The sequence below is a fragment of the Trichoplusia ni genome, chromosome 5 (genome assembly GCF_003590095.1).
Source record: "Trichoplusia ni isolate ovarian cell line Hi5 chromosome 5, tn1, whole genome shotgun sequence".
Taxonomy (NCBI): domain Eukaryota; kingdom Metazoa; phylum Arthropoda; class Insecta; order Lepidoptera; family Noctuidae; genus Trichoplusia; species Trichoplusia ni.
The window spans coordinates 5,443,971-5,900,455 of NC_039482.1; the positions used below are offsets into that span (position 1 = coordinate 5,443,971).

General features: G+C 34.3%; 20 protein-coding genes, 1 long non-coding RNA gene and 2 other non-coding genes across 32 annotated transcripts; 12 read left to right on the forward strand and 11 right to left on the reverse strand.

The window, feature by feature from the left end:
* Nucleotides 1-34,419: 34,419 nt before the first annotated feature.
* On the forward strand, nucleotides 34,420-35,821 carry LOC113493873. The gene has a single exon (XM_026871905.1). The coding sequence runs from the start codon at nucleotides 35,003-35,005 to the stop codon at nucleotides 35,510-35,512; it is 510 nt and encodes a 169-aa protein (XP_026727706.1). The 5' UTR covers nucleotides 34,420-35,002; the 3' UTR covers nucleotides 35,513-35,821.
* Nucleotides 35,822-54,338: 18,517 nt separating this feature from the next.
* Nucleotides 54,339-54,410, reverse strand: Trnad-guc. Its single transcript has one exon. It is a non-coding gene; the product is annotated as a tRNA-Asp (tRNA).
* A 4,679-nt stretch (nucleotides 54,411-59,089) lies between these two features.
* LOC113494177 (transcription factor AP-2-epsilon) lies at nucleotides 59,090-75,002 on the forward strand. Its single transcript, XM_026872384.1, has 9 exons — nucleotides 59,090-59,226; nucleotides 59,702-59,851; nucleotides 62,289-62,402; nucleotides 63,216-63,270; nucleotides 65,127-65,316; nucleotides 70,918-71,036; nucleotides 72,036-72,178; nucleotides 72,736-72,903; nucleotides 73,395-75,002. Exons 2-9 carry the CDS (start codon nucleotides 59,714-59,716, stop codon nucleotides 73,500-73,502), a joined length of 1,035 nt encoding a protein of 344 aa, XP_026728185.1. The 5' UTR covers nucleotides 59,090-59,226; nucleotides 59,702-59,713; the 3' UTR covers nucleotides 73,503-75,002.
* A 1,581-nt stretch (nucleotides 75,003-76,583) lies between these two features.
* On the forward strand, nucleotides 76,584-79,271 carry LOC113494178. The gene is made up of 3 exons (XM_026872385.1): nucleotides 76,584-78,877; nucleotides 79,068-79,200; nucleotides 79,239-79,271. Exons 1-2 carry the CDS (start codon nucleotides 76,760-76,762, stop codon nucleotides 79,173-79,175), a joined length of 2,226 nt encoding a protein of 741 aa, XP_026728186.1. The 5' UTR covers nucleotides 76,584-76,759; the 3' UTR covers nucleotides 79,176-79,200; nucleotides 79,239-79,271.
* Nucleotides 79,272-79,742: 471 nt separating this feature from the next.
* LOC113494180 (60S ribosomal protein L7) lies at nucleotides 79,743-83,192 on the reverse strand. Its single transcript, XM_026872387.1, has 7 exons — nucleotides 83,095-83,192; nucleotides 82,283-82,430; nucleotides 81,808-81,927; nucleotides 81,116-81,205; nucleotides 80,732-80,875; nucleotides 80,303-80,452; nucleotides 79,743-79,908 (listed from the first exon to the last, which is right to left on the reverse strand). Exons 2-7 carry the CDS (start codon nucleotides 82,424-82,426, stop codon nucleotides 79,768-79,770), a joined length of 789 nt encoding a protein of 262 aa, XP_026728188.1. The 5' UTR covers nucleotides 82,427-82,430; nucleotides 83,095-83,192; the 3' UTR covers nucleotides 79,743-79,767.
* Nucleotides 83,193-83,431: 239 nt separating this feature from the next.
* Nucleotides 83,432-86,942, forward strand: LOC113494183 (zinc finger MYND domain-containing protein 10-like). Its single transcript, XM_026872391.1, has 10 exons — nucleotides 83,432-83,770; nucleotides 83,852-83,960; nucleotides 84,042-84,155; nucleotides 84,332-84,471; nucleotides 84,835-84,957; nucleotides 85,367-85,521; nucleotides 85,728-85,879; nucleotides 86,070-86,231; nucleotides 86,336-86,574; nucleotides 86,702-86,942. The coding sequence occupies exons 1-10, from the start codon at nucleotides 83,667-83,669 to the stop codon at nucleotides 86,769-86,771; spliced, it is 1,368 nt and encodes a 455-aa protein (XP_026728192.1). The 5' UTR covers nucleotides 83,432-83,666; the 3' UTR covers nucleotides 86,772-86,942.
* A 90-nt stretch (nucleotides 86,943-87,032) lies between these two features.
* Nucleotides 87,033-89,407, reverse strand: LOC113494188 (40S ribosomal protein S12-like). Its single transcript, XM_026872395.1, has 6 exons — nucleotides 89,365-89,407; nucleotides 89,193-89,230; nucleotides 88,679-88,813; nucleotides 88,017-88,119; nucleotides 87,565-87,666; nucleotides 87,033-87,141 (listed from the first exon to the last, which is right to left on the reverse strand). The coding sequence occupies exons 2-6, from the start codon at nucleotides 89,207-89,209 to the stop codon at nucleotides 87,079-87,081; spliced, it is 420 nt and encodes a 139-aa protein (XP_026728196.1). The 5' UTR covers nucleotides 89,210-89,230; nucleotides 89,365-89,407; the 3' UTR covers nucleotides 87,033-87,078.
* A 271-nt stretch (nucleotides 89,408-89,678) lies between these two features.
* Nucleotides 89,679-96,873, forward strand: LOC113494181 (tyrosine-protein phosphatase cdcA-like). Its single transcript, XM_026872388.1, has 16 exons — nucleotides 89,679-90,247; nucleotides 90,355-90,530; nucleotides 90,708-90,846; nucleotides 91,173-91,302; nucleotides 91,377-91,502; nucleotides 91,697-91,749; nucleotides 92,106-92,296; nucleotides 93,127-93,211; nucleotides 93,291-93,426; nucleotides 93,502-93,594; nucleotides 93,671-93,830; nucleotides 93,939-94,115; nucleotides 95,795-95,934; nucleotides 96,227-96,291; nucleotides 96,420-96,503; nucleotides 96,710-96,873. Exons 1-16 carry the CDS (start codon nucleotides 89,868-89,870, stop codon nucleotides 96,813-96,815), a joined length of 2,241 nt encoding a protein of 746 aa, XP_026728189.1. The 5' UTR covers nucleotides 89,679-89,867; the 3' UTR covers nucleotides 96,816-96,873.
* Nucleotides 94,249-95,493, forward strand: LOC113494187 (protein NDUFAF4 homolog). The gene has a single exon (XM_026872394.1). The coding sequence runs from the start codon at nucleotides 94,413-94,415 to the stop codon at nucleotides 95,064-95,066; it is 654 nt and encodes a 217-aa protein (XP_026728195.1). The 5' UTR covers nucleotides 94,249-94,412; the 3' UTR covers nucleotides 95,067-95,493.
* On the reverse strand, nucleotides 96,866-102,435 carry LOC113494182 (N6-adenosine-methyltransferase catalytic subunit-like). Of its 2 annotated transcripts, none has more exons than XM_026872390.1 (13): nucleotides 101,969-102,435; nucleotides 101,698-101,887; nucleotides 101,429-101,553; nucleotides 101,032-101,123; nucleotides 100,776-100,902; nucleotides 100,311-100,488; nucleotides 100,056-100,138; nucleotides 99,884-99,979; nucleotides 99,004-99,148; nucleotides 98,503-98,650; nucleotides 98,000-98,111; nucleotides 97,770-97,836; nucleotides 96,866-97,596 (listed from the first exon to the last, which is right to left on the reverse strand). In XM_026872390.1, exons 1-13 carry the CDS (start codon nucleotides 102,159-102,161, stop codon nucleotides 97,470-97,472), a joined length of 1,683 nt encoding a protein of 560 aa, XP_026728191.1. In that variant the 5' UTR covers nucleotides 102,162-102,435; the 3' UTR covers nucleotides 96,866-97,469. The 2 variants fall into 2 exon arrangements, with proteins under 2 accessions (XP_026728191.1, XP_026728190.1); XM_026872389.1 differs by having other exon boundaries at nucleotides 101,698-101,890; nucleotides 101,969-102,434.
* A 61-nt stretch (nucleotides 102,436-102,496) lies between these two features.
* On the forward strand, nucleotides 102,497-104,014 carry LOC113494189 (NADH dehydrogenase [ubiquinone] 1 beta subcomplex subunit 9-like). Its single transcript, XM_026872396.1, has 3 exons — nucleotides 102,497-102,877; nucleotides 102,949-103,094; nucleotides 103,576-104,014. The coding sequence occupies exons 1-3, from the start codon at nucleotides 102,783-102,785 to the stop codon at nucleotides 103,746-103,748; spliced, it is 414 nt and encodes a 137-aa protein (XP_026728197.1). The 5' UTR covers nucleotides 102,497-102,782; the 3' UTR covers nucleotides 103,749-104,014.
* On the forward strand, nucleotides 103,948-106,520 carry LOC113494185 (tetratricopeptide repeat protein 4-like). The gene is made up of 3 exons (XM_026872393.1): nucleotides 103,948-104,260; nucleotides 104,782-104,972; nucleotides 105,648-106,520. Exons 1-3 carry the CDS (start codon nucleotides 104,108-104,110, stop codon nucleotides 106,456-106,458), a joined length of 1,155 nt encoding a protein of 384 aa, XP_026728194.1. The 5' UTR covers nucleotides 103,948-104,107; the 3' UTR covers nucleotides 106,459-106,520.
* A 74-nt stretch (nucleotides 106,521-106,594) lies between these two features.
* LOC113494184 lies at nucleotides 106,595-111,278 on the reverse strand. The gene is made up of 10 exons (XM_026872392.1): nucleotides 111,156-111,278; nucleotides 110,717-110,887; nucleotides 110,063-110,140; nucleotides 109,673-109,805; nucleotides 109,058-109,289; nucleotides 108,455-108,644; nucleotides 107,909-108,008; nucleotides 107,700-107,813; nucleotides 107,273-107,397; nucleotides 106,595-106,885 (listed from the first exon to the last, which is right to left on the reverse strand). The coding sequence occupies exons 1-10, from the start codon at nucleotides 111,216-111,218 to the stop codon at nucleotides 106,736-106,738; spliced, it is 1,356 nt and encodes a 451-aa protein (XP_026728193.1). The 5' UTR covers nucleotides 111,219-111,278; the 3' UTR covers nucleotides 106,595-106,735.
* Nucleotides 111,279-112,962: 1,684 nt separating this feature from the next.
* Nucleotides 112,963-116,817, reverse strand: LOC113494190 (vesicular inhibitory amino acid transporter). Its single transcript, XM_026872398.1, has 4 exons — nucleotides 115,737-116,817; nucleotides 115,287-115,449; nucleotides 115,069-115,198; nucleotides 112,963-114,991 (listed from the first exon to the last, which is right to left on the reverse strand). The coding sequence occupies exons 1-4, from the start codon at nucleotides 115,873-115,875 to the stop codon at nucleotides 113,807-113,809; spliced, it is 1,617 nt and encodes a 538-aa protein (XP_026728199.1). The 5' UTR covers nucleotides 115,876-116,817; the 3' UTR covers nucleotides 112,963-113,806.
* Nucleotides 116,818-117,141: 324 nt separating this feature from the next.
* Nucleotides 117,142-122,445, forward strand: LOC113494191. The gene is made up of 10 exons (XM_026872399.1): nucleotides 117,142-117,288; nucleotides 117,620-117,790; nucleotides 118,390-118,467; nucleotides 118,781-118,922; nucleotides 119,280-119,511; nucleotides 119,801-119,990; nucleotides 120,451-120,550; nucleotides 120,884-121,024; nucleotides 121,332-121,453; nucleotides 121,998-122,445. Exons 1-10 carry the CDS (start codon nucleotides 117,226-117,228, stop codon nucleotides 122,157-122,159), a joined length of 1,401 nt encoding a protein of 466 aa, XP_026728200.1. The 5' UTR covers nucleotides 117,142-117,225; the 3' UTR covers nucleotides 122,160-122,445.
* Nucleotides 122,446-122,896: 451 nt separating this feature from the next.
* Nucleotides 122,897-135,661, reverse strand: LOC113494192 (BSD domain-containing protein 1-B-like). 2 transcript variants are annotated; one of them, XM_026872401.1, is made up of 9 exons: nucleotides 135,496-135,661; nucleotides 134,298-134,403; nucleotides 129,488-129,604; nucleotides 129,140-129,197; nucleotides 128,964-129,061; nucleotides 128,406-128,620; nucleotides 127,767-127,889; nucleotides 127,051-127,136; nucleotides 122,897-126,558 (listed from the first exon to the last, which is right to left on the reverse strand). In XM_026872401.1, exons 1-9 carry the CDS (start codon nucleotides 135,504-135,506, stop codon nucleotides 126,194-126,196), a joined length of 1,179 nt encoding a protein of 392 aa, XP_026728202.1. In that variant the 5' UTR covers nucleotides 135,507-135,661; the 3' UTR covers nucleotides 122,897-126,193. The 2 variants fall into 2 exon arrangements, with proteins under 2 accessions (XP_026728202.1, XP_026728201.1); XM_026872400.1 differs by having other exon boundaries at nucleotides 122,897-126,561.
* A 26,129-nt stretch (nucleotides 135,662-161,790) lies between these two features.
* Nucleotides 161,791-267,465, reverse strand: LOC113494194 (putative transcription factor SOX-15). The gene is made up of 4 exons (XM_026872404.1): nucleotides 267,025-267,465; nucleotides 259,059-259,289; nucleotides 239,693-240,084; nucleotides 161,791-164,000 (listed from the first exon to the last, which is right to left on the reverse strand). The coding sequence occupies exons 2-4, from the start codon at nucleotides 259,139-259,141 to the stop codon at nucleotides 162,757-162,759; spliced, it is 1,719 nt and encodes a 572-aa protein (XP_026728205.1). The 5' UTR covers nucleotides 259,142-259,289; nucleotides 267,025-267,465; the 3' UTR covers nucleotides 161,791-162,756.
* Nucleotides 220,877-225,932, reverse strand: LOC113494195. Of its 2 annotated transcripts, none has more exons than XR_003400635.1 (3): nucleotides 225,533-225,932; nucleotides 225,314-225,380; nucleotides 220,877-224,684 (listed from the first exon to the last, which is right to left on the reverse strand). It is a non-coding gene; the product is annotated as an uncharacterized LOC113494195 (long non-coding RNA). The 2 variants fall into 2 exon arrangements; XR_003400634.1 differs by having other exon boundaries at nucleotides 220,877-224,221; nucleotides 224,388-224,684; nucleotides 225,314-225,932.
* Nucleotides 231,294-231,365, forward strand: Trnam-cau. Its single transcript has one exon. It is a non-coding gene; the product is annotated as a tRNA-Met (tRNA).
* An 8,653-nt stretch (nucleotides 267,466-276,118) lies between the features above and the next one.
* LOC113494198 (glutamate--cysteine ligase regulatory subunit) lies at nucleotides 276,119-290,864 on the reverse strand. Of its 2 annotated transcripts, none has more exons than XM_026872412.1 (6): nucleotides 290,346-290,864; nucleotides 282,971-283,265; nucleotides 280,685-280,831; nucleotides 280,021-280,137; nucleotides 279,380-279,565; nucleotides 276,119-278,524 (listed from the first exon to the last, which is right to left on the reverse strand). In XM_026872412.1, exons 1-6 carry the CDS (start codon nucleotides 290,439-290,441, stop codon nucleotides 278,352-278,354), a joined length of 1,014 nt encoding a protein of 337 aa, XP_026728213.1. In that variant the 5' UTR covers nucleotides 290,442-290,864; the 3' UTR covers nucleotides 276,119-278,351. The 2 variants fall into 2 exon arrangements, with proteins under 2 accessions (XP_026728213.1, XP_026728214.1); XM_026872413.1 differs by lacking the exon at nucleotides 290,346-290,864 and adding an exon at nucleotides 287,979-288,308.
* Nucleotides 290,865-291,581: 717 nt separating this feature from the next.
* On the forward strand, nucleotides 291,582-294,989 carry LOC113494199 (transmembrane protein 14C). The gene is made up of 4 exons (XM_026872414.1): nucleotides 291,582-291,772; nucleotides 293,339-293,386; nucleotides 293,582-293,672; nucleotides 294,476-294,989. The coding sequence occupies exons 1-4, from the start codon at nucleotides 291,697-291,699 to the stop codon at nucleotides 294,594-294,596; spliced, it is 336 nt and encodes a 111-aa protein (XP_026728215.1). The 5' UTR covers nucleotides 291,582-291,696; the 3' UTR covers nucleotides 294,597-294,989.
* A 146-nt stretch (nucleotides 294,990-295,135) lies between these two features.
* LOC113494197 (A disintegrin and metalloproteinase with thrombospondin motifs 16) lies at nucleotides 295,136-425,662 on the reverse strand. 6 transcript variants are annotated; one of them, XM_026872407.1, is made up of 17 exons: nucleotides 424,993-425,662; nucleotides 370,915-371,011; nucleotides 330,631-331,179; nucleotides 314,011-314,106; nucleotides 311,474-311,609; nucleotides 311,012-311,119; nucleotides 306,459-306,594; nucleotides 305,949-306,078; nucleotides 303,732-303,874; nucleotides 302,723-302,775; nucleotides 300,921-301,047; nucleotides 300,290-300,454; nucleotides 299,507-299,623; nucleotides 298,826-298,940; nucleotides 298,305-298,420; nucleotides 297,271-297,826; nucleotides 295,136-296,095 (listed from the first exon to the last, which is right to left on the reverse strand). In XM_026872407.1, the coding sequence occupies exons 2-16, from the start codon at nucleotides 371,002-371,004 to the stop codon at nucleotides 297,286-297,288; spliced, it is 2,622 nt and encodes an 873-aa protein (XP_026728208.1). In that variant the 5' UTR covers nucleotides 371,005-371,011; nucleotides 424,993-425,662; the 3' UTR covers nucleotides 295,136-296,095; nucleotides 297,271-297,285. The 6 variants fall into 6 exon arrangements, with proteins under 6 accessions (XP_026728208.1, XP_026728209.1, XP_026728206.1 ...); XM_026872408.1 differs by lacking the exon at nucleotides 302,723-302,775 and adding an exon at nucleotides 302,361-302,416 and having other exon boundaries at nucleotides 295,136-296,098; nucleotides 297,341-297,826; nucleotides 424,993-425,660; XM_026872405.1 differs by lacking the exon at nucleotides 302,723-302,775 and adding an exon at nucleotides 302,361-302,416 and having other exon boundaries at nucleotides 424,993-425,660.
* Nucleotides 304,035-305,920, forward strand: LOC113494200 (homologous-pairing protein 2 homolog). Its single transcript, XM_026872415.1, has 3 exons — nucleotides 304,035-305,017; nucleotides 305,140-305,398; nucleotides 305,552-305,920. The coding sequence occupies exons 1-3, from the start codon at nucleotides 304,795-304,797 to the stop codon at nucleotides 305,685-305,687; spliced, it is 618 nt and encodes a 205-aa protein (XP_026728216.1). The 5' UTR covers nucleotides 304,035-304,794; the 3' UTR covers nucleotides 305,688-305,920.
* Nucleotides 425,663-456,485: the final 30,823 nt, after the last annotated feature.

The following is a 456,485-nucleotide window of genomic DNA, read 5'->3' on the forward strand; positions in this document are numbered from 1 at the left end:
TGTAATTATTTCCCTTTGAAATCTGACAGCTCAATTACATTCAGCCACGGACGACATTTGTTCAAATTGCCCATGTTTTATAGATATCACAAAAATCTATTCTCGGCTATAACAAGTTACGTAGTTCTTATGACAATACGATAAAGTTCATAACTGCATACAGATTAGTTATGGAGCTGCACATTTAAATTTGTAAACATAGGTTCTTTTTACGTTCCATTTCGCGGTTAACGCGCCGTGTAAATGAGTTCTTTATCATGGCGTGTTTTAAGCGTCTGTTTATAAAGTTTTGTTTCGGGTGACATTCGGGGTGAATAAATTAAAATAAAAGCGTTGATATCGAGAGGGAAAATTACGACAAATTGGCATGTTGCTGTAACTAACTTTTAGTTTTTATTGTGATACGAGTGGTGTAGAGTTGGGGATAGTTTGTCAATATTAAAAATAAGACAAAGTCTTCGCACTTTTTTGTGTAAAAAAGCCAATGTTGAATTTGGTTTCTGTTTTAACAGTTTTAAATCTTTAAAGACTTTCTCGCCTCTCGGTATTACTTTATGGCGTAGTATTTTAAACGTACTTATTTTCGTAGTTTAGGGCTAGATTTTGGCTTACAGGAGTTGCTATGACGGGGACCATCGTTGTTCTGGTATAGAAGGCATATGTAAAGCGAATAATATCGTTACTGAATACCTTTCCTTTTTTGTAAATCTTAACCATCAGAAAAGTATCACTCAAATCGATACAGTCGTTAAGGTGGTAACAGTGACATACACTCGTACAGTAAAATTATATATTTAGATATACGACCTTATCAATTCCAGAACATTCTCTATACTTAATTCCCTACTTATATACGTAACTAAAGCCATACATAAAGACATTTCGCCGTACATACGATCATCGTGCACCTGCCATTCAAATCACGCCTACAGCACTTAACAGCAATAACATTATGGGAAACGACAAGCGATTATCGACTTTAAGTCCACGGGATAAGGACTATGGTGTATTTAACACTAGGAAAGTATTTGTCTTAGTGAAGCAAGTTGTGGACATAGTGTAGACAAATGTAGAGTTGCCAACGATAAGACTAGATATTAAGTGAGTCGCGAGCTAATGAATTGTAATGATGGTATTCTAAATTTTGGGGACTTTTATTTATTAAACAAACTTCTTTTATATAATTACTGTTGCAAAATGAAGAATTTTAAAATCTTAACCAACTTAGACGCAAAAAATGTAAATGTAACAAAAATCAAGTTCTGGTATGATGCTTGAATCCTGAAGCTAAATCCACTCGAAAACTCGATCTATATAACTATTTTCCATAAATAATATAATTTATCAATAAAATGATCAATCTGACATATCTGAAACCGTCACATCTGCTCCCTGATCTATGCCTGCCCGTGGCATACAGTTACCGAAGTGGCAGAACGCAAGCGGTTCGCCTCCAGCCATCACGGTGCGCCGGCGCAGCGTACGCAGCCCATGCGTTATTGCCACACTAAAAAACATCAGGGATATGCTAATTTATTTTTATCCAGTACATTATTGTGTCTGAGTATAATATACCACTGTATTTTGTGGATGTATGATCTTCGGATGGTTTGGCATGTGTTTTTGCTATCGAATTCAGCGACTTTATTAGTTTATCAGCAATCATATCAAAGTTTGGTTAGCTTTGTTAAATTAATTAGTATTTCTGTTTACTTTAACGAGATAAATAAACAATAGAAGTACTCTCCTGACGACTCATGATTATTTTTTTATGCACGACTCCGGAAAAAAAGAGACGATCATGGCACGCCCAGTGAAGACCTTTTTCGCGGCTACAGAGTACGCAAGTATGTAGTAGTATTTAGTATGATTTTAGGAGATATTAATTATTTTCAAATTCTTCGTTGGCTACTTACCAAACAATTCTGTAGGTACTACGTTTGACGTTCTATCCATTTGTAATTGTCATGTAGATGGCAGAAATAGTACACTATTTTTAAGAGACTAATTTTCATGCACCTAGCGAGGCGCAAAGTATAAAAACAATCTATTTTTCACCTTCATAGCTGATTTATAACCTATGGTACGTAATAAACACATCACTCCACATTCACAATAGGCTGTAACTACGTATTGTGTGTCAGTACGAGAGCGATGGCTCGGAAGGTGGGGCCCATGCTCATTTGTTTCTAACATAGAAACAACTGCGGTTTACTGAGGGCTTGTGCCAGTATCTATAACTTGAATCCAGCTAATTCAGTGATTTTGATAGGATTTCGGGCTAAGATGTGGTATCTTGTGTTTTAGTACATTTTAAATAGAGATACAATTGAATAGATTGATGTAATAAGACATACGAGATAGTGATTTTAATAATTGGAAAAAGTTAGGGAAATAACAGTTGTTTAGAGTTGATACTAAGATTTCATTTTCATCGTGAAAGGAGATTTTTAATTATGTAATATTTTTTCCGGATTTTTATTTAAAATCTGGCTATTTATTCAATTGGAATTCTTTCTTAGGTTTTTTGATACATAATTTGCGATGATACTGAGGGTCCGGTCAAATGCGCAAAATAGGCCTAGATCACGAAACATAGTTACGTTTTTAAAATCTGCCATCTACGTAGACAGCTTTATCAACATGAAAAGTCAAGAGTAATTTCACTTGCCTTCTTGGCGGCTGTCTGAAGGCCTAGCACCACGTCTCAAAGTAATATTATAACCGTTGAGGAAGAGAGACGCCGGTCTACGCCAGTAGTGCGCTGTCACTCTTCCACAACTGCATCCATATAAATTGCAGCCGGGGCAGCGGGATTGGCCAAAAGAGTGACCGTGGCCCCGGTACACGAAGAGCAAATTAAGGAACATAGGGGGTTTAGGCAGGAGGAGTCTAACTCTCCCTTCCGCACCCAAAGCGAAAGGAGTCATTTGATAATTCCAAATTCGAAAAAATATACTTACAGGCTGTCTGTTACCCACTTATCTGTGGTCTTGTAACCGTTGCTCCATCAGTTTCCTACTGTCCATGTCTTCGCCATTAGCCCAACACGCCAGTGCCGGTGGTCTATTTCCGAATACATAATGTGCGGGTAATTTCACAATACTTCCATCGATGATATATTTAAGTAAATAGCACAGATACAGTTTATATTCTACTTGTACCGAGAAAGGTAATAGCTGGGTGTACGGCGACCATGATGACTGTAATTGGAAAAACCATAAAAACAGTATCAGTTTAGTTTTGTTGATGAGTCTAGGAATAGTACGAGTCATCATCATTTGGTCTAGTGGTTAGTGGCCCTGACTGCTATACCGAGGTCGAGGGTTCGATTCCCCCGCAGAGCAGATTTTTGTTTGCTGCGCGTGATCATCTGTTCCCTGTCTGGGCGTAGGTAATTTTGCATATGATGTATGTATTCAGAAATATATGTCTATGAATTATCTAGTAGGTACTCAAAATACAAGATTTCCTCAGTGTGAGATGCGATGGTGTTGTCTGAAAATTGTGCAATACATCTGAATAATACACGGTGATTTTTAGTCGTCTTACAAAAGGAGCCCAGTTCATGTATCAGACGTAAAATATCGCTAGGAGCGATATTTTTTTTATCGTCAACTAAATTAGAAGTACGAAGAAAAATTAAACAAGACATATCTGAAATATACTCTTAAAAATGATAAAAACGCTGCCGCCCGCGCCCCTCACCATTGTTACAAGGCTCGGACCGCGCTCGCAACAGAGCTGTGTTTATAAAAAACTACGAATTGCATCATAATATTGAATAAAAATTGCATTTTAAATTTATTCAAATCTCATAAATACCTATTTTTTTATGATGAACGTGTTCTAGTCATTAGATACATGAACTGGGCTGCTTTTGTAAGACGACTAAAAAGTCACCGTGTATAATCGGATTGCTTTTAATTCAAAACGGGAAAAGTAATAAAAGAAATGATTAAGGACTCCGGTTAGGTCCAAAACGTCAAGCAATCCACATAAATAGTTGTCAGTAAATCTTTTCCTAATTTCATTATTCAAAAAAATATTTTCCCGCCTTATTCGTTGCTCAGTCTACAGCTTCAGTTACCTTCATAATCCCAGTTTGTATACAAGCATGGTGGCCCTAACCCGTGCAATAGTGTAGGTACGGGCAGTAGGTACGGCGCCGCGGGCTGTCACGATGAATGACCCGCCACGCCGCCCATACACAATTTCACTGGACTCAGCTCATGAAAAGACCCTTTTTTTCTTTTCATTTTTTTAATGACGAACTCCTTTTTTAAAGCCTGGATGTTTAAGGTTTCTTTTCGGTGTCGAAACTAGGTGAGCGGGTAAATTGTCACTCAATTGAAGATGTAGGGTAGTGATGGTAGTTATACGAAGATTATTTGACGGGAAGTCTTTATTTTGTTAGTGATACAGATTATCGGGAGATGGAAGGACTTGTAATGTTTTAAACTTTCTGTAGGTTTCAGTTTTTCATTAGTGAGATGATTTTTTTAAGACAAAGCACCATCTCGAAATCAAATTGTATTCCGTGTGTCTATTTCATATAGGTATATGCAAAAGGTCAGCAAAATTAAATTTTTAAATATTATAAGTATGCAAGACGTTCTTTGGCATCTTCAACAGAATTAGGCAATTAAGTAGTTGGCAAAATAAAAAACACCACATAAGTCACCATGTCATCTCAAAATCAATCACCCAACAAACGCCAAACAGTCTCAACCAGAATCACAAAAACGAAACCATTCTTTTAATAAACAGCTAAAAAAACAAAATGGGATCACCGTCACATACCCCAAAATTAACTATCGGGCGTCTATAATCAGGCTATCGGGCTTTTTTTATCAGGGACCCACAAATCTAATATGAGTAATGACAGGATCGGAGTGGGCCCTGTGGAGCGCCTTGCGGGACCCCTTGTGTCATACCGAACGATTTATACGCGCCGATGCGGTGTAATCATTGTGTTTTAGATGTTAATATACTTGTAGATGAGGGAGCCTTTGGTTTCAATGAGTTGGTTGTTGATAAAGTTACAATAGAAAAAAAACTGGTCTTGAAGCTTTATTCAAAAACAGTTGGATGAACAATGTAGAGGTTGACCTCTCTTTTTAAGTGAGTAAATAAACACCTGCCAGGAGAGAGATGGTGCGATGAAGTTGTAGGTACAATGGTGCTTGGATATTTGTGATGATACATGATGATGAAATATAAAAATAAGATTTGTATTACATTATTGTTATTATAAGTCTGAACTTAAGCTTAAAGAAATATATTTCTTGAAGGAGCTTGGATGACAAGCACATTATGATATTTCATTCTTAGAAGCAGCTATGTCCTTGTCTCAACCAATATTTCCAAGATCTTTGGGACTTCCTTAAAGATTGGAAACACACCTTAAGGATATTCTTTTAATTTGCCTATCTGCCGCTAATATCTCAACAGGACAAAGACATAATTAGACAAACAGTCACCGAAAAACAAAGCGTGCCAACGTTCAAACCATTCGAATTTGTAATTTAAATAATATAAAACAATAGAATTCTCCATAACATAAAACCGTATGGTTCCTTCAATCAATTAGTGCCGCGGCGTGTTGCGCGGGTGCGCCGGCGCAGCGGGCGCGCGGCGGGGCGCTGACGACGCGCAACCTTTGTCTTTGCTCACCTACTTGTTTAACAGATTTAGAAGTCCTTTTGTTTATGGTAATCATGGGAAAATATGCTTGTTTCCTCAATCAAAGGTCCGAATCTCTAATTAAACCTGGGTGATTAGAAACTTTGTTAAGGAACTTATGTTATTGAAGATGTAGGGAATAACTAAAGTGTTTTTGAAGAATGCCAAGGATATGACAAATTTAATCTAGAGACAAAGTACTGGACTCAGACAGGAAGCGTGAATAACAAATTATTACTATGCTTTCTTGATAAAACTAAACAATTGAAATTTCAGACCCACTCCTTCCTTCTTTCTAATGTAATAAAATAACTTCTTAATATTATCCTACTATGCTCTACGTTTAGCAAGGTATTCATATAAGTATGTTTACTCATCATTGTTCGTATCTAGAAGGTAATCCGTTAAATTATACTCATTTAGAAGGCTTTTGAAACACCTTTTATAGAGAACTGGGAACCGACCATAATATCTTCAAGTAAGACTGTTGCAATTGTGAAAAAGATATGCCGATCTACGCCGAATAGCGCGCTATCGCTTCACACGTGCACCTGTTTTGCTTCAAGTTTTTCTACAAGACGTCCTGATCTACTTACATGTCCTTTAAATTGTAAATACCTTTCTAGAATATAACCTTCTTTAATTATCATTTTAATATTCTTGTCTGGTATGCAATTAAAGGCCCTTTTTGTATTTCAAAAGAGTTTTATACGAACATTCATGCATGATTTTTACACCTGTTTAAAAAATAATATCATGGTTTTAATGAGAACAATAGATATAAAATAGGTACAGTCAGCAGCAAAACTCAGATTGTCAAAGATTTAGATTTAGTGAACTCCTAAATATAATCAAATTAAATAACTTAGGTCCAGTCTGGAATATAGAGTAGCTTATTCTAGAACTAGAATTACTAGAATTAGAATTCAAGAAAAAGTTTGCTGAACGCATCTTTATAGGCGATTCTATTCATTTTTACAGTAGGTACATCAATCTGGCTATACTGTACCTTTTTAAGTGCGGTTTTCTGTTTCTACCCTCAATGCACCTTCTTGCTACACATCCAGCCCTCTTATAGCTAATAAGGACTTTATATAATTCTCCTCTACGCATTTTACTACCCACGATAATTACGTAGTTACCTAATGAACTAATGCTAAGAGCTGTCAGAATTAATAAAGTAGTCGTATCGAGTGTCGACGCGTGGCAAACAATGGCCGCCAGTTTTTATATTTTTTTATACGTGGCCAGTAATGGGTAACGCGTGGCTGTACGAGAGCGTATTGTTGGTAACGTTGGCACCCCTGCGCGGTAACTAAGTACTTGATGCGTTTCGTTTTACGCACGTGTTGTAAGTCTACAGTAAGTTTAGTTAATGGTCAATGTGTGTATGTTACCACTTGAATTGTGGATCAAAAGAGGTTTGATAGAAAGGTTTGGGTATCAATATAAGTATCTACCTAATTATAAAAAGGAAACTTTTGTTTACATTTTTTATCCCCATGCTTAAATTTTATCAAATAAAACCGCATCATGCTGGCAAAATACAAAAATGTGATTTATGTGCCAAAAAACAGTTATCAAAACCTTAAAATACCAAGAATAATTTACATTCGTATTGTTAATTTTCGCGGCAATATGCAAACTAAATGCATAGAGCACGCGCCACCTGCCAGTTCAATTTGAATTTGAATTTCGAATGCTTTTGAAACTTATTGCGTGATGCGATTTGCGGCACGCAAGCGATGCGAGAGGGCGGGAAACGCGGGAATCGGAGGGAATCGATGCTTGAAATCACATTCGATTTCGAAATCGCGATTTTAAATCGATTTGAGGAGCTTTGATGTTCTGTGTTATCTGATATCGTTTTGAATCAAAGAACTAATAGGATATTTGTTTCGTTTACAAAATTTTATGGTCCTGGGTTTGATTAAAAAATAAGTACATAGAATGTGTATTCGTGTTTATGTAAAGAATACCAATATGAATAGACTTCGAGCAAGAATCGATGTAAGATAAACAGAATAGGCGACTGGCAAAAAAACATAAATACATATAATTTCTTTAAATTTAAATTTAATAAAGCCACATGTTAGAAGCACTCACAAGTTGGTTAAACATTTTAAATCAATAATATTTACAAAATTACATCCTGCATTTATCATTCAATCTCCGTGTTCACTCGACTTGCCGATTCGGGAATCGAATTACCGTAATCGATTATCGAGTAAGTCGGAAATGTGCGCTATGGTGCACTTCCCTGTAGTTGATAAAATGATGTCACATGAATATAAATATTATTATTGATGACAAACAAAATGGTATTTTTTACTGGTTACAAAAAAAACTTTTTACTGTTTTGCCTTATATCAGAATAAGTTAAAAAATTTGCTTATGTAGGGAGTAATTAAATAAAATTATGTGACTTGTTATCAAATCATTTCGTAGTTTACAATTATAATTCAATACAAAGTTTATTTCAACTTTAAGGAAAAAAATGGTTTAATTTTAAACTTTATGGAATATTTGGTAATGGATGGACAGTGACGCATAAAACACAGACAATCGAGGAATAATAGTCGTGATAAAATGTAGCATGTTTGGCTGAAATCTTAAAGGTTTAAGCCTGATCTAACGACGGACCAATTACTATATTAAAAGAATGCTGTTGTATCCCTAGTCCAATAAATCAACAAGTAATACTGGCCACATCACTGAGTGATCCCTGCTACAATAATAAATCACCATTTTGGGAATGAGTGTGGTCAAATTGCAGCCATATTTCAAAATTTCGAATAAATGAGGTTTCGCATCAAAAATTTAAAAATTCCGACCTCCTTTTGCAAGCTGAATTAAAAGAATAAATAGATTCGAATTTTGAAATAAAATAAAACATGAATGTCCAAATAAATATTATTTTTTAAATGAATTTTCTTATACGATCTTCAAGTAAATCTGTCTTCACAAAACAATAGAGCAGAATTAATGAAAATGGTAAGTTTGCTGTAGCAGTTGAACAGGTAAAATTATTATTATTTACTTATTCATAGTTTTTGGAACCACTTTTAACCTAGAATCTTGATTGCATCGAAGCATCAGTGCGTTCTGTAGCAATCTAAACCAGGTTTAATACGATGCTACAATTCACCATTTTTTTTAACAAAGCATATTTAAGAACAATTACGCTGAAATTTTCGAAATTCCGTTTTGTGACTTGCGTGCGGTGTCCATTTTCCATGATGGCCGGCAATCAATCAGTCAAATTATATTGTCTTAGAGGTCCAGCTAAATCGAGCGATCCAAACTATACCGGCACGATGGCGGACCAAATTGATGTAAATTGTACGTAATTGTAAATATATAAAGATTTCTTTAGATGTTAAGTTTCTGTTGAGAGTTTTGGAGGTTCAAAGGTCGTGGCTCTTTGAGAGTTACAGGCGAAGCCTAAAAGATTTTTTTTTATTATTTTATAATTAACAATAAGGTTTAAGACTATGCGTCTTACAAATATAAAATTTCAAATGTTTAGGAATACTTCTCTTCGGCAAGTGACTTACGTGACTGACTTCAACTTGTCATTTCAACACTATAAATGTAGTTTATCTAGGGCTCATCATCACTGCTAATCGTTGACTAGGTATAGATTGCGAAGTAAGAAATGTCCTAAACATGACTGCACGGCTAGCCGAATGATAATTGTCATAGGACAAATCCACTGTGCGCGACGTGTCTAAGGTTTGATCCCTGCGTACAGCAAGCGTTTGTGTAATTCAATATTATTGTCATAAATTTTAGTATACCTATTTGTGATTGTGACTAGAAAGTTTGCTAAAGCCCCCGCGACACAATTTTTTTTTTTTTTTTTTAAACAGCCTGTCATGTTACAGTCTGATGAAAAAAATAGCACATAAAATAAGTTAAGATAATTTGATTGATATTTTGTCTTATACAGAAACATGAATGATTGTTATATTAAAGCAGGATGTCCTGCCCAACAACCACTTATCACCAGATAAATCACCCAATCTATAATTCACAACAAAAAACTAATCACGACTGCATTCGTGCATCACAATTTTTTACACAAAATATGAAAGGTTACAACAATTAGGCGATTATAAGATTACCCGAACCTTTAGTCGAATTATAATAATTTGTTCGTGTTAGCTTGTCTTTTTGTTTGTACTCGACTAAAAGACTGTATTTCAAATCGTTTATATCGTTTGAGAGAGTAAATTTTGATTGATAGATGTAATTTAGTCGATTTTGTTACAACATGAGATGATATCGTGTGGCGATATTAGGAGAGAGTTGGATCTGTGGTAATACCTGCACAACACTCTCCATTCTATTATAATGTAAAGAAAGCAATAGTATAATTCGAAAATAATAATTTTAGTTCAATAATTATTGAAGAACGGTTTACTCACGCGTTTGTATCGGGATCGCCCGACTAGGCCGTAAGAAGTCGGGCAATCCCTATAAATACGCCTCAATAAAAGTGACTTACCAATTATGAAAGTGGTTTCACCTGACAAAATTTGTACAGATGACGGTTGTATCTTAGTATTGAAAACTCTATATTTTCTCAGGACTCAAACAGAATTAATCATTTGTCACACTATAATAAGCCTATATAACAGAAAAACGTCTGTAAAAAGTTTATTAATAGATATCTTAATAGAGTAACTGATAGAGCACAACTTCCTCCCTCTGATGCCATCATTATACCCATGCAAATAAGCCCCCAGGCTCGCATATAACTGTAGTATTCATATACATAAATTATCATGTTCCCTTCAATTTATGGGGGATAAATAATCATGTATATCTAGCTGCAGAATATATGGGATCATCAAGGGTTGCTGTATAACATTTCGTGAACACTGAACCAGGAAAAATTAAAACGCCTTGATAGCATATACATTTTTTTAACCCCACTACATCTTTTTAATGGATCGACCAACTTGTAACATTTATATCTAAAAACAATTGCACAAAACTAACGTTAACTACAAAATAAACTACATTAAAATCGTTCAATCCGTTCATGAGCTATGGTTCAATAGACAGGTAGATACGTCGAATTAACAACACCAGTATTTTTGTGTTTCGGTTAAAAATAAATACGAATTTAAAGTTCAACGTCATTTAACATTATAATGAGTAGTAATAAGGATATCGAAATACGACTTAATGCGATCTCTTACCTGAATACCATGAAAATATGAGTCAACAACACTATAATTATGAAAACCTGCCGTAATTAAATTACATTTTCCTGTTTCGTGTGAAACTTTAAACAATATAAATAAACTACGCAAATACCATTGACATGAATCCAACGGCTCATACATACCGGACGTCTGGGCCCCGATTCTGCTACTTACAATGGCCGATGAATTAATGAAAATTGTATTAAATTCGTCACTAATCGTATTATTTGAAGCATTTTTCTAACGTAATAATTGGAGATTCAGTACGGGTAAATTACGGTAAATTCAACATTCACCGTCAACACAATGAATTTTCAATTATTGTATTGGCAAAATGCTTAAGAGAATAGGAATAATTTCAAACTTAATCAAATTGCTATTTATTCATCGGTCATTGTAAAATAGCAGAATTGGGACCTTGATCAGTTGGATTTAACATACTGTCTTGTTATGTTTGCTGAAGAAAAATAGTTAAAGTATCAACCAAGGGGCTGAATAAAAGACAAGACCTAGTCTGACCTAGTATAGTACCGATTTTACGGTAAAACTACTAAGCAAGTGCGAATAGATTTCAGAATGAGTGTCATCAAAATAGTGATGCTACTGGCAGTCAAAAATATTGATAGACTTTTTATATAAATTGTTCTAAAACGAGTGGGAATAATCCAAAGTTATCTCGAAGATCACAACAAAACCTCTGCTATCATAAAACAAACCCGCTAATGTATCATAATAACCGCGTTGCACTCTAACACCGAGCAACACAACATTACCTCATTATACCTCACAAAAACCGACGGTATTTTAATGTCCATATAAGTATAGGGTGGCAACACTAATGTCGCAAGCCACGTGGACTAATTTACATAAAACTCGTGACCCGACATAGTTCAACACAACCTTTTTGGTTATTCAACCTTTTTAGTTTCACCAAAAAGTTTGTTTCGTAAAGTTTATAATATACTTAATTCTTCGATATAATTATGGATCGTTAAGTTAAATTTGTTAGTGGATTTATATGTTAATAAGACAGTATTCAATGCTATGATGATTCTTATCTTATCACAAGTATCGGCCATTTACCGTTTTAATATAAAACCTTCTTAGAACCTGCAAGGAATGGAGTTTGAAAAAAGAACGCATCTGTTTATCTTCCCGCCCAAGTCGTGGCTTGGGGGCCATATTGTTTGATTTAAATAATTGAAATTAAAACAATTTTGTGAAATTGAGATTTTCAGCACGGCAAGTAAAATGACGAATCATTTTTAAATAATCGAACAGATTTTATAATAGTTATTGTTTTAATTCGTACGTTGGCTAGCATTACTCATCCCCAAAATAAATACGTTAGTAAAAACAATAAATTTATTGTTTTAACCATAAAATACGGCAAATGACTATGTTTAGACGCCAATTACAGGTGTGGGCCAAACGATGGGGTGCAATTATAAAACGTTTTGTGACTTACCTGGCCGCCATCATGAGAATAGTCCCATTGTTTTTGTGGATTTTAAGACCTTGTGTTGCTTCGTGATGTAAGGATAGATGTAATATATACCAAATAGAATAACATAAAGTGTAGTAATCTGACAACTACATGCATTTGATAAGAAGTAAGGCAATAACAAGCTACGTACGACGTAATATGTCCCCATTACATTCTTGAAAAAAAAAATATCGATGGATTTGCCTATTAGAGATAGAAATATGTTGTCATATTCTATACGGAGATTGTGTCTACATTCTATCTCTTGAAGAAGAAGAAGACGTAGATAAGTAGATTCTGTAGAATATTCATTGCGGCCTTAAAAAAATATGTTAGGTATGGTTAGGTAATTTTGTATCTAATATTATTTTTACTTAAAAAATTATAAGTATGAAAGATGTAGACATTTACAATGCGTCTGTATTTTTTTTTTGACAATATGCGTACTTTTAAGACCAGCCAAGATTTTTGTCACTGTCACAACAAAAATATCTGACATCTTTTCTCTTGTTCCTGATATGATCTTATTATAAGCAGGTCGGTGTCCATCATGAAAATGTCGAGTCTAATAGGGATAGTAATATTACAGTGTAATAGAGGTGCTCTCGTGATCAGTCCGTCCCCAAATACCCGAGTAATTGCGGTGGACACGAGTCTCCGAATATTTCGAATATTTAATAAATTACAATACACCTCTATAAAAGGAATTCTTATACGAACCTTATTGAAATTATCTATGCTCTATGGTCGTTTTTTTTAAAGTTACCAGTTATAAAAATAAACCACATTCCTAATAAAATTGGTTGTAATCGATGATTAATCAGTCAAGGATTTGAACTTTAGTTTATGTTTAAAAAAACATGATTTATTGTTTACCATTTAAGAAAGATGTAGATGTTTCGTTATTTATTGGTATTTTATGCATATTTAAAGTGCATGCTAATTTTATACAGCAGTTTCAAGGTCATTGGTTATTTTGACGAATGGTTTAGGTTCTATCTTATAATCTTATGGTAACAATAAAGTAAATGGATCCAAAAATCCATAAATAAGATGAATAAAAATTAATATAAAATACTCTAACAAGACTTCTGTCCATGGGACCCTGGCAATGTTCTTATACGTAATAAAAAAACAATGCCAAACGACCAAAGCAATAGAAAAACAAAAACTTTAATTTTAAAATATCATTAATATGGAAAGAACCGTTACCATTCCAAATCCAAATCCGAAATTCGTAAATTTCTAACGGCTGCGTGACTAATATGGCGGCTAAGACAAAACGGCGAAATGAGTATGAAAAAGTGAATTTATCAAATTCTGACAGTTTTTTTTAAGTGTCAGATTTGTACAGTTGTATACATTATAAAATCTGACAGTTCTGTAATTTTTAATTGATGGCCCATGGGTCGGGTCGCCGCGCCGAATTAGACGTTAATGAGCTGATAATGTGTTAGGTTGTGTTTAAAGAGTTTTGTTGGCCTTTTGTCTGTTTGTTTATAAACTTCTGAATGCCTAAAGCTGTTTGGTTCGCAGCAGGAAAACGTTTGCTTTTTGTTTTATTTATTTTGAAGTGTCTTTATGATGTTCTTGCTTTACTTTTTTTACAATAGCTGTAAAGTAGTGTCAATATCTTCTAGTTTCTTGACACTTCAATGGATTTAAGTCACTTAGTGACGTCTTTGAGTAAACTTTTCAGTGAATTAACGCTGCGCTCATAAACTAAAGTTCAGATTAACTTAAAAACGTTAGAGTAAATATACAGTAGGTACAACACTACTATTACATCGGTGTATTATTCTAGAGAGTATCTTATACCCAAAACAAAACAAGCTATAATTTACGCACCTACCAAATTCATGTTCAAAACCAACATAATTAAATTAATTACCTATTCACAATAAACAAATGCAAAACCTTCACAAAAAGGGGCTTATTATCAAAACTTTCGACATAATAGGGGTTTTCAAAAACATTTCCTCGCCGACCAAATGTCTGACACCTCAGGGGCTAACACTCTTAAGGAAGACTGTTGTAAATGTGAATAAGAGACAAAGCATTTTACGTAGAGCTTCCTCTCTCTTCCGCAATAGCACCAGTTATACTTTAAAAGGTTCTGGTAGGCCCCCGGGGTGGTTATTAAGCACACACTTGTACGCATGCGTTTCCACAAGAAATTAATTATCGCTCATTATAAGAATCATTCGGAATTCGAAACCCGAAAAATTGGATGAATATCGTCACCGCAACGCCAGGACTCGGACCACACAATGGAATGACAGATGTCACTTGATTTCATAAATGGAATGTCGCTCAAGGCTCAACGTTGTGTTAAAAAGTTACTTCCTTGTTTTTGGTCAATGTTTGAAATTGTCAGCTGAGAAATTAGATTTGCAGAGTACGGACAATAGTGGTATCTTCTTCTTGTAAGTTTACCTGTCTTTAGTAAATAAGTAGGTAGTACATTGCTACATGCTCTAATTCATAATACGCCAAAATTTATCATCAGTCTCACGTACGTTAAAGTTACTTGCAAGAGTATAAAGGTATGGGACTTCTTATGGGACAATAAACTCTATGACAAATCAAACTACTTCAGGCACTTAAAGTACCCAGAGAAATACATTCATTAAAGTTTGGACCGACATTAATTGAATCTGATAGACTTCTCATAGTTATATGGGCAGTATATTATTACAGCCACAATTTTCAAAACTAAATACTAGACACAACAAATGAACTGTCTACTACGACAATTGGTTCCTCGCGGGGATTGAACCCTGTAACCCGTGACTTAACTATTCTCTTTAAGATACAATTTTCTATACCTAAAATACAAATACCAGAAATAAGAAAACACTATCCAACAAACTCGTAGATAACTAGAAATCTAGATAAATAGAAAGCAAACATACTAACTTACCATTAACATTCGTGTCTTATACCAAACGGTTTTTAAAAAGTAGAGTTAGAGAGAGACTTTAGAGAGAGATACCACAGTTAATGCTAAATTATCTTATATATAACTAAACCTACCTATACTAGACAATTACAATTTGAAAGTCACAAAAATCAAGGTCACCAATTACCTACCATTCGAAGCAAGACTGAAATTGTAACCCTCTTTTCATTTGCGACTTTTTTTACAGGCGCGTTAAACAAAAACTATTAAAACTTCATTGTTAGACACGATAAGTACAATGTAGAGCAGCAAATCACTAGATAACAGTCTTAAACAATGGTTTAAAACGATCATTAAAACCTTAAAATATATGTACCTACATAATATATGTTAATTGAACATCAATGAAATTTAATGAATAATCAAGAACAAATTTTATCAGACGGCATTTAGAATTGTAGAGCCACAAAACGCTAGAATACACTCCAAACATTACACATATACTATAGATATATATTTTAGACTCCACTTTAAATGTTATATGTATACTATATCTATAATCTATATATCTTCCCCATAAGATCCGTGAACCCTCTTTAATACCATCCTTCCTTACATTGTTAGAAGTAAAATATTCGTCGACTTTCCCCTTCAGATCCTCAGGAAATCCCGAAATCCGTTCCCCCACACTTCGCAAGACAAACACGGTAACTCTATGTTGGGTGAATATGTGATGTCCGTATATCCATGTTGTATGTTTGGAAGTACAGTTGTCAAGAATTTGGACCGTGTTGAGTTGTAGAAGAAAAAATGTTGAGCAACGCTTTTTGGTAGTGGAAGTTGTTTAAATGTAGATTTAGTTCTAGAATGTTGAGAGCAACTTGTTAAGTATAATAGATTTAGCAAAAAGTGTTTTAAAACGCGTTGTTTGCGTTGCCCATTCTTCGCGATTCAATAATTCCTATTCTATATTTTTTGCGCTACGTTCGAGTACCTAGGTAAATAAACTGCGATATTGTGTCTAAAAATACGTTTCTGAATGAAAACAACATGTAAACAGGTGGTACCAACAATACGAACAAGAACGTAAAAACTTAGCGCAACGAATCCAAACACGCTGACACCGAGCCTACACATAATAGCAACAAAAAGCGAACAAAACGTTGCGCCCGCGCAAATCTGACACATCGGACGTATCCTCTACAAACGAGCTATTCAAACATGGAACACAAACGTCACGTATAACTGCTCACTTAACCCTACAATGGCCATAAAGAATTACAATTAATCGGCGCGACGAGAAATGCCACCGCGCCGGTAAAAAAACGTCAAAATATTGTCCGTGGATGCGACACGGTACCCCCACCGGCGCTACCGGGCAGCCAATGGGGAGGCGCGGCCGAGGCCCGCTACCGCTTTCAGGCCAATGGCGGTCCCCGGGGCGGAGCCTCGAGCTACGCACGGTGTTTCGCCCCCAGCGAAAACCTTTTCGCCTGCAGTCGTTTACAGATAAGCCCGCGGGATGGTCGATTATTATTACATTTCATACGCGTGATTCTGTGATCTACGCGCGTCGCCTCGGGCGCTCACCGAATCGATAGCGATGTACAAAGCGAAGTGCGATACTAGAATTAGTTTCCGTCTTACAGGACTGGCGTTGTTGTGATATGCGAGGGACATTGTGCGTTCTGTGATATGTTTGCCTTGGTATAGCTATAGCGGTATGAACCTATACATGCAGTGCCACCGTGAGGTATGGATGTATCTAGCTTGTATGTCTGTGTTGCGCGACGTCTCGTTCACTAGTGATGGATCACGCAAAACATTGCTCGCCTCTGTAACGGCGCATTAATGTTCTAGGTCCTCTATTAGAGTAACACAAGCCCTAGCTATTGTTTTTACTGTAAGTTGTGTTTTTATATGACTGTACCTATAAGGTGTGAGTTACTTATAAGGGAACGACATTTTTTTTATCATTTAGTCATAATGCATGTTTTTTTTATTATTTTCCTAAATAATAACGCCGGCCTCCATGGAGGCCTGGTTAAATAAGACGATAAACAATAATGTAACGGAACATTAATTAGTGGAAACAATTTGTAACTACTTTTTCCTTTTTAACCTTCAATTCTTAAAGGAATTATGCTAACCATTAATGTAAAATAAAATACCATTCATAAAACCATTTTTAAAAAAACGCCTTAGGATCTTATCCAGTTAGTGTTGGCACGAATAATTAAAACTAGAGTACGATTATAGCATAAAAAGGCATTCCATGGGAAAAAAACTTCGCTTCAATTAAATAAAAGTACTTTAGAACAGGCTGAAAAGTTAAGAAACAAAAAAACCAAAACATGAATTGACGACATGCAGTCATAATAATGAGAAACGATTTAAAAAGAAGAAAAAACCTGCATTTACTATTTTCAGAAAACCATCTTATTTTAAAAACAAGTCTTATCATAATTTCAAATTAAAAAAAAGATGAATTATTCTAAAATTTCATATTTGAGTTTTAGCCTTTTAATCTTTAAAAAGCGTTGCTAGTTGTCTATATTTTTTACTGTCTCCATTTTAAAACAAAAGTTAAGTTCGAGCGGCCGTCCATGCTACGCTACATTTAAAAGATTCCAGCCAAGGATATAATTAAATAGCCCGTATTCTCGTCTAACTTATACTTTAAACTTATAATTGGTGGTCCTCAACAAAAATTACTCGCGAGACATCCTTTTGTAAGAAATGAAACCAGTTCGGGTTTTTAAGAATTCTATTTATAAAAAGTTTAGAACTACTGACGTAAAATGGAGCTTTTTTGTATTAAAAAGTTCTAAGAAAAAAGTTTAAAATTACTGAGCATTATGCCACAATTGTTTATTATTTTTTTGCTCCGATATATCATCTTTAAGTATTTTATCGTATTCGTGCTTTACCATAATCTTAACACAAGTATGGATTTCCATTGTGTTGTTGAGTACCTAAGTCTCGTCTTGATTGGACCTACTATAATTATAATCATGGGATTATAATTATAGTAGGATTAGGTTAGGATTCTTACGATTTTATAAATCTGCCCCATTTAGAAATTAGAAACCGGACCTAAATTTCAAAATAATCAAACAATTTAAAGTTTGGCACAATCGTATTTGTTCGGTAATTACGTAAATAGAACTTAATCTATTTTCGTTTCTAGTTTCCGCGGCCGTCGGACTTTCGGCAGAATGTTTAATAATATATATATTTTGGTAAAAAACTCTGGGCATCACAAGAAAATCTGCACCACACACTAATTAAGTAGATAGTCCGCATTCGAGTTAAAGTATTCATAGACTGCGCTCAAGATTATTTCATAAAACCATTTAAAAAAATCTAAGAAATTATACAGTTTTTAACAAAACAGGCACTCTTTTAGAACAGGCATAATTGCTTTAATACAAATTTCAGTTAAGCGCCACTTCTCATCTTATCTCTCTCTTATCTCTACTATCTTATCTACTTATCTACTTGAAATATGATAAAAGTTAGGTCGTAGGACCAGATTGAAATAATGAATAATACATAGGAATTTTATCTATGAAACAGGAAGGAAGATCATCATAATTTAATAACTATTCATGATGCACATGCTTGTTAAAACCAGTATCTTTAATATCTAGTTATAAAATGCAAAACCTTGATCTAGGTACAAACGAGTTAGATTTACTGTGCTTAGTTATCAAGAATGCTAGAGAAAAACATAACCCTCTTAATAACGCTAAAAAGGTTAAAAGCTTAAAGTTATAAAACTGAAATTGTAACCTACTTGTGACAAAAAAAATACCGCTTTGGTTCTATTTCTAAATGAGAGGGTTTTACGAATATGTATTCTGAATATAGATTTTAAGCTTTGGGCCATAATTATACTAGATAATTACATTTACTCGATTTTTTAAAATAATTAATTTGAAATCGGTTGTTTTAGATATTCAGAAAAAGTTGCTTTTGCAATTCCTGTCACAGTTATTGCCACGCGCTTGTTCCATGCATATTGGATACCGAAAACAAATGACGGCAAAATTGGAAATTTGTTTTAGACTTCTCATTGAAGATAGTCGAGAAGATAATTTGAGCATAGAAAATTGTCTTAAGGAATATTAAGAACTAACCAGCGTTTACCATTTTTCGTAAGGCGAGGAATCGTCTTGGACACCCTCTCCTTCGGGGAAAACTTTTAGATACCTATGCAAAACCTTTGAAAATGACAAGTTCACAATAATTTTAAATTTGAATATAGTTGTTGAAAAATGGTTTCGGTCTTTCTCGCCCGAGGTATTTCGGACCCGTTCCTTACATGTTACTTACCAAAACAATTATAATAATAACATTGCAAAACTCTCCTCCTAAAATGTTTAGTTCAGGAAGTTGCTGATAAGATACACTGGAGTGCCACAACACTAATAACTTCTCCGTTCTCGTCAAAAAAGTTTTGTGTCCTGAGCTTTGGTGTACAGGCTAGAAAACCTTTCTTGGAATAGATCAGATCTATACCGTGCTAGCAGTACATGATCCAAGACTATTTTTATAATGATAATGCTTGGCTGAATGTTAACTTCTGCTTGTAAATTTTTAAAAAAAGCAGATTTTTACCCATAGATAAATTATGAGTGAATAGTGAAACATAAATCAATAGACACCGTTACAAGACGAGTTGTCTTTGTTTTCTATATTAATTTATTTTTGTCTAAATTGAAGTTTGGTTTATTGTCATTATTTTTTGGCGTAAAAATTTGAGAAAGCCTAATAAGCGCTTCTCTCTACCGTCGGATAATAGTTTTAAAGTCAAAATAACCAATTTTAAAATGCCGCATAATATAAAGTTTCTAATAATTTATAACACTTTTAGAGTAAAATAAATAACATATTGATTATTTGTGAGTAATGTAGGTATTAAACGTAATGTCATCAAAGGACAGAAAAAGGTTAAATAGAAGAGGTTAAAAGGTTACAGTCTGTTTTTAAATGTTTCTTTTTCTGCTGCAGTTTGTAACTTGGCTCTGGTGATAAAAGAAAACATGACATTATTAATAAAATCTGCATATAGCAAGACCAATTTGCTAATTGTAATGATGTCTAACAAAACAATAAGTATTCCCTTTGTTCCTGTGCTTTAATTAAAGTTTTAATAATTCCAGGGACTCCTTTTTAATGACATCAGAGTGTTTGTGGTCAAGGGACTTAAAACATCCAAGTTTATCCATTTACTTATTCAGATTGAAGTAATTACGAAATTAATTTACACATAAACAAAAGGGAATTAAAATCTAAAAGGAAAATAATCTTCAAACGAAATGAAAGGCATTATATTTTTTATGGCGGTCTTCGCGATCCCATTAAGTCGCTGTCATCGCTTCGTTGATAAGATTTAAATTAGCCGCACAATAAAGCTCCTGTCAAATCCGCCATTAATTTCGAATTTTGAATTTGGAACAGGAGCGGTGTTGCGCGGCCCATACAGCCAGTGTTGCGCAACGCGTCCCTCTCGATGTAATTTTAACAAATTAATTTTGCTTCGCCTGTCCGCTTTTGAATAACAGTATTTGGACTTCAATTGTCTGAATGCCAAATATGAAATAATGGTGGATCTGATGGAACACCACACACGAACTTTGGAAGTTTTTGTAGAAACATAATGCGGTAGTCATAAAGGTTTTTTAGAAATCTGCGTCTGCCAAGACGATGCAATAAATCAGTTTTTTTCATTATCTGTATCTAAATATTGATTGCTGTAATGAAAAGTTTTAATTTATGTAGTAGGTACAACCTGAATTTTGCCGCAAAATATCAAATAAATAATATGTAATATATCAAATATGTTTTAATTAATAGGCATTATCGTTTCAGACTTTTTTTATTACAAACATGACGTAAATAAACCAATTTTTGCGGATAAAATTAAAGTAACTATTAATATCTGTCATTCTGGCGGCTGGATAAAATAAATAGGTTTCTTAAATTGTATTCAAAAACAAAATCTAGAAATGAGAACGATTTTTATATCGATATTAAGCCCTCAATTTTAAAAGTGGTGGTTTAAATGGAGAGATTGCTCGAAATACTTGGAAGTACTTTATTCATGTAGATTAGAAAGCGTCCAAGCGTCGGCTATTCTCAAACACCATATAAATAGTTCAGTATAAACAATGCATCATAAAGTAACGCTCGATAATAGATATTGTCAAAAAGACGTAACGACATGTCATGGCCGCCCCGCCCACAGGCCGCTCATAATCTACCGAACTCGATACACAGCTAATTGGCTATTTCGAAATACCTTTTTCAATAATCATTGCCGATATTATATTTTAATAGGCAATAAGAGCAAGGATTCAAACTTATATCCTTTTTTTTTCAAATGGTCTAAATGAGCGAGTCGTTGTTTTTCCGTTTTTGATTTACAACCCATGAATTGTGGAGCAATTAATGAAGTATAGTGTCGCATCGTACGAGTAGGTTTATTTTACTATTAATGAACGATAAAAAACGTAAGTCTTGTTGTTTGTGCTTCTTTAATTTAAATCTTTGAGATTATCGCTTAATTGTAATGGCGGTGGAATGGGCACAGGCGTCTGATTCATAGATGATATTATTTGCTATCAAAACGTTAACAACAAAATCATTACGGAATACCAACAAAGCGTCGTTATAGGTACTAGTCATTTTTCATCGTCCAGTTTTCATAATAGCACATTTATTACAGCAAATACGAGGCATTGTGTGGTTAATACAGAGGTCAGGCCGGCAATAGCTTTCCTAAGCCGTAACCGGAATTTATACCCGACATTATTCATGGCATGCCGTTCGGTTGTTTTCCTCTAATTAGAATCCATTCAAGCGTACCCCATTAAAACTCGTCTAAATTAAAATTCGAATAACTTACTAACTAGACGTATAAATCACAAACGTACATAAAGACAATAAAATATATTGTCCAGCCGCGCCGAGCTGCGGCCACGAATAATTAATACAACAATACACTCACCGGGTAATTAAAATAAACTAATTTCTAAACTTGAATGACTTGGGTTTTATGAATGAATATCCTATGCCTTTTTTATAAACTGGCAACATTTCTCATTCTTCGTCTCGCGTACTGACAGTTCAGTTGACGGCGTTCTTTTTTTGAAACGCGACCTCTCGCAGCGGGGCGCAGCGCATCCGTTGCGCGCTCGAATTATCTCATTTTAATTTAGGAATCGGCACTTTTTAATGCAGTTATTGAGTTAATAATTCATTTAAAATCGGAATCAATTATGGAGATATTTTGGCTAACTTCACGGTATTATTATGAGCCTACTTTCCAGTAATCCCTTTGTTTCTTTCTCACGCTAAGCAAGGGTTGACTCCCACGAATTAGTCTGCTAAGGATTTTTATTTGCGGGAACATCGGATCGGGATGAGCAAATCGGTGTTCATAATTACAACGTTGGGGTATTTGGGCGATGGCGGCCGCGTGCACAGTAGCAATAACGTGCAATTTAAATGTTTCACATTTCGAACCGATTCTTTTTTTGAATGCGAATCCGTTGCGTGTGAGCACGCAGCCGAAATATTTGGTTATTGCTGGCTGGAATATAACCGTCATTCGGGCATTATTTGTATTTTATAGGCATTCAATTAACTTGGCTTACAATTCATTTTGAACCAAAGCAAGACTTGTTTACTGATATGTTTATTCGTCTTTCAGTTCAGTATATCTGTATGGTAACAACCAAATATCTAACAGTCATATTAAAATAAAATTGTTTATTCCTTAAGAACAACGTCTTTTTCAAAGTTATATGTAGTGTAGGTACTTTCTTAATTGCCGAAAAGCAAAACATCGTGAGGAAACCTGGATTCCGAATATTAAATGTGACTTAGAATGGTGATCAATGGTCAATCCTTCTTTATACTTAAAGAGATTTGTGTCCGACAGCGGGACGGGTATAGTCTGATCTTCTAATATATAAAATTCCCGTGTCACGACGTTAGTTACCTTACTCCTCCGAAACGGCTTAACCGATTTTTACCAAATTTTATATGCGTATTCAGTAGGTCTGAGAATCGACCAACTTCTATTTTTCATACCCCTAAGGGATAAGGGTTGCTAACACTAAAAAAAAATATTTTTGGACGATTTTTTTTTTTTATAATGTGGCATTACAAATACAAACAACTAGAAAAATAAAATTCGGCAAAACAACGTTTGCTGGGTCAGCTAGTATTATTATAAAAGACTAGAAATTCACTTCATTTTGACTTTCAAAAACAAGAGACAGGCATTCTAAATTCAAATCACACACAGCCTTTGCCGTCAAAGAAAAAATAAGACAAATAATATGCCTAATTTTGACAAAAGAACACGAATTAGCCAATAAAACGTGCACAAGATTGCATTCCACTTAGTCCGGACCACTGTACTGGCCATCACGTACTAACAAAATAATACCTTTATTGTTTCAATAAAAAGTAAACTTTCTACAAAGTACCACTTGTCTTTCGGCCTCCGAATCAAAATCTTATTGTTGTGAGACGTTCCTGGCAACACTGGCCATTTTATATATTTTTTGTTATTCTTTGTCTGAATACCTCTGAAAACGTTTTTAGGCAAAATTGTGTTCTAATTAATAATTGAAATTCTAGAAAATTTATTCTACATTATAAGAACTACCCATAAATCATAATTAAATTAAGAATTTATAAATAAATAGCCAAAGAAGGACTTTTTAAAGGTTTTATTATACTTTTGTTATAGTAACCATAAAATTCTTGTCTCTAACATAGACAATAGAAAATATTATAACCTATATCTTACCTACTTAAAGTCTCCTGTTAACATCCTAGTAATAAAATAAATAATGAGAAAGCCAGAGGCTCTAAAACTACAAGCTTATGATAGGCTGTAAATATATTTTATTGCTTTATTTATTCGCAAAAAAAAAACAGCAAATACTTTTTTTTTTTTTGGCGTATTCAGGCATCTACAGAACGCCAAATAACTTATCAAAATCCAAAAGTTTTTATAACAAATATTCCGTTTTCTAGGCACTTTAAAGACGTCACTTTAATAATTACTCTAGGTGCACGTTCCAAAATGTAATTCTTATGGAGAAGAACCGGCAAGAAACTCCATAAGTTACTCTTTTCAAAATAAGTTATCGCATTATAATCTCATGTTATTATTACTATTATTCTTTACGTTTGCAGATCTATTATTTCTGTATAGATTAATTACTTTCTTTTCTTAATCTTATCGTTTAAAAAACTTTGTATTTCTTTGAGAAATAAAGAAACCCATTTGTAGCCAAGTTTTAAACAAAACCAAAGCAAGGAGTCCAAAGCCTTCTTTTAAACTTATTCTAAATTCAAATTATTGACTTTTAATATTCGAACACCGGAAGACATGACGCCTATGGATTTACAACCATCAATTTAAATAATAGACTATGCTCTTCTCTTTTTATTTTTGTTGTCTATTCATTCATTTAAGAGAAGCATGGATTGATGTTAAAAAGTTCAAAATTTTTTAATATTACGTTCTTTAAAACGGAACTATATTACTGAGAGTCCGCTGTGTGGCCGTCTATCTGTTCGTGCTTTTACCGCCAGGCTGTATCTCATGAACTGCGATAGCTAGGTAGTAGATATTTTCACAGATGATGTATTTGTGATGGCGCTATAACAAAAAATAAGGATTGAGGTTAAGCGGCGTCGTGAGTCTGAAGAGTTTTATAAAACTTAACCGAGATTTCCAGGCAAATAAAGTTATTCGTCTCAGGTGGAAAGATTCGGACCGGAGTAACAGACAAGGAGAAGTATATTAGCACAGTAGGTTGCACGACTTGGTCCGTGTACAGCAAGATACTTTAATAAGACATTAACAAAAATAAACGAAGTGAGTTTTTCGTTATATAACTATCTTTATAAATTTATTCTTCCTAAAGCGCTACCTAAATGTAAAAAAATATCCATCTGTCTTTCTATCCGCCACAAAAATAGAATACCAACAAAATGACGTAATCAAAAGCCTTGAAAGGTCATTAATCTGACAAATATACAGAAATCACATAAAAAAGCTAACATTGACAGGTTGCCAGCGAAACGCCCACTAGTTCGTCACAAGTAGTTAAAACTTTTTTATAAAATCTCCTTCGAGTTAATTAAAACTTCGAGCTAACGTTCTAATTTCTTTCCTTGGAGGGAAACGCCTTCGGTATTAAATTAAAGTAATTTTAAACATTACCAATATTACCAGTGTTACGCACGTCCGGCGGCGTGGAGAGTCACGACCCGACTGAGGTCAATCGATTAACTTTATTACTTTACTAGTAGCTGTTGCGTTCGATTTTCAAATTGAATATTATTATTTTTTTATAGTTTTAATTGTGACTGTTGTATTGTAAAAAGTTTTTAAACTTGCTTTGCCTTGCATGCTAGTGATAGGTACTACGATTCACGTCTAATAAAAATTATGAGGTGACCTCATATGCAGCTCACCATTTAGAAACTTTACAAGTTCTAAGTAATTTATTTAGTAACATGTAATGATGTACAGTTGGCCATCTTAGAAAAAAGTTTATCGTGCTGGTAATGGTACGGAAAAACCATCAGTAATAAAAGAAACATTTTAACAAACATTAGCTACTGTTGCCTATATAGAACAAAATATCTCACAATCTAAAAACAACCCCCAAAAAGTCATTCTTCCAATTTCCCAAGATTTAGGAAACGCCTACCCATAAAAGTATTACCAGTACAAAAAAAGTGATTACCGTGTTACGCGATTGAGCCCGCGCGTGCCCGAGTCACGACCCGAGCGATCCGATTTTATTACACGAACCGCGGGTGTAACGTGTAATTGAAGGTTAACGAACAAGTTTTGAATTACGAACACGTATGCACGTTCGCTTCGGTTGGTGTTGGTGTTCTATTTTTAATTTGAGTGCCTGATTCGGATGTTTTGAAAATGGAATTTGTTTTTTGGGGGTGTAGCTGTAGGATGTATTTTATATGAAAATGTGAGAAAGAGCTTGAAAGGTAGAGTAAGGTAGAGTTCTAGACTCGTTATTCGTGGTTGTTCCTGGTCTTTGACGCTTTTGCGTTTGTCTAGTAAAAGTTAAATCCATTAATAATCATGACTTTTATGGTTTCAAAAAAACGCAATCCTTCAACATAATATAAACTCAGCGCAAGGCATGGAATTTTGGGTAATACTTGGATAGCTCTGAATAACCACGTTTTAATTATTATTTTTCGGGAACCCAACCTTCCGTCTCCACAGTAACATAAAAAATAACATATTAAGAGGACCAAAAACAAAAAAAATCTAAGCCAAATTTTCCCAATAAGAGCACAGTTTTATTAAGTACGCTGTAACCAATATATAGATAACTAGCTCTTCGCCCGCGGCTTCGCCCGCATGGAGGTCGGTTATATCGGGTTTCCAAGAGAACTCTTCAAAAGTCCGGGATAAAAACTATCGTATGTTCTTTCTCAAGGTCCACTCTATCACTGTACCAAATTTCATTAAAATCAGTTCAGTGGTTTAGACGTGAAAGCGTAACAGACAGACAGACAGAGTTACTTTCACATTTATAATATTAGTAAGGATAAGGATAGGTATACAACAAAAACTGTAGTGAATGCCTTCCTCCACATCGCACACTAAGGACACTGACACGCTACTTAATTGTTTGGGAGCTCATAACTCAACGTCAGCGAGACCTGAGACCAAAACAAATGCAGCCCGCTTCCTTCATTAGCAGGGAGGTTGTATTTGAGAATATAACCTCCTTAAATTGGCTGGATCGGTAAAAAAAGTTACTGAATAAAATAGAGCAGAGTCTAAGTAATTTTGTGAGTTGAGTATGAGTCTAGTAGGAGTATTTATGCTTGAATTAAGAGCTTTTTGTGTAACTCGATTCTTATATGTCGTAATTGTTTTAATTATTTAAATGAATGACGAATAATTCGGGATAGGGCTGAAAGAAGTTGGTAGTAACTGTAACAGTCTTATCCAGTACCGTAAAGCGTAGCGCAATCTAACTAAAAGTTTAAATAGACGTTCTTTATCAATCAGTTGTAAGCAATTTCACGAACACCACACAACATGACAACATTAAAAAAAAGTTCCTTCCTATCCCAACAACCTGTCAGGCGTTCTATTTTCAAATCAATCTCGTGTACTCGCAGGACAGTGCGAGTGCCGAGCATCGATCATACAGCCGGCGGCCACGCCCCGAACCACAGAGTATAAACTTTTTGAATCAACTTTCAAACTTCGAACGTGGAATTCGTTAATCTGTTTTTAGATTATCTGTTTGGCCTGACTGTTTTCGGCCAGTTATTTATGACGAAAGTTTATTAATTTTTGAATATTGTGCTTCTGTTTAATTATAATGTGGAGTAGTAGGTTTGACTATTTAGTTATAGAATTTTAATCCTATAAAGCCTTGCTCACTTCATTAATGAATTTCAGTTACTTACAACGGACGTAACATCCATAATACTTGTAATAGGCTACTAGTAATGAGGTATCTCATTGTAGAGCATTTAAACTTTCCTTATTATTACTTTGCAATCATCAACAAAATGTTATAAAAGATTCATCTATAACACACTACAAAATTCCAGAATTTCTAAAAGCTGTATTAAGCATTTTAACCGCTGACACGATCTTATTGAAAGAAAAACAAAAGCTGGCAATTTAAAAACAGCAGAATTTAAAAAGAGAACACCAGGAATGTTGGAATGGACCACGCTACCAAATACACTCACTACGTATAAACAATTTTAAACACTATCCTAATTGTTATAAAACACATTTTCCCCAAAACGATGAAAGCGAAATACGACGCTTTAATTCCATACATTTGTGTAATTTGGACTTCCGTTTTACGTACAGCCAAGGAATGTAATTTAATCTGTAAGAGAAACCAATTAAGTTCATATTCATTTGAAAAGGGATAAATTGTTAATATTAATTTTAGTTTTTTTTATCGACTCCCTGAATTGAAGATACCATTTTTTTATATTTTAATAATTGGCCCAGAAGGATCTGGACGTACTCAGATTACTATCAGTACTTAGTACACAAATGAGTTGTTTATGATTTTCCAAACAGCCCAGAATAAAATCATTCAGGTCAAAACATCAAAGAAGAATAAAATTCACCTGTATTTATACAAACTACGTAATATTATAAGAAAACAAGAGAAAAAAAATATAATGTAAAATAATTAACAAAAACAACGCCAAAACTTTCCAAAAACCTTCTTTATTTGAAATTAATAACGCTCACAACAACCAAAATGTCGGCTCGTGAAAACCAGAGACAAATAAAACCAACTTTTGTGTGCTATTGTTCTTGTAACTTCAAGCCATTTGCTTTGGGGTATGGGCAGAGCTCATGCATAATCGATAATTCAGTTGTTATTGCTGTGTATGTTCCGGCAAAACGTCATTTTGACATAATATGTCAGTTGTGGCGTCTTGTGACATTCCTGCTTTATATGTAGAATAAACTTTGTATTTATTCAGAATTAGTTAAATCTTATGACCTAACCTCCGAATATAAGAACTTAACTTTCAAACTGGTTGCATTCGTTTCTCATCGGCCTAGCCTTTTCCCAACTATGTTGGGGTCGGCTACCAGTCCAAGTGTCCAACCGGTTTCAGCTAAGTACCAGTGTTTTACAAGGAGCGACTGCCTACCTGACCTCCTCAACCCAGTTACCTGGGCAACACGATACCCCTTGGTTAGACTGGCTGTCAGACTTTTCAAGCTTCTGACTACCTGTAACAACTGTCAAAGATGTAAGAATAACAGCCGGGACCCACAATTTAACGTGCCTTCCAAAACACGGAGGAACTCGCTATGACAAAGATGGTCAGCCATCTACAGACCAACCGCGTCAAGCATAGCTTAACCTGTGATCGAATCACTTATGCGGTTATAACTTAGCCACGAGCTCCTCACTTAGCCACGAGCTCCTGCCATTTCTGTAAAGAAGTTTCACGAAAATCCGTTCTTGACTGACTGAATCTCTAACGCAATATTTCGTAACCTTTTATATCTATTTCATCAGTATTTGGTGAATTCTTAGGTTAGTAAAAGCTCGCCTGAATTAATTACCTGAAACTGTCTAAAGAAACTAACAATAGCCGCTGAAGTTGTTAACCATGTTGCTTACCCCGCAAGAGTAACAAACAACCTTTGTTCATTTCAACAAGAAATTTCGGAGCCAAGTCTATTATCTACGGGGTTTCAAACAACAAAGTTATGTAGAAACAATCATTGTATTTAATTTAACATTACTTACGTAGCACAAACGCTGTGCTACATTCCGCAAATACACTAATTAATCTTTCCGAAACACGCAAAAAATACCAACATAATGATAAGTCAGTGCGGCCACAATGAGGCATAAAATTCTTGATGTCTGGTACTCACAAAAAGGTTACTTGAAAAAAAGCGACATCTGTTATCGAATAGTGAACCTAATCGCTTCGACACAAAGCTCCAATTTGTGCCGAGCGGATTTTTATTCTGTTTATTTTTTATTTTTAAAATGTTGGCTGGACGCACCGCCTCGGGCATGGCACGGGCCGGCCGCACTCTGCCTAGAAATCTTCACTTCAAATCTGTGCTTAATGATTGCGTACAACTTAAAATTACCTGTCAATATTAACTGTGGGCTATTATTTTTATGAATACTATTTAATTTTAGGTGTAAAGTATGAAACGAAATTTTGTTTAGTGGATTATGTGACCGGATGTGTTTTAGAATTCCATTACCTATTTAATAAATTATAGCGTAGGATTTAATTTTATAAATTAAAGCTATCGTTGTATCTAAGTTGTATAATCTAACAGAATAATTGTATACATAATGTAGAGACTAATTTAGCTATAAATCAAAAAGGCCAAACTACACCCTTTATCGCGCACCAATACAAAATGATGAATTGGTTTCGATTTCTCTACGGACATTACAATGGGAGGCTGTATACACCTAGAAACTAAAGACCTTTGCCGAACTAAACCTCTTAAAAAATACGCTTTCCCACAGATTAAAAAAACCAACATTAGAAAAAAAGTAAAAAAACAAAAGAAAATTTCGTTTTAAAAATGGAACTCTCCAAACGACGATTTTAAAAATATCTGTTTCACAACCGCTAGAATTTAGAAATGGACTTCTTTTAAACCCCTACGTCTAAATCGCTATAAAATTATAGCCAGCAATCATATAACAATCTAAATTATTATTGTTCCGTAACATTGATGGACGCGTGATGATGATTGGCTTCAATTAGCCCGTCATAAGTCAGTTATCTATAAATCAATAGAGCCTTAAGAGTTTAAGACGTTTACCTAATTCGGGTATGGGCCGGTTTTTATTTAAATAATAAGTGTATTGAAGAACCGCTTTGTTCTTCTAGTCATCTAGTGGGTAAATTTCAATTATTTGGTATTTTTAATGGAAATTCCCGACAGTTATCTTCAATCTTTAAAATGTAACTGTTTATTGCATATTTGATCGATTAACTGCTTCAATATTATTTTAATTATATGTTTAGAGATATTTTTAAGTCAATCCCTGTTTACCTAGGGCCTGTCAGCCTTAGGTATTTTTAAGGACATTATAATTTTGTAAAAAGTAGAGTCATATATACTCTTAAATCAAGAGAAGAAATGAATTTATTATTTTATAATGAAATGTTCTTCAGCAGAATATGCAAAGCAGTTTCATAATTCAATTAAATTGATAGTCTATTCTTAAAGGTTTTTTTGCGAACGAATTCTAAAAGTCACCTTTGTAATCTGTATCACTAAGTAAGTGTTTTGTTTTGTTCTAGGTAAGCTGTGAGAAGAAGATTGTTTGTAGAAAAACTGACCAATTTTGTGATATTTAAAAATGACTTTTCGGTGTGTTCCTACTTTTCAAACTGTATCCAACGACAGCAACGCTGCCTGGGTAAGTGATTTGGAACTAATGTTTTGTCTACTTGATAATAGATGACGCTGTAACAATTCGTGGTCAGATATTTTATGGTAAATGTAATAACTTAACACCTGAATTTTGGTAACTGTAATTAATATTGTACTAGAAAAAAACTCGAAATATGTTACAATTATTACCTTTTTTGGTGTTTCATATTTCTTTTATATCAGCAGAAATTGTTCAGACACAGCGCCATCTATTAAATAGCTCGTGTACTTTTAGACCTCTACGATTATAAACTGGAGGCGTACTTTCGCTACTCGCCACTAGATGTAGCAAGTTGCGCACATCTGCGTCGTTTAGTTAAACTTTAACTTATATGTAGATATTTATAGATAGACATCCTATTATTGTAAGTAATACGTGTTAGTTTATATTATAAAAATATTTAAATTACAAACACTTAATTAAGCATTTATTAATGCAAAAGGACTTAACTATTTTGCTTAATCATCGTACGTAATACTTTTTTTTATAGAGCAATACAGTTTTGCAAATTCATCGCTCTGTAATCGTAAAAAGCAATTATCTACTTACAAATCAATGTTATATTGTCCGTGCTCGAGCCATTGACACGTGGAGTGGTCTCGTTGACACGTCGATGGACCGGCACTAGACTGGTGGTGACCTCAGCCGCCACCCACGCATTGTTTGCTTGGAGACGAGACTTGGACCTCTTGACTGACCCTGTTACCCTGGGAATATGAATATACCACTTGATACGTTTACACTACCAAGTGTTAGTGATCTAGCTTAGAGCTTTTTCGATCGGATTAGGGTGGAGGTCCACCGACAACATTTGAACTAATGATATTTCCTTTGTGGTTATGTGACGGCGTACTACACGACGCACGCTGGCTCTTGTTGGTAGCCCCTTAGGTTACGGGTTTGACGCCTGTCTAGTGCCATTATTTTAAGACCAAAGTATTCAATACATTCTTAAAAATGGTTACACATCCGTGACAACTGGCAATCAATGAAGGATAAAATCAACCCGCAACAACGCTAGCGTTGAGACCAATAGAGAATTGTGAAGATCAGATTTCCCAGGGTTGGGATTACTACTTATACCTACATGTTAATACCAATCTATGCATCAAACTTACATTTAGTTCTGAGGCCGTGTATAGCAAATATAACCTATGTAAACTTAGACCAAGGAGACGTGGGCAGAAATAAGAATAAAAATAACTGTTTAAAGATTTATTTTCTTTAAAATAATAGATACCGTTGGTAATTTAATTAAGTGTTGTCTCTATCATAAGTGTGGGTTGATGCGATGATTAATATAATAATAATTGCTGTGGAGTTTTATAAGAAATGAAATATCACTTCGACTAATTACGTGTCGACAAAATCATTTAAGTTTAAATATTGCCATTTTGCATATTTAATGCAAACGGTATAATGTCGGAAATTACCTGCTCGGATAGCCAAGTGTAATACGTAACTATAGTAAGTAGCCCCGGATGTATCCTGGCCTAGGTCCTACGTGGGTTCGATGCCGGGACAGGACAAGCATTTGTGTGATCCATAATGTATTGAGATCGACGTTCTAAGTGGAGTTGTCTGTGCATGTGGTTTGAATGTCCCAGGACAGGCTAAATTCCTTGGTACGGGAGATGATCGTAATTTTATACTATAAAGTAATTTAACTCTCCAGAGACTTAAAAACCACTTTCGAAGGAAGAAAGGAAAGGAAGAATAGTACATTCTAACATACGACTCAAAAGAGGTTTTAAACGAAACTTCTTTTCAATCCAAACTCCTTTGTTTTAATTGAACTCGCTGTTCCCCGCACATTATAGAAGTTAATTAGTTCTCCTGTGAGATAATTACGATGATAATTATTTTCCGGTCCATCTTGTGCTTGTCATCGCTTCGTCCAATCATCTTCGTTTAGTCCAAACTATAGGCACGACTGTTACTTTTTTGGGTAGGTAGACACTCATTACTTATGTCCGTCAGACAGACAATTCAGAGTTTAGAAGTAAATTTAAGTTTTTAAGGCCACCACGCCTAAGCCAACGTCCGTGACGTGTCGCGTTTTCGATCCCCGCGTAGGACAAGCATTTGTGCAAGAAGTATTGTTTCTTCCGCATAATCTGTGGTCTTGAATTGTCTGTAATTTTGATTGTCTTGTCAAATAATTTTCTTAACTTTATTAAATAATCGCCAATTAGTTTTGACTTGCCGTTAAGTTTCGTTGGGCCATCGACATGTAAACGATAAAATTTATTGAAAAAGATCTTGAAGTTAAATTACGTTTCAGTCTCAGATTGATACACTTGTACTTACAAATAAGTTTAAAATATACTACAAATCATGAAATAACGAAAACGGAAAATACCTAAACCATCGTCATTAACCAAACTATCCCATCAAACTTAATAGAGCTTCCATTTTCAAACTCCGAAAGCTCTACTTGTCATTAATATGCGCACGAGTGTAAACGAATTTCATTTCACGCACGCACACACGCGCAGTCGTGTACACACGACACACTGACATGGATGTGTGAGGAGCAATGATAGTGATTCGCGGTTAAGAAAGAGAAGGAGGCTTTTATACAGTATATGAAAAGGTTTCAGATGATTTTTGGAGATGGACAAATATGAGATTATAAAATTGACGTCAATTTTCTGAAAATGGAAAATACTTACCAAAGGATTGGTTAATAGTTTTTTATAACAAGCGTGGTTCAAAAAAAATTTCAAACCGTATCGTTAGGTATAGCGACTACTCAGCCAAAAAACTCTTCCAACGACAGCCCATTCTTAATGAGTGGGTAGTTCAACATAATAACCAGAAATACCACTTAATTTAAAGCCAGCAACTGAAACCCAATTATTCTGCAACGCCTTCAACAATTCATCATATTTATTGTTAATTTATTAGTTTTATCTGCATATTTAGCGTAGCTTGTTCTGTGGCAGAGCCCGCGGTTCCTCAGCCGCGCGCGCACTCCATGTGACTGCCGCGGGCGCGAACGACCGCTCACGTGGGCTGCACGCGCCAACCTAACTCATTTAAATTTTAGAATCCAACTATTTTAAATTCCTTGACAGTTCTTTGTTTTTTTTTTCCTTTTTTTGTTTTAAATTTTATAGTTTGAGTTTTAGTGTTAACCTTTGTAGAGTTTAAGTTAAGTTTTCTTTTTTCAATTCAGTGGACAGTGTGAAACTTTTTTGCGTAAAACTTTTTTTGCGTTGATTGATAAAGTTATTAACTGCAAGAGAATCGAATATACCAATCCGGACGTAATCACATATTGGTCCGCAATTTACTATACCATCTATAATAACGGGGCAAGTAAACAATAACATTATTTGATGTAAGACAGAGATACAACTCCACCGAAGAGCAGGACGAAAGAAAATCATCGATCTAAGAAAATAGAATTCTCATACGAAATGTAATGGCGGTACAATAATCGTGTAAAAGTTCACGATAGTTGCCCAACGTGAGGCGGTAACAATACAATAAAACCAGCTTATATAGATCTTGTACAAATCGATTTGTGTATACTCACTGTACTGAAATTAGAGGTCTGTTGTAACTGGCCACTAATAGCGGTCATCTCGGCTAGATAATGATCTGTCGATGATTTACGCCACGTTAAACCGACAATGGTCGGCGATAACCCGCGGCCGCGCACAATGTGACCAATTAGAGGAGCGGCACACTCGCCAACATGACTAAGATGAACGGCATCAACCTGCCCGACATGGCCGACGACATCTTCAACGAAAACATCATCAAGAGGAAGAAAACACAAATCGATTACGATCTCGATAAAAAATCGGACGGAGACACCGACACACTAAAGTACGGGAACAACAACAATATCGATAAATTGGAATCCCCACAGAATTTGAAAAGGAAATCGAAGTTCGACAACTACGATATCGATAAGATCGTGCAATCGAACATGATAATCGATAAGGAATCGAGTAAAGTCCGTCTGGAGATGAGAGACTGCAGTGAGTTGGATTACAAGACGAATGGTCATGTGGAGGATTTGGACGAAGTGGGGACGGAGGGCAACGAATATGCGTTGAAGAATGGTAATGGTATACCGATGGGTGAGGATAAGATACTGAATAACAACGATGGGGACTACAGCATCAACGGGGATTATGAACACGGCAGTGAAGTAAGTTTTCCCATTTTCTTTTACTGCGTCCTTTTTAATAGAATTTGATTCGTATTTCGCCGTTTTTTAACAAACGTTCAAATCACATAAACTGTATAAATTGATTTTGACTTAGAACAATTTGTCGTCACACAAATGCTTGTCCTACGTAGGGATCGAACGCGCGTCACGTCGCGAGCTGTGGTCATCATAGTGGTGACCACATTAGCCGGTGTAGTCACGACAAATGGATACTACTCGGTTATCCGTACAGTCAAAATATATATTCATATTAATTGCTAAATTAAATACTGTCTTACCACGCATTCAATTAGTAACAAGTTAAACTTTTCACTTTGAATTTTAAGTCTACACCCATATCAATTGACTCATACCTAATTATTCCAGCAGATACGCATACCAATACATTACTATAAGTACTATAACAATATGGACAGAGATAAAGTTCAAGATATCCTATTTCATCGATTATTGCGACAATAATTACAATAGATGCAGGTTTCTTAACCTAGCCCATTGTCACGCATGCGTCGACTATGTATGAGGCATTGCCATACAGCTGAGAGAAACTTCGAACTTCAAAGCGGTCTTCGAGTTCTTGTCTGAACTTCAAGTCTGTACAATTGACAGCGTCTTGATTGGACAGTCTATTGAAACCTTTACTTACTCATGTTTTTAGTTAAAATAGCTAAGTATTTTTTAGTAAGTTTTCTCATTTTTATATCTTTGTCGATGATACTTTATGATGTTTTTATTTTAGTTTGACAGCCTATTTATGTCCCAACTGGGCATAAGAATTTAGGGATTTGGCGATTTTTGATTCCCTTATTGGGAATCTAAGTTATTTTCCCACGTTTTTTTCACCTCTAGTCACTTTTGACTAGAGGTCTTATAAGGACTGCACTTCTGATGAACTAGCCATCACAACATTTTAAGTGGTAATAATATAATTAGCGAGAAACACTCATTTCGTAATTAAAGTTATTCTCTACTAGTTCTATTATTAACTCGTATTGCCGATTTTAACTGGATACAAAATGAGTTACATAAGAAACTAGCAAGATAATGTTGCCATTTCAAAAAAAAAATAAAGAAAAAGAATGTAAAACGAATATTAAAAAAACACTGACTTCTCGCTTTCTCGTTTACATAAAACCATTATATTTCTTACAATCAGATATGAGGTAATGATATACCGATAAAAATATCTACAATGCTCGTCTAATGCAGACAATAGTCCACAAATTTGGACAATACACGGACTAAATACCGAGAATAGATCACAATGTGGAAATAATCGTAATCCCGTTGCCCCACGGCCAAATCGTGGCGGAAAAGTTCATATTTAGTGTCATAACCGGTTTTAATAAGTTATTGAAAATGTTGTTACATAACATCTAACTGAGACACTTACAGTTTTTAATATAACCTCGTTTGTGACTAAATTAATATTCATCGATGTCGTTTTTTACTATGCCGTCTTTTCATTTATATAGATATAAGATTAATTATTATCACATTCAACGAAATACATAATCATAGATGTTTCCATAACTTAATTGAGCTTTAAATCAAAAGAAAAGCTATTTATCCCTAATCCATATCGGTCTTTAAAGTTTCCAAATTACGAGGACTGAATTATCCAAGCGACTCACGCTTTGCAAACATTAATTTGAATGTACCTAAGCAAACTTCTTTCAATTGGAGACAAATTCAACGTGTACTGGAGACAACATTTGTCTCGTGGAAAATAAGTCGCATTACCATTAAAAACAATAACCATAAAAGCACACCAACATCCCAACACACACCAACATTGGCTACCAACTACATGCCTTCACATCAGCACTACCAACATTGGACCCAACTCCAATATATCTTTCGTTAATTTGTTTTCTCCACTCGTGTTTACGGCCGTCGTATACGTATTATAACAGTACCAGTGTACCAGTGCACTTGTTCGACACGTGCCGGTCCGGTCACCGCGACCTTTTGTTACACGTGTCAAGAGTAGAAATACAGGCAGTATGACATGATTCTGTATTTCAAGACTAGTCCAGACGTTTAGCATTGGGGAAAATTAAGAATATTAGAAAATGTTTGTGAGTTAACGGCTGACTAGACTTACTGACGCTCGTAAACCGTTGAACGGTATGATTCAGGTTAACAAATTGCATTATGTAAGTCACTTGTATTGTTGCTTTCTAAAGCTAAAAGAATTTCTTTAATCATTTCATTAGGTCCAGATTAAAGGCCTACAATGTTAACTCTTGGAATGACATTTATTTTCGAAACGTAACATGACTCAAACTTATTGGTATCCAAAGATTTACCAACGCTTACTAGTAAAAGCTCAATAATGTCGTTTCATCGTTACATTTTACGGGTAAAAACTAAGTTTTACTAATATTGGAGCTTACTCTATTTCGTTTAATTTTAGCACCATGAAGTTTCGTCTAGAGATCACTCCGTAATGCCGGCAACACTTGACCATGTCAAAGGTGCCGTGTAACTAGGTCGCTAGCGCCATCCAACCTGAGTATAAGCTTCCTTGGTATTAGCCAAGTGCACATTATAGCCGATTATAGACTACAATTATAGGCCACTTGATAGCCCTTTAAAGTTCCTTAGGCTAACGTTCTGATGAGCGATAGTTTGTGGTAGATTTTGAGTTATCCTTGTCACGTTTTTAAGAAGCTCTTTCTGAACTTTTTACCGTGGATTAGATGTGTTTTGTTGTTATGATGCCCGACTTGTTTACTTAATTTGATCCTGTTTAGGAAAATGCTAGGTAATAATACCAGATTATCTTGACTAGAAAAGCTGGAACAATTATTTAAATAAGCCCGTTTTGAATAAACACCTGATGTTAATAGTCCAGAATCCAGTCTTGTGATTTACATTTATACAAGTAGTTCTTAAATACTGACAAATATTGTTATTAATAGAAAAATACGAATCCAACGGAATGTACGGTATGTAATCACTGTGTCACGAAATGTTTCATAAACATTCAAGTCATATGCACTAAGACATGTCGACTCTGGACAAGCATTCGAGGAACACATAAATGCTTGTCCTTCGCGAGGATCGAACCCGCGACACGACGCGCTCAGTGGTTTGGCATGGTGACCTAAACCATACAGCTATCCGTGCAGTCCCGTACTACAGGGCAAATTATACCCGAATAGTCAAAAAACTGGAAGCAAAGTACATCCACCATCTTAAGAAAGAAACAACAATTATCGAAAGCTATTAACTATTTAATCTATACAATTTAACAAGAAATTCCTGAACATCCAATCAAAATATCTAAGTACGATCACAATGAGCAAGATAAACTAATACACTCAAATTAACATCCATTTTGAAAGATGTCAGACTTGATATATTGTTTATGGTAGCAGGGTTTATTAACCTCTCTGGTCTCTGGTCATAAGTAAATGTGTCAAGTCGCACGCGGCACGGTTTTTGCCTTTCGGAAACCAGAATGCAAAGAGACTTGGCTTGAATATAAAGAAGAATTGGAATATTGTCGATGATAATTTTTAAGACGTTGGTCATTGTTAAATACGTACTGGTCATAGTGTAAATAACACGCTTTTATAAATAATTCGAACTAAACAGTAGAAAATACTTTTCAAAACAATTCAAGTTATGGATACTGGATAAGAGTGATAAATCATAAAAAAAAATGTAAAAAAGTGTGTGTGTTTGTGTGACCTATAAGATTATTATTTTATGGATTTTATTTCGTATCGTCGTCGCTATTTATGTGATACTGCCTGGTGATAAACAAACGGACGTAAAAAGGGAAACTAGTAGTAACCTTTGTGGTTTTGATTAGTTAAAGACGGCATGTGACCCTTGTTAGTTACTGGGTGCTCCCAAGAAATTAGTTAGCAAAAGGTCCTATTTTATTATAGGGTACTAAATTCCATGGTTGAAATAAAAGATTTTCAATCAACTGTAATTATAATTTAGCAAGCATTCAAAATCAAAATCATTTTTTTTTATTTCAAGTAGGCCGTTCTCCAGGCATTTCCAAAACGTTAAGGTGATGGCTGTAGTTGCGCGGTTCAAAAGGGTCACTCTTATGGAGAAGAACCGGCAAGAAACTCCATTTTACTTACCTCTATCAAAATGCTTAAAAATGCCTCATCTCACAGCTGAGCAGAGGCCTCTCTTTTTATTCCGCTCTCCACGGTTTTGACCTCGTCATAAAGAAGCAAGAAATAAAAAAAAAATAAGCTAGGCATAAACTAGACGATAACTAATGTAACCTATTTTGTGGACAAAGTTACGTCATTTGACTGGAATCATACAAATTAGAAAAAAGATTTTTTCATAGCTTCCTAGTAAAAATATACATATTGAAAGTATGTATATTGAAGATAACCAAGAGATTAAGATTCATAACCCATCTATCACAGATAAAAAAAAGGCTACAAGTACATCTAGACTAAGTCTGACCGGCCGTCTAGACTTCGTGTCACGTCAACTTGTAGACGCCCACTAACATAACAATGGAATTGTCAAAGTGTTATTGCCGTTGCTATTAGCATAACTACTAATGGGTATGATACTTTGGTAAAAGGCGAAGATCAGTTTTGTCTTCAAGCTTTCAAACAGTGGCGCATTTTTGGCCAGAAGCGTCTATTTTTGCCCACGTTTTATACGCTCACTTTCTTGGTTATGGCTCCCTTTCAAATGTCCATTCATACCCTTCCACCCACCTGCCTATTCGCAATTCTTTCTAGCTCATCGCAAGAACTATCTATAATCTTCTATCTTAAATCCATAACTTATGATCTATTCTTGTTTGATTTCATTCAATCAAAACTGAACAAACTTCCTCTACATCTTAATACACCCCATTTTTGTATTAATCCATGATGAAACAAATAGTCGTGCAAAGGACAGGACTTTCTGATAGCCATAATGTCAATCTCTTGCCGATTAAAAACTCCTCGGTTCCTTGCCGCTGCTCTACCAAAGCTCTACCCAACTCCGCTTTTAAAACTGTTAGTCCTTATAAGTTCTGCATCAAATATGTTTGTTTCATCTATAATATATGTGTAGATCAGATACGATCACACATGCACACCCATTAATGATGTCATTATCTTATATCGATACACTTTTTGCTGGCTCTCTGATTGGCTTATATTATTGTAGTCAACGGCGGATCCAGGGGGGGGGTCATGGGGGTCATGACCCCCCCCCTGAGCTGGTTCCAGGACTTAGGTGGACCACTAATGGAACATAATGATTTTTTTAATTAATTTGATATAATATTATTTCGAGAATGAACGAATTTGAATTTTACCGCGTCACACTTGCGCGCGCTTCTCGACTACTAGCGTGTTCGAGATGAAAACTCACCGCATGGGGAGTTAACCGTATGATACCGAAGTTGAATGTACCCGAAGAAAGTCGACAATGTACGAAAAACGTACCCATTGACGTAAATGACGTAATAACGCGTTTCGGGAGAAGACGTCAAAGAAAAATTGATTTTGCTATTTAAATATATGTATTTTGTCTGTTCGTATTTTGTTTGTTGAAAACCCTTGTCGTACCACCTCTTCACTTTTGCGGAGTTTTGCGTCATACCCCTCGACATACCTCTAGCTGTTATGACAAATCATCCACCACGGTTATGGAATATTAATAGGCTGCCTCACTCCGTGTGTGATAGTGCTTCCCTGGATGTCTTCAAGAGAATATGGCAATATGTACGTGTATATGTATAAGTTATTAGGTGTTAAGATTTCCAAGTGTACAATAACGAATGAATATTTTTAAGTACAGTAATTCCGTACATTAATAAAATGCCTACTTTTTACTTTTTTTTTTTTTGACACTGGACACAGTGAGAGATTTATTTACAATTTTACGGAGTTAAATATTTACAAGTTAAAAAAAAAATATTAAATTAAAGCATCAAAAAATTCATCGGCGTCGCTGCCGGCTGGGAGTGTGCCCAAAAGGCTGGCAGCATTGCCACGTTGAATGGCAATGCTAATCCTCTGAGCGAGGTAAAAGCCAGCGTTTGGGTCACGAGAAGTGTCAACGAGACGCTTTGCTAGGTCTTTAAAAAGCGTTTTGGCACTCGGCCCCCACGGCCCAAAAGTTTCAACCCCAAACGGCTCAAAGAAGTAACTACCAACTAGATTACCATATTTGCGCCGGTTGAGGTTTTCAGCAGCCGCGGCAGCAGAGCCAGCGCAGCTCGAAGAACCGGGAAGGTGAGATGGCGCAAGAGTATCGACACAAGTGGCGTCCCACACTAAAGGCCTACCCATCTTCCAAGGGAACAAAGACATTCCGTCCGGTCTCTTGCCATCATCGCGTACCAAACCATTAGGTTCTAATACAGCAGGTACGCCGACGGCAACAAGAGCTCGACGGATAATGTCATTAATATTCGCGAGACGAGCCATGCGACCTGCACTACGGCTGCATGATAGACCGTGGTGTCCGAGGCTGTTGACTACTTCACCACAGTGGCAGCGATGCGGAGAACAAGATGAAGCACCTAGTCTTAAGGCAGCAGCGAGACGGAAAGTTGTGTCGTCGAACAAGGTGCCTATATTCGACGACGGTAGTGCGTAAAGCCAAAGACCTGACTCCCACTCACTCACAGCCAGGAGGCGCGCCCGCTCCGCAGGAGTGGCAGAAGTAGAAATCAGATGGTCCTGAACTACTCTGCAAAGCGGCTCGTCCCACAGCTTTTGAGATGATGGGCAACCAGGTAAATTTGCACATGGGCAGGCGAGTCTCCAGGCATCCACAGCCTCGGAGAAGCACGGCACTTCAAAATCAACCAGTATTGGAGCTAGAATTTTCCTGGTTAATTTATCAGTGCCGTGGACCGAGGATAGGTACGCTGGTAAACTAGTACTTGAAATTTTGCGGATACCGAGCCCTCCCATCCGAATGGGGAGCGTGGCTTGGGACCAAGCCCGGTCATCCATGGATATGTTTAAAATCATACAAAGAGTGTGTTTAATAATTTCGTCCATTTGGTCTAACAGATTAGGGTACTTCCATAGGGGAGACGCACGGAGGTAGTAAGTCAATTTAGGACCGAAACAGCAAAAACGAATCAGTGTAATGGCCGAATGCATATTAATTTGGAGTAGTCTATTTGAAATATTTTTGAAATTTTGGATTTTTTCGTTAACAAAATTTTGGAATGAATCATCATAGATTGGAGACCCAAGGAGGCGGAGAGAAATTTCATCGACGATTTTAATAGAGGGAGCTATGGCATTAAATTTTGAAATTGCTTTTTACTTGTATCTATTGTTATCAAAATTAAATTGTAAGTTTTCGACTTGACCACGACTATGTGACCCCCCCCTGGTGCAAAAGCTGGATCCGCCCTTGATTGTAGTCCGTCTTAAACTGAAGACCAAAGAGTATTTATATCTCTCTGATTAAAATGTTAGTTTTTAGAAGTGTCTAGATTGATTGCCAGGTTCAAATGATAAGGTTATAGATAAAAAAGGTAGACTCAAGAATTGATTCCAGTAGCTGAGAACTACAATTTAAGAAGCCTCATTTTCTGAACGAAATTAGAATGTTATTTAACGCACTAATGCTACATAATCATAAATAGAAAAACAGTTGTTTTACATGACCAAATAAAAATCACAATAATTAAGTAAAATTCACATTTATTTAGTAATAGATGAATCCATTATCTAAGGAATTTATTTACCGCCAGTTTACAAGTAATACAAGCAACCTATAACAAATGATTCTTCACACACCAGCCAGTATTACAAATGGTCAGTTTTAGCAGAGGTCTGGCAACACTGGCCGGGGCCGCTCTATGACACCCACGCGCTCACCTCTAGCTTGTCATTTCAACACACCTCTACTACTTACATATTTTTAATATTCGTTTTTTGTAGACCTGAACAGAAAAAAAAAATATTACGTGCAATGTTTTTTTTTTCCTTTTTTCAATAGACAGTTTAAAAAACGTAATCTACTTTAAGTTTCAATGACAAGACACTGCTTTTGCATAAAATTAAATAATAGTTAAAAAAATATTATTCGAAATTAGTCATTCCATTGACAAAATAGTCGAGAATAATGTTAAAAGCATACAGTAATTGAAGCACAAATTCGGTCCCATGTAATTGTATTCATGTATTAATGTAACAGCAAATGCGTACACCAACATTATCCAATATTGGCTCAAACATTTGACACAAAGACGGTTAATAGAAAACGGAGAGTCAGTCTTCCTAGAAATAGATATTAGATTTAGGATCAAAGTAACTATTGCTTGGTAATGCTTGTTGCCAACAAATAAACCGCAAATCTTGTTTATGCGATTTAAATTATGTGTACTGTAAACTTAATTGGATACTTAGCCTTTTTTGTGGTGTTCTAATAATATATAACACTGCTTTGTAATAAATACTAACAAAACTCTAAATTATAGTCCGTGGAGGCAGACGAAGAATCCAAAGCAAACTGCGTATTAAAAAAAAATTAAACTATCGCCATATTATAAAGATTAAATATGGAACGCGCGCGCTTTTTTAAGTTGACAGGCCGTAAGTACTTCATATTGATTCGTATTTTAAATATATGACTATCATGGCGGTTTCAAGTGTTAATTAACAATTTAGAAATATTTTTCGTTAGAACATTGAACTCTTACCTAAGTTATGAGTAACGTACTTAGTTACTTAGCGGCCGATGGAGCAACAATAACATACCATCGGAATATACATCTATTGTGTTTTTATACGTCTGATAAATTTGTCGATGGACAAGGTATGTGGCAGAAGTTCTACTCCTCATTACGAGAACTTTTTTAATCATTTTTCTTTTTGTTAAAAATTTGGTAATCTGTTGACATAGGTTATACTGAAATAATACTTAAATATAATTAGGTAAACTTTTCAACTCCTTTGGATTTTCATGGAAATTACTTAATCAAATAATGTTTACCTAGTATTTGCTTTTTGCAATTAAACTTTAATATATTGGTAAGCCATACTTTTTAATACAATATACGTATTAGAGTATATTAAACGTCGCGTTATTGAATTAAAAAGGATGGTATTTCTTCCTGAACAGGCGTTTTAAAACCTACTAACATTATTTCATTTTGCCCTACACTACGTACCGAATGTCTAATAAGGTTTTAACACAAACTTTCTTATATCAAGACGAGTGCTGTCAAACATGTACAACTGTCTGTCAAACGATTGTGATCTTCCCCGGCCAGAGATAGTTAGCGGTCGAGTTTTATTTATTATTTTTGATAAATACGTGATAAGCGATAACAAATACATTAGCCCCAGTTAAGCGTGTTAAAGGTTTTTTTTAGGTTGGTCTTAATGTTGCTCAAGGTTGGGTTAAATTGTAAAAAGAAATGAAAACTATCTGTACGTAACTTGACAGCTGTTAAAGAAAAAAGTTGCATGAATATTAGACACCATTAAAGTATGAAACGTTGGTGTTTTAAGTTAACCATTATTCAACTTGCTTAAAAGGTCTCTGTTTTATAAAAAGTATCTATTTTTTCATGCAATTCCATAGAGCAGCGTAAAGTTCAAAATTCTATAACAAAAATAAACTTTTTAAATTTATGATAACATTCAAATCTACCTACATAGTTTGATCGCGGTATTCAACGAAAATTTAAAACTTTTGAAAACTGTGCCTTCTGTTTTCAACCTACACTGTGTAATCTCTAACGGTGGCGGCTACAGAGTCCAATATACAAATTATTTCTTACATATTCCTACACACATTCTTAACATACAAGTGTTAATAACAAGAGACAGTTGCTTAACTATTGCGCAACTGTCGCGCAATGGTCGTCTGATATTTCGCCCACATACCTAAGAACAATATTAATTGAATTATTTTGTCGTGTTGAAAGACGATTAATGATTAAGAGCTGAGCTAAAAACAAATGAAATAAATAGTTATCAAATCTGTCTATACGTTTTCAAGAGTTAAGTATTTATAATTTTAACAAAACAACTGTCTTCCGCAGATAAAAAGGAACAATACAATTTACCCTGTCACTACAAGAAAAGACACTGGCACAAATTGTTGTAAAGGACAGCAAAAGTCAGGGCTTTCGAAAGCTGTTAGGTATATAGGAGCGCGGTTTTATGCCATAAGAACACGAAAATTAAAAGCTTGAAAAGTCCTTACACACGTTTCGGAACTTAAAATATTCAAGTAAATCTGTTTTCATAAGCTCTAACTAACTACTAACTCTTAACTAACTTTAGTAAGCTTTCACAGTAAGCTTAACTTCGTTCTCCATGTAATATTCAATTGAAATACTCTGTCATAACCATTAATCTTGTTTCTAGCCAATATCAACACGGTTTGGAAAGTAAATGAACTTGTGACCTTAAGATCATTTTGTATCATTTGCATTCAATAGTTTTACTATTGTCTTTTTAGTTTCTAAGTGTTACTAGCCACAGTTAAACCAAGACTAGATAATCTGTATTAAACAGGATCAAATAGTCCTGTATACAGTAGGCAAGTGATAAGAGCGAATAAAAAATAATTCTACACTTGTAGTGTGGTCAAAAATTTAGTTTATAAAAAAACGCTCCTAGGAAATTAATCCTTGTGTCGCGGAGGGTTCCACAAACATACTAATCACGTGCACAAAAACACCCAGACTCAGAACAAGCTTTCGTGGATAACGCAGATACTTGTCCTACACGAAAATCGAAGCCGCGACACGACGCGCACAGTGGGTTTGGCGTCGTGACCTCAACGACTCGGCTATCCGTCCAGTCGTAATATTTTTTATGTAAACCGTATCAAATGTAATTAAAAATTCGTTGACAAATAACAACCCAGTAATTAATTCTACTTTACCCGTATTACACAATGCAACATTTTAATTGTGGTCCACTAAAATGCCGCTTAAGCATTAAATAATCTAATTACTATGTATCTAGTAGAAACTGCTATTAAATTATGTGTTTTACATAAATTGCGTAGGTATGTAATGGTAATAAATTGTCGCGGTAATAATCTTTATTTCGACATAAAAATTAGGAATGTTGATATTTTGTAATCATTTAACTTGATAGTTTTAGTGTTAATAGTTAATTTTGGTATGGGCAACGAGAAAAAATTTGTTTTAATAGTTTTTGATCCTAATCCCTAATTGAATATCAACCAAAATTAGTAAAGGTTAAGGAGTAGTGGTTTCTTAGGTTTACGCGAATGTTAGACATTGAAATAAAACTACTTTTATACGGTAAGAATAGTTTTTAGATTTTAGTTCCCGACGTTTCGACACCTTTAGAGGTTAAGGAGTGTTTTGATTTATTTTTCTATCTTTCCTGGCCCACTGTTGGACATAGGCGTCTCTACTTTTTTTTCATCTTTAAATTAAGTAAGAGAGGAAACGTAATTTTTTTTTTCAAAATTATCCAGTATAAGTTATTAATTAAAATTATTAACTTAACCAGAAATATAAATTCTAAAATAACCAAATTGACAGACTATTATTATTTCAAATTAAGATTTTAAAAAAGGTTACGCCAGCCATTTACAAGAATTATTATAATTAAATCTAGTTCAATAACAGTCCATCAGAACTGTCAAACTGAACGTTTCACATCACTAACCGATCAAGTTTCGATATTTTCTAAAATCGAGTATAATTAATAAAAAAAACAATTTCCTGTTTACTAGAAAAAAAAGTCTTGCAAAATTTGGCAATAAAAAGATAAATTAGTTAATTAGCAAGATACCGTTACGTAGTAATCGTAAGTTTTTATTTACTTATAATTTGGAGCAATCATTTGAAACGGTACGTCGTATAAGAATATAAATTCTAATACCAGATGGTGTGATTCAATCTGAATGTTTGGACTTGTTATAAATGAATTTATGATTAGGCTATACTCGACTATATACTAAAAATGTACTAAATACTGTTAATAACTAAAACAGTTGGGTATACACATAATTTTATTTATTTTCTTCGGGTAATCTAAGTCCGTTTGGAATCCTGGAAATTAAAAGATCTTTTGGGACAACTAAGTAAATAATTTACATAAAATGGTAAATTTCATAAAAAGTATTGCGCATTCCGTAATTGAAATTCACGCGTAACCATGGTAACAATTTGTGATACAATTATTGTCATTATTTTTTAATCACCGATGAGGATTATAATTATCCTCCAAGTAAGCCAACACATATCTTTAAGAAATTTAAATAGTTTTATTTAATTGCAAATTGAAATTATGAATCAGTTTATGTTATTAACGATTATGTTTTGATGTTAATTTATTTAATTAATTAAGTGTCTTTAAATGGCTATCAAAACCTGTAAAAATATATTATTGGCAATATTTTAAGAATGTAATCTCCTCTCTTAAAACTCAAATGCTTCTATTTTACACGCATTGACGCCCAGTTTCTCTCGCATAAATTTCGGTTATCCGATAACCGAAATTTATCCTACGTCATTACTCGAGGTCTGGCAATTTAATCACTATTAGCTCAGCGGTTTAGCCGTAACTGTGTGACAGACGGGCACACGAAGTTTCTGTCACAGTTCATTATGTTACTATAAGGAAAATATGGTACAGAAACATTACGCTTTCTTCACCGTTTCGATGACACAGCACACAGCGACAGGTGATTTGTGAGTCATTTGTACTTAACCATGCATTTGTGAAAAAATAAATTGCTTATTTAAGGAGGTAGAGATTAACTGCTTATTTCTTAGAAAGTTATGCATAGGTAACATTTTAATTACTTAGATCTTTTATTGTTTCTTTTTGTTTTCATGAACTTAAAATTATACGCCGATATTCGAATATGTATTAATGTAAATATCACTAGTTTATTTTAGGTCGTCTTACATTTTTTATTAAAATAATATTACTATTTTGACGCTTTTGCTGCAAGTCCAATCTTAGTGAAATTTAACTGGGAAAAACTTGAACTCTAAAAACATTTTAACGTGATAGAGCTCTATACAAGCAGAGTCACGGGCAAAAGGTAGTTACTTTTAAATATTAACTTGTCAAATTAAAATGAAACAAATCTTTCTAATCCGACTCTATAAACGTAAAAATATAACAAATGTGTGAAGTAGCCCCGATAAGATAGACCTCATTAAAATTAATTGTGAATAGCACTTGCATGAAGCATTCCGTTGCATAACCCGCGACAGTTTTCTCTACATATAAATCGAGAGCTGTAAATCTAATCGAAGCATTGTCTGATGATGTATTTGTCACACTGTCACACCCAGTTTTATCAGTTAATTGGCAGGTGACGTAATTAGAAGTTTTGTAAAGCCTTGTTATTGATTTAACTTGTTTGTGAATAAAGGTTATTGTGTAATTTTTGTGGAAAGATTTTTTTTTAATTTGGAGTGGTTTTTATCGATGATTGATAATGTGTATGCTTTAAGGTTTAGTTAAACTAAAATTAAGAGACAGGGGTATTGATTGGTCTTTTGGCTGGTCTTGTCAACAACCGAAAAGCTTGCTTTCAGTTTAGGTAGATAGGTATTTTGCTTTACAATTTTTTGAGGAGAGAACTTACCTTGTCAATCCGTTTTTCGGAATTTATTAGCGGAATAATTCTGTGTTTATTAATAATGTGGTTATTTAATTAACCTGAGAATTCGATGAATAGGATTCCATTGCTTTCTGCAGCCCCCAACACTCCCAACTAACAGTAGTTGTCGCCTCATACGAATTTCGACAGCCGTTACGTATTCATACACATACATACAAACATACATGTCATACTTGTTCATACTTATAGAAAGTTGCTCCCAAATCAGCCCGCTTGTCAACATTACTCAATACACAGACCAAGATAGATAACAATCAGGAAACTGGATGTCACAAACAATTTCATCTTTATTGCTGTTGCGATAAAGGCTATTAATCATTTTGCAGGCTGCGTATGTAAGTTTGTTATGGACACCTTTGATTGGGACACTCGCGGTTTTTAGGATTCGATTTGAATATAATATGGTTCACAATGAGATCGTAGATGGTGATTAGATATTTTTGCAATGTGATATGGTATATTTTCTAGAAACACCATGTGTAATACGATACGAATATCAAGTATATAACTCAATTTATTCACGATAAGAGAAAAAAAATGGCTCTACAATTTTTACTTACGCAAAAGTCGTAAAACTTACGTACATTAAGGCTAAATGAAATCAAACAGTCCATAATTAGACATTTACTATCAACTGTAAGAAAATAATAAATAGAAACGTAATCGAAAACATACTCGCTACTTTTATCCATACAACGGCTTCTCAGCACACAAGAGGCGTTCCATTGTTCGATTTTCAATTGAGTAAACATTAGGTTGTATCGGCAGATCGTGAACAATATTCCTCATCTACAGTCTACGAGCTAGTGTTAATTTAACAGTGTTCCTAATGCCTAAGCCGCATTCCGGCAGGCTTTGCCCACGCAGCTATCAGCTGACCACAATGGGCGGGCGCGCAGAATCAATCACGCACTTCCAAGAACATAACGGTTGCCAGTGCTCCGCCGCGCGCCTTTTTACTTTCTTTATTGCGTTCCTTTTTCGAAATTTCGTAATTAAGACCTTTTTTGTGAACCGAAAAATATTTTGTAAGGAACGCGCTTTATTTCGCGTCGCGAGTTGATTTACCGCGCTATTTTGATCGTGACCTTTTACCGTGTATTTTAATTACATAATTTTTAAAACTTTTTCGGGTCAGGCTTTTTTTGTTATAATCAAAGAGATATTATTATAATTCTGTGTTATAAAAAAAATACACAGCCTGAATGTGTTGTTGTATAATCGAAAGAGCAAAAAATAAAAGCACTGAAATCCGGTCATGTTAACAATTAGATCGTTTTTCATTAAAATTTTGTTTCTAGCTTGACGGGCGTTAATCATGCTAAAATTGTTCAGTAATCTAGAACTCATCAAAAAAGTTAACAACAACCGCAACTAGTTCTGAGAATATAAACGCCTGCAATACCTTGGTATTTCCTCCGAATTTAGTGTAACAAGTTTACGATTTACAAATACTTTCGAAATGATTATACTCTACTTTCCTTGTAAGTCAGTACGCGGAATAGGTGAAGTGAAACTAATCCGAGTCCAAAATTATCTTAATTAATGAACAGCAAAAACACGCTGACTGAATTCGTTTCGAAATGTTTAAAAGCTCGTTTGAGACATTTTACACAACATCGACAAAAATCGAAATAAATTCGTATTTGGAAGGTCATTAGACAAATAGAATTCATATTTCCGGCCGAGAGGTTGGCAACACTCGGCACCCCGCCATCTTGCCCGAGGCGATACAGCCAATCGCATACGTTCTTTATTCAAAAAACTACTTTTAACACAATGCAATTTTATTATTTCTCTATTCGTTCACCAGTCTCATTGTGTTGCAAAGTAATTGGCCATTTGTGTTCATGCGATCGAGTACATGGTACACATTTTTATTAAATAAAATTACTTTTATTATGTGAAAGAGCTTTTCTGTAATAAATTATGTGCTAACGAACTGTAAAATATGATGATGGCTTCGCAACTGGCCGGTTCCGATACTGATCCCGCATGCCATGCAAGTTCAACACAAAAAAATAAATTTATTTCAACTTAATACTAGTGGAAAATACTAAAAATACAATCAAATGGCAAGTTAATAACTTTCGTCACTTGATTAGCTATTTTATTGCTCGAAATTCATGTCAGTCCTTTTGAAATACGTCGGTGACATTACGTAATAGTAAAATAATAAATGGGCTTCTAACCAGCCTGCCTGACTGGACTAGTTATGAACATTTTTTTTTTATATTAACAAAAGCAAAGCTCTTCAGCAGACTCACTCTTTCCACAGTACTTCAGTTTTTCAGAGACACTTTTCTTCTAAGACACTATTAAGTCTGTGCCAGAAGAAGTAGGCAACTTTGACTTCACTGAATTTCAATATTGTAGCATATGTAATAGTAGCTGTTGCCCGGGATGATCCCACGGCAACATAAATCAGGATAAAAATTATACAGTAATATTTATATAATCCTGGTTATAAACTGTCCGTTCAGTGGCTTTTGCGCGAAAGAGGAACAACGAGTAGTAGTAGGACGTATACATTGAGCAAGTAATACCTATTTGCTCTGAACAAACTTCGGTTCGATATTGTTATTAAGTTACGCATGTAAATAGCCTAGGGTTACAAGGAGACGGGGCGGTACTACAACGGATATTAACTAAAATGACTTTGGAATCCATTCGCCATATCAAGGGGTTGTACGGTGGAGGTTGCCAGTAAAAATCTGAAAAGAAAAGCAATTCGGAAATGGAAAAAATACTGATTGCTCACAATATTACAATAAAAATAATATAAATTAATATCTAATATTTTGAATACAAATAATCATTTGAAAATATAAGAAACTTAAAAAAAATTAAAAAAAACTTACCTCATAGTATTTAACAATCGCAAAAAGGCGTCAAAAACTCTTCAGTGTACGGTAAATTAGAGATATCTGTTAGATGACCTTTCCACTTACAGTGTGATGTGTGAGGTGGTACTTACTAATGTTTACCTTTGCCTGGCGTAAAAAAAAACAAGGCCTCTCTCCTAAGACACAGATTTGTCTTTGGTCATTTTGTCGTTTTTTCTGATACTATCTCGATCTACCTTACTAATTGTTCGATTTTGAATATCGGCTTTTAAAAGTGTAAATTGTTAAAAACAAGGCGTCTGTGGTTAATTGATAGAAGTCATTACTTTTTTTTTTAAATGAGAGATCGCTCGGTCACATTTTGTGAATTTCCGAAAAAAAATCATTGTCGTCCCAATAACAACTACGTTTCCATAGCAACGGGTAGCGTTACTTTGAATACTTTGTTGGTTTTAACAAAGTGAGTACATAAGTAAGGCACGGTGTACACTCGAGTGATCGCCAATCGCGCGCTTGCAACTGCCTACTAATTAGCGACGTTAGGGTGGGGCGACACGCTACAACGAGTTTTAGCAACGAGTGATGTGCGATCGAGTTTGCACTTTTGAAGTTGTGAAATATTTGTTAGGAGGCTTAGAAGATGATGACTGATGTATGTAGGTTTTTATTTGTATTTTCAAGATCTAAATGTTAACTACTTTAATAAAAATTTAGCAATGTGTTTTGATGATACTTTGAAGAAAAAACTAAATACTTACTCAGGTAAATCATCTTATAGCATTTTACAAAAAAAAATGATGAAGAAATATCTCACTCGACAAATCATAAGACAAGAAGTAATCATTAATTAATAAAAAGGGTAACATAAATCGAATATCAATGGTAAGGCCGCGAGCACATGGTTACCCCGAGGGCGGAACGCCCGCCCTCCGGCAGTCTGCGCCGAGCACGCGACGCGCGCGATCGTAAACCAAACTATACGATACCGATACATCGATTACTACTCGATTTCCAATCGATATTCGTGATATAAACAAAATACAATCAAAATCAAACCTCAATATTTCTTAATAATTCTCATTACATTAATTACTCCATCGGATTGTTAATTAAAAAAATCGCTTCAGTTAGTAGATCTAAATCGTAATGCCGACTTATAACTTACTTCCCGTTACGCAGTTAAAACGTTAATCAAACTACTAGTTTCTCTATTTAACAATAATTATTTTATTCAGCGTGCAGAATTGGTTTAATCGATTTTATTTGCAAAAGATATTAAATTTTAGTGATGGGCACGAGCGCGTATCGATATTTAGTCGATAAACTTAATTGACTGAAATTAATTGCATGTATTAAATGAAAAATACGAATGGTTATTAAAATAATTCATTAATACTGCGTTAGTGGAGTAGATGTACCGTAATAACGTTTGATCGTTTAGCAATAGTAATTGTGCGGGCCGAGGCGGCATTGTTTGTCTTTTGTTTTTACTATCGCAACAGCGCTCGCTCGCCCGATTGATTAATACGTTTCATTAAAATATCATTAGTCACACGTTTTTTATCTGCATACTATTTAACGTTGCTGAATGTTGAATAACTAACACCAGGTGTTCTAATAACTTGTAGCTGAGGCCTATTTTTTACACGCAGTCTCCATAAATTCATCCCCGCCCCATCTCTGTACGCTTGACCGCAAAGTTGCAAGCAAGTTGCAACTTACAACGCATGTAAATTGTAAACTAGTGACGTCATTCATAAGTATTGTGACGTACCTAGTGTTGATTGCATCTCGTTTCAAATTTAATAGAGTGGCACGTGATTCGATAAACTATCGACATAAATCCGCCACTCGGTAATAAATAAAAAACCGTCCGGTAGTCGGCATTCGGTCATCGGGCTGGCCGGCGAGGCAGCAATTTAAAAAGCAATCACTAACCGATTGTAGCCGGAATCGCCCGCCTTTTAAGGGACCGGTAATTATCGATACCCGAACATTTACATATCGGTTTTTTTCGACGTTCGCTTTCACTTCACTATTATGGTGATAAAATAATTTTATTAGGATTTCCAACTAAATCGTAATCTTAAGCTAGACTTATATTAAGCTTCTTTTAAGCATACTAACAGAGATTAATTACATATAAAGAAACATTATCGAAGAAACTACGAAAAAGTGAATAAATACAATAATGATCTTCTGAACAGCTATATGTTCAAAAAAAACTATGATAAATATGTAACAGATACCATAAAAGTGTTAAATCCGCTAAAAACAAACATCATAGTTTTATTTGTGAAGTGTAACAAAAGACTTGGCGCTGGCGTACGTGGATTTATCCAGTGTGATCGAGGTGCAGGTAATAAAAACATTTATAAATAATAGTAAAAAAATGCAAAAAGATTCTCTCCGGCGGGGAATCGAACCCCGGTCTCCCGCGTGACAGGCGGGGATACTGACCACTATACTACCGAAGACTTGAGAGCATTGGCGAAATTATCGATTCACTCAAACAGCCGCTGTCAATATACCGTACTATATTTTGTGATACTTGTAGATAACTGTGCGATATCTTTACGATAACAAAAATTGTGGCTGATATTTGCATTTTATTGATAAAGGTCTAATCTACCGCTTTTAATTTAATACGAATTCTTGAATACCAATAACTTGTTACAAAATATATTGTTGTTTTAAGAAATTGAAGATTAGCATAATATTTTTTTTACCAAATTTATAACGTTTTCATTTTCAAGCCTAGTGTTTCGTAATGTCCAAAATGTAAAATATAAAAAAAAACTGATACACCAAAGAGTTTGTATACCATTTTAATCACTTTGACATTTACGCTTTCTCTATACATTGCAATATTAACCAAATGATTAATAACGGAATGATCCCAAACAATGTATAATTGCACAACGCGGTATGTTAATGAGACATACATACATTCGGAACAATTTATTATTACATTGAAATAGAGACGTTCATCTCATACATTCCCATGTGATTGATGGTTAGAATCGATATGTAACAGTACTACTCGATTAGACTGGATATCGATATGTTTACCGATTGTTGATTTCCCTTTGTTGTGAGTACTTGTTACTGACTGTTGGTTAGGAAACTTACTGGTAGTTGAAATTTATTTCGTTCGATGATAACAATATTATTGTGGTGTAGATTAACGATGCAGTCTAAATTAGCGGTCTCTAAAGTGTCACATTTTAAAGTTTAAATTATAAATTGATGATGTAAAAGTATGGTGTCCAAAAAAAGAATTTTAAAATTGTACGTGGTATATATATAAATCAAAATGTTTTGAAACCTGAACGTTGCAGAGACAGCCTGCGCTAAACCCCTGTTAAAAAATGATACAAAATTTCAAGTTAATTTTTCGAGTTAACTGTCAAGAAGAGTTTTAAATTCAGCTCGCAAGTTGTTACCTATATCTACCTAGGTACATAAGTTGAAAGTCAACGTGTAGTGAATAAAAACTTATAAAAACTAACAATAACTTCGCACATTTATCACACATACAGCCACAATCCACATACATCATCTCGGAAACCTATTTTGACAATTCATATACAGTTACTCACACGTCAATTTATCATGCCGCCATTTTTATAGCCTTCTATCAAAGCTTCCTAAATAATGGCCAGTGTCTTTATCTTGTCTATGGGACACCAAACACGCGCTGACCTCACGACCTGAGTAAACAATACTGCCTTTCACCTCCACCCATAGACAATATTAGGAACGTATTTATTTTTCTTTATCAAGATTGTCTTTGGATTTCCCAATCGTTTTGATTTGTATCGGTTGGGAAGTTTTTAGTGTTGGGGCGTTGGTGTAGCGAAAATTATTTGATAAGAGAGTTAGGAAAAAAGAATACTATTTCGTATAATAATTTGTTGATGAATGCATCTTTCGGAAATTATTTATAACATAGTTTCAAATTGAAATTGGCAGCATATAAGTGAATGAATAGGCTTTACGCCATATTAATTGGTATCTGTTATTGCCACAATTTAATAATCCAAAAAAATCCCTGTCTTAAGACGTCATGGATGATGATATTACCCACCTACCTATTTACCTTAATCCAGTTTAAACAAGCACAAGAACTTTCAAACAGTTACAAAAAATTACGATCTTCGATCTAAATGCCCAGTAGTTAACTAGTTACCCATTACACAATTAAAATAATAACATGGCTATTTATTATGGAAAAGATAATTATTTAAATGTAATAGAATTTTACAAGTTAAAATATTGCGTATACGCATGAAGCGGGTAACAAATTCAGAGCACTTGCGTCACTTGCGCCCGCGCCCGTAGCGTCGGCAGCGTTGTCATGGCAACTTATTTTTTTTTGACACTTCACTTAATTTTTTAATTTTTTAAACGTGATCGAAAACGTAAAACGAAATTGCCCTTTATGTACTTTAGCAAACTTACTAATTTAAAATTAGCCAACCAATGTCTAACTTGTAACGGTATTATTACTAATTTATTTCGTCGTCATAAAAAGATTAGTAAAAAAGTATGATGACAGATCTTTTTATAAGTAACAAATTAAATAATTAATTAAACTACTCCCTGAAGGTATGATTGAACGAACACTTTAAGCGCTATCTCAAATTATGATGAATGCTCAACCGATTCATCTTCCTCTCTAACTCTTATAAAAAACTTAATTAGAAAAAAAAAAGATTTGTTTGCTACTACTCTATATCAACAATTTAGTATCATAGCACCTATGTCATCACGTCAAGACAAGTTTTCACCACATCCGGTAACAAGTGCATAAATTAAACAGATAATAAATAAAAAACTAGATCGAAAGTAATCGATTAGGTGTCCAATGCCGTAACTCGATACGGATACCGTAAGTTTTGTAATTGATCTACATTATATCGAGTATAATTTCGAACGAATGAGCTCCACACTGGGTGATTCGAAATTAGAAAATATTTGACAAAGTTTTTAATGCCGTTTATGGAGCGTAGAGCTGGCCGCATAGACGAAGTATTTCGGTTTTAATGACAGCAAATTAAAGATGGCCGCTGTATTGACCGTTTTAGATGGTCGTTAGCGTAATTAAGTAGTGCATAGGCACCCAGATTGAATATGTTAATTAATATTTGTAAATAGCCATAGAAATGTTTGTATTAAAATGTCGCAAATTATGTTAATTAATAGTAATTCCACGCAGGAAACGTGCTATAACATTAAGTGAAAAATATGATAAGCATGCGTTTGAGTTACATAAGATAACAAATTTTAGTAACTAAGATATATTAGCTCCAGTAATAATTTACAGAAATCGTTATATATACAACTAGCTGCTGCCCGCGACTTCGTTCCCGTGGGTAGAAGATATAAATTATAATTTATACCTGCCCTGTTTTTTCCCCATTTTCCATTGTACCTATCTTCGCTCCTATTAGTCGCAGCGTAATGGTTTATAGCCTAAAGCCTTCCTCGATGAATGGTCTATTCAACACTAAAAGAATTTTTCAATTTGGCGCAGTAGTTCCTGAGATTAGCGCGTTCAAACAAACAAACAAACTCTTCAGCTTTATATATTAGTATAGATAAAACCCTTTAAACTGATTATTATAACATATATTCTATGATAAATCTGTAAAAGAGACATGCTCACAATGGCAGCCTACACAATATCACAAAATAACACTAATGACAATTTAGTTGATAACAGAATTCATAATTCTAATAAATTAAGAAAATTGATTACACGAAGTGCATAATAATATATCTACTTATCTTTTAATTTATTACCTAGTGGACCTTAAAGACGTGCTAATCCATAGATCGCGTGTCTTTTATTAATCAAATTCGTCATTAGATTCATTAACATTAATTTTATTACTGACTTAAGTATATAATTATGATATAATTCGAAATAATCTATAGAAGATGAATGCGTATTATTTATTGTACGGAAGGTCCATACACAAAATTAGGTACTCTCTAACAAAATTATGAATAAGTACGAATATACGCAGACTAAACACTGTTTCACTGACTAAAACTTCCCTTCGATGTAAGATACATGGTTTATTGTCATTTAAAACACTGGCAAACTTAATTTAAATTTAGAATCCTTTATGAAATGAGAGTTTACAATTCCCGACGAATTCATAGAAATTGGATTAAATTTGAACCTATTCTTATACTCTTAAGCATTTTGCCATCATAATAATTAATTGCATAGACCGTGAGTGTCCCACCCCGTACTAAATTACTAATTATTGTATTGGAAAAATGCTTAAGAGAATAGGAATAGTTTCAAATTTAATCCAATTGCCATTCATTCAGCGGCCATTGTAAATAGCAGAATCGGGGCTTTGATATGCAGTCAGTACACTCAGTACCAACGTCATCCTCCCAATTTGTTCCACACAATAGTATCATTTAGTTGGTGTGAATCTGATTCGATAATTAGCTGCTTTAATTACTATATTCAAAGGTCTTGAGTGATTGCTTTTAACTCTTACAAAGGGCGGACTTATTTAGTTGTTAATGTTTAATATGTACATCAGGTTTGAGAACAGCTATTTTGTATTTTGTTCGTTTAATGATGATAAGGAAAAAGAAAGATTATTAAACTTTGGAAGAGAACTATAAATTGTTAGAATTACGGCTGTTGGTTTATTACATTAATCTGCGATACTCTCGTATTTTAATCTTCAATCGTGTAAAATTATTTGAAGAAGTCTTACTACCTTAAGAAGTCACCAGGTTTAAGTAATGTATGGTTAGATGAACTAAAGGCCTATCGTTGCAATTGAAGCAGATAGACTACTATGATGGTGTTGTAGTACGATTTTTCGTAAATACAGGTCTTGCTTTAAGGCGTATGTAACTGGTGACCGGATAGGACTCATAATAACGTAGCAATCTAAGACAAGTTCAAAAATGCAAATATCTTCAAAATCAATGAAATTTCGACCCTACATCTTTATGACTAAGTCTTTTTTCCTTCGTATTGTTATATATCAAGGTTTTTAACGAAGTCAATCAATGAAATTTCGACCCTACTTCTCTACAACTAAGTCCTCTTTCCTCCGTATTATTCTCCTTCAAGGTTCCTAACTCACTTGTCTGTTGGTTCAGGAGCGGCTGGGCAGCGGCGGGCTGGGTCTCGGCGGCGGCGGGTTCCGCGGCGGCGGGCAGCCCTCGCTGGCAGACTTCCAGCCGCCGTACTTCCCGCCGCCCTTCGCGCCGGCGCCGCACCCCGCCAGCCCGCATCATCAGCAACAGGTTCGAACTAAAGACATCTTCAGGGGATCAGCAGGATTGTGGGGTTAGGGGTGAGGCCGGTACACGAAGGGTAAAGGACGGAACATGGGTGGGTTTTAGTCAATCGACGTCTGACACTCCCTTCTGCTCAACCCAAAGCGTAAGGGTCATTTGATGATCTCCCATCCGAAAAAAATGGGTCTTACCACCACTCTTATAATAGTAGAAGTAAGAAGTGTTTTAGGTAATCGTGAAAGTTTTGACGCGTCCTACACGGCGTAGTGCGGCGTCTCCACAACTGTAAAAAGTCTGATTTTATTTATACTGATAGGCGCCCAAAATTTACAGCCTCCAGTACTTTAGACAAGAACATGTAAGATCTGAATTTTCAAATCAAAGCTTCATTCCACTTCCAGCATAAAACTTCGTTCTTCTTTGTCATCTTAAGAACCTTTATTTCCATCAATTACTTTACTAACATCCCCTCCTCCTACAGCAGAGCCATGGCATGGAGTACAGCGGCGGCGGCGGCGAGTACGCGCAGCACTACGCGCCCCAGCAGCTGCTGCCGCGCCACCACGCGCACCACGAGCCGCACGCGCACCTGCGCCACCACCGCGACCACCACGACGTGCATGCACACCACGTGAGTACCAACACTACTTCAAACATGGTATACTGACTCTTTATCGTAAAGACTGCAACATAAGTTGACTCACAAATACACTAAACTGGTACTTTCAATTATTCTAAAAGCTATAATATTTTTTGAACGAGAATAGACCACCGACTTCAAATAATAATCTTCGAACCGAAGTTCTGAGGTAACTAACATAAAAAAATACACACCAATTGTGGTTCACAGCCGTTTTGAAGTCGTTTGAAAAGTCAAACTCGCCGTGCACCTACATTTTGCTTCCAAAGTGTAAATTTATTATCTGCAATAATATTATTAACTAATACTTTAAATAAAGCACTGCAGCATTAAAAGTCCCTAATTAACTTACTGCTTTTTCAATGATCTATAAGCTAACAATATTAATGAGTCGCACAAAATCTTATACTCTAGATACGAGTACTAGATATCATTACATCATCAAGCGAATTATCGACAAGACATCCTAATTCACATCAGCAGAGAAATATTATCAATTAATATTCATATTCAGAATCTTTACCCGTAGGGGTATAAGTAGGTATGTAGTAAGAAACTATGTGCGCCCCGTGCTTCCCCTTGTGAAAGAATCTCCGCATAGTTCGTTACCCCGCGAGCCAAAATAATGTTATTAATTTCCCCTCAATATCTTACGCGCAAACAAAACACGGGACTATGAATAATACAGAATAGAACTTGGCTGTATGTTGTGATCAAATAATTTAGGAATTGTGTTTATGAACTGAATAAAAGTGACCTGAAGTGTATGAGAAAATATATAAGAATCTGTTTTTAAAGAACGTTTTCAATGAAATTATTAGAATTGTCACTGGCCTGTAATATGACAGTTTTCTTGAAAAGGAGCAGGTGCAAGTATGATTCAATCTTTAAACCCGCTTTAAATAGTTCGAATTTAAGGAACCATCGACTGAAGTTGGAGCTCAGATATATTATGTACTTATTCTAAACTTGAAAAAAGAAAGGTGAATAAATGAAGTTTTAATCTTTTTTAGAGTTAAAAAAAAAGTATTTTGAAGTCGATTACGAGCGATTCCATTGCACTTGCGGTTACGTTATTTAATTGACAGTTCAAAGTAAAAAAAAACGTCTTTTCATAAATAAAGATTAAATACCTCACTATAAAATATGTTGTCAAATGAAAACTTTAATATTTTGACCTCGTTTTGAACTATACTTGTATTGTCGTGTGCTTTGCCGCTTTTCGAATAAATCAAGATATTTGGGTGCTATTATAACAATGTGTTGTCGACTTACAAAGCTTTATAATGTAAACGTATTAATCATATTAAACTGTAAATATTTCCTAAACTACATACATGAAAAATGTATTTTGAAGTCATTAGAGTGAAATAACCGAGTCTATAATAATTATAAATAATGCATCGGAATCCTTTCCTCTTTTCGTTGCTTAAAATACACCGTAGATTAAATACTATTTTAAAATTAATTTAATAAATATAAAAAATAACATAAAAATACAAGATCTGAAAATGTTTTGCCCAAACATTCAACATTTGAAATTGGAACGACTGCATTGTGCTTTACTTTTTTTTAGGCATTGACGACAATATTTTTCAGCCAACAATACGTTCTGTAGGGTTAGGGAGCATTAGGGATGGGATCACTTTAGCCGATTAGCCGCTAGTAATGTTCCGGTCGACTGCGCGGGTTATTCAGCAACAATGCTTGCCGATCTCTGCCTGGAAATCCGATGACATTAGATGTTATTGAAAAGCAGTTTATGGATGTTTTGAAATTTATTTGTTAAAATGTATTATTGTGTATAAAGTTCACAAAAATATTTTGAGCTGGAAAGCAATGAACTGGAGTCTTCTTATAAAAAGGAAAATGTGAGCAACTTAGAAATTTCGAGTAAATAAATTAATAAGTATAGTTCTTGGGTCATTTTTGATACCTAGAGGCGTCGGAAATGTCGGATACCCGACAATTTTGGCCTTCAAGTCCTCAAACCAACGATTGATAGACAAACTCGTAGAAATTCAAAAATAGGCACATTTTATACGCACATTGCATTGTGAGAGACTCCAGTCATCTGACATCATAAATGACTGTACAATTTACATGCCTCTCTGACCCTCTCTAGAATATTTGCACTTCATAGACTTATTACAAAGAAGGACAGTAAACTTACTTTTTTATTTTTTGTTATGACTCCCGCACTAAGGAATTTAATCCTTGTGTCGCGGGGGTTTTACAAACATACAAATCACATGCACAATGACATCCAGACTCAGATCAAGCATTTGTGGATCACACAAATAGTTGTGCTATCGATCGAACCCGCGACACGACACGCACAGTGGTTTTGGCGTGGTGACCTCAACCACTCGGCTATCCGTGCAGTCACTTTTACTAAACAATAAAACAACCTTCTAATTTCATACAGTTATCGCACGGCGGATTCAGCTATGGCGGCGGCGAGCGGCGCGCGGACTACGGCACGAGGGAGCAGCACGAGCTGGCGCTGCACCACGCGCTGCACTCCGCCGAGGAGACGCCGGTAAGGGGACATGAGGCGCTAGGGTGTTGGCCAATTATTGGGCCTCGATAACGTCTCATGGACGCACAAAAATATGCTACATTACCTCGCTCTGAGGCGTTCCATTGTCTATTTTCTCCCATGTAAAAATGCAAAATATTCTATCAGTATTTTGTAGGACTTTGCCAAGTTCAACTATCTTCAGTAAACCGACTCTATAGACAACCAAATTTTTATATAAAATTGGCTACAAATGTGGTGCATACATGATATTGGTCGTTTTGAAACATTGACTCAAATGTTTCACCAGCTTGGTGAGAAATGTTTTTATTGAGATGCTTCTCAATATTGGCCAAAAACTGTAGATAAAATATTTTCTGATGCAGAACGATAACGTTGGGCTAAATTTTCATTCTCCTGTAGAGGCTTTAGTTTTCAATTCAATATGTGTAGGTCTGTAATTTGTAATAACTTAAATATTTTCGAAGATAAGAAAAGAAATACCAGTTATCTACGTGTTTAAAATTTCACCCTCGCATCGTGGCTATTGATGGACATTCAATATCCAACAAATATGTCCGCCATTGCCCAGTCCAAGGAATTTAATAATAAGCTCACTAAATTAAATACTCCATCGATAGGTACAATGGAATGTCGGAAGTTCATATTATTTTTCTTTTTTAATATCAATACGAAACTTGCAAGCTGTGTTTTTTTGAAATTCGAAGAATTTTTTTTTTTAAATATTTCTTAAGGGGTCGGTCCTGGAGGTCTCATTTTTATATGTTTGTAGTAAAAAAATACAATGGGATTGAAATATTGATTTACTTTTAGAATGCTGGCATGGATGACACTACCGGGTTCATGACGGACCTTCCTCTATTAAAAAGTAAGTTCATTTTATAAATATTACAATATTAAACGCATGCCCCTATCTTATATTCGGAACAATTACTAACACTGACCAATGTATATGACTTTTTCAAAATTTGCATGGAAATCATCAAAATTATTAACACTACCTACGGTACATACTCGATAAGCGAGTATCTTGCAGTTTAACGTCCATAATTTATTGATATCCAAAAACTTAACATAAAATTATTCACTTAATTTACCGTCCGATCTGGCCGCTAATTTAAATGGCACGGCCATCTGATAAAATAACTACATATTATTAACATATCAAACATTTTTATTGTTATACTCGTCTAAGATGACCCGCAAAAGATAAAACTGTAATTAGGCTTCATACCGCACTTATCAAATAGGTGTATCGATTTTTAAAAGTAGATTGTAAAAAATACCATCTCATTGAACGGCTGAATGAATCAATATCGAATACATAAAAGTAACGATCAATCAATCGATATTTGATTAAGTAGCATATTTGAATTTGGAAAATTACTTTTTGATTCAAACCTCTTTACAGTGATGTCGTTGAGTTCGTGCGTTCTTAATTTGAAACCATTTGAAACATTGTATTACAAGTATAGATTCTGTTTATTTTTTTGTAACCGTCCATCGTTAGTTGGTCATTTTTGTATTTATAAGCAAACAAATTGTTTATAGCCCCCAATAGCAACAAATTTAATGTTGATTGCTTTAAGTAAAAAGTACTTAAAACTAAATTCTAAAATACAGAGAAGAGCCAAAAAAAGTATGTTACTGTTACGCAAACATTTTATTTTAAAAATAAAACTTATTCTAAATAAGTTAGTACTAATAAACACAATTTACGAGTCAGTCTCACACTTCGTCGGTTTTTTCAAAAGCATAATTGGCCGGTAATAAGTGCGTGCACCTTTAACGTTTTGTGAAAAAAAAGCGGGGTGTTAAACAGCCAGTATGGTGCCAACATAATGACATACTAATGTTTATTGTATTAGGGTTGCCATACAGAAATATTACAATGAGAATAGAGATCACGCTGCGCTCATGTTTGGGGCGTGGCGTGATTGTTACTGGCAATACTGGCCCTATTGTTGATATTTGAAGCCGAGAATTTTGTAATCATTCCCGTTTTTTATGGTTGTATATTAACTGTGTTTAGCAATTGTATTATTTCTTATGCCTACTGCGCTATTAATAAGATATTTTTCAAAAAAAATTTGAAATCACATTAAGAATACAATTTGATAAGTTACCTTAAAATTCCTTTACAGGAAATAACTTCACGTAACATTTAATCGAATAAATAAAAATACATATTAAACATGATGGTCTATTATGATAGTTATAATTTCTATTCATTAAATATACAAGTAAAAGTTGATTCGATCATTGTTAATCAGAAGTCAGAGACAATTTCCTGTTGTTTTACAATACAGGATGTTATCGATAGTAAATGGCGTGTTCGGGTATTAAAATTAAAACTATCTCTTAACGATTGTAAGGTGATTAGACCCTTAATGGTTTTAAGTTTAATCGTTTATCAGTAGGTGACAATTACAAAATGTGACATTTAAATTTATAAAACAAGATCAGATTCAGAAGCAAATGACTTACATTCGGCTTATAATAAAAAAAAACGGAAATATATCTACTACAGTACAACCAATCTAAATGAAAACATTCGCGGAACAAACACGGTCAATATAAAAAAATCAAATTATTGTGTTGGGAAAAGCTAAACAGAAAAGGAATATTTTGTTATCGATTCCAATTGCCATTCATCCATCATGCTTCTTCTTTTTTCATATTAAACAGTGACACATACTTACATACGTCTTTCTTTCTGTCTAGCTATGAAAGGTCGCGACGGTCTGGGCGGCACGGGTTCCTGTGCACCAAACGACGTGTTCTGCTCAGTTCCGGGACGACTCTCACTGCTGTCCTCGACCAGCAAGTACAAGGTCACCGTGGCAGAGGTCCAGAGGAGACTGTCGCCCCCGGAGTGCCTGAACGCGTCGCTTCTCGGTGGAGTGTTGCGAAGGTAAGAGATTAAGTGGTACTTTTTTAAAAGGGTTAAGTGAAGAGGCATTTTAATAAATAGACGGCAGATAATGTTCGGAAGTCAGATGTTGTTGAGGACCTCTTTAAGACCAACCTTAGCTAATATCCAGTTGCAAAGTTTAAGCGCTGCTTTACATTACTGCATTGAATTACTTTTATCTCATAGCCAGTGATGTGGCATCAAAGAGTTATTGAAGGATGCCTCATTTTCGATAGCTTTTATGCCTTTTCTACGTCTAACATATCCTATATTAAATCCTGGTTTGTCCGAGATTATGTTCGCCGAATTAATTAGCCGTATATCAAAATATAGGCGAAAAGTTTTACATGTGTTTTAATTTCTAGTGTCAGTTTATTTGATTAACAGACAAAACATGCATTAACATTAAACTGATGACATTTGCAACATTGGACTACCAGCAAAAAAAAAGAAAATGAACGATTGGATTACTCACAGCTGCGTGTTAACTGTTGATGTACAACAAGTTAATTGAAACGATAATTACTGTATGCATAAATATTAGGCTATTACAAGACAAATTCACAAGCCGCCATTTTTCAGTTACATTGAATTTACTCATGATGCCGAGGCATAATCTTAATGCAAGTGCGGTTATCCATCACATTTTTTGTTCTGGCAACACTGTACAGTTTGCGGCTTGGGATAAAGACATGTTTGACTTTTAGCTCGGGCCGTTTTGGTTAGCAATTATTAAAATACTTTTGAGTACCATCTGCCCCTTAATATTCTTTTTATAATGATATTTTGCATTCAGCCAAGATTGCAACGGGATGAGCTTCTTAAATAATGTTTAAAGAATTCTTACTGTTTTTTAAATGCTTAAATAATGCCTTTTAACACCTGTACGTTTTACTGTTTAATTTTTACCAAAAAGTCGTTAGTACAACCTCATAAATGTTTCCCTTATTTCGCAAACCTTTCCCGCGTAATGTTTTCGTCACACAGCTCTTTCCCCTCATAAAATTAGCATTACACGCTAAAATTAAGAAACACAACCATTTTAAATTCTTCATAATCGTTGTAAAGTGTAAAAAACCATGTAATTGAATATTCAAGTAACTAGTTTATTTAAATTACGGAACCCGTAAATACGGCTCAAATTACACTGGCTACGGGGCAGTTTTTGTTGCGTTCGCGGTTTAATGTGGCCTGCCATCACAACGGCATTTCCTTTATATGTTTATTGAATATAATTATTGGGTATTACTTTTAGATATTGTATTGTGAGCTTTTCTAGTGAAATACCGTTTTAATATGGCCTCGCAATTGCATTTTTTATATTGTTTTGTTCTATTTCCTCATGATAAAGTGACATTTGAAGAACACTCAAACGTTATGTGAAATGTTCGCCAAAAGCTTGCAAGTTTCAGCAAGAAACTGATCAGTCATGTTTTAATAAAAAAATCCAATTATTCTATAAAAGAAATCTGTAATGAGTACCTATTCAACTAATGAGATCATTCGAGCACATCCTAGTTGGTACGTGATGGCTGTAATACTAGGATTTAAATTAGGGCGTTATTTAAAAAAAGTTGCATTTAAATACTGTTCAGTCGTCGAGTTTTTTAGTTCTTTTTGCCTTTTGAAAATATTTCCTTTGCTGCAATAAATACCCGTCATCGGGCAATTTACTTTTTTATTTATTAAATTTAGAACACGATAAACAGCGCATCATCGGCAGCCTAATTGCTGTCATTATGTAGCGATGGTAGTGTTGTCAAAACGTCATGCAGCAGTGCTGCGGCTTTAGAAATAATTTATACGATGGCAGCACCGAATAATGGCGGGAAATTAGCAGCTGACTTACCGGCTGTATGTCTATCTTAACATTAACATGGAATATTTTACATTCTCATCGCAGCGTCGCTTTACAAACTAATTAGGGTAGTATTTAATAAATATAAGCGAACCACGATAAGCTGGAGGCATGAAAACTGCATAGAATTATTTTTAAAATTGACGCTAGATTAATTAGACGGCGATAAAAAACATTCAGTTAGCCTAATACGTAATAATTTGATATTGAACTATAACTAGTTATAATACTTACCTTAACATAAACAAGCTACTCGCTACGTATACCAACAACTTTCGAAATAAACGTTGCATCCATTTGAGACCGAAATCTAAACGAAATTAATCACTCGTAAAACTACTTATCCGTCTCGTCTTTCCATAAAAGAAACGCTGTCAAAATACACCTATACCACAGCCGCCATTATTTCGAAATTCGAAAATCTCATTGTGTATTAAGTAGGAACGCCATTTTGATTTAATCAATCGCGTATTATTAATGGATCCGCCGCTTTACGATACAAGAGTTATTTTTATTATTTTTCATATCGATTCAATAATTGGAGATGAAATGATCTTGCATTCATCGGTACTCGGTCACATTCAATCGAAATTTCTTTCTGGTATAAGGTAAAATATCGATTACTCAAAAAGTAAAGCCGTTCGTCAATTTGATACGACGCGTACAAAGCGCCGCATCAAAGTGCGCATATTTGGGAATCAGGCAACGGTATCTCGTCATAATTATCATACTTGAAATCAAAGATGCGTACTTGATTGATAATCTCTTTAATCGGACACTCGAGTACTCGATACGTTGGTACTCGATTGCCATTAGTTCTCTTACCGATCTGTCGATTCATTGGATTTAGTTTTCCATTGATTCTAAATTCTTATTCATTGTTTGGCTCGTTAGCCCCGCGGATGATTCTCGATTCTTTTGTCGTTGTTTAAACGAACGTGTGAAAATATTAAATTCGTGTAACGGAACGCTGTCTAATTACTATTGTGATTATTTTCACCTCATCTATTGTGTAAATGAGAAATCATTGATCGCAGACGTGCTCGTGCTAGCTTCGCGGCCATTTTAACGGCCAATTAATTTTGTGTGCTTTAGAAATTGTGATTATACGGTTGATTTGTACGATATGGCATCGGTAATAAGCTTTAGAGATTAGAAATCTACGCAGTAAGTTTAGATATAAGAAGTTAGATGCATTGTGTGTAAAATGCCAATTCGGGTTTTGAAAGTCTTCATCATTATAAAAGACAGAGCAAAATAACACAAATACATCGCTGAGTAATAAGTATTTTTTCCAAGTACTATTTTATATTAACATCATATTATTTAATTGGATATAAAAAGAAGACATAAAAAAATATAACAGAATGTTTCCAAATTCTTTCGTCTTTATTAAACAAGAGTGATCAATTAATTCGATATTGTATCGAGTAGTTATTTTTATAAACCTTAATTAAGTCAACATCGGTATGTTACATCGATGAGATTGGAACGTTTATCCGAAGATAGATATTTGTTCAAGTATTATGTAGAAAAACTAAAACTTAATTACTTAACTTATGGATGGATGACACAAATACTTGTCCTACGCAGGGATCGGGATTGATACACGTCGCTCACTCTGTGTTTGGCATGGTGACATACGACACTGGGCATATCATTACAGTAAAATGATGTTTGTAGTTAGGTCCAGGTAAAATAAGGAATCTAGCAAGACTAAAAGTCGACCCTGACAAAGCTTGGCAATAGAAATAGGGACGATGACTGGGTATAAAAAAAAAATCTCATTAGTCCCTAAATTAGATAATTGAAAAGTATGAGACACGTATTTTTTCCTTTTTCAGAAAAACTAGAATTGACAAAGATTAACTGCTTTAAAGTTTAATAGAGGGGGCTTGTGACGTAACGATATGGTAAAATTTATACTCAATCGTGACGTCACGCGTAAGTTTCATTCACTGTAATTTGGTCAATTTATGTTTGCGGGACAAATTAAAAAATACGTATCCATTATTCTACAAAAAACTACAAGACGGACACTGTTAAAAAAAAATGTCATCATCTCTATTACATAGGCTAAAGACGTCATTATCCTCACTAAATGGTTAAAGTAACTGTAGTGTTTAATTGTCTTTTAACATCCGCCGTACTGTACGAGCTTAGACACAGAATAACATCTAATTAAACAATAAAAGTCATTAAAAGTGTGTTGGGGCAAATGACATCCTTAATTTGCGTTATTTTTTTTTCCTGAGACCGTATCGTTTGTGCCACAGTAAGATGCCAATGGGCTAATATAAGTTCTTTAGAACTTCTATTCCTCCTCCAGCACGGTCAGCTACGAGCTTACAGCATCCATCCCTAGCTAGAGGGGTTGAACATAATTAGAAGTGTTACTTATGAAAGTGATAATTAATGCAGATGAACAAACTGTGTGTGTTTAACAAGAGAATATTATTTCTAAATAACAATTAAGAGAACAAATACACAGCTTTTGCCTTCGAAACTTCCCTGCGTCATATCTTTTTCCCATCTATACTATAACAATAGATGAAATAATAACGATTTCCCTGGAATTCGTCCGCATACCATCCCGGTATTCCCGCCAAGGGTAGGGTGCTCCAAGACGTCGTTATACCAAATTGAGCCTATTTAAATTCTAGTAAGGTTTAGACAATTTCTACACTAAATTCTTTTGGTTTTGAAACGATGTAAAAGTATTTCGTTACCGCTTCCCTATTTATTTTATAATAAATGCTATAACTGATATAGGGACCAGGTACTGAGTGTATTAATGTGATCTATAAGCCTACTCTCATCATACATCATTCACTCACAATTTTAAAGATAAAATGATTTCCCTGTTAATATGCTAAGTAGGTACTTGTCGTTACTGGCATTATCGTTGAAAATATAAAATAATAATGCAATTTTATCTGTATTCATCGCTAACAAAATAAACCTGTCAAACTTATTAAAATATTTTCATAGGTTACCATTTTTAGTTTCTATTCAAATTGTCATCGGGCTGTCAAAAAATTAAAACGGCCATCAACTCACATAACTTCGATTAATCATAAATGAACGACCAAACTCGCATTCTTGAACTTTATTCATAAACTCCATCAAACTTTATCGAAAACAATTTCGTTAACGAGCTTTTATTTCACGTCAGTTAATACTGGTAGCCATTTTTAAACGTTCGACATTGGTACACACAGCCATCATAAATTTTACCGCCAAAAAATAAATGTTGTTCAATTATGATCTTTAAGTCTTTGAAATAGGACAGAAGTTAATTTGTTTCGGTTAAACGAGTTATTTTAAACACTTTCTATGCGTCAATCACGATTTACAATTTTGACGGTAATCGATAGGTTATCGGTGGCTCGATCTTGCGGTCAGTAGCAGCACTATGACTGACATGCGACCCACCGAACATCACTGACTACTTGTTTTTTTTCGTACTTTTTTTTAAAAGAGCATGAGCAAATAGGTTTGGCGTGGATGACAATCTAATTATAGACATCATTATTTGAAATACAGCTAACAAAGTTACACCCAAGCTAATTACCAAGGGGTTGATTCTATTTATGTGCAAAAATTAAACGATTTGCGCCATTCCTTTGCCTCCAAATGAAAATATTAACACATAAAAGTAAAAGCTTATAAAACTTTTAATGATAACTTAACTTTTAATTAGTTCTTAATTACAACGTTAATAACGAGTTCATTTATTTCAGAGCAAAGAGCAAAAATGGCGGGCGATTACTGCGTGAAAAATTGGAAAAGATTGGCCTAAACCTGCCGGCAGGGCGACGGAAAGCTGCCAACGTTACGCTGCTAACCTCGTTAGTAGAAGGTAATTAACTTATTTATTAATTGAAAGTTATATTTCATCTGTATTTAAAAAGAAAATATTTTTTTCAGTAGGTAACTAGACTTTCGCATATATAACATATTAATATTGACACAGGCTTAGATGCTTAATAATGAATTCGTGAAGATTTTTACCATTAAATTACTCAAGAAAATTTTGATTTAGAAAATCAGTCAAAATCTCAATTACTTCCGAGACGGATTTTTTCTCCAGATTTTAATCCCTTTTCCAAATCCAGACATCACCGATGTAACTGACTTTGATTTTTCAAATCGAAACTCACTTTATACCTTTTTTTAACTACTCGTAAATTCTTAAAATACAACCGAAATCATAAACCATTCCTCAGATTGCCTAAATAATTTCAATACAGCCTGTTAAGGAGGTGTGAATGAACTAAATAACAACAATTTCCTATTACAAACGACCAGTCCGAACCTTTCAATTACCTGCGATATTAATGAAATATGAGTCCAACCGTTACTTGATCGGTGATTGTTTTATGTTCACCAACTTAATCATTATGATTAAAAACTTGTTGTACACATAATTTAGTGAACTAGGTTGTATTTTACTGTGCAAAACGAACTTTAGTTTATTGGTGCAAGTCCGTAAGATTTGTTTTCGGTTTTTATCAAATTTTTTAAGACACATCGAAAAATCAGTTATGAAAAATCACTTCAGTTGCAATATAAAAACGTTTACGAAGACACTAAGGAAAGCCTTATTTTGGAAACTAGGGTTTAGCTTGAGAGTTTGTTTGCATAGGGAGAATCAATAAGCCAATTAAGCTTTTCAAGAAATAATTAAATGTCATTTTGAGAAAAATATATTTTTAGTCAAATCTTTTTTTTTTTAATAACACCACTTTACGACGTGATAACAAGCCCAACCTACCAACCTTCAACCTATCCAAAACCATATTATAATAAGGCAAGCATAATTTCTTAACATTATTTAATACCTATCTTCTCTGTACAGCTGAAGCAGTACACTTGGCCCGCGACTTCGGCTACGTGTGCGAGACCGAGTTCCCTGCGCGTGCGCTGGCCGAGTACCTCGCGCGGCAGTACGCCGAACACGACGCCAGGCGCCGGAGGGATCTGCTGCAGGCAACTAAGCAGGTAGGCAGGATATCTGACAGGTTCATTGTGACAGGGAAAACGCTCTGAACCAGTATAGAAATAAGATGAGATTCAGATTACCCTGTGAATGCTAATTGTACACTGAGGTTAGTAATATTGTTAAGCGTCTGGAAAAAAAGGTTCATTGCGACAGGCAAAGCAGTTTAAACCAATAAAGAAGTAAGGATGAGATTCAGAATCCTCTGTGGCAGTCCAGTAGTATGTGGCAGTCCTCTGTGGACTACTAACAACATTTAGTTTAGTGACGTTGTAACGTACCTCTTTCTTTTAAAAAACGACTCCCGCATTAAAGAATTTAATTATTGTGTCGTCAGGGATTTCACTTAACAAAATTATTCCGCTTTTCGGCAATAAACAAAACACATCTTGACACTTAAGTATTTGAAAAAGGAATCCCGTATTCAATACCTAAAAATCCTCCTCAAAATATTTTCAATCACATCACATAGACTACATTACTCCTGTACTCAAAATACTATCTAATAACTAACCACACAAAGTAGTTTTTCGTTTGCATCACCATATCCCTTCCGCAGGTGATCAAGGAGCTGATGGACCTGCTGAACCAGGACCGCTCCCCGCTGTGCAACACGCGGCCGCCGCACCTGCTGGAGCCCGCCATCCAGCGCCACCTCACGCACTTCTCACTCATCTCACACGGCTTCGGCGGACCCGCTATAGTCGCCGCCTTGACTGCTATACAGGTAAAGAAATCTAAACTGTTTTTCCCTTTGTTCAAGAAGGTTTTACTCGAGGAGCCTGGGGGTTTCACAAAAAAAACAACTCACCCGCGCAAAGACATTCAGACTCAGTCCAAGTATTTGTGGAGCACAAATATAATATCCTCTAGAAATATAATAGCCTCCCTTATAGTTGATTTGCTTTGGTGACCTATTCCGTTCATCCATTTGTGCAAAAGATTGAGATAAACAAGAGTGTGTCAACTAAACTATGCTATACATAAATGGTAGCTACGTTAAATGCTTACAAGTAACATTAAACAAGAACTTTCATAGATCTACAAAAAGTTCCGTGGCACTATGCCGTTATTAATATTTTTCTGATTCCTGTATCCTATAGGGTTGTGAATTAACGCCAAACTGATGACTGCCTTCTTCCACTCTGGATGATCTATTGCTTATATCAGTATCCATTCGGTCTTCTTGACTTAATCATTGTATTCTCTTTGTTCCAGAATTTCCTAAACGAGTCTTTAAAGCATTTAGACAAGTTATATCCTCAAAGTGGAATGGTGTCATCATCAATGGACAAAACAAAGATGGACCCCGACATCAAGAAGTAACGCTTGCGGCACGACGGTGACGTCGGCCCCTGCAGCAACACAACACGCGCAACGAAAACATACTTCATGCGCAAACTGTGCAACGAGAACGAGGCTAAGGTGACAACCGTTCAGCCAAGTTTATGATTACATGAAACTGCCATACAATGTGCGTATGAACGAATGCATGGAGATTGCGTATTTATTTTTATGATGATCTTCGATCGAGGCGACCCGCATACAAATAAAGTGCAATTATAATACTCATGATTGTGAGATACCTGTAAATATAGTCTAGAGTAAACATTTAGTATTAATTTAAGCATTTATAGCGGATAAATTTCAGCTCAACCAGTGATTTTTGTAATTTCAAAATAATATTTTTTAATAAAAATAATATATTTCACATCCACCGCAATAACGACACATATCAATGATGTAAATAGTAATATTACAAAAGTTCGTATCATTTTTGCCCAAAAGTTGTCAACCTGTTTTTAGATAAAAAGAAATAAAACCTCTTTAGTTGTTAATTAGGTTAGTTTTGCTAGTGACTCAATGTGAAAGTGTGCCAATTAGTTTTAATTGTGGTAACACCTTAACGGGTTCCCAAATTTAAGTATTTAATTAATATTTATTGTGGCTTGTACATAATACTCATAAAATTACTATTCACTTGCCTAATGTTTAGTTTTTTCTAAAATTATTCTAGTATTCGGACATCTATCTATTACTCCGGTCTTATGGTTAAGCAACATTGTTCTTTGTTTAAATACTTTTAAATTTTAATTCGTGATATTGTCATTCTTTTTTCAATTACCAACATGCAGAAAAAATATGTCACAAATATTATCAAGTCAACAGTTTGCAAGGTGCAATTGGTGCCAAACATGACTTAATTGATAAATAATAAATCAAAACTTGTAACAAAAGCGTAAATACTTTAGTATTTCGAATACTTTGAAATACAACAGTATATTTTAGACAAAGATTTAAATAACATGATGACAATAGAATGAAATGTGGAAACCTTACTATTGTGCCAACGCATGGCTGTTTCGAATTACGAATTAATTAATACTTTGTAAATATCTAAGCTATTTAAGCCCTACTTTTAAAAATTAAAGTGTAAAGTCCTATTTTTACCTCATTTTGTATTATTTTACAGTCTTGATAATACTCTATTATCGGGTTATTCAATTAAAATTGATGAAAAAATTGACTAACTTATTGATACAGTTTCAATCTCTGTTAACCTGTTGGGAGGCCTGCCACCACATCTTAAATAAGAGTGTTGTAGTTGTGGAAGAAAGATGCCGCTCTACGCCGCTGAGTGCGCTGTCTCACTCCCACAACGATTTTACTTTAAAAGCAGGTATCAGGTCCGGCCAGAAAATATCACTTCTGATCGCAATAGTATTTTTTTATAATTACCCATTGCAACACTACTTTGAATGCCAGCACTACTGGGCCCCGATTATGCTATTAACAATGGTCGATGAATGAATGGCAATTGGATTAAATTTGAAATAAATTTGATTAAATTATTAATATTCTCTTAAGCATTTTACGAATACAATAATAGGAAGTTAATTATATTGACCTTGTGTGTACTGTCAGGTACTGAATTTCTAATTATTGTGTAGAAAAATTCTTAAGAGAATACGAAAATTATAATTTTAAATCAAATTTCATACAATCATCGGCCATTGTTAAAAGCAGAAATGTTTTGCAATGCAAGGCCTTTTTGTTCTCATCAAATGTTGAGTCAAATTATATGTGAAAATATCACCACTTTTAAATGCAACGAGGGAAGGACGTCGTGCCGTCATCTTAGCCTCCGTTTTAATTGGCCCTGATTCGACTTAACTTGCATTTTGGTTGCTAACTTAGGTAATATCCAATGCAAACTTTTTTAAGTTGCGTAGAAATGTATAAAAGAAAGGTTTTGTAATTGTCTATGGGCGAAAACACAATTTTAGTTGAGTTTAAACGGAATCAGTGCCAATAAAAATTTCTGTAGTCCATTACACCAGACAGACTGATAAATAAGAATACGTAATTCATTGTAAATCATATTATTTTTGTAAAGTCTAGTTTTAAGTGATTGTTTTAATTGCTTGTCAACGAAAATACGTCAAAAAAATATAAAATAAACGAATTCTTGCCCAAACCATCTAGTGAAATAAAATTATATTTAAATATTAACAAAGTATTTATATACTATGCCTTGCATCCATTTTGATACGGTTAATAATTATAATTATTGTATTTCCGTGTCTTGTAAATTTTAAACTTAAAATCATTTGGTAAAATCTTATTTTGTCGTTTTGTAATATTTAATCAATTGCGTGACTTTCGATTACCAATGTGTACTTAAATTTTGTTTCGTGGAGTAAAGAATGATGTTTAAATGTGTTTTGTTTTATTGTTTACCCTTTTTTCGGATTTGAAACCACCAAATGACTCCGCTTCCGCTTTGGGTTGAGCGGTAGGAAATTCAGTATTCTACTGACCGAAACCCACCCATCTTCCTTCCTTTGCCCTTCGGGTACCAGGGCCACGGTAACCCTTTCGGACGATCTCACTGCCCCCGAAAGGTTATTGCTAACCCTGCAGGTTAAAAAAAATCATTAATATATCTTTTACTGCTATAGTCGTGCAGTGTTTGATAAAATGTTGATGGCACTGAATGGCAAATCATCTACAAATATTTGTTCATTCCCAATCAGCAGATCAGTGGTATCGAGCATGAAAAAAATTCAGACGTATTAAGAATCTACTCCTATTTGAAGTCGGTTGGAAATAGTCAGTTTTTTCCAAGCTCAGGGGTACGTATAGTAACGTCTACTTATGTATAAATAGAAACCAAAAAAAAATGGTTTACGAATTGTTTTTTTTTACAACTTAACCGTAAGTGACAAATTATTATAAAAAGTCGGGCTCTTTATAGTAGCGCCATCTCGTATGGAGTAGCAAAATCACAAACAGCTTCATGTACAATGCTATAATTACAAATGCATAAAGTTTAATAAAATAATGTTATATGTTAAGTAATATTTTTTTAATTCCTATCGCATCCATCTTGCTACTTTAACCCACCAAAGTCATACAAAAATAATTTCCACAATTTCGTTTAGAAACTTCCATTTATCATTTCTAAACGAAATTGTAGAAGTCAGCGATATTCAAAATAGAAAGTTGTCGAGTATTTGTCTAGCGGCGGGAGTGGCTTATTAGAACTTAAAACGAATTATATCCGTGCCCTAAACTTAAAAATGGATATCAGCTACGACGATGAAGTTGTTAAACAATGCTTTAAATGTAATGAATCTTTAGTTGACACCTTAAATATAGTTAAAAACTCGACGAACAGAACAATAATACTATGGAACAAGTTTCAAATATTTGTGTACGAAGAATTTGACTTTGGAAAACCGGCGAAAGCATTACTATTGAACTTTCAAATACAAGATTTAATATTTCATGGGAACTATTTGATCTGTCTTGACTGCAGTGGGAATGTGCATACGACGTCTCTAAAGTTTAAAAATGCAGCGCAAAACTCCTTCGTATTTCCCTTTCAACCTCGTGAACGCAATGTAGTGGCTATCACACTGTATGACGATGATAACGTGTTATGCCTAAAGCATGAGTCAAGTACTTATTTATTATCGCTACATAAGATAAATTCAGAGCTCTCATTGTACAATAATGTTATAATCACATATAAAGAGCGATTACCTCTGCAAAAAACAAACAAGTTCAAAATGAAAGTCCAAGCTATAACTGAAAACCATTTGGATAATATCAAAAAACTTTCTAAAGAAGTTTTTGTTAGTAGAAATAAATATAAGCTTGTTGTTATAAGTTTTGATAACCTAAACATTTTCGGTTGTATTCTTTATTCCAGTATGACTGAAGAGTGTATAACACTCAAAAAAATATATTCTTGTCCTTCAGAAATATGTGATTTACAAATTACTGAAACAGGTGACTTGAATATTGGTCTAACAATAGGCACTTTATTAAGAATATCTTTAAGAGACCTACAGAACCCAGAAACAATTCATTTGAACATTGCTATAAACAAATACTTAGTTTATAATGAAAATATAATTTACTCTGATGGAGAGTCCATGTGGAGAGCGGAAAACCTAGGATCAAAACACATGAAATTCAGTCAGCTTTTCATAAGACATGTTAAGGATTTCATAAAGCATAGAGATCAAATCATTTGTACAACATTCATGAATTTAATATACTTATTCTCAATAGACAATGATATATCAAACTTAAAGCAACAAACTACTGAGGAATATTGTTCTGCAAACACAGTGTTGAATCACTCTAAATGTCTCAAGAAAATTATGGATGAAGTTGAGACAAACCACAAATTAATCAAAACATTAACTAAAGAAAATAATTATATTACTGCACTGTCACTATCCAACAGGCAGGATGTAATGGATCAAATTATGAAAGAAAAAGTTATTGTTTATGAAAACTATCAAGATGCAATTGCAGAAAATGATGACATTATCCTGACAAATAACTTTACAGAGTATTTTGATTCAGAATCACTCTTCTTTTTGATTAAAATATCTTCCACAACAGACCATAAGCTTAGTGAAATATTATCTAATGCAATCGGAGACTTAAGATTCCACATAACTTTTGGTTCCAGTAAAAAGTTGCTTAAAACTGTCAGTATAAAAGTTACTGGACCAATAAAGAAAACAAGCCTTTTAATTCCATTAAAAAACAATATGGTTGACACAACTGAATTCAATGTCCTTATTAAAATGCTGGCCAGTATCCCAGGAGCTATGGATGCAAAAAGAAAAATGTGGACAGTTTTATACAGAAAAAATGTTAAATTACTCTCTGAACACTTTATAAAATTCAATTTGAGAACAAATAAACAATTGTGCCTGAAAACACCACAAGTTTCATTAGATGAACTCATATTGCAAGCTGCCGAGATCAATTTTGGAAATCTATTTCACTTTATTGATACTTTAAAAGTGAAACCAGCATCTAAAGAATGGAAACTATATGTGAGATTACCAGACGACTACCAAAACGTGTTCCTAAATAAAGATCTGTACACAAAACACTTGAATTCGAATAAAGTCAACTTTTTCTTAGATCAATTCACGTCAGACGATTTCTTAAAGTCGAAAAGTAACTTGACTTTTAACATTGGAAACGAAAAAGTAAAAGTCGAAATATACAACGACGGTTTTACAAGGCCGCTGTTAAAAATATTAAGCGAGAATATGAAAATAGCTTTAAATATTAGAAACTTTTTGGCTGATTTGATTTATTACGTTTTTACTGGTTTCAGTCCCGGAAAGGAATTTGTACATCTTTCAACATACACTACACTGGAGGTGAGTGCAGAAAAATGGTTTTAGAAACCCGATAACTAAAATCGGGAGTTAACCGGGAGTTATGAATTGTGCAAATGCTTTGCTCAATTTCGATTTAATTATTTGTTGTTAAGTAACGGCAACTGAATTATTTTTTGCAAGCCAAGACTATTCGGATATTAACTTTAAAAATATCAATATTTTTTTACAGAATCTACAAAAAGCTGTAAGCGATTGCGCTAGGGATTCACCGCAGGAAGATATAGAAGAATTGGTCGACAAGTTCGAAAGAGATGTTGTTGGAGTTCTGCCCATATAATATTCTTGCAACTTTGCTTCAATATTTTTATAAAACCAATCGTGAGACTGATTCGTTATTAAATGATGCAACGGTTTACTCACGCGTATTTATCGGGGGTGCCTGACTAGTTTCGGACTCAACCAGAGTTCCGAAACTAGTGAGTAAACCGTTGCATCATAAACTTTTTTTCGGAATCAAAAATGAAATCATTATTACTCTAAACCAAAATAGAGAAAAAGCTTTGTAATATCTGTGATCCAGTAATTAAGAACATATGATTTTGTATTTTTTTGAAATCGTAGTTTTATTTTTCCGCAACTGATCCGTACCTACCTACGCTTTTTGCCTACCTCGCTTACCATCCTGGTCGTATTACATTTTGAAAGTTATGTGATAGTATAAAATTTCTTAATATCATCAGTTATTTTTATAGCAACTTTCGTAAGAATTATTCATTATTAAATGATGCAACGGTAAAATCACGCGTATTTATCTGGATGCCCCGACTAGTTTCGGACCATGAGCTGACGCGGCGGGATCCCGAGTCAAACAGTTATACTATGCAGGTATTGAAGTAAACACGTGTTATAATTAAAATCTATTTATTATCTTAGACCATTCTCCTCAGGAGCTCGTTGATCTTGTCCTCGCGGTTACCGAAGTCACCTCCGTCGACGTAGTGGATGGTCTTCTTGCGCCAACCGCCGGTGGGGTTGTTCAGCTTGAAGGGCCACAGGAAGTTGCTGGCGTACTGTGGAAACAATTTTTTTTATAGATGTGGAATAGTTTGAATAAAAGCCACAAGTCATCAATGATATCTAGTGCGAAGTCATAACATGAATAAATCTTTTACATACACTTTTTTATTCGTAAGAGCTCGATTAATTACTTAACACTAATATCATAAAGGCTTATTAATCATTTATGACTGTTTTTAGATTCAGCTAGGTTAGTAGGAAAATTTAAAATAGATTTTGCTCCAAATGTAGTAAACAGCAAAGTTAGCATGAAATCGTACATTTTTCATAAGTGTTAAGCTAAATTAAAAGTTCATTGCTTGCTAAACAATATCATTTACTAAATACAACTATAAACTAGTCATGTCCAAGTATCTTAGTCTCTAAATAATCTGCTGGAATACTGACCTTGAACTTCTCTCCAACGGTGAAGATCTCGTGAATGAGGTCCTCAACACAGATGATGTTCTGTTTGCCGAGCTTCTGCTCAACAATTGTGTTCGAGGCGATGGGCACGCGCTGTCCGTTCACCTTGGCGAAACCGCGCTTGTAAACCAGCTGAAAAGTTGTGTGATATTATTATAACTGGAATATTTATAAAACTTTGATGTTAGTTGATTTGTATACCTTCAAGTGAGCCCTGAATTATATTAAATGAGTTTAAAAAACTAACATAAAATTTACCACATAGTTTATCTGTAAAATGAATCGACTCACTAAGTTGTTTTTTACTAATTTATCTACCATTATAGTTGCTATTTGGACCCAAAAACTTTGATACCATATTGTTGTACAACTATGAGTTGTATAACAATAATATGAAGGTTTGATACCAACCTCCCTGACACTCTTAAGGTTGGGGTATCCCCAGGCGATGTAGGGCTCGGCGATACGCAGCATGTTGACGGTGGCCTTGTTGAGACGCACGAACACACCATTGTTGATCTGGCGCAGTCTGAACAGCTGCAGGACTTTGCGGACCTATGGTAACAATGCATAATATTAATTATTATTCATGTAAATCTTAATATTACCAGTACTTATTTTCGTGAAGTTATTTATATAAAGAAAATTTTAGACAGTAGGCTTCTTTGAGGTGTGATAACTGACACACAACATCTGCAAAATCATGGAAGTAAAGTTAGATACAAAAAAACACAGCTATTAACAACAAAGAAACAAAGATTTGACAAAGGCAAAATTTGACAGAATGTTATTTACCTTGGGTGATACTTGGTTGATACCACGGATACGGATGACGAAGGCGAGTTTGGCTTCACCGGGAACGTAGTAGTTACCGCGGTTGCGCGCCTGGAAACATAACACAACAATTCATATATGTACCATATTTATGTCAATGTAAACAAAAATCTGAAGCATTACAGCAATTTCAACAAATTAACTGATGCTGTTTTGTTCATTGATGTAAGAAACAGTATCCCTGCATAAAAACTAGATTTAAGTCATAATAAAAACAAACTTATTTTTTTTTAATGTAGGCAGACTTTACTATTATAAACACTAACTAATTACAAATTATGATTGCCAATTAATACATTGAAATAATCTTAGTATTAATCTGAATAGGGATGTTGACTGGGTATAAAAAGAAAAAATCTCATTAGTCCCTCAGATAATTGAAAAGTATGAGACACATATTTTTTCCTTTTTCAGAAAAACTAGAATTGACAAAGATTAACTGCTTTAAAGTTTAGGAGAGGGGGCTTGTGACGTAACGATAAGAGTAAAATTTATACTCAATCGTGACGTCACGCGTAAGTTTCATTCACTGTAATTTGGTCACGTTATGTTTGCGGGACAAATTAAGTAGGACACTGCAAAAAAAAATTGTCATCATCCCTATTAATAATAAATGAATTAATATTGTTGAGCATTTTTAATTTCTATCACACCTGTCTGGCTAGCCTGATTTCATCTCGCTCCCTGATGCGGTATTCCTTGACATATTGCTCGGCCCTCTTGAAGATTTCCTTCCTCTTCTTGATGGCCGATGAACGCCTCTTGAGAGTTACCTTCATACAAAAAAGTTGTGGTTAGTATGTGAAAAACAACATTTTGCAATAGTGGATGAATATTTTAATTATCAGTTTAAAAAGTTAACAGCATCATATTCAGATGAACTATGCCTTTAAATTGGGAATCATCATTAACAAACATTATCTTAAACTTATATTTTTTCATAATAGAACTTGCACGGCAGCTAATAAGAGGAGCATGTATTAACAAAAATGATAAAGTAATGCAGACACATTTATAATTCTGCGATATCCAGTTCTCTTCACTTAGAAATTGTTTCAAACATCATATTGCATTCATTCTTTATTATTACTCCTAAAAGGGTATGTTTACTCCAAGTAGGTATGTTACCTGTAGGCGGCGGGTGCGGAGAGCATCCCTCCTCTTGCGGTGCTTGAGCACTGACTCGGGGACGGCGGGCAGCTTCTTGCTGTCCTCCTTACCCTTCGCTGGCTTCTTCTCGGCCGCAGCCTTCTTGTCTGTAGTCGCAACCATCGTGCTGCAATTTCAACACAATTTTATTGTACAACATGTTCATAAAAAATAACCCAAGATTTGTATTTAAATTCTTCAGTGAAGGGAAATTATTTCTTTAATATGAGTAAATATTGACTTCTAACTATTGTTAGGACATAACTATAATTAATATACAGTCACTCAACAAATTTTAACAAGGGACGTGCGCCGTGAGTCCGATTATTTACACCATGCAGATGAAGTACAAAAAGTCAACTAAGTATATATCCTGCACAAATCAAACATCATGAGAAACAATTATAATTCCCGATACCAGTTCTGACGACATTATTGCCTTTATTTTGAATGCCGTACCACACTGCATCTGTCTGATGTCTTATAGGTTAGGTCGTGTTGGACTAAAGTAACGCAAATTGCAAAACATTAGGATTTATGCATATAATATGCTAGGCAATCATGAGGAAATGCTTCTATGAAGTTAAGTGATCGAAACAAAGTCGTAAGGAATTGAAAAAACTAAGAACAATAGTGAGGCGGCATGACATGGTCCTACTCGTCAACTTTATCATCACTTTTCACAAAATTCACGAAACTTTTTATTATACTGACACTGTAATTAGATTTTCTGTATAATAAAGAACAATATTATCACTTATATACTACTAAAAATATAATTTTTTAAGAACCTGCGGGGCAAAACTCCACGCGGCACGTGTGTCAAATTATCAAAAGAAAGACAGAATACAGACTTCCGCCAGTCGCCATTTTATTTATTTTTCTCATATAGTAACACTCACTAGAGCTTGTTAGTACTTCCTTGGTACTTAATTATCAACGATTAAAAACCTATACCTCCTTTCCAATCAAATTTTTGATTTTATCGCGTGAGAGTTAGCCCTTTTTATCGAACCTACGAACAGTTAAATTAGTTCAATGGTGCTCTTTTTAGTAAATTGCTTTATCCTCTGTATAATTTGTACTTGAAAGAAAATGATAAGATTCTTCATTGGACCATTTGTTTCGTAAATTGATAAAAAAAATGCAATGAAGAATTTAGTTGGTTAAACTTTTGACGTTAAAGCAAACAATGCCAATTTTTGTCTCTACACAATCATTACTTCCGGTGGCGCGGCAATACAAATTTATTTCAAGTTCAAACGATCGTTAGAAAAGGTTACCATAGTTACAAATAACCAAGTAATTTCTCAGGAGCATTCAATTATTATAATTAGCGAAAATAATAATTTAACTATTAAAAATGGTAGATAAAGATCCTCAGTTAAGCGCCCTGGGTGTAGGCGAACTTGATTTATTTGTTGAAAGTATGGAACCATCTTCTATAGATGCTATTGGAAACCAAGCGTAAGTTTCTAGCATTCTTTATATTCCTATTCAGTATAACTAGCCTCTACACACCAATTAAAAATGCCTGCATCTACCTAGTTGGGTGGATTGGCACATTCGATTGCAGAAGTTAAACCAGCAAGCTGTTTTAGAAGCGTCTTCGATGCAAGAAGAACTTACAAAAGAAACTCTGATTTCTTGTGGAAAGGTAAATATTAGTAGACCTTTTTCCTGTTCATGAATATACTTATATTATTTAGATAGTTGCAATTTGTCTTAATAATTTCAGTTGCCAGTATTGGTGTACGAAGCGATTTGCATTCAAGTGTGGCGAACAAAAATATATCCACAGATAATAAAATTAGAGCCAGCTCCTGCTAACACGTTTGGCGTTTATATGGTGGTAAGTATTGAACTTAAAATAAACATCTCTTTATTTAAATGAAACTGAAACCCTTGTTATTTTTAATAATTGCGACGAGAATTAAATAGATTTTTGTTGCACAGTTAAGCAAATAAAACATTACAGAATGACCTAAAAACACACAATCTATTTAGTAATGTAACTCATGCCTACAGTTGTACCACGAAGCAGCAGCAGTGGGCTTGTTGGAGACAGTGTTGTTTCATGAGGACGGAGCGCAGTGCATCAGCGACGTTGTCGTCGACTTGCTCAACTATGCTGTCGATCAGCTTACCGCGCTTTTGGCTCTCATCAAGTACGTTACTTTGTTATTTAAGATATAATAACTACTCAAATCTGTGCCTTCTGCGTTAGGTTGTACATTTGTGTTAAATAACCAATTTAACCAGTTGTTTATGAGTAGGAACTTTGGGAACAAACGGACAACAGTCCTGGACATGTTCCCACTCATTAGAAGTCTGCGGAGTTTTTCTAATAACTCGCATGCACAAATACACCCAGACACAGGATAAGCATTCCTGGATCACACAAATTCTTGTCCTACGCAGAGATCGAACCCGCTACACGTCGTTCTTAGTGAGTTTGGCGTGGTGACCTCAACCAGGCTATCTTTGCAGTCGAAATATCTTCTATCTTCCTATTTCATTTGAATTTCTAGTGACAACTACTTAAGACCAGTGACTAGTAAGGAGTTGGAATGTGAGACAGCCATTGAGGAACTGGACCGCCAGAAGAGGGATCTGCAGTTTGATATCAGCATGAGATGTATTTCTATTGTAAGGTAAGATTATTTAGTTATAAGGTGACTTTCATTTTGAAGAAGAATTCTGCCCCAATGTGACATCAAGATTGGTAATTACTTACGATAAGTTGACAAGACTCGGCAAAATGCTATGGGCCCAGAGAAAGGGGGTTCTCTACAAGAAAATATATTTTCCCCGATCTTATTAATACCAGATATTAATGTGCCTTATATCCGATAACCGACATTTCAACGGGAAAAATGCTTTAATTTTTTGTTCTTATTCACAAGTCACTGTGATTTCTTGAGTTTGATACTCTGCGAGTGGAAGTGCGATTTCCACGCGGACCTTAAACGATATATTCGAAGTCGATGTAGTACACTACGCATATCGACATCATCCCTCCCACTTTCGCTACAGTCCTTAAAATAAAGAGTATGTTTCTAGGTACATAGCAGAGCATATGGAGGTGGGCGGCGCGGCGGCATCCATCTCCACCAATTTGTACAAGACACACGACCTGCCCTCTCTACTGACCCACCTTCTATTGCACGAGCCCTGGAAGAAGAACAACGATAAGGGCGAACTGCAGACCTTCAACTGTAAGATACATCACTACAACGCATATTATTATTACGCGAAATTTGATTAATAGTAATTCTAACAAAAAAATGTGTCCAGATCCATGACATTGCTTTTCCAAAATTTGGCAAAAATGTTACTTGGGTCTACAAATAAAAGCTAGACGTTGATCCCACATCTCGAATATTCTAAATTTCGATCTCTGATTACGTTTTTTACTTTGAAGTCGGTCGTTGGAGTAAGCCCTCCGAGGAGGAGTTATCTCAGATGCACCGCAGCGAGGCGCAGCTGTGGCTGTGCTTGCGGCAGCTGCTGCTGGAGCCGCGACTCAACCACTACTACACCATCGATGAATGCCGGCGTAGTGCCTTTTGTAGGGTAAGCCGTTACTATAATATTTCCATGTATTATCAAATAATCAGAAACTATGTAAACTACGAAATGACTGATGGGTTTTTCTTCCCAAATGTCCTCCTCTTGTTTTGATATTTTATTTTGCATCAATTTCTCAAGTTTTTTTTTTTATAAAAATCCTATCTACTTACTAAAAACATTTATGTATTTACAGTTGCAAGCCAAGATGTCAGAGTCGATGCTGGACCAGATCCCACCGCTGGGCGACCTGAAGATGTTCCTATGCCGGCTGGCCGTGGGCGACTACTCCAGCTTGCACAACCGCACCAACGGCGTCAAGAATCCTGGATGTACCCTCATCGAACTAGTGCCACAAGTATGGCCTGAAATATTTTATTTAGATTTCATAAAAAATTACACGGACGTGCACAATTTTTTTTTGCTAAACTTCGCTTTTAATCCGGTCTCCAATGTTCTCAGATAAAAGATGCCTGCCTAAAGAAAGTCCACAAGCGCACCAAGACATTAGCTAAGGCCCAATTGGAGTTGTTTCATATGGACGGGTCGGAGGAGTCGCGCAACATGGCCAAGCGCCTGCTGGAGTCCTACACCAGCGACGCCGCACTCGCGCTGGACAGCGGCGGCGCTAAGTGCGCTAAATGTGGAGACAAGGCCACTAAGAAGTGCTCCAGATGTAAGACTGAGTGGTATTGTGGCAGGTCAGTGTTGCGATACGGTACATGAGATCATATTAAGACTTGGCAATACTATAATAAACAAAGTTCAACATATCCATTTACTGCCTTAAGTATGGATGTACTTTTATATAGATTTCTTGCTTTTCAGGGAATGCCAAGTGCAACAATGGCCGAAGCACAAGGAGATATGCGATCAGTTTGCTAAGATTTGTGTGTAAAACTATTATTGGTATCAACAATATATAAAATGCGCTTGTTCAGCGTACGTACAAGTTAGTTAGATACGAGTGACTAGACAAAATAATGTTTGTATGGAATGTTTGCTTTGTTTAATGTAACTTTAATTATGTCCTATTTATGATTCTTATTTAAATAAAAATGAATAACAGAATTCTACATTCAGTTTGTGTGTAAACAATAGTTTTAAAATCGAACGAGAAATTTTAGCGAGGATTTTTGGCCGGAAGAAAAAGATAGTGTAATTTTTTTGGATTTTTTATTTGTAAACTTATAACACTAGGTGGCTTAGCTTGAGGACTTGAGGTAGTCCTTGAGCACGTCCAACGCTGGCGTCTCCTCACCGAAGTCCTGTAAAAAAGTAGCAATTGAAAGATTGTCTTAACTGAACATATTATGGTAATAAATGTAATAATAGCATCAGTTGCATTAGAGCAGTAACATATACAAGAAAGACACCAGCTAAGAGGCATTTAAAAATGTGAAACTTGTGACCCTTGGGCACATTTTGTTAAGTGTCAAAATGGTTAATTATTTTGTAATGAAAATGTTTGAGTGATAGGAAAGTTGCCCGTGCAAGTAGCACGACACCATAGGGTCACTCGATTTAATGTTGCGCTGTTATTTCGTCACTAGCAACGATGAATATTGATAGTGTTCGTGCTGAGCGCAACATATTGCAAATTATCAACTAATTACAATAAATAATGGCATAATTTCGAGATGAGAGACTAAAATTTGTTATCTTATTTTGATAAGTCGTGAGTTGCTTACCTTGATTACTACGCATGAGCAGCCGACAATTTTCCTGGCTTTGCCATCTTTGTCGATTTTGCAGAGACCCGCCCATTCACCGAGCTTCTTGTTGTTGTCAACCTGAATTACACAATAGTTTTATGAATACACATGAGTTAAAAGTATAATAGTGTAAGGCAGATCGTATGAAACAGGAATGTTAATGTTTGGGTGCTAGGAAAGTTGATCCCTCATGTTGAAGGTCACCATAGGGGCACACAGTTTACTTTGCGCTCCTTTTGCGAGACCAGCATGGGGCTGGCACCGCTCGTGCGGAGCGCAATAACTTAATTTAGAGCAGACAGGCCCTTAAAAATAATTATAATGCTGTAATAGTTTTTTTGACAATATATTAGTCAACCACTTATATTTTTCATGGTTATTTGTCTGAACATCCATCTTTTAAGTAATACTTTGAAAAAAATCATTACCTTCACAAGTGGGATCTGGTGCTCGTTGCAGAGAGCCTGGACCAGCTTCTTGTATGCAGCTTCATCACAGTTCTCAGCGAGAACGCACAGTACTGCTTGCCTCCTGGTAATGACAATTATACATTTAGCAAGACAGATTTAAAGTCAAATATAAACATTAAAGCTTGCAGATGTGTTACCTGTTTGGAAGTGAAAAAATTTGAGCATTATATTTCTGGCAACACAAGATTTGAGATGACAATTAATGAAATGTGGCACATATGGGAGGCCACAATGTTTACATTTAGAACAGTGTGGTACTATGCATGTGCGTCACTGTTAGCATCAGAGTGAATCCCACACAGTTGTCACCACATGAGATATTTCCACACAGCATGGAACTAGAACAGTGCCACACTGCATGAATATTGGGTTAAGTTCCAATGCTCAGTGTTTACTAAATTAAAATTCCCACATGGTTATGGTATGTCATATTGAACAGTTAATTTTTTTTAATGGTCCAGACACATTACATATTAAATTTGTTACGGTTATGTGCACCAAAGTTCTAGTTTTAGAAGAATAAGAAATATTGACATGTAAACAACACTATGATAAATGGTAGAGAAATTTACTGCAAACGATAATAGAATACAAGTTAGCACCTAAAGCTTGTTACTAACTTGTCAAGAGCCTTAGCAGCCTCGTGGAGTCCATGTACAAGCCCACCGTGGATGAGGGCGGTCTTGAGCACCTCCTGGAGGGCAGTGTTCACGTCCATAGCTCCGCCGCTCAGCACGGGGTTCACGGGTACCTCACTAACATACAAACATAGGTTAATCTTCTGAACAATGTCAAATTCCACATCGTATTATAGTTAAGGCATTGATGCAAGTTAATTCGGATATTACCATAATTAAAGGTACAATTCAGGAGCGAATAGATTGAGATTGATGAAACGTCGTGCTATAATATACTTGAGAAACATTTCGTACTGATATTTGATTTACGGTTTTCTCAGACAATAGTAAGTTTAAGGTTATGTTGACAACATGTTTACTTTATATTAAATGCGAAACTGAATTATAAATGCTACTAAAAAACAATTATTCATCGCATAATCGGTTGATAATTCAAGGATTTAAGATCAAAACGCGGTGAATAGGCAAAATCGAGATAATATAAAACAGTACTTACACTTCGACATCAGCCATGGTTTTTTATGATTGGACGACCTGAAATACGAATTACAATAGGTTGAGATATACACCGACATGATTTAGTAATAGCTACGGTCACAATAGAAATTTAGATTGCGAAAATATCTCAAGATTCAGAGAAAAGCAACACAGGACGTTTGACAATTTACCTTGCGTACCGGAAAAAGACTAGAGCTGTCAAAAACATTTTTTACTGTGATGTTTTCAAACATTTTTTGAAGCTTGCAATACTTGCCATTTAATTTGAGCTGATGATTGGATACGAAAATATTCTGTATTTATGTCCTATTTTCACTTCCCAAAATTTAGGTATTTTTGATTATAATTTGTAATCGTTGAAGACGATTTACCATATTTGAACTGCGAAGAGAATTAGTTAACTTAAGCATAACAATTAGGGACTGGCAACTTGTAAATCTGTTTGAAGTCTCGACCGCGGTAAGTTTAAAACAAAAGAGTGCCAACGACAGCGTCATTTGAATTTTGTATGATTTTATTTTTGTAAAATTTGTTTAGAAAATATGTTTGTGTTGTGAAATCGTCGTGTTTTAGTGTCTTATTTTACAAAAAACTGTGTATTTTAGTTGTAAATGAGTTTTTTTATTATTTTGAAGATGTACTATCAATTAAGTTACGTATCGTTGTTATTGCAATGATGACTCGAAGTCCTGATATATTGTTTATGGCAGAATATATAAAAAATGTTTTATACTTTGCAACAGTGAGACAAGGAAAAACTCTAAAAAATACGGTCGATACACATTATTTTTGTATAGACAATGACCTTCTATACGAAAATTATTATTCAGATTTTGGCCCTTTAAATCTTGGTTGTGTATATAAATATTGTAGAATATTAAATGAAAAACTGAAACAGTATCTTCATAAGCAAACTATTGTACATTACACTTCTATCGATCCTAAGAAGAAAGCGAATTCAGCATTTCTGCTGGGATGTTATGGAGTATTGTATTTGAGTTTGACACCAAGAGACGCCTTGAAGCCCTTGATGGTCCATGGTCAGAGCTACAGGTCTAATTATTACATTATTGTTGAAGTAGTTTGAATATATTTTGAGTGTTTCGTATTTTTTGCTAAAAAAATTATTTACTAACCAATTAAATTCTATATTTCCTAAGACCCTTTCAAGACGCAACGCAAGGTGACTCGTCATACACGATATCTCTGACAGACTGCTTACAAGCAATAAAGAAGGCTCGAGAATTAGGGTTTTTTAATTTTCAAGACTTTAATTATGAAGAATATGATAGACTAGATAAAATTCAAGGCGGCGATCTCAATTGGATTGTGCCTGGTAAGATGGCACTTTGTTTTAAATAGTTCAAGATGTGAAGATTTTCAGGGAGCCTTCCACCACCTCTAAAAACCAGAGCGCTACTAACTGCCTCGCAGATTAAACTGACACGGTCCTCATTAAAAAGCTGGTGGTAGGCGTCCATTTGTATAGCACTGATAAATTATTATATTCCAGGAAAATTTCTGGCATTCATTGGCCCAGTTGACTGCAGCGTGTCTTTGTATCACCCCCCAGAAATGTACATAAATTACTTTCTGGAGAACAACGTGAAAATAGTCATACGATTAAACAAAAGATTGTATGATGGAAACGTGTAAGTACCAACACATATCGCATTATTATTATTTAGACGACCTCCGTGGTCGAGTGGCGTACGCACCGGTTTCAAGGTGTCGCTAGCTCTGAGGTCCCGGGTTCGATCCCCGGTGAGGTCAATGTAAAAATCACATTTCTACATTGTCTCGGGTCTGGGTGTTTGTGGTACCTTCGTTGTATCTGAATTCCATAACACAAGTGCTTTGGCAACTTACTTTGGGTTCAGAACAATGTATGTGATGTTGTCCGCATTTATTTTATTATTTATTTTCATTCTAAGGAATATGCATTACACATACATTTCTGATCTTTTACTACTTATAGGTTTAACAATGTCGGGATACTACATTACGATCTATTCTTTCCTGACGGATCGTGTCCCCCACGGCACATACTTTTCAAGTTTCTGCAGATTAGCGAAGAAGCCAGTTGTGCCCTAGCGGTTCATTGCAAGGTTATGAATTTAATCTGTTTGAGATATTTTCTCGTTTTCATTGTATTTATGTTTCTGACGGCCAAATTGTTTAGGCAGGTCTAGGGCGCACGGGCTCGTTGATTGGTTGTTACTTGATTAAGCACTACCGGATGACGTCTCACGAAGCTATAGGCTGGATGAGGATATGCAGACCGGGATCAGTCATTGGACACCAACAGGTAAAAAAACTTTAATACTTATGACTGCCAGTTCGATGAAGCAAAGTAGGTACAACTACGGAGTGAAGAAAGTGATGAAAATTTACCAATATACTTTAATGACTATCGGTAAATATTCCTCCACTTCTCCGCATGCTGGCACCTTAGCCTTAAGATTTCCCATGCATGCAATATTTTTATCTGTTTATTTCCAGGGTTGGCTGGAGGAGCTGGAACCGTGGCTGATAAAGCAGGGGAATCTTTATAGGTAAACAGGTGAAGATTTCAGTGACAGTTGGAATCGATTACATATTTTTACATCACCAGTATTGCACATGTAATTTTAGTAATTTTCGTAAACCTCGTTTTCAATCTTAAATGACACGTTACGTATTTATCGGGGTTGTTCGACCGTTTTCGGACGCAACCGAAGTTCTTAATCCTGAGCTGAAGCGGTGGGTGGGTTATGAGGCGAGACACGCCGAGAAGGAGTTGGGCATTCCCGATAAGTACGCGTGAGTACCTTGTAGCTTTTTTTTAATTTTCATACAATTCATACCATTCTCAAAAAGTTTTTAATAAAAATTTGCTAATGAAAACTGAAATTAATAAAGTTTGTGACAGGAAACGTACCTATCAGGACACAGAAAAGATGCCCTTGCACGAATTTGGTGTTTATTCGATTGCTGAGAAAACTATGAAACAAAGGCCAGTGGTGTTTCACAAGTCCCCGTCACCGCCGCCTCCGATACAGAAGCAATGTCGCCCGGAAGTAGCTTCACCTGTGAGGCCACAGAACTCAAGAATCAAAGAAGGTTAGCTGCTCAACATCTCATTTGCCGTCTTATTAGTCTCTTGCAGTCGATAGCGCGGTACAGGTATAACTTACATTTTGTCAAGTACATACAATTTTTTCCTGGCGAAGGTTGAATGGAAGAAAATGTCGACTGTGATAGGCTGATCTAGGGCCTTTATAGTATGTAGTTCATTACTCTTAAATTACTCATTCCAAACAGTGTTATTTTGTTCCTTAATGTATGGTATCTTGTTTTTTTCTATTGCTGTACCTACTTGTTACGATTTACTTAAAAATGTTTAAAGTAGCACTGTTTGTACTCCTAGCTTTTCTTGCAGCAAAGCTTTACGCAACGCACCGTCACTCTTATAACGTAATGACTTGATAAACAGTGTTATTTTAAACATGGACATGGCACGCAATCAGGGAATTTCGTCAATGTGTTTCTCATTTTACGTCCAGAGCCAGGAAGTAAGGCGGATCACGAAGACGATGAAGTATTTATAACGTCTTGCGACTTGACTGTTATACCGACTACAACGATGACTCAAGTCAAAGGTTGTATTATAAGGAATAACTTGATAACCGAGGAGCACGAAGACGGTGACAGCCAGACAGAGAGAATCTCGCTGTGGAAGAGAATACTGTGCTGTCATTCATGTTGTGAAAGCATACACTACGGTCTGTGGATGTTGTCGGTGCGTTGCGCAAGCTATGCTCCAGACAAATGTAATGCGAATAAGCTTTGCAGATTATTAGACTTGGTTTGTAATCAGTTTCTATTATTAATGAATATGATTTTATTTTGAGAATTTAATGTGCTAAAATGGCTTTCTTTTGTCGATATAGCTTTTAATAAGGCGACCGAGAAGGAGTGCGACTGGCGCGTGAAGACGCAAACTATGAACAATACTCAAAAGATATTATACAGAGGGTAAAACTCAATTTGAAATTTTTCGTTCATAAGTTTAACTAATTTAAGTGATGCATGTTGATATTTTGTATTGAAATAGAGACCACTATGACGCAATCAGTAATGTGTCGCGGCGCAGTAGTGGAGCAGGAGACCCTAAAGCGGGTCGGCCAACTTCTAGGACCTCAGCTACGCGATCCCCGCCGCCGAGGGAAACTATCAAACCTCTCGTACGGGTAAATATTTAAGACTTCAATATTTTTTTGTATGTTCCTACTATATTTGGTAATTTTCGTGTTTTACCCCTCTAGGAGTCGGATTCAAGAAGTATCCGTGGTTTAAATCCCATAACAACGTATCGTACCAGCCAAGCGCCCGTCATTAAAAGCGTTCATGATGCTAGAGTAAGAAAGACATTGTTTAATTAAACAATCGTTTAAAATTTTCATCAATCAGTATTAATTCTCCCTTCGTTTTCAGAATTATCTAATGCGAAGTAGTATATACAACACGGAGCGAGAGAAGCAATTGAACACAGCTGTTACAGTGACTCCTCACTATGCAAGCCGCCCTACAAATAACTACTTTAACCCATTACCAACTGGTGCAGCGCATATTACGCCATCATCTTACAGCACAGGTAATCACGATTTCTTCAGAAATTTTGGGACTTTGCAATGCGTTGGTTAATATAACCAAGAAACTTAAAATGTTAATAAAAAATAAATTTTGAAATGATTATTCCCAGCGTCGAAAACTCCAATGCAACCCCAACATCGACGAAGGCTTGGACGCAGTCCAAGTCCTCCTGGGCGCATGACGAATGAACAATCTAGGGCTACAAACACGCCATCACCAACAGAGAAATTTCTGGTAAAAGATGCCTCAAAATCTGCTTTGAAAGATGTCCTATCGAGACTCAAGTGTAAGTATAATATCATGTTTTATTGGTTAACAATACTTGAGTTATTTATTTATTTATATTGCACTCACTGAAAACTTTTTACTGTAATGATACTGGCAATTATAATGACAGCTGCCAGTTTCACAGACAAAAAAAAAACATTTTAAATTCCGAATTCGAAACTGACAATTGTCAAATGTCTTAATGAAAATAACCTCACTTATTATGATGCAATCGACATTATTTACTTTTGAAGCGATGTTATTCAAGTGAATTGAGTGACTATTGTTAAATAATACTGTGATAAAGCTGCCTGAGATGGGTGCTTTAATGACAAAAGCTTTGCGACCTATCAAGTCATTCAACATTGAGAACCGCGCGCATCGAGTTATTTCAAAAGACAAACCAGTCCCGGCTCCGAGATACCCCGATAATATCGAAGATTTAAAGCGAACACTCGAATTAAACCCTGATATCGATGAAAAGCTAGATAAAAAAGATGAAGGACTCGATATAAGATTAAAAGACGTTTATGTAACCTCACACGGAAGACCTGAAGTGGACGTTACGGAGGAGTTGAGATTAAAAGCTAAAAGTAAGCGCGCCTTGCCCCTGGACCGTACCGTGCCGCCTGAATATGATTTTGGTTTTAAAGAACCAGAGAAAGTGACCTATGGAAGAACTACACTCAGAGATGCAATTAACTTTATATCTGCACATCAAACGAGCCCAAACGAAGTAACAGCTAGTAAAATAGCATTAGAATACAAATTAAAGGAAGAGGATGTAGAGAGTGTTCTCAAATATTTCAAGACTTATGAAGTATATTTACCAGAAACTAAGAAGACTCCGGAAATGTTTGTTGGACCGGCGGCCATGAGGAAGCAGCTGTACAAACTTGATACTAAGGAAATAGAGGATAAAAAGGACTCAGTAGTAGCAAATACAGAAAGGTCAAAGGATACAGCTTAACTATTTATAAACGGTGGTTATAATTTATGTAGAATGACCTCACAATGATTGCAAAGAATAACATAATGCTTATTTATTCTCAAAAGAGTGGCCAGTCATCAGCGTTTATAAATATTTTTTTCCATTATTATTTGGATGGATATTTAAATAGTATAAAACTTCACATGGATTAAAGTTGTTGCTAGTTATTTTTTTGCCACTCAATGCTGTTCATGAATTCAAGATATATTATTATAAATACATTGGGGTCTGTTGTACAATTTTTAGTTAATTTCAAACAAATTTGTATTAAGATAAGCTCTTATTTATTATGTTTTAGCAGCACTTACTTATAGTCTATGAAGTAATATTATATTTAGATATTGTTACCAATATCAAAGGCATGTGATTTAGATTTTAGAACAGAGTAAATAAAATGTTTTTGTTATTTATGCATTTTTAATGATACACTTTAACTAAGTTACTTTGCTTTTAATTTTATTTACTTCTATTATAGCAAGAACAAATAACATTTTTATTCCAACAGTAAATTAGTATTCAAATTGAAAGCCTTTTTTAAAATTAAAGACATATTTAGGTCTATAAGGCTTTAGATTTGTATGTACATTTTTAATGTACCAAAATGTATTATCAAATAATCCCAAAGGATATTTGTTGTACACATTAATTCTAGTTAGATACTATGGCTTGGTCACTACTAGGTTGTAGTAAGTGTGTTGTTGCGGCAGTGTCGATGTGTCGCGACGGGTCGCTGGGCGCGGCGTCGCTGGGCGCCACGCGGGACGCGCCCGCGCCGCGCCGCGCGCCCAGCGTGCGCTCCGACGAGCGCCCGCTCGCCACGCAGGGGGACATGCTCAACAGCATCAAGGTATTACACGTGCACAACAAGTACAAACGCTTATGATATGTAGTGTAGAAGTACGCGTTGAGTCGTCAGGCATATCTACCCTCCTGCTCATTATTTATTAACTGCTTACTTACACATTATATCGGGAACACCCTAATATTTAGGGACCCAACTGGAGTCAATAAACATGATTTAGGACTCCGATTGGGTCCATGATGAAATAAATACAAAAATAACAACTTTATTAGCCTAGCTGTTATACTACGCCCAATACCATAAGATCTACATATTTAATATTATTTGTTATCATCAGTTTCAAAGGAGATTGCGAGAAACTATCAATGCAGAAAAAAGTGGCGGGTTTCACGAAAAAGTCAGGTAACTAAAAATATTTTACTAATATTTCTTATAGCTTGCAAATTGATCAGTCATATCACCAGAGGCTATGACCTGATCTAATCGACGTTTAAATGTTTTTATTAACGGACTCATTTATATTTTTTTAGTTTATCTCCTAAAAAACCTAGTGTCAAGAATCTGAACACTAGAGCCAGTAATTTGATGAAACCAAGTAATACGCAAGACTTAAGGTAAATTTATTTTCCCTTAGATTTAGTTTCGAATTGCCTTACAAATTACTAGTAAACAACTATTAATACCACCTAGTAGTTAAAATTATGTAAGATAGGTACTGTTTCAGCCAAGCGTTTTTTTCTGCGCGCGTATACCGTGCGCGCATGAACTTCCAAATAATCGACTTGAAACCTCGTACATTACATGATATGTGTGATTTCAGCGGCGGCAGAGAGAAGCCGAGCTCGTTATCGCGGAGTTTCTACAGCCAGCCGCGGCCGATGTCGCCGAAGGGCCGGCGGAACCCGCAGACCACCAGCTTCTACTGAGCCGCCGAGCAAATTGTGTCGTGTTATCGTACCACACTAATAAAAATACGTTTTATATCCAAATTGTTTTATTACCACTAAATATTTACACTATGTACAGTTCGCCTTTTTTGTGGTCATGATTGGGTTACTCATTTTTTTCTAAGTTATGCTATAATTAGAGTAACTTAACAATTTATTTAACTTACATACAATGTTTGCTTACAATAACATACAAAAATATATAATTTCATGTTCAGGAAATAGTGGATAAAATATAGTTTTCACAGTCTTAACTTTAATAATCGCAAGATAAGAACTTACGACAGTCTATAAAACTATTATTAAAGAATTCAACAAAGTTATCACTTTATTTTTTCATAGAAACAATCATAAACAACGTGTTTGTCCGTTTAAAAGTCGAGCGAAATTCACACATCATATTGAAAAAGTTGTTCATTTCCGAGCAAACATGCAACTTGGCAACGGTATCACTCATTTGCAAAAACAAACTGCAGCGAATTTTTGCAAAGACTGTTGCAAGGATATAGACATAATATGTTTGTGTAGATGTCATTTTAAGTGTGTTTGCAAAAAGTTATCAATTCCACAAGGTAGATAATACCTGCTTTTTTAAACGCGGAGTTTTTCTACACATGTCTCATTACTGTTACCCTATGCGAGGCCGGGGTCTGGAGGCGGCGGTGCCATGCAGTTACCGTCGGGGTAGCGCTTCTTGAAGGCCGCGATCAGATCGGGGTCCACCAGACGCACGCCGTCCACCTGATTGCCCAGGGTTATCCTGGAAATGACAAACAATTCAATAACCATTTCTCTTTATCTACTACTTCTCTATGAAACAGAATCAGAAATGAGGTGATCCAGCAGGTGATCCTGTTACCAATGTGACAGATAAGAAAATATAATTTCTCATTATTTTAAGGTTTGTATACTATTGCCAAATAAACTACTGACCAGTTAGGCTGAACGTTGTGTGGTCGACCAAACAGTTCTATCTTCCTTGTACCAGGACTGAGTCGTTCTGAAATTAAATAACCTTTTAAGCATCTATTTGTGATTCAAGTTTTCTGTGCAAATATTCACCTTTAGTCACCCAAGTGACTTCTGGTATACAAAAGCCATCGGTTCATCGTTCTTCTTGTACTAATGACTTAATTTCTATTAACTGAAAGTAGTGTCCTTACCAATGATGCCGTATATCTCGTCTGGCTTGTGCGAGGTGGCGCGTACCTCGGCCACGATGACGTCACAGTCCAGGCCGCGATTTAAATTCTCGGGGTTGCCTTTCATACCCACCTGGGAAGTAGGTAGTTCACATCAGATAGGACTCATAGACACAAAGATTTCAAATAAAATCAAGAACTACTTAGCAAAATACTGAATGTTTTAACATGAAATAATTATATTTATACCTAGTCGTGTCTAGTCCAAGTAAAATTTGTCTTGCCGTTAAAATGAAAAAAGAAATGGTGTCATGAAAAATAGATATCGTATAAAATAGATATAGATAAAATATTGAAGAAACGTTTCTGAGTTCAATTTCGTACGCGAGAATTTCATATATGCTTTTTTTTTTTAAATAAGACTCGCAGTAAGGAATTTCATCCTTGTGACGCGGGTGTTTTACAAACATACAAATCACATGCACAAGACACCCTTTTTGACCTGTAGCCTGTTGCATACTGACCAAGCAGTGTTCCTTGCCGTGGTTGAGCCAGTGCCCAGTGCGGCCGGTGCGTATGATCCGCTGCAGCTGGTTGGTCTTCACCCAGATCAGCTCGTCCACGCGCTCGTAGCCCCACAGCTTGAGGCACTCGCGCCCTAACTCCATCGCTCTGATAAAGAAAAATAACTGTATAGTTATAAGGTTCAATTTTCAATGTAAATTTGTTTTGATAACTCCTCAATTCTTCTAAACAACGTTTATTCATACTGAGTGGTGCCCCTCAAAAATCCTTTGATCCAGGATCAACATTTATGTAAATATGGGTGATATTTCTAATATTTATACTAAAAAGTATGTTAATCAGCTTCTTGTGTAAACAAGTTGACTATTATATTGCTACTTAAAATAATACACATCATGTAGGTCATCATCGTTGTCACACCAACATAGACTGTGCCGTCAAATAGTTTCGTGAGCCATGGAAAATTACAATCATCAAAGTAAAGTATATAAGTAAGCTACCTGCCGGTGACCCACAGGAAGATGAGTCCCTGGTCCTGCAGCTGCGGCACTCCGAGACACCTCATCTCGTCATCCGACATGGTCCCGTACGGCAGTTCCATGTGGATGTCCCACGGCGGGTCCGCCATTATCACCGCGAACTTGCCTACGGTGCACACAATACTATTGTTAAGCGCGCTCCACACTCGCGGCGCGAAAGCCGCGAAACGCGTGTGTAGATAGTTTCCCGCGTTCACGTTCACGCTTCGCACCGTTCCCGCTCGTTGTAGGTTGCACGGCGCAAATCGCGGCGTCAATTCACAAATTTGTTCCTGACTATACCACAACTTAACATTTTGTGTGTATGAACCTATGTTGTTGACATTTTTTTTATATACACCGTGATTTTTTAGTCGTTTTACAAAAGCAGCCCAGTTCATGTATCCATTGACTAGAACACGTTTATGATAAAAATGGTATTTATGAGATTTCAATAAATTTAAAATGCAATTTTTATTCAATATTATGATGCAATTCGTAGTTTTTTAGAAACACAGCTCTGTTGCGAGCGCGGTCCGAGCCTTGTAACAATGGTGAGGGGCGCGGGCGGCGTCGTTTTTATCATTTTTAAGAGTATATTTCAGATATCTGTTTACTTTTTCTTCGCACTTATTATATTAGTTGATGATGAAAAAATAATAATCACGCCTAGGGGTATTTTACGTCGGATACATGAACTGGGCTACTTTTGTAAGACGACTAAAAAATGACCGTGTATAATGTGAACTAGTTGACGAGATAGCGAAATTATTATAGCTGGTTTCACATGGTACATGATAGCATTTAACTTTTAAAGCCTCAAGCCAAAATTTGCCAAATGCACTGGGGGAAACATACTCACCTAGGAACGTCATATCTAGATATCGTAGGTCGCACTGTAGCCACTGCGGCGGCGTCAGTGTTAACACGCCATCCACTTTTGGCGCGGCCGGAGTTCCTAAAATACAACAGCATACGGTTATTTCAATTAAGAAAAAATAAATATTATTATAAGTTCTCTAAATTATATTTACCATTATGTGCCCCTTTAGGCGCGGCCTCAGGTTTGGGCGCGTTTGCATTGGGATCCGTATTGTCGACTTCGTAATGCACGTATCTGGGGAACATTAAATATACAGGTCACAAGTCGACATAAAATGAGTTATTGGTCGATTTGTGGCTTTGCAATGTATAAGAATTGGCACTTTATCTTTTTGCTCCTATTGAGCCGTTGTGAACCACTGCCTTTAAGTGTATGTGTGTGTGTGCGTGTGTATGTGTCGTCATACTTGCAGCTGTCCATGTGGAAACAGGTGTTGAGGAAAGAGCAGTCCCCGAGCGCCTCGTCGGTGTGTGGTTGTATGATCTTCTTGAAGTGCAGCTTGCGGCAGGGCCCGGCGCCCGCGCCCGCCGCGCGGGAACACTCGCCGCGCGTGCCCGCCGGACAGAACTCCATCACCTGAGCACCTGGGGTATGGAATTGGGTTAATATGGGAGGTGACCTTTGAAGTATTTCGTATAGTTCGCAGGGTGGCGTCATCCTAGCATATTATTGGTAACTTTTTAGAACGAACGCAGTAGGGAATTTAATCCTTGTGTCGTGGCGGTTCCATAAATATTCAAGATATCTTATTTTATTCCGGAAACTAGAGCGATTTTAAATAATTACCAGTACTAATATGAAACAAGTCAGCTAAGTACTTTGCATTTTCATTACATTAATTGATTTAAATTAGATTGTCTTAATAACTAACCTCCTTGACTTTTGAACTTGTCAGCTAAAGACTTCTCCTTGGCAGTGGGCTTGCTCAGAAGGTCCATGATCTCTTCACCAACTCTTTTCACAGCTTTTTCACGACTCGAAGGCATTGCCAGGAGCGACTGCAATTAGTAGCAGCTATTCGAAAACTTTTTTCTTTTATAATTTAATATTAAACTTTATTTATAATTATAACTCAGATAGTCAGCATGCCGTGTGGATTTACAAACATTATTTGAGTATTTACTTACCATAATATCTGTATCATTTTTGGCTGTTTTCTTCTCATCTGTTGCAGTTTTTGATACTTTGGGATTTGCAGTCTCTTCTGTAGTGCTATCACCTGCAACAATGGCTCATATTGACTTACATACTGCTGCCTATCTCTACATAAGCCATTTTGTGAACTCAACCTTTGATAAAACCCATGATAAAAGGGGTACAATTGAAGCAATAGCTTTATACTCTACTGTTTATAGTTAAGTCTTTTGTGATCACTTGTGAAGGCAAAGATTATTACAATTCTATAGAAGTGCTATATATCATTATCATTAATTTGTTTAACTTGTTATTGTTATGCTTAAGTTATTTTTGAATGTAAAAAAACCATCATATTCTTTTATTATTAATAGTACATTGTAGTAAAACCTTTTCTCTTATTCCCAGTGCTCTGCTCCTCCATAAGAGCAGCAAGCACAGCAGCTAGTCTTACAGACTCTGCACTCTCAACCTCTATGCTTGCATCTGTTGTACTTTCTGTCCGTTCCTTTATCCTGTAAGTATGAGCAACATTATAGAAACAGAATTTAATATTAAGTTTTTTGAGATTGATTTTAGTTTAATAAGTTTTAAATTTTAGTTACTAAGTGGCTTTTTGTATGTTTTAAAGATTTTAAAGCAAGGCTCATTATATTTACGTTATGAGCTTCTGTGTAGCGAATTTCTGCAGTAAGCTGGCCACGATTCCTGCATCCACATCTCCTAGGCCAGGCAGCAGAGCACTGGCAGTCGCCGGCAGTTGCAACTGCATGTCGGACAAGACCTGTAGCAAACGAACCTCCAGCGACGCCGATGGAACTACTTTTGGCTTTTCTGTAGTCGCTGGGGCTGCTGAAAGTAGTAATAATAATTATAAAACAGAATTATAACTTATATTTGGGTAATAATTGTTATTTTCAAACTGATTACCTTCATTTTTCAATGTCGATGGACTCGCCGCTGATCGCTCTTTCCCGCCACCCGGAGATCCTTCAGATTTCTCAGCAGGAACTAAATTTGCACTTAAGATATTCTGTCGTTCTTTTTTACGTTTCTCTAACTTCTCTCGAAGACTGTTTCTTTTGCTTTTAACAGCTTGGATCTCTTCCCAAGCATCAGACATGTTTATTTTTGTTTTGTTACGGCTACCATTAGGTATTAGCAACAAAAACCGGCTCAGTAGAACTTCAGCTACACATTTTGGCTTTGAGAGTCAATATAGATAAAATGCACATGAATATCGTTCAAGCATTAGATGCATAAAACGGTTTGTATTACAAAAATAATACTTATTACAACTGTATCACTTTTCAATCTCAAAATAGAATCGATCTCTAGCGAACATTACGAACGAAGCAACAATCAGCAACATAAAATCAGAGTAACATTTGTTTGACAGCAAAAGCTATCTGTCAGTGTCAGATTTGCGTTCACGTAGTTTTTTGCTATGTTAAAATAAGGCTATTTAGTCACTATATTTTCGTTACACAGTATTCTCAAAAATCTTTTTAGATGATTGATAAATAGATTGCTTTATTCAGAAATATGATCGCAAAGCACCAGAAAAAAACGAAGTGTAATTTTCGTACGTGGAATAGTAACAAAACTGGCCAAAACTAGATACTTTTTGTGTAATATTTAACTGACATTGCAGCATATTTTGACGCATATACCATTATTGTGAGCGAACGCTAATAGCTTTTCATATTCAATATTTTTATTTCGCTTCTGCTAGGTCGATAAAATGCCATTTGCACCTGAGTTATGCACTCATTCTCAAAAAGTTTGTACCTTGTATAAAAAAGCTCTACGAAATATTGAAGCGTTCTATGTAAATAGGTAAGAACAGTAAAATTTTCAGTAATCATGTAAGTGTAAAACAACGGCTTAGTTTACACTGTTTTTCACAGACATGTTACAAGGTATCATCAAGTTATTTTGAGAGCTGAGTTTGACAAAAACAAGTGTGTTACTGATCCGAAAGAACGTCGTCGATTGCTTTGGCTTGGGGAACATGAGCTGTTTAAGATATGGTGCCCACTACCGGTCAACAGATGTTAGTACCTATAATTAAAATTATTAGAAACGTAATACATGAGTACCTACGTCAGATAGAAGGCAATGTTTTCGTGACAACACGAGTAGCCGAGTGGTTGAAGTTACCTCGCCAAACCCACTGTGCGCGTCGTGTCGCGGGTTCGATCCCCGCGTTGGACAAGCATTTGTGTGATCCACGAATGCTTGTTCTGAGTCTGGGTGTCTTTGTGCATGTTATTTGTATGTTTGTGAAAATCCCCGCGATACAAGGATTAAATTCCTTACTGTGGGAGGCGTTTCTTATTTATATACAACAATAAAATTTATAAATTTAGAAGGCAATCGTCAATTATAAAGTTATGTGGTCTAAGTTTCGGTTCAGTCAAAACATTCTTCCTGAAAGAAACCACAGCCAAGCAAAGGTGTCTTCAGATCGAAACAGAGTAGGCATATCAGGTTGGGCAGAGGCACAAATGAGATTTCTGTTTCGTTGTTCTTAGTTCCTACTTCACGTGATGGTGGGAGTGCGTCTGAACGAGTAATTACACCTCCGGACTGGGTACTTGACTATTGGCACCCGCTAGAGAAAGCTCATTACCCTGAATACTTCAGAAAGCGTGAAGCTCGTAAATGTGAATACATTCAGAAATGGCATTTGGGCACACTATATTAAATCACTAGTCTTTTAGATTAACTAAATTCAGAATTATATTTTTTGTCATGTTTCTTATTATAATGTATAATTTAGTATTATTGTTAGTAGAATAAATTAATTTTTCACAGCTTCTTCCTATCAAACAATAAAACGTTTTTTGACATTAACCCAGGCATGATGGGTCACATTGTAATGTAATTGTCATTTCAAAATACATCAACAAATTCAGAACTTTTAGGTTATATTCAAAGTTATTTGAATTTAATTAAATATTAATGACGAAAGTTGAATTGTTATTGTAGTAGCTTGTGTGGACTTTAATTTAGTATGTAAATTAGTAAATATATATGCGAAGAGTACAATAAATAATAGTAAAAATGGCTGAAAGCGATTCTAAGGAGGCTAAAAAGCCTATGACTGACGAGGAAAGGCTCGCACTAAGTCAGAAGTTGGATAGAGAGTTAGATGAGTTCATCAATAGTTTGGAGAAGAAGAGGTACACAGAAGGATGGCCCGAAGACAAGTGGGAGGTAAGATAATTCTTCTAAAGAGCTTTTTCACCTCTCTTTACAAACCAACCCAATATATATACACCAGTTACAAATATACCGTATTACCCAATACAACACACATCCGACATGACCTACCAACTTAACCTACACATAAAAGAGATAATCTGTCTGACACAGCAATACCGTCTAAACCGCTCAACATGAAATGATGAAACTTAGTCAGAAGGTAACTTCTATCTGCTAGATAGTGAACAATAAAAGGATTTTTGGTCAGATTCCGGTTTACTTTTAAGTTAATAGTTGTATAGTTGTTTGTAATGTAATGTGTGGTGTAATGTAAGGTGGTTTTTGAGATGATTGTAGCAATTTGTTATTCTAGATAAAGTATTGATGACCATCTGTTTACTAGGCAAATGAAAAAGCAATGCAATATCTTGTAATATTAATCTTCAGATAAGCTTTTTATTGATTATAAAACATATGAAATTAAAATGGTACAATAAAAACAAGAATGATGGAAATGATTATTATGTTAACAGGAAGAAATGGACAAGCATCCTTTCTTCATGAAAACGAATCCAGACGGTGGTGAGATGTCACCGTTGGCTGAGGGTCTGGCGAAGCTGAAGTATGACCCTGAGGAGAACACTCCGGTGGAACTAGCTGGAAACTACAAGGAGGATGGAAACTTCAACTTCAAACATAAAAACTATAGACTTGCTATTATGGGGTAAGTTGACTTTATGAGTGAGTACTTTTTGCATAATATTAAGATTCATAAATGTAGGAACATATGTAATATGTGAGCACTGTAACAGTCCAGCTAATAAAAATTAAATAAATGGTGTTTATCTATTGTACACTCCAATTTGTTGGCAATAAAAATACAATTTAAAAATAATTCACGACTCGAAACTAGTGTGAAACAAAAATACAGATTATTAAATCAAAAATAGCTATCACATTTTACATTGTTTCTTTATTTACTATGAGATTGTATTTTTTTAGGTTTACTGGTTTACTTTTTTAGAGTATCTAAAGACTTAGAATATAGGTGGTTTGATTTAGGAAATATTAATGGAATAAATCAAGGTTTCGTCGTATTGGCGGGAAGGCAGCGCCACCATCGGTAATAATAATGTGATGCCTCAACACATTAAACATTGGATGGCGTCACTCTGACGTCGCATCGCTTGCACCCCTACTTGTCTCCTCTTTGCCTTAGCAAATAGGGTGAGTGATAATTGCCACAGCCAAAAAAGATAACTATTCATCTCTCGGCCACTGCATTAGGGCGGAAACGCAAGGTCTTCCTCAATACCAAATCAAACATACTAAATTACCATATGCTGTAACAAGAACAACCACATGCAATATACCATAAGATCAAATGCTTCTTTTCCAGTTATACTGAAGGCATTAAGCAGCGATGCAACGATGCAGAGCTCAACGCCAGCCTCTACAACAACAGAGCTGCTTCACATTGGCATCTAAAGAACTATAGATCAGCACTGTTTGACAGTGAGAAAGCTTTAACATTTAATCCTAACCACGCTAAGGCACGTCTGCGGGCCGCGAAGTCCGCTCTAGAAGTAGCGAAATACGACACATGTATAGAACATTGTCAAAAGCTTCTAGAAACTTCCAAGGACAATGAAGTACAAGAACTTTTGCAGACAGCAAAAAAGAAGAAGCTGCTCCAAGAACGAGACCAGAGGAAGAGGGAAAGGGGAAAGCAGAGAGCTGAAGAGCAAAAGGACTCCTTAATCAAGACTATTATAGAGCGGGGAATAAAGATATCGAAATGTGAAGATGAGGACGATATAGATCTATCAAAACTGGAGCCCACATTACCAGGCGCTCAAGACTCGATAGTGTATGTTGAAAATGGCCAGTTAAGGTGGCCAGTCCTGATCCTATATCCCGAATACCAGATCACTGACTTCCTTAAAGCTTGTCCGGAGGAGGTTTCCTTAACTGCTCAGTTGGAACAAGTATTCCCCGCTCCTTGGGATGAAGACAACAAGTACAGGTGTGCGAGCGTCAACATATATTACGAAGGGTATGATAAGATGCCACACATTATAAACCCGTCCAAAAAACTCGCGGATTTATTGACGGAGAGATATTTCGAGTTGAAGGCGGGTACGCCGGCGTTCTTTGTGGTAGTCCGTGGCAGTGATATTGAACGGAAGTTCTTAGAAAGTTATATCTAAAATTATGTTATCTTTGTGTAAGTTTTATATTTTGTTTTAAATAAATTGCATCTTTAAGTGTTTTTTGTTCCTGTTATTTAAATTTTCACCATCATCACACGTCAGCCCGAAATCACCCATTGCTGGCTCTCCTTTAAACCAACCTGTCTTGTATGTCCCTCCTCAGGAGTTTCAGTAAAAGTAGATATCACTATCACCAGCGACCTGTCCTTGGTCACCACTCATTACTATTTAAAGGGTAGTGAAATAAGAGAGAGTATAATTTCTATAAAATATATTAGTTGTCGATATCGAGTTCGTCCATGTCGTAGCCCTGCTGGTGCGGGTAGAAAGTGCCGGGCGGCTCGAACCCGTCCTTATCCTCTCCCATCGTGGGGTAAGGGTGGTGCGGCACGGTGCCCATCCATTGAGGGTACCAATATAGGCCCTGAAGGATAAAACAAGACATTAACCTACAGAACAGGAAAGTATAAATAGGACACTTGTATCATCTTCGATGAGGTACTATTAGGAAAAAATATTTAAATTCTGCAGTTTTGTTTGTTAACTAATAGTAATTATTGTAGCTTCTTAAAGCTATTTCAACTAACTTACAATACTTTCCTTCTGGGCAACTTTTCAAAGTTTTACTTGATTTATTTTTCACGATTGGCGATCTACATTACCTTACCTATCAACAGTATGCGGCTATTGTTTCAATAGTAGGTACCTGGGTGTCCCTTTTTTAAGTAATACTTGATTTTATGAAAGTTTATTATAACTGCAATAGTTCTGTTTTAAGAGACAGGTAGGTATTATCCTTGCAAATTCTAACCTTATTCCCGCCGGCGGCATTACAGGTAAATCTGTCGTCGTGTAGGTCGATGGAGTCCAGGTAGCTCTTGCCAGCAATGGAGCCGTAGTTTGGAGGGTACATGAACAGGCACCCGTCCAGGATAACTGGGCACAAATAAAACGAGTGAAGAAAAACCGTTCTGCTCCGCTTTCAACACATTTTGCCTTTGTGGAGGTAAATTGGTGTGCAACGAAAGGCGTCTCCCTTTCAGAACTGCTAAAGTTTTAATGTAGGAGTAGGTTGTAGCGGGTCCCCAGCTCATGGTACACAATCAATGCTGTTCTTCAGTGATTGGAAATAACAAAACAAGCTTGGAAACTTTCAAATGAGATGTGTCCTCATCTCATTTGAAAGTTTCCAAGCTTTGGTAACTTTTCTTGTTTACCCGCCCCTTTTCACTACTTACAAGGGACTGTAATGTTATCGTCGTCTCCATCTCCATCTGGTTTGGGAGTCGGTTCGATGTACGGAGGCACTGGATCTATACCGGTCCCTGGGTCGCCGGGAATTAGGAATGGACCTGGATTTACAAAAAAAAAAACATGTTCTGAATATGAGGACTCGTTATAAAAGTTGGTAGATTTGGCGAAGCGATCGGTAGGTGTATGAACTGACCTCCATAGTGGTTAGTGTAGTTCCACTCGCAGACGTGATGGTCACAGATCAGCGGAGAATGAGGTTCCTTAGTGTAGTACGTGTTTCCATTTGGTATAGTCTAGAAATGTTAAGTTTGAGGATTATGAAGTCCATTTTAATGGGTAAATATACTAAATATGTTGAATATGTTTTCTAGTCTCATGTAGATCTGCTGCAAGGCAGGTATCGACTATCAAAGGTTTTTTGTTTGTAACGAGTAGGTATATTTAGAGGGCCTCTCATGTGCCATAAAATAATTTTAAAGACACGTGCATACTGCGATAGTGTTACTGATTGCAGACAAAATCTTAAGAAACTCTGAAAACGCTTCTTAACTTCATGAGGTTCCTAAAATTGGCTTTTTGTCAACTATAGTTGTTTACTTATTAAGTTTTATCTTTTAAGCTGAAAGTCTTCTACAGTATAATAAATAAATAAATAAAAATAGTCTATCGCTACTTAACACTTTAAACAGACAGAAACAGCATATAAAATCGTTGTAATTTCTCAATTCGTTAGTCTTACCAATAAGTAATCATAGTGCCTGTAGCGCACACCCTGTATATTGAAGTCCAGTATGAATGAGCCAGACGTGATAATACAGGATGCTGCCGAAAGTGGCGGCAGCTTGTACATCTCCGTGCCGCACTTGACTATAGCTTTTGGTAGAGTCGACACGTCGCGGACTCTTTGTAATAACTTCTTGAATGGGAACCTAAAACATAAAGCTGATTAAAATGTTTCCCTAAATTACCTACTTAGTGAGGTAGAACAGTTGTATATATATATTAGCTCTTTTACTTCTGAGGCACATCATGTCTTAAGACAGCTGAAGAAGCCGATGTTATACCTAAACCTTGTCTAAGTTAGACAGCTACAGTTTTAGATGTCGATTCGCAAACTGTCATAAATATGTAGATATAATATTCCTAACTACCTTAAGTAACTGTTCTACTTAACATGTTGTAAAAACCTGCCTAGAATTATTATTGACACCTTTGATCGGTCCAAAGCCAAATACTATTAACTATAAACGTCAAGAGCTCCATATCACCTTTGACGTCTACACGAAGAAATAACAAGCACAATATCCCCGAAGATTGAACGTGAACCAGAATCCACACTTACCTGAACACACAAAGCCCTGTATGGCACTCCAAACCATGTAAATAATTATCAGTTGGAAATGATATGCTGGGGTCATCCAGCAGGTAGTACTTCTGTTCGTCGTGGAAGTGCAGGAAGCCGAGGAAGACGAACGACCTCTCCTTGCAGTAGGGAGCAACTCCACGGCCCATGTTGTAGATGTCGCTGTACAACTCCGAAAGAAATATGTATACGTTCTTCCCGCAGTAGAACTCTGGAAGTGTTGCAAGATTATAATTAAAAATGAAATGTTAAGTCTATTCAGAAAAGTGTCTCCTTGCCGAAGAAGTGCTAAATATCAGGCAGTTCTACCGTTCCTCCCAAAAATAGGTATTCGTTTACTATAAATTCGTAAAGCAGATTTGTTAGTCACTGTTCTCACTGTTATGTACCTAAGGAAGATGCCACTATGCGCCACGTACTGCACTCTCGTATCTCTTTTCCATAATTACCAATCTTGTGTTAAAAGTTCGTGGTTCAAACATTATTAAATTATGCAAATTATGTGAAATAATAGGTCTAAATATATCGATTAGATCCTTTATCTAGAGAAAGCAGGGACAAGCAATTATAGCTAGATTGTCTTGATTTTCTGACCTTGGCTCATATAAAACTCCATGGGCACTGGCCCTCCAGTGTAAGTCGCCTTTCGTTCGGCAGCTACTGAGTTGTGGTTCTCATACATTGTAAGCATGTTGTCTATCACATCGTCTAACGTGATCAGCAGGACCTATATCAAACAAGGAGATATCATTCTACAAACACTTCTGCATATACCAGGCCAGGTAATTCTAGAATAGTTTCTTATAAAGCTCTTGAATTCGATAATTTAATTAAGTTTTCCCATGCTCTCTTTTTCGCTAATTCAGCATTGTTACAAATTGTACGAGTATGTTATTAAATGCCGATGGCTAGTGGTCTGTGTGTCGCGATCCTTAATAATGCTGTTTAGGTACCTCGGTAATTCAATTAGTATATAATATTTACCTTTAACTCCTGTATGTGAAGCTTGACGAAACGGCCCAAATGATCCGTTGCTATGTGGACTCTTTCGTTGATGAGATACTAAGAGACAAAATGGAAGATATTTAAAATAAATTAATGGATGTTTGTGGTACGTGAAAATTGTGGTAAACATTTAATTATAATCCTTCACATTTGTAGTCATATGAAACTTTTCAGACCCTGTCGACGCTGTCCTCCGACGCGACACGCCAGAGGCGGCTACCAGCAGCTATTAAAGTTATTCCGGGAGTGCATCCGTTGCGCTGTCACGCTTGGACAACCATAATAATATTACTTTAAGGCGTGGTGGACCTTCTGGTACCTCTACGTCTCTTCGGGGAGACCGCTCTGATTTAATTAGGTATGTGTCTAAAATGCTTGTAAAATCTCTCACTGTTTTTTTTAAACGACTCCCGCACTAAGGAATTTACTTCTTGTGTCGCGGGGTGTTTCACATACATACAATTCACATGCACAAGGACACCCAGACTCAGAACATGCATTTGTAGATCACACAAATGCTTGACCTACACGGGGATCAAACCCGCGACACGTCGCGCACAATGGGTTTGGCGTGATGACCTCAACCACTCGACTATCCGTGCAGTCAAAACTAAGATACATTGGACTTATTACCTGGTCTTCAGCAGTCTTAACCCGCAACATCTCGTTCTGGTAGAGCCACAGGTTGTCCAGCTTGTCCGTGGGGTCGTGCCCGTAGATCTCGAAGGCGTCGATGATCATCGCAAGGGTTAAGTTCTCGTTGGGTTCCGTGCAACACGGGTGGTTGCGGATGTTGTACGGTAACTAGGTGTACAGCAGGTGTATCGGGTATTAATGTTGGTTATAATCCAACGTTAGTGTACCTACTTGTCTCTGTCATTATATTTTTTTTAAAATAATTTTTTTTTTCTTAAAAATACCCCAGAGTTGAGGTTCGTTAGACTATTCCAGGATTAAAAAAAAATATTTTTTTCATTGATCTGACATGTCACCAATATGCAAGATTATTTTTAATATAGAAAAAATCATGTCTCTAATTGGTGTTTATTTATTTAATGTCATAAGTACTTACAGTTATCTGCACAAAAAGGAGACATATTGCAATCTGCACGCATGCGTGAATACGCGCGTCCATTTTGCCAGCATGGCGTCTGGTACGGTAGCGCGCGCGGGAATAATTTAACAAATTGCCAATTTAAGGGGGCGCCTTATCGGTATCGAGATATTTTTGCAATTTTATGTATTTCAGTTAGGTATATAACGATTTTGAATAAATGGTAATAATATAAATTAAATCGATATATTAATTGCTAATGGAAAGTGCCAGTTAGCTATGTATGTTAATTTGACAACTTTCCCAAACTAGCATCACGTATTATACGAGTTTAAGCTGAGGTACGCATTTCTCCAAAACCCGAAGACTTTAGTATCCAAGCTATACAAACTTATTGAGGTTTGCCTTGCCTTGCCTTGTGCACAATAAACCTCATTAAGGTCATAGTTTGAGTTTTAATAAAGGCGCACACAATTTTTTTGAGTGATTTTCTTTCATCATCTGTTAAGGACTTTTACGACTATTCTTCCTGACATCCTGACAAGAATTCGATGTATTATTTATAGAATTTATAGAATAACATGTATTTTTATTCGGCTTAAAATTAAATAGGGCATTTGAAAGGCAAAAAAATAAATAACAGAACATCGAATAACATTTTATATTATTTAAAATACACACCTAGAATTGTCATTTCATCACAATACATAATATTAAGTATATTTATACAACATTATTGCACTGGAATACATTCCTAATATTCATAGGGTTAAGCATGGATATTTATTTTCAACTAAACGTTAGGCGTGTTTCAAGACAAGCATCTTTCATTCATAAATATTTAAACGCCATTATTTTGGAAGCCCAATTTCTTATTCTAGATATACAGACACTTTTATAAATTTTATCTTTTTTTAAGCCGTTTTCTAAATTCTTAGCTTTATTATTGTAGGTTATAGGTATGCCTTAATGTATGGATTTAACGATATCCCATTTAATTTAAATCAGTTCAATATTTTAAAAGATATGGCAAAAAAATAAATGCTTTAATCCAATAGATGGACCGCGAAAACATGACTCTCTTGCTTAGGTAATACTAAGAATAAAAATATCTAGATTTTTCAGGTTATGTTATTTGGAACTGTTTGCAGTTTTTTAATCCTGCATTTTACAAGATATTTTTGAGCATTGAGTTATTTTTCATTTAGGGGCCTTCAAAGTAGTTTTGGAAGAAAGACAGCACTACAAGGTGTAGAGCGCCGTACCGCTTTCACAAAACAGTGCAGTTTTACGATGCGGCCGATGTAACTTGACACGTCGGGAAAGAGTGACAAAATATTGTTATCTCTGTTTCACACAACTAGCTTGTATACTTTGATCTCGCTCTAACAAATATTTATCTCTTTTCCGAAACGCCAAGTTACATACTCTTCTTAAAGAGGCGGTAGGTTCTTAGTGAACCATAGCAATGCTTAACTTAAATCAATAACCTGTCTTTTTATTTTTGCTTATTAGCAACATGTGACGAAATCATTGAAACGTACCTAAATTTTCAAAGGTTTTATTTTGTGAAATTGGCATAATATTCAACGTCTAATATATACTTTTTTATTGATAAAATTTAAACAATATGAAACTAAAAATCACTTGTTAAATATTTTCTTACATTTCCATTACTTTATTGTCTTTTCAGTTTATTTCTTAGGTACCTATAGTAAAATAGGCGTCTATAGTTCAATACTAATACAATATCCAGAAAGTTATTACCATTTAATTATTAAAACATATTGATACATAATAATTAAATATTGTCAATTGTTTTTTTTTGTACCTCATTCCAAAAAGATCTGTATACCTAATATAAATGTTCGCTAACGTTGGTATCACAATAGTCACAATATTTCCGTTCAACATAACTATCTAGTCTAAACAACATGTATAATTCATTAGTACAACACTATAATACAATCAACAACAATTATATTGAAAAATGGAAGACTTAGTTTGGGTATACTTGTCATAATGTACCTTAGATTACATATAATAACTCACCAAATTGTATAACTTTGTAAATATATCTTTCAGTATAATATAACTTAGCCATAACACAATTAAAGTATAATTAAAATTAAAACAAATGCTTTGTATAACTTAATCATTTGTTTAGTATCTTTTCTTTAAGTCAGGAATCATTGGAACCTTAAAATGTTAACTACAGTACCTAAGATTAATGTAAATATTATCCAAATATGTTTTTGATACGTACAAGCTAGTAACTGCTCTTAAGCATCATGGAAGACTTCGTTGTTACATCATTCAAAAACATAATTATTTTGTTTGGAAGACATTGGATTTAACAGTAACATACGTCATATATAGTTAGCTTGTTGTATCTATACGTATATACAATATGCATACGAACTCGCGAAGGCAGAAGACAATCGTTATCTTACACACTCACTTATTGTCATAACACGAAGGAAGTAAGACTCGCTAACTGTCAATCGTACCTACAAGTGTACTAAACTGGTCTACAATATAAAACCTCATTATTATATCGGGCTACGATCGTGCATTCAACATTAAGCCGCATGATGCGACTAAATACAATATACGATATCTGCGTTAGTCTAAAAATAGTTTAACAATGAGTCTAATGTTATGAAAATTTAGAACGGCAAACCAATCTTGAATGCCTTGACCAGAGCTGACCCGGAGTCATACATTCCGATCACTCCAAAAAGTACACCGAGACCTATGATGAAGTAATCATACGCGATTGTCGTGCTCTCAAGTTGATTGCCTTTCAATTTAAGGTGGAAGTAAGCAGGCCAGATGAAGCTCAACATGGTTCCAGTGAAGCTACCGATGAAGCCCATCAGAATCGCGAAGTGCGGAATAAATATCGCCATCAAAATAGTGAACATTATCACACCGAGTCTCCAAGCCAACCCCCATACTTTGAGTTCTCCATCCAACGCGTAAATAACAGGGAATAATGTTTTAGGTTTGCCTCTAAACAGAGCACGTTCGAGGAGGTCACATGCCGCATAATAAGGTAGAGGGTAGCTTAGAACAGCCTTCACGACAAGGAAAAAGTTCACGAGACCTTTAAACCCAGCCGAGCGAAGATTATTCGTAATCACTTGTTGCGTGTCGTTTTGGAAAGTCAAGAAGCACAAATATCCAAATATAGATTTGAAAGCGGCAGCCGCGATGTGAGACCAATCTAACATCCATTCGAATTTTGATCGATCTTCCATATTGCCTTCCAACGTAGGCAAAAATATTTGGGAAGTGTAAGAGAAAACAATTACACCCAAGCTAATTGGAAAGTTCTCAAAATCTAACGTCCATTTAACTTTGGACCAGCCCCAGTCACCGATGTTAAGGATGCAGTAGCCCAGCACGATGGCATTGATGATTAAGTGGCTCATGGTGCACCAGAAAGACAACATACTCACACTTTTGAGTGACTTGAGGAAAGCTAGTGGCAACAGGAATATGCCTATTAACATCATCCAGGAGCGCGTATCGATGGCGCCATCAGGGAACGTGCCGATCATCAGATCGCCGCAAACCACGACGTAAAGGATGCAAGTCATGAGAAGTTCTATGATTTGAGCTATGTTAACAATCCTTGCTCCATATTTCCTACCGAAACATTCTTTTGCGATGCTGACGTAAGAGTCGCGGACGCGGACGCGTTGTCCAGACACAGGGTCGTCCTCGTAGAGGCATTCGACGAGGATCTTACCGGTGTAGCAGCAGATGTGGGCGATGCCGATCATCGCAGCGATGGCCCAGTAGCCACCTTGAAGCACAGCGAATGGCAGGGATACAACGAACATTCCCTAAAACAAAATAGAAATAAGACTTACTCAAATTATCACTCAGATTAAATAAATACTCATGTCAAGACTCAGCTTACCTGAATAGCATTGGTAACGTTCCAGGCTGCCTGATACTCATTGATCTTGGCGCCAGGCTTGCCCCCACCTTCTTCAAACCCGCCTTCTTCGGAAGAAGCGTAGAAATCGACGCTTTGCATGCTTTGGGTCCTGAAATACCCAACAATGTTCGATTAGCTAACAAATTACTGGAATATGGACAAAAAAGTCTGAATATGTAAAGTTAACTTGGTCTTACCTGGGGGCTCCATCTTGTTGAGGATATGTGTTCTGGTAGCTGGTGAAGGAGTCCTCTGCCTGCAGGGCACCGCTCAGAAACGGGTTAGTAGGATTCGTGGACTGATAGCTTGGTGACGTAGTTTCGTTCATGGTTGAGAGTTCGCAGCTTTCACCCATATTGTCTACAAGAGAAAAAGCATATGAAGGAGGGTCGATATATATGGACTTACTTTTTAATTAATTGAAGTGATTTACATACATTAGTATGAAACTCAAAATTAAGGTATTCAAATAATAATCTAAACTATTAAAATCTTATGATTTTCTTAAGAAAATACTTTGACCTATAAAGGCGTTACACTTAAATGGCAAATCCCAGTCTCGTAACGTAAAATATCTTAAACTTCTTCGTAACTATCTTATTTCTTAAGTATATTGATTCACCTACTGACCTTGTGATCTTTCTTACCTAAGTTTGCGAACCGTACGTTCTGCGGCGGACGCGGCGGCGCCCCGGGCTTCTCCGGTATCTGCTGCCGGACTGTCTGCATGGTCACGTCCAGCACATTCCTCAGGGGAGGCAACTTAAACTTGCCCAGATTTATCATCTTTCTGCTTGATATACAACTTTTTAGCAAATCGAGAGGCTGTATAAGCCCTAAACGTTTAAATACTCTTTATTGTCGATATAACTCTCAAATCACAAAAACATTTCTCTTATTCAATTTTTGTCAATGGAAGATATCGATTTTCATATAACATTAAATATTTATTTCACGATAAACACTAATAATTAATTTATAATTTTCTTAAAACACTATTTTGGAAGACTTCTTTTCACTAATCTAAGTTTAATTAATATTACATTATTGTTTTAACGTGCCTTTGGTTGTATGAGCAGCCATTTTTTCCCGATATTTTATCTTATTTTGTTCATTGTTTTCGGGAACGATGTTGAATTGTTTTGTGTAACACTTATGGCTTTTCACGGGTTTGTTTTTTGATGTTTCACGTTTGATAATAGTTGGGTTTTATCATTTTAGAAGTGGTTTTCTGTGGTACAATGGCTGCTCGGCACGGCACCGCGTACTGTGGGGTGGTCCCGTCGGCGCAGGGTGGTGCGCGGTGTGGCGATCGATACATTGGGCACTCGCCAACATTCGCGCGACTCAACAAATGTTAATTTTCGTTGATGAACATTCTTTACCAGGTTATCACCTGTTTGTAAAAATGCTTTTACATTTTTACAGCGTTTTAACCACAAGAGTTGGTCTACTCTGCATTCAAAATATTTTTAGTTTCTAACTTAATAGATAAAGTATTTCATATGTACTTAGTTCAATATTAAGCTGACTTGGGGACCTTTAATGACATCGTATAATTTCCTATGTTTGATTCTATCAGTAGGTAAAACACATAGTAGATATGTAAGTTGCCGCGCCAAGTCTGTAGGTTAGGTTTAAGTGGCATTTCATTTATGAATGTTGCTCTATCTTGACTAGGTCAGACTAGATTCGTCTGCACATCTAGTTTGGTATTTATCAGCAATTATAATTTATCTACTTATAGTAATTTTTCTTTAGAAGTAGTTATGTTTATCGATAAGATATAGTACGATAAGTTGCAGGCAGACCGCCAAAAAACTATTTTCATTAGGATTTACCCAATTTAAATTATTCCTTTTATTTCGCTATGCTGCCATAAAATTATTTCGAATTAAGATGTAAAAGAAGAGTTTCTGAAAAATAAACATGTATCAGTATTATTAATAATTAAATAACAACTATTACTAACTGATAAGCCCAATAAAATTAATCCAAAATTTTAATTTCATAACTAACGCCGTATAATTGAGCCATAAAGTGTAACTGCGAAGTTTTCTAATTGGGTTGTTATTGTGTGACGATTATTTTAATTGTTATTGTGTTGCGATGTACTGAGGAGTGGCAGTCGGCGCTATGGCCCGCCTTGGTCGACTGTTGCTGTCCTTGCTGCCTCTATCATGCTGCCTTACTTTAGGGGTAAGTTGAAGTATCTACCTCTTGTATTTACAAATTTTAGGTTTTTTAGTTCGGCTGATAATTTTCTTAAGTTATAATAATATACAGAGTTCATTTTGGGAAATCTTATATTACGGGTCTTACTAATTTAAGAATTTCATAATTTTACGTTATTTTTTAATTTAAGTTACACTGTTATTCCACTAATAGTTAATCCAAAGCAAAGCTTATCAAAATATGGTTTATAATTTTGGGACTCATTTGGGTTTTATCAGCTAATAAGCAGTTCCCTCGCAATCTTTAACGCAATTAATCACACATCTTCCCTCATTGACATGACTGTGTATTCCAGCGATCGTACCTGATAGCCAACCACCCATGCTGTCGGGAGCCCAGCGAGAACCTGACGCTTGCTATGGTGATAGACGCGTACGAGATCTACGGTCACGACCCCACAGACAAACTGGACCACCTCGCCCACTACCAGATCGAGATGATGAAGATCAAACGGGCACCCGATCAGGTATAATGGAAAGGCTGTACTTCAAAAAGCATCTTTATTGGAAAGCAATAAGGTTTTATTTACTGAAGGGAATTCTGAATAGTTCTACAGCTGTTTCACTATCTATAATGTTTTAGTACTCAGCTGAAACAAAAAATACAGTCTTGAAAACAAGATACCCAAAGCTACTTCTTAAGTGTATAGGTAATATTATCATTAAGAAAATGTTAACCTATTACAAACAGGACGCTCATACGCACACAGTAATACGAAACCCTTATCTGAATACCTTCGTAAAAATAAAATAGAGCTTCAATTTCTGTACCTCTTCTTAGATTGATTTTTCTTGGAGTCCAACACAGATATTAAAAACTATCCAACAATTGGCAGAGCGCCATTAGTGATAACAGACCTTATATTAAAAATTGTATTGAGGTTTCTCCCTATATTGGCACAGCACTCTGAAACTTGTTTCGTTAGCTTTATAAAGTTCATCAACCATATTTACATACGTCACTTTGCTGGGAGATTTTGTGTTTTGCTTGTTCTTTATCTCGTCGTTAATTAAGATGGCGGTATAAGTAGTACTAATACTGACTGATGTATAATATTTGTTCCAGTACATAATAAACGAGCATATTCACATAGCGACGGACCACTTGGCGAGGTTCACCCACATGCACATTAAAGAATTGAAGGTGGGTACTAGGAAAAACAAAAGTTAATCATTCCTTTTTAGGCATATATATGGGGAGGAAATATGCAGAAATTAAGAGAAAACTTCTTATATTCGAAATAACCATACATATATTTTTATGCGCAATCCTCAAGTGTCAAGTGAGAATTCAGTCCTCGCTCCCTCGTGGGAGGAAACGGATAGTGTCAGACTCTTACTGACCAAACCTGAACTACCGGTTTGTTGCCGACATGTGGTGCTGCATTGTATTGCAGCACGTGTAGTGGAGGTGGCCTGTCTGACCAACATTATACCTTGCCATTCCCATGCCTCAGGTATTGCTGATAGCCTTAGACGACACGATAGACAACATGCTGACGATGTACGACAACCACAACGCCATCAAGACTGAGAGGGTCGCCACGTACAACTCCGCGGCCGGCGGCGCCGTGCCCTCCGAATTCTATATGAGCCAAGGTAGGATTGAGTACAAGAAGAACTATCACTAACTATTCACCTACTTTGTACCAATAATTTTGCGACATATTTGGGCTAGTGTTGGCTATATTAACCTTTCTAACTACCCTTACCTTTCTGACGAAGACAATATGCTTTCAAAAGAAAAACAAAGTATATACTATTTACCTAAAAAGAGATCTCTATGTAAGATTAACTGTAATGGTATTTATTCACAGAAGACGGGACGATGTTGAAGAATAAACAATTTTTATCTTTATTTAATTTACCATGACTACACATCGCAAGATCTAAAAATCTTATCCCATTTTCTATAACATTTTACCTTCTAATTTATCGACAAAAGTCTGTTTCTAGAGTACTACTGCGGTAAGAACGTGTACCTCTTCGTATCGGAGTTGTACAGTGACGTGTACAACATGGGCCGCGGGCCCACGCCTTACTGCAAGGGCCGCGCCTTCCACTTCCTGGGATTCGTGCACTTTATGGACGACAAAAGATATTTCTTGGAAGAAGACCCGAATGTCGTGTTCACTATGGATAATTTCGTTCACGGATTAGAGTGTAATATAGGGATATGTGTTTTCAGGTATGTTCAATATTTTTGACCATTTAGATGTAATGGTTTCTTGGTAGAGGAACCCTATACCTGCATTATTGATTCCAGATATGTATAGTCTAGGAAAGCAGACAGAAACTGCAATCAGGCTAACTCCAAAAAAAAAAACATTCCAGACTAAGATCAGAGCCTAAGAAACTTTCTGATAATCATAGTACAAAAGGTCACAAATTAAATCATCCAGAAAGCAACAAATCCAATGCATTTACAACCCTATAGCTATACAATTCCGGTATACTTTTAACCGTCTTCATTTCAGATTTCCATTTAAGAAAAACTTGCAACACATTAGAGACGTGTCTACTCTACCGAAGGCTATAGTCAAGTGCGGTACGGAGATGTACAAGTTACCGCCGTTAACTGCAGCATCCTGTATCATCACGTCGGGCTCATTTATTCTGGACTTTAATATACAGGGTGTAAGGATGAGGCATCATGATTACTTGCTGGTAGGTATATAAAACAAACCTGAGGCCTCAAGAGCTTAAATTCGTGTTATTGTGGAAGCGATATAGTTCAAACGGTGTAAAGCGGCATCTCTCTGAACCAACCCCAACAGTCTTTGTTTATGAAGTAAGAATGCAGTTCCACTTTTAAATAGTCTGGTGTGTAAAATTGGGTTTTGGACGTCATATATGTAGTTTGTCCAAATATTGGGTATACGACTGAATTCGGTACAAGAACAACTAGAAGCCGACTTCAACTTTTCTTGAAGCAGATGAGACAAAGCAATCTAAATGAAATCTCTAAGTATCTTAAAAGAATATCGATCTGGTAAATATTTTGTTGGTACGAGTATCATTCATTCTTGATACAAAATACCTAAGGATTATTTTATTTCTTTTTTATTTTAATTCCTACTTCAACTACATGTTCAGGATAAGCGAAGAATATATGATTTTTTTTCAGTTGATGCCAAACGGTCAAGCATATTATACGAAAGAGAAATATTCCCCGATGTTCTGCGACCATCACGTCTGTGAATGGAACTACACCAATTTCTATGGAGGTAAGTTTAGTCTCATCAGAGTGCTGTGTCCTAAATGGGTGGGACTACTCATTAGCCCTTCACCCCGAAAACGGGGAAACGTGTTTGTTGGGCCATCTGTCTTGTGGACAACGTTTCTCAGGGACTACTACTAACTATTAACTATGCGAATTAAAATTATAACAAACACTGATTTACTCAAACTGTAGATACGACACATTTTAGTATCAATCTAAAAATAGAAGTGTGCAAAAAAGGTGTTTTTTTTTTATAATGGTTAACGCTGGAACCGTTTAAGCGAGAGTCCGATTCGCAGTGATGTGTTACATTAGATTGTTTCTACACAAATTCTAGGTCCATTTATAATCCCTGGCGATCCCGGCACTGGTCTGTCACCGGTCCCTCCCTTCATTGAGCAGACTACAGAAGCCTTCACGGTGACTACAGAGGGTGGCGTCCCGACTGGCCCTGGCGGCGAGGAGGCCAACATCACTTGTAAGTTACAAATTACTTACATAGGAAATAATGTTAGACATAATATATTGTATGTACTTTGCGTTTTTTTTCTTTTTTTAAACGTCGTAATTCAAATTCACGACTTTTTTTTAAGCCGCTTGACTGTGAAGGGCTCACACAAACTATCGTCTTTATTTTTTATTTTGATTTGAAATTTACCGACTAGATCACGAAACCGAAAAGTTAGTTTTTTAAAGACAAGAAAAAGCGACGATAAGTCGACGATTTTAATTTTGGGTAAGGTGTAATATGAATAGGTTACCTGACAAATGTAATATATTTCCAGACACGCTTGACGGGTGCTGGTACATGTTCCCACCGAACTACGGCTCCATCGCCGGCATCAGCTATCTGGACCCTCTCACAGTCAACGAGTACCGGTTCACATGCCAAGGGTCTGGCAATAAGGTAAGCAACGCTCACTTCAGGGGCCTAGCAGCTTTCGAAGTTAGGCTTTTGCAGTTGTTTAATGACAACGAGAATATACGGAACACGGTATTGACTTATTGGCGTCTTGCGGTCACAGCAGCAAAGTTTACTTTCAGAATAAGTATTAGGGCTCTGATCTTTTACTGAAAATATAAACCCCTTATTTAAATAATCCGGTTATACTAAAGTATATTACTTTTTTAGTTAAAGGACGTAATTTATTTTTTATTTGGGGTTTGCAGACAATGACATTTTGGAACCGCGCAACTAGAGTCATTACCATTACTATAACGTTTTACACTACTTTTACTTGACACGGTCTGTCTGTCTGTAGTCTGTAGTAGTCTAGTCTGTCTAGCACTATATATGTGGAAAAGGACCCAGACGTTGTTTGAGGTACCTCATGTTTTAGCTGGACGAAACTCTGACTAGCGCGATCTAGAAAACCACTTAACCGTTTCTTATTTCATAGTTTACGAAGACAATAACTTTGGCATTTTCTTAATTTGTGATTATTTCGCAGGGCCTGTACTGGTACCCGCAGTGGATGGGCTCGCCGCCGCACCACCCGTACCCCACGTCGGGCGACACGCCGGGCTCTATGTCGCGCCCCGTCGAGCCCGTGTACTACCCGCACCAGCAAGGAAACCCGCCCTCCGCCCTCATGCTGCCAGAGCTACACTGAATATATCTGTTACTTATACAATACATTTTTATTTTATATCTACCGTAATTATATAACAGCTGTAATAAGATGGAGAATTTTAACTTGAGTATTCAACTCCCGGCTCTCCGCGCCAGTTGCTTTTACTTACTATAAGCTTGTCGTTCTGATCCAAGTTCTGACCATGAACTCAAATTCGTCCATTATATTGTGTCCTGAAATGGGGAATTAAAAGGGCCATAGTTCGAAATTTGGCCATGGCCCCAAAGGCATGAAAAAGGGGGGCTGAGATTTTTTTTTTATTTTACTAGAATGATATTCGATAACGGTAACACACAATCATTGGGTGACAAATCTTAGGCATGCAATATTAAAGAAGGTAGGAAGTCCAAAACTGTTTCAATGTGTCCCCGGCTTCACTATTCGTTGAATGCTCCCCTTATCAGGTTGAGAAATGGCAAGTAGAAGGAATCAATGTTAGAATACACTCGATACTTCAATAGTTTAAACTTTATGGGCCGGCACATGCATTTAGCCTTAGTCTAGCTAGAAGAAAGTGCTTTAACGAAGACCCGTTTCTCAATAATACATTTAAAAAAATGTGAATACGTTTGTCAATTTTACCTTACATATTCCTAATTTTGAATCTTTAAAACCTTTACCAAGCTATGGTTAGTGTACAGCTCAAGTTATAAATGTTAGTTACGGCCGGACTGAGTTAAAGCAACACACAGCACACAATAAATGAAACAAAAAACTTACGATTTTTAATAACTTTTTATTCATATTCATAATTTACACAAACATAACGATACCTAGAGTCAACTCATTAGTTGAGAGTTTTAACCTAAATATAATTAGAATAAATGTCGATTTAAATGTTAGATAACTTTATTGCACTTAATTTAAATATTTATTAAATCAAACATTAAAGTACGGTTCATGACAAACACTTATGAATTTGTCCATTTCTACCCCCAAATTAAATTCTTTATATTTTTCAAGTACAGAATCACCTAAACGATAATATCTACGATCATAGCGTTCGTATACAAATACTCCTAATATTACTTAACATTTTGTTAAAGTACGTCCTAAATATTCCAATAGGTAATTCTGTAATTGAAAATTAAAATACTTTATATAATACAATAAAATATATCTGAATGTGTCAAAGAAGGCCAGGCTGCATGCAATGGCGCCTAATGTTGAGAAAACTAATTATTCCAGAAGAATTTTATTAACAGTATGGCGGATATTTGTTAAAAATAAAGGTATTATAATAACACAAATTATACAGTTTTAATACTTTCCAATTTCAATTACCAATACAAAAATATTAAGCTCATAAGGCAGTATTTTAATGACAGTAATCTTAAATATTGAACTGTGGCAACACTTGTTAGTAATGTCATTCATTTGCTTGTCGGTCCCATTATACAGGAGGGTGTAACCAGCGCACAAAATTACAACTATTATAATATACTTACAATTATTTCAGAGACCTATTTTAGTGGGATATCACACTTTAAATATTATTGTACAACTTGCAAGATTTGTAAGCAATTTATATTATCTAGGATAATAAACTCGCCAGGACAAACGAGAAGCGGAGTTAGAACAATATTATTAATGAATTGAATTAATAGTCATATTAAATTCCACGTTTGGAGGTCGTATTCTGGTTTTCAACTATGATTGCTCTAGTGAGAGAGCTATCTGTACAGGTAGGAGTAACCACAACTTTTTTTACAGAATTATAAAAGCGAAATCTGCCACAATACGACCTCCACACCATTAAGTAAACAATAAGTATATTCAATAATATAATCATGAATAAAACTATATTATATACATAGAATTTTTCGTTTACAATCATATTCAAGTATTAATCTGAAAATTTAATCAAATTTTCATTGTTACCTAAAATATAGAACACAAATAAAGTGGGCTTGCCATAAGATACCAGCAGTTTATTCAGGCGAGTTTAGGCAGTAAAATATGGAATGGTAAAAAAAATAATTCGGTAAAAATAAACTATAAAAATCCTGAATAACAGAAGGTACATAATGCAAATTAAAACCTTTTTGGTTTATATCAAAACGTCGCGAAGGTTTAGTGTAAAACGTAAATGCATTGGGATAGGGAGATCGGTTGCTACAACCAAAAGATTTATGTGCACTTATAATAAAAATAATACAAAGCTTGGCAAATGTTGATAGACATTTTAATCCTACTGGCTTCGTAGCTATCTTGGTTGACACCTGAGTTATATTCACTGGGTTTACGTCATATCCAAACTTGGATTTCGTCTAACGTCGGCGACCAAATATAAAGCAGTAGTCGAGCGATGTCAAACGATAAGAATAGAAATTCTTATGTAACATCAGTGATATTGTTTGAGCTGTCAACTTAGATAGCTAATAAGCGTGTTGAAATCACTAAAAAAGTTTAATACCATAAAAGAGACATAATATTTTGTATGGACACAATTTATCTTATTATCTCTTATTAAGTTTTTAACTAGCGGACAATCAGAGACCTACCACCTCGAAGTAAGACTATCGCAATTGTGGGAGCGAGACAGCACTATATTATAGAGCTACATCTCTCTTCCACAATTAAGTCATACTTCAATAGTTGTTCGACCCCAGGGAGCAGTTGAGCATAAGGCATTGTGCGGTATTACTGTTTATTGCAATTATTATATACTCATAAGATCCATTAGAATATCTATCGGCACTTGTATATACACTATGTATTATATATCCATCTTTACTGACAGCTCAAGTATGGTGCATCGTCAATTAATATTGTCACTAAAAATGCGTGTATATTGCTAAAAAATACCAATAAATTAATGATGGATTGACATGGGTGTGTCCAGAAATGTATAGGTGATAGTTCAGTAGTGAAAATATAATAATAAACATATGTATACCCAACAAAATGTTCAAAATAACGTAACAATAATAATTGACGACTCCATTAGAGAGCTTACCACCACTACTCAAAGTAATATTATATTATTGAAGTGCAGTTGTTGAAACGAGACATCGCTCTACCACTTGTAGTCTGTCTCGCTTCCACATTGTCAATATTACTGTAGGAGTAAGCGGTATGCCCTCAGCTCTTTCCTCTTATCAAGCATCCTGACTTAATATAACACAACAATATACAATCGTTGATACAGTTAACATGGCTGCAACTTGGTTATAGGAGACAACAGCCCGGTTATATTCATTTCACATATCAAATAAACATAACTTGCGGAACAATGCTTTTTCAGCGGATACAAGCGCTTTTTTAGCGCTGCACATATTTTATTGCCAAAGCACTGAATAGTAGTTGGCTAAAGCGGTTGCTGTTTTTATTTTAAGCGATGTATTCGCTGAAAATAATAATACATTCAATATCAATCTTTACTATCCTCTCACAATTTTTCCAATAATTCTTTATCGTAACGAAACGTCACGTTGGCTCTACAATGTTGGTCCAACTTGTATGTCGAACATGTTTGGCAAATATTGGCCTATAAATATTTTCTCATACACGAATTGGACCAAAAATTCTATCCAACATTGGCCAAATCTACAGACACAGTACTCGCGTTCTTGACAGCCCTATATATCGAATATTGAACGATTTAATCATTATACCAATACTTCCCTTTCCGGGTATAACTTTACATATTTACATATCAACATGTTTGAACGAATATAGCCAGGCTGTCGACGCAAAGCTTCAAATGTGCGCGGCTGGCTTTAAGAAACATTGTGCGAACGATAGATGTGACGATAAATGCATTTTTAAGCCGAATGCACATCGTAATACGGCTCTTTATTGAGTGGTAACTATGTAGTGGAATTATGAAGGTAGGTTTGACTACAGAATCTTGTTTTGGTCTGTCAATCAATTTTGAACCTTTTGTCGAAAGGATTACAGTTTACTTTTGTATTGGTGGGACTTTTAGACAGTTTTTTATGACGTCACAGCTTCGCGCTCACAATGTATCCGAACTATATTATCCTTACGTTAATGTATGGCCGGACTGTTCATGCTTTCTGTTCAACGTCATCGATTTCAAACTCCTTTTCCCAGCTCTCGTCAGAGTTGGCGCTGGCGTCGTCTTTCACCTCCTTATCGCCGAAGTAGTCTTCGACTAGGTTGTTTCCACACACGTCGGCCTTCGGCGCCTTCTTGGGCGAGCGGCCATTTTTATTTTTATTCTGTTTGTTGTGCTTGGTCTGTGTTATTTTAGTCTTTGTGTCGAATGTGTTCGTTGTCTTGTCTATGTTGTTGTTGGCCTTGTCTCGCGAGGTCGTTTGCGAGGACATCTTTTTGCACGCGATCTCCCTTTCGTATTCTTCTAGAAGTAATGTTTGCTGTTCCTCTGTGAGTTCCACGTCGTGGGCGAAGTCTTCTGTACAGAGGTACGAATGTTTGGAACTTGATAATACAAATTTTACGAACGCAATCGTCTTATACTTGTGATATGTATTTGATAAAGCAGGCATTTTGTGCAATGTGGTTGCGATTTAAGGATCATGGGATGATTGGGTACAAGAACTATTCCAAGCTATTTTAAACGTTATTGAATGGAAAATAAAGTAGAAAGTTCTTGTACTCGTATTAGGATAGGAAATGGAAATTGAAGGTGTAAATGTGCTAGTATGTAAGCTAGAGTTACTTAGAACTTAAACAAAGTCATCATTAATCATTAAAGGATATAAAAACAACATTTAATATACAGCTTTTATTTATGACAATACAATTTTAAGATATATAAATAGAAAATAGGACGGTTAAAATAGATTTTGGCAAACAATAATCGATTACATATCGATATTGTCGCTATAAGTATCGATATTTATATATCGAGAGAAAAGACATTACTTCTCTATGGACTTACCGTCTTCCCAGGTGACGACATTGTCTATGTCTGGGGCCTCGAAAGGTTTCTCATTGTCCAAGCCTGAGAGTACTTTTTTAGGACTCCTGAAATAAATATAATGTTTTTATTAATAAGTTCTAGAAATGCACAAGTTAAGAAGAGGATATAACAGGACATGTTTTGAATGGTCCATATTTATAAAGCTGAGTTTGTCAGTTACTATCAAAAGGTAAAGAAAATCAATTCCGATACACAACTGTTGACAGACAAATTTATTATTAAATTTTTCATAAGTGTTTTTTTTACATAACTGGTAGTGTGTATGTTACTGAACTTTAAATAAACGACTGCGTTGACTTGCTTATATTTTTGTAAGCTTGGGTTACGCTAGAAATGAAGATTCCCAAATTATCTAATTAGCCACTAGGCAAGACGGTGATGAGAGCAAACGTTGTTTTGCCTAATAAATTATTTCTAGTTGTATGTATTTTTAATGCCACATTATAAAAGAATAAAAACAAAAAAAATCGTCCAAAAAATAAATATATTTTTTGGACATCTATACCCCTAAGGGGTATGAAAAATAGATGTTAGTCGATTCTCAGACCTACTAAATACGCATATAAAATTTGGTAAAAATCGGTTAAGCCTTTTCGGAGGACTACGGTAACTAACATCGTGACACGGGAATTTTATATATTAGAAGATAAGTGTATTATGTATGTCCGCCTTACGTGTCGACGGGCGCCTGCACGGGCAGATGCGCGAGCACGGGGTCCGTGCTGGGCGCGTCGCCCGGCCCGCGCCGCGCCGCCGCCGCCAGCCGGTCGTGCAGCAGGGCCACGCGGAACAGGTAGCTACGGGGACAATGCTTTATCATAGTAGTACAATAAGAATAATAATAGGGTGTGTGCGACTCATTGCTGGACAGAAACGGTTTCAGTTTGGTGGTCACGTCAAATTTAAGAAGTAGTGTTCATGGTTACTCCGGAATTCTTTTTAATCAGAGACCCTACAGCTTGTTCTCTTGCTTTTAAACTGGGATGAAAGGAGGAGGAAAATGGGTGCTTTCAAATGAGTCAATTTTGTAGGTCGTCCAGTCTCCAGCAATCTACTCGCAGATGAAGTCAGAGAGACCGGGGTTGCAAAAACGGCTGACGAAAGGAAGTGATACCAATTGGCTTGTTTTGAACCTTCTCGGTCAGGCAAGATGTACGGGTTAATAGTTCTTTGCAGACATATACGAACACTTAAAAAAATAATGCAAATGTAAGCCCGTATCCAGTTAAATCTAATATGCACTTTTTTTTTACACCTTGAAACTAAAGACTAATCTGGCCAAGCATTGTCTTCAGCATATTTCTAGCACTCACCGTTCCCAGAAGTCATCATGTGTGACGGCATCGGGGACCAGCTTGTCGTACTGCGCCTTCAGCACGGGGTTGGACTTGAGCGAGCGCGCGGCGGCGGGAGGAGAGATCAGACCGGCCTCGCTGTGCTCCAGGCTTGCCTTCCAAGCCTCGAACTCTGGACTGTACGCCGGTACGATGAATGTAGCGTCCACGCGCTGTAACGCTTCCAGCTCTTTCTGTAAAGAAATTACGGAATGATTAGGACTATTTCTAGACGGGGCTATAGAAAGGGTGGACTGCTTGTCGATGGAATCTGAAGTCAGAAAGTTAGATTTCAAATCCTGGTTTAAACTTTTTAGGACAAACAGATAAATCCTAATCTTACGAACTTCATAAGCTTAGTCAAGGTTTTTGCTTTTGTGGTTTCCAACCAAAACATACTTGTGAAGGAGACAAATTGACCAAACATTACCTCTATCTGTAGACAGCGATCTGATCAAACAGTATCTTCTTTTAACATATTTAAAAATCGAGGTTAATTTGTATTAGGACAAAATAATTATGCAAAAAGTTCCTTACCTTATAGGTGGACAACATGGTGGTGTCTCCAGAGCACAGGATGACTTCGATATCATCCTCGTCTTCCGGTTCTGGGTTCAACACCGTGCTTACTTGACCTGAACATACCAATATACCAGGATCAGTTACTGTTCAGTCAAATGTTTATTTTATGTGTAAGAATTATTAAGACATACCAATGAAACTACTCAGACTCTTTTTCATCACATTCGCAGGAGATTCTGGCTGGTCCAACTGTTACAAAAATACATTAGTACATAAGCAGACAAAAATAATGTTTACTTATCACGACGGAGATTTTTCGTCTAGTCAATTGCAATGTGAAATTTAGACACAAATAGACACACACTGCTCGCGTAAGCGCTTACTCAGCGCAACGATTGCAGGACAAAGGGACTGAGAAAGAGACCTTTAGTTCTTGTTTGCTTCTTTTCGCTTGTCTATTCATAGGGTGCCAAAACAAAATACATCTTCCATTTTTCCTACGTAATGATTTCTTGTATATTTCTTGCAATATGACCTACCTTGAAGGTCTTCCCGATGACAGTGGAGGTGGTGCTGAACACGTGGCTCGCCTCGCTCTTCACCGCGGTTCCGATCTCGTCCAGGTCTTTCTTCACCATGGTATAAACCTCTGCCGACTAGAAAGAAACGCAACGAAATGGAGATTGAATTGAAAATGTTGGGAGTAAAAGTTTTTTAGGAGTATATAAATTTCATTACATAGAAAATGGTTTGTATGCATTTCTGTAGACAAATATCATAGTTAACTTGTAGAGAGTGTGTTGTGTTGTGATCTTTTTAATACGTTAAGAAGTTCTTAACAAAATAGTTTTATATTTTAAATATTCAGGGTACAATGAAAATGTGAATTTGACGTGTGAATTAACTTCATTTATTGAGTTTATTCATTAAAAATGGGTTAAGGGCAGAGGAATGACGATGATGCCCTGTATAAGTATAGCAGATACAGATAAAAACATTTGTGTCAAATTTGGGGCCCTTTTTTGTCTACGTCAAATTACAAACCTTAAGTCATGTTTCCCGTATTGTTTTTAAATTCGCAGATACATTTGTAAAACACCGGTTATTACTTAGTTAAGTAGAATTTTATCTGAGAGATAGTTTATCACAAAAATATTATTATAGCAATAGGCATAGATAATATTGTTTACAGCCGGTGACCTATAAAGATTGCATAATGTGTATGCGAAATCTAAAACAGTTTAAAATTGGATTTTGGCAGAAATAATGCGTTTTTCTGAAAATGTTTTCTTCTTGAACAGAGAAGAAACCTCAAGTGCGGGACCGGTTGTGTTATGAATATTGATCAAACCTGGATTTATAGTAGTGTATAGTATTTTTCAACAGCTAAATTATATTTTCATACAAAGCCGTCTAGTCTCAAACTAAGTGTAAAACTATATTATTTACGCTTAGTGGTTTCCTTTGCTTTCAAAATGTCTTAATATAAAATACGTTACTTAAAATTACAGATAGTTATCTATAGATAAGTTAAAAACAATCAAACAAAGAATTAGTTTGAAATTAAGTCCTTTAATCCTTTAATGTAGGCCGTTTTCTGAACATTCATGTTTTTTATTGTTTTACCTGTTAAAAAGGACTTCAACGTATTGTTAAAAATAAAAGTATTTGATGCTCAAAATAAAACTAGTTGTGAAGGTCATTACAAGCAGAACATTTAGATACACACGTTAATGAGACGGTGACCTCTCAGCTATCGATGAGCGGTGCGAGACTTATGATAATAACAACAATATTTAACAACTTACGTAATCCATACTAATATTATATATGCAAAAGTATCTGTCTGTCGGTCTTGCTTTCACGCCAAAACTACTGAACCGATTGAGAAGGAATTTGGTAGTCAGATAGTCTAGAGTCTGAGTAAGGACATTAATATTTTGATTTGATTTGTTTAATGATTTCATTTCATTTCACAACCGCCACAATATTACTTTAAGACCTTGCGGTAGGCCACTAGGAAGAATAGTTTTATTCGTACCGATTATCCTAAGTATAAGCCTTATAATCACACGTTTCCGACTATGTCAGACGTGTCAGATTTGTACGAAATTAACTTTGACGGATGTATTGTAACATTTGGTTCACTCGGTTATCAAAAACATACCACTTTATTTTAGATCAACGTGTCTTTGTTTATTTCAGGCCGTTCAACTATTTACACTATGTACAAATAGATGAAATTAAACTTTATGTCAAGAAACATAAGGTTTATTTTATTTGTTACATAATTAAGGATCAAGTAATCATATGCGTTTGTTTGATTTAACATTAACGGTGATTATATGAGATAGCTTTAGACATTACTGAAATGTCATTGAACTCACTTCAGTTGTAAATATTTTCAGTTCTATATATGCCTATTCGCAAATTGATATCGTAAATGCATCCCAAAATATAAATGTAAAAAACCCCGATCCCACCCAAAATATTAATGAAAAATAAGGAGAGCCAAGTTCAATACATATATTTGGCTGTTGCCTTCACAGCAAAAATAATGGGGATCTAAATAGTTCTATGCAAATCTTAGAAATAGCATAGGTATTCAACAAAAAGCAAATAAATAGAGTTAAACACTGGCTAATGTTGTTATTTTGTTCCTATAAATACATATTTCGATTTTGCATACAACTTGGCACTCATTTAGATCTCCAGTCTAGATAATTGTATATCATTGGCATTTATCTATTGACATGCAGGCAGTTAGTTTTGTCAACACTAAAATTTAATAGTAAAATAAATAAACTTGTGTAAACTATGTTCACATTACAACTGCCGGCAAGAATCGCAATAAAAATTATAGGGAAAAAATCTAAAACCACTGTATGAAAGCATCGGCTTATATAACAACAATTAATTGTGTAACTCCCATAAAAGAGTTTATACGAATGTTTGACTGTTGTGATAACATATTACTGTCGGCGATTGATAACATCGCGAGTTAAACTAGTCCCGAAAATTTTTGAAGTGAGTTTTAACGTCGCAAATTGTGTATTTTGGGATGTATCCTATCTGGCTTCGATAGTTAGCCATGAATTATCTCTGCGGAAGTTGCTATTGGAATTAATCAGCTAAGACTGCAAATCTCGTGTTTGTGTGTGTGCATATAGCCAGACGGACAGATCATACCCAGACTCTGAACAATCACTCCCGGATCACACAAAAAGAAACGTTACTTATCAAAAAGGTTGGTGATATGTAAGGTATTTTTCGAAAATGGATTACGCAGAGCTTGATCTGTTTAAGATAAACATTTACTATCCTAAGATTGAACCTTCGATCTGTGATTAAGTCCACTTTATGTACGACAACATGAAGACAATTTTTAAATAAATAAAAAATAAGAGACTACCCCTCACATAATCAGCTCTGCTTCGCATAAACCCATAGAAAGCAAGGATTTTCGAATCGTCGCTAAGAAGTCGCAAATTCTATCTTTCTCTCACGTTCTGTTTCTATAATATAAAATGTCATAACAAGCAATTATGGTCTGAAACATATCTCACGATAGGCATTCATATCTATGACATAATCCTATCCCCAAAAGCAACATCACTACAACCTAATGGGACTTGGGCCTCCAAATAACTGCCACAACACAATAAATGGCCAATGGGGAAATTACTATAATTACTCTAGGCCGGTTGATCAAACTGTCATTGACATCATGCACGATCAAATGAAATAGAATAACCAACCTTATTATATTGGAATAAGGCTGCTGTTATTATCAGCAAGAATTTTTCTTATGTCATGTGTAAGATCTAGTCTTATTATGGAATTCAAATACGAAACTGGGCTAGGACGCTAGACGGCAGTCAGTCTAGTTAAATAAGATACTCAGTTGAGAGTGAAAAGCCGTAAGAGTGAAAGCCGACGTATTAGTCCAACAAAAGACTTTGTCCCGTCTTTGATGGATGAAGATGAAATAATGAGTCAGTTACATGGCTCTTATCCATATAGCTGAGCTTACCACCGGGCCATGGCTACAATCGCTAACATAGACATTGCCATTATATTATTATCTCATACACTAACTGATTTTCCAGATGTAATTACTACCTTTCAAATGGTCACTCTTTAAATATATTATATGAAAATAACATCTGTCCAGCTATCATGGTTCACGAGACAGCGGATTCTAAGCACTTGGGGTCCGTTTTGCCTATAACACCTAAAAACCGTACCTAAAAACAATTAAACTGGACGTTTTCAATATTGAAAATATAAATTTTAATAAATATGTTGAGGCATAATGAACCGAGTATAATCTCCGTGATAAAAACACAGTTGCGAAGTTATATTAGCTTATACATAGTCCAGCGTGTCTAAATAGCGATGGAGTAACAACGGCTGTGTAGAAAGTAATTACGGTGTTTATGAATAAAGAAACAAAACATTTCTGTATATTTTTCCTTATTTCTCTCCATTATAATTTTGAAAGAAATACTTTTACAGTCATTTGAGATTTGGTAGCCGTAGACAATTTATTTACAAGTAATAGAGTAATGAACAACATTATTAGCGGAATAACAAAGTATTTTATATAGTTTTATGCAGAAGAAATAAGACCTTGAACATACAATTTTAGTTTAATAATAAAGACTTCCTTTGTTACGTACCTTCTTAACTATTCCTGAATATTTTCAGTCTTAGTGCAATATCATTCAAAGATCTATACAAAATTTTCAAAATATGACAATGCAGTAAGTTAGTAAAATAATTCACTTGTTAATTAAATTAAATTTATCAAATTGGCTATTAATGTTACCAAGCCATCCATAATTCAATAAATTAATCAGTGCAAAAGGCGGAGGTCTATTGATAGCCGGTGTTTATAATTTTTTTACGTATACAGAATAATCCAGGTAAAACTAGCAATTAATATATCTGGATATGTATGAAAATATACTGATAAACATTATTATAGTTTACTAATGAAATAGTAAAACCATATTTATTAACTGTTTATTGCTATAGCAAATGAACTGTGTAACTCTTGTGGAGTAGGTATAATTATGAGAAAATTAAAGTTTACTTTGTTTTTATCACATCTGTATTAACAGATCTGAATAGTATCAGAAGTCATTGTAATGTTTTTAAAATATATTATAGATAAAGTACAGTTTAAAATATATATTTAACAATACATTCAGTTCAATTCATGGAATCTTTTTCATCAATCTAAACCTGTGCCAGGCACCATAAGATATACATTCTGACTAGTTTATCCCGAAAACTAAATTTCTATAGTATCATCTAACCTAAGTAAATTTCTAGAACACCAACCTTAGACTTTGCTGAAGATATCCAGGTATCCCACCAGTTTCCCGACTGTTTGTCATCACTCCTCGGAGTAGGTGGGGCCTCGCTAGGACTTGAATCAGTAGAAGACCTGCAATTATTATAACAAAAAATAAACAAATACCGATTGGAACAAAGCAAAGAGTTATACACTGGCAAAGCAGTTAAAATCATTGATCAGGCTAACAGCATAGATAAAAAAAAAAAACAAAACAAAGAGGAAATAAGCACAGAGATTTCTTTGCAGCCAGTTTCAAGGATTTACTTCTAATGTAAATGTAACTATAATAGGTATATTTAAAAAAAGAATTGTAGATGCTTATAGAACTGGCCATTTCTTTGTATCTATACTTCAAAGGAAAATGAAAGTGTGGGTATCTAACTGTTTGAATGTTTAGTTATTTTTAAAGTTAGCTTTCTATTTAGATCTTCACTTTATGTTATAATACACTCAGATAATAGGTTTGTATTTAGAAAAAATATTTTATGAATGATTTTTCTGATTACCTACAGATAATTGAAGGGTTAAACAATAGAATATTATATTCTGACCTTCAGAAATCAGGCTAGTACAGACAGAGTCTTATTAAATATTCATACTGAAATACGACTTTAAAACAGTTAATAATAGGTTCAGTTGATATGATCAGTTGGCATTTACATACAGAAGATCCTTGATAAAATAATAAATGTAGCTGTACATAAGAGCAGCCATGTATCAATACAGCTTAGATCAAACCTCAAAACTATACACAAATGCCAAAGTTCTAAATAGGCCAAAGCCCTTTATCTATCAAAGAAGTTTTGAAACATAAATAATAAAAAATTGCGTAATTACAGTTTTTGACTAAACACAGGATTTGTGCCAGCATCTAGTTAGCACCGAAACGATTCGGTTGTTACTGTTATACACCTGACATTACACGTTTAACGATAACAAGCAAATCACCTATACATTGACGATCGTAGAAACACGATCGCATAAAAACTCCTTTTGATAAAGTTGATCCCGTGACCTTTCAAAACATATTAACACCAAAACTCGACTTTTAACAACCGACAAAGAAACTGTATCCTTTTAACAACCAAAACAACGCATTTTTTCTTCAATAAGCTCTTATAACGATAACCATAAAATGTTGACATGGATTATGTGGTAGCGTAATTATGTGAATTATCTTACTTTTCAGCCATCACGACGTTTCTTTATTGTATACACAATTAACGGGAGCACATGGATTGCTGCGCATAAATTATTGTGTGATTTTGTTGTTGTTTTTACACGAAATTTAGAATTAATTTTGACATAGTTTTGTTTGCGTTGACATAAGGATGTCGTTCCGTTTCTCCTTAGTACGTGACTTTCTGCACTTGTGAAATGAAAGTAGTTTTTTTAATTTTCTCGTAAAAAATTAGGTCCTTGGTTAAGTTTTGTTTTGAATTAAGTGTAATATATTTAATTAAATTTGTCAAATTAAGTAAACATTATCATCACAAAGGTTTGCTACGCTTGTTGTAAAATTGAAACGTAACTGTTATATTTCCACAATTAGTCAAGAGATGGCAGTGATTTAAAAATGGAACAGCATTTTCAACTTTCTTGATTTGAACTATTACCTACTATAACAGTAATTTGATTGATCACTGTCATAATAACTTATAAACACTGTCAGGCAGTGTCAGGTTCACTTTAGAGCATTCAGACAAAAGAGACAAAAGCATTTATGTATTGATCGTGTACAAGCAAAGTGCAACAGTCTTAATAATTTCCTTTAACCTTGACTGCTTAAGTAGATACTTATGCGATATGCGAATAAAAAAACAAAAATCTACATAAGTCGTGTACCGACTTATGTAGATTTTTGTTTTTTTAAAAGAAAATAATTTTATAAACCAAATGCGTAAACGTTAGCAAGATAATTATTTTACTTGCCATCTTTATTTATGACCTAAAAATAAATGCGTTTGAATTTAAAAAACAACCTTTAGACTTGAAAATAATTCTTCCCATGCTCAAAATATACTGTGCAAAGCAACGCATAAAACTGAATAATAATTACGGGTAATTATATTAATTCGCCGACGCAAAATATTAATTTACGTCGGGAAAGGTCGTATCAGTTCAATCTTTGCTCGTCGATTATTCAATAAGGCAAAGGCAATGAAGAGGATTAAAAAAAAACCAGAGCGCTCGCAAGTAGAGATGCACTTACTATGATAATACCCGGTATTTGTTTAACGTAGACTGTATTATTTTATACTAAGTATATGTAGTTAGTTAAGTAAGTAGATTAATGCTCATGATAATGTGACATATTGGTTAAGGGAGGCAAGTTCATCGTCCTATGTACAAGTCTGCGCTCTTTTTTATGTAACAGCGAGTTAGAAATGATAAACGTAGACGTGCGAAAACTAAGTAAGATAATATAATATCGCACAAATATTAGCACGTAATCGTATTTAATTAATTATTCAGGACCGTTATTAATAACCTGTCATAATAACTTAATTCCTTTGCACAAAGTTATGCAATGAATCAATCGCGATTAAAAAAAAAACAGCAACCAATTACACCTGTATCCGACTTTTTAAATCCATGAAGCTTCTGTCTTGTTCCATATTTAAATACACAATGACCATCCTTCTTCGCCGTGTCGTATTTTTAAACGTTCAGCGCACTTTGTAAAAGCAGAATATTATAATAAATAATATTTACTTTAGCTCGGGTATCCGTGAACACCCATTGTTTGTCGATCAAAAGATTCGGTGCAGCTTTCTTCGTTATTAATAAGTGCTTGCGAACGATGCTGTAACGGCCTCCATCTACAGGGTGACCGGCAGACGGGACGGTATTTTAAATTTAGAGTTTTCTTTTACATTTTACGTTTGGACATGTAAATGTATCAGGCAAAGTTTATTTATAGATGAATTTCAAATCTTTAAGAAAAAAAAATGGTGTTATTAAGAATTGTCACAAAAAAGTTATTAAAAGTTAAATACAAGAATAGGTATCCCATATTGTGGTAAAATGTTGTTAGGTTTTATTGTTTTTCAGTTGCAAGCCAAAAATGCTCTAAACATTTTAAGTAGTACATACAAGAACATACCTATTCTAGGAATTAAAAAAACATCTATAAAGAATAATTGTATCTCACAAAAAAAAAATCTGTTATGAACACACTTATCAATCCTCTCTATAATGAGGCTACGAACGTAAAATAATTGCATACACGAGCTCATTGATTGACCACCCACAAGTCTCAGGATTGATCGTATAACCAACATCCTGTCTACAAAAATCTGAATGGATAATCCTTCGTAATAATAATACGCGAAATGATCGACGTGAAGCAAAGTTCATCGCTCAATCAGTGCGCGCCGGCGGCGATGACGTCACGCAGCGTGAGTTGCCCCGCCCCGCCGAGAGATGGCGCTGTACGATGCCAGCGTAGATTCCAACCCTCACGCTTCGCCGTGTGTGGCTCGCATTGTAGGGGGTTGATGAACTTCGTGTTATTTAGATTTTTATCAAACTTTGATTAGGTTTGCGTTTTTTATTGTGATGGGCTTTTTGTGGTAGGTTCGATGAAATTAGAGCATAATAATTAAGGTAAAGGTGATCTTGCTATTTCCTGCTCTGCACCTCGGTCGCTAACGTATGTAGTAATTGAGAAGAAACACTACTTTCCTTGACCTCCAAGATCAATTGATTAGAATATTTAGAATACATAATTTCAATTAGAATTTTATACATATTTAAAATATTAAAGTTGTTTCAGTATGTATATTTCTAGATAGTGCTTATGATTCGTAGTTATTTGGGCGTCGAAGTACTTAAGCAATCTAACATAATTTGAATGACTCATTTCCTCACATACCTGCTTATTTTACAGAGCAATAAATCGAAACATGAACAAACCTACAAAAATGTTTGAGTGGCCATTTTTTCATAAAAAAAAATCTCACAATAATAGCATTTTTAAAACTAACACAAAGCCTTCAAATCTTTATTATTCAGTTTTACGTGTTTTTCATGTCCTTTCAAGGGCTTGACGCAGGAGCTCTAGGCGTTTTGATGGTGGTAAAACCTATTTGCAGACTTACTTGTACCAGGAGGTCTACAATCACCTCTACAAGTTATATTATTGTAGATGTGGAAGCGAGAGAACACTACAAGACGTAGAGCAATGTTTCTCTTTCGCAACTCCAAGAAACACAACTTTGAGAGGCGGTGTTATTCCTCCAGATACTTTACTGCCCTTAAATAACTTTTGAAACACTAAAAATATAAACGCGTTTGTTATGACACATTTTTCTCGTAGATATTATTGTTTCGAATACATGGAAATATTGTAAAATATGGTATTGTATTTTAAAATATTTTCGTAAACAACCCTAGCCCACCTCTTTTCCTTTTTATTCCCAAAACAATGTTGTTTGCGAGAAAATAAAATCATACAAATTACGGTTTTGGATGTGCCTAATGTGTTTGAGTTGTTTAATATAAATTAATATGTAATTTACCTCACTTCATTCTGCATCATAAAGAATCTTGGGGCAAATTAACATGCTGATTAAATAGCTAGGCATTATTTTATGTCAAATAAATTGCAAAGATCTTTTTGTTAAAGGTCCAACCTGCAGTCAAAACATGCGACAACAACCTCAGGAACTGCAGGGACCACGTCAAAAAAACAACCTGTTTGTAGAGTCATTATGTAAGTAATTGTAGAGTTCGAAATAACGAATTTTATTTAAAATGTAGTGTTCTACTGAATTCTGTGAGACTGGAAGCCGACTCTATCATTCCTTACGCAAAGACTGTAGAAGAAGCCTTAGTTTACCACGTAGTTAAACTTACTCCACCTCCGTATTCATGAAACCAGTTAACTAGATTAAGTGCTTACGGTAGTTTATATTAGTAAACATTAACAGAAATGTTGATAGAGCAAAAAATTATACCGGTCACGTATTTTTTATTTCTATTTTCCTGCGATTGTAAACAAGGCCTATATTGCTTGTTGCTTTACGATCCCGGATTTGATTATTTTTAACGGATATTGTGAAACGTCGGAATAGAGGTGATTTGTGAATCATGATTCAATTGTTTTGTGATAATCCTTAAGAAAAGTTTTTGGTGTTTTTGCAAAAACAATGCTAGCGGTTCAATGATCAGGGTCGATTGTACTACTTGGTTATAGGTAAAATTCCAGGATAGTAACAATGTGACTTACCTAAAGATATACTTAACTCCAAAGTTAGAGTGTTAATGCTTCTTGCATTAAAACTACTTATAAAAGATACGGTAAAATATGTGGAAAACTAGGATTCCTTAATCTAGAATAGATTAATAATTCTAGAAATTGGAGGAGGAGGAGGAGCTCGTGGCTGTGCTATAACCGCACAAGTGATTCGATCACAGGTTAAGCTATGCTTGACGCGGTTGATCCGTAGATGGGTGACCATCAGTGCTCCGTGTTTTGGAAGGCACGTTAAATTGTGGGTCTCGGCTGTTATTCCTACATCTTTGACAGTCGTTACAGGTAGTCAGAAGCTTGAAAAAGTCTGACAGCCAGTCTAACCAAGGGGTGTCGTGTTGCCCAGGTAACTGGGTTGAGGAGGTCAGATAGGCAGTCGCTCCTTGTAAAACACGCTTACTCAGCTGAAACACGTTGGACTGGTAGCCGACCCCAACATAGTTGGGAAAAGGCTAGGCCGATGATGATTAATAATTCTAGAAACTGAAAAGTGAGCAAGCTTAGAATCTGAAATCGCCAGATTAAGAGCCGTCTATAGAAAGAGACGTTTTGAGACCTAGCAGTCAAACATTTGAAGGCCAATACGCCCGATACCATTATTTTATGTAATCCAAGCGAGTAATAAGTTAAAGTAACGTAGCTCTGCAAGTACAATGATTAGTCATCCATATTTCTAATTCATTTACGTAGTAAGGTCATATCTTGCGAAACTCGAAGATATTAAATAACTACGATTGTTTCGTTGGGCTGGCCGATCGGTTTATTGATTGGTCGGAAAAATCGTGCTTAAGATGATAGGGGATGTATGTAACTAGGTATTGTGGGATAAGTCCTGCTGTGAGATTGTCCAATAATTAAAGCCTTCTTACTTCCCACTGCTGGGCACAGACCCCTGTACGTAGTGAAGGTTTTTATGCAGTGATCACCACGCTAGTTCACTGCGGGTTGGCGATTTCAGACTTCAATATTTGAAATTCAGGATTCCTCACGACTTTTCCTTCACCGTTTGTCAGTGTTGTCTTAGATCAATTAAGAAAGATATTTTTGTAAAAGACACATGGTGCAATGCCTGCGTTCTGATCGACCGTGCGTAACTTGTATAAAAATCCATGGATAGACCAACGACAACCTGAAAACTAACCCGAAAAAATAAAACTGTTGGTTTTTGGGAGGTACAAGAAAAATCTTAATTTTAAAGACTGAGCTTAGGCTAACTACACAGAAAAATGCTATTAAGAATCTACTCTCCTGTCAAACTACCCTGCGGGTGCTAATTTAAGTATTTTTAAATTGCGCAGGTTTTAATGCCGTATCTGCCTGATTTTCTAGGACTTACTGAAATACTTATACGGCAGCAAAGGCAAGATCAAGCAATGGCTTGGTGGTACACACTACCTTACTACTTGTGTAAAGAATCGCAAAACGAGAAGATTTATCATAAAATACCAGATAAAAAGCCATTAATCATCATTATAACTCAATATAAAGTTATCAAATAAGCGTGGTCACCATACCACACCGTGGGCGAAGCGTGGGTGCGCGCGCATCACATAGTGATGCACATTAAATTTGATTGTTTCTGCAACCTGCGCCCGCGCCGCCATAGATTTATATTATTACGCCAACCGCTCATTTGGCGAATATTAAACGATATCAATTTATTACACGATTCAATACCTATATCGTGACGGTCGAGCTAAAGGGTAGATAGCAACTCAACGGGATTTACAGAATTAATTTATATTAGTTGGAATAATTTAATAGATTCATAGTTTAAAAAACTTCGATTATAATGCCATTGTGATTATGCTCTACTGTGATTATAATAATATGAAGTATTTCCTATTATTGTAGTGTTCAGTAGTAGCCTTAATATTATAAACTGCTGTTTCTAAGTAAACTGTTTCATTTAACTTGCTTCCAAGGACCAATATTATTTCGTAGCTGGCATCATACGCGCATGTAAGTAAATATTATCAAGATAACCGATAAACTGCTCTATATGGTGCGTTTTCCTTGTTACAGTTGCCTTTATGAAGCAACCATAATGTAACAATTTCAAAAGCAAAACTCCTTTCCGTCGCAGTGTGTACCAGGAGCGCAGATCGGCGGCGGCGGTGGCCGCAAAGAATGTCGTCGCCGGATTTATGTGTGCGCGCGCACGCGATGACAGCGCCGCACCGGCCACTACTCTACGCGTATGTCCGCCTGGTACCGCCGACTCGCTTCTTGCGTCGAGTCACTGTTTTTTTTTGGTTATTGACCGTCTTAAGGGTGATGAACAATTAAACTGTTTTAGTTTTACCTTTTTGTAACCTTTTTTGCGAAAACCGCAAACTTGTTAAGATCTACATTATTTTTGTGGTTTGTAAGGCTAAAGTTTAAAAGAACCCAATTTCAGATGCTAAAGATGCGATTTTCATTAAAAAAGTTAAGCGAGTGCCAACACCATTAACATAAGGCCAACTTAACATACTAATACGTTAAAACAAGCGATGTTTACCCAGCCGGTAAAGGGCAAAACACCATCGTTTGACCACTTTATTTCGGCGACCGCTTCCGACAACGTCAGACCACTTGTAACTCGCATAAACTTAGTTTAGGTCTGTTTTCTCAGTTTATGTAGGCGCGGTCGACTGTCTACTGCTGCCACAGTATTTATGCTAAAAGGCCCTGCGGCTCGGACCCTTAATAAACAAATGACGCGCTCACAGATTTAAGAGCCCACGTCGCAATTATTTCGCTATTTCGACGCGGCCCGACCAAGTAAAGGCGGCTTTTTCGCTTTATTTGAATTTTAAGTAACCCCATGACGGTAATAGTGGTTGGGGAGTCGGTGGCTCGCTTTTGTTGCTTCGCCGAAGGGAAATGACTTGTTGCACGTCAGAGCACGCTCCTGACGGTTTTCGTAATGTCATTTAAGAGCTTTTAGAGTTAAACTTACAGTAGCGCAATACAACAGCGTTAAAGGTGTTATATTCGTAGAGTTTGACTACAAATGCCGTATTTAAAAGTCAACAGCGCCCTAAAATTAAAAAGTTACGTGGTTATAATGAGGCAACTTTTTCTGTGCTAAGGTAGTAGAATATTTTTGGATCTTATCAGTACATTTTGAAGGTCTTACAAAACACGTAAGATTTATTTAAAATGTCGCAACTTGACGAAGATTGATACGGTAGAATTCGAGAGGAATATTGTTAAGACATCATTGTGGATATAAAAGTCCAATTTTTATCTGAATAAGCTTAACCATATTATTATAAAAAAAGACTTTGGGTGTTCGTTCGTGATACTCGACATTTTATCGGATTTTCAATATGGCAGCTACTGGATACGATCATTTAAAATGATAAATCACCGGCTCCGTCACCGAGCGACTCGTCAAAATGAACTTATTTGTCAAACGTAGATCACTTAGGAGAGATAACTAAAACAGGAAATTGAAATTTGTATCACCGGACAAAAATCGGCCTCGTCGCCATCTTGGACGCTAATCGCGCCTCGATTTGAATATGGAACTCTGTAGACGTAAAATAGCTTTTTATTCTTTTTATAGTTAGTTGCCAGTTGATGCATAGGCCTTGACAGGAAATGAGGTTACTTATTTAAAGGTTGGTTATATTTGCGTGGGAGAAGGGTTACCTCGAATAGTTGATGATGGGTGGTGTTCTGATGTCTGATAGTGAATTCTATTAATAATATTAACCTTTATTGTGCTCCATATTTTGTAGAGCATTAATACTTAGACTATATTGACATCGTGATTAATCTTTTTCTAAACATGTTAGGAAAAAAACCTTCGTCTCAATTTCCATTTTTTAACACATCCATGTAGTTATCCGGGCATTTTTTACTTTCTAATATCCGAGTGCTGCCTCTATCGACGTACCTACAGCTGTTATGTATACAAATATGTACCCGATGCTAGTTTGTCCCTAGCTAAGTAAGTTCCGCTTACATTTCGACTGCAGCCGTCCGAAGCTGTTCTTTATACCGACATTACAGTTCTTAGAACATTTGTATGCCTTATAAGGAGCATTTTATCTTACCCCTAAGTTAATTTCTTTCAAGCAAGGTATTTAAAGCTTAATGGTGAATGAGGTAAGAGCGGAATTGGAATGTAGAGTCACTTCTTCATTTTGTATCGTTCAGTTTTATTAAGAGTATTAGCAACTGATCTGTATGATTCTCTTTCTATTTTATTTTGTTAAAATATTTATATATCACGAGTAACTCAAGAGCTTATTAAGAAAGCAATACCTAATGAGTTAAATTTATAAGTTTAATCGGCAACAATTTGTCCGGAAATGTGGTTTTTGCTTAATTTTTTTGAAATAAATTCATATTATATGTAACTAAGGAGATTACTGTTAATTACTCCCTGAACCATGCTTTCATAGCCGTGTTAAATATAATTAATGACGGTAGTTGTGTGGTGTGTAAAAAAAGAATCTACCTATTTATCTTACTAACTAAAATACATAATCCCCCGTACCACTACACAACAATTAACTACTTATATTCCAAAGTGAATACTAAATGGAACCTTGCATATCGAGAGCCGAACCAAAGTTAATTAGCTCTATCGCTAATTACTTAGCGCACGACCGAGTGTTATTCCAAGTATCCCATGATTTATAGAGGCTCTACTTTGACCTATAGGGCTCTATTTGGACAAAATATTCCACATTTTAAAGCTAATGGATTTCAAGGATTAGGCATGATAATTGGAGGTTGGTCATTAATTTATGTGGTCTGTTATTGGTGATTAAAGATGTACGCTTTTGGGTTAGGTTTGTGATTGATTTGAAAAGAGATATAAGAATTAAATAGATTTTGTTATTTTACATCCATTTAAGTTATTGTTCTAAGTAGGTACGTAAAGTAGTATTTGTAAAGTAAAATAATATTTTAAGTGTGTTACTTTTCATATTTCTGTCGGGATGTATTACTTAATTAATTGAATTTTTCCTTGGTTGGTATTTCAGTAATATTTTGTTTTTTTTAGATTTTGCGAAAAAACAGAGTCATCATTACGTTGCTGAAGAATATTTTCAATGTGTAGTTAATTAATAAACTGTGTAAGAACACTGATCATTTGCTTTTTCATATTTGAGTAGTATTTTGTAACCCGTTAACTCCGTCATTATTCTTCTACCTAACCATTTCCTAAACTTAACCTTAAGATTAACCCTACAAATAAATATAAAGCAAAGACCGATACAACAAACATGTGTTACCGAAACAAAACGTGCAACATATCAACCCCTTGTTATTTCGAATTAAACTTGCACAAAATAGATAAAAGACGATCAGCGGTGAGCGGGTTAGCTACAAATAAGCGTTAAGATCGGATCGGGGGCTTTTTGTTCGTTCTGTCCTTCCTGTACGATGCGATCGGCGATCACGGCGGCGAACTGTGGACAGGTAATGAGGTGATGTACCTAATTAACTCGGGAATTATATTTTGGTTGTTGGTTCAACTGTTTTGCCTTTGAAAAGTATGTACCAACATCTGGTTGGCTTTGAAGAAGATGAAGAATGTTGGCAGCGTATGAAGGCACGACGCAAAAAGAAGGGTAACTGAATGTTTGCGAATGTACTCAAATCAAAACGCATTGACCTTGATTATTGGTTCCATAATCTAGGGCTTTGAGGGTCTTTGATGGAAAAATTGGTTTTGGGAAAAAAGGCTTTCCCATTGTCAAGTGACAGTATTAATTTCTACATCTAAGTCTTTGCAAGTCTGCTTTAGATGATTTCCCAATTGGGTAATTGTCTGGGGATTTTTATATTAGATATTCTTCATACTTCATATTGTGACATTTTTTGCATAAACGTAGATAACACCCGTAGTTATGGGATCTCCCAGGAAAGATTGTTCTGAAACAGTACTTAGCGTTTTCAAAATGGAGCCGAATGTGTTTTCTTTAAATAGAGAAATGAAACGTAAGAAAACAACTGTCAAAAATGAAAAGCAGATTATTTATACTTAAGAGGCCCACAACCACTTAGAGTAATAACTTCAATCATGAAACATCATCTTCATCATTCATTATTAAACACTTCTTATAGCTAAGTACCTATTTACCCTTATATTGCCCGTAAAACCAAAATGTACGTACGTACATGCCAAAACATTTAAAAAATTCAAAAGTCAAATCCACATTATTCTCACCGGTTGCAATTAAACATTTTTTAAAATACCCCATTAGAGTCCTTAATTTGTAAACCGTTCGGGCTCTAAAAGTCCTAGCTGTTGTTCCTCCAAATGAAAATGAACTTTTTTGTTAAGGTTAAAAGGTTGAAATTTGTCCAAATTGTATCTCGGTTTCCTTGTACAATATGAGCTTTAAAAGCCCCGTAGTTTTGTGCTGAAATAAAAGCAGTAATAAAATGTATTCGGATTACTGAACTGGAACCGTTTGAGTGTACCTTAGTTTAATTTGTTGGGGAACTCGAAAATATAACAATGCGCGGGAATTTCGCTTTTCAAATGGCATAACGGTATTCTTGTTTTAGTCGAAGGGTCATTAACAAATGGGCTTTGATTTTAAAGAAATTTTGCGGACGTGACTTATTAAAAAAACTTGGCACTATTTACGCATTGCTTTCTCAGCCCTTTAATATTGAGAATTGACTCCTAGTTTCTTTGAATCCGCCAAATGTGAGACTGACATGTAGGAGGAGGAGAGCTATCGAAAATATAATTATGTAATTTTCAGTAACTTGATTGCACGGATAGCTTGACTACAGTGGTTGAGGTCATTTTGCCAATCCCTCATTTGGTGATGTGTCGCAGGTTCAATCCCCGCGTAGGACAAGCGTTTGTAAGATCCACGAATGTTTGTCCTGAGTATGGATGTCTTTTTGTATGTGACTTGTATGTTTGTCACACCCTCGCGACACAAGGACTAAATTCCTTGGAGCGGGAGTCGTTTTTTCAAAAGAAATGAGCATATTCTCTATCTCTATCATGTATCTTCAGCAATCAATCTTCACATCCTCTTTTTTGTAAACGGTAATAAGATAGAAATTATATAGTAAACCAGTATTTTCATCTAATACCAATATCCAACACATTTTTAATCCCGAGAATCAAAGCAAAGATAACATAATCGATCCCCGAAACGTTTTATTCAGTACCCAGTTTGTCGCCGGTTTCAGTCTGTATTTATAGGAGGACAGGCGTGTGCTACTGGTTCGGTACTAAATAACAGTGTCACCCTAGCCTTTAAGGACACCGCCGGGACGGCAACATGTTAGACTTAAACAAGACTTTTTATTCGTTAAGTTTAATTTATGGGGTTTTAATGTTACAAGGTTTTGTTCAAATACTGTATTGGTTTGTGCATTTTTGTTTGTAATTTATGCAATCTATTTGTTTGAAAAAACTGAATTGTATCTGTTTCTTGTTTATTTGATAGACTCGGTATAAAAATATAACTATCAACAAAGTAAGGGGAAAAGAAGCTTTTAATATGGACTGTGCCCTATAATTATGTTGTAATAACTATCAATAACAGTTAGAATTAAGGACAATTTCAAACATCTCTACTACACACACACGTACACAATAAATGGTCACTTCATGAATTGTATAACAATTACGTGCGGTTTTTGGAAAATCAGACCTTCATCTTTTCATCTTATTCATCACCTTTGCATGTTTTAAACGATTTTTGTAGTAACATAAATATATTTGCCAAAATTGCGTGCTCTCACATACCTCCATCACGCGCTTGCGCCTTTTTGCTCGATCCGCGGCCGTATTTCGGCTGCGCGCGCTTCCATTTATCTCAGCTATCATCTGAGATACGGCGGCTATCCGCAGCATCTTTATGCGTGTGCGATAGCCGATACTGACCGCCGCTGATTAGCCGATAGCTACGATCGCCGATCACTTTCGGCGCTTTTTTTCGTGTATCGATTTTAAATTGTATAACAGTGATTAAAAAAGCGCCTAGCGTAAGTTATATGAAATTTTCTTTTGGTCTATTATAATGACGAGAGGTTGGTTATTACCTCAAATGTTTTTATTTGTCATCTATTATTGAATCGTATGGATTAATCAGCAATCTAAAGAGCGAGAATTTTAATAAAATTGTAATGTGAGAATTATGAACAAGCTATACGCTGTGCTATTTTCCGAATTCTAGTCTAAATTGTGAGTATTAAAAGTTCTCAGATTTCTACCAAATGTTGCTTCGTTTATTGTTGCGAATAAATCAATAAATTCATCGATGTATTTTATTTATCGAATAATTCTTGGACCTGAATGGGCGACCCTTCGCGAGTGATCTAATAAAATAGTCCTCAATGATGCTTCAATGTCCCGCCGATACCCACGATGGTTTGTCTCCAGCCTGATGCTAAGGCATTGTGTAGTTCACTAATTAATTGAACTTTCATTGTAATCATCAATCTCTGTATTACAAGGCCTGTTTATAAGGCTGTTGATAATTTCCTGTTTACTTCCTTAGCTGAATGTTAGATTGTTGGAGGGTCTCAATTTTTTTACTTTCTATGTAACCTAAAGTGGCATCAACAAAAATTGCTTTCTGCACCTTATAGGTGATATAGCAAAAAGCAATTAATTCAAATTGTGAACAATGTTTTGTTTTTTAAAAACAAAAGCCGATCCTAACGTGCTTTCTAATGTGTTCACGACTTTCTGTATTAATATTTTAAGCAGTAATCATCGCCAGCTAGGACGCAGCTTTACTCAAATGATCCTTTGACTGATCAACCCTCAGATCAGCATAGATAATAACCGGTCACTTTTTAAATCTTCGCTGATCCCGTTCTTTCATTCAGTCGGTCGTTCATTGTTCATTCCTTAATTAATTGTTTGATTGAGCGTCTATCTAAGATCGGTTCAGATTGATTTCGTCGGTGAATGGATTGAGGAGGTATCAAATGTGTGCGATCTGATAACATGCTGATATACTGGGAGCTGTGCCGCCATTTTTGTTTATTTTGCATGTTCAACTTGAGTTTGAACGTCGTGATGCTTTGAGAGTTGAATATTTTTAAATTGTTAAACAAATGATCTTTGATCTTAGTTCTGATGGTGTAAAAATCAAATAGTTTTCAATTGACGGCGATTTTTTTAACATAAAAAAAATTAAACCCATAGTGTAGTTTTATTTGTAATCGCACTCGCACGAATTGAATTTTTATGATAACTAAACCTTAACTAGCTACGTATGTTTTTTTTAATGCTTTTGCATACATAGAGTGCCTATACAATTTAATCGAACATCATACAGGCTACAATAAAAACCGCGTGGCGGTCGGCCACCGAACAAAGTGCAATAATACGCTATACTAAGTATTCATAGTCTGTGCCGGCCCGGTAGCCTGTCGCTTGTCGTCGCGACAACTCTTTGTGCCGACACCCGCTGCGTACGCGCATTCAAACCATTGTGCATGCGCCGTACATTATATTGTGATTAAAACTAAACTTATTCGCTAAAGTAGATCCCGACACTAACTTTAAAATATACAACACCTTTAATTTAGAACATAACCTCAAAAATTATCTGTCAAATTGAAAAAGACAGTTCTTTTTTTTAATCTGGTATATTTTGGACTTCGGAAAGTACTGTACAGCCAGAGTATACATAAAGGTCGGTCTCCGGGTAGCCTGTCGTCTGTCGTCGCGTGCTCTTTGTGGCGACACCCGCTGCGCATGCGTCGACCTCAGACCATTGCACGCACTGTAGTGCATGAAGACAGTAATTTGTATATATGTGAAGTATATAAGAAGAGCAAGTACGATTATTAAAGGTTAATAATGCATTGACAAAATGCTAACGACGTTATGACTTTGCTACTGACTGAATTTCTAGGACGCTACCGCTCTACCGGAGAAGCATTTTTTTTTATAATAAGTTATCTTTTTAATTATTAGCATAACGTTTTTTACTTATTTTCCATTATTTTCTATTATTTTCAATCTCCATCTATTGATATTAATGCCATTTAGGAACATATACCTAGCATACAGTACAAGTTAATATAATTTTGCTGTAAAGTTAAAGTTAAGTATATCATGAAAATTATGAAAAGCCTTTTCTTTGATTTCTTTTGTTTTTCTTTTGTTTGATATCAAAAATAATTACACGTGAATTTGATTAAAAACTGACAAAAAATTATGTTATTATAGTGGTTGTTGCAAAAAAACCTGGTATGTAACCTGTAACCGGTAACCTTCTATATATATGTATATATTTAAATGGTACATAAAGATAGTTGAACTATTTTTTCTCTCTGGGAACAAAATCACAGTTGTCAGTAAAAAGGAAAGCGTTACTGCGAACTCATTGAAGCAAGCAGTATCGCAATGAACTGTTAGACACCTTACGGTAGATTCTACGCATATTTGGTGAGCGAAGCAATGTGCCATAATAATGTGCTGTGACTCGAATACTCTATATTTTATTGAGAATATGGTTTGGTGCAGGGTATTTGGAAAAGTTTTAATGGAAATGTTTCAAAGTATTTTGAAGTTAAAGATCAATGGAAGATGTAAAGTAATTATGTCCCTACCAATTTAAGATTTAAGGTTGTATTCGATTTTGAATTGCATACATACATACATACATAGTCATAGACATGGACTACAATGTAAATATTTTTGATTTTCATAATTCTGATGAGGCCGTTCGCCCTTTTAACTTGATAATGTTGTCGATTCTGTGATTGATGATGATTGTAAGCGGATCTAAGCAGAATAATGTTTCTTTCCTATATATTTACTAGAATTCCATCCTCACCACACATAATAAAATAGCTTATTTAGAGCTAAAGGATTTTCCTACGACTTAGAACTATTATTAGAATGATATGGACCAGTAACTCCCTTATACAAATCATTATCATTGAAAGATAAAATCCAAATAGATCCTTTACCGTAAATGCAATTTAACTGTTAGGCAATTCATAAGTGTGTCGGTTGTATTTCAAGATGGCGGCCTTACCCGCCGGAAGTCAATTATGCAATAAATCTGCGCTGCGCACGCGCATAGATCTCGCCACATTTACATAGAGTGCGAGACAAACATGGGCTTTTTGTGGCGACGAGATTATTGCTGTGACACGACGATCGATGTATTGTGGAGATCTAAGTCTTGGCGGGAATGGAGCGAAAGAGTTGTTTTGAAGAATGTCTTATATTTTGGTTGGTGTTCAATGACATATGATTTCGTAATTGACTTTTGTAGAAAAACTTTGAGCAACTTTTCTCCTTGAGATACATTGTGGAATCATTATTACAATTAAGAATAAAATAGGTATGGCTAGGTAGTAATTAGAAATAAGTGCACTAGAGAGTAGAAGGTAGGTAAAAACAATTGTAACGAGGACCGATCTCTATCAATTCACGATGTTTCGTTTTTTAATCAAACATTAATCTCAATGCATCAAAAAAGAAAAAACTGAACAACAAATAAAAATGCTAATCTGCAAGCATCACACTTGAAGCCTAGCTTTAGATAATGAATACTTTTATTTTGGCCGTGGGCCCAGCGGTGGGAGTGGGCAGTAAATCACTAGTGAGGGCAGCGAGGTGTCCCCGGGCCTCATTTACCTGAGCGTCGCCGTATCGCCGGCCAGATATCGCCGATACCATACATCGATAAATAAAATATTGACGTGTACATCCACAGGCGGGATTGGAAGTAGCTGATTGCGTAGGGGAAATTGCTGGGAATAGACTTAGAAGACTTTTGTGGATAGTTGGATATTTATTTTATGTTTTTTTTTGTTCCTGTATTGATTAAGTAAAATGCTGTACTTTTAGTAATGTGATATTTTGCCGGAATATGTTTAAAAAAATTAGCACACATTTAGACTTAAAATATTCACATGACAGTAATAATTTTCATGCGACAGTATTTTTTTTATGAACCATAAAATTATCCATAAATTAAATCTACATAAAAAGCCAGATTACCCCTCCCCTGTACATCGTAGCATCCAGTTTAAATTAGCGTTTGCTGTACGCACTGGAATCCGGGCGCAACCATTAACATAGGGATGCCCTGGCATTTTTAACTAAAAGCCTACAAGCCCCGCCACCGGTAGCGGATTCCTCGCAGGACTCTCTAACTGCTATTGATAGACCATAGTTAATTGGAGAGGTATTTTTTAAGTAATGTGTACTTTAGTGAGGGGATGCTTGCGTTGTTTATGTATGTATGTGTGTGTGTGTGTGTGTGTGTCTGTGTGTGAGTTGTTTCTGTAGTATGCTTACTGAAACTAAGTTCTATTATTTAATATGTTTAGTATCTTTAAGGAAATTTAGATTTTTTTTAGTGATGACTAGAAAACAAATTAAGAAGAATATTCAATGGAGTATCCATAGATGATATAAGAGTGAGAGATCTATTTAATAACTTAGTCTGGAAGACGGATTGAAGCTTACTCACTTATTTCAATTTTGGTTCATTATTTGAAGCATCAATAATCTCTCGCAGACCAGGGCCAGAATTCCGCTATTTACAAATGCCGATGAATTATGAAAATTGATTATTTTGAAGCTTTTTTAAGGAGTTCCCAAGACTACTTAAATTAAGACTGTGTGTGGAGTACGCCGTCTCTCTTCAACGAATCTTTAAGATGTGGTAATATGCTTTCGTTAACGATTGCAGAAATGTCAAATGTTCCAGATACTGATAGGTGTTGACGTGTAACGTGACAATTAAAGACACTTCACACGTGCCTCAATAATTGTCTCAATACCTATTTAATGAAATAAATTGACACGAAGCAATTAAAACGGAGTACGATTGTCATTTGGACATTTATATTGTACATAATTACTATAATTAAGGTATCGTAGAATGTTTATTATTTCTCAGGAAATGTATAATAAAGAAACTGTTTTTTTTTTCAAGATTTTTACTATCATTTTTAATTAGTTTTTTAGCTATGTCATCTTATGATCTAAGTATGATAATTGCTTTTTGATTGGTTATTTATATGGACTATTGTACTACGTAATGTAATACTGTTTTATTGCTATAGTATTCCATTATTCTTTCCTATTTACATCCATTCTTATGTATATTGATCTCGTGTGGTAAGGTATCGTGATCTCTCAAGACCTGACTAAACAAGAGACATGAAACTAACAAATCTAAGAAACGATTTTATTTAGTACTTTTTTAAGGTTTACGGGAAGGGACAACAAACGAATCTACTACTATTACTTATGCTTCTGTCTGTTCTGTAGCTTTCTGTTACTTCTGTAACAAAAAAAGAGGTTAAGAAAAGGTCATAAATTAGATGAGTATCCAATTGTTTTTGCTAATTTAATGTGACACCATCGTCGTATGTGCTTGTCCAGTTTTTGTAGAACTTGCAATATTATGCCTATTTTTAATTTAGTTACTAGCATTAAGGTTCACTGCAGGGCTTAGGCTTTTTTTGCTTCCAGTCTTAACAACTCCACTCCTAATAAAAAGTTTATCAATAGGCTATAGTAACATACCCTAATATCTACCTATAGAAGACCTTTACAAGACAACAAGTGTAAGTTTTCCTCGCTATAAGACTTTACTACATTTTGAAATTAATTTTCTTTTTACTCTAGATGTCCAATATACAAAGGAGGCAAATTGGTAATGCTGGATCATCGGTCTCCTCATTGAACGAAATTAATACTGAAGTTAAAATGGCAAAAACTTACATACCTTTTTATGTTCACAAACACTTATTATTAGAATTCTTATATTTCACATCAATTGGTCATAAATCCCACACTTAATCACGTGAAAAAAGAATCAATAGTTAATACAATTTTATGTGTTATAAAAAAATTAAATGGTATGTCATTTCCTAAAAATATCTCCATGCAAATCAATAGGAAATGTTGTCTGGCTGTAAAATTACGATATCACGGCACGTGGCTACACAACGCTTAGAAAAAAAGAAAACTATATTTTTTATAGAGAATTTATTGTTGCATCGACAAAGTTAGTCTGCGGTTCAAAAAGAAATGTGGAGTTTTATGTAATTTGTAATAAGGTTTAATTTCGTTATGTTTTCGTTTTATACTATGTAAATTTGTAGGTTTATATGTTGCGTGATGAGTGTATGAATATGGGTTGTAAAGCTAGGGGTGGTCTCACTGCTTTTTTTATGAATTTCTAATATATTTATGAGTTTGACGCGACATGTCGATTTATGAATATTAAATGTTATTCATGTGAGTGACAGGCGTCAGTTTCTAGTTTTTTTTCTTGTGGTTTTGATGTTGCTATGTGGGTTTAAATTGTTGTGCATATTTTTGTTTAAAACGTGATAAGTCATCAGAAGAAAGGTTAAAATTTTATTCAGTTTTAGAACATTACTAGCTGACCCAACGTTGTTTTGCCAAGACCTACCCAATAAGCAGAATCGGTCAAGCTGTTTCGGAGGAGACACGATTTTTTATGTATTAGTTACTATTGATTTTTCCAATATTTGATTAATATAGTAAGTACGTACATAACTTATTTTCAGTCATAAAGTGCGGAAGAAATTATTTTATCTAATAGAATGGATATTATTAGTTATCATTTAACAGCTTGCTCATTTCAAACCTAACCTACTTTACAATATGTCAGTATCAAATAAAATAGTTACCATAAAATAAAAAAATGAAGAGTTTATGTAAATGAGTGTCGTGTGACGGCGGAATACATTGAGAGACAGGATGTGGCGGTGACGCAGCGAAACTGATGCCTGTTCTACTGCGAGGTACAAATTAGAAATATATTATATAAACAGTTTGTTGTTTGGATCAATTTAACGAGATTAAAAATAATGTAATAGCTGTTAGTCTAACAGATATAGGAAATAGGAAAGATATGCCTAAGAAATGTATTCGTAATTTGAAATGATCGGTTCTGTACCTAAAAATAAATCTTTAGTAGGTATACGGCGTTCGAAGAGGCTCTACAGAGGAGATATGTAGCGAGAGAGATATTAAGAAAAAGAAGGAAGTTTACTTAATAGTGCCGATTTTCAATCATCAGTTAACTCCATCGGTGGAATAAAAATAGCCGTTTGACATTACATTCTATACAAAAGCTGTCAAATCGTCAAATGTATTCGTCAGATAAAAGTTATCTGGCGATTGAAAAATCAGCCCTAAGACGAGTATTTTTAAGTGATTCAATTAAAAAACATACAATTTCGCTGGACAGGTAACTTGGTAGCACCCTGAAAATGCCCAACTGCCGTACAAATGCCCTAAGTGTAATGATGTTTCTAAATTTCGTTTTTGACGTTTGTTTCTGTCAAATACAGTCCATATACCACACAATATATAACGATCCGTGAATAATATTAACTAATTAAATACTGAAAACAAATGTAATTGTTTATTAAACATTACAAGATAAGCTTTCCCGCGAAATAAAAGCCGCGGACATTTTATCGGCGCATGCGCGTAAGCCACATGTGAAAACATGTGCCGTGGAAAGTATACACTTATTGTAGACTAGGTGAACATGTATGTATGTGTGTTTATATGTGTGTGTGTGTGTGTATGAATGTGTGTACGTTTCCTATGAGTCAAGGAAATGTTCCGTTTGATATCGAAGTGGAGTTGAAAATGTCCAAATTGACCTTTTGATTTCGCTTTTTGATTTTGATTATCCCAGAACTTGTTGAACACAGATGTGTTCAACAAGTTCTGGGATAAATTTGACTGATAATTTGTTTACAAAAAAATAACTTCTATTATAATACATATTCTTAATCGAAAAGGTAAGGTTTTTCACAAAATCTACAGAATTCTATAAATAAGAATCTTAGAGACACATAGCATTCAATTATACACACAGTTATTATTAGTTATATTTAGGACATGCAGGGGTGAGGTTTTTCTTGCATTTTCCAAATCTACAATTTTCTGGACTAAGAATGCTTGTAGCTTGTGAGACTTACTGTCCAATAGATTGATAGTTAAAAAGCTTGGCCATCCTAAAGTATGATATTCTTTTGAAACCTGTAGCTCTTAACATCTGCCTTAATATAACCATGAGCATACTCGTAGACTGAACAGAAATATGTAGTCCTAACAAAAACTGTACATTAAACAGTGAAATAAAAGGCATGAAACAGGTAAGAAGATTACTCAAATACATGAAAGCTACCACCTCTGAAAACTTGTCTGTTACAGTTTTGGTAGGTAGCGAAATAGCACGTCTTGGTGTAGAGTCGCATCTCGCTTCACAACTACAGCTACATTTCCAGTTTAAAAAAAAAAATACTGTAACCTTTGTAGAAGCAAGACAAAAAATTACACAGCGTAGAACAGCCTCTCTGTTCCAAAACTGCCCTTCCCTTCCCCCCAAGGAACTGCCAGGCGTGGCATATTTAACAGTGAAACAGTAAAACTCATGAAATAGGTAAGTAGGCTCAACTATGTAAGTACAGCATCATCTTATCGGTTGTTATCGGCCATCTCTTTTTATTTCCGAATGCCATTGTTTGAAAACACGCCGAGTTACGTAGTGTACAATAGACCATAAAGCGCTCTGTTTTGGTTAACCATCGAAACTGGGTAAAAAGGACATGAAGTGATAATTTGCACGTGGCCCGGGACTGATAACAATCTGTTATTAGTTTATATCATTCTATTTGTGATGGAATGTGCAGTTGTTCAGCTTGGATGGGTTTTTTGGATCTTTTTGGTAAGCTAATTTGTGAATGATCTTCATTGATTTTCTTGGCTTTTGTTAGGGGATATTATTATACTGTTTGATGTGCGATTTAGTTGAATTCTTTGATAAGATTACTAAACCAAATACGGGTTCTGTATTTGACAAAACTGGCCTTACAAGAATCGTGATGGAAAAGTTACATCGAAATTTAAATCAGGAGACTTATTCAACCTGTGTCTAGACTCAAATCGGATAGCCAATTATCATATGTTAACTCCATACTGCAAAAAAACGGACTTGTAGGAGAAATTGCACGAATCCTATTTCCATAATAAATGATTTCATTTCATTTCAATGCGTGCATGTTTATTTCCACCCATACACGAGTAATACATCTTGCCTGATATATTTCTCAAAGCAATTAAACTTTATCCAACATGTAAAGTATCATTCAATAGTCGTCGAAAAGTTTAAACTAGTCAAAAAGCACAATTCAAAATAACTCAACTGGGAAGCGAACCTTATTCAGGCTGGCGGCTGATGGCGGCCGGTATGCAAACCTGGGCTAATAAATGTATCGGCGCTATCTTCAAAGGCGCATCTCTTTGGCGCGGTGCGACTGCGCCGCTGCCGTTGTGCGCAGGCGCGAGCCACGCCAGGATATGCTACGCGGAAGATTTTATACTTTGAGTTTGCTGTTATTTAAGTTATTTTTTTTAGTATTTGAAGATGTATGGTAGTATGTAGGTATGCCATTTCACGTTTGTTGCTGGCTCAAATAGCTGTTAAACAAATTTTAGCTCCTATATAAGTATGCTCTTTAAATAAATGCCGACTAAATGCCGATTAAATTGAAACAAAAACCTGGGGTTTTTTATTTACTATCTACTCGACTACCCGTTAAAACCGCCCAATAGTCTTGCAAAACAAGACTGTTATAGCTACAACTTCTAAAAAAATAAGAGTCCTACCTACCTACTTACTTCGATTTTCTAACAAATACAAGGGCTTATTAAGGTCTGTCCAACAGCTAGGCAAAGATCCGCCCGTAGACTTCCAACCCTTCCAACCTTTGTCTACTGCCCGGTCTGGCCACCGTGTCTACGTTTTCCATTCCCATCTCTTTTGAATCGCATATGTCAGTATATCTTTGAGTATCGTCACGGCCAGCCGTATGGTCAATGCGCATATTTTATTGGCCCTCTATCGACCATTACGCCCTGCGCTGTTTTTATGCTCATTCAGTTTTAGCAGCCACGCGACGTCTAATGGGCTACCTTTGTGCTCGTAATTGTCCTTAATGAGAATATTAATTAGCGCAATTGGTTATTGAAACATTTTCACGTATTTATGCCTTTGTTGGGGTCGGATTGAGCGTTGGGTGTGAAGTGTCGATACATTATTGAAATATTTATTATAGTAGATTTTTTATATATTGATTAAGGCATTTATGAGCTATCGTTAAAGGATACTGCTTCGTTATAATATAGCAATAGCAAACGGAGTCCTATTACTTAGACGCAGCTGTCTGCCCATCATTCTCTCCGTTCGACACCAGACTGTCTCTGATGAACCATGATAGCTAGACTGTAGAAATTTTCAGAGATGATGACATGATGTATTTTTGTCCTGTAGGTATGACAGTAAATAATACAAATATTTCTGCTCAAACTTATATTTAATTTGATGGATGAATAGCCTATTTTTATGAAACTCTTAGTTCTTTTCAAAAATTACTTACATTGCTGCCTTCCGAACATGTATTTGTCCAGCTTCTGATATAAATAAAGGAGAAACCCGATTCTGGGCCTAGCCGTTACACGAATGAAATATGTACCAAAAAATTCTACTATTTTTCTTAGTTAACCCATTTAAATCTTAGCAACAATTACAATGGCCAAGTCTAAAAAAAAGTACATTTTTATTTTTCTATTTAAAACAACCTTTGTAAAGTATTTATTTTATTGTACATAACTTCATTTGGAAACACTAGCATAAAACAATAGAGTGTACCTAGAATATAATCGATTTAGCGGATATTACATTTTTAAAACTATATCAATATAAAATGAAAAATATACATTATTTACAAAACGTCAAAAAATACATCTTCATCCATGCCAAAGTCGGGAAACATGCCCAGAAGGCTGGTTGCATGGTCACGTTCTTTGGGCAAAATATAAACCTGCATTAGCCTTTATTTTATTGTAATTGCTTTTTTAAATTCAAATCATTGTAAAATAAAAAAAAATCTGGTGTATAATAATATTTTTATGTAAGCACGATTAAAAAATCATTAAAGGAAATAAATAATTGAAAAAATCGATTTCAACGAATCGATTCTTTTATTTCACATGGATTGCACTAGTAAATGGCAAATGCCAATGTCAACGTCTGACAATTGACATCGTTTTTCCGTGTCATTCGCTCTTCGTATCTTCGCGCATGTGAATGTGTTTTTCAAATACTCGAGATTCATTACAATATTAAACCTCTGCTCGAATACTGGACTCCGAAACTGATTGCCTTCTGACTGACCCTCGCTTGCATATTGGATGCCTGCATTCCTGCTGACCTTTGCTGGACAACCGGATCTGAATATTGCTCTTCTGACAATTGGTGGATACGGTATCATGAGTGCATTAATGGAGGAATAGCAACAGACCGTTGCAACACAATAGAAAGGCGAATATTGGTTGGGTGCTGTGCCCACACCATGGACCAATTATCCTCCTGCACAATTCCTAGATAGTGTATTATTATATTATGATAATCCTAACGAAGGTGGTTAATAAAGAATGATCTCAATAATACGGTTTTTTTATTTTAATAAACCTATTGTCGCAATCGCAGTTTACTGTAATTTCAGATAGCATCAAATTCCCTGGTAGTAAACACAATGCTTAAATATGTCATTATTGATGTAAGTAGGCCCTATCTAGCAAACATAGTTTTCTGCTGAGGTTTTCAAGAATATTAATCTGAATTCACCACTTTTTATGTAAGTAGGTACCTAAACCTCATCATATTAGGTTGCGAGCGCACAGCTCGAAACAAAAATATGGCTGCGATGCCTGCTGACAGCAGAGAGTGTGAGAGAGAGAGCGTTGCTAGGTTACTAAGCACGCTCCGTCTTAAAGCGCACCGATAGTCCAGTCACAGTTTTTGAAGAAGGAGGTTTCAGTAAGGATCTTGAAGAATTAAGGAGGTTTCACTATAATAAGGAGGTTTCGCTGAGACTAACAATCAGTGTAAACATTGTCTGATTTTACCAACTTGGCCATTGCTGAGAGACGTGAAAATTGGGGACGTGAAATCTTCCTAAGTTCTCTAATTTATGGCAAAATTCCAGCTCTGTAACGCCAGGCCCAAGATTCTATGGAGTTTGGTTTTCTCCTTTAATGAATTGTTATTATGACCATGATGTTGTTATTAAATTTCATCTGGCAGTTCTTGAATTTTTGCGTTTAATATGGTGTTTTCTATGAGGACATAGTTGTGAAAAAAATATTATATGTGAGTAATTTATTCTCACTAATGATACTTTTCTATTGGCAAATTTACCAAAGACTAGCAAGTAATGGTCTATTGTATCATTAAAAAGCGTACATACTTTTATAAATCCCGCAAGCACATATTCCTGAATCTCAAAAGAATTAATCTATACTAATATTTAAGCTGAAGAGTTTGTTTGTTTGTTTGTTTGAACGCGCTAATCTCAGGAACTACTGGTTCAAATTGAATTTTTTTTTGTGCTGAATATGCCATTCATCAAGGAAGGTTTTAGGCTATATACCATCAGGCTGCTACTAATAGGAGCGAAGATACAATGGAAAATGTGGAAAAAACAGGAAACATTATTCAACTTCGAAGGCTTCCGTTCAAAAATTTCTAACTTATATATCTTTTAACCATGCGGACGAAGTCGCGGGCAACAACTAGTGAACAAATAAAATAATATACTAAAAGACTAACCAAGATGTCCCCAGAGATTAAAACCTTAAAAGAGCGAACAAAAACTTAATTATCACATATTATAGCAGTTTCGCGGTCTTCGGTCAACTGTCACAACTCAGGAACGGGATTTTTTTAAATCCCGGATTTTTTAACTATTAAATGGTATTAATACTAATGTTTATGATTCTTTACTTATCTTATTTGAATGTCCTGCTTTATTATTTTGTGTGTGTTTTTTAACGAACCATTGTACCTAATTGACCTATGTCGATTGTTCTAATAATGAATACAAAAATAACGTTTATTCTGCAATTTCGAGTTTTTACTTGATTCTTTCTTTCATCGATCGTTGGAAACTATATCAGAATAGCTGTTTAAAACTTTTTTTCTTATACTTACGAATGTTCCGCAAAGACTGCCCTATTATATTACTATTAGCACGGCCCAAAAGTTTGAGAAGAGCCGACACCAAATAATGGGAAAAGGATTGTACTTGAAATCATTCAATGATGCTGGAAGCTGAATGATAATTGCTTAGATCTGATTTCGTAATTAAAGGTTGATTTATTTTATATTATTATAAATTCCATAAGGCGGATGCTTAACTCTTTATTTATTAACGACTGGCGACTCCGTTGTCGCATCCACTGAATAAGACTTCGGTTGGGTCCGAAACTAGTCGGGCAATCCTAAATGTCTATTACTGACAGTCAGTAATATAGAATATTGGACTGTTATGGGCTTAAAATTAAATAATTTTAAAATCTGACAATGAAAGTTCTTCGTCCTGCTAGTAAGAATCTCGTCAATATACTTAGTTTGTAAATTTCCTCTTACCTTTTCTTTTCGATTTTCCAATTTACCTAGTAATAATTTATTACATGAATTCAATCATAATTTGACTTGTCACATGAATTCGACTAAAATTCGACTTAAAACATTTTACCGCAGAACATTTAAGACCATACTAATGATAATAATCAAAACATCTCAGTAGCATCAATGAAAAATATCTCAATACCACCCAAAACTTCTTTGAGTCCATACCGCACGCCGCACTCGGGAACAAATCTTCATTTCTGCAGTTGTACGGTGTTTAGCTCGAAAACGTCAATACATCAATAGCGGGCCCTCTCTCCGGGGCGGGTTTCGCGGGTTCGTAATTACAGGCGAGCGGGCCCGCGGGCCGCCGACACACCCCCTCCTCCGCAAATTATTTAGTAATTTTAATTTTATTTGGACTTATACCCTCGTGTTTTATTCGTTTGGCAAGTGCGGTATGGAGGTAATGTATCATTAAATGTGTCATTAATTTGAAGCGATCGCTATCGGTGGTATAAAATAAATATGCATGCGTGCATGTAACAAATCATTGGGTCGCGTAATGTGAGGGGTTTGAGATCGGTTCGATACAGCGGATGGATTTGTCAAAATGTTGTGTGTGTCAAACTAAATTAACTGTTTAATGTTGTATCTTGTTTGTGAGTCATGCTTGGCGTTCTATTTTAATTTAAATCTTTTTACCAGTTATATGCAGTTCGGTTAGAAAGTTGTAGAAGAGGGCCTATTCTTAGAAGGTACAGGTAAATAATAATTGAGAAGTGCATATGAATAAAATTTTATTGTTCCTTATAAATTTTCTTACAATTAGGAAGAACTTAGTTTCGCAGTGCGAGTGTCTCATAACTAAAACTAAACAAATTGCAGTAAACTAAAAACAATTTAACTAGGTATAGTTTTAGTACAAATAATTATAACCTATGAGATATTTCTTTATTAATATATTCTAACAGTTTATACAGAATAGTTCTATAGATTTTATTCACTAAAACAATATAAAAATACGACTTAACATATATATCTACAAGCTTAATGGAAGAACCTATATTTCATTTAATTCGACGCTCGTTTTAGTCTTTATCTACGAAATATACAAAAATAGTTACAAATAAATAATGTTTATAGGAATCGCATTACTACCTCTATGGTATACGGATTTGGACGTACAAAAAATATTTTAGGATCTCTTCACATAGCACCAATTATTAACACTAACAGCGTTTATTTATTATTTATAAATGTTCAAACTCTTAACAATAACATCGCAGTTACAACCGGCTGCCGTCGACACCTTCAAGGCACATTTTGGAACGAACAACGTGAGTACTAGAAAGCTGTTTCGTCTTTACATTAAAATTATTTTTATTTCCCTACAAATCGTATAAATTCACTTAAAATACGTTACTTTCCTTTTTAATTTATTCACAGTGTAATAAATAATTGAAAAGTTTTACACAAATTACAAAAGTCGCTAAAAATGCGTTAAAGTTAGAAAAATATTCAAATCTGAGTTACATTACACTTCATCGCGGTATACAATTTATGTAAATGCGAAATGTAATAATTGATACATTTTGTATTCGAATTAGAACAAATTCTTATAATATCACTACATCCGCAGTGCAAAGTTTGTCGTCAAACATTCCATGTTACATTTGGAAAGGAGTCAACTCTTTGGGCTACATTTGAGGAAGAGTCCATGAACTAGCGTACATGAGTCCTGCCTAGTCAGTTGCTGTAGCAGGTCTGGCGCACGCCGGCCAGGATGACGCTGAACTCGTCGTCGGGGCGCTGGTCGGCGCCGGGCGCGGGCGGGAAGGCGGGCGGCGGCGCGGCGCCCAGCACGCCCGCGTACGGCGCCGCGTACATGCGCTCGCCGCAGTACTCCGCGCCCGGCGCCTGCTCGGGGCAGTAGGCCGCGCGGTACTGCTGCTGCTGCTCGTAGCGGTACTGCTGCTGCTGATGCTGCTGCTCCATGCCGCCCTCCGCGCCGTAGTCCAGGTACTTGTCGAACTCGCGCGCGTCCACGTCAGACTCCGGCGAGCCCGTCCGGATCTCCGGCCGCGGGTTCATGAAGCCCTGCTCGCCCTCCTGCTGCTGGTTGGACGGGGGCTCCTCCGAGAAGTAGCTGCCGCCCGTGTCGTATTCAGTTTTTGGCTGATCTGGGTAATGAGACACGTACGAATCCTCAGTTTTATACATCTGTTCGTATTGCTCGTAAGGATGATACTGAATTGTGTATTCTTGGGGCATCGAGCCGCTAAGGGCGTTAGAAACTTTAGGCGTGGATGTGCCGAGAGCCTGCTGGTCCTGTGAGGTCGCGACTGGCGGGAAGAACGTGCCGGTGACGAGTGGGGGCTGCTCGGTCAGGGTCCTCTGAGTGCACATGACGTACATGCCGTTAGCCATTCCCATCGCAGCGACGGGCGCTGGCGAGAAGGAGCCAGGCGTTCTATATGTTTTGTAGGGCGAGTATGAGTCAGACATTGAAGAAGCATTAATTGCTCGCCTCCTCTCTTCATATTGGAAATTTTCCTTTTCATTTTCTACTGGAGACGCATCAGGCGTAGGCAGTGGAGCTTCAGCAGGAGCGCTCCTCCTGCCTTGCGGTTCAGGAGATCGCGCGGGGGAAGACTCCGGGGTCTGCACGTGGCCGTTGAATTGCTGGTTGTTTTGGAAGTCCGAGGCGAGGGGCGAGGTCCTGTAGGGCGAGAAGCCAGCGCCGGGGTTGTGCGAGAAGCGCGGGTCTGGCGAGTCGGTGCCGGCGGCGTAGGGCGAGCCCAGCGCGGCGGAGGAGGCGGGCGGCGCGCTGGCCGGCGTGGACGGCTGGTTGGGCCGCGTCTTGTTCTGCTTCCGCCGCCGCGGCCGGTACTTGTAGTTGGGGTGCTCCGTCATGTGGATGACGCGCAGCCGCTCCGCTTCCTCCACGAACGGCCGCCTGTCTTGCGGTGTGAGCGAACGCCACTTTTTACCTGGAATATAAAAAATGAAAATGAGTCGATTGTGTTTGTCGGCGTACAATGTTGCTACACGTTTTTACTGAGCGGAGAAAATTGACATGCCATGACTTGTCGTGGTGATATTACGATATTATTTACGATACTTTTTATCCGCCGTGTAAGAGAGGTTTATGCGTTTAGCGTGAAAAGTTGTCACTGTTTTTCTGCAAAACCGCGTATCCAAGTTTGTTGCGAGTTTTTGCAAATGTTTTATGACGTGCGTGCCTCAGGCAGAGCACTTAACGAATATATTTAGTGTATTATTAAAAATATTTGCCATTTATCAAAATAAGACAGGTGTAACATTATATTCAATGTTTATGAGTATTACCTTTCGTAAATGAAGATAACATCCAAGAATAATATTAGTGGCATGTTAAATAAACAAAACAGATTCAGCCAGTCACAAAGTCAAGCTAAATAATCACGATAGTGTTTTATCAAATAACTATAAAACACGTACTATGAGGGTATCATAAATAACATCATATATCTTTGACCAAGAAATATAAATATGCTCCGGAATTTTAAACTTTATGCGAATAAGAATAAAGTTAAGATTATGTTGTCCGATAAAGTGTGAGTTTCTGAGAGAAATTATCGCGGAGTCCGAACAATCTTTAAGGATATTTATCAAGGCGACACTACTTGCTACCGGCAAAACAAACAACTTCACTTTTAGTGATGCGACGTGTCGATATAACGAATTGTAATTTATCAACAAGGAATTTAAATAGGAGTCGATTCTTTTTTTACATTGAATGGATGGAAAGATACAAAACAAAATATGATACTGTGTTATTTCTAGTTTTTGTTACTGTTATGATTGATAATGTCAGAAATAGTTTTACAAGAAGATTTTTTTACCATAGTTTGTTTTAAAAAAATATTGCTCATTATACACATGTAAATATAGGCTTTGCCGATATGGTTTTATAATCAGTAATAATTAAAAAAACGTCACTCAGTTATCAATTGAAACGCAGTTGACTAATGTCAAATGTCAGTCTGACAAATGACAGAAGAAGGCTTCCTGTAGTGCAGTCCTACTCCATTAGTTGATTTAAACATATCGATGTTTTTTTCAATCGATAATTAATTATGAGTTGTAGTCGAGATTACGAGTACGTGTCAGGGGTTTGGGAGCGTCTGATTGTTAATTGCTTTGCTAAGTCGTTTCGATGTGCTTTGGATTTTACATATTGTTTGACTGGAATTTTATTTGTGATACGTATGTTTAAAAAAAATATTGATCTGAGCTTAGCATATTCATGAAAGTGCGTTGCAGATTTTTTGTATGGTCAGTGCAAAATTTGATTTAATTGGATGAATATAAATAAAAAATAGGTCGCGACAGTGACATTAAGACGATCTCGCTCCACTAACGTTTTCTTCTATTCGAATAAAATACTATATACTTCAAATACCCAAAAACAAAGAAAAAAATATATTTCTCTATAAACAGTTAGCACATTTCACGTTGTTCAAACATTATTCATCTCACAAACAAATCTCGAGCTTTCATATTTAATATCATAAATACATCACTACACGAACCACATAATTCACTACCTACACAAGCACTACATAATTATTTAAAACACATTAACTGTCGCCCGTGACATTTTTCCTATTAGTCAATCGAGATTGCGATAAGAAATCGACTACCGGATTCCGTGTCCCCTCACTAGCAAGAAATATTTCTTTGTAACATCTAATAAAGCTTTTAGTGGGCACTTTATAACTGGGTAATAACCTGAATGGCCTGACACCTGGTGGCCGAACACAACACTTGAGTGTGTGAGCGAGATAGCGCTATACACAGTATAAAGTGTTATCTCATTTTCACAGTTTTTAGTCTTGTTGTTAGAGTTTGTGTTAGAACACTTGGTTAAACACTTAGGACCTAGAATGTGCTTGGTCTGGCTTGTAAAGTGAATATTTGTAATTTTGTGTTAACAATTTTGCTGTTAATTAAAATTGTTGATTGATTTGTGTTTAGGTTGTTTGTGTTTTAAACATATGTTTTAACTGTTTAGGCCTTAATTTGAAAGGAATGTAGATTACATTTATTGCTAATTAAATTAGGTACACCTACTTTGAAATAGGTACATGTGTATACTGAAATGTATTTTGCATGTATTTAGAACATACCTTTTGCATAATAATGTTCTAGTTTTGCATAAGCCGTGTAATGCAAAGGTGTATATTATTCAATACCTGGTAAAATGCTGCCTATTTATAAACCAGATAGCAGAAAAACATAACTCAGTCTAGGCATAAGACCAAACCATATTCGAAGTCTATCAAAGAAACGTGACGAGTCTGCCAAATAAATTGATGATTTTTTAACCTTGCGGTTTTTTCTTTACCGAAAGAAAAATGCAAATCTTTACCTATGCGATGTTACTAGTATTAAATAGCTAAACCTATCTAGTAAGCTAACACCAGTAATACAAACGGTACACTGTCATATAACACTTAATGATCCCATCAAAATGTATGACATCGCCATATAATTAGTTGGGCTATCGTATCAGACCACCAGTGCTGGTAACCGAAGATGTCTGTCTGTTATCACGGCGCTTAAAGCGATTAAGACGATGTGCGCGTGCGCAAAACGGATGTCGAAGTGACTTATTAATTAATTGGTTTACATTTTAGCTAACAGGGTTTATGACAATTTTGTTTTCAGTTAATGTCTAGCTTTAAATGAATGATTAAGGATAAGAGTATTTAGTCCTATAATTGTTAAATTACTTACCTACGTATCTATTCTTTTCTTTCGCAAACATAAAAACACTGAGAATAGAACGTACGCGTGAAACTACCTTTTGAGTGTAAATTTCGCGAAGTCGTTACGTCAGAAACATTATCCAGATTTTAAAGCAGTTCTATTTTGTATTATTGTTCAGATAAAGGCGTACGTGTCTTACTTTTATTTTAGTCGGGGTTAACTTGAAGGTATATTTTGGGTCACTTTTAATTACGGTTATGAGTCTTATGCTTTCTGTTACCGCAACGTGTTAAGTACAGACGGGTGACATTAAAGAAGTGCTTAACATTAAGTTTCCTTGTAATATTACCTAAAATAGAGTAATAATAAATCTCCGATCGAAAAATGAAACACACCTAGCTTTCGGGACTATCGGTATAAAATAAAACAACTATAGAATTAGTGAAATAAACACACAAGGACAGCAACAATAACCATATCTCTAACATCCATATAGATTTTTCACTATTTCGTCAAATCTTGATAATAAAACACATTCGTAGAATCAACCTAAATTTTAAAGTGTTTCTAAATTCGTCGAAAACCTCTATCTGCTATCAATCGTTATAAATGAGGTAACATTAAGCAACCTTTGAGGGATGTAACCTTCTCAGACAAAATGACAGAAATCAATCAATGTTTAGAAAGACATTCTTTTAATTTTAGGGACTTTGCTGGTTTTTGCGAAGCTTTTGAGATATAGAGATCAATATTACTGAATGCCATGTTGCTTTCTAAAGAGGTTTTTTTTTAATCATGAAGAAAAAATGTTTTGGTTTTTTAGGTGAATTTAGGTAGATTTTAATGTAGAGCGCATGCAGTTAGGGACAGAATTTGATATATTTAATATGTAATATTTGGTTTTAGCGTCACGAATAAATATATTAGAATTCGAGGCTTAGACTATAAAAATAACGATATTTGATAAGGTATTAAAAATCTTTTGAAAAATCAATTAATCAAAGAACCAATTAATAAAATAATTCAAACATTAAACATCCAAATATTAAAATAGATGATTCATTAATATCGTCAGATCATTAGTCGTAATGATGGAGATCTAATTAATGATATGCGTAGGAGTTGATGGGACCACCGCGTCACAACACGCATGATCGATCGGGCTATATAGGCTTATCACTCATTTGTTTTTTATTATTTTTGTTATAGAACTCCTACTGGTAGTTTACAATTTACTAAGCTACTGTGATGTTTTATTTTCTTGCTTTCGTATTTTAAAATGCGGAATGTCTTACGATATGAATGAAAATCAAATTGATAATACAAATGTATGCATTTCTATTATAAATTTGATTTCCGTTTGTTCCATGGTGTAATTATTCACAAATTCGAGACTCATGGTAGGATTTTATAAATGCTGTAAGTATGTATCGATTGCGAATACGTGTTTTGTTCTTTCTGTATTCTATTAACCGAATCGGGATACCATTCAAACATCTCTCAATATAGTTAGGGTATTGTTACTGGAGCTAGAGTCTTTCAGAAAACATATTTTATTTAACTTTAGGGTTTAATAGTGTGTCAAAACAAAACAAAATCCTGTCGGCCTACAATTAAACGGCCCATCAATCGTTGACCCGCACTAGTGTCACAAACCACCGATAGATGGCAGCATCGATTTTTTGCGCCGACGGATGTCGAAGAACATGCAATGCATTCTAAATTTACATCTTCCACCTTGCTCTTACCCACCAAACTCAGATATCGCCGTCTCTGTTCACCAAGATATTTTTTTTGCATTTCGATTCCAAGTGCGTGGTCAATTTTGTCGTTTTTTTTGTAAGGTTTTGTCTCATAGTCTCTGGACAGTGGCGGTGTTGTCTTATTGTGCCGTGTGTAGGCTTTTATTTCGGATCGAAGCGGGGTCATGTTAAAATTATTGGCTGAATTTAAATCATATGGATGTTCGGGTTCAAGCGTTCTGTTCGTACTGATACGGGAATCGTTGTTGCTTTATTGAGCGTAACTTATTTGTCTTGAGTTGATAACGATATACTGAAGCTATATAAATAAACATAACACAATATTATTATATGAAACTACAACTTTGTTGTATAAACTGAAAGTATACGTGTCTTAGTTTCGTTTTAAGTAATTTATGAGCTAGGAATGAATTAATTCCTAAAACAAATCTGGCGGCATGTTTCAAAGGGCGTCAAACATGTCCAAACTTCACGACTCTGGCTTCTAGCCCGAAAAGAATTCCTACCAGGATCGCTCCAAGACAAGCGTGGAAAAGAGATGCCGCTCTACACCGTGTAGAGCGCTGTCTCGTTTCCACGATTGCAATATTATTAGTTTAAGAAGTGGCGGTAGGTATACAGAAGCCTGCAGTCTCCAGCGCGTCTGCGAAGGTATTTCTTCCCTCAGTTCCGAGAAACGTCGCGAAATAAAACAGCAAAGCTGCCGAAATGCATAAACCGACGGTTTATTCGGCTGAGCTATGTTGGCGGAAACGAAAGCCTTTAGAGTGTGGATGTAAGTTATAAGCGACGGCGGGAATATTTATAAGATATAATAAAAATGGAAGATAGATTTAAGGATTTAGTTAGTTTAGTTTTTGAGACGTGTATAATTAGCACTGTTAACAGGCTTTAAATTTGTGAATTATAATGGCAGTGTGTGTGAAGTATAAAGACAACGATTTAATCAAGCCGGTATTTCACAAGTACTTAAATAAGAACTCCTAATTTCTAGTATGATGTGCCTTACAACGCGCCGTTAGATACAATCCAAACTTTACGTTACAAAAAACTTCGAAAACTTGAAGAAACATTTCACTAAAATAATTGATCCCCGCGTTCAGCTGTCACCTTAGACCATCCATACAAACCGATGCATATGTTCAAGTTCTGTGTGTAATAAACTTTAGAATCGCAGTTAAGGCCGACGGCGGCGCATTGTGCGTCGAACGGAACGCACTGACGACGCCTCCCTAAACCTTTATAATCTATTTTATGTTGCAACGCGAAAAAGCAATGATTTCTAAGTAAAAACATCCAAAACTGCTTGTGAGGTATTCTTAGAATGGAATGTCAGATGTCTTTGCGTGAGGAAGTTAAACTGAGTTTAGATTTTCTATTTTTGTATAAGCATAAGTTGTGTGAGTTTTCATTTAAAGTCGTGTTTTTCAACTGCAAATACACAGCAGTAATCAAAGGGGTTTTGATTAAGTTATTGTTCAAAAGTTATTATAAAAGTTGATCTTGAGATTTGGCACGGTTGTATGAGTGATTGACACTCAAAAATGTTTTAAATTCATCACGTCAGTTCAGGTACGTTCACAGCCCTAGATCTCAAAAAGAATTGGCAATAAAGGCACATCTCTAGAACAAACATGGAATATTTTTCAAACTTCCTGTATAAGCCAGGCCCTGACTGCCATAATAAACATTACACACTTGACAACACATTATCGCATTCATTTCAAGCATTATACCAATATAACAGCATTACCGTTAATACAAAATCACGTATTTTTAAAACATCAACTCCAATATTTATTTCTCCTAATTTGACTGCATTTCTTGGTTATGGGTCGTACTCATTAATCATATACCTATCTTGCTTTGTCGTGTAGTTTTTGTATACAGTTGTCTCGTTCTATCGCGTTAAGATGCGATGCGCGTACGCAAGCGGCGAGCCCGCGCGTGCCGAGACACAGTTTTTTTTTATAACAAGAAAAGGCATAAAATGAAGTGATTGTTAAAGCTGCTCTATTGGATTAGTTTCCGTCCGACCAGGACTTTGATTCGCATGATTGACTCATACGTCATAGCTATTTAGGAAAGGAGTTTACTACTCTATTTGAAAATAAATAAATCGGTTGTCTAAAGAAAATGACGAAAGAAGTTTTTCAATAAAACGTTTTTATCATGATGACGAAAACAGTTATGCTATTTCAAGTTCACATGTAATTCATATTTAAATATTCTTATATGCATTCGACGAAGAGATGTTAAATCAAAATCGTGTATTTGAATTAAACAGATCCGTTTTTGACAACGATCTTTAATAGGTTAGATAGTTTGCTCATTCCTTAATGAAAAAAAATGCTTTACGCAGGTATATAATATGTGAATCGCAGATACTACTTTTTCATAAGACACTTGCAGCAGCGATCGCACGAGGAACTATTTAATAACTTTTTTGCAGTATCATTGAGCAGTGACGAGCTCAATGAGTGCAAAATAAAGGGTAATATTAGCCACGCAGGTTTTCTTGCCCTGAGTTTTATCCCGGGAAGAAAAAGGTGAAACAAGGTTGAATATTAAGATTGAAAAGAGTGTTTCTATTCACTCTAATGTCGATATCGGCCACACTCAAGCATGATATTTGCACTACAATCTAATAACATCAATCACAACCATCGGTACTAAAAGTACCATTGCTGAAGGTTAAGTAAGGGCGCATACACACGTGCTCATTACCGCGCGGGTATTCGCCGCGCGTCCGAGCCGTCACGTCGCGAGCACGCGCCGCCGTACGGATCCATTGTTACACGGCACGGTATATTTGTAGGACAGTTTATTGTGTACTTGTAGGATAGGTCGTGAGGTTAAATTGCTGGTACTTTTTTGTTAGGGTGTGTGGTCTTAGGTCACAATACTCAACAACACAAATATTAAATTGTGAAGTAAAGGATCCGTATGAACTTTAGTTGAGTTGTTTATGTTGATTCTCCGCCTTTTCAACTTTTATTGAAAGATGCTAAGTTTGAGCTTCAAATAAAAGCCTTCTACAACAAATTTGAGAAAAATGTTTTGCAAAAGTTATCAAAAAAGAAATGATCACCAAAAAGATTAGACAAAACATAGAAAATCTTAATTTTAATTTTGTCAAGTACTTTAACTTAATCGTCTACAGTCTAATCTAAGTACCCTATCTCCCTCAATAATGGACACACGGCACCGCGCGGCGGCGTCGCGGCGCGGCAAGCCGCCTCTACGTTATTATTACCGCCGCGCGTTGTTCGCCGAAACGCGCGTCTCCGCGGCAGGAAGCGTCACGTGGTGTATACTTATCGATATCGACGCTATTTCGGTATTTTTTTAACGACTTTAATATTGGAAAATATTTGGACGGAATTTATGTTCTGGTGTTTGGGTAATAAGTTTAATTTTTTAGCTAAAAATTTAATACATAACCTAAAAGATATTTAGCAAAAGATATTACCAATTTTTTTTAATATCATAGGTACAGCAGATTTTTAGAGTGCACGAAAAAGAAAGTTTAGCTAAATTCACCCACTTGAAAGTCAACGCGTTGATGTCTTTTATTTGGGAGATTTGGGAGAGCCATCACATTATCAAACGTAGATAAGAATGTCAAGGTTAGTTTTTTCGATGCATTGGAAAAAAATAAACAAATTCATATGTATTATAAAGGAAAGTTAAAATATACGCCAAGTACATTTTTAGGGTTTGAACTATGTATAGGCAAAATTACAAGAAATTGATCGAATTACAACAGAAGTAATTTATAAATTTTCACTATATTTTGAATAATCAAATGATGATAAAGTCGGCCATTATTTTGGTGTCACAAAGTCAGTATAATAATCACTATTCAACCAAAGCGTTGCGCTGGCGCAGGCTCTATAATATTAAGGCGTTATATTGTGTGAACCGAATTAAGGTATAATTCCAAACCTTGTCATATCCCAAATAGGCTATAGGACGCCTATCGCATACATTTTGTATATGAATCATATGTAGAATATATTGCCTATTGGATATGCTAAAGAGATCGTTTAATTTTAAACTGCAGTCTTATGGCGCAGATTGTATACGTCGGGCAAATTCAATGATTGTTATACTAAAAAAGATTTAAATATGACTCTACAAAAAATTTATACATATACTACCAAAAATATTTGCGTGTTTGGTTTTCTATCCTCTCATAATTCATAAATAACATTATAATGGGTCTTTTCCAAAGCCTTGCAGTAAACCTTAATGAGCTACTTATTTAACCCAAAAACAGACAATTTTCAACTAAATTTATCTAAGCACAGCAAAAGAATTTCTAATACAAGCAGATATAAATAATACAAAAATATATGCTGTGTTATTAATATTAATACAAATAGATATTCTCTATAAGTCATATTATATCCATATATTAGTGATATGAGCAGTATTGTCGTGTGTCGCGTCGGCTCCACAAAGGCGGGTGACGCCGGGTGCATTAGCATGCGCGCGGCGCCACTAACGGTAGCGGCTTCACTTAAACTATACGATACTTAATAGTTTATTTCATATTATTGTTTAAAGTAGTATTAAAAAGCTTTATCTGATTAACTCCCTAATTAACTTAAATAGTTTAACAAGTTTACGAAGTAGAATACTGTGAAATATATTTTTCATCAGCTGATTGATGCTTCAACAAAAGTTGTCTATTTTAGCCTTCGCGATTTTGCCTGCGCGTTGTATAAAATGATTGCAGCTATCCACAAATATAAGTCCTTAAATTCAACAAAAACGACTCAATTTTGTCGGAGTTAACCTCATTTTGCACTGCGTTATCATAACAGAATAGAGCCACCACAACCCCCATATTTACGCATTGCTAACTAAAAGCAGAGCTACCAAAGAGGTTATTCCAATACTAAGTCTGCCTCACCACTGCTTACCCCACAACTCTACCAACATTAGCATGTACCGTACAATATTTTGACAGAACACTCGTAGCTTCATATATAATTCATGTACTGATCGCGAGTCACGAATAGCCGCAATACAAGTCGATACTGAATTTCCTACAGCCGGGAAATTGTCTACACGTGTAACAGCATTCATGATTTTGTTGGAGTTCTATTGTTTATGTTCGTATGAGCTTTGGAAGAACTTTGTATGAATTGGCAAAGGAAGGAGTAAAAAGATGCGTTTTGATTCAGTGTTTTCGTTGACGATTTTGTAATCAGTAACATCACTGAGTTATCGAGTTGTGAATCATCCCTTCACCTTATTTCTCACAGGCCAGATGTTCCCATACATCATATTACAAGACAAAGTCAACGACCCTAAAAATTCCACAATTCTAAACAAAATTACAGGGGCCACAATCGTTCGTCGCCCAAATGACACGCCCGTGACGGCCAAATGACATAATTGTCAAAATAGTCACTGCACTGACAGCCGCACGTGACATCCACACCGGACAGAGACAGACATACATGATGCTAGCAAGTTAAACCGAGACGGAGCATGGCGCGTCGGTGTCAATTATAGGCGGGGAAAGAGAATTAGAGAGGAGAACATGCCGGTTACAAATTTGGAACCGTTTTGTTTTAAATCGATAAATCGTTCGATTTCGTGTTCGATTGCGTGTGGTCGACATTTCTAAGAATAATTGAATATCAATATTAAGCTTTGATTGTATACTATTAAAATGATTACCTTGGAGTGAATGAATTCTGATTCATTCATCGCTCAAATGCGAAAATATTTCACGGCTATATTTCATAATAAAGACCATTCTATTAAGGGACATTATTATTAAATACGGTCCACAATTTTATGTGCGCATTTGTTAGTGTGGTATAAGAAAAATCGGTCATATATTTGCGGGTCGAGGCCTGCCCTTTCGACGCCTGTCGTGCATAAAGTCCGTGATCATTTCTCCTAATTATACGTGTGCCGAGAGGGCAGCCCCTCTCCGTACGATGTGGGTGTTCGAAATATGAAATTACGAGTTGGCGCGAACGTGTGACAATGTTTTCTTTTTTAATAATAAATGGAGACATTGATTGCTGTTATTATGCCCAATGTGCCTACGTATGAACTATAAACTTTTTTAATCACCAAAAAGGTTGTGTACTTTTTGTTATAAAATTTACAGCGATAAACGGGGATTATTTATGGGTTTTTATAATAAGTGTAACGTAAGTAGATGTCACGCATTCAACGGTGTGTCATGAAAGGACGATAATTTTATTTATCGCTTTATAATGAGCACGTTTACACACAGTATTAAAAGCCGGCCATTTATTTTGTAAAATAAATAATGTTGTATCATATTTTGAAATGCGCTGATAAAGCTCATTTGATCGATTCTTATACGAAATATGGATGTGGAATAAAATAAAGTGCGTATTTATGAGAAGTGAGTGTTAAACTGTGTAAGACTTTCCCGTAGCCGATGTGTTAAGTAAATTGGTTCACGGATGTATATTTCATTTACGGTTCACTTCTTACTTAAATAGTTCTTCAAGGTGTGTGGTTCCATGTCAGATATACTATGTCAGATCTTTTAGAGCGATTGGACTTTTAAACTAGATGGAAAATGCATGCTAGAATGAAAAGTGTGGGGATAGATTTTAAGGTTAAAAAAAATGTTTGAAAGTGCTACATTTGTGTTGTCTTTTTATATTATTCTTTGGATGATTTTTTTTGTGAAAGTATCTTAACGAGAACCCCGATTGCAAACTTCGGCTAAAAGTTCCCATTCAATTAAAGGACTCGGTTTTTTATTACGTTAATTTCTGTATCAATGTTAAGACTGCAGTTCCAAAGTAAACAATCATTCGTAATATTCCACAAGGTTTAAGATGAATGCCAGATGTCCCCACCCATGAAAAGTCCATGCATCAGACGTGATTAAACCTATTAAATCACCACTGACCCGCAGTTAATCGATTCAACGAACTATCGTTATTAGAATCAATTATTTCATAATCGATAAAAAAACAAGACACACGGAAGCTACGGCCAATTATCGAGAGACAAAAAATCGATACGATTATGATGGATCGGGTAATCGATTCGTGCTTTCGATGTAAGTAGGGGAGGTATGGGAAAATTGTTTACAGGTCAACTTTCTTTAATCACAATGTGTAGTAGCAGGCAGTTTTTGTGTGTGTGCGTGTGCTCGTGTGTGTGTGATGTGGACCCTGATTGCGATGAACTTGTGTTGCGAAAAGTTAGTTTCAATAAATTTTATATGCGAGTTACTGAAATTTGTTTATAAATATTATGGTATCGACGATCAAAGCAAACGAAATTCCTTATAACTCACATAAAGATTAAGTTATGAAAATAGACGCAAAACAAAATTACTACTTACTACTACTACTTATATTATTTAATGCCAAAAGAAATAAGATTTCCTTGGTAGAATAATTTGAATAAGAACTTCCACATCACGTAAATAACCTAGCTTCGCTTAATTATAAATTCGAACTAACCCTAATCGACCCGCAAAAAACGCACCCAAGCGACTCAACCGTAAAATAACCATCGATTGTCCCCAAATATAAGTCCAATCAATTTCCTGTGCTATTAAAACTAAGGAAAAAAAAACAAAAAATCATGTATAAAAAGGCGAAGTTCGCCGTCTGTACACCATTTCTTCGGGGTCATAGCACCCAACAGGAAGTTGCGTCGCGGGTCGGCGCGCGCGCACTCGCCTCTTACGAAAAATAATACTCTTCTAGGTATAACACATAACCAGTGAATCGTATAACTGTACGGTTAGAGGTTTTGTACTCGAATCTGATTTTTTTATTGAGTTTATATGCTGAGTTGGTTTAAAGATATTGTCAAATTTCCTACATTTTAAGCTTTCGAAATCAAACGCGTTGTTTTCGGTTTAACTCAGATTTTTTATCGTTTTTCAAAACGCCTGCATGATTTGAAGCTCATCGTAATTTCATTTTGTCGTTTGACATAATCTGTACATACTTATTGAAGTTTTATTCGTAGGAAATTCAAACTGTCCAAAAAACGCGTAACTCCATCTATTTCCTAGCCTGTCTCTTGATTTAGCTCTACAAACTTCTCTCTTGTAAAAAAACTCGCGCGTTTGAGACAAGCATGTCTGATCATCTCCTTAAGTGGACGTTTAAGCGAAGATAAAAAAGATGTCGGTTGATTGATAAAATATAACTTCATAAAAACGATAATGACTTGCCAATGACAGCTGTTGGTTTTTTCCGTTCCTTGTTACCTTTTGTGTAAAGATTGTGTTTTGTTTTATTACATTTTCGCTTTGACGGACAAATGACTAGCGCCTTTGTTTGTTGACTGAGGTTTTTATATTGCTAATTATAATTCGAAATAATAACTTAATCTGATATAATACGTATAGTTTATGTACGTGTAAACGTGTGGATGTACCATGATTTTAAGGAGGGACGAAGATAATTTAAGTTAACTGAGATTGATTTTTGACTGGATTTGAATATTGAGGATTACAGAGTTGCAAATTGCATTGCATACTTATTGTATTATCAAATAAGATAAATAAAAGGACATGTTTTTGAATGGAATGACTACAACTATATAATGCAAAATTGTCTTAAAAGTCTTGCTTAAAGAAAATTCTTTGATGAACTTAGCTACCGTCTCTACACTAAAATATTCGCTAGGTCCAAACTTAGAATACTTCAGGCCTATTTCAGGTCGAAGAGCTCAAAGACAAAAACCAATCAGAATTACTCAAAAAACAGACAAAAAAAAACAAAAGTGAATCGCTCTACATTCCATCCTTGGTCCCGGCGTGTGAACTCCTTCGAATACGGAAGTTACGCATGGCCGGCTCATGCATAACCTTGTGTTTACTACGATTCCCCTTTGTCACTAATTACGAAGCCTTTGACAATTATTGGGAGACTAGGAAGACAGACAGACAGTCGGCAATTTTTGTAATAATGTTTAATTAGGAGTTCTCAAGCTTGGTAGCTAAATAGGAAAATAATTTCTTATTTTTCTATTACGAGAAATAGTCAAATGGCTTTTAGCTCTTTAATGTAAGCTGCTAAGGAATAGACATATGGTGTAGATTAGTGATCTAAGGACAAGCTTTAGACATTTCATTTAAAAAGAAGTCTGTCAAAAATTTCTCAAAATTATTTTCGGCTCAGATAATGTTTTAAACATAATTTTGGATTTACAAAGTAACATTCCTCTCCCTACAACAACTTACTTGTTCTTAATAATATACTATTATATTTCTTATAAGAAAAACTCAGTTAAATTTAAGACTATTTCCCCATTTACCATAACCTAGTTCAAATAAAGGAACACTTGACAAAACCTTATCAAACACAAACCGCGGAAATCCAAATCAAATAATCTTCGGGGTCAGAGTCCAGTGCCCTTACAATTACGCTAAAAACTATATAAATATGTAACTCAATCAGAGTACAGTTAGCAGCGTCATGGGAACCTGGTTCTCATGCATATTGCACTACTTCGCCATAATAATTATGTTTTACTGCAGTTATTATACACTCTGAGCTATAACGTAGGTATCCATGCGTGTAAAATCTCTGCTTGCATGTTTGTTTTTTTATTGAAAAAGGTTGTAACCTCCTTGGACCTGTGAGGAAGTCCGTGAGAGTTTATAGTTTTAATTTGGAAGCAGTAGCCCCATTTTTTTACCCGAAAATGGGGCTACTGCGAAAATCTAGTGTTACGCCTTGGTGTTTTTTTTGCGGGGTCTCTGTATTTACCCAAGCGCAGATTTTACCTTCTTCATTAGGCTTTTGGTGTGACTTTACAAGCCTTCAGCAAGAGCGTTGTACCTTACGTTTGGTGCTAGATTTAGAGATCATTCAATCGGGTTACTGTAGATTAGCAGTATTTTATTTTGTACAGCCTTTAAACCAACAGACAGCTTAATTTATCCTTAAAAGTGCTTTTACCACATAATAAATAAATTGCATTAGCAAATTCTGCCTTCATTAGCGAAATATTCTTGTTCAACTTTGCATGACTTCCTATCTTGATAGCGTGTCTATTTCATGTTTTTAGTATCTAATGAGGTAGGATAGAAATAAATCTTTTTTTAATAGCCTGTTAAAATGTGTCTTGTCTTTAGTCTACATCTAATATTATAACAAGATTATGTTATTTCGGTTTAATGGTTAATGTTTCATCAGGAGACACGCGGAACCATGTTATTAAAATGGGAAAGAATGTACAAACAGTTACCAGACTGTATTTCATGAACCGTGACAGATAATTATAGATAGTTATAATTTGCAGAAGGTATAATATTTCTGTAGCCACGACAAATTTTCATTGAGCAGATTATTTTTCTTTATTCTATGGAATCAGAGGTTTCGTCTATGTCACCATACTCTGCAACTTTATTCAGTTATGTTTACCCCTCGTATAGTTCTCTGGCATATCATAAAAGTTAAATAAATTAGTTCCTTAATTGCTTGTTCATAGCCAGGAACAAAAACTACAATAATTCATCAAACAATTAATACCTTGTCTAATTAACATAAGCTACGTATCAACTATTTAACGCCAACCGACTAATTTTATTTGTCTATCTTCCCTTTTTTACTAACAAACATTGAAAAATGAAACTTATAACGAGCTGTTAAAGTTTAAAATCATTTATAACTACCGGAACTATATGGATTTTTATTGGTGGTAATTCATAACTTTGATTACACGGAATTTTAGACTTAGTGTTTATCGAGTTAGGGTTGTTTTTTCAATGATATTAGAAGCCGATGGGTGGTTATGCTCAGTTTAATTAATAGACGCAATTAATAAAAATGCGTTTGTAAATAGTGTTGTGCGATCATATCACACGGTGTTTGCCTGTTGTTTAGTAAACACCGATGTTTAGAGATGTTAGATTATCATAATATTTTGTTTATGAGGCCAGGCGTGTTTATCTAACTGTTAGGTGCAATAGTTTATTAATTGACGATATTTCTGGTAAACATTTCTTCGGAAGCAATCTGGAATTAATTGAAGACTAGGCTGAGAATGAGATACATTTATATTTTCTACGTTTTTGAAGTTTGACGGGAAATATTGAAAGAATTCGTAGGGATGGTACATATTTAAGTGTAACTGACCGATCAAAAAGTTATCTTAGTAGATTATACAAATTACAAAAATTTTGCAATATGGCACTTCTGCAGCAGTATTCAACTGGACTCAGAGATACTGGCGCAACACTTCTAAAGAATAGACAGAAGTACAATAAAAAAATAGTGCTTCCTGCTCATCTTCATACAAACAAATTAAGCAGTACCAACAGCTTTCTCTGGCCAAAAAACTTTTAAATTCACCGATCTTCCGCGTCCCATGTACCAAAAGCATCTGATTAACCAACTTGAAGGCGTCACAACTGTAATATTACAATTAATTTAAATTAAATTGGCGACACACCAATTAAGATGGTCGTGAAAGTAGCTGAACAATGGTGGAAGACTCCCACGCCATCTCCCGTGTCACCTACATAACACGAATGTGGATCATGGCTTTAACTAGATTTAGTTTTGGCTGCAAACTTGATAACTGTTTCAGCTGTTTCATTTTTAATGCTGTGAAAGTTTGGTTGAATGTGGATTTTGTGGAGAATTTATTGCCTTAATTTTATATTATAAAAAGGTTATAAAGCGTACTTGTGTATCAAGCTGAGTTGAAAACATATCATAGTCTAATCCCTTTAAGTTTATTTTGTAAATTTTGGTTTTTGCCTTCGCCGGTTGATATTAACAAATTAAATATTGAATTATAGCTACCGTTGTGGTCGTGATTTTTAAAGTTTTCTGGACTCTTAAGTAATAAAGAATTTGAATAACTATTGAGGCGTGACTCCATTACTTGATCAAATGCCGTCATGATATACGAGCAATACAAAGTGCAGTCTCACTTCTACTTGTCAAAAAAGTATTTAATTCACCAGTAGTGGTGGCAGACCCTAAGGGTAACTATGTTTATAGTTAAAGTAATATTATTGGGACCCCTGATTATGTTAAATCTTTTTGGAAGCTGACAGATTAGCCATTTAATACGAATATCAAAATATTCCCACACTAAGTTATCAAAAGTACAGCTACTAGCTACCAGTAACGGCGCAATCTACATAAATATGATGTGATGAGGGGTGCTTCAAATCTGCGTAAAATCAAGTCGTTTATCATTTATATGCGCTTGCGAAGCGGCGTGACCCGTAACGTGTGAAGCAATGTTACAGTTAGCTCTGAAGATGCAAACGTAGGTTAATGGTGGATGGTATTGCAATATCTTGTAAACTAGCAAACCAGATATATTTTTCCTAATTTTATTTCGTTTCAAACGAAAGTATACAATTTTTCTCTGAGTTTGATATGTGTTTGGGCTATAAGATATTCTTTAAAAGTGTCTTTCAGACACAAGGTAACATTTAACAGATAGAAAGACAGCACGAGATTAGGATTTAAGTTTCAGTATATGTGTTTGATTTGTCAATTAAAGACCTTCAAGTTTAATTTTGTAAGCCTTACATTTTAATTTCAGACTGATATGAGATTTTAGCTAAACCAGTGTTTTTTTTTATATTTTAAATCAATTTCCTAGCACAATTAACAGTTCATTAAAAAACAAGAGTCAAGTAATGAGTTTTGCCGCCGTCCGCCGCGGCGTCGCGGATGGCTGCGCCTGCGCATATAGACCAAAGGTGAAAGAACACGCCGGGTGAAACTCAAGATGTTGCGCGTGGGCGGGGGCTGGCTATGATTTGTATTACCACTGAATCATTTGATGTTGCTGGCTTTCTTTTAATAGTAGTAGTCAGTTCAGTTAGTCTGGGCCGAAATTGAGATGAGAGAGTTCTTAAAAGTCTATATTTTAGTACGTTTTTAAATGAATATGATATTTTGGTTAGTAAAGGTTTGTACCAATATTATATAAAACTTATACATGTGTTCTATATTAATAGAAGCTATATAAAGTCACAGCGAAAAAGAGACTTCAAAGCGGTTGAAAATTGGAATACTTTTGAGTATACACCATGGAGTTTATAAATGTGTACGTAAGCCACACTTATATTCGAATTTCACTGTCCGAGGCAAGTATTCTTAATAAAATACAATTAAATTTATAAACCATCACATTAGTACAAGCCACCCAGTTACACGATTACGTAACACAGAACGTCACATGTTATTTGCCTACATGTAACTACGTAAATAGAACACGATTATAACTATATCAAATGTTCGTTTGTCAAGACGTGACGTTTCCGAGACTGACGTGGTTGCATAAACAAACGCTTTTAATTGACTTAATAGATGTCATTATTAACTTAGTTACGAGATGGTGTAGTGTTTTGTTTTTTGCACGTGTAGACTCTAGGTATTAGAATAAAACCTTATTAGAGATCGGAGAAAATGATGGAGTAGTTTCCGTCTACATCATCTGCTTTGCCCACAGAAGAAGGTCGTATATCTAGTGTATATCTGAAAGGATTTAGTTGAATATGTTTTTATTATTTTATTTATTTATTATTTATTTATTTATTTATTTATTTATTTATTAAACAGGTAAATGATAAAAACATTAAATCTGATGCAATGTCCAACAAAACTATCGACATAGTTTGTCTGTTGGATCTCGTTAAACATTTCTTATCCATAGATATCTAGGTATGTAAATTAAGTATAGTATATAATATTAAGGTAATGTGTTAGTTAAATATTTTTTTAAATTTTTTCTGAACTTATTTTTATCTTTTTCTTCTCTGATATCGCCTGGTAAATTGTTCAATGTATATGGAACTCGCTTTTTTAATGTTCGGTCTCCATATACATTGTTAACTTTTTAATCTGTTGTTTGTAATCTGTTGTTTTATTTAATTTACCCTTGCTACATTATTCGATTCCTATTGGACCTGGAATGATAATTAAATGGTAGATGTCGTAATTACGGAATAAAGTTGTGTCGTAGGAGTTTAAAACGTTTTTAAACTACAACACGAGCAATGAAAGAAAACTTATTCAGCCACGTTTTCTTAAAAGCTGATATTTTTTATCTGTTTTCAAACAAACTGATCTCGGCCGTGATTGGTTAAAATAATACTTACAACCAATACCACGACTTGACACAAGATTTGACTTAAGTTTAACTTATTTTCGAGTTGATCTTTAAGAAACCGCTGACTAATACCATAAGCTTGAATATACTTGAAAATACAAGCACTTAGGGTTATTACTTAGTAGGTGGCAACACGAGACGTCCCATTTGGCAAGTTGCCAGACTGACACTCAGACGATCTGGCACACCGTTCATTATTGGACAACTCTTAGAGAATACCATATGAGGTTGCAGCAGCATTTGTGAAACTTTTAGTTTTTGTGGTGTTCAATGGTATTGATTGAATGTGCTGATTCTTATTGATTTAGGAAAGAAAACTCATGTAGAAGAAGTTGCATTAGTGATCTAAGTACATTAAGTTTCACATTTATTTATATTACGTATGTAATCTACAAGTACAATGAAGATAATCAAACTTCGACGACTTCTAGAAACAAACAATCAACTACACAATTAAGAGCACGTACAAAAATGGCTTCATAAAAAGTGTCTTGAAGTGGCATATATCTAGAGTCACTCGCAAGATCAAAATGATGTTTCTAAAATTAAAAGTTTAGATATCCACAAGTTATGGTAAAATGGAGAATACTAATGGTTATTGTAAACTACCTTGACGCCTATATGGAAGTTATCACATTCTTTTTTCGTCGTAAGAACCCATTATTGTAAAATCTAATTCGAAAATTGGTTAACTTACTTACTAAATTAGAATCAAAGTACATTTTAAATAATGTAAAGCAGTGGATTGAGCGCAGGAGGGCGGGTGGCGACCCGCGTTGCCCAACGCTCAGCGCGGCTCGGCGCGGGCGGCGGCGACGGTAAGTGTATTCATAGTGGCGACCCCCGACACCAAGCCATCCATATGAATGAACATCTTCTTTATTGACTATCTACGTTCCGTTTAGAATACTGGTAATATTTCTAGTTTGTAATTCATAGTAATTTAATAATTGTGCTATAAATAGTAGTGATAGGGAATGTGTTTTAAATGTTTCCTTGTGGATTTTGATGTAAGATAGTCAAAATAGATTGATATATATTTTTAAATAATTCGGTAAGATGCAAACTACGATAAAATATACTCATGCTACTTTCGAAATGAAGAATAGAGTTAGTATGTAAGCCAAGTTTAGATAAGTTTATCAGCAGTAATGCAATTAATTTCATAAATAACCCATTAAACTTCATAGGTACACAATATAGCAAAAATACAAATGAATAAGTACTCGTACTATAACGTAATTAAACAAATCAACGAATAATTCCACGCCATTAAAAACGGTTACAATTGTCCGCTCCCAATTGTTAGCCACAACTCGGCCAAGGGTTACTAGAATTTGAACCAAGTAAAAACAAACTAATTCTATCATAATACGACTCGACAAAGCACTTCACACAGGCAAAACATAAGGCTAGGTGCACAATAACGCCCTTCTGGCGCAATATGCACTTTTTGCGCAACACAACGTTGCAATGATCGTGCGAAAACGGCTTCTTGTTCGGCCGTTTCATTGTCATGTGCCAACGATTTATGAATGTGTGTGAGCCCAGCTTTAATTGAGATTGGCTAGAGATAATACATTGCGAAACAAAACGCTTAATTTGTGTTTAGATAACGTGCCGTCTGACCAGTAGATCGGTCGATGACTCGTGACGTCAGCGCTGAATTCTCACAATTACAGTTTACAGGCCACTGTAGCCTGTCAGGTGAGCAAAAAGAGTTTACTCAAATAAGGTTTTAAGTTTATCTCTTAAGAACTTAAGTCTATTTATTGTTGAATGAATGGCTGTAAATAATAAACAGAATGAAGAGGAATACACTAAAACGTGTAAACTTTATGATTATTATTTAAACACAAAACAAGTAGGTGTTAACAGGTTATTTTGTGCAAATTTTATCTACAACCTGTTCTTCGTAGCATTGCCAATACTTCAGACAACACGCATTTAAATAGAATACGAAAAATATTTTCAGGCAATTGAAAAGCAAAATATTACTTATCATTAAGTCTTAACAGACGTAAATAGAGTTGTTAATAAACTCAGCCAATCAACAAAATATAAAACATCGCCATACAATGACTCAACGCAATTTAAAATATACGAAAAATTAAAACGAATCTTAACTAATCGGATTACAGCTTTGACCTCAACTTTAGAAAGGTAAATTACTGGGGTAATTAAGAAAAAAAACGGTCGGTACATATGGACGTGCCTTCTAACGGCTATTGTGTGGGGAAAAAATATTCTTTATACGTATAGAATGGTTTTTATCAGATTTTCGCACGGTCCAACACTAACTGTTCAGTGTTCATATACAGAGTGTTGGGCTTGGGGTAATACCAGAAAAATATTGCCGGTGTTCTGTCTCTTTTAACCTTCGATGCAATAAGAGAGGGTGCTATAAGTTTTTTTTTTAAATATATGCGGACAACATCACGTACATTGTTCTGAACCCAAAGTAAGTAGCTAAAGCACTTGTGTTATGGAATTCAGATACAACGAAGGTACCACAAACACCCAGACCCAAGACAATGCAGAAATGTGAATTTTTACATTGACTCGACCGGGGATCGAACCCGGGACCTCAGAGCTAGCGACACCTTGAAACCGGTGCGTACGCCACTCGACCACGGAGGTCGTTTGACGTGTCTGTCTGTCTGTCTGTCGGTATTTCAATTTTGTCTGTCTGTATTAAATGTAAATTATATATCCGATGAAAATCGATTGAGCCCTTGAAGTGTAATTCTGTAGGGAGTTTTTCAATTTTTGTTATTTCTCCTTAAATAAAGCCTTTTCAAAGATTGTTTTTTATTTTTATTTTTGCATGATTGACTATTTGTTTTTGTATGAAATAATTAACATTTAAAAGTAACAATTGTGTTTCTCGTCCTATTTATAAATATTATTTATTAAAATGACTGTTTTATCCGGTTTTGGTATAATGTAGCATAATAATATCTATCTCTAATGAAATTTTAAATTAAAAATAATGTAAGACTTTTTTGCTCGTTCATACTAAATAATTATTCTTATTTTTTATTAGTCATAAATATTCATAAAAATGTAAATAATATGAGACACATACTGTTGTAAATTGGGTTTTTTAGCTATCTTTAGCTGAAATTGGTAGATTCAAGAATAATATTATAATATTATATTCCAACTTAATATTCATTTGTTTAGTTTAACACGTTTTTATACAGCTTGATTTAAGTAGCTAAAAGCCTTTTACGAATGTAGAAATACATCAATCTTTTTGTCCAAACAAATATCACCCTGTGTATTATTTATGTGGCAATTAATAGGTTTGCGCCACTTCAGTAGCGCCGCAGTTGCGCCACAGTTGCGCCATCGCGGGCGGCTCCCGAAATATGCCCCGAAAAGGCCTTGAACCAATTAGTACCTAAGTAGTTTAATGAATTCTTAAATGACTGGTGCTTTGTAACATGAAATTTTCTACCTGCGTAGTTGTCGTAGACGATTCGTAGCAGTCATATTAGTAGTGATATATGGAGTTTCTAGTCGTTTCAACATCATAAAAATGACATTTTGGAACAGCACAATCAAATTTATTTTATAAAATGAAGAATATTTGCATGCACCATAACGCAAAGATACAAACGTATTATACATAAAATCATTAATGCAAATATACTCATAAGATAATCAACTAAAGACTGACAACCAATTAACACATCCCGGCAAACACAAGCACAGACAAATATACTATATAATTCACTCATAAATACTCCTTCAAAGTAATTTATCACTCACACGCCTATCAGCTGATGGTAGAAGCGGAAGTCGCGTCACGTGTGCGTCCAGCTCACTTTGTATGCAGCCTGTGTGCCCGCACCTTTATACTGTACAACGAATTTGGTCTACCAAAGAAGGATATTAAAAAAAATTGATGAAATTCTAGACGACGCGCGTAACGGAACTTTTTGGAATAGTGTGAGTCTTGACTGCCAAAATAAACGTGTTTGAAGTGTAGAGCTATATTATATAGTCTTAAGGAATATTTAGGAAGTGCACTGCAGGGACAGCTGAGTGGTTGAGGTTATGCCAAACCCTTTGTGCGCGACGTGTCACGGGTTCGATGTGTTTATGTGATTGAATTCCATGCTGCGGGTGTCTAAAATAAATAAATAAAAAACATTGTTCAAAAGACTTTTGACTCAGCCTGTACTTGGTCGACAGTTGGGCAAAGGCCTATCAGCATTCTCCAGGTCTAAGTAAAGAAATTCTTAATAATATCGAATTGTCGTAACTCGGTTAATATGCAAAACACGGAGGAATCGAAAGTAATAACAAATTCTACGCACGCCTAGCAACTGATATTTTAGGGACTAAAGAACATAGATATTTGATATGATAGGAAATTTATACACGTGTTAAATGTATACCAATATCATTAATGCCCAAATAACTATGTTTGTGTGTCTGCTACGCTTCAACGCCGAAACCACTGTTCAGATTTTGATCAAATTCAGTTTTATAAAGCTAGAGAACTTGTGTTTGCACACTTAACCGGCTTCCACGTGGAGATGAAATAAAAATCTAGTTTTTATTAAAGAAATATTTTAGTTGGCGTAACAAGGAAATAAAGGTAATAATTTAAAAAAAAAACAGCAATAATTAATTGCAGATTAAGATTTTAGAAAGGAAACTCAGTACTTGAAACTTTAATAGCACCCATAAACCATAAAAAGGTGTCATATATACACATATAAAAAAAATTGCCTACCGTTAATAAATGATAACAAACTTATTCAAGAGAACCATTCGACAATCGGCCTTGACACAACACAATAAGGTCCACATGGACTGCAGCCACAAATTTGTCGTTTTCTACACATTAAGTTCATTGTGTATAGTGAAAAGATTTTCCCACGAAAAAAGGAAAACTTGTGTTGAAACGTATTGCGACATGTTGCGAGTGAGCGGGACCGAGGGTCGCAGTGCGTTGACATATGAATAAAACGCTTTATTTTATCGTAAAAACAAGGTTTTATACGATTATTATCTGCTATACCTGTGATTTGGTAGGCGGGGATATCATAGTGTTTTTTAGGTTGTTACGTAATTTTATTTTATTACAAGGACTGGAGGAGAACGTATTGGGCCAAGATTTGAGTATATTGCGTAGATTTACCTATGCAATCCATCTAAATATCTTCCTAGATTAATAAGCTGAGGCTGATTTTAAAAAAGGACTCTAATTGCCGTTGCTTAAATTATTATTTTCTAATAAATAAATACTCTTTGCTGCTAGAAAAAGAAAATACTGTTTTTTATTAATTAGAATAATACTACGCCAGTTTGAAATATTTATTGGATTCATAAAAAATATTTAGTGTCTAATAATAACCTAAGCCTGATTCATAAATGACAGATTACTTCATTTAATGAGATCCACGTGTTGCAACATTCTAACATGTATTTTACACAATCATTTGACGAGCACTTAATGAAATGGGTGCATTAATTAATACTTATTTAAATGTAATTATCATGCTTTTACACTTTATTTTCGAATTTAATAGTCTAGAATTTGTTAAGCTAGATTCCAAAGTATCTTAGCTCCGTTTTCATATAACGGTAAGAGGGTTGTTTCATATGTATCATGATTAGCTGATGAAGGGTTGATTGTTGTTTGAAAACATAGTGGTTGGTTCTTTGAACTGTTTATAATGATTATTTCTTCAAACAAAAGTGGTATTTGGAACATGACCAGAGGCCCTACCAGTTTCAAAGTAATATTATGATGGTTTGGCTCTTCTCTTTCTTGCTTTTTTTTTACACTCAGGAATTTGTTCCTTGTGTCGCGGGGGGTTTCACAAACATACAAACCACATACGCAATGACACCCAGACTCAGAATAAGCATTCGTGGATCAGTCGAAGCGACGCGCAAGTGGTGTGGTTTGTGTTTGGTCGTGGAGACCTCAACCACTCGGCTATCCGTGCAGACTTCCACACCCGCAGTAATGTTGGTCAGGTCTGTTCAACAAACGTGTTTATACCTGTTACTGTGTTACTACGTATTATATAGTCTCAAACAAAGCAACTGATCTATGTCGACAGATATTAAATGATAAACAGCATATAAATAAACTCGCAGTTTATTTGTCTATGACTAACATTGTAAAAAAAAAACTATCATAAATTAATCTTGCATGACACTGGACGACATAATTACACCGACGAAGGGCACAGGCACTTGAAAAAAACGGCCGTTCTGAGCATTAACAAGACACAGTAGTTTTCCATTTTTCCTTATTATGGCAACATTGATAACTAATTGTACTTAGTTAAATTATTCGTTCATTTTCTTGTTAAAATTAAAATGTAAATTTGATGTGGCTGTAAATTAAATGTGTTATTTATTTTGTTGTTCTTAATTTAGTTTTGAATGAAAAACGTAATTTTTTTATTGCTTTTGTTGGTTCAGACCCCGAATTATCGTGAAATTAAAATATTATTCTCTTAACTTATTATACAAAGCACTGGTATTCGGTTATCGACTATAAAAGGATAAGTAATATAATGAGTTAGTATTACAAATAGATCGGTAAGAATGTAATAGCGAACCAAAATATGTATAGAACCATAATACCTACATTCAAAATGAATGTATTTTCTACATAAATTTTATTTAGAACTACTTATTTAGATTTGAAGGTTTCGCATAAAATAATACCAGTCTACGATGATAAGATACAAACCATACTAAGGGCGTACCACTACATATTAAAGATGTATTAAAGTTTTTATAGTTTCAGAGGTGAAACGGCGCTCCACATGCTTATAACATCATATTATCACATTTGGCATTACAAAACATCCCTCTCGTAAGTATTTAATTAACCAACATTAAAAGAGTTTCTCTTAAACAAATGAAAAAGCCAAAATCAAATAAACTGGACGATTAAACACCGTATGAATGGGATAGAGATAGTATCGTAACGCGTATTGTACGTAAGGAGTAACAATCACCCATGTTGTGAAACACTGGTACTTTTGGTACCAATTAATCATACTCGATTTAATTGAAGATGCTCTATTTCTGTTGCGAATATATGTAATTATTTTGTAGTTATACGTATGATATAATAAAAGTCAATTTCCCATTGTTTGCTTTTGAATGGAAATTAATAGTTTAAACTTGAAATATCATCTCTTTTAGGAATTAAGTTTGCTATCTCATACTTTGAAGAATAGAAAATGATAGTGGAATAGGCAATTTTCGATTGACTGACTAAAAAAATACTTCAATCAAACACCTTAAAACAAAACTCATTTGTTCCAAAAAGGACGAATCCCGCCAAAAACTGAAAAGTTTCCCCTCCAACGATTACGTAGCGATGCGTACAAACGTTCTACCGTTTGTTAAGAGTAAGAGAGGCCGGACGGATCTTGCCTCAGGCTCATTAAAGATTCTAGGTCGTTCTGCAATCGTTAATTAGCGAGATAAGTACTGTATTAATTGTGTACGCCATTGGAGCTACTATCGCGCCATCTCGCGGTGAACGGCGTTAGGTTACGTGCAGATGTAAAACCTCTTTGCGTTTGATTTGATTGTTTAGGGTTTTAAACGATTTGCGTACATGTTTATATTTTTAAACCAATAAAAAAATATGTATCTGTTTTGCTAAGATACTAAGTCTTTTAGGATGATATTATTGATAAAACAAATATTATAATTTCCTTTTTACATACTATAGATTTTAAACCTCGTTTTGATTTCCAACTGCAATCTTATCCATGAAATAAACTTTCGTAAAATATTCCTTTATCCAATTAAAAGTTCATAACATGTTTCTGCCACAATTTCAATAGTTTCTTAACTTAATATTTCAGTTGTCTTGTCTGAACACAGCCTTATCAGGATGATTTTCGTAGTTTGCATACATTTGTACATTTCACGGGTCTGTGCGAGGTCAATCCTGCTGTTTTAAGCTTTCGAAATACCCCTACGTTTTGTGTTTATCAACTAAGTAGGCAATTAATTAGTCTAGCCTGATTAAGTAAATAGAAATTTAAAGGCCGACTGGTGAAGTAGCCAAAGTCAAAGTAATGCTAACTGAAGGTTTTGAAAACATTTTTGAATATTATAATAGCTTACACAGATACTAATGCTATTGCTTTTAAACTTTATGTTCTGCCGATATCATAGGTAGGTTTCGGTAGGCTTTTTTTATATTACAATTCAGGTTTTCGGATCCTCAGGCTTGAACACTATCCTACAAATATACGTATTAAAGTGTCATAAGTTATATTTAGCATGGTTTTACAATTCAAGTGTCTGATTTTAAATCTTTAATATCCTTTAGTAAAGAACTACGAGCAGTTTTTTCTGATTGTCGTTGGTTGACACGACTTTTTTCTTGACACAAGGGCAAAATGAGTCTCATTTCATAAGAAAATTCTAGAGATGTCTTATTTAAAAAAAATTGCCGAAACTTTGAAATAAAAATGTCTTTAAATCTTTGCGACATCCGTTCCAAAATAAACACAGGTAAAATTTTTCACACCAAATTTTGTATCCGTTTTTTCAGTTACATTTCTTAACTTGAACAGTTATTTGATTTAAGATCAACTTAAGATGAGATTCTAACTGTAGTCTGAGGTGAAGCAGGACGTTAACTGCAGTTATTAACTATTATATTGTCTCGTTAAATATTGTGTAATTATTGTTAATTGCTATTACGATTTTCTTTGTAAATACATGACGTAGGAAGTTTTGTCACGATTCAGTTAACACTTTTTACAGAAGGTCGGAGTTAGTAGTAAAGGATTAAAATAAACGTATTTTTTCTAGATTTATCTACACGGAGATTTATAGACGTTTTTTGAAGTTGTTGATTGTGAATTTACAATTAAAATATGAGAGAAATTGTTGTTTTTCGTAAAAAGTAGGTATTTTATTGTCTGGCATTTAATGATATATACTTTCTTTGCTTTGAAGTAGCAAATGTGGTTATTATCAAATTTAGTAAGGCTTTTTGTTTAAAAGTTTGATTAGATTGTGTGTTACAGCTGCCTTACTTTGGAGATGACTTATCGTAGCTTTTCGAAATGTCAGCTTACCTGAAAAAAAAAAAAAACTTTGGATTAGAATAATTTATAAAAATCGTATGATATTAGTATAGTAATGTTATCAGATGACAGTTGAGTACATGTACAGACGACAATAATTGATCTAATCACGTTTAAAAGGAAAATAATTTGAAAATTTGCAAAAATGTTATTTCCATTTTCAACGCGGTCAATTCATCGGGTGATTAATTTCCAAAGCGTGTATCCTCTAACAAATTTAGCGTTCGGAAACGCACCAACGCTTTTTCGGATGTATAGTGTTGCGAAATTGGAACGGATATTGCTCGTTCCTCTCGAGTTCTATTCTGATAGAAATTTGAATTTTGCCGGTTAACTGCCGCCGAGCGACCTCAATACACCTCTTTGTTATTTGGACGTGTATCCGAAACGTTTGGCGGGAGGTGACGGACCGTTGCGACGCCATTTTGTTTCGCCAGATTAGACATTTAATGTGTAATTAAGAAATCACGTGATACGGGTCGTTAGTATCTGCTGTTTTTTTGGCAGTAGCTTTCTTAAATTGTGCAGACAGAATAGGTAAGCTAAATACATTTTTATGAAGATTTCGTAGTCATAAAACTATACATGGACTAAAAATGTTTGCTTTGATGCGATTGTTAGCAAAGCAGTGAGTTGTGGTTCGAACCGAAGAGGTGCCCGCGGTGAACGTTACAAGTTAGCTTGTACCTTTGCTCTTGGTTAAGTCTAGGCAAGTTTCGCGAATAAGTCCGATGAAGCAGTTTAAGAGTGCGCTTACGCCAACTGTAGAGAATACTTTAAAAGATGGGCTAAAAATGTCTACCCACATTGATCACTTTAGAGCAATAAAAGATGTCAAAAATATCCTTAATCTTCAGACTTACAGTTATTGTAGTTTCGGACCTCAGTAGCAAGTTCATACAAATTCTGGCATCATCCTTTAGTCAATTCTATACTTCACATATAGTATCCTAAATTGTGATTAACAAACCAAATATATATAAACGTGACTGCAGTGAAGCACATTTAGTTCGACAAGTGAGGCGTGATTGACGGAAATTAAATGTGCATTAGCCGCGCCCTCGACCGTGGCTCACTGCAGGCTCACTGCTGCTACGAGGAGTTTCTACTAGAGACACAATTTTATATAGGTTACGTAGTAAAAGAAATGAAACAGGTAAAGTTCACGTAGCTGCATCCTGCGGTGATAACGCGGTTTATTGGAGTTGTCGGTTGTTATTTAAGTATTTTAACTATTCATAGTAAGTTTAATGAAAAATGTTACAACAGTGAGAATTTGTGACACATCACTACCATGAATTTGCTCTGGAAGGTGAAATATGAAAGGACATTTTGCATGTTAAATCAGAATTATATATTTAATCACGGTTTAATCACGTGTATTTATCGGGTGATCCCGACTAGTTTCCCTCCCAACGGGGTTTCCGTTAAACTAGTCGGCAACTAGTTGGGCTATTCGGTAATAATGAGTTTACGCGGCGAAGGGGTATCAGACATCGGTATTGGGATAGCACGTTTAATAAATAATTAAGTCTTTGTACTCCTAGATGTCTATTATTAATTAAATATCATTATGGATAAAATAAACGTTGATATGCTTATAACGGAATAGTAAAAAGTCGAGCACTAAGTTTTGACAAGGCCTTTACAGGAGTAAAAGTTTGTTAAGTTGTATTTCAGTATTTATTCATGTTATTTTACATCCAAATAAAGTAAACATTACACATTTCTACAAAGTATCTCAATCCCGGACTTAGCTAGTTATAAGTATAGTGTATAATTTCAGACTATTTCATATGTAGTTGGAAATTTCACGGTTCATGATTTCTATAAATAGTTTCGAAGATGATTTTTACGTTCTTACAAATGATTATAGGTTTATCTTTAATATTAACTTTAAGAACAAAGAGTTGCTTCACCTATGGTAACTGTAAATAATGCTTTTAAAGTTTACCTCATGTTTCCGTATTTCGCTATCAATTTATAACAGTGTGATAACGGTATAATGGGATTTGAAAAATAATTGGATATTTGTCGAAGGATAACTTAACCGAAACTTTACTTAACCAAAGCTCCTGTCAAAAATGGCGTTACAAAAAAGGACAGTCAGCCACAGAACCCAAAGATGACCACTTTCAAATAAACTGCAAAAAAGCGATATCATATAAACAAATTAATTCAAATTTCATAAAGAAATCTCGTACAATCTGCATACAAAAACGGTACAGTCGGGCACTACGTGGGTTATCACACGGCCGCTCCCGCAGATAACTGTCGTCACGGGTCGCGGCGCAGGCGCAGCAATTAGCGCGCGCGCCCACCCGTGACGCGGCTTCGGACGCGCTCGGCACACTTCGGGTCAACTCGGCTTTTTGGAGCTTTGGCATATGAACTTTTCTTGTTAGTAATAACTTTGAAGACGTTTGAAGATATTTCGAAACAGTTACAAAAACTTCAAGAATAAATGTAGCCACAATTGACTAGTAATATTTTATTTAGCGGAAAAAAAACACCCTCTACTACAGTGTGGCTTTAAAACTATTTCTATTCTGATTAGTGTATAAAGAATAAACGTATTACCTAGTCCCTGACTACCACAGAGTATGTGTTAAAGAAGTAAAATACTCTTTTCTGTCCTTGCTCTTCTGCTATAAAAAAAGGAATGTTCCTTATTACGACTTGTATCAATTGATAAATAGAATAAGCTGAAAAATAACATTGCGTTTAAATGGTACTTCTAAAATTCTAACAAGGAGGTTATCGTAAGGTCTGAATTAAATATTTTTTTGAATAAAACTATTCTAGCTGACCGTTTTGGATGATCAGGCGTTGCTGACGTATGCATATCCGTACATTTGAAGGTCAGGCGTGCCACGGGTCACCGCAACCGCACCCGGCTGTGTCACACCTATGTACAGGCTGATTTATAATTATAACGCATTTAAAATTATAATTAAATTAATTTAGGTACATTCTGTACATATTTATGTTAATGTAAATTAAATTATTATTATGATCACGTTTTCTGCTGATGATTGGTTTCTAGAATAGGTATTGATGGAAATTTGCATATGATTTGGCTACGAAAACTAAAAAAGTGCTAGCATTATTTTTTTCCGCAGTCACTCTGTCGCATTCGGTTGGGTCCTGTCTATAACTAGTAGGGCGATTTCGATAAATACACGGGAATAATTTAAAACAATTGTTAATTCCAATCACGAAAACTACTGTACTGTTTCTTTTTATAAATGCTATATTTTCTTTGATTGTCATTCCTTTGCAAAAAATTCCAAGAACGTAAATCAATTCAAGAAAATCTGTAGCAAACATTGCAGCATAAGCAAAGGCTAATATAAATTCCTTGTAACTACAGCTAACTTACATGGGAACTTCAGTTTTTCTAGTGTAATAATGAATATTAAAAAGCGAAGTGTTACGGAAACTTCCTGTATACGGCTATGGACCGATGTTCCCCATAATGTGTGAAATCAACCGCGAACGAAGGACAAGCGAGTAGCATTTATTGGAAAAATATACGTCTTTCCAATTACAATAAATTCAGTAAATTGTTGTTCAAGTTGTGATGAACGTAGACGAGATATTGTTAATAAAGTATGTTCAAAATTAGAAGGCAACTTTGGACCTATATTCATAAGTTTTGACAAAGATCATTAAAATTATATCATCTTAATATTGACAGGCGTAAAGTAGGCACCGATGGCAAACTTTGCGTAGAAACTAGAAAAGACTATTATAAAACTAGAATAGACTATAGAAGCTTTTAGAACGTGACATTATTACTATAAAGGAAGGAATATATTCAAGGAAGAAATCATAACTTTGTACAGTTAAAAATCTTTCGATTCAGAAACCTAGGTTACCTTTAAGAAGCAATAATTTTACTAAATCTAAAGATCAAAGTATTGATCAAAAATGATAAAGAAACGATCCCGAGGGATCTTTGGGGAGCAACTTAAATCGCTTCATCCGTTCGAGAGCTATCATGCCACAGAAACGTCAAACACACAACACCCCTTTTTACATCGGAGCTTACAAATATAAACTAGTCCACAATACTATTAATATAATACATCAATTCGCTGGTTCATTGATCGTTTGACTTTTTAAAACTTGTTTGTTGGCCGACACATTGACGCGGCATCATTTATCATGACGATGTGCGATGCTGATCGGAAGACGTTAGACGTCGAAACAAAATTATATTTACACTCGGCTAGTGTTAAGTTTTAATAGGATAGGTCTCGTAATTGAATGTTTGTTAAGACTTATTTTAGGGGTTAAAGTTTCTAGTATTATTTGGAGGAAAGACAAAGGTGACATTAGTTACTACTATGGTCTGGTACTTAAGAGAAGTAAACAATATTGGTGTATTTGGTTGTATCAGGAAAGCTTATAAATAAAACGCGACTAAAAACCAAATATATCAATGTTTTTGTATGACACACCAAGATTTACCTTTTCTAAGTAACTATACGAATTGAGTAAAGGAGAATGAAAGGATAGTATGTTTAATTAATTGTAGGTAATGTTAGTAATTCTGATAAAAGTGTGAACATGATATCAGTAGTAATAAGGCAAATTAAGTTGTGCATAATACATAGAAACGTGTTTCAAATGTGGTTATTTATTTGTCAATAGTGGGTTCTTCTCTTCATAAATTATCCTGTTGTCTGGATTCTAAGATCAAGAGCCTCCGTTTAAAGTTGTCTGATTATTAGATTCTTCTAGATCTTTCTATAAAATATTTTAGAACTTTGAAAATTTTGTTTCCCTGTTCCAGGTAAAGATTAGTCAATGCAACTTGTTTCCATATTTCTAATCAAAACTACACATATTTAAATCTCATATATAACACCACTCAACTCAAATCAACAGCAAAATTAACTTGGCACTAAAAGTACCGGTACACTTCATTCATTGTATCCCAAACATGTGTGTTCAGATAATTTGATTAACGACACCACATACTGACCTTTACTCGTATCGTAATAGGGGTCATAATAGCCTGAGGACTAACATCTGTTTCATTCATTCTTTTGAAGAGGTATCGGGTTATCAATTTAGTGTAACTGTTATTGAATATCTTGTTTCGATACATATGTATGTACTTTATTATTTATATTAAGACACGTGGCTATTAGATGGTCTGAAAGCAGGTATTATCAATTATTCGAAGTACAGTACTCGGTTTTAAGACAGTGTTAAGTATGCCTATGTCTTAGCCTAACTAGTAAGTCACAATTAATCAAGTCATAGCCTATGTATGCCACTCTGCTGAAGAAAACACTTTTCCTGGTTGCAACATCATATTAAAGTCAAAACATGCATTTTTCTCATTATTTTTAGAACTTTGTCACAGGGCGACAACATAAACTGAACAATTAATGACTTCTAAACGCTAGAACCACGACTTCTTTATAGGAATCGTTATATGAATCACTTTAATATTAATAAGCCTGTGTAACCTAACGATATCGATTGTAAGACATTTCCCAACAGTTAAAGTTAGGCCCGAGTTAGTTACGTAAAGGCAATAATTGTAACTATTGTACCAATTTCCTAGCTGCGATTATAATGCGCGGAGAAACCACGAATCATCTTCAGCTGTGGGCGGCTACACTACAGTACCTTCCTGTGCTGTACAGACAGCAAAAAGAACAACAATTATATCTATAATGTATTATAAAATACACCACTTTTTTGTCGGTTAAATTATGATTCAAAAACGTTGGCAAAACTTAGCTTTTCAGCGTAAATATATATAATATCAGATTGTAAACTTTTATTATTTAAATTAGACAGTTAATCTCTACTCTGCTGATGGTACTAAGGTGACATTTTAAAGGCAGACACTTTAAAAATAATTAGATGATCTATCTAAAAGAAATATAATAAGCGAGTGAGCGTTTGCCATCAGTACAAATGTTAACAAAAAACGGTTTAACATATTCAATTTATTGAGAGGTGCGGCGTCCGCTCGACTGTCACGCCGGCGCACGCGAACTCCAATGTATGACACGCTGTATATTATACAACTTAAATTAGGTACCAACGGTACAGTTGGAAGAAATTGCTTTTCGTCTAACCTACAATTTTAAATAGAGAAATGAATAAGTGACGATCAAGAAAGTAGAAGGATGTTTGAGTTATAATGACAACTGTTTTTAATTTTATAATTACTATTATAAACAAATGAAAATCAACGAAATATTAGAGTTAGAATATAGTGCAATGTAGTTGAAATTTTATCGTAATTTATCGTAATTTTACCCTACTACCTACGTCTTAAAGTAAGACAGTAAATTTGACAGATTTCAAAGTACGAAAAGATTCGGTCTGCCATTAACGAAGTTTGGTGACAGTGGATCCAGTTCCACAGAAAGTCCTTCTACTTATCTATGTTCCGTGGATGAACCAGTCAAAATCTGCAGTTAGTTATTAATGTGCATTTGTTTAAAAAAACAACATCTTGATTTTCAGTTACGTTATTTTTAAGTAAAGAACAATCTGTACATATATTATAAACTAGCTTTTGCCCGCGATTTCGTCCGCGTGGTTAGAAGATATGAGTTATGATTTATACCTGCCCTATTTTTTTCACATTTTCCATTGTATCTTTGCTCCTATTAGTGGCAGCGTGATGGTATATAGCCTATAACCTTCCTCGATGAATGGTCTATTCAACACAAAAAGATTTTTTCAATATGGACCAGTAGTTCCTGAGATTAGCGCGTTCAAACAAACAAACTCTTCAACTTTATATATTAGTATAGATGTGTAGTTTGCCTTATAATGCACAAATACGAAAGAAACAAAACTTTGTATTGAAATCTGTGTAGTTTGACGTTGCTTTTTTACAAGAATTTGAAAAAAAAGATAAGACACTTGGTACCGCTTTCAAAACATACACTAAGTTATTTAGTATACCAAATAAAATACGTAAAATAGACTTGTAATATTTGCAAATAAATCAAACCTTCTGGGCCCCGATTCTGCTACGGCCGATTAATGAAGGCAATTGTATTAAATGTGAAATTATTCCTATTCTCTTAAGCGTTTTGCCAATACAATAATTTTAAGTTAATTTTATTGACCTTGGGTGTACCGTTCCGTACTGAATTTTCAATTATTTTGCAGGAAAAAATAAAAAAGAATGTCATTTTAGGCCAATTTTCATTAATTCATCAGCCATTGTAAATAGCAAAATTGGGGCCCAGATGTACAGGAATGACGTTCCGTTTCGACAACTGACGAACTTTGACTCGTCACTGCAATACATTCGAGCGATTCGCAATTTTTAGCGTTTAAAGAAATGTAACTTATCAACGGGCTTAGACTTGAAACGTTTCCCATTCCCCTAGCCAATTATCATGGAAAAGTCATGTACTAAAATGCAATTCCGAACATAATAGCTCACTGCAAAATTCAAAATTGTGTATTTCTTTGAAAATTTGATCTCAGGCAGAGGTACACGTGAACGTTTGGTCGTATTAAGTACATAGTAAATCACATAAAGGTTTTATGCGACTTCACTCAACTTTATTGCTTGAGTAGCGTCAGCATGTAAAACGAAATTGTAGGAATATTTCGTTGCAGTTTTTTTGAACTTTGCTTGAATGTTTTCTATGCATTTTAAGTGTTACTAAAGGTGAAAGGTATTTTGATTTTAGGTTTTAAGGTTTTTCAGGCAATTATTATTTTACCTGATCTTATATTTGACAAAAAAAATGAGGGAAGAAGATGGAAGAATTTTGAATAAAACCTATCAAATAATATTTTGCACTTAAACAATGCAACACATTAAGAGAGGAGCTTTAGACTTGAATCCAAATCATAGACCAGATGCCGTATCCAGTGAAATTTCAAGCTTCCAGCTAAATTACTTCAACGCCACACCTGTGTTTGCACAACTTTATTTAAAAGCTATGTAACATAATTTAGAACATAATTGAAAAAAAATAACACTTTAATAATAAGTTTGTTTTGCTATCGCGCCCGGCGCGCGCTCGCTTGCGGTTACGTGCGAGGCTAACGATTTTTCCACCACCATAGCACCCGGCCAGCCTCATGAGGTACAATCGAATGCTAAATTCATTCACCTTATAGGTACTTAAAAAGTAAGTAATTCGACTAATAATTTCAAATCTTTGAATTCACTTCATAAGTTAATATCAAGCAAGTGAAAATTAATTGTCATTTTTTAATCCTTTTAGAAAGGTTAGTTTTCTTTTCGTACTCTACACTGCCCCACTGTTGGGCAGAGGTCTTTCAAATATTATTAACTTTTTTTAAATACATATTGTATTCATAGAAATGGTTAAATAACTATACAACTTTTGCAATCAAACATTTACAGGACTTATAAAAGTTCTCACCAATAACCAATCAAAATAAAAAAGAATAAAAAATGCCAATAAAAGTTTACCCGACGACTGTACCTCGGAGTGAAATGCAAGTAAAACAGTATTGTAACTTGAGTGCGGTCGATCTCAATGCATACCCAATACTGTATTTTTTGTACATGCTCCACGTATACTCCGTATAGCCTGCACTGCCTACTTAAACCTTAGCCTGATTTTAAAGTTTAAACTCACAAGCAACCTCTGTTGAATTTGTAAGCGTTGAAAAAAGGTTTCCTACTAAATTGTTGAGTTAGCTTGTTTTAGTAAGAGAAATTTGTATATGAACGATGTAAAACCATGCAATGACACGGGTTTTATATAGCTTTACATAGGTTGAAGTCACCACGCGAAACACACTGAATGCGACTCGTTGCGGGCTAGATCCCCGCGTAGGACAAGCGTTTGTGTGATCCACGAATGTTTGTCCTAAGTCTGGGTGTCTTGTTTGTGAACCCTTAGCAAGACTAGGATTTAATTCCTTAGTGCGGAGTCGTTTTTACTTTTTTAAATCTTAGTTACCGATATCTTGCCTACAAATTACTTCTAATTCCTAGAGCTAAATAAAACGAATGCAAAGGTTATAAAATTTATAGAAAAAATGACCACTAAGCTACAATTATGAATCTTTATTACATCAGTAAATGCAAATTATTGTTTATTGTAGTATTTCAGATGTAATAGCGGTCTTACGTCATAATGAATAAGTCAGTTTTATAACAACTGGTTAGCCTTAATGATCACAAGTGCGAGTACTAGAAGCATTGAGGTTAGAATCCTTTTAAAACAATTGAAGGATGTTATTTCAGCTCGCTTCAGTTGACGTTTCCTATTTAACTGACTTGAGAAGAAAATCCTGAAGCAATGTCAAGGGTCAAAGTACAAAGAAATTATAATATTCTGTATTGTCAAATAAACGACCATAAGCACAAGTACTACAGAAATAATAATATTTCTGTCTGTGTTTTCAAATAAAGGAGCATAAAACCAATTTTATGAAATAAAATCTTTGGAAGTTTTAGAATCAGAATAACGAATGCTGAGAGAGTGCGATCGGCCAAATAAAATAACACGAAAAACGCTTAAAATTGCATTCAAATCCAATCCAAAAGTTTTTATTTCAAGTAGGCCTTTTTCAGTCAGGCAAACGATAATGTAAATTGTTACCGAACGAGCTAAAACTAGTAAATAAATCCACTATTCTTTTAAAATAAGGGCTGCATCACAAAAAAACATGTCACCATGACTTAACATAAGCAAACATTTAATAAACGCATCAGATATTCCAATCTTCTAAGAAGGTATCTTTCTTTTATATTTCATTAACATTTCCACCGACGTATTAACATAACAAAAAGGTTTTAGAAAAAGTTTAATACATATTATCGATACGTCATCGTGAAAGTGCTGTGTAATGTTGGGCTAACATGTCGGGCCAATGTTGGAAAATGGTTTTGTTGTAGTCGCGGTTTATTTCTAAACCGAGTTTTTTGGTAAGAATACTCTTCAGATTAACTACAAAAAAATTAGTATGTTTGGTTCGCTTCTATCGCATTCCGCCTGCTCCTATTAGTTAAAGCGTAATATTATATAGCCTGTGGTCTTCCTTGATAAATAGACTATCTAACACGAATGTACTTTTCAATTCAGATCAATCGTTTTATGGGATTACCGCAAAATACTCTCCATCTCGTCCTATTTAATTGGTTCAAATAATAACTTTTTAGTTTCAAATAAAGCAGGTATTAATATTGATAAAAGTAGCCGGCGCGGCGGCGGTTTAGGACATATATGCGGTTTTCCTCTTTTGATTAGTTTTTACTGTGACAAATAAAATTTACCTGTTTTGAGGAGAGTTAATAGTTAAGTTAAGTTATTCTGGGAGGAAACGTGTATTCCACTAAGATTACTAAAGTTAGTTATCGTGGCTAAGAAACAACGGCACAAGTCGATCAATCACAGGTTGAGGTTAAGCCTGATGCTGGGTGATCTTTCTTAAAATGAGTTCGGAAGGCACGTCAATTTGTGGGTCCTGGATGTTATTTACATATCTAATACAGTTTTGGGTAGTCAGAAGCTAAAATGTCTGAAACTAGTCTTACTAAGGTTGAGGAGGACGTATATTTAGTCACTGCCTGAGAAACACTAGTACTTAGCTGAATAAAATACTCATTCCACTGGCCATCATGACCAACTGTGGATGCTCTATTCTACGCAAAAATTCCAAATATAACAGATTCATAGCTCACTGCAGAAACGCATCTAAACATTGCTCATCTATAAGCCATCCATCTTGGCCCACACTCCCCATAGTTCGAACGCACCTTTAGCGCCAAGGGGGTCGGCAGAAACCAACAGTCATGCTCAGGTGTGCCCAATGTTCCTAAATGGATTTATTGGCGGGATATTGTTCGACTTGTGTCGTTTATAAAGATTACTGTGATATCAATATGATGTGTATTTGTTTTGTTGATCTGCTTAACTTGAGAGTCTTGTGTTTTCAAAACAGTTTTTGTTTAAGTTGGTAGTACTGTTAAAGAAGTGAGATTTTGTTTCCAGATAAAGGGTTTTGCTGTTTGATTTGAAAATGGGTTCCAGATTTAAGAATTTAGGTGAGAATTAGTTTGATTTTATAAATGAGACATTTTTATTATTTTATTTGTATGATAAAATTAATAAATAATATAATTTATATTTTATTAAACATTAAGTACCGAGTTTTAATTATGAAATTTAAATTATAACCTTACAAATACAAACAAACACATTTCCCGCCCACTCGTTACTACTCAATGATTATTACTATAAACGGCGAATTCATACAAAATTTTACACAACACTTGACGCATATTAACGCGTGCTGATTGGTCAGTTGTCATGTGACATCACAAGGGCGCGCTAAACGTGTTGTCATTGGCTGATAATTGACCGCGGCACCTGACTCACTTTACAGCAGTTCGGAGTGACAAAGAGAACAGGCCACAGGGTGTATGCTTACGTCATCGATTCAGTGGGAATATTTGTTGTTTCTAAGGAAATATTGTAAAAATGTAGAAGAGGAATTTAAATCGAGAAAACTACATTAATTTTACTTAAAATGTATGCTGCTTTCGTCATTTGCATGGTATTTACAATTATTTGAATATTTTACGTAATTATAGGTAAGATTTTAAATTAAATTAAATTTAGTTCAATGACAGTGATTTAAATTACAGACGAAATTGAAATCTAAACTAAGAAACAAAAACAGGTGATTTAAAAATAGCATCGCTAACACACAATCAATATTTCCTTATGAAACACATAACGTAGCAATTGCGACTCAAACCAATCAATCAAAACTCCCGATACAATCTATAAACTATTTATTAAAGGCAATAATGATGCTCGCATTACACAATATCAATACAAGAAGTTGTTGAACTTTCAACACAAAAATCGCATAACTAGAAACAGCGTGTAATCGATTACAATATACTCGAGTTACAAATCACATTCCTTTTACAAATGATCGAACGGAACAGTTAATAAGGTAGCGCGTTTATCTTATTAAACGTCTGTGGCTGTGCCCGTGATGGATACGCGGGAGGGCGCGATACCGTCGACAAATAACGATTGGTGGTGTGCTTACTTGATTTTTTTATCGATACGTAAATCGATTTAGTTTAAGCTCTTGTTAGTAGTTACAGGCCTTTACATCGTTTTCTCTATGAGGTCTACCAATTGGCTAAATGTGAGTTAAACATATATGAGGTGCCCTCAAGGGACTGATCTTGTTTTTAACTGTCATTGATTAAATGTATGTATATTGTATTTATTAACATAAAACACAATAGTCGTCAATGTTAAAGAAAATCTAAAATAATATTTTAGCACCTATTGAAACTTAGAAATCATTTAACGAATAACACGTATTTGATAATTTAAATTACCAAATTCTTAATTTTTTTATTTATTAAACTTATCGATATATGAAACACATCCCTAATACTCTGGTAGTGTCCGAGAAAGCACACATACCGATACAATTAGTCGATATCGGAACATCGGTGGCTCGACGCGCTAACTCAACGTTTACTACGTTTATCATAGCCAAGCGCAAGTGTGGAGCTGCCTTTATATTTTTACGTATGGAATATTACTTGTTTTTCTTTCCTAAAAAAAGAACAACGCACATATTTTTGGTATTACGCCATCAGACAAAAGGTCAGTACTATTTTTTAATCAATTTCTGAAATATTTTTTAAATGTCACATTGCATCTTCCTGTAACAAAAATTAAAGGATGAAATATCAAATCTTAAAAATAAGGGTCTCAAAGGACTATTTCCAAGACTAATTGGGAATGACAACATGAGACAAGTGGTAACATTAAACCCATCTCAATAAAAAAGTAAAGCATTCTTAACTCCTAATATTACCAATGTCATATTATTTATAATACCTAATGTTAAACCACTCTGCTGGCTAGAAAGCCATTACTGAGAAGTGTTATCTCACAGAGCCGCTCCATCTCTCATTTTTGGACCGCACGGGACGAAGCCACGAGGCGATAAGAGCGGATTAACTACAACTATTTATCATTTCATTCGACTTTTTTGTTCACTACCGTTCTAGGATGGATGAGGTCCGACCTCCACGGATCGCGAGTAGGCTGTATGTTTGAACACCACTGACAGGTTCATTTTTTAAATTCGAATGTATTTCTGAACTGTGGCTTGGTGCTTGTTACTCAAATAGCGCGCTTTTGAAATTAGAATTATTTTTTAATCAATATTTAATTGTACCCTGTTCTACTTAGAATCAGTAACGTTTTATTGAAGAACAGATAAAATACTTATTTGACTTGAATCATACTCGAGGATAACAACAGCCTCAGACACCTGACACCTGATAAACAAAGTTCATCGCAAAGGCCTTGACATTGAACCCACAACAATACGTTAACAGTTAGGCATACAATAATCAACAAATACAAACGTCAATCCGACGACAGCTGAACTAAAGACACCCATTACATCACAGACTAGAAACAATAAGATTTAACACACTACGTCACAGCAAACAATAATAAAACAATACGTACAACTAAGTTCATTGTTACCATCTTTCACCTATCAACTGAGATATAATCTCGTGAAAACAGCTGATCGGAACAATGACGAAAAACAAATGAACCTATTTAAATGAAAGCTACATAGATGTGAATGAACTGCCTTGAGGAACCCCTGATGTTGGCGCAAATATAAAAGAACAATGCCCTATTGTTGTCGGCGACGTCATAGCTCGGAATATAGGTCAGGCCAGGTCCAAATGTGGCGATCAGCTGATCGTGGGACCGGGCCTCCTCAATGGATACTCCCGTACTATAAAAGATTTTTTGTGCCAACACCTAATTGTGAACTTTTGTTTTTTGTTGCTTTTTTATCTAAATATAGTTTACCGTTGTGTTTCCACGGTGATATGGGAACGGAAGAACAATGCATTTTATCAGACGCCACTGGTAATGACTGGGAGTTTGAGCGAAATAGGTTCCAAGAATTCTACGTTTAATGTGTACCGTGTTGAGAGGTGTAGTGCTGTGTGGAGAATGCTTTCTCTTTGGCATATCACCTCTCTGGTTCAAACATACATTTTTCCTGCAATACCATGTAACTATGCTTTGATCTTACACGTTTCATCGTACATTGCTTCACAGGTCTGTCAATAGGTCATTGCTTGGCAATGCAACACAGCAATGTATAATTTAAAGAAGTCGTTGCACAAAAAGTCGTTTTATTCGATATCATCAAATTTACGTAGACGTATCGCCAAAACGGAATCTAATGGGCAAGCTTTATTTTTCGCCATTGCCAAAAATACCATTTCGTTATCTAGAAAAAATCATATGTACCGTACAAATTTAAACTCTCCTTCCAGAGACTGTCTAAATAAACTGATTCCTCAAAATTCTAGGTCCAAGAATCAGGATCCCCACACATCTACCCGTCTCCCAATTATGACTATCTCCTACGAGTGCAATGTGGGCAGACCTCAGGAATCCGCACCGCGACTCGCGACAAAAGACAATGGAACATTGTTTGTTTTCGCCGGTCGAAGCAATTATGTCGGCCACGTGCGCAACTTTGTTTACCATTTGTTATCTGACATCTAGTCCGTCCTTGAGATTTCATTGTTTATACATCTGGGGACAAGGGGACAAGTTTCCGACTGTGATTTTCGTTTTTGAACTTTCGATTAGTTTGTTATTGATGTTTGTCTCGTCATCAAATATTAAACAATCAGTGTTATCTCGTGACTTTAGGTAACAAGTATATGCTTTTTTCTGGTAAACTATTACCTGACTTTGTATTACGTCAGGTTTGTTGTAATAGTAAAAGAGAAACTGCAACACAGACTACGTAGATTTGTGTCTTGTTCGTGGTAAGCGGGTAAAACTAAAAATCAGTAGTAGTAGACCTGACAAGTATTAAAACAACCCGAAATAAAGACAGAAGGAGCAGAATAAAACTGTACATTTAATACACGAACGATTGGCACTTTACATTAGCAGCTTATTAAAGATAAATCCACGAAATTAATGAACTAAAAGTTATAAATAAAGGTTTTTAACAGAATTCCCGGTGGATAAGGCAAGATAAGGTGCAACATATCGGCAAGTTGCTGTATGTTTATTTGTTCAGTCTATTTATAATTAAAATGGGAATTTCCCGAAGTGATAAATTATAGCATGATACTGGTGCATTTGAGTGTAACTGGAGAACTGTAGGAATTTTGAGGATTGTAAGTGTGCAAATAGCAGCTAAGCTGTAAGGCTTTATAAACGGAACTGAATTAAATGATAGCAGTAAATGAAAGGGCTGACATAGACGAATATAAATCAGTGGATTGCGTGGAATATAAGGACGGAGAAGAGATATGCAAATTAATCGATAAATAGGGATAAATGAAAGAAAATATGATGCACAGAAACCAAATGATTGGACACAGGGCAAGAAAATATACAGAAGCGGAATCTGTGTAAAATTTTATTCCATTTATCATATACCTACTTATTGCTATATGATAAATAGAATTTTACCACATTTAGGGTATTTAGCGGATTATATTATCATAAACAACTGACGCAAATTTTTTGATGCTTAGAAACGTATGAAAACAAATTTAAATCCAGCGAAATCCCATCAGCGATCCGAAGCGAGTCATCCGACACTCCGAGAAAGGCGTGAACGAAAATATTAAACTCGACACAACTGGCTTCGCTAATACCGAGCAAAACTACAAACGTGTTTCATTTGTCGAAACTCCGAGTAAATCATAAAATCATAAGATTTGTGTTTACGATTGGGGAGTGGAGTTTCTCATGAAGGTACACAAGCAAATCGGAGATATTACTTTAAATCATTCAAATGATGAAGTGGGCTTCGAAAAGGTAAGAAAGGTGATTTTTATGGTTCGAAATGTAAAGTACGTTTGAGTGTTGTGGACATTGTAACGGATGTAAGAAACTTTTCTTAGTTGGTCTTACTCAGTTTGCAAGTAAAACTGGTGTTATTTGGAAAGAGAAACGGCGCTCTAAGCCTTGATGTGCATTTTCGCTTCTACTATATTGTAAATTCATATTTTTGGGTCTGATTTTTGTTTAAATAGTAATTATAATTCATATGATTTCAGGAAATTGTCGGTGTAACTCAACTCACATACTTTTAATTACTCGGTCATTTCATCCCCGGGAAAAACATATTATTCTTGAAAGAAGTTTAAATTTAATGGACTCTAAAATTATACATTTAATTTAATAAAACGTAATTTCACAAGACATTTAACTATACCAACCATTGTGAATAACATAGCTGCATGATTTGATTTAATACCACACGAACACTTCAGAATAAAATGACACTTAGAAATTCAGAAAGGTGTAAAACCGTACTTCGTTCTGTAAAGTCTGTACTTACGAAGATTTGAAATCATTCGAGGAACCGATCGAATTATCTGGCGGACGAGTTTATGTGTCTCATATGAGTTTATGAGCCCAACAGTGTTGCCAGGACAGTAAGTGATTTATTAGGGACTGCGAGGTTGCCAGATTGCAACTCATTTTGAGACATTGTTGCCAGCATGATTGATGTATGTTTTAATGTAACTAATGTGTGAAAGGGGTGTTGGAGGTTTCTGGGGATTTGGGGATTATGAATATCACATAATTATATTATAATTGATGATTGATAGCTGAAGATTGAAGAATGATCATTATCGTTACAAACGAGATATTCCTTTTTGACAAAGTTATCGCAATCTATAAGATAAACATTTTTTATGAAGTCGTAGCTAAGTATTTTCCTCCACAAAAAATATACCGCCTTTAGGCTTAAAGACTATCGTCTGAAATAATAGTTTTAGTGCTTTTTATACACTTTTCTTTTAAATAACTAACTTCATGCACAAACCTCATGCAGCTTCACAAACGTTATTTCCACATTTAATTCTTCCAGTACGATTTGACCGCGGAAATATCGCATAAAACTAAAGTGGTATGTATAGTAATAGCGCAAACCGGACCCAAGTTCAAAGTAATTCCTTCAGTTAAGGGATCCGTACCTAATCCGAGAGCAGCGAAAGGTGAGCGTTCACTGTATTGCTTGGGACACACGGGGCTAACCGCAAACCAACATTTATGAACACAACTTATAACTGCGTTCGTTCAAAGAAGACCTTTTTGACAATTCTCAAATTGACGAAACAGAAAATTAAATTTCAGAATCACAATTCAAATATTTGGCAATTTTTTCATATTGGAAAAAGATGATGTTTATATTTCAACGCCATGTAAGCGCATTTAGTTAACTCCAAATATGTCTGCTGCATAAATAAAACAACATTGGATTCATTTTTCCTTAAAACAATGAAAATAATGATGTTTGTGTGTTTATAAAAATATTATTTTTCCTCCCTATTATAACATATAAAAAAATAAACAAAGGAGTAATATCGACAAGTATTACGAATATTTATAAATCTTTGCATCATATACCTATACAAATATTGTTAGATTGAGTAGAATTCAACGCCTATTTATACATTTCTAAGATAAATTACACAATAATAGACATATTTATTAGCATTGTTCATATACAAATTATTTTTATAGGATAGCAAAAAGGCGTTGACAGATTGAAGGCCAAGGCAAGGCAAGAAACGTCGGTCTTCCCTTACCAAGATGGGTTGATGATATAGTAAAGGTCTCGGGTCGGGTATGTATGAGGCTGGCACAGGACAGTAGAAAATTGTTACGAGAAAGGGGAGGTCTATGCCCAGCAGTGGGAGGATAAAGGCTGTGGATGATGATGATGACAAAACAAAACATTGCAATTGATAATTCTTATTAATTTATTTTACACAATTTTTTTAAATATCATCATTTAGAATTTAAATATAATTTCACCTTTCAAATTACAGCAATGACAATATGACTAGGGTGATATAAGTTTTCCTTGTGTCAAAAGTATTGATATAATATTTTTAATCAAATTTTAAATATTTTTAATTTCAACACAAGTATTCACACATTAGGATATGTGGTTAAAATAATATCGTTTCCAGTGAAATGTGTTTTTAACGTCACGTCAAGAAAATTATATATTATTACGTTGGTAAGATTTTATAACTAAATAATATTGTATATTATTGTTGGACTAAATCCTCGTCCGTGTGTAGTCATCATAAACAGCCTGAAACACGACGCTTGCCGCCGTTTTTGAGCAAAATATTGCACGTTAATTTAACACAGCCGGGTCATTTGCGGCCGCCTGGCCTTATTCCGGACTTTTTTACTTATTGCATCTCAGTTTGCGACGATTCGTCTCGATTTAACGATGAAATTCTCTTTATTTTTAAGGAATTCGCTTTCGACTTGGTGACGTGTTGGTATAGTTGCATTTTTCGTGTTTTGAGATGTTAAAAAACTTGTTTTTTTTTTAATTATTACTTTAGGTACATTATGGTATTTGTCATGAATGTTATTTAGCTTAAAACTTTTTGGTGCTTTTTAATTTGATATGCTTCTGATTTGTTTTATTAAATAAGTCTAAAGGTCACTTAAATGCGTTTGTTTATTTTAAGAAATCAACCCAGTGACTAATTACTTCTTCACGCAATAAATAAAGCGTAATAACGACGTCAGAAAAACAGTTTAGAACAACTAAACTCTAAGACTCTTTCTAAGACCATCATATCACTACGACATACCTACCATTTAACATGGTTTTAACCTCAATCCAACTTCAATTTGATACTCTCAGATCATGTTAAAGTTATCTAAAAGAGTTCAGTTGTCTTCAAAGCGAATATTGACCTGTGGGCAACCCATATTTTGCTATAACCTCCATCCTCATCTTTATATACAACCCTCAAGCCAAATTTCGAGAATCGTGGATAGAAAATGTTTGAATGTATGTTGATGACAGATTCAAGTTCCATGTCATTTCTTGACATTTGACTTCTATTAGCGAAAACAATTGTAGTAGTATCACTTGGCTAGTTGAAACAATTCTCTTACAAGTTATAATGAAATCCAACTAATTTTCGTTTGTCGATATAATTCGCTTATAACTTAGAGTTAAAGAATAAAACCTTCGACCTCATTGAGCGAGCACTTGTCAGTTGAATCACCGTCAATTTATATATAAGCTGTCACTTCCGCAGCATAATAAAACATGGACTGAAAGTTGAATAACAGGGGACCAATCACCGCCTCCCCGTGGACTTCTCACGGCTATATTTAAATATCAACGGATTTGTTTATAGTGCTAAAGTATAACAAGAACGGTTAAACCCGACCCATGTTTAGACTGATCTTCGATGAATGAATGTAATATGATCGATTATTGTATTTGATTTTCGTACGAATCGATTGAATGGGCTGTGCTGGTCGAGTTTTTTTGTTTTACGATTGAGTTTTATGTTAAGATTTTTAATGATTGGAAGGTTTAGCTAGTTATTTTAGAGTAGGTTCTATCGTGTCTACGTTTTCTATATTAATGATTTAGTAAAAAGTAAATGGAGTTTAAGGATGTAAAAATCATTAATTTAAATTTAAAAGGCAATCACGGAATCGATTTTATTGTCTACGCATGCACTCCACACTCCCACATTACCTTCTAATTTTCTTGTTCGGTACATAGCTAAGTCGACCAGTAATTGCATTCAAAGCCTTGTCTGGATGATCTTAGGTAAGTACTTAATCAGATTCATAAACAGGTGTAAACCTTATACTCAGTCAAATACCATAAAGAAAGCTTGAAAAAGTAACTCTTATTCTATTTAAAGTCCAATAAAGAAAGAGATTTAAACAAAAAAGTTTTAATATAAACTCAATATCCGCGACATGTTGCGGGTTCCAGTTTCGATTCCTGCTTAAAGCAAGGGTTCTATAACAGCGTAGGACAAGCATTTATTTGATCCACAAATACTTGTCCTGAGTCTGGGTGTCTTTGTACAAATGACCTGAATGTTCGTGAAACACCCCCAACACAAGGATTGTAATCCTAGGTGCGGGAATCATTTGCTAAAAAATATGTATGTAATATAGTAATATAAAACCTACAACTGTAATAATATGTACCGCTACATAATCGCGTTAATTATCCACGAATTAAGATAAGACATCGCAGCGATAGGCGGTCGCAATTGATTGGTCGTGCCCGTGTTACCGTGCCGTGTACTGTTCGTTATGTACTAGTGTGAAAACGGGATTTGGTTGAGTTTTACATGGATTTTCTTAGTATATAGTGTATGTAAGTTTTGCTAAGAGAATATTTTTCGAAAAGAGTTTGAAGAGGAATATTTTATGATGTTTATGATTAGTCTCTTATGTCATAAATTAATGTAGTTTCCAATCCCGGATTATTACGAGTTTTGGAATATTTTGAAACGGTTTTCTTTAAGAAAACACTGACAACACAACAAAGAAACTTAATTCTGAAGTATGAACTTTTTAATGAAATGCCCAATCAATGAAAAATGATCATTGTCAGGATTTTATAAAACAAACATACAACGCATATATCTCTAATATTCAAAATTTAAATTATCGTCTAGAAATTAATTTCAAGGTTCGATGAAACTTATAAAAATGCTATAAAACTTTTCTGAGATATAAAAAAGGCATAAGCATAGATTGGCAGGTCTACATAAATACTTTTATTTCTTTTTCTAACACTAACTGTACAAGTACGTGCACATAAACTACGCTTGTTAAATCTCAAAATATGATGTCCTCATAAATTGTATATTTATTTAAATCGATTACATATTAAATGTATTATATATTTCAATTTATTTTTCTTGTAACGATAACATTTATTCACATTATTAGGACCATATCTTGTGTCGTATTACCAAAGAACATATAAATTAAATATATAACATATATTTAACATCAGCCAGTACTTAATGCAAAGGCAAACATTACATTTTATTAAAAAAATATGTAAAGGTTATTTTTTCAACTGGCAACTTAGATCACCTAAGGAGGTTTTATATAAATAAAAAAAATTGTGTGACAAAAGGAAAAATAAATATTTATATTATTTATAATCGTTCCGTTTCTAATCGCGCGTAAGGGCAATTATTTAGTTTTATTACGACATTTTAAATTATAGGTAATTTAAATGTGATAAAAAAGCAGTAAAATTCTAACCGCAATTGCTTTTGACCCTGGTCAGAATAAAGGTTACGGCTAGCTGAAACGAGAACAGTTATTGATAATTTAATTCATCAAATACTTGAATGAATAAGCAAGACGGTATGAGTACCTATATGGAATTGGGATATGAATATTGTGAACGAACATCGAACTGTCATGGTTTATCCTAAAAACGGTCTTCAAAGTCCAGTTACTACGACTGCAGCTTAGGTCATAGTATTTTGGGCGAGACTACCAGTTTCTGATCAAAACCAATATCATAAAGAATACAAACACAGTTTTCCCAAATTTAATCGACCTTTAATAGCAAGAACAAAAGAGTAGGTATCTACCAAAGCAGTGAATTAACGTTATTTCATAGATAAATATAATAGTAACACATATTTGTATGCACTTCACACTCGTGCACAATAACTGTCATAACAAAACGACGTAAGCGCCAAATTACTGCAAAACAATTAGCACTTTAACGAACGTGTTATTAGGTTTAAAATTATCAGTATGGAATTGTGATGTACATTTTTAAGTCGATGAGCATGCGATATATCAATGAAATGAAACTAAATGTTGAATGAAGGCACAGTGAATCGAATTTAATTGAATTTGTTTAGCGTTTTTGCGGCTAAAGGAAAGTAACCCTTAATTTAAGTGTGATTAGTCTGATTATCGTAAAAAGTACTCTTGAGCATTTTCTAATTGTTGTTAATGTTCGGAGTAAAGTAAAAAGCTGGCAGATGCGTGTTGGGCTCGTTAATACTGGGTTCAATATAACACTTAAAGTATCAGAGTTTCGAACATAAAAAAGAAACATAATTTTCTTAGTGTTGAAGACTATTTCGTTATGGGCCTATTTACTAAAGACTTACTTATTTATAATAATGCTAAGTATAATATAGTAAAAAAGCCGAAATATACCACAAGAAGTTTTACTATTTCGACATCGAACTCTAAAACATTAAACTTAATTTCAAACCCATTCATTAGGCAGAACATCTTGTAGCGCTAAAATGGTGTTGCTTCGCTGTCAATTTGACACGTGTCGCGCTGTCAATTTGACGCTTGTTCGGCTGTCAAATTGACGCGTGGACAGCCGCGTCCCGCCGCTTTTGTGAGCTTGGTATAATGACAGGTCTTTTGTATGGACTAGAGTTGTTAATTGCTTGATCAAATTGCTCTGACATTTTCATAATGAAATAATATTCGAGTAAAATAGTGTATCGATTTGAGGTGTGGCCTATTGTGATAGAATTTAGTTAGCCGCGAGTTATTTATTGCTTTATAGTTAGGGTAGCAACACTGAATGTATTTATTTATCTCGTTTAGAGATCCGATTACCTATTCTATGTTGGTAGGTATAATTTAATATTATCGGATGTAGCCGATGGCTAGTCTTTATATACAGTAGTATTTAAGTGTAAACAATAAGGTAATTTTATCTTAAAAATAACTAATATACTTTATTTTGAACCGACTTCAAAAAGGAAGAGCATCTCAATTTGTCTGTATTATTTTTTGTTTGTTACCCCAAAACTTCGCACTGGATGAACATATTTTGTTGATTCTTTTTTCAGTTAACGTGTCATACTGTCATGTGGCCCCATAAACAATTCATCTATATTAGCCAAATAGTTTTAAATTGAAGTCGGCTGTTCTTAAAAAAATATTTGATATTAAATTATATCAAAACTTATTCTTCAACTGTTTTATTATTCCGACCCTTGTTTTTGGCTCTGTAATAAAATTACCTCAAGATTTCTGCGCATTCACAGGACAATGACCTGATGTACATAACGACTCATATACCGACTATATACATAAATTATATGTATAAGTGTATGTTGAAATGTGCACTCCTTAATAAGCGTAGAGTAATTATATATTGTATGTATATTAATCATTATATCTAATGCGATTATTCGGTTCAAGCCGACATTAGGCAATATTAACGGTAAAATTCCATGAAATAAAAATGGTTGAAAAACTTGTTTAAAAGCCAGTCGAAAATGATTTTCTTTTATATTTTAATGATTTTTTACCGAACTAGCAAATGTATGAAAGTTATAAGTCTCTGTCACTTGTCATTCAAAAGAAAATGTCAATTCCATACATTTTATATTTGCTAGGATTTTTCTGCTGTCCCTTGTAGAAACGTTTTCTCGTTAGAAAAGTGTTTCATGATCGCATATTAAACCTACTTAGAATCAATTACCAAAAAGTTTGACAGTTTTCGAGCTTCAAACTGTCAAAGTGAAGACTACTATGAGAAGTAAAACTTCGGGTCAAACATTATTTAACTACCATTTAACATTTCATTTAACAAACAGCACATTACATGAACAACACATTATCTAACTAAGTATCACTGAAACGCAACGACGTAAAATGACATCGCATCAACAGCCTCTAATTATTACATCAAGATGAATAGAAACGTCTAGTTAAGGCTTGAGATAGCAGACATCTTGTAATGGCCGCGTGACGTCACCCCTCCCCCCCTTAATACTTAATATCCGTTATTTATTAGCAAAACGGTTTAACCTTGCAGCTTATATTTTTAACCCCCGCACGCAACGGTATAAATATTGTAGATGTAGACGTTAGGTAAATAATTGTTATTTGTTAAGCAGATGAAGAGATTACTTCATTAAAAGTGTAGTTTGTGTGGAGTCAATTTATTTTTTAAGTTGTAAGTTAACTTATGATGTTTTTGCCGGGTTTTCTCCAAAGGAATGTAATTTTGGAACGGCGCTACTAGTTTTACGACATTTGGTGGAAAAATATGCTTTTAAAACTTATAATTATAATCGATTTTTTACATTTTGCTTAGACTTGTTTAACTGTCTAAGTACAGACAAAAAAAACATATATATCATGCAATTATACAATTAAATGCATATTATTTTATAAACACTTGTTATTATTTCATCTATTTAACAAAAATTAACATAGTTCCAACTAGATAAGGTTGCATTAAATTATAATAACAATGGCGGGATATTAAAATGATTGATGTTAATATTGTCTGGCTAGTAAAAAGGTCGGTCGTAACGTAACACAGGATTTCGTATAATGGTGTTAAAATATAACATTTATTGTTTAAATGTAAGCCTAATTAAAAATAATGGTACGACTTTAAAAAATAACAATTAATGAAAAGGTCATACCAGGTGTAGATGCATCAAGACCGCCGAAGTATTTGACTACTTACCTGAAAAAGAAAGACAAAACAAATGAGTATGGTTTCGAAGGCAATATAGGATAAAACATACATACAATATCATAAAGTACTGGATAACAAAATTAATAGATTCTACGATTATTATTTGGCCAGACCGGTCATCGCGTATAACATGCTGTAGTTTTTCACTTATATCCGTATAATAAAATAAACATTTGAAAGAAAAATCCTGTCAACATTGTCACGAATTGATTAAAACTTCAAAATAAAGTTATTTTTAGTTTCGTGTATAAAAAATTCGAACTCAAAGCGAAAAATCTCCGAAAATAATAACAAAAACAAATTTTCCTATTCACATTTCATAAATCCAAGTCCAACAAACCGGTTTATCTCATATTCACACTTCATTCATTAACCGATACGGCAATCTCTCGAACACCTATCAAGCAAAACTATTTTACCAACAATAGATCACGTACAAAAAACTCGATCAAAATATCATTCATTCATACGCCCACTCGTACGGTACTTTTTGAACCTGGTCTGTCATACACCAACACATACGAGTAATTCTATTATGAAGACTACACACGAACTTGTCTGGCCAAGCTATAATCTACAGCCGCTAACGTTTATTGAACAGCCTAAATGTATTGAATTGACAAGTCATGTGCAACGATCAATGTCATTTTCATACATTTCAGTCATTCTGTCAAAGTTGGCGCTGGTCTTTTGCGTTATAAGTTAAAAGTCTAGTCTTATGCAGCAATAAGCATGTATAGATATAATACTTTAGGTAACAAATACATGGATACGAGAATCATTTTTATCTTATGATTACTCATCTTAACCTGAGAACCGGTAATCTATGGTCTAAACTAAGCCCGATAAGTATATTTAAAAGCTACAAAAAAGGTTTGACGTTACACTAACTTTTCTATAGACTAGAAAATTAATAATTGAAAATCGAATTCGAAATTTGAATCACCAACCCTATTGAATATAACGAGGTGTCATTGGCATTATAAAATGAGTTCGCCCAAAATGGCGTCTTTTCGAGACATAATTTATGAAATAATTTATGTTAGCAACTGATTGGTATCTATGTATGGTCTAGGTTTAAATATGCGATGAATTATGTATGAGATCGCTTATAGTATTAAAAATGTAGTAGTATAGGTAGGCGGTTTGCAAAATAGGTGGAATAACTTGGCAATGGACGCCATTTTTCTGACAAACTTTTCTTGTGCCAAGTTGGCAACTTCGCGGCATGAATTAAAAATAAATTAGTACTATTCTTAGTAATGTTTTCAGATATCTTCATTCTGTAATTCCTTCCTAGTAGTAATTCTTTCCTTTTTTTACTAAAATCCAATAAATGATAAAGAAAGCTAATTAATAATCTCATTAATAGTGATGGAACAATATGGAGACGTCTAGACATCGACTCCATATTTTTTGTAACCGGCCAGTCTCGACAAATAAATAAAAGTTAACTAGATTAACTTGTAAGGGCTCTTCACTAATGAGGTGCAATATTAATTTATGGCAAAGTATTTATGTAAACTGTATGTAAGGACATCACGCAACTTTGTAACAAGGTTACTTCAAATTCCGACCTTATGAGGTGGTGATAAGACTTATAACATTTTGAAGAACGTTTTTACAAAAACTATGAGAACTGAATTATTAATTATATTAATTAAACAAGCGAGCTATGTGATATATGGTGTGTTATACATTGTATGGTGGTCACGTCGATACCATAGATAGTTTGAGAGGCTTTCATAAATTATTTAATTATGTTTTTGTTGACATCATGCATTTTCATCAATGTCGCTGTTAATTTGCTCCGCTGATCGATTACAGATAAAAAACGGATATACTTGGCTTATAGTTGACGATGGCCTAAAACACAGGTTTAAATAAACATTACATTTAGTTTTATATTATGTATTAGTCTAGGTTAAGTTAGGGATAACGATTTTTATTATTAAGATTTTTTATTATTATGCCATATGAGGTATTTTATTCGTTCACAATAGCCGATGACAGAAAAAGATACGGCTTTAATTTCCTCACGTGGTAAAGCATATAATGTTTCAAATCAAATCACATCTAAGCGGTAAATGATCATCAATTCAAAAATGAACGGAAGGTAGCGGTTTCCTTCACAAAAAAATAATTACAAATCAAGTGTACAGGTATCCAAAAAGAATACAACTAAAATGAACCCTATCCCATTATGATACGGTGCCAATAGAAGTGTCATCATTGTGCGGTGTGCTGTAGTTTTAAGAAGTACGCCCACGATACGTTCCGTGTAAAATCCGAACACATTTGCAATTCAATAGCGGTGACGTTGCAGGAAATGTACTAATATTACCAAGTATGGTAGAATATATTAAATAACGTAGGCCGAACACCACTTCCAGATATTTTTTCATTTAATATTCCATGTAGAGATGTTGTAGTCTTGTTTTGCTTGTTGCCAATGGGAAATGTTTTGGAAATAGCTATGGATTTTGTGTTTCGTTTAAGACCTTAATTTACTTACTTTAACGCATGCAAAAAATTAAACAGCGCCCTTTTATAACACATATGTTTGTGTTCAGCAATGATAAGAAGTACATAATTCCCAAATTTATTTGTGTTTAAAAATATAATAATTGCTACTTTAAAACCACGAACAAAATAACTATAAAACCCAAAACTAAACAGCGGCAAAGAAAACACGGATCATGGTACAAAAAGTACCTAATTTGCATGATCAAGTGGCACTTTTTCGTTTTAGACTGTCGGTAGCACAATTAGTGTCGGACGAGTCAAAGTCGGTTATATCGATAAGCGAGCGACATTCGGAGACAAAACGCGATTGTATCGATACTCCGATGTGTGTAGGGCTGCCCTCATCTCGATTGTGAATGCATTTGATTATGGAAATCGACTCTTTTTGTAATTTAAAATATCATTCGAGTATCTACGGCAACACATCCGAAATGTCACAGAGAAATCTTTGTAATATAAAATACAGCAAAAGGAAAATTGAATTAATAACATATTACAATTATCATACCCCGAAATGCTAATTTAAATTTTCCCTAACCGAATAAATTAATATGAAACGGGGTTTTTCAATAACTCAATATTTACTTCTAGTACCTAAATCTCCAAATACATATTGTATAATTTATCCTATTAGTAATGTAAATATCGAAAATGGTTTCCTGATTCTGGTGAAAAATTAGTTTGCCTCATCTAAATTTTTGAGAAGTGTCCAAGAAAATCAACCTGAATTAACTTTATTAATTCAACTGCTTTAAATCCTTCTAATAAATAAATATTGTAACATCAGATATTTCGGAAAAACAGAACTTCTTACTAAAATATAAGTCTACAAAAATAAGATACTGCATCGCTCTCAACCCTATCAATAAACAATTTAAATGGTTTAATTCTTGCGCGCACGCACCTCGGCCATTGGTCGGCGGTGCGCGTCGCTATTGGCTGCGCGGGCGCCGGTGCGGGCGGCGGCGCGGCGGCGACTACAAAGCGCCGAGAGGCGGGCAGTGGCGGGTACAGCGGCTGCGCTGTCCGAGCCGCTATGAATATGGATCGCTACGTACTTATGTACTGTGCCAGTGTCGGGAAATTGCTCGTAGGGCTGTAAATTGATCGGCCCGGCGAGTTGTTGGCGAGTTTTTTGTTTTGCGTTTACTTGCATGGTAGGGGGATGTTGTAAATGATATTCGTTTTTTAAATTTTACAATGAAATAAACTGTGGATGTTTTTAAATTCCACTTAGCACTATTTCAAATATCGTATACCCAGCTATTAGGCGTCGAAATATGGTTTAACCTAACCAATATTTAATTGTAAATATCGTACGTTTTAAGTTAAAATACGTTTGATATACACGTTTTGATATTTTTGAAAATATATCTCAGTCATTTAGTTCAACAGCTACTAACATTAACATCAGACATGAGTTATTTATAGGCAATATATTAAAAGACGCAACACCTGAATCCAGATCTCCATAACAGGAAGTCTGTTATATCCTGGAATATCTAGGCAATTAGTAATTAAGTATCTAGACTAAGATAAGTCTGATCTACTAACATGATCTGGGCAAGTGCATTTTGCTGTAGCCCATAATTATTGCGGCGATTAATTACAAAATGATCAATTAATTATACATTTTATACCATACACTGGCTTCTAAGAAATGTATCTATTTATTTTGAATTACAAATTATTTTATTTGCGCAATGTCTGCTTTGAGTTTTCATTGCGTAATTTATAAATGGACTAGGTACGGTAGCTAGGTCAGGAAATGGGTCCAATGTTTGCGCAATCTCTTTTAAAATGTCGTCTACAATAAAATATTGATGATTATTATTTGGAATTTGTGTTCATTTATTTTTAATGTATATAGTGAATACACCTTTGCTGATATTCTTATGAACCAACATCATGATTTTTCCAATTTAATTTAAGGAGATAGTATTATCCTCGATGGACAAAAACTACACAAAGTTTAATTCAATTCCAAGCATTTTTTGCCCGTAACTGACAATAATCAAATTTTCAAAAGGAAATAAGAGCTAATGTAATAAAAACTCACCATCTTTGGGTTACTCTGATCATCATGTCATCATCAGCCTGTTGTAGTCCACAACTGGGCATAGGTGTCTCCCACGACACAGCACTGTGTCTACTGTCAGTCATCTCAGTCTACTGTTTTATGAATCCAGTGTTCACCAGAATGGAGCATGAATAAAAAAATCTATCTAATATATAAATTCTCGTGTCAAGGTGTACGGAATTGAATTCTTCCGAAACGGCTCGACCGATTCTCATGGAATTTTGTGTGAATATTGGGTAGGTGTGACCGGACAACATTTATTTTTCAAACCCCATTTTTTTATTCCCTGATCTCATCTGTATGACAAAACAACATTTTCTGGGAAGACTAGTTCCTCTAAAAAACCGTTAACAGTTTCCGATATTAAGTAATTTACCAACAAAAATGCATTAATAAAGCAAGGAGGTACCAGGAAACAATAAAAATCAGGAGGAAAATCCTGTCGCATCGTCTCAACACTACGCAGCGCACCGGACATGAGTCACGTGCAGTGCTGTAGGTAAGACGTGCAATGTTAATACAACCGACCTAGCCATATTATATTTAATTGTACTGCTACTTGGATTCGATAGCAAGTGAGCTGTTTTAAAGTAAAAAGGTTTACAAAACGACCGATCAAGTGCGTAAGAGTATAGTACAATTAAAGATAAATTTCCGACAAAAATTTGGTCGCCTATCAAGATTTGATGACCTTACTAATGATAAGTTAACGCGGATAACATGTTTCAGTATTTGTCGTTATAGCAGTAACGTAAATACAAGATCGGTCCACATTTGAACTATCTAGCTATGGTTCTTGAGATACTGTATAGTGACGGACGTACGGACAAGAGGATAGACATTGAACACGGAGCAATAGGGTTCTAGTTTTATCCTTTGGGTATAGCACCCCGGAAAGGTTGGTATGTTTTCAGCAGATACATTTCCACCATCATAAGAACTTTTTCTATCAACGTAGATAAGATAACCATAAATAAGATTGTCACTAATTGTCTACGATGATTAAAGGTACCATATTTAGTGTGAGTCTTAAAATAATTTTGTCAGAATGATACTTAAGTAGGTGGTGATCCAAAATATCAAATTGTATCTCCACTCCATTTCTCAGTGACAATACTAGTGACACCTGAGGGCGACATTTTGTATATTGTCACACTGATAATGTCGTTGAAGAAATCCTTGTGACCACCTTGAATAATATTTAAATTAATGACATAATAGCTAACAGCATAAGTTTTATCAACCTGTGTGGCGTGCCAAACTCACTGCCAAGTTTGAAACGAATAGTAGTAAGCCAATAGTAATCCATAATAATATTCATTACAAACTGGTGGCCAGTGATGGTAATAGCAGTAGGTACTGCAAGAGAGCGAATAGGAACTGGTTAGTGGTGGACATTTGAGCAGTAAAATTAGGAAAACCGTACTTGAAATGCCAGATTATAAAAAATACTTAGTGTTGGCTAAGTAATTTGGTTGAACTGATAAGTAATAGGTCTGAAAGCAAAGCTTTTCGAATTCTTATGCGACGGAGGCCCAAAGGCGATTTATCAAGCTTATGATAAGAAAAAACTCTTAAAGATATATCAGGAGCAAAACTGGCAAGAATCATTTAGTGACATGATGGACAATTCATTCCATTCCTTACGAAATCAGAATAGGTAGGTAAATAAATGATTAGCAAGGAAATAGCAAGTGAAAATCTATTCGTAACCACATCCAGTGATTAAAATGTTCTAACAGATAGGAAAGTGGTAGATGTACAAAATATGTGTCTAAATTGAAATAAAAAGTCGTGAGCGACTGTCTTAAACATTAATCGCTAAAGTTATTTGTTTTGAGTTAAACAGTAACATATTTTGAAACAAAACTTAATGTGTATCGTAAAGGCAATGGATGATGCATAAAATGTTTTGTTGAAACTGTCTGTAAGTACGTACCTACTTTCAGGGCCATTACGAACTTCTAAAGAAAATATGACTCCTTTTAAAGTCATCGCGAGCAGAAAGTATTTATCATGATTCAAGAAGCTGTAGAGGAATATTCTGTTCGATTTGTTATTGCTTTAGATTTCTCTTAGAGGTTATAAGTGAAAGGGTTATGCAAAGTCAAGTGGCAATTCAAAAAAAATGTCGTACCTATAGTCTAATTGGTTACAGCAATATACAGCCTAATACAACTCTTAGTTTGGACTGTCACTAAGAATGAGTTTCATAATTTTAAGAAATTCATTCTTTTACGTAAAACTTTTTCATCCTTTTTGTACAAGTTTTTCAAACAAGATTCCTATTAAAGTTTATCAGAGCTATCAAAATTAGTTCCATCACGATAGTATTATGCTTTATCATGTATTTTTATTTACGTGAGCTCTGTTACGTTCGATTTATGTGACATGCCCAGAACAGTCTGTCGCCGCAAGAGACAAGGCGATGTCCATCGTGACTGCTGCCAGTTATTACCTCATTAATAGTTCCTGACTACCCGCACACAAGGCGCCTAATGAATATACTTACATATTTATAAAATATCGCCTTCTCTACACCTGCGCACACTTGTAAAATATATCAGTCCGCTAAACAATTCTAAACTACACGATTAAAAATATATGACGCATATATTATACCCACCAAATGTTTATATTTGTATTTATAAATAAGCGATGAGCGAATGACACTAGCCAACATATAAAAAACAACCATAAAACCACCCTAATACGGCGATACATTTCGGCATTCTTTCAATACAATTTCCCTATGAATGTAATTAGCTTTTATCTTCCAAGAAATCTATGACACCGCCATTACATACGTCAATTGTCGCCATAAACTGCCGACGGGAGCCGAAGACGACCGAATATAGACGAACCAAATCAATATGGCCGCACGCATTCCGATTGCATCTAATAACCTCAAAATCGAATGCAAAATGGCGTATTGAATAAATGACGCCGCTCCGTTTAGCATTCCGACATGCCATATGTGTGTACGCATTTTCATTTGGGGCCATTGTCTTGGCAGATATTAGTATTGATTTCAATAAATAAATTAATCGTATGCCTTCGCGAATAGCATTGGTTTGGCACGCGACGCAGGACAAACGATGAATCGATAAGTTCTCGATTGTGTGGCTATGGTCCGTCTGGTTATTACTGAGTTTATATCGTTTGACTCATGTAGCGTACGTGAGCGAGACCGTTAACATCTATGTAATTTTCATTGTTAACAAACTAAGCAAATAGCAAGCAATTGTCTGTCCGGGGTTACATGCGTGCAGACCACACGCAACTTGTGCTAAAGTCGCTTATTTCGCGAGTACTTTTGATTTCAGAACGCAGGCTACATAAAAATATCGTGTATCTTGTACATAACGCAGAATACATCAGAGCAACTCTTCTTGATTCTAAAAACTGACGTGGATATCGATTATCAGTTTTATTGAACGGTCATCAGTAAGATCTCTTTCTGACTTGACGATTGAGTAACAATCCCACTCGTTGTTAACCATGCGTGAAGCCTAAAACGATCATAACATTAAAAATGCAGACAATATCATACACAAGGGGAAAACTCAGTAAGATATTATATTCAAGAACTAGTTAATAAAGTAGGAGTGAGTATGTACTTCACATGTACGCTAGTTTACACATTATAGGACTGCTAGACACTAAACATTTACTTACAAATAGACATTAGACCATTACACATTTCATTTCAACTTAGACAAAGTTTTTTCATCCTCGTCGGAAGTATTGTGATCTGTCCATCTGTTACCATTTCTATCATAGGGTAATCCAATAAATCGTTACTGAATAATTAGACTGCGTATTGGTACAACAACTTGCCAGTAATACGGTTAACATAACCCACTTGGTGGTACTTGGCGACTGGGTCAAGACCACTCGATCCGGCGCTATTTATCTGCCTGCATCCTTAGTAAACACCCACCTTGTGTCAACACTTAATAACGCGGCATTTTCCTGAAGATAAATTATTTTATTTATTGTAAGATTTATAAAGGCGAGGCTTATTTAGAGGCTAAGGGAAATTTCTGCGTTTATTCCATTGCAGCTGCGGGGGATGAGATAGTACCAATTAAGTTTTAGCATATCCTGTAAAGTGAAATTCAACTTTTTGTATAGTCCTCAATAATAACAATAATTTTAACTTTTGCATTAAAAACGAAATGTCAAATCAATTTGTGAACTAAAACTTGCTAGCATTCTAAAAATTAATAGGTACACCGCAATTTTAAACCAGCCATAAAATTTAGTTTAAATCATTCAAATATTACTTTGATTTAAAGTTGTTTCAATTAAGTGTCATTAAAAAAGCAATAGACGAACTAGCAACTTTTTTATTCACACATCACTCCATGAATTTGTCAAACAACATAACCGGCGACCACACAAGTCATCGTTTTCAGAGAACAACAAAAAGGCAATGCCGTTTCTCATTCAGCCAGCAATGACAGCTGTCAATTGCAACTTTAACATCGAATATTGGCGGGAATGCGGAACTTACATTACGATTTATCGAGTTTTGTAAAAGTTTTACTTTAAAGACTTGAAAGTAAACCGCGTGACACCGCGGCATTGCAGCTTGTCACCTTTTCCAAAGAAAAAGCGGTGTTCTGCCATAAAAAGTGTTTACTTTTAGTCTCGGTTCCGACTCAGCTATAAAAAATCGAGCAACATAATTAGGGGCACATTTTTTAAGGTACGAATTAATTTATGACATATTCTTGGTACATTTCTATTCGGAATTAAATATGAACATTAGGTCCTATTCAGAGTAGGTAAACTACAGAATACAACCTCCTTCGCACCAAAAATGTACTCTCGCTAGTTCAAATCCAACTTAGTATGCAGAATAAGACTGTAAAATTTAGTAACTATCACGGTTCATCACTGCTTCACTAACTTTCCGAACACCCTCCCATTGTCAATACAGTCTATCTACAAAACCAAAAGATTGTTTCCGTAAAAGATAGGCCAAGAACTGAGACAGTAGTTTACTATCCTAAGGTGAAACTGCGATAACCTTTTGACATCAGCTGTCGATAAATTAGAAGCGACAGCTTCCCAGGTGTTAATGGATAACACGGTTACCATGACAACCGAACAATAGTTACAAAAAAGGTTTTAACTTTGGATTCACTTTACTTATTTACTTTAATAAGAAATGTGTCAAATGTCAAAGTACGATGGACTCAAAGTAAATCGACTATTACGGAAATTAGTTTATCGGTAATATACGCTAGAAGGCTTAAAAAGAGATATACTGTGTGAAAATGACAGAAATTCAGAAAGGAGTAAGTTGAAGTGTAGTTGAGGAGAGATGGTAATGAATGAAAGGAAAAATCATAGCGTTAAGCGCACATGGTTGACTGAAACACTGAATATACATTGAAATAGAACTGATTTCTTTTTTTATGTCTTTAAAACAACGTTTATTACCAACACATCTTCCTATTGTTACTACTCGAATTCGTAGGTACAAGAAATCTCATAATTTACATAACCAACAATTAATTACCGCGCAAAATTAATAACACTTACTCGATAACTACTCGATTATTACTCGATTGCGAAGAATCGATTAATTCGTAATAACAATTTGTCGTCGGCAGTCATATCTATCGAGCGTTCGCCTACTTACAATAATATAATGTATTCGTCGCTCGATCCTACGTAGCGGCGATGCGTAGGCGCACTACGTGATTGACACGTCTTGAGACTTGAACTGTCAAAATATTACTTACATCTTTTTAAATTGACAGTGACGTGTACGGTTTGGGTATTGTAAGGTTATAAAAGAGTTGCATTTAATTCATGATGAATTCTTTACAGACGAAATATTTCTTACGGATAAATATTAAGTCAAAAAAATTGATAAAAAATGATACTTATGGGCTTGTAAACTTCGTTAAAATAGATACCTACTTATTTTCGTAATACTTAAGTACTTAGATATTACAACATCAGCCTTATTTCAAAAAAAAAATATCCAAATAAGTACTACGATCAAAACTATAATTATTTCATACGAAACGCAATCAAAACTTGGTAAGCGGCATTTATATAGTTTCATACAAACTACCATACATATAGTTAAGTATAGTTACCGAGTGTCGTGACCCTATTGCGTGTGTGAGTCATGTTTGAGGCGCGTGCGCAACACTTTGAGGTTTTAAATTTCGAATATTCGAATTTGCATTAAGCTGGAACGATAAGGCACGCAGTGATTGTATTAGATTATAATGTACACGACGAATGGGTCCCGGGATACGGTAATTAGAAACACATGTGTTAATAACATAAAAGAAATAATAAGTCCTTTAAAGTTCCAGTGCCAAGTTTCAAAAAAAGAAACGATGTTACAAAAGTTACATCAATACTAAAATATAGAGCTCCGAAGAGAGATTCCAAATTCAAAACTATGCACACTGAATATACATAAGAACAAAAACTTTTTTCTAAAAACCATAGACATGAAAGAATTCGAATAAATTTGAACTTGTGTAAAGATTCACCCGCTCAGCTCCAATGAATTTTAAATTCGGAACAACATTGAATTGCGAATTCGATCAAAGGAGGCCGACGCGTTGTCTATGATCCTTTCCATAGAGTACGTGTATAACCGTTTATATTTTCATAAATAATAGAGGTGCTCTAAGTAACGAGTCTATTATGCATGTAGTGGGTGTTAATAAGCGTTCGACGCTAGTTATTTCAGTAATTACTAAGTCTAATTGAGGTCTAGTTAGACCGGTTATTGTGTGTATATTTGAATGATTTGACAATATTATTTATATTTTTGACGGTTCAAGGATTATTTGGAATATAATACTTGTATAAACAATATAACTACTTCCAATTACTTTAAAAATATTTAAGATATCATATTTCATTTGGTAGGTACGCTTTGTTGGCTGAACCCATATTGTTTAAGTAAAATGTCTCTCTCAAAAAAATTGTTATCAATGAAAAAACATCTGAAACAAAGAACTGTATCACTTCCATATCAAAAATTATTGAAGGTGTCAAGGAAGACCTTGAAGAGGGCTACAGTCGAACTGAAGGAAACAAACGAAGCAGCAGACCATATGTGAGTAAAGGATGTGGTATTGAGAAGAAATAAGGAAGATATTACCTCAGATATGTCCTCAGAATATTCAGACGCCTTGGACAAATCAATGAAAACGAAGACCTCTGTTTGGCGATCGGTTTCGTTTATTGAATTCTATCGTTTTTAGAGGGACTGTTAGTTTATCTTGATTTAGAGACAACTGAGTGTATTGTGAAGCAGTGGCAAACAGGCCAGGTGCAGACAATTCTCTCATTGAGATACTAATATGAAAATAATGTCACATAACACTATAATTTTTTATAGATACATCCGTAAGGATGATTTAGACTGAAAAAGTCAACGGTTTACTTAAGCATCGGGATTGAACACTAGTTTTGGAGCCAACCGGAGTCCTTAAAGGGATGATACGAATTGCGACGCCGCGTCAGCTCATCAAGATATGGGTAATAATATGATAAAAAAACACCTTATGGAAATAATAGTTGCTCGGAAAGAAAGCAATATAAGTGCATGAAGAGACAGAAAATGGAGACATTCAGCTTCTGTCTTGGTTTATTAAGCTCCACTGAAATTTGCTCGGTTTAAGATTATCGACTTGACTACATAATAATATGTATTTAATAAATGCATTTCCCATCAACATCATCAACTAATCGTTTCAAATCTAACAAATACCTCATAGCCAGCCCATCAAGCAGGCCAAAAGTCCTTGAAATATCAAAATTATCAACTTAACCATACTTAATAAACTCAACACGCATGCGCAAATTTTAATAACTGCGATTTAAACTCCAGGGTCACTCATCCATATTTGGGCGCGACATGCGTTGCTTAACATCGGTAAATCAATCCTTCATAACATCTAAAGCGTTAAATCTGTCGATCAGATTATTAACTGTATGTTATTATTACATAGTTAACACGTATGTGGGTTCAAGGGTAAGATAACATCATTATTTATGGTTTAAGTTAACTATGATTAGTAAAAATTGATGATGAGTTTATTTTAAATAGATAATCTTTATTTGTAGAGAAAAGAATAGGCAATAATATAAATTAGTTAGTCTTCTTCATTGTTCTAATGAAAGCCTTCTTCACGTATCAAAAAACTTTTTTCGAAATTTAAAGACTTATCAAAGTTGTAAAACGATGTACTGGTAAACACAGTCCACGTGACAAAACAAACAATAATTAAACTAAATAAGTACGAAATCATATATGCACAGAATCGATTTTCCCAATGGCCCACCTCCCATAAGGCTCCTTCATAGCCTTTTAAGATTTTCTTTATGGCAACATCAATTTACAACAACACCACCCAAACAGACGAAAATAAACCTTATCGTTACTAACATAAGAGTGAATACATGTGTAAAGATAAGTTTGTTCGTTGGTTATCAGATGTGACAAACGGAATTAATTGTATTATTATAGTTGACGGGTTTAGAATGTTAATTTGTCCGTCGGTTTGCTTTTTGTTCGAGTTTCCTGGAATAGTTTCGTGTTATTCCGTACGGGTTTGGCTACGTTCGAAGAATTCGCCGTAACTTGAACATGTCTAGGCGAGTTAGCAAGAAACGTTATGTTACTTGACTTTTTGATGCCTAGGTTAGGTTCGTCACGTTTTTCGTGGACTAAATTACCTAATACAGCTTTCAGTTGGTCATTTCAACCTACGGCTTAAATTATTACTTATTTGACAGAAAAACCGGCACAATGATTAATAAAGGAAATTTTACCCGAAATTTGATTCATAATTCAGTGATTACTCAAAAAACGAATGCCCGTTTCGAGTCACCAACAAGGAACAAACAGGAAAAAAATATACCACTCTCATCAAAATCAAATACCTACCGTTTCACGAAACCTTCAATAATAATTAATTCAAATGGTTATTTTATTATCGACAACAGGCAAAAGTTAAGGTGACATTTGAGGCGTTTTACAGTTGCCAAACAATAAAGCTACAACACTCAACCAGCGACAAACATCAACCACAGATAACAAATCTTAAAAAAAAAACAAAATAAAGCCTGCTCGAAACCATTCCTCATTAAATTCATATTTAATGGCGCCCACAAAAATATATTTATACATCAAGATTAATATTACCATTAGTAAGGTCTGGCCATATTTAGAAAAGTGTAAAAACTTGTCTGTGGCCCAACATGGCGACTGGACGAGATTACACCAAAAACAGTGGTGGTAGTGGGAAATATGCAAGATATGCCTTTTGGGTTTTCTCCATGTGTTTTAATTATACACAGAGATAGATTAGGAGTGAAAGGTGGTCAAAAGTAAATGAGTAAACAGCGTCAGACCATTTACATATCATAAACAGTCTGTAAATGTCATATTGAGAAACAAATGACTACCACGATACAGAACAGAACATTTTAAGTCAGGACTTGTATTAGATGCTTTCGTGTTCACTTTGGTCCTTGGCATGCGAATGTTGTCAGTCTAATCGACAGGACCTAGGTCTTTAAGACACGTACTAATATGAGTGGTTGAGGTCACCAAGACAAACCCACTGAGCGCGACGTGTCGCGGGTTCGATCCCCTCATCGGACAAGCGTTTGTGTAAATACACGAATGCTTGTCTTGAGTCTGAGTGTCTCTGTGCATGTGAGTTGACTTTTTACTACACAAACATCTGTGAAACCCCGAGATACAAGGATTAAGTTCCATAATGCGTGAGTCGGTTATAAGAATTACAAATAAATGAATCAATTTACGACATTAATTAATGGTTAAGGACTCACATAAAACTATTCAACAAACCTTTCATTCTCTAGATACAACTAAACAGGAACTAAGTCATGTAACATGTACGATTGTTTGTTTTCTCCGTTACTTGTAAAAGTTGAAGTGACCACAGACACACTCGGCCTTGGTTAGCCGCGGCCAATCACTCTGACAAACTTCGCTACAGTATTTTAGGCCAATAAAATTTATAGTTTTAAGTAATGAATAAGATTGATTTAAGTACTTCTGTTTGGCTTGGAAGAGTATAAAAAACGTTTGCGAAAACACGGTTTTTAAATTTATAATTAGGTTTAATAAACAGCTGAATTTTTGGGTGTTTTTTTAGCCAATCTCTTCATATTGTGATATACCGATTTTAAAATAACTGGCAATTAATAAGGCTAAGACTACTTCAGAATGTAATTTGAGTTGCGGATAAATGAAGAACTTTTGGCGGACGTTTTATTTGTAAGATTAATTTATATTTAAAGGGAAAATATTAATTTACAATAATAATATTATTAAAGCTTATAACTGTCAGACTGAACCCATGAAATTTATTGCGAATCGATTTGACAGATAATATTATTATCTCTAAACGGTGTAATTAGTGATTTTTAAATTATATTAAACACTTAGTTTATTGAGGATAAAACCTTTTTAAGGTTATTTACGCAGAATTATAGTTCAACACAGTCGGCAGACCAGTGTTAATATACTGCTGACCTATTTCGAAAGTAGTGGCAAGAAGCAGAGTGGCGCAGTGGAAGCGTGCTGGGCCCATAACCCAGAGGTCCGTGGATCGAAACCACGCTCTGCTATATCACTTTTTGCATCTTCATAAATAAAATATTCCAACTATTTGACCAGAAAATTCAATCAAACGAAGTATTTTAAAACAAACATTTAAAAAAACTTATAAACACTTAAATCATCACAATTACATGAAGAATGTAATATCTGGACGATAGCATAAGCGTGTAGAAACATTCACCATATTTGTCATAGCTTATAGAGTCATAAATACTAGGAGAAATAGTTTGTAATTTGTTAACTATAAATGGATGAAGTACACTTTTACATAAATGCTTATTCTACCGAAATTATATTTAATTAAATATTTAAATTACCAAAATAAAATCAAACTACTTTACCGTACAGAAAAAATATTTCGTAAACAACAAAAAAATAAAATAATTTTTAATTACGAAATTTTATGGAATAAAATGACAGCTATTCCAAGTCAAATTAAATCGGTTGTTAAACAACTGAAAGATAAGATAAGATTGCTCGGTTATACTGTGGGCCTACCACCAAGTCTTTCAATAATATATTATTGGTTTTCACGTCTTTAAATAATATATTAATAATGGTTGTGGAAGCCTGACAGCACAATACACTGTGTAGTGCTGTATCTCTGTTCTTCAACATTAGTTACTTTAAGGAGGTTGAGGACCAATGATCACTGCACAAGCCTCACTTGAATAGAAGTCCTCAACTTTCAAGAAACATATAAAACCTCTTTACAATTTGCAACCTCACCAATAAGTCCATTAGTTAAGGTCATCACAAACGACGTGTTAGGTAAGGCTGGTACCTAACACGTCAACGCCCTTAAGCCACAGAATAAAAAAGCAATAAAGAAACAAAAGCTTCCTGTACATTCAAATCATAACATTACTCACATACGGTTGACTCAAGCACGAGACCAGTTAAGGTCTTCATTTAATTAAGTACTCTAAGTATGTATAACGTGGCACAGTGATAAAACGATGTCATTATCGCAGTGTGGAGCCACCTTAAATGGCGTGCAATTTAGCCAATTAACGATGGATGGACCAAGGTCGGGGCGGTTATTGAGAAAACGTGGTGTAACATAACCTTAAGTAGTTTTGCTTTGATTCGAGTACTCGATTTAATTGCTGTCGTTTTAATCGCGAGCAGATTATGTTGGTTTTGGTGTTTTAATCGATTTTAGCTTATCGATTTAATTGTTTTGCTTATAATGATGTTTACACGATTTTTTTAAATAAAAATCAAATTATGTATTATTCAAAATAGTGTAAAAATCATACACGCGCTGTCAATTTATTTGTCACCCAATAATTTTATAAGCTATAAATTTGATCTATTTTTTTTAAATTTTTGTTTTTATAGCGATAGCGGCATCAGAAACATCATCTGTAAAAAATTTGACTGCCTAGCTGTCTCTGTTTAAGAGATACAGCCGGGTGTTTGAGTGGACAGACAGCGGTACCTTTAACGAGAGGGCTCCTTTGCACACCTAAGGGTAAAAACCCTAAAAAGCTGCCATTTCGGTGGAGCTCGATAACAATTACACGACTTTTTCTCATTAGAAAGAGTTCCCACCAAATCGTAATTTCCAATGAAAATAAATTTAGTCTTAATTTGAAGTTGTCTAAATGACCGGTATTGTTACTAAGAACTGTGCCCTATATGGAAAGAGTTTTTATTACGCGTCTGTGGAAGCAGATGTTTTCGTTGCAACCTGCAAATTATTATGTATTGGTATAATACTAATCAATTGATTGGCCCTTTATAATGTCTTAAGATAGCCATCGGCGGTACTTCAAGTATTTTTCAATAGAACCATTTACTAATATTTACTTGAAGAAAATAAGTAATGTTTTATTACTATTACACAGGAGTTGAAATCTATTTGAAATGTATTTTTGCTTAGAAAACGAAGATTTAATTTAAATGCCACAAATAGCATTGCAATAAATATAGTTTAGGTAATTCTTAAAGTAATTAAAATAACATTAATGAATTCTAGGCAAAACTTTAGGATATTGCAACCAACAAACCTTTTTTTTTCAATAAAAAGTATTTTATCAAAACGATTAAGCAAATATAACCAGTAGTCAATACTAAACCTTATTACATGACACCTCGGTTTAATTTCATTTGCGGAGTACTTATAGGCTAAACTGATAATCCTGGTCGGGGATTTCCAAGTTTTATTTACTGTTGGAGTTAATTAATATCGCGACGTGACGTCAGCTGAGAAAATAGGTTACTTATCAGAATGACGTGTATTTTAGAGAAATATTCAGAAGTATTCATTAAGCAAAAACCACGAGTTCTGATATTAAAGTGGAGTGATGATCTGCGCAAGATGGCTGGCAGGAGCTAGATGCGAGCGGCCGAAGATACAACTCGGTGGCGTGCACTTGGGAGGCTTATGACCAGCAGTGGACGAATATGGGCTGTGTGAAAAGAGTGTGCAGACTTAGAGTGTACAGACATAGGTATGTAATCAGATCACCGGTACTTACTCTACTATAGAACTGTCATATGACCTCTATCCATACGTTCAAAGCATAAATTGTGTATTTTGTGTATAATTACCTACTACACTGAATCAATACACGAAAATGGACCAATTTAATTGGCCCAATCCTTTTCTTGCAGTGTCCTGCCCGAATCATTACTTCTTAATTACAATTCCTGATGATGTAGGATTGTATCAAAGACTCCGCTTTACAAAGTGTAATTTGCTGTCACACTTTCACAGCTTCCTTTATTTAACTAACATTACTCGGTGGACTAAGGCGGTAACAGAGTGTTGGAAAAGACAAGGCAAAACAAGCGTCGGTCGTCCGGGAGCAAGATGGGTCGATGACATAAAGGTCTCGGGTCGAGACTGGATGCGGCTAGCACTGGATCGTAGAGATTGGGGAGGGGAGGCCTATGCCCAGCAGTGGGAGAATAAAGACTGTGGATGATGATGATGATAATAACATTACTTTATAATGTAGCGGAAAGGAACAACCAATTTCAATAAACCTTGGTACGGAGGTCAAACCAAGAAAGAACAACGTTTGGCAATAAAGCAACAAAATTTGTTACAAAATATTCCTTCGTTTAATACTCATACATGTATGAATAGTACCTACATATATATTTTCCGAGAGACCTCATACAATAGACCTACACATCCGCCCTTACAACTGACAGTAATACTGTTATTAAACTAACCTTTACAATATAATGTCACTTTTGTAAACCAGTAATGTACTAGGTAATCGTTTTTGCCCTGGCTTCACCTGCGTGGTTTCGACAATGATATAAGTAATTTTGTAACCTATTTTGTTATACTTCATCGGCCTAGCCTTGTCCAAACATAGTTGGGGTCGGCTTCCAGTCTAACTGGATTCACTTAGGTACTAGTGATTTACAAGGAGTAACTGCCTATCTGACCTCCTCAACCCAGTAACCTGGGCAACATGATACCCCTTAGTTAGACTAGTTGTCAGACTTTCAAGGTTCTGAGTACCTGTAACAACTGTCAAAGATGTATGAATAACAGCCGGGAGCCACAATTTAACGTGCCTTCCGAAACGCGGCATTTTGTCACAATTATTGCCCAATATCGGATAGCCAATGCTTCAGTGGTTCATTCTTAGATGTCCTGGAGAAAAATGATCTTATATGCAAACCAGACACGACAGGGAGAGAGAGAATGTCTGACAAAATCTTACAGTATATGCAAAAATACTTGACAGCAATATCGCTGCCGTTAGTTTTGAAAGTCTGATAAAAATGCTATCATCACTGAAGAACACTTGGCGACACTCATTTGTTGTCTTTCAAACTTATCCTTTTAACGTACTACGCCTATAGATTAATGGAGTTGTATGATCAGCAACATAAACAAGTTTTTAATAAAAAAGCTGCCTTAAATATTGGCCTTATGTTTGCAACTAATTACAATATTAGATGTCAGCAAGATTTCAGTTGAAATTCGATATTGCACGACGATGTACGTGTGTAAGTACCGATATGAAGTAAGTCTGACAGTATACAGAGAGTTTGTTGCTGATTGTACCAAAAAGGCTTAAAGAAATAACTCGAAGCCACTGGAGTAACTTATAATACTTGTTAACCACAAAGTCTACCCACGGCAAATTTAATACCACACGTTGTGGTTTTACTATTTAGCTAATTATATTTAATACCTAGTCGTATTTTTTTACAAGTATCCGTCAAATGAAGAATGGCTTACAAATAAATCGTTAGTGTTTAGCAACTGGCTATAATGGATACCAAGTAAACAAGAATGCCTATAAAATATAAAATCATAAGTATAAGATCCCAATAGTTTCAGTGTGATTAACACTGAAACTATTGGATCCCAATAGTTTCAGTGTGATTAACACTGAAACTATTGGGACTATTCGTGAGAAAAAGGAACCACCAACTTTAAACACCAGTTTAGTTATGCAACCGAAGATCAACATAAAGCCTTTTTTTTTCAAATTTAGCAATAGCCCCATGTGTAGATAAATATACTGATGGTAATAATATTTGCAGTTGTGAAGAAAGAGACGCCATATTACAACATGTAGTGCGCTGTCTCATTTCTACAAATCCAACAGACTTGGAGAGATGGTGTTAGGTCTCAAGTTCTTTCTTTAAAATGACTTCTCATCTGCTTGATAACCTATTAATAGCTCACATGTATACTATTATTTCAATCACCTATCCTACTGGGGATTCCTACCTCACGGTAATCCCATATTTGACCGATAAAAATATATACCATTAGTCATCAAACCAGTGAATAATAGCTACACGACATACAAACTTAATAATACACTCAAATAAAGAAATCCCAATCAAATTTAGTCTCTGTCACGTGGTAATAAGTTGTTAATATGCTTAGGTGTGTTGTTGAGTTAAGTTTGTGGGATTGCTTACTATTTACAAGTACATTGCTGGCTGGTATTATTTTTTATTCGGGTTTTATTTCATTAAGAGCGATAGCATCAGCCACCCACGCAGCGGTGTAATGACTTGCCATATCCAAAGGCTTAGTACAATTGTGAACACAAGGTGTACCGTTAATTTTGACCTATTTTCGAATTAGTCATGTATGTTTGTGAACGAGAATTTTTAATATTGTGTTAAAAGGTAGCTGGTATGACTAGTAAGCATTATTAGCTGCCTTTTTGCCGAGTTTATTTGGCGAAACGTAATCACGGGTGTCTGGTAGATTAAACTGCGAATCATCTATAATTACAGGGATTTATTTACTTCGCTATATTGAGAAAGAGCTTTATTTACCTGTCAGCTAATTTGGCTAAACTAAGGTTTAATTCACCTCTTCAAAAATAACACATAGCTTAAAGCCTATTGAGGACACATTAAATGACTGGAATCGAACTTGGTACCTTGTCATTCGAATCCGGACATTGAACTGGAAGGCCAATGCGTCATTCAAGCAATATTGTTTTCCTTTAAAACGATAACTGTTGCTATAATAACAATATAATAAGTCAGTCGTTCAATGATAATAATAAAAACGAACTTATGATGTAGCTAATTGTTGTTCATTCTCCAAATTAAATTTCCGTTAAAAGTTTAAAATACTAAACGTGTTAGCTTGACGATACTTAATTAAGAGCTTTTCTTATTGATAAAGCAACTTTCCAAAAAAATAACGTTATAGCCTTAAAATTATTTTTCCATTAAGGTTAAGTTGCAGATTTAAAATATTTGAAACTGTTGTAACCAAGTAATATTCTCTTATCCAAAATTGTAAGTTAATTCTAAAGGGTTACATTATTATTATTTTTTTCTATATATCTAAGTGAGTATGATGTTAGTGTATTATTAAGTTTCTAAGCCTCTTAATCACTTGTTTCTTCGAAGATACATGAAGCTGCGCCCGCGCAGTATGGCGGTCTGTCCTCGCCTCCTGTGATATCTCGCGGAGAAAGTTACGAGGTCACCATAATTATAACATTGACATCAGTTAAATGTTACAACTGACATAAATTATAATATAACGTAATATGATAAATTATGGAGCTTAGTCATTATTAGCAAAGTAATAACTGAAACTTAGAAATGTTCTGAGACAAAAGAGCTTTTGAGATGATACTTGAATTCGAATAAAATAAAAAATAGTTTAGTTGTTGGAACGAGACGGCACTACACAAAGTAGAGCGGCATCTCTCTTCCACACACGCAAAAGTTCGAGTTTCAAAAGAAAAAAAAGTTCTAAAAATCGTCGGTGGCAATAAATTATGGTTTCAGAAAACGTGAAAAACCTGAACTAAAAAAACGATCAATCTTACGGAAAAACTTGATGGGGCAACCCTACGTAATGTTGGTACTTGGTACTAACTAACTTAGATGCTGAGTATTTATTTAAATTACAGTCATTAATAAGGGCAAAAGGTGCGGAAACTAGTCTTGCATATATGCGTAATTTGAAACTTACGAAATCTAAATATATTAGTACCAAACTCAATCTAAATTTACATTCAATCAGAACCAAACTCAAAGAAACTTAGAAGGGGACTGAAAACAGTGGACTTACGTGTGATATGTATGATGACGGGCTTCAAAACACTACATGCAATGATTTTTCGGTACCTTTACAATCGTTGCATTTCATTGCAATACTCTACAACACACAAACACTCTACGAACATTATCTAAGCCGATGCTTGCTGTCTTAATTAATAAAAAAAAATACAATAATGCCATTTCCGTTCCAGAAATGGTTTTACACAACCCAATCAATACCAAGAGAACCCTAAACGAGTGCCCTACAAAAACTCCGCCAGTAATCTCGGTGATAGCTTGATTAACTCGCTAGCCACTAAGTACCGCCTTAGGTATTAGGAATGCCACTTACATCACTAATAAGGAACAAAATAGCAAGACCTAAGTACCAGCTTCGAGATTCTAAATTAACTCTTGACGTTGTGGAAGGGAGATGGAGCTATACGGAATGTAGAGCGCTGTCTCTCTCTAACAATCGTATCAAGTCTGTTTAAGATTCAATGGTATTAAGCGACTTATTTTTTTTTCTACAACTCGTTTTTTATTTGTTTCAATAATGAATCTCTGTGCTTTAATTGATTTCTTATTATGTGTCAGTAAATACATTATATTAATATGGTTAGTGCGGGTCTTGAATGCCATTGGTCCATAATGAAGTTATTACTTTGTGGTATGATCAAGATAAGTAAGTGGTGATTTTCAATTTATTATTATAAATTGTTGTAGCATTATTAAAGTTGTAATTGAATAACTAATGTTGTAGAAACATAATTCTTTTACAACAATATCAGTTTACGACATAATTTTTTATTGCAAGCAAAATCTATTTATTTTCTGATGTTCTTTTATTTAATTTTTTATTAATTGTCAAATCTAAATGGGAAGAGGAATGAGCGCAGCAATTGGACGATTATAGAATGGTATGACACTTATTATTTCTTTTTTGAGATTTCCAACTTGTTCCCCTAAAATCGTTGGCTAAATACTGACGTCAAACCTTTTTCATTTCCAGTTAAAACTAACAACATTACTTAGCAATGGAAAAAATGCTTTACCTCCATCGAAAATTCTAAATATTTTTTACGAAACTACATTTTTCATCACTCACTAGAACTCCACTTGTCAAAATGACATGACGTTTTTAGAAGGTATTCAAAAAACTAATTAATAATCTATCAGTATCTGTAGGAATAGTTCTGGCCAGTAATATTTTTAATATTTAAATTTCGAATTGTAAACACGATTGAAACTTTTTGCTGACTCATTCGGGTTGCTATGCTAAGAAGTGAAGATGCTTATAGCCGTTTTAATGTTTCAAAAATGTAAATATTTTAAATTATCTTAAAATATGTAAAGAATAATTAATTCTAGAATTTTCCTCACTAAATCAGTACTACAATCAAGATTTTTATGTTCGGATAAAATGTTTTTTGCCCGTCCCTTAAGTACCTATTAATTTATTCACGTTATCGTTGAACTACGTCAGCAAATAAATTAGTGGAAAATCACGTGTCAAAGTAACATAATCCATTTAATTTATTTTTAAACGAATGCTCGCGACAAGCCATGTTGTGACGTAGTAACGTCAAATAAATTATGACAATAAATTAAAGCGAATGGCTTTATCTTAGGTTACTTCCCTTGAATAATTTGAAAAGCAAATATTATAATTTTCATAAGAACCAAATTAAATTAAAACGTCAAAGTAAATTGCAAGAAAATTAAATAGATTATTACTTTTTTTCTTAATCTTCTGTAGCACATTCTACATCTTCATGAAGTCAAAACTATTTTAAAATTTAATCGTCAGAAAGTTATGTTCACTTACCTAGCATTTTACTCAGATCAGCGTTATGCAGATCGGGATTCTCATCAGCCAGTTTCTTCCTTTCAACCTTCGCCCACACCATAAAGGCGTTCATAGGCCTCCTGATCCTGGCCTCCTTCAAGGCCTTGGCCTGTCCCATCTTCGTGGTAAACGGGGCCCTGGCGTACTGCTGTGTGGAGTAATCTCTGCCGGTGTCGTAGGGGCTTCGGTAGTCGTACTGCGCTCTGTAGTCCAGGCCGTAGGGCAGGGTAGACCACACGACCAGCTCGGGGCTGGTCTGTTCCTGAACTGAGTCGGTGCTGTTTTCAACTGCTCCTTGGACATATTGTTCGTAAGTTCGGTGGTAAGTAGGAGGGGACTCTGCTATGCCTGCTCCCCCGGAATCCATCATGCTGAAAAGAGAAAATGTGGGTTAGAGTGGTGATAGTTTGGTAGGATGTAGAATGTAAAGATTTGGACTTCGAGTTATATTATTTGCTGCGAGTGTTTATCCTTTGTTTTATTTTTGGGATGATATGTTTGTTCTATGTGAATCCAGAATAAACTTTTTAATATTGCAATTAATAGTTCTATTTTTACAGCCCTGATACATAAATCCTGTTGAATAGTGAAATTAATGCTTGAGGAATTCTCTCAACTATACACTGATGCAGTGATATCAAGAAGTTAGTACATGACATACATGAATATGAGGAAAATAGTAATAATATCATGAATCGTATAAAAATATGTCCGAGAAGCTCTAAATGTACTTCGCTACACTCCTTTGCTTCTCTTTTCAATTTTATTTGATACGTAAAACATCTTTTGAAATAAACACGATAGAAACATCAACATATTTCATAGATTATATCTTCATTTGTCTATGAAACCCGAGTTTAATTTAACTGATATTTATTTTCCATAACATGATATTAGAAATACGTCGTGCAGCGGCGATTGTTTTTCGTTGCATTCATACTTTTCTTATTATATATTAATTAAAATTATACGGTTTTTTTTACTTATTTTAGGTATATTATATCTCGCGATGTTCGTTTCGCTTTCGGCATTTGGAAAAGGAGAATTCATAATATATTTTACAATTTCGAATAAATTTACAATCCCTTAACATAGGTACAAGATGTTTTTTAGTATTTAAAGGAGTTGTTAAACCGTTGTCATGGTTACCGATTACCCCCCACCGAGCATTACGGGTAAAGTGTCAAACTATGCTATGGAATTTGAAAAATCCGCACGTTGCGGTGTCATTTGCTTCGTTATAGCTTACCGCTGGCATATCGGTGTAGCAGGAAGCGTGGTAAGCGGAGCCGGCAAGTGATAGCGATCAGGCTAATCAATCGACACCAGTAATGTGAATCGTCTCGTCTAGTGGGGGCCTGTTGCTAACTCTATGCGAGATTATATGAAGAATGCCTTGTTTGTTAAACTTTTAAAAATTTGTGTGTACATAAATAGTATTTTAAGTAAACTTGTCTTATGCCTGTATTTCTAAATAATTTCTTGTTTTGCAAGATTCTTAGAGAAATAAGCAGTTGAGTGTTGACGCATCATATGTTATCATAGTGACACCGTACACTATGGCTTTCTTTTCAATCGAACTATAACTTCACTAAGTTTTATCTAATTCAGTTTAGTGTTTTGTGCGTTTGCGTGTGAAATTGTAAGAGACAGACATAATGTAGTAAGTTTTGCAGCTACATTTTTATAAGTAATGGTGGAGGCTTACTAATGCAAACCAACTCAGTACATAGACCGTCTTAGCTTCCGTGATAAACGACTTTTTACATGTTGACATAACAACTAGAGAGTTGTTCTAGTCCAACGGATGTGACGTTTTCACAAGTTATTCATAGAAGCCTTGTAGATTTCACTAACATGTCAGCAAATTTGAAAACGAAGTCTGAAATGACGTCTTCTCCTACTTATATTACTAGACTTTAGTATCAGGGTTTCTTGTTTCTTCCGATAGAATGAAATCTAATTTAAAAGGTAACCTTCTGCCAGGAAGGAAATTAAAAAAAAAATTCGAGAAGAGGTCCGTTAATTAAATTTAAAAATTATCCTTCCTTATAGCGATGAGGAAGGATGAAAGTACGACGAAAAAATAAGCAGGGGATACACATTACATGCTCGGCACACGTACACCAAGTACGTACCTTTGATATAAACGCTTGTAGACAACTGTAGTCCTAATATAATAAAGCTAAAATATAGATATATAAGTATTTTAGTTATCGACGAATTAATCACGGATGAGTAAATATATCCACCAAGATATTTAGATGCAGAAAAATCTGCTAAAGAAAATACTAATGTTTTCCTATATCCGAACCCAAAGCACATGAGGTTCGGGATCTTCACGATAAGCTGTGGGCAACTTGGCTAGGCGTGAAGTTAAATGTTAGAAGAAAAATACCAACTGAATAGAATAAACTATTCTGTATTATCCAATATTTTGGCAATGGTATTGATAACAAACAATATAAGGCTACAATTTCTATCCTATCCCTAACAGCGATGTCTTCCAGGTTTCCTAATCGATCATTCTCTTTAAACTCGTTCAACAATAGTTTTCGTTATCACGACGCATTACCAGTAAACTATAAAGCCGCTATTTGTCAACACGAAGGTAACTCGATACAAATAATGAGTAATTCCCAATTTAAAGGAAAGTGCGGCGCCGTTAACGTGACGCCGTCGGTTCTTGGAAGTGTCTTAGCGCCACGGTGTGGGAACCGAGGCGCATTGTTCCTCTGATTTCACCTGCCCATCCGATGCTTCTGCTATCTGCTCATATACGACGGATTGACGTGAATGTGTTCTAGAAAAATGTGTGCTAATGTTAGCTTGATCTAGGTGCACTCGTTACGAAGGAGGATGTATGCATCTATGTTCTATGCATCCAATTTTAAATTTGGGTCTTACATGGATTTTCAATACGAGTTCAATTTGACTTAGATTACTTAGAATTTCGGGTAGAAAATTTGTTCTCATTACAGATTACGGTTTCATATATTTCAAACGAACGAAATGCCTAAGTAATTGCAATGAACACAAAAGTACCCACGACGTCAAATTCATTCCTAAGTTTATAAACTTGATACCAAAAGTGAGCTGAAAACCCCAAATAATTCAATTAACAACCACAACTCAAACCTCCTAAATATTTTTAACACACAAACATGGTTCGCTTCATCAGTATTGTCGCCACACTTTATTCCCATATAGGGTAAACTCGGGACAATTAAACAGTCCCCCTTATTTGGCGAGCTGTCTCCAAACCAGTCCAATTTCGTTGGTTTTACATGAGTTGTAAGAAGCCAACACGAGATTCCTGAGCTAAATATTTAAGATGGCCCCTTATAATTAGATCTGTACTTTCATTAACTTCTGTATACATACATGTCATTTAGCTTTTTAGAAGTTTTTTTGTTGAAACTTGAAATACCTACATAATATTGGATGTCTTCGTTATCTCAAAGTTGATTTGGAAGAAAATGTTCATGGGCATTAAATTGGTTTTCGAATAATAGAATAGATGTAACTTAGATAGAATAAGGCAAACAAGAATTAGTTTCGTTTAGGCAAAAATAGTAAAAAAAAAATATATTGTTTAATGTATAATTTTTGGATATTTTGTTTTAACGAATATTTATATTACGTAAGCAATAGAAAACTCAAGCCACATGACATGAAACGCAAATAGTTTTGAAAATTTAGAGAAGTTCCACTTTAGCAACATAGATGGCGTTCAACTCGTCAAACCCGGTTTATGCGACATTTCATCGTTACTCGTGCACAATAACATCTGACACAAACTATGACTTGCTTATTTATCGAGAAAATATTTTATGTCAATCGCACAACTCGTAAACTTATGACAGCCAATGTTTTATTTGAAAACGCGCGAAAGTTGTTTAAATTGTGCGACATTCTAAATGACATTCGACCCGGCTGTCATGCATTTTGACAGATACAACCTCCTTAGAGTTCGGTCAACCGTTATTTATTTTATGAATATCGCAGTATCAAGACACTTCGTAAAAAAGGCTTGAGCAAATAGTCAAAAACATTAAAGAGGAAAAATATTTAGTAATTCTTGCTTCAACTTACGCAACTAAACATTTTGTAGGTAAACAATAAATAAATGTCAAGCCAAGAGAAACAGTTTAAAACGGTACAAGAAAATATTTTCAAGTTCCGCAACTACAAACCTGTTACTAAGCACCTACTATTTCCAATTCAAGTAAAATAATACACGACTAACATATATCTTGACATTAATCTTAACATTTTACTTAATATGAGGAGATAAAACCAATATTTGATTGTGTAGTCAACGCCAAATCGTCGCCATACTGCAAACGTCAAATAATTTGCGAATGTTATTAGACACCTGTCAAATCAAAACGTCATTTCGAATTATGTAGAATTTATGGTCTAGCGAATGAAAAAGACATGATTTAGGGGATGCTTGACATAGCTGTGAATGGTATTTGCTGTGGTGAGAGAAAGAACATCATCTTCAGTCTTATGGACTGCCTATTCACTTCAAGAAGAGACGTTATACACACTATTTACCTACACATAGTAACGGACAACACTTTACTGTCTCTGTCCAATGTCTCGAACAAACGAACTGAGTTATTCAAGAAATACAAAAAGGTATTTAGAAAGAATCTGTGTTTATATTTAAATAGGATTAAAATAAAAATAATGACGGAATCACAACCTTGAGAATGATCTAATCACATTTGTTTACGAAATAAAATACATATTCCATTAGATGTGTTTTACAAACTGAATCTATTCCATCACGTGTATTATTTCTTCGCGAAAACGTAAATAATACGCTTGTACGCATTTCTATTGTTTTTCTCAGTTTTATTGTGTAAATATAAATAAAAACTGATTGATACAATCGCTCGCATCTTCGTTAGAAATCTCGCATTCCATACGATCTAAACAAATGCTTAAGAATGAGAAATAACATTTAATGTTTTCACTAGAACCATTGTCAGTTGGATTCTTGATTCGTAATGCGTTTAGGAATCTAAAACTGGGGTCAATAGATACTTTGACTCACGACTTAGACTGTCATTTGGAAAACATTTCAAATCACATCAAATGCTATACAGTTGCTAATTCTTGAGCTACCATTCCATCTTACAAATTAATTGCTACGTAAGCGTAAGTACTGTTCAAAATCGTTTAATAGCTCAAGTCGTGTCAAAAACCTATTTGACATATTTCTGACACATGTCAGCCGTGAGTTCAACGTTTAATGCTTGGAAACTATTAAGGCTCGCCGTAGCGTACGGTATACATAAAAAAACAACAAATATGGTTCATGTAATTCCCATCATTTTTACTGTATACAAGATTTTGAATCGGAATAAATAAATAACTTTCTAAAAAATAGTTACATACAACAATCTAAAAAGAAATGTTTTTTATGCTTACCGTTTTTAGGAGACACTATAGCTTGAAACTCAAGTAAATAGTAATTTCGAAAACCGAAACATTCACTTAAAACCTGTTCTAACCTTAGAGACAAACGTTAGAGAAAAATAAACCTTATCCACTTAACATAGAAGTGTTTTCAATGTCAAAGTGTTCACTATAGACCATCACAGATCACGTTATAAGAATTACTAGATGGTGCAAATAAATATGTCATCATTCAACAATTTCTCACTTGTTCACGTCAATAACTATGCCTATTAATTATAGCTGTTTATTTATTACCATTGTTAAGTGTTCTGAATAAAAACTATTAAAACAATCGTATCAAGGTTATGTGTTTTTTGCATTATAATACAGAAATGTTATATAAATACACGTTAAAGCAAACATTTGCTGTAACTGGTAACAATACACAAAATAGACTAAATATCAAAACAAATCCTAAAAAATGCAAAAGAACACTAAAAACACAATCATTAAAAATACTCTGATGCAAATAATGTTAACTTGATTTTGCCTCTAAAAAAATTCGTACTTTTCATAGTTAAGATTTTATTTTTTTGACCGATTTATAGAGACTTCAGGATTCGATCTACGTGAACTTTTGGATCAACTTTTTTTGCAACTCTTTGTCACTCTATTGCAATGTGGTTTATAATGACATATGATAAGACAGTACCAGTGAACAACTTCACAATTTAATGTTTCTGATATTAAATCGGTAGCAATTACTTTACTAAAAGCAGTATGGAACACTAGCTGTCGCCTAGCGGATCCTCCCGCTACAAATTGAAAATGATCTCAAGAGAACATAAAATCGGGATTAAGACTATTCAGGGCCCGAAGTACGCTATTTACAACGGCCAATGAATGAATGAAAATTGGCTTAAAATGACAATTTTAAGCATTTTTCCTACTCAATAACTGAAAATTATGTGAGAGACGGTACACTCAAGATCAATACAAAAAAAAAACTAATTATTGTGTTGGAAAAATGATTAAGAGAATACAAATAATTTCGAATTGAATCCAACTGCCATTCGTTCATCGGCCATTGTAAATAGCTGAATCGAGGCCCAGTGGTTTTGCGTGAAAGAGGAACAAACATCCATACATCATACATTAAAAGGATTTTTTCTCTATCCTCTTTAAATCGGTAATAAATATATTTTTATCCATATTTTTTCTATAGAGTTAAACTGATCTTGTTGGGTTTTTCCACATCGTAGTTTTACAGGATAATCTAGTTTGTCCTAGACCAAAACATTGTTGAACAGAAACAATAGAAATTGATTGTGATGTAATTTTGTCTCGCAATTTGAATTTATTTATCCTTACCTGAAGTTTTAATAAGCAACGACAGATTTTCTCGTCAATTTTCCGTTTTAATTATGATCCTAGCAAGTGGCAGAAATTATTATACTCAATAGCTAATATTAAGATAATAACAAAGTAAATACTGAAATGAATTCTCTGAAGCTAATAAAATACCAACAAGGGTTATAATTAACTATGGATTCTTATAATTCTACAACCACTATTCGCCTTCTGAATCTAAAATAACCTTTTTCAAAAACACCCATCAGTCAAGAAGTCATCTAAACATACCACATTACAATTCCAATACGAATGTAACAGCTAATACATGTAAAAGTTCAAATGCAACATCTTTTCCGTGTCCACCTGCTAGTTTCAAATTAACGAGGAAAACCATTGCAGTCAGGCTCAGTACTACCTGACCTTTACCACATCTGACCGCGCCATAAAGAGCCTGAATATACCGTCCGCCACATGTCGCAAGACTAATTAGCGCCCTGACGCTTCGATCTTGAAAATTTCCTGCACTTAGGAAGGGTGATGTCCATATATTATTTTCAAACATTGCGCGAGACAATAGCCATTGTTGACAAAACGATCCATCAGCGTTCAGAGGACTCCGCCACGAGATATCGATAAAACCGCACACGGTAGCACTCGATTCTTCTCGCATCAATCGATTTTGATGAGCAAGTTTTTCGTCCGCTTCAGATAAAACGTTATCCACGTTTTTGTGTTGCCAGAATCGTTGATTGAGAAAATGATTTTGACCTCAAACAACTTTTAATGAAGACGCGTTTTCGTGGAAGTAATTGAAAGATATAAAACAGATGGTAACGGAAGGGCAATGGATTACCTAACATTTCTTTAGGCTCATATACAAAAAAAACACCGAAATCATTTCTTAAATCGTAGGAATTTAAGAAATGATTTCGGTAAAGCAGACATACAAATAATTTATGTCTACCAGTTTATCAACCATTCGTTTCAAATGCCTCACGTTCAACGAATCACGTTATACCCGCGCTTATACCTAACCTTATCTGTCTCAAGCCCAGTAATGTTATGACAATCAATTTCAATATTCCCATGTCATTAAATTAGCTTATTAGCGATATTAACTTCGCAAAAGTCCTGTCCACTTAAACAGAATTTCGGCGTGACTTTAGGAAGTCAGTGACTCACATTATGGTATTGTATTTTGGTATTGTTGGGTCTTGAAACTCGGTGTCATTGCTAAGTATGATTCATTGACAATACCTCTGTTACAAACTTTGGTATCAAAAAACCCCGAAACGTGGGCATCGTCATGTTAACCACAAGTAAAAAGTGGTTAACAGACGCACAAATGAAAGCAGGTCGATATATTTTAGTCATATTTTGCTTATTCTTGAGTTAGGTAATTGATTCCTTCCGATGGATCGTTTGATAGGGTTACCTTGGCAGTCCACAAGGGGCAAAATTAAAACGGGTGGGTTTTAGTCAGTCTGACACTTCCTTTCACTCAACCCTTAGCGAGAGGAGTCATTTGATGGTTTCCTGGCGGGAAAAAAGGTAATTAATTCATACATCGAATTTCAGATACAACTAAAAAAAAACTCGAATGTTCTTTCATAATCTGATTTTAAGATCGTCGCTAAGCTTCAATGGACAAGCATTCTCATACTTTGCGATAGTGCTAATCCTGTATTACATTATAAAGGTTACTGAGTTATTTAAAATTCGGATACTCTAATATTACCTGCTCCTCGCCGCATGCTTGTTGTTGATAGCTTCAAAGGAGGGTGTTAGCTAAAAGATCATCACTAATAATAGTATCCTTTGTCTTAATCCAAGGTGCCAGTTACTTCCATGCTAAATTTCATCGAACTCGCTTTAACCGTTTGGGCGACAAAAGGTAACAAACTCACACATACTTTATTTCGTATTTATATAACAGTAGTGTGACAGTAAGTATTACAACAAAAACATCTGCTCATCTAAAAATACTATAATCTCTGTTCTAATCTATATACTAATATATAAAGCTGAAGAGTTTGTTTGTTTGAACGCGCTAATCTCAGGAACTACTGGTCCAAATTGAAAAAATATTTTTGTGTTGAATAAACCATTCATCGAGAAAGGCTTTAGTCTATAAAACATCACGCTGCGACTAATAGGAGCGAAGATACAATGGAAAATGTGAAAAAAAACAGGGCAGGTATAAATCATAACTTATATCTTCTACCCACGGAGACGAAGTCGCGGGCAACAGCTAGTAGCTTAGATACGAGTCGTGATATTAGTTCTACATTTTTGTTTACAGACTCCAACCTGGGCAGAGGTATGAAGCTGTTGACATTAATAATGTACACAAACAATATAAACCAGTGCTAAGCAACAGTACTGAGACACGAGAGTACTTTAATACGAGCCGTGTTTATAATAGAGGTATGTTATTATCCCACCGTTGGGCAAAAAACCTCTTTTGGAAACAAAATATTTTTGGAACATGATCAGATTGTTAAAATTGAATTTTGTTCGTAAATTATCTTTGTAGTGTATTGTTTGCACATAGTTTTTCAACAGAAGTAACTATTTTTTTTTAATTTGGCTTAATTCACAAATGCGAGTAAACTCAAGGAAACCTATTCTATTCGTTTATTAGAAAAACAAATGGAACACGCGACACCTTATTAGGCTTATCATAACTAGGTTTTTCCTAGACAAAGTCGTCAATGTTTACGAAATACTCAAAATAATCAAGGAAAAAGGTCCAAGTGGTTAGCAACTATAGTATCTCGATAGTTAACCACACGAGGAGTTCAAATTAATGGTAATACTTGGTCCGTTACTATTCCAGAGCTAAGGTTCAGGCATTTTTAGATTTAAAAAACACCGCTGACGATACCCGTTAGATCGATTTGTCTCAAAAACTTCATAGGTACGTTTATTAAGACAGAATATATATTTTTATAATAACTATCGACTCGCGTACCCGCCGCGTCAGCTCATGATTAAGGACTCCGGTTGGGTCCGAAACTAGTCGAGCACTCCCGATAAATACGTGTGAGTAAACACCAAAACAACGTTACAACATTTAATAAAGAATATATATTGTAAGGCAAACACACCACACGCTTTGCTTGCATTACACGCTTGCTTTTCCCATATAGGTATCTATCTATTCAGAAAAAGAGTTTAGATCTAGAAAATGGGACGAATTGAAAGCGTAACGGTTTTCATATCAAATTGATTTCGACGTACTACAAACATAGGTACACCACTACACAATATTCAGTAACCAACAATCCCTTTCTAACTTATATTACGGGGAGGCTATCGTCACTCGTGTTCAAGACTGACGCACAGCTAAATGTCACCTTTAGGCGTCATGCAGTCTTTTTCAGTGCAATAAAATGAAACGAGAGAAAGATATTTTAAAATGTCACTTGCCTAAGTGCGTTAAATACATCTGAACACACAGGGTTGGCTTTCTTTACGTTGAACAACCAAGAAGTGTAAAATTTTATCGTTTTTTAATAGTGGCATCTCCTAAAATCCACGATCTACGTTTCGAAATTCAAAAACGTATACCATCAATAATTTTTGCTCATCTAATTCTATAGTACGTTAAATTTTTCATGCTTTGCGTAGACTGGCAATCTTTTGGGTTTATCACAGCCAACCTATCGAATCCCTTGCCTATCCTTTCTAATACGTCACGATTGTAGACCTATAAAACGGACGTAAGGCATCCATGCACGTGCACTATTTAATAACATCACCTTCGATGTGATTAGCGAGCATAATATCATATAAATGTTGGTCTCTGAAACAATTTGATTCCGGAGCAGCAACGGTCTGTTGCACCCGCGATAACAGTAAGATCGCGTATCTAGTGATAACTTATCAGCAATGCACATTGCACTGCGACTGATGTTTGTGACTGTGTGTGTCTGTGTGTGCTTGTTTGACGACACGTTTGTACTGAGATACTCAAGTTCTTGTAGTTGCGATTCATTTTCATGTAGTTATCAAAACTTGAGACGGAATTTGTAACTGATTTTTTGTCTTTTTTGTAGCGTTTTATGAGTTGAATCCATGTATGAAGCCATTTCAATTAATCATTTTCCGTTTGTCTTAATAAACTTAAAATGAATATATTCACATGAAAATACATAATTACCTACTGAAGTGCTTAATGTGAATGTTTAATGATCGTTATTTTTAGGGTTCGGTAAGTTAACGGTAAAACGCGAATCTATTCCACTAAGACTCTGATGCCTATTCTCTATCAGTACTTCACTCAAGCTGAATCCCACGAACTGCGTTATATAGACGGTTGAAAAACATAATCAAATATATACTTATATGTAAGTTAAGTAAGTTAAGGGCTTCCAGAGAGCAAACATATTCTTTATCGTTTTCAAAGAATAGTACGGTGCCCTTCCTCCGCGAAGCCAACACGCACTTGGACGGCTTTAACACAACAGCAGGTTTAACATATAGTTACAAATGTTTTCATGATTGCGTCCTTTTCATAGCCCTGACATTAGTTCGACAGGTCGGTGTAATGGAAAGGTGACGCGATTGACAGGACCTATCGGAGTTCTTGAACTTCAAAGATTAAGTTGATATTTGTTTTAGATTTATTAACATGCTTATTGCTTATTGCAAAGAATAAATAATGTTGTATGGATACCTAAAGAACACTCTATTCATTTTTAAATGGATAAAGTGTTTTTTTTTCTTGGGCATCGCTGACACATACTTTTCGAAATCTTCAGCAATAGAATTGAAGCTACTTTAAATCTCAATCATCTGCAATAGCGTTAAACACATACCTACTAACAAAGACCAGAACTTCGAAAAACATAAATAGGCAAAAGAAAATTAACTCTACATTCAGAAGAAAAGTCCTGTAAACCGCATATTTATCTTTAAAACCGCGTCACAAGAAATTCTCGCGCATCAAAATGAAAAATACCGTTTTAGTTTACAGAGTCGGCTGTGGATGAGAAACACAGCATTGTGCTCGTCCACATTGCACAACAGTGTACGTAAACACTCGCTACTGGGAGCCGGCGACACAACAACTACTTCGGGGAAAGCCGCCGGACGACGCTAGTCTGTAACTAGCTAAGGGGAATTTGTATTACTACTGGATATTTTGAAGACCGAGGTTTACGAGACCTTTTAATATAATATGAAGATGAGGAAGCGAGATAAGGTGATCTCTTCTCGCAAATTAGAATTATGCAGTTGTAACTAATGATGATTGTGGTCACCTGAGCGGTGGTTTTGACAGTTCAGGTAACGAAAAGTGCTGCAAATTGGTAGGTTTGCCAAAAATTGCAAATACCTCTCGAAACAAAATAAAACAGATGAGAACTACGTACGTTTAGTAAGGTATAAAGATGCGTTACTTATCTTTTCAGTACTAGTAATTCAGTATTTTTTATTGCGATCATATATCACTTTATTTTTTAATTTTGATATCACTTTATTTCGATGTTTTCATAAGCAACTTTCAACCAGCCCAAAAAAAAACAAATATGAAAATAACATAAAATCTTTCCTTGCAGCGCTAAATTTCAAACAAAAATCACTAGATAACAATTTGACATTCAAAAGACTTTTTGTAAGCAACAACTGAATACTTCTAGAACGTTCGAACAAAAAAAAAACATCAATCAAAAGGTTTACCCTTTCTCCAAAGGCAACAAAACGCAATCGCTGCAAATAAACGCCGCTCGAAGGACAAGAGAGACAATATTCCATATTGATAAGACAATGATAAAGGTTTGCACGTGCTAGCCCAGTGTCAACAGCGGTAACACTCGTATCATACTCGGCTAGTGAAATAGATTCATAGATTTATATGACAACAAGATAAGTATGAGAGTGGTGAATGCATTTCCGGAAATTTTAAAAGATTGCGATGAAAATCACTCAGAAACATAGATTTTTCGTGTGGTTGAGACACCTTATTAAATGATGCAATGGTTTAGGGATTGCCTGACTAGTCGAACTGACTCGCAACCTGCCGCGTCAGCTCAGGATTAAGGACTCCCGTTGGGTCCGAAAGAATTTATGAATCATTCTCACGATAATTGCTGTAATAATAATGAAACACCTACCTCTTTGACAATTTACGTGACTTAAAAAAAACAACATAGGATCATCAGAATTTTCCTTTGCAAAAGCTGTGAAGAAGAAACATAGAATGCGAAAATGGAGCAGCTACGATTTTGAAGTTCAAAAGATCTTTATAAAATGATAGACGACTTAATACCGCAATAAAAAAATATGTTGATTGCATTGAACCTAGGAATAACATTGTTAAAATAAATACAAGTACATTTTGTATACAATCAGAGAGATTATAGTTACATTTTAAGTAGTTTTTTTTTAATAAACGCCGACGACGCCCGGCACGCGTTGACGATGGTTTAACTTTCTATGACAGTATGGTGGATCACGATTTGAACCGGTTTTGTGTTAAGATACTACTATGTCAGATAATCAAGTAAAGAATGGGTTCTGTATGAATTTGTCAAAATCCCAACATATGTAAAAATAGAAAACAGCCGTCTTTGTAATAATAAATGGTATTAACCGCGTGGATAATTAAAACCTGTTACAGGAAAATGAAATAATATAGATGCAGTGTGAAATATTTCACAAAAAAATACATTGCATCATGCATAAGATCACTTTAGGTAAAATAACTAAAACGCGAATCGTTAAAATTTTAAGTGCATTTGGAAGTCGGTAGATATCTTATTTTCGCATAACATAACTTTAATTATTTAGTTCTACAGTAATAATTAATAAACAAGTATATTCCTCTACCTAATATTATTAATCTATACTAGCTGAATATTACTGGCCACTATCCTTTAGAAAAACCCAATAAATGAACGCAAATTAATATTGGCATCAATAAACAATACGTCTACACTAGTATAGTACAGTATTATAAATTGTTTAAAATTTTGATATGCTTTCATTTTCCTAATTGATTCATAGTCTCTTTGAAAAACAAATGAAATTGAAATTGAATCAAACGGCAGAAAACCCTGTCAATCAATAATATTGAGCGAGATATTGGAAAGATTCTAGGTTCTCGTTTCTCTATACATTAGTGATATTTTTTTATCTTAAGAAGAAAAGGGCGTTATAAGTTGGACATTTGTAATAAAGGTGAATAATTTCAAGTTTTCTTAGATCTGTTGATCAATGAAAACTTTAATGTTTTTAATTTTATATTTTGATCTTGTCTTATTTAACGTTAACTTTTCGGCAAAATGGTTTTTACAACATTAAAGTAACTCTACTATACCCCAAATTTTAATTGAATGAGGTCAGAAAGTCAACGAGTTTTTGACAAATCATTATTGATACATCGTGACGAATTGTGACACCTGGCGCCAGTTGATCTAGCAACACCGGAACCGGGGCTACCAACACTGCATTAAACTATATACCGCACTATTTTTATTCTTATTTGAAGCTTTAATTATTTTTGCAATAATGTTTTATGTAAATTTTTATGATCTGGAAATACAACTTCAAATCAAATATAATTAAAGAGAAAATTTGCCCAGCACTGGGATATTCAAAAAGCGATTTGTTCTTAGAATGAAATCAATCGCAATTCTTTTAAAGTTCTCCTTTTTTACAACCAACATTATACTTTCCATCATCATACCGAATAAGCTCATTTTAACAACAATATTTTTATAAAATCAAGCTAGATTTAAACTAATTTCATACACAAGAACCACACAGGCTGTATAATCGGCTTACTGTTGCCTCTGACAGCGTATTAATCAAATTAAAAGTGGACCTATCAAAACATGCTACGTTAGCCGATCTTATTCCATAACTAATGATGTTACGATACGTTAAGTTTAAAAAAAAGTTTAAATCGATAACAAGATGTTAAGTGGCCACTTCGATTAAGGTTTTATTTTAATTGATTTGATGGATACGTTAAATGTAATAGTAGTATGAAATAGCGAATAAAATGATATTGATATTTTAAGGTTATCGGGATAGTTGCTTTTTAATCTGTAAGAGAATGTAACTCACCATGGCAGAAAAACAAAAAATGATGTTTAGAAAATGAAATAATTAGATTACAAGTTATTATTATTCCCTTAAAAAGAGTCCTGTTGTGTTACCTCATTAGTATAAATAGACGAATATTATGCAATCCCTGCTTCCAGATCAAATATGTCATAATTATGTAAAACATGAGCTGAAACCTACAGATATGGCAGCGTTAGTCATGCCGGAGCTCAAGTTACGTAACAATTAGTGCTAGCAAAGCGAGAGGTTCAAACTAATGAGATCTCGAAGGCTTTGCGGTTACACTAAGAACAGTTCAAATCAATGCCAATATACTTCACTGAACGAATTTTGGTGTGTCGTAGAGCTTACAGTTTAAATTAATTTTAGGTTTCTTATGTTTCTAACATTTTGTGCTTTGACCTGTCCAGTCAATTCAGTCCACTTCATTCAATTCACGCCAAGATCAGTCGGTCAAATATTAGATGCAATTGTTTTCCTGTGAGTCGTAATGCGTCATCGTCACACATGGTACTGTCACTTATACTAATGTCAGAGACCTAGCATACGTCTTAATAGACCTTGACTATTTCTATGATCCCATGCATTATGTGGAACCATTACAATGACTAATTCTGCAAAAATACATCCATATTCAAAAGCAAAAAGTGTCGGTGCTGCCGCGGTGGCAGGTGGGCCTACGAGCCTAGCACAAAATAACTAATGTACCACACGAGCGTCCACTACGACCATAACTCCACATTGCGACAAAACAAAAACACAAATTTGCAAACGTATAAAGAAATTGAAAGGTACCGGCCTGTGCGATGCTATCGCAAAATTATTCCAAATTTCACCGTTTTGCCTCTCCGGCTGGTGCGTTTTTTACTTTTTCCGTACGATGGCAGTCGCGGGCCAACTCCCATAAATTATAGTTCGGTAGCTCTGTTAAAGGGGTTTTTGAGTATTTTTTTATTTTTGTTTAGGCCTTTGAAGAATTTATGTCCCCGTCTTACTTAGTAGCGGCGGTCAGCCGAGTTGCCGAGTTGACCGTCTCCGAGAAATGTTCGGGCCTTGCCGATACCACGCTATAAGTATTTTGTACTTGCAGTTTTGTTTGTGAGCTGGTGACGGCTTTAAGTGTTTTTATTTTGGTTTGGTTAAGTTTCAAGTTGAAGCACCTTAATGGTTATCGGACGCGGCGAGGGCAAGGGAAGCACGAGCCGAGCAGGTTGGGTTTGCGTCACAAGTGCGTCACGCATTACGCTGACAATGCTCTCTGAAAATCATTAAACGAAGCTATTGACGTTAACAACGATGTATGCGGGGAAACTGTCTTAACTAACTGAACAGATATCGAACTAAACGCTACTGACTCTACTTTATGAAGCAACAAAACGAAAATATTCAATTTTTCCAAGTGTTCAGAACATTTGCACTTTTCCTAGGATTCGCGTCCTCCGTGTTAAATTCCAAAGCGCAGATTACGTAAGGTGCGATGACGTGGAGTGAACAATAGCCACCGGGAGCCAGCACGTGTCGCCACGTCGTGACAGACCAACAGACATCTCGACAATTGTTTGACTGCCATATTTATTGCATGTCTATTGATTTGGTTTTTATCGCTAATAGAGCCAAAAATTCGGTCGAGACAATTAAAAGAATTAGCATCAAATATGGTCCTCATGGAAGTAATGCTACCGTATTCTTACTATCCAGAATCTATCCATAATAAAGGCAGTTCTTATATTGACTGTCATCCTGTAAACATCAATCTAAGACATAAAACCAATGTAATTCTTCTCAAACATTGCCAACACAAAGCTATAAATAATATATGTTTTGATTGGATTCCTCTACAAAGGGTAATCGTAAGAAACTCGGATCAATGTCAGAAATCCGTATCACATGCATAAGAAGCAAAATGGACATTATGAAGAGCAAAAAGTAAAAATTACAAATATTCCGTAACCGAAATAACCCCAAAACGCGATAGCAGACAAAACGGATTCCAAATACTGGCAATTGGAATAGTTTTCAGTTGTTTTTTATTTTCGTTTTAGGCTTGGAAGGCATCCTAACGGTATTCGGGAGACATAGCATCGGGACGGACGCGACAACGCTTTTTATGTTATTTTTCTACTGACCCCACTCGTTTGCGATCGATTTTGTATCTTTTTAATCGGTCCTTCTCAAAAATAAATATGAAAGTTCCATTTTTGTTGTGATTTCTACCGTAGCGGCTGAAATGCCAAGTATTTTTATGACGTTTTAAGTTGTCACTGTCCAATGGCCTGTGTTGAGGCTAGCATTGAATCAAGTGATGTCACTTCCTTTGCAAAAGATATTAAAATCAAAACTTACAACCTTTAACCAAAACAATGGCAGTAAATCATAGAAGTGTAACCGACCAGGGGCATCGATAAAATTTTAATTAGCATCATAGAATTAAGTTACCGAAGAGATTGCTTTATTAATTATCTTAAACTGTTTTTAAAACTAACATTATCGACACTCAGTGTTGACAAAAAAGTCATACTGCCAGCTCTAATTGCGTTCAACGCCGACCAAAATTAAAAAGAAAAGTCGCACAACAAGAATCCCGCCTATTTTTAAAAATGGAACCCGACGATGATTCGCCTAATTAATAAACCAATCACGTACAGTCGAGACGCGGCGTCGAGGCGCGGCGGACGTGCGGGCGCGGGGGATGAACGCTCGGAAATTCGAATACTATATTTTTTCTGCACTCAAAGCATCGCAATGTTACTTGTAATTGGCTTGACGGCCAATGATAACGAATTTAGAATGCAATCAATTATTTATGAGTTATTACTTTGGTTTACAAGAAATTAGCACTTACTATGAAAAATGTGAAACTAGTTATTAATCATGAGCAAATATTTGTACACGCCAGATATTATCAGTCGTAGGTATTCATCGTGCCTACCGTTAGAACGTGTGGATACAAAAAACCTCGGCTCAGTTAATCTTGTCAAATCAATATGAGAAGTATAAAATTAAAACTTGTGATCGGATTCTCAGAACATTGTTATGAGAACGTATCGGATTATATGACACAGCATTATGTTTTCTCTTTTGATTGAATGGACATGAATGGAGCGCACATTATTAACAAAAGATGTCCTCCAATATTGACACCGAAAAATTAGTTGAAAAACTCTCAAGTTTTGGGTTTTCGGAAAAAAATATCATTTATCAAATAAATGCATTCTCTGTTATGTCTTTGCGCAGCGTGACTGCAAAAACTAGTTGAATAATAAATGCGTTGGTTGGCAACACTGGCCCCGAGGAAGCCCGAACCTCGGCGAAAAAGGGCGAAGATTAGCGAGCGCGCGCTTTTTGTTTGCATCAATCGATGCGCTCGCGCATTCGCACGATGAATAATTCAAAAATTGACATGAAATGGCGTATGGTTCTTTTTTTAAATGAAAGGTGCCCGATTGAGGACTGTAACCGCCTGACGAATTCATTGGTCAACGGCTTTTTGCGTTCCGTAATTGCTGTATTTACTTCATAGGTTTATGAAATGAAATTAATTCACGCAAACGATCGCGTTCGCTGTCTCGATGCTAATGCCGACTTTTTGAGTGAAGTACTTAGAATATGATTCCATTTGGAGAACGGCAAGGGTTTATACAGCTGACAATAAATATAAATTTACGGTCAAACCGCAAATAACGCCGCGGCTTGAAGACTTGACGGCACGTAAAAAAGTTATAGGATAACTTAAGTGTTACACAATCGCTATATTGGTTGAAATTCAAAGCGTTTTCTCGTCTCCGCGTTCGTATATCTAGAAATTGGTTGTCAATCAAACAAAAAATGTATAATTAATTCGAGTAATGCTGTTAATGATGCATCGAAAACTTGTGTCGATTTCCAAGTATAAGTAATCTTGTCATCTGAATTCTGGTTGCGATTGGTCGAGAGATCCCCGAGCAGTTTTTGGATAAATGGCTTCATCCCGCACTACGGGATGCTGTCAATACTTCTTCGAGTTATGGTTATGACGGCTTTTTACGTATTTCATGAAGATAATTTCATTATATTGTTAATAAAAAGTATGCAGTAATTTGCCTGTCTCGGTGTCGCTAACGTTATATTAAACCTGGATCGATTTCGTTGTAAATTGTGGGAAAGTCTGGTGTTTTTCTTTGTCTTTAAAATACGGAGTCGTGTAACAGTAATGTGTGAGGTAGGTGACGATATATAAATATGGAGGTAAGTAGAAAAATGTTTTGCTTTGGCAATTGTATTTTAACTTTTGACCTTGAATACCATCTCAGTAATTTGCTATTTTAGAGCAAAAAATGTGATTTTTATTCTTCTTTATTTCTTAGCAGTTATGTATGTTAATAAAGGTGTATTTCCTTACTTACCTTAAGACTTTCCAAGCTGGCTAAAACCAGATACAATATTAACACTTTTAGCTAAAAGTATATCAGACAATCTTTAACAAGTAACACAATTAGAGTTAGAATACATTTGTAATACTTACTTGTAGGAAGAGAATGCCATATTGCTGTCAACACAGGGTTGTTCGTCCACCGCGCCACCGGTCGTGAGCATCAGGGTGTTCATCCGTAATCGAGTCCCACAACACGATCGATTACTTTATCGATTCTAATCGGTTCACGCACTTCACTACTAGTTCTCCAAAGTCCGCGCGTGCGTCTCTGTGACGCGTGCGTACATTATGTACGTTACATCACTAATGTTTGTGGCATATCTGAAAAAAAAGAGGTTTTATTAGAGAAACTTAGGGATAACAGAAAGTACTATTACAGAATAATTATCTTCAGACGTGAAATATTTCTACCATGAAGTAGCTGGGTACCTAGTTAATTTGCTACTGAGCAAAGCAGGTTATCTTAATTAACTTTAGTTTATAGTATAGCTTGCGAATACTTTTTAGTTAGTCGATTCCGGTAACCGATTGTAATCGATTTTAGACGTCGTGATAGTTCAAGAGTGGTAGATATCACCCAAATCAATGAGTACCAACGAATAAACCTGTGCTAATGAAAACAATTACCATCGCGTGACATTTCAACTGTTTGAACTGATTAAGGAGGTCACCCAACAGTTTGTTGTATAAAAACATTTTCTAATCTCATGAGAGCCCTGCGTCAGATTTGACGGAGATAGCGACTCGCGTTTGTACCGACGGAACCGGCCCGCCGCCATCTTGGCCCTGATTGACAGCTGTCAATGTTGGCGGCACAGCGACGCGTCGCCGCGCCTGCGCACTACGGTACACCGCGCGTCACTAATTCGTTTTGAAAATAATGTTTGATTTTTTATGTATTTTTTTTATTTGACATTCAATTGTGTATATAAGTACCTAGGTTTTTGTCCGTGTTATCATTTTAATGAATTATGATTTAAAAAATGTATTTCTAACTATTGATACTTTGCTTAATGGTGGCAAAGCTTATGCTTTAAGCATGCCTGATAGATAGTTCCTTATAAATATAAAGTAGCTGTCCGGCAGACACTTCCGCATTGCGTGGGCTCGTGTTGTGAAATGTTTGCAAGAAAAGTCGTAGAAATTCCTTGGGCCTATAATGACTCGTAGCGGCTAAACCTTCTGCATTATTTTGTAGTTCCTCCTATCGTAAATATCAAAGCATCGCAATATTTTATTAATTACAGAGCGGAATAAATAGAAATAGCTCGGCAATAGATTCGTTGGTTGGCCTTCATATATTTTTAGATGAAGCTTTTATACTTAGATAGCAATGATTTACAATATATTGTAGTGGCAAATGTTTTCTGGAAAACAATAAATAGCCTCAATTTTTTATTTCATAACTAAACATAATTTCAATATTACGTTTGAAATGTTTTGAAACTATATAGAAGTTTAACTTCCAACTTCGTGTTGAGAAATTAATTGGTAACGACCTCAGAGCTGAACTTATGCATTTATAGTTTTACCAAAAACTACGTGTCTTTTTCAAGTCGTTGCCTAAAAGAAAAGTTTAACTTTACAATCTTTTTTTGCGTGTCATAATCACATTTTTTTTTGTTGTTTTTATTTTGCATGCACACTGTTGTGGGATTTGTGATACTGGAAGCAAGAAATAAAAGGCTTTTTATTTTATTATTTTAATTTATACTAGTAAGTTGTTTATAAACGTACACTAAAGGATATATTTTCATTGCTTATAAAATGAAAATTAAAACCTAAACGTTGAAGTGTAAGTACTCAGTAATTTTAAGTTTGAACGCAAGGTTGGAATCTTTACGGGACAAAAGCTACTTAGGATTTTCTTTTCGAACTTTATACGAAAAATAACCTCAAACTATATTTTGACGTTTGATTCAGTGACTGATTGCATACGTTTTACACTCGATAATTGTGCAAACTAATGCAGCAGGTAACTCGAGGAAAACCGCGAGATAAATCATTAAAATGACATCGTTTAATAAATCTTATTTCAAAGCGTGTGACGTCACACCGTCGTAAACCCGAGCGTGTTATGTATGTGGAGACGTAATTGTTGAGACTCATTACATTCCTATTTTAATAGTTTTTAGTATTATTTATTTACTTTTAGTAGAAATAAATTATTATTTATTTTATTTGATGGACGTTTTTTGTCTTGTTTTATGTTTTAGTGTTTATTGCGTCATTTTGAAGTAGTATAACTCTTAATTTTATGTTTTTTAATATATTTTTTACCAGTTTACTTTTGAATAAATGTATTATTTTTGTTTATTTGACTGCTGGTACTAGGACCTATATGCCAAATTTGAGTATTTTATTAAATTAAATGTCAGTGATTAAATTTTAACTTGAAATATAAATTTCTGTGCAAGCAAAACAAAAACAAGGACTTCCGAATTAAATTGCAAAAAAAGTCTAATTTATTGAACTAAAAAATTAAAAAAGATACAAATAGTACCAACTTTCTAATTTCAAAATCATTCTAAACTCAAAAGAAACTTGTTTTGACATTTAAAGAGACGGTGTCGGACCAGTTTCGATCACTATATCGATTAAAATCTCGCTACCGAACTTATCGATAATCATTGAGTGTCACCGCACTAGACGTAGATGGTAATCTAAGTGGACGGCTTGACACAACACTGTGTAAGCCGATAAAAAAATTGCCGACTACACGTTGAAAATAATAGCTAGAAAAAGGGTTACAAAAACTGAAGCCTTTATAAAGAAAAGGGTTGCTGGAAAAAAAAGAAAATTCGATTGACGCAACATTTTGAATTATTCTAAGCTACTAGTGCAAAAGTAACTTTTTGATAAGTTTAATTATTGAAGAAGTCGTATTTTAAACTTCCTTTATGTAGTAAAACTAACGACATAGCTTCAATATTCAGCTTCGATTATCTTGTGCAATCGTCGAACTTATAAAAGAGGATTTTTAACAAGATTCTATTATACACGTTAAGGGGGTTTTCAGTTAAAAACTGTTGCAAATCAATAAATCAATGGCAATCGGTCAACAGACTTAATAAAACGTAGAATCCTAATTAACCAATAGAGAAATGTAGGTATTAAATAACGATTGCTGAACTAAGCCCTATTTTTGACTCCAGCTTATAGTTCTTACTCCCGGTTTCTAGAAGCCTGATCAAGCCAAAATTATCGGCAAAATCGGTTATCAAAAGTCATGTTAACCACTGTAAATAGCAGTAACTCTCTTATGAGTAATCAACCACAATCATGATACAAACTTTGACAGGGTAAAATTGATCAGACCCTACTACTGCCTCTTGAAATTAGATTACTGCAATTGTGGAAGCAAGATGGCGCAAAAGATTACTTAGAGGTCTCTCTTCCATAAGTATAAAAGTCTTACTAAAAAAGGGTTAATTCGAGACCCAGTAAGAGTCGCACTCCACCCGCTTCCTGCCTTGACCCCCGGTGTTTATTAAGAGTTTACTATAAGGTCCCTTAAAAATCCCCTTCCAGAAAAGGGGGGTTATTATCCACCTACCCAGCACTCGAACCATAACAAAGCTAGAGTGCAACCATATAACAAACACGTGTTAACTAAAACACGACGATGTTTTGGTTAAGTACAGTTCGCATAAAAAATAACATCCGGCCAATGAGATATCATGGCGATCGCGATGTATGTGAGCCTCACTGGCATACGTTGTCATGCGGATATGCTCGCTGTTACACGGAATATTTTATGTAACAAGGAGTTTTTATAGTTTGTCGCATTTGTGTGATCTACGAATGCTTGTCCTGAGTCTGGGTGTCTTCGTGGATGTAATTTGGATGTTTGCGACACAATTAAATCCTTTGGTGCGGGAGTCGTTGAAAAATTATTAGAAAAACGAAATGATTACAATGAATTATATTGCCAAAGGTATGAAGGAATGAATCTAGAAAGAAAAAGACTAATTGGGATAATTGATGACAATGATTTCCAAAGGTAAAGTGCAATATAAGGAAGAAATATTAAATTACTGTATGAAGAGTGTTTGGTAGGTCTAAATTTTCAAGCACTGTTAATTGTTTATAACCAAAACGTGAAAATCGTATCAAATTTTATTAATGAAACTAATTAATATTTAATCTTGCATTTCATATTTTATATTGAACTCCTTTCTGCGTTTCTCATAAATCCTGATTATAAGAATGAATTCATGTATAAGGTATATGAAACAACCTATTTTTCCATCTAACCTCCCCCCTAAAGAGCAATCACGCAAGTACATTTTAGAACAAGAAGGCAACTATTTAGATAGACTATAAAAAGCAAAAGCTCCGAAGAAATCATTCACAAAAATATTTTGTAACATATAAATTCTGTAGGTATTACTTGAATACTAATTAGTATTTAACTATTATAAGTAACCTAATCTAATCAACGCTTGATAATCTTTATTGTCTATGTCTCATATTATTCTATCGTAATTTACTTTAAATTACACTTACTGCAACGAAAGGTGTATTAAAAGCTATTAAATAAATTCCTGAGGGACTATAGTAGAGTAAAATATTTTATAGCCATTCTTTAAGCGTAGATGACAAAACCTATGTTCATGCTCGGTTACTAACAAGCAAAAACGTGGATAAAACACTATAGAAAACAATTAAGATATAGTTTTTTATACACTTAATTGATATGGTTACTAAACAAAGGAAGAAATTATAAATGAGTGGTGATGAAGACATAATATACTCTAAGGATAAAAGTTTAGTATTATTTTATTAAAATTAGACGTTTGAGAAACTTTTTGAAGTCATAGTTCTCTGCAAAAGCAACCTTTACTCCATCGGTTTTAATATAACTAGAACTAGAACGCGAATTCCAAACAACAAATTAGGGTTACCAAATCGAAAATACTACTAAAACAAAAAAAAACGAACGAATATATATTATATATTTTAATTTAATAACTGCAGATAGCATAAGGGATGCTTTTAAAGTAAAATCTGTGATATTTCACCTGAGTCCGGACATCAAGAAGCCGTTATTGTTAATATAATAGCAGCGAAACTTGTATTTAAATCTTCTTAATCGCCAAATTGTGTTCAGCGTGCATTTAAATCCCTTTTTAATAGTGATAGTTTCAAGAAGGATAAAGACAAAAACATATTACTTGAACTGTGTAGCAGTTTCATTACTTATAGGTATTTACTCTAATTTTGATCACAGTTATTGGTAAAAGTGCCTGTTAGTAACTTTTAATTATACCTGAAATTATAACCATTTTCATTGTGGAAACAAGATTGAATGTGTGTAATAAATACAATTTGATTGATCAGCACTTATTTTTAATAGTATCTGCCTAAGTAAGCATTAAAACGATTGAAATTGCATTGGAATTGGAAGTTTGCTTAAGCATTACATTGATTCCGCGTTTTCACCCGAATTGAGTAGCGTTAAATATATGTTATTTAAAGAACTAATGAAAACGCATGTACACTTCAACATACTCCTTTATTAAACCTAACTGTGGAACCATCAAATAAACAGTTCGGACCGCATCTCTAGTGAAAAAGAAGCCTTAAAATTGAATTTTACCGTAGTCTCGATCCATTCAGTCTAAGCCATATTTTACAAGGCAATCTTAGTTCGCAAGTTGTCCTTAAGCTTGTCATTTCTACAATTGTAATGATCTCTATTATTCAAATTTTGAGCTACTTAATATCAAATTAACATTGTCAGTGCGGAGATCATTTAAATCTCTATAACTTATGCGCTGAATACCATTTGACATAGTAAAATAATACATGTTTTACAAGGTGTAATATCCTACGCAAAAATTCAGATGTCATGTTTTTGCTAATAGTACTAATAATATAATTCATATTTAAATAAAAATCTGTAAACTTAAAATGTATGTTTAAATAACCGTACGGTTATTTTAACAGATAATAAATATCTTAAATCCGATAGAGAGACATTGCATTCTCAATTTTTCTATTGTTTTATATCTTTTTTGAACTAGAGGTGAGATAGTTTTTAATTTTATACGAGTTTAACATAGAAGGTGCTAAATTAATGTAAATAGTCTATTATTACCTACACGTGTTGTAATTTACTCATACGGTTACTATGATTCTATGGTGTATATAAATCAATGCAATACAATTACACTACTAAATTCATACTAGAAGCCGATACTAAAAACTGAAAAGGCTACCATACTAAAACGGATATCCTAACCAACTAAGTTTGGTTATAATATGTATGAAATCGTAGAATATATCGTAGCATAGACACCTACTCGTAGCTACGATATTTTCTATCTCAACTATTCACAAGGAACGTGTAACAACACTAACGTGTTATATTTTCATTAACCTCTTCACCTCTGTGGACGTCAATGTCCGACACCGCTGGCACAATCGTGTCAATACAACACAACACTATTAAAAAAAATAGTTTGAATAAGGAATTTTATACAGCCGATTTTGTGTAGGGTTTTAAAAAAAGAACGGTTAGAAATTGTAAGTAGATAAAAGGCTTTTGAGAACGTCATTGTCATTAAAAAAAATGTAGAGTAGTGTTCTTATTTCAAATTGTCGGTTTTTTTTCTTGCTTTACGGGCTCTAGCTACTTACTTTCATTTGAATTGTTAGTCATAATATATTGTTTTTAATGCCTTAGTGGTCATATATAACTCTTCTATTACTCTTGTCTGTATTGTTGTAGTAGGCTCTTGATAAAGGGTATTTAGGTATCAATCTCAAGTGAACGCAATTTAATCTTAGGAAACAAGATTACCTACACCTATAAACAACACTTGGCGACAAGAAGAAAAATCATTGTAAATAGAATATGTTATTGTATCTGCAGATACTGTAGATATTTTTCACAGTTAAAAAGTTATCAATAATGAAATGTATCTTTGAGTAGTTTAAAAAGCTATAAACTAAAAAAAACCTGAAGAGATTTTTGTTTCTACGCTCCGGTCTCCGTAAAAGATTGAAAAAAAAACATTTGACAGATATATTCTAAAGACAAGTTTTAAATAAATACAATGACATAAGTTGTGAGAAAAATATAGGTGATACCGCATAACACCGATAGTTTATAATATTAAGATTAAATTGGAAAATTACCGGGTTAATTTTACACACGTTTCACGCCACATTTTTAAATAAACGCACGTTAAGCTTATAAACTCGTGCTAAATTACTTGTAACAAATATTATAAGACGGTAAATTCTTATTGGAATCTTGTTATTGGTTTATTTTTATATTTTTATGTATATATATTATAAATGTTGGTGTTGTTTACTGAAAAGTTCGTTAGTTTTGGTTTTGTTAATCAATACAATTACTAGACATATCATACAATTATTAGATCTTAGCCTAATAGACTAGAGCAAGGTCTATGGTACAGTAATTTTTATTCATTTTAAATGAAAGATTAATGGTTAACATTTTAAATTGACCATTTTCAATATGTCTTTTCGTGTTAATATTATCAAGATTTCTTATTCTCAGTATCAAGATGAAAACGCGAAAGTGGAAAATTATTTTAGCTATCGATAAAATGCTGCGTTGATATTCAAACTTCATACAAGTTACCTACTTGAAAGAAAAAACAAAAATGGCTACAATAGACAAGTATTCTCTGACATAATGTATTTTACGTTTACTCAACCACTAGGTACATCTCTTCCATACATATTCATAAGGAACATGGGTCGTATATATTAAAAACGTATTTATTAAAAGACCTAAAATGTAAATTGGGTATCGGTAAATTAACCTTGTCACGTTATATTCCATTTCAGATACTTTTTAAAAAGATCCAACGGTATTTGTATATTTGACTTTCATCCTGTATTTTTTTAATACTCTACAATTTTAACGCTTTGAAATCTCATTCAGGGCCAGATTAATAATAAATATACGTTAATACAGATGAAAACAAAACATAAATCACATCTAGATAAGTTATACTCTGTAATATTTCCATTCAATATTTATCTACTTCAGCAAATAGCAGCAATAAATACGCACCATTAACAAACTTGTTTAGCAAAACGATCGCTTTAGAACGTCAATGTATAAAGTTAATGTTTTACATCACGGCCCAAAAACGAAAAAGCACAATTTCCTTGAAAATCATCCAAATTCGAACTTTAACCGCAACTTGGCACTATAGTAAAATATCTAAAACACATTTGCAAAAAAAAATAACTTGACAACTACACTTTGACACTTCACGTTTTTTTTTTATAAATGTCTGCAAGGTACGCGGTTTATAAAAAGTTCGTAATAGTTGGAGTTGGACGCGGCGAGACACTGCGCTGACGGCTGTGCTCGATCGACTGGAGTCGCAAGCGCAGCTCAACGCCGGCCCGTGCTGAAGGCAGGGGTTCTGAATACTCGACAATTTATTAAACTTTACCTCTTCATGATTGGAGATATATTTGTCAGTAATACTGAGTTATATTATACTACGGTAAATGAAGGTTATATTTTTATGAATTATTAAAAATGTAGAGCCTTTAAATAAATAATTTGTAATTCGCCACTTAGCCAAATAGTAAAATATTATAAACCTATAAGCATTTTCAATTGCAAAGGCATTTTGCTAAGTCTTTTTTCAATACCTAATTAAAATCAAGATTAAGTGGCATTATAATATGATTCATAAAAACGCTTTATAAAGTAACATTAAATTTAAATGTTTGGTAATACTTACGTTATTGTAACAACTTTACCTAATCATTATTATCTCTACTTTATCATCAGTTCAATAACTGCAAATGAAAAAATATGCTCTACAAATTAACTTGAAAACCCACAAAATGTTTGTGACGTCTGAAAACCTGTTAAGTCAGCGATTGAGAGTGCTAAGAGCCATACACCGAAATTCCAAAATATAACTGTCTCTTTTGCACACAGAACAAATGAGCTCTTATTAAAGAAGGACGGCAACATTTTTATCAGTGAGCCCATGCGGACCTAGCTTAATTGATATCGCTTCAATAAGTTGTAAGTAAAGTTTGTACAGATCATTTAAGTTCATGCCCTGTGAGTTTGTAATAAGATATATTTTTAAAAACATTTATCTCCGGTTTCACAACTTTAAGTTAACTATTAACTAAAAATATGTAAATAATGACTAATAAAAGAGTATGACTATATAAATTTATGAATAGAATAAATATGCTCTTAGTTCTTACATAAAAATTATAAAAAAACAAAATTGTTTTCGTTGAATGATAATTTCGGCGTGGGATGCGTAAGCGCAGCCGGACAGTGGACACGTTTGATTAGCTGCGAGAATACATCTTTTCGTTTCGTCTCGCTCTTTTAAAGACTCTACCTCCGTGTTAGAGGGAGACAACATAATGTTTACATCTTTATGGACCGAAGAGACGTGGCTTTAATGGGATCTTCCCAGATGTGGTGATCGGTTAATTTTTGTAGGTAGGAGGAAATAAATACGAGAGTTTTACATAGCGGCCAGTTTTTTATGTTATTTATTAAGCGTTAAAGTTGACTGCATTTTAATAGTCATCAAGTTACATGGAGTCGTTTAATTTGTATCTATATTTATGGCGGTTTTTGTTGGTTGTGTCATTGATTATGTTGAGGACTCTACATTTTTTTGTTATAGTTTGATGATCTGATAATTATATGCTAATCTGTGGTATTCTTCCATATATCAAATGTACGTAGGTTAAATTGTAGAGTCAGTCGTTTTTAGCTATTTTTTACTCTACAGGAACAATAATAGCATAGATTAGAGAATACCCGCGTACTCGGTGTCGTACACACCCTTACATGCTTAAATCTGGTAGTAAGACTACCAGAAGTCAAAAGTTTCCAAACTACGGGTAAAACTGGAAGATACAGATTTAAGTAAAATATGTATGAGGTTCAAAACCTCTAAACCGATCATCCTGGATATGAAGGGTCTCTTCTTTACAAGTTCCTCTGTAAAGTAGAGTAATTAGTAGTAGTAGTAATTCTATATGAAGGATTGCAACGCATTGCCATACATCGACACAAAAACGCGGATGACGTATCACGGCGGTTCAGGTTTAGTCAGTAAAAGTCTGACACTACCCATTTCCTCTCCCGAGGGAGTTTTCAGTAAATGTCCATGAGGATTCCCCCGCTTAAACAAAAAAAAAAAAGTAGTAGTAATTCTAAGAAATTTGGATTTCAATAACAAATTGTAAGCACTGTCGTGGAGCTATAATTTTCACCACATGACATAATACCCACTGATAATAAACTAAACACGAGTTAATTATTCTGAATCTCGAGTAACTGGAAAGTAAGAAACATAAAGAACCGAGATTTTTTTTCATCATACACAACCCGTGTTAGAAAACCTTTAAAACAATTTAAAATAAAGTACCGTCAGCTTACAGTTAGCAAGTGATGTCATGATTGTTCTCATTTTGTTTACGTAAACGTGAGGCATGTAAACCACAACAAACACATTTTCTTTTATATTTTTAATTTGTGCATAACAACCTCTTTCATATCATATAAATAACCATCAATACTACACCTATAATCAGTAAACAGCGAGGACTTAAATATTCTTTTACGTATCATTCTAGACCAGTCTTTAGGACAATTCTATCTTCCATTTATTACGATGTATACAGGACTTTGAATTTCACCACTAGGTAGAGTCTGAAAATGTTTTTAATAAGTGCTAGATCTTTTAAGATACAGTCAAAATATTGAATCGCATTCTATGAATATAGAATTGAAACTAATCAGCCTATTTCGCTAAAAGGGAATAAATGTGAAATGCTGACGAAGAACGAGGAAAAAGTTGAAACTTTAACAAGAACTGGCTTTAATTACCTCATCCAGAATGATAACCAAGACCTTGCTCTGTAGTACGACAATAAGTGAAACAATTACAAGTATTTATTGAGCCACAAAACCTCTTTTCGTCTCACATTCTTCTTTCGAAAGCAGGACTTTACATTTTTCATAAAGAGCAATACATCGTCCTCCTCCCCATATATCGTGATCCCATCGCTTCATATTTCAGCTACCAACCTCTTACCATACAGTCATCCATCGAGCGAGTGGTGACGAGTGTGAAACCTGTCCACTTGAGGTGCACGCCCCAGATAACATCTTGATTGTGTCAACTGCCTTGTCGAGTACAACTGAACGACATACTGGTGTTATATGCTAAATGAAAAGTGAGATCGATTTGATGGGAAAACGTAGAGTTTAGAATCATTGCAAGGCATTTTTTATTAAATTCTTTGATTGTAACGATCGGTAATGCATATATTAAATGTGAAGCGAAGTTATTGAAAACGTCGACAAGTTATTAGTTATATGCGAACATTACATACAACTCAAAATATTCTCTATAACACTGAAATCGAATAAGGTAATGCAAATGAATACTGAATAAGGATCTGTAAACAAAAAGTATTTATAAAAACTTCTCAAAGATATTGGACAACAAATTTGTTCAAAAATGCTTCTGACAAGATTAAATACCGCTAGCACCAGTTTTGCTTGCAGGTGTACACAAAAATGCGCGAGCATGTTTCGGAGATCATGAAAGTGGAAAATCACCCATAATAGTCGAGCATTCGCTGTAAACGTCAACATACCTACATAATGTCATACACGGATTCCATACATCGAAATATAAAACATGTCGATGTTGATTTTGCTGCCAAAATGACGAGAACACATAATGGAGCTGTTTGTAGAAAGATATGTCAAGCGAAACCTTTTTTAATGCCTTTTCAGTTTTTAGAAATACATTTTAAGAATTTAGCAGATACTTAATAGCGATTTATTTCAGAAAGTAAAATCGACATTACCAAATAAAGAGAAATGAACATTACCAAATAAACAACATTTATACATGCCTGTTGAAAAAGCCGTTGCAGAAAAGACGACAATTTTTTTCTAATCTGTTCCGAAATCCATATTCCAATTAATAATTTTCATATTTAACGCCTGGGTCTAAAGAAAAGTTACAGTCCTACATACTCTACAATCGCTTATGTTAATAGAAAACGCAAAACAATTTGGAAATGTCATTTTATGAGTCATGTGACTCAACTCTGTAATTTTTATACAATAAAGCATTTTCTATCGACGTTAACAGTTGTAGAATAATCGATTTAAAAATCTAAATACCCACGGTTTAAAATGTCACTCTATTCAAATTTTATAAAAATCGGTCCTGCCGTTTTATAGTTGTAAATTGCATTACCATCCGGTTTGAAGCTACCCTGAAAACTTCAGCCTGCAAGCTTATCGACAAGTGCGTCAAAATTGATTTACATAAATCCAACCGGAATGACAAACAAACAGACATTCAAACAAACCAACAAGAAAGTGAATGTATAAAAACATAGAAAAAATCGTTTGGCTAATCGAGCGGCACATGTTTCCAAAAAAAACTAACAATAATCTGCTGATATTCAAATCCTTTCCAGTACGTCAATAAGCTGTGCAATCTCCAAAACGCATGAAACAAACTTCATACACATAAATATGTTTTGAAATTCAATAGTTCACATTGAGACTTCAGTGCGGTGAATTATGATCAAGAATGTAGGTATATAATATAGTAATACAATGTATTCGTAAACGGTTATATACCAAAGTTGTGCGACAACTATCTCTGAGTATATAAGGGTATGTATGCATTGCTGTTTATGTACTTGATTTCTTGATAAACTTGTTGCCACCTCAAAGGAGACCGCTTGCTGTACCGACTCTACTTTGTATTGACAAGTTTATGCTACGATGTTAAAATATTCAAATTATTTTTATTTGTAATTGCAGACACCTGCCGTATCGAGATAAATGAATGCGTTTTTAATATCTGTACTGTTCTAAGAACGCATAAGAAACAATTAATCCATTTTATAATTGGAGACCAGGGCCCCGATTCTATTATTTACAATGGCCGATGACTTGAATTTGATTAAATTGGCACTATTTGTATTATTCTAAGCATTTTTCCAATACAAAAGTTGGTATATCAATGTTGGTAATTGTTGGTCAATACAATGAATTTCCAATTATAGTATTGGCAAAATGCTTAAGAGAATAGGAATAAGTAAAAAAATCCAACTGTCGAGTTCAAGTGCGACAGGAACCGCGAAACGCAACTAGTTAACATAAGCAAAGAGTCTGACCATAATAGGGAAACCGCTTTATATAATTATGATTTTTGTAAAATAGATCACTGTCGTTTATTCACTAATTAATAAATAACAAGGGAGTGGGAATTCGGAAATTTTACGCCTAAAACATATCAACGTTATTTACATACAAGTTCCAGGTTTAAAAAAAAACACGTTTCAGCACTCGAAAAGAGTCTTCTGAAAAGGCGAAACAAATAAAAATTTAGACAAACTCATCAATGCAAAGAACCGTTGTAGAAACCAAATAAGTAAAGGGAAGGTCTTTTGAATTTCAAATCCCTTCGTCGCTCCACAAAATAGGGGTAGAAATAAGATATGTAATTTCTTATTATTCCATCTTGTCTTAATATTCCAAGAAGGAAACCATTCTTTAAACCATCTTGGCGCCAAAGACTCTGCTAAAAATCGTAGGCGCCACAAACTTCGAAACAACCTATGGCCAATAACCACCGACGCGACCAAATCAAGAATCATTCAAGCAAGTCAAGCTAACTTCAGACAGGCAGTAATCAATTGGATCTCTACTCTATAAAAGGCTGTGCGTTACACCGCTGTCAACAGCTCCCCAGATCATATCAGCCTACCCACGTAACTAAGACATTAGCAAGCACAGTTCAGGGACCTAGTGTAATGATGATTTGTCGTAATTAAAGCGAAAGGAAGGACGCTCGTATCGCGCCATCGAGAAAGTAAGAGTGTGACAATTTTACGCTCGCGACGCACGCGCACTGAACTTGACGTCTAATGCGAGATACGGTACTGATGGCAGACAAAGCTTTCTATGTAAAATAAAAAGGTTTTTTTATATAAGGCGAAGTAGCAAGAAAAAAAGGCCTAATTTGAGTCTGATCCGCGACACTGGAGTTTCTTTCCAAATGCAATCTTTATTTTTAGTATTTGATCTTAAAGAGGCAATAGAAATGCATGATCTGTTAAAATTTCGACTGTCTGGCTATTAGGGTTCTTGAGATACAGCCTGGTAATTGGCGGAAAGGCGGATAGACATTGCATCGATGCCGCAGTAAAAGGATAGGAAAATGAAACAATAAAGTATATTTTTTTGGCTAAACTCTTTTTCCTTTTTGCTTTAATACTTTTATGTATCTACATGTAACTACAATGCAACGAATACGTAAAGAAAAATAAAATCACTACTTTTCTGAAGCACCTTTTTGTCAGCCAGTACACGATTCGAGTCGATGCTTGCGCAGATCTCGCCGAAATTGTCTCTGCGCAATTTCCCGCCACTTTCCATATTGTCTATGATTGTGTAACGCACATATGTTTGGTAATTCGATTACCTAACCGAAATTTTATGTTGTGGTCTTAGAAATATACTTATTACTTTAAATTTCTCAATATAACTTCGATTTTCAAGTTTCGGGCTTGTTACGTTTTAGTTTTCAATAGTCTGTTGACGTTGCACGGATTATCTAGATTTCAGTTTTATTTTAGATGTTTATATGGTTATGCCTCATTCGCATTTTATTAACCACTTCGTTACTTGCAAAGACACCCAGACTTAGGACAAGCATTCGTGGATCACGCAAACGCTTGTCCTACGCGGGGATCGACCCGCGACACGTCGCGCACAGTGGGTTTAGTGTGATGACTGCAACCACTTGGCTATCCGTTCAGTGCTGTGTGTTTCTGTTGCAAAACGTTATCATTGAAAAAGTAACGAATATTTAGGAAAAATCAGCTTGCTCTTACGAAATTCTACCAGTCAATACAAAAGTTAACAAAAAAATAATTGAAGGCACGTGCAGCGCGCCTTCGGATATTGTCTGGAATTCATTCCACTTCAAAACTACTAATTAGTTACTTGGTTACCAGGTTTCAATATTTAAATTCCAGGATTTCTTACGATGTTTTCCTTACACTTATTAAAAAGTAACTCAGTTTTAAGTATTATAAGCACTAAGCTGTACCTAACCTTTTCGTACCTATCGAGTCAAAAACTTTCATTTTCTATGCATCAGACAACAACTATTTGTGTATTCCGTTGGATCTTACGACACTAATGTTGCCAACTTTAAAAAAACAGTCGCCGGTAGCGTAGGGTCGCCGCGGAAGGCAATATCCTGTTTCCTGTTAACCCCTTTTTTATTTTAATGCACAATTATAAAGTTATTCGCTTGATTTCGTCAGCACTGCTCGCTTGAATGTAAATTGACATTAAACGCGTAATCTGAGGGTGGTCTTTATTTATTTATGTAGTAATGCATTTTTTATATTTATTGTTTAATAGCTTTTAACTTGGATTTATTATGCTGGTGTTATTTTATTGAATACTTACTCATTATAGTAAACAGGAACGATATTCTTTTTTCTTTCGTTTAGGGCAACCACTGCTTTACTGCGGAGCAACACCTAGCTAACACCTAGTCTTAAAGCAATATTATTGAGAGTGAGAAACAGAAATGCCGCCTACGCCGTGTATAGCGCTATTGGAAATAGTCTGATTTTGAAATAGCGAGACATATTATTAAGACAAGTAACAACCGCGATTTTTTTAGTAATTGGACATGTTTCCCAACTCTTGCATTAAAAATTGCGGTGGTTTTACACTTCTTTTTGCTAAGGCGGGGGAATCTTCATGGACACCTACTTCCTCGGGGGTGGAAATGGGTAGTGTCAGACTCTTACTGACTATACCGCATACCGCCGTGCTACGTCATCCGCGTTCGGTATATAGCAATGCGTTGCAATCCTTCATACACTGACCGCGATGGTTTTACCCTAGTGTGACTTTTAATTTTTACTAGCTTTTTGCCCGCGGCTTCGCCCGCGTCGAGGTCGGTTATATCGCGTTTCCAAAAGAACTCTTCAAAAGTCCGGGTTAAAAACTATCCTATGTTCTTTCTCAAGGTCAACTTTATCTCTGTACCAAATTTCATTAAAATCAGTTCAGTGGTTTAGACGTGAAAGTGTAACAGACAGACAGACAGAGTTACTTTCACATTTATAATATTATATAGTAAGGAAGTAAGGATTATTTTATTTATTTTTATTTAAATTTAAAACAACTCTACCAGCCAACCGATGCTATATCTAGTTGCAAGCTCAAAAGTTCAGTGAATTCAATATTTTGTACATCTCCTAGCGCGCGCCTGCCTTAACTATAAAAATGTTTAACATCTACGACTCTTAAATTGTAGCCAGGCACTCAACATTCTTGAGATACGTTTACAAAGAGATGATACGAGACCTTAATACCTTAAAGCCGTTTGCAACAAAGTAAACAAAATCAACCGAAAATATTTCTCAATTTTATGTGAATTCTACCAAAAATATTACTACCGTAGACGTTCATAACTACCCTCTATCATGAAAGTACAAAATGTCAACTTAACAATTAGCTACGTTCATATTTTACCAAATACAACTTCTTTGAAACTGTCATATAAAACAAAAAAAAAGTAAATTAATTTATAACGATAAAAGAATGCAATAACTTAAGTAATTATTGGTGAGACACCATTAATTAACTTTTTGTTTAAAGTTGACTTTTGTGTTTCGCGGAATGGTAAACAGCTGCTAATTAAAAATATTTTGTGACGCGTCAAAATGTCACTTTTACCTAAAACTATAGAGTAATTTAAGAAATAATTATTTGATAGAAATTTAGAAAGCTTTAGGAGAATCAATAATCTCTTACATAATTCTAAATAAATTAAGCTTAAAATAAATAATACTTTCCAACAGATACACATAATTAATGACTTTGACTTGAAAAATACGACCGTCTTGCTAAGAATTAGAGTGCAGCAGGCGAAGCGTAGATCAGCGAATTTTATGAAAACAAAAGTTGCTCTAAGCTGCGAACAACCTGTACCTACAAACAAATTGTATTATTTTCACTTAGTTTAGAAAACCTGTAGAAAACATATTCCTATGATTATAATTATAGAAACGTGGAGGAAATGAAACAAAAAACATTCAATAAATACTTTAATTTTAAAACAATTCGGGTTTCATCTTACATTATATGTTTTAGAATTTCTGATAACATTTTTACATTTTTATGTGTTTAAAGTAATGTTTAAGTCATGCGTATCTTTATCATAATTTCAGGCACTAAGAATCAAAGCTTATTAGTTCAATATCTACCAAATTATTCTAAACAATGGCTATAACAATATTTACAATATGTCATAGATGTTAATTAAACTTAAATCATTTAAGGCTGAACATTTTTTTTAACCAAAAATGTAGTGCCTAAAAGTTAAGTAAATAGTCGAACTGTCAGATTTGACGTTTATTTAAATTCAGAATCCTAATTTTCAATTAACGGTCATAAGTGACGTATTAAGTACCTAGTATAAGATTTCCTTTAAGTTAATTTTTTTATAAGTATTGGGACAAATGCATTTTATACCGGTTGAAACTTATTTAAGTAGGCAGAAATATAGAACAGTGATTTCGCCTGAACATAACACTAGCCTATGAATGTCCCCTATTGTCTCAATGAAGTCTTGATACTAACTGCACCTTTATTTCTATGACAGTAAGGTTGATTTTAGATTTTTTATACTGGAATGGAGTATTGGAGTTTGTACTGGTTTGGATTTGAATTCAAATTCTCCCACACCAACTTTGATTTCTAAGTCAATTTTATATTTTTAAATGCATCAATAAAACGTGATAGTTAATTCTTTCATACGGGAATAAGACGTTGCCCAGGGGTTGCATTATAACAGGACAATATCTATATTATAATCTTTTAGTCTTAGATGATGATTCAATATTTCTTTTACTATGTAATATTATAGAATTTGTGTAAGAGAGCCGCGCTACGCTGCTTTCCGCTGGAATGCTAGCTCAGAAATAATAACCCTTTTACATGTTGTTTAGGTAGAGATAAATAGTCCCCAAGCCTTTCAGAAATCAAAGTTATGGTAAGAGTAACAAATAATATGTTTAATATTGCATTGTTTAAAGAACCGTGTTCACAAAGACACTTTCACAATAAGAGTCAAATAAACCGATGAGATTACATGTCCGCAAACCCCTAACCGTTACAATCAACTATTAAAACTGTGACCAACTGCATGAAAATACTTTTATAATAATATATTACTTATTTACATAAGTAAGAGGAGTATTGGCAGTATCTTAAGCTTTTCTGGTTTAAAATGCAATAGAGCTATATATAGACCACTCATATACGATTGAACAATCTTTAAATGCATAAATTATTTGAGTTAAAATATCCCTCAGCTCTAAAACCGGATTGACAAGAAGGGAATTGAATGTCCTCAAGTAACTCTTATTGGTATTAAGTCTCTTGGTCAGACAATCTCGGCAGTGATTAGTAGACTTGATAACAAAATTAATTAATCAATCTTCCAGAAACTTGGGTTTATATTTTTAAATACTCCTCTTACTTATGAAATAAGTACTAATGTTACTTATCACAAATGCAGTAGTATATCTGTAGTATTAAGTCCTAAAAGAGTCACAGTTATGAAATGAGACATCGTATAAACGGCATCTCGTTTCCACAAGTATTACTTGAAGAGATTTTGGTAGATCATTAACATCTACTGAATATTGTAATCAACATTTTTTTTCATAACAGGTAACATTTTATTCAATCTAAATAGTTGTTAACTTGCAATACATTTAGCATCCCATCTCACAGCCTGATAGTGTATGTTACTTCCCATCGTAACCATCAAATCCCGACTTTTTGTACTATGCAATAAGGTTTGTTTTCGTGTAACAGAATTAAGTTGGCAGTTACTGCTTATGTTAATATTATTAATTATTCCCAAAATTAAAGTATATCATGGTAATTTATCTTGTTTGTTGCCAGAAATAAAAAAGACAAAATAAACTTGTATAAAACTTTGTTTGCGACCTTTATTGAATCGTTTTTAACATAATTATAATTTATAATGATGCTGTAAATTATTTTAATACACTATTATCAATTAAAATTCGTTTTAAATCAAGAGATTAACCCTTCCCACCCATCCCTTTGTCTTATTCGTTACAAACCGCCAATCTTAAAAATGGCAACTGGTTTAAACTGGGGCTAAATTAACAATTATGGCGCAGTTGTGGCCAAACTGTGGCGCAACAGTTGGACAAGTATAGGCCAACTGTGGCGCAACAAAAGTCAGCTTAAATAAATACCTTAGTTACATTATTTAGTATGTATTAGTGCTATTTATTGACTATTTTGCCTGCGTTGGCGAGTGTTGCCTTGCACACGTAGCCCTTGAGGGCCAACACGCCTCTACACTTGATGTGCACCTGGTAGCGCGCGCACCAGTCCAGGTTGTCGCAGCCGACGCCGTCTTCGGACAGGGTTTTGCCTGCCGCTATTGACAGTAGGTCTGTAAAAAGAAATAGATTTTTTATAAGTAAACAGAGTTTTATAGGGGAATGAAGCAAGTGTATTTTAGTATTCAAACTGATTTTTGATCAAATGGGTTTGCTTAAAATGTCAGGAAAGTGATTTGCGTTAAAAATTCGTAAGTGAAGGAATTTGTAAATTAAGAAAACGGCGAGAAATAGGCGGTATTGTTGCTATTTATTTACATCTTTTATATAAACAATGAACAATAGCGGATTTAATGCCTGCCTCTACCAGTCGACCATAGAGTGAGGCCAAGATAACAAGAATACTATAAAACTCTCCCACAACGCCATCTAGTTTCAAACTTAGCATAGATAAATTACACCCAGACTCAGACAAATGATCATGCACATCACACAAAAAAAATCCTGGGTGGGAATCGAACCCACGACCTCCGAACTCTTCAAAAGTCCCGGATTAAAACTATCCTATGTTCTTTCTCAAGGTCAACTCTATCTCTGTACCAAATTTCATTATAGCAGTTCAGTGGTTTAGACGTGAAGCGTAACAGACAGAGGGATACACAGGGTTACTTTCGCATTTATAATATTAGTAGGGATTGATTTAAGCTCAACTCCTAGTGTGTGATATGCATGTTAAGTTCAATTTCCTTTGTTTAAATTCTAATTGACTGACTGCATGGATAGCCGAGTGGTTGCGGTTATCACGTCAAACTCTCGGTGCGCGTCGTGTCGCGGGTTCGACCCCCGGGTAGGGCAAGCATATGTGTGATCCACAAATGCTTGCCTTGTCTTGTATGTTTGTAAACTCCCCGCGACACAAGGATTAAGTTCCTTAATGCGGGAGTTTTATTAATGTATGTATATATTACCAGGTGGGTCAGCGTGTGTCAGCAGCTGGACATCGTTGGCGCGGCAGAAGGCGTGCAGCGAGGGCGGCACGACGCAGCAGGACGCGAGGTTGATCTGCGCGATGGCGGGCCGCACGCGCGCCCACGCGTGCAGCCGCCGCAGGCAGCCGCCGCCCACGTCCGCCACGCCCAGCTGGTGGACGCGCCCTGCAGGCGCAGGCGGCAGGTTATATTGAGGACTAGGGTTGTATTTGGACTAAGTGATTTTTGACAGAAGTCGTTGGTCGTCAGATATATGTGGTTTTTTTTCAGTTGTCTTACTACGTGACAGTACAGGACAATAAAGTACAGTTTTTTCACGTGGCTTCACTCCTGTTGCTGTAGGATGCGAGATGATGCACTACACAATGTAGAGTGGGGTTTCTCTTTAACACGAAAATCCTTTGAAAGATGACAGTAAGACCCTCTGAACAGTGTCTTAAAAGCACGTCTGACTCAAAAAAAATCATTCGAAGTCGGTTATATGTATTTCTCGTCAAAAACATATTATTATATCGTTACATTAGGCTTTTATAAAATTCCTGACCTAACTGTGTGGAAACCTCATCATAATCTCAATCGTGGACTCAGTCTGATCCGACAAAATTGAAGTCTTAGCTTACCTTCTTTGACGAAGTCCTCAAGCACGGCCCACAGGATCTTGATCCCGGGCAGGATGGCCTCGCACTTGCGCGCGTCCGCGTCGTTGTCAGCCTCCACCTCGGAACTCGACATGCGAACTGAAACCAAACATAGATCTATTAGAAATAGTGCTAGGAAATTGTTATTACAAAAGAAAAAAGAGTTAGATTTAATAAAATACTGGGTCTAGCTAGCTGCAGTTATTTTGCTATTTTTATTGTGCAGTTTGCATGCTGTCTGGTAGGATAAGGTTAATGAGCACTATAAAAAGTACTATGTACAAATGTACTAACATTCGCAAATGAATAAATGATTTGATTTGAATCAGGGTACAGTACTTAGAAATACGATTTTTGACTTGCAAATCCCAGCCTATTAATGATCCAATGCTGGACACAGGCCTCTTCTCACAAAGGGAATTCATCAAGATCACTAAGCTAGCTCAAACCCAGGTTTTTTCACCTTTTCAATCACCGTTAATCACTGGAATTTTTGAAGATTTGGAAAAGTAGTTACAATGGCTTTGAATAAGTCACATAGATTCATGCCTGCGTAAGGATCGACCTTGAACAACGTGCCTAAAAATCCTTAAGGAAAAAACAGAATTATGCAAAAGGAAAAATCTAAGGTGCCAATAGAACTCACCATTGCTGCCCATGGAGATGGGTGAAGCCTTCGTGACGTAGGGGGTCTTGATGTTGGTGTCATCTGTAGCATCGTCACGGTTCAGTACGTCGGGGTTGTAAGCCAGGATCACGTTGTCTATGTACGCTGTGTGCAGGGCTGTGAACACTGGAAAAGAGGAATGTGGATTGAGTATGTTATAATAATAATAAATCATTTTATTAGCTAGCCTAGTAAGGCACATACACATATTATAAACCGTACCTTACCATAAAATGAAGTTCCTAATCGTCCTTGTGCTACTCCTTTTGTCCGTTCTAAGAAGAATCTTTTGACAGATCATAAAAAGACTAGAAAGTTTGAGAAGGTGCAATTCGAAGGGAAATTTTTGCTATATCGTGTCTTTGTCATTTTGTGGTAGAAATGTTGTTCTATTTTGCCTGTCAAAAAGTTTTTCTCAAAACGGACAGCGTATATTAAGTAACATTGAAGTTAAATTTTACCTTTGTACTAATTATTTAAATAGAGAAGAACAAGTTTTCTTACCTAACTCTTTAAGATTCTTACTTATTTTACTTTAATTCAAAATAAGGAAACGAAGTGCCAACAAGGATGGTTACTTTTCATTCTGGACTTTCCTAATATACAGGAAAATATTCATATTAAAAAAATATTATAATATCTTTTAACAATTCAAATCCGGTTTTTAGACGTTTATTCATAAGACCGTTTCGTTCTTTATCGGGTTTTACTAACGGCTGTTGTTAGTCACAAAGTGTTGTTAATCTATCTTAATAAAAATCAATTGCTTTTCGTTAGTCTTGTTAAAAATCGAGAATGGTTAGAACTATGTGGACTATTCAGATCTTATAACATTCGTGTCGCTCTTTAGAAATTATAAAATTGACAAAACGAGTGGATTTGCTCGGCATGGCTGTAAGTACTTTTTTTTATCTCATAAGGGTTTAATAAATTATTAGGCTAACTTATTACAAAACATTCAGACAGCATATGGTTCACACCTTAACGGTGGGTTTAAGAGATGACAGGACGAAAATGAGTTCTATTCCCAAAACTGGTATTGGTCTATTGGTTACTGGATAAATGAAGGTGGAAAGAAAGGTCTGCTAGTGAGTCAATAATCTAATCTAGTATCTAATAGATAATAAAATATTGAAGACTCCACAATTGTTCCTAAAGATATGCAGGCTTTCTCCCTTCCCTGCCTATTTCATATTGCCCACATATTATTAGCAATAAGTCCAGTACAAGAAACAATTTACAATAAAAATAAAAACTTTTACTCAAAAGTAAAAATTTGGTCCAACTCAGACTTGATAAAAGTGGTATTTAATCGATTTAATTTCCTCCGATATTTAGAACGGTATTTCAGCACTTTAAAAATGAGAATAAATTAGCATTAACATTGAAAGTACTATTTAAAATTGTGTTTCAGCAAATGCAAAAGAAAACACCGTTGTTTACGGTTATTGCCAGAAGTAATTCAGTACAATAATTAACGTTTAACTGCCGTTATCAATTGATAACGATAAGTACAACAACCTGCCTTCAAGTTATCACTGAGTCATCTACGAATATACTGGAAAGTATACCTACGAGATACAGGCTCAATGAGCGCAATGTTCACAGAGAATGTCGTCATATATTATTTTACCAGATCATGCAGCTAACTTAAACATAACCGGAAAGCATAACATGCCAGTAATGTGTATTCACAGTTTTTTAAACAGTTGTAGGATTTTTGGTTATCTTGAAAACCTAATCATTTAATGATAAACAGGACTTTCCCGTGTCAAGCCTCGAATAAACTACAATATTAAGATAATTTTGTTGAAAATCTATCAGGGTAACTGACGCGTGTTTATCGGGATAGTCGAACTAATTTCCGACCTAATCAGAGACCTTAATTATGAATCCGACTCACGAAAGTTGGTATCATAATATCTTGGAAGCTTGACTACAAATCGGCAATTTAAAAAAAAAAGAGGTCTCTACGAAAACATTCTCTGACGACAATTTCTCGTTCGTTCATTATGAATTACTTACAGCTGTATTTTCCTAAATGTCTACTTATCTTTATGTTCCACGTCAGAATAAAAAAGAGAGAACAAGACTTGACTCTCAAGAGCGACTTTAAGCTCTGTAATTTGATTAATGGTGACGGTAAAGATAAACAAAAAACAAATCTTTCAGGGCAAGTAACCATAATAATACCATTGCTGGATAAACGCCTATTCCTATAAAATGTAGGTTTATAATATGAAAAATAGACCACTCAGTACTCACCATTTTCCAAACATTCCGTTAAAGCTGAAGTGCTGTCTTCATTTATGAATATCTTGACACCAATCTTTAGATTCTTCCTCTCCTCTTCCGCCATTTTGTTTTGTACGTCATCGTGGGGCCTGGTGATGTTGATAACTGCTTCTGTTTTGGGCGCTGTCGATGCTGACACCACTAGAAAGTCTGAGGTATGCTGTGATGTCTGTGGATGACCAGTTGGAGGTCCCACGCCGTTTTGCACGGGGAATTTATTCTGTGTTCCCCATTCGGAGAGAGTTAGTTTGATGCTTTCTGAAAGCTGAAGAAAGGATTTTATAATTCTTAAAGTTTCCGTCTAGGATTAACTACTTAGTTTATGCAATAATACAGTTCTGCTTCTATCACGATCACTATTATGGCTAGCGGTAGATAAAACAGTCCATATTAATAGTTTGTGATGTCTAATTTAATGACTAAGCACTTTTCGAATGGCTTCACTCTGAGGTTAATTACATAAAAATAGCCTACAACGGCGAATAAAGTTCATTACAAAATTAATTATAAAAAATGATGTCATGTTTATTAAATAATGCCGATATTAATTATGCCGAGTAACGACTTGTTCGTTTTGGTATTTTAACTTGTAGTGCTGATGTTGCCGTATTTTCTTTAACATTATTAACGAAGAATACCTACAATTTAAAAGTTTACAATCAGTGTACAAAAACATCTGTAAAACTACCAAAGAAATATACGGAATAAAACGCTGTTGATACCACGTGTAAGGCTTTCATTTCATGTTTACAAACTCCAGCTCTGAGCGTCCAACACGGTATAACCTTACAGCATTGTATTACCACCAACTTGGGGACAAACATTGGCCTAAACATAGTACCAACACTTAAACCATCTATCAAGGACTACCCAAATGTTGGCGAATAGTTTGAATCGAATTACTGGCGCACAAGTGGGGCCAAACATTTAGGCCAATACGCAGACAATTATTGCGTTTGTAATACATTTATGTTTGAGTGCATGACAAAGCGTTTAGTTTCAATGCATGCGTTCATGTTTATAAAATATTATCGTTAACATATTATATATGTGTTATAAGTAGGTACGTGCATTATGTATTAGGGAGTTACGAAGGTATTAATCTGCCGAGTCATAGTCACATTGATTTTACCGATTTTTGTGACTCATAGCTGTCACGGGGCGTGTATAAAGTTCACATGATGCTCGTGACGTCATCAAGTCCTTATCAAAAGCGGACTCAAAAAAGCGAATTAGGTACTTCTGAAAATAATAGGTCATTCTTACAATTTGTATCTATAAACTGTTGTGATAGTGATGACTATACATTTTTATCAGCATGAATAAAACTGTTCTATTTGTACAATCATAGTCATGGGTACATAGTTTGCATGTTATTAAATAATAGGAAAGAAAAAATAAAAATACTCTAGTTGCAGTTACTCGATAGTTACTAGTCATAAGAGTAGGAATTTCCTAGATTTTCACAGAAAAGAATCGTATATAGATTTTCATACCACAATTAATTAACAATGTGACATAATAGTTCAGCTAAAGTATAGCAAATTCTAACAGACATCTGTATACATGATCTCTTGCGCCTAACTTGAGCACGTGATAATAAATAAACAAATACGATTTGGAATAGACTGGCGCATAATACTGTTGGTTCATATCGAGGCCGCGACCTTGACAGCACTTCTAACATACGATATTTATAACATTTATATAGATAGTCATATATCAGTAAAGTATAGCCTGTTATCAAAGGTGTATGCCGTAAGCATTATACAATAAATTGATAGGAAAAAAATATAACATTTTCAGTATTAGGTATAGTTTTTCTTTGTATGTACATCTTAGTCTTCGCAGTAGAACCTCCAAGGTTTGAAAGGTCCTTTTCTAAATGGTTTCCTATTTTCGTTTTAAATTATAAAATATTTGTACGCTGAAAACTGCAAAATATTATCGACCGTATTTTATGTAACACCTGTTGTTACAATATTCTTCCAAGTGAATAAATCAGTTCAGTGGTTATATTGTAAAATTGTAACTGAAATGTTATAGAATTTATTTTATGTGGTTATAATACCTTTGTGTACAAAACTCGACATAGCGTTAATACTACGTAACTAAGAATTTATGTAGCTAAACAAAAACCAGTTTTAGATATTAAAGGTCGGTTTTTACCGCATTTTTTATAGATTAGCGATAGTTTTTCATCACTTACTTTCTTGTTTGTATGTTTGTCGTTCCGGTTGATTTTTTTTTAACTCAACTTTGAGGCACTTCCCGATAAGCTAACAGGCTAAACTTTTCAGCAAATGCAATTTACAACTCAAAAAAACGGCTGGACCGATTTGAATAGAGTGACATTTAAAAACGTGTGTATTTAGATTTCTTACACTTATTAATTTTTATTATTCTACGCGGACGTTCATAAGCCCTAAAATTAATGGTTAAATGTAATTTAGAACATAAAATTGTAAACATAATATGTAGATTAGATACCTAATAACTCGTTAGTATGCTCTTAGTGTATAGTTCATTCATTGCGTAGCTAACGATTACGTCATAGCCCATTTGAGGAAAATAGAATTCCTATAATGTTTATGTCTAGAATAAATAAACCTTTTTTGTATAGTCGTGATAGAGGTCATGTTCAGCAGTCATGGGTCCTAACTTATTGAGAAGAGAATTAGGTTATAACCAGAGAAGAATGGCGAGATTTTTATACGTTTTTTTTTATGGGCCAAGAGAATAATTCGTCAACAGGACTTGGTTCAAAGGTATTATAGGTAAATGGGGCGAAGGCCATATATTTGTGGTAAACAAAGAGAAATCGCGACATTCCTAAAAGATGGCGGGTTGAGGTCGATTCCTTCTCGAAAAACTGGGGTTAGTTCATAGAACGGAATAAATGGAAGGAGGGAAGAGAGGCCTGTAGTGGAACACCAATGGCTAGTAAAAAAAAATTATAAATAGGTAAATGACGCAATTGTATTGCTTCTTGAAAAAACTACCCTAGTTAAAACACAGCACAGCGCAATACACTATAAGCTATGCAAACTATTAAAATGTATTCTTTACTTTCACTAGGTTTTGTGTGAGTTTAATAGCTAATAAAACCTAAGCATTTTTGTTTTACTTGAAGGGCTAATAGTCCTGATAGCCTAATTCAATAACCTTTAAAAAGACATAGGTGTTGTCATCATAAAAAAATATTTTTCTCTGGTAGCCATGCATTAATGCATGATTTTAACTCAAAAAAATTTTTCAAACATTGGGCCCGTCTTCATTATGGTGGTGCATGTCAAGCATGGCATCTTTTTCCTAAGGAATTATAAAAATACTTGAAAATGAATTGTGTCATAATAAAAAATAAAGTTACCGTAAAAAAAAGATTGTAATCATGATTACTATCAAAGTGAGTGTGATAATTATTACACACACATAACGACGTCAGTTAGATACACTTAGGGTGACAACAACAATAACTTCCTCAAAATATATCTGATATTGATAGTAACACTTTTTTTCGGCTTTCAATCAGCACAACAATCTCAAAAGCTGATATATAATTATCTTAACGCCCACTTGATGTTTGTTATCACAATAACATTGAAATGTGAAGTGATTTATTTTATATTTAAACAATAATGTATAAAATAAAAAGGAATATAGAATATTGACTATAACTTTTCATTATAAAACAGCCTGAGTGTTTCCTCTCTTACCATAATAAAGTTACATATTATAACAAAAAAAAACAAATATCTATGAAGAATTAAAACTGTATACTAATAAAATATATATAATTCAAATGAGTATAAAAACCAAATAATTGTAAAAATGATTTACCTATATAATTATTCATTATAAAATTGTAAATGTTATTATTAGCCCCAAATTGTTTTTTTTTTGTGTTGCCCGACAGGGCCCACAATGCTCCATAACTAATTTATATAATCCTGGTAACTACCACCTAAGTTCACATTGTGGAATGCAATAAACATATTGAGTATTGAAAACCCTCACTGCTTATAAGAAAGGCGCATTCAAGCTGTACCTGCTAAATAGTTACAAAATATATCAAATTCTTTCAATTTGTATCTCTCTATGTCAAATTAAGAAAATTATCTGATGTGGCAATACAAGATGGCTAAGATTAAACCTATTTATTTTCGGTTTACAGACCTATTTTTTTTTATATATTACATTACTAATCTTTAATTTAAAAATAAAATAGAAATATTTTTTGATATAAAAAGTGACTGCAAATTTCTTCCTAGCAAGATTTATGGCATAAGTATTAATAAACATACTTAATTAAACCAAGATAATTGAGATGATACATAAACCATGCCTTGTACAAATAATTATAGAAGGCAACTAAAATTATACAACATGTTATTTTGTTAGCTGTTAGATAATAATATTTTTGAACTATATTATTGTTAATGAATTAAAGAAAAACTTATTAGATGGAAAGCTGAAATTTAAGTACATTCACAAAAGGGTAACAAAAAAGAATAACATAAATTTGTTTAGGGTCTGGCTGAATTCAAAAATATTTAGACAAAGGGGAAATTGATTTGAGACATATCAAGAAGTTTTTTTTAAAGACAGAGTACTTGATTCTAAATTGGAATAAAAAAATCCAACTATAAATAGCTAAGTAGTTTAGATTAAGATTAGCCTTTAAAGGCTTGCAATTTAGTTAAAAGATATTAATTCTTAACATAATAATGAATAATTTATAAATGCTGATACTGCAACTACAACAACTATAATGTCTTACTAATGGTATCACATGAACCATGGTAAACTTTTTAAGATCCAAAAAACTACATTAGACTATAAGAGGCCAAAATAAGAAACTCAGAACTATAAACACTATGTTAAGGCCGATTATGAGAAATATACAAAGCAAATCAATATACATGGAACCGCCAATGACGGAACTACGTTTATATGAGTAAATAGAAAAGTTTCTAACCTCCTCTGTAACATTTTGTCCTGCCTTCTTCTTGATATCAATCAAGTTCAGCACATTGCCTGTATTTATTGTCACTTTAGACGCACTCTTCAACATCGTGACCAACTAGTTTAACTTTTTTAATTGTACTAGGTACTCGCTGCCGCACACAAAAACCAAGGTTACCGGCCAATATCACACACACAAAAAATACTTCTATCTCAATATTCGAAATGCGAATGAGGAGCCGACAGCTATCGGCTACGGTGAACGACTGAATACTGGCCTTGCACGCGGAAACTCATAATTTTATACACAATCAGCTGGAGAAGTTATGGTATCTTTGACGTATTGCGAGTATGACGAAATTGCTCAGTATAGTTGTCACATTTTGGAAAGATAATTTTGTAGGCTGTGATAAATGCGGGCCAAATAAATCTATCAGCATAACTATTATTTCATGGAAAATTCATATTTTTATAATATTTTTCTACCATTGGGGAAATGTCAAATTTGGATACTTATCTGACAAGTGAAAAGTAAGGGGTATAACAAACTAGACTCAATAGTAATGTTGTAGAACGGGCCTAGTTCTGGTGTGACATCACCTTTATTTATATAGTAGGGGTAATGACTTGACAAAACCTCTAAATATGCGTCACCGAACACTATTCATTAATATTTGCTCAAAGTTGCAATTGCAAATTTGAAAGCCATATAATTCAAATCTAGGAAATCGCCAGCATACCCAGCTACTATAAGACAAAAATAGCGGTCGGCAAAACGATTTCTTTTGAATGCTTGTGAACTGTACTGAGACGGCTCGGATCTTAAAACTGCAGAAATTGTATTTTAAATACATTCCAGAGCTAGTTACCTATAAAATTTATTACTATGTAAGTTTGTCAAAGTCAGCATTACTTTCGAGCTACTTTAATCAAATTTAATAACATAAAATAAAACTAATTCTTATTAGAGCTATAAAAAGACACCTATGGTGATCTTAGTAAGCCTGATTTGTCTGATGAAGTCAAAGACTCGGTTAATATTTAAACAATATGTATAAAATAAAAAGAATATAGAATATTACTATAATTCATTATAAAACATGAGTTCCTCTCTTACCATAATAAAGTTACATATTATAACAAAAAAAAAACAAATTCTTGAAGAATTAAAACTGTATACTAATAAAATATATATAATTCAAATGAGTATAAAAACCAAATAATTGTAAAAATGATTTACCTATATAATTATTCATTATAAAATTGTAAATGTTATTATTAGCCCCAAATTGTTTTTTTTTTTGTGTTGCCCGACAGGGCCCACAATGCTCCATAACTAATTTATATAATCCTGGTAACTACCACCTAAGTTCACATTGTGGAATGCAATAAACATATTGAGTATTGAAAAACCCTCACTGCTTATAAGAAAGGCGCATTCAAGCTGTACCTGCTAAATAGTTACAAAATATATCAAATTCTTTCAATTTGTATCTCTCTATGTCAAATTAAGAAAATTATCTGATGTGGCAATACAAGATGGCTAAGATTAAACCTATTTATTTTTCGGTTTACAGACCTATTTTTTTTATATATTACATTACTAATCTTTAATTTAAAAATAAAATAGAAATATTTTTTGATATAAAAAGTGACTGCAAATTTCTTCCTAGCAAGATTTATGGCATAAGTATTAATAAACATACTTAATTAAACCAAGATAATTGAGATGATACATAAACCATGCCTTGTACAAATAATTATAGAAGGCAACTAAAATTATACAACATGTTATTTTGTTAGCTGTTAGATAATAATATTTTTGAACTATATTATTGTTAATGAATTAAAGAAAAACTTATTAGATGGAAAGCTGAAATTTAAGTACATTCACAAAAGGGTAACAAAAAAGAATAACATAAATTTGTTTAGGGTCTGGCTGAATTCAAAAATATTTAGACAAAGGGGAAATTGATTTGAGACATATCAAGAAGTTTTTTTTAAAGACAGAGTACTTGATTCTAAATTGGAATAAAAAAATCCAACTATAAATAGCTAAGTAGTTTAGATTAAGATTAGCCTTTAAAGGCTTGCAATTTAGTTAAAAGATATTAATTCTTAACATAATAATGAATAATTTATAAATGCTGATACTGCAACTACAACAACTATAATGTCTTACTAATGGTATCACATGAACCATGGTAAACTTTTTAAGATCCAAAAAACTACATTAGACTATAAGAGGCCAAAATAAGAAACTCAGAACTATAAACACTATGTTAAGGCCGATTATGAGAAATATACAAAGCAAATCAATATACATGGAACCGCCAATGACGGAACTACGTTTATATGAGTAAATAGAAAAGTTTCTAACCTCCTCTGTAACATTTTGTCCTGCCTTCTTCTTGATATCAATCAAGTTCAGCACATTGCCTGTATTTATTGTCACTTTAGACGCACTCTTCAACATCGTGACCAACTAGTTTAACTTTTTTAATTGTACTAGGTACTCGCTGCCGCACACAAAAACCAAGGTTACCGGCCAATATCACACACACAAAAAATACTTCTATCTCAATATTCGAAATGCGAATGAGGAGCCGACAGCTATCGGCTACGGTGAACGACTGAATACTGGCCTTGCACGCGGAAACTCATAATTTTATACACAATCAGCTGGAGAAGTTATGGTATCTTTGACGTATTGCGAAGTATGACGAAATTGCTCAGTATAGTTGTCACATTTTGGAAAGATAATTTTGTAGGCTGTGATAAATGCGGGCCAAATAAATCTATCAGCATAACTATTATTTCATGGAAAATTCATATTTTTATAATATTTTTTCTACCATTGGGGAAATGTCAAATTTGGATACTTATCTGACAAGTGAAAAGTAAGGGGTATAACAAACTAGACTCAATAGTAATGTTGTAGAACGGGCCTAGTTCTGGTGTGACATCACCTTTATTTATATAGTAGGGGTAATGACTTGACAAAACCTCTAAATATGCGTCACCGAACACTATTCATTAATATTTGCTCAAAGTTGCAATTGCAAATTTGAAAGCCATATAATTCAAATCTAGGAAATCGCCAGCATACCCAGCTACTATAAGACAAAAATAGCGGTCGGCAAAACGATTTCTTTTGAAGGGTGCTTGTGAACTGTACTGAGACGGCTCGGATCTTAAAACTGCAGAAATTGTATTTTAAATACATTCCAGAGCTAGTTACCTATAAAATTTATTACTATGTAAGTTTGTCAAAGTCAGCATTACTTTCGAGCTACTTTAATCAAATTTAATAACATAAAATAAAACTAATTCTTATTAGAGCTATAAAAAGACACCTATGGTGATCTTAGTAAGCCTGATTTGTCTGATGAAGTCAAAGACTCGGTTAAGGGTGATTTAAAGAATATTAGGTTTTTATTAAAAAATATAACAAGTTTTACTACACATTTTTAATTACTATTTAATTCAACTTGATAATAAAACAATAAAGTTACAATCGGAAATCAAAGCATAAACTATAGATGAATTGGAAAATGGCGCTTCACTATCGGTGACTATCGTCATCAACCATAGACTTCCGCAATATTGTACTGTCACTTTCAATCGAATTTGTTGCAGCAGAAACTTCAACTCAGCTGATTGCGGTTGCACGTATTGTGTTGAATAATAAGTTTATAAAACTTGAATAAAATAACAATTAATTAATCAACATGGGTGTTGATATTTTGAGTTTTGCGTACGCTGCCACTGTAGCCGCTGGTGGCATAATGGGTTACGCCAAAGCAGGTTAGTTATTTTTTACTAAGTTTTTTTTCTCGTATTTTCGATTTATGATAATTATTATTGTTTTACACGTGGTAATCAGTATAATTTCTGAGGCTCAATCAATATCTATATGTACAAAATATTGAAAGTATTTCGATTTATGTAATCAGTGCTGAATTCATTTTGAAAAAAAAAATGTAAGTATGTCTAACGATTTCCAAATTTAACAGTTGCTGCCATATACATTTTATAAGTATTTGTTATTGTTTTAACTGTACTAAAATATTGAGATTTTCAGATGAACATACTTCTAAAGAATGTATTTTTTTATCTAGAATAATCACTGTATCTGAACTACTATCAAGGATTAAGAGTATTGGATAGATAAACTTCAGTGTTACAAAATGCCTTTTGAAATTAGAGCAATAAAGTTTTTCTAACATCTGAGTTACTAAAACATTATATTATTATACTATTTAGGTATATCTAACAGAAAAGTTTAAAGCATCTAATTATGGCATCTAATATTATACAACATTACAATCAAATTTTATCTATGAATTACTCATTACCATTGGCATATTTATACAACACAGATAACACAGTACAGTAGTACTTAGCACCGACTTTCACATTATTTTATTGGCCTGAAATTAGTTGTTCTTTAATTTTATCTCTGTCTTACTAAAATCCACAAAAAAGGCGTTGCTAGAAACCACTAACAATTCTTAGATAAAAAATAACAAATGATTTGAATATTATGTAGAACACAGTAACAGCCATCAATAAATTATAGCCAATCTATTTCGTCCACACCACCGTGAGCTACTTAGCATTGCATAAAAAACACTATTGTATTAAATTGAATAGGTATGTTTACATTATATCCAACATCTGTATGTACATGTAATTGTCTGCAAGGTTTGTTTGATCATAATTTTCATTATTTATTATTTCACTGGTACTTGTGGTGTAGACATAACAAATTGTGATGTAAATGACTGTGCTGTGCTATTATTGTCTAAAATATGATCAGAGTGGTCTCGCTTACAAGTAAAGATTATTAGTTTTCCGGTTCTTGTAGTCTACAAGAATTTTTCATGTTTTGTGCAGATCAATGTAGTTATACTCTAGACATTTCAACTGCAAATTCCAGTTCAAGTGCTGTTTAAACGACTGCAAACCAAATGTGCACACCGACTGCAATTGAATTGCAATCATACTTGTATTTTGCCTGTGGTCTGTCTTGACCACTTGACTGCTTCACTGGGCAATACAATATTATTCTTACGACCTGTTTCAGTGTTCTATTGTAGAATAGTTTATTATCAGTGAGAATAATGTTGTTTCTGATACAAACCACTTCAACTTGGATTAATGATAAGGTTTTCTATAGTAGTGTTTTTCACACACCACATTGTTTTTTTAAACTCCCTACATTAAGCAGTTTCACAAATATTCAAGTCACATGCTCAAAGACACCCAGACTCACTACAAGCACTCATAGACAATACTTGACAAATGCTTGTATAATCTGTGAGTTTAATCATAATCTTGTATGTGTATAAATTCTTATTATTTTTTCAGGTTCCATACCTTCTTTGGGAGCTGGCCTTATCTTCGGATCTATCTTAGGTAAGTCCTGTCAATTTGCATTCACGAAAAGTTCTCTGTACCAGCGGTAATTAAAACCTATGAGTCCAGGTTGGTTGCGCAAAACTTTCAATTTAATCATAGAAGCAAGTTTCTTAACATTCTTGAAAATTGTCTCATTTACCACTTTGACTTCAGTGATTTATTTTGTAATATACTAATAATGGATATTTTCAGGTGTTGGAGCCTACCAATTGAGCCAGGACCCCTCAAACTACACTGTCATGTTAGGCACCACATCCACGCTCGGAGGTCTAATGGGATACAGGTGAGATCTCCAACAATATTCCAATATGCAATATGCAATATTCCAAATATCTAACAAACTACTTTACAACTGAATGATAGAAACTAGTTGTACATATTTAAAAATAGATTTTGTTAATTCAAAACCAAATGTTTTAAAAAGCAATTTCTGCAGTTATTTTAGAGTTGTTGAGACATTAACAAACTGTACAATAAGGAAAAAATGAAATTATTTTTAAATTTTAATTATGATATTTTTTTACTAGTCATGCACACTAGTAACTTTTGTTCTTTGATGTCATTGGGTTCAAATTTTAAATTTTTACTCTAATCTTTTAACCATATCACATGTTGCGTTTCTGATATGATAAAGTACTAAATTATTCTGTAATAATCAGAAAACAATATAAAATGTGTATCGGAAAAGCATGGCCATTTGAAATACTTACAGATTCCGCCCATAAATATGAATCAACTTTCTCCAATAATAGTAAACTATTAAAATACGTGTAATTCTCGTAATAGTTTTTATCATTATATGAATTGGTGTTTAGCGACGGGTTTTTTTTAAATTAGTATTGCTAATTAAAAAAACCCGTCGCTTTCTTTGTTTGCCTTGAATAAAAAACTAAACGTATTCGAAAATAGTGTAAGTATAATAATAGTCGAATAAGACTACTAATATACAGCTCAATGACACATGTATATTAACCAAATGCATTGTAGTAACGAAATATCCGGGCAATTAATTTAATGTCTTCCTACTCAGTACTATAGAAATCTTAGTATTGCAACACTAAAAATAAATTACATTTCTAATTACAGATACTACAACAGCAGGAAGTTCATGCCAGCCGGTCTAGTGTTCACTCTCTCTGTCGGTATGCTTGCTAAATTGCTAATAAAACATGTCGGAGCGCCGCCATTGTCCACAAAGACGTATTAGATTTATAAGAGAAAATTTTTAGTCTATCCGGTATTGGGTTAAGATCAAACAAAGATAATAACTTCATGGAAAGGTACCTTCTTAGATATTTTTTTTGTGTTTATCAGTTGTTTTTTTTTATGAAATGATATAGGAATGTTGTATTTTGTTTTTGTTTTCAACATCACACTGTATTTCTTGATACCATATGGATATGCGTAAGATAGCATGAAATAACGCATTTATTTTCAATATACATTTTATGTATATGTTTTTGTATATTTTGTAGTAATGCACATTTTGGTGCAAAATCTGTGTTCATTTGATTTACGTAACGATTTAATTTATTATGTCGTAACTAGTGATTGTTAAGCGTGTTTTTAATGCTGACAAATAAAAGGTGTTGGGAAAATACAGCATGTTTTTTTTTATCCAACCTCCTAAGCCTTTGTAAAGTTACTACCGGAATAAGACTAATGGAAAATAGACAATATTATATGAGCTGTAGCTGTAACTATAGATTCTGATGCACTATTTTAGGAGAGAAATAAAACACCAACCCCGTTATATTCGTTATTTTCTATATTTTTCCTTACAATTTAGACAGTTTTGGATAAGAATAGTGAATTAATACATAAATAGTTTGAATACAATAAATAGTTATATCGACGGCAAGTGATGTCATTGTTACTATATCACTGAGTCTCCTAAAGGAATGTTCCATAAAACCAAAATAAATTTGAAGATTTTTTACGCTATTGGTAACTTTATCAAAGATTTAATATCTCATCATAAATAATTTTAGACATTAAAAACAGCTTAAATTATAACAAAATTGAAATTTCATTGTAGATAGAAACCAATTTAAGTTTTGTAAAATTTACTTAAATTAAGAGTAAACCTAATTTCAGAAGACCGCGAACCAGTCGCTCTTGAAGTCAGTTTTTAAACAAAAAAAAAATATTAAAAAAATAAATCTTACTTAACATTTCTTAAAAATTACTGTATAAAAGGCACTTCGTGGCAGTTTCTTTTATGTAACATAATTGATCTTTTACAACCTTTTTAACTCAAACCTAGGAGTATTTCTATCGTTTTCCATCGGGAAATCGAGCGCAGGACACTTGGACTATTCTGCTCGCAACGTTTCTAATATTCTAGTGTACTTATAAGTTCATTAATAACACAATCACATTGTAATATCACTCACGGAACTGCGGCCGACACTTTCATAAAGCATTGTCTTCGGACGCGTTTTGTTTCACACACTGCTCGCACACTCCCGCCTGATACGGAATAAAAACAAGCAAATATTCACGTCTGCTTGTCCTTATTACAGACTTATTTCGAGATTCTATTAGAACTATTCGAGTATTGGGGGGTAAAGTTATAGTTAACAGAGGTGATTCGTTGTTCTACGGGTAGTGCGCGGGTCACGATCTCTAGGGAGGCTGGAGCTCTGAGGCTCGCTCCAGCGAGACAGTCTTCAAGGCTTGGCCCGCTCTATTTGTTAATGGCGGCTGCTGGAAAATAATGCTATATTAATTGTTGATTTTAATTACGGGCTGATGATGTGAACGAGAGAATTGCGATATCTAGAAGAATTTGACTTTTAATCAAGTTACTAAGGTAAAATATGTAGTGAATTTTGTCTTATCTACGGCAAACATTTGTTGTTTTTTTTATTTGGGTAACACCTTGTGCCTATGAGTGCCAAGCGTGGATAAAACGATTCAAATAAGAGACTTTACCGAATTTTTTTCTCCCTCGTTCAATAAATCAGTCACCTTTTAAGTGTATAAGTTCGAAGAAAACATATGATACAGAAATCAGAAACTTTGTATACAATAGTAATGCAACAGAGAATTATGATATAGAAACATAATCTGAAACAATGGCATGCTTATTTTATAACATTCTATAGGTTTTTAACCCCTGGTTTCTTAAAAACTGACAAATTAGACTGAAATAAAATTACAACTATGATAAGTTTATCAAAAGACTTAAAGTCACACAAATAATTGATTAGTTTGTGTGACCAAGGATTTTCAGAAACCAAGGACAATTCCAACAATTCAAAGTTGTTTTTAATAATGGATAGTAAGAAGTAAATAGGTAATATTAAACATAATGGCACAAACAGAAGTATGTACATGTAGTCTGGTTGTATGTAATGTTGAAGTAGGGTAGTCGTGAAAACAGTCATATCATGTATGTAGAAGTTTATGTGCAGAACACCGCGATGGGATCTCAGATCATTGCTTGTACTATGAACTTATGAAGAGGCTATTGTCATAGAGAGAGCAAGACAGAAAACTATACTGATTATAGTGGCGTCTTGCTTCCACAATACCAACAGACCTACTTTAAAAGTTTATAGTAAGCACTGGTCTAGGTTCAAGTATAGATGGAATGTGTGAATTTTGGCATCAGTTGTTGATTGAAATAAAACTGTTTTTTAATTAAGAAGCTTATAGCTCAATGTAGTCTTCTAGAGTCACTCCGGTAGTTAAGTTTTATTTCAATATTCTTATTTATTTATTTTTGTATTTCAAATAACGCCAAACTTTAATCAAATAGGTAACTGCAGTAGAAGATAAGCGTAGTTCAATAAAAATATGAAATTCCATTCACATGACAAGGTTCGAGACGTGAAGTGTATAGAGCTGAAGGAATGATCTTTAGCCATCCTTACCAATAAATTGGCAACCTAATGTTGTACTATTTCGCCGGTCGTTAGATTCCTGCCATAGGAAAACACTAACCTCGCCGGCTCAATCTGCACTTGCTGAGAATTAGCGTCAGGCCTTATCGAGTTATCACTAGACTTCGCTTGCGAATAGTAAGTTCCTATCTTAAACACCGGCTTAATGTTCTTGTCTTGATACGGACTTTTCGTAGTCGATCGTCTAAAGAAGCCGTCAAAGTCCTCCTTTTTATAGAAGCCGCGTTTCTCCGTGACTGTCGGCTTCGTTGTGAAGTCTTTGAAGTCGTAAGGACTTTTCGTTGACGTTATCGAGTATTTGTTAGTTGGTGGCTGAGTGACGGTAGTCGGAGATTGTGCCGTCGTCTTGGCAGTGAAGAAGTGGAATGGCTTTCTTGTAGTGAACTGGAAGAATGGTTTCTCGGTTGTTTTTATAGTTGTAGTTGTTGTTGTTGTAGTTGTGTGATCTGTTGTCATTTTGTAGTATTTTGGTGTTTGCGTTGGCGCCGGTGTGCTAGGTACGTACGGCTGTGTCGTTCCATCGTTACTACGTGAACAAATATAGTATTAGTTATGTGTGCCCCTGTATGTACACACACTGGCTACCATGAGATATGGGATCTCATTGTTTTTGCCAGTGTTGTGATTTTATTGAGTTCATTTGTGCTTTTGTGTAGTTGCTAAATAAGTTATTCATACAACTACGGTTTGTTAAACTAAGTTACTGTACTTAATACTTAGAAAGCCGTACACCAAAGAAATTAGACTCACAAATGGTGTCTGGAATTCTAAGTTTTACATAAAACTAATTACATCTAGATCAGAATTAATCAAAATCTACTTCTACTTTGACAGAATACAATTAAAAAAATCACATTACAAAAATAAACTTACAAATAGCGTCGCTATGCTTAATATCACATCTGAATTACAGAATATTCCACTGTCCTAACCCCAACACTAAATATCCCACTCACAATATTCCCATTGGGATATTAAGTATCCTTCCTCGTTGTAATACAGACCTGGTGACATTTCCGAAGAACGGGCTGGTGTCTGGTCGCACGTAGCTGGGCGTGTGCTGCGAGTAGTCCGGGATTATGTTCTCGTGCTCGGTTATACACCGCCCGTTTATGCAGTACTGGAATTTGTTAATTATTAAGTTAATGAAGGTATGTAGAAGTAACGTTGGGCTTAAAATGACGGCTCCATATTTTTCTGGTTAAGATCAATTGAAAGGATGATTGATGATGGAGACGTCACAAACAGTAATGTTGTAAAGCTCAATGGTTTCAGCACTTGAAAGTAGATAGTTTGCAGAAAAATATTATTTTTTTGTCAAAATATATAATTTGCATTATTTCAATATCTGGTATAATAATTTTGTATGAGCGATCAGCTAAAACATGAAATATCGAGTAGGTAAACTATTGTGCTTAGTTTTAATTACCCAACTAAGTTAACATATAATAATTAGAATAGTCTCCAAATGCAGTTTTACGATAAATTATTGAGTAGTTAGTAGCTATATTGTTGTGATGTATACCTGTCCATCGCCACAAGGCGAGCCCTCGGCGGCGGGCCTGTAGGCCACGCAGTAGCCGCTCGCCGCGTCGAAACAGAACAGCTGAGCGCACACACGCTCATCTTTGAAACATGCGCTGGAATTGAAAAGGCAGATAAATAACGTCAAAAAAAGTCATCTCAGGAGCTCGTGGTTAAGCTATAACCGCATAAGTGAATCGATCACAGGTTAAGCTATGCTTGACGCGGTTGGTCCATAGATGGGTTACCATCTTTGTAGTAACGAGTTAGTCCGTGTTTCGGAAGGCACGTTAAATTGTGCGCTAGAGCTAGAGCACTTAGGAAGCGTTGAAGGGTGGGCGATACGGGGAGCTGTCTGTATATTTTGACATTCATTAAGTGCTACGTTGTAGCCTATTTTGAATAAATGGATTTTGATTTTGATTTTGTGGGCCCCGGCTGTTATTCCTGCATTTCTGACAGTCGTTACAGGTAGTTAGAAGCAAAGTCTGACAACCAATCTAACCAAGGGGTATCATCGTGTTGCCTATGTAACTAGGTTGAGGAGGTCAGATGACAGTCGCTCCTTGTAAAACACTGGTACTTAACTGAATCCGGTTAGAGTTGAAGCCGACCCCATCATAGTTGGGAAAAGGCTAGATTTCTTTCCTGACGGTATACGGTATATGAAAGTGGTAGTAACCTGGTGCCCCTGTCCTTCCTGCACTGCGCGTCCAGCGTGAGCAGGCGGCCCGGCAGCACGCGCGGGAGCGAGTCGTCCTCGTGCGGGGAGTTGTACAGGCACGTGGCCGTGTCGCCGCTGGACAACAAATAGTAATGATGTAGCTTATGTAGGAAATAGATTTCAAAGATCTGGAGGATCAAGAGACCCACGTTTTAAATGGCTTTTTTTTTGTTGTAAATTGCAAAAATTTCAGCCTGCTAGCTAATCGGGAAGTGTCTCAAAATTGAGTCACAAAAGTCCAACCGAAACGACACACGAACAAACATACAAACAAGAAAGTGTTTGTAAAAGAAGTGAGAAAATAAACGAGTTCTGATGAGTTGACAAACAACTTCAAGCGAAATTGAACCTTAGGTAATCGGAAGGTAAAGGTTGATTTTATACTGTGTGGGTGAGGAGTTAGTATGTGTGATATCTCTACGTCGCGTAGGGTGCGAGGTGAGGAGTTAGGATCTCTACGTCACGTAGTTTATTGTCTCGCTTCTACAACAACAATTATATTACTTTGGCGGTGGTAGTTTTTCTTGTCTTTCAAAGGCTTTTCTTTTATAGAAACCACCCAAGAATGACGTCAACCCACTTGATGAAAGACAAATATTTTGGCAGTCGTTAGTAACTCAAATTGGTAGAGTTCATACCATTCTTAAAATCCTCCACGAATCCACGTGAAAAATAAAATACTCTTAATTAATCTTGAATTGACAACCTCAAACAAATCCAGCTGATCAAGTGACGACTTACTTCAAGAAGTGATGGAAGCTCTGCACACTGCAGGCGGACCAGCGGAATCCCTTCTCGGTGTGTCGCAGATCTGACATGATGTACCCGTCCTCCCAGCGACACTTCTCGGCGCCCGGCCCGCCCAGGTACGAGGGCGGGGGGCTGCCGTCGTGGACCGCGCCCAGCCTGACACAGAAATTCAATATAGATGATGTCCCAAAACTGGGCAAAAATTCGCCTTTCTTTAAATTTATTAATTTGCACTAAAATGAGTTGCACTGATTTGCTCTGAATACTGACTAATGCCGAGAAATATAGACATAATAGCTACAGTTATGACTCATGATACCTCGATTGAGGAGGCATATCTTTAAAAGTAGCGTGTCTGCGTCATGACTTAGTCTTCTGTGCACGACGTCGATAATTCATAAACGGTTTGTAGAAAGTATTTGAATAATGTAGGTAGGTATAAGTATATGGGTACCAGAGTACCTACTTTATTATAATGGAAAACCAAATATTTAAGCAGTTTATCTGCCTGCATAAATAATTAAGATTATCAAAAGTCTTGGCTCATTTCAGGCCCTGTAACGTGAATATTTCCAACATATTTTTAATTATTTAGGTCTATAAAATCAATATAAGGTCTTACAGATGTCCGACTTCATGAGCAGCTACGATGATGCCAGAGAAGCCGCCAGTGTCCTCAATGATAGCGACAGAGTTGACCTTCTCCAGTCGCTTGTTCACGACGCACGCGCCGCCGACGTACGCAAACCCTACGTTGTAATATTGTGTCAGATGGTACACATTTTGAGGTTAAATTTGAAAAATATACAATATGGAGGAAAATTTCAACAATATAACTAATATTTTGATAACAATAGCATAATAATCACATTTAGTTTTAGTTCTGCTAAGTACAGAATAAAAAATATAAATATTGAGTCTCAAAAATTCTCTTAAATCTTTATTTCTTAAGAAGATAATAAATTTAAAAAGTAAAAGATGAAATCCATTCGTAAAATGAGTGTGTGATTAGGACTCAGGAATTTGCATAAAGAATAAAGATTTATAAGTAGTTGGAATAGGCACTTGCAATGCAAGCAAAGGCAAAGTACTTACAGTTGACGATGACTGATGCGTGATAGAGTCACTACTTAAATATACTTAAAATAATCACAGTGAAGTGGTTTTAGAAGGATAAACATGCATTGCATTGTACACATATAACTTGCAAACAAAATAATATAATAACCTCAACCATTTATAGTTTTAGTGTTAACATCATGCGATAAATTTGAATAAATATATACAGATAAAAGCTAATATTAACATAGTTTAAATGTAAATAAAATAAAAAAGCACGTTTGCCAATCACCCACATAAAATTAAATATTCCCGCTATTAAAATTCTTGACGTAGCATAGTGACGTACCATAAACATCTTCATTTAGTCGATAAACTGACGATCACGATTAGTAATACTAAATAGTATTTTATCGATTAAATTGATATATTTTCAACTCATGTAATAATTACTCGTCGTTTTACAGAATTCTTTGCTGAAACTTGAAAGTAACACCTACATATGCTGCTGAAATACGTACATGCTATTATTTTAAGAGAAAGCAAGATCATGCCTAAATTATAACATTCTTATATTACGTACTGTTCAGTCATTTTAATGACGATGAAGTCAGATAGTATCTAGAAAATAATAAATAGAAATGAAAATATACGCTTAAATATTTTATCTACATAATATCAAGAAGAGGTAGGTAGATAACCTAATTAGTAATTAACTTTATGAGCAAACTACTACAATAGAAGAAGAATAAGAAAATATATTTACAACTTCATCTAAATATCTAAAATGATGCATTCACAAAGATTTACAATGTATCTAGAAGAAAATATTGCAGAAAAGACAGAATATTATTCACAAGGTGCGAATATGACATCACGGATTTGGGTAAAGGTATTTTTGAGTGGATTATGGTTCCATAGTGTATATTCGTGAACAAAGGTGAGGGACTTTGATGAAAAAGGCGTGCTTTTGGAAAATGTAAGATTTCTGTAACACGCCTACCTGCTGTCCCTCTATTGCACGCATCGTTGGGAAATTGTCTTCTGCACATGTCTAGTCTGAAATTGCATGGAAAGGACAAAACTCAATAAGATGCTACAAAAATGTTCCTGTGGTCTACATAAACCTACGACGACTCGTATTGTTTTTGTTTGCATTTCATGTAAGAAACGAAACAAAAAGTTTCTCATGAAGTCGTCTTGTGCAAGCGACTAAATCGTGTATTTTAATATTCAGCGCCATTACCAAATCCTTTACCTCATATATAATAATAATGAAGCATTATTGTTTCACTCTTAAGCCTGTTAATGCCGCTCCTTGACAACACCATCCTAAATGAACGTTTGGTTTAAAATTTAATTTACCAGCGGTGCCTTTTGTACAGCGACCACCCTTGCGTCGTCGGCACATGTCATACCTGTTGGTCAAATTAGTTTTGGCGTCTTCATAACATGTTCTTGACCTTCACCTCAATGTCTTAAAAGTATATCAAAACCGTAGTACCTACTTTACAGAAACTTGGAATAATGGCGCTAAATTAAATCTAGAAACAGTATACTCACCTCCTTACCTGTTATCCTCCTGTAAGGGTTGCATTATCGAAAAAAATGTTTTAATGTGTGAAATTGTAAAAAAAAACAACCTCTTATGTGGGACTCAAACAGAATATTGTGTCTCATATTTTAAGAATATTTTTTCGCAGATCAATGGCAAATCGTTATTTGCCATTGATCTGGTTTGTGAGGTCTATGTGTATTGATAATAATTTCAGAATAGATGTATTTTTATACGACATGGCTCTCAAGCATGAAACTCTGCCTTCTTTATGCGATGACAATAACCGTTGTCTCCTTGCTCAATATTGCTAAACTTATGGAACAAAATGTTGCCCAATTAAATAAGACATTGAAAGGCGTTTAAAATATCAAGTTCACGGACAGTTGCGCATTTAAAATGTAACTTTTATCGTCATCTCAACACTAAAAATATTAAATCTCTATAATTTCAACGCAGTGTTTCTTGAGTAATATCTGCTTTGCATAAAATCGCAGTCGTGTGTTTGAGGGTAATAAAATTTGAATAACTATCTAATTCTAACATATTGTAATCAAAAAGTTTTGAAACAGACTTTCAATTGTGGTTTCTTACAAAATAAACTATGTAGCTATAAATTCATATTTGAAATTGCCTACATAACAAACCATCTGATACTACTTTCTTTTCAAAATTTTTATCCAATAAAATATCTCTTTGAATCATTGCTTGATATTGTTGCTCAAAACTGTATGGACATATTTTTTTATTTGTAAAATGTTGACTCACACAAGTAAATCGTTAAAAATTGTTACAATATAAGTTTAGTGGTAAACTCACTTGGTGATGGCTACGGCGATGTCGTAGACTGGCAGGCGTCGCTCTCTGAACAGATACTTGCCCATGTCAGTGAGCGCAGCTGCCGAGTCTATAGCGTCGCGTCCCACACGATTCCTTTCTAGGTATGGAGTAGCATCCCGACCCTGGAAAACGTCAGCAGTGCCTCAGTAAATAGGTGGGTAGGGATAACGCAATTAACTTTCAACATTCTAAAGTAAAACCAAGCCCAGACCGAAGTTATTATTTACTGAGCAGCTAACGTATTTGTAGTTATTCGGTATTTTGGAAACATAAATAGGCAAAATAACCTATTCCACAATGCCCATTAAGATTTGTAATAATACCTAATGGCCAGGCAGCTTTGCATATTTAAAAGACACTGTGACTCAATGTGGTTAAAGGTTTTAAGGTCAAAATCTTGTCGTTAAGTAACTTTCCTAACCTTGAATGATCAGTTTTTTATCATTTTGCCGCATCCGAATCAGACCCGTTTATTGTGTTTTTGTTTTTGTTAGATATATTATAAATTCACATGATTTTATACCATTACAATTAAGTATCCACCATTCATCTCATTAATATTGCAGGTGTTTTTAATTTATACAAATTGATTCAATGTGAGTCGCTAAAGGCCAGTTCAGGTTTTATCGTTCCGATACTTATATGTTGTACTTTTCTCTTTAAGATTTATTAAGTATTTGTTGATACTGCTATTAAATAATATCAGGTTCAAATTCGATTTGTTATAATTGAGCTCAAAACTAATATTAGACTCTAAAAAGTCTTGTTCTTGTCTTGACCCTAAAACTTTACAAATATTTTTACCGAAAAAGATTAAATTTGCATATTCCGTCCCAAAAATATTTTTAAAGGAAAGGTAACCTTTGTTATTTCTTTATTTTATTACTTTATTTCATCATTAGGCAATACCACAAAGCTTAAAATTTCGCCATAAAATTTTATCGACTAAACTAAAAATATTTAATGTGCGCTGCACTACGGTTACAGAAAAAAAAGTAATGTCAAATGTAAATTTGCAAAATAAGCGCGGCATTTTGGAAAAATGGCTAGTGAAGCAGTTTTAAAATATTTAGTAGACTCAAATCGTCCATACTCATGCGCGGACGTAACAGTGAATTTGCGTGGAGCATATACTAAGACTGTAGTTCAAAAAACTTTGGACGCTTTGAGTGAAGCTGGTAAAATTAAGTGTAAACTGTACGGAAAACAAAAAGTTTATGCTGCTATACAAGTAGATAGTGTAGCAGACGAAGGTGATGTAGAAGGTACAATAATATTTGGAAGATTTATAGGATTTTGTGTTAAAACTTTATTTAATTTGGCTATGCAATTGTGAGTTCATTTTATCAATAGAATTGTTTGGCATAAATTATTATTTTTCCCTTAGACTACGACAGCAAGCTTAAAAGTCTTAATAAAGACTTGGCTGACAAAACAAATACTTTGAAGGAGGTGGAAATAAAACTCAAAACTTTAACTTCTACACCAACAACTGAGACAGCAAAATCAAAAATAGAAGAAATTAAAAAAAGAACTGAGTGTCTAGTTAAAAAGTTGGATACACTAAGAAACTCCACAGAGGTTGTAAGTGTAGAAGAGAAAAAAGAAATTCTGAATGGACATGCTAAAATACTAAGAGAATTTAGGTAATATTTTTTTTTATTAATGTTTGTTTACAAGAATTTATTGAAGTAACTAATTTAAGTTCTGCCCGAACCAATTCATGGATTAAAATTGTTGTCAATTTTTGTCAAAAATGTAATCAAGTGTGAATACCTACTTATATTTTATTTTTTTAGAAAACGCAAAAGAATCTGCAATGATATGATAGATGCAGTTTTGGAAGGTTACCCAAAGTCTAAGAAAACTTTACTAGAAGAACTCTGTGTTGAAACTGATGAAATGGTTAACTTTAAGCTAATGACAAATACATAACTAAAAACCATATATGTTTTAATAAATTTGATTATTGTATGTAGCTGTTTCTGCAATATTAAATGACATGATGTTGCTTTGAATGAACTAATAAGTGAATAATAATATCTACTTAATTTGGTTTTATTCTCATTTCATCCTTCATAAGTTAGTCATGGTATGTAGGTATCTAGTCAATATTAACTTATTTTTTTAAATAGTTAACAATTTCATGCGAATTTAAACCTTATTGTATGAGCTGTAAAGTTGATTTGAACTTACCCTAGAAATAATGATACCGGCAATGGATATCCGTATTCTGGGACCCTTGAGAAGTTTGTACCGGAGGTCCACGCCGTTCCAAAACGACACGAAGTAACGCTTGATCTGAACGTTGTCGCCTCCGTGCAGTCTGGAAAATACAATAACAATTTTATCGTTATACGCATAAGGTTTAGTTTCTAATGCCGTCATGAATATTAGACAGGGCAACCAATGAAAGTAGGATCGGCTTTCGTTGGCTAATATACTGCTAAAGTAAAAAAGCATATTAAAGCATAGTTTTCTTCTCTATATGGTGCGCTTTTTATCTAGCATTTCCGTCGCTTCACTACAGAGTGCAGGACGCCATAACCCTACAGTGGAAAGATTAAGTTATTCTCTCAATAATTGTAAAAATGGCCGATTACATCATTATTATTACTATACTTTAGGCGGGAAAATTATAACCTCAACTTTCGGGGTTGCTTCTTGCAAATAATAATGAAAATGACATTTATTTTCCAAGGTTACCTGTATCCATCGTAGTCAACGATAACCAATATCTCTGGGTAGATAACGTAGGGCGCCTCTCGCTTCCTCCTGGAGTGCGCCTCCGTCGAGCGTTTCCTCCTGAACCGCTTGCCGAGGTGATCTGGCTCCATGAATGCTGCAAGCGAGATAAATATATTTTTTAATTTGCTATCAAACTCTATCGACCGATCATAATCAAACATGACTGAGAACACACGCACATAGTTAAACTTTAATATAAAACAAACTGAACCTTCGGGAGCTGCTATGCCACATACAGATGAGTCAAACTCATAACACCTCTTTTTTTGCGTGAGGGTAAATTAAGGCTGCGAGTCTCCCCTGATAAGACGTGTAGGTAGGTAGGTAGGTATAGATAAGTTTTAATCTCTAAAATTTCAAACCACATAAGTGCTATCAAGTCGTTTATTTCCTTTTAAAAACATTGGCGTAACAAACAAATCAGTTATTCTTAACAATAAATGTGAGTAACTAATGGGTTTCCCTATTGCTGGCAACATTAAGGAAAATTTAAAACATAATAGTTCCCTTCACGGTACTTTTACAAACCACTTGTTTATTAGTAAATATTGATTAAACTAAAGTTATGTATCTCAAATCAAATTATTTGAGTGCTTTTTATTTTAAGAAATAAGATAAAATTTAAAATGCAAATCAGAATCATTTGAATAGAGATTGGTTTATCATTTAGTGTCGTGGCGTCAACGTAGACGAACAAGTTTATTTACCCAATTAATATTCTTGTATTTTGGTAAATATGTTCTTTACCCTATTGGTATTAATAAACTGTTTTACCGCTGTTACTTAATACTTTTATTTTCCATCGGGACATAGGTAATATTGTGGAAACACATCAGTCAAATCGAATTTTTGTTTTGAGCCCATATATTAATTTATTGCTCTCATTAAGTACCCTTTAATAACTAGCTTCGCTTTCTTAGGTCAGGCCACAGAATTCGGTATTTTTTAATGATGAATTTTACAGGTGCCATAAGACTAGAAGATGGTGAGGGGAGTAAATTGCAAATGTCAAATATTATGTCGTGTAGGTTAAGAAAGGTTACATGACACGGCTGTTATACCCATAATCATTATAGTCAGTTAAAAATGTTTATTTTAAATCACTAATAACTTCTATTTAAATAATTTTAAATCTCTTAGTTTATCTTCATAATTTCGACGACAGCCAATTTTACTGCCATTATGGTAAAAATAAAAGCGTTCGACCTAAACCCGTATAATTAATTAGTTATTCGAGTTAAGACAACTCTAATCCTGACTCGATTTCAAGTTTATCGATATTATTAGACAGCTTGTGGTCAAGAACGAGTCAAAACCTGCACCTGTGAGGCCTTTGCCCAGCAATAATACTTATATAGGCTGCCGTTTCGGTTTTCCCAAATAGTGGATTATTCATGAACCACAGAATTATTATTAAGCTTTTTTCTAACGTGAATATAAAATAAATAGATGACGTCATAGTCTGACCTTATGACCCCGCGAGACGGAATAACGAATGCTCTTGTTGAAAAAACGTGAATTGTCGCTAAAATATAGAAAACATGACATTATATAAACGATTTTTAAATAAATGTAAAGCTATGTAAATGTTTCTTTCAACAATTTGTTTTTACAATGCAAATTATATTGTAATTAATATTTGCTTTTGTTGTGAGATTAAGAACCATTAATTCGATATTAATATTTGCGTGTTAAATTAATGAGGTTATTGCTATTCAGTTCGTTATAAATTACATGTATTAAATAGTGTATTAGTCTAGTAAACTACATTTTTAATGAGTGATCACGAGGAATGCGAGCAAATTCTTCGCGTGAAAAACGAATTCAAATACCTTCATGGAGTAGGGAAATAACTAATTGTTCGCTGCAAATTAACCGAATCACCTGCAAGTATCTTTCAGGTTTTTAATGTGATATTAACACAGAAGATCAATTTAAGTAAACAAAGCTAAACTTAAAACAAATGGTTTGTTGTTGACGATATGTCTACGAATATTTAGTCACGTGTCTAACATGTGAATTCAATAAGTATGGACCTATAGCTTAACGCGAATAGATTTTACACATCAAGATAAGTTAAGATACACCGCATTTTTCGTGTATTAATGCAGTAATATAGGGTGCTTTTCTATAACTCTTGTATTGTATTAATTATCGTCATGTCAATTAAACATAATATTTCTAGAGTATTAGACAATATTCTAGCATGCATATAGCACAGAATTAATTGTATAACTTTACATTCTGTTGATGTATATTTGTTTTTATTTTTTTCACGCAAAAGTGACGTAAAATCAAAAATGACTACGACAATAACAAAGATGTTATAAAATATCATGATGGTATTAATTAATGTAGGAAAATTAAGTAAGTTTTACGACTTAAAACATGGACAATAGTAAGTACTTCAATATTATTTTATTAGACCATAAACTTAATGCATCGTATTTTATCATACGGGCATTAAATCCGATATCTACCAACATAGATAAGTGTAGAAAATAATTATTTGAAAATGCATATTTTGAATCTACATATTATGAGCATGTTTGTATTTATTTTTCCGAAGACAAATGAACAAAATAAATAAAAAACCAACCATTACAATTTTACTACTACAGACTTATTTTTTAACTTTAAATATCGAAAAGCGCTCTAACCCAAGACATAGAGCCACGACATGTCAACAAGATAACTAGTTTTAGTCGATTTTCAAGATTTTAGAGATGTCACTTGTGATCACAAATTAAAACGTAAGTATAAATGATATAAATATGATAATCTTCACAAGTTTTGCGATAACGTCGAAAAGGTATTTATATGTTAATAAGTATAACTGTATCATCTAATCAATATTTTTTAATAATTTATACACCTGCTTTACAAAAAGTGTGAATGTATAAACTATAAAATGGTTTAGAATATGCATGATGATGTTAAAATTAGTAAATGATTAATTTGTATGATAGTGAATTTTAATATTGGTAGTCAACAGCCAAACAATATTATAATTATTATCATGTTCGAATGTATAACAAGCGATGAACTTTATTTTCAGTACCTTTTTTGACATTCAGGTATTTTCCGTTCAGGCCAACTATTAAAGAAACTTAATTGTAAGACTCATAAAAAGGGCGTGACCTGCGCTGAGGCTTTTAAACAAAATGACGTCATATTTTAAAATTAATATTAATCTTTACCTCTATCCGTTGTGACGAATGTATTATTTTAATTTCAAATGACGAAGATGTTTTGCTCATCGCAATCAGAGACGCATTATTATAATTTATTTGTCACCGCGATTGTAAAGTGATAAAATTAATAAGACGGAAGAAAACATCTATTGATACAAAATTAACCATACAATAGCAGTTTTATAATGAGGAATTGTTTAATTAAACAGGTTTTCTTTTGTACGAGAATAGATGTTTCCTACATTTTTTTGCTAACTCAAAATTAAGCAATTAATAATTATGAGAAAAATAAAATAATCTACAAATACAAAATTAGTTAATTAGAATTCCATAGAACTAAAGCGCTGTACATAACTTTTTTTTATGTATGTCAGTGTCAAAAATAGTATACGGCCTTTGACATAATCGACTAAAGAAATAATAATTGTAATCGGACTGCATACCCTACAATTTGGTCAAACAAGATATCGAAATTCCACAATGTTACGAAATGTGGTTACAATGTAATGTTATATAATTATTATTTGCCAATTTGTTTTAGTGGACAGTGAAGGTTTGTTTGCCAGCAATTAGAAGTTTGACTATACTAAATTTGATAGACGACCCTGTCTCTTAAAGTATATTAATGTTGGCAGAAATAATAAAAATAATACACAACCCATTAAGCTCTTAACTTCAGGGTGGGCCTAACCGCAGAGTGACTAATAAAACATGACACAGTCAAGTCTAGGTACCAAAGAAAACAACGTGTGTAAACCAACTTCGTCACATGGCTTAAAAGCAAATTAAAACAATTTTCTAATAATATTTACTTTAATCTAATCAAAATACCGCACGATCTTTAAATCATTCAGTGAAGATACGTGGTGGCATTCGAAAACCGGTAATATTAGCATATCGATTATATTCTATCTGTAATCGAGTAATCGATGATGCGCTATGCACGTGACATCTCTATGTTGATGCACGTGGACTGTTGAGTATGTGCACAGATAAATAATAATAGGGAAATATTTGTAATGCTACTGTTCGTTGATTTATTGTTGTCAGTATGATTTAATGGCTAAATAATATGTAGTTTGATGAGAAATAAACATCTTGTTTACATACGTTCGTGCACTAAAAGTTATTTAATAAGCACTACGTACATCATTACGTTTCGTGATTTATTCATTTGTTTTAATTTATAGCCCTTTTACATAAAGAAAATATCCGAGAATAACATTTTGTTTAAATTACAATTATCCTTAGGTGAAAAAGGGTTTGAATTGAAATACTTGAAATACCAAAAATGATAAATTTAAATAAATATCTTACCGTAGTCACTTTCGTGATCCATTTGCGCGGGATCTCTCTTGATGATGACGTGTTGGGCGCCATTTAGAGCGCGCTTCAATCTCTCCTGGTCTTCTTTTTTTCTTTTTACTGAAATCAATTTTTACTCATGATTATATTTGGAATGTTATGTGGCTCGAATAATTAGAACAAGAATTGAATATTTAAGTCGATTGGATAGTGAATAGGTTGTGTTTGCATACATATAGGTACATAAGAGCATCATTGAGTAAAAAAAAACATATTAAGAAGTCAATACGTAGTCAATTCATTTTATTCCGTGTTTGTTTTTTCACCAATATCTTAATAAATACTTTTTAGTTAAGTAAATTATAAAAGTGCAGAAATTAATGCAATAACCTAACAAAACTTAACATTCATTTCAAACTGTATCGTCAAATCGATCGATTTTAAACCTAACACTATAATTAGTGTTGTACTCACGTAGAGGCAGTCCAGTATCGATAGAGACCATGTCGGCCATGCTGGAGGGGTCCATGAACATCTCGTCGTCCTGCGCGGCCGCCGTCATCGAGTCCGGGATCGGGCGGATCACCAGGTCATGCCCAATTGAACCCTCCTGTTATATCGAGAAATATAATTTAATAGTTGAATTTTGAATGAATAGAGAAATTAATAATTTAACAGTAGAAGCTTTGAAAGGTAGAGGCATTTCTTTAGAAGGTATATGAGAGATTTTAAGGAACGATTCATTTGAAGGCTCATATCTCAAAAAATAGATTTTAATTAGCTATGAATGTTTTTGATGTATTGTGTAATTGTGTGGCATAAATTGATGAGTTATGTCAGAGGGTAGTGCATAATAATAATCACGAAAATGATTCAATTTAACGGAATTTTTTGTACCTAAATACTAAAGTAGTAGTTACCACACTCATTTGTCTCTATATAAATAATGTATTTGTAGAAGTCCCTACTTACATAAGGCAGTAACTAATCATTTGATAACTGAATAATCTCCCTAACTACGAATTTGTGTGCTTTTATACCATGTTTTTAAACTACCGGCATTACATTACGAGGAATGTAGGTCAGATTAGTCAGACTATCCATTAAACTTAATTCTAGACGCTAAAAGTTTAAGAAACGTCAATTAAATTACTCCGTTTGATATTGAAGCATAAACGCTGTCTCAAATAATTAAATTAAAAACGAAATTCGATTCTAGACCTATTTTATTTTTATTTCCCATTTTATAACCAATCATCGAACAAATTAACTCATAAAACTATAGAATTTTTGATACACAAATATCAATAGACTATTCACAGCTATCCCCAAAGTTTAAACCATGAAGGCTATAGATTCATTCACAGATATTCACACCTACGTTGTGTTGGCTGTTTAGCAATCGACCTTAGTCTTATTTGTAACGCCATTGTGTCTATGGTCTCACAGTTGCCAGAGCCCAGATGTAACGTTTTACTTTGCACTAACGATTGACTGGTGTGAGAAATTATAATATTTTATAACTAAAATGGTTATATTAGGTCTAGTTTTTAGAGTTGAAATGATAATGTACTTATCAACAATGTAGAATATTGCTTTGTAAGGGGACTTAGACCTGCACTATAGTCATTTTATGTTCTTTGCAACTTTGTTAATAATAATCATAGGTAGGTACTACTATCTTTCTTATGATCTATAGTGTTTCAAACGTTTTCCCATTTTTCAATAATTAGCTAAAACATTCTTTTAAGCAGATAACTAAAGAGAAGTATAGAAAACTTGAGTACGATAACGACATTCGTAGTTCTTATCGCAAAAAGGAGATCTTTTGATTTAACTTATATATATGCATTACCTACTTTACCATAGTAAATGAACGTTTTGCGCACCTGAAATATCCTTCCATAGTTTTATTTGGTTCGTAAGCAAATACAGTATCGGCAAACATCCTTTAAACTAAGTAACTTAGTAAGTACTTATTGGTATTCAAATACAATACACACGTGTAAAACTACTTCCTCTTTCAATAAAATAATTTACATGTTTTAAATCTAGTGATGTAGACATGTTTTACAACCGCGCCTCTAGTAACTTACGTTTGTCTATGAATATTCAGTGGTCACGTCTCTAGTCGAGTCTAGTTTATGGCCGGCAATGGATCGACATTGGTACGTGTCCAAAATCCAAATTTGACACATCCTGTTGTAAGGGTGACGTTTTGCCTAAATCCCGCCAAAAGATTAAGAGTTGCCTCACCTCAGCAAAATTTGCAGATAAAATGCAACATATAGGCTCTATTTTTGTTTTTGTTACTTAGATAAGTATAATATAATTGCAATTAATTATTTAAATATGATAAAAAATAGGGGTATTTCAAATCAAGAAGATTGACTAATTTCAAATTGATAAAAAAATGCAAGTTTTTTAAAAACTACGTAGTTGTTAATCACCTAATTAGATAATAAAAATGCATGAACTCTGCCATTTACCGAATTAAACAATAAAACACTGCATGACGTTATAATCATGCTAATGGCGCCAAAATTACAACAGTTCGTTATGATTGATAACAATTTATATTCATTCTTGACACGCATCGCTTGGCAATTGTGTTAAGGCCCTTAAATTAATAAATTAGCCGCCGTCTTGATGATTTCGATCTTTTGTGTTTTAAGATTAAGTTGTTTTATGATTTTGTTATATTTTTGATCTCTAAGACATGGTATCAAGTTTTTTTTAAGTATTTGTGTTTTAGTTGAATAAATCCACACTTTCCGCTTTCTTGTTATCTCATGTAAAAATACAAAATCGAAAATCCATTCTCCAAACTTATTTTTTTGTCGAAAGGCTTGTATGTGAAGTCCTGTTAAACATTTTGTCGACAAAATATAAACTACGAATTCATTTATTATTTTCTTTAGACAAGCACTCCGAAAAAACACATTCGCTTCTACATACCTAAACATATGCCATTGTTAATTGTATCTTATGCTCTAAGTAATATAACTCACCACAACAAGCTTGCCATGTTTCGGATGCCGCCGGATGAGCAGCGCAGCTCCGTTCTCCTCGTCTTGGTACAGGTCTCCGACGTCTTCACCGTCCTCCTGTAGACAAATGTAGAAATTATTTAATAAAAGACACAAACAAAATAACAATACGTTTTGGACACTACATCGTAGTTTTTTCAACGTTAAATTTAAGTGGCATTAAAACCACGTGTAAGTAGCATCTACAGACAAAATTCTTAACGAAGAGTTGCTTTGTATTGAAAACAATTTCAGGTCATAAAATTAGGTTATACATAAATATCACCCAGTCTCATAAATGATCGTGTTCATCACACATTTCTCCTGGATGGGAATTAAACCCACGTCCTCCGGTAGAGTAGTCAGAGCCACAAACTACTAAACTTCGGTTAGTCAGGTATAAAAAATACAGGTCAAAACTGTAATATTAAAACAATCTACAAACGAAAGAGGTTGGTAGATAACAAACCTTTTCCTTAATTTAAATGAATTTTCTTAATAAATCAGAAGATTTAGTGTCAAAACTACTCGTATCTAGTCGTAAAGTGAAACACCGTGGGAACATTAAGATCGTGATCTGAGTCCGTGATACATATATATTTATCTTGCGTTTATAATGCGTCTGATGTTTTACCTCTTGTTATAATTGTGGGGAAATGAAATCCAGTTGAAAGTTTTTGTATATTATATTGTACAGCTTATTGAGCAACCAAATATAAATACAGCTATATACGGTATAAGTATCTTTATTTTAAGTATTATTGTTTTGTTTAGAGACAGAGAAAAGCCTGTTGCCTAAAGAAAAATTGCGGTTTAAAGAAGGATTTTTTCAATAAAATAGAAAAAGATTTGTCAATAAAATATACGTCGTCTAGATTCCTTTGTTAAAATCAGACATCTTCATGTCCATACAAAACATTTTTTTACGAGAAAATAAGTTTTTTAAATGTTTCTGGGTAAACTATTCGTAAATATTATTTGTGCCACATTAAAAATTCATTCTTTTTTACCTGATAAAAACATCCATAAAGAAACATTTTGATCCTTGTAACTTTTTAATAATATATCTTAACCTTTCTATGCAAAGCGGTTGAATCATTATCCTCACGTTTAGTCATATACCTAGTATGCAAATGAAACAGACAAACACATTCAATAAATAATGTGAAGAGCGGAAATATCTTACTGAGACCATTGATCTATTGCTTCTAAGAAAATACACCTATAATTAATTTCAAATGAATAGTATCTATATCAATAATAAAGATAGGAAATTATAAAGAGAAAAAAAAAATTGCATAATAACTTTTCATCTATAGGTAATTTCACATATTTAAAAGATACAACAGTTTTAGTTTCGGACCTAACCGCAGTCCTGAATCACGAGCTGACGCGACCCCGACTCCGGTTGGGTCCGAAACTAGTCGGGCAATCCCGAAAAATACGTGGGAGTGTTAACTAGATCTTTTCAGCAGAAATATGATCTTCATTTTTTCTATTCTTATGGGAAAGACAGCAAGGAAAAAAGTAAAGGTATAAAGAAATAAAGATACTATAAACAGTTTATAATAGTTTTATAACAAGCAACTGGGAGTTTAGCTAAGTTATTATAAATAAAAACTAAGCATATTATGAGAAGTTTTCTGTTGATTTATAAATAAATTCATGAGAAAATATTTTATGCAGAATATAAACAAATCAAGTTCAAAACAGACTAGTTTAGCATAGAAATTATAAACACTTCCCTGACAATGTAAATATCGTATAAGTCGACACACTTCGTAAGAGCTCCGGGGGTTTTTAGCCATGCCATAAAAAATGTTTATTTAAGTTCTGCATGAGAGATACTTTTCTATGCCGTGGGCTGATAAGCTCTAAGAAATAAGCTATATTATAATTAAGCTGGTCGTAAATCTCGGCTAGATTCCGGACGTCTTTGTAATTTTTTCAGATAATCCCGCTGACCCAGCAGGCATCGGGCCTATTGAAAGCCCCTCTTGAACGTAACATCTGAGTCCGTATTTCTATTACCTATTGGTCTACAACTGGAACTCAGGTGAGGTCAGTCAGGGTTCTCTTTCCATGCGTCGATGTATACTAGTGCCTAGCGTGTAACAGTGCAACATATCTTTGGTTCCACATTGTTTAGCTCACGCACGCGTAATCGCGGATTCACCTTTACTAGAATTGCTTAAAGGAAGTGTAGTTAAAACTCTGAGTTTCTATTATTTTACGCAATTCTAGTATTGGCGCGTAGATTTTAAGTTTAGGCTGTTTTAATTTCATATATTTAAGAGTTTCTGACAGGAATCCGTGCCTTTGACTTACAAAGACCTCAGATGGAGAAAAATATGATCTTAGCCGACTTGTTTTAACAGTTTTAAAATTCTTTCGATAAAAAAAACACTTTGATTGATAGATATTAATTCCTATTATAGAAAATACAAGAACACAATTCCTTTATTATGTTATACCATCTCACGACGTGATAAATACGTATCGCGCCATTTTCCGTATTATGTATAAAGTATTTAATAAGCTCATCTCTCAAAGCATTTACTATAAATAATTATTAACGTGTCATTATATGCAAAACGGCTATTAATAATAAAATACGCATACCTATCAACATTAAATAAATATTGAATGCTTCCGGAGTCATCTTTTTATCTCACGATTTCAAAACAAAGAATTTTCTCATAGTTGTCATTTTTAGCACAGGCAACATATAAAGAGGTTAACTTTGACAGCAAAAACAACTTTATGTAAACGTAATAAGGTTGATTTCATTAATCAATTGTTATGTAAAACATGTGTTCTCGTCAATTTCTATATATTTTCCCTGGTAATAATGTATGTATGAGGAGGCAGGAAGTTTATATGACATGTATTTATGACATATAGAGACTATGTACTTGTAGTAAATCGGTTTCCTTGAGATTGTAGATTTAATTTCTTGTATTGTATTTAAAGAAAACATACAAAATTAAAAAAAAACATATCACCAAACAACTAAGTTTACCGGCGATGAAACCTATGTTTTCCGCCCGGGATCGAACCAGGGGCCTTCTTTGCGTCAGGAAGATTTGATAACCGATACGCTGTAGGCAAAACTAATTTGTAAAGATATTGACGTTACCCACTTAAATTACAATTAAAATAAATATTTAATTAATTGGCACTTGGTTCAAAATAAAATGAAGCCACCATTTGCGACTGGCGTCAAAAAATAATAATAAAATGCGTTATTACTTAATTAAGACATTATAAAATTATAATTGTTGAAATAGTATTATTTAATACAATTATTTAATTTTTTGTGCTAATAACCCCTAAGTTACTAATTTTAGAATTGTTTTTTCACGCTATTAAGGATTTAAATAGGAACGTAATATGTAATATGTATATTAACAAGTTTTTATATTCCGGCGTTTAATAAGCCGTTCACGTTTTACTTAGTTCAAAATATTTCTAAAGGCGTTTTTACAGTATCTTTTCTTAGGGTTCCGCATCTAAAGGATGAAAACAAAACCCTATTACTACGACACCACAGTCTGTCCGTGCGTCTCTCACCAGACTGTACCTTATGAACAGTTGAAATTATCACCAATATATCTCTTCCGCCATTTGTAAATTTGTTGGGTAACTAAAATTTTTGTAGGTACTCGTTCTGTCCTTTTTGCCCGATGACTTGATTTTTAGCCCAGTTGTTTCAGCGTCGCGAGATGGAAGGTAGTAAGCAAAACCCCTCACAGAACCTTAGACCTCAGTACTCCGGAATATTTATTTAGGAGTCAACGTACGCTTCGCTTAGAAGAATTAAAACATAATGTATAAAAGACTTAATGAATAAAATACTACATTAATTTACATGTAATATATCATTTGATATATTACTGCGTGTGCATCACTATGTTACTATAAGGAAGTCACAGCATATGCTCATGATATTGTGCATACTATGATGTTTGTTAATTACAACCTCAACAATTATCCATTCTGTATGCTTGTATGGTAATGAAGGATATCTAATGTTTCCTTAATCTATGGTATTTTGTTTGAAAATGGTTGTATGTATTTAATGTTTACCGTTGTCATTCATCATGATAACGTTTTTTTTCAACTTTAGGGTCGGTACAGTCTAATCGGATGCAGCTAAGTAGGTACCAGTGTTTCATAAGGAGCGAGTGTCAATCTGATCTCCTATAACAGGCATGCATACGAGACACTATGTTATAAAATTTCTAAATTGTTAAATATGTATGTTTTGCTGTAGGTATACCTAATAAATAAATCTCCTCAACCAAGGGGGCGGCATAGAGGCACGGGGAAACCGGCCCAAATTGTTGAGAAATTTAATCTAAAATGTGATGGGGTATTTTCGAGGGATCATTCACCCCCGCTCTAAGAGAAAATAGAAACCATAGTAGTTGCAGAACTATTGCATACTACGTGTGTAAAAATAATAAGGTTTTTTTTCCGTAGGATGTTATGTGGGTCAGTTCCTAAGGTTTTCTGGAGAACTATATTATAAACTATTTTTTTTTTCGAAAAGGCGTAATTATTTTGTAATTTTCTATTCGTGATCACAATGGAACACGTGTAAGCATTGAAGTGCTAAATGACCTGCTGACAATTGCAAATAACACCAAAATAAATAAAGTAATAACTGAAGTGTTATTTACTTTGAAGAACTCATCATTATTTGTTGAAGGGGTGAGCAATCATTGTAAATTGTACTTTTATCTATATACGTAGCACGAAAAAGTGACGCGATGTCAAAAGTTTTGCAACATAATATTGAGTTTTTGAGGAAATTTCAATTTTACAACGTTTAACGCAAACCCATAAGCGAACATTTTGCGAAATGTCTTGTCGATACTGCTACGGATTCCATTGACTTTCGTTCAGTGAACCCGTTAGGGTTTCCTCTTTACTTGTAGATAAACAAAATGGATTACGGACTACGCATGTTCCATATTCTTAAAGATACCAAGTTTAATTAAAATTTGTTCATTCAAAGTAGTACCATCGCTTTGGAAGCATCAATTACTTTAAATCAAAGTTGGTTGTCTTCGCAAAAATAAAGTCCCCATAAAGATGAGAAACAAAATATTGCGAAACATTATAATTAAAGTCGTCACATAAATATAAATAAATAGTTAAACAAATACAGTGGCATTTACAGCTCTTTACCTAATCAAATAAATCGATACGAAAACTGCTAAAATTATGTTCCATATAATCCATAAAATCAGAATCGATATTTAATAAGTCGATTAAATATCGATTAAAATGTAAAATCGTCACGAATATTCACTCTAATTATACAACGATTATTGTAGGTCGTTTTAACAAATCTTTTATCGGTAAATGAATAAAACATGGCGACAAAAGTATAATGGTGAATTCTTGCGCTTGCGCAATTGAGCTCCAATTCTGTCAATTAGTTATTTAGGTTACACCTTCATAAGCCACATGGAATTTATAAATAAGTAGATATTAAATTCCATGTTAAATCCAATAAAGTATCACAGCCTTTTTACATTTTACGTTTAGGGTACTGTTTGACATACGGCTCCATCTGTGAATATTCAGCTTTCTAATAGCAGGGTTTGGGAGATATAGCCTGGTGAGAGACGAACAGGCAGCAGTGCCTTGATCATAAATCAGGGATCTGTTTTTGTCCTGTGGGTATCGAACCCCACAAACGATTAACGTATCTTAAACACAATAAAGGCTTTTTAATTAGTTAGATCTATATCTACAACATTTATGACGGTATTTATACAAATTAGTTATATATATATTTTATATTAAGCTTATTAAGCATAAAACTATTTTTCTAATATTTATTACGAGAGTGGCGTGGTATATGACCTGGTATGGACACACACATGCAAAAAATTCTGAATTGTGGATATGACGATGTTTCGATCGTTTTAAAGCTTCATACATTTCAAAAAGATTTTGACATCTTATTAAATGAAGCTACTTGAAGGATACCAGATTGGTAGAAGAAAATATAACTTAGTTTGCTTATAAATGTTTACAGAATGAATAAAAGATGTAATTCCGATATAAGAAGGTAGTAACGAGTCATTAATAATATAATATATTATTGAAATCACGTTTCTATCCAATAATATAATATATAATATAGTGAAACCCCGGTAGGCTGACAAACATTTTGCAGGACAGTGTCGAACTAACGAATTTGTCGGATTATAGAGTACTGCCTACGACCCCCTATAGTCCGAATTATAGGGGGTGCCGGATTAGCCAGGGGCCGGATTACCGGGGCTCCAGTCTCCACTGTAATTGTATAATAATAATGACCATTATAATTGTTATTAATACCATGAGATCACACTTGTTAATGCCCTCTTATTTACACAACAATAAATGCATGGATTTTTTTTAATAAATGTTTTATGTCGGACTCCATATTTTTTTATTCGATAGTTATTACTATGGACAATAGATGCAGAAACAAGCAGGCAGTCATCGTCACACTGCTTCATAAATAACTAGTGCAGCAGTGGCGTAACTATGAGTATATAAGTTTAGGTTCGCGAAACGCTCTTCAAATTGGGCTGGAAGAAAATGAAATGAGAAACTGAACAAGGATGAAAAAATTAATCTATAAGATTATTATAAAATGTATTTACTGACAGAGTTTATTTGAGTCAAGGTCCGCGGTATTTTGCCTGCTCGCCACCATATAGTTACTAAATAAATTAAATAACAACTGACTTCAGTAATCTTTAGGTATGTCATAGACCCAAAAATCTCATGTTCAAAGCCTGTTATTCTATTTGGGGCAAGATAAAAAAAATCCGCATAAAATAATGCAAACACGTGTATGACATCAGTTTGGCGGGCTATTTTCGTTGTCACGTGATCCAAGATGGCGACCCCAATATTATTATATTTTTTATTTTATACAAACAATAATAATTTATGTTAATCAAGTTTTCATTTTTAATTTAGTCTCAGATTATAGGGGGTTTCTTTTATTTTTGGTTAAAGTTTATTTTGTAATTTATTTTTATTCATAAAATTTTAATTTACTTGTATTTTTCGCTTGTTTGTGTTACTAGAAAAAGAAAAGTTTTTGTTTATGGTTTTAGAGTTGGAATTTATTAGAATAAGACTTTGATTATCACGTTAACCTTTTAACCTTTGTGAATCATTCTGACAATATACACTCAATATAAAATATAAACCTTCGTACATATTTTACGTTTATAAACACAGATGTTATAACGAAAATGGTTCATTACTATATTCAAGTCTTAACAACGTATTTTAACCAATTGAATTAAACAGCAGAATATTGCGTTTGCAACTTCGTGCAAATAGAAATTACCATATATATGCCCTACATGGCGATAACTTGACGAAAACCGTGGACATCTCGTAAAGTCCCTGAAACGGTCAAACTCGTTACTTATTAACAATCCGTTACTGTTTGACTATACCCAAAGGTATTACAGTTTTTCAACTTCCTATAGACACACGCAAAATACAACTATAAGGTATTCTTAAATGTCTACCATTAGCTTTTGTGCATTTGAGGAAAATACGTTGATGATACAGTACTTCATCATCATCATCATCATCAGCCTATCGCAGTCCACTGCTGGACATAGGCCTCTCCAAGTGCACAGTATACAGTACTTGTAACAATGCAATCGAGAGAATCTGATTAATCTGCCCCACATAGTAGATTTAACCGCTAAAAATAGCATAGTCATCTTCAAATACATATATACAAATCTTTAATATTAAACCCTTATCGCAACAGCATAAAGTCCATTATCCCCAATCCCTGCTTCTTTATAAGTAAATACATAAGTTATCTTTAAAAACCTTTAACACAAAGTCTTAAGGTCCATTTTCCCAAACCCCTCTAGCCCGATTTATATTATAAACAAGGCATCCACGTGCTCGGCTTAATAATATGCTAAGACAAAGTAATAGCCCATCATTATACCACTTAAATATTAAAATATACATCAAATAGTATAATCGCAGCCATTACTGGACATCAAAATCTATATACATAAATAAAATTAAGTTATATTATGCCTGAATTATTTTCGACAATTTTGTATTATTTTTGGTTGTCAATTGAGGTCGGATTCTATATTGATATGTCTTACCGATCATATTGAAATGTTTTGAGGGATGTAGCTGTGAGTTAACCAAATAATTATCAAAAAAAATGTCGATGTTAAAATGGTACAACACTATTCGAATCCCGAAAAATTGGTTTTAAATATGGATATTTATAAGACACATGAATTAACTTACATATTTACGCTCAATCTTTATTTTAAATCACTGTTGAAAAACACACAACATACCTCGTACTAGCCCTAAATTACCCTTGGTTCATAAATAAAACAAGAAAAACAATTTAAAGTTGTCTTTTACTCTGAACTAATCTAAATCCAAGCTAATAAACCACTAAAGCAATATTGATGGAAACCAATAAAAAGTTATTGTTATTATTTTGATTTTACATTTCTACGAAACACTTGCGGCTATCAATATCGAAGCCTATTGTCAAAATTTATGAGATCACTATACATTTTAGCCGACTATAAGGCCTTCGTACATGAGGCAACGAACGTGTCTGAGGCCCGACGATTTTAGTTCAAGCGATGATTTTGTACACAGGCATACGTTATGTCTTTATTACATTCAAGAGGATTTTAGAAACTGATAGACATTTTGCACTATAACTAACGAAAGGTTCGTGGCTAAACTGCAACTGCACAAGTTGATCGATCACAGGTTAAGCTGCCCTTGTTACGGTCGGTCCGTAGATGGGTGACCATGTCATAACGAGTTCCTTTATGTTTCGGAAGAGACGTGGGTCCTCCCGGATGTTATCTATACATCTTCGACAGTTGTTACTGGTAGTTAGAAGCTAAAAAGTCTGACAATCTATCTTACTAAGGGGTATCGTGTTGCCCAAGTAACTGGATTGGGGAGGTCAGATTTAGATAAGCAGTCGCTTCTTCTAAAATGCTGGTAAATAGTTACATGAGGTAATATTGAAAACCTTTGGAACTCAGGGTGGGTAAGAATTTGATTATGATTAATCCCAAGCCTCAATTTTTCATATGACTCTTAAGTAAACGGGAATTAGACAAATACCGTGTTCCCGCGTTTCGTGGTCTCGTGTATAGCCAAAGAGATAAAATTTTCAATTTCATATTCAACACATAGCACGTTATATCGAATTTATGTAAATATACAGATTCGGCGATGGCGGCCACGTGTGCGCCGACTCTGAATAAATCCATCCTCATTATTCTAACGTTATTTATTCAAATAACAGATTAGTTTTATGAGATGTTCGCGAATTGTGACGTGTTTACTGTGACATTGATTTGTGTTAGATGAACGGCGATCTGCGAGCAAGTTTGTTATACACTTGTGATAACTGTCGGTAAAGATTCATAAATAAATGGCATTTGTGGATAATGCGATCAAAATATGAAGAATTATGAATATTTTTAGTAGATAAATTCTAGCGAAAACTTCAGTAAATGGAAGAAGTACGCATAAGTGCTAGTCTCTGGCTCAAATAATGAATTTTATAAAAGCAAAATGGCTATATATTTATGTAGTTGTAAAAGATCTCTGGAGCCAAAATTTTGCATTAACTCGGCGATCAGTAAAACGCCTTCTAAATAGAATTTCCTAAATTCAGGAAAGACGAGTCTTCTATATATTCATTACAGACATGTGTTATCAATAAAACATTTTGTTAATCTGTGATTAAGATCAACTTATAGATTGATCTCAATCACACATTAAACAAAATGCTAAAGATTTCATTAACGTCATTAGTTCTGAATTTAAATGTTTCATTAACTTTTTTTAGACATTCGGCTGTAATAGACGTTACATCTGTTTTCAAAACGGTTTTAAAGATAAGACTCTCTATATTTTTTTCTTTCAAATTTCTAGCAAAATTTCAATAAATGGTATGTTTACGTATTATTTAATTTGTGGGGTACCTAATAACTTTTACCATTGTTTGAGATAGTTCACGCTTTCTTTTCATCATTTTTCGCGCGGTTATAATCTTTGTAACTTCGTAAACAAAATTTATCAACAAGAATTTAACATATATTTAAATTTTTCCGAAAATACTTCGAATACCATTGGCACCTGTTCGGATTACGAATCAAATTATTTGACATATTTTTTTACTACTGGCAACAAATTTTTAATATCTCAAGTAGTTAAAAATTACATAATCTTTACCCGCAAATGTAATATCAAGGTTATGTGAATACCTATAAAATATTAACGATCTTTCATTAGACATCTGGTGTCATATTAAATGATGGCGGTCACTTTTGTAATGTAAATTCCTGTTATAAAATCAAGATTGATTTAAAAACGGTCAGTTGCGAGTCCGACTGTTACTCGAGGGTCCTTTACCTTTAGACAATTATAATATACTTTTGGTTATAGAGGAAATGGGAATATGCACTTTTGTTTTAACTTATACTTACAACATTGGTTATAATCGTGTATAAAGGTTTTCATTGTCGGATGACTTTACCCTTGCGCGGCGATATAAAAAAAAACTGGTTTTCATTGTCGGATGACTTTACCCTTGCGCGGCGATATAAAAAAAAACTGATCAATTTAATAACCAATTTAATTGAATTATTTAAAAAGCTGGGCTAATCATTACAATCTTTTTGATCCAGAACCCAAAAAATATCAACAGCCATATTAAACAACCTATAAAATTAAATTACCCATCAACCTATTTAACGTAAATAAATGGTAACATGATTATTTTGAGAGTTTTAATTATGAAATATTTACATACTAGATTTTAAAATTGGCATATTAATTACGATTTGATTGAGTAGGTATTGAAATAATAACTTGAATAAGTTTTTTTCTTGAATCGGATTGAACAATAAACCAGATGTTATTAATCAAATAATATTATTTTATGCGTTTTAAAATATTGTTTTGACTTAAGCGCTAATTTTGTCTATGCTCCCCACGTGACGTGACATAACACGTTTTTAAAACAAAAATAAACCCATAGATAATATTTTGCACCATAAATATTAAAGAAGTGCCAGCTTATTTAATTTTATGCTTATTATCATATTGATTTGCGATAAATAAGTATAATAGTGTTAGTAATATGATCCGTGTAACTTTTTAAATTAGTTTTTTATGACATGATTTTGGTTATAAACTTTTAAGTTGGTAAGAAATTATCCAATCACGATACCGTTTTATTTATAGTTTATAAGAAAATAATACTGATATTAAATTAATCTTTTGTTCCAGTTTTCTCTTTATTAAGATAAATGACTTTTATATGAAAACTGAAACAAATTGATTCAAGAGGATCTTTGCTATAACTTTAATCATGGTGTTTGTTACACTATTAATAAAGGTCATTTTATCTCGCAAAGAGTATCTAAAAAACTGAATTACCTACTCAATATTTATAAATGACCTGTAGGTACATGCGTCGAGGTCGAGTTAGTTCTCTGGAATCATCACTAGCGCCAATTTCTGCATTGGCAAGAGTTGGAACTACACTTGATGGACACTGGACAGGTATCTCTGTTAAGTTTTGATAACAAAGTATTACTAGATTATGGTTTGATTTAATAGTACTATCCTATAAGGACCTATAAGGACCACTTATTGGATTTAGAATCGAATTGAATTCTAAACAAAAAAAACTTGAATTCAGTAACTTTCGTCAGTAACCATGGTGATTTAATATAATCTGTATCTTAACTTCAAATCAAACATGCACCTTTAGAAAACCTAGTATTTTAATCTACTAGTTACAAAAGCTAGTTTAGCTGGGTGATTCTTCGGAAAAAATACACTAGTTAAGGACATATCATTATCCTCACCAACTGGTTCACTTCACTATGATGCCTAAAATGTTTTAATTTTTACTTCATCTAATAATAGCCGTAGTACTATACAAGCTTAGGTAAAAATAATATTAAATCAAGCAATCTACATTATGTAAAGTGTGGTGAGGATAATGATGTTCTTAATTTGTGTTACTTTTTCCGGAGAATCACCCAGCTACATCCAGCCTCTTTAATAGCTCGTAAAGCTCATCTCCAATGCAAGTTAAAATGATATTTGCAAAAGCAATCAAATTGTCTATGTCTATGCAACCGTAAATTCAAATATGGCTGCTATAAATTATTTCAATTAGAATTTGTAGGTGTGTCATAATAACGACTGTATCTTCAATTATTGTTTAGCATAAGACAAAAAAACGCTATCTCTGAATACAAAAATACTTTTGCTATAAGAAGATTTTAAAGAAAAAAAAAAGTATTTTTGCAATTATATTCAAATTGCGGAGTAGTAATATTTAAACCACAGACAGGTCTCGAACCAGAGACTCCTAGCTTAACACACCAGTTGTTTTACCAACTAATCTACCAAAATCGCTGGCCGCGAGTTCAAATTTGTCCATTGTATATGTCGCTATTTTAAGCTTCGATCACATGCTAAGACATTAACGGTCTTTTAATATGCTTGACATCTCTTTTCCACCATACCGGTCCTTATACAAATTAACAGAGATAGCATGACACTCTAAGTCGAGGATTTCCCAGTGACGTTTCTCCACAGGTCATCAAAACACCAGAGGACTTTAACCTTTATAATTCAGCATACATTATTTATAAGCAACCTCTATCAATCATAAACTTCTTAAAATATGTATAATGATGTGGATGGTAATTCGGTTTTTTTAATAAACTTTTGTGGTTAAATTAACATTATTTTAAGTTTTGAGAAGCCATTGTCTTTTTGCATTTAGTTTGTGTATATTGTTTTTTTTTATAATTTCGCCGAAGGGCGTATATGCGCAAGCGCAAGATCACGCGAGTTTGGCGTACGTTAAAATGGAGAACCATAACTTTGATAGTCGTTCACGTTGTTTTTTTAAATATGCGTGAATTAAATAGTTTCCTACAGTGCACCCATCCACATATCACAACAAACATTATAGACAGCTTATCACGAACTTCGCTCTGCCGGTCTAAGTTGTAAATCTAAACCATTCAGGGCGCCATCCGAAGGTATGCAAAAAACATTACAATCGGTCCAGCCGTTCAGGAGGAGCTCAGTGAGATTGATACACATGCCCATTAGAATGATAATATGAAGATAGGATAGCATTTTCTATCTTTCTAATACAATGAACCACCAGTTTCCAGTAATACGTAAACAGTATTAACTGTACAAACTATACATAAATGTAAGTCTAAATCTAGATATGAAATAGGAATCCTGACCTCGGTCTAGGCATTTGAAAACTACTATGGTAAACAAATATACATAAGCGAGTATAACTTTTGACACAGTTTTCGGTGTCGGCTAGTTATGTTAATTTAGATTCTAGACTGATTACAGATCTAGAACTAGACCCTCACAAATGTCAATATCTGAGATAATATGTTAATATGAAGTTTAGTTTGGAATTCATTTGTTTATTTTGAGATTAAAAGGTTTGTGTGTTTTTGAGAATATAATGTTTTAAGAATGCAAGATAGCGGATTGTTTACGTTGTATTATTTTTGGATATTCGGGATGTTTTGTTTTTCGATATCAATGTTTAAAACAACATTTTTAATAAAAACAAAGTTTTCATAGTAATCGTTACAACTTTAGTGAAATTCATATATTTTGAACTTGATATTAATTTAATGCCGCAATGGCTGAGTGGTTAACCAAGAGATATGATAAAACGAAATGGATTACTTCAAAAAAGAGAATAGAGACAAATAGGCCTACAACTGTAGAGTGAAGAGACATCTACCTAATTTTAGGAAACATTGAAACAAAGGAGGCTACAAGTAATAATTATTACAAATGGTCTAATACATACATTGTATGTATTAAGAATCACTGCTGTAATTCCATGGTGTACAATAAAGAATATACTAATCTAATCTAATCTAATCCAATCTAATATACGATAGCCTCTATATGCACAAATTCCTATATTACCTGTATTCTAGGTACAAGAGTATTAACAGACTATAAATTTTCTGTAAATAATGAATACATCAATACTGCTCTACTTCATAAATTTTACTATGAATACGAAACAGGTGAATTACATTTTGCTGCCGAATAAGGCAGTGCGCACACAATATTATCTATTTCATTCTATTTCCTGATGATAGCAGTAATTATTGTAACATATTACTTATAAATAAAATAATCGGTCCACAGTCAATACAATACGTAAGGTTTGATTAGACTGTCATCTCTCTGTCGTCTCTCTCTCAAATATTTAGCGGAAAAGTCACGTCAATTGTCGAAGAGGAATTTCATTCTCACTAATTAAAGATTTCTGATCTAATGTGATGTGTAATTGTTTAGCTCCTCCGGTGGTTTCTAAGAAGGTTGTTCCACACATTCGCACATTCAGTGACGGTCACCTGACCTTAGTATTTGATGATTAAACTAAATACATTCCAAGATTATTCTGTTGATTGCTTAGCTGTTGCGAGATACACCAATAACTGTTTGGTTTTATGTCTTACAAAATGTGAAACAAAAATCTAGAATTTTGTAATTTTTCTTTATGTCGAACATTCTAAAATAATCCTTCATCATAATATATTTTGATATTCATCAAACTGACTGCAAATCGATTAGAGATCACTAAAAGAATGACTGGTTATTTTATTTTGAGCCAAAACCGTTTGTTCGCGTCAAACGGTTTGATCGTTCCAAATGGCTTTTATACTTCTCATGGTGCTTATTGTGCGCGTACCCTTAACTATTCTATAACACACCACAAACAATTTAAGGCATTAAAATCGAACTCAAGGCCTCAACACTAGATTGCTTTTGTATAGAATTAAACAATTTATTGTTTAACTTTTATACAAACTCCGTAGGCTATTGAATATTCGGCAACGATTGTATAACTTATGGAATCAGAGCAACTCATGTTTGAATTAAGCCGGTTTTCTTCAGATTCTGTTAAAGATATTCGTCATAGAAGCTATCAAAGCACCTGTTGGTTCTAAATTGACAAATAATTTCCAAATTTACATGATGTCGTTAAACTGACTGATGAGGACGTAATTAAGAAATCTCGTGATGAAAATGTTATAATGTAGGATGATTTGTTAATTGATTAGACTTTTGACATTTTGTAAGATGAGAGAACTGATTGCTAGGTATCGTTTAGAAATGGCGTAGCGACAGGCTGATGAAAAATATATTTTTTATGATGACTATATATGTATGTTGACACTAAATCCTATTTCCAGTACTGGATTATTCTAACAAGTTTGTTATAATCCGTTCTACGACATAAGAATTTATTACATTTTCACAATTCACGTTTCAAAAAACTCATTTATTTTATAAAGGAGGCGTACCAACTAGCACCTAAATAAAATTGATCAATAAATTACATAATAACCGACCCTTTGCTGGTCTAAAGCGCATTAGCTGTGGGCTCCTAACACTGACTGACTTCACCATATTTCTTGCTTTACGTTTCTTCCATCCCTTGGCTTATTCTATGTTAGTATTTACTCAGATCAACTTCTCGGTTAGATAAGATGTCCGTGGGAATCAGCTTTCTCCGTCAGACGCAGGTGCTTGCTTTTTTGTGTCATCCGCAACGGAGAACAATTGTCTTTTATAGGGTTGTCACGACTAATTGTGTAATTAATTGAAAATTAGCAAATTTATTTTGTTAGTGAAACCTCTTCTATATATCTTGTGGTTTTAGATATTTCCCTAGGATTTTAAATTATTTAATCTAAACTGTTCAGTGTAACGCGAAGAACTCCCCTCGAAGAAAAAAATTGGAGTGATTCTCATTCTATCTATAGAGCATCAACTATTTTTTTGCAGGGAGACATATTTCTACCAACCAGTATCTTAATTGTCTAGTTATAATAAATCATTATTCAAGACACTTTTAAGATATTATTTTTATATCCCCAAAAAGCAGGTCAAAATATTTAGCTCATGAACCTGCCAACTCTGCCTGCTCTTTATACTTGAATTTTATCATCAAGCTTCATCCTAAAACCCTTGTCATCAAATTTTTACGTAATTCAATCTCATTTCCTACTATCGTTCTACTAGTGTGACATCCCTATAAAACCCGACCTCTTATTAGTCGTACGTTATAATTAGTGTTGTCACTTCTCCGCATTGTTTAGTGTTTCCGAACGATATCGATTCGATTTTCGCTTTTCACTTGTTTCATCCATATATGGGTGAAGCTATTGTTATCTCATGGGTATGAGAATCGATTCTGTTTAATGTTGTATGCTAATCTTAATTAGAATTGTACTTCTGGTATTTTGTCATCATCATTAGAAAATATTTAAAACCTTATTGTTATGTATGTAAGGTTTAAGTGTAAAATTGAAATACTTATTGACTTGTGCCATTATGTACCCGCCAAATTTTCGTCCCCTAATTTTGATTGTCTTATTTCTACCTATCCTATATTACGATTCGTTATTTAGAACCAGTCAAACATCATAAAAGAGACACAAAAACATCACTCACCGTAAGTAATTCTTCATAGTCCACTCCATGGGGTTGCGTCTCATTCTGATGGGCCTTCCATATCCTCAAGCCATCCTTCTTGATCAGACCCTCCTGTTTCTTCAGCACCAGTTTGAGCTGCCTCCCGAACGCCTCCAGGTCTATCTTGTGCACATCCAACTCCTGCCCCTGGACTAACCTCTCCAGATCACTTAGAACACTTGCACTATCACTGACTTCACTGGAGTTCGTCACATCGAAGGTAACACTCACTGTGCTATTCAAATCTCCAATAATATCAACGTCTTTGATATTTTCTTTCGCTTTAACAAACATTTCATCGTTCAGTAAGGATGGTGGGCTGGTACCAGTCTTCCACTGATGCTTTGTTGTTTTCTCGTGTGGGATCTTGGTGTTTCCCGGTGTGAGTGAGTTGGTGTGGTGGTTGGGGGCCACGTGCCGTCGAGCGAGGTGGTGTGTGAGCTGCACCAGGTGGTACTCCGGCACCATCGAGTGGTGCTCCACGTGGAAAACGTTTCGTAACTCGTCGGCTGTCATGTGCTCATGGATCTGGAAAGATAGAGACAAATGTTAGAGATTTGATATAGATCGATGGAAAGAGTCTTGGGTTACAAAAGATGGAAATATTGCTAAATGAGTCCTATTCGTAGATCTGTTCCTATTCTTAGAACTGTAAATGATAAACATGGAAGAAAGAGGTAGTAAAAATGTTGCAAAAAGATGAAAGGTAAATTTTGGAAAAATTAGGATTCAAAGACAAATGAGGGTAAAAAATCTCATTAACATATTTAAATCTGACGCACAAAACAACAAAGCTTAATCTCTTATATTTAAACAAATTAAACAGCAGTGTTAACAAACTCTAACGTAATTAAGGGATCGAATCCACGAAGGGTTTAATAATTACGCTTAAGCACAAAACCTGTTATCAGAGGAACCTGATCAAGGAAAAATATTTGGAATATCCAAAACCTGATAATTAGCACTTGAGATACATCACCCTTGTTCTTATAAAAAAAAAGATTATTCTCTTGATATTTCTGTAACTCAGTCCGAGAATTTCTTTTGTTTCTTGTTTTTTACTTGAGTTTGCTATCAAGTCAACAGTCTTGTTTAGAAAACAGTTTAACATCGGTTTTACTAAGTGGTAACATGTTTTGCGCTAATGGGGAGTAATTATCCTTTTTTATTAGGTACCTTCTTTATGTAGTCAAGATAAAAAGGTAAGTAGACAAGATACAGTTTAAAAATAAAAATAAACCTGATTGTTAAACTGTCACAACTTTTAACCAGTTCGAATGATTTTAATTAGAAATGTCTAAGAACACTTTTACACAATTCACCTTCTATTTTCGAGACTTATTATGTCACAGACGGACAGACCCATCAAACTTATAACACCCCCCTTTTTGCGTCAGGTTTCAGATATTTTTTAACTGACACACAGATAATTAAACCCTTCACCTATCTCCATAATTAGATCCACTATCTTAGCGTTAATCTATATGATCCTTCCATCTCCATAATGACATCCAAATTCTGACCTACATATTCTTTCTTACACATTCGATCACACCTACTCAATACAAACAGTGGTGTACAATAACTGTATCGCACATACCCATATCCGCATTGGCGGTCTGTTTGAATGTCACTTGTGCGAAACTCGAAAACCTTGGTCGAGGTCAATAGTACCGAAGTCCTTTCTCGATATTTACAGATTTATTTACACTTAACACCGTATTTAGAGAACACGAGCCAAGTTCTTTAAGAGCTGTTTTTTTTATTAAATCGCCATCTTCCTGTCTCGTTTCCCGTCTCACGTAAGTCTGTTTTGTAAATACGACTTTATTATATTTTTTGTAATGAATAATGTTGGAAAATAGTTACTAGTGTAATCAAGTGACGTTTCTACAATATTTACTAAATATAAGAAATGGACTGGAATGTAAGAAAATTATAGTTATTCTTGGTTTTCGACTTGTCAGATTGTAATTTCTGTCGCCTGTGCTAAGGTTACATTAGTTTAGGTAGCAACATATTTAGAAATTGACAGAATAATATATCGAAAAAGCGTTTTTGAGAAAAGAAATTGTTTTTTGTAGCATTTTGTTGCTTTTAAATAATCTGTCTTTTTAAATGGGCGTGGTGACTTAATTTGACTAATATGTGAAGAAATTTTTGTAACGATTTTGTGATTTATAGAGACACTAAATCGTATCGTATAGAGAAACTATTTTTGGGTCGAGTTTCGATTGATTAGCTTAGTTATATTATTTTTAATTTTTTCAAAGCCACATTTGTAATTATTCAAAGACAAAAAACGGTGATAAAAATCGTGAAGAAATATTTATTGGATATAAAACTCAATCAATCGATTTATATCGATAAGATCTAATTTATTTGATCTAGTATCGATAAATTGCATTTCAGTCACTCTTGTAACTTACTCAATACAAAAACAACTTCTATCTCTGTCTACTGTTAATTAAAGAATATCAACTAATCTTTCGCTTTCCCAACAATTACTGAATTCTACTCTATATATTATGTCACACGATAAGGCTGTGTGTCAACTTTATCTAGGTTGACATTTATATAATAACGGCCTAGTTATTTATAAATCTGATCTTCAAGTAACATCTACGCGCTTTTTTTCTGTCTCAGGAGAGTAATGCTCATAGCATAAAGATAAAGAAATTTAAATTTCTGAAACAAGGATACAAAATTGTATAAAGCTTTCTGTATTAAATTAAAGAAAAGGAATTTTATAAGTAGTTGATGGACAAGCAGAAATTTAGGGTACTATTATTTAAGAATAATTATTTTAGTTCATTCAATACCACTCGGGCAAAGACAGTTATAGCTAGTTATACATAAAGATAATAAGCCTTGAGTTTAATCATTAACTCCTGGGACAACTTGGATCCAACATTTGCACACATTACCAATGTTGGTGTTGAATATCCAACAGATAGAGCCTTTAGGCTAATAGCAACATTAGTATTGAAACTAACACTTCTCCTTTCATTGCCATAAATTAGCCTTTTACTCAAGCAGAATCAAACCCACACTTAATCACATCACATTGTTATTTCAAACCGCAAACAATTTGTTACATATTTAATTACATTAGTGTTGCAATACTAAAACTTAAACCATTTTTCCCCATGCTACTTCTGTGAACGTTCACTTCCAGAATTAAATTTAAAGGAAAACGAACCTTATGAATCGGAAAATAAAGTCCAAACTCTTTTTGTTATCAATAAACACAATAAAAACTAGCTCCAATAAAAATTAGACCATAACTACCTAAAAACAGAACTCATATTACATTTATATCAAATTTACAAACAACTTTAATTGAATATCAGTCTTATTTCGTTCAGGCAAGGTCGTATATCGTTTGTAGTTCGCACTAAGGGCAAATGCAGGCAGTTGCGAAATTGTGATCTTGGTCGTAATGACTCACGGAATGGATAAGACTGAAGGTCGTGTATAGAAAGCTTAAGGCTTATGTAAACAGTACGTGAGCTTTCGTTGGTTACGAAAAAAAATCTATAAAAGCGTTGAAAGTTGAGATTAATATGGGGTTAAAAGTCGTACATAATATATTTCCGTCGAAAGCGTTTAGAATAGCTGTGAATGTTGTTTCTATAGGGTATTTCCTGTCTTAAACTCGTTTAAGATAACATCAGGGGCTATATGCAACGTACCTGACTTTTCTGTCCGCTAGTTAACTATTACCAAGCAGTTCAAAGAAAGATAAATACAGCCTTAAAATGCTAACTCCAGTACTCAGAATCATCTCTGATTTATTTGCTGATTCTACGTTGACGTGTTGTTTGCTGACGCTACGCCGTAACGCAAGGTTGTAGTGCGTTTGCCGTTACACTTAGTGTTTGCATAACGAAGGACGCTCGCATAGATTTTGATGCCGATACATAACATTACATGCGTTCGAATTACATTTCTCAGAACATTGGTATTTGAATGAATAGTTATGGTTATTAATAACGGTATTTATATTGAGTACTAGCAGACCCGATAGACGTTGTAATGCATGATATTTTAAGTGGTTAGGATACTAAGCAAAGTATGAAATGAAAGACAAATAACATGACAATTTCACATTTTTCTTGTAAGTCTAATCTATTCAGAGCGCCACCCAAACGCATATGAAAATTCATTCAAATCGGTCCAGCCATTTGAGAGGAGTTGATAATAATATATATTGCTATTATGTAATTGTGTTTAGGAACAAGACATAATGTTTTTCAATAATAATTGTTTATCACATAATTGCGCCCAAACCATAATTACATTATTACCGCACATTGACTTATGTAAAGTAAAAGACATCAACGCGCACGCAATTTATGGTATTTCAAATGTGCACATCTTACTTGTAACATTTTGAAAAATAGGTACCTACAGTATGAAAGTTTTAAAGAATTGGTTCGATGAAAACGACGACCTCCGTGGTCGAGTGGCGTACGCACTGGTCGCTAGCTCTGAGGTCCCGGGTCCGATCCCCGGTCGGGTCAATGTAAAAATTCACATACCTTTTTTATAGGATTATACAGTTAGGTTTAATTTGACTCCTTCGCTATCATAGACTGTAAAAATATCTTAAGCCGTAGGACAAAAATGGTAAAACTTTTGTTTGGCGCATATCTAAGGAAGTACTGCTGATGGCATGCGACGTGTCGCGGGTGCGATCTCATTGTAGATCCACAAACGCTTGTCCTGAGTCTGGACGTCTTGTGCATGTGACTTGAATGTTTGTGAAAGCCCCGCAAATAGTTTTTTTTTCTTAAATATGCCTACTATCAAAATTTGATGGCAGTTTTGTTCTAGCATTTTTTCATTACTTTTATCTTAACACCGAAAGTTACTCCATTCATGTCCAATGATGTTATGTAACTACTTAAATGTTATTCATACATACATCATCAAACCGAGTAGATCATAACAGAGAGGCTAATCGATCATCAATGCCGATAGAAGTTAAAAGCTCAATTAAACAACTTCTCCATACACAATAACACAAATGCAAAGTCAATTAAAATAATAACTCTATTCATTTGCTTATATAACGAACCATGTACAAGTTTTGCACCTCTACGATTAAGCTTCTTTTTATCAACGAATCTGAATTTATAAATTAAGTTATAATCTTTTTTGCTTTAGAACAATAAATTAAAGCATTTTAATGTTTAATTCGTTTTCGATCAGATAGAAACAGTGGCTATTAGCATTCTAATTAGTATTCAGTATATATGGGGACTTAATAAAGAAACTCATTTTTTTATTTTTGTCTATAATCGAATTTATTGATATAATTATTATACATATATCCGTTGTTGTCGTTTGTTTGAATTTCACATTATCTAATACTAATATTGAAATATGGAGAAAAAAATATTAGTTTACTTGAATGCAACAATTAGTTGAACTGTTTTAGAAAAATATCTCATAAACTATTTAATACATTTTTTGTTTTCTGTTTATTTATGACCAATAATGAAATTTATTATTTGTCAGGATACGATTTAATTAAGTAAATAAGTTTAATTACATTGTCGTTGTCAATACATCGAATATTAAGTTTATAAAGATGGCAAAAAAATAAAATTTATTGAATATTTTTGAAAGCGTAGGCGCGGGAGACCATTCATCAAATAACGAAATATATAGCAATTAACATATATTAAGCATTATGCATAATTTATAATTAATATATAAGGTTTGGTAGTTAATTAGTTTTCATAATTATGTGAGCTAGAGTTACGCCGGCGCCTAGTAATCTAATACTGGATATTTTATATAATTTTGACATCATCCATAATATGATAAAGTGGTTTTCTGGTTATGCATTTGTGTAGTAGCCGGTTTGAAACCATAATTTATTAGGGGCACTGGTGGATATGTTATTTTTAGTTTCAAATATATTGGTTTTACGTTGTTTAGACTTCCATGTTTCTAAATAATTGTAAAGAAAAGGTTTTTTTACCTAGAAATGTAATTATAATTAAGGTATTATTATTATTACATAACCGAAAAATTGCAAAAGACGGTCAGTTTAAAACGACATTCGGACTGTATCCCGAGTTTTTAGACATTCTATATCATAATCTTATAGAAAAAAAATCGAAATTGAAAACAAACATTAGCATTGAAAAATGTAAAACATAGCAACTTATCAATTAATTTAATGAACATTAGAAACATGTGGCAATAGTGATACACCACTTGATAGACATAAACACTTTAGAGATGTATAAAATTAAAATGGGAAAACCCATCTATTCTGAGATCAGACTAATTAGTTAATAATTAAGAGTATACCTACAGCACTCAAATTATAAACAATTTAGTCTGTCGATTTCGATTTTATTTCAATATCTTGAAAAAAATAAACAGACCGTGTTTTAGCGTGGCAATAAAACGTGTCATTATAACGAAATAGGTATTATTACAATCATCACTTCTGATACGTCAAAGATTTTTTTTTATAAAATATATCTGCTTAAAAAATATTATTTGGCCAGTAACCATTCATTTCGATTTAACTATAAATAAAAATGTACAGAAAAAAAGAACAGATACAATAAATTAACATCCTAGACTTAACCCAACTATGTTGGGGTCGGCTTCCAGTCTAACCAGATGCAGCTACGTACCAGTGTTTTACAAGGAGCGATTGCCTATCTGAAATCCTCATCACTGTTAACCTGGGCACCACGATACCCCATAGTCAGAATGGTTGTCAGACCTTATAACCTAGCCTTTGTCTAGCGACTGTCAAAGATGTGTAAATAATAGCCGGGAGCCAAAATTTTACGTTCTATTCGAAATACCCGTAATTACATAGACGGTAACCCATCCAAGGACTGACCGTATCATGTGGAGCTTAACCTGTGATTGTTTCACTTGTGCAATAGATTATTAAAATATTATGTCACAATTACAGTAATCATAGATTCCTTGATCAATCGACGTGACATGACATGTCTATAAATGTCTCATAGCAATAAAAGGTTTAAATAAATAAATTTGAAAAAAAATGTGTGACATATTGTAAACAAATTGATAGTCATCATGGCGGTATTGTCAACCAACCTTTATGGTATAATGTTATAAAAAAACACGTAAATTCACATGTTTCCCCGAATATAAATAAAATAGTTAAAATTTATTACATTTTAAATGTTCTATAAATCATTAGGTTGCAGGTGGCGCAAATATTTTGAATGGTATCGTGTCGTTGGTTTTATTTGCGTTTAATTCCAAGAAGTAAAGATTTTATTATGATTCTGTATAATTCCATTCGTATTAAAATGTTTCACTAATTCACGTATTTTGCTAATATCGTTTTGCAAAACACGTGTTGTTTTCGAGTGAATTATTTCTGGATTAAAATTGAATATTTATCAATGCATCAATCGATTTCAGAATATAAGTTCTGGAAAACCATCCATAGAAAATCTGCAAATCGGTCCAGCCTTTTAGGAAAAGTTTGCCGTTCTTTGCGGCCATTTTGTCTTTCCCCAACAATTACTAAACAACTTCATTACTTAACACACAAACACACATCCTTAAAGAAAACAATAAGTGAAAACAATCATACGTGAATTCTAATTAAACACAGCTTTTTATTTTCGTCCATGCAGAGTTTCGTAACACGCACTAATGGCCTCCCCGCGACGATGGGAGTAACAAATAAAATTCTCCCATAATTATGAAACTCTATTGTCTTATGTTTATATAAAATGTTTATATGAGGAAGGTGAATAGGAAGTGAGTAGCTATTATATTGCTAAGTCGTTAAAATTCTTGCAAGATTTTTTTTGGTATGAGCCAAAATTTGCTAAGTTTTTTTATACCAAAAGGTGTAGAGTCCCTGAACTAAACGCTATGGTAATCGTATATAGTGATTAGCTTCTATCTGGCAGATAAATTGAAAATGCTGTCATTCTTTGTATGAAAACATCTGAACCAAAACAACAGTTACTTAACGGAAACTTATGTGGCGGTGATAAAATAGGGCTCTAGTCAAATATATCCTTTAAGTGTCTCTATTATTTTGAAGAGAAACATAGAAACTTAGAACAACACAAAGGGGTGTATTTCGGTCTTCAGCGTGTTTTGCACAAACTGATTCGATAAATTCAAGCCACCTTTTTCTTTCTCTTTTGCACTTGTGGACCGATTTGTTGTTTTCTGTTGGACCGATTAAATGTTAGTGGAAAACTGTATTTTACTGTTACAAAATTCTTGAAGCATAACGGAAAAACAGACATAAGAATTACATAAACCTTTGCATATCATTCGCGCTGTGAATCAATACAGGCTGGCATATCAATGTAACTTTTGATTGTGTAATGTTTACAATCTGTGCTTACTCCGACGTAAATTACCGTTTTTTTTCGAATAACGGGTAAACAAGCAATCTTTCCAAATTGGCCAAAGGAAATGAATACTGGCATAATAATATTATGATTTTCACTGGCAGAATTTTCTATAACAGTAAGGCTTCCAGAAATTAAAGAGGGTTAGGGGGGTTAAGAGTAAAGAGCTTATCTTGACACATATATTATAACTTCTGAATTTCGATCCTTTCAAAATTCCGCTCCATATAGAAACTTTTTGGATCTTCCTTCATGTGCAAGCATAGACCACATACAAACAATTGAACTTGAAATGAACTATGCACTATTAGTTCCAATTCCAGACACAAGCCACGCCCTATACCCAACCAAGTACAATGACTTTGTCGCGAGGTGAGAAACAAAAAAAACTGTTAATAAAATGTAGGTATTAGAAACAAGACAGCATGCGCCACAACCATATAAGAAAACGCTATAAACGTATCGCCAAATTTAATTAGCACCGTCTCACATCAATCCTAATTGTTTACCTTTTATAAAGTATTTTCCAAAACTAATCAAGGAACGTGATTCAAGTTTCAAGCACGTGTTTATATTATACGTGTAACTATAACAGCTGTTACGAGATGTACAATCGACTGTCGGGTGCACAAATAGAGACTTAGGATTCAAAATATTGTGAGCCATTTCTAAATAATGTGTAAATAGATATAAGACATGAGTACAGCACGGTTTAGTATGTACATGACGTGTGCTAGTGAGAAAAATCAATTACATATTATGAATCTAATCTAGCCCACAATTTTAAAGAACATAACTATCACAATATACCTCCTTAGTCCTTAGATAAATCAAGTACACACAGTTCATAAAAAATGGCCTATTATTACGTGTGAACCTCTATTCTTCTCATATTTTTTTGACTGAAAAAGGCAATATTGATGTACTCGACTGTACATAAGACATAACGTGGTTTTGTGTATGTGTGTGCGTAGCTGCGTCTGCGCATCGTTCACGCAACTCTTTGTGTTGTAATAGTTCCTGTTTCCGAACGTATCGCTTACGCACTGAGAGACATAATAATAAGGGTAATAAAAACTAAAGTAGTTCAAGTTTCGAAACAAGTAATGATTTAAAACTGTTTTTAAGGTTTATTGTTTGAAAGTGTGGGTTATTTGCATGGATTGCTGCCAAAAAGGCTTTTTTACTGCGTGATTATTTACTGAATTCAAGTATGGAAACGGCAATATCTAAAACACTTCTTCAGTAACTTTGTTCAATTTATGGAACAGGCAACAATATTTCTTTCTTAGAAAAAATACTGCCACATTTTAAAAGAAGAGAGCACTTATGCTGTTATCGACATCCGTAATCCATTTTTCTTTTAACATTACATCATCTAACGAACTAATAATAATAAATAAATAAAAAATATCGAAATGTAACCATCCTTCCGTTTCCGACAGCTGACAGGCTGCGCGCGCGCAGACATGACAATGCGCATTACGTCATAATAATGGTGTTAGTCTTTCACTGAGTAGAAACTGTGTTTTCTTGTGTATTATATTATGTATTGTAACGAACTTATCAGCTGTGACGAGTTATCTAAGTGTTGCTTGATGAAATAACGGTTATTATTGGGTTGTATTTTAAGTGACTTACTTTGAATCTATTCAAAAGAGGTAGGAGAAAATATAATGTTTTTTTTTGTCGCTAGGTACATTATATTACGTAATCATTTATGAACTACAAACACATAAACACACGAGCAACAAACAACGAAAACAAAATGGAAACACAAACCACCACAGTATTTTTAGGTTATAATAATTTTAATGTAACTGTTGAACAGTTGCATTAAAATTACGACGTTTTACTCACGGGTAAAACGTCTTAAAGCCTCGTGAAATATAAACATAACTGTTGTCATTTATGACTGTGAAACACTTTTTTCAAGGAATCATTTTCATGTACTATTTATTTACTGGTTTATGACGTCACAAGCTATCTAAACAGGGACTAGAAATCTTCACCAGGGCCTGTCGCCATCCAGCTGAATGTCAGACGAGACGAATCTATAATTATTATATTATTAGGAGATTGACCAACATAAATAATTTCGCTATAATTACATTAGATCCATTATTTCAGCTAGCGTATGCGAAATTATAATAATGATTAATTTGATGTCGTGTGAAAGTTGGCAACATTTGTTTTAATTTTTGATTGGCAACACTGTTTGATTTGAATTTAAACTTAATAATAGCTTGAGAACATCGGTTTTTTAATGGTTCTGAGAGTTGCCAATTAAGTCACTGGAGGTTGATCAAACATTTAAATAAATGCTGGTTCTCAATATATATCTATAATGTTAAAACTCGGGAATCGAATCCACCGCACATCGCGCACAGTAACCATTGGCATAGTTACCAGTAGGTACCATTTGAAGACCCGTGCAGTTTTTTTATGTCAAATAAAATGGCAAACATTCCCAATATATAAGAACACTTTTACGCAGTGGAAAGAGAGACCTTCATAATGCTTATTAAGGGTCTTCAAACAGGGGTCAGATGAGTTTAGGCCCTATGTCGACGACCTACACCAACAGCGAAGTATGTAAACACAGTGTTTAGGGTTACCACACCATCAAATTAAATTTTACTTAGTCGTGTGCATCTAAATTAAGAACTGACGCAAGTGTGACTTGCTTGCGTGTGTTCGACAAAAAAGTTTGGATTTTGTCGCACTGTCTGGTGTTAAATGTAGCGTCATAATAAAAGAGGTTGAATACCTATAGGTTTTCTTTTAAGCATATGTATGCCTGTTATTGGAAAATTTCTTACACTTTATCCGTCGGAGGTTGGACGAAAATTTGCGATGAGGCCCCTGAATTACAAACCATTATTCTTTAAGCCTCGGTAAAGAATATTTACCACGATATTTGATGTACGATTGCTATGTTTTAATAAAACCTAAAAAACCTTTGAATTAGTGTCTGAAGATGTGTGGACATCAATATAAATTAAACAAATCTTAAAAGTAGCACAAAAAGCCCTCCCTTACATGGGGGACATAGAGTGCTAAGTTAAGATTCTACAATTAGCCTTATAGCAACATTAAATCTATAAACAACAAATAGTCGTCTAGACCAAAACATTTCAGCGTATTGCAAAACCTGTCTGCGTGGATTAAACCATTATCTTCGGCACTAAGTGGCAAATTGGTAACCTGCGATTCGGGTACTCAAAACATTGTATAAAGCTAACAACCATACAGTTCGCAAGATCACGCAAGGACACGACGAAATTACACCGAACAATGGCATATTCATTTCCAAATCTCAACAGTTATGGCTTTATAACAAGAGCATGATGTAAGCAAGTAAAAACTTACTGGCATAAAAGTAAAATGGAAGAAAAAATACTCGAATTTGCCATATCTGTGCTTTGACCCAAGACGAACTCGGTTCGTGACTCATAATCTCACCAAAAAGGTGTTATTATACTCTTTTAGGGCATAAACCCTAAATGTAAATAAGAAAACAAAACAACCGAGGTGTCCTTTATATAAAATACACGCAAATATACACATCACACTCGTTTTCTTTTCAAAATGCATTCACTTGTGTTTTTTTCTTTTTTTTCGGGTTCAGTATGCGTTGCATGCCAATCTTCATTTCTCGACAAGCGAAGGTAATGTTTATGTCAATATGTTTAGGTTTATCGTAAATATTTTATGCGAAAATAAATATCTACATTTTGTTTTTATTTATTTTTTAATCATTTATTCCTTTTGCGTTCTTTATTCTTAAAACTCGAGAGACATCGGCATCGGTTTGAAAACAGTGTTAAATTTAAATAAATTCAATTTTAAATCGCTTCGGCTCGCACGATAGAATACAAATGGCGGTAATTTTCGAACAATAATCGACATGACACGTGAAAAATAAGTTTATTCATTGGCCACACAGTAGCAAAACATCAATACATTTTTTCTTAGCTCTATAGAAAAAATAAACAGTAGAACAACCGGTTAGCAACTTTTCTAACAAGCGTGACTTTAAGGAGGTTGTATTACTTATAAAAAATCAGTCAGTTACAATTACATTCGCTTTGTAGTTACGTGGTTAGTTAAATTGCTAATTCATCGGCATCGAATCGTTAGCAAAGGTCCGAATCAACGGGGTCAACCAAAGGTCCCGTGAATCGATCGTTAAGACATTTGTAATAAGATATAGAAAGCTAGAACTATCGAACGTCTTAAAATCACAAATTGCAACATCGAGTAACTCGAACGCTGATCGAATCAAATCGATTCATCGTTAAAGAGTATCGAATCATTAAAAATGTCGTTGTGTTCGAAATTTAAACCATGATGAATTCGAATTACGCCACAGAGTTTAATAAAAGATTAATTAAGATCACCGCGACTATTCGTAGGGCAAACCGCGGTGAGCGTAAAAGGGGTTTTTTCGCGGTACAATAATAAAACGTTTCGCCCATCACGTCTGCCCTTTACCCAGTAACACAAATAATGGCGCGAACAAAACCTTTCATAATCGCGCCGTCAACCGAATGACGACACTTGATAGGAGGATTTAAATTACAAATTCGAACGCTACCAAAATGGCTGTTATGTCAAACACAGCTTAGAAACATGACATTGAACGCAAATGTTAAGACAATGCGTGAAACGAATTGTAATTAACACTAGTATTATTCTTTTAAACAAATTAACTTGGTCGTAATCTATTAGGATATCTATTGTTTTTGGTAATTGAATTTTGTATGTGGTACGTTGAACAAGGATGTAGGCATAGACAAGTTTTTTTCCGCATTGTAAGGACGTAATAACATTGTCAGCGATTTCGAAGAAAGCTATTGACAGTGCGTTAAACGGAAATAGGAAGTGTGATTGTCTATGTAATCTAATTTCCGGTCCGTGTTAGAGGTCAAGTGTAGAGGTTGTCTATGTTTGGAAATCCCTCGTTGATATAAAATGTAGGTACTTGACCTTGTTAGTACCATAGCCAATTATTTCTAATTGCACATCTTTGGCACGATATTTTACGTCAGCGTAAACTTGTCAACTATATGTATATGAAAATGGATGACATTTGCGTTGACTTTAATTTAAAACTATCAATTATATGTGAATAGTACAATAGCTGAACAAATTCAATAACAACAAATTTTTGGTTTTGAAAAATATTTTTAATTTTTTTGAATTAAATATACTTTTGAAAGGAGAACAAAATTTATTAGTGTTGCTTCTCCGATTTCTCTTAACAAATTGTTACTAATAACCAATATCCTATTTAGACTAAAAAAAGATTTCACCAAAACCAGAAACAACAATAAAAAAACTAAACGAACCTTAAAGTTATTCGCGGTAAAACTTTGCCATTGACACAAATAATCGTAGAATTTTTAGTAAAAAACTGTTATGGTGCGTAATTATAATCTAAATTACAGATTAGATTCTTAATCATGTCAATGCTAGCAGTAATATATAATGAGTGCATACTATTTACTCATAAATACAGATTAAAAAATACTTTTCGAGATATTAAGGAAATTGTACATTATTATCTATTCAAGTCACCTGAATGTACTGAAATGTTATTTATGTAACATTCCGGTTAAAATTTCTATATTTGTTTTGTATTTTAAAAGCAAGTGGACTATTTGTAGTAAAAAGTAGATCGTGTAAAAAGATCCTTAAATAACTAACGTGTATGTTAAAATTATACTTTTTTATTTCCTGTCTTGTTGTATTTAAAAACAAATATATAATTGTCTCCCTAATTCTTCAACCTATTCTGTACTGATAGGTTATGCCAACATTCCAATTTCTAAACATTAGTTATAACACTCCATGACTACCAAGCTACTACCAACATAACAAACATAATAAAAAAAAACAAGTTAATATCACTGGCAACCAGGTCAATTCTGACACGATACGATCACACATTCCACAGCCGATGCGATTCAGATCAATAGCCATCCGTCATGCGCGTACGCACTCATTCCAACTTACATTACCTTACATAACTCATCTTCACACGATCTATTACGTAACTATATTTAATTGCATATTGTTTGCAAGCTTCGTGCAAAACAATGAAAGATTAGACTTTTATATGTACTCATATGTTCTCAGGTCAATTGAAGGTGAGAGTTCGGGTTTTATAGAGTAATTGACAAATGAACAGTTAATTCATATTATGATGCTGTAACTATTTAATTAGTGTTACACAAGTGGGTACTTAAGCTGTAGTAGTTAATCAAGCAGGGATGTACTCGTAAGTTTGCGATGCGTTTAAAGCAAAACTGAAATAAATATTGAGCAATTGTATTTTCCTTAGTTTCAGTCACGGATAATTAAATGAGATGACAAAACGAAATAGGTGCCTTGGCATGGACTTGACTTAGGTAAAGATACGTCATGAAAAGAAGGACAAGAAACTGCTCATTTAATTTCACACAGACCTAACTAGTAGATAATAGAAAAAAAAACAATTGCCAATCCTCGCAAAAACTTGGAAAATAGTTCTAAATGCAAAACTGGTGGCAAAATGAATTGAAGAATTTTAACAAAACAAACCCTGAATTATTTTTTCTGATTAAGGTGCGCTTATAAAAATTATCCTTTAAATTGTAAATATGTAACAAGATTGATTACTGCTTACCTGTTTTGATTAAGCAACCGTGATATTCGCGATATATAAATCAGAGTACGACATCATGTAATCAAAGTAGTCAGGAAGTGATTTATTTCTTTATATTTGCAAACAATTAGTGAATGTTTGTTCAGTTGGTAGTATGACTAGTATTGATCTAGTTAATTAATAACAAACAAGGGTTTTCTAACTAAGATATTCTTAAGAGGAAAATTAGGATCAATTTATTTAAATAATACTGGAACAAACTTTACTATTGGGAGCTTTTCAATGTCTCTTGAAGTAAAACAGTTGTGAGAAAGAGAGAGAGATAATTACATGACATAGAGCGGTATCTCGCTTCCACAATTGTTATGTCCCATGTGAAGATGTGAAGCCTGGCCCTAACTTAGGGTAAGACCTTACAGAGACAAACAAACAACACGTGTAAAAGTAATATTGTTATGGTTTTTGAACCGTGACAGCGCAATACACTGCGTTGAGCGCCATCGTTCTTCTTCGTATGTCATGGCGGTGTGCTCCCAGTCTATTAATTTTTGAACAAATAATTTTTAAAGTACAATAAATAAGAGCAGCGACAAATTACGTTCCATTTCATTAAAAATGTTGGATAATTAGAAAGTCTATTCTATTATTATTTTACGCTGACAATAAAAGTTTTTGTTGGCAACACCGATTGATGTCTCAACACTAATAAAATTCTTTAGTGTGGGAGAAATTCTAATAAACGTCGCTGTGCTATAACAAATATCTTTAGGTCATAAAAATATTTAGTCGCTTAGGTAATACACTGCCAAACCTGTAAATTTCGCAACTACCTAGATTCCTAGGTATTGCTACGTTTGTCAATATTTGTTTGAACTTAATTGTAAACGTTTTTGGTTATTGCATAGTTTCTAACCTCTTTTTTTGGTATTGATCTCCATAATTTTAAATCATTTTTAAAATATAAATGCGAACAGTGCGTCAGTGTGTTTGTGTGCTTTTTTAATCGACAAGCAAAGTCCGCCTCAAAACATAATAATGTATTTAGAAATATAAAAGATATGTTTATATAGAGTGCTATTACATGGTTGTACTCATAATAGAAGCTCTACTTAATTTAAGACTAGATAGTATGACAGTTTGTGTGTTTAATCTTTAGTTAATTAGATCAACATTACTTCAGGCAAATAATGAAAAGATGGGAGAATGATATACTATTATTATAGACACTGACACACAAATTTTCTCTTTGAATTCACATCATAATTCTACACATCATGATCTTGACCCGAAAGGGACAAAACTTCATATAACAGATTGCTATCACCCTTCCATAACAGCAAAAGTATTAATTTAAGGTAGCAATAGACCCCCAGGAGGTACCTACTAAATGTATTGAAAGAAGTCAAATCAATGATGTTTGTTTAACGACCTCCTTTTACAACCAGCCTCATTTTTACCGCGAATATTTTCCAACATCATTTAGAATGGCATGCACCATTATTGTGTAATAACATATTAATGTAGCTATGTATTAATACATGTCGAGGTATTAAATACAAGGTAAATACTAAATATGAAATACCAATGCCTGGAATGAGGTGTTGTTGGAATGCGAATATCGCTCTTATCGCTTTAAGAATAAAGGCTTTGAACGAGTCTTAGGATCGATTGAAAAACAGCTACGCAGAAAGTCAAAAGTCTTACATTTTTTAAATACTTTTCAAGTTAAGTATTATTTAACGACTCCCGTACTAAGGAATTTAATCCTTGCCTTACAAACATTCAAGTCAAACACATAAGACACAAAAACTGAGAACAAGCGATCGCTGATCGCATAAATGCTTGTATAACACGGGGATCGAACCCAAGACAAGTCGCGAACAAGGGTTTTGCGTGGTGAACGATACTACTCGGTTATCCGTGCTTACTTTCAGTAACTATGAATCCATGTAACTTTTACATATGCTCTATCTAGCTAAATAACTTTTTCACCAGGAGTGGCATACTTAAACGCAAAGGAGGAAAAGCTATGAAATCCTAGCTTCATCGCATTTTAATACCCTTATTGCGCTTTTCTTAATGCGAAAAGGCTTAAATATAGTCACTACTAAAAAACATACAAACATAAATTAATATAACAATCCGAAAATCTCAAGTTTCACACAGACTCATGTAACTCGATTCATACAATTCGTGGGACACAAGACCAGTTGAATTTCGTAATTCCCTCGCAATTACTTCCTTGAGGTGGAAATTGAAACCGCGACCCACTCGCGGCCGACCAGCTTTCTTAACCACTGACCGTAAACGTAGAAAACATTCGCACTTGCAACTCACAGATTTAGATTTGAATTGGATTAATTTATTTGTTAATTTTGGAATTAGATGTTCTTTGATTATCTATGGTTTTGCGGGAGACCACGAATTGGTTGGAGGAAGCAACGGATTGAGATGAGACCAACCAGAGGAATGGACTTAAATGTGTTAAATTAGAATTAATAATCATGTATTCTATTGTAAGTACTATTGATCAACTATACACTATGTTAACGGAAAATGAGTTCGCAGAAAATGAAATTTACTTTACATCGCATCAATTCAATCAATTACGTATAGTTTTTTTAAAGGATAACTCCTTTATTATATTTATTAGAAAAGCAACCTTTACCTAATCAAGGCAGCACAACATCCAAAAATATTTGTAATACCTAACAAGCGCGCTAAAACAGTTGCACATAAAATATCAGGTTATTTTAGCGTCGGCCACGCACGGCATATGCTCATAAATAAAATTTATTGCCACTTACGACGGACGGGTAAAGGAAAACATCGTTAGGAAATCTTAGGGTCAACAATAAAAAGTGTGAACGTTTTTAAACTTTGAATCCCTTTGGCGCCGAGACGAAAAGGTTGGCGACACCTGTAGCATGATCAACTTTCTATGTTTCTACTCGACAATCTCGTAAAATACTTGTCAGATTTGCAAAACCATCTTGGATTCGTTAGGCCAACTTTTGAAGAAGATTATACAGGTGTCGCTGAACTGAGTGATATGGATTTTTTTTATTTTTACCCCTGATCTGTTATCACTTGGCCTTTCATCCGGTCTCAGATTATCGTTGAGTTTTGGGTCACTCTGTATATTTATGAAAATTTATATAATCTAAAGGCTGTCTGATGCCTTAAACAGGCAGGTGAACCTGAAGAGATATTATAAAGGAGGTTTTAAGTATCGACAGAAAAAACTAACCACAGTAATCTTGATAAACCTGACACTCTGACGTCAAATACTAAGTATTGCAATTAGGAATTCCCGTACTACATGAACATCTTAGCAAGCATAAATGTTATTATTTGGTGTTGTTAACAATTTACAATTATCGCAGCTTTATTGAATGATAGTGCTGCACCATCCACAAGACTTTCGTTACTTATGTATGTATTACTGACAAGTATTTAAAATATGAATGTATTTGTGAGATCCACTTTCAAGTCTAAACTATTGAATAGGTTTATTGTTAATGATGGCAGGGAGAAGGCTTTTCTCCATTGCTTTAGGTGTTTGAAAGGTAAACAAGCACAGTGTGACTTTTTATACATACACATATGTATTAAATAAATAAACAAATGATTATACATTTCATTAGGTATCTTTATTGTTGTTTTACATTGATTTTTAGTCGCGTTTTGTTAATAATCTGAGTTTTTACACAAGAATATATATATATACTAGCTGACCCAGCAAACGTTGTTTTGCCGATTTTTTTTTTCTAGTTGTATGTATTTTTAATGCCACATTATAAAAAAAATAAAAACAAACAGTTTCGTCCAAAACATAAAATATTTTTTTTTAGTGTGTGGAACCCTTATCATTTAGGGGTATGAAAAATAGATGTTGTTCTATTCTCAGACCTACCCAATATGTATACAAAATTTCATAAAAATCGCTCGAACCGTTACGGAGGAGTACGGTAACTAACATCGTGACACGGGAATTTTATATATTAGATAGATATATATTTTATGTACATGAAATGCAATATGGGTCTATAGAAAAGTATATTATGACAGCGATAAGTGACATTTAAACGAGTAAACACGGGTTCAAAAGTAGGTATTAAATATAATATTAAAATATTCATAAAATAGTTCCATCACTTATGTATAATCAGTTGAAACTCGCCGTTACGGTCTGTTTTTCTCTTTACTAGACCAGAATAGACTGGCTAACTAGACTAACTATCTTTAACTTAACCCATTTAACTTGCAGTTAAAATAACTTAGTTTCGTAATCACTGAATTATATTTATTAAGGTAAGGTTAAAACATATTTGCATGTATAAAATTTACATAGATAGGATTTAATTATTTCTCAGCAAAAATATTATAAATCTACCATTTTTTTAAGGTTACGTATCCAAAGGGTAAAAACGGAACCCTATCACTGAGTTTCGACTCGATGTCTGTCTGTCACCAGGCTCTATCTCATGAACTAACACTAGAACCAAAATCATACAATGGATGCCATACAAAATTATATCTCGCGGAAATAAACACGGCTTATTTTCTTAATTTAGTCGACATTTAACTCCCAAGTGTTAGTCCGCCGACATGATACACTTAAGTACGTGTTACTTGAGACTTGAGAGGTATTTTATAAATATCACGACTTCGCACTTATACCCAGAAACGTATTTTTGAGGACAAAAAATAACCTTAAGGTCTTTGGCCGACCTGGGGTTTACCATAACATAAAAGTAAGACTGGAGCAGTCGTGAAAGAGACGCCGCTCTACAAAATGTAGTGCTATCTCGCTTCCACAATGGCAATTGTACCTATTACTTTGAGATATAATGGTAGAACCCTAGCTAGTGGTATGCCCACAGCAATTGAAGAGGCATTGTCACCATGCTTAGGCTGGCTTCATACAGTCAACAGACGAAATGTTTAATAGAGTTAAGAACGTATCGACAAGAGATGAAATTTTTTGCATTTATTACGAATAGATAAGTTAGATTCTGGAAATCTGTATCAAAATTTTAGAACCTGTACACTCGTAAAGCTTAGCTTATATGGGAATGGCTAATGTTCAGCAGAAGGGCATTGAAAATTTTTTTTCTTCGTCAATTTCTCTTTTGCGGTCATCAGTAGCTTAAATACCATCTGCAATTTATTTCTGACTAATTAAAACGATGCATAGCAAACATCCGATATATTTTTTTTATTATCTTTCAATTCTCTATAATTTTCAAACAGAATGCGGAGACGAATAGATATTACTAAGCGTCACTCAGCTAAGTGTCGTTGTTGCAAATAACTGTCAACTAGCATTTAAAAACTAACCAACGGAGAGCTATCGATCAAGTTTTTATCACAATTATAGTACAGATAATTAACTCGCGTCCTGCGTCTAATGCTTCGAAAGTAGTATGGGAGGTTTAACAGGATGTGTATACTCGTAGGAGGTATATAAGTAAGGTATAGGCAAGAGAAAATGTGCAATGCTCATGAATATGTGCCTTCTGTTGTTCGGCATATGCGGAGGAAATTGTTATTGGATTTGAACCTCCGTTATGAGTTATGGAAGCTAGTTTTGTGTATGGCTGCGTAAGAAAATTGAAAGTTCTATACTGGGACGGGATGAGAAATAAGAAAAATATTTGGTAGGTTTCCACTCATAATACATTAATAATGTGTACTCTTCGAATATTAATTTCATATTGAAAAGTCATCGGTGTTTATAAAAGCAAAATAAAGTTAAGTCATGGGAAGAATCTGTTCACAGATGAAGCAATTTCACGGTCTGCACAATTCTTCTTCTTATTTGTCAACAAAACTCAAGTATGAAGAACAATTAATAAACTTCAATCATTAGTACTCACTTCAATTACCACAAAACGATCGATAAAATATTATTTATTGAACCCTAAACTGAAATCCAAAGCACTAATGCGAAGTATAAATGTTAGATCAATGAGTCACTAAGTATTTGCTAGTGGCACTTAGAATTCCTGAGCCAGATAGAAACTAGACAAATATTAGCATAGCCTACATAATGTGACAGTTTAAATGTGCATGCAAATTAAAAAGTAATTGAATTTTTATGTAACATTCGTTGTAAAATAAATGCAATGAGGTGTTTACATCTAATATATACGCGGTATAATAGATTTTATGCTTTGTTGAATTAATGCTTATTTTTTTTCACAAATATTCAGTCACAAAGCGCAAAGCCACCCAGACTCAGGACAGGCATTTGTGTGTGCACAAATGCTTGTCCTACGGGGATCAAACAAGCGACACGTCGCGCACAGTGGGTTTGACGTTCTGAGCTCAATTATACGGCTCTCCGTCTATAATCGTTTATGTCTGACAAAATGATATTTCCATTTGTTTGCTGGGTACATAATAAAATAAAATGTGTAATAACATAACTATTAATGTTATTTGTAAATGTTAACAAATTAAATATTACCTATTATAAGTTAGTGCAATAGCTGAAAGTTTATCTTTAAATGTCAACTTTTTAGTATCTCTCATTTAACATTTTCTTTTGCAAACCAATGATTGATGAGCTATCAAGCAAATGTTAAAGTTCGGGATTTCCACATAGTTGATTTATAACTTAACGAAAACATATTAAAATCGACGCCATTAATAACGGCCTTTTATTGGCTAAAATACTTGCAATGTGGCCAGCATTCATTCACATTCATAAGTGTCAAAAAAATCATTTAATAAAAAGAACAAGCCTCATGATTTAAAAAAAGAATCAATCATTCTTTTAATCAATTCTCGGCTGCCAGATCTTTCTTACATATTTCATTTCAAGCTCATTTATATTATTCATACAAGAACAATAGCGAAATAAAATATGACAGCATTCGGAAGTAAAATCGGACCGGTTGACCATCGGAGCGATGGCACGAGAATCGATTCACGATTATCGATACTACTCGATTTCCGATTACCGATACAATCGAATAATGTTGACAGGGGATTAAGATAGAATGAATATTGATCGGTAGCTTTGTTTATGTTGATTGTGACATGTCGAACCTTCAACGGCCTTCCGCGTGAGATAACACGTGGAAACTAGTATTCTAAGTTACTTTTACGGATTTTATCGCGGTTTAATTTTAGATTTTAGTTCCCGACGTTTCGAAACCTTTGCAGGTATCATGGTCACGGGCAGACTGAGATGGCGTTCGTCTTGACTCGCGATAAAATCCGTAAAAGTAGTTTAATTTCAATGTCTAATATTCGCGTAAACCTAAGAAACCACTAGTATTCTAAGTTTAATTTATTGTTATTCGGCAAGAAAGTTTGTTTATATGTTGTTAAAAGTTTAGAGCGTTAAAATTTATTGTATTAAAAATTCGTAAAAGATTGTTTTTTTTTGTGAATTTCCTACTATTATATTTTTTCCATTTTATGCTGGCAAGAATGATTGTTTGCTAACCTTTCTTACATAAGTTGCCATAAAATGGGTTCAAACACGACACTTGGTTAGGTAATGTAATTCAAACTATTCTAAAATCGGCTAAAGTGCGTAAACTCCAAGACAAATCTAAAGAAATTGAATTGGGAAACAACGAATCATGCGAGACGGCGAATTCAATAGAATTTCGTGCAAAACTTTGTAATATCAACCGAGGTTTCATTACAAAATGTACTTTAATACTTTTAAAATAAATATCATAATCATTTAACAATATTCTTGTTTACATTTTGACAAATATCGTTGAATTTTGTAATACATTAGTTGGTTCAAACATCAGAGGAACATTATATCCAAATTCAGTGTAAGAAGAAAAAAAAAATTCAATAAAAAGAGGTCAAGACAAACTGGACCGTTTTAATAAAAGAGTTTCTACGTCTAAAAAGTTTTTAAACCGGATATCGACAATTACAAGTGTCATTATCAACAAAATCATTACTCTACTCAGCAATAATTGCGAAAACTTTTTTTTAACCTAAAAAAGCCTTCGAATTTGATCTTGGACTGGATTAGAAACGTTTTGTCATTGCACTGCTCATGTCACATGACCATTAAGTAACTTTTAACTTCCATACATAATTCATTGAGGCTTTTGTTTTGGTCTTTATTGCGGGGTGATAAAGTTCTGATTCGTGTGACAATTTCGGTGTGTGTAGTTAAGTGCTGGTCTTAATTGCTGACGCGTGCGTCCGCATTTTTATTTGGTGTTATGTAATTGTTTGAGGTTTTATCTGATAACGGTGGATTTGTGTTGCGAAGTACGATTGTATGTACTTATCCGGGTTCTATGACCAGGGCTCGAATTTCGCAATTAATATGATCGAAATTGTTCTAAATTTGAATTTGCAAATTCAAATATTGAGTGATCATTGTCTCGTCAATGGGTCTGGCCACAACAATTAGGGCCTAAGTTTGGTATTCTGCTAAATTTCGACGTCAGAGGGCCACCGCGATGATTATAATTCCGCTTTAAAAGGAGTACGCGTAAAGAATTTTCTATATTGCTATCAAGAGCTCAGCGACAGCTTACGCAGATACATCTTAATGTTGAGTAACTTACCAGTATATCTGCATTATTGGTTATCGTTCTTACCTGTAAAAAAAAATACATTATTACACTGAACATTATTACAAAAGTATTTAAAAAAAATCTATATTGTAATAGAAATATCCATATGAACCTTTTCTTAGTGCCCCATACGATATAGATACTCCCTTTATTCATAAAAGAAGTGATTTAAAAGTTAATAACACCCAAGTACAGAGTTCAATATTTTTATTTTTATTCCAATAGCATTATTACCATAACAACGTAAAGGTCATTCACCGACATAATTTGGTTCATCCTGCGCGCACTGAGTGGTCAAATTTAGTAATTTTTGTTTGCAAAACATATTTCGTTGACAATATTGCATGATTCATGTGCCTATGTAGTGTTCATGATAAAAATACTGCAAGTGAAGGAAATTGTTCAGTTGTATACATCAAGTTTAACAGGTTTATTGACGGATGAAGAGTTTTATTTGTTAGTGATATTGTAAACCATATATTGAAGGAAAGTATGGAAGAACGAAATTGATTAGTAATGATTCGTGTTTTTTAAGCAGATATCGATAATTACAAAGGCTTTAGCGAAATCAAAAAGGATTGCGAATTGTTTCTTAAATTTCTTTTTGTCGTATTAATATTTCAGTTGACAGTGTTAAAGGAAAAATTATAGTGAAAGACGATTTTGAAATGTACCTACTAATCTCGAAATTCTCTATCAGTATCAGTAGGTCAGGTAAGTATCACCTTTCGCTGAGAATTTTTCAGTGATTCCATGAAAATTTGAATCAAAAAATCAAAGGCAAAGGAAACCAGTCGGGCAATCCCGATTAATATACGTGAGTAAACCGTTGCATCATTAAACATTTTCATATCTTTACCAGAGCCAAATGTTTAGTGAAAAACTGAAGGTCACTTCATTTTATTTTTTACTTAAATCCAGCGACTCCTACGCTACCAAACTCCTTCACATACACTCATTACATTAATTAACAAACTGCTTCTAATGACAGCTCATTGACAGCCATCTGACAGCTATCTGACAGTTGTGTGTTACAAATGGCCGGGTGGTAATCAGTCCATCTCTTGGCCTCTAGGCAAGGGCGCGCAGTGGACCGCGACGGGAAGTAGGGCTAGCGGGTCAGGGTTCGGTTCTCGATGCACCTTTCTAGACTAAAAGGAATTCAAGGCTGTATTGTGGGAACATAGAGGTTATTGTTGATTGGCTGAGGGTGTAAGATTTAAACTAAAGTAAGTTATTCTAGATTTATCATTTTTATGTGTGGTCATGAAAGTAATCGATTTAAAAACTCATCATGAAATAATCTTGAAATAAAAAAACATGTCTACTAAATTTAAATTTCCGTTTACGAACAAGTTTTGATCCATGTACACGATATTATAACATAAATGTATCTAATACCAACTATAATTGAAATGAAACTACTTTTACGGATTTTATCGCGGTTTAATTTTAGATTTTAGTTCCCGACGTTTCGAAACCTTTGCAGGTATCTGCCCGTGACCATGATACCTGCAAAGGTTTCGAAACGTCGGGAACTAAAATCTAAAATTAAACCGCGATAAAATCCGTAAAAGTAGTTTCATTTCAATGTCTAATATTCGCGTAAACCTAAGAAACCACTAACCAACTATAATATTAACATTAGAACATATTCCACGCAAAGGCAATCTCTCAAACTTTTGTCAAACCATTAAACGATAGACCTTGCATATCTGAATGCGTTGCATACCTGCGCGTGCGCCGACGTTTGTACAAAACCTCATTACAGACTAGACGTGTCAGACATCTTAATAACTGAGTACATGAGTGACATGCTCAAAGCATCTAAATTACGGTAAAAAAGAGTTTTACATATTTTTATTATGTCTCGAAAGATAAAGTAATTTACAATATGCTATATTTTCGATTAGTTTTGACTACTTGTAACACAATAAGATATACCGCTAACATTTCACAGCTTTAGGAACAAAAGGAAAAACCTAACAGCAAATTTAAAGTTATGATTTATTAAAAACTAGCAGATGCCCGCGACTTCGTCCGCGTGGTAAGCAAACCCATAGTACATTTTGTTCTATTGTCAATAGTATTAGCAGCGTACGCAGAGATAGGATTCCGATTTTACACCTTTGGTTACATTATCGCAATTTTCTTACGGAACCCTAATATTTTTCGAAATAAATTATAGCCTATGTTCAGCGGGGATAATGTAGCTTCTTAACAGTGAAAGATTTTTTCAAATCGGTCCAGTAGTTTCGAAGCCTATTCGTGTCAAACAAACAATCAAATCTTTCCTTTTTATAATATTAGTATAGATAAACATATTCAAGCTATATCTTGGCTGTTTCAAAATATTTATATTTTTGGAACTAAAGAATTTCTCGAAACAAAAAGCTGTAAGTTTATTATATAAACATTGTTTAATAAACAAAAAAGTAGTTACAATACGCCTATGCATCTTGTCAACTTCGTTTTTAATGAAACAAGTGTCCACGGGAGGAATGGCTGAGGTCAACAGCATATTTTCATCGATTTTACATTCCCATTGCCGAGAGCCTCAAAAATGTATTGAAAAAAAAAACCTTATACATTAAATATGTTAATGAAAGACTACCTGTCTTTTAATAATACAGGTATTTTAATCACAAACATTTTAACTATTTTTAATTTGTTAAAAACATTTATGGTTTTAACACATCCTATTTTATAAACACCCTACATTTATAAACAAATAGCAATCCCTTTTAAAATGAAATGTCAAGTTATCAACTCGCTCCGGTCACCTAGTTAGTTGACACAACACTGATTTCTTTATCGACATTTGTTATCGATAAATAATACATCACTAATGTGATCTAGAACTGTCACTGGCGGTCATTACAGCGTCAAAATGAAGCAAGATAGCCAGTTTGTGTAAACTAATGAATATTCAGAAAGCTTACCTATTCATTCTAAGAAACATGCAGCTGTATTTAAAATTAAAGTTATAATTGTATCGTATATTTGAGTTTTCTATAAGGATGATTCATAATTAAATATGCAACGAGTTATTCAATGTGTTTTTATTAAGGACTTCGCTTGGGTCCGGCAATCCCGATAAATATACGTGAGAAAACTATATTTATTTTCCTATATTTCTTCTCAATCGTAAAATAATAGCGCGCTACGCAGCTCAAAAGTGACGACTCGTTTATTTAGACTTCAGTATTTTCGAGAATTTTATTTATCATTTTAAAAATGGTCTGGATTCGAACGGATGTTGTGTCGCAAGTTGAATTGTGTTGATTGGTTCATAAATAAACTTGTAATAATTGTATGAAATTCAAGCAAGCACAGGTCATTTTATGTTCATACAAATAAAACGGACCTTTAAAACATACGTTCCAATAATCAAGATTCGATCAATTAAATATACGACTTCAATACATCTCTTAAGGAATTAGAACATCAATTTAAAACCAATATTTATAACTTCCTGTACCAGATAAAGCGTGAAAGATAAATAATTATAATAATAAATGTAACATTACATAAATTACAACATAAATATCTTTTAAAGTCCAGGAAAAAGTTAATTGCTTAATCAATTAAATCCCACACGTTTTAGCAAAGCATTTCTCTGAAAACTTTTTAATATTTTTTGGGGTTCCGCACTCAAAGGCTCAAAACTAAATCCTATAAGGTAGGCTTCGCTGCCTATCCATATATCTGTCCACAGATGTTCCACGAATAATTATGCAATCGCTGTAACAAGAAATTCTACCAATCAGATTACTATAAGTATTTAGGAGGGCTTCCATAAAACAAGCATGTTAATTATCGAATTAAGTACTGGTACGGAACCCTTCGCAGGCCAGTCCGACTCGTACTTGGCCAGGGTTTTATTAGCACATTTGTCAAATGTTTAAAGCGCCTGACATCACACGCCGTTTAATTATATTTACGCTATAATGTATCTGAAGTGTACGAGATTAACAAACAGTGATTTTAAATGATATATGTTTAATGTTTGGGTTGAAAGAACTTTAATTATTTTCTTTATAAGTACTGTTATCTAAATACAAATAAATTTATAAGAAGATTCAAAGCTTTACTTTAATACACGACAAATGCCGTTATTTGTCGTGTATTCAAATAAAATGTGAGTAAAATATAAAAAAAATGCGGTTTACATTGAGCTATTAACATCAATGTTTGTAAAATTTCGCGATACAGTGATTAAATACCTTAGTGTAAGCTTTTTTAAAAGAAAATTAAAATCCTACAAATATGTTTTTATTCTGATTTTATGTTCCCGTAGGATCATTTTCGATTAATAACCAGCGGGCAACAGCTAATTAAAATAACAATAATAATAACCATATTAAACTTTAATGCATAATTGGAAAACAGCTCCTAATCCTAAATTAATTACAATTCTTCGTATATCTATAAATAAATTATTATTCGTATATCTATGTATGCGATATCATCAAACCTCCGGTGTTACCAAAATCAATTTTAAATAACTTTTCCAAAAATGTTGATCAAAATCAAAATCAAAAAGTTTTTATTTCAAATAGGCCGTATCTCAGGCACTTTTAAAACGTTATATTACTGACTCTAGTTGCACGGTTCCAAAGTGTCATTCTTATGGAGAAGAACCGGCAAGAAACTCCATAAGTTACTCTTTTCAAAATAAAATTTGCTGACCGATCCAACAATATTTCGCACTAATAAAAAATTCACGTGATTTTTAAACACACGTTTTTATAAAAACGTGATGTCTGTTTGTAAATAACATTGAAATTCAAATGGTTTAGACACATGTGAGTAAGTTTAAATATAGGCTAGACTTAAAACACATATTCGTGTAGAAATCTTTGACGGTGTCAAATAGGTATTTACCTTCATCCAAACGTTTAAAAAACATCTTAAGGTGAATTTCAGAAACAAGATTTTTATACAACTCAATAGAGATGACTGTAGGAACACAAAGTCCACACAAAACTCCACATATTATAATACTCAGTATTTATTACTTCTAATTTAATTTGTGTTATTAGACCTGCAGCCATTTTCAGCGTTTGCGTAAACACCTAGAAACCCCTTTGAGAATATATTAGTTCGGAGAATTAGTCAGCTCATACACAAACAAAATTAAAACCACTTTAAAGCGACATTCTTCTAAACCTATGTGAGTCATTTGAACAAGGTAACTTCGACTTTCGACCCCTAGCTGTGTCGCTAACTTTAGCTTATATACAACCAATGAGAGACTGGGCACGATCGTATACCATTAGTCACCAAATGTCAAAGGTCAATGTCCCTTTAATACTAGACCGAGACATTAAATTAGAATTAATTTGATTTCAGTAAAAAAAAATCCATTCACAGAATTTCACAAGGCTTTATCCCAACTTTTGAATGGTCTACTGATATACAAAACACTTATCAACTGAGGTCGACTCGCGACCCCACCGTGCCGAGTCCGTGCGTCAGCTCATGGTTGAGGATTCTATTTTGGTCCGAAACTAGTCGGGTGATTCCGATAAATACGCGTGAGATAATTGTATTAACTTAATATCCTTTGTGTGATCTTGAAGCAGAAAGATCTCTTTCGCAAAACGTCATGTTTGTAAAATGACATAACTTTAAAACCGTTTGTCATTGTACCTAACAGTGTAACACATAGTGCTTGCACACTCGACCTAAAGTTGGGTTTTAAAAGTTTCCAGGTAATTAGATAGAAAAATAAATAAATTTCAATGAACAGCGTGTGAATTTTATCTATCAATACATCCGATTAATCAATAAGACTTTCAACATTAAATAAAATGTGACAGAAAACATTAAACACAAGTTCCTTTTAAAAAGAATTAATGGCTATTGCTTAACACCTGGGGCTAATCTCATACAGTTAACGGATGAACATAGAAAATATAAAAAAGACCATCGCTACTTAAATAGCCTAATCCTTCGCAGTGATGACAGCCAATGATTTAATATCGCCATAAACCTTATGTTTTTCCTGTCATTTATACAACGTATCATAAACTTCGTATGAAAAATGACATAACTGTTAGTTCTATGTAAGCTGTTGACTGTGGTCACTAAGTAACGATGATTTGTTATCGATACAACGGTTTCTTGTGCGTCAACAGGCTTGTGTCAAAAGGTCAATTAGAACAAAAGATGACTAGGGACATCGGCCCCCTGCCTTTGATCAAACGGCGTTTTATTTTAAGAATATAAAAGTATGTAGCTACTTACTAAAGGAAGAATTTAGAAACAGTTGGAAAAGCCATCGATGTCGATTATTATTAAGATAATTTTCATGAGGAGTATTAGAAATGATTTAAGAACGGTTAAGTCACGCATATTCATCGGGATCGCTGGACTAGCTAGTCGCGTCATCGCGTCAGCTCATGATAAAGAAGTTTAGCTCGACCAAAACAAGTCGTGCGTTTTCAAAAAGTACGCGTGACTAGACCGTTCCTGAAGACATTAAGATTTCGATAAGTTGTCTTATGTCTACGTAATGCGTAATAAATCTTGAATTTGAAACATGTACAATCTGAAGATCATCAACATGGCTGGTGCAACATTTAGGAAGCTTGAATATTTTTCCGGCAAAGGGACTGACCTTTCACTTAAAATGTCTGAGGTATTCGTACACTCGAGATTGAGGTTTTTATATTTGACAGTAATTAAAATGATACAGAAATGAAATATGCTATCGATAGCCAAACAGCAAAGATTAGCTTCCAAGAACCAGTGAAAACAACAACACACATTCATAATCAATAAAAATATCTCTTTTAATCTGTTTAATTTCAAAATCCCATTTACAATACATACAGGCAGAAAGCTCTCAGACCTCAAAAAGGTTTAAGAGATCATTCGATATGTATTCGGTAAGAAACTCCTTTCTACGCAATCTCCATTTTTGAAGTATTACATCATTTAAAAATTATATCATTCGCATCGAATCCCACGTTTTATTGCGAGCGAAAATGGCAAATATAACTATATGGTACGGTTCACGACAGCGGTCAAAAGAAATGAATATTAAAAACTACTAAAAATGTTAAAATCATTAATGAGAGATTTTTCCGTAGCACTTATGTTTTACTAGTTTTTCCCTACGACAGTGAGGCAATATGAAGCTGAATTGTAGAAAAGGATGTCTTCAGCTAAAACTGCATTGTTTTATTACCCTAATAAATGCTTAATTGCAAAACTAAATTCAGCCTCTTTGCAAATCTGAGTGTACGCTTTTCTTATTAACTGTACAACACGTCCCCTTTAATAACGAACGATTTGGCGATACATTTACCAAAAGTATTGTCTTGAACATAAATTATAATATGCAAATGCTGTATAAGGAAACTTCTTTTTAAAACCACAGCATGCTGACGTAAGAGATTCACATTAATTCGTTATAATTTAGTATGAACCTAATATATGTTCCGTGAAAGATTTATTTGAAGTTTGCCGTTGGTTTAGGGGGAAATGAATGGAGTGGAAACAGTAAACATATTATAATTGACAGTTTAAATAAATTGACTGCTGATAGGAGTATGACCAAATCAAATCTTGAATTATTTACCAGGCAGCTTTTTATATCACCAAGAAGTGCTACCAAACTATTTTCAATTATTTCTTTTTAATTGCCCTTGTTTATATTTTATAAATGGAGATGACATGAGACCCATGTCTCCAAACAAAGAACATATAAACAGACAATAATAATAGTATTTTTTTACGTTTATCTGTAGTACAATGAAAAAATAAAGGAATTCTGTTTTTTTTTCATATGAGAATTAAAAAGTAGATTTCCTTAGAGATAAGAATATTTATACACACAACACACTCTCTATGTACTTTGTGTGTACATAAATAAATAAATAAAATCGAATACTTTATTAAATGGAACCTCTATTCTTACTCTACTCTATACTCTCACGGGTCACTGAACGAACTCAGGTTCGTATTAAAATCGCATATATTATTCATAAAGCATGAAGCTCAGCTCGCCTTGCCTCTAACTCAACATAACCTAACTGTTACACGCGACTTCGGCTGACGAAAATGAATACATTCATTTATTTTTAAATTTAATTATATTTTTTGTGGCTTTTGAAGTATTTTGCATGCAATATCGATGGCTTCTTTTATTGCTAAATTAATAATAATTTCTGAACTAAAATTTGAAGGAAAATACGTCTAATGATGTAAGCTTATAAAGGTCATTTTTTTAGTTTTATTGCAAAACCATCACAATCCGTAAAGCTTTTTCAACTTGCAGAAACACAGACAGACAGGCAAACAATTAAAATTTACAAATGATTCGAAATACGAAACATCTCTTTGATAATTTTGCATTTAGCATAACTTGAAGTTAGTAACAAGCGGACAGTTCAATTTTATTTACCAGTATTGATTCAGTAAGAAATGATTCCGTACCCACAACATCTCATGTTCGCCATTACAAAGATGGCCTCATTAATATTCAACTACATTTGTTATTATTTTTTGCTCATCTTGATCCTAGTATCTGGTTGCCATGGTAACCTAATACCAAACTTTAAGATACTGAATCATTCGCGACAAAAAATGTGATAGCTTACGAATTACGATTCTATAATAAAGATTGTGGACTTTTTTGCCGATTTGAAAAGAAGACTTTTTCTCAATCTAAGTCATACAATATCTAACTAATATAGTAATATTTTTCTGGCATTTATTGTAGTTTTCGCATTTTAGTGTTGATTTTCAAGTTGTTTCATGGCTTTTGTTAAAATATATAAAAGAAAGATATATTGCAAGGCTGTAGAAATGTACTCCTAATAACCATGTTTCGTTAAATAGGGCAATAACTAAAACATTGAGAAGACTGAGTTGAGTTAAGAGAATTCGTGGGAGTAATCTCAGGAATTACTGAACCGATTTTGATTTTTTTTACTGATAGGAAGCCACATTGTTTGTGAGCGTCGCAGGTTTTAAATTTACCTGAAAAAACGTTGACTAACGTTACGCATGAGTTAGGTAGTGTTTAATTTTGGAAATTTATAGAAATGCCTTGAATAAACTCAAATTGGGAAGTAAATACTACAAAACACAAATGTTTGCCTTTACCCTTTGTGTAAAAGGTCAAAGTTATTGTCGCAATCAAATAATTATCTAATTTCCTTTACGTAATAGGTTAGTACTGAGGATATTTATTTATAAAGCCAGTTTTGAACAAAATTTATCAAGAATTAGGTTATTGACAAAATGGCACAATGACTTTTTAATATGACTGCCTTATTTACATCATTTAATTCTTGTGTCGCGGTATGTTTTACAGACATTCAATTCACATGAACAAAGACACCCAGACTCAGACCACATAGCAATCACAGATCACACACAAGCTTGTCTACTCGTCGCGTACCGTAGTTTTCATTTGGTGACCTATATCTCTCCGCTTTTTTTTTCTGAAGGTGTCTAAAAACGCTCCAATCGTATGCTCTTTTTCTTTCTTTGTCTTAACCATGACTTGACATACACTATCAGAAAAACCTTCCAACGACAGACCTAAAACTATTACCTTATTTATTTATTAAACTGTTTACATTATAGTTATTTGTTTTGTATAAACCCCACAAAACTGTTTGCACAGTTTGTCTGTGGGCGTAATGAATTAATCTTATTAACTAACAATTTTACAATTAAACTTATTCTAGATAGTAACTAAGATAATAACAATATATATATTTTTAATATAATATATTCAGACTTTATCCTTTGACAAACATGTAGGCAACGAAAGGTCGTTACTCACATGCCTGCCAATAGGTAAGTCTTTAGAGTTCTGCAAAAAGCTTTTTTATTATTATTATTGCGTATACTGGTGGGCAGGCTGTTGACAAGGTACGGTATCCTTTTACTGAGTGTTCTGTCCCCATAGTAATTATTTACTCTGGGGACTTCATATTTACCTGCACAGGCTGCCCTAGTCTTATGGGAATTAAAAAAATTAAAAAAAAAAATTAAAAAAATAAAAAATAAAATTCAATTAAGATTCAATATTGAGTAACTCTCCCAACTGCCGTGACTATTTGTAAGGATTTGGTATTTGTGCTTTAAACTAGCAGGGAGAATTTTACATATTTTAAACAGCTTGTAGTAATTATCTTTACATTTTATTTTTGTTTTTTTGTCTACTAATAATTTAAGGAATCTAAGGATCATCACCTTGATCAGGCATTACATCTCACCGGCGTGCTTTCAGTTTCATTGTATCTAGATATATCCTAAAAATAAATTAAGGTATCTAACTATCTCTTAACCAAATTCCATTCAAATCCGTTCAACAGTTTTGCGTAAAAAAGTAACAAACATTCACCCATTTAACAAACGTTTGAGTAAATGTGCGCTATAAAGGTTTAATACAAGTATTGTGCTAAAAGCCGAGTAACTCAGGTTATAACTTAGAGAAGAAAAAAACAAAACGCCATAATAGTCCTTAAGAATGGGAATTCAATAGAGGCAGCATTGTAGCTAACTTATTGGAAGCCTTAATAAAGGTTGAGAACGGCTTAACACAAACAAAAGTCAAGAAAGTAGTGCCCTTCAACTTTGCAAGTTTAACTTGTAAGTTCACGGTACAAAAACAAGCGAATAACAACCTTAGGTCGTAAGTCTACAGTTGAAATTCCAATGGCAGTGTCGACTTTGCTTCTGCAATATTTTCTGCGGGCATTCGGTTGTCAATATTTAAATGAATTATGGCTGAGTTATAAGTTATCACGGAAAAACCACAACAGTGATGCATGCAGTGTGTGTCGTTGATGTTTTTTATCCGAAATGAGAAAGGAAGTGTTTGTTTATGTTATTTATATTGAATTTTAAATTCTGGCTTTGTTTATTTATTTCCGATATTATTGATTATTACGGAAATATGTTATGTGTGAGAGAATATTCTTGTTTTTCTGAAGTAGGTGAGATTTTACAGTATGTATGTAAATATGAGAAATCTAGTCTGATTAGCATAAGTATGCAAGAGTGGATGAAAAATCGCAAGTCAATTCGGAATGTCATACCCTGATATAGTGATGTTAATACAGTAGCAACAATGAATGCTATGTATAATTTTTACAACCCCTTACTCTGCGCTAAGGTTCATATAATTTCTTGTTTAAATATCAGTTCAAAAAGCATCAATTAAATGCAAAAGCTGGGATTAGATACAGGAGGCTAACGACCGGGTCTTGTTGTGCTACTTGGACCGAGCCTATGCCCAGTTGTGGACCCCGATAGGATAAACACACAAAAATGCACGTAATGTTATTTGACCTTTTCCTTTCTGATACCCCATTCTAAAATCAACCAAAAGCTGATCCTTATAGCAGCCACAAAACACACCATTAACAAATAACTAAACTACAAATCTAAAACATTACTAAAAATATCTTCAAACCAACAGTTACACATTAAACATCGATACCACAATTAACGCTTGAGTTTGCTCCGATACTCAAGCAAACTCAATTACAACATGTTTCGCAAAGATTCTCAAAGATGCAACACTTTTAATTCGCTACTAATATTCGAACCGGTCTAGATAAGTCTAAAATCCACACGAGAATCTCACTGGTCTTAATAAGATCACACATGGCCTTTTACAACCGAATAAGGTTCAATAAGGCTGTAATTTGCGATGAGTATGTTACGTAAACCCCTGTACCATGCTCGTCAAGAAAAACTACTGTCGTTGTGGAAGCGAGAGGCCGCTATACAGAATATAGAGCGCTGTCTCGCTCGCACAACGAATACAGCTCTTTAACAAGATCTCATAGTAAGTGGACCACAAGAACTCGTATTAATCTAGGTCACTCACTATAAACCATCGATTGATTTAAAAGCCACAATGTTGGGACGTTTTTTTTTTTCAAATTAATCGAACACAGATGCAATTATCAACGGAAAATGTCAAGATGAACGTGTGTTTCGAAAAACATGTACGCCTTGTAAATGTGTATTGTTTCTGATGAGTAAGCTCTTGTGTGAGATTTTAAGGCTGTGGCTGTATACATCCTTGGGTTTTTACTTTCGCTTTAGTTCCTTAATTAAGTGTAAAAACTATCTTTGTTGTAACTTCTTAAGTGAGTAAAATTTGTCTCCAATAAACAACCATCTTGAAGTCTTATTATCTCTATTGAAGATTACAAAGGTTAAGTATCGTTTTATGTCATTCTATCGATAATGTCGATCGTACTCGATTTGAAACCTCATCGATTGACAGTCTTGATCAGTTTGGATCAAGACACTATCCCAACTAATACCTAAGATCGAACTCCATAAAAACTAACTAATTAATCTAAATTCAGACATAAATACAGGCAATTTATTAATACCGAACAAATTACTGTCTAAGTCAAGAAAATTAATATAGCTGCTTCCGATCAATGCAACATCGTCGGCAATAATAACAGGAATTAAGCTACAGCAATTATTAAACGGAAAACGATAATCGATTTAATAATTGAGTAAATTTTATCGATTGTCGAGATATTTAAAAGGGTAGAAAATAGAGAAAATTCGTTTAAGCATGAAGATAATGATTAGTTGAGATTTAATTATAATGTTGGCGGTGTTAAGTTAGTGGGAAATTGAATAACATTAGATATTTTTAAATTATAAGTATTTTACTAGCTTTCGCCCATGACTCAGTGACTCGGGAAAATTTCAGCTATTGTCTTTCCATAAGTTAACTTCTTAAAAAATAGTATGAAAATCAAATAAAAGCACCAAAAAGAATTTCGTCGTTTTAGCAAATGGATGGGTTCTTAATAGCCACATCGCTACTTGTCTATAGTGAAAACGCAGCCTTAGGCAGATATCTACGAAGACAAACAACCTTTTTATAAGAAAAAAACTTTGGACTGCGATCAAAATGCTTAGGTAGGAACATGAGATAATTCATCAAGGAAATATTGCAGCAAAATCATACTATACACAAGTATTTTTGCCTCTCCGCAACGTCATTCGAAAAATTTGGAAATCCCAGCTTGGTATCGAAGTTATAAATCACTGATAATTTATATCTAATTGGCCGTAAAATGGAGTTCTGTGGTCATATAAAAAACAGCCCTTATTATGTACCTTTCAGTTTATGTATATTATTGTGAATTGTGCAAAGGCATAACCATTTGTGCGCACAACAATTGCTTGCTCTGAGTCTGGGTGTTTTGTGCGACTTGAATGTTTCTTAAACAAGGATGAAAAAATAGTACAAAAATATGCTTCGAGATTATCCTAGCTCTACAAAACATTCCTATGCCATCATACATTATCAGTAGTTACAATTGACTACGAATTTCCCTGATGGCAAGCCAAATAGCCCGACCTATGCGGAATCGGTTAACTATTCGACGCACGTTGGCAGTAGCACCGATCAATCTAAACCACTGTCAGACAAATGCCAACGAATTGCTATTCCGCACAGATGGACATCTTATTCGGAGACATTTATAAACTGTTGAGCTGTTTATTGCTAACCTTTGCATGTATAAACTTATGGAGATATCTATTTGTGAGTATTTAGTTTCTCACTTCTTTTCCATAGGAACGACATGTTGGAATGACGCACTTAGAGCAAAGCAAAGCATGAAAACCTTTTAGATATTCATTTTCATGTTTTTTGTTTTTTGTTTTTTTTTTGCGTTGGAAAATACTGGCCCCTCTGCAGATCCTAGACTTGCATCCAGTAAAAGGACTTTATAGACTCTTTAATTCTAATATGGTTTCTTTAATTCTTTTCACTACATACCTTAGATGGTTAACACAACAGAGCTAAACAGTTAAGCTCTGTAGACTTAGAAAAGAGATCTTGGCTTGAGTTATACAAAACTTCGTTTATAGTCAGATGATACCTACCTCAAAACTAGACCTATCGTAGCAAATAAACCCAAACTTAAAAGTGCTGGAGACAAACAATATTACGTCAAATCAACATATCGATCTGAATGTATTTTTACGCCTGACGACCTTCAAAAACAGAAATCAGATTTCTCAAACTCGTTACAGCTATTTGGGTACATTGTATAATATGTAGAAATTATATATTTCTCATAGTCTATGACAAGCATTGAGGTTTAATAGCAACAATATGAACAATGAAAGTTGACGTTTCCTTTGAAAATTGAGTGAGAGACACTATACGGTAAGGTGTCACGTGTGAGAGAGATAGCTAACTCCAGAGGGGTCAAGTTATATTAGTTGTTGTAGGCGCCCAGTTAGCAATAATCATTCGGTGACACATAACAACCGGTTACTTATGAAATCGATGGCAAGGCGTGGTCGTTGACGAAACACAATTTATGCCGACCTAAGGCCTACCATACCCTCTTAACGTGGGGCTATTGATGTTGTGGAAAAGAGATGGCGCTCTACGACGAGTAGAGCACTATCTCGCTCTGACAGCAAGTCTTTTTAGCTTTATGGTGGTAGAGCTCTTGCATTCAGACATTGTTCGTTGTTTATAACTTACTTATAACGAGTTTGTAAGCTTTTCTTAAGATTATCTATCCACAATGTATTTTTGAGTGTTCTGAACAATAAACAACACGTTTTTGACGACATTTTTTACAAAAACTACCTCTATTACAAAGACTTAAGGTTGATTTTTAAAGTGTTTTGTGATCAGGTGCGGTCAACTGTTAACGATAATTGTTTAAGCAAAGGTGAAGAAAATAATGATCTAAACACACGTAATGTAATCCATAAAGTTGTTGGTTTTGTAAAGTCAATGATACTTTAACAGAAAGACGATCTATCAAAATGGTTGCGCAAATAGATATTTTCCATCATTAATATTTCTAAATTGACATCGGTTTGCAGTGTGATAGCGGTTTACATTAGCATCAAAAGCAGTCAGTCTTAAAACAATGATTTTTAGATTATTTTGCAACAAATGCACAATATATCTCGTACAGATCATATCAATTTCTCAATAGAATGCTACATAACGGTAAATATTATAAAAATAATGGTGAAATGTCTTTTCAAAGTATTATCATAATTAATGAATTAGCGTTTTCGAAATCGATTTAATCGCATTATAACGGTACAACACTAATACTCCATTCAAAAGCTTCATTAATAGAGATTCGTAACTCAAGGTTCTCGACCGTAGTGCTGTCCACACAATATGTTAATGTAACAATAATGTTGGCAATAACGTGTAAAGTTTTTTCAACTCGTCAGTGACGATAGTTAACGACATTCGCTAAAGTCAAAGGCCATCGGAAAGTATCGTCGTAATAAAATCAAGCCACCTATTACAAGAACTTTGTGGTTTGTGGCCATTTGAATTACAACAAACGATTTATTATTTACAGAAAATTATTTAAGTACCTAAATTTGTTTAATTTTGGTCTAAGTAAGGACTGAACCGCAATCGCTTTGCAAAACATCTCGCAAACTAACGTTTAATACTGCAGATCGAGTGAAAGTAATGCGGTAACTGTATGAATTATGTATGTACGTGCGAGCTACTGGAATGCCGTATAACTTCCGAAAAAAAAACCGTATTACGCGAACAACGGCACGGCAATCGATAAGTCACGTGTTTCTACAATATCGGCAAGATGGCGAACGGTCATGTGACAGCTGTCAATGTTGCCGCGCTTTTACACTTACGTTTATTGCTGCTGTTTTTAATAAATTTTACTTTGAATTTAAATTGCTTTAATGTCACGGACACAGCACGTGGTATTAGCAACATTGCAGGGAGCCATAAGCGCTTCCTGGCACATTAAAATTTGAATTTTGCAAATGCTCATTAAAAATATTATGTAGTAAAATGTAGATAATATCTACAAAATAAGCATTTAATTAACACATACTCGTATTGAAAATGTGACTGATCAAATAAAATAACGTTTTAATTAGATTTATTAAGATCTAAGTTGTACATGTTTGGCGTTGAGACATGTTTTGATCTCATCAGACGACTAATATTTTTACAAGATATTTGAATGTATAATGAGGTACACAGTGAAAGAAATCCGGTTTCGTCAAAATTTCGCACAAGATGAACTGTATATCATACCTGAGTACTGAGAATGTCAACCGCCGATTTCTTAACGACTTTACGAGTTTTCATAATATTATTATTGTCTTATTTCTGTGGATAATAGCTATTTATTTCAACACGTGTATATTTAAGAACGATCCATCGTTAAAGGTACGTATGGTCATTACGTAGCCACCAAGCGAATTGATGTTCACATAGTTGTTTAAAAGATGTTTTTATTTCGAAAACTGACATTTAAGTGACATAAATCTTGTTGTAAACTATTAATCGTGAATAAATTGATAAAAGTCAGCTGTCATGGTTTAAATTACGTATTGCGTGTATGAAGTATAAGTTACCTACTATAATTAAATAGAGATGTAACTTCTTCAGCTTGTGCTTAATATCCTTTGCAAGCAAACGCTTTTTACTTGTTTCTTCTCTAAAAAAAGAAAAAACTCTGCTCGCAAAAGAGCAGCAAATTATCGACCAGGTCGTTTAAACAAGGTGTGTCGTCTACCTCGTTCATTGCCAAATCTTTACCTAACCATGGGAAAATTACTAGCCTGTACCATTATTCCTAAGTATTGGGAAGAATCTTACCTTAGTGTTAAGCGTGTGAGTGGAGAAGAATGAGCAGAGAAGAACGAATGCGGACAGCCAGTGGGCCGACAGCTGCGGCGTCGACTCCATGCTGAATCTGTAAACAAAGATATTTGACATTAAATATTAGTGGTTGTGGAAAAGAAACGACTGGGTATAAAAAATAAAAAAATATTCAGTCCTGAGTATTTTTTTCTGAAAAACTAATATTGACAATTAAGATAAACTGCTTTTAAAGTTTAGTAGGAGGGGCTTATGACGTACCAATATAGTAAAATGTATACGTTATCGTGTTAGTTTTATTCACAACTTGACCAATTTTTGTTTGGGGGACAAATTAAAAAATATAACATCGACGTAGGAACACTAAAAAAATAAATTTTCGTCATAGCCATTGCATTACAGTTAAGTTATCAAATATTTATTATGTTTAGCACAGTACCTACACACTTATATCAATATTGATATTATTTTAAAAGCCTTTTCTATTTATCTCTAAGTAAAAGTATTATAATCAGGATTGGCTAAAATCATTAAACAATAATATGTTGTAAGCTGGGTAACTTAACCCCTTATTAATTCTCGGTGCGGGCTAAAGCTTAGATCACATGATAGCCAGTATCTTGTAATCGCATTCTGCTGCAAATTACACCATGTAGTGTGTCCTTATCTCAACATATGTGTTTAATCATGAATTAATTGTTTCGTGTTTACTATATGATTATAAATAATAATAATATTATTGATGCGAAAGTTAGTTTGCTTTGCCTCTTGGTTTAGTGGTTTATAGCCTTGACTGCTATGCCAGAGGATATGAATTCATTTCCCACCCAGGAAAAATGATTGTGAGATGAGCACTATCATTTTTGTTTGGATGTAATGTATCTCTAATACCTAGGTATTAAAGTACTAAAGTACAAAATTCTCGTTTCACAGTGTACCTAATGAACTCCGAAACGGCTTGACCGATTCTCATGAAATTTTGTGTGCATTATTTTCGTACCCTTTTAGTTCATAAGACATGATAACGTTTGCACAGCAAGGTTCTGTTGTTGTCTAACACTCGTGCGATACATGATCTATTAAAATACTACAAAGAATTTCATACACTTTAAAGATTAGATCAAGATGTATGGAAACATGAACTCCCCTTGAGGCGTTATCTCGTTGTTACGTGTTTGTATGACTGTGACTCATTGTTTTGGTTTTAATACTTTCGGAGATCGCTATCATTAAATGCGTTTTGTTGAGCCGCGCCTGTAAGTCTGGATGCCGACTTTGAAACGTGCCTTTTGAAATCTGTTTTAACAGTATTTATTTATACTTAACTGTAGTTTGGTAAGACAACAGTCGAAAATTTTAATGCATTTTTGAAATGGGATTTTCTATTTTGTTTCAGGAATGTTTATTAATACTCGAATTTAGGCGTGTTAATGATAGAAACTATTAAATTAAAATTTTTGGATTCTTGTTGTGCCAACTCAAGTCTGTAAAAGCAATGGTCGGTCCATTTTCTAGTCATATAAAGTAGTCAAAGTCATGGTCAAGGTATCGCTGAGATCAGTTCACAAAAAAAACCCTTATAAGAAGAACCCTTCTCAAATCCCGATATAAACACTCACAGGCTGGAACATAGCCGAAAAAAAATCGATCGACATGCCTCTCATTAGTGTCCAACCCCAACCGAAATCCGACCTCTTTTGTCCAAAACTTTTTCCAAAAAATATCAACATAAACAAATCCAGCGAAACCTACGTAAGTACAGTTTCCCGAAGGTACGTAAAGTATGATCAGATTGACATATCAAGCGACACACCGACATGGACGGAAGTGAGCGGCGATCGGACAGATTGCGACGACCTTAACAACATCAGATAGCTTTCAATGTGTTCACAATTATTACGTGATAACAGTTTCTTGGTGGAAAAAGGGCGTATTTTTTTATACTGGGTATGTAGAGTGAGAATCTATTCAGGTCATCACAAATATTATATGTTTTGTTTTAAAAAGGTAACTTAGATATAGCGAATTAAATATAGGGAATAGGCCCATAGCGTCTCTAGCTGATATTAAAGATACCAATACAAAATGACTAGGTATGAGTGACTTAAATATGTCCGAGTTTTGCCAAAACACGTAAATATAATTGGAACTAAACCAACTGTTGATATTTACTCAGTAAAAATGGAAAAAACAATTGCTTCATTATCATAAAACGAAAAAGCATAGATTGAAAAAATCCCTTTAACACCAGCAGAACGATAAACAAACAAAAAAAGGTAGTCAGAGGTCGACGTCCTGGCTCTTAAGGACAATGTCTTTTCTCAGAAACGGACGCCGCGAAATATTAATAAAGGCCAGGGGGTCTACTACCACATCTTAAAACAAGACTACTTCAGCTGCGGAAAAGAGATAGCGCGCTACATGCCGTATAGCTCCGTCTCGCTTCAACAACTGCACACATTTTTCTTGAAGAAATAGTGGTAGGGGTCGTGTTCTGGGCCCCGATTCTGCTATTTGCAATGGCCGAAGAATGAATGGCAATTGAATTAAATTTAAAATTATTCCCATACTCTCAACCATTTTGCCAATATAATAATTGGAAATTAATTATATTGACCTAGATAGAGAGTACCGTCCCGTACTGAATTCCAATTATGTAGAAAAATGCTGAAGAGTATACGAAAATTGTCATTTTAAGCCAAATTTCATTCGTTCATCGGCCTTTGTAGATAGCAGAATTGGGGCCCTGGACACGTTTCCGGATCGCTTTGGTGACCGGTCCGGCACAGGTGGTGCGTGAGGTTGACTTATAAGGATATTGTTAACTGTTATACTTGTATTTACTTTTTGTTTAACTGATAAAGTTATTTAATTTGTTTTTCAAGTAAGTAAGCATTACATCTTTGGAAAGCTTTTGTTTCTGGGTGGGATCTTGATAGGAAATTTGTCTAAACAACACAAAGTACTACTTTAAATGATACTCCTATGTTCTTCTATGTATTGACCCCGATACTCAATAATACACTCCAAACTATTCTTTATAAAACTGTTGTCTATCTCATAAATTGCAATACAGTCCAAATTACTGTAAGAAAAACACTGATCAAAAAACGCTGTGTCAATAACTCACAACTGTTCATAAAACTCCATGTCATTATAATTCACTCACATCTCCCGATGGTAAAACGTACATCAAGACATTTAAAAATGTAACCCTACATTAAACACTTTTAAAATTACATCACAAGTGCCCTTTACCACCATAATATATTCCATTTAATCGCCATTACCCATTTCATAACTTGACGGACAAAAAGTTTAGTAAGAAGTAGGTACAGACAGCATCAGAAGTCGTCACAATCATTTTAAAAAACATTTGAAAAGCGTATTTACTCGATTTCAATTTGTGCTATCAGGTAACACAATAAGCTAAAGTGATAGAATAAAAAAAGTACTTCTGTGGCTGACTGTACATCATGACTGATATCGTAAATTAAATTACAATATGTCATTTATAATAATTATGAATCGTTGACATGAAAATGTCTGGCAGGTGACGCAAACGCAAAAGTTTAAGTATTAATAATATAATAACAGCTTGCAGCATCTTGAGATTTCGCACAGTGATATTATATGCCTACATAAATCTATTTATGAAAGTTGATTTCATTTTTTGAAATTATGTGGAGTAGGAGCTAATGACGTCACTGGTCGATGACAATACTCACGCAAAACATAGGGGTTAGTTTAAAAGCGAGAGTGAACCCCAATCCTAAACTTTAATTTGCTATATCTGATTTTTAGTTATTCCGAAATATCGTTCTACATTTTTTTTAATTTGAAAAAATAATATATCTCCATTTTGATATTTTATTAATATACCTAGACAGAAAACTGACAACATTGCCAATTAACATCATTATGATCAATTTTCCACACTTGTACCAGTCAAATATTAGGATACTATAAAAAAGGAGCTAGTCTGTCAAGTGCACCTAATAAGCGTCGTCTCAGCGTCACTCACGTCATCTCGTCAAAACATTATCGTCATTTACTCGTCATTCATTTGTTTGAGACAACAACTCCAGCTGGCGAGTGCACTCAAGATGAATCTCTGTAATAACAAATATAATTACGACGCTCTTATAGGCACGGGTCAATTGCAATAATATAAAAGGTACCTACTTCGTTACTTTATGTTATAAGCGGAAGTTTTGCCGGCCTTTATTCAAGAGGCTGCAAGTTGCAGCGAGTCGAGTGAGCTAGTGTTTATCAATGTTTAATCCTTCTCTGTTATTATTTCTATAATAACGGTACTCATGCGAATTTATCAGAATTGTCCGAATAGTTTCAGACCAAACCGCTTTCGAACCTTCATACAATTAGGTACTTAGAACCGTAAAGCCACGACAAGTTTGTAATTTGACAATACTGGCTAGCGTTTCAGACAAATTTTAAAGAAAAAACTATTCTCAACTAAATAAATAAGAACAAATCTCAAAAAAAAAATCAATAAGCACCTATTCTTTTCAACAATACTCTACACTTACCACAGCCGCTGACAAACCAGCTTAATCGTAAAACAGTATAGTTTTGACACAACCCACAGTTTTGCATGTCAAATAAAATGTTGTGTCAACGTGAGCCATTCCGTTTTATGTCTGCACATTGTCTGAGAATTGCGAAAAGTATTTACGAGAGACCGTACAAACTACAAAATATATGTTGTATTTTGTAAAATGTTCGGTTTGCAAAATCGTTATATTTTTACAAAAAAAATGTATGGGTTCTTAAGGAAAAGTAAAGCAAATAACATATTTACTACCCTTCGTTGAAAAACCAAGGATTTTTTTAAGATAGCCATACATGTTGCGGCCTTACATTATTATTCCTTAAAGTTTGTAAATATCGACGCAAAAAAAGCTGTTAAAAGTTTGACGTGTCAGTCTCATTCATCATTGGCCTAGCCTTTTTCCCAACTATGTTGGGGTTGGCTACCAGTCCAACCGGTTTCAGCTAAGTACCAGTGTTTTACAAGGAGCGACTGCCTATCTGACCTCCTTAACCCAGTTACCTGGGCAACACGATACCCCTTGGTTAGACTGGCCGTCAGACTTTTTCAAGCTTCTGACTACCTGTAACGACTGTCAAAGATGTAGGAATAACAGCCACAATTTAACGTGCCTTCCGAAACACGGAGGAACTCGTTATGACAAAGATGGTCACCCATCTACGGACCAACCGCGTCAAGCATAGCTTAACCTGTGATCGAATCACTTATGCGGTTATAGCTTAGCAACGAGCTCCTCCTTTGACGTATCAGTCTATCTTTCCAAATAATACGGGCGTAAAGATCTTTGGAAATTAAAGTCACTTATGTAGCCTTTATACGAGTTTGAATTTAAATTATTTTAAAAGTTTTTTTTTTAGTTTGACACCTAGCACGGAATGTAAATGATTATTTACATACAAATTGTAAAATAATTAATAATATATTCATGGCTTTTTTTCTTCAAATTAGCATAAAATAATCAAAATTTTCGCACTGCTATTAGTGTTTTTACAATAGCTATGCAAATAACAGAATCTATGATCACGATCACGATCTTTGTTTAATACGACCTAAAAATAACTAGTTTTCGTTTAAAATAACGTTGGTTAACTGTCGACACCAAGAAATGAGGAAACCACCTATAATTACATAATTATGTTTGTTTTGTTTTAATTAATTAACTAAACCGCCTTGACGTTGTTAAGAATCGAAATAATGCGGGATATTTATTGGTCATAATATTATATTTCTATATTTGTTGCATTATGTGATTATGAATAGTATGAATGAATGTTCGAGAACCAAGGGCACTGTGAAAAAAATATTGTATTGGTCACAAAGACACTTTGTTCCTGGCATTATTTACTTAAATAACTTTGCTCTTAATATGACTTGTTGTATACTAGCTGAGCCCCGCTGTTTTACCCGCAATCTTTTCGTTTACATTGTCAATGGGTGCAAAAACATACACACTTCAAATAAAAAATTACTAAACCGAACTTCTGAAGTTTTGTGATCACCAAATAACAGCAATTTCCCATTAAATGGAAAAAATATCAACAAATAGATTTTCATCCAGACCTAAGCTCTAAGACAGTAACCATAAAAAAAATAAGTCAGTTCGAAATTAGGCTGTAAGCAATAACAATTGATATACCAACGGAAGCTCCGTTACATGCTCACATAATGTTTTTAAATTGAAAGTCAGATACGCGTATATACTTGAAATCCTAAGACATCTAGTTCATGCAACAGTCTTCCAATCTTAAAAAAAGGTTACATCTAAAACCCAACATATAGTAGCAATAACCGTTATACAGAAACTAAAGACTTATTAAGATTAGAAGAGAAATCTCGGTCTAGTTGAATTACATTGCTGGCTACGGTAGATCACTTTTGACACCAGACCTCATCAGCTACGCAATGTATTGCAAACCGTACGATATTTCCTGTCTCGTCTAAATGAGCCTTAACAGAAATGAGAAACCGCAAAATCTTCTTACAAAACATCTTTGTATGAAGCGTGTGAAGTGATGTTACGACATACAAACCAAATGTCCGATTTTACGAAATATCACCAATTTAGGAGACGAGATTCTTAAACTTGGTAACTGTACGAAAATAATGGTAATTTTAGTTTGAAATATAAAAAGTACCTAAGTAAGATCTCTATACAATTTTCAGTTTTTGTAACATTTTTTTTTTTGTTTAATTTGCTATGAATCTACAAAACACAGTATACGGCATTTTTCAAATGAGAACTGTCTTATTTGTAACTTGTATCTAGTCGTTTTTTGGGCCCAGAAATCCATTATTTAAGACCGGTCCGACTAATTTCATCTCCAACGACACTTGCATTACACATTACCAAAGCCCTAATCTCAAAAAAGATCTCCTAATACTCATGTCAAAAAAACTTCCTGGCCTTAATATTATTTCTTCAAACACGTTTCAAAAAAAGTTAGTCACAAGAATTGAGGAACTTTTAAGAAAAAAGTTAAACAGCAAAGAGGTTGTAGCTACCTATACAGCCTACTTGAAGCTTTGTCAAAGTTTTCTTTTGTCAACGCATTACTTAACATGGACGCAACACACGTAACGCTGATTATAACAAGGAATTTGAACAATAAAAATAACTACAAACAATTAAAAAGGATATCTCGAATGTTTCGGAATCGTTAGTGAGAATGTTTGACAAATACGGTGAGATATTTTAATTGCATTTATTATACGCATTGTGGACATTGCTTTAATATTTTGTCTATTTTTTTATAGTGTGGTAGCAATGAAAGCTTTTCAAAACAAGAATACATTCCATGAAAAGCTGTTGGGCTATTAGGTAACCAGGATTGACACTTATAATTCAATCAAATTATCACGTATAAATGTCAATGGTCTCCATATAACCAGTGTCAAAAACATGCATTTTGTAAATCAGATTTGACTTTTTCTGCCGACTATAAATACTTATTAAGCCACCACCCACAGCATATAGAGCCTTAGAAAGTTATTAAGAAGTAAAGTTACAAAATATCTCGATTATTTGACCGTAAGAGAAAATTACACATTTGTCAATCCATATTTACCAAACATGCAAAACCGTGATGTAATAGAAAAAAACAAATCGCCAAAAATTCAAAACAAATCCGTATCATGACAAGAACACAAACACAAAAACAAATATCTAATAACGTTACATACATGAATGCATCTTATGCGCTTGCGCATCATTATGACACCTTCATTGTATTAGCACAAGCAGTTCGGCCAGTCGGCTGGCAACATTTTGTAATATTTTGTAAAAGTGAATGTTAGACTAAAGAAGATACTCTTTGGTACAAAGTAGTATTTAAAACTATCAGTTACGATTTAATTTCTTCATGGATAGCTGACTGGTTGAGGTCACCACCACCCTTCTGTGATTTCAGCGTTTGTGTGCTCCACGAATGCTTGTTCCGAGTCTGGTTGTCTTCGTGCATGTGACTTGAATGTTTGTAAAAGTTCCCGCGACACAAGGATTCTTAGTGCAAATGTAGTTATCAAAAAAAAAATCCACCGAATAGTCCCAAACACCAAATAAGTCAATAAAATATGAATTAAATTACAAATGATCTCAATTAATTTAAAAACGGAATCAATTGAAATGATTTTTGTAATTTGAATCTAAAAAATTTATTCTTTCCCGTCAAGACGGGAAATCAAGTCCAGCATAATTATAACTATTTCATCATACACAGATTACAGTACTTATCTAGTTAACTATTCGGTTACGAAAACTAAGCTATTATGATCGGTTAAGTACCTAGTATTACGTGTAAAGGCGAAAAGAAAGCGAGTTAATTATCTATTGTGCTTGATTTAGTTCATAATAAACTTGTTCAGATTTGTATGTATGATAAATTGTATGTAGTTAGCTGTGTATGACGTATCTATTAACAGAGCAAGCAGTAAATGTTAGTATATAGTATTGTCTATCTCTTTCTAACAAGGCATGTGTAAAACAGATGAATGATATTTACTGCTGTCACTTTTGATATCAGGTACGTCAATTGGCATTTGAATTTGGAACAATGCTTATTAAACCGTGAGTTCAAAACATGGATTCTTGAAAAAAAATACTGGCCATAAAAAAGTCACCAAAAAGTTTTACCGTAAACATCTGACACTAAATGAAAAAATAAATCACTAGAAGGAATTACATCAAACTGTACTTTTTCATCGCCCACGCTGGAACATTTCCTGCTAATTGGCAACTCAGATAAGCCTTTGGCGGTCACAACTTCACTTATATTAAGTATGTGCTTTCTTTGACGATTATATATTTAAGATAAAAAGAAATAAACCGAGAACGTTGACCTTTCGAGGAAGTGTTGGGCCGATATCCCGGGGAACGAATTTATTGCGATAAAATAACGAGGCAATTGTATAAGAGTAATTAACGATACGTCGAGTCGATAAGCATAGGGATGTGCAGGATATAAACGGAGTTTAAAATGGTACGAATAGTGATGTGCCATTACTAGCTTTTGAAACAATAAATATTGTACATTGTGTTATTGTATAAGCATACATATTCGCTTTTCATTAAAATGAGTCAAATACAATTTATTCGCTAAAAAGATACCTACTTTAAGGTTAACAAATTGTGATGTTTTAGTTTAGAAAAGCCAAATATTTTATTTCTTTACTCTTTGTGTCAAACTTTCGAATACTTTAGAACATACTTAATCCAATACATTTGCAACGTATCTAGAGACTTATCCTCCATTTTTGTTTAGATCAAAAAAAGGGAAAATCTACAAGAACTTTCACACTTACAAATCGTACTAAATACGCGGCAAAATTGGATGAAAGTCAACTTACCAAATACCTATTAGGGATTCTTCACACGGTCATGTTTTCACATGTCCCGTCCAATGAATATTATAAATTCTGCACTCGCAAGCATTGTGAGGGGAATCTCATTTTCTTGCTTTCTTTATTTTTTACATCTATGAAAGTTGTTTATTTATAAACAGTTGTCACCTTGACTGAGAAAAGCGTAAAAATTGTCGAGTAATATTCCGTTATTTGTGTTAGTAATCGTTTAAAATGTTTCTTAATTGCTTAAGTGAGAGTTTTTATTGATCAAATGCTTCTAAAACTCATTTACAAATTAGTTTTTTAGGTCAATAATGAACGAACCTGCCAATGACAGAAATACACCATCTGCATTTAAACTATTATGCTAAAATCCTTTTATAACATCTTGATATAAAATGACACTGTGCAAGCTGAGAATTTTAAACACCTATTAAAATTAAAACCGTTGTAAAATCCAACAGTTAAACAACAATAAAATGCAATGTTACAATAAAATAAATATTAACATATCCTCTGTATAATGCGCCTTCTTCGCCATTCAAGATAAGTCGAAACAACACTCGGAAACCATACAACATTACTTTTAGTACACCAATCATAAATTCCTATCATCATATCGCTATAAAGTATCAAAATTTAAATTAAGCTGTACGTGCCTCGCCTTTGCCTGGGCGCCGCATCAGAGAAAAAAGAAAAACCAAAATGGCGCTGAATAAAGTAAACACGGCAAGTGCGTTTAATGAATTTTGTGTCACCATTATTGCATAACGGGATGAACAGTTTTCTGTTAAGCAAACTCATTGGGATTTTATAGGGTCAAGGAACCTATAATTGCCAGGTGAACAGTGGGGGGCGCAAAACTGTTGATTCGATTCGGTATTGTGACAGTAAAAAATGTGCGGGCCAACGGCCAGGGTCAGTATGGCATCTAAATAATAACATCTGGAAGCTCGCTCTTAGATTATTAATCGATATTAATTGCGATGATTTCATAAATCGATATTAATCGATGAGCTTGTATTATAAGCAGTAGGAGGCAGCTTTCTTATGAACATATTTTTCTAAAAGCAATTTAGATGGTAAAGTGAATCGAGTATTTTTTTCGAGCGTTTTAGAATAATCGATAGCTCCGTAATATTTTACTCATAAAACAATTAATCTTAAAGCAGCGCTATAGATAATTATGAATGTAAATATCTGCATGCAATATAATGTTATTTAACATTCTAGAACATTCTAGAATACAAGTAATCGAGCAAAATATAAAGGAAAACAAAACGATTCTACATTTACTAGTGAAAGTCAACGTTCACGGTTTAAAACTAAAAGTTAACCTAAAATTAGATAAATTAAGGTCACAGACGATTTAACCTTCAATTAAACCGATATTTCTTTAGTTCAACGTCACCGTAACTTTAAGCTGACGAAATATTTATTTAAGTTTTTAAGAATAACTCATAGACAAGCATTTGACATTTTCAAACTCGTTTTATGAAATGACATAACTTTACAGGAAGTCACTAGACGAAATATAAACAAACCGGCTATTGTCATAATGTTTAATTTTATATTAATATTTAATTAAATATAAAAATACTAATCTCCAAGTAATTTTCGTAAGTATGGTATAATTGTACGTTTTTTTTCTAATCAGCCTTGACTCTTGCTATATCAGCTGTTAAAATTATCATGTAGTTGTAAATGGCGTATTGTAGTCAATGGTAGTGGTGTGTTAGTCGAGCGGCGGAACAGTCGATGGACCGTAAACAAATCGAATGGAATGAGCTTTAAAATGAATGAAGTTAACCGTGAATGAGAATGAAAGGAAAACGCAGCCATATTGCTTGTTCCGCATGGGGGTTGGTATGATATGTTTTTTTTTGTTTTAATTTTAATTATGACTTTATGATGGTAGTTAGTACTTACTTAAAATGCTAGCTGAGATTAAATCAGTCAGTGTATTAATGAGTCTAAGCAAGCATTTTATACAAAAAGATAGAGAAAAAATGTATGCAGGCAAACTATCATTGCAGTATGAAACAACTTTTCTTCAAGTTTCAATTTTGCACATGTCGCTATCTGGCTTCAAACTGAGCAGAACTTCTAGTACTTAAAAGAAAAGCGAATAACTGATATAACATACTCTAATACATTCAAAATATATAAATTATTTCGTGCAATCCAGAAAATAAGTTCAACTTACAAAATACTGGAATAAAAAGTGAGCAAACGACATTATATGAGCTTAAACTCTTCAGATGACAACGCATGCTAATAAAATTATGAATTTCTTTAAAGCATAATAAATTTTACAAAATGGTCTCCGCATTTGCTTTTAAGGCAGTTATTTTTTATTGTCGACGTGCGTTTAGTAAAATATTGTCGTTTAATATACAATAAATACGCTTAATGTGAAATTATTGTTATAATTCATAAATAAATTCGTTTATGTAATACACTTTTTTTGCGAGTGAAGTAAAAAAGTCTTTGCAATAAGTTTTATACATTAATTCCTTATATATTTTTATAATAGTATGTCCGAGAGTCTGGCATTCAATTTTGAAAGACAAGTCTGACAGATCTTAAAACGTTAAGTATGAAAAACTTTGACAATTATAAATATGAGCATTTTTTACACTAAAAAATGTTTAGAACTCAATTAAACTGCTTAAACGGATAAACACTTTATCTTTGACATTTAATCATTGTAATTAATGACGGATAATTCGTTAAATTGAGGAACATTTGACGTAACGTGAGAAGTCGCCATTTTGTTAAAATTACAAACGTCACCGTTTTTTTGGCGCGAATTTTTGTTCCTAGAGGTCGTACTTAATTTAACAATATTTGAGTTATCTATTTAATATATTATTGACCGCAACAAGAGAATACTAATCCAATTATTTATACCCCGCCCTGTTCGATTTACGTAGTGAGGAAGAATCAAGTTGGCTAATAAAAAATCACGATTATTTTAATGAATTTCATCACAAAGTTTTAAAATAAAGAAAAGAAGTACATTTAATTAATACTGAACATTGGTACATACTACACAGCTTTGAATTTCATTATTAAAACCACCCAGAAAGAACGCAACACATTCCAAATCTTTCTTCACAAAATACACTTAAAAAGCTTCAACTAATTAAAATTTCTACATTAGCATTAACTAAATGATAAAATCCTCTCTCTTAATAATCTTGTTAGACATACGCAATCAACCTACAGCGGAGTAAGCCCTTAAAATGCAAAACGTAAATCGGATTACTTGTTTTTTTAATGCCAAAAGACTGGAGTCCAAAAAAAGTCCTGTTGATTTTTATCGGCGTAAGGTTACATTTAACTCTGTGGGGATCTTTCACTTTTGGACGTTGTTCTTTAATAAACTCCATAAATATTGAAACTAATGTATTGCTTCAAGAGCTCTGAAATATTTTGCGTGTAACCAAATATAACTCATGCGTACTAAACAACTTCCTTATTAGCTATTGTTGCCAAAATTAATCGTTTCAAATATCGATACAAATTAAATCGATTTGTATTCGATTGTAATTCGTTCAATAATACAAATTCGAATGACCATTGCATTACTTTAGATAATTTGTATTTGAATCATGCATTTTGGTACAAAAAAAACAATGGAAATAAACTTAGATTGGACTGTCTGGTACCTAGAATTTTAAATTATAAGTAGGTATACAAAGCTATTCCTTGTAACTAGACTCAGCTATCAAACTTAAATTGATTTATTTACCTTTTTAACCCTAATGGAGCCAAACGAAACTGAAAGTTCTATTAAATTCAAAAATAGACATTAAAACTATCACTATAAGGGCAATTAATGAATATCGCTTTACATAGGACATTTAATAAGCTTAATAATATAATCTTGGTCTTACTTAAACCTTTGCCTCGTCATAGCCTTAATCTCTTGGTCATCAGATGCTCAACAGCTTACCTGAAACAACAAACATTGAAATATTAATTTTGATGCTTAAAGCTTTCTTTAACAAAATAATATAAATCAAGCAAAACTAATTTATACAAAACAGAAACGTCACAAAATACAGTTATTGATAGCACCCCGTATTGCCTGCTAATCACCGCTTGCTAAGTGCTCCGGCTGTGGAGTACAAACAGCGCAACAAACTCTACAGCACAAACTGACACAGTTTTTAAAAATACACGAACTAATGAACAAGAAAATAGTAAAGCAGTAAAAGCAACCACAAAAATCGTGCAATATTGAATTAGCATATTAATTACGAATTAATTATCAAAAATTATGAAACAACGGAATATTGACATAAAAAAACGAAACTTGACATAAATTTAGCCAAAAATCGTACAGCCAGTAACGAAACAGAACCGTAAAATGCAAAAGTTAAAATGGTTCTTATACCTTTGACATGAGAATGCCAATTCTAAGTTGTTACACATGGTATGTCATGAGTGTATAGCAGTATGTTGGGCCAAGTTATTGACCTCTAAACACAGATTAGAGTGAGTTTAAGTTATGTAAGTATTAAGTAAGTTACAAGTATATTATGCCCTCACAATTATTACAGAGATTTGCTGGTGTACCAACAGTTATTTAGAAAAGTTGCAACATTTCAGTTTTTCTATTATTATAAATGTTTTCCAGCTTTTCAAGTAGAGTGACGGTTATCGTTGACGTCAATTAATCACGTGACTGCGAGCTGTCATCTCCTATTTGGCTTGAAAGGCTTGACTTAATGCCTTACTACTTACTTTACTATATAAAGAAAATTAGAGCAATGAGCAACTACTCTTGCTCATTAAGAGTTATCGATTCCATTATTCCATATTCTAATATTTTGAATCCTTCCCTCGCGACGCTTTCCTTTACCGCTTGTTTAAGTTGTTTTAAAACAATTAAGAAAAGAGAATCATAGTTTCTTTATGCTGATATTGGAGGCTTGCCACGAAACTTTAATGTATAACTATGATATCATTACGCCCGTGTTATTATTTACAAGGATGTCAACGTAGGTTTGGTTTGACCAACATATTGTGACGTATTATGTGTTTTATGACTGAGTAGGCATTTTCTGGGAAATTTATGTTGATATTGTAAAATAGACGTCAGCTAGTTTCATCGCCATTTCTGTGAAAAATAATGTAACGAAATTAAGTCTTATTGCGTTTAAATAAAGGTGATTTCAGCTTCAAAATTATCATATGTTTTGCGGAACAACTGTACGAAAAATAAAAGACATGTTTCTTATTAAAACAGGTCATTGTTTATACAACAATTTAAGTTCAAACAGGAAACTAAATACAAAAATCATATTTTGGTTCGTCAATATAGTTTTGTGAAAATAAATAATATTGCGGAGACAAATAAAACGTATCCGCCTTTATGAGTAACAAGAGATTAGACCATAGTACCTATGTAACTACTAAGGTCGTAGACCCTGTAGTGTTGGTATGTTATTTCATAGATTTTTTTCAAATTAGTCAAAAGTTCACATGAATTTAACAATTAACAGACTCCAAAATAGTATATACAATGAAGGTTTCTGGTAAGTTATACCTTATAAGGAATACCTATGGAATCTATAATAACCGCAATAGGTTTAGATATCATTATAGACCTTCATAAATAAGTATATTTGACGTACAACAAATTCTCAGGTATATTACGAGTGACTTATTTCAGGTCAACACAAACTACGTCAAATTAGAATTCAGTAACTTAATGCAAATTAGCTATAGCTTAAACTCGACGCATACAACACAATACCAAGGCTTTAACGAAATACAATGAGTTAATTATGTAACGCGTAAATTACCATAAACACATTTATCTATGGATAGAGATGGAGAAAAAATGGCGACCCTACCGTCACGGTGGGAAACACAATGACTTGAAAAACTGTCGTCGATCAGATGCTGTTGTATTTACTCGTAGATCCTAGTACTCGTTATCTTTAGTCTTATCTTACTAAAGATTAATAAGTAGGAGTATTTAGTTTTTTTATCCGACTTGAATTAAGACCCGCTTTAAGGAGTTTAACCACAAACATTGAAGTCATATCCAGACTCAGGACAAGCATTGGTAGATTACGCAAATGCTTGTCTTACGCGGGGATCAAACCCAAGACCAACACGCTGAATGGGTTTGACGACTCGGTTAACTGAGCGGTATAATTAAAAACAGTATTTAGTAGTTAAACACACATTGGAATGAGAGTATAATATACTAATAATTTTTATGCAAAATACCAACACAAGGTCTAGTTCACGATGGCGCGGAAAGACATTTTTTAGTTTTGCTAGAATTCTAGGAACGGTATTTTGGTATTGAGATGACATAAAAATATATGTCCGTAAGTATACTGTTATTCAATTTTTATAATTTATCACGGTGTTAATGCAATCCAGATTATTAGCTAAACACATTATTTTGCAACTAGACTATAAATAAAAACAATCGACAATCATAGAAACGTCTTATTTTTTACCGAACTTCAATTGAATTGATAATTTAAATTCAAGGAAATATTGATCGATTGTCACATCTTTCCATAGACAACTATCGGAACCTTCGTGCTGTTACAAACTCATTACAAAACAGAACACCAATTTTCCTACTTCAGTGTTGCCAGTAGCAAAATTTATTAGGGTTAGTAACATTTAGAAAGCGCGCATAAACTAATTATAATGCAATTTCGCTTCACATTACAGCGGTGCTTGGGCAATGGCGGCCATTTAAAGATTTCGACCGATGCGCGCCAATTCTTTAAGTCAGTTAATTACGTCGGATTATCGATACCTACTCTTTGTCGATTTAAGTTATTCAGAGATTCTGTTAATTGAAAGAGTAAAGCAATAAACTAACTTTTCTTTAATCATATAAAGAAAATTAGTTTATTGCTCTACTCTTTTCTTGTAGAAACATAAACAAGAATTGTTTTGGCCATAGATGCCTAGAGGCCAAAAACATAAGAAAAAAAAACAATTATTCCGGACGGACTTGAATTGAATACAGAATTGATCAGTCAATGAAATGACATTGACTTCCATTGGAATTTCTTGGAAAAGAAAGCTCCGAAAATCAGTCATATTAAATTCTTTTTAAACTGATGTAAAGTCCACTTTAAAATTTTTACCTTCGATTGCGGAAAGGCAAAATACCAGAGATATTTTTGAGGTATAGGATTCAAGCGAAGCGAAAATTATAAGTGTGTTTTTTTTTTTCTTTTCTTTATAGTATATTTCATGATGAGTAAAAATGATATAAACGACTCAAGGGTTTATTAACGTGTTTTTTTCAGTGGTTTATTTCAACACTTAGATCTTAATCATGATTAAGGTCTCCGGTTGACTCTGCAAACTAAATAAATAATAAATAAATAAATGCGGACAACATCACATACAATTGTTCTGAACCCAAAGTAAGTTGCTCAAGCACTTGTGTTATGGAATTCAGATACAACGAAGGTACCACAAACACCCAGACCCGAGGCAATGTAGAAATGTGAATTTTTACATTGACCCGACCGGGGATCGAACCCGGGACCTCAGAGCTAGCGACACCTTGAAACCGGTGCGTACGCCACTCGACCACGGAGGTCGTCCTAACGGCAAACTAAACGAATATGGAAAAAAAAATGAAATACTACAGGATACTTTAAAACACTGTTGCTTATTAACCACATTATCAACGATTGTATTTACTTACTATACGCTGTATTACTAGATGGTTAACTTTTACCTTGACACATATAACTAAAAGTAACCATTTTCTCGCGGCGCGTCCGTCGCGACAGGTCTTCAAATAAAACAGAAAGTTCGTGTTTTCTTGTTATTTAGAGACCGTTTTCTTTTGATATAAACTGGACATATAATAGCGATATGTTTAAAGTGGTTTTTTTGTGGTAATCATTATTTATGTGTAAAATTAATACTAGATCTTTGAGAGAAAAGTAAAAGGCATATGAATCGTTTAAACAACATCTGTGCTAACAATTAAAGAGCCTTTTCATTACAATACAAGCTTTATTTATCGGTGAAAGTTTATACATTTATAAATGATTTTCTCTTGCTATTTACAAAAACAGAATATTAAAAAAAACTAAATTCTCCAAATCAGTATATAATATCACTGTTATAACTTATTACTATCTACCAATTAAACTACAAAGTAACCTGAGTAAGTTACTAATCTAGTGTAACAAAAGAACAGATCATGTTGCTCATTCTATTCTATTAAAAAAGCTACCAAACAAAAGCAGAAGCTTAAAAGCAAATGAATCACGACTAAGTTACAGCCATCCTTCCACATTATACACGAAACATTCTCAACAGTAGGAGTTGCCTGTCAGTCTGTCTGACAGTGTGTCGCGTTCTTACACAACGCTAATTACAACCAAACAATGAGTTTTGAAACCGCAGTCTCACGATCTTGAGATCTTGGGCGCGTAAAATGACGCTTTGAATATTATTTTTTCGTGTTCCAGTCGAATAGGCGATAATTAGGTGTAACCAGAACTATTGTTAAGACAGAAGCTTGTTTTCTTTGTTGAAAACAAAGACTTCAGAAAATGAGAAAACCATTTGGCGAGTTGAAACAAAAGGATCTGTTATTCTTTTAAGCAGACAATTAGCGAAAGTTTGTCAGTAAATATATCAAGATTTTCATCTCATACAATCGAAATTAATATATTATATATTTTTTTCTTTAATTATAAAGGTAATTATCGTAAATTTGGCCTAGTCAAGCAACACGCAACGCATTGGAGTCGTTATGAAACTCAGTCAAGCTCCACATAGCAAATGTCGAAACAATTTAACAATAAATTGAAACATCAAATAGACAGTGATCATAGTAATTAACTGATCATAAGTATAACCAAATAATAAGGCCTTGTTATTTTATTATTGGTATTTGATTTGATAATCGATTCTTTTTGTGTACTTGCATAATGCGAGGTTTGTGATGAAAGAAATGATACCTTAGGGTCAAATAACGAAACCATAATTATGAGCAAACATACCGGATACAAGACGAACGGAAATTGCATTGGAAATAATTATATTTTGATATCTATTAAATATAAACATTCTTAATTTTTCGTATATTTTACAAATTGTCAGCGTCCAGTCTTACACGATTCAACTGGATACCGTTTTTATACTGAAATATATTCTTTTTGTAACCTCAAAAACCCAATTTACTAATCAGCAAAATAAGAACATAAATAAGAATAATATATCTCATATTATCATGATATTTGGCTATCAAAACTACACAATATCCATAGTTTTAGTTAAGAGTAATACGCATTTACGCGTCATTATCATAACAAACCGAAAAGCGCCATCTTAGCCGCTCCGTATAACGAAACAACGGGGTAAAGGTTGTAAAACACTGCCTTAAGCTGTGACCTGCAACATTTTAGTGGCGCGTTCTAGATTTCGCTTTTCGTCATTGATTTTCTGATCTTCATGCTTATTATCAGATTTAGTCGGTCATGGCTCCGGATTTGGTGGATTAGAGGATCTTTCATTTAATTTAATAGTTTTAATTGAAAGGTACTATAGAACAAAGTTTTAGGCCTCCGGGGGAGACTTTTTTCTAGAGGTGGACGGCGATTAGCAGTTATAAATAGACCAGCCTAAATACGACGAAAGATTAGCTTCAGCGTATATCATCCAAATATCTTTATTTACTCAAATGTGGTGCAAGAGATGAAAACACTTATAAACAAATCTTGCTGCAAAATCACAGCATTTTAAATTGATGTTGTTTGCATAGGTACATGGCAGGAACCTTCACAAGCGTACTATTAACACAATGCAATCCAAATATCTTTGTAGGTACTTTAGCCATTGGAGAATATTGGAGTAAATAACATTGCACATACCATCAGCGGCGGTGGAGACACTCACACGCCATAACCACTAGACACGGTACACGCAAACAGAACAGTCACTGCATTTCAATACCCTTCACATTCCTGAAGGTTTTCAGCCTGGACTAGGTTGAAGTACATTTATTTACAAACACAAAACTACAATGTCTATTTTGACACAGCACAGCAGATTATATTAAGGGCAGAAGATTAAAAAACCCCAGAAACAAGAAGGTAACTCATAGAAACCCCTTACATACTTTTTGTAGAAGCAAAAGAAACATAATATATTTATTATTGAACTGAAGTTTTTTTCTGCAATTCAAAACTTAGTAAGCAGTAGTTCCGGAGCAGAGAGATTGTCTAAAAGGGTTACCGTGGCCCCCGTATACTAAGGGCAAATAAAGGCATAAGGGCGGGTTTTATTCTGTCGAAATCTGACTCCTTTTCGCTCTACCCAAAGAAGAAGGAGTCATAATAAATTATGTTGATTTCCTTTTCGGAAAATTGTCATAAAATATTGATTTAATTGCTATTCATCCTCTTCCTCTCGTTTAAATTTTTGCGAGCAAACCGGGTCCATATTAATCCTTAACTACTTTTTTACCATCCCTGCAACATAATATGGAACACAATAGAATTAAGTACTAAACATAACGACAGAATCTATTCAACTCTGATTGAAACATCCATTGCGTGTTTAATTACAACAGCTGTTGGTCTAGTGGTTAGTGACCCTGACTGCTATATCGGAGGTCGTGGGTTCGATTCCCACCCAGAACAAATGTTTGTGTGATGAGCACGATCATTTGTTCTGTGTCTGGGTGTAATTTATCTATATTATGTATGTATTTAGAAATATATAAGTAAGTTTATCAGTTGTCTGGTTACCATAACACAAGCTCTGCTTAGCTTGGGATCAGATAACCGTGTGTGAGTTGTCCCAAGATTTATATTATATTATATTATATTATATATATTATAAGTTACCTAAGCGATCCATCAATGTATACCTCACTTCGATATCGTCGTTACATAACAGTACAGGCCGTAGTACATACTTCATGAATGAACCAATGTAACTTGACACCTAAAGTACCGTATTTCCAGTACATATTTGGGTCATTGTATAACAGTATTGAGAATTAAACAACCATTTTATGAGGTCCAAACAGGTTGACAAGTGTGTAATAATATGTGTAATGGATTCGATACAAATCTCGATATTTACGAACATTTAAGACATTTGTTCAGTTAGGTTTGACCTGAACCAGTTGGCTTATTGAACAATTAATTTATAATTCAATTTAACTTAATTAAATTAAATTTGGATAACTTTGATATGCATTAATTTATTTAGATGTATCAGTCTTACCCATTATTAATTAAGTAAAACTTAAATTTATTTCATTTCGGGTATTTCAGATTTCGGAATAATTAATAGAAATAATGCATTTTTTCAGTAATACCTACGAACCCAGTAGAAGAAAAAAAAACCACTTCTGTCGCGACTTATAAAAAGAAACTAAAAATAAACTTTAATTACCAAATGACTGCTATTTCATCGTAAAGAAAATGTAACGAAGCACTTGTTCCCAAAGTTTTATTACCAAAAAGTATTGTTTTAACGCATTTATGGTCGATGCGTAACGCGACTGCGGCGGTAAAAGAAATAATATATTATTATGTACTGATTGACCTATTGATCTACTTAAATTAAATGTGTTTGGTTATTAAATAACATTGATTCTTTAGTATAGTCACTTGTACCACGGGAGTTGCCAATGGCACTTGACGCGTTTATATAAAGACTTTTTTGGTTTTATGGAGTTTCTTGCCGTCTTGAAATAGAGTCATCATTGTAACGTTTTGAAAGTGCCTGGAAAACGGCCTACATGAAATAAAAACCTTTTGATTTTGGTTTGGTTGGAAACGTATTTATTAAAGTACCGATATAATTCACCTATAAAATAAAACATGGCGGATAAAATGTAACGAACATGCTTCATTTAAAAATAAATTATTTTGTTCAGTATATTCTATAATAACCATAATTAGTTTTTTGCACTTTAAGTTCGACCATGAGTATGTAGTAATTCATTTTTATACTTATAAACAATAGAACACTAAGGACGTTGGTGTCATATAAATATATTAAAGTAACATTTTCAGGGTAAACTAAGTGACAACCTTGTTTAACCTTCGCTTGCATGGATTCGAAGGTGATTATAATTATATTTTTAATCAAATTATGTTTCCACGTCCAATATCATTAAACCTATTAAAGTTATATTGAAGAGTCAAAAGGTCGTGTTATGACAACTTAATGCTTAAGTTAACAAATGTATAACGTTATTTTGTTTATAAATAAATAAACTGTTTGATTTCAATATTTATTAGGGCAACAATCATGATAATACTCCCCTTGGGGGCCTACCAACATCTTTCAAAATAAGACTCTTTGCTGGTTTCCTTTTTTGGAAGCAAGATGTCCGGTGCACTATACCCATTGATATATTAAAAAAACCCTAGGTATAGGGTAATATATGGATTATATCTATATGTTTTTTAATATATCAGTGACTACACCGTCTTAATTGCCACTTATCCACAACTATAACAATCTTGCTTTATGTAGTGGTGGCAAGTCCCTTATAATAATTCTTTTTTAATTTGAAATTTAAAATATCGAATGTAGAGTCAAATTCGGCGGAAAATTCTTCAAATTGCAAATGGCGGATGCATAAAAAGCATTTCGATACGTCAATCAATTGGAAACTGAAGTTAAATTAATTCACACACGTTTATATTGTAGTTTTATATAATTGTACTTAATGTTTTACATTACAATAAAACAGATAATTGTTTAGCACAGCTTTGTGCGTTTGGAAAGTGCCTGACGTATGGACGTCTCATTGTGTCCTAACATAGAGGAGTTGTTCACTTAGTACCAGAGATTAGACGCTTTTAAATGGATACTAGTAGTATACTATCTAGTAAGTACTTAGTATAATGTATTGTGTAATATTAGGTTAAGTTTAAGATATTTATACCAGAAATAGTAAAACATACCTAGTGGTTTCTTAGGTTTACGCGAATGTTAGACATTGAAATGAAACGACTTTTACGGATCTGTCAAGACGAACACCATCTCAGTCTGCCCGTGACCATGATACCTGCAAAGGTGTCGAAACGTCGGGAACTAAAACCAAAAATTAAACCGCGATAAAATCCGTAAAAGTCGTTTCATTTCAAAACATACCTAGTTAAGTCTTACCTACATTGTACATTCTAACAAATAGATTTACCTTTCTTTCTTTCTTATACATTTTACGAATATGTGATCCGTCTAAAATTATAGCTTTAATAACGACCTCCTTGCTTATTTGTCCAGTTCTTTTCACTAGCATTTTCAATATTAGAATATTTTATAAGTTTCTACAGATACTCTTTCCTCATTCCAAATTGTATATTAACTCTTATCAATACAAAAGCCTGCTTCAACAGTTATATTCCCGGGTACAAAGTGGAGTCCACTCGATGCATTTGAATCGGTAATGTATAACGCGTGGGCTGCGCGTGCGCATTGTGTCTTTGTATCAGAGGTGCCTTTTGAAGCAAGATTGATAGGTTTGAGCGGTTTGAAGACAGTTTTATGTACTCTGATTGGTCATGTAAAGATTGTGTGGGTGTTAAAGATATTAGTGAGAATTTCTTTCGTAGGCCTTTAGAATTACGAACGGAAATCAGACTTAAAGCTCTTAGGTACGTGTTTTTTAGATTATTATACCATCCTGTAGTTTTTAATTGTTTGACAGCCTTTCGCCGTATGCGGAAGGAACATACACAAATATTACTTTTAGACGTGCCGGTATTCTCCCAGAATAATATTCTGTGAACGCATCACGAAGCAATGCGTAGTTAAATTCCCGGAAAAACGCTGCGCATGTCAAAAACAAAGGCCAAATAAACTATCTATGACTTTTTTCCAGGATAGACAATCGTGGAAGGATTTGGGCAACGCCTGTGCCCAGCAGACCCTCTCCGCTCGGCTGGGGGCTGAATATAACAAACAAATGCTCAACACCTAAATTAATTAAGCATAAACTTACAAATTACCACACAAGCCGTCTCTTATATACTTTATCACATAGCATTAAGGTTGCTTTTCTTACTGCATATTTGTCACCCGGTATTGATGTATGTCACTTGAGTCTGCTAATGTGATAGCAGTTCCGCTCCAGATTGTAAGATTGAGGCTTGGTATCCTTTAGTGCGAGACGGTACTTTATTAGTGACATTAGTGTTAGTAATAAAGTTGGGAGTAATTTCTTTACCTTGCTTATCTTTTTTACCTAAATCTTGCACGGATAGCCGAGTGGCTAAGGTCACCGCGCTAAACCTACTAAGACTAACGAGTCGCAGGTTCGATCCCCACGTACCTAGCACAAGCATTTATGCGACCTGAGTCCTGAGTCTGGGGGTCTTTGTGCATGAGACTTGAATGCCTGTTTACCTACAAGGATTCATCATCATCCTAGCCTTTTCCCAACTATGTTGGGGTCGGCTTCCAGTCTAACCGGATTAAGCTAAGTACCAGTGTTTTACAAGAAGCGACTGCCTATCTGACCTCCTCAACCCAGTTACCTGGGCAACACGATACCCCTTGGTTAGACTGGTTATCAGACTTTCTAGCTTCTGACTACCTGTAACGACTGGCAAAGATGTAGGAAACCCCCTACGAGGATTAAATTCCTTAATGCGGAGTCTTTTTTTTTTAATTAAAATTGCAAACCCATTAACCCTAATTCCTTAACTACAACTTCAAATATTTAACTAACAGTTACACTTCAGTGATCAAAGAGTTAACCGCCGACCAGTTAACGATGCATACGTAATCAAGTTAATGTGTTTTAGTTAATTTATAAGCGGTAATAAGGGTGCGATTAGACGAGCAGTAATTCAATAAACTAAGGAAGCACTTACCACAATATGTAGATCGTAATTAATACTTTAGCTTGTAAACAAATATGGCCGTTAATTATTTATTGCATATAATAATGGGCTTTGGTATGCACAATCAATAATACTGTAATATTTTTACCAATTTTAATAAGAAAATTTGAAAACAGAACCTTATTACTTTGTAATCTGCCATCTGACTCCAGGCGGTATCTCATAAACAGTTATAGCTAGATCTAGCTGTTGCCCGCGACTTCGTCCCCGTGGGTAGAAGATATAAGTTATGATTTTTTCACATTTTCCATGGTATCTTCGCTCCTATTAGTCGCAGCGTGATGGTTTATAGAATAAAGCCTTCCTCGATGAATGGTCTATTCAACATAAAAATAATTTTTCAATTTGGACTAGTAGTTCCTGAGATTAGCGCGTTCAAACAAACAAACTCTTCAGCTTTATAAATTAGTATAGAGTATAGATAGTATAGAAGTATAGATTAAAATTTCCGTATATCGAGTAACAACAAATTATAAAAAAATCATGATTATGTACGATTGGAACGATCACAAATATGATGGGTGAACATTTTCGTTTCTATCCTATTTACAGCTAATCCTGTATTGACACCCCGACTCGCACTTAACAGGTTTTTATTAAAAAAAAATCACCGTCAAAGAAGTTAAAACACACGCAGTCCACAACATACAATATTGCATTAAGAAACATCAGCAAAACACAAATAATTATAAAACAATGGCCTGTGATTTCATATCGTCGAGGCACAGCCATACGAATTATCTTCATTCAATTACATATGTCCGTCACCCACTTGCTCACTAGTGTTGGGACATTAGGAAGTCACCGTGTCTGGAGGAAGTAGTGTTGTGACACTGTCGGCTTTTTTCGTAACTGTCAGATTGTATCTGTCGTTGCAGCATGTCCTTTTGAAAATGGCGGATGTGTCATTCGTGTATGGCGATGTTGTTTGCCTATACTTATTTTTATTGCAAGGGTTAGGCTGATTAACTATTTAGAAAGGACCTTAACCTCTTGAAGTAAGAGAGGCAGTTGTGAAATTAATATGTCGTGTATTGATAATGATTTAATGTTAGATAATACTTGCTACTAAGACGTAAGTATTAATTTTATCTTAATAAGGAAAAAATACTAATCAAATTTCAACGAGAAGGTCACTTTAGTCTATCTCATATTTTACTCTTTAAATCGATAAATTTAACAATCGAGTAATTGAATATCGATACGCACAGCTCTATTAATAATTTCGTATCGATATTTTACATGTAATTTCATATTTGAAAAAGATTATTCCAACAAAATTCAAACCCAATTCGACCTCTCTCTACATATCGGATGGCATTTCCTATCACTATCTAAATAAAACAATGGATCAAATAAGTTACACTCAAAAATAAACTTTAGTTTAAAAACCACAAGATTCACTTTCAATTATGAAGGTAATAGATATTTATTACTAGCATACACTAAAGTTAAATTAAACTCTAAATGGTTTGCGTTAAGATTGAAATTCAATTAACATGGTTATGTTTATTAGTAAATAATAGTTGGCGCTAAGGAACATGTTACAAAATATCAAGAACAATAGTCGCTGGCGTGTGTACTATCTAAGCAAGTATGGCTACAATCTAGGTGGGTGTACACCTCACATATATAACTCATAGTAGAAACTATACTATTAAAAACAGGAATGTCAAATATATTTTAACACATTATTCTAATATATTCTTTTTAATATGCATAAAATCTATTATGAAAGAAATGCCATTAATTCAATTTTATTTTTTTATAGATAGTTAAATCAAAACCTTCTTTCGACACGACAAAATAACTAAATCATTTACCTATCAAATGATTTCCGCTTTTAATGCTCAAAAAATAGAGTCCAACATTCCTTTTAACTTAGTATTTTCTTTTAATAGGCCATACAACAAAAAAAAAACAAATAGAGTTCTGTTTCAAAATAACCTAGTACAAAAACGGTGTGTACAAAACAAGAATGTTTATAAAGAGAACAATAATTATTGAATACTTTGTTATATTTCCTGATAAGTATTCTCAAAATACAACTGCCTATACGTTATTGTTTAAAAAAATACGCGAAACAAATATCAGGAAATATTTTTGTTCCTATGTAAGTCAGTATATCTATATCAATAACTAGTTGACCCAGCAAACGTTGTTTTGCCGAAAAATTATTTCTTCTAGTTGTAGATATTTTTTCATTTCAAAAATTTCGTCCAAAAAATAAAATATTTTTTTTTAGTGTAGGTAGGCAACCCTTAAAAGTTAGGGGTGTGAAAAATAGATGTTAGTCGATTCTCAGACCTACTGAATACGCATATAAAATTTGGTAAAAATCGGTTAAGCTGTTTCGGAAGAGTACGGTAACTAACATCGTGACACGGGAATTTTATATATTAGAAAATAATTATTAGTTGGACGGATTTTTTTAGTTGTGTCCGGAAATAGGCGTTTATTATGCGAATTTTTATGATGACGTTTTGCTTCAAGATAAGTTTTTTAAATTGTCAATGCAGGCAAAAGCCTTCCTCCTATTCATCCACTCTGCACGATACTACTGCCAGTTCGCCTCACCAACTCCAATAATACCACAGATAATACAAAATTAAATTCTTAATACAAACTCCCACCTGCATAGCATAAGTTAATTATAAATGAACGACATTCATTTCATATTTAAATGCAATAAACGGAGGTAACAGCAATAAAAATGTATATTTATATTTATAGCCAGAACAGGTAGTTGCAATGACATAATATAGGCAGCCTGAATTCTTAACAACAATTTAAAATGCCGATACTGTAATTATTTACGATATATATCATAGAACTTCATAACCCCTTTATGAGGTAATACACGAAACAGACTACAGACGATGAAGGTAATTTTGTATTACTTCACTCTTTCTTTCTCACTCTAACTCTATTCTCCCTTTGTAACATCATCATTATATACCACTAATGGGCGTAGACAAGGCTTTGTTTATGCCATTCTCCTTCTCTTGCCATTCGCATTCATCCTATTATATTTCCATTAGTTTATGTACTTAAACATAGTATCTTAGGTAAAAAATGTCGTTGCCTTTTTCGAAAAAAGAGTGTTTTTTCTTCTATTTCATTTATTAAGATTAAAAAAAAACAACAATCTAAGATATTTTTTGGGTTTACAAAAAGCAAACTCCTCAAAAAAAAACTAAATTGAATCAATGTTAATTATTGCTAACTTGTTGTCAATATCAAAGCTGAGGCTACTTAATTAACAAAAACACCTCTTTGTTATATGATCTATTTAACAAAGGACCTTAAACGAGCTAAAGTAGAGTAAGAGACAATGCTTAATTAGGAATAGCTATAAATCAAGCGCGAACATAGTAAAATCTTTGAAAGACGTTATGTTACACCCACGTCCGCGTCGTTAGAAGATATAAGTTAGGATTTTTTTAACGGAAGCCCTCGATGATGAATACTTAATTTTCCCTGTTTTTTTCCACATTTTCCATTGTACCTTCGCCCCTATTAGTCGCAGCGTGATGGTATATAGCCTAAAACGTTCCTCGATGAATAGTCTATTCAACAGATTTTTTTTTTTATAAATTTGGACCAGTAGCTCCTGAGATTATCAGTTCAAACAAACTCTTCAGCTGCATATATTAGTATAGATATGCTTTGTATGTACAAGTATTTATAGACTATACATACATATAGTATACAGTATAATGAGTTTACAAGAAAGCGGATACTATACGAGTTAGAATAACATCGGTTAAGGGTTTCCTATACCTTGATAAACTAAATCCTTCTAACTTATATCCTCGTTGTGCTCCTTTGGATCGAAAACATGTAAAAATCTTAATACTATAAAGACTCCTAAACTGTATTCTGGATTTCAATCAAAGCCAACGGTGTGTAGCTTGATCCGAATTGAAATATAGGGTAGGTTACATCGTTTTTTTTAATCTTATTTTAAACGACTCTCGCCCTAAGGAATTATTTATTAATCCTTGTGTCGCGGGGGGTTTCGCAAACATAGAAATCACATGCAAAAAGACACCCAGACTCAGAACAAGCATTCGTAGATCACACAAATGCTTGTCCTACGTGGGGATCGAACACGCGACATGATGTTGCACGCGAACCGTGTTTTTAAACAATCAAAAATCTCAATTAATAGTCTCAATACATATATTTTCTTTCAAATTATATGCCTATAATCTTCTCTACTACTTATCTCGCGGACGAAGTCGCAGGTATCAGCTTGTATATTTTATGTGTACATAATATATACTTATGCATATGAAGATATAAGATATTTACTGAATGACCAACCTCCTTAGATGCGAATCTCTCTTCTATAACTTCTTTTACTCTACGCAATCGCTTACCTGTAAAAAAAGAATAAAAAATATAACATATTACATATTTAACTGTAATATAACAGCCACAGTTTATCTTAACTTTCACAAGTTGTTATAACAATCTTAGAGTTAATGTACTTGATCATAGATTAGTGACGTGGTTAAATTTAAGCGTTTAATCAGAGTGGGCTAGTTAAAAATAGCTAACAAATCTATTGGTTTATTTTTAATTAGTCAATACTTTTAATTAATTTAAAATATATATAAAGTAATGTTGTGTTTAAATAGACAATTCTTCTTTTAGGTACTTACTTATGTTTAAATTGCAATTTTTTTTTCTGTTTCTCAACTTTTTTTGTTGAATTATAATTAGCTACTAGTAACTACATAAAATTAGAATTTGTATCTAGACCCACGTTCCAAAAAAGAACACAGATATAATAGATCTTAACAACCCATTCACTATAGCTAGCATCATAGTCATTATTAGTTAGAAATCATGCTCAAAATTCTCTTAAACACAAACAGTAATTAAAACACACAAAAACGAAAGCCAAGAATTAAATAACAAACATTATAAAATAGGATCATCATAGTGTATTAGTGTACGCGATTAACCCGCCAACGATTGAAAGTGAACGCTACAGGCTTGCGCGTGCGCAACTCGTGTATACGTGAATCTGTGTGTGTGTGTGTGTGCAAGGAAGTAGCGATGGCGCAGATAATGTAGTCAATAGAAGTGTCACGTACTGGTTTTCTCTTGGTAAATTTATCAATGTATGAGTTTTTTTTTTAAGTGCAGTGCAAATCGAACCTTAATTAAGGGTGTTTAAGGTTTTATATTTGATCTTAAAATGAACGATTAATGACAAAATAAAAATTATAGACGTAAATTAATGATGAATTTTGCTATCGTCATTTTAAGTGGAAACATTTTCGAAAGACAACTGTGTCAAACGTCTCTATTTGCTTTTAAAAAATGACTCATGCAACAAGAATCAACAGATAAATCTTTACTATCGCTTCCAGTAAATTAGATAGTACGTCACTCGAGCAAACCAGCTGATAGATCACGAGCGACAAGTTACGGTGAAAATACGGCACGAAACGAATTATCGATAAAATATCGATTTCATTCATATCATATCGATTACATCGACAGAAAATTGTTAAGAAAACCGCAATTTATCAATTTCCGAAGAATCCAGGAAATAGTAAAAAGTTGCAGAATTATTATTTGTCTATCAATTGTCAATACAGTGTAAAGTCAACTTTATCTTTTTATAAATAAAATTTATATTTGCGTGTTGTATATAATTATAGAAATTATAAGTGGAAATCTATCACATAGAATGGACTGTTATGCAAACAATTTAATATTTTAATCGCGATTTTATTCAGAACTCTCTCAACACCCAAACTAAGTTATTTGTTGATGTTATATCATTAATACAAGATGTTTCTTATTATACATCATGTGCAAAAATCTGGTAAGGATATGACCTTCTTTTAGCCGAGCATTTTTATTTTACTTCCTTCCTTCCTTCATCGGTCTTTTGATGAATCGGTTCATTCATGCGGTGGATCAAAAAAATGCAATTTTCATGAAAAGACCGATTAAAAATTTTCAACGCAAGGGGGTCTGGAATCATGTCCAGAACCCCTGGATGGGATATTATTGTCAAACAGAATGTAGAGGCTTTTAAGAAGGTGTTTCAGATTAGAATATTTTGAATTCAGATTTCCTTACCGTGTTCTCCTTTACCATTTTGTCAGTGGTGTCTTAAAATAATTGAAAAAATCACATAGTTCTTTGCCTGGGTTGGGATCGAACCTGCAACCTGTGCAGATCAATCCATGCATAGAACCGCGAGGCCACCACGACATTACTACCGGTGACTCTACTTTTATTTAATTTTAATAAAAAAGTCCACGTAACTTTGAATCTTTATCAATTAAAAGCTGAAATTAAGAATGTTAATTAGAGTATTTAACATGTAAACGTCACATAACACTAAGTTAGGCTGTGTACCAACCGCCGCGGGCTAACTCCGCTCATTATCAACTTGTAACCTTTTAATACGGCCGTTAATTCCGTTATGTTGGTCACCTTGTCTGTATTCCGTCTAATGCAGTAATAAACATTCCAGGGAGCATACCACGACCTCTGGAAGTACTGTTGTAGGTGTGGAAGAGAGATGCCGCTCTACGTAATATAGCGCTGTCTCCCTTACACCAATGCAGGCGACATGATTGCTTAGAGTTGAACTTAGTTGATTAATTTTAGTGTTAAGGAATGCAGTAATTTTCGTTAGTTGATGTTGTGATTGTGATTTTATACTGAGTTTGAATTGACATCAAGAAATTACAAAAAAATAAGTCAATGCACAAGCCGCATAAACTATGGAGGTGTTGTGTTAAGTTTGCATATTAAAAAAAATCACTTCTAAAGAAATTCTAAAAGAGAGAATTCTCTCTCGTCAAACCAGATTAGATCAGTACTCCATATCAAAGTTGTTTAAAAAGAACATCACTCATATTTTCTCTTTCATATCTAAAATCAATAATCAATTGCATCCTTAGATGCAAGGAACGTCAAGTCAAGTCAAGACATCAAGACATCAAGACGTCAATTCAAATCACAACAGGCAAGAATTTCAAAAGAACTGTATTATCAATACAATTTACAAAAATTCGAGCATTTATCACTCTCTTATATCCTTTAACGCATTCACTTTATTATACAAATTCATCTTTACCCATACTTGTAGCAAACAGGATCTCACCAACTTTCTACACAAAGTCATTTCTTATTAAACCGCCGAAGAATCTAACAATGTGACGATAATATGCAAAAAACGTCAACAAGATAGACTGCGACAAACTAGGAAATACTGGTGACACGCGACGTGAGAGTGTGTGAGTGTCTGTGTGTTGGTGTGTGTATGGGTAACAGCTGATCGGTGATTTCTTTATGTAGAGGGAGGTGTGTGATTTTTGCTGTTTTTAGTCTACAGTTTGTAACTATATTAATGCTTTGATGAATATAAGTGCTGAAGTTCAATGGAAGAATATTGCTGAAATTAAAATGCCAGTTTTGAGGTAATCTACTTAACAAGATATACAGAAAAGAATTTGATGAATTTCCTCTTTGCGTTAGTTCGCACTCATTAATTGGCTTTTCTCAGATATTTTAGGATTTATGCCCATCAGTGTGACATCTTCAGGCTAAAACATATTATTATTATTATTTTACTAACATAACATTTTACGATATTATTTTAAACTAGATAGCAAATGAAAATGATTCTATAAACTTTTAACACAACATAACATGTCGCATTGTCCCGATCACATAGACCTTTGAGTTTACCCTAATAGCATAGCAATACCTACAATCCATTGCAGCAATACCAAATAGCTAGCGTACAATTGTAAGTAGTATAACACTACTCATCTAGGCTACCGAAGGCTTGTATTCGGTAGATTAAGTGAGGAAGTGTTGACCTTATCAATAAGGCTTGCAAAACAAACTTAAAATACATAGCAACTAAATGCAACCTTGTAATATTAAATTATAGGTTGTAGTTTGTAATTCTGCTTGTTATATTGCAATAGATATGTTTGGCTCTGATACAATTTGGCTTGTACTTTACAAACAATAATACATACTGCTATCGTACTTTACGTCCATTGATTTCAAACTAGTTGTTGTAAATTTATCCCACGGGCCCATAAAATCGAACGATAAAAACTACTATGTATTAATCTAAGTTAAAAACTATCTGTGTTCCAAATTTCGTCCAAATAAGTTCCGTAGTTTTTGAGAAAGAGTAACAAACATGCATTGATCAAAATACAAACTTTGACATTCATAATATAAACAAACCAAACCTAAACAAACCATAATAAAAGTAACAACTATTATTAATATTATACAATTATTATTTATGGCAATATTAATTTGTCTGAATTGCTATTCTGCCCTCTTCCTCTCTCCTATATTTTTTGCGTGCCCAACAGGGTACAATCTCTGTAACATATGGAATGCAATAAATGATTGAGTATTGACATAGTTTATAGACAAAGTTTCTAGTAACGATAATGATTTTACAAACGTCAGTTAGCTTAAAAGTAGGTGTTTAAGCTATTTTGCTTACCCGTCCCAATACTAAGCATATATTTTTTATTGTGTTCTGTAGATTAAAAATTGAATAGTGTTCGTAAACTTTTGTAGCTGACTGTAGCCGCCATATTGCTAAAATATCCGGTGAACGGTTATGTAAGTATTATTATATAGTTCTGAACTACTGATTCACAGCCGGTGGGAAATTGATGTCTGTTTGTTTGTTTCATAACTTTGATATAGCGATTCAGGCCATGAGTTGTACAATAATTATTTTTCGCTGCAGTGTAAAGTGAAGTTGTGATTTTTATAAATTTTAGTTTTAAATTGATTTAAACATATTGTTATTATACTGAAATAATGGTACCTACTTAATTGTTAGTTCACAAGGGTTAGCAGGTAACCGACACTTAAAATAATTTTCTATATAATCTATTTTAGTTACACAAAATACTTTTTTATCTAAAATTTCTTAGCTCTGCTAAAACAGTCATATTTAATTAAATTTTCGCGCAAATCGTACCACATCCAAAAACGGCTTCCGTGTTTTCAAAATCGATATGGCTACCACGATAAAAAAATAGCAAAATAGATTTCTAACAAAAAAGTCCATCTAACTTTCAATATATTGAAAGTGTCTCCTTGATCTTGTATGGCCATGTCGACTGGTGGATCGGTAGCGATCGTCACTTGTCTTGCGACATCCACGCGAGAGGTCAGCGCCGCGCCGGTGCGCTTTCAAATGTAAGAGCGAAGGTGCGTGGTTGAAATGATGAGAGAATGTATAAATGGCTAGGAAATGTTAGGATATAACGAGAATGCGTTGTCGTGTTTACGATAAGATATTTTGGCTTTGCGAAAGATATTGGCACGGTTTTACCCAAAATGGCCTACTTGATGGGCTGACAAAAATTATAATGGAAGATTTAATTTTCTCGTTGAGAACTTATTATAGGATGGTATGCTGGATATAGCCAGAGATAAGGCATCTAAATAATTCGCAGAACATTTGCTAGCGATCCCGTGGATATGACTCAAGCAGTTAAAGTGACTCGGAGTTTTTAGTCGGTGAGAGTCCAACAAATCCCCACGCCCCGTTTCCTAAGCGAGGGTTGTAGTGATGCCTTAAAAAAAAAGCTCTACATATTTAAGAGATATTACAGGCTACATTTTAATAAAACTGAATAGTGTCTGTTCAAAACCGTTCTAATACATTCACCTGAAATTAATAGGCTGTTATATAATTATGCAAGTCCTCCTTTTTACAGAGAAGGAACTAGCAATAACCACACACTGACAGTGCCAAATCATTGGCATTTGATAATGAGGTCGCAATACACACTAATAAAAAAACGCTACCAAATATTACATCACTCACCTATTACGGAGGAACCTCTTCACTATTAACATTTAACTAACCTTTATATCGCATTTACATTCTAAATAAATTCACAATTAAGTCCAGTATCGATTTATCGAGAAAGTTTCGTATGACTCACTTTGCGCCAACTCTATTGTAACAAAAAAAATTGCCGATTATGCAAACCTATAGTGATGCGCGATACTGGATACTAGGTACAAAAAACGGTAACGTAACTAGATAACAGGTAAATAACAGGTAAAAATAACAGGTGAAATGTAACGCATTATTGAGTAACGGTTACGGAGGACAGTAAATCGATCGTCACGGTCTGTTATCATTGCATCACATATAATTGGATTACGTTACTGGTATGCTGTTACTCGCTGATCATATTTACGACACGGATTATCTAGTGCGGGCTAATTAGCATTGTTAGACCGGTTGGGGAAGCGACCATTGTTTGACAGGTCCTGAGCCAACGCCAGCGTTCAAAAAATACTTGTAAAAGAAATTTATGTCTCACTTAAAGAGTAAATGATGTTATTTCATTTCATTGATACTTCATAGATATTTAGCTACAAGAACTAATTTAAGTTCATCTACCACATCGAGCGACAAACAATTGCCATAATTTCAATTGCAACCTTCAAATGTCACGTGTCTTATTGTGCTTTTAAGATGTCACTACACTAAAGTTAATTTGATTTCCCCGCCCTATCAAAAGTGTTTGTGGATCACACCCTGTCCTACGCGGGGATAGAACCCGCGACACCTTCGTCTCTATCTACTCTTCAGTTTAAATACTTAACTAGTATTTACTTGTAATACTTTATAATAATAACATTAACAACCTGCCCGGCCAAACTGGTCAGTTTGGCATTTTGTCTGAGTTCGCGAGGTTAATCTGTATTCTGAACCTAATAGCTTTAAAGTTACGAAATAAAGATAAAATCGCAACTAAACGAATAGATTTTAACTTCATTTTACTTCATGTATTAACATTTATTTATACATATTGTTAGGTTAGATAGGTACATACGTATATTGTTTAACGGCTCTCGCACTAAGGAAATTAATTCTTATGCCGTAGAGGTTTCACAAACATTCAATTCACTTACAAAAAGATATCTAGACACAAAAAAAATCAGATAGATCGGTAAAATTCTTTTCCTACGCGGCTATAGAACCCGCGATATATCGCGAACAAATGTTTTGGCGTGGTGACTTATAACACTTGGCTATCCATGCACTTAAAGCTTTGAACTGAGCTGATTTTTGCATATCCAATAACCAAAGAGTGAGAAGGGACTAAGGATTGCTTATTTATAAATTTAATAAGAAAATAAAAGACTAAGATATATTTTGGCATAGTTCTTACCAATAGTAAAATTATATTAAATCAATCAGATGCTGATTTTACAATATCATTTTCACCTCTTGCATTAATTGCATTAAAACTCACGGCCGAATTAGAATTTGCTTTGACATTTTCTAGAACATCTTGACGAAATTATTCTGTGTTACGTAAACAAATTGAATTATTAAATTGAAATTAAATTGATAGTATTATATTTATTCAATATTTATCAAAGAAAAAGTTGTTACAAGAAAATACTGGTCAAGTGCGAGTCGTTCTCGTTCTGAGGTTCCTTATAAATAAGCTAATGGAAAACTAATTTTCATCAAAATGGCCTCCCCATCATGTTTGCGACCGTTGCAATCGGCGCTTAACGCCGATAGTTGTATTTTTTCCTATTTTTGTTACAGCGACAATGGAAATACAGCTTATGTAAAGTGTTCAACTACCTATCTATCACGGTTCATGATATAAGCCTTGGTGACAGTCGGACAGACTGCGGGACCTTTAAAATAGTGTTCCATTTTACCCTTCAGGTACAGAACCCTAAAAAGACAGTCAACATGATTCACAAATCGATTTAAAGTGTAACCAATGTTATTATTCAAGAAAAAAATCAACAACCAGCGTAAACTTATTCAAAACGTGACAACTAAGAATCGGAACCGCTACTAAGAAAGCAAACATTTTAGCGACCGGACAATATGAACTGTCCGTTCGCAATACAATGCTGGTTACGCAACACACCTATTTACTACGAACTTGTTATAACTTGCAATGGAATTGCAACATATTGTTGTGCACATCTGCGATGCCCACGCCGACGCCGGTCGACCGCAAAGTTGTGCAACGTACGGGCAAAAAAAATATGTATACATTTATTCATGTCATTATTTATATTATTTTATTTAGATTTTCTATTAATTGCCTGTTTTGTAATCACTCCAAGATGTCTTACGAGATTCTCTATCTGTTGCAATTAAGAAAAAAGTCAAGTGAAAATATTCTGTTACTTAACATTTTACAGTCTAAAAGCACAACTTTTCTATAAACCTCTTTGATCGGAGTATTAAAGTTAAATGTCTGCAATTAGCAATTGAACACAAGTTTAATAGATTATAATAATTTATCACACTCATAGTTTAAAAAAATAATGTATGGACAGCGACATAAATAAGATACACAACAAAATATATGAAGCGCCAGAATTGTTGACAATTTGCTGAGATGTTAAGTACTGCAGCAGTCTATGTGTTTTCAGTAAGTTTTAAGCAAAGTTCTCGTGTTGAAACCATTTCATTAAAGAGAATAAAATGATATTCCAGTCCGAATTCATTCAATTCTTTGGAGCCTTAAATATTTGTCTGTGCTAACCGTTTTTTGATGCTGACTGTACATTTAAAACCGACCAATTAACATTTAAAATATAGTAAAGAACAAAGGTCAAAAGATCGGAAGTATAACATAACAATTTAACAAGAGTTAATCAACACGTCTTAAAGTATTTATTGCAGTTAGAGAGAGAAACTGCTACCGCGTGTAGTGCGCTGTCTCCCTCCCACAACTGTCACTGACTACGTGAGCGCACGCGCAAGTCGCCACGCTTACGTAGATTCGAATAATTGAAATCATAATAAATGTGAATAATTTTCCATTTTTTTTATTTTTCATATCTTTAATTGATTTTTATGTTAGTTTCACGGCTTTTTCGTTCAAATGTGATTATTTTATTTCTTAATCAGTTAGACTAGTTTTTATGTAACTGAGAACTCGATCACACGAAAATTCTCAAGCTGTATCTTGTAATTACAATTAAGCCAAAAATTTCCTTTGGTAAAACTTTATATCGTTTCATGTTTAAGATGTTTCTTGCTGGTTCATCTAAATAAGAATAGTATTTTGTTTAGAACTAGAGTCATTTTAAAAGTAACGATACGTTTGAAAAGTTCAGCAAAAGAGCGCAAGATTCAACTGCATCACCAGACATCAAAAATAAATGTTATTTTGCAAAGAATATCTAATCCAGTATACAAAGTACCAATAACAGCACTTTTTACCGATTGTTAAATAGATTACGCCATACCATTCGTGATGGGACTCGATTTAAAGTCACGAAAACAAACAGACAATTTGATCTATAATTTAGGCGGAAGTCAAAGAAAATGACCGGTGAATGGTATCCCACATAGAACTGAGAGAAGTTTATTTGTCATACAATTGTATTGCGAATTAATTTGAAATTATACTGACATTTTGTTACTTTAGTTTAAGATTACATTTTGTATTACGTAAAGTTTTAATCTAAATGTTAGTAAGTTGTGTGTGTGCTAAACTACTAACGTTGATTTCATTTTACTTCTTGAAATGGTATTGTTAAAGGAGAAAGTAAAATGTAGCATATCCCTTCATTCGCTATGCTTTTAAGTGAGTATATTGTTTTTAAGTTACTTAATTATTATATTGACTAGGTGCTCTTTATCCTGTTAATGAGCATCTTTTTTTGACTCAAAAGCGGCAACGGTTTCGATGGCGTTAGCGCAGAGATCGATTCTAAGGCACTGAGGAGGAGTCTAACAGTGGAGCAAAAAAAGATTTGACGTAACAAATAACAATATTATGTAAATGAAAACCTGAATCTGTAAATATCTGTATATAATCTTATTAAAACATAAAACAACTTTTCTTACCTACAATTTCAACAAAGCGCATGACAATTTCAATACAAAAAGCCTTAAAAACAAGACAGAAACAATACCGTTTTAATCATCATTAATCACGATTATACTAATTAATTATTAATTTATCAGAAGGTTAATTACTACAGAAGAATGTTGAGAAATAGCTGTCGTCATAGCTCGAGCGGATTTATTAAATAAATGAATACTGGAAATGCATTCGTTTCGCTATTGTTTTGTAAGATTAAAATATCGCTCGATGTTGATAACTGAAGATTTGAATAAATGTGATTAAATAATGTCAGGAGTTTGTACGTAATTGGGTTGTTAGGTTTTAAATCTTTTTGGTTAGAAACGAAAATGATTTCACTCTCTACACTTAATATGGATCAATTTTGATGGTAGTATTGTTAGATTCATATGGTTGATTTTGATATATTTTTTTCAAAAGCGAGATGTTAATCAAACAGCAAGAATAACCAGATATAACTTTGTTGTAGGCCCAAAAGGAGCTGGCATAAACGATTACCTTCTCGCGAAACTGACCTCTGCTAGCTATAGAAATGGATAAATTACAGATTCTAATAAATAAATATCTAAATAATAAATATGTTACCGTTTTGTAAAAGCTCTTCTGATAAATATTACTACAGGTAAGCACTTTAAAAATGAACAGTAAGTACTGAGAAACGAAATGTACTGGTTTACGTCAATCGCTCTCAAATGACGTATAGGAAGCAAACATTCAAAAACATTTTTCTTTCTTCCATTCGAAGATCAAGAGAAAAGGTAAATTTTGAAAATATTTGAGGAATTATAGACTAAAATTCTTTTAAGAAATCTTTTTCTATATTTAACAACGATTTATTATTTGAAAGAGATATTAACTACCGCTGAACGCTGAAAAACCAGCATAAAATCCATTAAATGTATGCACCCACGAAATTAAGTCTTTTTGTTTCTAAATTAATTGACAACATAGTTTTTTTTTGTAAATGAAGATCCACGCGATCCATTTTTATAATGAGTTCGGTAGTGGCTGAAATGACTAATGTCCATTTTCAATAGTCATTTTACCGCAGAGAGTCTGACGAACAATACTGTTACATCACAATACGTTTGTGCATCGCGAATCACCGTAAATAGGTTAAATAATAATATTAGCTATATTATATACCGAGCGTGAATAAACAATTTATGATCATAGGTGAACGTTTTTAGACGAAACTGTAATGTAACTCAAAAGGCAATGGTTTAAAACAATGATTGTCAAAAAGAATGTGAAAGTGCTTTTCAAATTTCGAAGATTCATTAATTGACTTAAAATATAAATATTGCTTGTTCATGAATGCGTAAAAACATTATAAAATTAAGAATGTCAAAAAAAGAACTAATAGACAATTAGGAATTATTCAAAATACCCGCATACAAAACCTAATTACATTCTTTTTACAAATAAAATTCTACATTCGAATTCCGTTACGGGTTACCCAAGTGCATTGTTCCAAACACGAAAATGTCCTATTTGAATTTGTTCGTAATTTAAAAGTGAAGTGCGAAAATCAACATGAACTACACACAACCGTTATGGAGAAAGAAAAAAACGTGTTAAGAAATTACTAATATTGATTTATGTAAATTATTGTAATAATCGGTATGTAAACAGTCTGACACCCACTTCTATGCTATAATAATAGTCAGTATACAGAATGAAAAAGCTTTGGGATTAGCAACTTTATTGCAGAGCAGTAAATATTGTTTTTGTAAACAAAGTGATCAAGTGAGATCAGTTATTTACTTCTATATTTTTCGTCTATCCTATGTATATAAATATAGGACTGCGACTAATTAGCCCGACTAGTTTGGGATCAAATGATGACGCGGTACGGTCGCTAGTTGAACTGGATCGAAAATCATAATATCTAATTTTTATTCCTAAAATAATGCTATTCGTGTTTTTTGGCGAAATGTGCTACAAAACATGTACCATTAAGGTTTTTAAGTAAGGGGTGATGCAGGCATCATGCAAGAAAAGAAAATATAATATTTTGCCCATCATTGGGAGAGAGATAGCCAAAAAATTGGTGTTTTTTTCCTTGATAAGACAAATGAGAGTTTCAGAATCAACAAACAAAATCTGCTAACCCATAACTTTCCAAGTCCTATCAGGAAGAAGGAACAAACACATTTTACGCACCCAAACAATCTTAAAGTCTTCTAAAACTGCGGAAATATATACCGCTCTTTAACTCTTGAGACCTTAACTGTCACCACAAGTGAGATAACTGGCGGTTAAGTGTTTTACTTGAGGTAACCGCCGAGAGATAGACGAAGTGTTTGAACAAACCCTGAAGAAGTTTTTAGTACCAGTTCCGTTAAAACGAACCACTACCTTACGAAAAACAAAGGATTGAAATCAAAAGAATGTGTGTCATACTGTCATGTGTTTTGTGACGGAAAAATTAACAAAATTTTCCGAGTAATGATTTTCTTATACAAAATTGATTCTTATCAGTCGACAAAATATGTATAGGACTTTTTTCTTGTTATTTTATATAGATTTCCTGGTTCAAGTTACTTATGTCCATTGACAAACGCAATATCTAAACTATAAGCAAACCCAAATTCCCAAAATATCTACCAATAACTCAAAGTTTTTTTTTTATCTTTGGTTTTTCTCAAACCGCACTTTACTTAAAAACGCATAAATTTACCACTGAAGCCAAGTCAAAATTCAGTTAGACGTGCATCGTACAACGGGACCGTTACACCACTTACATGGCTACAGACACTTGACATCGTTAACTATAGTTTACCTAACTGCAACGGTTTATTGTAATCATGTTTAGTCACAAAATATTTGTAGTTTTCATGTTTAACATATTTATATTTGTCCGAGAGCCGAGATAGCTTGGCTTACATAAACGGCGTAGGAAAGACAATGGGAAGTTTAGTCAGAAAACATTAGATACTTTTCGAGTCATTAATAATTTCCCAATCAATTTCATTTAGACAAAGACTGCAATCAAATTCTTTATTCGATTTGATTCCCATCCGCAAAGAAAAGTTAAACGCACTCGTTACAGTCCATTTCTGGACATACCTTCTTAATACCAGATTTAGTGCAATCACTACCACAAACCAAAAAACTTCACCTTCATACAACTCGCTAACTTCTCAAAGGCTAAAACCCATGCACACCTTTACGCCATATTGCCACCACAAACAATCTTCCCGTTATATTCTGCGAGGCTGCATTAGGGAATCACGACACGTCAACACATCTATACCTATAGCTCACACACACGCACATAATGTTTGTCTGACCCGCGGGTCGATAACCTAGGAACAGTTATTTCTGTTGTATCCTTACGGGACAGCACGATACATGTATATTATTGTACATTTTGGCTACACCTGAGCCTGTCATGGGCTATTTTTGGTAATGATCTATTGTTGATTAAAGAGGGTTCTCACTTCATAATTTAAACAGAAAAAGTTATTTGCTTTGGTAGTAATCGCTCAGACGGATGAAGAACAATTTCCACACAAACTATGTTGTCATAGCCGTGACAAAAGAGTTCCAAAGAAGTTTTAATCTCGATGTCACTAAATCAATCATTTATCACTAAATTTATGATGAATCTGATTTTCGAACCCAACTGTCATTCGTTGGTCATTGATGGTCGTTTAGTGCAATGCTGAACGACAGTTTTTCTTGGGATTTGTTCCACTCAGTTATATAAAAGAAATATTTAAAAGGTCAGATAGTCGCTACAATAAAATACTACTAGTATGTGAATAAAAATCCGATAACACTAGAAAGACATATAAAATAACTTAAAAAACCTAAGAAATTAAATGTTAAAATAATTTGTTAAAAGCAAACACTGAATTACAATTTATTAACATTTAACGACACACAAACTTTCAAACCAAACACAATTTACAACACAATCTATTCAGCCATCTAAAAATACTTTATCAATACTAACATCAAAATAGATCTGACATTACAAACCTAATCAAAAAACATTACTGCGCTGAATTGCACCAATCACACAGACCTTTCTAGTTTTAAAAGTTTCCGTAATTTACATAACATAACATCTAGGTCCTCTCTAAAACCTATTTTGTAATAAAGTAACGGGATTCGTGTATGCCAATTCTTTTGACAGTGCGTTACGTAAAACTGCTAAAAAATATTGAAAATTCCCACAGTCTTAATAGTACTGTCGAGTACAAATGTCTGATGAAACATTAATTTTGTGTTATATAAGGGAATTGTTGTGTATTTTCTTATTGTTTGATTATAATACTAGTTAATTTTCGTCCGCTGGGTATTGGGATCTTCCCGTATGATGAGCATTTGAAAATCACGCCAGCCAAGGTTGGCGATTAACTATTCGACTAGAAATAAAATACTCTTTAGCCAAGCTTGATGATTTTAATGACCAAAATGGCAGCAATTTTACGATAAAATAATGTAAAAGAATCAACAAAATCTGCTTTGATTGAGAACCACCTGGTTTCGAAGTCGATTAAAAATACAAACTGACTTATTTCAAGTGGAATTAAATACCATTTTGTTATACATATGATGTTTTTTATCCATTTTCTACGTTAACAAATTAAAGAAATACGAAATACGTAATAAATCTATAACATTTACATCATAATCTCAACGCATTTTATCTAGATCACGAATTGAGTCAATCGTCTATTGCAATACTGTGCTAAACTAATTAAGAAACAGTAGCCTAAATGTAGTCTAAATTAATCTGAATTTCTAATCGATCACATTTATAATATGTAAATAACTACTGAAATAAATGTCACCTACATAATTTGAATAGTGTTAATTATAGAAAAGCACTTTCCTAACCAATGCATATTTTGAATAATCATCACGTATGTATTTAAAAATTAAGTATAGTTAATTAATTCAATACCAACTTATTGTGTAGGTGCCTCAAATGATTGTTCTAAGTGTAGTAGGTACTTTTTATGTCATTTATAAACTTTAAAAAGCTACCTGTCAAAAGTGACTTTTCCAATTTCAAATCAGGCGAAACGGCATAACGATTTTCTTTGTTTTTAAATCATCATCATCGGCCTAGTCTTCTTTGTCTTTAAATATAACTGAATATTACTAAGGAATTAAAGCCCGTAGAGAAAAAATCGTTACCTCAAATTTTAGCTGCATTCAGTAAAATATTAATTAAAATTAGACACTGCAGTAGTGAACTGTACATACATAGATCAAACAAACGTACAGAGAGGTCATCCGTCGGTGTCAGCAGGTCGTGTGTACGGCGAAAGCATTACAACACCGATTATAGCTTTTAAGAAGCGTCCAATTGCAAAATATACTTAAAGGTTAGATATTATGTAAGGTCTGCATGTGCATTACTCTGTACGTTACTTAATATTAACAATGTGGGATCTGTGGGACTATTATAGAACTTTTGAGGAAGAGAGATGGAGCTCTACGGAGTGTAGTGTGCTATCTCGCTCCCACAATTTTCATACTTTATGACGTGGTAAGACCGGTCTGATAGATGAGTATTGGATGTCAAAGATATTGTGTAATAGGCAGTATTTATTATAGTAACATGCTCATGGTGCTTATGCCTTTAATTATATTCTAGATCTTTGCAGAAGATTACTTTAAAGTAATGATAAAACTTGAAAAGTAAGTTTCGTTTATATTCGTTACACTTAATCCTGATTAATTTAAAAAAAATGGAAGTCTTAAAGTTCTGTTTTTTGTATATTTTATAATTTTATGCTTATTTTTATGCAAATACTTCATAAGCATGAAACAAAAAATATAGCAATCTATTATTTTTCCAGATCATATTTTGTGTCATAGTCTTGTCTGCCTACCCCTTAAAAGAATAAGCGTAATGCTACATAAATAAAACAAAACAAAGTACAGTTTACCCATACCGTTCACATTATACCTAATGACGCAACATTGAAACCATTCCGATAGAACTTTCACTTTTAGATAGACTTATATTTAGAGCATTTAGGAAGTAGACCGTAGTTTATAAACTTGAATATAATTGTAGTAATCATTATTTTGTTATGTGTAGAATTAGGAAGATATTAGACGCGCATGGTTTGCTCTCCCGATACTTAAACAGACATAATTTTGCACTAATCAAACAGTTTAAGAAGATGAGTGAAGCCAATCAAAAATGATTTTCCGAAAAAACAAAATAACGGGCGTTATTCTTGTCAATGTATGTATTGATATAAAGGGAAAGTTAAACTTTTTACGTGTAAAATATACGGGTATTTAATTATCAGAACACAAAAAAAGAATTTTACTAATTAATCCACTATTTTCAGGAGTAATCTTCTTTCGGTACCAAACGGACTCACAAAAAAACAATTTAATTAAATAACAATAATACATTTGTTTAAACTGGAACTTCTATTTCAACTTCTTTAGAAAAAAAGAAAAGAATCAAAATGCTGTCTTTCAAATATTGTTAGCACATTTAATGTCTTGTTACTAACCAGAACACTTACCTTGGAAACAACAGAACATTTATTTTGCATAAGCCTCCGTAGGTTATATTCGGTTAGTCAACATCGCTCGTGTCTCGATAATTGCCAAATACGATTTGTACACAAAAATGTCTAACAGTAAATGGCAATGTCAAATAAACTGATATTCATTTTAGAAATACTTACTTTTCCTCAAGTTTTTAAGGACTTTAAAAGACAAAATGATTATAGTGTGAATTTTTGTCTCAATTCAAAATAAATCGCGACTTAAACAAATTAAAAACAAGAATAAACTTTACTAAGTCATATGTATTTGTCAAAAAGGCCAAGAAACACCAAGAAATAGATAATCTCTATTATAACCTATTAAAGTTATTTTTGGAGTGAATAGAAATAGACTTTTATTGAGATTTTTACGTTTCACATGACAAAACCAAAAAGCTTAAGTATATGAAAATTATCAAGCTGTTTATGAAACAATTGTGTTTAATTATTTTTATTTAAGAAAACACATGCGACCGACTCTAAAGTAAACACAATTTTATATTTTCCCCTTGATACTAGTACTCTATTCACCCCTTTTTATCGTGTTCTATACACTTAGTTAATACATATTCTTCTAATATATAAAATTCCCGTGTCACGATGTTAGTTACCCTATCCTCCGAAACGGTTCGACCGATTCTTATGAAATTTTGTATACATATTGCGTAGGACTGAGAATAGAACATCTATTTTTCATACCCCTAAGTGACAAGGGTTGGCCACACTAAAAAAAATATTTTATTTTTTGACGACTTTTTCTGTTTTTATTTTTTTACAATGTAGCCAAAAAAAATACATAAAACTAGAAATCATTTATTACGCAAAAAAACGTTTGCTGGGTCAGTTAATAGTTTTATATATACTTCATATGTGGCTTTTTATTTTCCTTAAAGTAATTTCAGTATTGAACACTACCGATTACCGTTCCTCAGACATTCGGTCGGCGATTCGGTAAGCGAGTTGTTATGAAACTACAAATTAACATATTCCGGTAGTACATTGGTACATTGCCAAGAACTGATACTTGGCCGTCGGTAGCTGAGGGTTAGATTTCCGCTTAAGACAAGCTACGGAACCTGTACTATGAGTTAGTAAACAACCTAAAACTGTCGCTACAATGTTTATTGCTATAATAGTTTCTCGTTTCCACAACAGCGTTAGTCAAGCTTAATAAAACTTTATATGAAACCCTTAGCTTTTAAGAAAAACACCGTACCTCTTATCAATGATAAAATTTACATCAAAAGCGACTCTATTTCCTGTGATATAGGTCCGATTTTTTCTTGTCATCACCGACACACGACCCCCTTCAACTGTACCATCACATTTTCAAATACTTTTTCCTCAAAAGAAAGCAAAAGAGAAATTCAAATCATCAAAAACTGACCTATTACCTTAATAAAAAATGATAGCATAGATAATGTCCCCTAATTTTCTTCAGGGTTGCCAATTTCTCAAGCAGCAACCGAGTTGGCCAACCAGCGGCGCGGGCGCATTGCGGCAACCGACAACGCTCTACTGAACAGGCGCGAGTATGCTTTTTTATGCAAGATTAGGGTTGACCTACATACCCTGGTTTTTCTACTGCAATATCATATTTAATAATACTTAATAAAGTGACGGTGACATTTTTTTGTCACTTTGTAATGCAAAAGGTCACGCTGTTTGTTGCATGAGTTTCATGAAAAAGGTCAGGCTGGGTGCTACTGTGAGTGTATTTTTTTTGTATTATTGAAACTTATAGCACCAATTTATTGATGTTGGTAAAATCAACAAATCCCAAAAAGGCTTTTAGACATTTAGCTAAAAAAGAAAAAAAACACAGATCTAGTCTTTGTTTTTTTGATTCTGAATCTAAATCAGTGCACCCATTAAGGAGCTACGATGCACCACATGAGTTAAATAGTGAAGCTCATAACAGCCTTCTAGAAACGAACCCATGATTCCTTAAGGAAAATCCTTTAAGTGCTATGCCACAGAGAGACACGCACATAACGGTCAAAATTATAACACCACCCTTTTTGTATCGGGGCTTACAAAAATATCGTGTATTATCGTCGCCTAAACACAGTAAACACCTTACTTTTCAAACGAGATAACTATTTAAAAAAAAACAAAAGATAAAACAACATAAATACATAGTACTTTAAAATTATATACGAAGTCATCATTAAATCACAATTAGGTAAATTAAATATATCCGTTACTTAAATACCGTTTTTATCTTAAAACGATCAAGTACTAAAGATTCTACGGTAGATGTTAAGCTATGCAAGGACAAAGGAAAAAGGAGTTTTTATTGTTCTTTAAATAAAGCTTTGTGTATAAGTCGAATATCGGTTAACTAGCGACAAGGCTGGTCGTAAAATAGGCATCATTCAACTTTAATTAAAAAAAATAACTTTTGTACAATCAGCCGCTAGCTTAGATGAAATTGCGAAAAGAAAATCGCACCTCTACCATAAGGGATTGCATGTCTTCCTATTAAAAGTCACGGGTTATTCCTATTATTCAATACTGCTACCATTACAAGAAGATTGTAAATAGATTTCGTATAATTTCATACAATTACCTTCCTTAACATTGTTTATGATAATTATAAGCCGCGGTGTCGCCAACTGGTTTTCATTTGCGCGCCATTTCCTTCGCGCCAAGTGGCCAGTGTTCAATTTATGAATGTGACGTTTACACGTGCGGCCCAAGATGGCGGATTGTCACTTTTTTTTGTAAGAATTACGTATGTATTACGTGTTGTTTGAGCTGTAGAAATTTCGTGGTATATGATCGTTATGATACAAATTATTACAAATATAGCCAGAAAGGTATTTTTGTAATACGATCCGGTTGTATGTTAACTGGTTGTTTTTGGTCTCCTCATAATTACGATGCAAAGGGTCGTATATTTATATTATTTATTTTTATATTCAAAAGATTAAGCTATTTTGTATTTATTATTAACATCGAACCGTACTCGGCTATTTTTAACTTTTCACATCATCATTGATATTTTTTTCTGCGACTAGAGTACCTTTCTTCATTTGCATTTTTATTATTTACATAGCAAAACGCACTCAAACCTCAACACTTACTGAACCATTCCAAGTACCCTGATTTAAAAAAATAAGTTATCTATATATCTTTTTATTTTCATTCGGTTAGAAACTAAAACTGCCAGATACATGAAACGTCACGTTTGACAGAATACAACAGAACTTATTAATGAATCACATAAGATAAAACACAATCAGAACATCTTGGAACGTGTCATATCGCGATTTAACAATGTCGGTTGATAAGAGCGTGTCAAATAAAATGTTTTAGTATCAGACTTACTGTATGAAGCGTGATAACCTCTGCTCTACTTCATTTGATATTATTTTATCTTAATATTGGGTAGGAACAGACTGATAGTAAAAATGTGCCCTAATTACATGTTAAATAAACTCTTTAGAATTTAGGTATATGAATACAGAATGCCGAATATTATAATAAGTAATTACTTTCGCCAGGTAGACTCACAATTGTATATTTAAAAACAGTTAATTCATCTTCTTTTGTCGGGAAAGCCCGACTAGTTTCGCGACCAACTCGATTTTCACCAAACTTTACTACAAACATTCTACTTTAATTAAAAAAGTTCGAAACTCTTATAAATTTCGATACAAGATTAAAAAGTTCCTTACATAACAACTTAGATTAACTTACAGATTTACGAAACCCGCCCTAAACGGCGATAACAATTAACAAACAGCGGTTACGTTGAGTTTCGTGCACAACGCAGTGTTATCACAACTTCACAACGTTTTTTGTGCAAAACGCAATGGTAACAAGTTTTCACGATGTTTTGCACAAGACCACTCACGCGCACTCGGGCGCGTTCTGTTCATTTCCGTATTCGAATTTTGAATATATGTTTTTTTTTGTAAATAACGTATTAAGAATCTAGAGTATTTTACATTAATAAATAATAAATGCGGACAACATCACATACATTGTTCTGAACCCAAAGTAAGTTGCTGAAGCACTTGTGTTATGGAATTCAGATACAACGAAGGTACCACAAACACCCAGACCCGAGACAATGTAGAAATGTGAATTTTTACATTGACCCGACCGGGGATCGAACCCGGGACCTCAGAGCTAGCGACACCTTGAAACCGGTGCGTACGCCACTCGACCACGGAGGTCGTCTAACATTCCATTTGATAAGGTTTTCAAATAACGTTTTTAGGAAAATGAATTTATACTATTATACTAAAAACGAAATATACCTTACAGCAAGTAGCATTAACAAGTAACATTTTCCTTATCCTATATCAATACTTTTCAAAATTCCCCAGGTGAAACTATAATTCATACTTCAATTTAACAAAATTTAAGGAAACATAACCTCACTTTAACTCCTCGTCTTACTATTACATGCAAAAAGCTTTAACCCATACGTTTAATAAAGTAAAAAGATGACAGTTAGTTAATAGCTCAATCTCCAAGTAAATCTCTTCCTATTTCCTTCACATGTTTTTATAATGTCCCATCTTACTGTCATTACGCAAGTAGGAACTTTATGCTTGCAAAAAAAGGCTGATTTAAATAGCTTCATGTTCACAACGTCAACAACAAAGATGTTACCCATATATTACGCTTTCAAAATGGAAAAGAAAAATGAAATACGCATATTTCCATTTAAAAAATCTAATAAAAAATCACAATGAAATTTATAATTTCGAAAGTCATTATAATTCATTTATTTTCTACAACACGTTTTTAAAAAACCCTATCCGATTTAAAATACCTACCACTTTTGTAAATAGAAGTTATTTTTTTTAAGATTCATAAAAAAATCGTAAGAATTCACATTTGTCAATTATAATAGATTTTCCCATTTGGTAGTCTCATAAAAATACCCACAAAACAGGAAAATACCCGTATGGGGTAATATCCAAAAAACACATTATTTTATTGCTTTTCAAGACTTTATACTCGAACGGTAATTAAATATTGTAAAACAAACTACAAACAAAGTGTCTAAATTTTATTTGAATTTAGAATGTTTCATAACAGACAACTAACTTTCTTCGGCAATAAATAAATCCTCTTTGGTGAAAAAAAAACTTATTTTCTTGTGAGATAATTAAAAAAAAAACACAGATTGGTCCGCGATTGAAAAGTATTGCCATCTCAAATTAACGATCTATTTTTACAAAACAAACCTGCTCAAACAATGTTTAACATTATAGAAGGTTAATAATAACTCATTAATTCGATATACCTGATCTCCCGAACATTATTGGCGTTATTTACTGCCTTAAGCGCCATATTCTTATAATGTAGATAATTTCTAAGCTACATCGCATTCACCAGACTCACCTTATGACCTCTTTAAGGCTGTGAGCAGACAGGCGCGATTTAAATGTTGGCAAACAGATTAGACAAACTTTAAGAACGTACATAACTAAGTTTAGAATGTTCAAATATATATTTTAAAACAGTTTTATGTTGTTTCAGGGTATTTTTTTTCTACAATCTATGTCACTTTTGTAAATTCAGTCATAATTAAATTTGTTGCCTCTAGAAGTTTACCCCAATAGTCGACCTTCTTATCATCAATTACTCTAACTATGTATGTATGTATCTTTTACTTAGCTGTTCCTTCTTTGTGTCTCATAGACTTGTAAAAAAGGCAAGACTTCACAAGAGTCATTATTGCTAACCGCAACACAACGCGCGACAGTGTGTATTAAGCCTTATCTACATGCAAAAGACAAGTTCCAAAGTTGAATACTATGAATTATTCATTATTATAATACGATTATTAAAAATTAATTGATTCTATTCAATCCGTAAAGCGAAACAATTTTTAAATTTTGTTCTTTTTCGCGTTAATTTTTGCGCCTTTTTTGCATTATAATTACTAACTAAAAATATGATATCGATACCAAAGTCATTAAAATTTATTTGTCTATATTAAAACAATAAAAATACGCAAACACTAGCGAATAATTTAAATATTCTTAATAATAAAATATATGAAAATAAAACACAAAGCAAGAATGGCGCAAATTGAGCATGCTTACACAAATATCAATATTTTATTGTTTTTAGATAAAACCCGTGTTTTAATACTAAATACTTTATTTAATATATTCTTTATTTTCTACGGTCGTATAAAATGCATTATTTTTATTTGCTTCTTGAAGATAAAACTAAAACAGTTTTAAGTGAAAATAATAAATCGTTTTATTTCGTGATCAAAAATCGAAGATCGATCAATTTAACTTTTACGGGCATATGAAATATTTAAACATCTATTATGCACTTTAAAGTGACATACAGACAACAGCATAGGACTTATGGATGATTAAATGATTGACGTTTCACTGTTTTCCATTGAATAATTGTGTCGATTCAATTAATGTAAATAAAAAAACACTCTCCAAAAACAATTGCCTTGCTGGATCGTATGACGTGATGTAAGATTTTTAGTCTGTGGTAAAGACAATAGATGAATTGTGTTCTATGTTTTATTCATAACTTGCTGTTGCCCACGATTAGAAGATTAGTTAGAAGATATAAGTTAGGTATTTTTGAACGGAAGCCCTCGAAGATGAATAATTTTCCCTGTTTTTTCCACATTTTCCATTGTATCTTTGCTCCTATTAGCCGCAGCCTGATGGCATATAGCCTAAAACCTTCCTCGATGAATGGTCTATTCAACACAAAAATATTTTTTCAATTTGAACAAGTAGTTCCTGAGATTAGCGCGTTCAATCAAACAAACAAACGCTTTATATATTAGTATAGATGAATAGAGTACCATAATCGATGAGATTCTATTTTCGAAGTTACGATATTGACTAGGCGAATATAATCCCTTGTAGGTTGTATTAGCTTTTAATACAAATGTCAAATTGAACTAAGAGTGATAGCTTTGTAATGTTCCACGTAAACATTTAAGCACACGGCATTAATAAAACTGTCACCGATTTTTTCTCTACCCTAATTAAATAGACAATCGATTTTCAAACTCTTAACTGTCTTCCCCCTAATATCTAGATTTGTCTACTAAAATGCACCAAAATCAGTGTTTTTGCTCTAATACTGATGATGTAACATGAAAACGTCAAACAAGAGAATCCGCTTGACACCAACGGTCCTTAAATATTTATACAACGTAGACGAAGTCAACACAGAAACTAGTCGACGACGACCTTAGGACATGTTCATAACGTGTACCAACAACTATAATTAATATCTTTATTTTTTCTAATAAAAATAATAAAAGAAATTATTGAAATAAAAAATGTGCATATTTTAGTAATGCAATGACATTTAAAACATTTTAATCAAAAACACACAAGCTTCATCAATTACTTAATGGCGGCAAGAAATGAATCTCATTTCAAAATGGAAGCCACAATGATGCCCAAAAGAGTTTATATACCAAACAGTATTTATGATTGATTAGCCTTAAAAGAAACAAATGAAGATCGTATTAGTTTAACATTCGATATGTTACTGGCACACAAGACTAGAATACATTATGGACTGTTTAAATTTGGAACCGTACAGAGTAAGGCTCTTGACAATGACTCACTCGTAACTTTATATTTAAAAAAGCCTTTGGGTTTTACACGTTTTTTGGACACTTAAATTATTGCTGCCAGTATTCAAAAATGTTATTTGCATTAAAATCTTTTCTTTTTGCTAATATGCCACTTGGTTGCGATATGTCGAGGTAGTCGATCGTATCTGAATTTAAAATAGTTGAAGATACAATACGAATGGAGTTATGAAATTTTCTTTTTCTGTATTTTTTTTAACTTTAAATATTATTAATTGTTTTTAGATTTAATGTAAAATAATTCATCGATTTATTATTTTAAATTCGTTACCAATTTTTTAAGGTTATTTACATTATCCATGTTACTGTAAATGATTAACCACCATTATCCTACATTTATATATTTCAACAAATACCTCTTTTGACGTTACATGAAGGCTCGTGTTGTGTCATGAGACGAAAACATTTTTTTTAAATAAACTCGTGTATTTTAGCCAAAAACACCGCGATTTCGCACATGACACCACCTTTACAGTTCAAAGGTTGCCATACTGGTTCTACAAGTGACCGGATTATAGATTCAATAAAATATTTAAAACTTTAGGAAAGACAGATTCTTGTACGATTTGATGTATATTAAGTTTTAATGGAAACTTTGTTAAGATCTTTTTTTTTAAGTTTGAATTTAATACTAATGTAACTCGATTGGTGTGTAAATATTTAGGATTGGTAAATATTTTGTTTTTGTAATTGTTCATTTTACCAAGATTTTTTAGATTTGAAACTATTTCAAACAAAAAAGAATTAAGAAAATGTTTGACTAGTTTCAGTTTCATTTCAGTTAGAAAATCGCATGTAAATTTCTTAGTTAGGAATGATTTGATTACCGTTTACCACTATTTTTATTTTTATAATGCCACTTCATTTTCAGTTTTTTTAAAGCTCAAATAAATAAATTGCTTTGATCGAGAGCCTTTGCCGTTTACAAATTGTTAACTTAAGAAATTTTTTCAATACCCAATTTCAATACAATTTGATTGAAAAATTACAATGAAATCCATAATTGTATTTGATGTAATCTAAATCTACTTGTCAGCTACTTTAATAACCACTATCATAAAAAAAAAACGTTTTACAATCATTCAGCTTGATTGCATTTTTATTTACAAACACTGTTTAATTAAATAATTGCCAAACGCTGGCACTGGCTTGGGTAACCACTGGCAACCAACAGCTCGTAATTGTTTTACGTGCGAGTGAATATAGAGTGTGTTGTGTTACATTAGTAGTGCCCTAAGGGTGTCACGTTACAAACTCTTTTGACAATAAATAACATATGTTAATGATTTTACTGACAACTTATCTTTATCGACATTTAAATATTTGTTTTTATTTTTTTAAGTTTTATGATAATTAATTCCGAGAAATCCTTTTAAACACTTGGTGTTTTGCGTTTTAATTAACAATTTGCGAGAAAGATTAAACATAAATTTTATGTTTGTTATAAAACTTTACGTAAGTTAGCGGTAACACGTCTATGACCTTCCGATCAGACACAAACCTATTAAGTAAAGCTACAGAAAAAACCGGATCGATGTCGAACAGACAAATACACAAATAAAATGGCCAGCCGTATGTGCATTTATTTACGTGTATTCTAATAAGGCGGCCATTAGCGCCCCGGGCGGATATTTCAACAAAAATCCTTTCGCAACTTTCAGTAAGAGTTCCGACTGGCGTTGCATAATATACTCACCGTGTAAGGGTTAACGGAGAGAGGGAGGACCGGGAGCACTGACGTACAGAAAATCACAGTCGAAACACTTGTCAGCCATGCACATAATCCTTCATTGGGTGAATGGGCACAGGGTCTTTTTTAAAGGTTCAAACGCACTCGCGACACAATTTTTCCGTGTGTAAAGGAAAACTATTGCCGCGCGGCGCGTGCGGCGCTTGCGACGGCGAGCGGGCGACTGGCTGCGACTGGCGTGCGCGAGCGCCTCCCCACGTAATAAAACCTTCGCTTTTCAAGAGTGGGGCGCGACGGCTTTTTGAAAATGGAACCTGAACCTTACCTGAGTCCCGTTTCCCGTTAGTTTTTGGTTTTCTTCGAGCTTTTAACGGTTAGCCAGTAATGCCGGTGATTATTTACCATTACCATAGACAGCCGTGTCTCTAAATAGTCGATGATAAATGTCGATGCTTTAGGAAGTATTAAAACTAAAAACTTAACAGTAAGTCTAGGTAATGTAAACAGTTAAGACAGTTGACCCGTGCATGTGATTTTCCATACAGTTAATCTGTTTAAAAGCAACGTTAAAAATCAGACAGTACTTTTTTCAGCAGCTTTTCTAATGTCACTAAAGTCGGTTGATGATTATTATAGAGAGTTTCCTTAGCGACAAATCTGTTGGAAACTATACTCTGTTTCTGCGAAAGTTAGTATCCTATTCGGAAATTTATCAGATTTTTACTTACATTTAGTTGATTAGCACTAAACATTAAGTGAGATACAAATTTGTTTAACAGTCATACAACAAGTAATGTAAAAAAGGTCTTAATCGACATCGAATTCACCTGGGTCCCGATTCAACTATTTACAACGGCCTGTGAATGAATGGCAGTTGGATTAAATTTGAAATTATTCGTATTCTTTTACGCATTTTGCCCATACAATAATTGGAAATTCATTGTATTGACCATAAGTGTTCTGCCCCGTACTTAATTATCAATTTTTGTGTTAGAAAAATGCTTAAAATGATAAGAATAGTGCCAATTTGACTGTGGTTGAGGTCATCACGCCAAACCCACTTTATGCGACGAATTGTCGCGGGTTCAATTGTGCGAACCACGAATGCTTGTTCTGAGTCTAGGTGTCTTTGTGCATGTGAATTGTATGTTTGTGAAACCCCCCGCGACAGAAGGACTAAATTCGTTAGTGCGGGAGTCGTTTTAAAAAAAGATTTGCCATTCACAGAGAGAATACGGTGATGCTTCATCTATATATTCATCCGAAGCTATGTTGCCCTATCGGGGTAGTCTTTTTGTTTGACCGAAGACTGCTGAACGTAGTTGTCAAGGGCTTAAGGGGCTATTACTACTATCGAGGGTCAATTTGTAGAGGTTTACTAAGGGGGTCACTTGGTTAATCTATAGTCTATAGTCTATAGTAATATATAAAGCTGAAGAGTTTGTTTGTTTGAACGCTCTAATCTCAGGAACGACTGGTCCAAATTGAAAAATTATTTTTGTGTTGAATAGACCATTCATCGAGGAAGGCTTTAGGCTATAAACCATCACGCTGCTACTAATAGAAGCTAAGATACAATGGAAAATGTGAAAAAATCAGGGCAGATATAATCATAACTTTATCTTCTATCTACCCACGGGGACGAAGTCGCGGGCAACAGCTAGTATCACTAATAAATTGTATGCAGTCTTGCGGAGTTATCTTACTGAAGAGCTAACATGTAGAATAGGAGAGCTGATAAGTGTATGAACGATTGCAACGCATTGCCGTACACCGACACAAAAACGCGGATGACGTAGCACGGCGGTTCAGGTTTAGTCAGTAAGAGTCTGACACTACCCATATCCTCCCCCGAGGGAGTGGGTGTCCATGAGGATTCTGAAGGATAAGAGGTTTAATAATTTGTGGTCAACTACAAACACACAACGAAATTATTAACAGTACGTAATTTATATTGCACTTGGAGTATAAGTACAGTTGGACGTTGAAATTTAAGTAAACCAGTACATCATAAAGTTTAGTCCAGAATACCTATAGGTATATTATAAAAAATATTGTTCTATTTAAGAATTCTTTACGAATGACGTCATCATGTTTTTGGACCGACTGTTCATGAATTTTACTGCGTAGCTACCTATGGTATGCTAAAGGTATGTTTGTTTATCAAAATTCATGAAAAAACAGTAAAATATTTCGCGACTAATCGGTAAAGAATGTGTTGTCATCCAAATTAATGTTTAAATTTAATGTTCCTTTTAATTTTGCATTAAAAATTAGACGATAAACATATTTATTTTTATACAATTCCAGTTCTCGTCATAAACACCGGATAGTGTTTTTGTAAATAACAAGAAAATATCCTCATTACTAAAAAATCCTGGCATGAAATACATTTTTTACACATAGGTACTTAGAATCTATTTCTTAAAAAAAAAACCCCCCTTAAAAGGCCCAAAAAGGCCTTACCTAATTGAAATATAAACTCTTTAAATTTATTTTTGAGCAATCAAGTTAGCACATATCGTACGAGAGTCGATCTTCTGGCTTTAAATGAAAATGACTTTCTGAGCTGGTGGTTGGCTTCCAAATCTTTTGTTCAGATGCTAGCCAATGTCTGACTGTGGACGGGTACGAAGTAGTCATCACGTCTTTTTTTTAATTATATAATTAATATTTTCTTTCCTGTTATACTCAGAGAGCCCATTATAGTTTAAAGCTCACCACTTCCTTCGTCATTTTTAATAACAATAATGTTTTTGTGGGAGTTGTGACTACTACTTATAAGTTTTTCCTAATTATGTTCTGCCAATTTATCAACTACAAAAAAAAAATAATCACTGGAATGGCATTGATTGCTAAACGAATTATAACAGAAGCTACACCGATACACACGAAAAGCAATTTATACTTCAATAGTTAATCGTATTATCTTAATCTCGAATAATCTATAAACGGATGCATCCATTTAACGCGTACAGAGAACCTTCCACCACCTTCATAAAGATATATTCAAGTTATATTGTTGCAAGTGTGAAAGAGAGATGCCGCTCTACACCATGTAGCGCGCTGTCCCGCTCGCACCATTTCAATTATACTACTTTAGGTTGTCGTGGTATTGGTGGTAAGTACATATCTATGTTGTTATATATACGTCAGGTTGAGACCTTGCTTTAGGTATTATTTGACCAATTCAACAGTTTTAAAAGTAATTAAGGTGATGCCTATTTAGGCCTCTAAAATGTGTTCGTATTTGTTGAGTATGTTTATATTTTATATGTGAGTGGAAAATAATAATTCGATTTGTTTTTGTTGATTTTTTGTTTATGATAGAACAAAATCAAATGTTTATTCTAAATTGGGGATTTTTAACAAATTTCTTCAAAAACAGGAAAATATTTGACGCAAACGTACTAATTAAAAATAGAACGGCTTTAATTAATACACCTATAAGGAAAAATTGCTTTACCTAATTAATTAATTGTATCAACTGCTCTACAATCTAATTCGCGGAAGGTGTCAAGATACATTTAATAAAAGGAACTCGTAAAAATATATCTTCTTATAATAATTTTCGTGGGAAAAGGTATGGGCATGGCAAAAAGGGGTACGAAGCACCATTTTTTTTGGATGGCAAATCATAAATTGACGCTCAACCCAAAGTGGAAGTGAGTATAACAATTCTTCTGGCCCAGCAGGCATCAGCCCTAATGCCGCAACCCACAGAGCTTGCTGACGTCTCTTTGAGACCGCGCGTAGACGCCAACGCGCCGTCCTGCTCCTTGTTTTGGTAAGGCGTGGGAATCCTTTTAGACACCCACTCTCTCTGGGGAGGAAATGGGTAGTGTCAGACTTTTACTGACTAAACCTGAACCGCCGTGCTACGTCATCCGCGTTTATGTGTCGGTGTATGGCAATGCGTTGTTATCCTCCATACAAACAGAAGCCTGGTCCTGATCAGGTGGTGAGCTACCCGTCACTCACAGTCCGCATTCCTATATTTCTAGATAATGAAATAAAGTTATTATAAAAAAAATACTACTTTCATTGCTTTCATAAGCAGCTCTTGGAAAATATTTCATTCTCATAATCTCACCCAAATGACTCACGCACTCAATTCTATTTCAGTAATATTCGTATTGCTAATAAAATGTAGCAATCAAATTATTCTTATTAAAGCTAAAAGTCAATTTCTGATGAACATTTAATGCTAATTAATTATGCTTTATTATAGTGACTTCAGTTGAGTCAGTAATTCTCGCGCACCAAAAGTTTAAGCTGTATGCAAGCAGCAAAATAAATAGAGTCAGAATTTATGATTGAAAAATGAGACAGTACTAAGTGACCGTATCAAATCCGCCCTCTGATTAAGCCGTCATATTCCCACCATAGCAACCGTCGAGCCGCTAGAGTCGTAGTGATTTTTCAGCTTTGGGTAATATCAATAGAAAAAAGTGTAATGTGTTGATATGAAAGTTCCAAGGTACGTGATTTTTTTAACTGTACATGTCATTTCTATACATTTGATTTTTGTTTGTCACATGGCTAGCAGTGACAGCCTACCTCACCACAAGCAATTAAAAAAAAGTCCTGTAGTGAAAGAGTCTAAACACCATGTGTGCGCTGTCCTTCTTTCACAACAGTTTTTCTCTACATAAGGTTCGGCCTTCAAGAAGATACTGAAATTTCCAGATAGTGACTACCCCTTAACTCATACGTAACTCCGCACCCAAAGTTTCAGACAAAGAACGTAGATGGCGTGCTCCAACCGGTCAGGGGTAGCTATTCAGGTCGAAACGATCAGTCGACTGAAATAATAGCAACACGCGAACTAGTTAAATAACACCTATTTAGCAGTTTTTTTTAACAATAACTAGTGTGTGATGCAGAACGAGATTTTATTGTTGTGTAACCTCATTTTAAATTTGTTAGCATCGAAAACGAAGTTTTTGCTTGTTTTGTAATCCGAAAGTTGTGATAGCTCTTGATTTGACATATCATTAAACTACTAAGTATTCAGTAATTACTGGTAGGGTACTCATTAAGTACTTGAGTATTTTCTTGGAGATAACTAAAATACCCAATTGCTTTGACTGTTTTTGCTTCGTAAATATATTTAAGCTCATCTCATAATTATGAATACGTCTCTTTAATTAAGGGGTCAAGAAACATGCACAAACATTCAAGTCACATGCACAGCTAGACACCCAGACTCAAGACAAACATTTATAGTTCAAGGAATTCTTTACAACCTAGTTTTTAGCTTAAAGCCTATATCTTACAACATTGGTTAAACCCCAAAACAGAAGATTATGAAACGTAAGATTTAAACTTTATTATTTAGAGAGTTGAGTAAAATACCTTAAGTCAGTTAAGTTACTGATAAATACCTAGTAGGTACGTACTTGAATCAAACAATGCTTATTTCGAGATTTGGACAACCGAACATCACTAAATAAATACCAGTTCCGTACACGGATACCCGAATACAAGGAAATCGATATCATATAGAAATTGCCTTCGACAACACACTTACATACTCATTTTAAAGGAACGGTCACCAGTAACTCACGCTACGTATATAGACAATTAAATAAAACCCATACAATTAATTTCCGAAGTCGCGAAAGCCGTGAATAAAATTGTTTCTTTTAAAATTGAGATATATCCCGTGGAAGTAGGAAGTCTGTTGCTTCCGTTTACATCTTCCATTTATTGTGTTGTTCCGAAGGTTTAGTGGGAGACCAGCCTTCCACACATGAATGAACTCTTTGACATTGACAAAGCCCTTATCATTAAGCATTAAGGTTGACTTTTGCTTTTCTTTATTACAAAACTTGAGCCGTTGACGGTACAGCTGAGCGAAACAAACCGGTCCTGATAAGTAAATAGCGTCCTTATCCTGTTACGATAAGGTTCAGAATTGTATTACTTCATTTCCAGTCACAACCTTCGTTCGGTCATAGCTTTTCCTACAATATCTCTAGTTTTTGACACTTCCTTATTTCTCTAAGACCTTGTGAGTTCGCTATTTCTTAGAATCGATCTGGTTTGATTCAGGTTTCTGATTTATATAAAGGTGGTATGTCACTGGACTGTCTGTCCGAAAATGTCTTCATCATCCAAATTATTAACAATTTCGTCATATTTATTTAGGAGATATGATTGGCAAAAATTGAATCATAGTTTGACGTTAGTATTTTCGTCTTCAATTATTTAGTTTAAAAATAACGTTATGCTTCGATCTATTCCAATTCATTTAAGTCAAACGTTATCATATTTTTTCATAATTAATATTTGATTTTAACTAGTGTCGTGCAACCCTAAAATACAAAATCATTTTGGTTTTACATCACTTTGCGGTTATCACACATACTTCATGCCGCCCAACCCAAAAGTATCTGATTTCTTAAAATTAATTTACGTAAGTACCGTCGAGTCACTGGATTCATGGTTATAAATAATAAGACACCAAAAATAATACTCTGACACTTGGAAGTGATTTGACACACACGGATGCAAACGGGCTTACAAATTCTTGAACAATAATATTTTTACCCCCGACGCAAAAAGGGAGATGTTATAAGTTTGACGAGTCTGTCCCTCTGTGGTATCATTTTCTCTGAAGTTGTACCTAATAAAGAACTTTAGAAGAAGATAGATTTCAGAGTTAAAATAGAACAAAAGTATTTTAAATAAAAATAACAGGTATAGAGGTATCAAGTATTCATAATATAAATACGTAAGTTTACGGGTTTCAAATGATAATATTATCATTATTTATCTACATAAGAAAAAAGAATTGTTAAGATACATTAATCACACATATTTCACACTAACTATACACTAAGAAAGTTGATATTTTATAGCTGAGATCCAACACACAAACTTCACATACGAAAATATGTTGTTGAACTTTTTACCAAATTCAAGAGTGAACCATACCTTTATCCTACTAATTCCTACCATTCCTACTCTCCTACTTCCTACTAATATAATACACTCGAAAGTTTGTATGTATGGATGCATGTGTATTTGTTCCTCTTTCACGAAAAAACCACTCAACGGATTTAGACGAAACTTGGTACACGGGTTGGTAACGATATTTAACACATAAGGTAGTTTCTATCCCGTTTTTATGTTCCCGTAGTTTTTTTTTTTATACTACTTTAAGTGTAAAATCATTTTTTTTTATTTATACTAACGCTGTGATAGTAGGCCTTCAGGCCTGTACAAACTATCGCTAAATCCAAGGCTATCATTCATCATACATTTTCCCGGTAGAAGATTTTCCAGGAAGATTCTTTACTGACACGAGCAAGCTATTTACGTTATTAACACGTTATCCATAATTATGACAAACCATAGTTCCGCGTTTTCTCACATAATATTATTATGCATTATGATGCGTATATAAATATCGTTGTTTAAGCTCTTCAAAGGTTTTTCAAAACAATTCGATTATGATAAAAATATATTTTCACAAGCGTGTGGTTTACAATAGGCAGAACCTTTACCCCCCCCCCCCCCCAAAGACTTCTAGTTTGCTCGTGAATCATGACTAAGTCTCGTGACTCTAAACCTGGACTCCCACGCTCCGGTATTGTACGGATCAGCCACGCACAGCCAACCAGCATGGACGGCGACATACCGTGATACCGCAGCAGGCAGAGCCGTTTCAGCAGTGCCTGTTAGTCTGTGTAGACCTCTTCAAGCTTCAGATACTGGGTTCGACACCTACAATAATCATTAACATTGAATGATTTAAAAATAACCTGCAGCGGCTACCTGTTTCATTTTAAAGCGTTTTCAAGGTTGTCATACGATTAAATTAGAGGATAATGTGGAACTGGTTAATTAAACAATCTTAGAATTGAAATAAAACGAAAAAAATGTTGTTTTAATATATCTTTTGTTAATTATTAGTATATCTTACCTGTTTTAATTGTCGAAACAGCTGACCTGTTGCATGGTTTCGTATTTTTGCACCTCCGAATACCTGACATTTTTTGCACCAATTTTACCTTGAACGTTTTTGTAAGGATTTTTTTTGAGTTTTGAAGTTTTTGGCGTACCCACTGGTTTCAAGGTGGAACTAGCTCTGAGATCCCGGGTTCGATCCCCGGTCGGGTCAATAAAAAAAATCACATTTCTACATACTCGGGTCTGGGTGTGTGTGGAACCTTCGTGGTATCTGAATTTCATAACACAAGTGCTTTAGCAACTTACCTTGGGTTCAGAACAATGTATGTGATGTCAGCATTTATTTTATTTATTTATTTAATTTGTTTCTTAATCTGCCGTAGAATATTCTAATACCTATTTTTATTTTATACGCATTCTGAAATACTCTGAATCTGTCATTTCTTTTTAATTTTCTGTGGTATGCATTCATTTTTTCATCAGAAAATACTATCAACCCACATTGCAAGAGTCTTATGATACTATAGAAACATTGTAATTTGAAATTATTCCACGTGAAACGAGTATTGCATGCATGCAAATGAGAATAGGATACGCCTGTTGTAAGAATCTCAATTAAAAATTCTTGCTATTAATCACAAAAATATACTAACAGACAGAGCCCCAATCAAAATCGGTATTTAAACTGTCTGACAAAGCATGCAAGCATATAATAGAGCATTTAATAAACGCATTATATCATAATACAATCGATCTCTCTTATCACTCAGAGTTCAACAAAGGCGGCCATTTTGAATCTCATCTGTCAATTTTAAAAAGTGAAATCAATAAGTTCGAAATGTCAAATTCAAATACAATGAGATTGTTCTCGAATTGTTTAGACAATAGACAATACAGTTATGTATTAGATAATTTTGTACTTATAATAAGAGGAAGATTAAGACTACAGTAATTTCAATTAAAAATCAATTATTTATTCTCCGTAATAAGGAAAATCAAATGAAGTCACTTTTATATTCACCATAAATCTATTTTTTTAGTAAAGTCTAATTGTTTTCCTTTTATTATTCAGTGAATGCAGATTTATGATAACAGTTAGAATGGGACATAAAACGGGATAATAAATTTAAGAGATGACTATTGGATTTTCCGAAATATACAAAAATCAAGTGATACATCAAAAGTATTATATTATCATCTTTTTTCTTTTTCTATAAAAGGACTGCCGCACTGGCCATTGGCCAAGTAATGACGTCTGAAAGACATTTATTCAAATTTAAATTGCCAAATAAAAAGAATACGGGCAAGCTACAAAATACTTTTTTAAGTCTAGACTAGTTTAGCATCTAGACATCGCTACGAGCAATACAGTGTTTAATCTCGCTTTTCAGCAATCTCTACAAAAAAAAAATGGTTTCTCTCATTTTGATGTTTTGTTTCGCTGATAGACCCCATGGTATATCTATGCTACCATGAGTCACAAAATTTAGCTATCCAATCATCACCATTAATCAATACCTTAACACGACCGTATAATTACAAACATAACTACTTTTGAGCGAATTACTTTTAATAAGCAATAATCCTTTGACTTCCTGGAAGAACCAATATACATTGAGTATAGGCAGCACCTTTATTCCCAAGCAATAAGGTCTATATTCGAACACTAATTACTAAGAAGCTCCTCTCTGCTATTTCTAAACATACTCCCACACAATACTTTATGCAGTAAATCCTTAAATACGGTATTAATACACAGTATCCGCCTAACTTCCTATGCCTTAGGCTATGCACAACTGATTATAATGATCTGTAATTGTTAGTGCGCATGCGTCATTAATTATGCGATATGTTATTATGCTCATTACAGTTTATGAGAGGCGCAATGGCTGAGCTATCAATTGGTTTTACGGAAGAAATACTTGTTCCTATAGTTAAGTTGTGTTTTTTTTATAGGATAAGTTTGTGATATTTCTAGAGGGTTGAATTACTATCATCTGTTAAAGTAATATGAATGTGATTGTGGGAAAGTGACAAAGCTATACACGGCGTAGAGTGCCGTCTCTTTTCCACAAACTCAATAATATCTTAAGTGTTTTTTGTAAGTGTTTTCTACACCTATTGGAAATAAAAAAAAAATATTATTATTTATATTACTTTAAGATGTGGCAACAGTAAATAATTACGTGGTGGTAAGCCCCTGACTACAGACGACGTGCAACCAACGTAAGGTCGGGTCTGACGGTGGTATGGAGGGCATTATGTCACCCGGTCAGCTACCAGGCCAATAAGGAGACGGACGTGTTGTCTTGCATGTCCGACCTAGCGAGGGTTGAAACCAACCCTTCTAGAAGAAGTCCGAGATAACACAGGCCGGCCAGAGTCGCGGTTTGCATGCGCGAGCGATCCGTCACTAGCGTTTCAACCAGGCAAAAAAATGGCTCCTGACTAGAGAAACTTTCATGTTCCTAAACTAATGAATGGCGAAATTTGTAGTAAAATAGTTTTCTATACTTCAAAAAAGAAATAAGTTTTATTCAACAAAATTAATAAGAAGTAGTAAATTGGTACTAAAAAGTAGAAAAAATAACTTCAACTTCCCTCCTATGTTTAACGGTCACAATATTCAATTAACACCCGGAAAATTCGAAGAGAAAACAGTGAAAACAATTGCATATTAAATGCGGTGCAATGTAATAAAATTTCAAGACAATCTAACTACTTTCCGATTTAACGACTAGAGCTTGAATTTCCATACTTAATAAGAAAAGATTCACACAACCCGATTGAAATTAAGCGAACTTATAACTCGTTACTCGTTAATATATATATATTTTATTACCGCAAATTCCATCTTTGATGTGAAACAAATAATATTTAAGTGAAAATAAGTGACAGAAACGGCAAAAAGGCTCATAGTTGGGCTTAAAATAAATATTAAAACTAAAAACGATGATTAATTTGTTTTGATTGAAAATGGAACCATGTGCTAATCTCAAATGACTGAATAACGATTTTGACACACCTGACCGGTTAATATACCATTCATACTTTTTTAAATAAAGAATATAAAACCTCAATGACAATATCCGTGAATGACATTAAAAAACAGAAGAAAAAAACTCAAGTTTGTGTTTTGAATCTTTAATTTGTGTCTTGGTTTTATTCAGTGCCGCAATCAATTATATTGTAGTTAACAATTCATCCTAATTTATACTAATGAACGTTGAAAAACCCAATTTAGAACATTAATCACATTATTTCCAATTCTTTATAAGGAAGAAAAATGCACTAATCGCCAAAATACAGTTTAAAAAGCAATCAATCTGTTTTAAAATCAGACCAGCCGTAATGGGTTCAAAGACTTTATGAATTAAGAAAAAAATGACCTAGAACCGCCATGACACTTATGGGGCGAAACTAATCTTTGCCCCATCCATCAAAATATGTTCAAATATACTTGTTGTTTATGACTGTGAATTATTTAGATTTTTTGCTTGTACCCGATGACGAATCCTTACGTCATAGCTGGTAAAGTTCCTAGCAATAAAGCTTAGAATATTTATATCATAGTAATATTTTTCCATTGTTAAAGCTGGTAATAAAAGTTTTAAAGGATATTATACGTGAGGCTCTCAATAGGACACAATTCTCTTCTCATAACAGCTAAGTTTGAAAGCATTGATCAATACGCTAGCTGTCTGTGCTAGTGGTCTGGGCTATTCTAGATACCAGTATTTTAGTAAAATCTGCAGAGAGTCAGGTTAAAAAAACAATTCAGAGCTAAGGTAGCAAAATAGTCTAGATCTTTCATACGATGCAATCGCATTATGAACATATTTTTTCATATCTATTCTCAAGTCTTTAGTCCAAGCGAATCCAGCCTTTTACCATAACATATCGCAACATTAAAACAAAAAAAAAACTCATCTGAAATCATACAGCCAGCGACTAATTACAGATAAAAAAAAAACATACACCTTAAAAGTCACATAACAACAACCTCTTTGGTGGTCTATGGTAGTTTCCCATGCCATTCAATTTAAAATGCCTCTGCCTTGGTTATGACTACCAATTGCAGCCTCATACATAATTCATTAACACAAGTAGCTACACACTTGTTAATTCACAGGTTAAGGACGACACACAATGGGTACTTATACTCAGGGTTGCTGATGAAAAAAACTGGATTTCAGATGAGAGGAAAGCATATGGTGATGTTAGGTAATACCTTGTTATGAATTGAATGTGGACAAGGGTAACAGAGATGACGCTTTTAAGAATGATATACCCTAGATGTTGTTTTCGTTTCAAGTTATAGTCTATGGATTATTTTTAAATAGTGATCAAATGAAAAAAAACTTTCTTCATTTTGATGATACTCCCAACTTCTTCTAAATTGAAGAAGCTTTAAAGCAAAACTTCTTCTTCTATCTAGTAAGTTTGAGCAAAATCGTATTTGAAGTTGGTACACAAATGAATGATGGAAATGAACGACACAGCATGGCCTAAGCTATACAGATTAATGAAATACGTAAACTTGACCCACACTATTCTCTACAACCATTCGTAAAGGAAACTCTACCACCACACAAATTCACGATTTTATGTCAGTCTCAGGACAAAACCTAAAGTCGTCACGTGTCACAGATTGACCCTACTCGTTTACAACGATCCTAACTTTAACATCCAACCAGTGCCGGATTAGCCACGTAACACAAGAAGCAAATATGCTACTGACTCCGCGAAAACGAGGGTTGGTCCTGCGCTCCAACGCCTGTCTAAATGTAATAAAAAGAAGTACCACATTTTTTAAATAGAACTCTGTCTAAACACGTTTTTTTCACTCCCTCATTTAGGAATTTAACAAAAAGAAAATTTCACAAACATTCTAGTCACAAACACAAAGAAACCTAAACTCAGAAAAAGCATTCAAGGATCACACAAATGCTTGTCCTACGCGTAGATCACACTACACGTCGCGCTCAGTGGGCTTGGTGTAGCCGTAGTTATCAACCACTCGGCTATCAAGTTCATTGTTACTACTTACATCGCACTACAAACAACAAACAAACAACAACAGGTTAGTAACAAGAGAATTTGAGAACAAAAAGCCGACCTACGAGCCCCGTTTGCTGAATTTGCTTCAATCCCCGCTTTGACATAATCCGGCCCTGCTTCTAACTTCAACACTATCGCGAACATGACTCATAAAGCAACTATAAAGTATTGCATCTCAACCTTGAGCTTCACATGTCGTACGTGGAAGGTTAAGGGCACCGCTAGTAAATACGCATAATTGTAAACAACGATTATCCATACTAATATTAAAACTGCGAAAGTATCTGCCTGTCTGTATAACTTTCACGCCGAAACTAATGAACCGATCGTAATGAAATTTGGTACACTCATGGTCTAGACCTGTGAAAGGACATAGGCTAGGCTTGTATGAAGGTTTAATAGGTCAAAGTTTTTATGAAACTTTATTTTGGAATTGACTACGGCTTTGAAATTTGTTTATTTATATAAACAATTGAATTATGTACACAGCTGTTTTAGAGTATTTTGTTTTTAAGAGGCTAACGGGGAGGGTCAAGACTACATGTTATCCCGGCATTCCCATGGAAACGGGACCCACCAACGCTCTGTAAAATGAAGTCCACGCGGACAGAGTCGCCGGCAAAAGCTAGTAAAAAATAAATAAACGTGATCCACCGCTTATTGCATTATCTTGTTTACATTTTATGACGTTCTGTTTCTAGATGTCGTTGTCGTTTTGCTTCCTTTCCGTGTATCAATGTTTGTTAGCTCCGTTTACATGTCCCTATGGTTTACTGGCCCTTGTTGTTATCGACAATTTTTACGCTACGAAGCTACGGGCGACTTCGTACATGACACAGTACGAAAGAGGTATGTTTATACTAAAACTTTATACCTCTTAGGGGCTAATGTCAGGAAATTTGTGTTTGTAACGAAGAGCCATATTATTGTGAGGCTCATAGGCTATGTATCAACCTGAAAATACCGCTTAACGAAGAAATCATGTATCAGCATAATAAAATGAGTAGATAACATTATTATTATAGTCACTTATATGAGGATGATTCATACTTTAACGTGTAACGATGCCCGCCCTGTTATCTCATGATTCTCATGACTCCACTTGGGCACGAAACTAGTTGGGCAATCCCTATAAAGTGAGTGAGCAGTTAGTTGCAACTTCTAAAGACAGATAACAGATTTTTAAAGAGAATTTTCTTAAGTTCTCACAATGACTGCACGGATAGCCGAGTGGTTGAGGTCCCCACACCAAACCCAGTAAACGCGAACTGTCGCAGGTGCGATCCCCGCGTAGAACAAGCGAATGTGTGATGCACTATCCAATACTTGTCCTGAGTCTGGGTATCTTTGTGCATGTGACTTGAATGTTTGTGAAACTCCCGCGACACAAGGATAAATAGCTTAATGCGTTAGTCTTTATTAAAAAAAAATGTACGAAATATTGTTGTTGAGTGTTGCTGACTCCACAACATTTAATAGCTAGTTTTGAATTAACAACATGCATTTCATTCATCGTTTTATCTCAAATTCATGACTTGGCTATCGCATAAAACCTAGAAATTATAAGAAAAATATAATCGTCAATCATGAACAGGGATACATAATCTATTTAGTAAAGGCCAGCCAAGGAAAACTGGCCAAGATCTTGACATATTGAACGATAATTGCTGCAACTTTGTTATTAAAATGCTTACTCAATAGCGTTCACATGGTGACCAGTTGTGGTCAAACTTAGAGACATGTTAGGTATATATTTAAAGTATAAATAAATATATATATATAGATACAAAAATCAAAGAAAATAAAAATTAGATTCCTTTATTGTTTTCAGTAGTTTTATTTATGTTTCATAGTTTCATAAAACGTAAACTCACGTAAGCAACACTTTTTCTAAATCGGCTTATCAAACGGAAGTTTTATTACATGAAGTCATAAATATTATATGAAATTCCTCTTATATTATCGAAAACACTTTGGCTTGCTTTGGTTCGATACTAATAAGAATATCTTTTGTTTATCAGAATATACGGAAATGTACAAAACTTAACAATGAAACGAATCACTTAAGTCAGACTGGGCTGCTAGCGCCATCTAGTGAACAACTGTCGCAACTACGTCTGTTACGTAAACCAATGAATTTAAAAACTTGTATATAGTAGTGTATATTTACTTTTAAGAATATTAATGATAACTTAAATTCATATTTAATTTACTTATACTTATTATTTCATTGCTGCATTAGTACATCCCAAGTTACCACCTAAATCCCAATCCAAGTCTCTTCGATGATCCAATGCAACCGGGCTTTTAGGTCGATTTTAATGTACTCACATACTAAACTCAACCCACACCGAATTAGAATTACCCAAAAATCCGATTACCGCATTATTACATACCAAAAATAATATATGCATAGCTAACTAATTAAAATACGCTTATAATGACCGCCTACCACCACTTCTTGAAACAATACTATAATTGTGTAAACGAGATAGTGCCATGTACTTTATAGAGCGCTGTCTCTTTCCCACTCCAAAACAACTTGCTTTGAGGTGGTAATTGCCAGGGGTCTAATTAGACTGGTTTTAAACAGATCTTCATAATAACCTGTACTTTACGTAACAATTAAGCGTGATCTAATATTGAGTGTAGTTACCTCAGAGAAACACCTCGTTAAATGCGTAGAATTTCATGTTTATTACCCAGCTTTTACTGGGTTAAATATTGAACAGTAATGTAGAGTTAAGAAGGAAATTATTTGGTTGTTAAACGACGTTTATTGACATACTAATTTGTGAGTGCTAGTTTTTGCATCGATCATTGCGGGTTGGCGATTTCAGATTCGAATACTTGGAATCCAGGTTCCTCATGATTTTTTTCGTAGCAGTTTGTCAGCGGTATCGCAGAGTAATTAAAAAAGTAAAAAGTCACATTAGTACTTCTCCTGCAATGAGATGGAAACTTCACTTCAACCATACAAATCCATGCATAGAACGGCAAGGCCACCATGACACCCAAACAAAAAAAATGAATCAATAGAAAATCAAAAGTCATTTATTCAAATTAGGCTACTAAGTAACACTTTTTGAAGGTCAGGTTACATTGGACAGCACCCAGTTTCGCCCACCCTTCACTGCATCCTTAGTGCTCTTGCTGTAAGAGGAGGAACACGGCATGAGGTGTTGTTGGTCAAATATTCTGTTACAAATATTACTCTGTTCAAACACTTTTCTTGTAAATTACAACGATTACAACGATCTCTGAATACAGTAGATTCAGATCTCTGAATACAGTACATATTATCTTTGGCGTAATAATTAACTAATTATTACGTCAAAATAATTAATTTTAGACTTTGGTTACCTCGGTTACTTAATAACGTATTAACCTCAATGCACTTCACTCGTTCAGGGATCTACCTACAGTGCGGCTATTATAACTTGGTACGTCGGGAAAGATACAAAATATCGCTGTCCCTGTTTCATACAACTAGATTGTATATGTTGATCTCGCTTTAAAAACTTAAATCTCTTTTTCGATGCGCCAAGTTACATTTGCCGTACTGTACGTTATTACAGTTGTGGGAGCGTGACAGCACACTAAACAGCGTAGAGCGGCATCTCTCTCCCACGCCTGCAAATCTATACTAATATTATAAAGAGGAAAAATTTGTTTGTTTGTTTAACACTTATAGTCTTCGAAACTACCAGATCAATTTGAAAAATTCTTTCACAGTTGAGAAGCTACATTATCCCCGCTGAACATAGGCAATAATTAATTTTGAAAAATATGAGGGTTCCGCAAGAAAATTGAGATATTGTAACCAAAGGTGTAAAATCGGAAACTTATTTCTGCGTACGCTGCTAATACTGTTGACAATAGAACAAAATGATATACTGCGGGTTTGATAACCACGCGAAGTCGCGGGCAACTGCTACTACACTATAATTTAAGAGTTACATGTAGTACAGTGTGTACGAAGCGTACGTAAATTCGACGCCAGTCTGTCTGCCCGCTCTACTAGTCATCAAGAATGCCACGAATGTTACAAATTTACATTATTCTTCACTTTTGATATAATTGGTAATTTGGTATGCTCACGAACTTATTTATTAACAAAAATTATTATTATAATGAAACCACCGTGTGTTAAATTGGTATCAAGTTAATAAACAAAGCTAGGTTGTGATGAATCAACATTTATTATACACTGACCTGGTTTTTGTTTATTTAGTTATATTGTGGACACTTAAGAGTTCTTAGTAAGAAACTTAAATGTTTCATCGTTTCTTTTCAATAAAAGCACGGATAGCCGAGTGGTTGACGTCACCACGCTAAACCCACTGAGAGTGCCGTATCGCGGGTTCGATCCCCGCAGACAAGGGTTTGTGTGATCCTCGAATGCTTAATTTTTTGTTAAATCTCCACAAAACAAGGATTATATTTCCTTACTGTTTCGTTAAAAAAACAATCAACGCTCAGGAGTCCTACTTCTAAAACAGAAAGAAGGACTTTTGCAGTTGTGAAAGACAGATGCTATTCTATACTGCTACTGACTTTAAGAACTTCAGTGTAGTTGATCTCAAACATTATCGCTGTTTAAAGGCACGCGTTTAAAAGCATCATAATTTATAAGGAGAATAGCTGATATTGATTTTTACTCTGAAATCAATTTGCTACTGATGCCATCGCAACGTTAAAATATTTTTAACAACAAAGACAAAATAACCAAATTCAGGTTAAACGAAAAAAGAATTAACAATATTGTTCATCCAGTCCGAGGTACTGAGGTCACAATCATAAAAAAAAGTAAAATTACAGACAAATTGAGAACTTCTTCCTTTTTGAAGTGGGTTGAACATAGAGGCAGCTTTAGGAACAATCTCGCTAAACAAATAACCAAATCTCATTACAATAGTTCGTAATATTGCAACCACAGAACTGACTTTCTCAAAATGCAGAAAACAATAACAATTCACTCTGACATCATACCCGTCATATATTGGTGCTAATTCTGAAAAATACTATGTAAACTAAATTTACCTTTAATTTTTTTGACAATTAGGTACTAATAAGTGCACCTATAGTCATTACAGTATCGTTTTAAAAGTGAATGGAATTAAACCACTGTTTAGAAATACAAAAGTTATTTCTGTTTTGATTTTGAGGACTTAATAATAGTGGTTTCTTAGGTTTACGCGAATGTTAGACATTGAAATGAAACTACTTTTACGGATTTTATCGCGGTTTAATTTTAGATTTTAGTTCCCGACGTTTCGAAACCTTTGCAGGTATCATGGTCACGGGCAGACTGAGATGGCGTTCGTCTTGACAGGAGATGTTGCTCGTTCTACCTTCATATTTTAATTAATTATTTGTGGTCCGACCTACGCAGTATGAGCTCACTGTGTCTTGATGTCTTGCAGCGCTGCTCTTGGGTTTGGCCTTGAGTTTATTTATTATTTGATCCCAAGTAGGTAATATCTTCCAGCCATCTTCTCTATTGAAATTAGGGTGTTTTTTAATCTCAATAGCCTCGCGAAACATCCTAGGTAGGAATTTGGATTCTTTAGCGAGGATCTGTGGTTGATCAAATCTAATATAATGGCTGGAACCTTCAGCATGTTCGGCGACTGCAGACTTCGTTGAGCGGCGGTGTTTCACATCAGCTAAGACTTAATAATATTTGATTTAAAAGTTTCTATTACACAAAGTTTTCAATGTAAGGACATATAAAAATCTTAACTGTTATATTATAATATATATTCCTATTATTTTTTTTACGACTCCCGCAATAAGGAATTTAATCCTTGTGTCGCGGGGGTTTTCACAAAAATACAATTCACAAACACAAAGGCACCCAGACTCAGGACAAGTATGTATTAATTAATCCTACAAATGCTTGTCGTACGCGGGGATCGAACCCGCGACATATCGCACACAGTGGGTTTGGCGTAGTGACCTCAATCGCTCGGCTATCCATGCAGTCAAATTTATTGAATTTTAGACCCATAAATAATGATGATTTTAGATTTTAACAGAATTGACGCTTCACAAGCTACGTGACGAGTATTCACTGAAGCGCTGCTATCTATAACATTAAGTTGTCTCAAACCTGAGGGCCTAGCCAACATGCATGCCTTTCGTATAGAATAGATTTCTACAAACGTTAACGCCACGGCGTTTGAAACGATAGAATAGAATAAGTAGCTAGCCAAATTACATTGGCGAAGACGATCGCTTATTCTATAATCAATGTAGAAAAAACTTAATTTTTTGTCTATGGTCAGCGTTTTCAAAAACGTCAAATGAACGTCAGGCAGGTTCGTGACGTTAGTTCGTAATAAAATTGTTAGTAAGCGGGTGAAACTTATTTGAATGTATAAGAATATTGCAGTTTGAGTTTTGTACGGAGTAAAAAAGTATGCTACAAGTTCATTTTACTATTATAATGTGAAAGTGAAGAATATGTTTACGAAAAATATGCTATAATTGGAGTTGTGGAAAAAAAAATACATTTTTAAACTGAATTAATTTTATTAATAATTGTTTAAAGTGAAAAAACGTAAAGAATGTTTTTTTTCTGAATTTGAGCGATTAAAAATTTATAAAATTATACATGATACAATATATTATGCTATAGTAACATAGAGATATATTATAGTAATTAGATGTAGCTTGACAATAACAGTGTGACGTCACCGGTCACACTCGCTCGGATTTGTTCGGGAGTTGTCAGCGCGTCTTTGGTAGTGGATAAAAGTTATTTTTTTCATTTTGATACAACTTTTCAAATATTGCGAAAAAAAATGTTTTTCCATAAAACTTATACCTACCTACATGATTGTTCCAATTTTCAAAGAGAAAAAAAGATTCAAATACTCAATTATTACAATTCAATACAGTTTAAGAAAAGTTTATAAGTTTATATATTCTACCATTTTTTTTTTCTTGTTTATTATTGTTTAACAAGCTGTTATATTAGTTTATTCATAATATTTACAATTTTACAGAGTAAAATATTTACAAGTTAAAAAACAAAAAATAAAAAAATAATTAAATTTATTAAATCAAAGCATCAAAAAATTCATCGGCATCGCTGCCGGCTGGGAGTGTGCCCAAAAGGCTGGCAGCATTGCCACGTTGAATGGCATTCGAACATTTGAACATTTAAGGAATGATGTCCCTTCCTATTATAAAAAAGATGTTCTTCCTGATTAGGTTTTACTATAGCAATATGAGTGCAATCTATGCACCCAATTACTCCAGGCAAGCCAAACCTTCTTTGAAATCTGAAAGAACAAAAATATTTTCTTATCATAAGAATAGGAACACTTAAATGAGTGAAAACATTTTGTTCCATACTTTCTCTTGTTTAATTAAACCTCTTTCTTGCTGAGTTCTCGGAAATACTATCCATCTCGCCATGATAGCAGGGTGGTTTAACGCATCAACGACTTGTCTGATGCATCGGCTAGCTGTTCGTTGGGCTACATGCTGGGTAACACCAAAAGTCCTTTGATAGGAGCCTGTCGCCAAAAAGGTAAGAGCGCACAACACCTACAAAGACACAACCGTTATATTTGAATAAATTAGGTTCATACCGGCTAAGTTTGTAAGTCTATTCATCGCAAAATTTCTTTATGAATTACCTTAACTGTTAGAGAAATTTCCTGAGAACCCCTCAAGGAAGTTTTTACTCGTAGTTCTTGACAAAGAGACCGAAACGTAGATTTATTTAATCTGAAGTGTTGCACAAATATACTATCCGGTATAACTTCGATCGTGCCGACGCACTGATGATTAAAGTCTCTTTCCTGCTTTTTAAGCCATCTTTCTTCGTTTTGAGCGCACCACAACATATTGAGAGAATGCATTATTCAAATGAAACTGAATAATAAAAAATGATACAAAATAAAGCAAAACAGGTAACAGAATCCTCACAGCTGATTGAAGAATGACGCCATTTTCTTTTGTTAACACTAGCTAAGTACAAAGTACAAACGTTTCGTATAGTTTCTTTCTACAAAAGTTTACGCCACAGCGTTTGAAACTGTAGAATAGAATAAGTAGCTAGCCATCTTAACACGACGAAGAGAATCGCTTATTCTATAGTAACTGTAGAAAAAACATACGCTTTTGTCTATGGTGAGCGTTCTCAAGAACGTCAAAAGAACGTCAGATTGACAGATTCGTATTTGAATAAGATTTCATTATTGTATTTTCAAAAATTTAATTAATATCTTTCATTGATATAAAGTATTTTTTTAATTACTTTCTTTAAATTAAACAATTTCAGTTCTTTATAGTCAATGACTGATTTTTGGAATGGGAAATCTATTAGTGTGTCTCTTATGTTTACTTTCATTTGTTGTTGTTATTTTGTTATAGTTTTTAGATTTTAGATATAGCCTCATATATTTATTCACCAGTAAAGGAAGATCAGCATATCTTACAAATAAAGATGTATCTTTATATGAGTGTTATCATTAAGCAATGCTTTTTTATTGTTTAAATAATACATTACTTGTATTACAAAAATCTTTTTTGTTTACCAGATCGCTACCCAATAAGACTTGTCGAAAATATAAGTTATGAGTTGTTAAAAAGATAAAGAAAGGTAACACCAATAAAATACAGTTTTTGTTATTTAGATTATTTTAATTATTTAATTAGATTAGGTAACACGTTTTTTTTAATGTCCAAAATTTAAAATAAATATTACATAAATACAAATGTACACTTGAAGAAGTCCTTTATACTTTTTAACAATCATTTGAGCATGACTCCCCGCCTTGCAGTAATTCAGTTTGGTTGCCAACAGTAGAAGTAGATGCAGGGTCTGATGGAAAAGTGTTATTGTCATCATCATGCACTGCAAGGTCTAGTGGTAAGTGGATAGCTACTATAGCTAGTCCAGCTTTCAGTGCTACATTGTGTACCACACAACAAGCCTTGGTTGTGTTACTTGTTACATGTGGGTACACTAAATACAGTTCCTGGCTTGCACATGCCTTTGGGTATAATTTTCTTCCCTTAAACCTTGCCCAGCATGGGCACGAGGATACAGGGCATAAGCCAGGGACGTAGCGGACAGCCAGAATCAAAAGAAGTAAATTGTGTTTACTAAAAAGAAACAATATATTTTATGCATATTTATAGTGGTGATCTTTTTGTTTCCTATTGTAAAACATGCCTAATAACCACACTTGTTTATTGGTAGAAGTGATTAGAGATAATAATGAAAGAATGATGTGGTTATGAGTATATCATCATATGAGTACGGCCCAACTTTACTAAATGACCGTATGTGAGTTCTGCATGGGTTCACCAAACCTCTCATTTATATTGATTATTGTATGGTTACTATCACAAATCTGAAAATTATGAATAAGAACTAATTACTATGAATAATTAAAATTTAATGTATTCAGTTTAAATAAAGATTAGTTGCATCTGCCATTAGAATATTTTATTATTGATATCCTTTCCTATTATATGATGTTCTTCAACATTAGGTTTTATAATATCAATAAACTATGGCTGGGTGCCATAGTTTATTGATATTATAAAACCTATAATCACACACATTATGCTTATATTTAATTAAGTTTAATTAAACCTAGTATAATGTTTGAATCCTGTAGCTAAGAGCACAACACCTACAAAGACACCTCGCCTCTTTTAGTAAATCCGGAATCTCCAAAGTTAATGTCGTAACGTATCGTGTAATGTTTTAAATCCAAAGTTCAGCCAAAGGGTCTTCTTTAAACATAATTTTATCTAAAATGTTTGACAAATACAGTCTGGCATACTATATCTTGAATCGTTCGCATGCACTGACGATTAAGGTCTCTTGACCACCGCTTAAGTCACCTTTCTTCATTTTGAGCGCCCCACAATGTATAAAATGAATGCATAGTTCAATTAAAACTGAATATTACAAAACAAAACAAGACACTAAAAAACATCCGAACAGCTGATTGTATAATGACGCCATTTTCTGTCGTAAACGTTAGGGTCTCGGCGATCGTTTAGTTTTCTATCGAACGCTACGACTCCGTTTCGTAAACGCTTGTCAAAATTGTAATTTGGCTACCGTTTTGTACAGGATGTAACGATCGGAACTGTCAAACGCTTAAGTTTCTATTCTATCGTTCAAAACGCGTTGACAAGTAGCATACTTGGCTACGACTTTTCTATTCGTTTGATTTAACCACGTGACTTAGCGTTCGGATTTTGTTATCTCCATACAATTCCTAACGTTTCGTAAGCGCTTGTCAAATTGCAGGTTGGCTACCGTTTTGTGTAATTTGTATGGGATTTAGCGATCGGATCTGTCAAACTCTTAAGTTTCTATTCTATCGTTTCGAACGATTTGATAAGTAGTATTGTTGGCTACGACTTTTCTATTCTATTGATTTGACCACGTGACTTAGCGTTCATCTCCATACAATTAGTAACGTTTCTCTTGGCGTTTGCGATCGCTACGGGTCTGTTGGCTAGGCCCTCTGTAATCAGTTCAGACACAACAGTTCGTAACACCATATTCAATGTGTTTCTGTATGCATATAAACAATATTTCAACATCCCTTGACTTCCTGGACACGAGCAAAACCGACTGAGCAATGGTACAGTTTCGAACAAAAGTAATTGGCAACACTAATTGTTTTTTTTTTAACGACTCTCGTACTAAGGTTGGTAATCCTTGAGTCGTGGAAGTTTTCACATGTACTAAATTGTTTAAGTTTTTAAGTCGTCTATTAGTAGCCTGAGTACCTACTTTACGAACTTGGATAAAAATAATATAGAATACATCAATCTGCTGTATCAAAAGTGTGGTGAGGACAATGACGTTTTTAACTTGTTTTACTTTTTTCCGGAGAATCAGCCACGAACATTTGGATTTTCCATTATTTCAGGATAGTAAAAAATATCACAACAAAATACAATAATTTACAGTTCGACTTCGAGAATCAAATAAATTGAACATTCCTACAATCGTTAAATTTAGTAAAAGAAAGCGTTTTAATATATGAAAATGTCATTTTCACAGTCAGGTTATAGAAATTTTACTAGGCTTTTGCTTCTGACCGTACATACGTCGATCAAGTTTTTAGTATTCCATAGAGTAATGTAAAAGTTACTTTTTGTATAACGTCGGTATCCGACCATTTATCAATGTTCACCTCAATCAAAGTACCTAAGTATGGCTGAGTAAAAACTGGTCAAAACAGTATTAAAGTTGTCTTGTTTGAGAAAAAACCTAATTAAAATGATCGTTTCCTGTAGTTTTCCACATGGGGATATTAAGACATAGTCGTTCTGTAATTATAGAGACACAAATAATACAATATTGTAATGATGGATTCAGAAATAAACGTTGTACAGTCAATAGCAAAAGTAGATGAACAAAATCAGAAATTCAATATTTACGTAGCTAGATAAGTACTGATTAAATTCGATGTTAAAAATAATAATTATCAAAATCGTTCATAAACAACCGAAAAATAAATGACAACATAATTAAAGGTCAAATAGATAGAAACTTCTTTCTTTTTGGAGTGTCCAAAAAGATACAATTCTATTGCCGTTAACTCTAGTGAAATTTAAACTTTTATACGAGCTCTTTATATCAACCCCTTGGAATCAAATTAGTAAATCGATCAAAGATAAATAGCAAATACAAACGTTTCGCAAGGTTTGAAGATGGCTAAGACTAGATTCTATTTCGTTACGGAGAAGAGCAACTAGATTTAACATTTTGTCCCTTTTAAGGCTATGAATACGAAATTAGCTGTCTCTTTTACGGATAATTTATCGTACTTCGATGATATTAAGTCAACTTGGTGTTGGCATTTCGAAATCGATATTTTAGTTGACCAGAAACTTTCATCTTAATAAATCGACCCCGATACTGGCGTAGAACCCCTATATATCTACATACCATACCATATTATGGTGAAAGACACCCTGACTCAGGACAAGGACTCTTGGATATCACAAACGCTTGACTTACGCTGGGATCGAACTCGCGACACATCGCGGTAAAAGGTTTGGCGTGGTGACCTCAACCTCTCTGCTATCCGTGCAGTCAACAGATCGAAATTCTTTATAACAACATGAACCATGAAATCCAGGACTATACAGGTCTGTTCTTTATTGCAGAAGTTTTGTTTTTGGATGCATCTTCGAAGGCTCTACGGTTAATAATAGATTTAACGTCCTAAAACATACTGGGTAAAGGTCCACCCTGTTTAGCATACCGTGATTGCCATACAAAGTGACAATTCTGCGCGGTTATTACCATGCAAATGTAGGGTGTTGCTCAACGGCGCAGGCGCATCATGTGCTGGCCCAAACTGTTACCTCACTTCACACAGCTGAGTATTTATACTATATGGAATATGTAAAATTATAGATTATAGGTAAGTTATTACAAATTATCACTTTTACTGACTAAAACCTAGCCATTTTCATTCTGTGGCCCTATTGTTTTATGCACATGAATATTAAAAAAAAACATATTGGCACGTGCCCGGATCGAAACTACGGCCTTAGACTTGACAGTTCAACAGACATATTACTACATTATTAATCATTACACTATGTACATTCCAAAGCGTGCGGCCGTTATGGTCTTCAAACTGAGCTTACGATAATGATTTTTTTAATAAACTAAGCTAATGTATTCATTCTTGTGTCGCAGGGAGTTTCACAAACATTGAAGTCACATGTTTAATATACCCAGACTCAGAACAAGCATTTGTTAATCACACAAATGCAAATGCTTGTCCTCTACCACTCATATCCGCTACAATCGGTGTCCTTGCGGTATTTTTTTTTTATGAAAACGTCTCCCGATTTATCAAATTCATTCCTTGTGTCGTGAGAGGTTCCACGAATATTCAAGTCACATGCTCAAGACACCCAGTCTCAGGACAAGCAGTCTAGCAGACGACAAATATTCCCAGGCTTCATATAGCACCATAATATTGCCTGGAGTGTCAGTGGCCCTAAACTCGCCACATTCGCTATAAAGATACCGTTGATCGATTAACTTATCGATTTGAGGAAGGACATCATAAATATCATTCGATTAAATCGATTCGTTTGTGAATGATTACCTGTCGGTTTCCTGTCTTTCACGCTGTAATTTAAACTCTGACCCCGGCAGTGGTGTTTTAAATTAATTGTTAACGGTCTACTTGCTTTCTAGTTTTGTTTATTAATAAACAACAGTTATTTGTATGACTTTAAGGACCTTACAGAAATGTTCTCCCCGCTTTACCATGATGCCTTAGATTGTTTACCAATTGTACCTTCTTCGTGCAAAATTTTAAATTTGAATCATCTGTCCAGGAAGACTACTATTCCCGAAACCAGTCATTCAGTTCTTCAGTTGATTTAAAATTATATAAATTTATGGACATTAGATATATCTGCAAACGTTAAGGACAACGCAACGACAGAACTATTTAAATTTATAATCAAGTTATAAAAGCATACTTTTAATAAGTTACACACGGTAGGTAATGAACGTAATGTGTAGGTAAATATAAATTAATCTTAGCTCGCTGTTTAGCAAAACCGTCCAGTTTAAAAGACCTCTACTATACCTGCCGCTTACCCAAAGTGGTCAATCTAATACTACTTTATCCGTGAATCCGTAGAAACAAGCGCTCTTAAAGTAAAGCAGAGATAGAAAAGAGACGGAGCATTACGCGTTGTAGAGCGCTATCTCTTTTCCACAAATATAAGTATTCTTATTTTAAAACAGTGATGGTAGGTGGAATGTTGGTTAAATCTGTGGTTAAATGGCGAAATACTCATCGCTTAAACCTAATACATGTAGACGTCCATTCGTGTACACTTTATGGTCCATCTTTAAACTGGTTGAATGAAATGTCATGAGAAAATACAGATTTAATCACTGGGATTGTATAATTCTTGGTTAGCATTTACAAACTTAGTCACTTGAGGCAAATGTCTTCAAAGTTATATAATACACTGCACTTTTTAACCCCTGACGCAAAAAGGACGGGGTGTTATTTGTGAAGTGTCAATGTGTAGCCGCGTTCTCACAGTTCTAGAACGCATGTTAATTTAAATTTCGTTATTCTTTTTTTTTAAGTGGGATTATCACTAGCTATTTTCGATATAAAGCGGTACAAGATGGCTTGTCAATTCGCCCTATATGGGACCTCTGATCTTACGTTATCGTCTCTCCTAATTTTTGACCCCATCTTCAACTCCTGCCTGTTTAAGATCAGTTTTTCACCAGTATTGGAGAAGGCAGATCTCGTTTTACGTCAGTTTTGCTCTTCATCTTACGCCCTCAACACTCTATGATACCACAAATTGGCAGCAAAACATAACGCAAAGCCCAAAACAAAAAAAAACATAGCACTCTACAAGTAACAAAACGCCATTACCAAAAACACGAAAAAAAAGCCCTCCAATGTTCGCATAACCTTTATCATCAATAAACCAATTCTACCATCAAAATGAACATCGTCAATCATTACAAACGACAGTTGCTCTTTAACGCAACATCACTATGCAGGCTGGCCACAACACCACAAGTCGGTAATTGCCCGTCGTGACACACCGACCTATCGCCTTTCTCAAGGCGCCACGCATGTGCGGAATATATTACACGACGGTGGATTTCCTCACTGTTTTCCTACTATCAGCAAATTTGTTGTGAGTTGTAAGTATCTTTAATAGTATGTAGTAGTAAGTGGGGGTTTTGATAAATAGCTGCAAGTGTGATGACAGCAAAATACTAATACTTATTTTAGAAGAGGAAGAGTATCGATAAATAGACGAATAAAATAGCCGAGTGGTTGAGGCAAAACTCCACGCCAAAACTCACAGGGCACGACGTGTCGCGCGTTCGATATCCGCGCTGGACGAACATTTGTGTGATTCACGAAGGCTTGTTTTGAGTCTGGCTGTCTCGTTGCATGTGAATTAAATGATTGCGAAAATCCCCGCGCCACAAAGATTAGTTTCCTAAAAGCGTGAGTCGTTTTTTTTTTCTAATCATTATATTAAGTAACGGGTTTTTAAAGCCAAGAAAACAACGGATAGCACCATTATTCGTAAGGGTTGTCCGCTTCCAAAGTCGCTCTGGCCATAAAGAAGATACAACCCAACACCTCAGCTCCACTTCATAGCAGATTAGATACTTCTTCTACCATAAAATATGGACAGCAGACTGCTATATTAAAAATAAATAAAGTTCGAATAAGCAAAAAGATGAGCAAAATTCTAGGAATCTCCTCATCGTACCAGACGTGAATGCGTGAGGGAATCGTTTTAAACTTGAGCCAAGCGCTTAAACAATCACCAATTGGATGCCAATCCGAGCTATTAAACTGTATCCTACTAATATTATACACGCGAAGGTTTGTATGTATGTTTGTTCCTTTTTCACGCAAAAATCACTGAACGGGTATAGAAAAACTTGGTACTCAGATGGATTATAACCAGGAACACATAGGGTAGTTTTCTTTAACGATTTTATGTTTCGGGGGATCATTTTCAATTTGTAGTGGGCGTGCTCGCGGGCAACAGCTAGTCTTTCATAGATGTAATAATTACATGATTTCCTTATCAGGAATGGATGGATTGGTAAAAATTAAGCGGACTCAAGGTTGTAAGTATTTCGAAATTTTGAATCTAACATACACCTTTATTTAGTAAGTTTATTTCCTATTAGTGTGCCTTTTTAATGGTAATAAATTTGATTAATTACGCGATCAATATAACCGTTTTACAATACTTATAACGGTAATTAAGAAGACACATGAGCATCGATCCGATTAATAAAAGACTAGGCATCTAACAGTACATTTTGAGCGGCGATTGTGAATTATAACTAATCTTAATGGTTAATTTAACTAGGTTTCAATAAGGCCGATGACTCGAACTCGTATTTGTAACAAATTAGTTCGTTAATACGGTAAATAATTATTTTATACTCCGTCTGTTTTAGGAGTAAACTTATGACAGTTCATAAAATTTTCCAAAATATGTAGTTTAACACGTTGCTCTTTCGAGATGTCGTGAAATTAATTAGACTATAGTTTCCTTACTCCTCGTCTTCGGTTAATTTTATTGTCTATCAAAAGGTTACTCCGAAAACAGGCAGAATATTAGGCATTATTGTGTCAGAACGGTATCTACGTAAAAAATGGGAAGCTACTAAAATTTACACTTTATGGGGCAAACATATTAATTATAATTACCTACGATCTTTGCCTCCAATCAACAGACTTATCTTCGTTTAAATATCATCGCTAGTAACATTAGCTAGCACGCTAATTTCTCACTTTCGTCTCACAAGTAATTACAACTTGCAACTTGCGTAATAAGGCCCCAGTCGCTTCTGCAGTCACGATCAAATCGTACCACAAACTTAACATTCCTGGCACAAAACAACTTGACTTTCGAAAACCAACTCTATTCTAACAGCAAAAGAATGACAACAGATTTCTGTAAAGTTCAAATAAAGTTGTAAGAACACAAAACAGTAAAAATTATATCAAAACTCCAAAGGCAGCGGTTGCATAACCTCGTGCCCAATAGAATAATAATAGATGTCGCAGAAAAAAAAACGAAAGTGCAAGAATTGGAGCGGGCAATAGATACAATGGCAAAGTAAGCACGATTTTGTATCAGAGAGATGTAAGTATGTAACAATACATCATAATCTAGACTCCTTGGTCACTAGACTGCAACTAATATTGCTTTGAAGAGGATTAAGCTTTTCGTCATGATTTGCAACTAAAAAACATGACAGCTATGATGAAATTGAAACATCTGAAAGTCTACATCTTGCTTGACCTATAGAAACACGAAAAGATGTTTCAATAAAACTTTATTTATTTTTAGGCGCGTTTTGCAATGATTTGCAATACCTGCATTTAGGTAGGCCACTAATTGATTCCTAACAACAGATTTTAGATACTTTTTAAATTAATTTGGCAACTTTTTAAATGTCGTCCCACTAAAAAATAGACAAATCTCTAGATCTACTTATACATAGTATTTATACATAAAGATGTATACAATTTTAGTGTATATTTGAAGGTAATATTGAAACAACAGTTTTTTACTACATGCATATTAATACACGGTACATAAACCAAAATATTTTTATGCCCGTTTTTTTGTCTCTTCCAGCTAGTCTCTTGACCGAACCAATCTTAACGGGACTTTTATTGGCAGGTAGCTAATAAGGAATAAATGGGCTAACTTTATTTAAAAAATAAACGAAATATTTTTTGAGCTAGGTCAAAATAACTATATACAATGTATTATAATGTAACTGACTGACTGTTTTGTTTGAATATCAATATACATTAATAATAGAAATAATGCATTTTATATCAATATGCACCTTACTAATAAATTGCTCGTATTAAATTACGCAGCAATATTCACACAGCAATATCTCTTTACACTACTTAATTGCTGTAGTGTGTTAAGTGCGCTTAGTAAATTAGTTCGAGGTTTGGATGAACATAAGTATCCACCTACCTATCTAAGCTATAAGGTTATTTCTAGTCTCCTTCTCATAATTAGCGGCGTGCAATTGGGGAGGCGTATGTCCAGCAGTGGACGAATGGTGGCTGTTGATGAATGCCTAACATATACCTACATATACATGGACATATTTTTTTTTTAACTGTCATTTATATTTAAAACGCCATAGAGGCAACGAAAACAAAGGTTTCAAGAGCAAAGAAAACCTTGCTTACTGCTAAAAATCTAAAATGTAACTCAAATTCTTTAACAGGTTAGCTAAAAACGTAAAAAGAATAACGCATAATGCCTAACCTAGGTAAACACATTATAAGTAGATACCTACCAAAATATCTGTGCCAAATGCAAATACTGAGTTAAAAGCATTTTTAATGAGTTAATTCGAGCCGTTCCTTACATAATAGTGTGTAATCTAGTTACTTAAACATTCGGATTATTCATTGACGCTATCCTCGAACAATTAAACTTAATTTATGTTAAGTTGTATGCACTCGAAACTGTGTAAGTGAAATCGACCTTAGAGTTCAATATGAAACGCATTGCAAAGTATTTTTTTGCGATTTTTTTACACCGAATCTTGTGCCAAATAGACGATACTGTGTAATAATTTTTAATAGTTATGAATTATGATAATGAAATCTATTTAGTCTTTTGTTAATAATAAGAGCAAGGTGGTTTCGTTTTCAGTATTGCTAGCAAAAAAAATGGCTCCCTTTTTATTGGTTAGGTAAAGCTGTTGGAAAAACTTCTGCCGGATATAATAATAACATTTGAAACTTTGGTAGCTCTCTCGTCTTATATCAATATCCTATCTATCCAAGCGGCCTACCAGCACTTGAACCCCAAGAAAAGTGCAAGTTTCCAATTTAGGCAGGTCAGGAAAATATGTTTCTTGCTGCTAAAATTCGGATCCATGCCGCCACTATATTAAGCAGGAAGTTAGACCCAAAAAATAATTCAGC

Coding starts and splice junctions, on each gene's coding strand:
- LOC113493873 (XM_026871905.1), top strand. CDS start 35,003: ATGACTAAGATGAACGGCATCAACCTGCCCGACATGGCCGACGACATC.
- LOC113494177 (XM_026872384.1), top strand. CDS start 59,714: ATGGAGTACAGCGGCGGCGGCGGCGAGTACGCGCAGCACTACGCGCCC. Junction 62,403..63,215: donor ACTCCGCCGAGGAGACGCCG/GTAAGGGGACAT, acceptor ATTTACTTTTAG/AATGCTGGCATGGATGACAC. Junction 65,317..70,917: donor CTCGGTGGAGTGTTGCGAAG/GTAAGAGATTAA, acceptor CATTTATTTCAG/AGCAAAGAGCAAAAATGGCG.
- LOC113494178 (XM_026872385.1), top strand. CDS start 76,760: ATGGATATCAGCTACGACGATGAAGTTGTTAAACAATGCTTTAAATGT. Junction 78,878..79,067: donor CAACATACACTACACTGGAG/GTGAGTGCAGAA, acceptor ATTTTTTTACAG/AATCTACAAAAAGCTGTAAG.
- LOC113494180 (XM_026872387.1), bottom strand. CDS start 82,426: ATGGTTGCGACTACAGACAAGAAGGCTGCGGCCGAGAAGAAGCCAGCG. Junction 81,206..81,807: donor AAATCAGGCTAGCCAGACAG/GTGTGATAGAAA, acceptor TTATGTTTCCAG/GCGCGCAACCGCGGTAACTA. Junction 80,453..80,731: donor ACCTTAAGAGTGTCAGGGAG/GTTGGTATCAAA, acceptor ACAACTTTTCAG/CTGGTTTACAAGCGCGGTTT.
- LOC113494183 (XM_026872391.1), top strand. CDS start 83,667: ATGGTAGATAAAGATCCTCAGTTAAGCGCCCTGGGTGTAGGCGAACTT. Junction 84,156..84,331: donor CGTTTGGCGTTTATATGGTG/GTAAGTATTGAA, acceptor TCATGCCTACAG/TTGTACCACGAAGCAGCAGC. Junction 85,522..85,727: donor CGAACTGCAGACCTTCAACT/GTAAGATACATC, acceptor TTTACTTTGAAG/TCGGTCGTTGGAGTAAGCCC.
- LOC113494188 (XM_026872395.1), bottom strand. Junction 88,120..88,678: donor GCTGCTAAGGCTCTTGACAA/GTTAGTAACAAG, acceptor TGTCATTACCAG/GAGGCAAGCAGTACTGTGCG. Junction 87,667..88,016: donor ACCAGATCCCACTTGTGAAG/GTAATGATTTTT, acceptor TGTGTAATTCAG/GTTGACAACAACAAGAAGCT.
- LOC113494181 (XM_026872388.1), top strand. CDS start 89,868: ATGATGACTCGAAGTCCTGATATATTGTTTATGGCAGAATATATAAAA. Junction 90,847..91,172: donor AGATTGTATGATGGAAACGT/GTAAGTACCAAC, acceptor TACTACTTATAG/GTTTAACAATGTCGGGATAC. Junction 93,212..93,290: donor CAAAAGATATTATACAGAGG/GTAAAACTCAAT, acceptor GTATTGAAATAG/AGACCACTATGACGCAATCA.
- LOC113494187 (XM_026872394.1), top strand. CDS start 94,413: ATGGGTGCTTTAATGACAAAAGCTTTGCGACCTATCAAGTCATTCAAC.
- LOC113494182 (XM_026872389.1), bottom strand. CDS start 102,161: ATGTCTGATGCTTGGGAAGAGATCCAAGCTGTTAAAAGCAAAAGAAAC. Junction 100,139..100,310: donor TTCCACATGGACAGCTGCAA/GTATGACGACAC, acceptor AATGTTCCCCAG/ATACGTGCATTACGAAGTCG. Junction 99,980..100,055: donor GCCTAAAGGGGCACATAATG/GTAAATATAATT, acceptor GTTGTATTTTAG/GAACTCCGGCCGCGCCAAAA.
- LOC113494189 (XM_026872396.1), top strand. CDS start 102,783: ATGCCATTTGCACCTGAGTTATGCACTCATTCTCAAAAAGTTTGTACC. Junction 102,878..102,948: donor GAAGCGTTCTATGTAAATAG/GTAAGAACAGTA, acceptor TGTTTTTCACAG/ACATGTTACAAGGTATCATC. Junction 103,095..103,575: donor CCCACTACCGGTCAACAGAT/GTTAGTACCTAT, acceptor CGTTGTTCTTAG/TTCCTACTTCACGTGATGGT.
- LOC113494185 (XM_026872393.1), top strand. CDS start 104,108: ATGGCTGAAAGCGATTCTAAGGAGGCTAAAAAGCCTATGACTGACGAG. Junction 104,261..104,781: donor GGCCCGAAGACAAGTGGGAG/GTAAGATAATTC, acceptor TTATGTTAACAG/GAAGAAATGGACAAGCATCC. Junction 104,973..105,647: donor TATAGACTTGCTATTATGGG/GTAAGTTGACTT, acceptor CTTCTTTTCCAG/TTATACTGAAGGCATTAAGC.
- LOC113494184 (XM_026872392.1), bottom strand. CDS start 111,218: ATGGACGCGCGTATTCACGCATGCGTGCAGATTGCAATATGTCTCCTT. Junction 109,806..110,062: donor TTCACATACAGGAGTTAAAG/GTAAATATTATA, acceptor TGTTTGATATAG/GTCCTGCTGATCACGTTAGA. Junction 107,814..107,908: donor CTACACTAACCACTATGGAG/GTCAGTTCATAC, acceptor TTGTAAATCCAG/GTCCATTCCTAATTCCCGGC.
- LOC113494190 (XM_026872398.1), bottom strand. CDS start 115,875: ATGATAAATCTGGGCAAGTTTAAGTTGCCTCCCCTGAGGAATGTGCTG. Junction 115,199..115,286: donor CAACAAGATGGAGCCCCCAG/GTAAGACCAAGT, acceptor TGGGTATTTCAG/GACCCAAAGCATGCAAAGCG. Junction 114,992..115,068: donor ACGTTACCAATGCTATTCAG/GTAAGCTGAGTC, acceptor ATTTTGTTTTAG/GGAATGTTCGTTGTATCCCT.
- LOC113494191 (XM_026872399.1), top strand. CDS start 117,226: ATGGCCCGCCTTGGTCGACTGTTGCTGTCCTTGCTGCCTCTATCATGC. Junction 119,512..119,800: donor ATAGGGATATGTGTTTTCAG/GTATGTTCAATA, acceptor TCTTCATTTCAG/ATTTCCATTTAAGAAAAACT. Junction 119,991..120,450: donor GGCATCATGATTACTTGCTG/GTAGGTATATAA, acceptor ATTTTTTTTCAG/TTGATGCCAAACGGTCAAGC.
- LOC113494192 (XM_026872400.1), bottom strand. Junction 129,605..134,297: donor TATCTTCAGCAAAGTCTAAG/GTTGGTGTTCTA, acceptor GTTTCTTTCTAG/TCGGCAGAGGTTTATACCAT. Junction 127,890..128,405: donor CATGATGACTTCTGGGAACG/GTGAGTGCTAGA, acceptor TTGTCCCCGTAG/CTACCTGTTCCGCGTGGCCC.
- LOC113494194 (XM_026872404.1), bottom strand. CDS start 259,141: ATGAACACCCTGATGCTCACGACCGGTGGCGCGGTGGACGAACAACCC. Junction 240,085..259,058: donor ATGGCATTCTCTTCCTACAA/GTAAGTATTACA, acceptor TTCTCTTTTCAG/CATGATGGATTCCGGGGGAG. Junction 164,001..239,692: donor TGATCTGAGTAAAATGCTAG/GTAAGTGAACAT, acceptor TTTATATTCCAG/GTAAAAAGTGGCGTTCGCTC.
- LOC113494198 (XM_026872412.1), bottom strand. CDS start 290,441: ATGTTGAAGAGTGCGTCTAAAGTGACAATAAATACAGGCAATGTGCTG. Junction 283,266..290,345: donor GACAAAATGTTACAGAGGAG/GTTAGAAACTTT, acceptor TCCTTTCTTCAG/CTTTCAGAAAGCATCAAACT. Junction 278,525..279,379: donor GACACACGCTGACCCACCTG/GTAATATATACA, acceptor TTCTTTTTACAG/ACCTACTGTCAATAGCGGCA.
- LOC113494199 (XM_026872414.1), top strand. CDS start 291,697: ATGGGTGTTGATATTTTGAGTTTTGCGTACGCTGCCACTGTAGCCGCT. Junction 291,773..293,338: donor AATGGGTTACGCCAAAGCAG/GTTAGTTATTTT, acceptor TTATTTTTTCAG/GTTCCATACCTTCTTTGGGA. Junction 293,673..294,475: donor GGAGGTCTAATGGGATACAG/GTGAGATCTCCA, acceptor TTCTAATTACAG/ATACTACAACAGCAGGAAGT.
- LOC113494200 (XM_026872415.1), top strand. CDS start 304,795: ATGGCTAGTGAAGCAGTTTTAAAATATTTAGTAGACTCAAATCGTCCA. Junction 305,018..305,139: donor AGACGAAGGTGATGTAGAAG/GTACAATAATAT, acceptor TTTTTCCCTTAG/ACTACGACAGCAAGCTTAAA. Junction 305,399..305,551: donor AAAATACTAAGAGAATTTAG/GTAATATTTTTT, acceptor TTATTTTTTTAG/AAAACGCAAAAGAATCTGCA.
- LOC113494197 (XM_026872405.1), bottom strand. CDS start 371,004: ATGGAGTCGACGCCGCAGCTGTCGGCCCACTGGCTGTCCGCATTCGTT. Junction 303,875..305,948: donor CCGGTATCATTATTTCTAGG/GTAAGTTCAAAT, acceptor GACGTTTTCCAG/GGTCGGGATGCTACTCCATA. Junction 301,048..302,360: donor GTGCAATAGAGGGACAGCAG/GTAGGCGTGTTA, acceptor ATTACAACGTAG/GGTTTGCGTACGTCGGCGGC.